Below are 541,880 nucleotides of genomic sequence, written 5' to 3' on the forward strand. Positions count from 1 at the left end.
CATTTGGAAAACTCAGCAGTGGCCACAGGACTGGAAAGGGTCAGTTTTCATTCCAATCCCAAAGAAAGGCAATGCCAAAGAATGCTCAAACTACCGCACAATTGCACTCATCTCACACGCTAGTACAGTAATGCGCAAAACTCTCCAAGCCAGGCTTCAGCAATACGTCAACCGTGAACTTCCAGATGTTCAAGCTGGTTTAAGAAAAGGCAGAGGAACCAGAGATCAAATTGCCAACATCCACTGGGTCATGGAAAAAGCAAGAGAGTTCCAGAAAAACATCTATTTCTGCTTTATTGACTATGCCAAAGCCTTTGACTGTGTGGATCACAATAAACTGTGGAAAATTCTGAAAGAGATGGGAATACCAGACCACCTGACCTGCCTCTTGAGAAACCTATATGCAGGTCAGGAAGCCAACAGTTAGAACTGGACATGGAACAACAGACTGGTTCCAAATCGGAAAAGGAGAGTTTGTCAAGGCTGTATATTGTCACCCTGCTTATTTAACTTATATGCAGAGTACATCATGAGAAACGCTGGGCTGGAAGAAGCAGAAGCTGGAATCAAGATTGCTGGGAGAAATATCAATAACCTCAGATATGCAGATGACACCACCCTTATGGCAGAAAGTGAAGAGGAACTAAAAAGCCTCTTGATGAAAGTGAAAAAGGAGAGTGAAAAAGTTGGCTTAAAGCTCAACATTCAGAAAACAAAGATCATGGCATCTGGTTCCATCACTTCATGGCAAATAGATGGGGAAACGTGGAAACAGTGCAGACTTTATTTTTTGGGGCTCCAAAATCACTGCAGATGGTGACTGCAGTCATGAAATTAAAAGATGCTTACTCCTTGGAAGGAAAGTTATGACCAACCTAGATAGCATATTGAAAAGCAGAGACATTACTTTGCCAACAAAGGTCCGTCTAGTCAAGGCTATGGTTTTTCCTGTGGTCATGTATGGATGTGAGAGTTGGACTGTGAAGAAAGCTGAGCGCCGAAGAATTGATGCTTTTGAACTGTGGTGTTGGAGAAGACTCTTGAGAGTCCCTTGGACTGCAAGGAGATCCAACCAGTCCATTCTGAAGGAGATCAGCCCTGGGATTTCTTTGGAAGGAATGATGCTGAAGCTGAAATTCCAATACTTTGGCCACCTCATGCGAAGAGTTGACTCATTAGAAAAAACTCTGATGCTGGGAGGGATTGGGGGCAGGAGGAGAAGGGGATGACAGAGGATGAGATGGCTGGATGGCATCACTGACTCGATGGACGTGAGTCTGGGTGAACTCCGGGAGTTGGTGATAGACAAGGAGGCCTGGGGTGCTGCGATTCACGGGGTCGCAGAGAGTCAGACACGACTGAGCGACTGAACTGCCCCTATCCACACTTTGCTGTGGATGCACTCTTTCCTGTCCGACTCTGTGAGACCCCAGGGACTGCAGCCCGCCAGGCTCCTCTGCCCACAGGATTCTCCATGCAAGAATACTGGAGTGGGTTGCCATGTCCTCCTCCAGGGGATCTTCCCGACCTCGGGATTGAACCTGTGTCTCTTTTGTCTCCTGCACTGGCAGGCGGGATCTTTACCACTAGCGCCACCTGGGAAGCCCGACATCCAAAACCTCACCTGCCAACCCACAACCAGGCCGGCGGAAACAGGCCCAGAAGAACGTGAAGAGGATGCAGGCTTGCTGGATGAAGTCCTGGAACACTGGCCCAGGCTGGCAGGATGAGGGGCAGCATTTGCCAGTGACCGGGCCGCTTGAGCCGCGGGGCAGCCCCTGAGGCCACTGAGCTCAGCGGGGCAGCTGGAGCACACCACCACCTGCCTGGAGCACAGCTGGCTGCCACCCTCACCACCACCAGCGGAGGGACACGGCACCCTGTCTGCTCTGAGGCTGGGGTTCTCAGAAGCTGTTGCTGAGACAGTGTGACCCACTGGGCCATGGAAGGCAGGTGGATGGACCCAGGCTGGGTGGAGGGCGATGCAGGGCTGACCACCGCCCACAAGGAGGCCCAGGGCATGCACAGCCCTCGTGGGGAAAAAATGCCAGCCCTTACACCACCCTAGATTAGCCAGGGGGCCGACGGGAGTGAGGCAGCTACAAAGGAGCTGCCAGACCCCCAGACACTGGTCAGCAAGTGCTCCCCAGAAGGGGGACATGGCAGCCCACCCTGTCCAGCACCGTCCACTGTGTGTGAGGACGGCAGCTGCAGGACAGGGGAGAGCGGGGCTCAGGGTCCAGCCCACAGCCACTGCGGCCATGCCGGGGGCCAGAAGGGCCCCTCACTGTCCACTAGACCCCCTTTGGCGATGACCCGCAGACTCACCCCATCCCTGAGGTGTCTGAGCTCCGTCTGGCCACATGGACGTCTGGGCCGGGGCTGTAGTCCCGGGCCGTCACAACTGAGGTGAGCCAGGGGCGTGCTCTGCATGTGCCCTGCCCTCCATTGTGACACAACAGCCCTCCTCCCGGTGGTCAGTCACTGTCCTACCAACAGGATGCCCCTCGTTCTTGACCAGGGGCCTCTGGACACAAAGCCCAGCACGGCCAGGCATCAACTGCGACTTTGCTTTCAACACCCTTATGACACTGGGACCCTTTGAGGGGCCATGACCCTTGACCCTGCACAGTGCAGACTTGTGGGCTCCGGGAGCACCAGTCCCCACTGAGCATAACAGTGAGCAAGCCCTGCTCCCCTTGCGCCCTCTCGCACCCCGCGTGGCCCCCACACTCCCCTGGGGAAACCCTGCTTCCCCCGTGGCACCCTGCTTCCCTCCGGGGGCCCTGCTCCCCCATGACCCCACTCCCCTCGTGAGCCCTGCTCCCTCCCGCCCCCATGGGCCCCGACTCCCTCCATGGCCCCTGCACCCTGATTCCACAGTTGGAGACACAGCTCCAGAGAAGGCCTGCAATTCTGCCTGGGATTCATCCTGGAGGACAGCCTGACCCATGACGTGTCACTGCCCAGCTGGGCCACCGGCCAGTGGCTCCCAGGTGTGCCCAGCTGGCGCCTGGCCGTGGGCCTCTCTCTCGCCTCCTAAGATGCCATGGGACGGGATTCAGACACCCAAGCTCCCAGATAGTGGTGCCAGCCAAGTTCCTGCAAAACCCCAGGTGGACATGTCTCCATCACCACAGGAACAAACCTCTGGTCCTTCCAGGAGCAGAAGCACCGACGTGGGGCTCTGTCCACAGGGCCAGTTGCTCCCTGGCAGAATTGTGCCATCGGAGTGGGCACTGGTGTCCTTTGCTGGGAGGCTAAAGCAGCCCTGTTGAGAATGCCCCCGGCCGTGACCACTTTTCCACCAGCCGCCTGGCCGGCTGGGCAGCAACCAGTGCGGTTCACTCCCAACAGGAAGAAGCCGCCGCCCACTGCTACTTTGAAGGCATTGTTGCCCACCCCCCAGCTTGGGACCCCTAAGTATTCGACTGATACCACCCTGTCCCTCCAGATCAGACTGGAGCTAGGTGGTCCCTCAATCCAGTGGTGGGTGTCCTTGTAAGAAGAGGTGAGGGCGCTGGGAGACACACGGAGGAGACAGCCATGGAGGTGACAGAGGCAGAGACAGGAGGACGTGGCCACCACCAAGGATGCAGGTGACCCTGGATGCTGGGCGGTCCTCCCGGAGCCCCCAGGACACCCTGAGCTGGACCCCCGGCCTGCAGCCTTCCACTGCGGTAAGCCCCCACCTCCCCTACCCTTGGCAGCCCACCAGGAAGAGTCTACCCAGCAGCTGCTTGGCCACAGCCTCAGGCAGGGACACCCAGAGCCGGCTCTCCTGGGTTCAGTGAGCTGCACAGAGAGGAGGCGAGGAGGCCGTGACCCTGGCCCCACCTGAGGGCATGGTCCGGCTGCTCCCTGAGCCAAGGACAGGGGCCCGGCAGGAAGGTCTCAGAGCAGGGGGTGGTGGAGGACGAAGCTGAGTGAAGAGTGGGCATGGGGGAAGGAGCAGTGAGGGCCCCCTCCTCAAACACCCGGGAGGGTCCAATACCAGCCTGTGCCGCCAGCACCCTGGCTCCTGCCCGGGGCTGAGGGGCTGAGGAGCCGCAGTGGCGGCTGTGGCACAGGCAGGAGGTCATTCCAGGAAAGCTGGGGCCACAGCAGTGCCCTACAACACACCACCCCAGCTGGAACCAGGTTCCCCTCTGGTCACAGCACCACACTTGGCGAGCTCAGGTCTCCAGGGACCCATCACTCCCTCTGGGGGTGAGAGTCACCAGCATCCTTCCTGCTCCTCCGGGGGCCCCAGAACCCCAGGAGATGTTCAGATCTCTACAGAGAACAACCCAGATCCCAAGTGGCCAGGGTGCCATCAGGGGGAGAGAGTCTACACACAGGAGGGGAGGGGTCCCTACAGGCCCCGGGCACAAGCTCTGGGTGAGGGGCCTCCTCCCGACCCCCCACCACCCATCCACCCACGGTGGTGGGTGTGGGTGAGGAGTTGGCTCCCAAGGCCCAGCTGACGGGGACACATCACAGAGGTGACAGCCAGGAGCCCCAGGCCCCCAGGGCCGAGCCTGAGCCTGGGCCCTGACTTTCCGACCCCACCAAGCCCAGATCAGGTGAAACGGGCTGGAGTGGAGCCGGGGAGAGAGGGGGGGCCACCGCTTTCGAAAAGAACCCCGAGGGAGAACACTGGGGGCAAAGACATGGTCTGAACACAGCCATCGGATCAGCCAGAACCAGAAGCAAGAGGTTTGAGGTTTATGGGGGAAAAGCCTCCTGACTATTATTGGCAGATAATGTGATTTTCTTCCCGGAAAAGCCAAAAGCTTCAACTGAAGAGGTTTTTAAATTAAGTTTCTTAAAGTGTTGAGATGGAAGATAAATATTTTAAACACAAATAAGTAGAGAAAGAAAGAAAGTCATCCCTGCCTCCCAGGGATAACTGCGGGAGGGGCCAGTCTAGAGCCGCATCGGTGCCCCCACCCCCTCTAATAGCTGCACAAGGAATGTTTGCAGGTCTGTGATGACTGCAAAACTCTCCTGAGAAGGGAAACAAAATGCCATTCGAGGTGGCTGTCATCAAACATCAACCCTTCTGACCCCACTGTGACGTGCTGCTGCTGCTGCTAAGTCGCTTCAGTCGTGTCCAACTCTGTGCAACCCCATTGATGGCAGCCCACTAGGCTCCTCTGTCCCTGGGATTTTCCAGGCAAGAACACTGGAGTGGGTTGCCATTTCCTTCTCCAATGTATGAAAGTGAAAAGTGAAAGTGAAGTCGCTCAGTCGTGCCCGACTCTTAATGACCTCATGGACTGGAGCCTACCAGGCTCCTCCGTCCATGGGATTTTCCAGGCAAGAGTACTGGAGTGGGGTACTGCAGGCAAATCTGCTCATTTTCCCGAGGGTGTCTGGAGGGAAATTCAGGGGAGGGCGGCCACGGCACAGAGCAGGGGGCAGCGGGCACGCAGTGTTGTCACCATGCAGACGGGGCTCCAAACTCACAGCGGAAGGCCCGCCGGCTTTCAGCGCTCACTCCCTAAACCCCGGCCACAGAGACGGCCAAGAAGCCGCAAGTAACTGGCATCAACTCGGAGGCGAAGAAAGAGGCCACAGTGTTGTGTCCGTGTCTGATGGGCAAGTGTTTGGACACTGGACGGAGGAGACAGAGAGAGCGGGCAGCAACGGGCAGAGGGAGAAGATGGGCTGACTCACAGGGCTGCTGGAGGGCAAGTGCACAGGCCAACCAGCAACATTCTTCGCCATTACAAGTGTCCACAAGAACCATGCATGCAGAGGTGGAGCTTCATAACCTAAATCTCGAGTCCCTGGTCACCCTCCTCTTCCCTCTTGCTGGCCTGGGCACCACTGTGGGGCCACAAGAAGTAACGGCAGGCCCATCATTTAAAGTATCTTCAGTTCAGTGCAGTTCAGTCACTCAGTCGTGTCTGACTCTGCGACCCCATGGACTGCTGCATGCCAGGCCTCCCTGTCCATCACCAAATCCCAGAGCTTACTCAAACTCATGTCCATCGAGTCAGTGATGCCATCCAAACATCTCATCCTCTGTTGCCCCCTTCTCCTCCTGCCTTCAATCTTTGCTATCATCAGGGTCTTTTCAAATGAGCCAGTTCTTTGCATCAGGTGGCCAAAATATTGGAGTTTCAACTTCATCATTAATCCGGCAGATGAATATTCAGGACTGATTTCCTTTAGGCTTGACTGGTTTGATTTCTTTGCAATCCAAGGGACTCTCAAGAGTCTTCCCCAACACCACAGTTCAAAAGCATCAATTCTTTGTCACTCAGCTTTATGGTTCAATTCTCACATCCATACAAGACTACTGTAAAAACCATAGCTTTGACTAGGTGGACCTTTGTTGGCAAAGTAATGTCTCTGCTTTTTAATATGCTGTCTAGGTTTGTCACAGATTTTCTTCCAAGGAACAAGCATCTTTTAATTTCATGGCTGCAGTGATTTTGGAGCCCAAGGAAATAAAGTCTCTCACTGTTTTCATTGTTTCCCCATCTATTTGCCATGAAGTGATGGGGCCGGATGCCATGATCTTAGTTTTTTGAATGTTGAGCTTTAAGCCAGTTTTTTCACTCTCCTCTTCCACTTTCATCAAGAGTCTCTTTAGTTCTTCGCTTTCTGCCATAAGGGTGGTGTCATCTGCATATCTGAAGTTATTGGTACTTCTCCCCGCAATCTTGATTCCAGCTCATGCTTCCTCCAGCCCAGCGTTTTGCATGACGTACTCTGCGCATACGTTAAATCAGCAGGGTGACAGTAGACTGCCTTGACGCACTCCTTTCCCAATTTGGAACCAGTCCATTGCTCCATCTCCGGTTCTAACTGTTGCTTCTTGGCCTGCACACAGACTTTTCCGGAGGCAGGTTAGATGGTCTGGTATTCCCAACTCTTGAAGAATTTTCCAGTTTGTTGTGATCCACACAAAGTCTTTAGCATAGTCAATGAAACAGATGTTTTTCTGGAATTGTGTTGCTTTTTTGATGATCCAACAGATGTTGGCAATTTGATCTCTGGTTCCCCTGCCTTTTCTAAACCCAACTTGAACATCTGGAAGTTCACAGTTCACGTACTGTTGAAGCCTGGCTTGGAGAATTGGCAGCAATGGTCAGTGGGTGGTGGTCAGGGCCTCACGATCTCCACGGAAGTTTGTTTCCTTGTTCCCCCACCACAACCCACTTGCTGGCATCACTCTGGGCTCAGGGCCTAGTGCCCTGGGAGGGGTCCCCACAGCTCAGTGTTGAGCACAGCCCCTGTCCGGCCATTTCTCCCAGAGCACCAGGCATCCCGGGAGTCCTTAGGGGCAGGGCATGTCTTCAATTTGTCTCTGGCCCCCTGAGGCCATGGTGGGCAGGGGCAGGGGATGGAGTGGACACAGTTTGCAACCCCCAGATGCCAACAGAAAAGTTCCCAGGGGAGGGCACCTGGCAGGATGCAGCCACCAAGGAGAGGCAAGGAGCAAAGACCTCTGTTTCTGGGATCCCAACCCTCTCGCATCTGTGTTCCATGTTTTGTCTTTAAATTTGTTCAAATGTTTAACTAAGATCCAGATTAAAAACAAAAACCATAGCACTGTATAGGAAGAGAAAGCACTGTCACTCGTCACAAACAGAACTGCAATACAAACTCTCCTGCTCACACACCCTCCCTGCAAGGCTGAGGCCCATCGGGACCCAGAACCTTGGTGGGGGCGCTCATCAGGTCCTGCCTGGTGGCCTCACCCCGAGGGCCCAGCTACACCTGGGCAGTCTCCCCTCTGTCTCCCCTGATCTCATTCCTCTGCTGTGAGTCACTGGCCTCTGGTCCTCCTTGGACAACCAGCTCTTCAGGTTTGGCTGTCTGTCTCATTGGTTTGGTGCGTGTGCTCTGCCAGGCGCCCACGGACCTCCACGTGTGCTCCGGTCTGGCCCATGTGTGCTGGCGACCTGCTGTCCTGACCCGTCTGGACTGAGGGGGTTACCAGAAGGCGAGATTTTAGGACATTCATTACCATTAGCACCGTTATTATTGTAAAGCACATATAAACTACGAATGTGCTGTTGTAACCATTTAAAGTGAAGGATTCGGTGGCATTTAGTACATTCACAATGTTACTCAACTCCCACCTCTTGCTGATTCCAGAACATTTCCAAGGGATGAAAGGAAACCCATCCCCATGAAGGCACAGCTCCCCGTTCCTCCCCACACCACCACCCCCTACCCCGGGTGACCACCCATCCACTTTCCATCTGCCTGTGGATTTCCTCATTCTGAACATCTTGTACAGAGGGGGAGACAAGCTCCATGGTCTTCAGTGTCTGGCTTCCCTCGCTGGCTCAGCACGTTGCCGGGTGCGTCCACGTGGTGTGGGGTGTGGGCCGGACGCCATGCCCTGTCTGGATGGAAGGGTCTCCTGACCCATCTTCCCCTGAGGAGCCTGTGGGGTGCTCCTGTTTCTTGCTTGCCGTGAACAGGGATGCTGTGAACACGTGTGGACACGTCTCAGTGTGAATGCCTGGTTTCAGTTCCTGCATATTCGCCTAAGTGGGGGGTGCTGGGTCACATAGCAAGGAGCTTTCCATGTTAAACCCAACCTGCAGGGGTGGGCCGCCCCCTTATCACCTGACCTTACAGCCACCCTCACCCTGCTGCTCTGGCTCCTTGACAAGTAGCTTCCACCACCCGGCTCCACGTCCACTCCTCCACAGGCTCCTCTGCTTGAGCCCCACGAGCCCTACCAGGTGGAGAGCTGCAGACAAGGCCCAGGCTGTGAGCCTGGCAGAGGCCCTGGATATGGGTAGTGGGCCACACAGGGAAGGAGGTGGGCTGCCCTCCCTGCCCCAGGGCTCTGGCACCGCCCCTCTTAGACTGTCCCCCTGCTCGAGGACAGGCTTCCAGGGACAGAGCAGCTTCAGGGACACACATTCGGTCCTGAGCGCCACTGGGGCCTGGAGTCCTCCAGGACGTGGAGTCTGAGCTCCAGGAAGCTGGGAGGGACTGTCACAGTGGCCTCGGAGCACGCTGGTGTTGGCTCTAAGCTCATCTCTCAGAGTGGGGACAGAGAACACCTGCCCACAGATAGTTCCCAGGCTGGAGGAGCCTGCAGTAAAAACACATCAAATTAGAGGATGAAGGAGACATGCCAGGTGCTTGTAGAATCCCTCAGTTTAAAGCCAAGAGAAAGGCTTGCCTTTGAGCCGCTGTGGCTACTTCAACACCTCTCCACGTCTTGGTATCCTTGTTCCCTCCCATCCCCACCCCACTTTAACAAGAAAGGACAAGTGAGGCCAGAATCTGGGCAGGTTAGGGTCAGGTAAGGCCATCAGGCTTCAAACTCAGAGCGTGGTTCAGTTTGCACTGTTACTTAAGTGCAAGGCACAGGGACACCCCCTATCCAGCTGTGTAGGAAGCCTCCTTTCAGCAGCTGCTAAGTGTGCAAACACATGGCTGGTCTAGTCTGGACTGGCAATACGGCGGGCCGGGGTCGAACCTGCCTTACCTGCCGCCGAGCTGGGGCGGTGGTGGCGCTTTGCTGCCACCTGGCGGCCAAGCTCAGGGCGAGGCGCCGCGATCACATTGCCGCCCGCCGAGCCAGGTGAGCGCCGCGGGTCTCCCGGTTCTTCCGCTTGGCACCCTGAAAGCTCCTCCCCCAAGCTGGGCGCAGGTTGCGGGGGAGCGCCCCCGTATCGAGGGCTGTACATCCTGCGGGTTCGGTCTTCTGACGCTGGGAGAGGACCGGGAGGGGGCTGGGACTTAAAGCAGGCAGGAGGGGACGCAGGAGGGGAAGGCCTGGCTGCGGTGCTGGGGGAGGGAAGGGGAGGGGCGCAGGGGTACAGCAGCGACCCAGGCCTCAGCCTCGCCCTTGAGGCAGAGCTGGCTGAGTGCGGGGAGGGGAGGGCCGAGTGCAGGGGACTTGACCTGGCCAGCGGCTCTGGGGTCCTCAGAATGCCTACTGAGATGTTGGGGGCTGAGTCTGATAGGGTGCCAGGGGGAGACGCTGAATCATGGCTCACGTGGAGGGGAGGGCTCTGAAAACGTTCGCAGGCGTGCCTACCTGCAGGGCATGGGAGCCCGGAACCTCCGGGGTGTGCCCAGCTCACCCCTGAGCACCCTTTCTCTCTCATTGTCTTGTATAGCAAACATGTTCTCCCATCTTTAGATAAAATAAAAACCAACCAATCCTTTAACCCTGGGCTCAATGACAAGGCAGGGAGTGAACGAACCTATGACCAGGTAGGAAGGCACCCTCACTGCATGTCCTCTGTTTCATGGGGGTTGGGAGCCAGGCTCTGTTGGGGCCACTTTCTTTCTGCACTGAGAGGAATGTCCAGCTGCCCCAGGTGACGTTATCCTCCACTCGTAGAAAGGCTCGTGACAATCAAATATTTCTAACCCTGGTGGCTCAGCTTTCTGCAGGACACATGGGAGCATAAATAAAGACCCAGCCTTTCCCAGTTGGTAGGCATCCATCCTATGCCTCCCCAGCACGCTTTGCAACCCACAGATACCCCCAGCGTGGGAAGTCCAGAAGTTTGGTTCTCTGAGGACGGCTCCCAAGCTCAGGGAGACAGATGCAGTCCTTGCAAGCCCTAGACCTTCCCACCTTCCAGATTTTTCCATGGCAATTGAACCCAAACCATTTTATGTAACCACCATCTTGTACAAGCCTTCTCCATATTCCAGCCAACGCTCTTTAATTTGCATTTCTTTAGTGACTAGTGGTGTTGAGCATCTTTTCACGTGGTCATTGGCCATTTGTATGTCTTCTTTGGAGAAGTCTTTGCAGACCCTTTGCTTGTTTTTGAACTGGGTTTGTTCTGTTGATGTTGAATTGTAGGTGTTCTTTATGTATTCTAAATGCTAACCCCTTATCAGATATGTAATCTGTGTTTTCTCCTATTCTGTGGGTCACCATTTCACCCTGGTAATAATGTCCTCTGATGCACAATCTTGACATTTGATTCATTTATTTTTTTCCTTTTTAGCTGCCTGTGCTTTTGGTGTCACATCCAAGAAATGACTGTCAAACCGTGTCATGAAGATTTTTCCATTTTCTTCTAAGAGTTTTATAGCTTGAGCTCTTCTGTTTAGGTCTTCGAGTTGGTTCTGTATGCGGTGTGAGGTCGGGGTCCAATTTCATTCTGTTGCTTGTGGATTTGCTTCCTTTTTAACTCAGCCCCTGAAGCAGCAGCCCCTGCACATAGGCCTCCCACGGCCTGACCCTCAACAGCCACCTGAGGGAGCTAGCGGTGCTACCCCTACTCTAGGCAGCTGCCAATCACACCTACTACCCCTTCCCCCCACAGTGGGCACATGACCAGGCTCAGTCCACCAGGATCCTCCCCCAGCAATGACCACCACTTTTCACCGGCAAATGTTACTGGTCTGGGTGACTTCCCCATGCAGCCCTGTGCAAACCTCCCCAGTACCCTCACAAAAAAGATGGTGCTGGCACTGAGCCCATGCTCCTGGGGTTCTTAAAACTGTAGCTCAATGGTCAAGTGCTGCATGGAGGGCCCACATGAGACACTTGTTAAAACGCACACTTCTACTCAGAGCCAGCGAACCAAGGCTGGGGACCCAGAGAACAGATGTCTCAGATAAGCCCCTGAACCTGGCATCTGCCCCGGTGAAGAGACAGGGGAGGCAGTGTCCCAGAACAGGCCCACGCTGGGTCACTGTGGGGACACAGGAGCCGGCAGCCCCTTTGGACTTCTCTGAAGTCCTCAGAGAGGCCTCAGAGAGACCTGGAATGCTCACCTGCTGCTCAAGGGGTCTGGGCCCTCTGGTCTTCGTTACCTGGGACCCCAGGCACTATAACCAGGCCCTCTGGGCCACGGCTGACCCAGAGGTAACCTAGGCAGACTACCTCCCCAGCCCAGCGGAGCTACCAGCCCCAGGAGACGCCCCCACCCCAACCCCACGCCCGGCCCGGGGCCTTCTCAGGGCTAGTGACCGTCTTCATTGTAACAGACGGGCTGGGAGCGCTGAACACCTGCTGAGAGCTCTGGGCCAGACGTGGGCCTTGGGACACCAGTCTTGCGGGGGTGGGGGGCGGGGGCCGGGGCGGTCTGCCCTGGAGGCCAACAGTCTCAGTACAGTGCCAAATAGGGGGCTGCCGAGGGTGGGTTGGATGGAAGGAAACGGAGGAAGGAGGAGACCCAGGGGGCAGGGGTGAATGAATGCAAGCCGGGGGTGGGGGGTCACCTCCCGCCACTTGACCCCAAAGAGCCCACGGGCGGAGGGGCTGACCTTGGAACGCTCCCTCTTTCCCACTCTGGGCCAGGGGACAGGGGTCGGGGGCCGCCCGACAGGGAGGCGCCCAGCGTGGTCGGGAAGGACACGCCTTCGCGCCTGGGTTCGGGGAGGACCTGAGATCCCGGCCGCAGGGTCCCAGCCCTGCCCCTGCTCCTCCCCCACCCTCCCGGACCACCCCCCCCGGCGCCCCTCCCCCCAGGCCAGCTCCTGGGTTAGGGAGCGTCTGCACTTCTCCTCCCGTCGGTCGGGCCCGCACTTGGTCTTGTGTACGGGGCCTGCTCATTGGGCACATTAGACGGATGCCCCGCCCAGGGCCCCGAGTTGGCCAATCGCAAGGGGTTTCACAGCATGCCGTAGGCGAGGGATTGTCACCTTACTACGACGCTTGGGGGATCCCTAGGCCTCAGTGGTCGTTGCTCCTCCGCCCGGGGCCCTAGCCTCAAGGAGACCTCCGGGACCACTGCCCGGGGAGGTGCCCGCGGGGCATCCGGAGAGCCCGGGGAGATCTCGGCCGCCCTGCTTCCCCGCCGCTCGCCGGCCCGTCCTCGCGAGGAACAGTGCCCCACTAAGGGGAGTTTGCAGACGCTCCCTGACACCCGGGACGCGGCCCCTTTAAGGACACAGGTGTCCATGGCGCCGCCTGACTGGAAAGCCGCCTCCAGGCCGGGCTCCCGAGCGGGGCCCGAGGCGCGAGCGCGCGGCGGCGGGACACGGGCAGCGGGCGGCGCTCGGCGGCGCGGGTGGCGCGGGGCTGGCGGTGGCGGCGGCGGGGTGCGAGGCAGGCGCGCGGCGGGCAGGCCCCGCAGGCCCCGCCCCGCCCCGCCCGCTCCGGGGTCCTCGAGCGCTCGGGCTGCGCGCGGAGCGGGCTCGGGAGGGAAGTCCCGAGACAAAGGGAACGCAGACGCCGCCGCCGTCGCCGCCGCCGCCTAGTACGCCTCGCTCGCCGGGCCGGGCCGCCCGAGGTGAGCGCCGCGGGGCGGGCGCCGGGTCGCGGGGGCCCGAGCCTCCGCTGCCGGCGGGCCCGGCCGGGCAGGCGCCCTCCGCGCGCGGCCCGGCCCGTTCCCGGGGACCGGCCCGCCCCGGGCTGCTGACGCCGCGGCGGGGGCCAGCCCGCCGGGCTCCCCTCGGGCGGCCCGGCCCCCGGCCCACCGCGGCCTTGGCCCGCGAGGTGGGGGCGTCCTCTCCCCCGGGCGCGCGCTCGGAGCGAGTCGCGTCCGGGGCGACCGACGGCGCGCTCCGCTCGGGCCGCGCTGACAGGAGCGCCGAGCCCTCCGCTCAGGCGGAGCGTTTCCGGGGTCACGGTCTGCGCGCGAACCTGTGGCGCGTTCCAGCCTGGGAGAGGACGCGCAACACAAAGAGTGCAAAGCCGCGCGCTGCAGGAGCGCCGGCGCGTTTGGGGGTGGCGTGTGATGCCTGGAAACGAAAACAAGCCAGAGCTCTTGCGCCTCTGAGCTCCGCCCGCCGTTGGGGGGACCCACCGAGTGTTCGCGCTTCCCTTGACGGGGAGGTCTCGTCCCAAGACCGCTTTATACCAATTGCACGGAGGCTGGAGCTGGTAGTTTTCGCGAGTAAGAGGAAGGCGAGGGAATGATTAGCTGGGCTGATGGTAACGGCCAGCAGCTGTCCTTGAATCATAGAAGTAGCTGGTTTGGTTTGTACGGTTTGAAAACAAGCTCCGTTCGCAGAGTTACTCCTCTGTTTGCGGAGTTGGCTTTCGTTGGTCTGCTCTTAAGCCCGTGGTCCTCTGTGTTTCTTGCTCCCAAGGAAACCCTGCCTTTGGACGGAGAACCTACCGAGCAGCAGGGGAAGAAGGATCCCATGTTTGTCCTGACTTGCTTTTGGGTGGGTTAGGGGTGAATTCTGCATCGTGCTGCACGTGAGTCTGGCTGGGCGTGCCGGGCTTGCTTTGGAAACAGCCGGGCGTCCTGGGAGGCGTGTCAGGAAAGACCAGGGAAGTGCACCTGGGCTGGAGGGTCTCCTGAGCGCAGGTGAAGCCAGTGCCTTCCTTCTCCTGGCGAGTTTACGGTTGGGTGGGAAAGCCCACCAAGGGCCGCGAGCCTTCATCGGTTTTATCCTGGGCCGACCCCTGGGCTGACCCCTGGGCTCACAGTGCTATCGCCCATTTTACCCGTGAGAAGGTTGAGGTGGGAGAGGGAAGCCGCTGGCCCTCACCTGCAGCCAGTAAGTGGCTTCACAGAGCGTGATCTGAGAAGCGTGGGTTCAAGCACAGCCCATGCTGGAGAAGGGTGGCTGCAGACTTCAAGGGTCTGCCCCAGACTCGGATCCTGTGCTTCAGGCTGTCTCTAGCAGGTCATGGATATCCGATCTTTGCCTCTCAGTGATTTTGCTGCTCTGAGGACTCTCCTCACACTTAACAGCTCCTTAAGTGCCTCCCTGTCAGTTGGGAAAAGCTGATTCGATTCTAAGTGGGATGCTGAAGGAGTGGTTCCGTGTTGTAATTAAAATGTAGCAAATTGGCTGCTTTCTCCTGGGGAGCGAGAGGCCAGCCTCTCTCTGGGCTGGTGCAGGTATGCGCCTGTGACTCTGCTCTGCCTGCAGCATCTATCTGGTGCCCGGTTTGGTTGTCACCCCCAAGGACGGGGTTGCAGCAGCTCTTGTGGGACACCCCCCCTCCCCCGTTACTTTTTGCACCTGAGACAATCACAGCTGGCACCCCGACAGGGTCTGCTGAGGCGGCTTTGTTCCTTGTCAGCAGAAGAGGTGGCCTGTGGCGGGGTCCTGGCATGCGGTCAGCAGGCATGCGGCACTCAGGATCACCCCACCGGCCTTCTCTACATCCTGGCCCAGCCCTGCCGCTCCAGAGCCCTGGAGTGCCAGCTTGCCCATTCCAGAACCCGTGTGCCGCTCAGGTTCCAGGAACCAGTCTTGACGCCTTGCTGAGCGCAGACTCAACAGGAACCTCGCAGTGCACGGGGAGCCAGGCTGCTTGTCTCTGCCGCTGAGCTTCTGTGTGGGACAGTTTAGAGGTGGCCGCAGCTGGTGCCCTGTGCTCTGCCCTGGCCCGTGAGGGGCTCGTGTAGGACATCCTGCACCTCCCTAAGCCCCCACTGGGGGAGGGAGAGGTGTTCCCATCGGCCCTGGGGATGTGCGGGGGGCGAGTTCTGTTTAGAAGGGTCGTGTGAAGTGAAGGGTTTCAGGCTTCAGGATTACTGCCCTCATGTCTTAACCAGAGAGGACCTTAAAGACGAAAGCTGGCCGGCGCTCCCCTCTGCTCTTCTGGCTCCCCGCCTGAGGGAAGTGACTCCACCACCTCCCCCTCTGTCCTGTTTCTGGATAGCCCAGTGCTGCAGGCAGTGCCCAGGTGGCCAGCCAACCACCACTAGAACCCAGGGGCACCAGTATACCCATGTCAGCCTTCGGGCCGCTGCGCTTGTGGTCTTCAACTTACATCGCATGAATGAATGAAAATACACGATGGGTGTGTATGTGTAGGGAAGGAGACCCCAGATGGGGTCCTGTCCGTCAGGTCCATGGATGAGGAGGAGGTGGGCGGGCCAGGACTGGAGGGTTGCGGGTGGCAAAGAGAAATTCTGTTTGGGGTCCGGGCTTATTTGGGATTAAGGCCTTCTTGCTTGGAACTTGAGGTTGGGCAGGGTTAGAGCCTTGGGGAGTGTCCTCGGTGGTCAGAGCCGGGCCTCCTGCGTGGGAGCTAGAGTTTCGATGCTCGCTTTTCCTTGTGTTGACACAAGTCTCCGTGTTTCTTGACAACTCACGGCACCCAGTTGTCTGGTGTCTGCAGTAAATCACCCCACTTCCTGGACCCTGGGATCCTGGGTGAGGCTGTGATGGCAATCCCAGTTCCACCTCCCATATGCTTACTTATTGGGGAGTGGTCCAAGAGCCAGACCCCTGCAGAGTTCTGGCTCCTTGAGGCCATTGGGTCTGGGAACAAGCAGCCTCCCAGGGCCGGGCTCTACTGTCGACCTGCTGACCTGACCCCGCTCCCCTGCACAGACGTGGGCACACCAGAGTGGCCACCAGCAGCCGGTGCTGGGACAAGGTCACCATTTGGCTTGCTGGAGAAGTTGGGGGTCAGCTTGAGCCAAGTGATGGTGGGCCAGGGGCCTCGGTGAGAAGTGGCCCTTCTACCCCTGGGTTTGACTTGAGGCTTCTCCCCCAGTGGGCAGGTTACTTTCTGGGTCTTTCCTTCTCAGCTCTGAGCTGGGCTTGGTCCCCTGCTCTGGGGCAGGGCCAGCACCACTGGGAGGCATGGCCGGTTTCTTGTCCTGTCTTCAGCGGAAGTTTGTTTTGTGGCTGTGGAAGGCACGGCTTGTTGTCCTAGGACACTCCAGGTGCTGGGCCTCTCCCCTGCCAGAGGCGCGAGGTGGGGTGAGCCGGCCACCCGGCGGATGTGCCCAGCTCGGAGACCCTCCCCTCAGTATGGTTAAAGTCGTGCTTGTGGAGGTACTTGATTCGTGGTACTCTCCAGTGTTGCCATGGACTTGAAGACCAGTGAACACACTAGGTTCTGTGTGGCCCAGCAGGTTCTGTGGCCTCTGGGGCCGGGTTCCTGTGGGCGGAAGGGTGGCGAGGGCAGTGGGGTTCTGACCTGGGCCCGTTCCTGGTCTGGTCGGCGTGCGGGATCAGCTGCCCTGGGACGTGACCCAACAGCGTCAGGCAATGGATCTGTGTGCTGATGGCCCAGCCTTGAAGGTCTGGGGTCCAGAGGTGGTAGGGGAGGGCATTCAGAAGTGACCGGGGGCCCCAGCAGCCTGGCTACAGGGCCCACTGAGCCTTTTGCTGACTTCCCCAAAGTCCAGGGGACAGGCGGCGTGGCGGCGGGTCCTTGGGTGGGGTGTCAGGTGAGGAAGTGGCGGGGCTGTGGACGGCCTGGTGGTGGGGTTTGCTGGAGGCTGGGCTTGTGTGGCCCCTGCCCCTCCTGTGATTGAGCTGCTCTCTGCCCGGGGCCGCCTTCCAGAACACAGGCTCCCCTCCTGGCTGGGCCCAGGCATGGATTCTGGCAGCACCCTCATGTCCCTCTGCTTAGTGACTGCCCCCTAGGTCTCAGGCCGGCCCTCTGGATGTCCCCGTCTTGCTCCTGCCCCTCCTAGTGATATCGGGGTCCCTGTCACTCCAGCCAGGGTTGCAGGACAAAGAGGGCAGGGCTGCTACTGGGTGCGGGGGGCGCCCCAGGGAGCACGACCCCCATGCACACCCCAGGTGGAAGCATGCCCAGAGAGCCTGTGAGGCCACTGGGACCCTTCGTTTGCTTGCTCCTCGGAATCAAGTCTCAGGCTGGGCCAGGTGCGGGGTGAGGGGCGGAGGGCCTGCAGCTACCTTTGCTCATCACACATTCCGCCCGGCTCTTCCAGGGACGCGAACATGTCGGGGATCGCCCTCAGCAGACTCGCCCAGGAGAGGAAAGCTTGGAGAAAAGACCACCCGTTTGTAAGGAAAGCTTTATTTCTGCATGTGGCAGGGTGACGGCATCCCCTGACTGGAATGCCTGCTCCCTGTGGGTCCTTGCTTAGCCTGGGCTGTGCTGGAGGGCTGGTCCTGGGGCAGGCCCACTGCCCGGTGCCGATATGCTGATGCTCTTCCCTTGCAGGGTTTCGTGGCCGTCCCAACAAAGAACCCTGACGGCACGATGAACCTCATGAATTGGGAGTGTGCCATTCCTGGGAAGAAGGGGGTAAGAGGGGCCACCCCTTCAGAAGGACCCAGGCCGGCCCTGGTCCCGTCCCCTGGCCAGGGGACAAGGTTAGAGTGACACGTGCCCCCCGGGCAGCCTTACTTCAGAAAGGAGCTGGGCTGCAGCAGGTGGGGAGTGCACCGTGGGGCCCCACGTCCGGGAGCAGGGGGAGCCCTTGAGGGGTGGAGTGGAACGGACGTGCTGAGGCTGAAGCGGTGCTCCCAAGGCCAGGGCAGAGGGGCTTTGGATCTCAGACCCTGGCAGATCCTTAGACGCAGAAGCGACCTCTGCCACCTGGGATGGCCTTGTCGGCCTGGTGTCCTTCACTTGGCGCCACAGCGCCACTGGGTACACTGGAACTGGCACGTTGGAAGCTTTTGTGGGCTTCAGGGGCGGAAGGAAGAGACCCCTGAGGTGCCCGGGTGGTGACAGGGCTTCGTCCCTGCACCCCTCCTGGTTGGCACGAAGCTGCAGCAGGAGTGGACGCTGGCAGTGGGGCTGCGCCGTGGAGCTGGGAGGCTGCCTGGGCCCACAGGGTGTCTGGGGACGGCTTCGCAGAATGTCCCTCCCAGGGAGCCCCCTCCCTGAGTCCTCACCACACCTGCTGGTGTGGGTCCAGGGCCACGTACTCCTCCAGGGAAGGCCCTTTCCATGTCCCCTTGGGGCCGTAGAGGCCCCAGGAGTCCCGGGGAGCTGCCTTGGGGTCCTCCTCCTGGGGGTGCTCTGGGGAAGGCCCCTTGCCCCTCTTGGGCCTGGCCACCAGCACTCCTGATCAGTTTCATTGCCCAACAGACCCCATGGGAAGGAGGCTTGTTTAAACTACGGATGCTGTTCAAAGACGATTACCCATCCTCACCACCAAAATGTAAGTAGGACGAGGTCCTCAGGAGTCAGCCGCTCCCACGGTGTTCAGCGGGTGGTCCAGGTCCCCCTGGAGAGCCTGGGCCCGGGGAGCCGAGCTCGTGTTCCCATCTGCTCCCGGCGGCTCCACTAGAGCCTCTGCTCCCTGAGGTGGGCGGTGGGCGTGAGTCTGTTTCCACCCCAGTGGCGGGAGTGCATGGAACAGGCTGAGATCTCAGAACCCGACTCATCCCTGGGGCCCCTGGACCCTTGGTGCCCAGCAGGGACCAGCTGCCACCAGCTTCCAGCCCTGGAGGGAGGCAGGTGTGCGTAAGGGCTGCAGTCTGGAGCCTCCCCCGCTTCGGGTTTTGTCGCCTGTTGGGATTTTGTACCTGGTGGTGCTGTGTGTCGCCCCTGCGTGGGTGGTGCACTGGCGCCTCCAGAGAAGGCGCGGGAGGAGCCGGCCCGGCTGCGTCTGAGGTGGTGCTGAGGCAGACTTCCACAAGCAGGTCCGCAGGGCTCGGGCAGGGCCAGGCCCCTCCTCTTGGTAGCTGGAAATCAGCAAACGCTGTGGCTGGTTCGTTGAGCGCATTAGCTCATACCCAGCGCGTGGGGCAAGACTGTGTCGGCGTTCACTCTGGTGCTTGGTGATTCAGGAGTGTTGTCTTACAAAGGCAGGACTGGAAGAATTTCTGAAAGGATAGTCAGCCCCTGGGAGGGAGATTGACTTCATTTGCGTTGTTCTTTGCTGTTTCAATTTTTTGCCACAAAGTTACTACCTTAAAGAACATCTTTACGAAATGAGATAAATTGTAGCAGCTTTCTTTATCTGTCCCACCCTGAATTGGAATTCCAAGCTGATCCAGCCAGAGAGGAAGAGGAAACCCCAGTGGAATTGGAGGACAAGCCTACAACCAGTATCTCTCCAAGTCTAAGGCTGCTGAATGAAAGAGCAATTCACAAAAGTCTGTTTTCATGTGATTACAAGAGATGGCACCTTCTAAAGTATACTACGTACATCAAATATAGCGGGGTAAATCCAACAGATGTAAGGCCTCACTGCTGGGGAAAAAAAACAGAAAATAATTTTAAAGGGAATTCCCTGGCAGTCCAGTGGTTAGGACTCCACACTTTCACCACTGCAGGCAGGGGTTCAATCCCTGGTTGGGGGACTAAGATCCCACAAGCCCTGCAGTGTGGCCAAAATAAAGACGTCTCAGCAAGGATCCCGGCCGCCTCCAGCCCTGGCAGGACGAGTGCGTGCGCGGTTCAGGGGGCCGCGGGTGTCCGCGCCTGCTCTCAGCTCTGCTTGCAAGTCCAGTGTGATTAGGCAGACTTCTGTAAGCTGTCGCCCTGGCTGAGACGCAGGGGAGGCAAGTGCTGAGAATAGTCACGTCCTTGGCACTCTGGCTGGGACCGGGGGGGTCCTGAGGCCCAGGCTGAGGCTCGTCAGGCAGGCCTGAGGAGCAGAGGCCAGGAAGGCCAGCCGTGTGCGATTGGTCGGGGGGCGGGGGTGGGAGAAGAGGGACGGGTGCTCCTGGGGATCCTGGCGCCCAGAGGGAGAGGAACTGCTGGGGAGATGGCCTCCCTCATGTTGGCGGACCAGAGCCCTTAACTGGAAATACCAGGGGGAAAGTGAGCTGGGCAGCCCTGGAGTCAGGACCGTGCCCTCCTCCGGGGCAGTACGCGTGAGGAGGAGAGAAAGATGTGTCTGTCGTCGGTTCTTTCCCCACGTTCATCGGAGCCCCTGCACGCTGGTAAGGAGAAGCAAGCGGCCATCAGCTCGGACGGCCCTTCGCGGAAGAGGCTCTCCAACTGGCCGGCGGCCCGGGAGGGCACCCAGCTCCTCGTGGACGCTGCGGGGGGCAACCCGGCAGCCCTTAATGCTCCCTGGAGAGCGCTCGGCGGGCCTCCTGAGGCCGCACGCGACGCCTGTCCCTGGACTGGCGCTCCCTGAGGAGGGGCCCAGTGCACTTGTGCCCAGCAGAAGGCCAGGGAGACCTGGGGCAGCCCTCGAGTCTGCACAGCGGGCAGAGGACGGTCTGCGCAGAGGAAAGAAGGGCCCGCATGTGCCAGAGACAGGAGGCGCTGACTGTGTTCAGTTGGGGTCAGCCGCGCCCACGAGGCGGGGTAAGGTCATGGCGGGGCTCAGGGTGCTGGTGCTGGGCCAGCGTCTTCCTGCACAAGAAGCAAGATTCAGTTAAAGATGGGAAGCAACATCTACCAAAAAGTAAAATTAAAGGAGCAAAGAGACAGACTCGAAGTGGGGGACAAATGCCTGACAGCGGGCCTGTGTCCTGCGTGTGTGTGTATAAAGAGCGTCTGCAAGTCAGCAAGAACACCGTGCCAGAGATGGAAGAAGAGCTGCCCAGAGGAGCAGCCCTGACCAGGCATGGCGGGCCGCACGTCGGCACCGTGGGTGGCAGGCACCGCTGGGCTGGCACGGTCGTGAAGCCTGGGAGCCTGAAGACCCGCTGGCAGTGTGTGAATTGTTGCAGCCGCCATGCGAACCAGCAGCATCTGCTCAAGTGGTGGTTTCATGCTGAGAAGGCCTTGTGGCTCCATTCGTAGTGGCTGAGCTGTGCCCTGGGGTTTGTAGGCCAGCGCCCAGGCCTGCCAGCGAGGCCTGCGTGGTTAGTGGGGTGGGCTGAGCCCCGGGCAGAGCCGGAGCCCCGGGCCAGGGCAGATTTCTCAAAGCTGTTTGGTAATTCATCAACCACGCTGCTGTGCTTGCTGCCCTCTTCTGGATATGACGCGTTTAGACAGAGGGGAAAGGGTCCAGGTGAGAAAAACGGGCCAAAGCAGCAGATGAGTGAAAGGTCTGCGGTGGGGCTCAGGGTGGCAGGCTTTTCCTGCTGTTTTTATAGTTTCAAGTTTTGTATGTGTATATTTTTCCTTAAAGAAGGTGAACTGTGTTTTTTGTTTTTGAAGAAAGAGCTTGTGATCCTAAAAGCCTCTGGTTGTGAAGCAGGATGAATCTGAAAATGGCCACTGGTGGGGAAGGGCCCCTGCGTTTCTGCCCGGTGCCCCCCAGGCCCCCCATCTCCCGCTGCAGGGTTTCCTTGCCTTCTTCCTGAGCCAGGCCACTGGGAGGCCATAGGGCAGGGGTCCCGTTCAGGGCACGGTACTCTGATCACACACACACACACCCCCCAGCCCCCTGCCACCGCGGGGCCTGCCCTCTGGGCCTGTCTGCTCGGCCTGCTCGCTCCCCCTGCCGCCTCCCCCTGAGGCCAGTTTGTTTTCCCGCTTGGTGTGGGGGAGGGGTGCCAGGGGAGTGGCAGGCCCTGGGCAGAGGGACACCTGCCTACAGAAACATCTCCCTCCCTGTGCTCCAGGCAAGTTTGAACCGCCGCTGTTCCACCCAAACGTGTACCCCTCAGGCACAGTGTGCCTGTCCATCCTGGAGGAGGACAAGGACTGGCGGCCAGCCATCACCATCAAGCAGGTACGCGCCCATGCCCACCCTCCCCAGTGGAGCCCAGCCCGCGGCCGGAGAGCCTGCCCTTCCCACCACTCTGTTCTCTCTCATGCAGATCTTATTAGGAATACAGGAACTTCTAAACGAACCAAATATCCAAGACCCAGCTCAAGCAGAGGCCTACACGATCTACTGGTCAGTAGTGACCCGCTCGCTCGCTGCACCCTCTCCTTGGCCTCCCTGAAGGCCAGTCTAGGCCGCCCCTGGCGGGCGGGAGAGTGGGTGATGGGGTGTCAGGAGGCGGAGGTCGGGGGCTGACCGCTTTGTGTCTGAGCCCTGATCCGGCTCAGTGGGAACGTTCCTCTGGGTGTGGGCCCTGGAGGAGGGGTGACCAGCGGCCCACTCAACCAGGGACGCCAGCCTCCTGCCTTGGCCTTGCTGCGGCCCCCGGGTCTCCCAGCCCCTCTTCCCTGTCCCGCCCGGGCTTGGTGCCTCTCCAGGGGGCGGGGGCAGCAGTAGGGTACGAAGCCAGGTGTCTGCTTCACGCCCAGCCGTTTGCTGTGTGTCCCTCGGGGCCTGTGTCCAGGGTCGGCACTGAGGGAGGAGGCTGGGGTGATGGAGTCGGGAAGCACCCGTTACACCTGGTGCTCTGGTCCTTCCCAGGCTGGCCTGGGCAGGGCGTTTAGCCAGGCTGGGGGCCCCGGCACCCCAGCCCCACCCTTCCCTCGGGACTGGGGGAAGGGAGCCCCAGTGCCGTGATGGCTTGGCACCCAGGGCCTGTCCTTCCTGGAGAGCATGGGGAGGTGGTGAAGCCAAGACTGCGGCTGTCCTCAGGCCCCGCTGAGTGGCCAGCACCCCAGCTGCCTGAGTTCCCTGAGAGAAGCACCAAGTTGCTTCCCCAGAACGGCTCAGGTCCCCGGGTGGAGGCCCAGTACTGGCCAAGGGTAGCATGGTGCCCACCCCCGGCAGGGCAGAGGTCCAGTCCCTGAGCCCCCGGCCCACTCACCTCCAGCCTTCAGTCCCCCTGCCTCCTTGGGTCCCCATTGGGAGCATCACTCGTGGTTCTAGCGAGCACGTTCTCACTGCCAGGTTGGTTGTACACTGACTTCTGCCTGACCCCAAGCTGGGTGCTGGGTGCTCAGTTCTGCAGCCTTAGTAGGTAAGGCCAGCGGGTATGCACCCAAGCTGAGCCCTGCAACAGGAGCGTGGCCCATGAAGTCAGGGAGTCTCCTGTACCCGTGAGCTTGGGGAGCAGTGCCTCAGGCCGGTTTTCCTGGGTTTCTGTGTTGGTGGTGGTGTGCGGCCGGGTGCTGTGGGGACACCACTCCGCAGCATCCGCGCCCGAGGTCTCCCCAGTGGTGTGGCTGGTGCTGGCCCACACGCCCACGTTCCCTGGGGTGCAGTCAGTCTGCTGCAGGCTCTGGTTGCTCTGCCTCGTTCCCGGCTTGCAGGGCAGCTCGAGCTCTCCCTCTGCGGGTGCTGCAGCCGTTCCCTAGGGAGGCTGCAGGCAGGGTGCCAGGGCTCAGCAGGGCAGCTTCTGCCACCCCACGCCTGGCTGGAGGTGACCACTGGGCCTCAGGCTGGGGTCGGCACGCTGAGGGGCCACGCTTGTTGTGAGCACAGCTTGGGGGGCCCTGGCTTCCTTTCTTTCACACACCTGTGTGCGCGTCCCTGATGAGCCTCAGTTGTAAGTGTCGTCTCCCCCCTGGGGCACAGCGCCCCTTTCATCAATAGCGGTTCTCACCCTGGAGCCCCCAGCTGTAAGCTTCCCACGGGCAGCGCTGAGAGCCAGGGGCAGACCCCCGGGGCTTGTCTGGTTTTGAGGCATGTGTGCGGACGCTCTGTCTCCTCCACTGACCAGGGTGGTGGAGGCTGCCTCAGAGACAGAGGAGCTGTTGCTCCTGCTGACCAGTGAGTGCGCGGGCTGCCGCAGGCTCCCCGTACAGCTCGGGCGGCAGCTGCACCTTCTAACATGTCTCTCTTTTGACCTCCTCAGCCAAAACAGAGTGGAATACGAGAAAAGGGTTCGAGCACAAGCCAAGAAGTTTGCTCCCTCATAAGCAGCGACCTGTGGCATCGTAAAAGGAAGGGATTGGTTTGGCAAGAACTTGTTTACAACATTTTTGCAAATCTAACGTTGCTCTACAATTACTGGTCACCTGGGGAGGGTGGGCGGGCGCCATTTTCCATTTCCGCCACTGGTACAGTCTCGACTCGCTGAATCGCCCAGTTTTTCATACAGGGTCTCTTCCTTCAGTCTTTTGTATTTTTGATTGTTATGTAAAACTTGCTTTTATTTTAATATTGATGTCAGTATTTCAACTGCTGTAAAATTATAAACTTTTATACTTGGATGAGTCCCGAGGAGCGCGTTCCCTTCGCTCGCGGACGCAGGCATGCTCCACGCCGCCCAGAGCTGCACTTAGCCTCCCGCTGGCCGCACGACGCCGGAAAGCAGAGCCGCCCGCCCCCAGAGCCCCAGAGCCCCAGAGCCCCAGCCAGCCAGCGTCGCGTTTCCGCATCACTTCCTTTGTGTTTATATGGCGTTTGTCTGTGTTGCTGTTTAGAGTAAATAAACTGTTTATATAAAGGTTTTTGTTGCATTATCATCATTAAAAGTGAGGAGGTGGCCTCCATGTGCCCCCGGCCCCGTCCTCTGTTAACAGTGGCAGGCGTTCTCTCCCCGCCACGCTGGGCTCGGGGCTGCGGGCGCCGGAGGGTCAGGTCTGGTCAGGCCGGAACTGGCATCCAGAGGCTTGTCAAGCTCGCAGGCCCAGGCGTCAGGAGCAGGAGACGCTGACCCAGGCCAGGCAGGCGGGAAGACCATGGTCCAGGCGGCTCACCCCCAGTGCCGACGTGTGGCTGAGGGCTGCCGGGCCGGGCGATGGGGCCCAGACTGCAGTGAGGCCTGCGTGGTGAGCGGAGCCCCCACACACCCCACACACAACCCCCCCACCCCCACTCCCGCCCCTGCCCCGCGAGCGCAGGCGGGCAGGCCTCGCTGCAGGCCGCTGCCCCACAGGCACCTCCCTGTTGCGGATGCATCTGCACCTGAGGCCGCTCCTCCGGAGGCTCCGCCCCACTCGGGTCCCGAAGATGGAGACGGGACGAGGCAGGCGGGCTTGGGCCCGGGTCCTGCACCCTGGAACTGCAGAGGCCCGGGGTCCAGCTGCCCTCCCACACTTCGAACCCTCACCCTCACTGGCGGACCGGTGCCTGTGGCTCCGCCCACAGGCTGAGGGCCTGAGGAGGACTGATCACCCCGACCCGTCAGGAAGCCAGGCAGGGTCAAGCTCCACTTGGGGACCCACCACCTAGCGACAGGATTGTGTTGAAAGCTGGGGGCCGCGGCTCCAAGGCCCATGTGGCTCGCCCTCTCGTCGGGCTGGACTCGCATGAGCTGCTGACACGGAGGATAGGTAGGCACAGAGGGCCTTTGGGGGTCCACAGGCTGCGTATCTGTAACTTCTCACAGAACATCTTATTTTGTAATGACTGAACTATTCTTCGTAATAGTTACCCGTGTATATGGTTACCATGTGTGGAAATTCAATCTATTTTCTACTTAAAGCATTCTAAGGTAATCAGTATTTCTAGTAAATCGTCGTGACTTTGGCTAATGAAATGTCCTTTTGTGCCACAGTTCTTGGCTTAACAAAGATGTGAATCTTGTAACAAGAACTATGAAATGTGACCACCCTGTCTCTACTGTAAGGGAAGAGCGTGTCCCCAGCATGAGGTGCCTCATGACGTGTAAGGAACTGTGGGGTGAATCTAAAATCCTCTGATTAAAACGTTTCTGATAACCGCCGCCTGCTGGAGTCCTTTCCTGCCGCCCTGCCCCAAGGAGCCAGGCTGGCTGGTCCCTCCTCCCTCGGCCTCCAGCGTCAGAGGCGCAGCGACCCGCAGGTGTCAGGGGGTGACATTCCCTAGAGCCAAGGTCGAGTGTGTACCTCGAGGTCAGTGCGCAGGCAGCCTGCGTCCGGTGCTGACCCCTGGCCCTGTCCCCCAAGTCTCGCCTGCTGGAGCAGGTACCCAGCACGTGGGGCTGTTCCCACCACCAGGGTGGCCCTCCCCAGGGAGCCAGGACACTGTCCCAGGGTGCTAAGGTGCGCATGAGTCCTCAGCGTGTCCAGGACAGGCTCAGGGCAGCCTGTTACACAGGTGCCGAGCAAGGAACCCACATCGGGGCTTCCAGGAGAACTTGACCACAGGACAGGCTGGACACTGCTACCCCAGGAACCCCTGTGCGTGGAGCCCCTGTGGCTTCTGGCTGGGCTCTGGGTTCTTGGGACCCCCTGACCTCCCTAGACTCTCCTTGCCGAGCCATCACCATGCCCTCGTGCCTGACCCAGCTGCCCGAGGCCCTCCCACCATGCACCAGGCCCTGCCTCCCGCTTGGGGTTGCCATGACGACGAGTTGCCAGGTTGGAGGGCCTGAATACTGACTTGGGCTGGCTCGAACCGGTCTCAGCCAGCTCCAGCAGGGACAGGCCCAAGGAGTGCTGGTCCAGGTCTGTCCCCAGGTGACACTGGTGCTGAGTCTGTGGGTGTCTTGCCCCAGCGATTCAGGAGGCTCATCTAGAGGCCTCCAGACCACCATGGTCCTGTCTGCGGAGGCTGTGGGCCGGGCAGAGGGGCGGGAGCACTGGGCCCCTTCCACCCCAAGTTCTCAGACACATGGACTTTGCCACCTGGCCTGAAATCTCAGGCATCAGTTGGGAAACTGGGTGGTTCAGATGGTAAATAATCTGCCTGCAACGTGGGAGACCCAGGTTCAATCTCTTGGTCAGGAAGATCCCCCGGAGAAGGGAATGGCTCCCACTCCAGTGTTCTTGCCTGGAGAATTCTGGAACAGAGGAGCCTAGCAGGCTACAGTCTGTGGGGATGCAAAGAGTTGGACACGACTGAGCGACTGACACACTTAGAAGGAACCACCAAGGGACAGAAAGAAGCAGAAAAACATTAAGCACAGTGGAAACATTACTTTTGATGAGATCGTCAACATTGCCCGGCAGATGCGGCATCGGTCTCTAGCTAGAGAACTTTCTGGAACCATTAAAGAGATCCTGGGGACCGCCCAGTCTGTGGGCTGCAATGTTGATGGCCGCCACCCTCATGACATCATAGATCATATCAACAGTGGCGCAGTGGAGTGCCCCGCTAGTTAAGAACTGCAAAGGAAAAAAAAAAAAAAGGATCATTTGACAACCAGAAAAAAAAAAAAGAAAGTAATAAGGGAGCAGCAAAAAATAGTCGCAGTGCCCAAGCCTGGGTCCTTCCTCCCCGGGCCTCTCACAGGTGACCTGTCCCAAGGTGGTCTTTCTTGCCTGAGGGGAGAACCGGGGGCCCCAGAGCCTGTACAAGTGCCTCCGCCTCCCGCGTGCAGAGGGGTGTGTTCAGAGGAGCAGGCGCCTGGCCCACTCCCAGCCTGCAGCCCATCGGCCCAGCCTCACAGACACCCACACATCCTGACTGCGGGGCTGCTCTGTGCCCCCTGCAGCCCCACGGAAACCTCGGGCCCGAGGTCCCGTAGCCCCAACCCTGCACAGGCCCCACCTGCACAGGTGCAGGACCCCCTCCCCCCACATACACGATGGGCTTCTGCTAAGTGCCCCAGGCCAGGGGCCACACCTGGGCCGGACCCTCGCCTAACTGGAGCCGCCTCCTCTGCTGGCAGAACCAGCACCCAGGCCAGATTCCTGCAGTCCCTCAGGGTCCTCCAGCCCTGAGCAGGGAGGGACCCTGGCTGAACCCCTTGGCCATGCGCCCAGGAGTTCCCTGGGGCCCACCTCCCTCCCTACTTTGCCTGCCACAGTCCTTCCACTGGTGTGGGGGTCAGAATGCTAGGACCTGTGCCTGCAATTCCAGAGGCTGACCCCAGAGGGCGGGATTCATGCCTTATTAAACCTATGGCAGGGGACTTCCTGTGGCCAAGACTCCCAGCTCTCCTTGCAGGGAGCCTGGATTTGATCCCTGGTCGGGAAACTAGATCCCACTTGCCACAACTGAGTTTGCGTGCTGCACTTAAAGATTCCACGTGCCGCAAGGAAGATGGAAGATCCCGCATGTGGCAACCAAGACCTGGTGCAGCCAAATCAATACCTTTTTTTAATGATGGTGGTGCCCTGGCCTCACAGGATGCACCTCACCTCTGCGGCCCCCTGTCCCTGCCCATCAGCAGCCATCAGGGTGGCGACCCAGAGCCTGGTGCTTTTCTCCTGGCCCTAAGGAGGGAAAGCCCCACCTGCTGCCTGCCAGATCCTGTCCAGCCCAAGCCCTGAGGGTAAACCCACTTCCCCAGGGGCCCCACCAAGCCCTGACACCCACAGGCAGGGTGTCTTGTGCCCTGACGCCCCTGCATGCCCCGAGCTGCCCTCTCACTGCGCCTCGAGCTCCTAGTGCCGTTGGGGGTCTGGGGCCAGGTAGATCCTTCAGCCTGAGGTCTGGGGCACAGGCTGGGGCCAGGGGCGCCCTCCCTGCCCTCTGCCTGCTGTGGGGTCACACGAGGACAAGCTTACCCTTTCAACCTGCTGAGGCCAAAGCAGTCCCCAAAGGAAAGAGCCCCTCCTGAGGCCCCTGGAGGGTCCCCGGTGACGGCCCCCACTTCTTCTCCCCTGGAGTGGAGGAGCTGCCACTGACTCAACCAGCACTTGCTCCTCCTCTCTAGGATGGCTCCCAGCCCCTGCTGAGGGCTGGGCTCCGCTGCTGCTGCTATTTCTGTTTGACAAATGAGGAAAGCAAAGGCCCAAGGTGCCGGAGGAGGGCAGCAGGGCAGGACTATGACCCGGGAGGGCCTGACTCCAGCCTCAGGACAAGTCAGGAGACACTGAAGGGGCTGGCGCCAATGGGACCATCACTCCGTCCCCAGGAAATGTCAGTGGAGGGAAGGGTCTGAGGGTTATGCCTTCCTGGGGAAACTGAGGCCCTGAGTTGGGCTTGGTACCCAGCCTGTTGCCTGGACAATCCCTTTCCCCTCTCTGGGCCTGTTTCCCCACCTGCAAAAGAGAGTGGTGAGGTCTCCAGGAGCCCTCTGTGGTCTTAGTCTTGGGGGCTGGTGCATCTCCAGGGTGGCTCTGGCCCCCAGCCCCTTGGCTCCCCTTGGGCATGGGATGGGGGTTCAAGCAGGGGCCCCCTCCCTTGGCAGCTGCCCCTCCTTACTTCCTGTTTACAGCAGCTGCAGAGTCTCATCTCTTCACCCCAAAGCCATTATGATCACCATGGCAACCAAGCCATGTTTGTTCCAACAGGTTGGAAGAACCTGACGCAAGACTGCAGGGGTGGGGGGGCATCAGCTACAAGATCCTGGCTCAGGACCTGCCAGATCCTCAGGGAAGGACATTAGTTGCCCTGACCCCATTCCTATCCCCTGTAGAAGCCAAGGGGCAGCTGGTGGTGTGGGGTCCAGCCCCCTCCCCTGCTCATCTGATTCATTTGTGCAAAGCTGCTGTGCATTTCCCAAGCTCCCCCACCCGCTCTGCCCGGCTGTGCTGGGTCAAGATGGAAGCAGGACCTGGGACTAGAGCCTCCAGCAGTAGAACACACCCTGCAGGGCTGTACCCCCTCCCTGCAGGTCTGTTTTCCCCAACCCAGGTGGTTCTGTGTCTCATCCTGCACAGATAGGTACAGGCGGCTCAGACATGAGTCTGGGTCTAGAAGCTAAGACAGGTGGTGGCCCTCTCAAAGCACTGTCTGCCCTCTCAAAGCACTGTCCACCCCCTCCTGGGGTGAGAGGAGTGCATCTTGTCCCCTCCAGACCAAGGAATAGAGAAATCACAGCTGCCTCCCTGCATGCAGCTCTGTGCTGAACCCTGCTCCTCCAGGGTCTCCTCCGCTCAGCTCAGCCCTGACCTCCCAGAGCCAACCGTTCTTTTACTCTGGGGCTGAGCAGAAGTGGGTTCCAGGTCTGTCTGATCCCCAGCCAGCCTAGAGTCCCTCCACTAGAGACGAGGTCCTTTGGGGTGAAAACTTCTCCAAACCACAGTCTGATCCCCCAAGTACAAGGTGCTCTGAGGGTCCAGCAGGGTCTACTAAAGGTAGGAAGGGGATCCAGGGAGCCCGCGCATGTGAGCAGCCTGCAGGGTTCTCAGCTGGGGTGGGAGAAGCCTCAGATGGCGAGGCCCAGCCTGGGCTCTGGGAGTCAGCAGGCCCCGGTGGGCTCAGCAAGCCATTTTTACGGGCTCCCCAGGTGACCATGGCGCGGTGGAGGGGCGCCAAAGATGGGCTGGGAACAGCTCGAGAGGGTTCCAGCCGTCGGGGTAACCTGGCAGGTGGCTAGACATGGGCCGTGGGGTCGGTGGCCCTTTCGGTGACCAGGATTGTTGCGGGCGTTCTGAGTTGACCCCTGCAGCACACGTAGGCACCCCCCGGGGTGCGGGCTGTCCCCTCTGAGAAGAGCGGCTGGGACTGCGGAGGCGGAGTCCTCAGGCCCAGGCCCGCTCCAAGCTCCAACTGCTGGCTGGGAGGGCAACTTTGGAGATGACCACACAACCCTTCCAGAAAAGTCTGCGCTGCGGCCCGGGCGTATCCAGTTCGGTTTCCGCAACTCTTGTCTGCCCTGGGGTCCCCGAGAGGGGGTCGTGACGCAGAGCGGGTCTGCTCCGGCTCAGTACCCCCGTGTGGGTTGACTGGCATCCCCGAGCCCCCTCCCCTTAGGGTCCGCGGGCTGGGCACTAGGGGCACGTGGATCCTCGCCCTGCGCCCCTAGCGGCGCGGGCAGGGGCGAAGAGGGGCGCGAGGGAGGCGGGGGCGGGACGGAAGCGGGCCCCGAGCGGCGGGGCGGGGCGAGCAGGCTTAGCCCCGCCCCCGGCCCCTGCAGCCCGGGCGCGGGGCCCCTGGCGCTCAGTCGTGGGCGCTGGCGGCAGCGAGCGGTCGCACCGCTGGAGCGACCCGGGAGCCGGCGCCGAGTGCGGCGCCCGCAGGAGCCCCGTCCCCGCGCCCCCGCCGCCTTGCCCACGGTGAGTGCCGCGGACTCCTGCCCGGCCGTCGAAGCCCAGCCCGGCGCCCCGCCGGCGGACCGCGCTCGCCGCCACCCCGGGGCGCCGGGAGGTCGCCAAGACGCGCCGTCGGCACCGGGGAGACGAGGCCGGCGCGCGCTTGGAGGAGCGGAGCCTCGGAGCGGGAGACGGTGCGCACTGCAGAGGGGCGGGGGAACCAGACCTCCCAGCCGCGGAGGGCGCGGGGCTCCAAGACCACCGCCCCCCCCCCCCCGACATGCGCAGGGTCACTACGCTCGGACCCGGCGCCCTATCCCCGGGGGAAGCCGCAGGTGGGCGGGGACCGAAGACTCCGAGACCCTCCACGGGGTTTCCCAGTCCACCCTCCAGCGATTAAGACGCCCCTGAGCCCAGCCCGCTCCCCGTCCTCCGGATCCTGGCAGGACCCCTTGTTTTCCCCAAATTCCTCCCGGCGTCTGGGTGGGTCCCCCAAAATACACCCTTTCCAGGCTTCCAAACTGTCCCCGAACCGAACACCCACCAATGAGAGAAGCACCCCGACAGAACTGGGGTGGGGGCGAGGTCCGAGCGGGGGTCGGGAGGAAGGGGCGAGCTGGGAGCCTGTCCCTGAGAAGTGGGAGGGGTGAGCAGGTCAGAGGGACCGGCTGGCCAGGTGGGAGGGGACCTCTGAGGAAGATCGTACGGGCACTTCATTTTAAATGCGTTCATTCTAGAAGCATCTCGCCAACATTTTACTGCTGGTCTCCGGCTTCAGAGCTCTAGGTCCGCCCGCGGAATTGTTTACAATACAGACCTCAGACCCCTCCCTTGGACTGGGTGGGGAGGAGATCCCAGTGAGCAGTGCTTCTAAGAGGCGTTGCAGGCGGGCTGCGGGACGCACTGCGGCCGCACTGTGTGCAGGGGAGCACTGTGCAGGGAGTCAGCGGAGGGGGGCAGCCGGAAACCCCCTAGGAGAGTGAAGGGGGCCAGCTGGGGGCTGGGCTGGGCAGCAGGGAGAGCCAGGTGGCCAGGCCAGACCTTCTGCTGCCCCCTTACACATGCCAGGGGCAGCATCGGTGGATGCCCTACCCCTAAGTCCCCAGGGACCGGTTTCAGTGAGCGGCCCCAGCGCCCTGAGGGTGTTGATTCACGTTCAGGGCAGCCAGTGGGCTGCTAGGGATTCTTCTAGAAGACCAGGCTGGCTCTCCAGTTCAGCCCCACTGCTTCAGACCTGTCTCCTTCAGTGCTAGCCCCCAGGTGGGCTAGCAGAGACAGCTGGGCTTTGAGCCCTGGGTTCTGGGCAAGTCACCCCATCACTGGGATGTGAAATGCGAGTGACATCACTTTGCAGAGTGATCCTTTCCCACTCAACCCCAGGCCTTGGGCACAGCCCTGAAACACAGCAGGCCTATTGCTTTCGTCTGGGTCTTGGTGCCTGTAGGGCGTCCAGCTCCTTGGCTGGCCTCGCTTTGTTCATTGGACAAACTGGAGCTGGTGGCCAGGCCTGAGCGGGGATACAGGTGTTTCCTGCTCAGAGCTTCTGGCCAGGCCTGGGTGGGACTGAGACACGAAAAGTTCAGGAAGGAGTCCTCTGGGGTCCGTCAGACAGACAGGGGGTCCCCTGAAGCCTGTACCCTGCTCACTCTGCCCCATGCACGCCGAGAGCCCCTGGCAGCCAGTGAGTGCTCCCTAGAGATCGGCCCCACGCTCTCTGTCCATGATAGCTCTGAGTGGGTGCTGGCTGGCCCCAGGGCCCAGGCTGCCGGGTGCAGCGAGTCTGTGGCTGTACAGGCAGCCCAGGGGTTCCCAGGGGACAGAGAGGGCTTCTGAGCTCCCAGGAAAAGCCTCTGCACCCGGACACCGCTGCTGCCTCCCTCCTGGGCACAGGCTGAGATGGGAGCAGGGAGGGGCCCGCCTGGACCTGGGATTCAGGACGAGCCAAGAGCTTAGCGCCTGGATGCCAGAGCCTGGGAGGCCGTGACTCTATTCCGGGCTGCCTGCTGGTTGGGTTGACCCTGGGCTTCATGAGCCTGGGGTCTCGGTTTCCTGGTCTAGGTGCGGGGAGCAGAGTGTCACTTCCTATCCAGGGCTGGTCTGAGGAGGGGGCCCCCCTTGCCTTGAACACTCTCGTCTCACCAAGAAAGCCTCCCACCCTGCAGCTCAGGCCACTTGGCTCCTGCGTCATCTTTGTCTCCGGGACTGTGAGCCCTGGAGCCCCCGTCACACGTAGACGCAGCTGGCGGTTACCCTGGCAACAGCTCAAGCAGTGGCTGCTCCCTCGCTTTGGGGGCTGTTGGGGAAGCAGCGTCTTCCAGTCAGCTAGAGAGGAAAAGGGGACCCGTGACACCCAGCCCCCAGGGACCTCACAGCTCTCTGGGCTGCCGAGCCCGCAGCAGGGGTAGGGGCTCCCTGGGGCAAGCACCAACTGGCGTGAAGGGGGCCCAGGGCTGCTGGAGGCCGAGGCACCCCTCCTCCTGTCCCAGCTCTCGGGTCTGGCCGGATGGGTTCCCCTGGCCCTGCAGCTCCAGGATTGGAGGATCAGGGACTGAGATGAGGAGCTGAGAGCTGGCGGGGGTCACATACCGGCGATGGCAGCCCAGGCACCACCCCCCCAGAGATACACCCGGCTTGCTCGAAAAGTCTGTCCTGGACCCTCAAGGTGGCAGGTGTGCCTGGCCCCGCTGTCCCAGCAGAGGGTGACCATCCGGGAGGAGGTCAAGGCTATAAATGAGGACGTGCCAGCACTCACATGGCCCCTGGCAGTGGGCACACAGGGCGGGGTGGGTCTCCCTGGCTACCCCACTGCCAGGGACCTGTGAGAGCCCAGCAAGTAGAGCTGGATCTGGCGGGGTCCCCATTTCCTATTTTGTCAAATGAAAAGGAGAGGCTCTGGCTGACGTGCCTGGCCTGGGTGGCGGGGGGCGCCCTCAAGAGTGGACAAGGACAGGACCCAGGCAGTGGGCAGGTCCCCAGGTGAGCCAAGGGGAACATGGTGTGTCCAGCACACAGAGGCCAGCAAGCCAAGGCCAGGGAGCCCAATAGGTGGCACTGAGGGGCAGAGGTGGCGCAGGAGAGGGTCTTTGCTTTGACCTGTTGACTTTCAGCGTGGGAACAGGAGACCATGAGACCACCTTGTGAGACGTTGTGGGGGCAGGGGTATCGGGAGGCCAAGGCCGGAGGTAGTTGCCTGGGCCAGGTCACGGGGTGGAAGAGGCGGACTGCAGGGCCCTTGGTGGCTTCCCCCCGAGGTCTGCAGGGGGCACGAGCACCCGCAAGGTGTGAGGGGGTTGGAGTCAGCAGTGACAGCCGTGCGCCCCTCAGGGGCGTCCCAGGGCCGGGCCCCCTGGACAGGAAGGTGTCCCCCGAGCAGGTCCCACTCCCCTTCTGCAAAGTGTGGGCTGTGGGGCCGCAGCCCCTGTCTGCTCCCAGGGCCTGTGTTGCCATAGCAACTGAGCCACCACGCAGCATCCTGCCTGGAGTAGCCTAGATGTCACCCTGGGGCACGGGAATTCTTCTTGCCAAGGGAGGAATGGGGGCTGGGCCTGGCGGCCCCCGCCTGTGTGTCCCCTGAGACCAGCTCAGTCCGAATCATTCTGGTCTGGGGAGCCCAAACCTGCGGGGAGGCAGGGCTTGGACTGAGCAAGTCTGCAGCCTTGGGAGGGTTGGAGCCCATGGCCCCAGCAGTAAGCACCTCTGAGTTCCAGGTCACACCTCTGTCACTGCTCAGGGTGGCACCTGATGTGACCACAGGGGACAGTAAGGCGGGGTTCTCTGCCCACAGATCACCCGCCATGTCCACGTTGCTGGAGATCAAGAGCAGCGTGCTCAGGCAGGTGCAGGTGTGCCCATCCTTCCGCCGGAGGACGGAGGAGGAGCCGGCCAGCGGCAGTGCCGACCCGCCGGAGCCCACAGCCGGGGCCTGGTGGGTGCCCCCCAGCCCACTCCCTTCCTCCCCTGACCTCACACACCAGCACGGCCCCTGGGGGAAGCCCAGGAGGCTCTGAACCCAAGGCTGTGGAGGGCATCACACTGCACCCCCAGCTGTTCAGAGACCCGGGGATCCCTTTGAGTCATGTGGGCTGGCACGTGCTCTGAGCTGCAGCGTCTGGAGGGTCTGCTGACCCCGAGTGTGGCCTTTCTTGCAGGAAACCCGGAGATGGTGTGGAGTTCTTCGCCCAGATGCGCCTCATCCTGAAGAAGGGGGAGGGCAGACAGGGGCTCCCGTGCCCTGAGGTGCGGACACTGTGGGCCCTACTGCCCCTAATGGGCCCGGGCTGGCCTCCCCAGCAGCTGCTCCGTGCTCCCCTCCCTCCCTCCCTGGAACACTCCCTGCCAGGGAGCCACGGAGACCCTCACACCCCGGCGCCCCTCACAGGTCCTGCTGCGCAGCAGCTCACCTGCCCCCGCAGAGCCCGTGGACCCCAGCCGTGGCCTGAGAACTTTGAGCCAAGAGGAGGTAAGGGGGTGGGGGTGTCTGGGGAGGGTGGGCCGACCTCCCCATGGGAGTGAGCAGAGGTCAGGGGTGGGGAGGGACCCCTGGTGGAGGCCCCAAAGGTGCAAAGGCGCAGAGGCAGAGACCAGGCTCTGCCAGTGGGAGGAGCGGCTGGGGGCTGGGCAGAGAGGGTGCGTCCGAGGAGCCGAGAGCCCCTGCAGTCGGGACTCAGGGCCCACGTCCCCACTTACAGGTGGACATGCTCTACGAGGAGGCTCTGTACACGGTCCTTCACCGCGCAGGCACCATGGGCCCCGACCAGGTGGATGACGAGGAGGCCCTGCTGAGCTACCTGCAGCAGGTGAGCCCCAGGCCCCGCCCACTCGGCTGGCCCGGCCCCACTGTCTCTGGGGGTGGCTGAGACACTTTCCCCACCTGCTTGTGTTACTGTCGCCTCAACACACAGAGTTGCCCTACATACATAACACACACACAGGTGCTCAGGCAGACACACATAGGCTGACAGGCATGCCCAGAAAGGTGGACAGACACACAGACACATTCAAACAGAAGAACACACAGATGGACACAACTACAAAGAACATCGGAAAAGACAGGTAGACAGATGTAGGACTCACACAGAAGGATGGACAGACACACAGAGAAAGGTAGGAAGGACAGACCCCTTTCTTCCTGCTGCGTGTGCTCCCCCTGCCCCGTGAAGCCCCCGGGATGGTAACTGGTCTGCTTCAAGGGCCCCTGGGCCTCACACCTGCCGGCCTGCAGGTGTTTGGCACTGGCCCCGAGGAGCACGCCGCGGCTGTGGAGCGCGTGAAGAAGGCCAAGGTGAGGCTGCTGCCCGATGGGCAGATGCTGCCCTCGCAGTGCTTGTGGGCAGAGGCTCAGGGTGGAGGGGTGCAGGGCCAGCCGTGTCAGGCCCACACCGAGCCCCAGAGACCGTCACTGCCCCCCACCTGCAGGCACCCACCTATGCCCTTAAAGTCTCCGTCATGCGTGCCAAGAACCTGCTGGCCAAAGACCCCAACGGTGAGTGGGGGGCCAGCCGGGTCTGGGGGCCACGGGGGCGGGGCTGGGACTGAGGCACCCACCATCTCCTAGGCTTCAGTGACCCGTACTGCATGCTGGGCATCCTGCCGGCCTCAGGCGCCGTGCGGGAGCCTAGCCCACACAAGGAACAGCGCTTCAGCTTCCGCAAGGGCAGCAAGCGAGGTGGCCCACTGCCAGCCAAGTGCATCCAGGTCACCGAGGTCAAGAGCAGCACCCTGAACCCCGTGTGGAAGGAGCACTTCCTCTTGTAAGGCCCCTTGTCCAGTTGGGCAGCGGGGTGGCTGGGCGGGGTCTGTGGCGGTGCCGGCTGGTCCTGGAGCAGCTGCACCCATAGGTGGTCTCAGTGCCTGCCCCTGGGAACCGAAGGGCTGGTCCTGTGCCCACTTTCCAGAGCAGGAGACTGAGGCTCAGAAATTGTCCCTGCCCCAGCACTGGGCAGGGCATCACCTGGACCCTCCGGGGCACCTCTCTGTTCTCCTTACAGTGAGATCGAGGACGTGGGCACAGACCAGCTGCACCTGGACATCTGGTAGAGGCCCCTGTGCCCTGCAGGGCAGGGGGTGCGGGCGCCTCTGGTCTGGGCGGAGCGGGAGGGGGCAATCAGAGCCAGGCTGAGCTGCAGACAAGCCAGGCCCCCCACTCCCTCCAGGGATCACGACGATGATGTGTCTCTGGTGGAAGCGTGCAGAAAGCTGAATGAGGTCATCGGCCTGAAGGGCGTGAGCAGGTGGGGCAGCAGGACCCTCCCACACACAGGGGCCAGCGGGTGTGGGCTCCTCAGGGGCCACAGGCCTGAAGCCATCCTGCTGCCCCCAGGTATTTCAAACAGATTGTCAAGTCTGCCCGCGCAAATGGGACAGCGGGGCCCACGGAGGACCACACTGATGACTTCCTGGGGTGCCTCAACATACCCGTCCGGGTGAGTGGGCTGGCAGTTTTGCTTGCCGAATGGTTGCTCCTGGGTGTCCCACCTGGTGTTGGCACTCACAGCACAGCCAGCTGCAGCGCCGACTGCAGTGCCACTGCTGCTATGTCCCGTGATACCCCAGCAGCTTCCCATCCTTCCTGAGCTGGGGCTGGGGGAACATCATGCTGCAAGTGGGGAGGGACAGCCTCCAGGAACCTCTAGTGTCCAGGCACCCCTGAGCGCCCCTGTGCTGGTCACCAGCGTTCAGTGGGAAGTAGAGGCCTGTTTCTCCTGCCGTCCCAGAGACAGTCTGTGCAGGGAGGGAGCGTTAGGCAGAACCACCAATCTGAACTCCCTGCCCCTAGGAGGTGCCTGTGGCTGGGGAGGACCGCTGGTTCAAGCTGGAACCGCGCTCTAGCGCCTCCCGGGTGCAGGGTGACTGCCAACTGATCCTCAAGCTGATCACCACACAGGTGGGAGCCAAGGGCCCCCCTCCTGCAGCCCTGCACCCCAGCCCATAGGCTCGGGAAGGGCTACTGACCAGCCGGCCCTGCGTTCCAGAGGGACACGAACATGAGCCAGCGTGGGCGGTCGGGCTTCCTGTCGTACCTGCTGCTGCTCAACCGTCTGCTGCAGTTCGAGCACCGAGCGGAGGAGGTAGCGCCAACCTCCGGCCCCAGGGCCAGCCAGGGGCGGCTGGGGAGGGCGAGGCGGGGAGGCCAGGGACCTGGGGGCCGAGAGGGGATGGGGGTCTCCCGCCTCCACCCACGGCCAGCCCGTCCCCCAGCCCAACTCGAGCAGCTGGCGTGGCGAGCTCAGCGGGCCTGCGGCCACCGTGCTCTGTCTGCACGGCGCACAGAGCAACCTGTCGGCGCTGCAGCTGGCTGTGCTGTGAGTGGGCGGGGCCGCGTCGCGAGGGGTGGGGCCTAGGCGCAACGGGGCTAGGCGGGCTAGGCCTGCCGCAGGGGGCGGGGCGGGGCGGGGGCGGGGTCTGGGAAGGGGTGGGGCTATCAGTCGGAGGGGCACGGGTCCCCTGCTGGGTCGGGCCCCTGACGCAGCTACCCTGAGCCTGGGCTGGGGCCCCGCAGGCACTGGCAGGTCAGCAGCCGCCACCATCAGACCCGCACCCTGGACTACGGCTACCTGCTGGGGCTGCTAGAAGACCTGCAGGCTCACTGGGAGGAGGCGGGCTCGCTGCCCCAGGAGCAGGTGGGCTCGCATGAAAATGCTCCTGGAGGGTGTGCCGGGGGGCTGTTCAGGCTGGGACAAGCAGGGACAGGACCGCCAGAGTCCTGCCCTGCTGGGGTGCATAGCCTGTGGGAGTGGTAGGGGGTTAAAAATAAGCGGACAAAGCGCGGGACTTAAGAGAGAGCAGCTGCTGTGCGGTCCCAGGACAGGGCTGTGCGATACCAAGAGGGAGTCCCGCGGGAGGCAGGCCGTGCGGCTTCAGCCCCGCGAGCAGCGGAGGGAGTGGGCCGCAAGGAAGGAGGCGCAGCTCGTGCTGCGAAGGCCCTGGGGGCGTCTGTGTCTCCAGGGGGCGCTGTGGAGGCTGGAGAGGGCACCGGGGCGAGGCCAGTGGGGTTGGAGGCCCGTAGTAGGGAAGGTGCTCTTCAGGGCAGGGCCTTGCAGACCGGCTGCTTTTGACGAGGAGCGGGCACTCAGCAGTCCGTTCTGAAGGGCCCTGTCCCTCAGGAGGAGGGCCTGGCAGACAGCTTCTCTGCCTTCTCTGAGTTTGGGCTTCAGCTGCTGCGACAGCTCCGGGACTACTTTCCTGCCACTAACAGCACAGCTGTCTACCGCCTGGAGCTGCTATTGAAGTGGGTGCAGCCACTCATCTGTGGGTGGGGGTTGGGGCTGGGGGACTGGGTGGGGCAGCCCCCAGTCAGCTGCAACCCCTCGCCCAGGTGTCTTGGCAAGCTGCAGCTCTTCCAGCCTTCGTTTGAGATTTGCCCCTTCGAGACGGAGCTAAACATGGACATTGCTGCTGCCCTGAAGGTGCGTCTGGTAGCTGGGTCTGGGCTAACTGCCCATCCTTGCCCGTGCCCCTGCCCTCAGGCTGGACCTGTGGAACCACACACACTTGCCCTTCTTCCCTCCCACCCAACACGCTTCCTCGGCACTTCCCTTGCAGAGAGGCAACCGTGAGTGGTTCGACAAGCTCCTGAACACCCAAAGTCCTCGTGAGCAGGTGTGGTGGCAGAGTGGGGGGGCGTGGCCACAGGGGAGGTGCGAGGCCACAGGTGAGTGCAGGCCAGAAGGTCAGTGTGCTGGGCCTCCTTGCAGCCAGGCCCACAGCGCCTCGCCGGGCTGATCAAGCTGGCTGACACCATCTACGAGGACCTGCAGTCCTGCTACGGCATCTACGCCAGCCTCTTCCACAGGTGGGGCCAGGGCTCTCCCTGCTGCCCCTGCACCCAGCCCCTAAAGTGCCACCACCCAGCTGGGGAGCAGGGCGAGCAGGTATCTGAGGTGTGTCCTTTGCAGCATCATCAAGGTCGACTTCTTCACCCTTACCTTTCGGCAGCTGGAGCGTCTGGTGAGGAGGGGGCGTGGGGAGAGCCCCCTGGCTGGGAAGGGGCCTGGGGTTCCTTGTTGCCACCAGCCTGAGTCCACCCTCCTGGGCAGGTGGCTGAAGAGGCCTGGGTGCTGACAGAGGAGCTGAGCCCCAAGATGACCCTGGAGGTGGCCTTGGGGCTCTTTGAGCTCTACCTGACCCTGGCGGACATCCAGCGCTTTTGGAGCAGCATTCCGGGCCGGTGGGTGCCCTGCCCCACCTGTCCTCCAGTCTCCTCTTGGAGGGCTCTCTGTGCAGTCTCCCCAGGGCCTCTGCAGGCTGGGAACCTGGGACATGTTGGCTCAAGGTGTTTGATCAGGGTGAGCGCTGACGGGCCTCCCACTGCAGGGACAGCCGTTCCCTCGCCCTGGCCGGCATCCATGCCCCATTCCTGCCTGCTGTGAAGCTTTGGCTGCAGGTGCTGCGGGACCAAACCAAGTGGAGGCTTCAGGGAGCCGTGGATGTGGACACAGTGAGTGAGCTCTCAGACTTGAGGGGGCTGGGTTCATCTGGGCTCCCCCCAACCTGGGCCTCCTCCTGCTTCCTAGCTGGAGCCCATGGATGCCTCCTCCAAGCACAGCAGCTCTGCGGCCACTGCCAGCCTCTGCTTCAGCCACATCCAGGAACTGTGGGCCTGCCTGGCATGGCCTGACCCCGCCCAGTCCCAGACACTAGGCACCCAGCTCAGCCAGGTGGGGACTACCCACCAAGAGGAGATTGGGGTCTGGGTGCAGAAGGGACATGGCCCACAGCTCCTGAGCCCCTGTCTTCCACCCCAGGACCTGTGTGAAGCCGCCCTCTTCTACACAGAGCTGCTGCGAAAGAAGGTGGATGCTCAGCCTGGGGCAGCTGGAGAGGCAGTGAGCGAGCCCGTGAGCAGGGGGGTGCGCAGGAGTGGGGGATGGAGGCCTGGGGTGGCCACCACCCGGCTGCCAGCCCACGCATGTCCGTCACACCTCCCCAGCTCTGCGTGGTCCTCAACGACGTGGAGCTCCTCCGCAAGGCTGCTGGCCAGGCACTGCGTGGCCTGGCGTGGCCGGAGGGGGCTGCGGGGCTTGAGGGCACGCTCCCGCGGCCCCTGCTCAGCTGCACACAGGCCCTGGACGAGGACCTGCAGCGGGAGGCCCGAACCGTGACAGCACACCTGACCTCCAAGGTGGCAGGGCCGGTGGGCTGGGGCAGGAGCCAGCTGCCCCTCCCTGCACCCGCGTTGCTAAGCACCACTCTCCTGCTCTCCCACAGATGGTGGGTGATGTCAGGAAGTATGTGCAGCACGTCAGCCTCTCGCCGGACTCCATCCAGAATGAGGAGGTGAGTGCCCGGCCAGCGAGGTCTTGGGCTTGGTGGGGAATGCGTGTGTGCACTGGGGCCCAGTCCTAGCCTGAGGACCCTACCTGCAGGCCGTGGCCCCCCTTCTGAAGTACCTGGATGAGAAACTGGCTCTGCTGAATGCCTCACTGGTGAAGGAAAACCTTAACAGGTATGGTCCTGGGCGGGTGGGCAGAGCAGGGCTGGCCCATGGTCGGGTCACAGATGCTGAGCATCCTGCAGGGTGCTGGAGGCCCTCTGGGAGCTGCTGCTGCAGGCCATTCTGCAGGCTCTGGGAGCAAACCGAGACGTGTCTGCCGACTTCTACGGGCGCTTCCACTTCACACTGGAGGTAGGGCCCCATGGAAGAGCCTTTCCTGCCTGAACTCCTGGTTCCTGGCCCCTCTGCCCTTGCCCCCTGGCAATAAGACTGCTGGCCCTTCCAGCTGCACGCCCCCCTCCGGCCTGGTCCCCAGCCCAGACACTCCTCCTCTGGGAAGCCATCAGGCAGCATCTCTTTCCCTGAGTCTGCTGAGTCAGCAGCATCTGGGCCACCTGTTCTGACAGCTGTCTGGCTTTGGGTGCCCTCATGTCCCCAAGCTTCCTGGCAGCTTCTGATAACGGCCCAGGTATGAGTGGCTCTGCCTTGGGCTCCAGACAGCCCAGGCCGGGTGCTGCTTGAGGCTCCATTCCTTCCCACTCTCTGTCTCCAGCACCCACCCCGCCCCTGATACCTTTTCTTTCTTGCCCCACCCCAGGCCCTGGTCAACTTTTTCCACGCTGAGGGCCAGGGTCTGCCCCTGGAGAGCCTGAGAGATGGAAGTTACAAGGTAAGGTTTGGCCCTGGGGCCTCTGACAGAGGAAGAGGGAGGGGCGGACACCTGAGACCCAGGTTTGAGTTCAGCCCCGCCCCGCGCGTGAAATGGGGCCGGTGAGGAGCTCCGGTAACACCAGGCGCCGCCTCCTCCCTGCAGAGGCTGGAGGAGGAGCTGCGCCTGCACCAGTGCTCCACGCGGGAGTGCATCGAGCAGTACTACCTGGACAAGCTCAAGCAGGTAGTGCGGCCCAGGTGCGCGCACGAGGCTCCGCCCCCAACGACCCCGAGCTCGTCTCACCGGCTCCTGGCCTTTCCACAGAGATCCATGGAACACAACCGGTTCGGGCGCCTGAGCGTCCGCTGCCACTACGAGGCGGCCGAGCAGCGGCTGGCGGTGGAGGTGCTGCACGCCGCCGACCTGCTCCCCCTGGACGCCAACGGTGCGGGCGAGCGGTGGGGAGGGCTGCCACCGGGCGGGGCGGGGCTGGCGGCGGTGTGCGCTCACTGCCGTGTCCCCAGGCCTAAGCGACCCCTTTGTGATCGTGGAGCTGGGCCCGCCGCACCTTTTCCCGCTGGTCCGCAGCCAGAGGACCCAGGTCAAGAGCCGGACGCTGCACCCCGTATACGACGAGCTCTTCTACTTGTGAGTGTCCCTCCCCACCCTGCCGGCCCGGAGTGGGGAGCAGGGCTCCAGATAACCACCCACCTCCCCTCTCCCCACGCAGCTCCGTGCCCGCAGAGGCCTGCCGCCGCCGTGGCGCCTGCGTGCTGTTCACCGTCATGGACCATGACTGGCTGTCCACTAACGACTTCGCGGGGGAGGCAGCCCTGGGCCTGGGCAGCGTTGGCGGCGTCGCGAGGCCCCAGGTGGGAGGGAGCGCGAGGGCCAGCCAGCCGGTCACCCTGCACCTGCGCCGGCCCCGAGCCCAGGGTGAGTGAGCTTCCGGTGGGGCGGGGCCAGCCGGGCCGATGCTGGCCCCGCCCCCTGCAGAGCCCAGGGTGACTGAGCAGTGAGGGCGGGGCCAGCAGGACTGACACCGCCCCCGCCCCCGCCCGCAGTGAGGTCCGCGCTTCGGATGCTGGAGGGTCGCCCCAACAAGGAGGCGCAGGAATTTGTTAAGAGGCTCCGGGAGCTGGAGAAGTACATGGAGGCGGACCCCTGAGCCCTGCGGGCGAGAGCCAAGCCCTCCACACGTCCCGCGCTGTTGTCTCGCCTTGTGGTCAGCTCTGTGCAGCTGGGCCATGGCGCCCTGTCCCGCTTCATGGTGTGTGTTCCGTGGCTGGACTCCCCGGCTCCCTTCTGCCCCACCACGTCTGTGCGGTGTGTGCTGTGAACTGTGCCCAATAAGCCCTACCCTACTGGATCTGGACAGCCGACTGGATGAGCCCTGGCCACCAGGTGAGCTTCCCATTTCCCCTCAGGTTCCACGGCCTCAGGGTGGGAGGACCCTGGTCTTAAGGCAAGGTTCTCAGTTGGGGGCCTTGCCCCCAGGGGACGTTAGGCAGGGGGGATCAGTCACACCTGGTGAGTGAGTGGTGGCTGTGCTGTTGGCATCAGTGGGTAGAGGCTAGAAGTGTGGTTTGACATCCTGCCATGAGCCCTCCTCCCAACATAGAATTGTTCACCCGTAAATGTCACCAGTAACCAGGGAAGACCTGTCCTGGGCCTCTCTGGGGTCAGGGCAGAGTCTCCCTAAGCGGAGAGGCTGGAAGGTCTGAGTTTGGAGTCCGGACAATCCAGGCCTCAGAGGGAGAGGTGAACACCCGCAGCGCCCCCACCTTCTCTGGGGATGCCCCCCGCTCCAAGAGGGCATATGGAAGGGGTTCTCCTGAGAGCTCCACAGGTCTCCAGTCCCCACCCAGCCCACAGGCCCAGGAGAGGGACCTCTGCGGTCATTGTGGGAGGCTGAGGATGTCACGCCAGGCTGATTGGGTTAGTGTAAGGCACTCTGTGCCAACTGTCTGGCCATCTCCTTTTCATGAATGCACAGCGTCCACACAAGACCTACCCAGGGGTCCCATCTCTACACCCCAGGCTCTCTAGGCAGGATGTGGCTCACTAGAGGCCGAGTGCCGAGAAGCAGAGGCTCACGCGGGGGTCTTCTTGGCTTGCAGCTTCATTGGGAGGGCTCTGAGGCAGGACCCAGAGCAAGGCTGGGTAAGAAGCGCCGGGAAAGAACCCAGTCAGAGTCCAGTCCTGCTCGCAGCTGCACGGCCTGAGGCCGCCAGGCCCGTTTGTGTTCCCACAAGCTCCACTGCCATCTCCAGATGTCCTCGTCACTCCGCCTCCAAAAATACACACCTCTGCAACTTTCAGTCTCTCTGCCGTTTCTTGATTCCTTTCCAAATCTCTGTGGGGACCCTGGCTTCAGCCCCTTGCTCAGCAGTCTCCTCCTCTTCTGGGCTGCTGCTGCTGTCTCCCCCACTGTCAGGGTCAGGCCCAAGTTCCTCAGACTCATCTTCAGTGTCACTGTCAGCACCATCTCTGGGCAGCCTAAGAGAGAGGGGTATGTCCACTGGCCTCCCTGAAACACCTACTTACTCACCAGAGCCCCCAAGCTGAGCACAGATTCCTACTCCCCATCTCTCAAAGTGGAAACCCCTCCAGCTTCCCTTCTCTGCAGTCAGAAAACCATCCTGATGTTTAAGACAGTCCCCAACCCTTCAGAAGGAGGGGCTGAGATCAGAGGTGGAGGAGAGCCTTGAGTCAAGGCTATCATGACGCTGGGGGACCTACCGGGAGCCAGTCATGGGCCGATTGGGGTTTGCAAACTCTCGCCCTGAGTCCACATCAAAGGGATCTGAATGGAAGAATCAAGGAGGAAAGCGGCCTGAAGTAGGAGTCTCACAGCTGTGGCAGGAAGGTCTTCCCAACCCCGGGGCTTCTCAAGGGAGGGGGCAGGCCTGGAGGGTCCTGGCTCCCACCTGGGGGGTAGGTGTCCCTGCCAGGCCTCACCGATTTCCTCCTCTTCGGGGTGCTCCTTGGCTTGGGCCAGGAACTCCTGCTCTGCCTGCAGCACCTCCTCTGGGCTGCTGCAGGCCGCATATTTGTCCAGAAGCTGGCGGTTCAGATCCAGAAAGCCTTTACCCCACTTGAATTTCCGCAGCAAAATGACAGCGAGGTCTGAGAAGCCTGTCGGTGCAGGAAGCCTATGGATGTAGACAGTCCCTCTCCTGCCCCCCAGGAACTGAGAGTCCCGCCAATACTGGCCCACAGCCCTCTGCAGCCCACCAAGTCCCTCTCCCCACAGGGCGTCTCACGGGACTGCCCGTCTGAGCCTCCGTGTGGACCTTAAGTTCTCAGGGGATGAGCTGGGTTAACAGGGCTCTGGGGGCCGTTGTGCCCTGACAACAGCCTGACAAGCGCTTGGAGGCCAATGGTCTGTTCTGTCTCCACCTCCGCCTCTCAGGGAGAGGACTAAAGTGGGAGCTGGGAGGAAACCCTGGCCACCACCCAGCACGTGGTCAGGCTCCTCCCGGGACTGGCAGCAAAAGCACACCGACTCCCAGCTGCCAGGCCCTGACACTCACCCAGGATGCAGAAGGTGGCAGCAAAGGCCTCCACGCAGGACAGCCTGCAGGGCCGGCCATAGTTCACAGGGTTGGCAGCCACCAAGTGGGGCAGGAGCCGCAAGTGGCTCCCACGCATCTTCCCAAATGGAGTCTCATCCAGTCTGGCCCAGGAGCAGTCGATGACAGCGACCCCAGACTGTGCCACCAAGTGTCTGCCAAGAGCAGTGTAGGGCTTGGTTCTGGGTTTAACTGGGTGCTGGCCCCAGGGCAGCTATGTCCTAGGAGACTGGCCGCCCTGGGGATTCAGGGGCATCATTCAAGGACTCTCACGGGCTAAGCATCTGAGGCAATTGGGGGAAAGCTGTTCCTCCATGAGGCTTTTATTCACTCAACAAATGTTCACTATTGCCTGCTACCTCCTGGGTTCTGTCCTAGGCAACGGGGGCCAACTAGACAGATAACACAAACAGGTGAGCCCTGAAGGGAAAGATGCGCCAAGGCTGGGCGCTAATTAAGAAGAGTCCGAGCAGGCCCACTCCATTTCCCCGCACCCAGTCCTCTCGAGCCTACCTGTCTGCGGGGGACACGTATTGGGAGCCCACGGGGCTGAGCACGAGGCCGCCGAACCTGTGGCCCAGGCGCAGGCAGCGCACCAGCCCCAGGCGGGCCAGCTTGCGGCCGGTGCAGCGCCGGGGGTCGCAGTGGCCCAACTCCCACATGGCCAGCGTGCAGGGCAGCTGCGCCGGGCCCGGGCCGCCCTGGTCCTCAGGGGCCTCTGGCTCCACGGACGCTGCGGCAGGCAGAGAAGGGAACCCGGCCTCAGGCGCGGCTCCGCGGCCCGACCCTCGGCCCCCAACAGGATCACGCCCCACTCACCGCGCAGCGCGGCGCCCACTTCCTCGGCGAAGGCCTCCAGGGAGCGGCCCGCTGGGCGCCGAGCACGGCCGCCCTCCGCGCCCTGCCCGCGCGAGGCCCTCCGGCGGCCCATAGCGAGAAGCCGGGCCCGCTACGCCTACCGCGTCTCCGCTCCTCCGGCGGCCAAGTTGTGCGCCGGCACCATTTCCGGTTCAGGTCCCCATGTGACCGCGCGGCGGGGCGCCACTTCCGATTCCGGCTCCCACGTGACCGCGCGGCGGCGGCGGCGGCGGCGGCGCGATGGCGGCGAGGCTGGCGGGCTTGGCGGTGCTGCTCGGGTTCGCGGCCCGCGGTGAGTGACCGGCCCGGCGCCTCCGTCCCGGAGCACCCGCTCTGGTCTCCGCGGCCCCGCCCGCGCTGCCTGCCCGCCTGCCCGCCTCCTCACTGCTCGTTCCCCGCAGGGCCCGCGCCCGGAGGCGCCGCCAAGATGAAGGTGGTGGAGGAGCCCAACACTTTCGGGTGAGTGGCTGCGCGGGGAGTGGGGGTGCGGCGCCGCGGCCCGGGCCTGCTTCTCCCTGACCCTGCCGCGTCTCGCAGGCTCAACAACCCGTTCCTGCCCCAGACCAGTCGCCTCCAGCCCAAGAGGGACCCTTCACCCGTGTCTGGTGAGTGCGGGGCCCTGACCGCTGACGTGCCGGGGACCCGGGGCGAGCAGGGAACCGGCCCAGCTTCAGCACCGGTGGGCCGCGTCAGCTCTCGGGAGCCGGCGCCAGGGAGGGAGAGGGGTCTTGGAAGTTAGGGCCTGGAGGCTCATGCTGTCCTTTGTCAGCCTTCTAAGTGCACGCTAACCTTCCAGAGCGTGCCTGTGCCGGGTTCACTGGTTAGGGACTTAGTCCTTAGTTTGTTTTCCTAGAGGTGATCTCTGTTATCAGGTTTGGTGTCTGTTTTCTTAAACGCTTTTTAATGCATTTACATGCATAAGCTTACACGTAAAAAACGTGTAGTAGGTTTTTTGTGTGTGACCTTTGCTTTCTTGTTTTGAGTAGTACCATTTTACTGCTCAAAACGGGATTCTTTGGTAGCTCAGCTGGTAAAGAATCTGCCTGCAATGCAGGAGACCCCGGTTCGATTCCCGGGTCGGGAAGATCCGCTGGAGAAGGGATAGGCTAACCACTCTATAGTGTTCTTGGGCTTCCCTGGTGGCTCAGCTGGTAAAGAATCTGTCTGCAATGAGGGAGACCTGGGTTCGATCCCTGGGTTGGGAAGATTACCTGGCGAGGGAAACTGCTACCCACTCCAGTATTCTGGCCTGGAGAATTCCATGGACTGTTTAGTCCATGGGATCACAAAAAGTCGGACACCACTGAGCAACTTCCACTATGCAGGTTTGCTTATTTGCTGTTGTTGCTCACCGTGGGTCTTCGCTCTTCTCACTTGGTGCCTAGCATTCCGTAGGATGCTCTGTGTTCTTTCATTGTCCAGCAAGGTGTTGTTTATTGGTTTCGGTCACTAAAAGCATTGTTGAGAAGAATATCCCTTCTAGGGGTCCCTGTTTCTACATCTATTGGAGTGGTTTCCTGCAGCAGAATCTCAGGAGTGGAATTGCTATGTTGTTAAATGGGTGTTAAATATAAACAAACCAAAAATCCAAGGGAGTTTTTTCTCTGGTGGGTAGGACTTGGTGCTTCCACTGCAAAGGGCATTGAATTCAATCCCTGACGCAGGAACTAAGACCTGCAAGCTGCACAGCGCTCAGTCCTGTCCGACTCTTTGCGACAACGTGGACTGCAGCCCACCAGGCTCCTCTGTCCATGGGATTCTACAGGCAAGAATACTGGAGTGGGTTGCCATGCCCTCCTCCAAGGGATCTTCCCGACCCAGGGACTGAACCCATGTCTCCTGAATTGCAGGCAGATTCTTTACCAGTGAGCCATCTGGGAAGCCCACCAGTTAAAAAGAAAAAAAATCCAAGGTCTCTTTTTAAAACAAATATTTATTTGGCTGCAGCAGGTCTTAGTTGAGGCACTTGGGATCTTTGATCTTCACTGGGGTATGTGGGTCGAGTTCTCTGACCAGGAATTGAACCCAGGTCCTGTGTGTTGGGAGTGCAGAGTCTTAGCCACTGGACCACTAAGGAGGTCCCTCCATTTTTTTTTTTTTTCTTCAGTTGAATGCTACCATGTGTTAGGGTCTATGCTGTGGATGCAGAAATGAAGAGGACATACAATGTCCTCATGGAGTTGACAGTCTTAATTGGCAGGGGAGTAGGCTGACAAAAAAAGTCGGTAAAATGTAGACTGGTGAAAAGTGCTCTGTAGGTACGGAAGGCAGAGAAGAGTGTGCGTGCGGGGTTGTTCTGGGGATTGCCATTTTAAATGGGGGGCTAGTTCAGGAAAAGACTGAAAAATGAAATTTCGGTCAGAAACTGAAGGGCAGTGGGAGTTAGGGCTGTGACTATCTGGGGGAGGAGAGTCCAGCAAAAGGAGTGGCCACATACAGGCCTTGAGCACGGATGCCAGGCCTGGAAGGATTGGCCATGGGGTGGGGGTGGGGCGCCGAGATCAGAGACGGAGGGTACAGCTGTGAGCTTTCACTCTAGACAGACTTTAGCTTTTTACTGTGAAAATATTGAATAGAAAAACTGAGGAATGGGGCTGTGAACAGCAGCATACACTCCGACTCAGTGCAAGAGCTGATGTTCTGCTGTGCTTGCTTTACCTTCTTCTCGTTTGAGACCAGGGTTTGATCCCTGGGTCGGGAAGATGCCCAGAGAAAGGAATAGCAACCCACTCTAGTATTCTTGCCTGGAGAATTCCATGGAGAGAGGAGCCTTGCAGACTACAGTCTGTGGGGTTACAAAGAGTTGAAGACAACTGAGTGACTAGCACACACACACACACACACACACACACACACACACACACACAGAATGCCTTGTACAGCTATCCCGGGTCCCACACTCACCCCGACCCTCGCTCCGGGAATCAGTCAAGGGGAATGTATGCGTCTGGTTAATTACGCGCTGGGCAAGCCGTCTCACTATGAGACAAGTGAGCAAGGTTTGAGACTTGCAATTTATTTTGGAGTGTGTCCAGCCAGAGTTGGGCAGCGGGGCGCTGTGGCCCACCCTTCACGAGGTCATTCTTTTGTCATCAGTGGATTTGCAGTTGGGTTGCTGTGTTTCTGCTTGTGCTCAGTTTTAGTGCTTTCTCTACACATTTTTACTTTTGATTTTTCCTTGATTTAGAAAAAAAATAGTTCTAGACAATTTCAAGCATGTGTGAAAGTGGAAGAAGGGTGTGTGAAGCACCAGGCACCCTCACCTAGCTTTCTCTTTGCCACTCTGGTTACTTTGAAACTAATTTCTCTCAACTTAATTTATTTGTAATATTTTGGTGTGCATGTATTGAAGGACACAGCAACAGTATCAGTCGGTAAAATGCCCTCATTGTGTGAGATGTCTCCAATAGTCATGCTCTCTAACAGGCCGGTGGTTTGAGTCAGTAGGGAAGGGCCGTGTGTCGTGCACTTGACACACGCCCACGTGTGCTCCAGCTTCCTCGACTCTATAGATCCCTCCCTCCGGCTCCTTGCGATTTATCTACTAAGGAAACTGGGTCGAGTGTTTCCCACATTCTGGACTGTGTCCATTGGATTCCCGTGGTTAACGTTTGTTCATGTAGTAGCTGGAGTCCAGCTGTGTGCCTGTGTGCTGGCCGGTCCTCTGGGTTTCTCAAGAGCAGTGGGGAGAGGTGTCCCCCACCTGGCCTCTGTCTCTCACCTGAAGCTCCCATGTATAGCCCTTTCTCAGGGAGAGGACCTTCCAGGCTGTTCCTGGTTGCTGAGTTTTTACCATGAATAGCTGTTGGGTTTTGTCAAAGGTTTTTTCTAAACCTATCAAGGTGGTCCTGAGTTTTCTTTTTCAAGCTGTTTCTAGGGTAGGCGAGAAGCTCTATATAGTCAGCAAAAAGACGACCAGGAGCTGACTATGGCTCAGATCATGAACTCCTTATTGCAAAATTTAGACTTAAATTGAAGAAAGTAGAGAAAACCAGTAGACCATTCAGGTATGACCTAAATCAAATGCCTTAGGATTATACAGTGGAAGTGAGAAATAGATGATAGAGTGAGTGCCTGAAGAACTATGGACGGAGGTTCGTGACATTGGACAGGAGACAGTGATCAAGACCATCCCCAAGAAAAAGAATTGCAAAAAGGCAAAATGGTTGTCTGAGGAGGCCTTACAAATAGCTGAGAAAAGAGGAGAAGCTAAAAGACAAAAGAAAAAAGGAAAAATATACCTATTTGAATGCAGAGTTCCAAAGAATAGCAGGGAGAGATAAGAAAGCTTTTCTCAGTGATCAATGCAAAAAAAAATAGAGAAAAACAATAGAATGAGAAAGACTAGAAATCTTTTCAAGAAAATCAGACCAAGGGAACATTTTATCCAAAGATGGACACAGTAAAGGACAGAAACGGTATGGACCTAACAGAAGCAGAAGATATTAAGAATGAGGTGGCAAGAATACACAGAAGAACTGTACAAAAAAGATCTTCATGACCCAGATAACCACGATGGTGTGATCACTCACCTAGAGCCAGACATCCTGGAATGTGAAGTCAAGTGGGCCTTAGGAAGCATCACTACGAACAAAGCTAGTGGAGGTGATAGAATTCCAGTTGAGCTATTTCAAATCCTGAAAGATGATGCTGTGAAAGTGCTGCACTCAATATGCCAGCAAATTTGGAAAACTCAGCAGTGGCCACAGGACTGGAAAAGGTCAGTTTTCATTCCAATCCCAAAGAAAGGCAATGCCAAAGAATGCTCAAACTACCACACAATTGCACTCATCTCACATGCTAGTAAAGTAATACCCCCAAATCTCCAAGCCAGGCTTCAACAGTACGTGGATGGTGAATTTCCAGATGTTCAAGCTGGTTTTAGAAAAGGCAGAGGAACCAGAGATCAAATTGCCAATATCTGTTGGATCATCAAGAAGGCAAGAGAGTTCCAGAAAAACATCTACTTCTGCTTTATTGACTATGCCAAAGCCTTTGACTATGTGGATCACAACAAACTGTGGAAAATTCTTGAAGAGATGGGAATACCAGATCACTTGATCTGCCTCCTGAGAAATATGTATGCAGGTCAAGAAGCAACAGTTAGAACTGGACATGGAACAACAGACTGGTTCCAGATCGGGAAAGGAATACGTCAAGGCTGTATATTGTCACCCTGCTTATTTAACTTCTATGCAGAGTACATCGTGAGAAATGCTGGGCTGGATGACGCACAAGCTGGAATCAAGATTGCCAGGAGAAGTATCAATAACCTCAGATATGCAGATGACACCACCCTTATGGCAGAAAGCAAAGAAGAATTAAAGAGCCTCTTGATGAAAATGAAAGAGGAGAGTGATGAAGTGGGCTTAAAACTCAAAATTCAGAAAACTAAGATCATGGCATCTGGTCCCATCACTTCATGGCAAATAGATGGGAAACAGTGGAAACAGTGAGAGACTTTATGTTTTGAGGGGCTCCAAAATCACTGCAGATGGTGACTGTAGCCATGAAATTAAAAGATGCTTGCTCCTTGGAAGAAAAGCTACGGCCAACCTAGACAGCATTATTAAAAAGCAGAGACATTACTTTGCCAGCAAAGTCAAAGCTATGGTTTTTCCCATAGTCAGGTATGGATGTGAGAGTTGGACTATAAAGAAAGCTGAGTGCCAAAGAATTGATGCTTTTGAACTGTGGTGTTGGAGAGGACTCTTGAGAGTCCCTTGCACTGCAAGGAGATCGAACCATTACATCCTAAAGGAAGTCAGTCCTGAATATTCATTGGAAGGACTGATGTTCAAGCTGAAACTCCAATACTTTGGCCACCTGATGCAAAGAACTGACTCATTGGAAAAGACCCTGATGCTGAGAAAGATGGAGGGCAGGAGGAGAAGGGGACGACAGAGGATGAGGTGGTTGGATGGCATCACCAACTCGATGGGCATGAGTTTGAGCAAGCTCCGGGAGTTGGTGTTGGACAGGGAGGCCTGGTGTGCTGTAGTCCATGGGTCGAAAAAGAGTCGGACACGACTGAGGGACTGAACTGATAGGGTGGGGATCTTTGGCTTTTGAATATTGAGCCAACACTGTGTTCTTGGAATAAGCTTCCCTTGAGCATGATGAATACGTGTATTTTAGGGATCTCTGGGCTAATTATTTCTGACTTTTTAAAAGATTATTTTTAGAGTTTCACATTTCTTTCTAATTTTTATTTCTCTGCTGAGATTCCATTTATGCACCTTGTTTTCCTTAACACTCTGGAACATGGTTGCAATATAGCTGCTTTAAAATCTTGTCTGTGATATTTTGTTATAGCAGCTCGAATGAACTAAGTACCTCATGTAAGTGGAGTCATGCAATACTGGTTCTTCTGCGATTTCACTTAGCACAGTATCTCAAAAGTTCACTTTGTGGCCTGTGGCAAGACTGCCTGCCTTTTTAAGGCTGAATAGTATTCCATTGCCCATGCGCACTGCATTCTGTCTATTCATCTGCCGTGCACACTTGCGTTTTTACCTTTCGGTTACTGTGAATAAGGCTGCTGTGAACATGGTCTACGTTTGAGTCCCTGCTTTCAGCTCACATACCCAGGAGTCAGTTTGCTGTATCATGTGATTCTGTTGGGTTGGCCAAAGGTTCGTTTGGGTTTTTCTGAAAAATCTTTAGAGAAAAATCTGAGATGAACCTTTTTGGCCAACCCCGTATGTTTAAGCTTTATGAGGAACCACCAGACTTTTCAGCAGCGGCTTGTGCATTTTACATTCCCACCAGCAGTAGCAGTGTGCAGAGGTTCTGGTTTCTCTGTATCCTAACCAGCATTTGTTCTGTGTTTGTTTGTTTAATAATGGCCATACTAATGTAGATGAAGTGATATCTCATTGTGGATTTGATTTGTATTTATTTTTCACTTCAGGAAAATGTCTAGTAATCCTTGGTCCATCTTAAAAAAATTTTTTTTTTCTGATATATTTGGCTGTGCTGGGTCTTAGTTGGGACATGTGGGATCTAGCTCCCTGACCAGGGATAGAACCTGGGCCCTCTGCATTGGGAGCTCAGAGTCTTAGCCACTTTTCTAAGCCACTTGGACCAAGGAAGTGCCCGTGGTCCATCCTTTAATTGGGTTGTTTGGGGCTTTGCTGTTGCTATGGGAGCGCCCCACATTTCTAGTTTTCCTTCTGGTACCGTTGCCTTTGGCATCATTGCCAACGCTCTCATGTTTGGTGCCGTGTGCTTGTAACTGTCACGACCTTGGTGAGGGGACCCTCATGTGTGACACCCCCCTTACCTCCCTGAACAGCGCTGACTGGCAGTCTGTCTCGTCAGGTGTCGGCGTGGCCGTCCCCGCTCGCTCTACTTGCGTCTTTTTCCATCCTCTCACTTGCAGCCTGCTTGTGCCCTCGAGCTTCAGTGTGTCTCTTATAGATAAGAGTATGCACAGTTGGGTCACATTTCTTTACCCGTTTAGCCAATCTGTGCCTTCTGAATGGGAGAGTTTAATCTGTCTACGTTTAATCACTGATAAGGAAGGATTTGGAGAAGACAAAACAGCAGAATTTGTTGTATAGTTGTTTTTTGTTGCTCGTTCCCTCCATTCCTTTTGTTGACCTTTTCCTAAGCGACCTGTTCTGACATCCTTCTTACCTCCTTTTGTGTGCATTCTATGTAGCCATTTCCTCTCCAGTCGCCAGGGGATTACATATGATCACGTAACTCAAGTCTAACTTGTACATGATTGAAGTTGGTGTGACTTGAAAGACTTCTCCTGCACAACTCTGTCCCTCCCCAACTTTGTGCTGGACTTCAGAAAGTGACCCTTCAAGCGTGAATCTGTAGCTACATCCATGCTTCTTGTCTTTTGAACCCTGTAGATTTGCGGCTCAGGACCATGGCACTGCTTTGAGTTTGCCCGTGTATTTGCCTTTCCTGGGGGCAATAAGGGGCTCCGTCCAAGGCAGGCTTGGTGGTAATGAAATCGCTCAGCCTTTGTCTGGGAGAGTCTTGATTTTGCCTAACTCTTGGAGGAGGGTTTCCTGGAGGTAGACTCCTTGGTTGACAGTTTGCCTCCCACCCCACTGCTCCCTGGCCTCCCAAGTGCAGCAGATAAGTGGTGGGTAATCATTGATCCCTCCATGGAACAAGTCACTGCTTGGCACTTCTGCCTTGGTGTCTGCTGTTTCTCTTCAGTCTTGGTGGGGGTCTCTGAGTGTGTTGTACATGGAGTTCAGTGAGCCACCTGGATCTGTCCATCCGTGTGTTTTGTTGGGTTGGGGCAGTTATTTCCTCAGATCCCGTCTCTGCCCCTCCTCTTTACCTCCACTGTCTCATCACTGGTTCTTCTCTCTGCTCAGAACTGTTGAACTTCTGTGGGTTTATTAGTTCAGTTGTATTTTTCAGGGTTTTCTAGTTCCTCTCGACATGGTTCTCACCTCTCTGCCCACGTGTCATTTTCCCGACTCGCTTTGGTTCTTCCTGTTTCCCTCCAGCCCCTTAAGTATATTTTAGGCATTTGTTTAACTGAAGTCTTCAGTCAGTCCAGCGTCTGCGCTTCTCCCAGGTGGTCCTGTTGCGTTTTCCTTTGGAGAGGCTGCGGGTCCCTTGCAGGCTGGCTCGGTGCTGGGGCCCTTCACCAGGCTGGGCCCCAGAGTTCAGAGCCTGGGGGCGTCCGCGTGCAGGCCCCCGGGGTCTCCCTGCACTCCTCCTGGGCCCAGACGGCCTGCTGTGTGTGTCCAACCGTCACCCCTCACCCGCAGCCTTCATGAGCAGCCCCCTTTCCTGCCTGGGATCCGAGTTGAGCAGAACAGAGGCTGGGCTCCTGGCAGGCCTCAGCCAGGCTGCTCCTCAAGGCCCCGCTAGGGCGGGGGCTTCACTGCAAGGGGCTCACCTGGCTGCAGGTAAGCCTTCTCTGGAACGCTTGGCGGTGTTTTCACAGGGTGTGAGCCGGCGCTATGTGAGGTCGCTCACGCCCTCCGCCTGGCTGTCACGTTTCCGGCACTTGCCCTCCCAAAGGGCCCTGACTTTGGGCTCTGCGCCTGCTCAGGACACCACGCTCAGCAGGCTACGCTCTCCCCGCAGGCCCCGCGCACCTCTCCAGACTCTCTGGCAAGTGCTTCAGCCTGGTGGAGTCCACGTGAGTGAGGGCAGGGCAGGGTGGCTGGGGGCCGGGGCCCCGCTGACGGCACCGTGCCCGCAGGTACAAGTACGAGCTCTGCCCGTTCCACAACGTGACGCAGCACGAGCAGACCTTCCGCTGGAACGCCTACAGCGGGATCCTCGGGTGAGCGGGGTGCGGCCGAGGCCCCGGGGGCACCGAGCCCGACCCCGCCTCACTCTCTGCCCCTCCGCAGCATCTGGCATGAGTGGGAGATCACCAACAACACCTTCAGGGGCATGTGGATGCGGGATGGCGATGCATGCCAGTCACGAAGCCGGCAGAGCAAGGTGGGCGGTGGAGGTGGGGGTGGGGCGGGGGGGCTCCTGCTTCCCCCACTTGCTCACTGAGGTCCCCCCAGGTGGAGCTCACCTGTGGCAAAAGCAACCGGCTGGCCCACGTGTCTGAGCCAAGCACCTGTGTCTACGCGCTGACCTTCGAGACGCCCCTCGTCTGCCACCCCCACTCCTTGTTAGGTGGGTGCCCGGGCGGGCGGCGGGGGGTTGAGGGGCAGAGGGGCTCAGCTCAGCCAGTTTCTATTGGACCCTCAGTGTATCCGACCCTGCCTGCGGCCCTGCAGCAGCGGTGGGACCAGCTGGAGCAGGACCTGGTGGACGAGCTGATCACGGCCCAGGTGAGCCATGGGCAGGCCCCAGATGGGGGCCGGGCAGCCCAATGGGCGCTCCCTCCTCATCCTCCACCTGCAGGGCTACGAGAAGTCGCTCAGGGCGATTTTTGAAGATGCTGGTTATCTGAAGACAGCAGAACCAAATGAAGCGGCGCAGCAGGAAGGAGGCACCAAGGGCCTGCGGTTTGAGACGCTGGAGAGCTGCCAGGAGGTACAGACACGGCCCCCTGGCCAAGGACGGCCTCCCACCAAGGGCCTGACCACTCTTCTCCACTCCCGGTCTAGGCACATAAGGCCCTGTCCCAGGAGATAAAGAGACTGCAAGGTGTGCTGACCCAGCACGGCGTCCCCTACGGGAAGCCCACAGGTCTGTGGTGGCCGGTGGGGGGTGAGGGGGCCAAGCCCACCCGGGCTTTATGCCTGCCGGTCGGGTCCTGACTCCCACTGTCTGGTGTTTCGGCAGAAACCCCCAGCTCTGAGCACTGGGGCCCCCAGGTGCCCACGGCCGGGATGGCAGAGCCCCTGCGAGGTGACCCTGGACTGCGTGGGGACACCCTGTGACCCTCAGGACTGTGGGCTTCGGCCTAAGGACCTTTCTCTCCGTCTGAGCCAGCAGGCCCTCGGGGTTGTCCTCAAAGATGCAGACAAAATAAAGATCAGAGTTTTAATTAATTTCCATACTGATAAAAATAATTCCATGAATTCTGTAAACCATTGCATAAATGCTATAGTGTAAAAAAATTTAAACAAGTGTTAACAACTTTAAACAATTCACTACGAGTAAATGATTATGCATTATAAATACTACCTTCTGGGTTAAGAAAACTCCATCCCAATAACATTCTCATCTAAACACTCGAACATACAGATTGGGGCTTCCATAAATTAATTTGTATGAAGCGTCCACAAGGAGTCGAGGTCTTCTGCCCACAGCGACAGACGGTGGGATGATGGAGTGTCACCGCTAACACCGAGCACGCAGGAGCTGACACACCGGCAGCAAGAGCCGCGGCCTCGCCGAGCACCGTGTAGCTTCAGCTGCTACGCCCAGCACCCCCTTTTGTCACCCGAGGGCGGGGCGGTGACACCCTGAGCCCGGCCCGGCCCAGCCTGGGAGGCCCGCTCAGCCCCTCAGAAGGCCAGGGCCACCCGGCCGCTGGGGGGCAGCCCAGGAGCCCCACCCCGGTGGTTCTTTGGTCTTGCCACCACACCTGTCGTCAGAGCCAGCAAGTACCTGGGGGGTGCGCCTCCAGTTTCCGGAACCCCACAGAGAGTACTGACCGGAGTAGCTTATAAATACACCTAAAGCTTAATTGTTCCTGTTTATAATTTGAAAATGTCTAGGCTAGATGTCGATTACAGACATTGTCCCGTTTGCCTAGAAGGCCAAAGGCCTGCTGTGGGAAACAAGTGCATAAATATTAATAAAAATAAAGAACTTTAAACAGTGATTACAGTAGCACAAAATATACGTAATTTCTAAGAGCTAATAAATCATCACTATAATTAGAAACAAAGGTTCACCACAACTGAGTCAGAGTTACCGTTAGCAGCGGGCGAGCTGCATGGAGCCATGGACCCACCTTTGAATGACAGCTTTCCCATCAGTGTGTCATTAAAAAAAGGTTTTCAACCTCTCACTATAGTAAATACATTCTAATTTGGTCACTGATAAAAATTTTTACCTAGTCACTTTGCACTTTAAAAAAACGCTATATAAAGTCTTTGGCACAGCCCTGGGCAGGCGGGCAGGGACAGCTAGTCCCTTCTGGGCCAGGGCCCAGTCCCCGCTCCGTGCCTGCAGCAGACTCCAGGGAGATCCTTGCCCTATCTACGTCTGCAAGTAAGGTCTCAGCCAACTACAGACAGCTTTTACTTCCTCCCGGATTCCTCGGAAAAGTGACCCAACGCAGACAGGAGAGACTGAAGCCAGCACTGAGACCTGACCTGTTCCCAGCAGCCCCGCTGCACCCTGGCCCTGCACCGCCCTCACGGTGGCCAGGTCCTCCACCCCCTTGTGGTCACGTGACCACAACACCTGGACAACAGACCTGGCGACAGTGTCTCCCACGCGGGTGGGCGAGGCTCCAGCCAGGAAGCCCACTGTGAGCTTGGGGGAGGGGAGCATCCAGGGCCCTCCCTGCTGCCCTGCTGCCTCGCACGCTGGCCGGGTCCAGAGAGGAGGAACGCGCCATCCCCGGCTCTCCAAGGCATAGGCACTTGAGCGGGGCCTGTGGCCACAGGGCTGTCACTGACGCTGCAGTTACTGTGCACACTTTCAGGAAGTGAGTTCCCGTCATAAAATTTCATCTACATGTATATGTCTCTCAATAATCACTCTGCTATAAATACTATTGGTTTGCACTTAATTTGAAAACTGTAAAAATCCTAGGTTATCTCTCACTACTAGATAAATGCTCACTTCATAAGTACTAATCTCAGATAGGAACTAGCATGGTTACCGTGCTAGGGGCTGAGAGAGACCAAGAGGAAGTGCTCTGTTCACAGTACACGTGTAAAGCTTCATATTACCGCATATTAAAAACACGAACCTCAAAGCAGCTCAGAGCAACTTGGAACCTCTGCCTAAACTCTTCCATCTACAAAGTGCTTCTCGGGACTCGAGCTCCCAGGATCCAGTCACAGTGGCGTCAGGACCACAGACCCCAGTGGGTCACCCTGCCTTCACGCCCCGTGGGGCACCAGGGTCAGCGAGGAAGAGTCTGAGGCCATGGGTGGGCCGTGCGGGGCTGGGGTCCCGACGTCGGTGGCACCAGGAAGCGGACGAGGCAGCCGTCACCAGGGCAGGGGCTGGCCCGCGCAGTAGGCGCACTCGGGGGCGCTGGCCGCGCAGGGCTCGCAGAGCACGCGGTGCTTGCAGGGCCGCAGGACGGCGCCGGCACGCTCCCGGCACACCACGCACTGTTTCGCCCGCAGCTGGAAGATCACCTGCGGGCCAGGCGTGAAGCACCATTAGGCTGGGGCATTAGGCTGCCCTCCTGCGGCCACCCAGGAGCCAGGAGGGGGCGGGAGGATCCACCACAAACCTCCGGGGTGGGGCTGGGCTCCCAGAGCCTGCGCCACCACAGGGCGAGGGGAGGGGAGCTGGGCAGGCGGCCCGTGGAGAGGCCTGGGCAGGATGGACGCCGGCTCCTGAACAGCCTCCGGCGAGAAAAGCCAAAGCCCGTGTACAGGCCCCTCGGAGATGAAGTGTGTGCAGGCCGGGCCAGGGAAGTGACATGCGTGACAGGCAGGGGCGGGGAGCCCCCAGACGCCCCGGGCTCTAACAAAATGCCTGGTGTGGAAGGGTCTTCCTGCTGAGCCAAGGGCAGCAGGTTCAGCACTACAGCAGGGGGGTGACTAAGGACCCTGGAGGGTGACCCAAAGACGCGGGTGACATGGCCCCTGTCCAGGGGGGCACGGTGGCTGAGAGGAGGCAAAGGGGGAGTGGACGGAAGCTGTACCGGGCCCCCCGCCCCACCTCGGTGCTCAGCCCGCTGGTTCCTTGAGGACGAGCCTGGACTCACCCCGTCCACCGCCTCCAAATCCAAGCGCAGCTGACTCTGCAGCGAGTGCAGCTTGGGCAGGGGGATGGCACCGATGTCGCCGCAGCCGCTCAGCCCGGGGAGCGCGGAGGCCAAGCCCCGGCCCTCCAGCTCCTCCTGCAGCCGACGGAATTGCGCCTCCACCTCCTCCTTCTTCTGCAGCGCCAGCTGCCGGGCACTGTCGGCCGCAAGCGCCCGCTCCTTAGCCTCCTTGGCCTCCCGCTGCCATGCGTCGCAGGCCTGAAACCCAGGAGCCGAGGTGACCCTGCGGAGCCGGCTCCCCGCCCCACGCCCTGCTCAGCCCCGCGCCCCGCCCCGTGGGCCCCGCCCCCTGCCCCGCCCGCCCGCACCGTGGCCCGCCCAGCTCACCTGCTTCACCTGCTGCCAGGACTCCTCCCACTGCCGGATCTTCCTCTTGGCCTCATCCAGCTGCCTCCGGACCCGGGCCAGCTCGGCGCTGCTGGGACTCACGCCTGAGGAGGCCGCGGGGCCGGCGTTCAGGATTGGGGACGGGCTGGGAGAGAAGCTGCCAGAGACGAAGTCCCAGATGCTGCCGGGGACGCCGTTCAAGCCTGAGTGTGGAGGAGCTGGCGTCAGCCTGCTCGAGCTTGGGCCTCTTGGGCATCCCCCCAGCCAGCTCTGGGGACCCCAGCCCTGCCCCCCGACAAGGACGCCTGCGCCATCACTCGCCCCAAGAGCTGTGTCGTGGGGGCCGCGGAACTCAGACCCTGGTCCCAGAACCCTGTCCACACTTAGGACCTGGAGGACCCCACAGGGTTTCTGGTTACCTGAGTGACATCTATTGACGTATGTGACATCAGAGAGTAAAACAAGCATTTAAAAACATGGTTTCTTTAAAAATAACAATAAAAACATTGTTTCTTTTAAAACAGATCACAAGTTTCCATTTGCAGATGGATTCTGCAAATCCATCTGCTTCTGTGCTTGGCCTCTGCTGACTTCGTGCGCCTGGCAGCCTGCGACGCGAGGCGGGTCCCATCAGAGTGGCGTCCTAGGGCGGCATGGGGTCCCAGGCACGCTGATCCCCCCAGAGGTCCAGGTGCGAACCCCAGGCCCTGTCCCCAGGGCACGTGCAGCCGAGCAGCGGCAACAGGACATGATGGACTGCACTGTGGCTCCCCCCACCCTGGGGCCCCACGAGGCCACTCACCGAAGGAGTTGTAGGACGAGACTGAGGGGCCCAGTGCTCTGGGCTCCGACTTGAGGGGCGGCGGCTGCTGGGGGGGCGTCATGGCCGAGGAGATGAGTGGGCCCGGCAAGGACTGGGAGAAGGAGCCGAGCGGGGAGGCGGACAGGGATGAGGAAGAGTGCAGGGATGGGGAACGCGGCAGGCAGCCCGGGATGGCCACAGGGGCAGAGCCCCCCAGCGACCTCTGACCTGCACGGAGTTGGGGGAGTGGTGTCAGGTTAGTGGGAGGCGGTTGCTGCAGCCCCAGGGACCAGACACACAACAGGAGACCCTCTGCCCTGGAATCTCCCGGCACTGCCCAAGCTGGGGGACTCCCACCCAGGTGAGAAGGCCACACGTCTCACCCCTCAGATGCTCTCTAGGCCCGCCTGGGTGACCTGTCCACAGGCACAGTGGTCCCAGAACGTTTTAGGCCCCAGAAGTGGTTTTTTTTAAGATCAGAGAAATTAAAAAAAAAAAAAAAAAGATGAACTTTTACATTGAAGAAAACGATTCAGTATCTGATGTGAACTGTGAACCTATTTGTCTTCATACCAATGTGGTGGTTACTCGTCTCCTCGAAATGGCCACAAAGGCCTGCCCCCGACTCTGTAGGGACTTTGGGGTGGGGGGTGCAGGGAGGCAGACAGGACCCCTCCCACCCCAGAGGCACAGGGGGCGGTCCTGGAAGGCATCGGCTTAGGTGCTACCTGTGGGTCCCAGGTCACGGCCGTCGTGTTCCTCCAGGTCCTTATCCGGGGGCACAAGGCTGATGTCACCAAGGTGAAGGTCTAAGGTGGATCCTGCAGGACAGATCTAGTGTCACCGAGGGGGGATCCAGGCTCCTGTGGCGGGGGGACCCACCTGGGCTCGGGGTCCACCCCTCCTATAGCCATGGCAACACAGCCCTCATCTCGCCGACTGAGCTTCTGATCATTTGGTAAAATCTGACCGGATCACATGCCTGCCTAGTAAAGAAAATCTGAGGAGGGCGACGTCCATGGGGAGAAAGGGGCTCACGGACAACGCGGGGGGGACCTGCACTGACCTCCACCCCAGGGCCCAAACCAGGTCCCGCAAGTGGGCAGGGTTGTTTCCCTCCTGTTCTGCTGGGGACCCCTGTGCACCCCCCCAGGCCTGTCATAGGGACAGGGGAAAGGGCCGTAGCCCCCACTGTCCCCACCTGACACGCCCTCCAGGCCCTGGCACAGAGTGGGACGCTGTCTCAGGACGGCCAAGGTCAGGTCCGCCAACCCCCCGAGTTCCCGTGGCCCCATGGGGGCAACTTGGGGGAAGTGTGGCCTGGGGACCAGGGTCCAGGAGAGCAGGAGCTTCAGGGACAGACCCAGGGCCTGAGCAGCCACCCAGCACAAGCCACAGCCAGGTCTGGGGAGACGTGGTGATGCTGAGGGCCCAGCACATGGGAGCGCTGCCACCCCAGATCCCTTCTGCCCCCAACCCTGCTGGGGTCCACTCCAGAGCACCCCCTCCAGGAGGCTGGGGCCTCTCTGGCATGGCTCCGTCCTATGCCCCCTGCTGGCCACAGGGCCCCACAGTGCCCCTGATGCCTGGTGGACACACCGAGGCCCATTTCAAGAGGCCCCAGACTCCAGCCCGGAGTGGACAATGGGACCCTCGTCAGGCCTGCCTGCTCTGGGTCAGCCTCCCGCCTCCGCTCCCAGCTGCCCGGTGCCAAGTGGCAGAATTCCTGGATGGCAACCGACAAGCAGCAGAGAGCTGCGCTTCCGCCCAGGCTCCTGGGGCCCACCCTCCTGCCTTCCCAGCGGGGAATCCTCAGTGGTCCTCAGTCTGCGGATGCTCTGGCCTCCCCAGCGCCTTGTCCTCCTGTGGTCGTCCCTCCCCTGTATTTTGTGTCCAAGTTTCCTTCTTCTAAGTACATGTTATATCATATTAGGACCCATCCTAATGACCTCATTTTACCTTAATTACACCAGTAACCATCCTAATGACTTCATTTTACCTTAATTACACCACTAAAGACTTTTATTTTTCACTTTTTGGTGGGGGGCAGGCTGCACTTCACGGCTTGCAGGACCTTAGTTCCCGACCAGGGGTTGATCCTGGGCCCTGGGCAGTGAAAGCGAGGAGTCCTAACCACTGGACCACCAGGGAATTTCCTGCAAAGACTTGTTTCTAAATAAGGTCACATTCCCAGGGTCAGAAGCAGACAGTGCAGGGCTGAGGCAGGCCTTTAATTTAACCATCAGTAACTGGGACCACCCATCCTCACCAGGCTGTTCTCTGTGCCCAACAGCGCCTCCTGCAGGCCTGGGGCTTCAGGCCTCTAAGGACCCCTCCTGCCTCGGTCAACTCTGCAAAGGGGGCTGCCTCTGGCTCCCACCCTTCCTAAGACATGATGGCAGGCCCCTCAGGCCCTCACCCAAATCCAACCTGAGTTGGCTGACCCCCACGTCTTGCGATCCCCAGTTTCCATCTCACTCTTCAAACTGTTGCCCCAGCCTTGCCCCCCAGCCCTGAGTGGTGCTCCTAAATGCCCCCACCGCCACCCTCCACCTGTCCTTCTTCCCTCCTCTGCCTGGGGCCACCTCCTGGCCTTCCCGTCCTCCTTGGCAGCCCCGCAGCCCCTCCTGTGGCTGTCACACCTGGACACCAGTTACCTCTGTGGTGCTGACCTGCAGACACCAGCTGTCCTCCAGCGCGGCTGCATCACTGCCTGCCGGCAAGGGAGGACCCACAGCAGCCCTGGCCCCTTAGCAAACTGTGTGCGCGGTGCCTCCCTCAGGCTGCTGCACCGGCACCCACGTGCTGAGCAGGAGCCCAGCGCGGCCCTCAGCTGCTCCCCCCCACCCCCTTAGGGCCCCCATCTCTGCAGGCTGCCCCCAACCCTGACCTCTTCTGTCCCAGGAGACTTTCAGGGATGCCAGCCCCTTCATGTCCCAAGCCCGGCCTCCTGGAAAAGACGCACCCCCCTCAGTGACTGGTCCACGCTTCCCAGCAGGACCCTCTCTCACCCTCACCCACCCCGGCAGGGGCCCCTCTCTGCCTTCACACTGCAGCGCTGCTGTGGGCGGCAGCTTCACACACAGCTCCCATCAGCCCCAGCACTTCTGAGAAAACGCCAAAACCCTTTCAGAATCTCCCCCTGCTAGATCCCTTCAAGTCACCTGGACCGTGTGGTCCATCTCAGACCCAGACCACTGCGGGCTGACGTGCAGACTCACCTGCTGTGCATAAGCAGGGTGACCCACCCATTGCATACTTGCCCCGCACCACCTCCCCAGGCTGGGACATGCCCGTCAGCTGGGCCCAACAATGTGGACTTGGCCCTTCACCCTGCAGTGGGGGGATCAGGTTGGCTTCAAAGCTGGCAGAGTTTCAGAAACGTTTTTTTGACTAACAAAGGCATGTAAAAGGAAGGAACGGATGGATGGATGGAAATAAACTGAGCGCAGGAGCCTTTTTCACCTGGAAGGCATTTACTTCATCCCACTCCCCCACCCCCACCCTGTGACTCAGCACAGAAGGACCTTGCTGTTGCCCTGCCCCCCTCAGGTGCAGCCAGGGCACAACCAGGACCAAGTCTCACCTGACAAGCCACAGCCTGTGTGGGGTGGTGGCAGGTGCCCCCGAGAAGTGTCCCAGCCCCCAAAAGAATCAGTGCTGCTTCTCTTGTCCTACTACACACCCCACTGCTCCCTAAGATCAGACCCAGGTTCTGAGATGTTCTCTCAAAAGAAATGACTTTTAACACTCAGAATCTACGTGACTGAGTCACCTGACCTATAACCTGCCGTACCTGACCGTGTCAAAATGCCAGGAACTGCCCAGACATTAGTGAGCAATTAGCTGAAAACTGCTGAGTAACAGCCCTGACAAAGCTCAGTTCCCAACGTGACACAGCACATCTGAGGGATGCCCAGGTCCCCAGGACCAGGCGACACATGGGGACAACTTACAGCGCAAGGAATTAGAGGCCAGAATGGGAAACCCTGACCCGTCACCCCCTGGGGCGGGCCAGGATGCCCCTGGCTGGCTGTCCTTCCGCTAATTGCTGGATGGACACGCACCCGACAAAGCGGCTCACTGCTGGTCTGAGTTCCCCATAGCGCAGCGGCAGTTCGCAGCAGGACAAGGCAGGGACCCTGGGAGCGGGAGACCCACCCACGCTAGGCGATGCAGGTTTCCCTGGAGAGCCCGGTGGATGGCGCCCACGCAGGGAACACCCGGGCGCCCCCGCAGAGCAGGGTCCTAAAGACGGGAGATTTGTTTTGGCCTCATTCCGCAACCCCTAAGATCCTGGCACGGACCCCTGGCTGTCACACCTGGTCGGGGCGCAGGTGCCGCAGAGTGCTACGAGGGCCACTGGGAGGGGAGGGGGCGGCCGGGGTGGCGAGAGGAAGAAGCGGATGCACCGCACCTGAGGGGTCACCTGGCCCGCTTGGGGGGACGGGAGTTGGCCGCCTGCGGGGAGGGGATGGGGGGTGCATCTAGCGGGGGGCAGATGGCGCACCGCCCCATCCGCAGCTCCGGGGAATGACGGCCCGCACCTTACCGGAGCGGGGCTGACAATGCTGACTCACCGTTCCCGCACCCCGCGTTGGTACCGCCGTCACCGCCGCCGATTCAAACGCGGCCCACTCCCCGCCTGCCCGCGCCGGCCCCGCCCCTGGTGACGCAAACCTGAACACCCCGCCCCAGACGGGATGCCCCGCCCCTGGTGTCCCGCCCCGGTGACGTAAGCTTTAGATCGCCCCGCCCCTAAAACGTCCCGCCCCGGTGACGCAGGCCCCTGGGTACCCCGCCCCGGCCCCGCCCCCTGGGTACCCCGTCCCACTGCCCCGCCCCGCCCCTGGCCCCGCCCCCAGGGTACCCCACCCCTGGCCCTGGTCCCTGGCCCCGCCCCGCCGTGCAGACAGGTGCTTGCGGACTGGTGCTCGCCTCGCGGCTCCACGTCCTCGGAGCTCCGCGTCCTCAGAGCACAGCGTCCCACCGCCCAGAGCACCGGCCTTCGGCGGGGCACTCCACCTCTTCGCACCAGCACCTGACTCTGCCGGCGCTGCAAGGCGGCGTGCTGGGACCCCGGGCCCAAAGTGTGCGAAAACCACCGCGGCGAGGGCTGCTCTGGTGGGTTAAAGTGGGATCTCCGCGAGCCCTGTCGCCGGCCGGCTGCTCCTACCCTGCCCACCCGCAGCGGCTCAAGTAAAACGCTCAACCTAGCGCCCGTGGGTTAACAGGCCGTGACCCTGCCCTCAGCTGCCCACAGCCTTGGGTCCCTCCCTCCCGGGTCCCACCGTTTGCCAGCCACCTGGCAGTGAACTCTGCAGGGCTCCACCTGTTTGTGTGAGGTGGAAGGCAAGGGAGAGGAACCTGCCCAGTGGCCCTGAAAGGGCTCCACGGAGTCCATGAAAGGGGAGGTCTGTAAGGAGCACCGGCTTGTTTGAGCTGACTCTCAGGCAGTGAGTGCATCGCAGAGGTGCACCCCGGGGGAGGCAGGGGCGGGGGGAGGGGGGAGGAATGGGGAAGTGGGGCATGAGGCGGGGGTGGGGGGGGGGGTGGGGGGAAGGCTGTGCACTCCGGGTCCTGGTTGCCAATAGCGGAAAGGCCAGCCAGGGCCCTCCTCCCGGGGCCAGAGGGCAGCTCTGAACGTTCTGTGACTTCCCACAACAGCAAGGTGCCCACTGTCCAGGCGGGGATCAGGGGACCGGCGTGACCTGGAAGGCGCCATCTCATGCACCAGCTCCACTCTTCCCTGGGCTTTCACCACAGTCCCAGCCAGGGCTCTGCGCCCCGACCACCGCCCCTAACCGAACCCCCACGTCCGATTACATGGGTGATTAGTTCACAAACCCACAAGGACGCCCAGCCGCCAGGGACGCCTTCCGCTCCCCACCCTGGTCACCGTCGAATCTACAGGCCCCCGTCATTTCTCTGAAGCCTCGGGCTCTCGGTGGTGCTGCCGCTCTGGCCCGCCAGAGGGCGCCATATCCCCTCTGCCGCTTGTGGCGCCCAGCGAGGTAGGCGCTCTCCTGGGGCAGCACGGCCGGAGTGGCAGGTGACCACCGGAAACGCTCTTCTGCAAAGGAGCGTGCGCACACACGCGTGCACCGGAAGGTGTCAAGGCAAGTGCAGAGAGGCAGCAGAGCCCCGGGCTTACCTGGGACGCCCTCGCCGGCACTGCCAGAAGGGTCGAGCGGGTGGGTGCGGGCCGAGAGGGCGGGCAGAGCGGTGGGCGAGGAGCCGCCTGAGCCGGTGCTGGACGCCAGGCTGGACGCGAGGCTGGAACTCACGCTGGGAGCGAGGGGGTGACCCACTGCCAACACCGCAAGGTGGCTCTGTGCAAAGACACAACAGGATGAGCCAGCGCTGGGCTCGTGGACAGCAACGTGATCATGGCCGCGCAGTGACAGAGGACACTGGGGGACAGAGACAACAGAGTCACAACGGACAGGCCAGGTTGCTTCGCTCCCCACAGCAGACCAGAGAGCCAACTACTCTTCCAGATATTCTAGAGGGAGGGGCTTTAAACGTCTGGTTAGTTAGAAACTGTCGCTGCAGAATCGTAAGCTGCTACCACCCAGGGATGGGAACAAGTGCATCCAGAGAGTGTTATTCTTTATAGTGACAATAGTAAGAATCATGGTAATAGCGATGCAGAGCAGAAAGAAAGAAGCTACCACGGCACGAGCAGACAGCCAGCAATGCTTCTGATGATTTCGATGAAATAACCTTGTAATCTCATTATCCAACAACAAAAATAAAAGATTGGGGCAATTCGCATTATCTTTATTTGATAGATTAAAAGGAAAAGAACTGGCACAATCTTGGATAAACAGCCAGGAACGTGGAGGGCACTGCACACAGTAAAGGCAGCAATAAAAATGAACCAGGACTGAGTCATGAAGTCAGGCCTCGGGGCTTTCCAAGGTCACCAGGAAACCAGGAGTCAGAGGCTATAGCAAAGTAAGACGGTGCGTTGTCTGGGCTGTCCTGTCGGGGCCCAGGGACTCAGGGTTCTGTGGCTGCAGGAGGAGACGGAGGTCCTGGGGAGGAGCGGACGGCACCCACACGCAGGAAGGGGTCCCCAAAGCAGCTCTGAGCACCAATTGCCCACAAGAGCCAGCAGGCCAGCCTCACGGCCATGGCGTCCCCTGGACATTCCAGCAGACCCTTCAAACAAGTAGAAAGCTCAGGGTCCCAGGGTCCCTCTTAGATGGCTTTCCGATACTGCTCCCCAACCCCTGTTCACTGTCCCTGGAGCCTGGCTTGGGGACAGGACGGAGGGGGTCCCTGGGTGTAGGTGAGCACTGGCTGGTAGATGAACCTGGCCAGCCTGCTCACAGCGCCTGAGGGGGTATAGCTCATATATCACATCAGAAACTGCCCACCCCTCTCGAGGTGCCCCGCCATGCATCCCACTCCTCTCCAGGCCCTTCCTCCACAGCCCTGAGACCACAGCCACAGTGCCCTGTTGGCTATGCTACTGTTAACATTTCATGTTTCAGATTCTTAATGAGCAACGTCTCGATTTCAATATCTTTTTAAAAAGTCACAAAGTAACTGGGTTGTATTTTTACTTTCAATCATCCTGCTGACTTCAGAGATGGCTTCAGAACTTCCTAATGGCAAAAAGTCCTGATTATCTCCCTCTGAAAAGTCCCCTGGGAGGCACCCTCGGGACACCAAGAAAACCAGCAGAAGAGAAACAGCAACACCCTGTCCACTTGGGGATTTAAAAGAAAGCACTGAGCAGAGACAAGTGACAATCGAGCAGAGGGTGTGTGCTCGTTGTCTGCCGACCAGGCCCCAGCCTTGCAAAGCTGGCGAAACTCCCTCCGCCTTTCCACAGTGGCAGAAAAACACGCGTCCCATGTCTGAAAAAAATCCCTGCTTCTCAAACAACTCGGTTAAACGAGCACACGGGAAGCTGGGTGGCACAGAACAGAGAGAAAGGGTCCGACTCGGGGGAAGCCTCCGTGTAGCCTCACAACTCCCGCAGAGGTGAGAACGAGCCCAGGTTGTGACCCAAGAGGGAGCCAGGCTCACCAACGGACGCTGTCGTGGGCTCGGCTGGAACTGACATGGGGGTCCTGACTCCCCTGCACCTCTGGGCGGGACCTGACTGGGAGTCGGGTCTTCACCAAGGGAATCAAGTTAAGACGAGGTCGTCAGGGCAGGTCCTGATCGACAGGACTCATGTCCTGATGGCAAAAGGACGACTGCAGACAGACACAGATGCAGAGGGAAGACGGCGCCCACTGGCAGACGGCAGAGGGTAGCCCCAGGAAGAACCGCCACCGCCGACCCCCTGTCTGCAACTTCGGGCTCCGGACGGAACCGAGGCCTGCGGTTTAAGCCTCGGTCTGTGGGGCCGTCACCCACACAGAAGACCACGAAGGGCACCTCTTTTCCCAGGGCGGGGGGAACCTTTAAGAGGCTTTGGTTCTGTTGTTTCTAAGGTACATTTTTTAAAACGTGAAAACAAAGGAAACACGGAACAGACGCCTCTATGGGGGCTGTGAGAAAGGAGCTGTCTCACAAGTGGACGTCAGCCCGGTCACTGTGTGAGGCGGGGGTGAGTGTGACCAGCTGCGTGCAGAGTCCTAACACAGGCAGAGGTCGGTTGCAGACAGCACGAGGTACCTGCTTGCCGTCCTGCTCGCTGGCCTTCTGGCTGCCATCGGCAGGTGACTCTCTCCGCTTTGCCTGCAACAGAAAACGCACTGGCTGTTGGAAGGAGAAGCAGTTGATCAGAACCCCAGAGAGACCTCAGCTCCACCAGGAAGGCAGGAAAGGCCAAGCACTGAAGTCCAGGGAACAGAAAAGGCTTTCAAGTCGCTGCTTCTGTGTCAGCTCTCCTGGGCTCCATTTCCCGCGCCCGACATGGATCTCTGAGCTCTCAGCTGGTCTGTGTGGAGGCAGGTGAGAGGTCCCTGAACCCACAGTGTCAAACAAAGTGTCCCAGGCAGGGCTGCACCTCCAGTGCGGGGAGAGTCTTGGAAAGTCAACCCCTGAGGCAAAGGATGGTTTCCTGGAGGTGATTCTCTGCCCTCTCCTTCTGGCCTGGACACAGTCCCCTCCCTCCCAAGAGGAGGGGAAGAGCTTCACCCCAGAGAACTCAAATCACCTGGGGCTGCAGGAGGCTGAACCTTACCACAAACTCTCTCCGTAACCCTCCTCTTCCACTATTTCCCCCATGTCTTTGCTGCTGCTGCTGCTGCTAAGTCGCTTCAGTCGTGTCCGACTCTTCGCGACCCCATGGACTGCAGCCTACCAGGCTCCTCCGTCCATGGGATTCTCCAGGCAAGAGTACTGGAGTGGGGTGCCATCGCCTTCTCCTCCCCCATGTCTTTACCATCCCGTAATTCAGCTCCCTGAAAGCAGAAACCCCTAGGTCTAGTCACTTCTTCACTATTTATCGCTCTCTGTTAAAACGGTAGGTAAGTCCTCAGGTCTGGCATCCCAATGAATAAATAATAAATCTTTCCTCCAGCTAAGCTGGCTTTGGTCAGTTTAATTTGCGGGACCCCAGACACTAACCCTGAAAGGGTAGAGGGGACCGTTCCCCCCCCTTGCCTGTGTGTGTGGACTCCTGACTCCCACGAACCACCTTCTGGGGCTATTGCGAACGAGGACGGCTCTGCCTACAGCGTCTGGGGCCTGGACTTCCTCAGGGCAAACGTCGGCACAAAGCTGCCGTGAAACGCCCCGCAGGCCTGAGAAGTACTCTGGTTCCTGTGTCTGATCCTATGATGCGTGAGCCTGCGATGGCTCCAGTCACCCCGTCCTGTTTGGTTTCTGCGTTTGCAGGAGGACCCATGGAGGGCAGAGAAGTGATGCTCACGCTGGCCCTGACCGGGGCCCCTTCCTCCTGCCCGATGGCTCAACTCTGAGCCCATCTGGGTATCTTTGGTTTCCTAGAATTCCACAAGTGACCCCGCGACCCCAGTTTGGGCGATGGCGCCAAGGCCCTGACCCGGGACCCGAGATCCTCGCTCCACGGAGAAGCTACACTGTGAAGGAGCCAGGCCATCCTGAAACAGCTCCACTTGGCTTCCTCATCAAGTCCCAGGGCTCTGCCCCATCCAGGCCCCTCTGCCTCTGCCCTGTGCTGGGGACGGGGGTGGGGGCTCATGCTCTGCAACACCAGGAATTCCCATCACACTGAGCAGGCGCTGAGCTGTTCACAGACACACTGGAACGGGGCGGGAGGAGGATGGGAAGAGCAGTGCACCTCTGGGCACAGGGCACTTCACTCACACTCAGCTCGGCTGTCAAAGGCGATGAGATCCTGGGAAACAGGGAAGGGAAGCTGCCCTCTAGTCCGAGCCCCAACTTGGCTTATTTATTTTTTCATATTTATTTATTTGGCTGTGCTGGGTCTTAGTTGCGGCACACGGGATCAACTTCCCTGACCAGGTGGATCAAACCCAGGCCCCCTGCATTGGGAGCTCAGTCTTAGCTCCAGTCTACCAGGCCACCAAGCAAATCCCCTCACCATCACCTTAAATGAAAATGGCTCATTTGGGACAGCAAGACTCATGTTGAGGTCTGACGGTCTCCAAATACCCCAACCGACACATTCCCTTAGGGTCTTGACCAAACCAATGTCCCTGACCTCACGCCGAGGCGTGGGCCCAACTGACCCCAGCGCCTCAGATCCCACATGTTTCCTGGACTCTCAAAGTCTGTTTGAGCATTTGCTGAAAACATGGGGCAGAAGGAACAGCCAGTTTCCAGGTCCTGCTCCTGCCCAGGGGAAGGCTGGATGTTTCACTCTGAAACACTTTGCTCCAATCTTTTATTGGACACTTTGTAACATAGGAAAACAAATCTGACTCCATATTGGATCTCTTTCACTTTAACATTTGTATTGTATTGCTTTTGCTACAAATTAATCACTAAAAGAATGTTGCCTATGGTCTGAAATCTACAGGCTAACCCAACCAACCACAGTCCCACTCCCATTTTAGTGCAAAAGAAGCCTGATTTCTAACTGGGTTCTTTGGGAAACGAGTCTATACTGTTTTCTTGGTCTGCTGGCTTTCTGAATAATGTTGCTATTCTTTGCCCCAACAACTCAGCCTTTTGACTTATGACCTGTTATGATGAGCAGTACAAGGGATTCCGTAACAACTCCTTAGAGGATCTTACTAACTTCTCTCTCAATTTCCAGTTCTGGAGATTTCAGTTTCAGGCCCTCCCAAGTTCTGGCTCACATAAGGTGAACCAGAAATGGTGGCTGGACCACCGCTGTTCATTCACCATGAAGGAGCTACACTGGAGTTCCACCTCAGGGTAACTGAGGAGCTGGGAGGGGGCTGCATCCAAGTGCAGCCCTGTATACGGCAGCAGTGGAGCTGAGAGCCCGACCCGGGCACAGGGCGGGCATCGTCCAGGAGGGCAGCCCAACTCCCTGCCCCGCTCAAAGAACTCAGCCCCGTCTGCAGGCAGATGCGGAGGCAGCACCTGCAGACGGCTTTATGGAAGTCACGGCCGATGAAGAAGAACTCCTGTGATACTCACTACCCCGAGACGGCGCCCCCGGGACACGCCTGCACCTCAGACACTGAGTCCCAAGCTGTCAGCTGTGCTCCTCACGGGGGAGCTGCCAGCATGGCCTCGCCTGCCCGATGGGGGTCCTTCTTCACCCTCAGGCGGAGACCGCGCCTCGCACACGACTGACACATGCGTTTCTGACAAAACACGAGGCCAAGCAAGTCCACCTGAGTCAGGACTCGGCCAGGACTCTTCTAGACGCTTCTACGCCACCAACCCTGCAGGCAGGCCGCCTCCAACCGCATCACGCAGAGACCACACCCATCTGAGTGCCTGACACTGGATTCAAACCAAATGGCAGCGGGCATCCTCCTTGGATGTCCCCACTTACGTGTCCGGGCTGCCCACTGGGGGTCGTGGGGACATTGGTGAGGGCAAGGTCTCGGCAGCTCCAGTCGCTGGCCATCCCGAGGCTCTCTGCAGAGAAAGGGGGCTTTGAGTGGCTCCTGGCTGAGACTCTGCTTAAGGGACCCCAAGCTGGGGTTGGGGCGAGTGTGTATTAGCCTCTGACAGGTATAAGCTGACCTGCAAGGGACCCTCATGTCTTCTGGGGTGAATCATGAATGACTCCAAAGTCATGGAGAATTTCAACGGGAAAAGCCACCCTCACCATTAAAATAGAAAAAAAAAAAAAGTAAAATTGGAATTCGTAACATGCTCGTAAGAGCAGGAACCCACGCTCACAGCTTTAGGAGGAAGCTCCCAGGTGCAGTGAGGAAGGGCTGCGTCTGTGCACCTCCCGAACCCGAGGCTGCTTCCCCTTCAGGTGCTTTGTACAGGCTCATCTGGTCACAGTGACTGCACTCAGGACCTTGGGGCACCCAGAGGCAGGGCCAGGCTGGGCCCCAGGAGGCCCAGAGGCCCCCGACCCTCCCAGCCACCCTCGCCCAAGGTGGAGCCCCCGCCCGATCCCAGCAAAGGTGGCACGTACTGTCCACGTGTGCGAAGGCGCAGAAAGGGCCCCGGGGGCAGTGCCCGGTCTGGCGCATGTCGTTGCACTTGGTCGACTTGTAGATCTAGGAAACAAGGGCGACACAGCACGTAGAGCACCGGGCTGGAGACCCGTGTCCGCGGGAGGCCTGGAGCCGAGCCAGTCACGACGCAGAGCTCAAAGAACCACACCACAATGGGGTCTCCTGAAGACGACGGATGCAGGCAGCATGCCTCCCCCCGCCTCAACCCTCCAGCGGCCCAGGGCGCTGCGCCTGCGTGGGCCCATCAACCCCAGGAACCACGTGGGCCCAGGCCACTCCTGTGGCACCTGTCCTCGAAGCCACCCTCCAGGTCAGCTTGGCCACTTGGCGTTTCCTGAAAGATGCACCTGGCTCAGTGGCCGCCACCCAGCAGGTGCCCAAGGAGTGCCTGCTAAGCGGCCATGGCATGTGCCCCGTGAGCAGACTGCGAGTCCCCATTGGGCGCCCGTACCTCGGGATGGAACTGCTGCTCCGTGCGTGAGTGGCAGAGCGCACAGCTGTCCCCGCTTGCGCACCTGGACGGCTCGCCCCACTCGTCGCCATGCTTCACACTGGGGCAGGGCGTGGACCTGCGGCAAGGAGGGCTCAGGTGGGCAGATGGCCTCCCCATGCGCCCCTGGAGACCAGGCGCAGCTCTGCGTACTCTGGCCCTTCCTCACCAGGACAAGCATCCAGGGGAGCCCAGAAAGCATCTGGGAGCCTGTTTTCATTTTCCACAAAGTGTGAGTGAGTCTCGGTAAGAGCCCCCAGCGCCCGTGAGACTCAGCCGGGCCTCCTGCAGCATCTGGGCGACCAGGTCCAACCCCGCACAGCCCACCAGGGACTAACACCCTCTTTCTCCCCACCAGACTGCTTCAACACTGAATCTGAGACCCAGGGCCCAAGACACGAAAACCCTAACAACCCCCTCCATGCTTCAGGTGCTTCCCAGCAGCTTTATTGTATGGGGTTTATTTTAAACTTATCTGTGGGAAATAGGACATATTTTATGATTTTCTACCCTTTTTATATGCAGTAAAATTTACTTCACCTTCTCGAGACGACATCAAGTGACTAATACTCAGAGGTTCTCTGACCCTCAACTCTCGTTAAACCACTCAGAACAGTAACTGTCATAAAAAGATCTCTTTCTATGTGAAAGCCAAGTAAGGCATGCGAGGCAGTGTCAGATGATTGGAGAATGACTTTTGGCTCAAAGAACAAGCTGGACACAGAGCTGGGGACCCACAGGAGGGTCAAGGTGAGGGGCCAGATGCCCGGACACCCCTGGAGGTTCTGCGCCCCCAGCCCCCACCCTGCCCAGTGCTGGGCCCGTGCGGCGGGTTGGCAAACCAGAGGATAAGCCGGGCACCAAGGTGAGGATAGGTGGAGGGAGGAGGAAATGGCCCAGGAAGAGATCAGGACTACCCAGGTGCACGACCCCAGGTGAGACCCAAACCCACAACCTGAGGAAGTCAGGCCCCCAGAGAGGGTGAAGCAGGCTGTGGGCACCAGGACTCCCAGCCTCGCCAGGGCGGGCCCTCGCCAGCAGGCGCCCTTGCCGGAGGACGCACAGGTCACGGGGGGGACAGGGAAACAGAGGAGCCACACCCTGACCACACCTGCCACCATGGGGGCATCTGCTGGGCTGGCATCCCTGGACACCAGGGCCTCCAGGGAGGCTGAAGGGAATGGAGGGGCCGCTGCCTAAAGCAGAGCCTCGAGCCAGACATAAGCCCAGTGGAGGGGCAGCCAGGCCCACACTCGTGACCCAGGGCCCGGGCTCACCTGTACTGGAACCGCCTAGGGTCCCGCCGCCGGTCCCTGCTGTTGTGGAAGTGTGGGCATGCGTAGCCCTGGCGGCACAGGCGTGGCGGCTTGGGGCACTGCTCCGTCTTGTAGCTGCCCAGCACAAAGTTGGTGTCTGCAAGACAGGGGTCCACACGGGGACATGCGCACGCCCACTCACGGCGGCCACGCTGCCCCAAGCGTCTCTGGGCAGGTGACGAGAAACGCCATGCAGCCTGTCCCACGGTGGAGGGAAAGGGGTGAAGCACAGACACGCGTGCCACGTGGGTGAGCCCTGAGCGGGCCGGATGCGTGGTCAGCGAGAGCGGCAGACACAGAAGGCACGGCCTGACCCTACTTAAAGGAAGCGTCCAGGACAGGCAAACCCGCAGCAGAGTGTGGCCGGGGCTTCTTCGGGGAGACTGGACAGAGTTTTAGAACCGGATGAAAGTGAAGGACGCACACCACTGAACACACTAGAAACCTCCGAAATACACTTTTAAAAGGCTTGGTTTGACCGGCAGGTGACGCTGTGACAGCCGTCCCCTGGCACCAGGGCCACCGCCTGTGGGGAGGCAGTAGCCACGTGAGAAGCCCCCGAGCGTTCCATAAGGTGGGCCCCAGACCTGCCCTGAGAAATAAAGTCTATTTTCTAAATGGTTCATTTCACGTTATCTCAAAGCAAAAATAAAAACCTACCAAGGGTCATTTATAAGCCGTATCCAATAAAAGGAGATTCTTGAAAATAATACGCATTCCTGAGCAATGCAGGAGACCTGGGTTCAATCCCTGGGTTAGGAAGATCCCCTGGAGAAGGGAATGGCTGCCCACTCCAATATTCTGGCCTGGAGAATTCCATGAACAGTCCATGGGGTCGCAAAGACTCAGACACGACTGAGTGACTTTGACTTTCTTTGGGCTGGTTAATAATTGACCTTCCCTTTATATTTTTACAAACGCCATTGTTTTTAACCAAACTTGCCCAGCGGGGCTGACCGTTGAGGTATTGCGGGAAAGGCCGGGGCAGTGCTGTGCCGCGACACCCAGGACACGCTTCCACACCCAAGTTTAATGGCCCCACCTCCACCAGGCCAAACTCAGTTCCAAATAACTGATTAAATGACAAGAAACATGAACCGCACAGCAGGGCATGCTGAGGACAAAAGGAGTTTGAGCAGAAAAGATGATTTTGAGAAAATAAAAATTGTATGCTGTTTGTTCACAAGCACTGACTGAAGGTCTCCAACAGACAGAGGTCCTGCACTGCATGGCATGACCCACGAGGAAGTAGGCGGCGTGGCAGCATCTGCGAGTCCCAGGGGCTGGGGACACCCATCGGAGGGTGATGGATGAACAAGCCCCCCAGACCTCTTCAGCAATAAGAAGACACTAGCAAGCCCTGAAGAGACCGGGGGACCCCTGCACACACAGCACCAAGTGCAACAGCTGCGCACTGTGGTCCCCACTGTAGGACAGGACCGTGGGGTGAAAGGTCGGCGGCCGGCAGGGAGGGGGAGGGACCAGCCGCAGAGCAGAGAGGGTCTGAGGGCAGTGACATCCTAACGGGAGGATCCAAGTCTTTACACATCTGCCCAAACCCGGAGGACAACACAAGGCGGGTGAGAAATTGGGTATCAATACGATCGTGTATCAATCCTGGTTGTCAACTGTAACAAACGTTACCACATCAATACTAGGTGTTCCTGAAGCACCAACAAAGAACTTCCCTAAGAAAGAAAATCTGCTCCTTAAAAACTCAATCCACAGGGCTGAGAATCACTGGGCCTGGCCGGGCCCACTTTACTTCTTCAAGCTCAGCCTGCCCGACGGTGACAAGGGCACTCACACCCCGACCCGGGCCGCCAGCCGGAGCGCACGGGCGGAGCTGGGGTCTCGGACCAGGGGGGCTGAGGGGCTGCAACACAAAACGGCTGCTCTGCTGAATGACAAGCTCTGAGGAGCCGGCAAGTGGGAGCCGTGGGCGGCTGTTCCTCTGTGGCAGCCTTTCCCCGGGCACGGCTGGACAAGCACACGGACGGTGGCCCGCAAGGCCCGTCCTGAGAAGGCCTGGGTGGCCACCGTTATAAACGCATGCCTGGGCCCCGGGCAGCTCAGGGTTCAGCAAGCAGGGGAAAGACCCTTGCAGGGAACTCAGCACTGAAGTGAGGCAGCCTGAAGTGTTGTGTGTGAAGCTTCTGAGGAGACATGCTGGCATAACTTAGGGGTGGTGGGGGCGGTGGGGCCTGTCTCTTAAAACCACACCGCCCGAGAGAAGCATCAAACAGGCGGCCCCATGGCGGCAGAGCCGGGCCAGGGCTGTGAAGCAGGCCCACTAACAGGCAGGGGTTTCTGTCCGAGGTGATGGAATGTTCTAGAACCAAGGTGACGGCTGCACACACTGCAGACATGCCAAATGCCACAAGCTGTGATGCTGAGATGGTTAAAATGGAAGATTTATGTTGTGCTGCTACGTCACTTCAGTCGTGTACGACTCTGTGTGACCCCAGAGACGGCAGCCCACCAGGCTCCGCCGCCCCCGGGATTCTCCAGGCAAGAACACCCGAGTGGGTCGCCACCTCCCTCTCCAATGCATGAAAGTGAAGAGTGAAAGTTAAGTCACCCAGTTGTGTCCAACTCTTCACGACCCCATGGACTGCAGCCCACCAGGCTCCTCCGTCCATGGGATTTTCCAGGCAAGAGTGCTGGAGTGGGGTGTTTATGTTGTGAGTGTTTCACAATTAAAACCGCTCGCTGCCCGTGGCCATCACCTGTGAGGCTGCCGGGGAGCAGCCAGGCTCCGGGACAGGACGCTCTGCAGGAGCAGGGGCCGCCATGCAGTCCCGTCCCCAAGCAGCCCGGGGACCAGACCCATGAGCAGGGGTGCTGACGGGGGCCAGTGTGCACGGAGCCTCGGTCTCGAGGTCCACTATGTGGGCACTCTGCAAACGGCAGTGGCCGCAGGGTTACCTTGCCACCGGGGGTCCTCGCCCAGGATCTTCTCCATCAGGGCCTGGCTGGCCAGGACCCCGGGCTGCAGGTCAGGGATGCCATCCCCGGCGCCGAGCTGGCCGTTCTGCAGGGCTTCTTGCGCCTGCAGCTCCCTGAAACCAAACAACGAGTGGTCACGGCACTGCGCCCCGTCCGAAGCTTCAGATGGTGAGACGGCCACAGGGCTCTGTCACTTTACGGAGCCACCTAGGCACGTCCATCCCGGGAAGGCCGCCTCGACTCAAACCCCAACAGGCCTGAGAGCTGAGCACCCAAGACGCCCGAGCTCCCCATGCCCAGGTCAGCAGGACAGCAGCGGGTCACTTTCTCCTTAGGAATAAAATCCAGGCCCCGGAAGAGCCCCTGGAGGCAAGCAAAGCCTGAGGCTGGGGGAGCAGAGCGGCTCCTGGCAGGACGGCCACTCACCGGACGTCGCACACGGGCGGCCGCAGGTCCAGCGGGCCGTGGGCGAAGGCGCAGTGCAGCCCGTTCTTCACGCAGTGGCCCCGCGCGTCCGTCTCGTGGATGCAGGTGCCCGTCTTGTAGTAGCGCAGGTGGTACTTGCGCTCCGTGTCCCCGGTCGTCCGGTGCAGGTACGGACACCTGGGGGCACAGGACAGTGCGTGTTGGGGCCCACCTGCTCCCCGGCCCCGGTCGTCCGGTGCAGGTACGGACACCTGGGGGCACAAGACAGTGCGTGTCGGGGCCCACCTGCTCCCCGGCCGGCTGGCTCGCGTCAGCTTTTCCCAGATGCCTGCTCTGGTCGGAGGGTGAACAGCACCAGAGCCCCATCCCTGCCCCAGACCCCTCACACGGCCCTCAGACCCCACGAAGCCCTCGAGGACACGTGGGAGGAAAGCACAACACCCAAGCTCCTGGAAAATCACCCTTCGTAATTTTTTTGAATCAAGTGGAAAACAAAGTTCCCATCAGACAAGCGGCTGGCAGCCTCTCCCTCCTCCCATCCAGGTGCTTCCGGGGACCCCTCGGCGGAGGCGGCGCTGGAGGACGCTGTGGGGGACAGGCCGGGGAAAAGCGACTGGGGGAGGACGGGGCAGTGTCCCTGGGGCCACACAAAGGCCCAGAGCCTCACATGCCCAGGGAGAGCCACGGGCAGCTCCAGGAGCACCAAGGGTCAGGGTCAAGGCCAAGGTCAAGGGTCCCACGCAGGGAGATGTCAGCAGTGAGATGGCATGGATGGTCCCAGCACAGACATGGCAGGAATGAGCCCACCTCTAGGTCGGTCCCTCCAGACAAAAGCCATGGACACAGAAGGATGGGACAGGAGCCCCTCTGAGCAGCCCCCGGACGGCCCGAGGCCGATGCAGGCCACAGCTGCAGGCCCCCAGGTCTAAGAACACGGCCTCGGCCCCTCCCCGAGACAGCAAGGCAGCACCGTGTGGGAGTTGGAAAAGGCCCACTCCTGCCTCACTGTCAGGCAGGCCGTGGCCCAGGCGCTGGGAGCACCTGTGGGGGTGTGGGGGCTCCCGGGCAGAGCACAGATGGATGGGCAGGACCGAGGGTAAAAGGAAAGCAACCGAGGGGCAAGCAATCCGCATCCCCATCTCAGAAGATGAAGAAACAGAGGCTCCAGGTTAGGGCAGCTCACCGCAGACCTGACCACACCTCGGGCGTGCAGGCCGTGAGCAGGAGGCAAGAGGCAGAGAAGACCCCGTGCCCGGCAAGTCCCGGGGGCCCTGCAGCCACCAGGCAGAAGGTAAATGCTGCAGGCCCCGAAGGGATGCCTCCAGACGTACCCCCGAAGGAGCCAGGGTCTCGAGGAGAAACTTGTGCCCCCACGACTAGAGACACAAGAGCTTAAAGCTGGAGACAAACCAAGTGTCCACCAACTGATGGACAGATGAGCAAGGCGTGGTCCATCCGGACAGCAGAGTGAGTGTGGACGCGGCTGCAACGTTCCGGGAACGTTGGTTCTTGCAACATTACGGGAACCAAGCCAGACACCAGGGGACACACACTGTGGGGGTCGTTTCACACGAGGGCCCTAAAGCAGTCACTTTCACAGCAACAGGAAGGAGAGAGTGGGGCCCGGGGAGGGGCAGGGGGAACGGGTGTGTAAGAGGGCGGAGCTTCTGTCTGGGAGAAAGAATCTGGAAACAGACGGTTGCACAACATTTTGAATGTAATTAACGATGCTGAATTGCACATTTAAAAATATTTAAAATGGCAAACTTTAGGGATGTTATCACAACTTAAAGTCCACTGGAGACAGAAGCAAGAACTGCTCTCCACATCTGTAGTGAAATACCACTTACAGGGACACGTGTCACAGATCACACCTGGCTGGCTTGCGGCATTTCACCTGAGTGGCAGCATCCAGATAAGAGGATGGAACACAGCCAGCCCGAGGGCCCCCGCACATGGACACGGGGGTCGGGGGAAGGGATGGACCGCACCCTCTTGCCTGCGGGCAGGAACTGAAAGTGAGGCAATTCCTCCAATTACCTCCGCACAACACTTCCAGGCAATCCCAGCGGCCGGAGCCGTCCTCGTGAGATAAAGGAAAAGAGGAAAGTGGAGAAAGCAGGTTACAGGTCAAGTTGGTCCCCACTTTACAAAAAAGAGAAGAAAAAACTTGACTATTACTGTCTCGCACACAGATAAGGGAAAGGAAACACTCCGCATGCTGACTGTGCTCCACATGCCGAATACGAGCTGTTTCCTCCATGTTCCCAGTGACAAGCTCCAAGGAACAGTTCTCAGGGAGTGTGAGTGGAATGGTCAGACGTCTCCTTAGCAGTTTTACTGTGTTAGCTGCCAGTGCAGCCTGCTTTAAAATCCCTCCCTCAGAGCTGCATCTCACATCTCAAGCTCCTCCTGGCACTCCTGCGCATCTCTGCACGACTCAGTCCCTGGGATCCCAGAGAGGAGAGCTGTCGGGGAGCAGCCTCTGCCACACCAGGGAGCCTGTTCTAGAACAAGGACCCCCTATTTTTTGCATTAATATACAGACTAATATCACTAACAAATAAAGAATGTAGAATCAGGGACCAGAACGTCACAGGACGACAGCTAGAGAAACAAACCAGGAACTTAGCTCAGTGAAAATGCAAAGGGTCTGGAGCACTGAGAGGCACTCGCCTTGCTTCTGATGAGAGAAACTCACCTGGAGGCCCGTCTGTTCCGGACAGAACCCGGGGCGCAGGGCGACAGCCAAGTGACACTGTTGCCGGCCAGTGACAGGCACCCAGAGGACATGTGCCCTTACCCTCTGTCCCAGTAACCGTCACAGACAGACTAGCAAACAGAGACAGAAAGATGTGCTGTTTGTAACCGCCAAAGGTTGGAGACAACCGAGTTGTGGGATAAACACCAAGGGAGGTCCGCAGAGGCAGAGGAGCGAGCGGGTGGTTTGTATGAGCGGGTGGTCTGCGTGGAGGGCTTCGGGAGGGGTGCCAGGAGGCGCCGCGAGGTAAAAGCACCAAGAAAAGGAAGCGCTGCGCCCTACAGTTCACCTCGGAGGGTGGGGGAGGGGCAGGAATACAGACACACCATCTGCTTCCATCAGAAATCATGGAAGGAAGGGCTGTTTCGTGGGGACGTAGTTTCGGTTTGAAGATGGAGAAGTTTTGGAGGTGGATGGTGGTGATGGCTGCACAGCACCGCGAATGAACTCAACACCATTACACTGTACACGTAAAAGAGCCAAGCTGACAAATTTAATGTTATGTTTCGCCTCGATAAAAGATAAAATGACTTAAACAGGAAAACAGCCATTCTGCAAAAACAGTTCCAATCTTCAGAAACACTCACTCATCTACTGTACGTTTAAAGGAAGATAATTCCAGAGTCTGGGGAGGGAGCCAGCACACCAGAGCCGAGGCAGCATCTGCAGGTCTGTCTATAGAACCAAGTCTGCAGAACAGCCCGAGCAGGACCACAGGACCTCGAGCACCACCAACGGGCTGACACAGGCTGTGGCAGAAACTGCGGGAACCTCCCGGACCCGGGGAGGGAATGTGGTGGTGCCACACCCCTCCCATTTCCTAGCGGTCCCTCAGGTCTGCTCTTAGCATCATTTTGTTTCTTTGCCAGTACCATCTCCATGGCAACCAGAACCTGGCCAAGGTCCCCCTCTCCCTAGCACTGAGCACCGAACAGGCACTATTATTTCACTAGGGGCATGTCACCTCTGCCTGCAAGCATGAGCTGAGATTAAGATATTGAAGAACATTTAATGAAAAGAAAATGGCTTCACCTAAGAACATCTAAGGGGCCTCCCTGGCGGCTCAGATAGTAAAGAATCTGCCTATAATGCAGGAGACCTGGGTTCAACCGCTGGGCTGGGAAGATCCCCAGGAGAAGGAAATGGCAACCCACCCCAGTATTCTTGCCTGGAGAATCCCATGGACAGAGGAGCCTGGCAGGCTACAGTCCATGGGGTCGTAAAGAGTTGGACACGACTGAACGACTAATAGACACTATGCTAAGTCACTTCAGTCGCATCCGACTCTGTGAGACCCCATAGACGGCAGCCCACCAGGCTCCCCCATCCCTGGGATTCTCCAGGCAAGAACACTGGTGGGTTGCCATTTCCTTCTCCAATGCGTGAAAGTGAAAAGTGCAAGTGAAGTCGCTCAGTCGTGTCCGACTCTTAGCGACCCCATGGATTGCAGTCTAACAGGCTCCTCCTTCCATGGGATTTTCCAAGCAAGAGTACTGGAGTGGTGTGCCATTGCCTAAGAACATCTAAGAGACAAAAGGCCCTCACCGAAGTGGGGAAGGGGCCGGGAGACCCCAGGGGTCAGCTCAATACGGCAGGCAGGTGCTTCCTCAAAGCAGGAGTTCAGTCATCCAACCCCCAGGCCACTGACAGCCTGGCAGCACGTGTAACATGACTCAGTCCCACAGCCCACCAAATTCAGGGCGGTGTCCATAGCTGACAAGCCCATCCAACCAGTGACCCACTCTGTGTAATTAACACAGGCTCCGTGGATGCCGTGGTGCAGCAGCACATGTCAGACACAGGTCTGCTGCGAAGCTCTGGAGCCGCTAGAGCCAGGAGGGAGGGGTAGAGAGGAACACAGCTCCAGCAGTTCCCTCCTGCAACTCACCCAAGCAATGGTGGACACACAGACCCAGTGCCACTCTGCGTTAACACCAGTTAGCAAGCCAGGCCGGAGCGCATCAGAACCATCTGGACAGTCTGGGCTGACACTGGTGGGAACTGTGGGTCTAAACTGAGGGCAAGTCCTCAGGTGACGGTGTGGCTGCTGGGCTGGGGCCGCACTGGGAGGACCACTGGGCTCAGAGGGACACTCAAGTACAACGTGATTCTCTCCTGGTCCTCAAGGAACAGGAATGGAAAGTGAGTGGCAGCAGAAAAATGGGAAAAGGAAGACCTGTGGGTCACACCCAGCTGGGGGTAGGGGAGTAAGGGGATGAAGAAAAGGGGGGGTCTTGTGCGGAGAAGCTTGAGAGTCTCCTCTCCAACACTAGGGGTGGGGGGCTGCCAGCTAACCCCATGCTGACACACCTGTCCTCTGCACCCCCAGCTTCTGGCTTCCAAGGGCTTCCCTGGACTCTCGAGCCAGGCTAGTCACCCTTCATTAATCCCTAACGTGGACCATCAGCCCAGCAATGTCCACCGCCCTCCTCTGCACCTCCCAGCTGCCATCCTCTCCAGGGATCCTGTCCCTGCGGTGGCCATCTCCCCACTCACCCCCAAGGAGCACCAGAGCTCTCGCCTTCTCATAGCCCCCTTTTACTCACTGCAGGACAAACTGAAGTGCTAACATCACTCTCACTTTCTTCTAGCTCTTCTACCTACTGGTCTCTCACAGATCCAACTCAGTCACCTGATTGTAATGTCCTTAAGTTGGTCAGCTTGTAAGCCTGTGTCTTCCTCGAGACTGTTAAGTAGCCCCTGACTCCTAAATAGGGCTTCCCAGGTAGCTCAGTGGTTAAAAAATCTGCCTGCAATGCAGGAGACACAGGTTTGATCCCTAGATGGGGAAGATTCTCTGAAGGAGGAAATGGCACACTACTCCAGTATTCTTGCCTGGAGAACCCTGTAGACAGAGGAGCCTGGCGGGCTACAGTCCACAGGGTCGTACAGAGTCAGACGTGACTGAGCACGCACAACTTCTAAATATTCTGCTCTCATGTTCCCAGCCTGCCCTTGGCTTTCACCTCACCCCCAAAAGCCCAAGCAGAGTTTACTCATAAGGTCGGTTTAACACCAAGAGTTTATAACCCTCCTGCAATGAACAGACTTTCACTAAGCCTTGGGTCCCAGGATTTATAACCCTCTTGCAATGAACAGACTTTCACTAAGCCTTGGGTCCCAGGACACCCGACTCTTTAAACATGGCAAGAGCATCTCTCAGCAGAGAGACTAGACTAAGGACCCGTATGGCACAACAGGCACACCAAGCCTTGGACATGTAGAAAAGTTTCTGTAGGTCAGCAAGCTCCCACGGTGCCCAGATTCACAGGTGGAAGGTCCCCAAATCACACATCATCGCTGAGGCAATGGGGCCGTGTTACCAGATGCCCCCGGTGCAGTGGGGAGAGGACAGGGCCTGCCGGTGGAGCCACGGCAGGGAGCCCTGCAGGCAGGCAGGCAGGCCTCTAGAGGACCTGGAAACTTATACAGCACAGGATGGGGGGGCAGGCCCACTTCTTACCAAAACCAAGAAAACATCTATTAGACGTGGGGCCTGGAAGGCCACCCACGGGCGGCCTGCCTTTGGCAGAAGGAGGGTTATCAGCAAAGAGGGAGGCAACTTTGTACTGGGCAGAGTTGGGGGCTGCTTGTATTGTTTGCCAATGAAAACATTTCCGGGAGGGGCCGGGAGGGGCCCCTCGGAGTCCTGGAAGGGCCTTCGCTTTGAACCGACCTCTGTAGACGCACCTGACACCTTTTACCAGCACAGGAGGGATACAAGGTCTCCGGGGAGCGGAAGCAAGACCCGCGAGTAGGACCAGCTGAGGGCCCGGGGCCGCTCTCGGACAGCTCTCAGCGGGCGGCTGATCTGGAGAGACCTCCGGCCACGCTGCGCTCCGGCCCGCGCCGCTTTCTTCGAAGAGCCAGCCTAGGGAATACCTGAGACGGATCCGCACGGGGAGTGAGGGAACACGCACCCGGGGCTGCGGGCCTGACCCCGCGGCCAGAGGCAGCGCCGGGCCGACTCGGAGTGAGCGTGGCCCCAGCCGCCGGGAGGCCAGTTCCCACGGGGGTGGGGCGGGGCCACGTGACCCCGCGGCCAGACTCGGCCCGCCGAGGAAGGGGCGTGGCCACCGGAACAAAGGGCGCCGCGGGGGGGCGTGACAGAGAGGAGGGTGACTGCCGCTGGGGAAAAGGGGTGACTGCGGGGTGGGGGGTGTGCCCGTGGGGGAGAGGGGATGGGGGGCTACCCAGAGACAGCTGGAGTTCTCACTGGGGTGGTGGGGACAGGTGGTGAGGGCGCCCCAGGAGAAGGGGCGACAGCAAGAGGGGAGAATGACCACCTGCCTAGCACAGGAACTGACATCAGGGATGCCAGCCTTCTTGGGGGTCCCCGCTCCTGCCTGTGGCTCAGCCCCACGGCTCCATCAGACTGGCAGAACCGCCTTGGACGCACAAGTCACCTGAGCTGACTGAAGGGTCTTTGCTCTCTGATACATATTCATGATTTACAGTAATAGGTTGGTCCTATAAAAGCCCAAAATAGACATTTCAAGAAGCAATGAACTGAAATAAAAGGAAGGAGGCTATTTCCCTGCTCTGAAGGGTAGAGTCTATTTACAGATCCCATGGCAACCCTGCATGAGCCAGAATATGTAATTCAACAGGACAGACTCCAGGAAAGTCCATCTCAGGCCGAATGAGTAGTGATTACTAACGAGAGACTCTCAGGGGAGACGTCTGGCCTGTCAGACACTTCCTGTGGGGCTAAAGCAAGTCATCTCACTTGCTCAATAAAAGTCACAAAGGAAATCTTTAAGAAGACACACATGTACTTTCACACTATGTGTACATGTTCACAGGATACACCCCAAACAGTGTCAGACACCCATTTTAATCCCACTCTTCTCAGTGATGACTTGCATGCTATTCAGGCTGCAAGTGTTTCCACCCCCACCTCCCCCACCCCCCGGCCATGCTGCCCCACTTGTGAGATCTTAGTTCCTCCACCAGGGACTGAACCTAGGCCCTTGGCAGTGGAAGTGTGTACTCCTGACACTGGACCACCAGGGGATTCCCCATGTTAACATTTTTATAATAAACTGCAATACTATTTAATTAATGTTTAAACCCAGCTTAAAAGGACCATCACCAGGTAGGTGTTCACTGCAGTACTCTTCAGGAGTACTCTTCAGGAACTGGACCCTACCCTGAAGCCCAGCAACGGGTCTGAATCAATACCAGGCCCTTCAGACTCTGGAACCCAAAACAGCCACTAAAATACGCTTTCTTTTCATCATCCATGAATACTGCCAATCAGTCTCCCATCCTGGACTCTGGAATGGGGTCACACACACTAGGTGACTGGGTCTTTGCAGCAGGGTCTCATCAGTGGCCCCCTGAGGGCAACTCAAGGCTTACATTCAGGAGAGGTGACTGACATGGCCACAGGAAATGAGGAGTCGGGGCTAAGCCTTAGCTAGGCAAAAACATCTCTCTTCCAAACACCCATTTGCAGGAAACAGCAGCTCAAGATGCAATTAAATAACGCACTTTTAAGACCTCACAGAATATAATACCATCTTAACCAAAATGAAGCCAGTTACATTATTTCCACAGGCTACAGGCTGCCTTAACAACCTTATTTGACTATCTGGTGTTCAATTAAAAACCTCTCAGGAAGTAGAGCTTTTAAGATGATCGCCAAACATCAAAAGTTTACTCCCTGGACCTAAGCATTTTTTAAATGAAAAACAGGGGACTTCCCTAATGGTCCACTGGTTAAGACTTCACCGTCAAACACAGGGGGTGTGGGTATGATCACACATGCCCCAGGGCCCAGGAACCAAAGCATAAAGCAGAAACAACACTGCAGTAGATTCAAGAAAGACTTTAAAGTATTTATCGATTAGCATTAGTCGCTCAGTCGTGTCTGATTCTGTGACACCATGGACTGTCAGAGCCTGCTAGGCTCCTCCGTCCATGGGATTTTCCAGGCAAGAGTACTGGAGTGGGTTGCCATTCCCTTCTCCAGGGGATCTTCCTGCCCAGGGATTGAACCTGGGTCTCCCACATTGCAGATTCTTTAATATCTGAGCCACCAGGGAATCCCCTGAGAAACCAAAAAGACCTCCCCCAAATCAGACTTGGATCTGACAGAAGCTGAACCCTAGACGTTTTTTCCAAGAGGCCCTGGGGCACAGTGCCGCCACCTCACCTCCAGGAGGGACTGGGGAGGCCCTTTCTCCTGACACAGCCCACAGGAAAAAAGCAAGACCTCCTGCTACAGATCTCTGCTGGTTTCATGAAAGTACAATCTAACTTGTACTTTCCTTGTTTTCGTATTCTACATACTTCAAAATGAAGACATCTGTTCATAACACCATTAGGAAACTTGTAAAAAAAAAAAAAAGCAACCAAAACAAAACATGGATTTCTTAAACTTTAAAAGTGCTATACAAGTGACAGTCTGCAAATAACCCTCCTGTCAATTCTTTAAAATTTAAACATATAAACAGCAAGCAAGAAGCCATTCTGGATACATGTGCACAATGTGAGCAAACCTTCTAACAAGCTCTCTGACCAGAAAGCAAGAGACGACTACAAAATGATCCTAAACTCAAAAGCTGTACCTCGTGAGGGTTGGCTCTAATGCAGGGAGTTCAGAGAACTGGGCCGTGATCAAAGCGGGAAGCGCAGCAAAGTCGGTTTGCCCCCTGCAAGGGCTATCCCCCAGCCGCACGCGGTCCTTCCCGCACTGGCTGACAAATGTCCCCACCAAGACCAGCGGTCACGGCGAAAGTTCAAAGCGGAGACGGGGCCTTCCGGCGCGAGGGGCCGGGAAACCCACGTCCGCACCCGCCGGGTGTGGGCCGCGCCGCCCGGCAGCCGCGCGCACTCACTCGTCGCCGTCCGGGCACACGCCGCTGGCCTCGTCGTACTTGGAGCAGTACACGTCCGGGCTGTAGTTGAAAGTGCCGTCGCGCCTGCGGAGCGGTCTGCGCCGACGCTGATTTAGGAAATGCCAATGGAAACAGGTAAATGGCCTGTGCTGGGTGCACTTGTGCTGCACAAACAGGGAGCACTGCTCTGTCCTAAACTCCTTTAGATACCTAAAAAGACAAACAGCGTTGGAGTCGCTTCCGCCGCCGCCGCCGCCGCCGGCGGGCGGCCCGAGGACTCCTGGGCAGGGGTCGGACCCCGTGCGCCCGAAGGCCCCGACCCCAGGCGCAATCCCCCACTCTGCCGTCCCCCCGCCCCGCTCCCCCGGCCCAGGCGCATTTCTCGGACCCCAGAGACGATCCCACATCCCCGACCCCAGGCGCAGTCCCCAGCTCCAATCCCAGGCACAGCCCCCCGCCCCAGGCGAAGCCCCCCATCCCCACCTCAGGCGCAGCTACCCATCCCAGACCGCAGGTGTGATCCCCAATCTCTTGCGCGACCTCTCACTCCAAGTTCAGACCCCTCCCCACCTCCCTTCCCTCTCCCCTTGCCCCGCCTCCCTCTCTCCTCATCCGTCTCCCTCCACTCCCCTCCACCGCCGCCCTGAAAGCCCACGCGCGTTCCTCGGATCCCAGGAATGATTCGTCAATCCCAGACACGGTCCCCGACCCCAGGCACGACCCTGCAGAATCCAGACGCGGATTGGCCCAGGGCGCAGCTGGCCCATCTCGGAGCTCAGGCGTGACACCCACTCCGATTCCAGACGGTCCCAGGCGGCCGCTCCCCCAGAGCCCAGGAGAATCTCCTGGATCTCAGGCGCGTTCCCTCAGACCCCGCACGCAGCCCCCTCATACGGAACATAGACATGACCTCCGGGACTGCAGGCGCGCCCCGGCCCCCGGGCCCCGGTACCAAGCCCCGAGCCAAGGAGGCAGCCGGAGTCCAGATGGCCGCCCTTCCCTCGAGCCCAGGCGCGGTCCCCCATCCCCGACCACAGGCGCATTCTCGGCGGCCCCGACCCACGACTCCAGGCGCTGTTCTCCTGTCCCCAACCCAGGTGCGGGGACCCCCGACCCCGTCCCCCAGCCCCCAAGCCCAGGTGCCACTCCAGAACCTGGGCGCCGCCTCCTGTGCTCGGGCGGCGGCAGCCGAGTAGGATGGCGGTCCACCCTCCAGAGCCCAGGCACCGCGCGGAGGCTGGGGGGCCAGCTGGCTAGGGGCCGGCAGGTGAGAGGCGGGGGCCGAGGGAGCCGGGAGAGGGGCGGCGCGGGGCCCCAGGCCGCACCCGGCGGCAGCTCCCAGGCCCAGGGGCGCGGGGGCGCGGGCGCGCGGGCCCGAAGAGCGCGGGGCCGCCCCCTGCCCCGCCCCCGCTCCTGCCGCGGCCAGCCGGGGCACTGACCTGTAGTGGGTCGGCTTCTCCGTCTGCGGGGGGGACCCGCTCAGCGCCGCCGCCGCCGCTTTCGAAACCGACGGCATTTTCAGTCAAAACAATGCAGCGCGCATGCGCCGCGCGTGCCCGCCCCCGCCTCTCCGGATCTCCCCCCGCGTCGAGCCCACCCGCGCCCCCCGCCCGGCCGGCCACGCCCTCCCGCCACGCCACACCCGCGCGCCACGCCCCCATCCGGCGCCCGGCGCGGAGCTGTGGGCCCTGGGCGCCTCCGGTCACCCTGCGCCCAGAGGGGACGCGCAAGCACCCCGGACCCCGCCACGCCCCGAGCCCGCAGTCCCGGCCGGTCGCCCCCACCCACTCCCGCGGGGTCCCCGAAGTCCACGTTCACGGCCCATCCCGCACCCGCTCAGTCCGCGGCCCCGCTGCAGCCTTCACCCCAGCAGGGCTGCCCACGCGCTCCGCAAGCCGGACAGCGCCCTGCGCAACTCCAAGCTCCGAGACAGAGGACAGGTCCCGAGTAAAGACAGCGCGGCCCGGCTGTCACGCGCGCCTTCACGCATTCTGTGACCCCGGGGGGATGCTGAGACCGCGAAGAGTGGCTCCAGTTGCTTAGGGCTCGGTGTGGGAGACAAGGGAGCAGAAAGAGGCCTGACTGCTCACTGGTACCCGGGTTCTTTTAGGCGTACGAATAGGTCCTAAAATTAGAATGTGGTAGTGGTTGCTCCCTGCGAACGTACTAAAAATTTTCACTTGTTTACTTTAAATGGGTAAATATGAACTGCATATCAATAGAGCTGATTTTTTAGAATCCAAAGGCGCGAAGTCAAGAGGGAGACCAGACACACACCCTTCGCCAAAAGGGTGGGAGGGGAAGCACAGAGGGCGGGAACTCCGGGGCAGGCAGCATCCGCCCCCCACCCTCGCCCCCGGCCCCTCCTCAAGACTCACTCGGAGGTCCAACACAGTGGTCCCTGAAGGAAGAAGCACGGTGTGCATTTGAGGAAGAAAAACCCAGGCCCAGAGTGCATTATTTTGTAAATACGTAGCATAAGAGACATTCTTTTTTTTTTTTTTTTGCAGGGCTGGGTGGCTTGTGGGATTTTAGTTCACCGACCAGGAATTTAACCGAGCCCTCAGGGCAGTGAGATTGCAGAGTCCTAACCACTGGGCTTCCAGGGAATTCCCAAGACAAGTTAAATGTTTAACCTCGCCAGTAATTTTTTTTAATGCAAATTAAACAAAGAAGGGGGCTTCCCAAGGCAGTGCTACTCCTAAAGAACCTGACTGCCAGTGCAGGAGACAAGGGTTCGATCCCTGGGTGAGGAAGATCCCCTGAAGGAGGAAATGGCAACCCACTCCAGTCTTCTTGTCTGGAGAATCCCCATGGACAGAAGGGCCTGGTGGGCCATAGTCCATAGGGTCGAAAAGAGCCAGACACGACTGAAGCGACAGAATGCACAAGAGCTCTTGGAACAGGCACTTTGGTGTTATTCTGAACAGAAAATCAACAACACTCTAACCTGCGGCAAGAATACCCTTGAAGGAAGTGTGGCTAGAAGGAAGGGGTATGGATCTTTACGGAAAGCTAATTTGTTCCATTTCTAGAGACTCCAACCTAAAAAAGAATGAGATTCAGACAAAGATGTACAAAGATATTAGAGTTATTTGGCATAAACTTAAGAGCACCTCGCAGAGAATAAAAATGCTGAGAATTGTTAACAAGAAAAATGCTCCTCCTCAAGTGACAAGACAAAGCAAGATATAGCAGTTCCATACATTAGTTCCCAAGAATATAAGTTCCTGTTGTTTTTTCAAATACAAGTAACACATCGAATAGTATGAACTATCATTGGTGGTGGGATGAGTGACTACCTTCTTTATATGTTCACATTGCCTAAAAGATACACTACTTCTACAAACTGTACATTGAAACCTGGAAATTAAAATAGCAAAAAATGAACAACAGGACATTTTTTAAGGAAATCAAGCAGGAGAATGAAACAGGGTCCGTAAATTCTTTGGAAGACAAAACAGATCTTGAAGACTTGCCAGGATGTAGGAAATGAGAAAGATGCCTAGGATAATTCCAAGGTCCCAAGCTGGGAAGGATATAAAGAAACAGGTTTGGGAGAGCTGAATTCTGTTTCCAACCTAAGGAGTTTGAAGCACCTGTGAAGTCCAGTGGAGAGGCACAGAGCCGTGTGCGCCTGCTCAGTCATGTCCAACTGTTTGCGACCCCGTGGACTGTTGCCCACCAGGCTCCTCTGTCCATGGGATTCTCCAGGCAAGAATACTGGAGTGGGTTGCCATTTCCTTCTCCAGGGGATCTTCCGACCCAGAGATAGAACCCTTGTCTCCTGCAGATTCTTTACCACTGAGCCACCAGGGAAGCCCACATACATTGAGCTTAAAAAAGGGCTCAAGATAAAGAAATTTGGGCATCTTTAAAACGATGCCTCCTTTTCCTCCTCACTCAAGAGGCACCTTCCTTGAAGAGAATTGGGATAGGCTGTAAAGACTGTCGTTTTTTTGACTTTTGAAGAATGTTCTTAAAAGGCTGGGATAGTACCCAGACACACACAAAAAATAGCACAGCTGCTTAGAAGATATGAGATCATCGACCTCAGTAACTTTTCCTGGGATTAAAAAAAAAAATTCTATCTTCTGCCCCAAAAGCTTTGAAAGCAGTTATCTCTAGGTGGTAGGACTCGAGTGTTTCCAATTCTCTTCTTTCTGCTTACCACACTGTCTAACTTTTCCAAATATAGCTTATTGCTTTGATCATATGAAAGTTAATTTTAATGAAAACAAAATTTCTTCATGTTAGTTCTTCTTTCTTGCAGGAGCTAGTGAGAGTAAAGCCAGGATTCAGGTTTGAATGACTGTTGCTCAAAAAAAATGGTTCACAACCAAAAAGGTCACAATCACTCCAGGCCAGAGAAAGAACGTCTTAATTCTCTGCTACTAGTGGGACTGAGGATGTAGCCTGAGCTATGATTAGGCCAATCTTTTCAAATCTTGGTCTCTCCATCTTTAAAAAAATGAATATACTTGACTCAGTTGCCCCTCCCTAACAAGCATAATTTACCAAGGTGGGCCAGCCACTTAGAGCACTTCTGCAGGTGTCTTGCAAGAAGCCAGTACACTGCAATCGAGTCAGTGGTCTTCAATCCGAGTGAGAGAAATTTCCAGTTAACTTTGGCACCAAAAAAGTCAAGATAAAATGTTCTACTAAAATGGTAAGTAAATAAAATCATCCCTTTACGCGTCCTGTATTTAATCCAGAATTAAGCACGTTTCCTACTAAGCAGTACTTTGAGAAACATAATCATTTACATATCCAAAATACTGTAAGCTGTCAATAAAAATATTTATCAGTTTTACTTTACTCAGAAAGTTATTGCCTTGCTAAAAATAAAAATGTACAGAGACCTGAGAAAGCTCATTATTTCTGGTATTGTTTGATCATATTCCATCAGTTACATTTAGGTTTCTTTCCTCAGCTCCTATTCTGGGGTGGCGGCGCGGCGGGTGGTGGGGGGGTGGGGGCGGAACTAAAGGAATTGAAATGACTAGAAGGCTCCCTTTCCTAAAATGAAGTGCAAAAAAAAAATTGGCTTAACTTCACATTACCAACTTAAAATTTTATTGTTAAACATCAATTTATACACATCACAGTACACTGTAAAATAAAGTGTTTAACTCTTCTGTCAGTCACTCTGTCTCAGAAAGTGGATCACACCGGACTACAGGTGTCACTACGTTGCTTTGTAAACATGATAATGTACAAAGACACCACAAATCCAATAGCACATGCTGCGACCAAAACCTTTTCCGTGGATCTGAGAAAGCTTTCCGACATATTCGATGGGAAACGAGCATCAGACAAGGAGCCGGTTCCGATCTGCTAACATCCTGTGTCGCCTTCAAGGGGTCAGCTTAGCCAGGTCGGTCATTCAAGTCCCTCAGTCTCAGGACGCAAGTAATAACGGGGACAGAAACGGTCAAACGCGACGCCAAAGCCTAAGGGCTGAGGTCTGTTGCTTCGTTCCTGGCACCCCATTAAGTCCTCGCCCCGTGGGCCACCGGAGCTCCAGGCTTTTCAGAAGCGTCGCTGGGCTCCGGTACCTCTTCCAGCAACATCTGTCTCAACCACTGGTCCGCGCTGGTCTCCCGCCTAAAGAAGCACCAAATGACCAGAGCCATGAGGGACAAGCTTAAGGGCAGCACCACCCACCAGGGTCGTTGCTGCCCGGTTCCCAGGGACTGCTTCACTGTCCAGCGGGGCGGCGCGGCTCTGCTGGAGGAAAACCGAAGGGGGAGGTGAGGATCATCCTCTTCGTCGCCCTCGGCCGCGAGCTGGGCTCGAGCCCGGCCGCTGGGTGGCGGAGGCGGGCTTCGGGAAGCCCAGCGCACGAGCCTCAGCGCCCGGAGCGCCCTGGAAGAGAGAAAGCAGTGAGCGCGCGCGCCCGCCCCTTCCGCCCGAGGTCCCGCCGAGACCCCGCGCAGCTCACCCGGCCGCCGGCGCGGACAAAACGCCGCTCATCGCGACCCCAGCTCCGCGCTCGGCGCCGCAGTCCTGTCACTTCCGTCGCGCGAAGTCGGAAGTTCCGTGCTGTTCCGGGCCTCCGCGCACGACTACAGAACGTGAGTCCCCGCTCGCGCAGCGGAAATGACTCACGTCCTCCTGCAACCTCTTCCGTAGCAGGCCCGCCCCCGGTCGGCCGCGCGGGCATGCCGGGAAATGTAGTTCGCGGCCGGCCCGAGGCGGTGCTAGCTTTCCTCTCCCTGGGCTTGCGCCCCAGGCCTGAGGCCTGTCGGCCGGGACGGGGCGTTAGCATGGTCCTCCGACGAGCTCGCCTCAGCGCGGGTCCCCCGATAACGGCCCACACTACGCACCCCTCCCGCCGTGCCGGCGCAGCCCGGACGCCTCTTCCCCCGTCCTTGCGCCGCTGTCTTGCTCTCTTCGTGGGACTTCAGCTATGTCCCGTCGACTAGTGTCCCCGGCCCCGGGGCCGCGGGCCCGCACCCAGCCCTTGCGCTCTGCGGGCTCCGAGCTGCGCAGCCGTCGCCGCATATACACCATCCGACCTGCTTGGCAGGCACATGGCTCAGCCGCAGGGCTGTGGGCCTCACCCACGGCACCAGGGCACGCCCGTGGCCCTCCCCGCGGAGCCGACGGGCACTCGGGCACGTTTCCCTCTTCAGGCCGGCAGGAACACCTGCCTAGGGCCCGGAGCGCCATTGTTTTGGATGGAGGGTGCAGCGTGCTCCTCGGGGACCTTCTCGTCCACCTGCAGGAGTCAGGCCGGGAGAGGCAGCTCTGAGCTGTCCAGGGACTCCCTGTCTACCCTGTACCCCAGTCGGCTCCATAGGGAAGCTACTGGAGCCTTCTGCCATCAAGGCAAACTGGCGCTGGGTCAGCTGAGCCGTCCTGTCTGGAGACCACATAGGAGGACCCCGGGCATTACCACAGACTCTGTGATGATGTGGGAATGTGCTGGGCTGGGGGTGAGGGGGCACTTGGTGACAAAATCAGATTACAAGGCCACCTTGTGAGCTGTGACATTTGAAAAACAAAAACCACAACATGAGAGGGGGCTTTTCTTTTTGGTCAGTTTTCCCTTAACTCCTTTTAGGGTGTGTTGAAGGTCAGCCACTACGGTGGCTAGTGACTTCATTTTTGCAGAACCGGGTGGCTAGTGCCAGTCTTTGTTGGCAGCTGCAATTTGCCGCCTCCCTGGTTCCGCACCTTTGCCTCGAGCATATTCTGCACCTGCTTTCTGGTGGGAGAAGCGCCAGCCTCGGGGATCCCGCCACACCCCAGGAATGCTGGAGACACTTGAGCAAGGGTGGCGGAATGGAGGTGTTCCTAACTCAGCAGCACCTGGGAAGTCTCCCCACCTGGGGAAGCCCAACTCTGAACCCCTGGTGGTGGCTCAGCTCCAAACCCAGGGCTGTGTCCAGAGCTGCTGTGTCAACAGAGGTGCCTGTGTGCTCACGTCCTCCTCACTGGGCTCCGCCTCACCTGTTCCACCCCAGAACCCCACCCAGAGTCACTGCTGAACCAGTTCAGCCACAGGGAACCCCAGGAGCACCAACTATAGGCAGGAGGATGGACCACAATCATTCTGGTATGCAGCCTGTAGGGCTTCCTGGAGGAGGCAAAGATAACTTGAGGAGGAGGTTAGGGGTGGAGCTGCTGACTGCAGCTTATACAACCACCTGGTTGGTCTGTTTTCAGGCATCTGGGCACAAGCTGCCCTGGGCCAGCAGAGGGGGCCCAGAGCTGGGGAGGTCAAGGGCAGGGGCTGATGGGGGAGCTGGGACCCCACCCCCGTGCAAGGCCGCCTCTAAAGGGTCACTAAAACTGTCTTGATGACTGCCTTGGATGCGTGACAGAAATTAGACACCTGGACAGGCACCTCTTGAGCCTCTGCTTCCTCAGCTGGAAAATGGGCATCTCCTGTCGTTCACGGCTGCTTCCAGGACTGGAGCTCTGCCTGAGGGGCCCTCGGCAGCCCCTGGGGCAGCTGTTAATGTTAATGGGACGGTGTGGAAATGTCCTCCCATCCTGAAGCAACGGATGTTCCCTTATGGCCGCCAGCCTCTTAGGGTGCTCTGAGGGCAGAGTCCAGGAGGAGCAGTGCAGGCCACAGCAAAGATTTAGCAAATCCACATGTCCTCTGTGCCCAAGTCCTGCTGGCCGGCTCTCCATTCTAGGTGAAGGCATGATGCAAAGGACACAGGGTCCTGTGGAGTCAGCAGGCCCTGATCTCTGAGAGCGGGTCTAGGGCTCAGAGTTGGGCTCTCCCGTGGAACAGAAACAACTTCAGAGAACATCTGTGTTGGACCAGGGCACTCCATGACCATGGTGGCTCAAGACAATCACGTCTGAACACAGACAAGACAGGGACATGGCCCAGACCTCAAAAAAAGACCAAATACCCGCTTCCTGGCTAATGGGAGGGACTCTGGTCATTCACCAGCCATGGCTGTCCTTCTTCTGGACAAGATGTGTTAAGATGCTATACTAGGGACTCCCCTGGTGGTTCCGTGGTTAAGAATCTCCCTTCCAATGCAGGGGATGTGGGTTCAAACCCTGGCCGGGAACTAAGCTCATACATGTTGAGGGGCAACTACTGAGCCCGTGTACTCTAGAGCCTGTGCTCCGCAAGAAGAGAAGCCACTGCAAGGAGAAGCCCGAGCACCGCGATGAAGAGTTGTCCTCACTCTCAACAACGAGAGGAAGCCCGCGAGCAGTGAGGAGCCTGTGTACCACAACAGAGACCCAGCGCAGCTAAAAAGAAGTACAACTTTTAAGTGATGCTACACTGGACTGAACAATGTTCTTCCAAATTCTGTCCCCCCAGAGCCCACCACATAATCCCTATTTGGAAAGGTCTTTGTGGATGTAATTAGTTAAAACTATGTCATATTGGATGGGGTTCCCAGGTGGCGCTAGTGGTAAAGAACCCGCCTGCCCATGCAGGAGATGTAAGAGACGCGGGTTCAGTTCCTGGGTCAGGAAGATCCCCTGGAGAAGGGAATGGCTACCCACTCCAGTATTCTTGTCTGGAGAATCCCACGGGCAGAGGAGCCTGGCGGGCTACAGTCCATGGGATTGCAAAGAGTCGGACATGACTGAAGCGACTTAGCACCCACGTATGCATATCATATTGGATAGGGTGGGCCCTAAATGGCATACTTATAAGAGGAGAAAAGACCCAGAGACACGTGGGGAGAAGGCCATGCCAAGAGGTGGGCGGAGACTGGAGGGATGGAGCCAAGAGCTGAGGAGCTGGGAGGATCCCGGCTGCACCAGAAGCTTAAAGAAAGGCCTGGAGGAGTTTCTTCCTCAGAGTCTTCATGGTTTCAGATATAGGAACTCTGTTGTTTTAACTGCCCCGGCCAGGCCTTGTGGGTGATACTTTGTTACAGCAGATCCTGGAGACTCACAGCCCCCAGAGCACAGCCCACAGGAACACAGCTGAACCCAGAGCCCTTTGTTAAGCCCCACCTCCCGAGACACCTGCACTGCGGCCGTGAGCTCTCCCTGCTGAAATCCACTTGTTCAGTGACATGTGTGTCCCCTCCGGCCTCTAGCTGGAGAGTGACAGCAGCCCCAAATGCTGGGGTTTGCTTGACTCTCCGATGCGAGGGAGCCCCAATGGGAAAAGCCACAACCAGATGCTCCTGGGGCCACCCCCAGAGCGTCTCCAGGACCCTCCCCTTCCTGACCCCAGCAATCTTGGCAGGGCGCTGGGTGACAGGTTCCCCACACTGGCAGCGATGCCCCCGCTCCCCCGGGGCATAAACCAACACCTCAGCCTTCATTATCTCAAAGCACACACAGAGCAACCTCACACGGGCCTAATGCTCCACTAATGGGAGGGAGGCTGCCGCCCAGTGTGCCCGATGACGGGACTAATTTACTGTAGCGCCACTTGAGAGCTGACATATTGGACCTATTGATTTTCCCTGGGAAGATCAATACAGGGTGCGTGGGGACAGGCAGGGCCACCACCTTTGGAAAAGCAGAGCCTGTCTCCGGGTGTCAAGGCCTGAGAGCAGAGGTGGGGGCAGGTGGGCACAGAGCTGTGAAGGCCCCACACCGCGCACGAGGGGGACCGGCTGGGAGCAGGCGCTGGGGGGCCTGGCAGCCTGAGTGCCTTGGCCCCCGGCCCACTCAGGGGCCCCAAGGGTCAGGGGGCTTGGAGGCCACTCCATTCCTTGGCTTGAGGCCCCTCCCCCTTTCAAAGCCAGCCGGGCCCCTCTGCTTCTGTCGCCCCGTGTCCGCTCACCTGGCACTTGGCCCCTCCGCCTTCCCTCTGAATCACGGCCCATGGGGTAACCTAGGGCCATCTCCCATCTCGGGGTCCTCCTCTCAGTCAGCCCCGCTGGGTCCCTCTGCCAGGTGAGGCAACGGCAGTTTCCAGGGCGAGGAGATGGGCATCCTCGCCAGGCCGTCCCTGCTGCTGGAGCGCCTTCACTGCCCCCTCAGTGCCCGCAGACCCCCTCCTTCATGAAGACCCCCTCTGGCCACACTGTAGGACCTTCTCCAGGGCAGGGCTGCACCTCACCTTCATCAGCCCGGCCCCCCGCAGGCAGGGGCCCGGCACAGGCGAGGGCTGGAGACTGACCCACAAGCCCTCCTGGGGCCTCCGCCCAGATTGCACTGCTCTCGCCACCCTTCACCCGGTCGCCCAGCCAGACTCCAGCCCTTCCCCAGGCCCGGGCCCTGGTTGTTCCCCACAGGGAACTGCAGCTGGGGTCCGGGCAGATGCTGGGGTCCAGGCCTGGGTCGGTCACGGAGGGCACTCCTTGGGGCTGTGTCTGGGCAGAGAGGGACCCTGGGGTCCCAGCCACCCTGGGCAGCCACTGGACCCCATGCCACAGCTTCCCTTGGCTGCTGTGAAGGCCCCCGCGGGGCGGGTCACCGGCCTGGCCTGGGCGCGGGTTGCGTCCCTAGGGTAGAACTTTGCATTTCCTGTCATTCCCCCCAAAGCCAAAGCCAGTCCTGAAGGCAGGCGTTGGACCCTCCAGGTGGCAGAGAAGTGACTGGCAGCTTTCAGCAGGGCAAGTCCCCCCACAGTCCCCACTAGGACCCCTGTGGGATGGGAAGGGAGCAGCCCCCTGCAGAGGGCGGTGGAGCCTGGAGCTGAAGGGCCCAGGGAGGAGGTGGACAGGTAAGGCCCGCAGCCGGAGGGAGATCTCGGGCCATGAGTGACCGTGGGGCCCGGGGGCCGGGCACATGCCAGGTTGGGAAGGGCTGCTGTCGTATGCTGAGAACCTGGCCCCCAAGCAGCGGTGGCTTTGGGAGACCCCCAGCCAGCACTGGGGGTGCTGTCCGGGAGGAAAGCACCCAGCTACGCCCACATGTGGTGGGTGACGAGGCAGAACAGTGTCCCCCAAACCGTGTCCACATGGACCTCAGAAGGGAACCTCACATGGAAGGAGAGTCAGCGGGGCGAGGTCAGAGGGACTGGAGTGGTCCTCAGTCCTGCGACAGGTGTTCTCGAAAGAGCAGGGAAACTCGGACATGACACAGGGTGGGGTGGGGTGGCCCTGCGATGATCGGAGGCTGGGAGGCTGGGAGCCTGGGATCAGGAGGGAGCAGGGCGGGTGGGCTCCCCACTAGAGCCTTGGGCAGGACCTTTCACTTCAGGCTTCTGGCCTCCAGGGCTGTGAGAGGCTCCCCCAGCTCTGCTCAGCCCCCTGGTTTGCTGGGAACTGGCTGGGCGGCCCCAGACGCAAGTGCAGCAGCACATGGAGGGGGCAGGGAGGACGGCCCGCGAAGATGCTGGGGTCCGGGCCTGGCTCCTGGGCGGGGGTTGGCGGGGTCCAGGCCTTCTGGGGTCCTGCTCGCGGTGTTGACTGTAACCGCCCTGGAGACGCGGGGAGGACACCCCTGGGCGGGACCCCCGGGGCTGAAGGGGCTACCATGTCCCTCAGAGGAGGACCCAGATGCCAGAGAAGCAGGTGCCAAGGGTGGCGCCCGGGGGTGGCGGGGGCTCCTCAGGGTTTGCCGCACGTGCACCTGCCGCTCTGGAGCGGTGGGAGGTGGCGGGAGCGGCCCGGCTGGTGGTCCCTGGCCCAGAGCCTGCTCACCCAGGACGCTGCGGAGGCAGGATGTCCTCTAGAGAAGGCTACTCCAGAAGTCAAAATAGCATGAAATTTAATTTTCCGCCTATTTGACAAGGCTGGGTCTGGGCCCCAATCAGCGCTGAGATAAGGGTCCTCGGCCGGGTGTGAGCCAGCTGGGCGAGCGGCAAACACTCCACCGTCCCCGGGCAGGCTGAGGCTCCCCCCGCGGGACCCTGGTTGCCGGGCGCTAAAGCAAACGGGCTCTATTTGCCCAGTCTGCGATGACAATGCAGTCATCAAATATTTGCTGGCCTGGCCGGCCACGGAGCTCGGCTATAAACGCTTGAGCCCAGGTGGAGGTGGGCCTGCCCAGTGGGAGCTGCAGGCCGCGGCAGGTAGGAGCCAGGCTGGGTGGTGGGTGGGCGCGGGTGGCAGAAGAAGGCTGTGGGCTCCTCTGCCCAGGTGGTCTCTGCAGACCATCCACCCACGGGGAGGGGTCACCAGCAGGGTGGGGAGGGCTGGGCCATTGAGGACAAAACCAGGCCAGGGGGAGACAGACACCCGAGGCTCGGCTCCCCACCAGCGGCCATCCGTACCCCAGCACTGGGGCCACGGGACACCCAGGCGGGGAATAGAGACCCCAGAACTGTGAGCAGACAGCAGGGGCAGGGGGCAGCGGAGGGGAGCTCCCCTGACTCCGACTCCTCGCCCCTCCCCCACGCACAGCGTGGTTTCCTGAAGCTGGGACCTCCTCCGTCTCTGAACCCCCTTCCCTTTCTTCCTGCCCCCTGCCAGGGCGCCCACCAGGAGGCCTCTTGGCCAAGGGTTGGCCCACCTGCCTCCCTGAAGCAGAGGAGCTTGGCCTGTCCCGGGGTGGGGGCCTCCCACATTCATAATCAGCTCCCTGCACCCCCGACCCCGCCCGCAGCCCCCCTTGGCTTGCAACCTGTCAGTGACTTGCCCAGTCCTGCCTGTACCACCTCCCCACACCTAGCCTCAGGCTAGGAACACTCGAGGTGACCCCGAACCAGAGAGCACAGGGAAGCCTGGGGTGGTAGGGGTGGAGAAATGGCTCTGTCTTCCCCCAAAGGCCCCCCAGAGTCACCCTCACAGCCCCTGAAGCCCCCAGACTTCAAGGGACAGAACAGCTGGGTCAAGGTGGCCAGGCCCGGCCTCCTGGGCTCAGCACTGGCACCTCAGGGATGGGGGGACCCTGCCAACCACAGACACTCATGGGGGCCACCAAAGGGGTCCCCCGCTCCCACCCCGCCCCGGGGCAGATGCCGCGTCAGCCAGCCTGTGTGTCAAGGGCCACAGCGACCCTGCGCTGCGACAGGGCTCTGCTCTCCAGACCCCAAAGCCACCCGCAGCCCAGCCCAGCTGGCTCCCTGCCCCCTGGCCCACTCCTGTCTCTGAGGTGCTGTTTCAGTGGCACTGTCGCCAGGCCCCCAGCCCACAGGGCAGGATGAACCCGCCCCCTCGGGGTGACCGTGGCCCGCACGCCCCCTCCCGCCGCGCCCACCCGCCCGCGGGCCACCACCTCGTCTCTCCCCAGACATCAGCCGTCCCCGAGCTCGGCGCCCGCCCCAAGCCTGCAGTGGCCGTTCCCCTAGCGCGGCTGGGGTCCCCGCCTGCTACCCTGTCCCCTCTCTGCCTCCCTCCACAGCCGGAACCCGCTGCCCTGACAATCCAGGAGGAGATGGCCGCGGGGGTCATCCGGCCGCTCTGTGACTTCCGGCTGCCCCTGCCGGCCCTCCAGCCCTTCCTGTCCCCAGTCCCGGAGCCCCCAGATACTTCTGAGGAGGAGGAGGGGGAGGAGGAGGAGCTGGAGGCCGAGGGGCCAGAGGGCCACGGCCCAAACTTCTGCAGCCCAGGCTGGGCCCCCGAAGATCCCCCCCTGGACCCCAGCAGTCCGGAGACTCCGCTGCAGCTGCTGCGGTTCTCGGAGCTCATCAGCGGCGACATCCAGCGGTACTTCGGCCGCAAGGACCGGGGGCAGGACCCTGACGCCTGTGACATCTACGCTGACGGCCGCCCGGCCAGCAGCTTGGCCAGGGAGCTCTCCTGCGCCGATCTGGTGCGCCCAGCCCGCAGCGCCCCCCAAGAAAACCGTGAGGCCACCGAGACCGGGGGCTGCTCCCCAGGATGCCCCGAGGGGCAGGTGCACGGGCCAGGCCTTGGTAGGGATGGGCCACCACTGCTGGGGCCCCTGGCCGAGCTCTTTGACTATGGGCTGCGGCAGTGCTCTGGTGCCCAGGCAGTGAGTGGGCGGCGACTCAGGCTGGAGCGCAAGTACGGCCACATCACCCCAATGACCCAGAGGAAGCTGCCCCCATCCTTCTGGAGGGAGCCGGCACCCAGCCCCTTGGGCCTGCTGCACCCCGGCACGCCTGACTTCAGTGACCTGCTGGCCAGCTGGTCGGCAGAGGCCGGGTCCGAGCTGCTGGGCACGGGTGCCCCGGGCCTGGAGGGGGTGCAGCTGGCCGAGGCCTAGTGATCAGTCGAGGGTCAGTGGGGGTGAACCGAGGGCTCCAGGCATCCAGACTCACCTTCCTGCTGAACTGGAAGGAGCCAGGGGACCCCCAGCCACGGCGGCCACCAGGACTTGGACCAGCTCAGGTGGGGGTTCCCCAGGCCAGGGCAGGGGTGGGCCGGAGCTGCCCAGGGGCTCTGCCCACAGGAGGGAGGGCAGGGCAGGAGCTGCAGCCCCTCGGAGGTGGGGGCTTGAGTCCACATGCTGTGGGTGAGTCCCATGTCCCCCAGGCCAGCCCCCAAGGTTCCAGCCAGCGGTGTAGGGCCACCCTCTGCACTGCCCGCTCGGCTGGCCCCAGGGTGGCCCCTCCTTGTGGTGCCCACGGCAGGCCAAGGCCAGCTACTGGGCCGAGGGCTTTCTGGTGGGGCGGGAAGTGGGCGCCGTCTCGGTGTGGAGCGAAGGCCCAGGGGGGCGTGGTGCTGTGGGCAGGAGGCCCTGGGGAGCTGTGGGGCCTGGGCTTGGTGGCTCTGGCTGGAACAGGGGTTCTGGGAGTCTCGGAAAGACCCTCTTGGTTTTTTTCTCTGCCCAGGGCCTCCTGCCCGCCCCCGGGAGGGAACTCTGGACTTGCACAGGAATGGGGCCGGCACGTTTATTTCTGGGGAATAGGTAGGGATGAGAGTCGGCGGGCAGGCTTCTGGACAAGGGGCTTCTCCAAGGCCGCGCTCCTGGACGTCTGCCGGGCTGCCAGGTTCACGAGAGCCGCCTTCCACTGTAGCCACCTGCCCGAGACACGGCTCACACCCGGGGCCCACCTCCATCCCCTGCCCTGCGGCCTCCCCTGAACCCGGATCTGCAGGCGCTCTGGAAGGTGGCTCCTGCTGCCCACCTCACGGCCTGATACACGCCCCAGCGATTCATGGGGACCACGTCGTCAGGGGCCACGTCCTTGATGAAGAGCTGCTGCCGCCCCAGGGACATGGGGCCCCTCCTGCTGCTCAGTGTCGGGGTCCAGGGGCCCTCCTCGCTCCACAGACGCAGCATGCTCTCCTGCAGGGTGGCCATTGCCTCCGTGCGCTGTGGACGCGGGAGTCGGACCAGACAGGGGCCTGTCAGCGGGGATTATCTCCCTCTGGACAAACCCGGGCCTTATCTGCCGGGAAATGCGGCTTGGGCCAGACACGCAGACAGACAAACGGCTGCGCAGAGAGGAGAGCTAGGAGGTGGCCGGGTTGGGGGTGGTGAGGGCAGCAGGGCGTCAGGCCCCGCACAGAGGAAGGCACCGGCGGCCCCCCTGCAGGCCTGGGGGGCGGGAGCGGCCAGCGCGGGTGCCGCCTCTCACCAGCTTGGTTTCTGTATTAAACTTGAGATTCTGGATGGTCTTGTTGTCCTGGATGCTGGTTTCCAATTTCATCATTTGGTTCTGAAACTAAACACGGCCCTCCATTCATGGCCACGCACGGACGCAGGGAGTCTGCAGCCCCGGGCGGCAGCCCCACCCCAGCCATTTGGGGCAGGAGGCTCTCCCACGAGAGGGTCCTGGCCCCTGGGTGGAAGCTGGCAGCATCACTCTGCCCAGTGACAAGGCGGGACTCGGCAGTTCTCAGGGCCGCTCTCTCCCCTGTGACCGTGGACGTGCCCCAGCATCTGAAGGTCCATGTGGGAGCCCCTACTGGTACTCTCAGAGGCTGAGGTATGCACAGCCAGCAGCAGAACGGCTGGTTCCATGGGCCTTGCCCCACCCGCCAGGCACTGTCCTGGATCTGAGCCTCCCTGGTGGGGGGAGGTCTGCGTGGCCCCTGCCCCTGCCAAGTGTGCCAGGCCCTGGGTACCGTGGCCAGCTTGCCCTGGATCTCGGCGATCTTGCGCCCGGGGTTGCCCTCTCTGAGCAGCTGCACGGAGGACAGCAGGGCAGCCAGCTCCTGCCTCACGGCCTCGACCGCCAGCTCTCTGTGGGCACAGAGGTGGGGCTGCTGGGCTCTGGGAGAGCCCACGGGGGCACACAGGGCGGTGGAGGGAGGAGGCCCTGGGAGGGGCAGGGGTGCTCAGCCTTGCCACCTCTCTGGTGGGCACCGGGGGGTCCCCAGGAGGTGACGGGGGGAAGGCAACCCCCAACAGGACCCAAGCCCAAAGCTGGGCCAGGTGGGGCTGGGAAGGGCTTGGGGCAGCCACAGAGGCAGGGGCTTGGGGAGGACGCCCACCGTCAGGAGGCCCGGGAGGCCGCAGGTGATGCTAAGACAACTGTGCCCTGCTTGGGGGGGCAGCCCCGCCCCGAAGGCCCTGCTGGCCGTGTCGGAGCCGGGCCTCACCTGGCTGTGGCCTCGGCAGAGATCTTGCAGTCCGAGTCGCTCTTGTGAAGCACGCACTTGTCGGTGACAGCCTCTATCTGAAACGTGGAGCGGGCGGGCAGCTACGGCCTGGCACAGTGGGAGGGGAGGCCGCCTGGCCCACACCCACCTGCTGGGGCAGCTGGTCCACTCGCTCCTGCACCTCCCGCAGGTGTGCCTCTGCCTCCTCTCGACACCGCGTCAGGCCTTCCCGCCACCGCTGCTCTGCAACCTCCCACTCACTCTGTGTCTGGGGGGGGCACCAGTGAGGGCCAGAGCCCAGAGGGAGTGGGAGGGGGGAGGGGCGGACAGACGGACACGTAGCCAGACCCGACACGGTCACCCCCACACAGCAGAGCTCCTAGAGGGCTTGGGGCACCCTCCTTAGGTCTGAGCAGGTCCACACTAACTGGACATAGCCTGGCCTGGCACACGGCAGGCCTGGCTCCCTGCCCCAGCGGCTCACAAGCCTGTGTAGACAGGCACTGAAAACAGACATCCGCCCCACCGCCGAAGGGTGATCACGTGTGCACACGTGTGTTCATGGGAGGACTGAGGGCATCCGAAGGGCAGCAGCTCAGTGCCCATCAGCGGACAGGTGGATAAGCTGCAGTCTGTCCACGGCGAGATGTCACAGCCAAGAAAAGGAGGCGGGTGCTGACGCACAGCACGGATGGGCCCCAGACACGTGACGCTCAGTGAGAGATGCTCACAGAGGCCACGGGGTGTTCGGTCCCACTTATGTGAAACGTCCAGAGCAGGCAGATCCACAGACAGGGAGCAGATCAGTGCTTGCCTGGGGCTGGGAGTGTCCACGGACACACGGGGTTTCCTTCAGAGAGGAAGGAAAGGTTCTAGAAGTGACCATGGTAGTGCTTGTACAGCTCCGAACGCACGAAGAACCACGGAATTACACACTCTGAAAAGGTGGACTGTTGTGTGCCCTGAACCTCAATAAAGCTGTTAGAAAAAGAAGACAAAGAACCCCTGGGAGGAGGCTGCTGTGCTGGCAGCTTTGTGGAGCCCGTGCACTCTGGGCCCGGGGCCGTGGGGCCAGTTGCCAGAGCGGCGGGACGGGTACTCGCCTCCCGCAGCCGCATGCTCAGCGTCTGCTCCTGCAGGTCCAGCCGCCAGCTCAGGGCCAGGAAGTGGTCACTCAGGTCCTTCACCTGCCTGACCAGCTCAGCCACGGACACCTCCAGGGCCTGGCTCTTCTCTCGGAGCTGCAGGGGGGGGGGCTGAGTGTGCCGCCCGCCTGGAAGGGGGACCCTGCGAGCCCGCCCCCTGCCCAGCGGCCTCACCAGCTCCAGGGCGCCCTGCATCTCCTGCTGGGCCAGCTCGCAGGCCAGCTGCATAGCCTCCAGGTTCTCCTGCAGGTAGGTGGCCAGCTCCCCAGCCCGGCTGTCTTCCAACTGCCCCTTGGCATCCCTGGGGGTGGGTGCCACTGAGAGAGACTGACCTCCAGCCAAGGCTGGCCCCCACCCCGGGCACTGGACTAGGGCCACTGGCTTCAGAGCCTTCCAGGAGGCCCCAGGGACGAGATGATGGGCGTCATCCCAGGGGCCACTGGACTGGGCTGTGTCCTCTGCTACCACTCAGAGCACCCTGCGAAGCAGGCTGGGGTGTTGAGGGGAGCCCCCACTACAAGGCCGCCCCTCTGCCCTGGGGCACCATGCTAGGAGGACACCTGCCCTGCCTGAGGGCCCACTCGGACACCCACCAGGCCTTCTGCTCAGCCAGGAGGACGCGGTTGAGCGACACCTGGTTCTGCTGCACGAACTCTGTCAGCTGGACCACGGCCTTGTCCAGGCCCCGGCACTGCTCCAGGAGGTGGCACTCTTCCTGCTGCCGGGTGGAGGGGGCCTGGCACACTGCCCACCTGGCGCTGCCCCCACAGGGCCCGCACATGCTGTGCCACCCCCCTGGCCTCTCCATCACCCACCTGGCACTGCCCGTCCCCCTCACTGGGCCTGCGCCTCCCTGCTGCCTGGCAACGTCCTCACCTTCCTTGCCTAGCACCGCCCCCTCACCTGGTACTGCCCCTCCCCCTGGCCCTGCCCCTCCCCCACCTGGCACTGCCCCTGCAGGGCCCGCACGCGCTCCGTGTCCAGCTCCTGCAGCTGCTGCCACCTGCCCTCCAGCTCCTCCCGTAGGGCGCTCTCCGCCCGCAGCCGTGCGCTCTCCGAGGCCTTCATCCTCTGCAGCGGCCAGTGGCCATGAGCCTGGGGCGTGAGGGGCATGGCCGCCCCCACTCCCCCCACAGGCGCCCACCTTCTCCAGGGCCAGGAAGCTCTTCTGCAGGAAGCCGCACAGCCTGGCCTCCCTCTTGAGGAAGCGGAGGCTCATCTCCTCCCCCAGCTTGGTCATCTGGGCCTGCGGGTGGGGTCCATGTGGTCACCATGGCCGTGGGCATCCCCCACGTCCGCCCCCTCGCCCACAGTGCCATGCTGTGCTCTCCCCAGCCTTCTCTGTCGGAGGCAGCCCTGGTCCCCACACCTGCAGAGCTGGGCCCGTCACGCCCTCCAGAGGATGGCAGGTGGGCAGGCGGGGCCCTGGTCCCCAAGGGCTATGAAGGGGCCCAGGACACACGTGGTCCCCACAGTGACCCCCAGACCCCCGGGCCAAGGGACGCTGCAGACCAGCCATGTATCTCACCCCTGCCAGGAGCTTGGTGCCCGTTTGAGCATGGGCGCACACACGCAAACACATGTACACACACACATTCGCTCCTACACTGCCTGCCCTTGCCCCCGGGCCCAGGGAGGAGGCCCTTCCCCTTTCTCCCTCCATTGCTCCCTTCCTGCCTCACCAGGGGTCTGGGTGCAGCCCCGCCCAGCGCCGCCCCCCGACACGCCCACAGGCACGAGGCACCCTCTCCTTTTAAGGCCGGGAGGGCCGCCCCTAGTCCAGGGCAGGTGTGCCTGGCCGGCACGTGCCTCCCTGCCCCATGCAAGCTGACCTAGAACCGGGCTCAGCTGCTTCTGCAAAGAACCAAGAGGCAGACATTCGGGTCGATGGGCCCAGGGTCTCTGTCACAACCCTCCAGCTTCGTGGCTCCTGCGCCAGAGCAGCCGTGGGCAACAGTAGACAGATGACCACAGGCCGAGGAGCCCACTCAGTGCCCTGGGGCACACTACGAAGGCGGTGGGCCAGCCAGGCATGGGGAACCCTGGGCCCCGACACTGCCCGGAGCGCCTGCCTGTCGATGGGGCCAGCACACCACCTTCCCACAGGGCCACGCAGGGGCGGCAGGCAGCAGGGCAGCTGAGCTATGCAAGCAGCAGCTGGGGACGTGGTGCGGGGCCTGGTCTCTATTTGCAGAGCTGCAAAGGCTAGGCCAGAAGTGCACGGCCCCAGCCCTACCTTCTAAGCCACGCGCACTGGTCCAGCAGCGGGCCTACCGGGATATGCATGTCCATGTGCGGGGGTGGAGGGTGGGGAGGGGCCTCAGGGTATGAGCTTCTGTTTCCAGATCCAGGGGCTGGTCCCTTGGGACGGGGAGGCGCTCATGATGGACTTTCTGTAGGGGAGGAAGTGCTCTGTCTCGTGGCCGTGACCGTGGCAGTAGGCGCTGACCACAGGTGGCCACAGGGCACTGTGGCCTGGCTCGTATGACCAAGGAGCCGACATGCAGAGACCCCCATGGCCAGTGGCCACCACAGTGCACAGCGTGGGTCTTGGGGGTTGGTCCAGGTCCAAACACGTGGACAGAACCAAAAGGAGAGCCGGGGAAAGGAAGAGCCCGCTGACGGAGGAGACGCTGGCTGGGAGGGATCCGGTGTGGACCAGCTCACTGGCAGCTCGTCGGCTGCTCAGATGCCTGGGCCCAGCGTGGGCCTCCTGGGTACCTGCATCCTGGCCACCTCATGGTCCACCTTCTGGCCCGCCTCCTCCTGGCTCTTCTGCAGGGCCCCGCAGGCCATCTCGCGGTCCTGCTCCTCCTGCTTCAGCTTCCCAGTCAGCTCGGACAGCCTGGGGGCAATGGCTGTAGGTGACGGCAGCCCAGCCAGCCGGAGGGCCTTGGGGTGCCCCAGGGATGTTGCGGGGACCTGGACATCAAGTCCTTCTCAGGCCTGAGCCTGTATCCAGGGGGTGGAGACTGATCCATGGGCTGGCAGAGCAGGGGGTCTGACCCCGCCAGGGTAAACGCTCTCGAGAGGCCAGAAGCCCAGCGCGTGTTCCCCCTGCGCCCCCACTCCGGGATGGTAAGAGCTGGGCTCCCCGTGAGCGCGATGACGGTGGAGGGGTGGGGTGGGGACCCTGGGCTCGAGTCTCTTTTCCCCACAGAGTGTCCACAGGGGTTCTGAGGCCTCCTGTCAACCAGCAGCTTGGCACCCAGGGTGGGGGGACACCTGCCCTGCCATGGGACGCCCCAACGACCACTTATCAGGTCCAGAGACTGCCTCCCGAGGGGCCCACCTGAGGCTGGCCTCCTGCTCAGCGCCCTTCCGCTCGGAGTCCTGGAGTGCCTGCTTCCTCCGGATCTGGGTTAGGGCCTCCCGGACTTCCACCAGCCTGGCACACAAGAGGCACATCTGCCTGGGGCCCCTCCCAGTGGCCAGGAGCAGGCTGGGCAGCCTTCAGGGTGGGGGCTTGGCCAAGCCTCAGCCCCCTTCCTGGGCTCCCGGGCTCCAGCAACCAGGCCTTCTGGAGAGGAGCTGTGGATGGATTTGCTAACCCGAGAAGACGCCACATTGGAGGGAACCAAAGCCCGGGGCTGGGGCCCACGCTGGCCGGGCAGCAGCGGCTGCTTCCCCAAAGGCCCTCTCCCTCCCCCAGGCCTGTTCTGTGAGTAGGGGGTACGGGGGGGTACCTCTTGTCCAGAGCCTGCATCTGATTCTGCTGCTGTGGGCCAGGGAGCTGCGAGGCGGAGACACGGGCTGAGTGCAGCCGGGGCCTCGGAGCCCGACCCCGGGGGTTGTCGGGGTGCTGGGCCTGGGCTGAGTGGGGCTCAGGTTCTGGGGAGGCGCTGCCCCCAGGCCTCGGGACACGCCCCACCTGGACAGCCTCCTTCTCGGGGGCTGGAGCCACCCGCCGTGTCTCCAGCTGCAGCCTCTTCAGCTGTGTGTCCTGCAGCTGCAGGCAGGCCCGCACCTGCAGCAGCTCCCGCAGCAGGCTCAGCGTGGCATGCTCACAGCGGGCCCGGTGTCCCCGCAGGGACGCCACCTCAGCCTGCAGGTCGGCTACCCTGGGGGGCGAGGAGCAGGCCGAGTCGGCCGTCTGTGTGGGGCGGTGGTACTGACCATGAGGCTCCCTCGCCTGCCCCAGGGGCTCACCACTGCTCCAGCTGCTTCCAGCGCTTCAGGGTGCCCTGCTCCAGGTCAGAGGCATCGGACTGCAGGCGACTGCACGCATCCTTCTCCGAGACCTCCTCCGGACTCAGGGGCTCGGGGCTGGCCAGCTCTTCCTCCAGGAGCCCCAGGTCCTCTGGGGCAACGGTGCTCAGCTGGGAGGGCGGTGAGGCCTCGGATGAGGGGCTGCTGTCTGTCCACTCTACGAGAAGGTGCCTTGGGGTTCGCCTTTGGGGCTGACCGGGGAGCTGCTCCCAGATGGACCCCAGACCCTGCCGCAGGCACCCACTGCGCTCACCGTGGCTCATCCCACTGGGTACACAGCGAGGCTCAGGGAGGGCTTGGATCCCGCCGTCCACACAGGAAGCTCAGGCTGAGAGAGGTCCAGGCCCCACTTGAGGACACACAGCGTTGGACAGCAGAAGCAGGACAGTGGCTGCCAGCCCAAGGCCGCCAGGGCTGAGGGGAGCCGGGGGCCCCACGGGACACAGAAGCTCTTGCCCAGACAGTCCCTCTAGCTCCAGCCGCCACTCACAGCTTCACCTGCAGCCCCGCTTGTGGCCGGCCTGCTGCTAGGAGGCCTGGGCCTCGCGCCCCGCGGCGGCCCAGATCCGGACCCGGGGGTGAGGGTGAGGGGCAGAGCGCACAGTGGGGAGTCAGAGCCAGAAGCTCCAGGGTCAGGGGAGCACGTGGGGCGCAAAGAGGCTGCCCCTGCCCTCACATCCCTCCTTCTGGGACAAAACCAAGGTTGGAGGACAGCGGGGCTCTGCCGGAACCTTCTCCTCAGCAGAACCTCCTGACTTCACGGCCCAACTGCCGGTGGAACCCGAGCCCTCAGCTTCCCTGTCCCAGCAAGGCTGCCCCAACTGCCCACTCTCAGATGGACCCGAAGGGACGCCCCTCTGCCCGTCGGGGGAGTGGCTGCTGGTTGCTGGGTCACAGGGAACCCCTAGCCTGGTGGGAGGGGTGGCCTGGAAGCAATCACCCATCCTCTGGTCAGGGAGCCCAAGCGGGGAGGCTGGAGGCCAGGACCACACTCGGTGGGAGGGGTGGCCAGGCCAAGGGCACAGGGCCACAGGGGCGATGGGGCGAGGCCGGGGCAGGGCAGACACAGCCCCGCGAGAAAGGGCCGGCCAAGCGGACCTGCAATCCACTCAAAGCGGGTAACTAACACGCCGCCCAGCCCCTCGCTCGACGTCAATGCCCGGCGACTGGGGATGGCGCCCGCGCTCTCCTTGTGTCTCAGCCTGCAGCCAGGTGCCAGGGGGGCCACATCTGGCTTCAGGCCCGTGTGGACACTCGGGCCCCTCACCCCACCCAGGTGGTCCCCCTCCCACTGTTGCCAGACCTGCCCACGAGGGCCGTTGGGGGGCTTCCCTGTTACAAGGTGTGCCTGTGTCAAAGGCAACCCCTCCCCAGGGAGCCCGACGCCCTGCAGCCACATCACACACCCTGGAGGCCTGCAGGTGAGGGACAGGGTGGCTTAGGGGCCGCACCCCAACCAAGCAGCCGTGGCCTGGGGGCCCCCGAGTGTGGGGACCGGGGCCGCAGTCGGGAGGCAAGGGAGGGAAGACAGCCTTCTCCAAGGGCTCTGCGGTGGTCCCAGGAATGTGGACAAGGATGTGGTGGCCAGGGCCCACCCTCCCTGGAGCATGGGGTGGCCCCAGGCACTTGCCCATCCACGGGTCTCTGAGTCCCTCACCTGCATCCCCAACTCACGGGCGTCCCCACTGGGGTATCCCCCACCTCCACCCCTGTGAGCCAGTGAATCCTGGGTGCTGGATCAGGGTCCACACTGGGTGGGAACAAGGAGCTGACAACGGTCATCAGTACCATTCCTTTATTTCTTCCATTCAGATCCCCACAATCAGACCCCCGTGCCCCCCACGGAGGGCTTCCCCACCAGCAAGAGAGCCACCTTCTGAGGCCCCACCCCCTTTAAAGGGGCTGAAACACAGCTGGAATGCCTGCCAACCCACCACAGAGCCATCCATGGCTGCCACCAGAGTGGGTCAGGGACGCCAGTCCCTGCAGAAGAAAGGTCCGGTGGGGCCTCGGGGACACAGCATCCCAGCTCTGGGCCTGCCCGGCCTGGGAAGGGTGCGTCCCTGCTCTGGGCTCGCTGACTCATCCCAGAAAGCCCCTGCCCCCAATCCTGGAAGCAGAGCTGCTATAGAGTATCACTCAGGGCCATTGGGGCGCCATGTGCCAAGAAGATCCGCCTTCCCAGCGGTGTCCACAAGGGCGTGGTGACAGAGGCGTGGTTCGACTCGGGGGTCCAGGCCTGAACGAGGGTCTCAGGTCTCCCCCTGGGCCCAGACCCCGGCGCAGACCCCACTGCACTGAGGGGGGTGAAGCCAGGGCTGCAGAGGTGAGTCTAGGAGTCCGGCTCTGGGGTCTGCGCTCCAGGGTGGTCCTGCTCCCCAAGCCTTCGCCTCTGTGCCTCCAGTTCGGGTCTCTGTCCAGACCCAAAACCTGACGGCCACCAACCGAGCCGAGGCCCGAGGGCCAGGGCCAGGGGTGTCTGCTGCAGCCGCTGGTGGTGCTCAGGGCGCAGGCCTAGGAGCCAGCCCGTCGTGGGGCTGCAGCACTCAGACCCACAGGCCCCTGCTCGCCAGCTGTCCCCTCGCACACACGCAGACATGCGTGCTCACGGGCTCTTGGGAAGAAAACAGCAGTTGCACAGATTCCTAAAGAATCAGGAACAGGAGGCTGGGTGTGGGACCCCAGGGGTGAGATTGGGGGAGGGAACACTGAGAACACAGAGCGTCCATGTGCGCCACACACTGGCCAGGCCATCCCCAACGTCTTGCGGTCGCTGGATCTGCTGCCAGGGAGTGGGGCAGGGCCCTGGGGGAGGTGCAGGCGCCAGAGCCTCACGTCTGGGCCAGAGAGAGCTCCTCCAGGCCCCCCTTTCCAAGCCGGTACCTGGCGAGGTCCTTCCTGGTCACCAACCCGACCACCTGAGAAAGCAAGGCCGGGTCATGACGTCCAGCGTTCCCTCTATGGATGCCCCTGCCCTGCATGCAGGGGATGGCATAGCCTGGGGGAGCCCTGGGGGTGGGCAGGCAGGCCAGGGACAGCGGGCCCCCCTCACCTGATTGCAATTGTCCACCACCACCAGGTGCCGGAGGCCCAGGGCCCGGAACAGCTTGAACACCCGTGGGAGGGACGCCTCCTGCAACATGGACACGGCCTCAGCTCACCCGCCAGCCCCGCCCCACCCGGGAGGGGACGGGGCAGGATACCCCCCCAGCAGTACCTGGGGCACCGTGTAGGGCGAGGGGTTCATGAACTCAGACAGGTCCATGGTGCACTCCCGCTCATCCTGTGACACGTGGATGGACTGGATTGGGGGGAAGCGTGGGTAGGCGTCGCGGAAGTCCTTCAGCCGCAGCCGGCGTCGCAGCAGGCCCATGCTGGAGCGCTCCACGAACACCTGCGGGAGGCGGGGTTGACGGTGGGGCGGGCACTGGGTGCTGGAGGTTCAGAGCCCAGGGCCCCGCCTGGCTTCTGGGCCACCCGATGGCCTACCTTGTGCTTGAGTAGGACGATGAGCTGAGAGCGCAGGATCAAGCCCTGGAGCCGAGCTGGCTGCACAAGAAATGCCTCATCTGCAGGAGCCCTGGGACCCACCCGCCCGTCTGGGCCACTGGCCGCCAGCGCCAAGACAGCTGGGGGCTCCAGCCAGGCTCCCGGGTGATGCCGACAGCCCACGGGCACTAGCCATGCAGCAGGCACTTCCCCAGGCAGGCTTGCTGGTCCCCAAACGCCCAGGAGAGGCGGCAGGACCCAGACCATGAGGTGCCGAGAGGTCATTGTGTTAGTGCGGGCAAGAAGCAGACTCTGGCCCCTGGCCCAGATGCCAGAGGCAGCGTGGCTGCACATCCTGTCAGGACCCCGACAGTCAGCCCTGACTCCTCGGCTGGGGTGCAGCCTGAGACGGGACCACAAGACGCTGGGGTGCTTCAGTAACCACCACACCACGGGAACTTCGCTCACGGGCAAAGCGGTGTGAGCAGAGGATTCTACCAGAAACCCCAGAGCAAGATGCCCACCTTCACAGAAGCCCGCCCCCACTCGCCGCCCTGGTCAGCCCAGGTGTCGGCCTGGCCTTCCACGGGGCTCGATACCTGCGTGCCGTCAGCATCCTCCACCACGGGGAAGCCGTTGTGGTTGGACGCCGTGCTGCTCAGCACGTCCACGATGACGCCCACCTTCTCCCTCCTCCGCAGGCAGGTGACCGGCGTGCTCATCACCTCCCTGGGGAAGAGCCACGCTGTGACCCACCATGTGGCTGATGAAGCCTCCCAGGGCGTCCAGCACCCGCCCAGCCTGCGGGCCTTCCCGGAGGGTACCTGGCGGTGAGTGAGTGCGAGGTGACAGGGGCCTCCCAGTGCAAGAAGGGCACGCTCTGCAGCTGGATGTGCATGTCATACAGGCCCTGGGGAGAGTGGGCAGGGCCATGCACAAGGCTGCTGGGGACCACCCCCACAGGCCCGCCCTTGCCACAGCCGCCGACCCCCAGTCCCCCTGCCGAACCTCGATGAAGACGTCCCCCACGATCTTGGCGGTCATGAGCACCAGCATGATGGGGAAGCCGTAGGTCACACTGCTGGTGGCCTCCATCATGATGACCGTCAGGCTCAGCGTCATCCTCACGATCCCACCTGCCCCGGGGGAGGGGGAGGGGGAGACTGAGCGGGTAGGGCAGCAGCCCCACGGTCCCCTGTGCAGCACCCCGCTGTCCATCCAACCCTGCGGCCTGGCCCCCAGGCAGCACCAGATGGGCGGGGGAGGTGAGGGGTGGGGGGAGGTGGGGGAGTGGGGGGAGGTGGGTGGGACACCCACATGGTAGCCAGCACTCACCCAGCTGGGCAGCGGCTCCCATTAGGGCATACTTGCCAGGGTCCGCCCAGACCTGCAGGGAAGACACGGGATGCTGGGGGGCGTGGTAGCCCCGATCCAAACCCACCCAGGCCGCACTGACCGCACTGCCCAGGAGCGAGCGTCACCTGAGTTTGTGAACACGCTCACTGTGACCACTCAGGGACAAGTGAACCTGGCCGCCTGAGAGACGGGCATGCGCTACGCTGGGGCGGGGCCGGGTGTGGGCAGGAGTCTACACACAAACACCTGGGCCACACCAGGAAGCGTAGAAAGGAGTGAAAAGCCGACTCGCACTACTGCACGGGCGAGCCGTGGAAACACAACGCTCACGATGGCCCGCCTGCACAGACAGATTGCCGCAATAGCCAGCAGAGGCACGATACATTGCCTCTGCAGTAGTCCACGGAGGCAGAAAGCTGACTAGGGCTGCCGGGGCCGGGGACACAAACGGGACTGCCTAGCGCAGACAGCTGTCCTTCTGGGGTAACGAGAACACTCGGAACTCGGTGGTGGTCGTGGTCATACAACTCTACGACACGCTGAGGAGCTGCCCAGCTGTTCACTTCCACAAGGCAGGAGGTTACAAAGGTATGAAAGTCACCGTAACGAAAGCCAAAACTGTGTCTCGAAGGAAACTTGGGCCACACGACTTAAACCTGGCGAGGGAAGACTCACTGTACCCCTCTGATGGCTTTTTAAGGTTTTGTCTGAACCACCGCAATACAGCTGGAAAGCCCACAGGCTGAAGGCCAAGCCACCCGGGGAGGCAGGTGGGAGGCGAGCAGGAGGCATCGCCAGGGCTGAGGCCTGAGCTCCACCCTCCAGGCTCCGCCCCCGCAACGGTGGGCTCCTGGGCCCGCCGTGCTCTCCCAGGGCACTGGCCCGGCTGTGGCCCGGAGGACCCGCACTCACCGCAGCCCCCGTGATGTAGGACAGGGAGATGCCGAACAGCCGGCCCCAGGCAGCCCCAATGAGGAGGGACGGAATGAAGACGCCGGCTGACACCGTGAGCCCGTAGGTCCAGCAGGCCAGGAAGAAGTAGACCAGGGTAAACAGGCCGAGCGTCATGGGGTTGTAGGAGCCTGCGGACAAGGCGCTGGCCAGGGCCTGCCTCGCGGACGCAACCCTGGGTGCTACTGCCCACCCAGCGGTCCAGCTGAGTCCCTGGTCACAGCCCATTCCCTGAGCCTTCCCATCCTCAGAGGCCCAGTGCAGGGTCTCAGGGCCCGGCCCTCGGGCACAAGCCCAGATGCCCAGGGGACAGGTGGTGGGGAGCGGGGGCCCTGGGCTGCCACTGACAGTGGGCGACAGCCAGAGCTGAGGCAGAGGGCTTGCAGACAGGCACCGAGCGGCCAGGGCGGCCCCTCGCCCCCGGGTAACCAAGACCACTGCACTGGAAGCAGGTCTGCATCCAGCCTGAGCCTGTCATTAGGAACATGGGACTGCGCAAGGCTCTAGCGCCAGAGAGCGCCTCCCCAGGCTGTCTTCTGACCGAGTGACCCCTGTGGGCAGCAGCCAAGAGGGAAGCCCACCCTGGGAGGCAAGTCCATCTGAACAAAGGACAGGATGGCCTCCAGGAAGAGAACCAGACAGCCTGGGGAGCCTGGCTGGGCCCCCGGGCACTGGCTGCCAGCTGCAGGCCCTAGTACAGCCAGCCCTGCAGCAAGGCTGCGGGTGCTCAGCCAGAAGGCGTCAGTCAGCCCTGCCCGTGTCTGTGCACGCGCAGACAGGCCAGAGGGCACAGGCCTACAGGAGACAGGCAAACGACAGCTCGGAGCAGGGGCACGTACCTGGGGGGTCGTGGAAAAGGCTGACCACGCTCTTCTCCGGGGTGTTGAAGAAGGCCACGGCCATCGAGTTGTACTCCCCATCAGCACAGAAGAGCTGCAAGGGGTGAAAGTGGATGGGCAGTGGGATGCGGTGGTCCTGGGCCGGGCGGCATCAGGGACAAGCACACACGGGGCGTCTGGCTGCGGCCTTGGAGAGGAGGTGAGGCCCGAGAGCTTGTGTCAGGAGCAGGCTCCCACAGTGCCTGGGCGGACGTCAGTGCCCGGCGTGTGCTAGGCCCAGCCCTCAGGCTGAGCAAGACTGTGCCCCCCTAGAAGCCTTAACCTGAGCACGGGCTTCCAGCAGAGTGGTGTGTGTCCATCCCACGGCCCCAGCTGCGGGCCTAGACAGGCCTGTGAGTGTGTATTCCGCCCTGGACAACCGGCAAACAGCTCCCGTCTATGAAGAAGCCTGCTCTGGACGTTTCCCGTAAACAGAACCATGCCACGTGTGGCCCTTCCCATCTGGCATCTCTCAGGTGGCAATGTGGGAGCACGTCAGAGCTCAGCCCTCTCCACAGGGAGGGGACCCACCGTGTGTGTGAACCACCGGGTTCCTGCTTGTCGTGGGCGGGCACCGGGGCTGCGGTGAAACCTGCCGTGGTGAGCATGGGCACACGGGTCTCCCCTGCACACCCACCACCCCACCTTGCAGACCCCGTCAGCCCACCACTCCAGGAGGCCAGGTAGGTGCCTGCCCTCGTCTGGGGGCTTGCCCTGCCCTACCCCCTCGGTCGCCTACCTGGAGGGGGTAGGACACGGAGCTCCCCTGCAGAGGCTGACAGTCCCGGGATGAGTAGATGAGCACGAAGGCGGCCGTGGCGGTGACGGCGGCGACCAGCGTGGCCTCGACCACCTGGAGGCAGGGCCGGTGGACGTACCTGGAGCGCACAGCCGGGCCAAGTGTGGGCTGGCCGGTGGCAAGGGCGACAGGGCCCGCCACTCGGGAAGGCCGCCCTGGACGCCGCGCCCATCTGCCCACCCGCACCAGGCTTCTGCCTGCTCTCGGCTGCCTCCCGGAGTGAGAGGACAAGGAGAAAGAAGGCCAAGACCCCGCCTCGGCCGCAAACACCAGAGGCCCCCGGGATGGCTCTCCCAGCGACACGAGCAACTCTGCCAGACAGAGTGTGCCTGGCAGACACCCCTGCAAACCACCGAGGCTGATGCGAGCAGCCCGACACACCTCACCAGGGCCGCACCAGGTCCACGGGCCGTGCCTCCTGCCAGGCCTCACGTGCCTCGCCATGTGGGGGGCAGGGAGCACACTGGGCACAGAGCTACTGCATGGCGAGAGCACAGAACGGGACTGTTTCTAAGAGACCCCGTGTGGCCACACCTGTCAAAACTTATTTCTCACCTGATTCGAAACATCGTCAGCCAGTAATTCAAGGCGTTGAACACAGCTCCGAGAATGCCCCCTGGGAAGAGGAAGGAGCAGATACGTGTCTGAGACTCAGGGAAGGCTGCCCAGGTGGCAGGGGGGCCAGAGGGGATGCCCGAGGAGGGAGGGCCCCCCCACGGACTCAGAGTGAGGAAGCTGAGGAGCTGTCCCCCTGGGTGGGCCCCCCCACCCCCCCGCCACCCGGGAGAGCCAGCAGAGCCGGGGCCATGAGCTTCTCTGGACCCCACAGCCGGGCTAGGCCTGGAGCCCGCGACCGTCCTTACCCACAACACCCATGGCGATGAAGATGGGGATCTCATGGATCACGTACACCATGGTCTGTGTGGAAAAACAAGAGCAGGCGTCCATGAGCAAACCACCGGCCCCTGCTCAGATGAGGCCAGGCATGTCCAGGGGCCCTATGCCTCCCCACAGGGCACAGACCCCAGGAGAGGAACCCTAGGCACTTAGGCAGACCAGACCGCCTGCCTCCTCACAGGGAGGCTGGGGACGGCCCAGGGTTTTGCAAATGGGGAAGTGAGGGGCCACGAAAGAGGAAGAGGACGCTGGTGACCTGGCCACCAGCAGCCTGTCATGGGAAAGAGCCAGCCACTGAGGACCTCTTGGCCTCCGGGAGCCGCTGCGGGGCACCAGCCATCAGCCTCAGTGATGCCGCCCGACAGTCTGCAGACGCCTGAGCTGCCCCGAAGCACTGCTGGCTGATGGGCGCCCCACCTGCAGGGCCAAGCGAGACACCCCCTCCTGGGGCAGCTCCAGCCCTAGCCCCACAGACAAGGGCTCCCCCCACAGCTGCTCGGGCTGAGCCTCGAGTGCATAGCCCGGCCCCCTCGGAGAAAGGCTGCAGGGCGAGGGGTGCCGTGGCGGGCACCTCAGTATCAAATCTTCCAAAGTTGATGAGCCCAGGGCTGGACAGGTCCCACGCGTTCCCATGGTAAATACTCAGGACGAAGTTCAAGGTGAAAGTGGAGATCATGGAAGCAAAGAACTGCAGGCAGAGAGACGCACACTGTCAGCACCAACGTGTTGCAGCAGGACACAGCTGAGCCCCAGCAGGGGACAGCGGGGAGGGACTGTGGGCTGAGGGCTGCCCAGCCTCAGGAGGGCCGTCCCCGGCACTCACGATTCTCCACGTCAGGAACTGGTTCCAGAAGGACGCGCCCTCCTCCAAGCTGAACAGCACCCCACCTGGAAGAGCAGCCGCCAGCCCTAAGGTGACCGCCCCACCAGACAGCCCTGCACCCATGGCCGCCCCCGCCCCCGCCCCCAGGGCACCTGGCCCATGACAGAGGGCCATCGGGGCTCTCGGGAGGCCCGCCCCACGTGCTCAGTGGCAAGAGTCCCCCAACACCAAGACCCTCCTTCCCCACAGCGGGGCCCAGCAGTCACCCCTCCTCACCCACAGGGGCCCCAAAGGCTGCAGACACTCCAGCTGCAGCTCCTGCCGAGACGAAGTCCCGCTTCTCCGTGTCTCTGCGAAAGTACTCGAAGATCTGGGCCAGGACAACAGAGACGCCTCAGCCCCGGCCTCCGATGGCACTTCTCTCAGACCAGGGGAGGGAGCCCAGAGTGAGGGGTAGGGGAGGGGTGGGGGAGGGGAGGAGAGAGGGGAAAGGGACTCAAAGTGAGAGGGAGGAAGGGAAGAGGGAAGGGAGCGGATGGGCTTAGCCATGGGGTCGGCTGGCAGGACTGCAGAGCAGGGTCTCGGGCAGCCTCCTTGCCCACTGACGTCCAGAGAAAACTGCCCACTCCAGGAGTGACCACACGCTGTGGTCTGTGCACGAAGGACCAGCCCGCACACGCGAGCTTCCCGACCTCTCTGGGCCACATTCCCGTGGACACTTCTCAGAGCTACACGCCGTTTCCACACAGACACACACCTCCGCACGGAGCACTGAGCAACCGGATGCCCCACGGACCAGAGGCTGAGGAGAGGAGGCTGCAGGGGAGGTGGGCCTTGCCCGGGGTTTGGCCTTGGGCACTCGGGGGACTCACCTTGAAGTCCCGCTTCAGCGACGTGGACCTGCCCTGGGAGATGCCCGCGGCGATCACCGAGCCCGAGTGGATCATCGGCCCCTCCTGGAAGGCAAGGACGGTGTGCTCTGAAGGTCAGCCTGCCCCCACGGGGCAGGGGCAGGGGGTGCAGGCTGGGGCAGCCGCGTTCCGTTACCTTCCCCACGGCCAGTCCCCCCACCACTGACAGGATCACGCCAGACACTTTGATCACCAGGGTCTGGAACACAAAGGAAAAGATGCCAAATCTGATTACAGGCCACACGTGGTCAAGAACCCAAGCGACAAACTGCACACAGAGAGGAACCTCATCGTGACCCCAGCAGGCAGGAGGCCAAAAGGGGGCCAGGGCCCAGGCAGGCGTCCAGGGATGGGGGGCTGGCAGCCGGCGTTCCCATCACCCGTTTCCTCAGACCTTCCATCCCGGGCACTCACACCCACACAGGAGACACGCAGAGCAGCTGTCGCTCTGTCCTCGGGCTTTGCTCCCTGCTCCCCTGAGAAGGACCAGACCCCCGACTGCCTGGAGCACCCCATCCCCAGAAAGGGCAGGAGAGACGTCACCAGCAAACCCCCGGCCCAGGTCCACCAACCAGCCCCTGGAAATGCCCAGGAGTCGTCGTCCAAAAAAAGTTCCCATAAACTTGCCAGCACGTCCACACAGAGGCGTGTCAACAGCAGACAGCGCGAGTCTGGGCAAATTGTGGAGGTGAACGTGGGCAAATAGAACACTGCTAAGTCGGCAAGGACGCGTCCTGGGCTGAGCCCTGAGCCCCCAGGGGCCGCCTCGCACCTCACCTTGAGCCTGACCACGTGGGGGATCTTCACCCCATTGAGGAAGCACTTGATCTGGGGGATCCCGCTGCCAGCAGCAACCGGCTGGAAGGAGAGGCAGCACTGAGCCCACAGGCTAGGCGAGCCACTGTCGCCGCCACAGGCCCAAGAGGACGTGCCTGGTGGGGCTCGATCCACCGGGGGAGGGGGCTGCTCGCCTCTCCCACCCCCACACAGAGTGACCACCGAGGGGAGTAAACGCCACGGGCTTAGGGGGCCCGGTGGCCCCCTGGGCAGGTGGGGTCCCAGGACGGGGCCTACTAAGGGGCCTGTGCTCTTGCCCGCCTAGAGAACCCTGCACTGCACCCAGATGCTTCCAGACACAGCCCCCCCTCCTCCCAACACCCCCACAGGGACGAGCAAAGGGGCATGGGGAGGAAAGGGGGTCCTGGGGCACGTGACCCCTCAGTGCGGCCCTCCGCCAGCAGACCTGCAGGGCTGGGCCGGCGGGCCCGCCTACCTCTATGAAGGCGACGATGGTGGAGCCGAGGAGCACGAAGGCGGCATTGAGTGCGGCCCAGAGCAGGAGGGAGAAGGACAGCCCGCCATGCTCGGTGAACCTGTCGATGTCTGCGGCCGTCAAGGGCCACGTGCTGTGGGGTCACGGGGCGCCGCTCCCCAGGGGGCTGTGCTCTGGCCTACGGGGCACTTAATGGGCATCTCGGGGTCACCACACAGCCCCACCCCGAGACACATAGCCCCGCCCAATCACGCTGTCTGACACACAGCAGAACACGGTGGGGACCCCTCCTGCGGGTCCACTGGCTTCCAGTGACCACGGACAAAGGATACTATCCTTGACGAGCCTGTACTTGAGGCCGGCCAGCTTCTCCACCACGATGTCGATGAAGCAGGCCACGAGACCCGTGAGGATGCCCACCATGGCGCAGATGACCCAGCGCTTGATCTCCACCGTCCGGAAAGCCTGCGGGTCGCCATGGGCGGGTGTGGTTGTCAGGGGCCGCTCTGTGACCTCCACTGTGCACAGGCTCACCCTGCGGGCCCCCAGACCCAGAAGAGCAGCCCACCAGCGTCTCAGAGGCTGTGGAGCCCTGGAGGACGGACCCCCAACCAGGGCCGTAACTGGATGCCGATGCTCCGGCCGCCACCTCCTCAGAGGTGACAACGTGACGCTGGCATGGGCACCTGAGCCCTGCCGTGGGCAGTGCTCACCCCAGAACGCCAGGAGGGGCTGGGGCGGGAAGGAGAAGGAGGGAGGCGGCGGGGTCTCACACAAACAGATGGACGGACACACACACATACAGACACACTGCCCCCTGCAACCCGCATCACCCACAGGCTCACCCCCCGGCTTGCCCACCCCGGCTCGCCCCCTGGCTTGCCTGCCCCATCTCACCTGCAGGCTTACCCAAAGGCTCACCCCCCGGCTCACCCGCCCCAGCTCACCTGCAGGCTCACCCCCCAGCTCCCACACAGGCCTGCCCCCGCCCCGGCTCCCCCACAGACTCACCGTGTGGTTGATACGCCGCTCTTCCTCCAGGAACAGCTGGTTCTCACTGTTGTCGTAGTCCAGGCTCTGCGGACCGGGCGGCAGACAGTGGTGAGCGACCCTGGCCCGTGGGCACAGGCCGGCCACGCTGGGGGAGGGCGGGGCGCAGGGGGCCCACCTCGTACTTGAGGGACAGCAGCTTCTCGTTGTGTGGGATCTCCCTGGGGAAGGGGTGAGGGGGGTCCATGTCCTGCGGGGAAGAGACAGAGCCTGGCAACCCAGCACGTGTCGGGACACAGCGGCACAAGGAAGGGGCTGTGCCTGCGCGCCCCACAGGGCAGCGATTCTGAGCCCAAAGCCAGGCCAGGCATGTGGCTGGATGTGGAGACGAAGAACCTCAACAGGAAGCAGGCGGTCAGGCCCCGCGACACCTGCCAGGTGGGTTATTCCAGGAACCAAGGTGGCCTGGCCCCGAAAAGCAAGATGGCAGATGTCTGTGGTGCGACGGGACACCCACTGTGGGCGCTCGTCCATGCTCCAGCTCCGGCCCCGGACGCCTGGCTTCTCTGAGTGACAAGCGAGTCTGGGCTGAGAGAGGGCTGGGCTGGGACTAGAAGACCACCATGGGACCAGCGGGCTGGAGACGCAGCTGTTCTCCAATGGGCAGGGGTCAACCAGTCCTGCCCACGCCATGGACCTCCACTCAAACCCCACACGGAGCGGTCAGGGAGCTTCCCGTCAGTGAATGTGGAGGGCTGGGAGAGGGCTCCCAGGGAGGGTGTGGGGCTCCGCACCCCTTCCCATACCTTCCCTGGGGGTCTCCCCCATCTGGCTGTTCCCGAGTTGTGTCCTTTGTGGTAAACCAGTAACATAAGCAAAGTGCTCCCCTGAGTTCTGCGAGGCATTCTGGCAAGTCATGGAAGCAAGGAGGGGGTCGTGGGAACCCTGATTTGCACTGGTCAATGGGAGCATGGTGGCGGCCTGGACTGGTGGGGGAGGGGGTTGTTTCATGGACTGAGCCCTCAGCCCGTGGGTCTGTGATGCCGTTAGGGCCAGAAGGAACCGAGCTGCAGGACACTTGGGGGCGTCTGGACAAGCAGAAGGTGACGTGGTGTAAAAGCAAAAACAGGCCAATACTGTTTCAATAAAGGACCAAATCCACATAGAGCACCTCAACAGACACAGGGAAAACACCTGACAGAACAGAAGAGGGTGGGGGACCTCCTCCACCGACCAAGGTGCCTGTGAAGCCCCACACGTAACTACACGCTCAGGGCTGAGAGACTGAGACCGCCCCTCTGAGACTAGACAAGGTGAGGGTGCCTGCCGGGGCGCCTCTGCTCAGCTGGACAAGGTGAGGGTGCCTGCCGGGCACCTCTGCTCAGCTGGACAAGGTGAGGGTGCCTGCCGGGCACCTCTGCTCAGCTGGACAAGGTGAGGGTGCCTGCCGGGGCGCCTCTGCTCAGCTGGACAAGGTGAGGGTGCCTGCCGGGGCGCCTCTGCTCAGCTGGACAAGGTGAGGGTGCCTGCCGGGGCGCCTCTGCTCAGCTGGACAAGGTGAGGGTGCCTGCCGGGGCGCCTCTGCTCAGCTGGACAAGGTGAGGGTGCCTGCCGGGCACCTCTGCTCAGCTGGACAAGGTGAGGGTGCCTGCCGGGGCACCTCTGCTCAGCTGAACAAGGTGAGGGTGCCTGCCGGGGCACCTCTGCTCAGCTCAGTCCTGGAGGCTCTTCCAGGGCAATCGGGCAAGAGAGAAGGGGAAAGGCACTCAGGTCAGGAAGGAAGAAGTGAAACTCTTCTTTGCAGGTGGCATGGTCTGATATGTAGAAAACCCCAAAAAGTACTCTAGAAAAACATATTTCCATGTTCCTGCAATGAATAATCCAACAAGAAATTAAGAAAACAACTCCATTTACCACAGCATAAAAAGACTCTACAAAATAAAATTTATCTCTAGAAAGCACTTAACAAAGCAAGTGAAAATCTGTACACTAGGAACTACAACACATTGTTAAAAAAAAAAAAAAATAGAAGACCTAAACAAATGAGAAGCTATGCTGAGCTTGTGGATCAGAAGACTGGATGTTAAGAGTCGACGCCACCTCTGTCTAAACTCCAGCTGGAGCTTCTGAAGAAACTGATGAGCTGAGCCTGAACCCCACATAAAACACACAAGGAATCCTGAACAGCCAAAACCTCTTTCAGGAAACGAACAAAGTGGGATGACTCAAACTTCCTACTTCTGAAACTTCCTACAAAGCTAGAGGCGTCAGAGGAGTGTCGCCTAGGCACAGGGACAGGCTCAGAGCCCAGAAACAAACCCGTCACAGCAACTGACCTTCAATGATGGTGCCGAGACAACTCAACAGGGAAAGCACTATCTTTTCAAGAAACGGTGCTGGGAAAACTGGGCACCCAGGTGCAAAGAACGAAACTGGACCCTTATCTTACATCATGTACAAAACTAGGGGTAAGCAGATCAAAGATCTAAACTGTAGAACACGAAAGACGGGAGTAAATGCTTATGACCTTGGCCTGGGAAGTGGTTTCTTACCTATGACACCCAAAGCACAAGCAATAAAAAACAGACCAAATGGACTCTCTGTGTCAAAATTAGCAGTGTTTGTGCTTCAAAGGACACCGGTATAAAGTGAGGAGACCAGTAATGGACAGGAGGAAATTTCTGCAGATCCTGCAACTGACAAGCGATGTGTGTCTGGAGTGTACAAAGACCTCTCAGAGCTCAATCACAAAAACACAAACAACCTGGTTAAGAAACGTGACAGGACCCAGAAGTTCTCCCAAAGATACAAAGACACGAAGGCTGTGCGGTGCCAGCAGCCTCACGGGGATGCAGGCTGACTCCCGAGGTGGGGGTCAACTGCACGACTCGGGGAGGGTCTCGGGAAAAGGCTGGAAACTGCTGGATACTTCAACCCCCGAAACGGGCAGGAGAAGGGACGCCACCCAGGTCCAAGGGCCCAGCACCCTGAGATGCCATCCCTGGGCCACCACGGGCCCCGCGCCTGGCCCTCCCAGGCTGCACACAGCAGCTCGCTCCTGACGTGCGTGCCCCCACCTGCGCTCATCATCTCAGCCTCGGGGATGGGGTCCCGCAGGGGAGCCTCCTCTGGTGGCCCGTGTGCACGGCATTGTCCCCATGCTCTGCACAGCACTGTCACCACCTGCCATCCTCCTGTGTGGCATTCTCTGTCCGTCCTCTGCCAGGCTGTGGCTCCACAGAACGGGCCTGGCTGTCTGGGGTGGGGCAGGGAAGGGGCCTGGTCAAGCAGGATTCCACTCACAGGGTCCAGAAGCTCATCATCCAGCTCCACGCTGCTCAACTGTCCGATCCGAAAGAATGCCGAGTGTGGTGACTGGAAGCAGAAGAGAACCATACGCTGCTCAGCTGCAGGCCAAGCTGCATCGGCATAACCCCCTCCTGGCCCCCCGACCCCGGTGTCCTGGCGTCCTTGGGGGAACACAGACCCACATCCGCGTGTGGAAGATGCCAGCGGGGCCAGCGCTGCCCCCAGGCCCAGCCCGGGACCCACAGCCTGTCCCATCCCCGGGTCCTCCTGGGTCCCTCTCTCCTGTCCTGGGAAACCCAGGGGATGAAGCCCCTCCTCCAGGAGCCCTTCACCCCGCACCCCCCGGCCACCTGCAGAGGCCCCATCTCTGTCCCCCCATCATGACATGAGCCACTCCACCAGGTGGGCCCGTCACAGGCCTCCCAACTACCACCCCTACCCAGACACACGGTCAGAGGAGCATCCTTTCTGGGGCAGGGCATTCTGAAGCAAGGCGTGCTACTGGGCCCAGGACAGGTCAATCGCAGAGGACAGTCACTCTGGCACGTGCCCACCCTCACGCCCAGCGCCGGGCATGGCACACATGAGGACCAAGAGACGAAGCATAGGCCGCCACAGGCGCAGCCCCGGGAAACGAGCCCCCTGTGGGACACAGGGGCTCCCGGTGCTCAGGCGCCTGGCCTCTCCTCTGCGGAAACCACGGAGCACAGAAGGGATGAGGACCGCGGGCCCGCCACATGGGAGCCCAGAACACACGGGCACTCCAGCAGGAGGGCGTACACTCAGCAGCACGCCCAGCCGCCAGCAGTGCAGGCCCCAGGCTGAGACCACAGCTGCAGAGGCCGTGGCAGAGAAACGTTCTCTCAGCTCCGCGGATACAAGTACCAGCGGGGAGCATGCCCGCGCAGGGTCGGGAGGGAGGCCCTGCCCCTTCCCATCCCTGGTGGTGTGGCAGCCCCTCGGCTGTGGTCACATCACTCCAACCTCTGCTCTGCTGCCACCAGCCTCCTGTGTGTGTGCATATGTGTGCCTGCAGGTGTGCACGTGGACAGGTACGCACGCGTGGTGTACATGCGCTTGAGTGTGGGTATGTGTGCACATGTGTTGTGTGTGTCCCCCTCTGAGGACACCAGCCTGACCACACTGGGGCCTGGCCTCAGCTGCCGAGACCCCACACAGGCTCCAGGCTGGGGGGACCCCACAGGGGCACTGCTCCCCCACGACAGGTAACCTGTCAGGCGTGCTCACGAGCCCACCATCCTGCTCCAGCCGCTTTCCTCCAAGTGTAAATGGCAAACATCAGTACAATGGGAGTGAGCAGAGAACACAACTGCTCTCTTTCCTAAAAACAATCGGTAACATCCTTAAAACTGCTGACCCTGATGAGCAAGGCAGGAGGGCCTGGCCCACTGGGCCAGAAAGGACCCGACTTCACAGGTCAGGCCCGAGCTGGCTGTAGCCTGTGCTCCCCACACAGCCACATGTCGCCAGAAGGCACGCCGGCCACCAGCCCACCGGCGGAGCATGCACTGGGGACTTCTCCATTGAGGAGATGGGGTGCAGAGATAGGCAAAGCTGAAAGTGGGATTTGAAAGCAGCAGCAAAGACCTAACTGCCCTCCAACCCAACAAGCGGAGCCGCAGAACCAGGCGGAAGGGGCACGCGTGTCTCAGTGCCACTGACAGAGCGCACCACCAGTCGCTCCTGCTGAGCTGTTGGCCCACAGAGCAGCTCCCCTGCCAGCTCAACAGCCCCTGAGGGCCAGGCTGCAACCACGCGGTCTAGGCAGAGTGGGCAGCACAGCCCCAGAGGCGTGGACTCCCCCACCAGGAGTCACCGGGTGAGCACGTGAGGGCAGCAGGGAGCTGCGGTCAGACCCAGACACGGGCTCCTGCAGGGACGGAGCCCCTGCTGTGGCTCCCGGCCACACCCCTCCTCCAGCACCCTCGTGTTTTCATCATCTCTCCCCCGAACTCTATGAGCATCTCACAAACGAATTATCTTCTGTGATGAAAAAGCCGTTTACTGGATTTATGGGGACTTGTTTTCTCTCTTTTCTTACACCCAAGCTAATTGCTAGCACGTCCCCAAACTGCTGATGCACACGACAGCCTGGATGAAACCTCCATGCTTCCGAAAGGACTGCAAGATTTCACTCCATGTGGCTCCCCTGAGCCGACATGCTTGGAACGCCAGTCCTGAGGGAGAGCAGGCAGGGGCTGGGCAGTGGCTGAGAGAGGCAGGATGCGGGCACTGACGGGTGTGCCCTGCGGGACAGCAGGGCGCTGGGCACACACACTGTGCCAACATCACTGCCCAGTTTTGGCATGGCACTGCCCCAGGATAAGACGGAAGGCCCCCAGGAGATGGGGTGCGGCACACAGGCTCTCTTGTACTGTCTTTTCAACTTCCCATAAATCCACAATTAATTAAAAATTTATATGCGAAGGGAAGTACATCAAAGTGAACTTCCATGCATCACAGGAAACAATGAACAGAGTGAAAAGAAACTAGTCCTACAGAACGGAACTCCTGCAGCCCGACAGCAACGAACGACTCGACTAAAAAGACCGGCCATGGGGCTTGGGGCGTGAAGATCAAAAACACAGTGTGATACCACCTCACACCCGTGAGGATGGACAGGGTCAAAAAATAGAGACACAAGCGCTGGTGAAGACATGCCAGGACCAGAGCCCTTGTGTGCTGTTGCTGGGAGCGTAAAACAGAGCAGCTGCTGTGGAAAACAGGACAGCGGTTCCTCAAAAAATTAAAAATAGAATTACCTCATGATCCAGGAATTCCACCTCCGGGTAGAGGCCCAAATGACCAGCAAAAGGGGTCTCAAAGAGGTGTGTGTACACCCACACTCACAGCAGCATCGTTTACAGTAGCCAAGGGGCAGAAGCACCCCAACTGCCCACTGGAAGATGGTGCATAAGCCTAACGTCCACGCACGCAGTGCAGCGCTGTTCCGCCTTAGAAAGGAGGAAACCCCGTCACATGCTCCAGCACGCACAGACCTGGAGGCGCTGAAAGAAGCCAGTCACAAAACAACAAATGCTGCATGACGCCGCTGCTCTGAGACGTCACGCAGACAGACAGCAGACCGGCCTTTGCCAGGGGCTGGGGGAGGGCTGGGGAGTCGGGGCTCACAGGGGACAGAGGTTCAGTCTGGGAGGACGAGAGGTCCTGGAGGTGCTGCTGCTGACGGTGGACTTAGTGCTGCCGACGTGTGCTTAGTCACGCGTGAGGTGGTCAACTGTGCTACGTAGCTTCTGCATCATTAAAACAAATGGCAAAGTTTACCGGCTGTCTGCACACGCCTGCCCTCTGCTCTCCAACCCCCCTCAGCCCGAAGCCCCCCGCCCTGAGCACTGAGGACATGCACAGGGCCTCTGCCACCAGGGGCTTACAGTCAGAAAAACCAGGCTGCCCATAAACAAAGTCAGCATAAAGGAAGGCTTTGAGGGTGATGCCAGGGCCCAAGAGCGGCGGGGCGGGGGGCAGCGGCATCGGGCCGAGAGCTGACGGAAGACGGTGGGGGATGAGAACAGCCCTGCCATGGCCTTGCTGTCCGGGCACAGCTGCCTCTGCCCCGGGGGCCTCCCGGACGCCCTGACCGGCTCTGGGCCCACCTTGTCTTCATCTCTCCCACATGGTTCGGCTGTACTCACGTCCTCTGCCTCCCAGACTCTGAGCCGCCTGCACCAGCCCTGGGCAGAGGCTACTGCAGGCCTGGGGGAGACAGGGGAGAGAGGGAGCCCTCGGGGAGGTGCCGGGGTGGCTGGCCTGCACCCTGTGACGTGGAGCCAGGGCAGCTGGAAGGGGAGGAGGACAACACGTGGACACGGAGGCAGAGGGACTTTCCGCCGACGCTCACCCCAGCCTGGAGCTGCTGCCGGCTCAGGCTTCCCTCTGAGTCCTGAGACGCCTCTGCTTCCTGCTGCCCACCCTCTGCCCGCACATATGACTGTGACTTGCTGGCTGACGCCACCTCCCCTGCCCCAGGGGTGGACAGGCAGCAACTTGCCTTCACCCCACACTTGGGCATGACAGGCCGAGGACCACAGAGAGAGAAGAGCAGCTCCGAATGGCCTGGTTCCCGACGGATGGGGCTACACTCGGGGCGCCCCACAACCATCCTGCCCAGGACGGCCCATAGCAGCCCCCACAGCGCCTGGTAGGTTCCCATACTGGGTGCACTGGACTCCGGCTGGGTACGCCCTGCAGGAAACCCCAAGGCACCAGGCTGCCACTTCAGTTCAGACGGCCCTGTTCCAAGAGCAGCTTCCAAGTGTGCTGTGGTGAACTCAGCCTGCCGGTCCAGAACCGCCCCTCCTGCAAGATGGCTGGCCTTGAGGGGCTGAGTCAGCGGCAACCCAAAGACCACCAGAGCCAAACTGCTGTTTCTAATACCCCTGGGAGTGACCAGTGTTGACCACCTCATGACGGGCGGCTGGGGGCTGGACATGGGTGACCCTCCTTGCCAGCAAGGAGCCTGAGCACTTGCCTCTGCTGGTGCAGAGCAAAGCTCCTGCATCAATGCCTCCAGTGACCCCTAGCCCCTCCATTCGCCCACCCCAGGCCGTCTGAGCATCCTTCAAGGCTGGAGTTTCCAGCTTCCCGAGGATTCTCCACGAGATAAAAACAACAGGAAGCCCACAGCTGTCCCCTGGGAGTCCATCCTGGCTCTTTCCCCCGCCCCACCACTCACTCCAATTTGCTTCCCAAATGCACTCTCCCTTTCTCTCTCCCCTCTGTCTACTGGCCCGAGGATCATGCAGGCTTCAAGACTGGACCCAAGGTGACCTCTCCTGCCCTTGGGGCCCCTCACACAGTCCTCCCAGAACCCTGGGCCTGTTCTTCCTGGAGTTGGAGCCAGTGGCAAGGGAGCTGCGCTGTTCACCTCTTGTGTGCAGCTGGGGCACACAGCAGATGCACCACACGTTATTTTCAAATTGCTTAAGAGCAACTGATACTTATTAGACACAAATGAAAAACAAAAAAGCCCCTAAAGGTTTTTTACAGGGGAATGAGTTTCAAGGGAAGAGTCAACAGGTTCTTAAGGAAAAACAAAAGAAAGTCAACTCCCGTGTCTATGCTGTCTAAGGAGAACTGAGAAACCCCCGCACACTGAGTCCTGAAATAAACTCCAATTCCATCTGGAAGCTTTCAATCATTTTACCTGTCAGCCCTTAGGGCCAGTTTCATATTTGTAGTTTGTAGATTCCAGATCACTTTCTTTTTTTTATGTAATCAAGTTTTATTAAAGTATAAAGGAGATAGAGAAAGATTCTGGCATAGATATCAGAAGGGGGCAGAAAGACTGCCCCCGCCGCTCAGTCATGTCCAACTCTTTGCGACCCCATGGACTGTAGCCCACCAGGTTCCTCCGTCCATGGGATTCTCCAGGCAAGAATACTGGAGTGGGTTGCCATTTCCTTCTCCACACTTTCTTTTAAGGAGGAGAAAAGAAACAAACATTTTGAGAAGAAAATAACAAAGCAGCCCTGTCTCCTAGCAGATCAAAAACTACTGTAAATCAGACCCTTTAGGTCACTTCTCACACGGACAGACAGCGCTTGAGCAGAAGACCTCACTCACGGAGCAGACTGTGACCCTCACCGTCCAATGCATCTCTGGGGGACCAGGGGAATCTAATGATAAGTTCTAGGGGAACAGCCCCATGCTTGAGTCCTTCCTCATTAAACACCACAATAGGGTGTAAAGGACACATCTAGAACACAGTGAGAAAAAAGAAAGGGGAAGAAAAGTCACAAAACAGAGTAAGGCCACGCAATCAACTCAAAATTAACACAACACACAGGAACTGACTTAAGTGCTGTGTCAACACAGACTTCTGTGCTGACTCGCAGGGCACATTTAGACCACTCGGACTTGTCTTCCTGCATCTGGCCGCGCTTGCATTCCAAAGAACAGCTGCGGGAAAACCGAACGCAGGTCCCTGTCATTCCTAAGATCGCCCTGACACCGCTGCGTCTAAAGGGGCCTGGCCGAGTCCCCAAGGTATTCCCACTGCAAAAGCAAACTCCGCGACCTAAGCTCTTGAAACATCTTTCCTAGAGGATCAAAAACGACCCGGTAAAAATAGTACCTCGTATTTAAAAAAAACAAAACCAAAAAGTAATGGGTGACCTGAGCAGCAGACCACCTGCCTTCTCTTCACAACCGCTGTGGAGCAAACAGGGAGGAAACAGCTTCGTGCTGCCGGGAGTCGACCGCAGCTGCCGGGCTCCACCGGGGACGAGGGGACGGCCCCGCGATCCCGCGAGTCCAGAACCGGCGGGGCCCGGCTTTCGAGCCCGCCCTACCGTCCGCCCAGCGGTCCGAGCACGGACTCGCCGCGTCCCCGGCCCCCGGCCCCCGCGAGCGCGGCGCGGACCCTGCCCGGCCCGCCTGCCCCCGGCTTACCGCGCGGGCGGCCGCGGGCCCAGCCCCGTTCAGCAGCGGCGCCGCCTCGCCGGCCGGCACCCCGAGCCGCGGCGCCCTCCGCAGCAGCGGCGCCGCCTCGTCGTCGTCCAGGTCGCGGCCGGACCACGACACCTTCTTGGAAACGTTGGCCATGTCCCGCCGCAGTGGACCTGCCGCCGGCGCCGCAGCCGTGTTTGTTCTCGTGACCCGCGCAGCCGTCACGTGACGGCCGTCCGGGTCACGTGCCCCGCCGGCGCCCACGTGATCCGACGGCGCCGCGGGACGCGCGTGGCCTTCTGGGAGTTGCAGTTCTGCTGCCGGGCGCCGGCTGGGCCGCGCGGAGAGTGAGCTGGCTCCAGGGCGAGTCCGCACAGCCGTGCATGCAGACCCGCCTGTCGGGACGAGTCCCCGCGCAGCAAACGGTTGTGCTGAGGACACACCATGGCCCTGTGGCTTTCCTGCAGAAAACGCTGCACTGAGCGCATCACACAGGGAAAATCAGTTGAACCCTAATTTCGGGACATGTGCCAGCTAGGCAGCTCTTCCTGCAGTGTCAGCGTCCACCAAGAAACACCGAGGAACACCGTGAGACCGCCCTGGATGACAGGAGATTCAGAGCCGGGCAACCGAGGCTGCTCGTGGGCCTGGCATTTGGGGGACAATTGGCAAAGATCAGACATGCACTGTGTATTAGGTAGGGGCGTTACTGCGGCGCCCAAACCTGGGGCGTGATCTTCGTCTGGGTGTCATATCAGAAAAGCCCATTTCCTCTGGAGACAGCACTGAGATATTCGGGGACTGTGATGTGATGTCTGCAGTGTAGCCTCAGGTGATTCACAGGCTAATGGTAATCACAGTACGTAGCTACCCACAGAGGGAGAAAGCAAGCTGGTGGGATGTTAGCACGGATGAATCCAGGGTAAATACACCTGTGCCATGTATTCTTCTGGTAACTTTTTTCTTTAAATTTGAAGCTTTTCAAAATAAAGACATTTTAGAAGTTCTTTATAGGCTTTTTTCTCCCCACATGTTTCAAAATAAAACCAAAACTGAAACCAAAATAAGAGGAAGGAAGCCCAACAGGATTGTAAGTTTTCCCCATGATCTATCACAAAAGGTGTGACCTGGCTTTGCCCTTTTATGGGATAAGAACAATCGTAAGCCAGCCCTGTCTGTGGAGGTGGGCCTGGAAGCTACGGAGTACAGCTGGCTCAGGCTCCGAGGAGCGGTGGGGCTGGTTCTCAACTGAAGGGAGTGGGCAAGTGCAGGTTGTATGAAGCCCAGGCCTGTGGAGAGCTGCACAGAGCAATGGGGAAGTGAGAACAGGCCTAGGGACGAGGGGTCCGGAGGGGAGGCCCCTCTGCATTCTTCCGTCCTCCCTACCCAGGAACACAGCGGACTCAGATCAGAAGTGGGGTTGATAGGATTCGAGGTGGGTGTGGCTCCCATCACTCACCCATTGGGGATCCCCATGTCTTGTTCAGCCTCCCCTGCCCCAAAACCTAGACGGGCTTCCCTACACTCCTCGGTGGAAAGCCCAGCCCTGCCCAAATGCCTAATGACCTGAGTTCCCACCAATCTCCCCCGCAAACACCTTCCCAGGTGGGTCTCCCCTCCTGGAGAGGCCCCACCAAGCACCTGGACGAAGGTCGGCAGACAGCCACTGCTGCACTACCTCTGCCAAATGCCCACCGTTTCAGCATCTGTGAACACTGGGCAGAAATGCTGCTGTGGTTAATGGACAATGCTGTGTTAACGGACCTGTTATAACAGGTGTTTGTAACACGCATGAAAGCTGCGGAGGGCGGGAAACAGCCTGCGTGTTCTCTCAATGCTGGCGACCCAGCTGTACCTAAAGAAAGACTTCCTAATCAAATTAGTCTTCCCCTAAAAGATGTCATCTCTCCCTCCTCAATGGTGCAATGCAGCCAGGGCTATAGAAAAGGCCAGAGGAGCCTGGGAAAGAAGAGACTGAGAAGGGCAGCTCTCTGTGAAGACAGACACGCCCTGGGGAAGTGCCAGGGGAAGCAGAAGTCTGTGGTTCTAGGACCTTCCTCTGGCCACCCAGTGGGGTTTCCAGACCTGGGATTCATCCTCTGACCTTGACTCATGGGTGGTTGGGGAATGGGCTGGGAAGGGGGAGGGGAGGTGGCTGGCCAGACTGGCTAAAGGCCTGGGATCACTGCTAAGAGGCCCCGGGGACTGATTTCAGCACCCCCCCCAACCCCCGCCGCCAACCCCCGCCCACCAGCAGGCCAGTTTCCAGACTTAGTGATTCTAAGCTTTTCCGACAGATGAGCAGACATGCCCGCCGCCCCCACCACACACACCCCAAAGCTGCTCTTTTCTGCGCCCACAGATTGACTTTCAGGTTCTGAGCTCTTGCAAGGATTAATTTACATCACAGATTCTTTTTCTTTTTTTTTCCTCCCGGGCTGAGTCCTAATCACTGGAGTGCCAGGGAATTCCCCACACCTATTCTGCCAATGCATTTTTTTTTTTTTAAACTTGCCATGATTCAAAATTCTGAAAAAAGAAAAAAAAAAAAAGCTGTCAAAAACAATACCCAGTACTGGCAAGAATGGGGAGTTATGGCAACCATCATAGAGTGCCAGCAGGGATATAAAACAATACAGTCACTTTGGAAAACAATTTGGTGGTTTCTTTGAAAGTTTAAACATGATTTTATCATTTAACCCAGGAATTCCGCTGTCAGGTATCCGCTCAAGAGAAACAGAAGCATGTGTCTACAGAAGGACTCAGAGGAGGGTGTGCACAGCAGCTTCATTCACAAGGGCCCCCTACTGGAAACCACCCAAGTTTCCATCGACTGATGAATGGATAAACAAAACGTGGGTCATTAGGACAGAAGGTCATTCATCCACACAAAGGAATGCAGCAGACAGACACCACAACACAGACAAACCTGGAAAGCATGATGCTCGGTGAGAGAAGCCAGACACCAAGGACCACACAGTGACGGAGTCCATTTATGTGAAACGTCCAGAACCGGCAAATCCACAGAGACGGAAAGCAGGAGCGTGGGTGCGGAGCTGGGGGAGGGGCTGTGTGGGGACAGGAGTGACCCTAACAGGCATCATGTCTCTATGAGGGGGGGACAATGGAAATGTTCTAAAGCTGGATCATGGTGATGGTTGCATACTTGGCAGATTGACTACAAATCTTCAAACTCTACACTTAGAATGGGTGAATTTCATAGTAGGTAAAAGCATTGCCCATCCTCAATGTGTGTTTCTGAGTAGCCTGTTTCCTTTGCAAGCCCCCTTCCTGGTGGCTCTGATAGCCTCACCAGCCATGTCACAGAACCCTGATGGACCCCCAGGGTGAAGGAGCTGCAGGGCCAGGAAATGAACTCTCCGGCCCTTCTCATGAGAGATGTTGGAACAGGGAACAGACAAACAGAAACTCTCACAAGCCTCATGGAGAGAGGACCATGGCAGCTAACACAAGGAAAAGTTTTCCAGGAACCAGCCTGCGGCTGCCCCAAACCCATACCCAAGAAGCGTGGAGCTAGAGCCTGCCACCACCACATGGCCGGTCAGCTGCGCGGAAATGACGTCATACTACAAAGGGGGGTGTTTGTAAGAACACTGCAGGAGGGGGAGAATGCAGTCCTGGGGGCCCTGTGGCCGGGCTCTGCCTTGTTGGCTCCCCTCCTCCACCCCCATGCAATGCCCACATCCTGTGTTAGAGGGCAGGTGTGCCTGGTCCAGGTCGGGGGCAGCAGACGGCCTCTCAGTCTGAGTGGGGGCCCTCTATGGACTGTGCAGAGTTTGGGGGTGCCCCTCCCGCTGGCCACCTCAGGAGTGCCACTGCTGTGTGTGCGGTGAGCCCTCAGGGACACAGCTGTAGGCAGGTGCAGTTCACCCTCTGCACGAATCCGCCCACTGACGTGGCATTGTCCAGTGTCAGGATGGCACCCGTCGGGAGCGCCTTTCCCATGGCCAGGTTCGAAATCTCACCAGGGACCAGCACACGGTCCCATATGGCCAGGCCTGCCATGCTCCCCACGAAGGCCTCCGAGCTGTCAAACCCACCCCCCACGTGGTCTTGCTCCTGGCCTAGCACGAGGGACCCTCCTGGGGGGATCTCGTACCCCTCCCTGAAGCGGGAGCCGGTGGCCACGAGCCTTCGGTCCACGTGGAGCCAGTACCTGCCCAGGATGGACGTCCAGATGACACACACGTGGTGCCACTGGCCGTCTAGCAGTGGCTGGAGGGGCAGCTCCCTGAAGGCTGGGTCTCCGATCACAAAGTGGACGGAGCCGGGGGCCAGGGAGTCACGGCCGTGCAGAACCAGCTTGTTGTCGTTTTCCTCGGTGGCATAGGACAAGAGGGTGCCCAGGTGGTCCGCAGCTGTGCGGACCCAGCTGCAGATGGACAGGGCCCGCAGACCCGTGAGGAAACCGGGGCGGAGGAAGCCCACATTCATGGTGGAGGCATTTGGGAAGATGAGCGCAGGGCCCACGTTGCAAACTAGAAACAAACAAGGAGGGAGAGTCAGCCCGAGTTGCGGGGGGCGGCGGCTCACTTGTCCTCACGTGACTGGCGCCATCTCCCAGATGGGAGGACTGACGCCCAGGGCACCTGGCCAGCTGCGCTCCTTGCAGCAGGGAGCCCCAGATGAGTGTCACGTGGCTGCTGGGACAAACCCCCCACAAATGCAGCGGCTCAAAACAAAACCCAAAGTTAGCATCTCACAGTCTGGATGTCAGAAGTCCCCACGGGTCTCTCTGAGCTGAAGATCACGGTGTGGGTGGGGCTAGTTCCTCTGGAGGCTCCAGGGAGAAGCCCTTCGCTGCCCTCTGACCTCTGCTCCTGCCTCACATCTCTGTCCCTGACGCTGAGCCCCCTGCCTCCCTCTCCTGAGGACCCTGGCATGAGGTCGGATCAGCTCCCATCTCAGGGAGCTGGATGGACTTTCACATTAGAAAGTCCTCTTGCCATGTGAGGTGACGCAGCCACAGGGGCTGGGGCCAGGACGTGGGCATCTTTGGTGGCATCATCCTGCTGACCAGACTTCTTCCCAAATCTGCCCCAAGGAGAGTGGGTGGGGCAGGGGTGGGGAGCCTGCATTTCTAGCTCCAGGGTAGAAGTGGGGGCTCCTGTCATGATCTAGGGCAGTGGTTCTCAACTGGATACACCTGTGTGCCCGGGGAACGTCCAATGACGCCTGCAGACAGGTTTGGTTGTCAGGATTTTGGGGGTCCCCAAACTTGTAGCCCCGCTTTCCCGGGAGCCCTGTTGATTTCCTGAAGGTCAGCTAGTCAGCTCAGTCTTACTGGTGAGGCCCCCAGAGCCATGCAGATGGAGGGAGATCTGCTCCAGACTAATGGGCCCTGAGGGCTGCCAGGCCAGACTGGGAGCAGCCGGGCCACAGCTGAGAGTTTGAGGTAGGTGGAGGCCAGAGAGGTGCCGAACACCTCTCGGTGCCCCTGAGGCCCCTACAGCTGGGGACGACCCGATCCCAGGTGCCCCTGGAGGAGAACCCTAAGCTGGTGATGAGAAGCGGCAGAGGCCAGGGGCCCTCCATGAGTGGGCACAGACCCCATGGGCTATAGACCGGGGCCCCAGCCCTGCAGGAAGGACCCTGCTGGTGACGGCTGAAGATGCCAGCCCTGACCTGTGTGATCACCAACCCTGAGTGGGCATTTACTGCCCGCAGGCAGCACCCGACTCATGGGTGTGCCAGGCGGCCTGACCTGCAGGCAGGCCATCTCCTGGGCGGTTCCTTTCTTTGAAGGTGGGGTGTGTGGGGGTGTGAGGGCACTAAGGGCTAAGAAGGCCCCTGAGGGAGAGGTGGAGACCGATGGGGGTGAGCGGGTGTGGTGCTTACCCTCTCCTGGGCTCTCGGGGGGCCACGCCTGCTGGTTGCCTAGGCCCAGGGGCTCTTGTGCCCCCTGGAGACGGTAAGCGAAGTCTAGAGGTGGGTCCCGGGGCTCAGGCGGAGCTCTGATCGTTTGCCCGCCCCCCTGCAGCTGTGGGGCGCTCGGGTTCGACGGCCTAGATGGGTCCGGGGTCACATTCCGGGCGGCGGGGCCGGGGCTGGCCAACCGCAGCTGGCCCTCGAGAGCGGCTAGCCTGGTACTCTGGCTCTGGACAAGGGGCGTCAGGCGGAGCAGCGCATCCTGCAGGGCCCGCACGTCTCGGGCCAGCCCGGAGACAGCGGCCCTCTGTCTCTCCTGCTCCCGGGCGCGCCGCGCGCTGCCCTCGCTCATGGCAGCACTCAAGGCCAGCAGCCTGTGGTCCGCCTTCCGGCCTCGGCGCTGCGTCCTCTGCACCCAGGTCCTGAGGTGGCCCAGCTTGTCCTGCACGGCCACCTGCGACTGGTTGAGCGCCAGGGCCACGGCCCGGCTCTCATGGGCCAGGCTCTGGAACCGGGCCTCGATGTCGAAGGACAGGTTGTAGTGGCTGACGATGCCCTGCAGGTGCGTCAGGGTCACCTCTTGGAACCTCCGAAACTGTGGAGAGGACACAGGGGGTCCCAGGGGCTCGGTCTTCAGGGCAGCTCGGTGAGGTGACCGACCTCTGCCACCAGCGCCCCCACACCGAGCTCGCAGCTGTGGGACGACCCCAGGCCTGTGCTGCAGGGGGTGAGGGCCCCCAGGCGGCTCCCACCCCTTCCTGCAGCCACACTCTTCACTCCCCTGGTGAGGGTGGGCAGCTTGTGTGAGGATCAAAGTGAGGAGGGCTTGGGCTCCTAGGAGCCGGCCGTGGCCCCACACAGGAGTCTCTGCTCCATGGGGAACCTGAGATCCGGTACCCCGAGGCCCAGCAGGCCCCAGCACACCTGTGGGTACCCTCCTCGGGGTTGCCCCAAGTCTGCCCACCCTCACACACAGCTGACTTATCTTCAGAAGGAGCCCACCAAACCTGTTTTGCTGTTTCAACCATAGGTGAAAAATCAGACCATAAAAACTGCAAACTCCACTCTGAGCCCACAGAGCACAGAAACTTCCCATTGTTTCTGTATCACCTCCGCATCACCTGCTGTCAATTAAAAAACTCTACCGCCTCAGACAGTGGGTGCACTTACCTGCTCTTCTAGTCTACGGAGCCTCTCGAAAAATGGTTTTCGTTGCCCCACAGGGCCGGTTGTTTGCGACAAAGCTCCATGTAGATATATGTGCACAAAGATGAGGAAGAAAGGCAGAGCTCTTCCCGTTGGGCTGCCCATGCTGAAAAGGAGCAAGAGGCACCCTGAATGCAGGAGGACGGTCTGCTTGGAGCTGGGCCTCCACTAGGCTGGCCCGCCTCTCCTGGGGGTGGCTTCCCTTCTTCCCCTCTGGCGGGCAGTCAGGTGCCTCCCACCACCTTGATGAGAGACATTCACTCTGGACACTTGAGGTTCCTAAGGACACAGGCTGGAAACAGATGCAGTGTCTTTGGAAAATAGGTCTACTGGGTACAAGGCCTGGTCCAACTGGCTTGGAGGCGGGCGGGGTGATTGCTTTAGCAGGAGCATACAGACTCGTGTTCCCACCAGAGGAGTGGAAGCTGCACAGGGACCCTGGTGGGGGCAGGGGCTCCTTAGAGCTGTCTGCAGCGGGCCCAGCCTGCTGGCCGTGCACAGCAGATCCGGATCCATGAGGCCCCTCCCTCGCCCTTGGAGGAGGCAATGGAAACAGAATTGGGAGCCACGTTAATTCATCTCAGGCCTCGGGCTATGAAGTGGGCTGAGTGGTAGGTCCCAGGCTAACCCTGGTGCCTGCAAATGGGAGCTTATTTGGGAAAAGGGTCTTTGCAAATACAATTAAGGATCTTGAGATGAGTTCATCTTGGATCATCCATATGAGTCCCAAGTCCAAGGATAAGTGTCCTGAGACAGAGAGGAGACATGCAGGGGAGAGGGCCGTGTGACACGGAGGCCAAAGTTGGGGTGGAGCTGCCTCAGGAACACAAGGAGCTGGGGGCGGGGGGCGAGAATCCTCTCAGGAGCCTTCAGGGGGAACATGGTCGTGCCAACACCCTGATCTCCAACTTCCAGCCTCCAGGGCTGCCAGGGAAAGCGTGGCTGTTGTTTTAAGCTCCTCTGTTTGTGATCATTGGTTACAGCAACCCCAGGGGATGAACACAGGCTGCCTGCCTAAGTGAACGGGGGGCAGAGACCTCATTCCAGGGCCAGGTCCATGGTCAGTGTTTTCCCAGTGAGGGGAGCAGGAGAAAACCACGGTCAAGGCTGAGAGTTCCAGGTGAACAAGGCACCGGGGCACAGAGACTGATCTCCTCTCTTTCCCCAGGGTCACTCTGATGGTGGCCAAGGGACACAGCCTGGAGGAGCCACAGGGCAAAGAGAGGAGATGCAGCAGCTGCCCTGGGGAGCAGAGGAAGGGGCAGAGGGGACCCGGGCAGGCAGGGAGTGGGTCTGCGTCCTGGGGCTGCCATACCCCATGACCACCCCAGGGAGCGGGCATAGGAGTTCATTCTCCTCTGGCTCTGGCGGCCGGAAGTCTGAGGTGGAGGGGTCAGCAGGACCACCCCGGATCCAAAGACTCTCAGGAAGGATCCCCCGGCTGCTCCTGGGGCAGCCTCATCCCAGCCCCGGCTCCGTCTTCACAAGGCCTTCTCCCCTGCGTGTCTCTCCTCTTCTGTCCAACAAGGACACCAGTCATTGGATCTAGGGCCCACCCAGATAATACAGGGTGATCTATCTCGAGATCTGAAACTTGGTTACATCTACAAAGAGACTTTTTCCAAAAAAGTTCACATTTATAAACACGGGGGTTAGGACTTAGATGTGTTTCTTGGCGGCCACCATTCAGTCCATTACAGGGAGGTTTGAGGGGTTGGGGGCTGTCCAGGGATGGCGGGGGGCTGGGGCGATGTGCAGGCTGGAGAGAAGAGACTCATGTCAGTCTGAATACAGAGTTGCCGGCCCCCTGCCTCCTCCCTGACCTGCTGCGCTGGGTGGCTGCTCCTGCCCACCAGTCCAGCCCCAGGACATGGTCAGCTGGTTCTCTGAAGCCGCGATGTCCAATCCCAGAGCCCCAGATGCGTGGGAGTGTTGAGCCCGTCCCATGAGGCTAGCCTGGGTGGAGATCCGCTGCAAGTATAAAAAACGCACTGGATCCCAGGATTTAGTATAAAAAAGGAATGAAAAATACTTCCTCAATCATCAGATTTTATGTATGATTATAAAGGCGATGGCACCCCACTCCAGCACTCTTGCCTGGAAAATCCCATGGACAGAGGAGCCTGGTAGGCTGCAGTCCATGGGACCTCGAAGAGTTGGACACGACTGAGCGACTTCCCTTTCACTTTTCACTTTCATGCATTGGAGAAGGAAATGGCAACCCACTCCAGTGTTCTTGCCTGGAGAATCCCAGGGACAGGGGAGCCCGGTGGGCTGCCGTCTATGGGATCGCACAGAGTCAGACACGACTGAAGCGACTTAGCAGCAGTAGCAGCAGCATATGTAGAAATGGTAATAATATTTTGGATGCACTAGGTTAAATAAAATGTTTTAAAAATTAATTTCAACTGTTTCTCCTTTTTAGTAAGACTACGAAAATATTTAAAATTAAATATGGAGCTCATGTCATTGTTTGATTGGACAGTGTCACCTTGGAGAAAGACTCTGGTTTGTGGGCCCCCAGGCAGAAACAGGGGTTTTCCTTTGACTCGCTTTCATCATCCGTTCTTAAAAAAAAAAAAAAAAAGGGTGGAAAAAAACATAAATCACAAAATTCACTCATTTTAAGGGTGAAACTAACAACATGTTATTGAAGTAAACATCTACCTATTGGACTGGGAGTCTGAGGGTTCTGCCAGCTTCTGGAAAGCAGCAGACAGGGACCTTCCCCAGGCACCTCCTCCAGGCTCCTGCCCCCAGGCAGGAGGAAGAAGGGAGCTTCTTCAGTCCAGGCAGAAAACCCGCTGTTACTAACATCATGGGCAAGAGCTTCCTGCACCCCGCCAAACCAACTTCCATCCACAGGGTAGACAGAAATCTGCCCCAACAGAAGAGGAACCAGGAGACGATGCAGAGGGCCAAGGAAAGGCTCAAAAGCAATCTAAAGAACACCTTCAGAAAGGCAAGAAAAGCTTTGTGTCCACAAGGCAAGAAATGGATGCTGTGGAAAAAGGAATAATCAGAAAGGATGAAGCTGCTCCTGGAAATGAAAAGCACAATTTTCCAAAATACAAAGAATAAAGTAAAATGCAAATAAATATATAAGTAGAATAGAAAAATTAAAAGGCAAAGTTAAAACAGTTGGTCAGAAAGTAGGCAAAAAGGCAAAGAAATAGAAAAGAAGAGCCAAACACTGGATTGATCTCAGTCCAGTGAAAAGACACTATGGCGTATGAGACTACAGGAAAGAAGGGAAGGAATTTCTAGGAAGATAATCTGTGAAGGTGCTGCAGACAAAGGCATCCATCACTTGAAGACCTCGTGGCAGAGAGCCCCAGGCCAAGGGACAACTACAAGGCTCATCTTTAAGTGTCAGACACCACAGATGAGAAGATTCTAAGTGTCCAGAGAAAAAACCTGGTCACCTGTGGATTGAGGCTTTCCCCAGAGGCCTGTTGGCCACCTCAGCAGCAAGGCTGACTGCCAAAGACAGGGGACAAAACTTGATGACTCTGAATGAAATGATTTTCATTTAAAACTGAGCACAGCTTCCCTGGTGGTCCAGTGGTTAAGAATCCATCTCGCAATTCAAGGGACATCATTCGATCCCTGGTCCGGGAAGATCCCACATGCCCCGAGCAACTACTGAGCCAGGACTCTAGAGCCCGAGAGGTGCAACTACTGAAACCAGCCCACCCAGGGCCTGTGCTCCGCAATGAGAGGAGCCTGCACAGTGCAACAGAGTAGCCCCTGCTCGAGGCAGCTAGAAAAAGCCTGAGCAGCATCACGGAATGTAAATAAATCTTGGACAAAACAGCAGTTGGAGTGGCCACTTAGCCCAGATGGTTAGAGAATAATACTGATGAATTGTGTATCTATTAATAGCTCAAATGTGAATCCACCTGGAGCAAAGAATAAAGTCATTTTTTCAGATATGCAAAGGGTTAAGAAATGTATCCTCTGTGCCCAGTCTCTTGAGACATTACTGAGTGACAGGATTCAGAAAAACATGGGGATAGAGGGAGAAGGAAGCAGCTGTAGGAGCCAGAAGTGAGAGCTGTAGTCCAGAAGCCGCCTGCGAGGCGCACCCACATCCAACCCATCTGGTCTCCCCGAGGTGAGCCCCTTTTCATCACCTGACCCCTGGCTGTTCTCCTACCGGCTGCCTCTTTGGGCTTTCTGCATCCGCGGTTGCCCTCTACTGTACACTCTCCTAATTGCACCCTGGGTGGACCCCTCTTGATGAAAGTGTAAGAGCAAAGTGAAAAAGTTGGCTTAAAACTCAACATTCGCTTTTTTCTGCCCGTGGACGCCGCCGAGAAAGCATCGTTGAAGTCTTCCCTGCCTCCACTGCCATCATGTCTAAATCAGAGTCTCCCAAAGAGCCCGAACAGCTGCGGAAGCTCTTCATCGGAGGATTGAGCTTTGAAACAACCGATGAGAGTCTGAGGAGCCATTTTGAGCAATGGGGAACGCTCACAGACTGTGTGCTAACGAGGGATCCAAACACCAAGCGCTCCAGAGGCTTCGGGCTTGTCACATACGCCACGGTGGAGGAGGTGGATGCGGCCATGAATGCAAGGCCACACAAGGTGGACGGAAGAGTTGTGGAACCAAAGAGGGCCGTCTCAGGAGAAGATTCTCAAAGACCGGGTGCCCACTTAACTGTGAAAAAGATTTTTGTTGGTGGCATTAAAGAAGACACTGAGGAACATCACTGAGAGATTATTTTGAACAGTACAGGAAAATTGAAGTAATTGAAATCATGACTGACCGAGGCAGTGGCAAAAAGAGAGGCTTTGCTTTTGTAACCTTTGATGACCATGACTCCGTAGACAAGATTGTCATTCAGAAATACCACACTGGGAATGGCCACAACTGTGAAGTGAGAAAAGCCCTGTCTAAGCAAGAGATGGCTAGTGCTTCATCCAGCCAGAGAGGTCGAAGTGGTTCTGGAAACTTTGGTGGCGGTCGTGGAGGGTTTTTGGTGGGAATGGCAACTTTGGTCATGGAGGAAACTTCAGTGGTCGAGGTGGCTTTGGTGGCAGCCGTGGTGGCGGATATGGTGGCAGTGGGGATGGATATAACGGATTTGGTAATGACGGAAGCAATTTTGGAGGTGGCGGAAGCTACAATGATTTTGGCAATTACAACAATCAATCTTCAAATTTCGGACCCATGAAAGGAGGAAACTTTGGAGGCAGAAGTTCTGGCCCCTGTGGTGGTGGAGGCCAATACTTTGCCAAACCACGAAACCAAGGTGGCTATGGTGGCTCCAGCAGCAGCAGTAGCTATGGCAGTGGCAGAAGGTTTTAATTACTGCCAGGAAACAAAGCTTAGCAGGAGAGGAGCGCCAGAGAAGCGACAGGGAAGCTACAGGTTACAACAGATTTGTGAACTCAGCCAAGCACAGTGGTGGCAGGGCCTAGCTGCTACAAAGAAGACATGTTTTAGACAATACTTATGTGTATGGGCAAAAAACTCGAGGACTGTACTTGTGACTAATTGTATAACAGGTTATTTTAGTTTCTGTTCTATGGAAAGTGTAAAGCATTCCAACAAAGGGTTTTAATGTAGATTTTTTTTTTTTGCACCCATGCTGTTGATTGCTAAATGTAATAGTCTGATCATGATGCTGAATAAATGTCTTTAAAAAAAAAAAAAAAACAAACCTCAACATTCATGTATGGAAAGAGTAACATGGAAACTTATGTTCAGTTCAGTTCAGTTGCTTAGTCGTGTCCAACTCTTTGCGACCCCATGAGTTGCAGCACGCCAGGCCTCCCTGTCCATCACCAACTCCCGGAGTTCACTCAGACTCACGTCCATCGAGTCAGTGATGCCATCCAGCCATCTCATCCTCTGTCGTCCCCTTCTCCTCCTGCCCCCAATCCCTCCAGCATCAGAGTCTTTTCCAATGAGTCAACTCTTCGCATGAGGTGGCCAAAGTACTGGAGTTTCAGCTTTAGCATCATTCATTCCAAAGAAATCCCAGGGCTGATCTCCCTCAGAATGGACTGGCTGGATCTCCTTGCAGTCCAAGGGACTCTCAAGAGTCTTCTCCAACACCACAGTTCAAAAGCATCAATTCTTCGGCACTCAGCCTTCTTCACAGTCCAACTCTCACATCCATACATGACCACAGGAAAAACCATAGCCTTGACCAGACGGACCTTTGTTGGCAAAGTAATGTCTCTGCTTTTCAATATGCTATCTAGGTTGGTCATAACTTTCCTTCCAAGGAGTAAGCGTCTTCTAATTTCATGGCTGCAGTCACCATCTGCAGTGATTTTTGGAGCCCAAAAAAATAAAGTCTGACACTGTTTCCACTGTTTCCCCATCTATTTCCCATGAAGTGATGGGACCAGATGCCATGATCTTCGTTTTCTGAATGTTGAGCTTTAAGCCAACTTTTTCACTCTCCACTTTCACTTTCATCAAGAGGCTTTTTAGTTCCTCTTCACTTTCTGCCATAAGGGTGGTGTCATCTGTATATCTGAGGTTATTGATATTTCTCCCAGCAATCTTGATTCCAGCTTGTGCCTCTTCCAGCCCACCGTTTCTCATGATGTACTCTGCATATAAGTTAAATAAGCAGGGTGATAATATACAGCCTTGACGTACTCCTTTTCCTATTTGGACCAGTCTGTTGTTCCATGATAGCCCATGGGAATTTGCTCTATGGCTCAGAAAACTCAAACAGGGGCTCTGTACCAACCTAGAGAGGTGGGATGGGGAGGGAGGTTCGAAAGGCAGGGAGTATATGTATACCTATGGCTGATTCATACTGAGGTTTGACAGAAAACAACATAATTCTTTAAAGCAATTATCCTTCAATTAAAAAAGTAAATTAATTTAAAAATATTTGATCTAGACTCAGAAAAAAACAAAAACTCAACATTCAGAAAACTAAGATCATGGCATCCGGTCTCATCACTTCATGGCAAATAGATGGGGAAACAATGGAAAAAGTGAGAGACTTTATTTTCTTGGGCTCCAAAATCACTGCAGATGGTGACTGCAGCCATGAAATTAAAAGACGCTTGCTCCTTGGAAGAAAAGCCATGACCAACCTAGACAGCATATTAAAAAGCAGAGACATTACTTTGCCGACAAAGGTCGTTGTAGTCAAAGCTATGGTAGTCATGTATGGATGTGAGAGTTAGGCTATTAAGAAAGCTGAGCACTGAAGAATTGATGCTTTTAAAGTGTGGTGTTGGAGAAGACTCTTGAGAGTCCCTTGGACTGCAAGGAGATCAAACCAGTCAATATTCATTAGAAGAACTGATGCAGAAGCTGGAACTGCAATACTTTGGCCACTTGATGCAAAGAACTGACTCATTGGAAAAGACCCTGATGGTGGGAAAGATTGAAAGGAAAAGGAGAAGAGGGCAGCAGAGGATGAGATGGTTGTTTGCCATCATCGACTCTATGGACATGAATCTGAGCAAACTCTGGGAGATAGTGAAGGACAGGGGAGCCTGGCGTGCTGCAGTCCATGGGGTCACAAAGAGTCAGACACGACTTAGCGGCTGAACAACTATTGTACGTGTACTTTATTGTCTCCTTGACGTGTGAACACAAATTTTGCTTCAGTCTCTGCCCTGCAAGAGTGCCTGCTGGCGCAGCAGGCATTCAGTTAATGTGTGTTGAATTTATAACTGTTTCCCAGGTTTCCCCTCAACACCCCTTGGGCTGAAGATCTTGGGAGGACTTCCCGGGCCGCTCCCCAAGTCACCATAGGACGTTCTGGAAGACAGAAGGTCCTGTATCTGTGCTGTGCATCTAGCCCTTGACACATGGACAGCGCGACCAAGGAACTGGCCCGGCGGCTGGTGGCTACCGTGCTGAATATTGCCGCCCCTGCCTCAGGATAGCACCCTCGTTGCGACTGCTTCCTAGTCCGGGCCCTGCCTCAGGGCGGGCGGCAAGGCCGCACACGAGGTCGGGGCTCAGTAGGAGCTTGTGGGGGCGAGAACGTGTGGGCTCAGGAGAGAAACGGAGCTCTCGGGTGAAGGGAGGGAGGGAGGAGGTCACCCCGGGAAGACGCACTCAGCGGCAGAATCAACGCCCGCAGGCGCGAAGCAGCTACTGTCCTTCCGAGCCACGTGCGGCTCAACCCAGAGAAAACCGCCCCGCCCACCAGAAGCCCCGCCCACTCGGACACGCCCCGCCCCCGCGCCCGCGCAGGCGCAGATGCGGCCGCTCGTCCTGCGCCTCTTCCGGCTAGCAGATTGGCGGCAGATTCGTTACGGGCAACCTGCGGGAACCCGCGCCCCGAGCTCAGATATTTAGTGCCATCTCTTTAGGCCCCGAGAGTCCTTGCTGTGTGCCACGTGAGCTGGGCCTCGAACCGAGCGCTGAGCGGGCCTCGAGGGCCGTGGCGAATCGGCGAACGGTGGGCATTGGCGGAGCGAGCGGGGCCGCGGCACACCACTGCAACTCGGTGGGCCCGAGGGTGCGCCCCTCCCGGCGATCCCGGTCCTTCTTGACGCCCCTTCTGCCCCGAGACCCCCGCGCGTCCCGACGCCCCGTCCGGCTCCCCGAGGACCCCGCCGGTCCCACGTGGTCCCTGTCCGCTGCGCCACTAGGTGGGCTCAGGGCGCGCGCCGGGGCGCGGGCGCCGAGCCGGGCGATCGCTGGCGGCTCTGCACGCCGCGAGCGGGAGCCCGCGTGGGCCGGGCCGAGCAGGGAGGCCCAGGCTCGGGGGGACACTCCTTGGGTCCCGATCTAGTGTCTGGGTGCACTGGTGTCAGACAGGTGCCGACTTCATGGCGCTCGTGCTGCAGGGGCGCCCGACCCTACCGTCACTACCAGTAGTGCTACTGATGGCTTCTGGGCAGGGAGGGGGCTTGGCAGGGTGAACCCCAGGTGGGCCTCCCGGCCTCAGCACCGTTGACCTCTGGGTGTGGATTCTTCCCTGTTGTGGGCTATCCTGCGCCCCACATGTGGGATGTTTACCAGCGTCCCTGGCTTCCACCACGCACTAGGGGCAAAAAAGTAGCAGCCCCCAGTTGTGACATATAAAGGAGTCCCCAGACACGGGTTCCCGGGGCGTGGGTACCCTACTTCAGAGCCTCAGACCAAGAAATGGCTCTTGGTGGAGAAAGCCACAGCTGCTGAAGGGAGGGGAGGATACTGCTGGGTGCCAGCAGGGGGGCCTGAGGGTGGGCTTCCTGAGAGTGTGTGAAAAACGCTTCCTTATCCGAGACTGAGTCCCACGTGGACGATGATGGCCCCTGGGACTTCTCACACACCTTTCCTGTGAACCCCAGGATGGATCCTGTGGCCTCTGCTGTCCGCCTGGCAGTCCAGGAGGCTGTTCACATCCTTTCTTCATCTGAGGATGGGGGCCACATCATCTCCACGCTGCAGTCCCTGAGGCGGTACCTTGGTGAAACAGAGACCCAAGCCCCCCCTGAGGAGCAGGAGGAGTTTAGCAGGACCCACTTTTCCACCATTCTCAGATGTCTGGTCGGCAAGCTGAACCCCGACTGGCTGGACCTGCTGCCTGATGGCCAGTTGGAGGAGCTGTGGGCCAGCTTCTTCCTGGAGGGCCCAGCTGACCAAGCCTTCCTGGTGCTGATGGAGTCCATTGAGGGTGCTGCCAGGTGAGTGAGGCTGGGTCTGATTATGGGGTCACTTGTAACATCTGGAGGATTTCGAGCCAGTGGGTTCTCCAAATTACATGAGAATTCAGCATCCTGAGAAGTGAGAAAGTAAAAGCAGTGCATGTCAGAACACTGAACTAAAAGAGGGTTTCGTTAATCTCTGCAATGGACAGGCCCTCTGTCCTGCCATGTGGGTGAAGGGACTGCAGGAGTGGGTGTACCCGGGTGGCCAGGCGGGCCTGTGGGGTGGCTCCGGGCTTAAGTGGTCTAAGCAGGCAGTGGGGTGTGGCCATCCTTGGGTGGGGGGAGCCCTTTCCTTCACTCTGTGGCTCCCAACTCGGCGTGAGGCACCCCAGCAAGACCCCTCCCTGGGCATCAAGCACCCTGCGGGGATGCCGGTTACCCTGACTCCTTGCGGCGGGATGGGAGGGGGCGTGTCCAGGGATCCCAAAGTGTGGAGAGTGCTCAGGAAGCGAGGCTGCTCACACCTGCTCTTGGTTCAGCCCCAGCTTCCGTCTGATGAAGATGGCGCGGTTGCTGGCCAGGTTCCTGAGTGCAGGCAGGATGGCCGCTGTGATGGAGGGGCAGTGTGGGCAGCAGGCGGGGCCGGCCTCCCGCCTGCTCCAGGAGGCCCTTCTCACCCGGGTGGTGGGCCTGCCCGATCACCTGGGCAACCGTCTGCAGCGGGAGACGCTGGCTGCCTTCTTCCCTCAGAACTACTTCCCTCTGCTGGGCGAGGAGGTCCTGCGGGTGCTGCAGGCAGTGGTGGACTCTCTCCGAGGTGAGGGCCCCTCTTCTGACAGCCTCCCCAGCCCGGCGTCCACTCCATCATGCCCGCCCTCTCCAGCTTCCAGGGACTCTTCCACCTCTGGGCAGTGCCACGGGCAGGTTGGATGTTATGGTCCGTCTGGGGCCTCAGCAACCCACCTGTGAAGTTTCAGCCTGGCTCGGCTTGCCTTGGAGATGGAACTGGCCCTGAAGTCCTTGCTTGTGTGTCCGGCCCCCCCACTCAGAATTAGGGAACGTCTGAGGTCTGGAAACTAAAGAGCTGTGGTGTGAAGAGGGTCCATCTGAGGTGGCTGCCGGCCGAGGTGCCTGTGTCCCTGTCGTTGCGGGTAGAGGACCTCGGTTCTCTGGCGGGTGGGGGCAGTGCTGGGGGCCAACTCTGAGGGAGCGTCCTGTGCCCAGGGCAATGAGGGCAGTGTCCCTCCCACTCTCTCTGGAGCAGCAGGAGCCTGGCTTCCCCACCAGTGTGGTCCTGTGGTCTGGGAGCCAGTAGAAGCTGGGGTCGTAGCAGCCTGAGTTGGGGTGGGCATTGGCCCTCCCCACAGTGAGGCCCTCCTTCCCTGTGGCCTGGCCCCTGCGCTGCCCCAGGCCTGGACCGAGACCCTCACCTACCCCTCCCATCTTGTCTGAACTGAGCAGCTGAGTGATGCTATTACCTTAAGCCTCGCTCAGGACCTCCCAGCAGCTCACCCCGCCCCTTCCCAGCTCCGCCCCACCCACCTCACCTATGCCCCGCCCACTCCCAGCTCCGCCCCCGCCCCTTCAGCTCCGCCACGCCCCCTCACAGCTCTGGAGCGGCTCTGGCCTCGGGTGCTGCTTTTCTGGGCCACTTCCCGATCACCATCTCACCCTGTTTAGTATCACAGCCACCAGCTTGACCTCAAAAGTGCTTAGAGTGGCCCCTGTCCTGCTGTCTGACTTTCCCTCTGGCGTGAGCTGCGATCCCGGACTTGTGTCCACAGCTGACCTGGTGTTCAAAGCAGCAGCCCCTGGTCCTCACGGGTCTGTTGAGAGGAATGGACCTGAGTGTTGGGTCCTTGGGGCTGACGCGTCTGGAACACGTCTCGTTCCCGCCCCCCGCGCCGTGTGGCCGGATTGAATTCACTCCCGCCCGGATCCCGGACGCCCGTCTGTAGATCGCAGATGCCGTGTTCCCGTCATGCGGGGGGCTGTCTGTTTCCTGCTTGGTCCGACCAAGCGGTTCTTAGGGGGCAGCTGTGGCCTCTCCCAGCGCCCCACATGGTCCCTGCTTTGTGGGATCACCGTGACGATGAAGCAAGTGAACATGATGCTTTTTGATGTTTTCATTGGCTCTTTGAGTTGGAAACAATGCTGGTGGGGTTGGGGTTAGACTGAACATGTTGGCGTTTTTACAACACGGGGTCCCCCTGCCAGGAGTCAGGTCTGTCCCTGCAAGGCCGGGTGCACACAGGTGGTGGCCTCACTGCTTCCTTCTTCATCCCAGGTGGCTTGGACTGCTCCGTCTCCTTTCTGTCTCAGGTCCTGGGCAAAGCCTGCGTCCATGGGAGACAGAGTGAGTGTCCCTGCCGTAGGAGAGGCTTCGATGTGTCCTGGGAGGGGCGGTGCCCCCGCCTGGGCCTGGCCCTGCTGGGTGGGGCTTGGCTGGACTCCCTGTGGCCCCCGGGCTCAGGGCCCCCTTTTCTTCCCCTCAGAGGAGATCCTGGGCGTGCTGGTGCCCCGGCTGACAGTGCTTACCCAGGGCAACTGCCTCTGGCAGCGGGTCTGCTGGCGCCTGGTGGAGTGTGTGCCCGACCGGGCCATGGAAGCCGTGCTGAAGGGGCTCGTGGAGGCCGCCCCAGGGTAAGAAGCGAGGCATCTTCCTACTGAAGATGCTCCTCTCCCAGGAGGGCGGGTGGCGGGGATCCAGAGGGTGCCTGGCCTTCCCGTCTCTGTGTGGTCAGTGCCATGGCACCTGGTGGGGGCCCCTCCATCTGGTGACTGGTCCTTGCTTGGAATTCGGTCCTGCAAATGCCTATCCCTCCTCACTCCTGGTGGCCAAGTCAGGCCCCCCCCGTCTGCACTTCTGTCTTCTCTGCACCGGAAGGTCCCTGTGCTCAGAAAACTTAAGTCCTACAGGAGGGTGCTGGGCACGCGGCTCCATCCCGCCTGGTGGCCATGCCCGGGGCTCTCACGAAAGCCATGGGAGAGAGTGCTGGTCTCTCACTTGAAGGAAACAGGGGTCTCTTAGTCTAGATCAGGGTCTGCAAACTACAGCCTTTGCGGCTCACCCTGTGCTTTTACGAATGAAGTTTTATCGGCACACAGCCATGCTCAGTTGTGGACCTACCTGCCATGGCTGCTCCCAGCTGCGGCGGCTACAGAGCCCAGTGGGCTGTGTGCCTGGCCCTGCCCAGAGAAAGCTGGCTGCCCTGCATGGATGGAGCATTTCACCTGGACCCGTTGGGGCGGGGAGCGATGTCCTCTGTGTCCAGCACTGGGCTCCCTAGTCTCCACAGTTACTGGGAGGAGGGAGGGTCAGCACTGACTGGAGGCTGGGGTACCTCCCTGGCCTCCCAGTGGTCAGCACGGATCCGGGGAATTCAGAGTCCTGCTTTTCCCTCTCACCCTGCCACGCCTCACAGGCCGGAGGTCCTCTCGCGGCTGCTGGGGAACCTGGTGACAAAGAGCAAGAAGGCCCAGTTTGTGATGACACAGAAGCTGCTGTTCCTGCAGTACAGCTGCTCGGTGAGGGTGCCAGTGGGGCGGGAACTGTGCTTGGCTCCCTGGACCCTCCTGCCCCCGGGCTCCCTGGCCGGCTGGGTGGTGTCTGTCTGCAGACGGTGATGGGAGCCCGGCTGTGTCGCAGATGCCCATGCTGCAGAGCCTGCTGGGGTACTTGGCCATGGATAGCCAGCGGCGCCCGCTCCTCGTGCAGGTAAGGGACCCCTGACCCCCAGAGAGAGTGTTCCTGCTGGGGGTGGAGGGCGCTGGCCGGAGCCTCCTGGGGGCTGGTGGGGACACTGTGAGGAGGGGGTGGGGTGACTGACACACTAGACCCGCCACCTGCCAGGCGCTGAAGGAGCTCCTGGAGACGTGGGGCAGCAGCAGTGCCATCCGCCACACACCCCTGGAGCAGCAGCGCTATGTCAACAAGGCCTTACTCATCTGCCTGACGCACCTGGGGGAGGCGGAGCTCCGGGCCAGCCGGGACGGTGAGCAGTGAGCAGTGAGCAGTGGGGCACCCCATCCCCCACCCCGGCACCTCCCCACCCTCCCCCAGCTCAGCCCGTGTGGCTCGGTGCTTCCAGAGCTGCTGGCCAGCCTGATGGAGGGAGTGAAGAGCCGCCTGGACAGCAGCCTGCCGCCCGTGCGCCGCCTGGGCATGATTGTGGCCGAGGTGGCCAGCGCCCGGCTGCACCCCGAGGGGCCTCCCCTGAAGTTCCAGGTGAGCGAGGGCCCTCCCAGAGCCGCCGTCACTCTCGCCCCAGTCGCTCTGCCCACCCACTGGGGTCCAGGCTGCGGAGCCTCTGTGTCCCCAGGTGTCTGCACAGCTGGGAGGGGTGGAGGCACAGCCCCCATGCTGATGCGGGAGCACGAGCTCCCAGGGGACTCAGGACAGAACTCTCAGGCCCTTCCATCCGCCGAGCCCTCTGGGATGTCCTCGGAGACGGGGCCGCATCTGCCCCGTCCCTGGGGACGCCTAGACCCCCCAGCCCCCGGTGCCACCCTCTGCGGAGGGAGACGTAGTTGCTCTTGAGGGGCGGCTGGCTGGCCGGCTATGCAGCCCTCGAGCTGTGATGGGGGCTTCAGGGGGTCCCCACGGCGCTGCCCCGCTGGACCCGTCCCGCCGACTCCAGCTCATTTCCGTTATAGTACGAAGAGGATGAACTGACCCGAGAGATGCTGGCCTTGGCCGTGCCCCGGCCCGCGGCTGACGGCCCTTCGGAGGCGGGGTGAGGGTCCCACTTGGAGCTCTGGGCATGGTGGGCCTGGGGGGCGGCTCCTTCCCACCTGCTACTCCTGACTTGTCCTGGCTGAGACAGAAGCTGAGATGCAGGCAGGGGCGGAGCGAGCGTTCCCCAGGAGGCCGGGTTCTGGGAGGAGTCTTGCAGGGCAGCCCTGAGGCTTCCTTTTTTGTTTCCAAAGCCCGCCTGTGGCTCCCGTCAGTGGGGAGTCTCCTGACCAAGAGACGGTGGACAGTGGCGGCCCCCAGGCTGGGTGGGAGGGCTCTGACTCTGAGCTGGACAGGTAGGGGTGGCCCCACAAGGGAGGGCGTGAGGGCTGTGGCGGGATGTGGGCCCCGCGGCACTGGCTCCCTCTGTCCCTCGAGTCCTCCTCCCATGGGGAAATCAGCCCGCAGGCTCTGAGGGGCCCAGGACCGGTGGGACTGAGTGTCTGTGTTCTTCCTCAGTGATGACGAGCTTGTCCCCTATGACATGTCAGGGGATGGGGAGCAGAGGGGCAGCAAGACGCCCGCGTACGTGCGGGACTGCCTGGAAGGTGCGTCCTCTGCGTCCCGGGTCCCCCGCCCCCTGCCCAGCCTGCCCACCCACCCCGCCTCACTTGGGCCGTGGGGTCCTCTCTGCAGCTCTGACCGCATCTGAAGACTGGGAGCGCTGGGAGGAGGCCCTGCGGGCCCTGGAAGGGCTAGTCCTCAAGAGCCCGGCTGCCACCCGGGAGGTGAGCAAGCGGAGCGCCCTGGCCTCCCTGAGGGCAGGGGCGGGGGCGGGACCGCTTCCGGTGTGCACCTTGACCCTTGACCCCGTGGACAGGTGAGCCTGGAGCTGGCCAAGGTGCTGCTGCACCTGGAGGAGAAGACAGCCGTGGCAGGGTTTGAGAGGCTGCGCCAGAGGGCTCTGGTGGCCGTCACAGTCACAGACCCGGCACGGGTGAGTCCCCGCTCTGTATGGAGCCTGGGTCGTGCCCTCTGCGGGGGCTGTGCAGAGGCCCCCTCCGGGGTCATGGCCCTCAGCCGCCTCTCGCCCGCCCTGCCTAGGTGGCAGAGTACCTGGCCGTGCAGTTCTACGCCCTCAACTACAGCCTCCGGCAGCGCATGGACATTCTGGACGTGAGTGCCCAGGCCTTGCCCTCCCCCATCAGAGCGGCACTGGCGGGCATGGAGGTGACGGGGCAGGCGTTTGCCAGAATCTTCGTGGAGGGACCAGAGGCCTCCCCGGCCCCTTGTCCCTGGCGTGAGAGGCTGGGACCAGCGCCTGTCCGGTGCTTTCTTGACAGGGCACGGCCTCGGGGGCTGCGTCCTGTGTTAAATAACGGCTTCACTGAGTTGTGATGCACACGGCGTAAATTCAGTTTTATGATAAGCAAAATGGGGTATGTTCACCCAGTGGAGCATGACTTGGCCTTAAACAGGAAGAAAATTCTGACATGATGCTCAGTGAAGTAAGCCAGACACCAAAGGACAGACAGCAAATGACCTGACTTAGAAAACGGACGGGCGGGAGGGGCAGGGAGTCCATGTTCCCCGGGGCAGGGCTCCGTCTGTGAGGACGGGGAGGCTCTGCGGGTGCCGGGGATGGTGGCGCTTTCCCTTTGTCCACGAGACAGGGATGGCGGGACTGGGTGGGCTTTGGGAGAAGTGACCGGGGTGTGGGCTCCTCAGCAGGGAGCGCCCACCTGCCCCCCACAAAGCGAAGCGCGCCTGTGGGGTCAGACTTGCCACGGGACTCCCGGTACCTCCACTCGGGGACCGCTGGGCCCTCCGCGGCCCCACCCCACCTTGAATTTGGAAATCGTCGTCCTTCCCCAGCAGGACGGCGGCTGCCCCAGTCTCCTCTCCTCTAGGTCCTGGCCCTGGCCGCCCAGGAGCTGTCCCGGCCTGGGCGCCTCGGGAGGGCTGCCCAACGGGGCTCCCCGGGGCCCGGCTCCCAGCCCAGTGGGGCCGCGGTCCCGGCCTGGAAGGCGGTGGTGGAGGAGCGCGTCAGACGCAAGACCCGGCGGTTCTGCAAGGTCAGCAGGCCCCCGGCGTGGCCTCCCGGGCGGGACCTCTGCCCCGCGGGCGCGGTGCCCACTTGTGCCCCGGGAAGGGGAGGGAGGGTTTCGGTGGTGGACGAGGGCCGCAGGGCATCGGGCTGAAGGGGCTGTAAGGCTGGGAGAACAGCCCCAAGGCTCAGCAGCAGCTATCAGCCGCTGGGTGCGACATGGGGCCATGTCTGGAGACATTCTCGTCCTCACCGGGGTGGAGGGTGCCCAGCCCTCCCAAGGGTCCCCGTGGGTCCACAGGGCCTTGAGTGCGCGTGTGTTTAGCAGGGCTCCACGGGGCGGGCAGCAGCTGCTGGCCCCAACGAATTCAACGCAGTGGCTGGATACTTCTTCTTCCCCCTCCTTCAGCGTTTCGACAGGTGAGGGCGTTTTCTAGAGCCCATGGTTTGGGGAACAGGAGCCCTGGACACTCCCAGGCTGGGGGCTGAGGTGGGCTCAGCGGGGTCAGGATCTTGGCTGTGGTTGTACGTAGCGTAAGTGACGATAGGGCGTCAGGGCATCTGTCACAGACGCTGGGCTCACGGCCGGGCTGGGCCAGAGCCTCCATGGTGTCTCAACACAGCCGCCCCCATGTGCCTCCTTGTCCTGGCTCCCTGCCCCAGGCTGGGCTTGACCAGGCGGCCCTGCAGAGTGACGGGGCGTCTGTCCACTGCCTCCCCCTCACGGCTCTGGGCAGTACGTGGATGAGGAGGTGAGGAGGGCCGACAAGGCCTGGGGTCCCTCCGTGGCCCAGGAGGTCGGGGAGCCAGCCCTGAGCGCCTGGCTGGCATCATTGCTGGGTTCTGTGTTGTAGGCCTGTGGTGACCTTTGACCTTTTGGGAGATGACCAGCTGGTTCTCGGGAGACTGGCCCACACCTTAGGGGCCCTGATGTATCTGGCCGTCAACACGGCGGTGAGCACCTGACCCGCCCCCGGGGAGCCCACCCCGGCCTCCTGGCCCTGCTGGCCTTGCCTCGGGGCGGGCGTGCTGGGCCTCATGGGCCCTGCGGTGGGGGCTGCTGGCGCCTGGACCCCTGCCCACTGGCGTGCCTGTTGCAGGTGGCTGTGCCCATGGGCAAGGCCCTGCTGGAGTTTGTGTGGGCTCTTCGTTTCCACGGGGACGCGTGAGTGGCTGCAGGGCTGAGGGCAGTCGGGTGGGGGGGTCTCGGATCCTGTGGGACTTGGACAGCGGCAGGCGGGCTGGGCTGGGGTGGACAGCACCGCGCAGCGTCTCCTCCAACCCAGCCTCCGTCTTCTTGGCAGCTACGTGCGCCGGGGCCTGCTGTCCGCCGTCTCTTCCGTCCTTCTCAGCGTGCCAGCCGAGTGGCTGCTGGCAGACCTGCCGGACGAGCTTCTGGAGGCCCGGTCCTGGCTGGCAGGTGGGCGCCGGGCCAGGGCTGAGGTGGTGAGGCTGAGGGGGTAGACACAGCCCAGGGGCCGTCAGCTCGGTGGCGGGGACACGGTGCCATCGGTCACTTCAGGGCACCCTGTGGGGAACGTTGGGGCAGTGCCTGTATCTAGGGTGGACGGGTTCGCCCTCCGTGAGGTTACCAGTGTCCTAGCCCCTGCCCCCGGGTCATACGTTCTTTTTAAAAATTCCCCTGTGGTCAGTGTGACCTCTGCCTGTGGGCACTTGAGCCACAGCCCTCAGCACGCTGTGCCCGTGTACACCCGCGAGGCTCGCGACTTAGGGGGTTCTGATGATGGCCTTTCTCTGCCCACCTGCCCCCACGAGGCCACCAGCCCCTGCAGCCAGCCTGTCAGGTCTCTGCTGGTTTTCCAGCCGTCGTCACGCAGTGGCTGAGGCGCCTCCTGGGCCGGGCTCCCAGCCCAGGTGCCCCGCGTCTGGGCCGCTTCCAGCAGGTGACGCACAGGCTGGGCCTGGTGCCCTGACACTGTGGCGTGTTCCTTTCCGTCTTCACAGACGTGGCGGAGCAGGACGCGGACGAGGACTGCCGGCTGCTGGCGGTGAAGGCGCTGCTGCTGCTGGAGAAGCTCCGTAACAGGCTCCTCCCGCTCCCCTCTCCTTAGGCCCCGACCCCTGACCCTTGAGCCCAGGAGGCACGTTGCTGGATGAGCAGGGCGCCTATTGCAGGCTGGAGTGCCTGCGGCTCGGCTCAGATGTCCACCAGGGCCTTGGGCGCTGTCCTCCACGGCCTGGCACTGGGACGTGGCCGCTGCGGCTCTGGGACTCGGGCTCCAGGATTGCTGCTGGGCAAGAGCGGGGAGCTGCGGCTCAGCCTGGCCCCCATGCAGACTGCAGACTGGGGCGTTGAGAACCCCGGAAGGAAGCACGAGAGAGGGGTAGATGGTTCTGTCTCCAGCAGGGACCCTGGTGCCCAGACAGAGAGACGCGAAAATGGGGCCACGAAGGGGACATGGGTCCTTGAGAAAATAGGCTTTATTTGGAGGATTTCAGCAAGGAGACGCGGGGCTGAGGGTGCGAGAGGGTGAGGCAGCCCCTGACAGCCCCTCACAGTGGGAGCTGGTGACGGAAGGGGCGCAGCCTGGAGGGACAGAGCCTCCAGCTGCAGCCAGTGCCAGCTGCTGTCAGCCTGTGGTCAGGACGGGCTGTGCTGCAGGAACTGGCCAGACGTGCTGCCAGGCAACCCGTGTGGGTGCCAGGAGACACCTCTTTCTTACACCCTGTACTCAGGGGGAACGTCATGGGGAAAAACCTACTCCCTTTACTGCAAAAGGGCTAAAACAAACCTCAGCAGGAGCCAGGGACTCGGAGGGGTGGCTTAGAGACACCCCGCCACCCCCACCAGACAGGCCAGCATGTCTTCCTGCAGCTCTGCCTATGGTCTCGGGCACTGAGCTCAACAGGGAAGTCGGGCTCCCCTCTGGCCGCGGTGGGCGGGTCCCGGGCAGGTCCCAGAGCCCGGCTGCAGCTCAGGGCCCACTTTCCACCTCCTCGGCCACCTCCTCGTCCGCCTCCTTGTGCTCCTCCATGCTGCTGTGCCGCGCGCGCTTCGGCGCCGCGCAGGTCAGAGGGAGCCCGAGGCCCTGGTGCACGGCGTCCACGGTGTGCTGGCTCACGTAGTAGGACACGTTGGCGGAGGGCAGCCGCTGCCGCATCTCCTCCAGGTACCTGTAGGCCTGGGGACACAGGGCAGCCAAGACAGTCAGTGCACAGAACGAAGGCCCAGCCACGGTCAGAGTGGGCAGCGGAGGATGGGGCTCCGGTGACCCTGTGACCTTCCCAAGCGTGGAGGCGGCCGGGGCTCTGGGGCCAGTGCTGTGACTTTCCCTGGGAGGAGTCCTGTGGGCAGCCCGACAGCAGGATCTTGTGTCTGGGGCCATGGCCCTGGAGGGTGGGCCGCCCTGGACGCTCACAGGGGGACCCTGGGAAAGGGTTCACACGCTTCACTGGGGTGGTGGGCAGCATAATTTACACACACACAGTTTGTCTTGCTCTCGTGCCACAACTACGGAGCCGTAAGCCACACCGAGGGTCTGCGAGCCATGGTGCGTGCTGGTGCAGCCAAATAAATTTAAAAGGTTTCTCTTGTGTATTTTGACCAGGCGTCCAGTCTAGTGCAGTCAGTCGGCCCTGTGGTTAGGGAGTCTCGTGTGTGTGTGTGTGTGTGTGTGTGTGTGTGTGTGTGGTCCTTGGCTGGGGGCTGGTGTTTCCTATGGGGCCTCTTCTGGTTCTGCCAAGTGGGAATCTGGGGGCGATGGGGGCCACCGAGGAGCTCGGGGGGGTGTCTGAGGCAGGATGAACATGCTTATACCCGCTCCACCTGCGCCCCCGCAGGGAGGGTCACACGCAAGCATGAGGGGCCTCACGTGGCTTGTGTGGATTCACTAAGAATCAATTCAGGAAAAAAAAAAGAATCAATTCAGGATGTGAACAAAGTTTCCAGGAACTCTGACTATATGAGGAAATGATGGTCACATCTAAGTATTTCTTACAGATGATACAATTCTAGAGCAGTCATCTCAGATGTAATTGAGAGAGATAAACAAAGATTGTGAGATAAGCTGGGCTATTTGGAGGGACGAGGGGTGCAGCGTATAGGTGCCCAGACTCCCCAGTGATGGGGAGGTGGTGTTGGGCACCAAGGGCCGGCCCTCGTGTCTGCCGAGTGCCGGCTGTGGGCCAGTAGCCGTGCTGGGGCGCACAGTGCAGAGCACAGGAGGCCCAGGCCAGGCTGGTGGGCACTGCGGTGAGAGGCCTGGCCCAGCAAGGGGGGAGGTGGTTGGGCAGCTGCAGGGGTCGTGCTGGGGAGCTGCTACGTGGATGGGAGGGTGGGAAGCAGGAAAGGACTTGAGGGGGCGGGGCGGGGGGGACTTGGCGGCACACAGGGGCAAGGCAGCAGCGTCTCCGGGAGGGCTAGGGGTCTGGGCGGGGCTGTGATGACGGGGGAGGGGCGTCTGGGGGAGACCCCCTCCCCCCACCCAGCTGCAGGGAGGGTTTCTCTGCCCTCCTCCCGGAAGGAGACACGCAGGCCTGTCCTGTCTCTATTTATAGGTTTTTTAAATTTGGAGTTACTGTTTCCCTCAGGGGACCCCCCGGTGGACCAGTGGCTGAGACACTGCCCGCCAGGGGCCAGGGCTCCATCCCTGGTCAGGACATCAAAGATTCCGTGTGCTGCAACGAGCACCTGGTGCAGCCAAATAAGTAAATAAAAGAGCTTAAAAATCCCACAGGCTTCAAAGCTTGAGACCGCAAAGAATTTGGTGAAATGCTTGCAATGTGATCTGATACTGAGGATTCAGAGGTCTAAGCATCTCTGCCGTCCAGCTTGTGTTCTCCTAAAAGGGGGACACTGGTTCACTTCAGAGCTGTCTCCACAACAACAGAAGGGCTCGGAGCTGGAAGTGGAAGGGCTGAGAGGACACAGGCGAGCCGGCCAGGAAGTCTGAGCTCACAGTGCAGACCCTCAGGCTGGGGCCTTGGGCGGACGCTCAGCTTCCCTGGGAATTGGGGCCGTGCCCCACGAGGCCGGCATGGCCTGCTGGCAACACTTCTGGAACGACTGGCCGATGCTGGGCTTGTGAGCGCTTGGGAAAGGAAGGGGCCTCGGGTCACTGGCTGCGGGGGCTGGGCTGGGCAGCGCTCTGGGCTGCAGCGAGGTCTGTGTGCAGCCCTTGGGGACATGACGGGGAAATGTGGCAGGCAGAGCTCTGCTGTCTGCACAAGAGTACGGAGACCCAAAGGATGAGGACAGAGGCTTCCGCTGAGCCCGCTTTAGGTCAGCCTCCCACCAGCAAAGACAGGCTGCACAGACACACTGGCCCCAGAAAACAACCGTGACAGGCGCTCTGGGGCCCACGCTTGGGTGAGTTCTGCTTGGAACCACTGCCTTGGGGAGGCCCGAGTCCCGGGCGCTAGGGAACGTGAGAGGCACACAGAAGCCACACCCTGTGGTTGAGAGAGCCAGAACCAGAACCAGAACTGCGTCCACATGGCAGCCGGTACGCGAGGCACAAGGGAGCCCTGGAGCCCAGGTCCTGGCCTCTGCTGGACCCTGACATTGCATGCAGTGTAGATGGGCTGAAAAGAATACGGCAGAAAAAAATATTTGGATGAAAAATAAATTATAGCTTTCCCAAATACAGTTTCAAAAGGATCAAACTGTTTTCAAGTAACACTCATCTCAGAAGAAAGCTCAATGATGTCTAAACACACACTCAGGGCTTCCGTGGCTCAGTGGATGAGAACGCACATGCCAGTGAACGGGTTCAATCCCTGGTCTGGGAAGACCCCACGAGCCACAGGGCAGCTAAGCCCGTGCAGCACATCTATCGAGCCTGTGCTCTAGTGCCCACGCGCCGCAACTCCTGAGGCCTGCGTGTCCTAGAGCCTGTGCTCTGCAACGAGAAGCCTGTGCACCTTAGCAGGGAGTAGCTGCTGTTCGCTGCAGCCACAGAAAGCCTGAGCGCAGTAGCGAAGACCCAGCATGACCAAAGATAAATAAATAATGTAAAAAAAAAATAGACACACACAGGGACACAGACACACACACACACAGACAAAGACATCGTCACTTGACAACCTAAAACATTTACAGTGTCTGCTGCTGCTGCTGCTGCTAAGTCGTTTCAGTCGTGTCCGACTCTGTGCAACCCCAGAGACGGCAGCCCACCAGGCTCCCCGTCCCTGGGATTCTCCAGGCAAGAACACTGGAGTGGGTTACCATTTCCTTCTCCAATGCATGAAAGTGAAAGTGAAAGTGAAGTCGCTCAGTCATGTCTGACTCCTAACGACCCGATGGACTGCGGCCCACCAGGCTCCTCTGTCCATGGGATTTGCCAGGCAAGAGTACTGGAGTGGGGTGCCATTGCCTTCTCTGTTACAGTCTCTAGAATCCAATAAATAATCACCAGGCCTGCAAAGCAGCAGGAAAATATGAACCACAATAGAGAAGACTCAACCAACAGAAACACCAGGACTTAAGCCGGGAGCTGAGGACTGTGCGGTAAACACGTCTCGTACACAGGAAGGCAGAGGAGAGAGCCGCACAGTAAGGAGACCAGGAGAGCGAGGTGCGCTGCGGGGGCCGCAGGGGCGGAACCCAAAGGAGGGATGCGAGTGTCTGCGTGGCTGGTGTGCTTCGCTGCACAGCAGGCACCACGCAGCAGTGTGGAGCGACTACACTCCAAAGAGAGAGAAGACACACGCGAGACAGAGGGAGGAGAGGCGGTCCAGACCCACCGGGGGCACAAGTGCAGACGGAGCGACAGCAGGGCTGTCAACCTGGTCTCGGTCAACCTGCAGCAACAGCAAAGCAGCTGCACCAGTGCAAACAGGAAAAATTCTGAAAAAGGGATCGGCTGTGCCAGGGCCAATACACCCACACAAAACGGGTCCAGATAGGGGGTGCAAGGGGCCCCCACAGATGGAGAGGACACAGCAGCACACAGGTCCGATGGGGATTTGTCCAGGCCATGCTCACCAATAAGAGGACAGACCCCTCGAGACTGGGGGGGAAGTGTGGGCGCTCGTGGGGGAGGGGGGCCTGCAGACGGGGCGTGACCACCACCGTGAGACACACTGTGCACCCGCCTGCATCGAGGCCGTGGCGAGCCATCCTGCACTGGGACTTTCCAGATGAGGGCCCTGTGACGTCGGCCAGCGGATTTCTCCAATGTGTAATGAACTGTGTTCACGTTTGCACAATCCAGTGAACCAGTATTTTCCAAATAACCACTGTGATGTGATAAAATCACGTGTGTGTACAAGATCCAAGACAGACCAACGGGTTCTAAGCTAACAAGTACGAAAAGCAAGGCCTGGTCTCCGCCTGAGGAGTGTGGTGAGGAGACAGACCCACGGACACCCGGCGAGGTGCGGGAAGGCCCGCCCCTTCTCGCCTGCATGCTGGTGTGAGCTGGGTCTTCATCACAGGTCTCATATTTCAGTTCAAACAACCTGTTTTGCCACATAGAATGCAGAAATCAGGCATTAAAGAGACTTGCAAAAATGTACAACAAAGCTACTTTTCTCATAAAGGTCTTCGTTTTGGAAATTGCTGTTATTTTAAACGAAAATGTCATCTGTGTTACCATATTGTGGGTTTTTCATGATTAAGTAAATTAACAAATATTTTACAAATTTATTATTCTCTAATACGGTAAGTATTGGTAGACATAACCCACATAAACAAAAGCTCTTTGAGTTGTAAGTTTCCCAATGTAAAGGGGTCCCAAGATCAAAATGCTTGAGAACTGTTCTATTAAACTGAATGATCAAGAGCCTTCCAGAAAGAGTGCTCTGAGGCCAGAAGTCCACCTACACGCTCCATCTGGCACCTAAGGACCTGACATCCATCTTACTGTACAAATTCCCTCAGGAGCTCTAGGAGCTGGGTACCCCGAGTACAAGCAGACTGAGGGGTGGGGGGCAGGAAAGGACTCTGTGCCTCTTGAATGGCTCAGGAAATACTCATTTTATGTGTAAAATATAAATCTTAAAACATAGAGTGAATAAATAAATATGACAAGATATTTTAAAACTCATCAATCTGGTAAAGGGTACTTGGGGTTCTATTATTCTTGTAACTTCCCATTTTTAAAGTATTTCAAAATAAGAAAGGTAGGAAAGGAAGGGACTTTCCTGGCGGTCCAGCGACTGACCCCACACTCCCAGTGCAGGGGGCCTGGGTTCGACCCCTGGTTAGGGAACCAAATCCAACATGCCTCAACTAGGACCCAGCACAGCCAAATAAATATTTTTTTAAAAGACTGAAAAATCAAAACCGACACGGAGCCGCAGGGAAGCCAAGCCCCACCGCACCCTGCAGGCACAGCCCCCGCCCAGGCCTCACCGTCTGCAGGTCTCCCGAGTGCACGTGGCGCTCCACCAGGAAGCCATAGACGTCCCCGACACGGACGCCGCTGTCCAGGTGCGGCTCCTCCAGGAGCAGCTGGCACTGCCGGACCGACCCCTTGGGGTCCTCCGTGTAGGTCCTGCTGGGGGCACGGACAGCCTGAGCCCCAGCCCCGCGAGGGCTGTGTGTCAGGGGTCAGGGCAGGCTTTCGGCCTGGAGGGCGCAGCTTTTGTGAAGGCAATCCCATGAGGTCCATGAATTTGTTGGTGAGTCACGTCATAAACTCAGTAATTTAACAAAACGTGCTGGCTGCTCGCAGGGCCTCATTGGACTCTGGAGGGCAGTGGCCTGTCCACACCTGGCCCTGCCTGGGGTGGGGGGCCTGGGTCGGAGGCCAAGGGCCTGGAGAGAGTGCGCTGACCCGGGAGGTGGTCGCGCAGGGCCCCCCGGGGAAAGGCCAGCACAGTGGTGCCAGGAGCTCGGCGGTTCCCAGTGAGTGTGGGTGAGGGGCACCAGGAGGCCCTGCAAGCCGCGCAGGCCCATCCTCCAGTCTGTCCGGGCACCTGTCCAGGACTGTGCCCATTCCCTCCTGCCACCCCGAGGTTCCTGAACCTGCACACGGAGCCGGAAGTGCCCTCCAAGGAGCCCAGCTCTGTAAACAGCTTCAGAACAGCCTGGGGCTCCTCTTCGGAGAGCCTGCTCTCAGGTAAGGAAAGTGCTTCTATTTAGTCAGAAGCCGAGCTCAGGGCCCACACGAGGGTCTCGGAAGTGCTGCATGAGCAGTCAGTAAATAAGAACTGGGGTCCTGGACATGTCCAGGTCTGGCAACAGCGGGCCTCCACCCCAGGCCCGCGCCGGAACCAGGGGCTGGAGCCCCTGCGCATCAGAGCGGGCCGCAGGCTCCCTGCAGGTACAGCCTCCCGGAGCACACCTGACCCCCTCAGAAGTTTTGGGCTATCTCTGGAGCGACCTTCCTAGAACTGGCCCAGTTCTGCGGGAACCAGACGGGCCCTGACACCGTGCCTGGGGCTGCAGAGTGCGCCTGCCAGTGCCGTGCCCACTGTGCAGCGAGCTCCAAGGGAGAGGGCACCCTGCGGGCGTTGTGAGCCCCACGGCCGCACCTGCGCGCCTGCATGAAGCGCTTCACCAGCGTCATCCTGCTCTGCAGCTGCGCCAGCCTGGCCTCCTGGTCCAGTGGGCTCCTGGCCTTGGCCTTGGACAGGCACTTGTAGGCCTCGGTCAGCGCCCCATGTGCCTTGTCGTAGTTCTGGTACTCGTCGACCTCCACCTGCAGGAGGCAGCATCAGGACCGGCATGGGACCAGCGCCCCGCCCTGCCTTCCCCCCCACCCCACCCCCGGGCCCGGGCTGGGGAGCGGGGCGGCACCTGGGCGCAGGCATCGTAGAAGCCGGCCAGAAGGTCCAGCGCACGGCCCTTGGTGTAGAAGCTGATGATGCTCTTCATGACCTCGGGGTCCTTCCGCCAGTCCAGGGACTGCAGGTAGTTAGCCGCCATGACATAGATCTCCTTCTGCCGTGAGACGCCCGCGAAGAACACGATCTTCTCCGTGTCCCCGGACTTGAGCAGCGCCCTCATGGCCTGGACAGAAAGAGAGCCGGGCTGGGCCCCTCCAGGCACACGGACGGAGCGCCCACCCGACGTAACAGGCGCAGCTTTAGGACGAGGGAGCTCCGGGCTGCAAGGGCCTCGCGGGCGCCCCCGGAGCCCAGCCCGGGAAACTCGCCCTGCGGGACGTGAGCAGGAGCCTACCACGCTCACCTTCAGCCTGTCCCCTGCCTGCGTGTACTTCTTGGTGGCCAGGTGGTAGCTGCCCTGGCGCATGCAGCAGCTGGCGATCTGCTCCAGCAGCACCCGCCGGGCCTCCTCGGACAGCTCCTTGCAGTCCTTGGGCACCGTCATCTTCTCAGCCATCTCCTCGGTGATGGTCAGGTTCTGCTCCAGGCACAGCTGCAGTGCTTCCTGATACTGGGGGCCACAGACACAGAGGAGGGGTGGTCAGCTTCGGGTGGGTGGGCGGGCAGGAGGGGGGCATCCCCAACCCCACCCCTGGTTTGGGGGAGCACGTGGCCAGGATAGGGCAGGGGACCATCTCTCCCTGCAGACACTCTAGAAGAGCCAAGGAAACGCCGCTGGGAAGGAAGGTATATTCGTCATGGAAGAAGAGACCACAGATCAATTTTCTTTCTCAATTCAAGTTTTCAGAGTAGGAGGTTTAATTACTTTTTTCTTAAGAAAAATTTTCTATTTTTCACTTGAGAAAGATTCTTGGAAAGAAAGTGCAGTGTGACCTGGGCAGGGATACCCCCTGCGGAGGCTGCACAGGCAGCCTGGCAGGCGTGCTGCCCAGATGCAGATGGCAGGCCTGCTGTTGCGGGCCTTGTGCACACGCCACTCCTGTGTGTGAGTGTGCTGTCAGACACAGGGAGACAAGAAAGGGGGGCGTGTGCTGAGCTGAGGGGGACAGAGTCCTGGGGATGAGAGGCCCTGCGGACGGCCCTGAGCTGCACACCCAGGAGCCCCCCGGCGGGACTTCCGTGGTACGTGCACTGGGAAAGAGCGGTGAGTCTCTCACAGAGGGGCCTGCACCCCAGCACAGCTGCCAGGCCCTCCTGGGGAGCAGGCCCATGTCTGCAGCCGTACCTTCTTGGCGGCCAGCAGCAGCTCCACGGCCTTCTCGTACTGACCGTGCTCCAGGAAGAAGTCAGAGCAACGGGCCAGGAGGACGGGATCCGACTTTTCATCCAGGTCCTCTGCCACCAGCTGCAGGGCTGCAAACTGCTGGGTGGCAAAGGCCAGCTCCAGGGCCTTGGAGAAGTGGCCGGCCTGTGGACAGCGGGGCTCTCAGTGTGCCATTTGGGCGCTGCCAGGCGGGGCTGGGCCAGGCGGGGCGGCCTCACCTTGTGGTACAGCATGACGGCCCGGTCCATCTGCTCGCCCCTCTCCTCGTAGTAGCGCGCGGCCTCCAGCATGTCCTCGGGGGAGCTCAGCAGGGCCAGGTTCATGAGCTGGTCGTCCAGGCCGTGCTCCTGTGGGGGCACAGACGTGGAGGGGACCGCCTGGCGGGAGGGTCTCCCCTGGAACGGGACCCTGGGGCGGAAGCAGGGGCGCCCACCTTGCACAGGCGGATGGCGTTGTTGAAGGCCTGGGCACGCGTGTAGAAGTGCACGGCCTGCCGCACCTCGTTCTGGCTCTCGTACTGCCGGGCCAGGTGGTAGGAGGCCGCCCAGTTCCCAGTCTCGCTGGCTATCTCGGCGGCCTAGAGACACCAGGGACAGTGGCCGCACGTCCAGCCCGCCCCGCTGCAGCAGGCCCCCTCCCCTGGAGCACCCAGCCCCCTCCCTCGGCACTCCCACCCCGTGTCCCCCGGCCCGACCCAACCCGGTCGGGGCACCCACCCGCTGGATGTTGCCCTGGAAGCAGTGGATGCGGACCAGGGAGAAGTAGTCCTGGGCCAGCTCGTAGTAGTGCAGCGCCGCGTCCATCTTGGCCTGGCTCTCCAGGTACTGGGCCCACCACCGCCACAGCGTCCTGCGGAGCCACACCTCTCCTCAGGCCCTTGCCCCGGCCCACAGCACCTGGGAGATGGGATGCTGGGCGGCCGAGCCTGGGTGAGGTCCCGGGGAGGCCTGGGGTCCAGCCTGGAGGGGCTGGGACGCTCCATGCCGTCGCACAGAAGGCTCCGGCGGGAGGCCCCGCGGGCTAGCACTCACTTGTCCTTCATCTTGTTGACGTACAGCCCCAGAGCCTGCAGGTCCTCCACCAGCATCCGCGGCACCTCGAAGCGGTGTGTGTCCGACTTCTCGTAGCTGCGGGAGCAGAGACGGCGTCACTCACCCCTGCCCAGGTTCAGCCCTGAGGACCCGAGGACGGATGGCACCTCGCTTCCCGCCTGCAGCTCTGCGGCCGTGCTCCCGACTGCGGGCCCCACCAGCACACCGTCCGGTGGGGGCCCAGGCCCATGCACACAGCTGGCCGAGCCCGGCTCTCCCCCTAGAGCCACAGGGCTCGGGCATCCCCTGCAGCGGTGCTGGCCCGGCCCCTCCCCGGAGAAACTCAGACACTTGGGGCGGCTCACTAGCTGAGGGCCGGGCTGCAGTCCCCGCTGGCCTCCAGGTGCCGGGCGTAGTTGTAGTAGGTGGTGCGCAGGTGCGTGCGGTCGTGGCGCTCGGCCACCTCGATGGCCCTCTGCCACTGGCCTGAGGCCTGCAGCAGGCGGTTGAGGAGGTCGTAGCGCCCACAGCTCCTGTAGAGCTGCTCTGCGTCCTCCTGCGGGAACAGGGGGTGCGGGCGGCCAGCCTGTCAGCCGGAGTCTCACGCCCCCATCACCGAGGGCTGATGGATCCCGTCAGAACCGGGGCTGTCCACTCCCTCACCCCACCCCTCGTTATGGCCTCAGCTTGCCCGAGGGGTTTTCTGCTCCCTGTGAGCCAATGACCCAGATAAGCCCGCACGGGCAGGAAATGGGCCCGCGTGAGGGGCGTGCCACTCACCAGCATGCCCAACTGCACGGCCAGCATGGCCACCCTGGCCTCCGGCTCCGGCTCCCGCTGGGCCTCGCGCAGCGCTCGGGCCCCCCGGGCGTGGCCCATGTGCCCCAGGCACACCCTGGCCACGTCCAGCCGCTGAGTCTTCACGCACATGCGTGCCATGTTCTCCCAGACGGCCTGGCTGTGGTGGACGACACGGGGCTTGGTGAGCGGCCGCCCCCCGTGCCAGGTAACGCAGGGACCTGGCCAGGCACACGGTCCCCAAGGAGGAGGCCACGTGCGAGCCCCACAGCTTCACCCACAGAGCGGCCCAGCAAGCTGGGGCCCACGGGCCCTCCCGAGGAGGACGCGATGACAGCCCTGTAGCCCGGTCCGCAGCTGGGACCCTGCCCCTCACCCAGGCTCCCCTCTGCCACCCTCTCACGAAGACTAGGGGTGTCCTGCACAGGCTGCCAGCCCCGCCGTGCCCCTCAGAGCACACCCAGCCCCCCACAACCAGCACCTCCATCCCAGGCTGGGCTCCTAGTGGCCCAGCGTCCTCCCACAGAGCCCCTGGGTCGGTGGGGGACTGGGGGATGAGGGAAGGTGGTGAAGGTCTCTGGGGCCGGCCTGCAGAGCTGCCCTCTGACCCCCCGGTACAGGCTCGGGGCGGGGGTCTTCCTCTTTCGGAGATTTCTGGTATCTCTCTCCCTCCCACCCCAGCAGGTCGGGCCTCCCCAAGAAACGAGAAATGAGGCTGATGGGAGGGAGGGTGCTCCATGCCCAGAAGACCCCACGGCCCTGAGGAGCACAGATCAGTAACTCCTGGGACGTGAGCAGCTGGTGGGCCTACCCCACCACCAAGCCGGGCTGGGAAAAGCCCGTGGGAAGTGCCATCCCAGCATGCTGGCCACTCTGACGGGTCCGCACACCCAACGGACAGGCCACATGGACACCCACCCAATGCCCGTCTGACAGTGCAAACTCCCTGCTGCCCGGGCCCGCGTGTGGACTGTACCCTCAACATAAGGGGCAGACAGGCTCCCAGCAGCCGACTCTCCGATAAGCCCAGGCCCCGCAAAAGTTCCTGGGACCCGCCGAGGCCCCTCCTCCTGGGCTGCCCTGTGGAGACCCCGGTGGATGGGGCCATGGTGGACGACAGCTTCACGGCTGCCCAGCGGCACACATGGCATTGCACTTCTGCCATGCGTCCCTGCTCTAAGGTTATGCTCCTGTGAGTCCGTGCGCAGGAGCAGGGAGGCCCGGGGGTGCTGAGGGCCCTGCTCGCGGGGGGCAGTGCTCGAAGGACGAGGGGACCCTCAGAGGGCGAGGTCACTCCTGACTCAGGTCTGCTCCTAGGCCAGCCCCCAGCCCCGTCCCAGCTGTCCCCTCCGCCCGAGGCTGGGGGCTGGGAAGGCGCCGGCCCGCTGGCCCACAGGAGCCCAGGCGGGTGACCTGGCCTGCGCCTGCCCAGCCCGGGAAGACAGAGCAAGGACTGCTATTCCTGAAACCACTGCCTGCTGTCCAGCAGAAGAGAGCACGTGAAGACTGGCTCAGGAAGAGCGATGTAAGTAAGGAGCGAAGGCAACGCTCTGCTGCCAGAGGTTGTCGGGAAAACCTCCTTCTGAGGTGAGTGACTGCACCGTGTGTGCAGCGACCCCAGCCCGCGGGCCCCTTGGAGGGGCACCCCTCCGCAGGGTCTTCTGAGCTGATGGTGTGAGGAAGATGTAGGACTGCCAGCATCTCCCAGACACGGCATGGCCGGTGGAGCAGAGGTCAGCCTCGCCTCTGGCCCCGGAAGGAGGAAAGTGGTGAGAACTCAGTGAGTACGTCTGCTGTGAGCCCTGATGGGAAAAACCCAGAAGAGGTAAAAATCTGCTGGGAGTTGACGGCCCCTGCCTCTCAGGAATGTAAACTTGGCCCCTGCAAGGCGGACCCAGAGTGGGCGGGGCCTTCGGGGGCTGACCCGGCCCGCTGGGAGTCAGCACGGGAAGGTGGGCCGGGTGAGGGTCTGAGAGCCCAGCAGGCTGACGGTTTACGGGGTGCAGGACAGGGCGCCCCCCGTGGGACCGGCAGACCGCTTGGGCCTGTCAGTGTTGGCAGCAGACGCGGCCCGGACCTCACTCGGGCTTTGCTGGGTGCTCAGCTCACCCACAACCCTCTTCTGCACACGGACGACGGCCTGCTCTGGGAGGGGGGTCTCCGAGTGTGGGTGAGGGTCTTGGCTGGGAGGGGGGGCGTCCGGGGCCCCCAGCACACCAGCCTGTCTGTGGTGCGCACCCATGTGCGAGGGGAGCAGTTGATGGCGGGGGGACGCCCTGTGCCCAGAGTGGACGATTGGCCCCCACCCACGCCACCCGCCAGGGCCAGACAGACAGCGGCCCGAGGGTGGCGGGAGGGCGCGCGTAACTCCCAGGGAAGGTGGGGTGCGGGGGAGGGTCGCGGAGGCCTCCCGAAGAGGCCCCTGCCTTTCCCATCAGGAAACACATCCTGTGGGCGTCTGGCCGCTATTTGTTGCAGTTGGCTACGCCCTCCGGCTCTCCAAAAACAGCCTCAAAAACAACCATTTCCTCCCTGCCAGAGACGGGGAAGACGCAGGCGCGAGGCACACTCACACACACACGCGCCTCCTCTGCCGTCTGCTCTCCAGGCCCAGCTGCTCCGCAGCAGAGGCGCCGGCAGGGGCTCAGACCCGCCGCCCGCTGCTCGCTGCTCCCCGCCGCCGGCTCTGCGCCCGCCCCACGCTGGTCCCCAGAGTGGCCGGCCCCGTGCTCTCCCGCCTTGCCTGCCTGTGGTTTTCTGCTCGCCGCGGCCTCCGCCCCCTAGGAAGACGGCGCACTCAGGACTCGGGGCTCTCGCTGCTGCCCCTGTGTGCCCCCCGGGATGGGAGGCCCTGGCCTCAGCGCAGGCCTGGCGCTGCTCCAGGTGCAGGAGGCCGGGTAAGGGGCCCGCGAGGCGGGCGCCCCCGCACCTGCCGCCTGGGCCTTCCCGCCGCCGCCGAGCATGAGTGGGGATGTCCTCTAGCCAGCCCCGCTGACACGCTGACCAACCGCGGCTGGGACTCTCTCCACGACGCGAGACGCCACCGCGGCCGCGATGACCGTCAGGAAAGTTGTGGCCACGGCCGTGCTGGTGGCCCTGGTCTCTCTCGTCCTCAACAACGCGGCGGCCTTCACTCCCAACTGGGTGTACCAGACGCTGGAGGATGGCCGGAGGCGCAGCGTGGGGCTCTGGTGGGCCTGCTGGCTGGCGGAGCGGCCCCGGGGGGTGCCCGGCTCGGGGGCCAGGCCGGGGCCAGCCGACGTGCGCGACTGCGAGGCTCTGGGCTGGGGCTCCGAGGCAGCCGGCTTCCAGGAGTCGCGAGGCACCGTCAAACGTAAGTGGGCTTGTGTCACTGCCTCCTTTAGAGTGGCTGGCCGTGCGTGGGGCACGCCGGCAGAGAGGAGCTCCTGGGGACCCGGGTGCCAGGCTCCATGTCCAACCTGCCCTGGCCCTTTTGGGACAGAATTCTTCCAGTGCAGGAGGGCGCTTTTCTCTGCCATTATGCATAGCTGGGGGACGGATACAGTAATCGAAGCAAGGAAAGCACGTTTTTCCTGGTGGAAAATAAAGATTGCTAATGAGTGAAATAAACAAGGAGCATAAAACATGCGGCTGGGTTGGACTTCGTTCCACAGTCGTCAGGGTCCTTCGGGCTGTGGGCAGAGCTGAGGGAGACCCTCGGGGGGCTGGCTGGAGGTGGGTGACCCAGGAGAGACTGGCAGACTGAGGCCTGTGGAGGGCGGGGAGGAGCCCAGGGCCCTGGCTGCCCTTACTGCCCCCAGCGGTCCTGTCTGGTTGGTCACGTCCGGCACGGGGTCTGGAAGGTGGGAACTTGACTTTGAAAGCAGGATTGGGTTTGAGCATTTGCGAGGGAAGGTCCAGGCACATGAAGACGCCTGACACCAAGTGTGCGGACCCCGGGTTCCCGGCGGCCGACGGGAAAGGCCGCCACCCGGGCTGGGGACAGCCCGTGACAGCTGCGGACGGGCCCCGACGCACAGACCTCCTCCCCCTTCTGAAGGCAACTCTCTTCCTGGGAGAATGCAGCTCCAGCAGGGCTTTGGCCGGCACAGGCCTGACTGCCCCCAGCCGGCTGGGCCCCCGGAACTGGGCCCTGCTGGGCCCCCTTGGGAGCTGGCTGGAGGCTGTTGTCTCCACTTGGCAGGCAGAGATGGAGGCTGCGGGAGGTGCAGGGTCCCCACGAGCCCCTGAGGGGACGCCTCCCCGTCTCTGCAAGTAGAGCCCTCACTGCACAGCCGGGGGGGTGTCCCATGGGGAGGGGCCTGCCTGCCAGCCCCCCGCCCTTCATAAGCAGTGGGCCACAGCCTCCCTTAATGTGGGCAGAGCCTGGAGGAGTTGGCCTGTCCCATGAGCTCTCAGACCAGGGCCTGCGGGACGCTGGCAGGTCCTCTGAACTTGGGGATCCGGGACCTGCCGGTCGGGGGGGGTCCCCTCTGGGTTCTGGATCTGTGCTGAGGGGCAGTGAGAGTCAGTGACCAGGGCTCCAGCGTGGGCTTGGTGCAGGCCACGCCTCCCCGACCCCCAGGGGCCCTGTGCTCTCCTACAGGCTCCCCTGCCTCCCAGGGCTCAGGCCGCCTGCCACAGCCCCTAACACCACCACGCAGGTGCCCGCTCCAGGCACCCCCAGCCGCCCCCTTGCTAAGCCAGGCCGCAGCCTGCTCTGAACCCCCACGGCTGCCCCGCCCTGAGTCCTGAGCAGCCGCTCGGCTGCCCTCACGCGCTGTCCTAGCTGGCCGCCGCCTGAGAGGCCCCTCAACAGCTCTTAGAACGCCCTCCTCCACTACTGGGCACTTGCAGCAGCCGGCCCTTAACGACACCCTGAGCATCAGATATTTTCCCCAAAGAAGGGGGCAGTCAGTGTAGCTGCTGACGCGTGAGCTGCCACCAGGAAGAGGCGCTGACACCCTTCTCAGCAGCTCCCTGTGACAGAGCGCTGCCGCCCTGAGGCCCCAGAGGCAGGGGCTTCTGGTGTTTTTCTGGGCCTGTCCCCGCCAATCCAATCAGCAGCTCCCAGCAAAACCCCAGCCCAGGCTTTGCCCGATGGTCCAGCCTCCTGCTGAGCCAGGAACAGGAGAAGGGGGCAGCCTTGACTGTGATATCATCTCCGTGCGGACACCCTGGGCCCTGTGCCACTCCATCCAGAGCCAGGCTGACCTGGAGGTCCCAGACTCCACATAGGTGCCGAGGGCAGCCCTTGGGGAACAGCAGCCACCCTCCCGCTGGCTCTGTGCCCGCGTCCTGGCAATGCCTGCGAACCCCAGCCAGAGCTGCTAGGCGCGTGGGGCCAACTCTGCCATCCCCCGAGGGGCAAGCTTCGGTCAGGGTGTCCCGAGTGCTGGGTCAGGCCCCCAGCCACCCCCGTCACGTCGGTCCCGTCCTAGAGCACAGGGCCCCTCCCTACGTCGCTGGCCGAGCACGTGCTGCGGCCCTGACTTTCAATACTGATCAGGCGGGGGTGTGTGGGGGGGAATCGGTCTTGCTTTCCGATCCCCGTTCTCTCTGCCGCTTTCCATCTCTCCATGTGTTGGACACTCTATCAGGCCCTGACACAATCCTGTCCTTTCCCTGAACCAGAGGGGACATGAATAAACGCATGTCCGGTCTCAAGCTTCACTTTCACGGCTCCTCCAAACCCAGAGCCACTGCCCAGGCTGCGCGCGCAGCAACTGTGAAGACTTGCCAAACGCCTGGGCTCAGAGGACGCCGGCGGGACTCGTCCACCCGGGTGGCTGGGGGTGGCGAGGCCGAGGGGCGAGTCCGCGCCTCAGTCCCCTCGGCCCCCGCTGACTCAGGAGGCCCTGCTCACGCCGGGGCGGGGGGAGGCTCAGGGCCTCGCTGCGCCGGGACCCGCACCCTGCAGCATGGATGCTCCCGGCACGGCCGGCCAGTCTGCGCGCGTCTGAGGCTGAGCCCCGGGACCAGAAGGACTTTCCTGGGTTCAGGTGGACCCCACACTCGTGCTCTGAGCATCCATCACCCTCGACAGCCCTTGTCTCCACCTCTACCTCCAAACTCGTGATCTCTTAGAGTAGCAGAGCCTTCCCGTAGGATAAAGTTGTTTGAAGGGTAAACGTGGTTGGAAAGTCCAGGTGAAAAGGCAGGAAGAGCGCGATGAGCAGCCTCCCCGGGAAAGCCGGTGAGTGGCCGAGCCCCGTGCTGACCGGGGACCCATGTGGCCTCCCGCTCCTGTGTGCGGTCAGGGGACCCAGGAAGCCCTCGTGAGCAGCCAGGAGGGTTCCCACAGATCACGAGATCTGCTGCCCTGCCGCCCCGTGTGGGGAGGCCAGGGACCTGAGCCTGCGTTGGGACTTCGGGCTCCCGGGGCCTGCCCTGAGCTCTCCGGCTCCTCGCTTTAAAGGTCAGGGTTCCCAGAGACCGCAGCCACATCCTGTGGTTGCTCTGATGACTACAGAACCCAGGACAGTGAGGCAGGGACCCAAGAGCTGCAGGCTAGAGCGTCAGGCAGAGGAGCCATCTGTCTGTCCGTCTGTCCATCCACCTGTCTGGGAGTGCTTCTAGGCCCTCGGTGCTGAGCACCAGTCCACCCACTCACCCCCAGGGCTGCTCTCATGTCTGTCCAGAGCCTGGGGTGCCCGCAGCCCTGAGCAGCCGCATGGCACAGGCCTGGGACCTGGGAAGGGCGAGACTCCTCGAGCTCTGCAAGGCAGGAGAGGGGCTGGGGGCAAGCCTCCCGAGGCCCCCGGGCAGGAGGAGTGATCCTCTGGTGGGAAGCGGCATAGCTGACCACACACGCTAAAGGAGAACGCTGCTGGCCCACAGCGCCCTGCACCCAAGGCCCCAGCGCAGGGGGCTTTTACACCCTGGAAGGACCACAGGGAAGGCGCAGACTTCACAGCTGAGGGCTCTGCCATCTAGCACGCGGGTGGGACGGTATCTCCCGATGGGCCTCTCGACACCCCCCAGCCCCCTCCTCTATGGTCCGAGCCCCGGGCTGCCCCATATGCACGTCCTGTGGGTCTCGTTCAGGGTCTGGGGTCCAGGGTGCAGGTGGGTGGGGGCTGGGGAGGGGGTTATGAGACTCAGGGAGACAGAGGGAGGAGCCCCAGGTGGGCAGGGAGCCCGGCCTAAGCAGCCTGGCCAGTGCCAACCGCGCTGACCGCTGCTCCCCTCCCTCCTGCCCCGCAGTGCAGTTTGACATGATGCGAGCCTGCAACCTGGTTGCCACGGCGGCACTGGCGGCCGGCCAGCTCACCTTCGTGTTGGGGCTGACGGGCCTGCCCCTCCTGTCGCCCGATGCCCAGTGCTGGGAGGAGGCCATGGCTGCCGCATTCCAGTTGGCGAGTAAGTACTCGGTGAGGCGGCAGGTCAGCTGTGGCTTCTAAAGTCACAGCAGCCCCCGCAGCTCACCCTTCCGCCCCACCCGTCACTGTAGGCAGCAGCCAGACAGAAATACATACGGTGTGGGGGTGGGGGCTGCAGTGCAATCTGAGAGGTTAGTGTCTGTCTGCCCGAGGCCTCCGGGCCCTTCCCGCCATCTAAGGCGAGGTGCCCACACTAGACACTCGGGTGACTCGCTTGGCTTTTCAAAGTCTCCGGCACCTGCTGTTTCTTTGCCTCTCTGCAGCCCGGGTGGCAGGCGGCCTGGGTTCACGCTCCTCCCGCGAGGCTGCCACAGCCTGCCATGGCCATGTGGGCACGTGGACAGAGGCGGGTGCCCTTCTGAGCCCCGCGTTCTTCCTGGCTAACAGTCAGCAGGCAGGGAGTTCTGGGCACGCATGTGGTTCCCAGCTGGCCATCTATAGGCTTGAGGTTGGGCTCGGCTGGGGTCAGACGAGCGTGGTTGGGGCGACGCTGGGGAAAGGGGTAAGGCCGCAGGCCCTCAGTGAACAGTCCAGAAGCCACCTTGCTCTGGGGATGATGCAGGTGGGGCAGGGCCTGGCCACTGCCAGCGTCCGAGGACAACAACAGCGGCCCTACAGGTGATGAATGGGCCTGGCGAGGGAGGCTGTACAATGGCCAGGAAGCCCCGAAGCCGCCCACCTGTGTGCCCCAGGAGTAGGGGTGGGGGGGACGTCTGTGCTGAGGTCCCCCCACCCCGCCCCCCGCCTGTCTTGCTGGCCCAGGTTTAACCATCATGGGACCCTGGGCTTTCAGGTTCCTGCTGCCCATGGGGAAGGGCAGGTGGGTGGCCGACAGGACAGGGGGGCCAGGCATCCGGCTCGGGGGAAAAGCAGCGCCCAGCGGTGAGGCTGCAGCCCAGCCCTGTTGGGGGACAGGAAGTGTGAGTGAATCACGGGGGACGATGGATCCCGGCCCCCTCCCCACTTCCTGGAGAAGCGCAGTTTCCAGAACGCGGCTGACAGCTGGCAGCACTCATGCTGGGAAGTGCCGGGTGGGACTCGGAAACAGGCCCTATTCACAGGGCGGCGCAGCCCTCGCCGGTCACTTCCCTGGGGCCAGGCAGCCCGGGGCGCCACGAGGCCCAGGAGGGCGCACAGTAGGCGTCAGGAGAACAGGGCTGCGTCCGCCCCTGCGGTCACCCGCGAACCGGGCAAAGCCACCGGGGTGACGCCCACCCTGCCCAGGGCGATTCTGGGGCCTGGGACCGCCGCCCCCCTCCCTCCTCCAGGACTGTTCCACGGGCTGCCCTGCTGAGCTCGGTGCTGTGGTTCCGCGCCTTGCTGAGACCTCCCTTCCCCCACGAGGGGTCATCTGGAATTTCATCCCTTCAGGAAGGAAGTGGGAGATTCTGAAAATGTGATTGGAAAAGCTGGATTAAAGACACATTCGAGTGGTGTTAAAGGAATACCAGTAACAGCTCTTGACTCAGAAAGGGACTCCTCCCTGCAGGAGGACCTAGTGTGACACTGCCCCTCGGAAGAAATGTCCCTGACACACTTACTTGGAGTTACTGGAAAACGTATTGTGGGTTTGGTGTTAAACCTGACATCTTACTTCCTGCAAACTCTTGTTTCAGAACAAAACTGTATTGTTTCCAAGTAACACACAAAAAAATCGAAGCGGGGGAGCCCTCCCCCATTAACTAAAACCACACTGTCCTGCAGCGATGGGCATGGGGGGCGCGCACTGCCCTCCTGGGCATCCCCAGGCCAGCACCGCCCCTGGGAGGCAGGACCAGGCTCTGCCCAAACCCGTCAGGCCAGCAGAGGCCGATGGAAAAAGCCAGGAGCCCGCAGGGCACCTGCAGCCCTCCCGCGGTCCGGTCTGTGGCCCTGCCTCCGCAGGCCAGCTCCCCGTCACGGTCCCTGCCCCCGCCCCGCGTCCGACTGTCACCCCCCGCGGGGCTGCTGTGCCCAGAGAGGAAATGCACTTGGCCCTGTTTAGACTGTTTCATTGACAAACAGTACAGAGCACAGCGCTGGGGCTTTCTTCTATCACGCGGCTAATTTTAGAGTTAGGTTTTTTCCTGTGCTCTGGTCTGTTTTAAACAGTCAGAGAGAGACTGAAGGGCGCCAGGATATCCTGTCCCAGGAGGGGGAAATGCCTGCTGGTACCTGTTATGCAAGGGAACCTTGAGTCCCCACTGCAGGGCCAGAGGGTGGGCGGGGGAGAGAAGGTGCTCGTGGAAGCGGGGGAGCGTGGCTCCCTGGGAGGCAGGAGCACGGGGATCCACCAGAGAGCAACACCCCAGCAGGAGGCGCCTGTGGCTCTCCCGGTGGTCCCACAGCTGCTTTGGGCACTGGTCCCCTGGGCACAGGATGCCCGGCCTGCTCCCCCTCGATCAGGGATGCAAGTCCAAGAGACCCCGTCTCAGACGCCAGGGAGGACCCCAGGAGAGAGCGACCGCCAGCGATTTCGCCTGCTGTGCTCTACTGCACTCAGGCCACACGAGAGGGTTTCCGATTCTTTACAGAATCTTCCAAGTGTGATTTTCATTTACCCTAAAGTTGAAAAAACTCCTCGCCGTCCCTTAGTCCAGCCCCACGCATGAGTTGAACATCCCTGTGTGAAAGTGCTGTGCATGGGGGCGGGGGGAGCAGGCGCCACGTGGCAGCCATCTGCCAATGCCGCCTGGCCGGCCCCTCCTCAGACACGAGCCCTTCAGACCCCGCAGGGGTCGAGAGCAGCATTTTACGCAGACCGTGTGGGCTTCATGTCTGCTGGGCTCCTCTCTCCACTTCTGCAAATCCTGAGATTTTTTTTTGTTGTTGAAAAACTTACCAACACGCTAAGGGCTGCTTACCCTACACCTGAGGAGGAGGCTGACTTTACTGTCACCAAAGCTCAGCCGGGTGACACGTGGTGGCTGCCCTGGCATCTGAGCTGGAAGGGACCTCCTTGCACCAGCGGACCCCTTTCTGTGCTGTCCGAGCGCCTGGCTCAGGCCGGACGGCTCGCTTTCCTGTCTCCTGCCCCGCTGCTCCTGTGACCGTGTCCTTTCCCAGACTCTCCCGGGTTGGCGGGGGTGGGGGGGCAGCACCTGTCCACACCCTCTGCTGCCCACGGCGCTGGAAGCCCGCCTGTGGCTGAGCCTCAGGGCCCCACATGCGGGGCCTCAGCTGGTGCTGCCCGTGGCCCGTGGCAGGCGCTCGTGGAAGTTCAGGGCTCAGCCCCACAGTTTCCATCCGCACCTCCGCGTGGGCTGGATGGCCACTCCGGAGGATGCCTGTGACAGCTGGCGGAGCCCAAGGAAGCCCACAGGAAGGAAGAGAGGAGAGGGTGCCTGAACCATGCTGCCCCAGCCACAGGCCCACAGGAAGGGGCTGTTTGCTTTGGAACATAAGCTCGTGAGGACGGAATCAATTCCACGTGGGTTTACTGCAACTCTCCCCTTAGACTCGCTTCCCTGACATCACGGAAAAGGCTCCGGAGACGCTCAGGAGCAGGGGGCCCTCAACCCGGGCTGAGAGAGACGGATGGCCTGGCTTCAGAACCTCGTCAAAGTAAAAGGCCAGTTTGCTTTCAGGAGGATCTGCACGTGGCCTGTGCAGCAGCTGCCAACTCTTTATGTCCCTGTGGCTTTCCACTGCCCACACGTGGTGCATCGCGGTCCTTGCCGCAACCAAGTCTGCTCAGCCACACTGCCCCTGCTGGCCGAGGGCGGACGCGGATGAGTGCCGTCCTGCTGGAAACCCACCCACACAGCTCACTCCGGAGCGGCAGAGAACGCTGCTCAAGACGGCAGAGAACGCTGCTCAAGACAAAGCGCAAGAGAGGCGAGGCTCAGCCTGCTCTGGTCACTGACAAGCGTCCCTCTGAGAGACTGTGCTCACCTGGCCCCCACCTCTTGCAGCTATGTGTGCAGAGCTGTCTATTCACATGCCAGTTCACACTGCTTTCTTCTGGTAACATAAGAACATCTCGCGTGTACTTGCACAGAAGTGATAAGCTGAGTAAAATGGCTACAGAGTAACCACCTGTCCTGCTGCTGCTAAGTCGCTTCAGTCGTGTCGGACTCTGTGCGACCCCACAGACGACAGCCCACCAGGCTCCCCCGTCCCTGGGATTCTCCAGGCAAAAACACTGGAGTGGGTTGCCATTTCCTTCTCCAATGCAGGAAAGTGAAAAGTGAAAGTGAAGTCGCTCAGACGTCTCCGACTCTTAGTGACCCCATGGACTGTGGCCCACCAGGCTCCTCCGTCCATGGGATTTTCCAGGCAAGACTGCTGGTGTGGGGTGCCATTGCCTTCTCCGACCACCTGTCCTATTTCCCTCCAAAACAGAGGATGTGCTCTTCAGCGCCCTCTCAGCGCTGGAGACTCCCAGGGTCCTGCTATCAAGACGCCCAGCCCCTCATCCTAAATGCTGCGTGGTGGGCGCCGCACCTTGGGGGGGCCTGGATCAAGGGGTGGTGATGCCCAGCTGTGTGCTGAGGGGCCAGGACAGGAGGACCGGAGGCAGCCTGCCCCCAGCTGATGGACACAGGGCGCAGCACCAGGAAAGTGGGGGAGGGCAGCGTACACGAGGCCTGGTCAAGTCCCTAGGGCGGTAGACGCTAGCGGGGACGACATGTGTCCTCTATGGCCTCCGCGGGGCAACTGTGCAGCTGTGGGGATTCACGTCCCCAGAGCTGTGACGCGCTCCAGGAGGCACCCGTTAGTGGAAGAAGGAAAGGTTAGCTGCACTTCCAGAACCTTCTAAACGTCCTCTTGTGAACCTTACATAGACAGGGCTCAGGAGACACGCATGTGCTGCTGAAGACACACGCGTGACACTGGGAAGCCTGTGTTCCCTGCCCCGGCCTGTCGGTGGTTGCTGCCCATCAGCTGAGCCCGTCTGATGCAAGCACTGGAGCTGGGCACCCGCGGCCCGCACCCAGCGCTCTGTGTCTGATGACCGCGTTTCAGACGCTGCTGGCTTGGGTCACAGTCATGTTTCCTGCGATCTGTGACAAGCAGGGTCTTACTCAGGCGTGTCCTGGGAGTGGGTCTCGGGTCCCCGGGCCATGTGTACACTCCATCAGCATGCCCTGCCCTGGTCTCAGCCAGGGCCTGTCCAGGTCGGGGTCTCATGACTCACAAGCCTCCACTTATGAATTCAAGGTCCTCTGTCCATCAGTGACGCAAAGCCACCCACGTCGGACTGGCCCAGTGCTTTGGCCCGCGCCCTGGGGATGGGCACCACCACATAACAGATCCTGTGTAACACGTACAAACCAGATGAAGCTTCCCTAAGACGGGGCAACAGGCTCTGAGCACCGTGGAGGGAGGGGCCGGGGGAGTCCTCCGCTCTGCTCCCCCTCCCCCGACTCGGCTGGCGTGCTGACTTGCCCCCCACCCCATCCCCCGCTCTCTGAGTCCTGTTGACAGAAGGCCCAACAAGCGCCCAGACACTGTGACAAGGAGGGGATGCAGAGCGCTTCCGCCTTTGTTTCACAGAACACAGGCCCGAACCCCTCCCGTCATGAACGCAGAACAGGCCGCACGAGACAGCGGGCGCGGCCGTCTGTCCTGGTGGGCACAGAAGCGCCCAGGATTTCTTGCTGCCAGTGTGCATGACCAACAGAACCCGTTATTTCTAACAGAAAGGGAGCATGGACAAGCGTCAGGCGTAACAAGATCCACCAAATACCATGGAGAATGAGCACAGGGCTTGGTCAGCGCCACTGCAGCCGAGCACGTGACCGACGCAGCACAGACACTTGAGCCAGACTTTCTGGAAGGCGCAGGGAAGGCGAGACCATAACGCTTGTGCTTCGAGAAAAGCTCGGCCTGCGCCCGACACCCAGTCAGGATGTGGCTATTAGAACTCAGCGCGGGCACCACTGCGACGGCCCTCCGCCCCGGGGCCACCCCGGCTCGTGCATGGCCTGGTTTCCCAAGGAAAGTGGGCGGCGGGGGGGGTCTGGCAGGAGCAGAGTGCGGATGTCACGGCACAGGGACTCGGAGGGCTCGGCTGGCCAGGGCCCAGGGCAGGGGCCGAGACGGTCTGGGAAGGGTGGGGAGTCCCATCTGGACACTCCAGGTCCCTGAGGGCCTTTGTTCTCATCAGGCACGTTAGAAACAGGTTCCTTAGAAACAGACTCAGCCTGGTCGGCACAGCAGAGGGGTTGCCAGGGCCGCCCGGTTGGGGGCTGATGACCCAGGGCTGGGAGGAGGGGCGGGCTCCGGACAGCTTCCTGCGCAGGACCACTGCCTCTACCCCTATCCTAGCCACCAGGGCTTCCGGCCCAGACTCAGACCTGAACTCTCCCCAGCGCCAGTGCCTGTTGGCTTAGCCCACAGACCCTGGGTGTAAAATCCCAGTCTTCTTATCGTAGGAACCAAAAGATAAGTCTGTGGAGCCCTGAGAGACTGAACCACGTCTCTCAGTGATGACGGGCCTACACGAACAGCTGACAGAGGGGAGCGAGGCCACACAGGGCGCTGTGCACAGTCCTGGACGCCCACCCCCGGGGCCCGGCATCATTTGAAGAGAGACAGGGATGAGGGGGACGGGACGGGGTGGGCATGCTCTAGGACCACCTGCAGCTGCTCAGAGGGCAGAGGAGACGCCTGGAGCCCAGCTCCCAGGCCCCCTGCCTGCTCGGTGTGCCAGGAATAAGAGAACTCTTAAGGATGGGAATTCAACTAAGTCACACACCGGTCTGAGCTCTTCCAGGTACAACATAGGAAACATGTGTTTTCCTTCACTTTGAATGAATAAGGCATTTACAGGCCTGGAGGACCTCACGTGGAGTCCCTGCTGGGCTGTTTGGGGTGAGGAAGCAGGTGTCAGCGTCCCCTCTGCTGGTGGGGGGGGCGGCCGAGACCAGACACCTTCCAGGGCTCAGGACCCACCTGAGCCCCAAGACTGGGCCTGGCTGGGACAGACGCCCCACCAGACCCACGGGCCCCGTTGAACACAGCCGACCCCGAGGCAGGGAGTGGGGCGGGGCTGGGCTCCTGGCCCACAGGACAGGGTTGGCGGAGGAGGCCGGGCGGGGAGTGGGGCCCTCCAGCGGCTGCCTCACCCTGGACTTCGTCTGCAGGTTTTGTCCTGGTCATCGGGCTGGTAACGTTCTACCGCATCGGGCCCTACACCAGCCTGTCCTGGTCATGCTACCTGAACATCGGTGCCTGCCTGCTGGCCACCCTGGCCGCCGCCATGCTCATCTGGAACGTCCTGCACCGGCGGGAGGACTGCACAGCCCCTCGCGTGATCGTCATCAGCCGCTCCCTGACCGCACGCTTTCGCCGCGGGCTGGACAACGACTATGTGGAGTCGCCGTGCTGAGGGTGAACCCCTCCACCCCAGGACCGTCTGGGAAGCAGGGCACTGCTGTCCACTCGAGCACACACACCACACGCACTGACCACGTTATCCACGGACACGGGGCTTGACCACGTGGCACCCGCGCCCTCCCCCGCGGCCTGCGTCACGCTCCTGCACGGCCTTGCACTCTGCCCTGGCCCACGTTAATTTATTCAGCATTTGCTGAGAGGGGCGTCCTGGGTCCTAACTACTCTGATAAAACAGAACACGGGGAGAGTTTGTGAAATGCACGGACCTCCCTCCAGGGACTCAGAATTCACAGTCAGATGGTCACGGCTTTACGACAGCATTGTGTAAATGAGATCCATTTACTCCTGATTATCCTTCTAAGTTAAAATAAAATGCCAACCTCTCACCATGGCTTAAAGCTTGTGTTTTATCTGCTACACTGCCACGTGGTGAAGAATCGGGCCAGTCCTGTAGTTTTGTAGGCTGACCGTCAGAGAAGGTGCCAGGCAGCGTGGCTGGGGGTCACTCATGCCTCACTCACGCCTCCACTCACAAGTCCCCGTCCCTACGGATCCTGAGCTCTGGCTGCATGATAGCACGTCCAGGTTGGCAAGTAAGAGAGACATCTATTGGCTTCAAACAATTCAGAGGTTGCTTTGCTTCTTCCCCTAGCAGAGTCTTCAATGCACCGAGCCGGGACCCCGCCACTGGTGGCTTCAGGCCTCCGTCCCAGCCCCAGCTTGGCGCCAACAGCCCCGGACCCAGCAGTTGGGCTGGAGCCCCGACTCCCCGCGCTGAGCACCAGCAGCTCAGGGGTTCACACCAGCAAGCACCCTCAGGCCGGCGGCTACCCGCCCACATCTGTGAGGCCCGCGGGTGCTGCGCCCCCTGGCGGCGGGAAGCGCTGCTGGTATCGTGCGGCCCAGGAAGCCAGGCGGGGGCGGGGAGGCATCTGTGCTAAGTCCTCTGCTGCCTCCCCACAGGGCCGGCCCTCTAAGAATGCTAAGAAAGGTTTAGCTTGGCTGCCGCACCCTTCCCCACAATGAGCGGTGACCAGCCTGGGGCTCAAAGGCCATGCTGCCCCAGGAATTTCTTTAGTCAGAGGGAGGGATGGGTCGCTTTGTTGCTTTAGGTAAATACAAAGCAAGGGAGGACAGCTTCAAAGCACACCTAGCCTGACAGAGTGTCAGCGCAGCTCGGGCCGGGGGCACACTCGGGGGCCGCCCCTCCTCTCCAGCAGCTCAGGGTCCAGCCTTGGCAGCGTTCCACACACGACGACGACACACTGCAGCGGCCCAGTGGTCATGTGTGGTCTGTGGTGGAGCGTCTATCAAACCGCAAGTGCCGCCAGCCACTCTGCACTCCCCGACCAAGGGCCTCTCGCCCACCCAGGGGATGTGGGGAAAAGACTCTCTGCTCTAGACCACGATGACCAGAGTCTGACCCGGTTACAGACCCGTCTCTGCAGACAGGATGGGCGGGGCGCTTAACTCCTGTCCTCTCCCTCCACCTGACTTCCATCCTTCAACAGTTTTTCTACCCTTTGTGATTAAACTGTCAGATGCTCTTGAGAAGCTCCCCCAGGAACAGAGAAAAAGTCGCTTATACACAACCCTTGACGGACAACTTCTCTTGGAGCGATTTTAATTGCATTTTGCCTGCCGTTTTGAGGGTTTACTATCAAAACCTTTTCTGGGTGGTGCAATTATTCCCAGAGAGACAGGTACTATAAATATTTAGTGACAGCAGAATTTTCGACTAGGAAGTGTACAGACAGTAAAATAAATCCAAACAACTGAATCGCAGCCCCTGAGGCTCTGAGCACCGAGTCCAGCCGGATGCCATTCGCGTCCCGGTTTCCACCAGCATCTCCTTGAACCCGTGAGACACCACACACACCAAGCAGACTCAGCGACGGTGACCGCCCCCACCGCCCCCTGCCCCCCGCGAGCGGCCCCTCACCTCTTGATGAGCTTGATGGACCTGAAGGCCTCATCCATGTCCCCGATGGTCAGGAAAAAGCTGAAGTTGATCATGGCGTCCCGCGTGGGCTTGTCGCAGTCCTCCAGCCCTACGAAGTCCCGCAGGGGCCTCCTGCCCACTGCCTGGGGGATGCACTGGGACCCGGAGTCCAGCTGGTCCTCCAGATTAGCTTCTCCTGGCTGGATGACAAAGGGTGCAGTCTATCTGTGGGTCCCCGTGAAGCCAGTGCATGCCCCGGGCCTCTCCCCAGGGGACCCTCTGCACAGACCCCACATTTAGCAATGCTCTTGGCAAAAGCATCACACGGCTGCAAGCCCTCGAAGGGACCAGAGCACGGGGCTCCAGCTTCAGAGTGTGGGTGATGCAGGCGTCGGCATGCAGGGACCTGCGGCTGAGGCAGTGACATCAGCGGCTCTACAGCCATGAACATGTGAAAACCCCACCCACGGGCTGCCTGTAAACTTCCTAGAAAGAGCTTCCTGTCGCGTCTGACCGTGTGCCCGTGCACGAGGTGCTATAAGCACGTGCAGCACCACTGCCTCCTGGTCCATTCCCACGTCTGGCTACAAGAGGGATACTTGCTAACACAGAAAACACAGAGCTCATGTTGAGGCCTGATTTTAAGTCACCTTAAACTAAAAGCCAAAAAAAAAAGAGAAAAAATCCAAGAAAAAGCCTGCACACTTCAGTTCTTCTGACAGGACAGTGACGAAACAAGTGAAGAAGCAAAGCAGCAGGAAGCACAGAGCTGGGGGAGGGGGAGCGGCAGAACTCAGGGGAGCCACTCAGGTGGCACCCCACGTCCACAGGACCAAGGCAGAGTAACGGGCTGCAGCCTGCACAGGCCCCTCAGTGCAGGGGGCTGTGGGCGCCCGGCTGAGAACAGGTGGCTCAGCTGGTGTTTCAGCTGGGCTGGAAGCTCTGCCGTCCATCACAGACGTGCCCACCCCTGATCAGCACTGACCTCAGGGCCAAGGATGCCGATTTCAGGCCTAGGCGGGACCATGGGGATGCAGAGACCATGTCCCAGGGATGGCAAATAACTCATCTAAAATGGCTGGGGCAAGTGCTGACAATGACCCCATTTGACCAGAAATTTAAACACATGTGAGTACGTAACGGGGCGTCCCTGTTGGCTCAACTGGTAAAGAGTCTGACTGCAATGCAGGAGACCCAGGTTTGATCCCTGGGTCGATCCCCTGGAGGAAGGGACAGTGTATGTGACGCACACATGCAGGCTACAGACGGAACCTCTCCCTAGCTGTCCCCAGTGGCACCTCTGGGGGCTGCAACCATGGAGATTTGTATCACCTCTGGTCTTTATTTTCTCATTTGCAGTTCCTGAATTTCCTACAGTGAATATGGGAATAGTCAGCCGATAAGTCATGTCCAACTCTTGTGACCCCGTGAACTGCAGCCTGTGAGGCTCCTCTGTGCATGGAATTCTCCAGGCAAGAATACTGGAGTGGGTTGCCATTTCCTTCTGTAGGGGATCTTCCCCACCCAGGATTGAACCCTGGTCTCCCGCACTGCAGTGAGACTGTTTACTGGCTGAGCTTCCCTGGTGGCTCAGCTGGTAAACAATCCGCCTGCAATGCAGGAGACCTGGGTTCAATCCTGGGTGGGGAAGATCTCCTGGAAAAGGGAATGGCTAGCCAGTATTCTGGCCTAGAGAAAAGTCAGACACAACTGAGCAAATATAGGAATAGAAACTTCTAAAAAAGCAGCTAGACTTTTTTAAAAAAAAGACAGAAAGGTGGAAGGGCCCAGTGCTTTTGGGGGAGCCAGGAGGGATACCCTTCAGTGGAGCTGCTGCCCACCTGCCCGCCCTCGACCTTCCCCACACAGACGGCAACCTTGGATCTGCTGGGATCTCAGGGGACAGCTCAGGGCACATGCTTTGTGTAATGAGAGCCCCCGGGGAGGAGGAGGGCCCGAGGATATGGCCGCGCCCGCAGGGCCCACCTTTCTCGTGAAGTAGTAGTGGGGCACCTGGATCCCCAGGAGCGTCTGGAAGGCAGGGGGACGGGGGAAGCTGTCCTGCAACAGGAAGCCGTGCTCTTCTGAGACGAAGAAGGACAGGACCACCACGTCTGCCTGCGGAGGGACGTGTCCTGTCTCAGTTCGATAGCAACTTTCCTGGTTCTTGTCTCACCCCACTTGTCCGACATTGCCAGGAAGTTTACATAAAACACAGAGAATGTAGAGCAGCCGACAGGCTGGCTCTCACATAACCCCACTCTCCCTGCCAAGGACCCTACACACAACCCCTGTAGAACAAGGTAGGTCACGCATGCAAGAGGGTCAAGAGGGCTTTGTATGGGATCATTGGGTGTCCTGTAAAATAGGACACTGGAAAGCGGTGGAGTCTGGGCCCAATGAGGGGATGGGGCTCGGAGTCACTGGCGTTGGAGTGTTGGGGAGGAAGACCCTGCAGAGAGGGGAGGAGGGTGGTGAGAGGGGAGGGCAGTGACCGAGGCTGGGGGCCCACTGATTGGGGAATGACTGAGGGGACCTTCGTAACCGGACCCACAGGACGCGCCCAGATCAAGGGAGACTCTGATCCCCAAGAGAAAATGGCACGTGACAGAGGGTGGGGCCAGCTCTCGATGGCGACCCAGAGGGGAGAGGTGTCCACTGACGTCCTGGGGGTGGAGACTGGCTCCCCGGAACCCGTTCCCTACGACTTCCCCAGGGACCACGTTGGGAAGACAGAGCCTGCCCTGCCTGCTGTCCAAACACACAGGTGACCGCGCGAGGGGCGAGGGGCGAGGGGCCCGCACTGGCCTCGGCCAGCGCGTTCCTGTCCGCGGGCTGTGGTGGGGCGCCGGGCACCTCGCGCATGGCTTCGCACACGAACAGCCGGGGCTCGCTCTGATCCCAGAAGTGGCTGACGGGCACGAGGTCTGTCAGCCTCTCATCCTCCAGGGCCTGGCTCCTGAAAAAGAAAGAGAACCGCATGCGCGGTACACCAAGGCCCTGAGAAAGACCGGCAGGGACGCTGATGGCCCTCTGTACCCCGAGACCTGGGGCTGCCCGTGGGCACTCGCGTTGCAGCCCTTTTGGAAGCTCAAGTTCCTGGCCCATGACTCCAGAACCTCAGAACCGAGGAGTCAGATTAGACTCAAATCCCTGCGACGGCCCAGGGGAGCGGGCTTCTGTTTCACCTCTGGTCCCCATTGCTCATGATCACTGAGCTCTTCCAAGTATGAAGAAAACTTAGCAACAAACTGGCTCAAAGCCAACAAGTAACTGAGCATTTTCAACATCTTTTTTCAACAAAGTCCTCCCAAACCACAGGCTTACTTCTTTGTCTCCTGCCCATTAATGGACAATGTCTCTCTCTGATCTATCTGTCCTGTCTTGAGGTCGAGGATGGTCACTGTGTCCATATCCACGTCGTAGAAGCAGATTTTTGAATCAGGGCTATTGTCAGCCTAGGAAGAGATAGCCGGAGCTCAGTGTGCCTGCCCACTGATGTTCCACACGTTTGGGAGAGGTGCCAAGGTCCAGACCGTGTAATTCCAATGTCAGCCTATGTTCATCCCACTGAAACGGCTGTGGGTTTACTCTTTTCTAGTTTCAGCCGATCCCCCGTAGTGGCTGGGCCCACTGCTGCCCTCCAGCCCTGCTTCTCTCCTCCCAGCTCTCACCAGGGTTGTAAAAATTTACTTGAGTCTGCTCATCCACAGGGGTGGCGTCGAGTCCCCCATTTAACACATCAGTTTGTGTTTACGGTACCCAGCAAAGTGTGTGGTACACACGGCAGCGAACAACCCACTCGAGTGAATGAGGGAATGAGAGTGAATGAATCAGTGAGTCAGTGAATGAGTTAGTGAGTGAAGGGATGAGCGTGTGAATGAGTGAATGACAGAGGAGCACATGAACAGACACTGATGGCGGGAAGGCACCAGCCCCTCTAGAACCAACACCCCTGCCACCTGGCTCCTTCACACCCACTCTCAAACCAAGAGGCTCCAGGTCCTCCCACACCAGTCACCCCTGCTGCCCAGAGACCTTAGTCTGATGATGCAAAGAGGCAGAAGGGAAGAGGTGAGGGTCTCTGCAAGAACCACTGCTTCTGATGACACAGGGAGTGAAGTGAAGGAAGGTAGGGAGGTGGAGGGAGCCCAGGGGGTGGAGGGGGCGCCAGGGCTGCAGGGGGGCAGGCAGGTGGGGCAGCGCACGTAGGGACCCACCTTGCTGAGGAGGAGACTGATCTTGCTGCCGCTGGCATTGCATCTGAGTGAGGTCAGGCCCCCCACGCCTGGGACCAGCTCGGCCAGGCTCTTGCAGCCGCAGTGCACCTTGGCCTCTCTGCAGGGAGGGAGGTGGTCTCAGTGGCCCCGCTGGGACGGCAGGCGAGCCCTTCCCCTTGGGCCTGGAACCTGGGACCAGCGGCTCTCACTTCAGGAACGGCAGACTCAGGAAATGGGCTGAGCTCAGGAGACAGGGCGAGTTTTCCACATTTTTTGGTGGAGATATAATCGACACACACATTATCTGAGTTTCAGAAGCACAGTGTAACAGTCTGCTATTTGTGTGGCTGAGGTTTTAAAGTTCTGTTTTTGTGAACAGGCAGGAGCACTATCTCGTTCCCATCACAGACAGAAGCAGCTGATTACAGATGCCACGCCGTCCCCACAGCACGGCCGTGGGCTCTGCTGCCCACACTTCATTACAGTCACGTGCTTTTCCACTGTGTGGACAAACTCAAATTTATTACACTAGTCCTGTTTAGCTGTGTCAAGCTTGATGCCTCCAGAAACAAAACTGGCTTGTAGAGGTAGCTCACCATGACTTTCTTTACTTTATTCACATTTCCTTACTTTCCCCCCAGTGTTCTCTTTCTGCCCGGGACCCCCATCCAGGCCTCACGTGGCATCTAATCATCTCGTCTCCCTGGGTCCCTCTGGGCTGGGACAGGGCCTCGGGCTCCAGGCTCATCTCGTGTATTTCCTGCCTAGGCCCAGAATCCATTCCAGCATCAGTCTCCTAGGAGCCCACTCCCTTTCCTGCAGGAGGACTTGGACCCAGATCTGGGCATGGGGTGTGCTTATGGTTCCTGGGGTGTCGCTGCTCCCAGACCTCAGTGGCGGACAGACCAGGCCGTGTGCACTGCCCGGTACCTGCACACATACCTGCCTCCACCTGCATCGACACGAAGCTTCACCTGGCTCCAGACTCAGGTCTCCACCTTGGATGCATTCGCTCAGGGGTCACTCAGCCTCCTCCCTTGATGACTTGGAAACCACCCCTCAGGTGAGAAGCCGGCTCCCTGCCAGTCCTCATCCTGACACTCAGCTGCTCACGACCAGCCTAGACGCCTCCCCGTGCCAGTGGGAACTGACTTTATCAGCAGAGTGCATGCTGCGTGCGGGCCCTCAGCCATTAGTCTCAGGGCCCCGCTCAGGCCCAGGGTAACCCAGGCAGCTCCTGGCACAGAGGGAGGCAGTTCCACACGCTCATGAATGGGGGTTGTCCTGCCTTGTCTGCCTTTCATCCTGGGCCCCCCCTGAACTGAAAGGTTGTTTTAATTTGCAGATACTAACGCTCACTGTGAGCTGTAAAGGTCTGTGGATTTCGGCAAGCGTGCTGTGTCACGTGTCTACCACACAGTGACGCTGCTCCCCACTTCGTGTAGAGATTAAGACTTTAAACCAAGGCATCAGGCATTTCCAACAGGAAAGTGCACATTAATGTTGAAACGAGAACATAAACAGTCTGCTGCCCCCGTCTGTCTTCTACCCATCGCATCGTCTCCCAATGCATTTAAAATACTTTTATTTGGACAAAAACTGTACCTTCGGGAAAGATCAAAGCTTTTAAAGTGAGCCAAGTCCGTCCCTACAACCAGGAAAGTTCCACAGATGTCCAAGAAGCATGGGTTCCCCTCTGACTCGGAGAACGGCAGGAGCTGCTTCACGGTCCCCTAAGGAAAAAGGAGGGGACAGGGACCTCAGGGGGGCTTCATTCACAGGCCCCACCCCTTGCTGGAGTCTCACCCCACGTGGGAGGACAGGCCCTGTCATCGGGGAATCCCTGGTGCTTCCGGTCATGGGGGAGGTACAGAGAAGCCAGGTCAACAAGCAGGTACACACGTGACTCAGCCTGAGCATGCGCAGACAGGTGACGGGAGGGATGCTAAAAGAAATCTATCTAGGCGGCAGCATGTGGAATTCCATCCGTTTGGGTTGACGCAGGAGATGCTGCCCACGAGGTCTTATGTTAATGCCCCAGTGAAGCTGACTGTGTGGCTAGTGGTCACCTCTGGGGAGGCCATGAGTGGAAGGGGTGGTGATCACGTCCCAGGTATGTCCATCTGCAAAAACTCATGAGCCGCCCACACCACATGCCTACTTTCCCGTGTGTCCATCATATGCTGGTAAATGCCTGAGAACAGGTCTTGTCTGGGGGCAAGTTGAAGTGAGCCTGGGGGGAAGGAGCCAGCCATTGGAGAGCTGCACTGGCCTTCCAGAAGGAGGAGGAGCCGGGTGGCAGGAAGGAAGGCGGGCCCTGAGGCCGGCAGTGAGCAGACACCACACTGGGCATCAGTGCAGGCCAAGGGAAGAGTCACATTTTGTTCCACATGAAGCTGGAAGACTCTGGAGGGTTCTGAGCCACAGGTGACTTAAAATCATTTATGTTTTAAAATGTTGTTCGTACAACACATCCCACTATTGTTATTTTGGAAAGAGTGACCAGAGTCAGGCCTGGGCAGAGCTTACGCTTTTGGGTGTCTTATGCATGGATTGACCCCTCTCCTTGGAGCTGAGATGGGTCCCCGGCTCAATTTGAAACAGGAGGGAAGGGGGCAGGGCACAACTTATGAAAGAGTGACATAACCCAAGGACACAACATAAACCAATTAGAATCAAATGGGTCCAGGGTGGCAGACTCCACTTCCCTGTGGCTCAGATGCTGAAGAATCTGCCTCTAATTCGGGAGACCTGGGTTCGATCCACGGGTCAGGAAGATCCCCTGGAGAAGGGAATGGCAACCCACTCCAGTATTCTTGCCTGGAGAACTCCATGGACAGAGGAGCCTGCAGCCTATAGTCCATAATGTTGCAAAGAGTCAGACATGACTGAGCGATTAACACTTTCACTGTCACTTTCAAAGAGGCAGACAAGTCAGCTTCCCCTAGATTTTGATCCTCAATCAGCAAGCTAAATGACCACCTAAAGGCACTATGACAGTTCCAAGACACCAAAAGTCAAAAGACCAAAAGGTGGGTGGTGGCCCAATTGCTGGAAATCTCCATCCCTTCCCCCAAATAGCTGGAAAAATCCTCCCACTCATTAGCTTATGAATTCAGTTCAGTTCAGTCGCTCAGTCGTGTCCAACTCTTTGCGACCCCATGAATCACAGCACGCCAGGCCTCCCCGTCCATCACCAGCTCCCGGAGTTCACTCAGACTCATGTCCATCGAGTCGGTGATGCCATCCAGCCATCTCATCCTCTGTTGTCCCCTTCTCCTCTTGCCCCCAATCCCTCCCAGCATCAGAGTCTTTTCCAATGAGGCAACTCTTCGCATGAGGTGGCCAAAGTACTGGAGTTTCAGCTTTAGCATCATTCCTTCCAAAGAAATCCCAGGGCTGATCTCCTTCAGAATGGACTGGTTGGATCTCCTTGCAGTCCAAGGGACTCTCAAGAGTCTTCTCCAACACCACAGTTCAAAAGCATCAATTCTTCGGCACTCAGCCTTCTTCACAGTCCAACTCTCACATCCATACATGACCACTGGAAAAACCACAGCCTTGACTAGACGGACCTTTGTTGGCAAAGTAACGTCTCTGCTTTTCAATATGCTGTCTAGGTTGGTCATAACTTTCCTTCCAAGGAGTAAGCACCTTTTAATTTCATGCCTGCAATCAACATCTGCACTGATTTTGGAGCCCTCAAAAATAAAGTCTGACACTGTTTCCACTGTTTCCCCATCTATTTCCCATGAAGTGATGGGACCGGATGCCATGATCTTCGTTTTCTGAATGTTGACCTTTAAGCCAACTTTTTCAGTCTCCACTTTCGCTTTCATCAAGAGGCTTTTTAGTTCCTCTTCACTTTCTGCCATAAGGGTGGTGTCATCTGCATATCTGAGGTTATTGGTATTTCTCCCGGCAATCTTGATTCCAGCTTGTGTTTCTTCCAGTCCAGCGTTTCTCATGATATACTCTGCATAGAAGTTAAATAAGCAGGGTGACAATATACAGCCTTGACGTACTCTTTTGCCTATTTGGAACCAGTCTGTTGTTCCATGTCCAGTTCTAACTGTTGCTTCCTGACCTGCATACAGATTTCTCAAGAGGCAGATCAGGTGGTCTGGTATTTCCATCTCTTTCAGAATTTTCCAGTTTACTGTGATCCACAAAGTCAAAGGCTTTGACATAGTCAATAAAACAGAAATAGATGTTTTTCTGGAACTGTCTTGCTTTTTCCATGATCCAGCGGATGTTGGCAATTTGATCTCTGCTTCCTCTGCCTTTTCTAAAACCAGCTTGAACATCAGGAAGTTCACGGTTCACGTATTGCTGAAGCCTGGCTTGGAGAATTTTGAGCATTACTTTACTAGCATGTGAGATGAGTGCAATTGTGCGGTAGTTTGAGCATTCTTTGGCATTGCCTTTCTTTGGGATTGGAATGAAAACTGACCCTTTCCAGTCCTGTGGCCACTGCTGAGTTTTCCAAATTTGCTGGCATATTGAGTGCAGCACTTTCACAGCATCATCTTTCAGGATTTGAAAGAGCTCAACTGGAATTCCATCACCTCCACTAGCTTTGTTCGTAGTGATGTTTTTTAAGGCCCACTTGACTTCACATTCCAGGATGTCTGGCTCTAGGTCAGTGATCACACCATCGTGATTATCTGGGTCGTGAAGCTCTTTTTTGTACAGTTCTTCTGTGTATTCTTGCCACCTCTTCTTAATATCTTCTGCTTCTGTTAGGTCCATACCATTTCTGTCCTTTATCGAGCCCATCTTTGCATGAAATGTTCCCTTGGTATCTCTAATTTTCTTGAAGAGATCTCTAGTCTTTCCCATTCTGTTGTTTTCCTCTATTTCTTTGCATTGGTCACTGAGGAAGGCTTTCTTATCTCTTCTTGCTATTCTTTGGAACTCTGTATTCAGATGCTTATATCTTTCCTTTTCTCCTTTGCTTTTGGCTTCTCTTCTTTTCACAGCTATTTGTAAGGCCTTCCCAGACAGCCATTTTGCTTTTTTGCATTTCTTTTCCATGGGGATGGTATGATCTCTGTTCATTTCCAAGGCAAACCATTCAATATCACAGTAATCCAAGTCTATGCCCCAACCAGTAATGCTGAAGAAGCTGAAGTCGAATGGTTCTATGAAGACCTACGAGACCTTTTAGAACTAACACCCAAAAAAGATGTCCTTTACATTATAGGGGACTGGAATGCCAAAGTAGGAAGTCAAGAAACACCTGGAGTAACAGGCAAATTTGGCCTTGGAATACAGGCCTTGGCATGAAGCAGGGCAAAGACTAATAGAGTTCTGCCAAGAAAATGCACTGGTCATAGCAAACACCTTCTTCCAACAACACAAGAGAAGACTACACATGGACATCACCAGATGGTCAACACCGAAATCAGACTGATTATATTCTTTGCAGCCAAAGATGGAGAAGCTCTATACAGTCAACAAAAACAAGACCAGGAGCTGACTGTGGCTCAGATCATGAACTCCTTATTACCAAATTCAGACTTAAATTGAAGAAAGTAGGGAAAACCACTAGACCATTCAGGTACGACCTAAATCAAATCCCTTATGATTATACAGTGGAAGTGAGAAACAGATTTAAGGGCCTAGATCTGATAGACAGAGTGCCTGATGAGCTATGGAATGAGGTTCGTGACATTGTACAGCTTATGAATTACCCAGCCCATAAAAGCTAACCACACCATATTTCAAGGCCTCTGCACTTGTCCTCCATGATGGTCCACACTGCTTGTGGAGTGTGTTTCTCTCTGAATAAACCCACTTCTTACCTATTATTTTGTCTCTCACTGAATTTTTTCTGCAATGAGATATCATGAACCTGAGCTTTATCAGATCCTGAAACTAGGTCTGTGACCTCAGTGGGAAGACTGTGGGTTTTGGCCGGTTTGAGTCCCAGCACGTGGGTTCAAGTCCCAGTCTGAGGTAAATGGTTTCACATTCAACCAATGCCCAGTGAGTTTCTGCTTGGCTTGGCACTGGGCTGGGAGCAGAGTGGCCAGGGGTGGGGTTTCCCACAGAACTTAGTGGGCTCTGCATACCAGGAACAGAGACTCAGAGAGTCTTCATTTATTACAATATTGCTTCTGTTTCATATATATATATATATATTTTTTTTTTGGCCATGAGGCAAGTGGGAGCTTAGCTCCTTGACCAGGGTTCAAATCATACCCCCTGCATTGGAAGGCCAAGTTTTAACCACTGGACCAACAGGGAAGCCCCTGACATATATTCCTTTCAATAAAAATTTTAAAAGGTTAAACTCTGTCTATGGTCAGATGCTCCTAAGTTACTGCCATGATTTCCAGCTTGACTTTCACCCCTTCCCAGCATGCTCTCGTCTTTTCCCAGCAGGCCTTTTGTCCCTTCCCAGAATGCCTTTCACCACTTTCCCAGCATGCATTTCACCCCTACCGGCAACCTTTCGCCCTTTTCCCAGTAAGCTTTTCACCCCTTCCCTGAAGGCCTTTCTGTTTCCTCCCAATATGACTTTTGCTGCTTTCCCAGCAGGCCTTTTTATTCTTTCCTCATAGGCCTTTCATAATATGCCTTTGGTTCTCTTCTGACATGCCTTTCATTCTCTCCCAGTATGCCTTACGCCCCTTTCCCAGCATGCTTTTCACTCCTTTTCCAGTATGCCTTTTGTTGCCTTCCCAGTGGACTTCTCATTCTCTTCCTGTATGTCTTTCACTCCTTTCCCAATATGCCTTTCATTCTCTCCCAGTATGCCTCTCACTCACCTTCCTAGCATGCCTTTCGCCCCTACCAGCAACATTTCGCCTTTTTCCCAGTGTGCCTTTCGTTTTCTGCCAGCATGCCTTTTACCCCTTCTCAGCAGGCCTTTCCTTCTCTCCTGCATGCCTCCACCTTCCGGCTCTGGAGTTCATCCCTCTAATAACCCAGCTGCTCCCTCATCTGTTGTTGGCAGGGCTCCTCCCTACCTCAGCTTTATGTCCACACCTGATGCCCCTTCACCACTATCAGCGGTCTGCAAGCCCCATCGCTCCGCCTCCCCACCTCCCCTCTGACCTGAACCTGGCCAGGCATCTCTCGAGGCCCAGATCCCTCCCTGCAGTTCCCCCAGGAGGCTCATGGGACTGCGGCCACCTTCCCCACCTGTCAGGTCTCTATTCTAACGTGTCCCCCTGCAATACTCTCCAACCCCCTCCATACTTTACTGTGCTCCTTACCATCTGACCCTTCTGCTAGAGGCTAGAACTGCAGGGAAGCTCCTTCAGGAGTTACTGAATGGAGAAGGGGAGGTATAAGCCTGTGAGGTATAAGCACAGGACAGACCTTAGGAAAGAACTCAGAGCTGGACACAGTGGTCACACACCGAGAGCCAAACCAGCAGCACAGCAAGTGTCCTCAAATGTGATGCAGAACACTGCTGAACGTGCGGGGTGAATGGTCTCCCCTGAAAGATACACCCACTTGGATGTAAACATGACCTTATTTGGAAAAAGGGTCTTTGAAGATATAACCAAGGTTCTCAAATAGAGATAACTGTAGATTAGGGTCGACCCTAAATCCAGGGACAAGCGTCCTTCTCAGACACAGGGAGAAGGCCATGTAAAGATGGAGGCAGAAACCTGGCTACAGGCTATGGAACGCAAGGAATGCTGGCAATGCCAGCAGCTGGAGGAGGCATGGGACAAACTCTCCCCCAGAGCCTTAGAAGGAGCAGCCTTGCCCACACCTAGATTTTGGACTTCTAGCCTCTTGAACGGTGCTGAGGAAAATAAATATCTATTGTTTTAAGCCATTCAGTTTGTGGTCATTGGTTATGGCCAGTCAGGAAACTAATACTCCGTGTCAGCCCCAGGGATAAAGCAAGTGTGCACAGGATGCGGGCAGGCAGGGGCTCCCCTACTGCACCCCCTGCAGAAGACAGAATGGTGCTAGAGGCTGTGGTCCTGGAGGTACGCGTGGCTCCCACCCTCAGACACATGCAGGAAAAGGTCTAAAGCTGTGGCCAAAACTGACGGCCCCTCAGTCCTCTAGGTGCACATTAAACAGCACACCTTCCTCCCATTTCATCATGCACTCTAGAACCAGCCAGGCAGTCCTTTTCGCTGCAAAGGGCCACTGCCTTACCTCCTGATTTCTGAAGTCACAAGAGCTGTCGATGGAACAGCTATGTGAGAATCCATTAGATTCACAATCCAACCAGACACCCAGTGAGGGGATCTGATAAGGCTGGATGAAGTCAGTAAGCAGGCTCTGGCTTGATTTAGAGGTGGCGTTTTAAGCTCTGCTCTAGTTGTCTTTAACGTCACAGGCCACTCACCGTAGAACAGTCATTTACCTGCCAGGTTCGAACTTGGACTCTGTTTGGCTCCACCGTATAAACGTTTTCTTCATGCATGGCTAACACTGGAGACTCACACAGGAAGGACCCTGAAATGACAGACAGAGGTCATGACACCAGCAGCTAGTCTTGTCAGAGCTCCTTAGAGTTTCGGAAGCATTCTCACACTAAAACTAGAACTCTTTATAGAGTGACTGATGAGAAAGACTGGAATCTAGCACAAAACATCTTCTACAACTAAAGTCATAATGAAGAGCCTCAGGCTATAAAGATGGGGAGAAAAGGCAGAGCTGTAGTATCAAGAATGTTCTCACGTGTGTTCCCTACTGCTCCTTGGCCCCACAACAGCCTTGTGAAAGGTGTGTTTTCTTCATCTTGGTAAGTGAGGCTCCAAGATACAGGGACTGCCCAGGGCCATGGCTGCCAGTGACGGCCTGATGGGGCACCCAGTGCCAGGCACCCACCCTCACCACTCACTGATGCCCTCACCTCCTCCCTCTGGTGAGCAGCTGGTGCTTCCCATAGTGCAGCCTCTGTGACAGCACCACTGTCAAAGCTGCAGCTCATCATACATAGGACTCTGGAGGCCACGAGCTCTAGCCCGGGCACGAGAACGGGTGTGGGGTCTCCCGGTGGCCCAGGACCTGCCCCCTCCCGGCCCCTCAGGAACTAGCACCCCCACCTGCATCAGACACAAGATCCTCCGGGGGCTGAAAAGACTCCCACCTGCACTGCGTAACGTGGCTCCAGACGGCTCAAAGATCACCACCTGTTTTCCATTCCAGACGGCAACAGCATCCTATGAAGAGCCACGGAAGGGAAAAAGCAACCAGTCATCCAGGCCTCACTGTCCCCAGTGACCCTAACAACTGGCCAGGGCTTCTGTCTACATCAGTGACCCTGCCCCCCGCCCACAGATCACCCTGGCAGTGACCTTGGTGGCAAACACTCCGCTGATGTGCATGTCTGTGCGCAGGCTGTGGGTCACCCCCGTGGACAGGAAGGACACGCTGAGGAGGCTCGGGGAGACCTGCACGGCGGCCACCTGCTGGTGGAAGTGGGATGACATGGCCTGTTCATGGAGGATGAGCACGGAGCTGATGCTGTTCACGGCCAGGAGGCTCTTCCTGGAGCCCCACTTGGTTTCCACGAGGAGAGACACCACCGAGGTATGAACAGAAAGGAGACGTGCAGTCAGGGCAACGTCACAGGTATGAAAATTAATAAACAGCCTCCAAGCACTGCTTCTTCTCATTATTTAAAGTGAAGTGAAAGTTGCTCAGTCGTGTCCGACTCTTTGCGACCCCGTGGCATTCTCTAGGCCAGAATACTGGAGTGGGTAGCCTTTCCCTTCTCCAGCAGATATTCCCAACCCAGGAATCGAAACAGGGTCTCCTGCATTGCAGGCGGGTTCTTTACCAACTGAGCTATCAGGGACGCCCTCTTGTTTAAAAACATGACTTTAAAAATTTATAAGTGTAAAATGTGTAATTTGCAGAAAAGCTTAAAAATACTGGATCTCAACACCCAGAGGACTCGGCACTTTCACTGCTAGGGCCGGGCTTCAGCCCCTGGTCGGGGAGATAAGATCTCACAAGCCGAGGGGCAGGGCCAAAAAAACATAAGTGAGAAAACAAAACAGAGGATGGTAGAGACAAAAGGACAGGTAAATCGGTAAAATAGATAAATATAGACTACCGCAGACCCACGACCGCTTATATAATTTCTGACCCAACAGGCCTTTATATTTTATTGTTGCTATTTTTTAATCTTAAGTTGAACAACTGACAAAAATAGGCTCAGAGCCAATTACTGCCTCCACCTGTGCAAAAATCGAGGGCCCCCAGCACCCCACCGGCTGTACCTTTATCTGCATGATGTTTCCTTCCAGCTCAGTGGGGGCCTGAAGGGTCCACTTGTCTTTGCCCTCCGCCCCGCGGCCGTTCGGGAGGCCCGGCGCTTTTCTCCACATGGCTACTCGCCCCTTGTCGGTACCTGCTGCCAGGAGACCTACAGGTAAAAAGAGAGCTCACCTTAGCTGAGCCGGAAAGGGATAAAATGGCAGCAGGCGCCCTCTGACCACCCTCTCAGACGTATCAGCCCGCCCAGTAACTCTGCAGCCACTTACCCAGCTGATCCCCTTTGTAGGAGCTCACTGCCGTAGCAATAGTATGTGTACGCATGCGTGAGGCGTGTGTGTGTGCGTGTGTGAGGAGCCACACAGGACTTGGCACTTAGTGGGCACAGAGGTGCTGCTCCCATGCATCTCCTATTCCACTGTGTGTGCGCACATGGGTGCACACGTGTGTGTACACATACACACATCCATGCACATATATATTAATATACACACACATATAATGTTCCTCACACTGACTCTCTACCGAGGGTTCAGGAGGAACAGACACCCATTCCCGCAGCCGGACGGTCACATTCCTGACCATCTCCTGGGCCACCATACGGGACAAACACAGCACCCGCCTCTCTCTTGCTCTGGGCTGACCATCCTCGAGTGGCTGGTTCCGAGAACAGCCCCTGATGCCAGAAGTCTCACCTTTAACTTTACAGTAAGAAACGCAATTTATATTCTCTCCTTTTTCAAAACCAAACTTCTCCTCTGGACTCAGGACGTAGTTCTCCCCTCGTTCTAAATCCCAGAATCTACAAGGCAAGCAGGAAAGCCCATGAGGGGCCTGCGTTAGTGTGTTTCCCTCAGCTCCAAGGGTCTTGTTCAACTCGCAGATTAAACATTAAATATCAGGAAAAAGACACAGCCCTTCAGACTCTACAAAAAAAAAGTTTCTCATCATCATGTTGTCCGTTAGGCCTTGCTCATGACCAGAGGGAGATGCTGCCAATGCAGAGGGCCCCTGTGGGACACCAGGTCAGGAGGAGAGCACAGGAGCCCCGAGCACCTGAGCCCAGGAGACCCCTGCGTCACGTGGACTCAAAGCAATGGCCCAAGAGGCCATGACATGGGTTTCCACCTACACAGGGGGCAGAGTCAGAAAGGCAGGGGACAGCAGGACTCCGTGGGGCGGGCGCTGGGGCTCTGCCTGTCCTGTTCGTCCACCTCGGGGCCGGTTACAGACAGTGGTGACAATCGGCCATCATTCGTGTGCTGGCCTCTGTGCATGTTAGGCTCCAGTACGGAGCCGACTCACGAGAGGGCTGGGAACAGATTTCTCCCTCCAACCCCGCAGGGCTGGCTCTCACCTGAGCGCCGCCTCTCCGATGGCGGTCACGAGCAGGCTGCCGTCGATCAGCGCGATGTCTGCCCGGTGGCCCGTCTTCCCGCTCAGCTTCACCTGCACGACAACAGCCACCTGAGAGGAGGGTGCCGCCTGTGTGGAGGCTGTGTCGCTGCTGACGGGCTGGACTCTGCTGGCAGCAACTCCGGGGAGAGTGCCCACGCAAAGGAAGTGCGGGCGGCCCCAGCTTTTCAGGCCAGAGCAGTTAATGGAGCCCCTCATGGGGGAGGCGCCCTCACACCCACGCACAGAACCAGCGAGGGGCCAAGGGGGGATTTGAACCCAGGTCCATGGACTCAGTGACCACATTTCAGCTGCTGTGCAGACACAGGTGCACGAGGGCCCCGAACACACTGACTTTCTGTGTCTACCAGACCACTTCCAGGGAGGTTCGGGGTCCCTGAGAACCTGGAATCTGCGGGTGGAACCGAGAGACCACAGAAGGGCAGCAAGCGGTCCTCAGGGAGCGGTGCGTGCTGCCTGACCACACCCCAGGCTCTGGGCGTCCTCCTGCGAGCAAGCCCCCAGGTCAGGGGCGAGGCGCCCACAGGGATGGTGGGGCGTTCAGAGTTGCGACCGTCACACGTGTGGACCAGCCGTGGTGGAAACACTGGTGACAACCCCCAAGGTCTGCACGTGACCAGGCATTCCCACCACACCCCCTGCCTCCCGAGGCTCGGGCGGCCCCTTCCCCTGACATCTCCCCAGCCTGTGACTGCGATGGTCCACAACAAATAGGCACCAAAGCTCTGGTGACCCTGCAGCATGGACTCCTCAACCAAGACGAAGTGAGGGTGAGGCAGGCCAGAGGGCGGCCCTGGGGTGGCCCCACGCACCTTCATCACCTCCTCGGCCGTGCCCTCGGGCGTCACCGTGAACAGGCAGAGCAGCAGGCTGTCCGTCACCGCCACCAGCGCCCCCCTCTGCTCCAGGTAGAACAGTGTCTGGATGGAGCTGTCTGTGGATGCCACCTGGGCCGTCCTGCCTTTCTCGTCCACGTGGTGCACGGTCCCTGTGAAAGAGCCTTGTGTCCATGGAAGCTGGACGCTCCCGCGGCCATTCTACCTGCTTACGGACACTTTCAACATAAGCATCTTCATCACAATCATTTACAAATAGACCATTTTAAAAACCACTGGCAGACTTGCCCAGAGGTCCAGTGGCCAAGTCTCCATGCTCCCAAAGCAGGGGCCCTGGGTTCAATAGCTAGTTAGGGAACTAGATCCCACACGCTGCAACTAAAGACCCAAGGCAATAAAATAAAATAAAATAATTAAAAAACAAAACAACACTGGCCCGTAACCGCTACACCTGCCGTCTCGTGCATTAGTCCAGCCGGACTCCTGCCCCTGCCGTCCCCTCCACCACTGTCCAGCACTCAGTGACCGCCCTCCTGGTGCGCAGCTTCTGTGCTCCGGTCATGTCTGTCCCCAGAGCCTGAACCACGACCTTCCCTGGGGCCTCGACCCAGGTCCTCCATCCCAGGTCCCGGGTATCACAGCCTGCCCCCTCTTCCCCTCCCAGGCCCCTCCCAGTCTGGATCCCTCGCCTTGGCCCCTAGCTGCCTCCCGGTTCTGTTTTCAGGTGAGCTCTCGGGTGGGTTCATTCTGCGGCTCTCAAGAGCCCCTCACCCTCGGGGCCCCCATCTCACTCCCAGAAACAAGCACCTGCTCCGCAGACACGTGCGGTGGGCTGGGTGTGCACTTTCACGTGAGCTCTGCCTGTGGGGAGCAGGAGGCAGGGACTACTGTGTCCCCAGGGCCGTGCCCAGGAGCTGAGGCACAGGGACTGTGGTGCCCGGAGACACAGAGCCTGGCCCGCAGCGCCCAGCACCAGCATTGCCCTCTGCCCTCAGGGCAGCACCCTGGTCCCTCCAGCTGCCCTCCTGCGGCTCCACCCCTCACCCCGACATGCCAGTGTCTCTATCTTTAAGATGACCAGCACCCGGCCCCTGCCCGCGGTCACCCGTCACAGTCAAGCTGCCTGGCCATGCGCATCCCAGACCCCATCACCCCGCGCAGCCCCACCTCCTGGGCCCCTTTCCTGCAGCGGACGCAACCCATGAATGTCCCAAGAGGATAAGACCCTCATGCTGCGTCTGCCGCTGCCTCCTGCCTCCTGGCGCACCGAGGAGGAGCCATGTTACAGCTGACACCACGGCCTGGCCCCCAGGGCTGCCACCGGGGGCTGCGGCCGGCAGAGCCCATCCAGCACCCCGGTCACGGCCCCAGAGCTGAGTCTGGACGTGGGCATGGAGACCACGTGGGTGCCCCGGCAGTGACTCGTCTGGGCCCGCGAACCGGACAGCTTCCTCCTAAAAAACTTTCCAACACAAATAAAAGCTGTTTGTCTCCACTGGCGCCAAGGGAAGCCACCCTTTGGGCCCAGGATAACCCTGGCATGGGAGGGCCAAGGCATCCGTCCAGGAGGGGCGCACGGCCTGAGGCTTTATACAGACACTCCGTCTGCTCGTTGGTGACCGCCAAATGCCCCGAGATGCTGTGGTGTCCCTGACCCCAGCGCGCGTCTCACCGTCTGTCAGGCTGACAAAGAACGAGAGGCCCTCCTGAGACCCCATCTTCAGGATGCTCCTGAAGCCGCTCTTCTTCCAGTTAAACATGTCCAGGGCCTTCTCGTCCCCGCTCACTGCCGCCCTGGCCAGCTGAACCAGGTCCCTGAAAGCAGACGGGATGGGGAGCTCCTCGTGGCCCCTGGGCTGCAGGCGGGGTGACCACAGACGAGAACCCCACTGCCACCCCCTCCCACGCGGTACTCACTCGCCAGGCGGGGGCAGCAGGAAGATGCAGCGGGTGAGGGGCTGCCCGTACTCGTGCCGCAGTAGCGGCATCCCCTGCACGCGGCCCCGCTGGTCCAGCCTCCAGAGGAGCAGGACGCCAAGCTGTAAACCCAAGGTCACATCCTCAGCGCGCGGAGGTGACACCACGCCCTGGAGCGTGGACTCACTCCCTCTCCAATTTCAAAACTACAGCAGGCACTGTAAAAAATCCAACAATCCACGGGCTCCGCGAGGAGCCAGAACCTTCTTTGTGCCCTCTCCCGCCTTCAGTCCCTAAAGATCACAAGCATCACGTGTTCAGTTTCAAAAAACAAACCTTTGAGGACAGACTCAGATTGAAGGGAAGGTGGCAAAGGCAGTTGGGAGAAGCCCCAGCCCAGCCCCAGTTGCTCCGGTCACCAGGGGACATGCCACTAACTCCAGCTGGGGCTTCATGCCGTCTCCTCAGCGCCTCCTCCGGGACCTCGTCCTCACACACGTGGTGGCTGCACCTCCTCGGGCTCCTGCTTCAGAGGCCTGCCCGGTGTGAGGAGGACCAGCCCGGGGTTCCAGAATGTGCCCCCCGGCGGGATATGTCTGATGTTTTTCTCCTTGTTGACGGAGTCGCAGGTTTGAGAGGGACATCGAAGGGAAAGTGCTGTTGTTGGCATCTCTGATCGGGGTCATGCCCTCGATGTGGCCTCCCTCACTGGGCGCTCCTCCTCCTGCCATCCCGTCCAGCTTTGAAGGAACTCGCTGGGTGCGGCCCACACGTAGGAGGAGAGTGACGTCTCACCTCTAGGTCATCTGGAGATGTGTCCCAGCTCTCCGGCATTTACTGGTTTATTAAGTCATAGATTTGCATCATCTGGACCCACGGATGTCTAGTTTCTGCTCACGGTTATAGCTCAGTATTGCTTGGTGTAGACACTCCAGCTCCGGCTGTTGGGCGCTCTTCTCTCTGCCTCCACTGTCCCTTTCACACGGCCGTCGCTACGGGTGTGTGAGCCCCTCCTCGCGTCCTGGCTGACAGATCCTCTGGGCTCACGGTCCTGCCCCAGTCCAGGACCAGCTGCTTCTCCAAGGAGCCCTAGTTCCTTTTATTGGAAGAAACCAACCAAGATCTGGATGCCAGGTGTACTGTACATTCAACATCAAAGTCTCAGATTAACGGTTCAGACAAGCGCTGGAAAAGTTCAAGTTGGGAGAGACTATTTGGCCTGGGAGCAGTAGTCTGCGAGGGCGTCTGGCTGTGGATGAGCCTGGCTGTGTGAAATGGTACTGTTTCCATCACAGCAGAGCCCAAGCTGTCCTGAAGGCGCGTTTCCCGCTCAGGTCAGCGGGCATTTTAGCAGACAGTGAGGTCATCTTCTCTCCCTTCATTCAAGTTGCTTTCATTCCAAACTGGATATATCAGGGGGATATATTTGGGGGATATATATCCCCCAAACTGGATAATATCACTTAATTGTATATGAAAAGAGGATTTTCAAATAAGTGGGCCTTACAAAGCAACCTGCACAATGAATCTCTAAGAAAAGCACGTTAAGAGTGGACATAGTATGTAACCTGAGTGTACATATAATCTAAATCACGTATTATTAGACTGATTCTTCTACTTTAAAAAAGATATTCACTTCTGGCTGTGCTGGGTCTCAGTTGTTGAGCGCAGACTGTCTTTAGTTGCGGCGAGAGGGGCTACTCTCTAGCTGCAGTGGGTGGGCCTCTCCTTGCGTAGCTTGTCTTACCGCAGAGCACAGGCTCTAGGGCCCGGGGGCTTCAGGAGCTACGGCTCCTGGGCTCGAGACCACAGGCTCAGTGGTCGTGGTGCACGGGCTTTGCTGCCCCACACGTGCCACATCTTCCCAGACTAGCGATCAAATCCAAGTCCCCCACATTGCAAGGCAGATTCTTCGCCGTTGGACCACCAGGGAAGGCCAAACAGATTCTTCTTGACTTTGCCAGCTTTATAAAGACAAGAATAAAAGCACTCTTGGTTTCTTTGTGTTTAGAAATTACTTTTAAAATACCCTGTGAGTGCAGCCGGCCACTGCTTTTCTTTTCTGGCAGTGCTGTGTGGGTCATGGGATCCTAGTTCCCGACCAGGGATGGAACCCAGGCCCTGGCAGGAGAGTGCTGAGCCCTGACCACTGGACCGCTGGGGAATTCCTGCCCAGCACTTAGTTTTTAACACAGTAAGTCACTGTTTTACCGGCACACGTGACGACCCCTTGGGCTCCTGAGCAGCCATGCACACTCTGCACGTCCAGGCCCCGACAGCTGCTCCAGGGATGCGTCTGGAGCCCGGGCCCTAGAGCGGTGGGCTCAGCTCAGAGGCCTGCGGACCCCTATTCGGACACGAGGACAGATGCACCACGGCGGGTGGGGGGAGGCCACGGGAGGTCCTCTCGTGTCTCTGGGAACCAGGCAGAGACGACTGCCAAGCGGAAGACAACACAGCAGATGCCCCTGGGCCCCCCACCACTCCTGAGGGCTGCTCTCTGGGTGCAGAGCAGCTGCCATTCACCCTAGTTGCTACACTCAGACCTTCTTCTCAGCTCCCGCCCTCCAGCTTGGCTCCCGCCCCTGGAGACGTGGGACACTCCAAGGCTTCCAGACTGTGCTTTCTTGATGCATCTGGTGAATCTCAGGGTGACCAAACCAGGCCTCTGGTGGAAGAGTGGAAAAGACCCTCAGCCAAGCCTGGGGAGCTGGCATCTCAGGGGTTGCTACTCTCAGCGTGTCTGTTCGTTAGTACGTCTCTTCCTGTTGGAGTCCAGTATCAAATTGGGACATGATTGCAGATTTTCTGAGAGAAGGACCAGGTATTTTTGTTCTGAAATCCTCTGACTCCAGAACTCAGTCAGCTGTGACCGGGGCTCCAGGTCACGCTCGAGTCATCCACTATGTCAGTTGTTTCTCCTTTCTTCAAGATGCAAATGGTGATGTTCAAGGACCCTGACTCCTTTTATCCCCATGGGGGATCTTCAGAGCAGGGAGATGAGGAAGGGGTAGGAGCCCACAGGAGAAGGAGCCTGGGGTGGGGCAACGTCACCAGGTGTGAATCAAACAGAAAAACAAGAAATGTCTGGAAAAAAGGAATAAGTAGAATAGGGAAGAGGCAGTATGAGTAGAAATTAAGTATAAATGGCTTTCTAGGTAACATTTACCCTCAGGAGGAAGAGAAACGCATGCAAACTGGGACACAACCGAGACAGCACTTCTCCAAGATCCTGAGCTTGGTCACGACACACGCGTGGGTTGGTGTGAGCCGGTCAAGCCCCGCGGAGGGAGCTCTGGGCACACCGATCAAACCACAAGGGCACGCCCTGGGTCCCACCTCCCTCCAGGACTTTCTCTAAAGGTTCACACATGAGAAAGGACAAAAGCATGAGGCCAGCTGTCGTGTCACCGTCCAGCGAAGAACTGAAGACTGCTTCCCACAGAGGCTGCGAAGGCAAATAATAACAGGTTCGTGGCACAAAGGGCAGGTCTAAAGAGAGTGAGGAGGCTTGCTGTGCGCTGCCGTGGAGAGTGGAAGACACGGCTTCTGATGAAAAGCCTGAAACATCACAGTGTGTGACAGGTGCTGCCCCTCACGTGACAAGGATCCAGGAAAACAGGGAGGGGACTGTGTCCCCGTGTGAAGGCACTCACAGCGGTCAGGAAACAGCCACACGGACCTGAACCAAGGGACTCGCTACACAGTTACGAACTGGACCCCTCAAAATGTCGATGTCATCAAAGACCAAACGAGAGAGAGAGACAAAAGAAGAGAGCAGGGATGGAAGGAGACAAAAGTTACACTCCCAGTGTTACGATGGGAGGAGACAAAAGAGGAACGGCAGCAGAGGCAGAGAGCGCGAGGCAGCCCCAGGTGAGGATGGGCTACCAGGACGGCAGGAGGAGCGCCACACCGACCGCGGCGGGGAGCGCGCGGGCCTTGCCCTCCTGTGCGACAGCACACGTGGTTACGCGCCGAGGACACGGATGCCAACGCATCGAGGGGTGAAGTGTGACATCTGTGACAAACTCCCCAATGCGCAGGGGGAGTACAGACACCCAGAGAGCTAATGTGTCGAAATGTTAACAGCTACTGAACTCACAGCAAGGGCACAAGGGTATTCCTTGTGCTGCTCCTTCCTCTAACGTTTGTGATTTTTCAAAGCTGGAAGCTGGGGAGAGAATGCACTGCATGCTCCTGTGTGTTCCCATGGGAACCCAGAGAGACATGAAGGAGCCGCAGGTGCCAGGGGCAGGGTGGGGTGATGAGGAGAGTGTTCTCAGCATGTACCTTTTAGCATTGTTTGAGTTCTGAAACATGCAAACGTATTACCTTGAAAGTGTAAAAGAAATAAACACACCGTACACTTTCTACTGTCCCTTTTGAATCAAAAGGTCTAGAGCAGGCCTCTCAGCCCAGGCCCTGCGGACGTCTCTGGCTGGTGACTCTCTGCGGTGGGGTCTGCCCTGAGCGCTGGCGGATCCTGAGCAGTAACTCTGGCCTCCACCCACCGGATGCCAGCAGAAAGCACCCTCTCCCTTACAATGAGGAACGACCTCTCCAGTGTCCCCTGGGGGCACGTCCACATGCTTAGGAGGCCCCAGGCCAGATGATGGGGACCAGGGACTCCTGGGCAACAAAGCGATATGCTCAGAGGGCAACTGGGGTTCGGGGTACCTGAGGCACCGCACCATCCGTGTGAATGTGGGTATCTAGAGATGTTCATTTACAAAATTACACACTTCTGCCACAGAGTGAGAAGGTAGAATAAAGCTTTCAAATCTTGCTCCCAACATAAAACACAGCCTTCCGTTACAGCTGACAAGGTCAGCGGAGCCCGGCAACCACACGTCGCTAATAACCTGGTCCCTGAGAGCCTCCCGCATCCCTGAGAGCACAGATAGGGCAAGGCTGAGACCCCGAGCGGGCCGCCGCGCGTCTGCTCACCCTGTCCCCCGACACTAGGCAGTTCCCGTTGGGGCTCCAGGCGAGGATGGCAATGTCGGCTGTGTGCGTGGCGGGGACTGCATGCTGCTCCTTGTCCTGCTTGTTAAACATGACCACTTCTCCAGACTCCCAGCCAATAGCCAGGATCAGCCGCGTTGGGTGCCAGCATAGGCAGGTGACCCGGAACGACCTCTCGACATGCATGTCTGGCACGCGCTCGCCCTGCGACACACAAGGTAAAGCCCTTATTACAGGGAATGGCGGCGACTAAGCATTTCTGCCTCATCAGTGGAATGATATCAGGTAGAGGATATAACAAGCTGCTTATTAAGGAAACAGTCTATTTAATTGTCATAGAAACACCCATATTGCCTCAGCTGAACTATGACAGCACAAGGCAAACATTTAACTGACCCCACAAACCAGCTTACCAATAAAACTTTATTTACAAAAGCAAGTGCTGGGCCAGCAGGTGAAGTGTGTTGACCTAAGGTTCTCAAAGTGTGACTAGGTGACCCTAAGAACCTTTTTGAGGTCTGCAAAGCCAAAGTCATTTTCAGAATGATACTAGGATGTGGTTTGCCTTGTTAACTCTCGTTCTCTCACAAGTGAACAGTGGAGTTTTCCGGAAGCTTTGAGATATAGGACAATGTCATTGCTCTAAGAGTTAGTAAGATATGTGCTCTTGTATTCTCATGTTTTCTAGAATTTTCAAAGGCAGCAGGTTAAAAGTATAAACGTGTGTGTTTTCAGAGATTAACTCAGTTTTGTTTCTCAGCACTTCTACTGGGCTCTTCCTACCAATCTCCAGTTATACCTGCTATATCTGTGACCTTCTTATCATCGAATAAATCATAATTTTGAAATCCTACAGTTTTCCTTCTGCCAATTAGAAACACATGAAGTTTTGTAATAGTGTGCTTTAAATTTTCTGAATTTTGAAGTTTTATCTATGGAATTCCTTGGTGGTCCAGTGGGACTGGTGGGCTGGACCGCAGGCCTGTGAGTTGTCCCCCAAGAGATGGTAACGTAGCCTCAGGAGGAGGAAGGGATGGAGGGAGAGGAGGCCAGTCGGGGATGGGGGAGGCTGGACGCAGCAGGCTGGGTGAGGAAGCCCCTTGGGTGTGCTCTCCGGAGGACATCACAGGAGGGTGCCATGTGTGGGGAGGGGATAGCAGGTGCGGACCCAAAGCATGAGAGGTAGATTTCCGGGGAGGGTGGGGCAGGGGGCGGGAAAGGAAATCCATTTTCCTTGGTGAAGTAAGAGCTTCTAGAAAGTTCCTGTTATGGAGTTGTGTGGCCCCCAAAGATATGCTGGTTCCTAAACCCCTGGTTCTTGTGACATGACCTATGAAACCAGGGTCTTTGCAGATGACCAAGCTCAGACGAGGTCATTAGAGTGGGCCCTGGTCCAGTATGACTGGTATCCTTACATGAGGAGGAAAGAGAGCCCGCCACAGCTAGGGGGCACTGAAGACTGCAGGCTGCACCAAAGCCAATGTGCAGCAGGGTACACACCCTCCATTCGAGCCTTCAGAGGGCAGGGCCCTGCCAGCCCCGGGCTGGGGGTTTCTGGCCCCATAACTATGAGAGGATAAACTTCTGTTATTTTAAGGCATCCAATCCGTGGTAATTTGTTATGGCCGCTCCAGGAAACGAACAGTTTCGAAGGCTGGTGTGACCCAACAAGGCTGGCGAGGTGGGGACAGACAGCCCTGGTGGTGACTGTGAACTGACGGTGGATTCTGTCTCAAGCATCCCTAACTGTGTACCCAAAACTAAATAATAAGGGTAAAAGAATTACTTATATAACAGGGCTTTTACAGTGTTGAGAATTTGGACCTCGTGAGACACACACACACACACAGACACACAAACACACCAGAACAAAAGAACAAGACAAGAGCCAGATGCCACTGCAGTCAGATTGCTGCTTTCCACACTCACTTGCTCCAGATACACATCCACGCTGCCTCCTGAGGTTGTGCTAACAGAAGCAACCGCCAAGAACGGGTAGATGGGATGCCAGCCAATGTGGGACGGAGACCCAACTGTGTCTGGGGCTTCTATGCGGTGGTCAAAGTAGAGGGCCATGATGGAACGCAGGCCTGCTCAGCACCGAAACCTGCTGGGGAAAAAACAAGTCCTGTTGGTTTTGAACAAAACTCCTACATATGGAATTAGGAAAAAAAGGTAACACAAACCCACAATCATAAGACATCAGGCAAGTTATCAACAGCCTTATCAACACTCCTTCAGACCGATGCACGCAATTTATGTGGAAGAGATCTCTAATGTGGGAAACACAATTAGAAGCAAGGGATTAGGCCTGGGGTGTGACGGAAAAGAATAACACACGTTGCCATCAAAACAGTAAAGAAATGAAGCCTGCAGACTAGACCACACGTGCCACCCTTGATCATTTTTATTCTAATCATAACAAGGACAATTCATATTTTTACAGTTCCCCTTTAAGCAATATTTTCAAACAACAAACCAAAAAAAGCAAACTGTTGCACAGAAGAGAAATGTGCAGAAAAACCTAACCCCCAGTTTTTGACAGAAAACCAAGGTGGTCCCTGCTGTCCTCTTGCGGTGGCAGGAAGCAAAGGATTCATCTGTCAGGGAGTGGGAGGAAGCAAGGCCACAGGGCAACTGGGGAAAAAATAAGCTTGATCAGTTACCTAACATCTCTTTCTCTTTCCTTCCCTAAGAGATGTGCACGTTGTCCCTGTGTGTGAGGGGCAGGAGGGTGAATGGAATGACTGTCTGACTGCCACTCATTTGTTCACATCCTAGAGTCAGTCTGGGGAAGCAAACTAGCCCAGAAAAGTCTCTTTGGGGTGGTTGCTATCATTTGAAATTATTCAACTTCATCCCCCTCAGGATGGCTATTATCAAAAAAACAGAAAGTAAAAAGTGTTGATGAGGCAACTGGAAGCCTTGTGCACTGCTGGTGGGAATGTAAAATGGTGCAGATGCTGTGGAAAGCAGTCTGGTGGGTCCCTCAGGCTCACACACAGGATCATCACATTATCCAGCAATTCAGTTCTGGACACAAACCCATAAGAATCGAAAGCAGGGATATGAACAGATCCTTGAACACAATATTCATAGCAGCATTATTCATAGTGAAAAGGTGGAAACAACCCAAATGCCTATCAACAAATGAATGGATAAACAAAATGTGGTATATCCATACAATGCAGCCTTACAATGGGATGAAGTTCTGACACATGTTACAGCATGGATGAACCTAGAAGAAGTGAAATAAATCAGACTCAAAAAGAACAAATAATGCATGATTCACTTATATGAGGTACTTAAGAGTCACCAAATTCAATGCCTCCGCCTTCCAATGCAGGCACTGCAGGAGCTAAGATCACACATGCTTCATGACCAAAAAACCAAAATGTAAAAACAAGAAGCAATTCTGTAACAAATTCAATAAAGACTTTAAAAATGGCCCACATCAAAAAAATCTTTAAAAAAGAAAAAAGAAAGTAGACTGGTGGTTGCCAGGGCCTGCTACAGGTGGTGATGGGCAATTAGTGTTTATTATATATAAGGTTTCTGTTTCGAAAGACTGGTAGCGATGACCACACAACAGTGTGAAGGTACTTAATGTTGTCATCGAACTATATACTTATATATGGTTAAAATAGTAAATCTTACGTATATTTAACCACAACAGAAAAACTGCAAAAAAAGCTATCCAGCACCTACAAAATTCCATCACTGGAGAAGGGAACAGGCTACGCCATTTGCTTTGAGCAATACAACAGTTGTATCAGAGAAAGCCATGCAGGCTCATTTTGGGTTCAGAGAGGGAGACCCTGTTTTTCTAGAAGCTGGAAGGCAGGAGAGTACAAATGAACAGTCACATTTCAAATGCGTATCTTTCTTTTATGAAAATATACCCTGACCACTAAAGTCACCACCACAAGCTGGTGGTGAGTTTAATGGGTGCTGAAAAGCACCCATTCAGGCTCCTGATAGATGGCTGGGCACTGGCCGGAGGAGCTGGGGGGATGGGAGACTGGGGTCTGTGGGGGTAGGATCCATGGCCAGCTGCACACACTCCACTTAGGGGACATGTGCACTGGTCCAGGGCTCTGGATTCCTTGAGTAAAGACTTCATGCAATCGTTCACACAGAGCCACAATGAGACACACTGGGTTAAAAATTGGGCAGATTAACACAGCAAGGAAGCCTTTTACACTGAGTTCTAACATGTTGCAGCCACCAAGGGTCTAAATTCTGGGCTACAGGAAATTCTTACTCATGTTTAACAAGTTTACTCTCTGAAAATATGCCTTGGAAAAATGAGTAACATATCAATCTTCTTGTAATGACGGAAAAAGAATTATAAGAGCACTTGGAAAAGTTAAACCTGATTTCCTCTATCTTTTATTTCGAACATCACTTTGTAAGGAGCGAGTATGCTAGAAGATCTTTAAGTTACTTTCTTCCTGCTGGGGCTCTCCCAGAGGCTCTCCCCCTCACACCCCTGCACTGGGTACTCAGGACCCTCTTTCCACCAGGTCGTCCTGGGCTTCTGCCCAGTGTCCTCAGAGAACCCTGTATTCTCCATTTAGACTGTACTGTAAGTCTGTGATTGACTGACCATCCTCCACTCCTCACCCAATTACCTGACCCACAGAGTGAGGGGCCACCGGAGCATACCCGGCCCCAGAACACTGCCTCCACCAAACAGGCCCCAGTACATGAATCTCTGATGGACATACTTACTAGCAAGGAGAGAGGCTTTTGATGTCTTGTTAGTTGCAGAAATTGGGGTCAGGCCAGGGTGAATGAATCCAGTTTTATACAGTGAATAAATGCTACCTGGGAGAAGGCAATGGCAACCCAGTCCAGTACTCTTGCTTGGAAAATCCCGTGGACGGAGGAGCCCAGTAGGATGCAGTCCATGGGGTCGCTAAGAGTCCAACATGACTGAGAGACTTCCCTTTCACTTTTCACTTTTATGCATTGGAGAAGGAAATGGCAACTCACTCCAGTGTTCTTGCCTGGAGCATCCCAGGGATGGGGGAGCCTGGTGGGCTGCCGTCTATGGGGTCGAACAGAGTCGGACACGATTGAAGTGACTTAGCAGCAGCAGCAGTAAATGCTACCTGTGTACCAAGGCTTTCCTCGTGGCTCAGTTGGTAAAGAATCTGCCTGAAATACACGAGACTTGGGTTGGATCCCTGGATCTAGAAGATCCCCTGGAGAAGGGCATGGCAACCCACTCTAGTACTCCTGCCTGGAAAATCCCATGGACAGAGGAGACTGGCGGGCTCCAGTCCATGGGGTCACAAAGAGTTAGACACGACTGAAGCAACTGAGCACGCACATACACATGTGCTCTTACAAACAAAAGTTATCAAAGAAAACAAGAAGGAGAGATGACTAACAATGAAATCGCATCCATTAATGGCATCGGTTCAGAAACAAGGGCACTTCCTTTCCTAAAGGCAGGGTACCTCTTGAACATAATGCCGTTTGTCAATATATAAACTGTGGAGGAAAGAAAAAAAAATTCCACTTCTCACCTTTTTGCTCCTCTCACCTCCAGCCGTGCAACCTCTTCAGTCTTCAGGTAAGCCACCTTTTGGGAAGCAACGGCTTGTGGTACTAAGGATGACTTCAGTTGCATCACTGCTTGGAGACGCTGTGGGAGGGAACCAGAAGGACTTTGAGGCAACGGGGGCTGGGTGGAGGGGCGCAGTGGAGGGCACTGGAAGACACCCCGAAAAGCCTCACTCTGAACCACCGCCCCCGACCCTCGTCAATGCAGGCTCATAGCTGCATCCCGTGGACATGAAGAAACACCATCTCCGGCTCGACCGCGCAGTCCCGCGGGCCACAGAACTGACAGCGCAGAAGGTGGTTTTTTGAATCCCTTCCGGGCCCCCGTCCCCTCCCCTCCCCTCCAGCTCCGCTCTCCCGGCCTCGCGCCGCCACGCGGCCCTCAATCGGACCTCGCCGCGCACTGAGCCCTCAGACACCCGCCCCGCACCCCTAAGCCTTGGCCTGATCGGCCACCGCTCGGGCGATCTGCCCAGGCAGGGTTTCTGGGCGAAGATAATCCAGGAGGCGGAGAAGAGAGTCCGGCGCGCCTCGGCGTCGCCCTTCTCCCGGGCCCAGGCTCCGGGCTCCCGGACCCGCCAGACTCCCCGAGCCGTCCCGGCCCTCGGCCTCGCGAGCCCATCCCCGGCCCTGCCTCGTCGTTGCCCTGTCCTGAGGCTCCGGGCCCCCAGACCCCCTACTCCTGGGTCCCAGCCCGGGGGCCGCACTCGCCTTGGCTGGGCCGCTGCGCCGCCGCGCGTTGCCGGGACAACGGCCGCGAGCCCAGCTCGGATACAGCCGAAGCCGAGCGGGCGGACGCCGAGACCAGCCGAAGCGCCCCGAGAGGCCGGAAAGAGCCGAAGACGCTCGGAAACGTTCGTACGCAGCCGAGGGCAGGATTCCTCCCGCGAGTGGCGAGCTCCTGGGCTGTGCAGGGCAATTTCCCCCTTTCTCGATGGTTGTCTAGAGCCCACAACGCTAGCTCGCAGAGGGGGCCGAGGGGACAGAATATGCCTTTCTGCCCAGAGAAGGGAAGCTAGTGTATTCTGTATGTGATGGGGATACACGGTCGGTTCGCGACCCGCCCCTGTAGTTCAGTTTTTCCAACCACATAGGTCAGTCAGGAGGAAGGCAGCAGGGAGACTGGGAAAGGAGAACGCCATCTTTAAGATTCTCTCCTCTGGTTAATCTTATTGCTTGGACCCCGAAAGGTTTGCTAGATTCTGATTTGTCTCCAAGAGGGTACCGTTCAAGAGTATTTCTGAGAAAAGTCAGTTGATTCAACATAGTTCCTTGAAGCTGGTTCAGTGCTTTGAGGGGGGAGGCTTATGGACGCCATTAGAGAGAAAATAGCGTAGAGTAGAAAGTACGAGTTCATTTAGTTAGAAACTAACCTTTTCCCTAACCTTGGCGGCTGACTGCATTCCCTAAGGTATTATCAACGTGCCGTCCTGCTCTAACGGTCTGGTGGGTTAAACTAATTTTAAAAGAAAAAGCTACGTTACTAAGAAAACTTACTATAGCAAACAGCAGCAAAGGTCTTTCACTTGTTAAGCATACAAGGAAGATTCTATTTTAAAAAACCCATTTTCATGAACACTAGGATTTTACTGAATAAATTTAATATGTAATATCGCGTAAATTTAAGGTGTACAAAATCTTACTTTGACCCATTATATATTATGTGATTAGATTGTAGAGATATTTATCACATTAGTCAGTACAGTATTATTGTCTGTATCCATTATATTGTGCAAGCTTTCCAGGTGGCTCAGTGGTAAAGAATCCGCCTGCCAATGCAGGAGACAGGGGTTCGATCCCTGGGTCAGGAAGATCCACTGGAGGAGGACATGGCAACCCACTCCAGTATTCTTGCCTGGGAAATCCCATGGACAGAGGAGCCTGGCGGGTTACAGTCCACCGGGTCGCAGAGTTGGACACGACTGAGCACGCAAGCGTAACATTGTGCGTTACATACTACTCCTTAACAAATTTGTACCCTTAAGCCCCATCACTCTTATCCCTCCTCCATAAACTCCACTCCTTTATCGCCAAAACGAAGAAAAACAACCTAAGCGTCCAGCACCATCGGCAGCACTAAAAAACTTGAAAGCCTTCACACTCAATCCAATAAAGGGTGTGTTTATCTGCCTCAGTCGCACTTCCACACTTTTTCGGTAAAAACCCGGTTCGCGCCGGATTCAAGACTCAGAGCTGAGGCGGCGTTTTCTTCTCACGCATCCGTCAACAGGGCTCGGGCCAATCACAGGCTAGGCTCTCACTCTATTGGCTGCCGATCCACCAATCCGAAGAGACGTACCAGTCCGCACTGCCGCGAGGCTAGCGTCACAACATTACCCGCGTCGCAGATCCGCCCTCCGCCCCCACCCAGCGTCCCTGCGTGTAAGCGCGCGCGCCCGCCTCTGACCAATGGAAAGGCGCCTAGAGGGGGCGCGCCCGCTGGAAACCTTGGCGTGCTCGGCCCCGCGCGCGTCGCCCCGCCCCGGCTCGCACTCCCGCCGCCCCGGCCCCGCCCCGCGCGTCGGCCCCGCGGACTCCGCCGGCCGCCGTAGCCGGAACTGCTCCTGTTCGCCGCGGGCCGGGCCTCAGGGAGGCTGAGGGGCGACAGCACCGGCGCCCGCAGCCTCCTCAGCCGCACGCCGACCGCCGAGGGGGACGTACCGGGGCGAGTGCCGTTCGGCGACTGTTTCTGAGGCGGGAGGACCACAGCGGCGTTGCGGTCTCTCAGCAGCCGGCGCTCGGGGGCCGGGCTGCCCGACTCGGCCGGTTCTGCGGGCGCCCGGGAGGACCCCGGCGGGCCCGGGAAGCCAGGCTGCTGCGAGGCGTTGATGAAAAAGGTGACCGGAGGCTGGGGGCTCGGGAGGGGTGGACCGCCCCGACTGGCTATCGCGGCGAGGCCGGCTCCCAGCCCGAGCGGGGCTGCGGGAGAAGCGGCCTGCGCCCTGACGGCGGTGGTTACGCACGCGGTGCTTCGTCGGGGCGGCTCGGGGAGCCGGGACCCAGGAGTGTTGGGTTGACGGAGCTCTTTGTGTGCAGCTAGAAGTCAGCCAGGGAGGTGGGTTTTGCTTTTCCTTTCCCAGAAGGTGACAAGTGGTGTCCTGCCGGGGTGGGGCTTGAGGCGATCCCTCCTGTGTGCGCGGTCAGGAAGTAAGGTTGGAGGGACTCTTGGAGAGAATTCCATCTCCTGTTTTCCTTTTCCCTCAAGGGAAGACTCTGAAATACGTCAATACCTTTTGAATTCTGAAAAGCCACGTTCTTCTGTATTCAGGTAGTGTCTCCCAAGATTTAGCTTGGCCAACGGGCAAGTTTATTCTGTTGTAGCTGATAGAACCACTACTTGGGTCCTGGGTTGACTGTGGGTAGCTTTGGGATGATGGCTTGGTTCCTGGAAGGTAGGGTTCGCCACGTTATAACCCAGGTTTCTTAAGTAGAAACGGATAGGATAAGGGATGAATAGTGAGATGTCCTGTACTACCACGAAGTCCTTTAAGTTTGGGCATCTGTCTTACATTACTATTCTTTGGCATGGCAGGTCTTTTTAATTTTTATTTGTAACTGACGTGGATTCAGATGGTTTATGATAGACATCAATTTTAACAGATGAAAGCTGTAGCAGGTAGTTTTGAGGCATAATACTTTTGAGCAGTGGTAGGTATCACTATGATTTTAATCATTTCCAAGTCTTTCTAGGAGAGTTCCTTACACTCCTGTTACTGTATTTCATTGTTGGCCTTGATGTCTTGCTCTCATTTTCCTTTTCTCAGCAGTCGTGTTGAGCATATCAAACACACTTTGGGCACAGTATCAACACCTGTTGAGGAATCTAGTTTTTAGGTTTCTTGCTTCATCGCATGTGCACATTACTATTTCTGGACTTACAACGTTGATAGTACCTGAATCTCCTTGAATAAATTGAGTGGATCTGCTTTTTGGGCAACAAACATTTTTAAAGTCATCATATTTTGTCAATGACATTGCTCACAACAGAGAGTCACAAAGTTAGCGCAGGATTTTTATTCATGGTTACCTAGCGTTTTGACAGAATTATCTTCTGTCCATTCTTACCTGGAGGTTACTGTGCTGTCTGTCACTTTCACGGGTGACACCAGTCTGTTCCACACAACAGGCTCCTTTGTTGCAAAAGCATTTTTAATTCGTAAATCCCCGCAGCAGCACACATCTCCCACCCTCGGAAGCAAGACTCCCAGAAACCCCGAGCTTATTATTCTTTATGTCTGTTTTAAAATAAGCAGGCGGACTGGCAGCCTCGGGCCACCATGGAGTTCCCTGTGCACGCAGGCGAGCCCGCGCCTCTGCCCGGCCGGGGTCGATCCGGGCCCCTCACCCTCGCTCCGGAGCCAACTTTGGGGGCCGGAGTGCGGGGCAGGTGCGCGGGCCCGGAGCCCCGCGCGTTTTGGGGGGCGGGGTGGGGTGGGGTGGGGTCGAGGGGCTCGGGCGCCGAGGCCCGGCCGGCTCAGGCAGCGCGGGGAGCGAGGCCGGCGCGCGGGCTGTCCGGCGCGCAGGCCATGAGCCGCGGGCCCTTAGGGTAGGTGGCTGCAGGACCCCTGGACCCCGACCCGGGCCCAGTGCCCCTTCTCCGACCCTGGACCGGGGCGCCGCGCGGACAGGGCCGTCCGGGCGCGGCCGCCCAGCTGCCGCCCCGCCGCCTCCGCGTCGCCGGCCACCGTTTCCTGGGCGTCGGGCGGGCGGGCGCGCGGGGGTCCCGGCCGGGGTCCGGCGGGCGGCGGCTCGGGCCCGCTGGCCGGGCTTGGGCGGGCGGGCCGCGGGAGGGGATCTGGAACAAACAACGGCGGCCATGTTGAGAGGGGAGCGGTGCGGCTAAACTTCTCGCAGGCTGCGGGCCGCGCCTCACCCGGGCCCCCTCTCCCCGCCCCGGCCAGGATGACAGTGAAGTTGGGAGACGGCGGCGGCGGGGAGGACGGGCTCAAGAGGCTGGGCAAGAGGTCGGCCGAGGAAGACTCGCTGGAAGGAGAGGGGCCTGGCGGCGGGGACGCGGCCGAGGAGAGCGGCGGCACAAAGAGGGACGGCAAGACCCCCCGGGACCGCGGCGACGGCCCCCAGGCCCCCTCGGGCGGCCCGCAGGCCCCGTCCCCGCCACCCGCCTGCCCCCAGGATCAGCACCACTTCCTCAGGTCCAGCGTGAGGCCGCAGAGCAAGAGGCTCAGGAAGGACTCGTCCTGCGCTGGGGGGAGCAGCGGTGCGGGCAGCTCCGGGCCTCGCGGGAAAGGTAAGGCGACCCTGTCCCCTTGCAGGGTGTGCCCTTGCGCCCCCGGTGGGGGGCCCCTCCCTCATGCCTCCCTGCCTCCACCCCGCTGGGGTTCCCTCGTGTGTCTGCACCCGCACTTTGAGTGGCACTTTGGAGGGGACATGCTCTCTTCCTGCTCCAAAGAGACTGTTTCTGTGTTTCGACTGTGTTAAGGGGCAGTAAGTATTCTTTCCTTGGACAAATAGGATAGATTTCTGATGGTTGGGTTTTTTTCCCCCCTCAAAGGCGCTTGGGTGATTTATATGGTAGGCTATTTTAAACAGTAAACAGTAGTTTAGAAAGGGATTGAGAAATTACGTGCTGTATCTTTTCCTCAGCCTCAGATGGTGAAAATACAACAAAGGAATGGAGTTTTGAAACTCTTGTGGGGAAAGGTTGATAAGTCGAAAATGAATGATTCCGAGGGTCCAGCTTGGGCCCATCACCCTCTACTTCAAGTATGCTAGGTTTGAGAGTGTTAAGGGCCTCAAGACATGGCCCTTTGAGTTTCTACTAAGGTTTCCTTGGGTGCCATGAGAACACCTCCCCTAGCGTAGTAAGTGGTGAAAACATTTATGACCTGACATAAACGAGCAGCAGTCCACAGGATTTGTCCTGGCATTCTCAGGTTGTTGAGGACGTCTCTATCAAAATAGTAAGAAAACCATGTGTCAGTTCCCCATTGTTTTCTGCTTGTATCTGTTTATATTTCAGTATTCTGTTTTTTCTTAATGGTATAAGTGAATTGTTCTTAATATTCTGTTTCAGGCCAAGTTTGCAGCACTTTTATAGATAGCATATGTAACACCATTTTCTAGTGAGTTTCACATGAGAAAAACTTTCACTTGGTTCCTTGGGCGATGGAATTTAAATCGTTAGCTGGTCCTGATAATATTAAGAAGGAAATACCTCAGAAGCTAGTGGAGGACCCATTTTGGAGATCTGTGTCAAATGTGTGCAGTTAAACTTGCTAACTTCTGCCTCATTCTCAGCTGAAGAGGACTGGCCTCTGAAGTCATAGCCTTACTCATTTTTGGGGGGAGGTGGTGGGGGGTGAAGACTTTTGGTGTAACTATACTCACTTGGAGATGTAAGCATGAGATAATTTTGTATGCTTCAGAAGTTAAAACTTGTCTCATAAAAGTTTATTTTGGTGTGAAAATTGCTGATTGATTAGGAAAACATTAATTTGTTTTCATGGCTTTGTTTTGTAAAAAGCAGTTTTTCACTCCTACTCAGAGAGATGTCTTAAGTTACCATGTGTAAGTGCTAGTGAGCCTCCAAGGGTCTGTTTGTGGCTTCAGAAGCACTGGCTCTGACGTCCGGTCAGAGTCTCTGGCTTTGGTCCCCTGGCCCTCTGACCTCCGTCTGCTCGCTGTACCCCTCTCACCGGCTTTCTCCTTGGAGAGGCATCCTTCCTTCCCTGTGAATTGAGGAGTGCCGGGGATGGCTCCCCTCTCTCCACGTGTAGCTGCTAAAATGGAGTGAGGCACTGGAAGCTCTCTGTCCCCTGTGAATGGCTGCCTGTGAGGTGATGTGGCGTGGATGGGACGTGAGACTAAAGTTAGAATGTTGGCAGTGGGTAAGGGGCGGTTTGCTTTCCCTTGCACACTTGAGTGTGGGGCTGACGGGGAAGGTTTCTGATTAGCCTGGCCTCAGATGTGTTCTTAATTCTTGCCCAAACGTGGTTGGAACAGCCATCCAGTTCCCATCAGTAAAATGGAAGTTTGTTAGAAATTGTGCTGCTTACAGCTTGTGTATTTTCCTGTTTTAGCATGCAGAAGTTTGCTAAAGTGAATAATGAAGCTGAACTGTGGTGCTGATGTTTGGGAGAGGAGTGAAAAGTGTGTTTCCTCTGCTTCACAGACTCCTGGGCCTGCCTCTGGCCCGGAGCTTCCTGGCGAGGCCACCTCTGGGCTGTGCTTCAAGTTTCCCCGTGCCCAGGATATCCCCCGCCTGCTTCGGGCAGCCTCTCCTCCCTCTCCCGCCCCTTTGACCGGCAGAGAGCAGGTCAATTGTAACCTTGGGGAACATTCTTGGAGGAGCTGTTCGTTGCACAGACGGTGGAAATCTCCACCTGTAGTGATGAGTATGGACCAGTAAGGGAATTTTTCCAGGTTTTTCACTTCAGGAAAGTAAAAATTTCCATTATATTTGAGGTACAATCACAGCCCAGCCAGAGAAGGCTCCTTTGGTTACTGACCGCTTTCCAGTTTCAGTCTTAATGCATGGAGAACTCTGCCGGCGTTTGGGAGGAAAAGGCTTGGGGAGGAAAGGAAGTTTTCGTTTTGCTTCTGTCCACACAAATACTGTCTTTTCTTTTTTCATAAGAATGGACTCTTTTGTCAACTTCAGTGAAAAACCAGAAGTGGAAGTCTGAATCAAATCCTTTTTGAATTGACCAGGGGCAAGTGGCAATGATTTAGCACCTGTGTGCCAGGCATCTTGCACTTCTGTTACTTTGCTTTTTATCTGGGCGCAGATACCGAGGAGTGTTGTTCAGATAACGTGTTCAGCTGAGACAGAAGGTAGGCTGCAGGTCAGAAACCAGTGGCTCTGCTTGATGTCAAAACAAATGCTCCCCTGGCCCTGCCATGCGCCCCAAGTGGCCTGAGAACACACTTGAGACTGACTTCACAACCTGCAGGAACCAGGCCAGGAGGCAGGGCCCCCACGCCCTCCCGTGTGTTCAGTTCCTGATGCACATCTCAGGTTCTCAGGATAACCCCAGTGCCTGCCTCACTGAAATAAGTAACGCCCCGAAGCCCTGCTCTTAGGGAAAGTGGGCCTGGCTGCCAGGTCGAGCTTCAGGCAGAGTCTGAGTGGATGGACGGGGTGGGCGGGGTCACCTGTTGGGAGGTAGGATAGAGGTGGCAGGAATGCCCCCGAGCCTCTAGGGGGTGGGGTCCTCAGGGGACGCCTGAGTTGGGGGCAGAGTTAGACCCTCTGTTTCCAAGGCTGTCCCCTCCCCCCACCCAAGCAGGCCGATTCTGCAGAGTCAGGGAGCAAGTCAGAGGAGGCGCCGTCTCCACAGTGCGGCTGCGTCGTCTGGCTTTACTGTGTCGTGCTTAGAAATCAGCGTTTGCATTTTGCTTAGTCTGGGGCCTGCCTGTACCTTCCAGAATTTTTTTTAAAGATGTCTCAGACGTACCTCACCCTGTTGCGGCTGACCCTGGGGAGACGGTATCCTTTTGGGAGGAAGGATGATCTGTGGTCGGGAACCCAGTGTCTCCACTCTGAGCTCCAGGGATTCATTCAGCTGGGCTGGAGGGGTGCTTGCCCTGCCCGAACTTTATGCTCCTTCCGTTCAGCACCAGATAGATCAGGCCACGGCCGAGGCCGCGCTTCCCTCAGCTCAGAGGTGCCTGGGGTCCTGCGAGAAGGCAGAGGCCCAGAGGCCAGGTGGTTGTCTCCCTGGTAGGTTCTCCTTAGCCTTCACCTCGCGAAGTGCCTGGCCTGGCGAGGCCCTGCTGGCATCCATGCTGCGGTCACTCTCGTCCCTCCCCAGGCCGGGGCAGCCGGGCAGGGCAGTCCCTGCCTTCCATACCCACCAGGGGCAGGGGGACACACCCGACCCTCCAGAGACCATGAGGCTGGAGCTCTGTGGTCCTTGTGGCCAGTTGGATCGTCACCCCAGGGTCCCTCAGGCTCTGTGAAGGTCTCAGCTTTATGGGAGGAGAAGTGAGAGGCAGGCCGTTCTTCCAGCTGTGTCCAGCACATGCCTCTCTCCCTACTGAGGCTGCATGTGCAGGAGACACGGGGACTGCGACATGGGCTCTGTTGGGTGACACAGGCCCCCTCTGTGTGTGGTGGGTCAGGAGACCCGCCGGCCCAGGCCGCGTTAGAGCGGCCACAATGGAGCCGTGCCAGATGGAGGGGAGCCCGCCTGTGGAGCAGAGCTTCCAGGAATCCCTCAGTCAGAGCTGTGCCCTGAGCCGGCTTCATGTCCAAGACGTGGACAGATAGCCTGGGCAAGTAGGTAAGGGAACAGTTGAATTCTGGTTTAAAGGCTGAGCTAACTTTGGAGTGTTAGTACTTCCTTGACTTTCAACGTCAACACCGATGCTTCTGTGGTGTCTCGTGAGCTTCTGCGGTTGTCTGGTGCCCACTGAGAGTACACGCGTCAGGGGTTGTCATTTCAGGTAGTACGTTGTGTCCTGTTTCGGATGATATGAAAATACAAAGATAGCAGAGTCACAGATGCAGAAACCGTCTTTGTCCTGGATGGCGGTGTGCTGGAGTGCTTTATCACATCAAGCAAGGCTGGTGTTCTCAGCGCCGAGGACCAGCGTGTGAAACGTGCCTTGGAGTTGTGGTCCCCACGTTACTCCCTGAGGAGGGTGTACGTTTTAGTGGGAGCGCTGAGTTGTAGTTGTGTTTGTCTTAAATATCTGTGAGAGGAGCGAAAGTCTTCGAGGGAGGCCACGCCTGGTTTGAGAGAGGGGGACACTGAGCCTTGCGAGGTGCCGCTGAGGCAGATGGAGCAGCAAGTGCTCAGGGCGGTCCTGGTGGGCAGCACGCGGCTCTCGGGGCCCAGCTGACGTGGTGGGGATGGGGGTGCTTAGATTCGTCCGTGGGGCGGCACCCTTCCTGGGAACCATCCACCTTGTGCCTTGGTGGAGAAGGCTTCTTCAGCAGCAGCACAGAAGCACCTCTGAGACCCTGGGTGTCACACCTCCCATTTGGACTGAGTACAGCCTGGGGTGCCCGCCGGGCCTCATGTTGGGTGTGCTGCCCTCTCGGCCGTGAGCTTCCACGGTGCCAGGCGGCGCCCTAGTGGGGCTGGGGGCGGGCAGGCGGTGAGACAGGAGCGTGCCTCCTGCCCAGCGCAGGTGGGCTTGGGTGGACGTTTCTGAAGCCCTCGAGTCCAGCCCGACGGGGTCTTCCTGTCCCTTGGGACTTTGATGTTATGCTCGGGAAGTTCGCAGGCTCCAGAGGAAGGCTGAGGATAGGGAGTGTGCTGTGACGGGGTGTCACCACATCCTCGGAGTCCCCTGGGACGTCACACGGCCGTGCTAGGCCAGCATCCACCAGAGTCCTGAGCCTGCTGCCACCTCCATCACAGACGGGGGGCGCTGAGACCAGGGTCTCTCCTTTGTCTGCCCGTGGCTCTGTGTGTCGTAAATGCTGAGGCAGCCACGGCCCAGGTGACAGCCACCGTGATGTAACACGTCCTGGGGGAGCCCCATGTCCCGGGAGGATGACGCCAGGTCTGGAGTATGAGGAGGGGAACTGGCTGGGCCCCTGCCGTCCGGGCCATGCGGCTTTCCCGCTTTCAGGGCTTCTTTCCCCCTGGTGATGGTGACTGCACACGAGGACAGAAGGGAGCAGGGCGTCCAGACGCGCTCCTCGGGGCTGGGCACCTGGGCTTCCCCGGCAGAAAGATGGCTGGTTCTCTGCTGCGCAGTGCTGAGGGGGCATGGGCAGAGAGAGCGGGCAGTCTAGCTTGTCTGGAGTGGATGCGGGCAGCGGGGGACGCAGACAGACGCCGCACATCTGTGTTCCTCAAACGTGAGTCCTGGAGAGGGTTGTGGCCTGGGTGGGTGGTCTGGGAGACCAGAGAGGGCACTGAGGGGCCTGCTCCGAGGTGGCTCCGAGCCTCTGGAGGACTGGCCCACCCACCGCTGGCCGTGGTGGGTGGGAGGGACGGCGCCGGCTCCCCAGCTCTTGCTGAGCACACTGTGAGGCCTGATGCGGCCGTTCCTGCTCTGAGGTACAGGGAGGCTGCCGGGCTCTGGCCTCGTGTGTCCTTTCCCTCCTGCCTTCCCGATGCTGACTTCTCACGTGCAGGCTCTGACTAACCTCTTTGTGGCCTCAGAAGCACGGTTGCAGGTGTCACATTGACTTGGGGCCTGTGCATACCCACGCCCACCCCAGGGAGAGCCCCACACCCATTAAGGCTTGTTCAGAGTTGTCGTCTCAACACCCCCCCACCCCCCCGCCCTTTGCCTTCCTGCACCTCTGTTCTTCTCGCTGGCTTCTCTGTCTTCCCCTTTCAGTCATCACTCTTTCTGTCTGGACTTTGCCCGGTAACCATCTCGTTCTCCCAGTGTCTCTGATCCTACTTGTCTTTTCCTGCTTGAGTCGCAGCGCTCAAAGGAACCAGAGCTCAGGTGGGATGCCGTTCTTCCTCCTCCTCATCTGAATTTTCAGGGATGTACCAGGTGCTGTGTTCTCTCCCCCCATGAAGTTTTGTGATTTTACTCTGTTTCTGAGAAGCATTCAAGGTCTAGAGTGACGGGCGGCAGATGTGGAAATGGTCGCCTGAGGGTCCTTGGCTTTATTTTCCTCTACTGAGGACGAATGTTTTTGAAACCCGAGCAGGAGAGGCTGAGCATCGCTGCTCTGACCTCTGGCCTTGAAGAGGGCATGGTTGGTGGCCTCAAGGACCTCCTGGGAGCAGCTTTTAAGTCGTCCTTTCCTTCGTGTCTGCTGGTTTGGTGTATTCTGTGGGCTACTCCTGAGGTCCCTCCAGGCTCAGAGATGCTGCCATTCAGTTTTTCGTCACTGTTCATCCTCCTTGTTGCGGGTCACCAGTGAAATCTCACAAAACCCAGCAAGAGGCCTGCGTTAACAGAATTTTCAAAAATGTGTGTAATTTCAAGTACGTTGATACCAGTGTGGGCTGGCAAAGCTAAACCTGAGCTGTGATTGTTAGCAAGTTGCCTTTGTCTTGGAAAAGGAGGGTTTATGAAATTCTTTGTTGTGGGTGGTGCAGAGGTGGACAGACAGCCCTTCCTCAGAGGAGTACTCATGAGGAGTTATGAGCTCCAAGTCAACCAGAATTTCTTTTATTTGAGAGTGGGTTTAAATGGCACCCGTGACCTGATCTTGAGCTCATGGAGAGGCGTCTCTGACCTGCGCGCAGTGGAACAAAACCGACGATCCCTGCACACGAACTGAGTTGCCTTGCCTGTTGAAACATCTTGGGACATGCCGGGCTCATGAGTTAGGTCAGGGGTTTGGTTTGGTTTGGTGAGGAGCTGACAAAGTCAGGTCCTGTGGCGAGGGCGTCCTTCCCCCACTCTGCGCACGGGGATTCTCAGGTACAGATCTGCTGAGCCTCACGAAGCGGAGGGAAGCAGCTTGGGACCGGCTTGTCTTCCCTAGCTGTGTCTAGGATGTGAGGGGTGAACATACAGGTGCGGTGACAGAAAGGTCCCTCCCACGCTGTCTGGCATGGGAACCCCTGGCCCCCTGTGGACCCAAACCACTAGAGCTGTGGCTGGTGTGACTAACGAACTGGGGTTTTATTTAATTTTAATTAAGATTTAAATTTGAGTAGCCTCGTTAGTGATCGTCTAATTGGGCTATACAGCTCTGATAAATTGTGAATTCTGTTAGCTGAGTGTGTCGCTTTCTGAAGGTGGCCCGCTGGCCTGATAACACATTTCCCCACAAGAGAATCAGGCACATTCCATGTACCTGAGTGGTTTTTCTACACATATGAACACGTTCTCATGCCCAGTAGCTGACTGATAGGATCAGCTTTTTTTAGATACTGCTTATGTTGACGTTAGGCCTTCCCAGGTGGTTCAGTGGTACAGAATCTACCTGCCAATGCAGGAGATGCAAGATATGCAGGTTCAATCCTTGGGTCAGGAAGATCCTCTGGAAATGGCAACCCACTCCAGTATTCTTACTTGGAAAAATACATGGTCAGAGGAACCTGATGGGCTATATAGTCCACGGGGTTGAAAAGAGTCAGGCGCGACTGAGCACACACACGTGTCAATGTGATTATGAGGATCCGCACCTTGAAAGGCACAGTGAGGCATCAGGGGGGAGAGTGACTCCGCCCTGCCCGGGGCCCAGACAGCCCCTGCACTTGGATTCTGCAGGGGTGGTCTTTGCAAGCATGCATGGAATCACTTTTAATTTGTCACTTTTTTTATTTCTCACGATTATCTTTTATTCCCTTTGGAGGCAGAACTCTCTCGAGGGGCTGAGGGAAACATGGCCCTGAGTTCCCAGTGAGCACGTGTCTGCCCAAGGAGGGCCCCCAGCAAACTGGGAAGTGGATCTGATGGAAAAGCTCATGATTATCTCATCAAGAAAGCATCTTAACGGTTATCTGCACTTGTTTGCTTTTCCTGTTTGAAGCACTTTTGTTTTTATGATCTTATTTTTACCCTTGTCATTCAGAGTTTGCAGATTCTAACCATTGGATGGCCCTGTGGTTCCGAGAAAAGAGAATGCTGGTTATCACAAAAATACACTGGGAGTTCCCCTTCCATCTGAGAGGAAGGAACTGGAATGGGTGGGAAGGCTGGGTCAGGTCATAAAGTGTGTAGTTATCTGTGACCTTTGCCTTGGCTTTGCTGCCTGTGTCCTCCTGGGAGCTCAGAGTTCTGGTCCTGGGCCTGGCTTGGACCCCCATGCTGGACCGTATGTGCTGCTGCCTCCAGCAGGGTCTTGAAGGACTCATCTCGAGATACAGAACTGGTGCTTCAAGAGCGTGTGTGGGATGTCACTCACTCTTAGAACACCAGACTTTGTTGATAAAAAGTGATCAAGAAAAACAGGAGTTTTGAGACTTTTAAAAGATGCTGTGGGGTTGTGTGGTGCATATGTTGAAGTTCCAGTTGTAGCTCTAAGAAGGTAGTGTCTTACACACATGTAGATGTTTTCTTGATTTTGAATTTCAATTTGTTTATTTGAAAATATAATTACTTTACCCAAAACCTCTTTTGAGAAAGAGGTGCTGAGTGCCTCAGCAAGGCCTTGTCCTTGTACTCTCAGTGGTGCCACATAAACGCTCTGTTTCCTTTTTCTCACTGTTTAAACGTTCACAAGGGTCAGAGGTCAGGGCAGGACCATGTCACTCACTTGCTGGGGGCGGGGCCTGGGGCAGCTTCTGTTGGTAACAGGTCACTCACTGTAAGGTTCTTTCTCTCCAAGGAGCTGATGGTGGTGGATCATCGGCTGCAAATGGGCCTGGGGTTGCCCCTGCTGCCCCTGCAGGGGGCTCTCGCTCCTCCTCCAGGAACCTGGGGTCTTCCGGCGGGGAGAAGGAGGAAGGCAAGAAGGTTCGGCGGCAGTGGGAGTCCTGGAGCACAGAAGACAAAAACACCTTCTTTGAGGGGCTATACGAGGTAAGCTTCCTGGAGCCTGCAGGGCTGGTGGGGCTCCCCCCTCACACCCCATTTGGTGGCCCCAGGCCTTGCCGTCTGACCTTGGCCCTTCATCTCCTTGGTGTGACCTTCAAAGCTGTTTCTAGTGAGGTGGCTGTTAGGAAGTGTCTTTGCTTCTCTCTTCTCAGATGCTCTCCAGTGGCTCAGAGCGGTGCCCATCCCTCTGGGCCTTCCCCTTGCAGCTGGTGGCAGTTTTGTGGGAGAGGAAGTACCTGAGCTAGACGCTGGAGGAGGCACCTCACGTGCAACTCTGTCTTGTTCTGGCTCACCTGCCATTGCTTTTTTTAAAGCAGAGAATGAGTATTCATTCTTTAGGATTTTTACTTTTTGATCTTAAATTTTGAAATGATTTCAGAATTGGAAAAACCACAAAAAGAATACAGGGAATGTTCACGTGCCCTTTTCCTGCTTCCCTGATACCCTCACGACTGCAGGGTGACCAACACAGTGAGGAGGATCAACCTGATGTCATCAGTGTTTATTCTGGGGTCCTCCTCCGGGTCACACTGACCCACATTGTAGTTGGCTCCTCCCAATTGGGACAGGTCCCTCAGTCTCCCCTTTTTACCCTGGTCTCTTTTGAAACATCCAGTCTGTTCACTCGTGGAGCACCCCTCGTTGGGCTCACCTGACATTTCCTTGTGGTTAAGCTTAAGCTTTGTGTTGAGAGTGCTGCAGGAGTGCTGTGCCTCCTTGGGTGTCCTTGTGGGAGCCTCTGCTGTGCTCTCGGGCCTGCTCTGTGAACCTTGGTCTCTGCATTCAGGTTGCATCTCTCAGGTTCTCCACCACCAAGTCTTCCTCTTTTTTTTTTTTTAACTTTGAGGCTGTGTGAATACTCTGTTTCGCATCATTTTTCCTTCTTCTAATTTAAGCAACCAGTGCTGCTGCTTACTGGAACAACTATTACTGTGGTGTATGCCCAGTGACTGCCTTCTAGCTCCCTTACTCTACGTACATTTATTAATTGGGAACCCCACGCCAGGAGCTCTCCCTTCTCCATTTATGTTGGCTCCTGTGTCCTTCTAACATGTTTCCTTTCAACCTTGAGTATTTCCTCTCTCTCTCTGGCAACTCAGGATGCTCTAGACATTCCTGGTGTTTTCCTTGCCCCAGACTTGGCGATGCCCATTTTCCCAAGGAACTCTGTTCGTTTTGGAAAGTGGGATTTAGAAGCCAAGCCTTGGGCACCCATGGTGCTCATTGCTGCCGGCGTGCCGTTACCTGCAGGTCCCTTCCCACGCTCTTGCTTGGTGTGTGTTGATGAGAGTTTCAGTCATGGGCAGTTCCTGAACAGCATCGACACTGTGTTCTCTGGAATGTAAATTCCGTCCTGAAAATCTAAGCTGTACTTGGTTTCTGTGTGGAGTTGCTGAAGGAAGGTCCACAGCTGTATTCAGAGCACATTCTGTGTGATCCTGTTTAATACCTTTTGTATGAGTGAATTGGTGAGACTGTTTCTGAATAGTTGATGTTTTAAGATACCAGATACACAGCACCCTGAGCTCCTCCATCCTGTCATATCTTCTGGTTATTGTTTATGCGGGTATCCCATTTCATGGGCTCTAAAGAACTCTAGAGGTTAAGCCCTTTGTCCAAGTGATAAGCTTTATGTTTCTCCTGCTCCGGCTCCTTGCCTCTTGGGACCCACATGTTAAGGTCATTCTATTGCTGCTTTGTCCATTGTTCTGATGGAAACCTGAGGTTCTGGGGAAGCCGGGCTGCAGTTCACTCCCAGTGAGAGCTGTGAAGCGTCTGCCTTGCCCAGAGGCTGCCTCGTGGTGATTGCCTTGTGTGTGCCGCGGGCTCTGTCTTGCAGCACGGGAAGGACTTTGAGGCCATCCAGAACAACATCGCGCTAAAGTACCGGAAGAAGGGCCGGCCGGCTGGCATGGTGAAGAACAAGGAGCAGGTGCGGCACTTCTACTATCGCACCTGGCACAAGATCACCAAGTACATTGACTTCGACAATGGTAAGCGCCGCCTGCCCACCTCTCCCTGGCCCCGTGCCCACCCAGCACACGGCTTGGGGTGTCCTCGGCTCAGCATGCCTGCTGGCAAGAGGCCTTGTAGCTGGTAGTTGGGCTGAACTGCGAGGACGCCTGTGGCGTCTGGGTGCCTGGCTCACTTGCTGGCAGGGAGGGTACCGTGGTCCTGGATCTTACCTCTTCATTACCCGTCCTTCTCCCAAGAGGGCCCTGGTGGGTTAGTGGGCCGGGCCTGGCATGGAAGGCTGGGGGTGGAGGGCTGGCCATCCACGGCTTTCCCAGGCCCTCGTCGCTTGTGTTTGAGTCTGGTTTGCGTGGTACTATCTTTAAGTCACATGTCTAGGTCATTGCCAGGTGCAGTCCTGACTTCCTACTCCGAGCACCCCTTCCATCAGCATCTGTCCTCGGGGGAGGCATTGCCGCCTCCTTTGTCCACACGCTGGGAGAGCCGTGTCCGTGTCACTTCTGCCACTTCTCATGGCTCAGTCCCTCCTGTGACCACCTGGTTCTAACACTCCCCATTAGCAGCACTGCTGATGCAGGATGACTGTGGTGGGCACGCTCACGCCACTCCTGTGAACTCTGCCTGTGCCTTGCAGGTGGTCTTTGGCCAGGCAGCGAGTTCTCGCCTCCCTGATGACCCCTCCAGCTTCCCCGCTGCCTCTCCCTGTGGTCAGGTTGCCAGGGCCGGGGCTTCCCCCAGCCTGGGAAGGCCCAGGGGTGGTCCGAACTGTCCTTGTATAAGGAGTCTGGCTTTGGAGGGTTACTGTCTTTACTGAAACTGCTTCACCCTGCTTCCTCGCTCGCTTGGATGGGGTGTGGAGGACTGTGTGCTGCTGCTGCTGCATTTGCGTGTTTACAGAGAGCCCTGGCTGGGTCTGGCTTGCAAGCCATGGTTTGCTGTCCTCTGCCCTGGAGAAGTCCTTTCTCGATGCCATGGCCAGCAACAGGGCTCTCGGGACTGTGGACCAAGCTCCAGACAGTCATGGTTGTGATGGTCACTGCACTTCCCGTGACAGTGTCCCTGTCTTTCCTTTGAATCTTTGTGGATGTCTCCAATCCGCCTGTCAGTCTTGCTGGTTCTGTTCTGAGCTTCTCAGATCTGTCTGTGCTGCCCAGCCTCCACTACCCTCCACCCTCCCCCAAACCCGCGCCGGGCCTCAGCTGGCCGGGTCTGTGCACAGAGAGGTGATCCCATACTCCCACGCTTGGTGGAAGCCCGCCATGTTGGGCATTCTATTTTCTCTCTAGGGACATTGCCCTGCCTGTTAGGGTCCCCTCCTCCCTCTTTTTCTTCTGAAAAGTGCAAAAACAGCACCATATTGCTGTGTACTCTGCCCTGTGGTCCAGGGTGCAGGGGTCAAAGCCAAGAAGCACCCCCAGTGCCCTGGCGTGACCTCGAGCCCCGCACGTCCGTGCTCTCCTTCTGAAGCTGCACCTTCCCTTGTTTTCAGTGTTCTCCCGTGGGCTCAAGAAGTCCTCCCAGGAGCTGTATGGCCTCATTTGCTATGGGGAGCTGCGCAAGAAGATCGGGGGCTGTGAGTACCTTCCCCGGGGCCGCCTCCCAGTGGGGCTGCAGCTTTAGTCCTGGGGCTCTTTGTTTTCTTCCCAGCTTTCAGCCTGAAAACACTTTAACGTACAGAACGTTTTAACATTGTGGAAGTATTGAAGGAGGATGTATTGATCTCACACGCTGTCATTTAGATTTTACTGGCCTGAATCTTGGCCATATCTGTGTTACCTCTCCTGCCCCCAGCCCCTCCACACACTGGCTTTCTTCTTGCTCAGCCATGGGACTGTAAGTTGCTAACACCCAAGCACACTGTCAACCCCTCACCCGCTGGCCCCTGAGAACAAGGATGTTCCCCTGCACACCCAGCATGTGTAAGATGTTTCCAGTGGGCACCACAGCCTCACTGGTCTCCTGACCAACTCAGGTCTCCCAGGACATCCACCACACCAGGCGGCGCACGCCTGTCCACAACATGCTAATTCACAGCTGCTGTGTCTCCTGGGTCTGGACTTAGAACAGCCCCCACGTCCTGGTCTTTCCCAACTCTGGTGCTCTGAGGGATCTGGGACCCTCCCTTGCCTTGGTCTGAGCGTGCCCTCATAACTAGAGTCCTTTTAGTTGTACAGGTGTTCTGGCCTCCCCGTGTGATTATGCACGTGAGGCTGCAGCCTGTCAACATGGCTTGGGAAGGCACACCCCTGCAGGGCCATCTTGTGAGATGAGGATGAGCTGCCACCGAGTGCGTCACAGTGGGCAGGCTGGTGGGGCGGGCATTCCCTGGGTGACCTGCGCTCCCTGAAACAGGCAGGACTTCCAGGAGCCTCTGAAGAAAGGGCCAGGTGTCCCGGCTCCCCGCCCCTCCTCCTGCAGGCTGAGGACTCCTAAACAGACCCCTGGCTCCTGCTCTTAGTGCTCTGCTGAGCTCCTGAATCCCTGTCCTGCCCTGAAGCACTCCTGGTCCTGGAGTGCTGGCCCAGTGCTGTGGCCCTGTCTGGTCCTCCCATCCGTGTCACCCAGCTGGACCCCTCCCCACAGAAGGCTCCCGCAGCCTTGTCCTTTTGTTGACTTCCTATCGCCCCTGGGTGGGGGGTGGGTGCACGTTCACTCTAGTAAGCAAACACACAGGGCCTCGGCCCGTGCTTTGGCAGAGCTGTTGGAGGCAAGCCCACAAGTAGCCCAGGAACCCAGCAGGACAAGTGTAGTGGGGCATGATGGTCCCCAGGAAAGGGTAGTGTCTCATGAGGTAGTTGGGGGCGAGTGGTTGGTGGAGAGGGGACAGTGCTCTTAGTGCAGGTGACATGTGGGTTCTCGGGGGCTGCAACTGACATGGATGTTACTCTGGGAGGCCCTGATGTTCCATTAAGTGGTTTGGATTCTGCACTGAAGATAATCACATGGAATCTTGCTGGGCTCTGCTCCTGACACCTTGATGCTCACGTGTGTTTGTTTTTGCACCGAAGGCATGGACGACAAGAATGCCACGAAGCTGAACGAGCTCATTCAGGCTGGGTGAGTAGATGGTGTGGGTGGCAGGCTGGCTCCCATGAGTTTACACTTTTTGCTCAAATATAGACCTTGAAATACATGCAGTTTTCTCCCCTTTTCTCAGTGAGAACCATTAAAACTTGAACTCTTCAGAGTTAACCCTTATGTCCTTGCAGCTAAGCATCTGCCCGTTAGGAGGTGGCCAGCCCAGGGGAGTGGATTGACCTGCCCCAGCTTCTCCCCGAGCTGGGGTCCATCCCTCTTCTTGGCAGGTCTCCACTCGGCCCTCACCTTCACGGTCTCACTCTTCTCCTCAGTCTCGTGCTTTGTAGTGTGGGAGCTCCTCTTGCCTCTGGAAGGCCCTCTGTCCTGTGCATTTTTCTGGCAGCCGTTTTGGCACCCCAGCTGCTCTCCTTCCTTGGCCTGATGTTGGATGGCCGGTGGGCCCCTGTTCCTCAGGCTGAGGGCCTGCCAGGCCGGCTGTCCATGTGCTTTTGCGGTTTGACTCTGGCCCAGCATCTGTGCTCACAGAGGCTGGCGGTGGGTTCCTAGGCTCTGTGTCTGAACTGTCACCCGTCTGAGCAGGCCTGAGAATGACCAGGTTGTTTGCACCACCATGTATAAAAGAGCAGAGACTCATCCTGGTGGCCAGGAGGAGCAGGTGGCTTGGCCAGCTGGCATCACTGGGCACACCAAGCCTCCCAGAGGTATGGGGTATGGTTGGAGGTCAGCAGCCCTGGCCCCAGGGTTGTTTATTACCCCCATCCACCTGTGCACCGTCAGTGTCAGAACTGCCTGCCTGCCTTTCTGCCCCGCCTGTCAGGTGGGAGCTGTGTTGGCTCCAGGATCTAAAGGTTTGAGTGGTGGTATGTGCACGAGCCTTCCCTGGAGTGTCATCCCTGTGGCTGTGTGGATCCATGGTCTGTTTATCCTTCCCCCACTCCCCGGTAAGGGACATAGGCAGTTTACGGAGAGTGAAGGACTTGCCGTTGACGCCAACATTTGTCATAGATTGCCAGGGAAGGAGTGGTGGGCATGTGTAGACCTTACAGGGGGCTGCCAGCTTGCTTTCCAAGGAGGCTTCCGGGTACCCCAACACGCCCCACGCTGGGTGTGCTCAGACTGTCTGATCTGAGCCACTTTGCTGGTGAAGGGGTGTCTCACTGTGGTTTTCACTTCATTTACCTGAGGGCTGATATTGAACACCTTCCGAAGACTCGCTGGTTGTCTCTTGTGGGGTGCCACTTCAGGTCTTGTGCCCACTGAGTTTTGAATGTCCTTCATTTGTTCCAGACAAGCCTTGTGTCAGGCAAGTGACTTGCAGACGTTCCCTCCCAGTCTGTGGTTCATCTTCTTAGTGGCTTTATCAGTGACCTTCATAGGGTAAACATTTTAGCTGTGGTGTAGTCCAGTTTGTTGTTCTGTTGTTTTTTTCATATTTGGATCATGCTTTTAGTATGTCTAAGAAGTCTTTGCTGAACTCAAGGTCACAAGATTTTTTCCAGCGTTTTTTTTCTAAAAGTTTTATGGTTTGATATATAAATCCACTCTGAATTGACTTTGGTGCACACCATGTCGTTTGTGCTGAGGTCCAATTTGTGACCTGTGGGTGTGTCCATTGGGACTGGCCCCAATTGCTTCCCCTATTCGCTGCTATTTCACCCTCGTCTAAGGTCTGTTGACTATACTGTGTGGGTCTGTTTCCAGACTTTAAATTCTGATCCATTGATGTATTGTGTGTTCTTTTGACAACAGACATCAGTTTTGAAAAACAAAGCAAAAATCCTGTAAAAGTGAGACAGAGTTGGGGGGAGTTTAGGAAGGTACCTGTGGAAAAACTAGTCCTTGACATCAGAACATTGAGTATTTATCTCACTTCCCATCCCTGCCTCTCATGCAGACTACTTCCAAATAACTGTCTATCTCCCTTCATTATAAAATTGTAGAATTAGATCAAGGAGTAAATGAATTGAGAAAAGCTCTAAAATTAAATCTCATTATATTGGTTGCAGACCCAGCAGCATAGAATTTGGCACATGTTTATTAGACTTACCAAGTTAACTTTGCAGAGAAGTAAATGAAAAATATAAGAAAGGACAGCTCGACTCCCATGCACACAGAGCAGAGTTACTCTGCTGCCTGTTTTGTTGAAGTCAGACTGGTGGAGGACTCAGAGGGGTCTCTGCATCGCTCTGTGCGAGCAGGGACGGGCCTGATTCTCCTGCAGGTGCTCCTCCCCAGCCTGGCTAGGGCCAAGCCTCCCTGTGCTGGCTCCAGCCTCCAGCCACTCCTAGAACTTTGATTTGTGAGAAGAGGAAAGGGATCGTAACCTCAGAACAGTCTCTAGTCATAAAGCAGGCCCTGTTCAATTTCTCTTAAAAAAAAAAGGAAGTCCCAAAACAGCAGTTTAACGGAAAATGTGGTTATCACAAATACAAGTGCCACGTGACACGGCTCCCCAGCTCTTTAAATCTTGCTGCTGCTGTTGTATTTGTTCGGGATGGAGGCGCAGGAATGTCCACTTGTTCCAGAACCCTTTAATGGGGGGAGCTGTGTAAGAACTGACCCATTGTTCTTGGGTCACACTCCAGCATCATCAGAACATCCTGGGAGTGCTCTGCTCTCAGGAGTGTGTTTCCCCTGAGTTGAGGTGGTTCAGTCTCAAGCACTTGGTCTCAGTGGAGACCATGTTCCCTGCAGGCTCTCATCCTCTCTGAACCTCCCATCCTGACACAACGGTGGGGAGAGCTGGCTCCTGGGGTCTGCCTGCCCAGATAACTGTTTCTCCTAAATTCACAGGCTCAGAGAAATTTAAGTAAAAGGAAAAACCAGAGGAATTACTCCCAGTTAAAAGAACAAGAGTATAGAGAAGGGGCATCCAGTGGTGACAGAGGTTCTGATCAGACCAAGGACCAGAGAGGGAATGTGATCTCCCCTGAGTCATGGAGGGATTGGTAGAGCTGAATAAGAACCCGCGCCTGTAACTGAAGACACAGGGGTCTTTCTGCTATACTTTTAAGAGACAGACCCTAGGATCTTTGCACATTATCTTATGGGAAAGACTGCCTAGAGTCAGAAAGAGCTGAAAAGCTCTCCTGGGTGACTGTTAGTTAATGAGGCCAGTGTTGGATGGATTGGCTCAAAAGATGACAGGCGCTGAAACAGAACCTGAGGAGGGAAAAGGAAAGTGGAACCTCACCTTCAGTATCCACTGCCAGAAAGCCCCTCTATTTTTGACCTCTATTACAAGCAGAAAGCCCTAAGTAGAGGCCTGTGTGAATATTATGTTAAAGAAGGCTGTGAAAGTAACCTGATCACAGAATGGATAGGGCCAGGGTATGAGAACCTCTGCTTCCTGTGGTGCATTCAAACATGGGACACCAGTTTTGGTTGAGCCATATTTGCCGGGTCCCCAGAGCAAGCTGGCAGTGGACTGAATCGTTGAATACATGTGCTGTGGCTACTGGCGCTCCTGTGTCTGAGGCCTCAGGCCCTGACCCCACTCCACCATGGACTCTGGGCTGCTCAGGTTTCTACTTATCCCACCACCCTTCTCCTGGGACAGCTCTTCCCGCTGAGTGGTACCCATGTGGGAAGCTTTTGTGTTCATCAGCTGTGACCTGTAAGAATAAGACTTTTAAATCCTTAAAAAAATAAAAGAATGAGGGAAATCTGAGAGAACAAATAATGAAATAATCTCTCCAGTCTACCCCATGCTCAAAAAGGAGGTAATAAAAATGCTGAAGGAATTAAGAAAGGCTATCATTAGAAATGCAGATCACTGGCATAAGGATCTAGAAAGTATAAAGAGGAGCCAATCAAAATTAGACAGTTCAATTACCAAGATGAAAACCGAGCTAAAGACAGTAAACAGTTAATTAAATAATGCAGAAGAACGAATAATTGATCTGGAAGATAGAATAACAGAAATCACCCAGTCAGAACAGACAAATGGAAAAAATGAAAGCAACATACAGGATCAGTGGAATAATATGAAGTGTGCCAATCTACGCGTAAAAGGAAACCCAAGAGGAGAAGAAAGAGAAAAGGGAATCAAAAATACATTTGAAAGTTTCCCAAACCTAAAGTGGGAAACAGTTTTCAAGAGACCAGAAGCACAGAGGGTCCCAAACAACAAGAACCCAAACAGACCTACTCCAGGGCACATCATGACAAAAGATAAAGAGAGGATTCTAAAGGCAACAAGAGAAAAACAAAGAGTCAGTTAGGAAAAAACCCCCACAAGGCTATCAGCTGATATCCCTACAGAAATGGTCCAGGCTAGAACGGAGTGGCAAAATAAATTCAGAGTCCTGATGGAAGGGAAAAACCTTCCATCTAGGATACTCAACCCAGCAAGATGATCATTTGGAGCTGAAGGAGAGCAAACTTCACAGACAAGCAAACATTAAAGGAATTTAGTGTTTGTGATACTAAACCTATCCTAAAAGGAATAGTGAGAGGTCCTTTCTAAATAAAAAGAGAACCAGGAGTCTATAGGAAAGGGAAATATCACAATAAGAAAGAGAAATCTATTAAAAGGACTAAAGATCACTTTAGATAAGCCAGTATATAGATTTAAAAAAATAAATTCTGTGAAAGCGATTATAACTACAATGAACAGCAAAGGATAAACATGAAGATGTAAGACCAGACCTCAAAATCACAAAATGTGGGGGAGGGGAATAAGAAAGTATAGATCTTTTGGAATGTATTTGAATATATATGACTTCCAGTGTAAAGCTGGTAGATACATTTCTGGGTTCACATATTTGAGAACCAAGGTAACCACAAATCAAAAACAAGGAGTAGATTCACCAAAACCAAACAGAAAGGAACTCAAGAATAAGACCAAAAAAACCCATCAGGCCACAAAAGGGAAAATGAAAAGGGCAAAGCAACACCAAAAAGAGATATAAAATTAACTGGAAAACAAGATTTAAATGGCAATAAATATATACTTATCAGTAGTTGCTTTAAATGTCAATGAACTAAATGATCAAAAGATACGAAGTGTTAGGTGGGATAATAAAAGAACTTACAATAGGCTACCTATAAGAGATCCACTTTAGAGGGAAAGACACAGATTGAAAGTGAATGGATGGAAAAAGATATTTCATATGAGAAATGATGAGAAAATGGAAGTCACAGTACTCATATCAGACAAAATAGGTGTTAAAAGCAATAGGGAATTCTTGGTGGTCCATTGGTTAAGACTTGGTGCTTTCACTGCCATGGCCCTGGTTCAATCCCTGGTTCAGGAACTAAGATCCCACATGCTGCAACTACTGAGCCCATGTTCTCTAGAACTCGTGCTCTGCAATAAGGGTAGTCTGTGCATTGCAACATGAAGCCCTTGCACTGCAGCTGGAGAAAGCTCACATGCGGAAATGCATACCCAGCACAGCCAGAAACAAAAAGTGAAAAACCAAGTACTAACAGACACAAAGGGAGAAATTGATGGGAATGCAGAAATAGTAGGAGACTTTAACACGGCACTGACAGCAATAGACATGTTTTCTAGAGAGAAAATCAGTGAGGCAACAGAGATGCTAAATGACACAATAGAACAGTTAGACTTAATTGACAGCTACAGGACACTACATTGAAAAAAACCCAGAATATACATTCTTTATAAGTATCCATGGAACATTCTCTAGGATAGACCACATACTAGGACATAGAACAAATCTCAACACGGTTAAGAGAACAAATTATTTCCAGCACCTTCTGATCACAACTGCATGAAATTAGAAATCAACCACAGAAAGGGTAATGAAAAAATGATTACATACAGAGTAAACAGTGTGCTACTAAAAGTCATCAATAGCTCAGAGATGAAATCAAAGAGAAAAAAAACTCTTAAAAGACAAAAGGCAGTGAAAACACAACCATATAAAGTCCATGGGTATAGCAGAAGCAGTCCTGAAAAGTTCATAGCCATATAGGCCCTTGTCAAAAAAAAACAAGAAAGAACCCCAATAAACCGAAACCTACCACCTAAAAGAATTAGAGAAAGAAGAACAAACAAAACGTGAAGTCAGCAGAATAAAGATCAGAGAGGACATAAATAGAAATTAAACAATAGGAAAAAAATCAATTAAACCAAGAGTTGGGATTTTAAAAGGACAAAAATATTGATAAATCTCTAGCCAGGCTCACCAAGAAGAATAAAGAGATGATCCAAATGAGGTAAGAAGAGAGAAGAAATGGCAACTGACACCTCAGATATATTAAAAAAAATCATTAGAAAATATCATGCAAAGTTCAGTTCAGTTGCTCAGTAGTGTCCGGCTCTTTGCAACCCCATGGATTGACTACAGTACACCAGGCCTCCCTGTCCATCACCAACTCCTGTAGTTTGTACTCAAACTCATGTCCATTGAGTTGGTGATGTCATCCAACAATCTCATCCTCTTGTCCCCTTCTCCTCCTGCCTTCAATCTTTCCCAGCAGCAGGGTCTTTTCCAATGAGTCAGTTCTTCGCAGTAGGTGGCCAAAGTTTTGGAGTTTCAGCTTCACCATCAGTCCTTCCAATGAGTATTCAGGACTGCTTTCCTTTAGGATGGACTGGTTGGATCTCCTTGCAGTCCAAGTGACTCTCAAGAGTCTTCTCCAACACCACAGTTTAAAAGCATCAATTCCTCAGCACTCCCCTTTCTTTATAGTCCAACTCTCACATCCATGCATAACTACTGGAAAAACCAAAACTTTCACTAGAAGGACCTTTGTTAGCAAAGTAGTGTCTCTGCTTTTTAATATGTTGTCTAGGTTGGTCATAACTTTTCTTCCATGGAGCAAGCATCTTTTAATCTCATGGCCGTACTCACCATCTGCAGTGATTTTGGAGCCCGAAAAAACAGTCTGCCACTGTTTCCACTATTTTCCCATCTATTCACCATGAAGTGATGGGACCAGATACCATGATCTTTGTTTTCTGAATGTTGAACTTCAAGCCAACTTTCTCACTCTCCTCTTTAACTTTCATCAAGAGGCTCTTTAGTTCTTCTTCACTTCCTGCCATAAGGGTGGTGTCATCTGCATATCTGAGGTTATTGGTATTTCTCCCAGCAGTCTTGATTGTAGTTTCTGCTTCATTCAGCCGAGCGTTTCTCATGATGTACTCTGCATATAAGTTAAATAAGCATATGAAAAGTTACATACCAACAAAATGAACAACCTAGCTGTAACAGCCCATCAAAACTGAATCAAAAGGAAACATAATTTGAATAGACCAGTCACTGGAAGTGAAACAATCTGTAATTTAAAAACTCCCTTCATATGTATAAAATAGATAACTGGTGAGAACCTACTGTATGGCATAGGGAATTCAATGCATTGTTGTGGTGACTTAAATAGGAAGGAAATTTTAAAAAGAAAGGTTGTGTGTATGTGTATATATATGGGCTTCCCTGGTGGCTCAGCAGTAAAGAATCTGTCTGGAATGCAAGACACCTGGGTTCAATCCCTGGGTTGGGAAGATCACCTGAAGTAGGGGGGAATGGCAACCCACTCCAGTACTCTTGCCTAGAGAATCCCACAGACAGAGGAGCCTGGCAGGCTGCAGTCCGTAGGGTCGCACAGAGTCTGACACAACTGAAGAGACTAATCTGCAGCAGCAGCATTTGTGTGTATAGATAATATAACTGATTCACTTTCTGTACAGCAGAAACTTCCAATAAAAATTAAAAAAAAAAAAGCTCCGTGAAAACAGATGGCTTCACTTGGAGAATTCTGCCAAACATACGAAGAACTTATATTAATCCTTCTCATACTCTTCCAGAAGGCTGAGGGGAGGAAACACCAAAGTGTTTCCTCCAAAGTCAATCTGTGGATGTACCATCAGCCTGATACAAATCCAGGCCAATACCAAAAATGATGACCAGCCAGTATCTTTGATGAATTCAGATGGAAAACTCTCAGCACAATATTAGCAAGCAAATCCAACAACATATATAAAAGATCATATGCTGCAGTCAAGATGGATTTGTCCCAGAGTCCCTAGGATGGTTCAGCACATGTGAGTCAGTCAACGTGATTAACCACATCAGCAGAAGAAAAGACCATGCAGTCATCTCAAATAGATGCAGAAAAAGCATTGACTCTCACCAAAGTAGGTGTGGAGGAAACATTTCAACATAATAAAAACTAATCTTGACAGACCTATAGCCAACATAATGCTGAATGATGAGAAGCTGAAAGCCTTCCTGTCAACTTCTGGAAGAAGACAAGGATCCTACTGTCATCATCTATTTAACAAAGTATTGGAACTCATAGCCACAACAGTCAGGAAAAAGAAAAGGCATCCAGACTGGAAGGGAAGAGGTAAAGTTGTCATCATATGCAGATGACATGAGTCTATATAGAAAACCCTGAAGACTCCACGCAAAAGCCACCTGAACTTACAAAGTGAATTCAGTAACATAGTAGGGCACGAGATTAATACACAGAAATCCGTGGCATTTCTTTACGCTGAAATACCAGAAAGAGAGTAAAAATAGCTTCTCAGCCTTTGGTTAAGGTCAAGGGTAGAAAGAGTAAATTGTGCTTAAAATCGCATGAAAAAAAATTAAAATTTTAGAAATAAACCTGACCTGCTGCTGCTGCTAAGTTGCTTCAGTCCAATTCTGTCCAATTCTGTGACCCCAGAGGGATTCTCTAGGCAAAATCATTGGAGTAGGTTGCCATTTCCTTCTCCAAAACTTGAACAGGGAGGTGAAAATTTTCTATGTTGAAAACTATGAAACACTGATAAAGGAAATCAAAGGTGATTCAAGGAAATGGAGAGATACCCCATGCCCTTGGAGTGGAGGAATTAATACAGTTAACATGGCTGTACTGGACAAAGCAACTTGTAGGTTACCCATGATGTTTTTCACCGAATGAGAACAAGTAATCCCAAAATTTGTATGAAACCAAAAAGACCCAGAATTGCCAAAGCAAATCCTGAGGGAAAAGAGCAAAGCTAGAGGCATAACCCTCCCAGACTTCAGACAACGCTACAAAGCTACAGTAATCAAAACTGTGTGTGGCCTTTGTGTAAAGACAGACCTTTGGATAGTGGGAGAGAATGGAGAGCCCAGAAAGAAACACATGCCTATGGTCCATTCACCTTTGAGAAAGGAGGCAAGAGTACGCAATGGCGAGAAGACAGTCTCTTCAGCAAGTGGTATTGGGACAGCTGGACAGTCGGTCACATGTAAACCAATGAAGTTAAAGCACACCTTCACACCATATACAAAACCAAACTCAAAATGGCTTAAAAACATAAATACAAGACACAGCACTATAAAGCTCCTAGCAGAGAATATAGGCAAACCGATGCTGTTGTTCAGTCACTCAGTTGTGTCCAACTTTTCAACCCCATGGCCTGCAGCACGCCAGGTTTCCCTGTCCTTCACCATCTCCCGGAGTTTGCTCAAACTCATGTCCATTGGTGGGATCTAAAAAATAATACAAATAAACTTATTTACAAAACAGATTCATAGATGTAGAAAACAAACTTGTGGTTACCAGAGGGTAAAGGGGTGGAGGGATGAGTTAAGAGTTGGGGGTTAGCAGATACACAGTACCATATGTAAAACAAAGAAACATGGAGTTACTGTGTAGCAGAGGGAACTGTGTTCAGGATCTTGTAATAGTGAAATCTTGAGAGAACCGGAAAAGAATGTATACACGTATAACCTAATCTCTTTACTATGCTTCTGAAACTAACACAATATTGTAGTTCAATTTTTAAAACAGGTAAAAAAGCAATCATAAAAGCAGTAGATATCAGCCTGGAACCTTTTGTAAAACATAAACCTTTCTTTGTTCACCAACCATTGGGTGGCTGGCCGATGCCTTTTCTTAAGGGGCTCACTCCATGGAGTCTTGGGGTGGTTTTATTTGGAAGTTCTAGCCAAGACGCGTCATTTGTGATTTTCCTGTTTTCAAGTGGAGCAAGAACATAGAGGCTGCAGGGACCTTCCTGATCACCCCCAATCTTTCGTGATTGTCTGGCCTACCTTGTTTGGCTGCAGTCTTGAAGACAGTCTATTGAGTATTGCCAAAGCGTATCAAATGTGTTTTCAGAGGGAGCTATTTTTCGTGGCTTTTATTTTTCTTTAATTAGTTAGCAGTAGTATTTCTTTATGTAATTTGAACATTGTATAAATTGCTGCCACAGCAGTGTTCAGAGAGAGTCACCCACAGCTATGACGTGTAGGGCAGGCCCCACTGAACCTGGGCCCGCTGCAGGCCAGTGTGGGGAGCACAAGCATGTAGCACCCCCACCTGCTGGCTTCCAGGGCCCCAGCCTCCACTCGTCCCCCAGTGTGGTTTGCAGAGGCATGGGTGACGTTCCTGATGGGCAGAGGTGGGGTGGGTTGAGAGGTCACGTAGAGGTGGGTGAGCCCATCTGCTCTGGGGCGGGGGTGGGGCGGCCCTCCCGCACTCCAGGAGCAGGCTGTTGGGTGGGCAGTGGCGGGTGCTCGTGGCCAGGCAGGAGGGTAGGGCGTGTCCTGAGCGGTGGGCACCCCTTTTGTGGCGTGCTGCCTGCTCAGGGAGGTCCAGAGCCAACCTTGTCGTCTGTCATGTGACGTCCATCTGCCGGCAACTCTGGGAGCTTCTGCAGGGGCCCTCTCATGGGGCTGAGCAGAACCCCCGGAGGCCAGGCTGGGTGCTTGGCTGGGGCCCTCCATCACTGCACAGGGTGGGAGTGACTCTACTCTGAGGCCTCAGCGCTCCTTCAACCCCTCTCCCAGGGCCACCACAGTCCGGTACAAAGGGAGGAACCTGCGGATCAAAGCACCCATGTGCCGCGCCCTGAAGAAACTCTGTGACCCTGATGGTACGTCAGATGCAGCTCCGCTGGGGCGGGCCAGGCCGGGCGTTGAGGACCCGTTTCCGTCAGGGAGGCTTGCTGGACGGCTGCATTTAGTGATTTCCAGCCTGAGCTGAAAACGTCCTGTGGCAGCCGAGCCTGGGTGATCGCTCCTGGACTGCGACTCCAGGCACAGTGATGTGTCCACTCAGGCATCTAGTTCAGCTCTGAAGCCCCAACCGTCCTGAGATGGTGCATCAGAGGTGTCAGGGCGAGTCTCCTGTGGCCGGGCTGGGGCCTGGCACAGCGGGCATGTGGTGGCTGTGGCAGATGTAGGGCCGCTCCTCGCCCTACCCCCTCCAGCGTTCCCCAGGGCTGCTTGCCCCTCCTCCTCTCTGGGCACCTTAGCCGTCCAACCAAGAGCTTCATCTTATCATCGAGGTCTGTCTGTACCTGAACAGACGGCTCTAAAGCCCCTTCCTGTCGCAGGCCTGAGTGACGAAGAGGACCAGAAGCCAGTGCGCCTGCCCCTGAGAGTCCCTGTGGAGCTGCAGCCACGGAACAACCACGCCTGGGCCCGAGTGCAGAGCCTCGCCCAGAACCCGCGGCTCAGGTGAGACGCTGGACGTTTGGAGGGGAGCGAGCTGCAAGGGACAGGGCTAGAGGGGCCCCTGGGGGAGCAGCAGCCATCCCCGGTACCCCGGCTCCACCTGAGGGTAGTGTGAGGGCTGCCTCGGCGCGGGGTCCTCGGACTCCGGAGCTGCGTTTGCATCGCTGGCTGGGGTTTTGCAGGCTGACAGTGGGTGTGAACACATCACGTGGTCACAGGCCAACAGCTTCAGGGTCTTCCCTCCTCTTTCCCTGAGAACTGCTCCCTATTTTCTCCTTCCGTGTGTCTGGCTATGCACCAGGCACTCAGGAATGGGTCATTCTCCAGTTCTCATTATCTTGTAGATTAACTGCAAGCTCTTTTAAAGGCCCAGTTCAGGGCATTGGGCACCTTCACAGTGTTGTATAGCCGTGACCTCTCTCTAGTCGCAGAAATTTTCATCCCCCAAGAGGGAACCCCACGCCCACCTAACACTCACTCCCCATCCCCCCGTCCCTTCCCCAGGCCCCACCGGCCTCCCTGCACTGGTCCTTGTAGATTCACCAGTGCTGGACGTTTCACGTCAGCAGAAACTGTACGTGGGTCCTTTCTGTCTGACCTCTCTCAGTGAGCATTGTGGTCTCAGGGTTCATCTGTGTCGTAGCCTGGGTCAGGACTTCATTCCTTCCATACATACTTTTATTTTCTTGGGCTTCATTAAGGCTGGACCCACTCTGACCCCTGAAGGAGCTGGTAGGGGAGGACCGTTGTGCCAGGCTCTGTCCTGGTTGAGGCCTCATCCTGTAAAGCGCGCTTGGTTCTCTTACTTTTTCTTGCAGTTTCACGTGGGCCTCCAGTTTTCTCAGTTTAAAGGGTTGGTGTTAGGAAAAGAGCCAGGGGCTCTGCAGGGACACTGTGGCTCGGGCCTTGAGATCATGGCAGCGTCTTGCCACCACAGCCTCCAGGACTCCCAGAAGGCCCCGCACGTCCCAGCCCCTGCCTCTGTCTGTCATTCTGTGCAGGATGATTGTGGAGCTACATCGGAAGGTCTCCAGCCTCATTGAGTTCCTGAAGCAGAAGTGGGCACTTCATGAAGTGAGAATCGTATCTTTTTCTTACTGAAGCAACCCTGGAACTCCGCAGCACCTGCTGCCTGAGACTTGGGGGCATCTCCGTCTCAGTCCTGGCTTTGCAGCAGAGCCCTGGGGTGTAGCATTTGGGCCATGGGCTGGTGTGGAACAGAACTAAAACCTACAGCCCTTCGTCCTCTGGGCTTGAGGTCTGAGCCCCTTTTGTGGTTTCCTCACAGTGTGAGAACTCTTGTCATAATGGCCCTCCATGCCTGAATGGCTGCTGTGTGGCCCACGGGCTGTGGCCAAGGCACCCCTGCCAGCAGGTTGAGGGAAATGACCGAGGTCAGCTCTCCATCTTCATGTCCTTCGCAGTCCCCAGCCCAGAGGGCGGGTGATGGGTGTGGGGCCCCTACAGAAGGAAGTGGCCCGCCTGTCTCCCCGAGGCCCCGTGGCCTGGGGGTACGAGCTGCCACAGGTGGATCCTTGACGGTGCACTCAGCGGAAGACGCTGGAGGAGCGGCAGTTGCAGGACTCATTCTCGGAGCCAACACAGGAGAAGGTGGCGCTGCACTTGTTCCCGGGAGAGAACTGCACGCTGACACCGCTGCCAGGCGTGGCCCGCGTGGTGCATTCCAAGGCCTTCTGCACAGTGCACTGGCAGGAGGGTGGCCGGTGCAAGCAGAGTGCCAAGGACACCCACACACTGCCCCCGGCCCAGATCCTGGGCATCCAGAGCGGGCAGGGCACGGCCAGGGGCCAGCTGAAGTGCCCGAGGGCCATTTCCGAGGCCAAGGCTGGGGGGCGGCCTCCTCCCTCCACCGATGCCTCACAGAGCTCCGGGGAGAGTTCCCCAGAAAGTGCCCCTGGGGAGGGGGCTGCCGCAAGTTTCAGCAGCCCAGATGCCTCCGACAGGCTCCCTCCAGGGCTGCAGGATGCTGGGGGACGACTTGAGAAGACCCCAGCGGTTGCCGCTGCAGAGGGTGGGGACGGCCCTGCCCGAGAGCCTGGGGCGCCAGCTTGTGCCTGCGGCCAGCTCCCGGATCTGGAGGATGAGCTGTCCCTGCTGGACCCCTTCCCCCGCTACATGAAGTCCTGCCAGGACCTCATCATTCCCGAGCAGGGCCGCCATGTGGACCCGCGGCCCGCAGCCTGGCCGTCCCCGGAGGCCCGAAGCGTGGAGGGGGCTGACCTCACCCGGACCAGGGCCCCATCCCCTGTCCGTGGCCTGCCCGGCCCAGAGCCTCAGTCCAGCCCCGGGTTCCAGCCAGACGTCTGCACTAAAGACTTGCTGGACACGCCTGTGGAGGAGCCTCAGGAGAAGGTGAGCCCCTCGGACCCTCCACCTCAGGGCCAGCCTGCCGCCAAGCCTCCGAAGGATGTCCCGGCCAGCCGGCTGGCCCAGCAGCTGCGCGAGGAGGGCTGGAACCTGCAGACCTCTGAGAGCCTCACGCTGGCTGAAGTCTACCTCATGATGGGCAAGCCCAGCAAGCTGCAGCTGGAGTACGACTGGCTGGCGGTGCTGGGCCCAGAGGCCTCAGGCCCCCACGCCGGCCCCCAACCCGCCACCTTCCACAAGCAGCGCCTCCTCAGCTGCCTGCTGAAGCTCATCTCCACTGAGGTCAACCCCCGGCTGGTAAGTGGGGTCCAGAGAGGAGGGATCGGCCTTGGGGCAGGTGGTCGGGCCCAGGGGCTCCCAGAGGAGCTGGTCTGGGGCTGGCCTGTGGTTCCCTGGAGCAGGGTTGGGTGCACGCGGGCACTGTGCCCTGTGGTACAGGCCTTTGTCCTGTCCCGCGGGGCTCACACAGGCTGCACTGTGCGTGGCTGTGGGGAGGCTGCTGTGCCTGAGCGTGTGGGCCATGGGGATGAGCCTTGGATGGGTACGGGGGCAGCGTGGCATGGAGCTGGGAACAGGGCAGGTTTCAGTGTGCTTGGGAAAGGCCTTCCTGGGGGGACGGTGGGGGCACAGCCGGGGAGCAGGGAGCAGAGCTGGGTAGGGGCTGCGCTGGGTGGAGTGTGGCCCGGGGACCTGGTGGGCAGCTCCCTGGGAGGTAGCTGGTTGGAGTGGTCTGGAGTTCCTCGCCAGGCTCCTGGTTGAGGGGCAGTGGCTGCGATGGCCCTGGGAAAGGGCAACCTGCTGGGTGGACCTTGCTGAAGCCAGTGAGCAGAGCCCCAACATGGGCCGGAAGAGTCAGCTCTCCTGGCAGGAGAGCAGTGGTGCTGGGGGCTGGGGGGTGAAGTCACAGGCATGGTGAGCGGAAGGGGTGCCTGTGTGGTGGGGGCCCGGGCACTTGATGGCAGCCAGGCCGGCAGGAGCCGTGGCCTCAGGCAGGCCCACGAAACCCCTGAGGTGGGGGTTTTGACTCCGCAGAGGGCTCTTTGGCCGTGCTTGTGTTTAGCTTTAGAAATTACTCTTGTGTTTCCTTTCTCTGACTCACAGAAGAGGCTTTAAGAAGGTGAGTCCCTGTGGCTTGCTGCTCGGCATCCCCTCCTGTCACTGCGGGGTACATCCTGTCTGTGCCACCGTGGCAGTGAAGGCAGAGGGCTCCCAGAGGACAGCGGCTGTTTCCCTGGGGGCCTGGGGCGCTGACCATGTGTCACGGCGTGTGACCTCTGACCCTCTGCTGTTCCTCCACGCTCAAGTGTATTTCTGTGCCTCTGTCCCAGGCTCCAGAGACGAACACTGGCTCCACAGCCTCCGTGAGGCCCGCCCAGGAGGAGCAGTCAACGACGCCGCCAGGAAAAGTAGTGACCGTCAGCTCCCGCAGCCCGCGCTGCCCCCGAAACCAGGCTGCCCTCCGCCACAGCAAGGCCTTCTCGCCCAGCTCCGTACCTTGCTCCTCAGGTGAGGCTCGGATGGCCACATGCGGCACTGGGCCTACGGGGGCCTGGGGCTCCACTGTGTTGGCCACAGGCTGGTGGATGGCATGCAGGTAGAGAAATCACCACCGCCTCACAGGGAGGGGAGAGCAGGGCCCAACGTAAAAGCCCTGGGGTACTGGGTGTGGGAGCTGACAGGAGATGTGGGGGACCCCGGCCAGTGTTCACCTTGGGGGACTTGCCTTCTGAGGTCACCAGGAGCCTCTGTCCTGCTGAACTGGTGGTTTAGAGCCTGAGGAGGGCTGGTTCTTTCTGGGTCTTAGAAAGGCTGCTTTTCTTTTCCTCTGAAATAATAGAATAGTGAGGCTTTCAGTGAAGGGATTCCCCACCAGCTGAACACAAATCTTGGAAAGCAAGACTGGCCTACCTGCTGGTCCACAGTTGTGTCTGGGAAGTAATTGTTCAGGGTCTCTTATTTGGTTTTGTGGCACATAAAACCCCAGGATAGGCAAAACCCATTTCCCTAAGGCGTCGATTTACTTGCTGTTTTTATTAGAAAAAAAATACGTCGTCGTGGCTGGCATTGCTCACTCTGCACGATTCTAAAGAGCGACGCTGGTGGAGGGTCAGGCCCCTTCTCCTGCCGTCCATGTTTCTGTTTCCGTCCTGGTGTTGGTCCTTCTCTGGCCGTGGCCCCTGTGGGGCAGCCACAGACTCTGAGCCCATTGTCCTCAGGGCAGAGGCACGTTCATCAGAGTTGAACCAGGGTGGTGCCAGCAGGTAGGCTGTATGGTCTTCTCCACCTTCTCTCTGGGCTTCAGTTTTGTGATTCTGTGAACTCTTAAATATCCACATTTTTCCTTGATTGAGGATGCTTCTGGCCCAAGGCACCTGCAGTTCTAGAATCCTGACAGGCATTGGGAAGATACAGTCTCTGGACTGTGTGTGTCGATTCAGCCTCACAGATTTGCAAATAAAGAACAAAGAAAGGGAACCCATCTCTTCCATGAAATAAGCTGCAGCAGCGGCTGTGATGAAAACAGTGAGCAGAGTCCCCAAATGTTGTTCAGTTGCTCAGTCATGGCTGACTTTTGCGACCCCATGGACTGTAGCCCACCAGGCTCCTCTGTCCATGGCATTTTCTAGGCAAGAATACTGGAGTGGTTGACCATTTCCTCCTTCAGGGGATCATCTGACCCAGAAATCGAAACCACATCTCTTGAGTGTTCTTTACTGCCGTGCCATGTGGGAAGCCTGGAGTCCCCAAATAGTAGTTCATAAATATTTTGTCCTTTTATTTTTGGGCCTTTTTTCTGTATAATCAGACTAAGACCAAGAAGATCAGTGGATCATGGTCCATAGCTTGCTGGTTGTAAATAAAGTTTTATTGTAAACTTTATTTAAATAAAGTTGTAAATAAAAGTTTTATTTTATTTACACTGCCACTGGCTCACAGGTTGTCTGTGGCTGCTTTTGTGCTGAGTTCAGCAGAGACCATGTGCTCAAGGCTGACTTCTTGTCTGGCCGTGTCCAGAGAGCATTTGCTGACCTCTGGTCTAGACTGGATGACTTGGAAGGTGCATCTCCCCTTCCACTGAGGTCAGCGGAGGTCAAGGAAAGCTCTGATGTGCTTACTTGGTGAGGACCAGAATTTCAGGGAGAGAAGGAGAAAAGCAGCTTCTGAGAGGACGGATGGGTATACAGGAGATTTCTTTCACGGACAGCAGATAGGGTCGTCAAAAATTCCTTTCTGATTTTCTTCCTGGTGGACGCCCTTCTGCACTGGTGGTGTTGCTCTGGGAGCACTGCTGTCATCTCCCTTCTCCGTCCCTAGGTCTGAGAAACCCTCCGAGGCCCCTCTTGGTGGCCAGTCCCACCAGCACGGGCAGCAGCGACTCAGACGGTGGCCTTTTTGCTGTCCCAACAACGTTGCCACCCAACAGCCGGCATGGAAAGCTCTTCTTTCCCAACAAGGAGACAGAGCTGACATTCCGGCAGCACCTGAGCTCTATCAGCGTAAGTGGGCCTGCCCCCCACCCCCGGCTGCCAGGCCGCCCAAGCGCGGACAGGGCGCACTCAGCCCAGCACTGTCTCCCCGCAGATGCAGTCGGACTTCTTCCTGCCAAAGCCCAGGAAGCTGCGGAACCGGCACCTGCGGAAGCCGCTGGTGGTCCAGGTCAGCACCCCGCCCACCGGCACGCCTCCTTGAGGGCTGGCCGGTCCCGCCGGCCAGGCTGCTCAGAACACGCTCGTGTCCTCCTGGGTCTCAGGTTTACCATGTGAAGTGGGGAAGTCCTTGTTCTTTCCTCCTCCTTATTAATAATTAGGACAGATAGAGTAGTCACAGCAACCGTAAAGAAAGAAAGTGTAGTTGCTCAGTCGTGCCCGACTCTTTGCGACCCCATGGATAGTAGCCTGACCCAAGCTCCTCCGTCTGTGGGATTTTCAAGGCAAGAGTACTGGAGTGGGTTACCATTTCCTTCTCCAGGGAATCTTCCCAACCCAGGGATCGAACCCAGGTCTTTCACATTGTAGACAGACGCTTTACTATCTGAGCCACCAGGGAAGTCACAGTGATCGTAACTGTACCTAAAAATAAAGGTAGATTCAGCACAGCATGAAAACTGCTTAGAGAAAAGACAGAAAGTTCTAGGGATTTGGGTTCCAAGAATGTCTGAGATTGGACTATATTTGAGGCTCTCAGAACATCTATTTATAAACTCATCAATGGAAGCAGTTGGCAAGGTTTACCGGTTGGCCAGAGGCCAGACCTCTCCTGGGCTCGTCGTCATGAAGCTGGGAGCACCCGTGGATGCGGCCTGCAGACCCACAGGGGAGAGCCGGGTGTGAGAGGCACAGGAGAAAGGGGGCGTTTTTACGTGGAGGTGACAGATGAAGGAGATGATGCTGAAAGAACTGTGGGCTTTGAAATGGATGAATGTTTGTGAATTAATGCAAGGTTCTCCTTTTACTAGATGCAGAAATCTGTTCCTCTTTTGGAATTAATTTATTTAGGAATGAGGGATTGCATCACAGACCTTAGAAAGGAAGATGTATTCCAAGTGCCCCATGTTTTTTGTGCACCCTGATATAACATTGGGGCATTTAATTTTTAGTGTATTTGGTTAAATACATAGACCCTCCGCCCTGGATGAGGGAGCACACTTCCTGGCTTGGAGGATGCGCTGCAGCCCAGCGTCTCAGCCAGGACACCCTTGCGGCCTGCCCGTGGCTATTTTGTGTTGTTCGTCAATGGCTTTATTGATACTTAGGAAGCCTGCCCATTTAAAGCATACAGTTCAGGGTTTTAGTATGTTCATGGGGTTATGCAGCCCCCTCATGCCCCAAACAGAACCCCGACCTGTTACCTGCACTGCTTCCTCCCAACCCTGGAGCCACTTCCTGTCTCTTGGGAGCTGCCTGTTCTGAGCATTTCACATAAATGGAATCACACTTCATTTGTGGTTCCTTCACTTAACGGTTTTTGTAAAAGTTTCGCTGGCACACGGCCCCGGTCCCTCATTTCCCTGCTGTGCATGGCTGCTTTCACAGCACCAGGGTGGACACAAGTAGCCATAACAGACACCACGCGGCCAGAGCCTGCAGGTTCTACTGCCTGGCCCTTTCAAAGAGGTGCAAGGCTGGCCAGGGATCCAGGGCCTCTCACCTCATGGACAGTCAGCGCACCGGCTCAAGGCGCCTGGCAGCGCCCAGGGAGGCCCCGCTGTGTACCCAGACCTGTCGCGCCTCCAGCCTCCCTGGCTGACACACTCTGTCAGCGTTTCACATAGACAGCCGGCAGCGTCAGCGATGAGCCTGCTTCTCGCAGCCGGTGGTGGTCACTCTGCCTGTTTTCCCTCCACAGAGGACGCTGCTTCCGAGGCCATCTGAAAACCAGTCCCACAACGTCTGCTCCTTCTCCATCCTGTCGAATTCCTCTGTGACCGGTGGGCACCGCAGCTCCTCAGGAAGCTTTCCTTTCCTCGCAGCCCTGACTTGGGGAATCACAGGCGTCTGTCCCCATAGCTCTCTGAGTTACCTTCCAGGCTTTCCTGGGTCCATTCTATCAACGCACACATGGGGTGCAGCTGCAGGGGGCAATGGGCCCAGGCAGTGGTATGGGCAGGCAGCTGTTTACTGCTGACCAGTGGTTTGCAGGCAGTTTCATCCCCAGGTGGGCTCGCATGGCCCTGGATGCGGTGCTGTGCTCAGGTCACTTTAGAGAAGGGTCTCTTGTCCACCCTGTCCATGATGTCTTCAGGCGTTTAGTGGGGTACGTGAGTCTGTAGGGTGCATGACTCATGCTCTGTGCTCCCCCAAGCTCAGAGGGGCCCCTGCTCTTTGAAGTGAATCTTAAGCAGTGAGATTCCTTCAGTGAAGCACGTATTCCATGCTTTATCCTATCAGTCTTCATTTCCCAAGACCCAGACAGCAGTCAGTGGCTTTTTCTCACACCTACTTTTCAATGGCAGAATGCCTGCCAGGAAGGAGCCAGGTGGAAGAGACAGAATTTTGGCCCTAGGTCTGAGGCTCTGACCATCTCAGAGGAGTCTGTGACTCAGCTCAGGAAACAGCCACCGTTAAAGGGCTATCTCTGGGGACAACAGTCATGACCATAGCCATTCAGCAGCCCCCAGGAGGCGCAGTGATGCCGCTGTCATAGGCAACAGTGCTTTCTGCCCATTGGGGCCCTCTGTGACCTCTGACTTCCTCAAGTTGGCAAGTGTTAAGACATTCAGTGGTTTCCAGCTCGGCTCAGCTCTGTGGTCGGGACCGTGGCCATGCAGGAGACTGGTTGGGAAGGGGAGTGTGTGCAGCCCTGCTGCACGCCCAGCAGCTGTTGGCTTGTGCAGCTGATATGTCTGCCTCCGCTCACATCCTCACAGGGAGAGGCTCCTTCCGGCCCGTCCAGTCCTCCCTGGCCAAAGCAGCTGTGTCCCGGCCGATTGTGCCCAAGGTCCTCCCCCCACAGGCCACGGGCCCCCTGGCCAGTAAGTCTGCGACTCTGCCTGATGTGTACGCAAGGCCTGCATGTGGGGGTCCCCTCCATGTGGGCGTCGGGTATCACGGGAGCAGAGGCTTGCATGTTGCTCCTTCTCCAGGTGCTATCGACCTAGCAGCTAAAAGTGCTGGCATCATCCCTGGGAGCCCCCTGCCAGTCCTGGACACAGATGGCTTGTCCGGCATCGCCCCGCTGTCTTCAGATGAGGTGACAGCGGCTGTCACGGGGCCAGACTCCACCGGCCCCCACCAGAATGGAGACCAACTCCCCGCCGTAGGGGTGAGTGTGTGCAGAGGGCTTCTCCAAGCTGCCACCAGCTCCAGAGGTGGCACGTTAGGGTCCAGTCCCTGAGAGTCACAGCCACAGGCTGAGGTGGTATGGGACTCCAGCTCTGCTCTGGAGGGAGGAGGTCACTGAACAGGGAGGCCAGGGCCTAAGTGAGGCCACGTGGCACAGTGGGCGAGCCATGGATGGAGGCAGAGCGGGTGATGAACCCAGGACTCTAGGCCACTCAGGCGCTGCCTTGGCCCCCTGCTCTGCGGGCGGCCCCTTAGGACCGCAGAGCCAGCCCCGCCTGGGTACCATGAGCTGGACCTCTTGCTGTGGCAAGTTGGCTGTGGACTCACAGACGGTCTTCAGTGTGGGGCGGTGCGGGGGGCGCGCTCTGAAAGCAGCGGGCTGTCTTGCCCCCGGGAGCGGCTTCCGTCCCTCAGTCTGTGTTCTGCCTGTGAGGGGCTATGGGCTGGAGCGGCTTCCCCACGGCAGCCTGGCACTGGCTGGCTCGCACTCACCGGCGTCCTCCTTGTGTTGCTGTAGGCAACAAGCGACCCATTCATCAGCGTCCCCTCGAGGCAGGAGCCAGTGGCCGACAGTTTCCAGGTAGAGTGTACTGCTGACTGCTGAGCAGAGTAGCTGCCCCATACCCCAGGGAGCGCCAAGTCCCACCTCGTGGTCCTGCTCGTGGTCCTGGACTTCCCCCTCTCCGTGATGCCTGGTGGCCGTGCCTCCCTGCACCTGCCTTGATCATGCACACATGGCTCCCATCTCAGGCTGCCAACTTCCCTCTGCAAGTTGGCTGATCGAGACACAGTCCTTCAGGGTCTTAAGTTTTCTGGGCCAGGGAGAAGAGTTCTCAGCTGGGGGTGGAAACAGATCCAGGCCACATTGGCCTGGCCCCTCAACTCTGTGGTCCTCCAGGGTTTCTGGGGGCAGTGATTCCCCAGGGGTGTTTCCTGGTGGGAGAGTGTGGGGTTTCTGCCTCTCTTGCTGTCCTCGTCCTCAGTCACTGCTCTGCGGGGCCCGGTTGGCTTTCGTTCCTCGATACGGCTGCCTTTTGCATCGTGTCTCAACAGTACCTGTCTCCACAGAACCCCCCCGTTCTCTCCTTGTCTGAGCTGTCCAAGGCCCCTGTCCACAATGGGCTCTCCACACCACTGCCCCCATCGGAGGCCTCCAGCACCCGGCTCTCCCCGCCTAACGTCTCTGCCCTGCTGGACATCTCACTGCCCGGCCCCCCTGAGGACGTGCTCTCGCAGGGAGAGCCCGCCACACACATCAGTGACTCCATCATCGAGATTGCCATCAGCTCCGGCCAGTATGGTGAGCCACAGGCGCTTCTGCCAGCCTCCCAGACTCAGTTCCCGTAGGGAACTGACCTCCCGCCTGACTGCCGCCTCTAGGCACCTTGTCGTCCGGCTCAGCTCTTCTTATGGTCGTTGAGCCTCTGCATCTTTGAGGCACCGCCAGCCTTGGTGGGGGTGGCACTGGCATACAAGGCCCTTGCAGGCGGGACCTGAGCCATGGTGGTCTGGAGTAACTGCCCGGGCTTTGGGATACAGAGGGGCTGACGTGGCGTCTCTGGCCTGGGGATCAGGCAGGCCATCTCATCGGCTCTGAACTGGGGTGATGCCTGTTGGCTGGCAGGTTCTAGGAGGCGTTGGGCTGGTACCTATGGGCTTTGGCTCCCCAGCTCCCGGAGATGGTGCCACAGAAGGCAGTGTGGTTGGCACCTGCTGGTCAAGGCCAGCCATGGATTCAGAGCTGAGTCAGCAGCTGGCAGCACGTCACCATGGGCCAGTGACCAGCCCCTTTGAGTGTGTTCCCCTCCCTGGGGCCTTGGGGACACGAGGCAGCTTGCAGGGCTGCTGTCGGCAGCAGCAAGAGGGCTCAGGTGCCGCCTTAGCACGGGCTGCCTCTGTTGTGGCCCGTGTCCATGTCTGATCATGGGTGTGTGTCCCGGCTGTTGGGGGGCCCTAGTTGGGTCCTGGGTCTCCCAGCTCAGCTGGACATGCCGTGCTCCCTCAGCCATTCACCCCACGTGGTGTCTGACCCCAAACTTTGGTCGACAGGTGAAGGAGTTCCTCTCTCTCCAGCAAAACTGAATGGCAGCGACAGTTCCAAGAGCCTGCCCTCCCCGTCCAGCAGCCCCCAGCCAGACTGGATCGCCTCTCCCACCCACGACCCCCAGTGGTGCCCTAGCGACCCCACGGACTCGTCACTCAGCAGCTTGTTTGGTGAGTCTAGGGGCACCAGGATGCACAGAGCTGGCATCTGGACAGCCCCGGCACTGGGTGCTCGGATATTGGGAAGGAGGTGTTAGAAGACCCATCAGCTTCCATCTCCTACCCAGAGGCGCTCCCGTGGCAGGTCTGGGACCTGCACACTTTGCATTTGTAGAGCGTGGCCAGGGTGTGCACCCGGCTCGGAGCGGGGCAGGCTGGACCCTGGCAAGCCAGGCCAGCACCAGGGAGGGCACGACACCTGGCAGCCCAGAACAGACAGGGGCTCTGGTTTGGGTGGCACTGGGGGCTAGTCCTCTCACAAGTTCTCTGCTCAGAAAGTCCCAGGGAGCAGTGCAGAGCCCACGTCAAAGGGAGATCGCAAGCCTGGAGTTGTGTGGAGGTGGGCGTGGTGGCCTCGCTGTGGGCGCAGCAACCCCCCAGGCTGCGGTGGGCCCTGCAGGGCTCCCCACGCACAGCAGGGCAGATGTGGCCTGACACCTCCAGCCGCAGCACCGAGTTGCCTGGGGGGCCCAGGCCCAGCTGCTCAGGCCCCTCCCTCCTCTGTGCAGCGAGCTTCATCTCCCCGGAGAAGAGCCGGAAGATGCTGCCCACCCCTGTGGGGACCAGCAGCGGCACCTCCCTGCTGGGCCCCAGCCTGCTGGACGGGAGCTCGAGAGACTCCTTTGTGTCCCGGTCCCTAGCCGACGTCGCTGAGGTGAGCGCCTGTCCTCACCCTGAGTCTGAGCACTGGCCCCCACCCCAAATTTGCCAGGCCCCTGCGCAGAGTGCCAAGTGGGGCCTCTTGGGGCCGGGCACTGCTGCAAGCCCTGAGCAGACTGGTCAGAGTCCCCATCCTCGTGTGGCCGACTGTCCGGTCTAGCCGGGACCAGATCTGCCCACAGGACCCCAGCCTGATGCTGGAGGCCCCACTGTACACTCGGGTCTCCACCTCCACTCTCTGCCTCACTCGCTGTCTCCTCCACCATCTTTGCTGATTCTTAAACAGCTGGCTGCTCCCACAGGGCCTGTGCACTTGCTATCCCTTCTTGCAGGCATGTTTCCCTCAGGTCTTTACACAGCTCGCTCCTGCACTTCTGCGCACATCCTGCCTCAGAACGCCTGTGTCACACACACCCATGCAAACTCCCTCCTCCACTTGCACCTCCTCCAGGCAGCCTTGGAGTAGAACCAAGCTGCTGCTCCCTCTCTGCCCCTCTGGCCGCTGACCATCCTCCCAGAAGTCTCATGTGGGTGGGGTCCTGCCACTCTGACCTGACTGCCGGGCAGTGGCACTTGTTCACAGAGTGAGGTTCACAGTGACGACCCTGTGGTTGTGATGTGGCTCCTGGGGGGACTCTAACCCTCACCATGGAGGGGCATGCACTGCAGTCTGGCCATGGTGTCCAGCCACCTGCTGACAGGCCTCCCCGTCCCCGCAGGTTGTGGACTCGCAGCTGGTGTGCATGATGAACGAGAACAGTGTCGACTACATCTCCCGCTTCAACGACCTGGCCCAGGAGCTGTCCATCGCCGAGCCCGGCCGCCGGGAGGCTTTGTTTGACGGCGGGGGAGGTGGCCCCCCAGTCACGGACCTGTCCCAGTGACGGTGCCTCGTGGTGGGGGCAGCTGGGGGCTGCGAGGGTGGTGGACGGGGTTGGTGGTCCTCAAGTGTCCGGGGGAACTGTCTTCAGACGGGAGGAAACGCAGGTCAAGTTGGGACTCCCTGGAGACAGTCTGAGCAGAAGCATTTCTGCACCCAGGACGTGTGACGTGCACACAGCCCCGTCCTGCCGGCCAAGGAGACGGGCCAGGACATGCGGAGTCCGGCAGGGGCAGCGTCAGCTGTGGCTGTGGCGTTGAGCCACCCGTGGCAGGGGCATGGGTCAGGGCCTGTACAGTGCCCATACTTCCACCTTGGCGGTTGTGTTGGATGTTTAGGGGTTTTCTTTTCAAAAGGAAGGAGCGTTGGGCCTGGCTTTTGTTGTTCTGGCTTGGGGAGCTGTGACTTCCTGCTCTCTGCAGGGAGGCTCCAGGCTGTTGCTGCCTTCTCTGCCAAACCTTGCCATGCTCCGGTGGTCCTCTCTGCGGCTGGAGGACAGCTGGGTGTGGCCTGGCTCTGCCTGGTGTCTGCACCGTGACACAGCGGACACTGTAGGGGACACTCCGGTCACAGGGCAGCAGAGGGTCCTGGGCAGTGTAGCGAGTGCCGTCTCTTCAGAAATCCTGGTCCTACCTAGTGCTTCCCTCATCTGGGCTTTTGTCCTGGCTGACTCAACAGGACAGGGAAGAGAATCATGTCTTGCTGTGGGCTGTGTGGACTTCTTGCTAAGCTGGTCAGAAAATGTTTTGCTTGTATTTTAAAATGAGTTAGACGGTGGAGACATTGGAAGAACAGGTCCCTGCTCAGTTGGTTTCTTCCCCGCATCCATCTGTAGGTTTCTTCTTGGTGACCTGAGACATTGTTTCTCTCACTGGGGGATCCCTGAGCACTCTTTTGACTACAGATTAGACCTTACTGATGACCTTGACTCTCGGACACCTTCCTCCCTGGCGTCTTGGACAGATGCCCTTTGCAGGGGAAGTTCTCTCTTCCTCCTGTGGACATCAGTGCAGAGTATGCCCAATTCACGTATACAGTCCTTTGCTTGCACTTTGCCTCATGGTCTCCTGTTTCTCTTCCTTCTTTCTGTCCCTTCCGGAGTCCAGGTAGGGATCAGACATCAGGCGCAGTCAGAGTGCGCCGAATCCACCTCCCTCTGGTGTGCTCCTTGCGCCGCCTTGGGTGACCAGCAGGGAGTCCAGTGTCCAAGTTTTCCCCAGTGAAGCTAACGGGGCTTCTCTGCCTTCTCGGACTCGGTGGGCCCAAGGTGCAGACTGCCCTCCAGGCACACCCCTTGTGGGTAGGCGCCAGTGCTGTGGTGCTGGATTCCCCACCCACCCACTGCCCACCCTCCACCTGGCAGCCGCAGTCAGTGTGGCTTCCTGAATCCGGCCCAGCCCACCCTTGTTTGTGTTTGTCCCCTCGCCTCCCCCCAGCTCGCTGTGGACCTGCAGCCTTCCCAGCCAGCCTGGCCCCTCTGGCTCCTCCCTTGCCCTTGAGACGAGTTGAGCCAGTACGCGAGGCAGAGCGGAGGGTCCTCTGCATGTGCCTGAGGAGGGGCCACTTGATCACACTGCCTTCCCAGCTCCCTCCTGCCTCTCGAGCTTTCCCAGGGCTCCAGCCTGCCAGGGGTCTCCCTCTTTCAGCTCTGGATCTGGGCACAGACATCAGAGGAAAAGCCTCTGTAGGCAGCTACTCTGGGCTCTTGAGAAGAGTCCCAAGCCCCTGGAGGTCTGAAAGAAAGGGGCGTGGCACCACTTTGTGAAGGGAGACAGACAGCAGTATTTGAGTCCACAGTCTCTCTAAATTAGCTTGTGTTTTGTGATCAGTGTATCAGCTTCTTGAAGTTAGCATCTTATCGAGCCAAACAAGATCAGGTCTGTCTCTGGGCATCTGACTCTGCTAGATCTACAGTAGGCTGGGCTGAGGTTAGGCTACTACCAGCTTTCTCCTTTCCCCACTGTCTGGGACCAGCGATGCCAAGTCACGTTACTGCACCCATGGTGGGGGCAGTGCCCAGTGGCAGCATGCCCCGTGCTGGGGACCATAGAGACCCAGGCTGTTCATCCATCAGGGGGTGCCCCGAGGCGGTTGGTGGGGAGGTCAGTACCTGTCACTTGGTGATGTCTAGCATGAGGAAAGCTCTGGAGATTTGGATAAGCCTTTGTCAACCCTTTACTCAGCAGCACCTCCCACCTGCGTCTCTCGAATAGACTCCTTGTGGGGGTAGCTGACTGGCCAGTGTCTGCAGTGGGGAGGTGAGTTCCCGAGGCGAGGATTGTCTCTTCTCACCTGTGAAGCTGACATGATTCAGAGAATGCTGCTTCTCTAGCAACCAGACAGCTGTAACTGTTTGCTTGCCATAATAAGGGAAAATGGTGTCATATGTAGCATTAAGACGTTGGATGCATTTTCTCCCAGCCTAAATAATTATATATGTATACAAATAAGCAACTGTTACATTCAAGGCTGGGATTTTTCAAAAGACCCAAGTGGAGAAGCCTCCCACTTCCAGCATCTCCCTCTGCCTTTGCAGTGGAAGGTGTGATTGTCTCTGTCTGCACTTGTGGCTGCCTTTGTGTGTTGAAGTATGTTGTGATTAAGACCAGGTCAGTCTCAGAAAAGCCTTTCCCTCATCACTGACGTCATCAGGGATCTTTCTGCTGGCTCGTCTACCCTGAAGAGTGAGACTGAACAGCCCCTGCCTCTAGGCAGTTGTTTTTGTCTTGCTTCTTCATTGTGAATACTCAAGTGATGAGCAGCCCATTCTTCAGAAGGTAGAGAGGCCAGCTGAGGGTCCCCTGTGTCTCCTGGGTGTAGAGTACTTGCTCAGGGCGGAGGGATATTTGGAACCCTTTCATGGGCTGATCCACTCGCTTTCCTGCATCAGTCCTGTTCTCCATTCTGTACCACAGCCTCATTACTGGTGGTGTCTCTTCAGTTTAATAGCATCTTTAGCTCAGTCACACCGCTGAATCTAAACATGTGCAAAGAAAGGCCACAGAATAAAAAACACTTGAAACAAATGGGAGAAGGAAAATGCCAGTTGCTTTTTTTTCACGTTGAAATCTATCCCAGGTGCATTTAGGAGGAAATATGGCACTTTTGTCTTAAGAAAAACCCAGAGCAAATCTTTCCTGGCTGTCAGACAAACTCCTAACCCTGCAGTACCTTGTATGTCGTGTGAGGGGAGCAAGTCCTGGAAGCACTACAGCAGCCCGCCCTGCTGTTCTGTAGCAGGATAGCCTGCTCCCGGGCTTCTGGGAAGCAGAGATTATTGCTGTTTCTTCTAATAATCGTTAAGCCATATCATCTAAAGTTTTCGGCTTGTTTGAGATGTGAATTTGTTTTATAGATTATAAATATACAGTGTATGTATAAAGCAGAATGCCTGTCCTTCCTGATTATTTTTTGTACCATATTGTAAATTATATTATTTATTCTTTACCAATTTGGGGAATAAAAGGTGTTTGGTTATTTAATATAATAAACAAAAGCTGTTAAACTTCTTATGTTTAAATTTCCAGTTGAACTTGTAAATCTGTTTTTATTATTGTGCATAAATACAATACTAATACTTGGTCTAATAATTACTGTTTCTGCTTTTTTCTTTTTAACTGTGCACTCTGCAAACAGCCCAAGTGGCCATCATCCGGTGTGATCTCAGAGGAATCGATGGACTGTCTACAGTGTAATTTAGAAACAACACCGCTGAATGTATTTTATTTTTGTTTTTTCCAACTAGGAATCAGCTGCACGCTTTATCCCTTGCTTCCCATTTCTTAGTGTTCTTGCCCCCGCGACGTGCAGGACAGAGGAACTGCTGTTCCGTTTCCTTTAGCCATGTATCCACGTGCCATTGACTGACTCGCGAAAACCAGGCTTCTCAGTATAGTCTGGACCGTGCTCACATCACCTCTCGGTATGGAGGCCGCCGGGTGCTGCGGGGAGTTTTGGCAAGGTGCCCGGATAGAGTCCGACCCCGCCCACCTCAGGGAGCGGGAAGACCATCCCCTTCGGCTTGCTACCCAATGGCGACGTCCGGCCCCGTGAGCGACATCTACTTTTGCCAATCATCTGCGGGTCTCCGCAAGCCTTCGTCTTATGAGGCGGAGCTCGACACCGCGATAGGCTGCCGCTGCTTGACTGACGTCGGCGACTCCCAATTGGGACGAGCAGGCGGGTCTTTGACCGCGCGGGGCCGGGCGGGAAGGACGGCGCGGTGGACTGGTGGCTCGGAGCGGCGGGCGACATGTTCCGGGCACCAGACAGCGAGGGCGGCCGGGCCGGCCCCAGGTGCGGCGCGGGTGTGGGCACGGTCACGTGGGGGGCGTGCGGGCGGCGGTGCTGCCGCGGTGAGCTCACAGAGCCGGGGCCTCCGCGGCCAGTTGAGGGAGGTGGGCGCGGCCGCGGGAGGCCTGAGGTGCGCATCTCCGCACCCCGGTCTCAGCACGCGCCGCTTCCTGGGCGGGCGCGCCGCAGACTCTGGCAGAGCGGTCTGCAGCGGCGGGGCGGGCGTGGCGGCGCGGCCGGGACCCCGGCGCCCTGTGGCGTGTGTGCGAGCGGACGGCCCTCAGGGCGAAGTCCCTTCATGGGAGCCCGCAGCCCCGGATTCAGGCGGCGCCCTCTTCCCAGAATCCCGCAGTCGGGGAGCCAGGCGACACCCTCGCCTCTAACTCCGGAGCCAGGGGGTGCCCTCCCCGCTAACCCTGAAGCCAGGGTACGCCCTCGCCTCTCACCCCGCAGCCCGAACCCAGGAGTCGCCCTCCCCCAGTTTACTGACCAGGAAACAGGCAGGACAGCGAGTGACAGAGCAGACCGACTGGGCTTAAACGATCAGGAACACACAGAGCGCGGTGGCTAGCTTTCTGGCTTGGGGAGCACTGGGTACTGGGAGTCACGTAGAGTTCCCCGGGCTGGAGGTGTCCTGCCGTCGAGGGAGCCGGCCGCGAGGTTGAGCTGGTTCTTCCGATGCCTGAAAGTTTACTATACTTTGAGCCCTTTCTGTGGCCCGGCCGGGCAATAAGAGCAGAGGAGTGTGGCGTTTGTGGAGGTAAACAGTACATAGAATGAAAGGATTGTTTCAACTGCTAAAATCCCTGCAAATTTGAGGGAATCAGGTCAGTATTCAGTAGTACTCCTGGCCAAATCGTCAGTCATTAGCCCCTGTAACAGTGACCACTCATTCCTCCTGTCTGGGTCTGTGCTGATACGGGACCGGAAGTTTATACTGGAGTGCTCATATTGAATCAAGTTTCTGGCCCTGAAAACCGCTGTTCGGCACCGGCACCAGCTGGCCGAGGGCTGCCTTTCTCAGTTGTGTGCACTAAGGACACTCTGTCTTTGTTTACACGGCCTGGCACTGGGTGCCCTGCAAACACTGGTGCAGTTAGCGAGGACGCGCCACAAAGACCACTGCCCCTGGGCTGGCTTCCAAGCTGTGGGAGACAGTGCAGAGCGGCTGCTCTCAACTGATACCTCACTTCTCTGGAGTGTTAGTTTTTTTGAGAAGATGAGGGGAAAGTCCTTCCTTGTAGGATGCTGGAGAAGAAAAAGCCATCTTCTTAATTGGGTGATTAATTGGGAGCCTCTGCTTGGGGTGGGGCTTCCCAGGTGGCACTAGTGGTAAAGAACCTGCCTGCCAATGCAGGAGGTGCAAGAGAAGCAGGTTTGATCCCTGGGTCTGGATAGATTCCCCTAGAGGAGGGCATGGCCACTCGCTCTATTATTCTTGCCCAGAGAATCCTATAGTCAGAGGAGCCTGGTGGGTTACAGTCCATGGGGGTGCAGAGTCAGACACGACTGAGCCACTAAGCACGCGTGCTTGGGATCCGTTAGCAGCTGCGGATCTTGAGGCCATGTTAAAGGAAGGGAATCAAGTGGTGGCTGTTAAGAGGACTAGGTCAGATTTCTGTCTTAAAGCCCTGCTTTTGTTTTCTTGCTAAGGGATTATCTGGTGTTAAAGGGATTTTAAAAGCGTCATGCTTCAGCCATTGTTAACCTGAGGTCTTTTAAGCTGTAGGGTGTATATTTGTAAAGAACTTAATCCAAGTCTGTATTGCAGCTTGACTCTGAACCACCGGTCCCCAGTAGCTTTTATGGGACATGGGGATAGGCTGTTGAGGGGGCGGGTGGTGGGGGCAGGCCTTGACGAGCATGGGCCCCTCCAGGCAAGCGTCAATGTTACGGTCCCTGCCTCTGCAGTGGTCTGCTTGCAGTGTGTTGTCACATGCCTTGCACTGCTGCTGCTGCTAAGTCGCTTCAGTCGTGTTCAACTCTGTGCAACCCCGTAGACGTCAGCCCACTAGGCTCCTCTGTCCCTGGGATTCTCCAGGCAAGAATACTGGAGTGGGTTGTCATTTCCTTCTCCAATGCATGAAAGTGAAAAGTGAAAGTGAAGTCGCTCAGTTGTGCCCGACTCTTAGTGACCCCATGGACTGCAGCCTACCAGGCTCCTCTGTCCCTGGGATTCTCCAGGCAAGAGTACTGGAGTGGGGTGTAATTGCCTTCTCTGGCCCAGCACTGCTGCTGCTGCTGCTGCTGCTGCTGCTGCTGCTAAGTCGCTTCAGTGTCCGACTCTGTGCGACCCCAGAGACGGCCCAGCACTACTGTCTGCTAATTAAAATGACAGTGAAACTCCATTGAACTGGCTCCATTTGCTTGTTTAAGGGAAACGTTTAATTTTACTGATGAGAGGTCCCAGCAGTAACTTGAGAGCCTACACACGTCTGGAGGTCTTGGCAGAACCAAGTTGTGCCAGGAAAACCTTTATGGGAACTCATGGGCAGGTGGGAAGGTTTGCTGGCTGGCCATGAGCACGTCGTGCCCCTCCACAGGCATCTGCCTCAGCCCCTGGACGGTGGTGCCCGGGCTAGCCACCATCGGTCCCTCACAGCCTCTCTGCTTGCAGGGCTGCAAAGCCTCCGGGAGGAGAGCCAGGCGATCGTCCAGAGGAAGCCGCGCCTCCCCGCAGGCCGGACAGGATGGCTTCTAATATTTTTGGACCAACTGAAGAACCTCAGAACATACCCAAGAGGACCAACCCCCCCGGTACGGGCCTGTGACTCTTTAATCCTCTGGCCTCTACCTGCTCTCTTTTATGCTGCTCTTTTGATAAAAAAAAAATCTCTCTCTCTTTGTATCAGTCCTTTCAAATGCTTTCTGGTGTGGCATGTCCCCTGCCGTCAGTCCTGGAGGGGAAGGGAAGTTTGATCCTGACTTGAGCTCTGTGTCCTCCAGGTCGTTGTGGACTTGCTCCTCACCTGTGAGCAGATAGTGGCCGTGTGCAGGCGCCGAGGCGGGCACACAGACACGTGCTGGGGCTCTGCTCCCCACTGGGGAGGCTCCCCGAATCAGCTGATGGACTCCTTCAGGTTCTTGAACTTGCCTGCAAGCTGTGTGTTCAGAGTATTCTTAATCAGATTGTGAGCAGGATTGAAACTAAATAAAAAGGACGGCTCAGCCTGGCGTGCAGCCCTGCGGCTTCTCAGTCCTTACGCACCCTTTAGTGGCTCCAGTGGGAGGAATCTCAGAAGAGCCTTTCTCTCGGCTGATGGCTGGTCCAGCCACTGTGTGTGAGTGACCACACAGTGGTAGTTACCTGAGGGGCCTTCCCCATCTGTGTCCACACGGGAAAAGCAAGGTTTGTACCATCCTTAAAGGTCTGAGAGATGCAACACAGAAGTAAGTGTTTCAGACAAATGATGAAGTCAAACAGAACTGGAGCTGGAACTGCTCCCTTCCCTGTCCTGATGCTGGGTACAAATATCGCTTCACAGACCTGGAGCAACAAAAGCAATGGATGCAAACGCTGGATTTTCGTGTGGTTTTCAGTGGTCAGGTGGGGTGGAGGTTTGCAGTATCTTTGGATTTAGTTACGGCAGAGAAGCAGGTGGTTTTGTTGGGTGTTTTTTTAATTTTTGGTTATGCTGAGTCTTTGTTTCTGCACGTGGCTTCTGGTTGCAGAGCACAGGCTCGAGGGCGCACGGGCCTCAGTAGTTGTGGCTCCCAGGTTCTGGAGCAGCGGCTCTAGCTGTGGGGCATGGGCTTAGTTGTTCTGCGGCATCATCCCAAACCCTCCGGACCAGGGACTGAACCCGTTTCTCCTGCATCGGCAGGTGGATTCTTATCCACTACACCGCTAGGGAAGCCCAAGAAGCAGGTGGTTCTTACTGAGGAACATTCTCATGCACCCAGTTGATGGGTGCAGAGCCCGAGTGCTCAGCCCTGCGCATCCTTTGTACCAACCATGTGCTGTGGCAGGTAGACTCAAACGTGGTCACCTAGGGGTGGGCACGCTGGCTGCCGGGGCATAGCACCGTGGCGTCTGCAGCTGTCTCTGGGGCTTCGGGTTCTCTAGGAAGTATGCCACATGGGGTAGTTCTGCTTTGCCAGGCTCTTGAAAATCTATGACCCCTTGGCAGCCTGGCCTCCTACCCAGCTATAGAGTTAGAAAACCAAAGTGTAACAACAGCCTGGGGGCACCCTGTGCTGAAATCTCTGCTCCGCGCGGTCCTGTTGTTTTGGGTTTGTTCTCTGTCCTGCCAGGGGCTCTGAGATGAGAGCTGAGCAGTTAACAAATGCTGGAATCCCCTCCGCCTCCCATCACCCAGAAGCGCATTTTAACTGGTGAATGAATTAACATGGAAAAACACTTTTTAAAAAGCAAGGCAGGAAGGAGCGAGGGGAGAAAATCACCCGTGATGAAGTCTCACCGGCAGCTGAGAAGGGAACCTGCAGGTGCATCCCGCCTGGCAGACTCACCCCGTGGACTCTGGGGAGGTCCCCTGCCGCCCGCCGACTAATCGAGTGCGGAACAGGGGCCTCACTGCTGGCTGGCCCTGGACATGGACCTGGGCTGCTTGGTACCGTGTGTCACCTACTCTCCTGGTTTAGACCTGAAGGTGGGGATGGATGTGGGCAGGCTGTTTGGTGTTTGCAGGGCTTGTGCAGGGTGCTGGCTGTCTCCACAGCCTGGGGAGATACATGATCCCCTCTGCGGGGGAGCTGAGGCTCAAGTCCACCGGCCAGTCTGGGCCTCAGCTCCCTGGCAGCAGAACTCGCCATTGGATACAGGTTTTCCTGACTACCGGCTTACCTCCAAATACTCCAAGTGGGGCCGACTTCCTGAAACGGCATCGCCAGGTCAGTATAAAATGCTGGTGCTTCTTTGCCTGGTCTTCAGACACGTCTTCCAGGGCGTCAGCAGCGCCCACTTCCCACACTCCACCAGCACAGGGTCGTGTCTCCTGAGATTTGGGTCTCTAAAAAGTGTATCTTGGATTCATTTTTCTCTCGTTACAAATGAGTTGAGCATCTTTTCCACCTTGAAAGTGGAATTCATCTTTCAGGTAAAGTGTTGAGTAATAAACGCACAGTGTGATTACTTTTCATAAAGTTCAAAACAGAACCGTGGTGTTTTTTGAGCGTGTACTGACGAAGGTGAAGGGGAGGGAACCTTCAGTCAGACTGACCCACGCTCACCTGTGATCATTGCTGGAATGTTTGCTTTGTTTGTGTCTCAGGAATTTCTCTGCGTCGTGTTTCACAGTTTTTAAAATGTCTTTAAATGAGCAGTGCTTTTAGCCAAAACCTTCAGATTGAGTTGCTTTTATTTTTGTCTCGCATTTTAAAATAAGCAGAACACTCTCTTAGACTTTCCTTAAGCGTGACCAGCAACAGCTCAGTAACAGGCACGCAGGGGTGGCCTTGGACAGTAGCTTTTCTGCACTTTTTGGCCTGGATATTTTTGCTGATGACACCCAGTAACAGCAGCGTGTCTGGGAGCTTCCTCTCCAGGCCCTCCTCCGCCCAGCCCCTGTGTGCTGACTCCAGCCAGGTGCTGTCCTACAGTTGGTAGTGGCTGAGCGGGACCCAGCCCAGGGCCTGTGGGAACCTGGGCGGCTGTGGTTGGGACTGGAAGGCTTGCGATCAGCCTGATGTGACGTGGATGTGTGCCTTTTCCTGCAGTCAGACCCACCTGTTCTCTAAGCTTCTCCCACCCCAGAAAGGGTTCTCGTGCTGGGTTCTGTCCTCAGAGTTCTGCTGCTCGCCGTCCTGTCGGTGTGCGTCATAACAGCCAAGAAGTGACTGGAAATTTTAACTTCTTGGAGGCAGTCAGCAAAGATCACTGCTGTAAAAATGAGCACATTTAGAATCCTAAGCTCCCACACCACTGTGGCCACCCCAGTTGGGGGGGCGGAATAATGGAGTACCAGTGCCCTTTATCAGATCCAGCTCTTTAAGGACACCCTTCTGCCTGCAGCATGGAAGCTGTGTGCCGTCCACACTATCTTGCGTTGTTTCACTGAGCACTGTGTCCAGCATTGTGTGAGCGTTGGACACACACGAGCTGCAGTGAATCTTGACTCCTCTCAGCGCCTTGAGGCGGGAGGGGCCTTTATTACCACCGCTCTGAGGGTGAGGAATGGGCACAGAGGGGCTGGGTAACTCGTGTCTGGTCTCAGCTGCGTGTGGAATGCGCCTTCTTTCTCCTGTGAGATTGTAAATCTTAGCTCGGCACTCGGTGGAAGGGAGGCGCTGGTGTTTGCTGATTGCAGGGGTGACTGGCCGGCGCCATGTGCTAGAGTCTTTCTGTTTAATGTCAGCATCTACGTCCCATGTCTATGCCCCAGCCATCAGCTTATAAGAACTAACATCTGAGATGCATATTTTCAAAGTAGCTCGTCAAATCGTTTCTGTTCGTCAGCAAAGATGTTAAATATCTGTAATTCACTGGCATATCTAATTGTCATTGGAAGTTCCAGCCAGACTGAGGTCAGGAGAATGACTAATAAATGTTTTCCAAATTGCAGGTTTGCCTTGAACAGGGCATGTTAATTCAGTTCTGTCCATCTCACCTCAAAAGTTAGCAGCTGTTTGCCTTTAATGTATGAAAGAACTTTTCTGGGTTTAATGCAGAAGATTCTTGAGCAGAAAAATCTGAAAAGTTCAGGGTTAAGGACACTCTAGAGGAGAAAATGCTGTTTTAGACCACCTGCCCGTCTTGCCCCTCACAGCCAGCCCAGTGCAGTTCAGGTCCAGTGATGAAGGCCCAGCTGACCCTGAGAAGGGGCTGGGTGTGATGTGGGTCTTTCAGGATCCCTCGTCAACCCAGTCACCTCACCCTCAGCCTGAACTCAGGACTGGTCACCGTGAGGGGAGGTCTCTGAAGTGACCAGTGTGGAGGGGTTGGGTGGGTGTTCCGGGCCGCTCACCACTCTGCTTGTTTCTGCAGGGGGAAAAGGAAGCGGTATATTTGACGAATCAGGGCCTGTGCAGACTCGACCGCGTCTGAACCCACCGGGGGGCAAGACCAGTGACATTTTCGGGTCCCCCGTCGCTGCTGCCTCACCCACGGCGCACCCAAACAAGCCCAAGGTACGGATGCGCTCAGAGGGCAGGCCTAAGGGTGAGAAAGGCAGAGCTGGTGCCAGGCACTTGGCTAAAACTGTTCCGAGCGGGTATGGCGTGCCTTAGGAGGAGACAAGGCGGGTGACGTTGCTTTTCCTGGCTGCGGCCATTAGTCATCGGGGCTGCCCTGAGTCGTCGGGGAGTGTGCTCCAGCCTCGTGATGACGAGCCCTGGGGGTCGCTGGTGGCAGGGGCGGCCGACTGCAGGCAGGCCACCACTCTTCTCTACGAGCCACGAAGAACTGCTGAGGATACTGATAAAACTGAACTGAACACAGGGAGCTTACCTCTCGGCAACATTTCACTGTTGTCATCAGTCAGTAAGTAGAATAGCTACACTGGATTAAAATTCACCAAATACTTAGAATTTATGGGTTCTCGCTACTATTTTTAAAAATCTAGTTTGTCCCCTTTGGAGAATGTCCATCTGGAAAACTGCTGACGGATAGAATCAGGCACTTATTTAGCCAGTGTTTCTCCATGAAATGTACGTACCTCAGGATGACAGCTTCTGAGGGAAAGTTTCCTCATTCTAAAGTATTCCAGCCCGTAAATGACGAGTGAATAACAGAATTCAGAAATGACCATTTTGCAAGCTTGTAATGAAATTGTAGATCCAGGAAGCGATCATCAGTGGCTGCTTATACATCAGAAAACAGGACACCTCCAGAAATGATGGACTTCATGCTAGAAATTCATCACGGGCCACCTTTGAATTCTTGTCAAAACAACCAAACTGAATCCAAGCAAACCTCCTATTAATTGATGACACAGGGATTCAATCAGAGTAACGCCGAATATAGGAAACAATATGGATTCCTTTTCAAAGACTGATGGTTGGAGAATATGTCAAGAACCCCTACAGTTCAACAGCAAAAAGACAGATACACAGCATACCCAGAGATGGGTAAAGGCAAGGGGGAGAGATGAAATGGAAATCTGGGGTCGGCAGATGTGAACTATTCTATATGTGATGATTAAACAAGGTCCTGCTGTGTAGCACAGAAAGCTATACTCGATAACCTGTGAGGAACCGCAGTGAAAAAGCTTATAAAGAAGAATGTATGTGTGTATAGTTGAATCACTCTGCCATATAGCAGAAATTAACACAGCATTGGAAGTTAACTATACTTGAAAAAAATAAATTTTTAAAAATAAAAATTTCAGAACCAAAAAAGGGAGGGGGCAAAGGATGTGAATAGACGTTTCTCTAAAGAAGACATCCAAACGGTCAGTCAGCACATGATCGGTAGGGAGATGCAAATCAGAATCACAGAGAGAGACCACCTCACACGTACTGGGATGGCTGTTATCAAAAAGACAAAGTAAGGAATGGTGAGGACGTGGAGAAATTGGAACCCTCCTACACTGCTCTGGGGAATGCATAATGGTGGAGCCACTGTGGAAAACAGTTTGGCAGTTTCTGAAGAAGTTAAAACACAGAATTTTACTGTATGAACCAGCAGTTTTAGGTATATAACCTCAGTTGTGAAAACAAACAGATACTCGGGGAGACCTGTTTTAATGCATTGTTCTCAGTGACCAAAGGGTGGATACAACCCAGCTGTTCCATCACCAGATGACTGGGTGAGCCAGATGTGCTGCGCCGCGCACATGCTGGGGATCGCTCAGCTGCAGAGAGCAACGGGGTTCTGTCACACGGGTGGGCCGTCAGTGAGAGTGCGTGCTAAGGTTAAACTGGACCCTGCTTGAGACGTTTAAGGAGTCATTAATTTTTGCAGTTCAAAGAGCTGCATCTTGGAACATTTATGGATCAGTGAAATATGGGATTTGCTTTCGAATCAGCCAGTGAGGGGGGTGGGGGCTGGAAGCTGGCAGGACTCTGGCCGAGACCAGAGTGGAGGCGGGCTGTGGAGCAGGGTTACCTGGGGGCTCACAGGACTCTTCCTGAGGCTTTGTTTCCGGTTAAAACTGTCCAAATAGACACTTTTTAAAGATAAAGTAGACCCGGGTCACCCGCACCTTTCTCCTCGTCCACCTGAGCAAGGCCGCAAGTATCCGAGCAGCGGATTGACCTGGGTTTGCCTCGTTGCAGGACCACGTGCTCCTGTGTGAGGGAGAGGACACGCCAGACCTCAGAGGTGAGCTCACTGTCCGTCCCTTGCCCGGGCTCAGCTCTGCAGGCGCTGCTGGTGGACCGGGAGGGTTCCCTGTGCCCCAGCCCACCTGCTGATGAAGACGGCAGAGTTGTGACCGTGGGCGGGTTTTGTGTAGGGAGGAGGCAGGGGAAATGGGCTCAGTTACTCAGTGACAGCATTCCTGCTGGCTTTTCTGCACCTCCTGTCCGTGCTGGTCAGTCTGGGCCTCAGGCCACAGCGTCCTCTTCTAGAAGCTGATCTTGTATAGTGAAGAGCAGAGGTCCAAAGCCTTTAATGAACTCTGACCAGAGGCTACACTGGCAGCGGGGGGTGGGGGGGTGGGAGGGATGGGGGGCGGGGAATGCAGGGCTGCACGTTGCAGGGCGGCCTCCCCCAGGTCACCCCACGGTGGGCTGCCTGCTCGTGGGGCTGGGTGTCAGGCTCAGTCCCCAAGTGTCCCGACCTGACTGGATGCTAATTTCTGCTTTCAGTTGATGAAGAGGTGGGAATGGGGTCAGTCAGGAAGTCCAGGGAAACCTGCCTGCGCCCTCCACTTAGGACGAGCTCCTCACCCTTCTCACTCGCTCTGAGGTTTTCTTGTCAGACTTGAGGTGGTAGGGAGCAGCACCGAGGCCAGCCAGCAGCGCGGAGACAACCCCTGGGGGTTCCCCCGAGGATGGCTCAGGGCCTTCCGTTCTGACCTGACCTGACACCATGCCCGTGCCTGCTGCTCCAGGGCGCAGACTTTGGTTCGCGTGTGCAGCTTGCCTACCAGGTGGTGGGCAGCCACTGACAGGCCTTGTGCTGACTCTGTCCTGCAGCCAGTGCCTCACCCAGACAAGAGCCAGGCGAGCCTGGCGGCCCGAAAGAAGCAGCCTGCGTCCAGGAGCCCGCGCCCGCTGTCGACAGCCACGAACCCCGGCTGGGCCCCCGGCCTCGCTCCCACAACAAAGTCCTGAACCCGCCCGGAGGCAAGTCCAGCATCTCCTTCTACTAAGAGGCGTGCTGTGTCCCATAGCCAGACAAGAAACTCCAGAGATAGGATTTCAGATAGTGTAGTTCCTTTAGCCCGCAGGAGAGGGTGGGGAGAGGGTCTCGGGTGGACACCTGAAGCTGCCGTCCTGTTCACGGTCGTCTCGAGATGAAGACCCACCTTCTGGACTCCGAGGGAGAAGGCGGGGCCCTGGTGTGAGAGGAGCTCCCAGGTGGGCGGGAGGGGAGTGGAGCCAGACCAGTTGCCCCCAAGAAGTGGGGTCTCATGTCCGTGGTGTGTTGGCTAATTGGGTATCTAGGGATCACTAACACAGTAGCAGAGCTTAAAGCCTTCGAGAAAAAACCAAAACCGCGGGTCCGCCACTACGGGACAGAGGAGCCACTCCGGGAACTTGTTTGGCCCCAATGTTTTTCACCTCCGTTCCAGAGATTTTCTTGAAACGTCTTGATTGCTTTTCCTCAGCAGCTGTCAACAGAAAACCAAAATGCTGTGTTCCGTCATACACTTTATGGAGGGATTTTGCACCCTGCTTCTGCCCTCTCAAACCTCAGCCAGGTCTTAACGTAGGAATCTCTGCTTTTGTCCACGAGAGACTGGTTTAGACTCTTTACAGGCAGTCTTGCTTGTGAGTTATTCCTTTTTTCCTCATCAGCCTTAAGTCTGGGCCTTTACTCCTCACCAGTGATGTGGACTGCTCCCTTCAACAGTGACACTTCCTGTCGGCAAGACCACTACCTTCTACAGGACTTTAAAACTACCCAGACGTGTCCAGGCACTGGTGTTCTTGTTCCTGTGTCCTCTATGTTCCTGCTGACAGTGGGAAGAATAGATGCCTGAGAACCCTGGGTTTTTAGGTTTGGCTTCTTTGGTAATAGCTCAAGACCTATTCTCAAGTGCCAGCTTTACTTCAGTAACTGTTGACTCTGATCTGTTTCTGACACCTTTCTAGAAAAAAGTCTGTCGCTCAGGTACACCAAAGAGGAAGGAGAGTTTTCTTAGCCCACCCTTTTAAAGCTTTGCAGAACCTCTGGGCCATATTCAGTTTCCAGACAAGACTTAGAGACCTTAGGCCAGGAGATTAAATAGTTGGGCAGTAAATTCTCAACTGGCTCATTCCATGGTATTTGCCAGCAGAGATGCCAGACTGGCAAGAGTTGTGATGCTGTAATCTGTCAGATGGAAGTTTCTCCCATTGAGCCTCTAAAGGGCTACAGTGTCAGTACCTGTACTGCAGTCACGAGAGACCAACAGTTTGGGTGGGGGGACTACTGGTACGAGTGCCTACTAAGTTCATACAGGTGCTGGAAACGTCTTCATTACTACAGTGTGGCCACGCTCGTAGTGGCCTGAACACTCCAGTGCCTGTGGGAGCTCCCTGCCAGGCTCCACACCCTCCACCAGTGCTGGGGGTCCGCATGGTGCTTGCCAACCAAAGACCCGCTCCTGTCCACCTGCTTACTTTGGAGCTGAGAAACTCTCATTCCATGTGATTCTCTCAAGCACCTCCTGTCTCCCTCTAGCCTTCAAGTGGTCGTTTATAAAAAAGTTGTCTGGAATTCAGAGCATTTTTTTCCCCATTAAAAACTGACGTAACTGGTGATTAGCTTTTAAGCTCAAACTCACTGACTTACACAAGTTACAATGAGATGTTCCAAAAGTAGATGTGAACTATTTATAACTCTTTTGTTGTGTTCTTTAACATACAAGAAAACAATTTGTGAACTCCATATTGGATGGCCAAGAAGACCCTGACATGCTGCTGGCCCTTGGGGCTTCAGTCTTACCGTCAGCCGCACGAGGGGAAGAGCTTTCTAAATCCATCCCCTCGCAGGGACTTTGGGGCAGAGCTGGGAACCAAGGCGGGCGGGCTGGGGGAAGAGATCACCACCAGGGCAGAGCCCAACGCAGCAGGACCACGTCGCCTTACTCTTGTCCCCAGCTTCCCTCTTCCTTTCCCTCCTTGGGGCTGTGGGCCTGGGTTGAGGGAGCTGGGATGGTCTGGTCAGGGGAGAAGCCGCAGAAAACTTTGCTCCTTTGAACCTGATGGGGGAGGCCATTTGTATTTAGAAAATGCTCTGTACATTGGGGATTGCCTGTGTTTGGGAGGTTCATTAACTCTCTGCATCCTTTTCTCAGCCTCCAAGCTACATTGAGAAATTACTGGTCTGTGTTTTTCTTAAGCCTTAAAACTTTTTTTACATGCATTTGGTGCCAACTTTTTTGTAAAGCTGTCATTGGAAACAACAAACCTGTGCTCACATCACAATGTAACCTTGAGAGGAGCCTGTTTTTTTACAAGGCAGGAGTGGGTGTAGCTGTTGAATTAAACTTAGCAATCATGTACTCATGCTTGTTGGTCATGTGCATAGTGTGTGTGTGTCCACTCGAGGGTGGGCGGGTGGGCAGACGGTCCTGTGTGCTCACGTGTTCCCTCTGCATCCATTCTCCAGAGCTTGAACTCTGCTCCTTTCCTCACAGCTCTTCATTGGTTGAAGGGGTTTGCCTTTTTATTTATTTATTTTTAAGCCAGAAGATGCCCAAATTAATCTTCTGAAAGTTTATGGATTCAAGGTTTTTTCATTTGAAAACCAAAAACTTAGCTTATAAAACAATGGATGGGAATGTGGCAGTGTTCTTTTAGTTTCTGTAAATTGAAGGTAACGATTCTTTTTTCTCTTAACACCACTCATTTTCCTGCAGAACTTGCCTCTGAGTTGACTTTGAAACTGCCCTGAAGCCTGGCCATGAATAGATGAAAGTGGAGTCGCTCAGTCATGTCCGACTCTTTGTGACCCTATGGACTGTAGCCTATCAGGCTCCTCTGTCCATGGGATTTTCCAGGCAAGAGTACTGGAGTGGGCTGCCATTTCCTTCTCCAGGGGATCTTCCTGACCCAGGCATCAAACCCGGGTCTCCAGCACTGTAGACAGATGCTTTACCAATTTGAGCCACCAGGGAATTCCATGAATAAAGTGCTGAGCTATTAGAATCTGCCTGTAGATTTGCGTCCTATAGAAAAAGCATAGATTGTTTTTCCTTTCTATGTATTAGCCATTTTCATATGTCCTGCAAGCACATTTGATATCCTTACGTGTATTAAGTGGACTGGGGGGAATGGAGCTACTTAGCCTGCCTGGAAAGCCCCCTAGAAGAAGCTTCACCCCGTTCTGCCAACTACCAGGGCCAACCAACTACCAGGACAGCACTTAAGAGAGAAACCTGACATAGGTGACCTGGCACTGTCTTCACTTGTTCATCTGAAAATGTTTCTGAGAGTGCTGCGTGTGCTCCCGGGACTGGGTGGGGCAGTGGCACCTACTTGTAGCAGCTGCTCCAGCCGCGGCCAAGCACTGAGGCCTCAGCCTCAGTGAGTTGTCACAGCCTGTTTGTCTCCAGAGGCCAGGCAGTGGCTGAGTCAGAGGACCAGGGTGGCTCCCCTACGTTATGGGGCAGAAATGAAAACACCTAAGGGCTCCCTCTTCAGTTCCGTGCCTTGTCTAGAAACACACTGGCTCTTTTGACAGTGAAACTTGTTCTAACACCTTTGTGAGTCGAACCCTGCAAGGACGTCTGTCTCATCCCAGGTTATCCTGTTAATTTCTTCTGAACTTTTGTTATGTTCTTAATCCTTAGCATTCTTGGAGCTCGGGAATGAAGTTTCGTGTTATATGTGTGACTACAAAGTACAGGCATTTGGGATGAATACTTAGAAATTAAAGTAGAACTTTTGAAACCTGTGTGTCTGGACATCTTACATTTTAGGGTCTTAAAATGAGAAAAAAAAAGCTGAATAGCCAATTGTCTTTACAAATCTGAAAGGAAGCAAGTTCTAATTCAGTTAGCTTGAGCTCTGAGTGTGCTAGTATTCAGTAAGCATCAAAAATTATCCAGCATATCATTTTGTTAAAACTTTATTTTCTCTAACCAATTTCAAGTAATCTGCCCAAACATGTGAAAACTAATAAAGTTGATGCCAAATCATTTGGCCTCTCACTGCTGTGGTGGCTGCTGTACTCTATTAGATATTGCAGTAACTCAAAAGGGCCTACATTTCCCGGAGAGGACTAGGGTAGAAATCTAAAACATTCCCCAAAACATTCACAACCTTCCTCTGTAACTTGTTCACCAGAAGAAACATTTCATCTGTCCTGGCTTATCATTTTGAGAAAATAAAACTAACATGTCTGTATTTATTGCATGCTTAACTATTTGCTAGAGATGATACTAAACTCCTTTCATGGTCTTTCTAATGTTCCCAGTAGGTTGGTAATTGTTTTAGGCTCAGTTTTCCAGTTGGCCAGGATCAAACCCCAGGCAGGCTGAATGTGAGACTGAAAGCTCCAGCCTTTACTGAGTGGGGCGGGTGAGCATCCATACAGCAAGGGGAAGAATGTGAACAGTATTTAGGGCATGACCCAGAGGAACTTTCATGGGTGCAATCAGGTTAGTGGACTTCACTTTGAAGCACTGCATCAGGAAGGACAGGGATAAAAAGCATTTCTGTTGGCACTCAGCTGCCACTCATGGGTTTTTGATCAGGATTCACACCGTCTGTGTGGTCCCCAAAGCTGAAAGTGTATGTCTTGGGTTCACGGTCTCATGTCAGTGGAACAAAATGGAAATCAAGTGGCTAAAAGTGGAAGAAATAAGGGCCTATAAAAACTGGTAGAATTAGTCAAACAGGACAAATGGAAACTTAACCGTTGAGGGACTTCCTGCCATCACTGCAGGGGGCACAAGTGCCATCCCTGGTCGGGGGAACTAAGAAGATCCCATGTGTCCCGCACCTCCCCAAAATCGCTGAAATTAAAAACCTGGTGTAGGAGTTAGGTTACACAGCTCAAGTGAAACTGGGAAATAAGTTACACAGTATCAGGACACAGAAGTGAACTAAATGAGATTTCGTTACTGGATTTAGGATGAGCCGTCAACTTGCGGAGGGAACACGGGAGGGCGCGGGCACTGGGGAGGGAGTTGGGAAAGCCTACTCAGGAGCACGCACTGCGGTGCAGTGAAGGTCCACTGCTACCAGGCCGGCACCGCGGGCACCTCAGGGGAGGGAGGGGCGCGCGAGGATACCGCCCATTTCTTTGTAGGCAAGGGTGGACACACGGACGCTCGCTAAGTTCCTAAATCGTACAGGGTCATTTATATATACTCTTCGGAGAGACGCCGTCACTTTATAAAAGTCCACTCCGGCGGCACGGGCGATAGCGCCTCGGACACGCGTGACAGGAAGCGGTCCCTGCCCCGCTCGACTGAGCTTCCGGCCCGGGGACGGGTTTCCTTCTACGTCACGGCCCCTGCGACCCCTAGCGGCTCAGCGCCGCGGGGCTCCAGCGGGCTCCGCCCCCTCAGTCTGGCGGGCGGGACTTCCGGGCGGCGGGACTTCCGGCAGCTGAGTGACGGGCGCAGCATCAGCATCAGCATCAGCGGCGGCGGCTGAGCCCTGAGGCGACAGCGGCTGCGGCGGCGGCGACGGGCCGCGGCCTCCGGACCACAAGCAGCCGGGGCGGGCGGGCGCGCCGGCGGACAGCGGGCCGCGCTGGCGGCTGCGGTGGCCACGATGATGGAGATCCAGATGGACGAGGGCGGCGGCGTGGTCGTCTACCAGGACGACTACTGCTCGGGCTCGGTGATGTCGGAGCGGGTGTCGGGCCTGGCGGGCTCCATCTACCGCGAGTTCGAGCGCCTCATCCACTGCTACGACGAGGAGGTGGTCAAGGAGCTGATGCCTCTCGTGGTGAACGTTCTCGAGAACCTCGACTCGGTGCTCAGCGAGAACCAGGAGCACGAGGTGGAGCTGGAGCTGCTGCGCGAGGACAACGAGCAGCTGCTCACCCAGTACGAGCGGGAGAAGTCGCTGCGCAAGCAGGCCGAGGAGGTGCGTGGGCCGGCCGCGCCGGGGCCCCGCCCGGGGACCCCCGCCCCGCCCCGCCCGGGGACCCGCCCTCAGCCCCGGCCCTGCGCGGGCCCTAGCTCCCGCCCCGCCCAGCCCACCAGTGCCCCCGAGCCCCGAGCCCGACCCGGGTGAGCCCTACCTGGGGGTGAGCCCAACCCCTGGATGAGCCCGACCCCGGGATGAGCCCGACGGGGGAGTGAGCCTGACCCGGGGGTGAGCCCTGGTTCCCCTTTCCTCTTGGCAGGCTGCTCCAGCTGGGAGCCCCAGCCCTGAATCACCTGGCTTCCCTGGGGGACCTTGCAACCTAAACCTTCCCTGGCCTCCTTTATATCCCCCTCACATTGCAGACGCCAGTTCGTTTTGCTTTTGTGTGTTTTGCGCAAACATGTTCTAGACCGCAGTTACTACTTCTGGTTTGCTGCAATTCTAAACCCTTCCAGGAATGGGATTTATGGTCTTAGGGTTCTGCGGCCAGAAGAGGTGTTGTCGGATCTTTTCTGTGCCTTTCTGACCCAGTGTTTTGAGGGTCGGTGACTTGGGTGAATTTGGTGACTGACGTAAATACATAACCAAAGCCATGGTTAGATTGCTCTTCTTGCATCAGATGAAAGACTCCAGGTTTCTGGAGGTGAGTGCTCTGTTCTGTGGTTTCCTCCTTTGGGAAGATGGTCAGCTTATGTGGGAAAGGCTGAGAAATTTCACTGTGGCTTCTGAGAAGATAAAAGTAGAATTTTGAAGTATTCAGTCGTCTTCTCGGATACCTCCATAGCCTGGAGCTCACTTATTTGTGAACCCATTAGAAGAGTCATGCATTGCAGGGAACATCTCTTACCTTCGTTCATTCACTGTGAAATCTTTAGCCCCATTGGCAGAGCCAGGTGGATTCGGGGGCCCGGGTCCTCCTTCCTGCTTTTCGCCTGTGACCTTGTCCATGTTGCCTGCCCCTCTTCCGGATTTTGATTTTCCATCAGTCATATGAGTTGGCTGCCCTGGGTGATCTCTAAGCCCTGAGGTTCTGATGTTCCAGGCACTAGGTGATGCTCTTTGACTTATGAATAGGAAGTTTCTTATTAAATGAGTTAAATTTCTTTTTAATTAATTTGGGCTAACTTTTTTTATTTTAGTATTGAAATGGAAGATTGCTTCAATATCTTGGTGTTTTCTTAAGGCAGGACAGCTTATGTCCTTTCCGTTTGGTTTAAAGCATGTTTATAAAATTCCACCATGCCTTGTGTTGTCCCTACTTACGGTGGCTTATTTTGTTCCGGGGTTTTCCATCCTCTGTCAAAAGGAGGTTGCCTATTGATAAGGGTGCCAGGCTCCACCAAAACTGATTTAGGACTCTCGACTTAAGGGGGTGCAAGAGCTTGTGGAATTCTAGAGTTCAGAGTGGCCCTAGGCATTTACTGGGAAACGAACTGGCCCCGACTGGGGGTGGGCCAAGGTCACATGGCTAGAAGAACCAGGCCAGGACCCAGTCTGCCCTCACCCCTGACTTCCTTCCATGTCATGCTGCTGTGGGAGGGCAGAGAGCTGCACCCCCAGGCTGGAGCGCTGGGGATCCCCTCGACAACCAGGGCCAGTGGCTGCCTCGTGCTGGGCAGCACCGCCCACTCCTCTAACTGCTCTCAGCCGCCATTTGATGCCTCACTGAGATTCTGAGTAGGTTTGTTTTCTTTCGTCCTGTATCTGTGTGGTCAATGTAGTGGACGAGAAGAAACTCAAAGGAGAAAGATGGACAACCTTCAGGTTGAGAATCCTAACGTTCTAGCCTAAGAATTAGCTCTGTGTGGATGAGGCCTCTGCTCTGCTGTGCTCAGTTCAAGTGTAGCCATGACGAGAGTGCTTCTGGCCTTCCCGCTGCCGCCTGGTGCTCGCGCGGCCTGGGGAGAGTGTCCTGGAGGCCGAGCCCCACCCCCGCCCCCACCATTAAGAGCTGCTGAGCAGAGCCACAGAGCGTATGAGCGCTTGGCTGGTGGGCAAGCAGGCTGTGACCTGATGCTTATAATGTGCCCTTGGAGAGACCTCATGTGAGGTTACAACCAAGAAAAGGGCCAGGGACTTCCCTGATGGTCCAGTGATTGGGACTTGGCTTTCCAGTGCAGGGGGCATGGGTTTGATCCCTGGTTGGGGGGCTAAAATCCCACATGCCTAGGTGCTAAGAAACAGGGACGTAGAGCAGACAATATTGTAACAAATTCAAAAGATCATCCACTTCAAAAAATCTTTAAACGAAAGGCGGGGGGCAAACTCTGTGACCATTTTTGCACTTGAGCTCATTTACTAAATCCAGCAGACAGAAAAGACATGGTGGCCTGGCTTCTTTTTGCAGGCGGGGCCTGAGAGCAGAGATGAGGGCCTGAGACCCGGGAGCTGGCCCAGCCCCGGCTGCAGGCGTGTGTGTGATGCAGAGTGGCTCCTGCTCTGGGGTCACCCTGCTCAGGAAGGCTTAGTCAGAGCTGGGTAACCTGAGCCGCTGCAGCCTTCCAAGCACTCGGAATCTGCAGAGTTAGAGGGAGCCTGGAGCAGGGCAGATAGCCCTGACCCGCACTTCTTGACCGTAAAAGCCGCAGTGAGAGGTGGCGAGTATGTTCTTGTCCCCAGGAGGCTCATCCATGGGAGTGACGGTAGCTAGAGACATTGGAGCCTGGGAGGGGGCCAAACAGAGTCTGCAGGTGCTGGGGTGCCAGCCTCGCCTCTGAGAGCCACACGCCTTGCAGACCATCTCCCCCTTTCTGGCTGCCCTGGCCACATGGCAGCCCCTGTAAAGCCAGTTGGTTGCCAGAGGTGGCACATTGCTTTCATCTCAAGTGCCAAGTCCCATGATTAGCTGTTGTTTGCCTGGAGAATTGTGGCAAGGCCGATCTAGCCGAGTCAGGGAAGAGCACCTTGATGGGGTTGCCTCCGCTGGCCAGCCTGGGGCGCCTCGATCTCTGACCATGAGGGTTTTGTCCTTGTCATCAGGGCCAGCGAGTCCCTCTCAGACCTGCAGGGCTAAATGGATGCTGCTGGCTTCTGAAACCTCTACAGAGACTTTAAAAATGCTGAAGCTGCGTCCTATACAACGTGTTTAAAACCCACTGAGTTCTTTCTCAATGGGAAAGAAGGTTGGAAACGGGCATTTGATCAAGACGGCCGGGAGTGAATGGGCGGTCCAGGCCGCACTGCCCACGGCAGCCCCAGGGAGGTTCGGGCCGAGGCCGTGTTGGCTCTGATCCTGGGCAGCGCAGGGCTCAAGCGCCGGCTCATAGGAGGGCAAGTGTCCGAGAGACAAGGTGTGGGTTTCTTAGCCTTCCTCTGCCTGAAAATCTCCTTGGCCCTAAAGAAACTACTACTGACGCGTCCCCTCCTCCTTGTCAGCGACTCCAGTGCGGTGAGATGGGGCTGTGGGTGTTTGCTCAGCGTTTATAAGCTAGACAGTTTATTTCTATCCAAAACTGTGTCGAATCGCCTTGTGCAAAAGTAAGGCTTTCCACTGAGAGTTATTTGTACAGCATGAGGCTGGAGGGGGCAGAAGCCATCATCCTACTCTACAGTGAGAGGCTCACTTGGCATTTTCCGTAAGTGAATTAATATACCGAATCAGGAGGTCTTCTTCCTACATGCCACGTTACAGACAGTAGACTCACCCCTGCTTGGACAGGTGTGCAGTTTCTTCTTCTGCCATGTTGTCGTAAAACAGTTTTGTTTTTGTTTTTTTTTTTTCTTAGCTTTTCTTAGAGGAAGCTATTAAGATTTGGTGCCTGGATCTGCCTTGCATGGTCGCCTCTAAATATTGGTCCATTAGAGCTCTACAGTCACACCAGACTCTCCCTAAACATGGAAACAAGCAGGCCCCGCAGGGCAGAGAGTCTCTGCTTCCTGCTCAACCAGGGGCAGTGCCCTTCTGGTCCTTCCTGCTCCAAGGTCGGGTCCCACAGAGATGCCAACTGCCTGTGCGTGTGCTCCTGAGGCAGGAGTGTGGCTCTCCTCTGCCCCTGCCCCGTGCTGAGCTCTCTGGTTCCTGGAGGGCAAAGCCGCTGTCTCTGGTTTTCAGCCATCCATCCATCGTCTGTCTGACACAGCTCTGCGTGAGGACAGAAATTTCTATTGTGTTGTATCCACACAGGACCACACACTTCACGTGTGGCTCAGGCTCCTGAGGATAAGTTTCTATTATTTTTATGTAATTTAAATTAATTTAAGTGTAAATAGCCACACGTGGCTGAACCGGGGAACTGGGCAGTGCAGCCGTGGATGGTGTGGCTCAGTCCTGTAAGGGCAGGCAGGAAATGATTCTGTGACTTGTTTCATAGCCTCCGGTAAGAAAAGAAGGGACTTAAAAGGGGGAGTGTTTTTCCTTCAGTGAACATGTTCTGCAAAGAGAGGAGACCCCAAAGTGTAGCAGGTTTTGAAACAGGAGAACAGAAGAAAATATTAAGGAGGAAAAAAAAAGGGAATTCTAGCTTTTTAGGAAACAGCAGAGAGGTGATGAAATTCTCGGGAGGCTGAGGAGAGGTCTGGAGGGAATTCCCAGCACCTCGAAAGCAGCTGTGCGCACGGCTCCCGGTTAGACCATGGAGCCCGGCCTTCTGTTCTGTTTTTTGTGAGGTCAGAGCACTAAACTGTAATGTTTGAAGTGTGCAGTTTGGTGACTTTTGACACATCTACACCTGAGAAACCATGCTTACAGTCAAGATGACGCTGACCTTCACTGTTCCCAGAGTTTCCTGCGCCCCTGCCCCCAGGGTCTCTCCCCGCTCCCCCCTCCCCAGGTGACCGGGGCTGCTCTCTGTCGCTGTAGCTTGATGTGCACTTTCCAGAACTTTGTTCAAACGGAATCCCGCAGTATGTGTTCTTGTCTGGACAGGCTTCTCTCATGGGCGAAACGACGTGAGGTTCACCCGGGTTGTGGTCCTCCTTTAATCCATCCCGTCCTTGCCGAGTGCAGCCCGCTATGGGGTGTCAATAAGTCCCCTCTGGAAGACGGGCAGGAGAACTGGGCGGTTAGAATGCGCTAGTAGCTGGTGGGGTGTCCCAGGAAAGCATCCCTGTCACTGGGACAGGGAAGGCTCACTCCCCATGGAAGGAAACATTCGCCAACACCCAGAGCTGTGGAGTCATAAGTCAGTGACCTTGTCCGAGCCCCTCATGGTCGAGAGATTTGGGAAGCACCAGGTTCGGCAGAACGCAGCTCCAGTGGTGGTTCATTAGACAGGGTCAGGGTGCTTGGATTCTGATCTTCAGCAGCGGTGGGCTCCCGGCCCTGCCTCTGCTCCAGCACCGTGGGGGCCCTGCTTCTGCTCAGCTGCAGCTGGGGCTCCTGCCCCCTGCCCCCGCGTGGCCCCTTACAGCCCCCTCCCCCAGCAAACTGGACCCAGATCCAGGCGGGTCCCCCTGTGTGAGGCCTCGGGCTTGCAGTGTGTGCTTCCGGACACAAGACCCCGTCCTTCGGTCTCTCCTGTTGGGCTGAGTGAGAGGGAGGTAAAAGCCGAGCAGGTTAGGAAATTGAAGTTTGTGTAAACTGCTCAGAACGCTTCAGAGAACGCAACCTACTGGATAGGAACTTCCCCCAGGGAAGTTTCTCCCAGGTCCAGACACTTAGTTTTAATCTTATCTTCCTTTTCGTTTCCTTCCTCTGGTACCAACCATGTCATATATAGTAAAGAAATGTAATATGGATTTCAACATGCAAAGTATATATTAGTATTTAACATAAAATACTTAAATAAATATTAATGTATTAAAGTGTGTAGATTTTACACACACACATCTTTCCTGTCTGTCTTACCAGCTCTTGAAAATCGGTGTGAATTAAACCAATGCCGTTTGTTGGGGTTTCTCTCAGGCAGATGCTGATCCAGTGGTCCCTTTAACCTCAATGAAGAATCTTTGCTTTTTCTGAAATGAATCCAACCTAGTGCTTGGGTTCCTTTCCACTGTCCTGATAGCAGGGTGCATGCGTGCTAAGTCATTTCAGTCGTGTCCAACTCTGTGCGACCCTATGGGCTGTAGCCCGCCAAACTCCTCTGTCCATAACTCCTCTGTCCATGGGATTATCCTGGCAAGAATACTGGAATGGGTTGCCATGCCCTCTGCCAGGGATCCGACCCAGGGATCAAATCTGTGTCTCTCATGTCTCCCGCATTAGCAGGCAGGTTCTTTTCCACTGGCGCCGCCTGAGAGGCCCAGCCTGATCACAGACACTTGTCTGAAGCTTGAATGCGGACATGCCCTCCCTCCCTCTCCCACCTGCCCACACTGCACTGTAGACTAAACGGTAGCAGTCGAGGGATATGGGAAGAAAGCTGGGAAAAACCTCCGAGGTGTGAGGTCTCACAAGTTCATCACGTCGGTGAGCGCCCGGTAAACACTCGATTGTGACAGAAGTCACCGACAGCAGCTGGGCACTAACCGTCGTCTGGAGAGGGGTCTCCCCGGGCACAGAGCCTGCACTGCTCTGCCTGCCTCAGATCAGACACCCCAGAAGAGGCTTTTTCTTTTAGAAATGCACTGTGCACCTCACCCTCAGGAAGGAATTATGTGCAAAAGAACAAAATCTTTGATTCCTGTTGAGTATATTTCAGTTCAACCAGAATTGAATTATCTCCTGTGTGTGACCCTGGCCTAAAGGACATATATAAGAGGGAAGGATTGGAGTTAACGTCTTAATTTACTTTGCCTTTAAGTAAAATAACCTCGGTTGTGAACGTTACCAGAATTCTAATGACTGTGCTACCAGGAGTGATTGCCTAGTGACCTCTCTTACTTGGACTTGGGGTTGCTGGCTTCTGTTGCCTTAATTTTGTATTTGACACAAGCAGTCAGTTTACTCCTTAAGTTGGATTTTATGTATAGACTGGGAAGAATGCTCTCGATCAATGGGACACTGAGAAAAGCCGCCTTGATTCCTGGATTTTACGAGAGCCCACATCTCAGGTTACTTCAGTGTGTACCTTGAAATTCACCAAAAAGTAAATTCCAAAAGCTAAAGCTGAATTTAATTTCAAAACAGAGCCTTTTTTTTTAGTGGGAGGGAGGGGAAAGTATATCTTAGAAACAAAACCTGCAGAGGGGACCGTGTGGTAAACTGGTATTTAGATGTGGGAATCAGGGGTTTCCCAGCTCAGCGTTCCGGTTAAGTCACCCTGATGCCTTTTCCTCAACTGTCAGTTGTTCGTCATTGCTCTTCAGGAGCAAAAGATTTCTTGTGAGATGACTTTGAACCTCTGTGTGTTCTAGGCGCTAAGTGACACTTGGAATAGCCTTGGTTGAACAGATGACATTTCCAAAGAACCTCAGATCTGTGGTGCGTGTAATTGACACATCATTGGTGTGTGTCTTTTTCACTTGGCTGTGGCCAAGCCTTCTGGGGGTGTCCCAAGGACATACCACGTGCGAACCATGTCTCAGACAAGAGATTCATTCTGTTTCACCATCCAGCACCAGGCCGACCCACTCAACCCAAATGCTGTCAATTAAAACTTTTATTCCTTTCATTCCCATTTGTATTGGATACATTTGCCATATTCAATAACAATGGAAAAATGTTTAGCTTTCTTATGGAAGACTTCTTTATAGAACTAACTTACCCTGTGCCCCACTCCTGAAAACTCTTGACTCTCTTAAATCTTAAGCAAATGATCTAGGACTTCCCAGATGGTCCAGTGGCTAAGACTCCGAGCTCTCAATGCAGGGGGCCTGGGTTCGATTCCTGCCTAGGGAACTAGACTCCGAATGCTGCAACTAAAGATCCTGTGTGCTGCAACTAACCCAGTTCTGCCAAATAAATAAATGTTTTTTAAAAATAAAGTAAATGATCTGTAAATACAAATACTTTCTGCTTCCTTGAAAACATCTACTGGATCTTTGTGACCTTAACCCAGTTAAAAGAGTTCCCTCCTGACCCCTCGCCCCGCCTCCCCCAGCTGCTACCTCCTTGCCTCACTTCACCCCCTAGCCTCCAAGCCCCGGCTTCATTCCACCAATCGCTTCTCGTTTGTCTTACTTCATCCCAAGTCTAGCCCTAAGGATTGCTTACACAAAGCAAAGATTCAATAGCTGCTCCAAGAGACTTCCCTGGTGGTCCAATGGCTAAGACCCCCGCTCCCAGTGCAGGGGCCCAGGCTCGATCCCCCGTCAGGGAACCAGATGCCACAACCAAAGATCCTGAATGCCGTAATGAAGATCAAAGAGCCCGTGTGCCACACCCAGCGCAGCCAAATAAATAAAAATCAGTGTTTTAAAAATCAGTAAACTAAATAAAGAAAATGGTCTCTAAATAAAGTATGTTCTGCTTCCTTGAGAACACCTATTGCACTTTTTGTGACTTTGACCCAGTTAGTAGAGTTCCCTCCTAACCCCTCTCCCCGCCTCCCCCAGCTCATTTTGGAGAACTGTGATTTTCAACCATTTTTCCGCACTCACTTCACCACCAGCCTCGAAGCCCCTACTTTCTCCCATCAGCTGCGCCTCACTTGTCCAGGGATTCTTACTTCATCCCAAGTCTCACCCCGAGCGGTTCCTCATTCAAAGCGAAGACCCAGTACCTGTTTAGTCTTGGCCAGGCACTAGTCCTTCACATTATTTATCCCTCATAATATTTGATGAAGGTGACGTTGAATCTTCCATTTCAGTTAAAGAGCTAGCTTGCCTCTTCATTAACTAAAATTACTGTAGTGATGTTGTAAGAGTCTTTTCAGGAGAAGAAAGAGGACATCTTTCAAGCTTAGAGCAGCGTGTTGTGTGTGTGATGCTTCCGTGGGCGCAGAGCCCCTGAGGTGCCCTTAGTCAGCTCTAGGCTGACCCCCGAGGCAGCAGGCAAGGAATGGCTCCCCCACAAGCGCCAGGTGCGGTGGTTGCCGCCCCGCCAAGGGCCTTCAGCGTCCCAGCACTGGTCCAGCCCGGCAGAGAGGCCGAGGGCTGGCCCTCTAGTTGGCGGAGGTCCCTCGTGAGTTTCTTGGGGCTTCTCATTCATCTGGGGAGATGCTGCCACCCGATGGTGATCACGAAGCGATGAGCTGATTCATGGCGTGACCAGGCTTCTGGGGACTGTCACCAGCATTGGATTTTTTTTTTCCTCAAGTATTTTGTTTTAAATCAAGAGTTATTCAGTTAAACACTTGCTGAGATTCCCTGGTAGCTGGTAAACAACACAGGAGACCCCGGTTCTATTCCTGGGTCAGGGAGAGCCCCTGGAGAAGGGATAGGCCACCCACTCCAGTATTCTTGGGCTTCCCTGGTGGCTCAGCTGGTAAAGAATCCGCCCACAATGCCAGAGACCTGGGTTCAATCCCTGGGTTGGGAAGATCCCCTGGAGAAGGGAAAGGCTACCCACCTCAGTATTCTGGCCTGGGTCACAGAGTCGATGTGACTGAGCAACTTTCACTCACTCATCAACTTTTCAGGCAAGAATACTAGAGCAGGTGGCCATTTCTTCCTCCGGAGGATCTTCCTGACCCAGGAATGGTACCTGTGTCTCTGGTGTGGCCTGCACTGGCAGTGCCACCCGTGGGCCGAGGAGTCTGGCAGGCTGCAGTGCATGGGGTCGCGAGAGTCAGGCGCGACTCAGCGACTAACCCACCGCCAGCACCACCTGGGCAGCCGCTCTCTTGGACTTAGTGACCACCTATCAGGACGGATTTAGAAGCATCTCACTGACCCCCTTAATCTTTCTCTTATGTTGCCTTTTGCTTCAAAATCGTTTTAGCTGACTGTCAACTATGAGATGCAGGTAACAAGATGAGATACAGGTGGGAATCGTAGAGAAATGGTTGGCACCACAGAGTGCTCTTCTTTGTGTAAAACCTTGGTGTTCCAGCTTGGACGCGGGCCCGGGCTTGGTTTACAGGGAGGGAGAATTTCGCTCTTCCCGCCTCCCGCCTTCCTTCTGCCCCATCGCACCTCTTTTCACTGGCTCAGGATGAGATTTCCCTTCCTCCCAAGTCCAGCCTTGAGCATTTTGTCGTGAAAAACAATCCTGAGGACCGAAGAACAGATGCTTCCTGGCAGGCAAAATGCTGATTCAAAAAAATGCGTGCTTAGTCACTTCAGTTATGTCCAACTCGAAAAATAAACAAGTAAATGCAAGGACTTCCTGGTGGTCCGGTGGCTAAAACTCTCCTCCCAGTGCAGGGTCCCAGGTTCCACCCCTGGTCAGGGAATTACATCCCACATGCTGCAATTAAGATCGAAGATCCCTCGATTATCCAAATGAGATGCAGCACAACCAAATCAATAAGTATATAAATAAATAAATCAGTGATTGAGGAGGACTTTCCATTTAATCAAGAAGGATCTGCAAGTGGGAATAAATAAAGTTCTGATAAGGAAGACTGAAGAAGTGGACTGTATATCAGCCATTAAAAGACCCTGTAACACTACAAGTTTAAGGAAACCTTTGGTTACTGGATCAGATATAGACTGAAATAGTCTTAGAATCTAGCAGATGACAAAGGTAGCCCTCAAAGCCATGAAGAAAGGGTAAATTATTAAGTAAATAGTGCAGAAGTAAGTCAACTTCTATATTGCACACAAAGTACATCCTGGGAAAATACTTGTGGCATACAAGACAAATTCTTGAATGGATCTAATAAGTCCTTACAAATTGTTAAGAAAAGTAAGAACCTGTAGCAGAAAACTGGACAAAGGACATAATGAGCTGTGGACAGGGAGCCTGGCGGGCTACAGTCCATGGGGTGGCAAGAGTCAGACACGACTAAGCGACTAAACCACCAGCAGAGCAACCTAAAAGTCCAACAAGAGGCAATGCTAGTTGAGTAGACTCTGCCCTGCACACACAAGCCCTCAGGGAACATGCATACAGCTGTCAGAAGTGGGAAGTGTAGAATACCACTCTTAGAGTGGAAAGACATTCAAGCGAGGGAGTGGGTCAGATCCAGATACCATGTACAAAATGACGGCACGTCCAACACAAAGTCTGGAAGAGTGTCACCCAGTTTTATCTGACACTCTCTGGATGCTAGAATTTGGTTTTGTTGTTTAATCATTGATAGCACAGCAGAACTGTCTCTTTTTTTTTTTTTTTAAGTTCACTTAACACTGTCATAAGATTTTTCTATAAAAATATATGTTTAGATCACTTTTTAGTAATAGGAATTAAAATTACCCAATTAAAAATTTTCTTTACCAGTCAGGTAACAGCATGTCTGTTCTTCATATGCTGGTCATGACCACAGTCATTCAAAACCGCTCATTTTAGTTTTTCGTGCAGCTACACCATTTGTGTGCGTTTTCATGGCAGCGGGTTATATATTCTTCATCATTTATTTTACTTAAGTTGCGTGTGATGTCATCAGGGCAGATTTTCCTTCTCCTTTCCCTGGTCCTGCCCTCTTTGTCACTGCTCTGGGTGAGGCATCCCTCAGGCAGGAGCCCCAGTGCTTTTCAGCACAAAGACCTCTGCAAAGCTGCTTCGGGGAGAAGCGTCTCTGGGGCCCGAGTGGGGCTGAGGGGCTGAGTGCAGGTGTTATGGGAAATACAGCTGTGGCTGACATGAATTCATCAACTCCCCAGATGCCTGAAACCTGGAACCCACAAGCCGCTTCACATTCCCATCCCCTGAAGCCTCTTGACATCCTCAGAACCCAGCTGACGTGTATGCTTCCTACAAATGAAATTTGTTACTAATATTTCTATTTCCCAGGCAGTACAATCGAGGTTTTAACAGCTCCCATCAGGGCTGTGGCCGGGCTGTGTGTCCTGGAGGCCCCCACCTGGTCCATCCCTCGGGAACCAGAGCCCGCCTTCACCCCAGGCTGTCAGAGTTAAGCTCGGTCTCCTCCTAAGAACATTTAGGATTTTCTTTTCCTTTGTGAACTGCTTTCTTCTCACTTGATCTGGTAATAATCTTGCTCAGAAAATTACCACATAAGGTGCAGATTCCAAATCCAGACCAACAGCCCCCATCCCTGTTTTTAAAAGAATCAGAGCAGCACTGTGCGTTGCTAATTATTCTACGAATGACGGCATCCTGAGCTGAGCGGTGACCGAGATACACGTTAGGAGGGCAGTACGCCCGTTCTCTTTTAGATGCTCAGGGTTCAGTCTTTTCCACAGCTACGTCATTTGTGGGGCTCAGTGTCAAAGTGGAAATGCAGGCCTCTTAAAAACTATTAAGAGGGACTTCCCTGATGGTTCAGGGGCTAAGACTCCGTGCTCCCAATGCAGGGGGCCCCTGTTTGATCCCTGGTCAGGGAACTAGATCTCACGTGCCGCAATTAAAGATCTTGCATGCCACAAATAAGACTCAGTGCAGCCAAATAAATAATTAGTTTTTAAAAAATAAAAAATAAAAACTATTAAGAATTTCGAGATTAAAGTGAGTGTGTGGGCTCTTCCAGCTTCAGGGCCCCGAGTGACTTCCCAGGCAGCTGGTCAGAAGGCCGTGGTGTCCACTCTTGGGGAGCTGTCTGGCCCTCCTCTCCCCCAGGGCTGCCGTGGGCAGTGGACAGAAGGGAAGGGGCTCGGCTGGGAGGCCCACATTCTGATTCCAAGCCCTTGCCCTTCTGAGGGGCCGATGTCATCTGGCCCGCCCACATTTACGACACCTGCTGTTTCTCTTCCTTGCACGTATAGAAATTTATCGAGTTTGAAGATGCCTTGGAACAAGAGAAGAAAGAGCTGCAAATCCAGGTGGAACACTACGAATTCCAGACCCGCCAGCTGGAACTGAAGGCCAAAAACTATGCAGATCAGAGTAAGTCGGAGCCAGAGGGAGGAACGGTTCCTGACCGCACTTGGCCTCAGCCCTGCCCCAGCGCGGAGGCAGGCTGAGCGATGAGGGCCACGTTTCATCTTCATTGTCATTTATTTGTTTTCTCTCTTTACACGGCTCTGTGTGTCTGTCAATGGCCTCAATTCCCCTGTGGAAATAAATAAAGTACATAAATAAGGCCCCTCTGATGACAGAGCACGTTTGCTCAATGCTGCACTTTGGCCTGAAATGCACAGTCTCTGTGTGGCCTTTTAGGACAGGCTCCCCAGCTGTGGTTTGGGGCTCCCACGAGTGCTCCTGGGGAGCAGGTGTTCCTCCGTGACCCCAAAGGGGATGCCCTTGTAGGGACAGTTCCTGGGGAAGGTTTGGCCCAGAAGGCTGCTTACGGGAACACCCTCTCCCTTGCAAAGAGAGGCAAGGAAAGCATTTTGTTTTTAATAAAAAATATTATTTTAGCTTTAGAAGACATTGTTTAAACAATACTGTCAGGGACTTCCCCGGTGGTCCACTGGCTAAGACTCTGAGCTCCCAGTGCAGGGGACCCGGCTTGGATCCCTGACCAGGGAACTAGATCCCGCATGCCGCACCTAACACCCAGCACAGCCAAATAAGCAAATATTAAGGAAAAAAAGAAACTATACTGTCAAAGTTATAAGGACCCCTGTAATTTCAGGTTTCTGTGATAGAGGTTTGGATGGCCTCGTTTGCTGCCTTATCTCACTACCTTGATAACAGGTGCCTTCATTCCTCTGAAAAGTTCAGTTCAGTTCAGTTCAGTAGCTCAGTCGTGTCCAACTCTTTGGACATGCCAGGCCTCCCTGTCCATCACCAACCCCCGGAGTTTACCCAAACGCATGTCCATCGAGTCAGTGATGCCATCCAGCCATCTCATCCTCTGTCCCCTTCTCCCCCTACCCCCAATCCCTCCCAGCATCAGAGTCTTTTCCAACGAGTCAACTCTTTGCATGAGGTGGCCAAAGTATTGGAGTTTCAGCTTCAGCATCAGCCCTTCCAATGAACACCCAGGACTGATCTCCTTTGGAATGGACTGGTTGGATCTCCTTGCAGTCCAAGGGACTCTCTCAAGAGTCTTCTCCAACACCACAGTTCAAAAGCATCAATTCTTTGGTGCTCAGCTTTCTTCACAGTCCAACTCTCACATCCATATATGACCACTGGAAAAACCATAGCCTTGACTAGACGGACCTTTGTTGGCAAAGTAATGTCTCTGCTTTTGAATATGCTACCTAGGTTGGTCATAACTTTCCTTCCAAGGAGTAAGTGTCTTTTAATTTCATGCCTGCAATCAACATCTGCAGTGAAGCCAAAAAAAATAAAGTCTGACTCTATTTCCACTGTTTCCCCATCTATTTCCCATGAAGTGATGGAACCGGATGCCATGATCTTAGTTTTCTGAATGTTGAGCTTTAAGCCAACTTTTTCACTCTTCTCTTTCACTTTCATCAAGAGGCTTTTGAGTTCCTCTTCACTCTCTGCCATAAGGGTTGTGTCATCTGCATATCTAAAGTTACTGATATTTCTCCCGGCAATCTTGATTCCAGCTTCTGCTTCTTCCAGTCCAGCGTTTCTCATAATGTACTCTGCATATAATTTAAATAAGCAGGGTGACAATATACAGCCTTGACGTCCTCCTTTTCCTATTTGGAACCAGTCTGTTGTTCCATGTCCAGTTCTAACTGTTGCTTCCTGACCTGCATATAGGTTTCTCAAGAGGCAGGTCAGGTGGTCTGGTATTCCCATCTCTTCCAGAATTTTCCACAGTTTATTGTGATCCACACAGTCAAAGGCTTTGGCATAGTCAATAAAGCAGAAATAGATGTTTTTCTGGAACTCTCTTGCTTTTTTGATGGTCCAATGGATGTTGGCAATTTGATCTCTGGTTCCTCTGCCTTTTCTAAAACCAGCTTGAACATCTGGAAGTTCGCAGCTCACATACTGCTGAAGCCTGGCTTGGAGAATTTTGAGCATTACTTTACTAGCATGTGAGATGAGTGCAATTGTGTGGTAGTTTGAGCATTCTTTGGCATTGCCTTTCTTTGGGATTGTAATGAAAACTGACCTTTTCCAGTCCTGTGGCCACTGCTGAATTTTCCAAATTTGCTGGCATATTGAGTGCAGCACTTTCACAGCATCATCTTTCAGGATTTGAAAGAGCTCAACTGGAATTCCATCACCTCCACTAGCTTTGTTCGTAGTGATACTTTCTAAGGCCCACTTGACTTCACATTCCAGGATGTCTGGCTCTAGGTGAGTGATCACACCACCATGATTATCTGGGTCGTAAAGATCTTTTTTGTACAGTTCTTCCATGTGTTCTTGCTACCTCTTCTTAATATCTTTTGCTTCTGTTAGGTCCATATCATTTCCGTCCTTTATCAAGCCCATCTTTGCATGAAATGTTCCCTTGGTATCTCTAATTTTCTTGAAGAGATCTCTAGTCTTTCCCATTCTGTTGCTTTCCTCTATTTCTTTGCATTGATCATGGAGGAAGGCTTTCTTATCTCTCCTTGCTATTCTTTGGAACTCTGCATTCAAATGGGAATATCTCCTTTTCTCCTTTGCTTTTCGCTTCTCTTCTTTTCACAGCTATTTGTAAGTTCCCCTCAGACAGCCGTTTTGCTTTTTTGCATTTCTTTTCCATGGGGATGGTCTTGATCCCTGTCTCCTGTACAATGTCACGAACCTCCGTCCATAGTCCATTGGGCACTCTATCTATCAGATCTAGGCCCTTAAATCTATTTCTCACTTCCACTGTATAATCATAAGGGATTTGATTTAGGTCATACCTGAATGGTCTAGTGGTTTTCCCTACTTTGTTCAACTTAAGTCTGAATTTGGCAATAAGGAATTCATGATCTGAGCCACAGTCAGCTCCCGGTCTTGTTTTTGCTGACTGTGTAGAGCTTCTCCATCTGTGGCTGCAAAGAATATAATCAATCTGATTTCGGTGTTGACCATCTGATGATGTCCATGTGTAGAGTCTTCTCTTGTGTTGTTGGAAGAGGGTGTTTGCTATGACCGGTGCGTTTTCTTAGCAAAACTCTATTAGCCTTTGCCCTGCTTCATTCCGTACTCCAAGGCCAAATTTGCCTGTTGCTCCAGGTGTTTCTTGACTTTCTACTTTTGCATTCCAGTCCCCTATAATGAAAAGGACATCTTTTTGGGGTGTTAGTTCTACAAGGTCTTGTAGGTCTTCACAGAGCCATTCAACTTCAGCTTCTTCAGCATTACTGGTTGGGGCATAGGCTTGGATTACCGTGATATTGAATGGTTTGAAGGAAACAAACAGAGATCATTCTGTCGTTTTTGAGATTGCATCCAAGTACTGCATTTCGGACTCTTGTTGACCATGATGGCTACTCCATTTCTTCTAAGGGATTCCTGCCCACAGTAGTAGATGCAATGGTCGTCTGAGTTAAATTCACCCATTCCAGTCCATCTTATTTCCCTGATTCCTAGAATGTCAATGTTCACTCGCCATTTCCTGTTTGACCACTTCCAATTTGCCTTGATTCATGGACCTAAGATTCCATGTTCCTATGCAATATTGCTCTTTACAGCATCGGACCTTGCTTCTATCACCAGTCACATCCACAACTGGGTATTGTTTTTGCTTTGGCTCCATCCCTTCATTCTTTCTGAAGTTGTTTCTCCACTGATCTCCAGTAGCATATTGGACACCTACTGACCTGGAGAGTTCCTCTTTCAGTATCCTATCATTTTGCCTTTTCATACTGTTCATGGGGTTCTCAAGGCAAGAATACTGAAGTGGTTTGCCATTCCCTTCTCCAATGGACCACATTCTGTCCACTGTCCACATTCTGAAAAGTTAAGATGAAATAAAAACAAAAGAGGTTGGTGATTGGATCTATCATATCCCAGACCAAGACATGAAGGCCATTTGCTGAAGCCAATACCCCACAGGTGCTGTAGGTGAGTGTGTAGGTGACCCACGCCCATGGCAATGCACACACACTCAGGCATATAGACACAGACATACACACACACACATGCAGACACAGACACACACATAGACGCAGACACACACATAGACACACACAGACACAGACAGACAGACACATAGTCACAGACACACAGACACATAGACACACAGACATACACACACACACATGCAGACACAGATACACACATAGACGCAGACACACACATAGACACAGACACACACAGACACAGATACAGACAGACAGACACATAGTCACAGACACACAGACACATAGACACATAGACACACAGACATACACACACACACATGCAGACACAGACACACACATAGACGCAGACACACACATAGACAAAGACACACACAGACACAGATACAGACAGACAGACACATAGTCACGGTGAGTGCAGACAAAGACACACACACATGCAGACACAGACACACACACAGACACACACACACACACATGCAGAGAGAAACATACACATAGACACAGACAGACACACACACACATAAACACAGACACAGACAGACATATAGTCACACACACACGGACACACAGACACACACACACACACACAGAGACATGTAGACAGACAACACACACACACACAGATAGAGTCAAACACACAGACACAGACAGACACACACACACGTCTTTGCAGGATGAGAACAAGCAGGGGCCCGTTTCAGTTTGGCATAGATCCACCCTTTCTATAACTCCACAGAATCCTTCACACTCCCTTTGCTTAGAATACTTTCACATATGAAACCTTTTCATCTTTTCTCGGAGAAGGAAATGGCAACCCACTCCGGTACTCTTGCCTGGAGAGTTCCACGGACAGAGGAGCCATGCGGGCTACAGTCCATGGGGTTGCAAAGAGTCAGACATGACTGAGCGCACAGGACATCTTTTCTTAGAAGGAAAACACATATAAGCTCCAAAGCACACTTTGAATTTTCCATTTGGTCAGCGCCGGGGGTCAGGATCGTGGAAAGGGCACGGCTGCCCCGTGCCCCATCCCGTGCTCTGCGCAGAGTTCTGCTGGGCTGTGGCTGGAACGAAGGCCCAGGGGCACAAGGTGTCTGAGGCCCGGTGGCCCTGGGGTGGCCCTCCAGGTGGTCCGGGCACTCACAGAGCATGCAGGGGGCCATCCCAGTGCCTCAGCCCAGAGATGGCATGGTCATGACCCCGTCTCTCCAGCCCCAGGTCCAAGTGAGGGACACGGTGTGTTCCACCCTGTTTTGGACTTTCTTCTCTTGAACGTGTGTCAGAGGCTGCTTACTTCCGAATTCAGCCTCTGTCCATGAGCCATCCGCTCACTTCCTGTCCACACTCGACACAACTCAGCACGCCCGTGGGTTCCTCCCGCACCTGGGAGCTGCCTGCTGACTGAGGCCCGAGCAAGTCTCCCCCACTGGCCCTCTCGGAGCCCGCCTGCTCGTGTCCCCAGGGCAGCTGCCGCGGGCGAGGCCGCCCCTGGGCTCAGGGCACTGGGCTTGGGTTTGTCTGCAGCCCTCCAACCCCAGCAGGCCAGCCCGGAGCAGGCCGTGACCTGGAGAGGTGGGTGGCTTGTGTCTTCCAGTTTCCCGGCTGGAGGAGCGGGAGTCAGAGATGAAGAAGGAGTATAACGCGCTGCACCAGCGGCACACGGAGGTGGGTACTGCCCGGCCCGGCCGCCTTCTGTCTTCTCGCGGGGCCCCTGCCAAACCAGCGAGCTGTGGCCCCCACGTGACCGACGCCCGGTCACTACGCTCTGCCTCCTCCTCTGTCGGAGCCCTGAGAGCAGTGGCTGGGGCGGGCAGGCAGCATCACACAGATGTGTCGTCCCCATAGATGATCCAGACCTACGTGGAGCACATCGAGAGGTCCAAGATGCAGCAGGTCGGGGGAAACAGCCAGACGGAGGGCAGCCTGCCAGGGCGGAGGTAGGAGCCAGCTGCACCCCAGCACCCCGACCCCAGGCTCAGGAAGGGGGTGTCTGGTTGGAGAATGTGGCCTGAGCGAGGCTGTGTGCTGAGGAGGTGCCCAGTGGGTGCGGGGCCTTGGGCAGTCACGAGGGCCTGGGGGAACCGCATGGTTGATCCTGATACTTGCCGATTCCGCGTTGGTGAATTCGCCTACTCTGGTAAACGTACTTGTAGCCTCAAAACCAGCACTCAGAGCACTTGGCAGTCACCTGCAGGTGTGCGCAGAGCGTGACAAGTGTGAGTCACAGGACACCAGCTGGGGTGGCACCAGGTGCCGCTCCGTCCCCAGCAGACACGCCCAGCAATGGGGCGGGTGGGGTCCTGCAGGGCGCTGGGGCCTGGGGCCAGTCAGCGGGAATGGGAGGCTCCCAGCCCTGGCCCCGTCCTCTGTGACGCGTTAAAGGTCACCACGTGCTTCTGCACCTCATCTTCTCTTTTGTAAAATAAAGGAAACAGGATCCACCAGGATGGGAGGGGGATGGAGACTCCCTGTGAGATGCGTGTGTGCGTGTTTGCACTGACTTTGTCGGCCACGACCAGCTCACATGGCGGGAACTGGCTGTTGGAGGCGGGGAGGCCCCTCCACTTGGGGGCCCAGCAGACACAGCCGTGCACCCCACGCCAGTTTCATTCGGGGAGCAGAGACGCCTGCAGAGGCCAGGCTGGTCCTGGTCCATCTTCAGTCAGGACAGAAGCACACCTCCGTCCCCGGAGAGCGCACGGTCAGAGGTCTTCTCCCAGGCCTTGCCTGCACAGGGCTGTGTCTCATCAGGCTGGAGGAAGGAGGAGGGGCCTAAGGCTGGACCCCAGCACCCCCTGCCCCACAATGGAGCTGCCTCTGGAGCTGTGGCCCTTTGTTCCTTCCGCGAGTGCCTAAAGCTCCGGTCCGTCCTGTAAAGGCTCCGTTTTCTCAGCGCTGCCTCCTTGGTGGGTGATGTCTGCAATCAAGATATTTCAGGCCCGTCCATGCCGGGCTCATCAGCCCCTCGCCCGGTGAGGTGGGCACAGCTGTTGGGTCCTCGGATTCAAAACCAAAGTGCAATGTGTCTGCAAGGCCTGGCAAAACCTGGGAAGGATGGGCGCCAGGACCGCCAGCCTGTTTTCAGATGGTCTTGCTGCTTCCGGTGGGGAGAGGGGCTCCAGCCGCTGTGGATGCTTCCTTTCTGGAAACACGAGCGCCCCAGGAGAGGGTGTCAGGGGTCATTATGTGACCCCGGCTCCGTGAGAGTTCACTGAGGGAATATGTACCAGAGTTTGTTCAGATACACAGCCTCTGTAGACGTTGCTTCTGGATCAGGTTTGTCTGAAGGTGGGCAATGTCCATCTCCAGGCTGCCGCTGCCCAACACCACGGACGCCTCACGCCTGCCACGAGTCACGGAGAGACTTCCCAAGCGACCGAACCGAGGGCCAGCCTCAAGTCGGGGGCTCCCTCTGTAGTTCTGGGGCCCACCTCTCGTCCTCCTGGGTGTGGCCTCACCGTCGCCCTCTTCCGGCTCTCGGGCTCTGCTAAGACTCCTTCAGAGCAGAGCCCCAGGGAGGAGACCCCTGCCTGCAGAAAGCGGCATGGGGGCTGCCGCCCGTCCCCCCTGTGCCCTGGAGGTGAAGAGGCACCTATCTGTGTGTGGGGGGGCGGGTGGCCAGAGCAGTGCTTGTGTGGGAAGCTGAGGGCAGGGCCATGCCTGGGCCGCGCCCGTCGCCCTGCCAGCTGGCTGGCCGCCTTTGGCTTCACCTTCACCACAGGGCACAGCATCTCTTGCCCGTGTCTGCGGCAGCATGTGGAACTGGGCTCTGCCGCCCTGCAGCCCTGCCTGAACCTGGGTTGTGATCGAGAGGTTCCGGGGCCCTGTGCGTGTCTGACGGCCCTGGGCAGACTCGAGGTGAACAGATGTGGGTGGCAGCCCTCCCCGCCCCCCCAACCCCCCGCATCCAGACAGCGCCCTGATGGGAGGAGAGGGAGCACCGTCCCACTGGGGCCCGTACGGCAGGTTGAGGGGAGGCCCACTTTTCTCTGGGGTACATCCTGTCCTGACGCAACTCTGGATCCTGTGGAGGCTCCCCCAGGAGGGCCTCCTCCTTAGAACTGGCCCCTGAGCCTCGGTCGTCTTCCTCCACCCCCGGCCTGGTGTCATGAACCTGTGTGTCTAGAATAAAACTGATGAGCGTGTTTGGGCCGCGAACATAGCGTATGTGACCGTATGCCCTGTCACCGCGCGGGTGTGCCCGCGTGTGCTGGGGCATCTGGGGGAGGACGCTCGACCCACCCTGTCTGAATGGGCGCCACCTGCCGTCCAAGCCAAGAGGCTGTGTGTCTATGTGTCCTGTGTCCATCCGGAGTAGGCGTCTGCATGTCCCACATCTGTCTATTCCCGTGGGGCCCATTCCTCTCCGTGTGCCCACACGTGCCCCAAACCCCGACCATCGCCCTCTAATGTTGTCTTCTTGTCTCGCCCCCCCGCCCCGTGCCGCCCCCACTGTGTGCTGCCCCCACTGTGTGCCGTTCCGCCGTGTGCTGGCCCCGCCTGTGTGTCGCTGCCCCACAGTCCTCGCCAGTCTTGGAGGAGAAGGTAAAGCCCGCAGCCGTCCCCGGGCCTCGGGTTGGGGGAGCCTGGACGGCTGCCAGGGTCGCGCGTCGATTGGAGGCTCCAGACGCACGTTTACAGGGCCTGCGGCTGAGGAGGGCAGGTGGGTCTCAGAGATGGGAGCGATGCAGACCCCACTGGCCAACACCCGCCGGCCACAGGCTGGACCTCATGTCCACACCCCAGGAGGCGGCAGGCGCTGGTGGAGACACTGCACCTGGTGTCAGGCAGCCCAGCTTGGTCACTCGGCCCAGAGCCAGAGGCATGCCATCTGTGAGCCGCGTGGCCCTCTCAGGCTGCAGCCTCAGGGGTAGATGGGGACTGAAGTCCCCTGGGGGAGCTGTGGGCCGTAACAGGAGGATGTGCTGGCCCAGCGTCAGACCGGGCTCTGGCTGGCCAGCCAACAGCAATCCCCACCGAACTGGCTCAGAGAGGAGAGGACGTGGGACTCATCCCTTGTGAGGATTTCCACTGGGGATCTGGGCCTGGCCATCTCCGTGCATGCACAGAGCCATGGAGGCGGGCGACAGAGAAGATTGCCATCCTGGGAGGCAGATGGTCCCATGCTGCCCCTACCGTCATATTGCCCTGTGGCACCTGGTGACAGCCTGGCCCAAAGGACCCTTGTGTGCAGCCCCCCGTCAGAGCTGGGCCCGAGGAGAGGAGGCCCCCACACCGGAGCCCCGTGGAGAAACAGCAGCGAGCAGAGGCTGGGAGCCCCAGGGAGGCCCGGGGCCAGGGCCTGTGGCCAGCAAACAGCCCTGGGGAGAGCCACGGTGGATTTACGGACCCAGCCTGCCTAGCTTGCCATCTGAGCTCCTTCTAAGCAATGGCCGAGCCTTGTAGAAAGTGCGTCTGTCTTGGGGGACGAGGGCTGACGGAGGAGGCACACGGTATCATCCGCGGGAGACATCCAGCCCCCCAGGCCTCCTCTGGCTCTGTACCCACAGAAGAGCCCCGGAGGGCACAGCCAGGCCCCAAGGATCCAGGACACTGTTCCGCAGGGGCGGCATTCTCCTGAACAGGACAGACAGGCAGGAAATGGGGGCCCCAACCATACCAGCCCCGGAACTGTGGGGGACCCCCGGCAGAGACCTCCTTCCCGGAGTCGTGCCCCTGGCCACTCCGCCTGCCTGTCCACCACTTGCACCGCAAGGCACCATGAAGAAGACACCCCTTCTCCAGACAGCCCAGCCTCTGAACCGGCCCCTGGGGACCCCCGAAGTGGCCTCGCCACCCCCATCTCAGCGCCTGTGTGAGGGGTCCAGACGCCTGTCCTGACCGGGCTCTGAGCAGCATGGACTCTGTGCCACCCCGGGCCCAGCTCTGTGCCCTCACCACTAACAGCCCGGAGCGTCTTCCAGGGACTGACCGGCCTTGGCAGGCGGCTCTAAACCTCCATCTAGCCTAACGGACGTTCCCAGTTTGCTTACGGAGCTTTAAAAGGAGGAACCACTGAGAGCAAGAGAAAAGCTCGTGTGGCTGCAGACAGCATAAGCTCTCTACTCCAGACCCAGGGCTCCTGACAGCAGTGATGGGACAAGCAGCAGAGGAGAAAGGTTGACCCCTCCTGACCCTTGGAGGCAGAAGCTGTGCCAAGGAGAAGTCAGGCATGCCGCCTGCGAAGCCACAGGGCCTCCACAGGCCCTGCCATGCAGGCCTCTGTTTACAGTGGATGCAAATGAAGGGGTGGTGATGCTGCAACAGGGGGATGGACGGAGGGACCACTGTGGAGCGGAGGTGCCCCTGGCGAGTGAGCAGGCTAGTCAGCTGGCTGCAGTCAGTGGGGATCTCAGGCGCCGGGCCCAGACAGTCACAGCCTACTCAGCCCTGGGCGGAGGCGGGGGGGTCTAGGGGAGCAACCCCAGCTGCACCGTGGGTGCCTGTGCGTCCAGGAGGGGTTTGCAGCCCTGCCTCGGGAGCCCCTCCTCTAACCCCTCCCTGTCCTCTCTCTGCCTTTCAGCAGGAAGGAGCGCCCCACGTCCCTGAGCGTCTTCCCCCTGGCCGATGGCTCGGTACGTGCACAGATGGGGGGCAAGCCCGCGCCTGCGGGGGACCACTGGCATCTGAGCGACCTCGGCCAGCTGCAGCTCAGCTCCAGCTACCAGGTTTTGTAGCCATGCCGCGGAGTGAGGGCCCCACCTTGCCCCACTGTGTCCAGGAGGGTGTGGTCCGCACAGGGTCCCGGCCGCTCCGGGAAGCTGCCTGTGCCAGGGTGAGCCCAGGGCAGGGCTGAGCACAGTGACTGTCCCTCACCACACCCCAGGCCAGGCTTCTCCCCGCGTGTGGTCCTGGCATCCCAGGTTTGTGCTCCAACCAGAAGGCCGGAGGCCGGGGGCAGCTTCTCTTCTCTGGGCTATTCTCCCTGGCCTGCCTGTGCTGGTGACCTCTGGGCCCAAGCTTGAGAAGGTGGACATCCGGGCTGCCCAGTTTAGTGAGCACCACCCCCTGGCACTGGGGTCCCGCAAGGCCAAGGGCAGGCACTTGTGCAGGGCTCCCTGGCACTGTCCACGCATCTTGCTCTGTGGGCTGCATCAGCCTGGAGAAGGCAGACCACGGTCCCCCTGCCCGTGAGGAAGCCACCTTGGGGGAGATGAGGCCGCCCTGGGTCTGGTGATGCCCCTCCGAGGCTGTCAGAGGGTACCTGTGGGCAGCAGAGCCCTTGGCCTCCAGGTCGGGGGCGGACCTGGGCCCAGGCCTCCCTGTAGCTTCCCCCCGTCCTTGCAGCACCTGGCCGGGCTGCAGGAGGCTGCCAGCTACCAGCTGTGTTGGAAAGTGACCCCACTCGCTCTGCATTTGTTCTGTGGAGTGAGCCTTGTGCCTACCAGTTACTGAGGGTCCTGCCGGCAAGTGGGGTCTGGGCAGAAGGGCTCCCCAGGGCTCCTGCCGGGCGCGTGAGCCTCAGAGCTGCGGGGTGGGGGGCCTCCTGGACGGCCCCTCGCGTCCTCACCGCGTCTCTCCTCCTCCTGCGTTGTCTGAAATCGTCCTCTCTTAATAAACCATAGTCTTTTATGTTTTAGTTCATAGGTGTGTTTTGTTTGATTTCTTTTAACAGTTACTTTTAAGTTCTTTTTATTTTATGCTGTAGGTTTTCAGGTTTTCCTAATTTTTTAATTTGTTTTGTTGTTTTGTTTTGTTTTTTGTTTTTATGTACTGTACTTTCAGTGTTTTAACCAAACAGTTGTGGCTCCTCATGGGAGGCACGGCCGCTGGGATGTGGGTTCTTTGCATTTGGAGGCCACTGCTGCACGTTGGTGTTAGAGGTTGGCAGGTTTCTTTAGGTAAGTAGTGGCCAGGGAGTGTCCTGTGGGTAAGTGGTGGCCTGTTGTAGGGCAACAGACAGCTTGGGAAGCCAGGGAGGCCTGGTGATGCCGCCTCGCCCCACAGTGATCACCAGGGTCAGGAGGCCCAGGGAGCAAAAGCGTTCAAGTCACGGACAGACAAGGAGCATGGCCGTTGAGTCAGGTGGTCTGGAAATGTGTGCTTCCATGTGGCGTGGGCTCACGTGGTGCCCGCCCCTGTGAAATCCCGGGACAGCAGCCTCACGCACTGCCCTCCTTGGGCACCAGCAGGAACCCTCCCCGTGGGTCACCCAGGCGCCTCTGTCGCGTGGGCAGACAGAGTACACGGGGCCATCACAGAGGCCCGCAACATGCACGGTGCTGTGAGGAGGAAAGGGTTTGTCCTTTACAAATTGGCCCTAGCCTGCAGAGCCCAAAGCCAAGTCAAAAGTGTTTGCAGGTGACCTCTCACCGCGGCCCATTGGCAACGCAGCCAAGTGTGGTTGGCTGGGGGGCCGTTCTGTGCCCTGTGGGGTGTTGTGGGCACCCCACCTCCACCCACCCCCAGCTCTGGCTCTGGTCACCAGTGTCTCCAGACACCACCAAGTGTCCCCTGGGGACACAGCTGCCGGGACGGAGGCCCCTCCTAGCGGTGATGCAGACAGTGGAGGCATCTCAGCCCAGGATGGGTGGCACCCAGGGTGACCAGGCTGCTTGGGGCAAGGCAGATCTCAGAAGTTCCCAACCAGCTCTGACCCCCGGTCACCTGGAAGCGGCCCCAGGAGCCCAGCCAGCCCTGCCTAGTTACAGGAGGGAGTACCAGCTTCCCTCCAGCTTCACAGAGAAGGCCGCACCCCACCATTGGGTCCTCTGGAAGCACCAAGGGGAAATGTGTGCCTGGAGGGGACACAGGGCTGTCCCCCCCACCCCGCCAAGACTGTGCCCCTTCTCTGCATAGGCGAGAGACTGCAGGCCCCGGGCTCTGTTCACAGATCAGGGGCTGCTGCTATTGAGGTTCCCCAGGAAAGACGGATGGAGGGGAGCACAGTATTCAGACAGCATTTTCTGTCTCCAGGGAGATCCTTAAGGCTGACAGTCGGTGGAAGTTTTTACTAATCTGATCTTTTTGCACTCTTGAAATGTTTGGGGACATCCCATTCTGCAGAAGTCGGGTTTCAACTTGTTTGCACTTGCGCAGGTGTCGAAGGCAAACTTCAGTTCAGCTGGGCCGTGGAGGTTAAGTGAAGCCCGTCCCCTGGTGTCTCTTTGTTGGGGAGGGGCCACCACTGGCAGAATCGGGGCGTCACAGCCCCTGACTGTCGCCGGGGCAGGACGGGTCCTCCCTCGAGGGCCTCGCAGAGGAGCGGTAACTTGGTCAGAAGGCACGCCGGCCTCCCCAGTCCCCTCCCCCGCTGGGGGGCCTCTGCCCTACCCTGGGCTGTGGCTTAGCTCTGTCCACCCTCCGGCTGCAAGGGGTTACTGGCCCCGTCCACATAACTTCCTGTCTGTCCTGGGGAAGCCTTTTAAATAAGCTGTACCTGCCCCTGGAGAGCCAGAGGCTGCAGCCAGATGAGCCGAGTGACAGGAAGAATCAGCCCGGTGGGAGAGAAGTGTCCCCCTGTCCCGTTCACTCCGGCCCCAAGTGCTGTGTTACTGCAGGGTGGCAAAGACCCCAAGTGAGGGGGCCTCGAGGCAGTGGACGTTACACCCACCCACCCTGCGCAGTCCAGCCGGCCTCCCAGGGGCGAGACCCACACCTCGAGCCTCCCTCTCCCTGTGTTTGGCCCCAGTGTCCACAGGACGAGATGTCCGAGTCGGGCCAGTCCTCAGCAGCGGCCACGCCCAGCACCACGGGCACCAAGTCCAACACGCCCACATCCTCCGTGCCCTCGGCCGCGGTCACGCCCCTCAGTGAGGGCCTGCAGCCACTGGGCGACTACGGTGGCTCCAAGAACGGCAAGCGAGCGCGGGAGAAGCGCAACAGCCGCAACATGGAGGTGCAGGTCACACAGGAGATGCGCAATGTCAGCATAGGTACTGCGCCCGGCCCCCGGTCCCCCAGAAGAACCCTCCCCTGACCCTCCTGCCCACTCTGGCCTGGCCTGGGGTCTCCGGACAAGGGGGCCCCAGGGCAGCCACAGGGAGTGCCAGGAGCCGCCAGCCACCCCCAACCCAGGCTCCACTGTGTCCCCCAGGCATGGGCAGCAGTGACGAGTGGTCTGACGTCCAGGACATCATCGACTCCACCCCAGAGCTGGACATGGGCCGGGAGCCCCGCCTGGACCGCACAGGCAGCAGGTGCTTGCTGGGCCCAGAGCCTGTGCCCGCAGCCCCTCGGGGGGGAAATGCCTGGGGTGCTGACCCAGCACCTGCCATGCCTGCCCCTGCTTGGGCGGCGCTGGCATCGGCGGCCCTGCAGGGGTGTCCTCATGCCTGGTCCTGCGGCGCTGCCTGCTCACTGGTCTCCCTCACCGCGTGTCCTCACAGCCCAACCCAGGGAATCGTGAACAAGGCTTTTGGCATCAACACCGACTCCCTGTACCACGAGCTGTCGACGGCGGGCTCCGAGGTCATCGGAGACGTGGACGAAGGGGCCGACCTGCTAGGTAACACAGCCGTTCCGGGGCCTGCTGTGGGTGCTCTTGTTTTGGATGAGGGTGGAGTCTCTGTGAGCCGGGAAGTTCTTTGTACCAGCTGTAAATGTGGAGGGTGCCACCCTGCAGGGTTTGCGGTGCTCACAGAGTTGAACCACTAATTGCAGAAGACACCGTCACCCCAAGAACAGTCCTGTCCCCGGTAGTCCTCAGCGGCCCCTGTGCCGAGCCCCTTCCACCTTCAGGAGACATTCTGGAAGGGTGGCCGTTGCTAGCTCTTCCAGTTCTCGAGGAATGTACCCAGACAGTCAGCTCCCTCCGCGAGTGTGAGATGGTACAGAGAGAGCCCGTATAGCCCAGAGGCTGGGCTGGGGCCCTCAGGGCAGTGGCGGCAAGTCCTGCAGTCTCCCAGGTTCCGCCCCACCCCTGGACCTGGCACATGTCCAGAGCGGAGCCTGGAGAGGCAGCCTCGTCCCTGAAGCGTCCGTCCCGCTCTGAGCCAGCGAGGCAGGCATCGGGGCTGTGGTTCCGGTGCATCCCCTCCCCACCCCTGGGGGGGAGGGTTCTCTTGTTTCTCCTCGGGCTGGGGCAGCAGCTGGAGCTGGCACGGCTGCTCCCTCTGGACGTGTGGCCAGCGGGCTGGTAGCGATGCTCCAGCAGCATCTGGGAGCCCTGCCTTCTAACATGTGATGGTGTTTGACCAGCAGCCCGAGGAGGCAGGGCTGTCCAGCATCCCGGAGTTTTGGTTGTCAGTCCTGCTGCTGCTGTCTCTCCCCCGACAGACATGCCCACGGGCGCTCGGGGCATCTCCACAGTGGGTCCCTGTGTGGACAGTGCCACCCGGCTAGCCTGCCAATTGCCCGCACCGCCGGGCCTGACCCGTAGACGAAGGGGGCCTGGCTGGCGTTTTCAGCTGGCACGGCCCCGCCTCCTCTGCCTAGTGGTTCCCAGGAGCCGGCTCTTCCTCGGGGTGGGGGCTGCGGGCTGCAGCAGCACCGGGGGCTCAGCACCAGCACGGCTGTGCCAGCTGTGGGTGCACAGTCACGTGCATCGGGGTGCCATGAAACACACTATGTGAAACTCACCACCGTCTCAACTGTCAGGCGCGTTTCAGGACTGGGAAGTACGTTCACACTCCGTGCAGGAAGACTGAAAGTATCCCCTCTAAGATTAGGGACAAGACAAGGATGCCCGCTCTGGGCAATAAATATTTTTAACAGAATCTTTCTCATAAGCATTATATAAAAATACATATTTTTAAATGTACAAAACTATTAGTATTCAAAAAAAATCTATTAGGAATAATCACCTTTAATATTTTGACATCTTTCTGCTCTTTTTTTACATGTTTCAGCTAATATCATATAAGTTTAATTTTTAGGCATTTTTCTCAGTTTTGGAAAAAGGGTACAAGCTGGTAATAATGTTAAATAATTATCACACTCTGCCAAGAAGAGAGTAAACAGCAAAGCAGCCCCCCGCCCCCGCTGTGTCGTGACAAGAGACCCCCTCACCAGCACATGCGCCCAGGGTGTGGGGCGGCCACGTGCATCCGGCCTGTTCTCTGTGGCTGACGCTGATGTCCCCTGAATGACTAAGTTCCGCAGCACGTTCTACCTTCCTTATCTTCACGTGACTGCAAATGACCTGATGGGTTCCATCTTGGTTCTAAATTGTACTGTTCGACTTCCACTCTCATAGCCACTTGCGGGCTTAGGTCTTTGCCAGAGTGTCCGGTGATGTCTTCAGGAGAGGTTTCTAGACGTGGGTCCCCGTCCCCCCGGGACGTGGACTCATGGGGACGGGTGCAGGCCGGCAGGGCCGGGTGAAGCTGGGAGGAGGCACCTGGGTCCAGGCTGCGGTCACTGGAGCGAGCGCCCTCCTGCCAGGGAGGCTGCGAGGGGCTGAGGGCAGCCTCGTGCGCGGCAGAGCTTTTGCACCAGGGCCCCGCACGCTTGGGAACCGTGCAGGCACAGGACACTGCACTTCCCTGTCGGGGGCGGAGGCCCGCTCCTGGGTGCGCTGATGGTGGGGGTCTCAGGGACGACGACGCTGGGTCCCGGGCCTCGTGCCTTTCCCCGTTCATGTCATGTGACAGGACTCCTGCATTCATCACGGTCCTTACGAGAAGAGGGCTGCCAGCATGCTCTGTGCACGGCACTGCTGATGGCCCACGTCCCAGAGAGGAAACCAGGGTCACAAGGGTGAGGTGCGTAGGCAGAGTCAGGACTTGACCTCACGCCCAGCCCGGGCAGTGGCCCTGCCTCGACCAGCAGCTTTCCGGAGGTGGGATGTCCACACCACGCTATCTGTGCGCTCCTCACCGTGTGACTTCTGAACACTTCACCCGCCCCCCAAAACAAGCAGCGGTCCCTGCCACCTCCCCCGACCCCACGCCACTGTTCCACGTCCCGTATGCAGACGCGCCTCCCTGGGCACTTCATGTCAGTGCGTTTTGCATCTGCCCGCCTTCATTTAGCAGAATGCCTTTGAGCCTCATCCGCATAGGAGCATGTCAGGATCTCATTCCTTTTTAGTGGCTGAATAGCGTTCCAGTGTGTGGACAGACCACACTTCATGTCTCCGTTCAGCCACGGAGGGGCATTTGGGTCGTCTCCCTTTTGGCTGTCAGGACTGAGGCTTCTGCCTCGCTTGTGGCACCTCACGTGGTTCTTAGAGATCACGGGAGCTCACAGGCCTCCTCGCTCCCTGGCGGCACTGAGTGGCCTGCTCGTGTCGATCCCTCCTGCTGGCCAGATCTCCTGCTCCATGGCCCCAGGCTGCAGAGCTGGTCCCTCCCTGCCGTGCCCACGGCTGCAGCGCCGACGGTGGGTCCACTCTCGCCGTGTGGCCGTCCTCCCATGTGGCCGTCCCCGCCCTCCCACCTCAGCGCCCCCGGGGCTGGCAGATGCTGTGGCACTTGGCCACCTCCTATGGTTCAGGCGGCACCGCCCTGGATGTCAGTCCCTGTAAACTGCACATCAGTTGGTGTTACCTGGAACCACAGAACTGAAGCAGTAGGTGAAGGTGGGTCACCGGCCCCCAGCATGATGCGCACAGGGCTCCTGGGGCTGGTTCCCTGGAGCGGGAGTGCCTGACCTGATCTTCCTGCGGGAGGTCCTAACCAGCACCTCCGATGAGTCTGCTCTGAGGGGCTGCAGGGAGAGCTGTCTTCTCAGTTGGGGGGGTGGGACCCTGAGTCCTGGCACTTTGTCGGGCGGAAGGCCTCTTGGGCACCACTCAGCTCTGCTGGAATGAGACCCCACTTCTGGGGGTGACAGGCCTTTGGGGACCTTTCTGGAGGCTTCAGTGCGAGGGGCACAGGCAGGGCAGGCAGCCCTGAGGAGCTGAGGAGGGTGGAGAGCTCTCGGGACGTGTGGACGGAGCCCTGGAGCGTGGGGCTGGCCCTTTGTCCAGGGATGAGCTGGACGGGTGAGCTGGGGCTCTGCTCTTGTGCCCAGAGTCCAGCTCAGCTGGAGGAGGTGTCAGCAACGGGAAGCCCGGTCCCCTGTCACTGACGCCAGAAGGTGCCCGATTATGGTTGACTTAGCATATGTACTGGAGTCGTTGAATAGCCACTTGGAAAAAATGAAGTCTAATCTAACCTCACACCATGTACATAAGTAATTTCTAGGTGGATAAAGATCGATGTAAAAATACGAGGATAATAGAACCAGAAGAGGGTATCGGAGAGTATTTTCATAACCTGTGCCTCTCTTCATGGCCAAAGCCTACATATATATATGGTCTCCATGATTAATATTAAAGGAAGTAACATACAACAGGAAATGAGTAGAGGATAAAGTAGGACATTCACAGGACCCACAAACCTGAAAAGCTGCTCAACTTCAGGAGTAACAGAAATGAACCGTGATAACTTGTTTTCCTCAAATGATTGATGAAAATGAAGCGGGTGCTGTCCGTGCTGCTGGTGGGAGGTGATGGGTGACGTGGAGGCCGTCTGGGCCTGCAGGAGTGAGGCCACTGTTCGTCCGATAGGGCCAAGCGTGCCCACAGGAGCCCGTGAACACACCGTGGTGCCTGCACAGCCCCAGGTCGAAACGCCTATCAGAGGAGCTGCGGCAAACAGTGGGGCGTCGCCACGTGGACGCTTTCAGGGTGATGGTTGGAGCAAATTGCCCGAGACAATGGGGAGTGTGGTCGAGATTTTGTTTTTTAAAAAGTGATGTCTGTGTAGAAAGAGGTCTAAGGAGGACACCGGGCTCCGGAGGCAGCAATGACAGTGCCTCCAGCAGAATCCGTCACTTGTCACTTCCGTCGGGCGGCTATATCATTTCTTTCTGCATGAAGTGAACCAAAGTGAAGACTATCATTTCAAGTCTTCAGCTGGGTAGTGGGGAGCAGTTTGGCACAAAGAAGGGCCACCTCACCCCATCCTGACTCAGTGATTTCCTCCTGGCAAAGGAGAGGGCCCTGGTCTTCTGGGCTGGCCAGGCCCCCCGCCCCCGAGGCCAGGTCCGTGTCGGCAGCTCACCCACTCTGGGGGCACTTGTGAGGCTGGACGCCCAGCACCCACCACACCCCCACACACAGGCTGGCCTCACGGGCGGGCAGCCCTCCTGATGGGTGGGGGGAGCAGAGAGGGCCACGCCCACCCCCAGGCCTGGGGACCGAGGGCCGTGCTGTCCCGGCCTCCCCTTTCCCGCGGGGGCCCTGCCTTGAGTGGCAGTTGGCACCCACGGGCCTGGGGATGTCCGCTCATACTCTTTCGGGCTCTTCAACCCGAAATGGCTGGTCATTGCTGCTTTTTCTTTAACAAGAGCCTCTCGATTCTGCTGGTTTCAGTCACCAATTGACCTTTGTCGCTTCCTCCCCCCGGTCTCGCCGTGCCTCGCTGGACGTGGCTGCAGGGGAGTTCTCAGGTGTGTATCTCTGCTGTGACCCTCTTCCCCGCGGTGGCGTCCCGGTGGAGGGGTGGCACCCTGGGACACCCCAGCTGCAGCCCGTCCGCGCCCGACCCCGGCCCCAGCCACCAAGGCACGCTTGCTTCCGCTGCCAGCCCCCTGCTGCTCCGAAGCTTGTTTTGGTCTGCTTCACTGGCCTGCAGACAGCGACCCTGACAAGTGAGGGGACCTGGACCTGGCCTCTCCTCCGAGGCTGTCTCTTCAGCTTCCGCAGGGCCGAGAGTTAACGACACCACGTGGGGGCCCGGTTCTGTAGTGTTTCCCCTCTGTCGGGTGCAGCCTGGAAGTCAGGGGTGCTCTGCAAGGGGCGCCTGAGCCACGGCCCTGCCCCCCTGCTCTCAGCAGGGGCTCTGGGGCCCTGACCACCCTCAGGTGGTCATCCCCCACACACCCACTCAAAAGCACCAGGCCTGGCACAGCTCCCCCTCACTTGCAGAGACCCCGCCCTTAACTCCCCCTCCTCCCAGGAGTTCACTGTCAGATGTCCGCTGGGCTTCCCTGAGCTTCCCCTCACCGCTCCGCGCTCCTGGCCTGGCAGGCCTCTGCGTCGCCCAAGGGTGACCTTTCTATCCCGCTCCCGCAAGCACCCCTAGCCTGATGAGCAGCAGCCCTGACGTCCCCCCGCCTGCTCGTCACACGGGCTTAACGCGCTTCTCTTCTCTCCCTCTCCTCCTCCCGCCCCGGTCGCCTGTCTCCCGTGGGACTGGGATGGCGCCCATAGTGCGTGATGATTTTTTTGGTAAGGCCAAGGCCCCAGTTCAGTACGCGTTTCCCTACTTCTGGCTTCCTCTGCCTCCCCGACACCCCCTCACGCTTCCCGAGCCATTTGCTTTGTTGAGCCTGATGGGGGGGCGCGTGGGGGCAGCAGGGCCGTGGCTTCTGGGCGGGGTGTGGGGCCCCCAGCAGGCGTGGCGAGTGGGCACCTGACCCCCTCGGAGCAGGCCCTTGATGGACTTAGCGGGGAGCCTCAGCGTCTCTGAGCCTCGTTAGTTCAGAAGGCCTGCGCCCAGGGCCAGCTGTGTCCCACCTGAAGGGCAGGCAGGCCCCACTGGGGACGGGGAGTTGGGGACGGAAACAGCAGGGGACCCAGGCTGGGCACACTGTGCGGGGTCACCTCGTGCCACGGCCGTGTTAGGCTGTGGGGTGAACTGCGCGGGAGGCTGTCCTAAAGGATCAGCCGTGCTCTGGGGCTTTGTGGCCTCCTGGGTCCCCACCAGGCACCGCCCTGGGAGCGCTGCCCTCCTCACTCCCACCTCTGACCCCTGCGGGCCCTGCCCTCGGGCCAGGTCCCAGGTCTGCTCCCAGCCCACTGAGAGCTGTACCTGCCATGGGCCATCCTGCCCCCTGGGCCTGGGGCCCTGTCCTGTCACCACAACTGCAGCCTCTGTGCTCCTGGGGGAGGGTGGTGACGCTGGGCGGGGTGGGCAGAGATGGAGGAGGTTGTGCAGAGGCCTCTCGGGGCCCTGCTGGTGTGCAGACTTCATGTCAGTAGACAGCCGCAATCCCCATCGCTGAGCTCTAGAAGTCAGCCCAGGGCTGCGGTGTCCACCAGGACCCGGGGACCTGCCCAGTGCCCTGCAGAGGCCAGGCCGAGACCCCACGAGCTCACACACAGCAGGTCCTTCCCCAACTGTGTTGCTTGGTGGAGAGCCTGTGCCGTGACCAGCAGAGGCCTCTCCCGGAATGGCCCAGCCTGGTGTCTTCCTGCAGTTCGGGCCTCTGGTCCTTGGCCCCTCACGTCGGCCCCAGTGGGTGGGGTCCTTCCAGCGTGGGCTGCGCCCCCTCCCCCAGGGAGACATTTGTTACTCTGAGGCAGGGATGGGCATCAGGGTCTGGCTTCACCATGCACGTGTGACAACTCCGTGCCCTTTGTTTCAGGAATGGGCAAGGAAGTGGGGAATCTGCTGCTGGAGAACTCACAGCTTCTAGAAACCAAGTAAGAATGCCCTCCCTCCACCGGCCAGGGGCTCCTGTAACGGCTGCAGCCGCCCAGCCTGCAGGGTGGCCTGCAGGGAAAACCTGGAACCCCTGGACTGAGCCCACCCTCCTGGGGAGAGGGTGGCGGTGGTCACAGCGTCTCACCACCACCTGTCACCGCTCATTCACTTTTGGGACCAGGGTGTGTGTGCTCAGATCACCAGGGTGGGCAGCTGCCTCTGAGAGCCCATCCCTTAATGCACACAGCAGCTCGCCTCTCTCTGCCTTTTCAAAGAAACGCTCTGAACGTGGTGAAAAACGACCTCATCGCCAAGGTGGACCAGCTGTCGGGGGAGCAGGAGGCGCTGAAGGGGGACTTGGAGGCCGCCAGGCAGGCCAAACTCAGACTGGAGAACCGCATCAAAGACCTGGAGGAGGAGCTGAGGAGGTGGGCGTGACCCGCGGGGCGGGGCTCCCGTGGAGGCGGGGCCGGGCATGGAGGGCGGGGTCCGGCCCCGCCCTGGGCGCCCCTTCCTCTCGCCTGCGGGAGTCCTGCACTAGGGACAGCGCTTCGTCGTGGGTGTCCCTCATCCAACGGCTGAGCCGGCCCTTCCCGCCGCGCTCACACGCGGCCTTTCGCTCAGGGGAAGGGGAGAGGGGAAAGGGCCTCTAGCCGTTGTGAGTCCCGGCGCTCCCCCCTTGCCCTCGCCCTCAGCCCAGGAACGGCTGGGGTACCCCCTCAGCGCTCCGCACCTCCCTGTGGCCTTTTCCTCCATCGTCACCCCGCTCTCCCGACCGGTGTCTCTGGCTGCAGACAGGAAAGGGAGGTGTGAGGGGCAGGCCGGAGGCAGGGGGCGCCTGTGCCGGGGTCTGTGGGGCCCAGGGCCAGGTCTCCCCTGGCCAGCACTGCCTTCCCACCAGCGCTTGGCCGGCTGACTGGAGGTCCTGTTCCTTGGCCGGGCTTCGGGGAGCACATGGGCAGGGGTGGAGGGTGGACCCAGGGCTCCGGCAGGAATGCTCAGGGCCTAGAGCTTGAGGGGAGAGCCCTGCGAGCAGCTGAGAGGTGTGACACAGCCCCGGTGGTGCACGGGCGGGGGCCTCACTCCCGCCCCGCTCCCGTCCTCATCCCACAGAGTGAAGTCGGAGGCCATCACTGCCCACCGTGAACCCAAAGAAGAGGTGGAGGATGTAAGCAGCTGTCTCTGTACAGAATTGGTATATTCCACTATTAACGTGCAGGGCGGGGTGGGGCGCGGGGGGGGGGCGGGGCGCGGTGGGGCGGTCAGCGGGATGCCCTAGTTGCGGTCTCTGGGCCCATCTCCTGTGTGAAGCCTGCACCCAGCAGCAGCACCCCCACCCTGGACTCTATGAGGTCAGAACCAGCCCCACTGTCTGTAGGATGCCACCTCACCCAGGTCCTAGCAGCTGTGGATTGCCCACAGTCACAGGCGGGCTCTCCCTGCTCACCCGGCCCAGTGACCTGGCTGCCCTCCTTACACAGAGGGCGGTCCTGGGCCTCTAACCTGGGGTGACGTTTGGATGCTAACCTCACACTCATCAGCTGTGGGGTCGTGTGACACACCTATCAGACCAGTCCCACAGCCAGCACCTGGGAAACTAGCTGCTCACCTGGCCCACCCTACGCAGCCCCCACCTCCAGATACTCTAGGAGGGGACAGAACCACAGGTGTCCTGGGCAGCTGCCACTCCCCAAGGCCCACCTGGGGCCTGGTGGGGGAGGCGCCCGATCAGTGCCTTGGCCTTGTATGGGGCCTGAGGCTGCAAGCACAGCTGTGAACTCCAAGTGCCGGTCCGGGGGGCACTCAGGGAGGGCGACCCCAGCTAGGGCTGCATGAGGACACGGTTCTGACAGGGACAGCAGCTTCACCGGTACCTTAAGCAATGAGTTCTGACGTAGTGACCCAGGTCCTGCTCACCAGACCCCCCAGATCCTCTCTTACTGCTGTGCCCATGGGTCAGTCCCACCTGTTAGCCTTGATGAGGGCGTTTGGGATTGCCAGGAGCTTCTAGGTAAACACACCGCATAGTGGCCCTGGAGTGTGCCACGTGGCCTTCTAGGAAGAAGGGGACCCATTCCCGGTGGGTGGTGCTGTCCCGTGCCCAGCCCTCCCCACCGCATTGCCTGAGCCCATGGGGAAGCCGCCCTAGGGTGCGCCCACTCCCAGAGGCGGCCCCTCACCGCTGAGCAGCGGCACTCTCCCTGCAGGACAAAATCCCCATGGCGCAGCGCCGCCGCTTCACGCGGGTGGAGATGGCTCGAGTGCTCATGGAGCGCAACCAGTACAAGGAGCGGCTGATGGAGCTACAGGAGGCCGTGCGGTGGACCGAGATGATCAGGTGGGCCTCCAGACTCCTGCGGTCGGGGGCGGGGATCACTCTCAGAGGTCCTGGGGAGGGAAGTGTAGCTGACCTCCCCCTTCCCCTCTCTTCCTGAAAGACTGAGGGTGCCAGGGCCTCCCTGGTGAATCTGCAGGGGCCAGCAGAGCCAGGCCTCTGGTACAGCCCTGGTCTGGCCAGTGGATGCACCCTCTGGGCTAGAGAGAGGCTGGGGCACATCAGGGCCAGCGCAGCAGGATCCCTCTAGGAAGTGATGGGTAACACCCAGGAGCCCCTCTCATCCGATGCTCCTGTGCTTGTGTCCAGGGGGAGGGTCTGAAGCAAGGGAGGCAGGAGGGCCCAGTGATGGCACGGGGGCTGGCTGGACTGGGCAGGGCAGAGTCAGGCTGGGCTGGGCTGAGCAGGGCCTCTCCCCCACCCCTTCCCTGCAGAGCATCCCGCGAGCACCCGTCTGTCCAGGAGAAGAAGAAGTCCACCATCTGGCAGTTGTGAGCTGGGGGCTCTGGGCGGGTGTGGGCAGTGGCTGCTGGGGAGGCTGCCCCTTGGGCCTGCCCTCACTCCCTGTGCCTCGCTGGCAGCTTCAGCCGCCTCTTCAGCTCCTCGTCCAGCCCGCCTCCAGCCAAGCGGTCATACCCCTCTGTGAACATCCATTACAAGTCGCCCACCACAGCCGGCTTCAGCCAGCGCCGCAACCACGGCATGTGCCAGAGCTCAGCGGGCAGCCGGCCCCTGGAATTCTTCCCAGATGAGTGAGTCTCCCGGGCCCTCCCCTCCGGCCCCCACCGTGCTGCTCTGGGGTCCCACCGAGGGTGCACACCCGTGGGAGCACTGGGCATCCCTGGCCGAGGCCATGCTCCCCCCCACTCCCTCCGCATGGTCCCAGGGGCTGGGCCTTGCTCCTCTGGTGACCCCCACCAGGCAACCAGCAGCGACCCTAGGCCCCACCGGGCGGCTCCTGCACCCTCTACTCCACAGAGGTTCTCGGAGTTGACAGGAACTTTTCCTGCAGCCTTGAGCTTCTTTCTGGGGAATGAGTTTGTGTCTGGAATTTTGTGCTGTCCTTAGTTTTGAAGCTAAGAATCTGGGTCCAGGGCCGAACGGGGAATTCTGTGCCAGGTCAGAAGACTGGGGGGGTTTCCCCAGAAGGGAGGGGGAAGGAAGGGGGTCGGCCGTGGAGGACGGCGACAGGGACATCTGGGCCGAGGCAGCTGCTGGAGTGGCCTCCGAACCGTCAGATGCGCGCCCGGCAGGGGCAGTGCAGGTCCAGGACGGGGAGCCCCGGGGCACAGGCGCCCTCCTGCAGACCCAGTGACCTGCCCGCCCTTCCCCGCCAGCGACTGCACGTCGTCCGCGCGGCGGGAGCAGAAGCGCGAGCAGTACCGCCAGGTGCGCGAGCACGTGCGCAATGACGACGGGCGGCTGCAGGCCTGCGGCTGGAGTCTGCCGGCCAAGTACAAGCAGGTGCTGGGGCGGGGCGGGGGCGGGACAGGGCGAGGTCCCAAGTACAAGCAGGTGCTGGGGCGGGTCGTGGGTGGGCCGTGGGCGGGGCCCCAACTACAAGGAGGTGCTGGGGCGGGGCGGGGTCCCAGGTACAAACAGGTGCTGGGCGTAGCGGGGGCGTGGGCAGGGCGGGGTCCCAAGTACACGATGGGGCGGGGCTGGGACAGGGGCGGGGCGGGGCTGGGACAGGGGCGGGGCAGGGCGGTCCCAAGTGCGCCGCACGCCGGTGAGCCGGCCCGGCCTGGCACCCACAGCGCGCGCTGCCCTGTTCCTGCAGCTGAGTCCCAACGGGGGCCAGGAGGACACCCGCATGAAGAATGTGCCGGTCCCCGTGTACTGCCGCCCGCTGGTGGAGAAGGACCCGACCATGAAGGTGAGGCTCCGGAGCTCGCCAGGCGGCAGAGGCCCCCAGAAGCTACGTCCAGGAGGGCGGGGAAGCCGGGGGAGGCCGGCTCCCCGACCTTACGGCCGCCTTCCCCCAGCTGTGGTGTGCCGCGGGCGTCAACCTGAGCGGCTGGAAGCTGAGTGAGGACGGCCCTGGGAATGGAGTCAAGCCCGCGCCGGGCCGCGACCCTCTGACCTGCGACCGAGAAGTGGAAGGAGAGGCCAAGAGCAACCACGCGTCCCCCGAGAAGAAGAAGGTCAGGGTAGCGGGCGTCCTGTCGTCCAGAGGGCTCTGCCGCGCCCAGTCTGGAGAACAGCTGGGGACAGTGGCCGGAGACCCGGCTCACCTGAGATCCGCTGCGGGTGGGCGGGGCAGCGAGGAGCGGCGAAGGTTTAGGGCAGCCAGGTTGGAGCAGCGTCTCTGCCGCCAGGGAGCTAGGCTAGGGGCTGGATGCTGGGGCTTCACTTCACCTCCAGGCTTGAGGTAGGAGTCAGCGCCTTAATGCTGGGAACTAAGCTTTCTTCTGGGGAGGTGAGGCTCTGAGTTCCTGGACCTAGACACGGAGTACAGTTCTGCCTTCTTGCCGTCCTGGCCACAGGGGAGGGCGAGGCCATGGGCAAGGCCAGATCCTGAGAGATTGTGGGGCCCCCTTACCGGCCCCCGTTGCTGCCAGAATAGTGGGTGCCCCAGCCTGTCCCTGTGCTTGAAAACAGGCCAAGGAGCTTCCCGAGGCAGATGCCACCTCCAGCCGTGTGTGGATCCTCACCAGCACGCTGACCACCAGCAAAGTGGTGGTCATCGACGCCAACCAGCCGGGCACCGTTGTGGATCAGTTCACCGTGTGCAATGCCCACGTGCTCTGCATCTCCAGCATCCCTGGTGGGTGCTGGGTCCCCAGGGCGGGCATCCAGGGGGGAGCTCACCGCCCCGTCCTGTCGCTGACAGAGGTGGAGACCCCAGTGCGGCGCTCACCCGGGACAAGGAGATGGGGTGGCGTCACAGGCAGCCCCTCCCCTCCCAACACCCACACTGGGACTGGAGCTGGGGGGTGTCACGGGGGCCCCTCAGAGCTGGGTGACGGCTGTGACTCCCTCCAGCCGCCAGCGACGGCGACTACCCTCCAGGGGAGATCTTCCTGGACAGCGACGTGAACCCCGAGGACTCAGGCGCAGATGGGGTGCTGGCTGGCATCACGCTGGTGGGCTGTGCCACGCGCTGCAATGTACCACGCAGCAACTGCTCCTCCCGGGGGGACACCCCGGTGCTGGACAAGGGCCAGGGTGAGTCCTGGGCCCGGGGGACACCCCAGTGCTGGACGAGGGCCAGGGTGAGTCCCAGGCCAGGCCCGTGGCCATCTCCTCTCACCCCTCCCTTCCACAGGGGAGGTGTCGGCTGTCGCCAATGGGAAGGTCAACCCGGCTCCATCCACGGAGGAGGCCACGGAGGCCACGGAGGTGCCAGATGCAGGGCCCAGTGAGGCAGAGGCAGCCGCCGTGAGGCCCGGGCCCCTCACAGAGCATGTCTTTACGGACCCGGCCCCCACCCCACCCCCCAGCACCCAGCCTGACAGGTGGGCTCTCTCAGGATGGGGCAGTGGGAGTTGGGAGGACTGGCGGGGGCGGGACCAGGCTTCCGTGGACCTCCCTGGAGCCGCCATCCTCCCCACAGTGAGAACGGGCCAGAGGCTGACGTGAGTGGTGTGCAGCCCGAGCCGGAGCCCAGCGGGGACCCCGCGGGCAGCACCAGTGCCGCGCCCACCATGTGGCTGGGAGCCCAAAACGGCTGGTAGGCAGGGTCGCAGGGGTCGGGGTGGGGAGGGCACCCTGGGCACCCCCGCCCACTGGCCTCCTCCTGCAGGCTGTATGTGCACTCGGCTGTGGCCAACTGGAAGAAGTGTCTGCACTCCATCAAGCTGAAGGACTCGGTGCTGAGCCTGGTGTGCGTGACCCCGCCGGGGCGGGTGGGCAGGGAGGGCCAAGGGCGGTGGCCTGAGCCCAGCTCACCACCCACCTGCCCTCCTGTCACAGGCATGTGAAGGGGCGCGTGCTGGTGGCTCTGGCCGACGGGACCCTGGCCATCTTCCACCGGGGTGAAGGTGAGACCTGGCTTGAGGGTGCGGGGGGGCCTGACATCCCCTCAGGGCGTGACCCCCCCACGTGAGCAGAAGCAGCGCAGCCAGGCCTGAGCAGGGCTCGCGGGCTCTCTGCAGACGGCCAGTGGGACCTGAGCAACTACCACCTGATGGACCTGGGCCACCCGCACCACTCCATCCGCTGCATGGCCGTCGTGCACGACCGCGTCTGGTGTGGCTACAAGAACAAGGTGCACGTCATCCAGCCCAAGACCATGCAGATCGAGGCGAGTGCGGCAGGGCTCCCCATGTGGGGGCTTCGTGGGGTTGCAGGAAACGCCCTCAGTGGGGCAACTGGTTCGTCTGAGGTCATGGGCCAGCATAGGGCGGCTGGGCTATGAAAGCCTGTCTGCCTGGAGCCCGCCTGCTGCTTCCCCCTGACCCAGCAGTCACAGTCTGCGCAGGCCCCAGGCACCTCCCTTGGCACAGCTGTGGGGAGGTCCCGGGGCCCCCAGAAGGAGAGGGCAATGAGGCCCTGAAAGGTGGCCGTGAGCTGCCTCTGCTGTGGCAGCTTCAGGGATTCTGCCCCGTTGACGGGCTGCCCTGACCCCACAGAAGTCGTTCGATGCCCACCCACGGCGGGAGAGCCAGGTGCGGCAGCTGGCATGGATTGGTGACGGGGTCTGGGTGTCCATCCGCCTGGACTCCACACTGCGGCTCTACCACGCCCACACCCACCAGCACCTGCAGGACGTGGACATCGAGCCCTACGTCAGCAAGATGCTGGGTGAGGGCGGCCGGCCAGCGTGTGGGGGCGGGGGTCCCCCAAGGCCACCTCGCTGACCACCCCCCGCCCCCACAGGCACGGGAAAGCTGGGCTTCTCCTTCGTGCGCATCACGGCCCTGCTTATCGCGGGCAACCGCCTCTGGGTGGGCACCGGCAATGGAGTCGTCGTCTCCATCCCCCTGACCGAGAGTGAGTGCCCCAGGTGCCTGCAGCGCCGGTGGGCGCACATCAGGGGCCCGGGTGGGCGCGCTGCCAGGCCACGGGCGGATGTGGGCTGCCCGGGCACAGCCCCCTTGGCCCAGTTCCTCTGTGACCACCTGTCTCTCTCCCTTCCTTGCCCTGCCCTCACCCTCCCCAGCCGTGGTCCTGCACCGAGGCCAGCTCCTGGGGCTGCGAGGTGAGTCCAAAGTGCCCACCGTCTGCTTTCAGGAGGCCCCCATCCTGGATGCCCTGGGGCTGAAATGGCCTTGCCCTTGGCTCAGCTGAGGGCCCCAAGCAGGCCCCACCCCATCCCTTGCCTGCTGGAAGGCCCACCTGCCCAGTGGGCAGGCTCAGCGCCCCCGGCCCCTCTCTCTTTAGCCAACAAGACGTCCCCCACGTCGGGAGAGGGGGCCCGCCCCGGCGGCGTCATCCACGTGTACGGCGACGACAGCAGCGACCGGGCAGCCAGCAGCTTCATCCCCTACTGCTCCATGGCGCAGGCGCAGCTCTGCTTCCACGGCCACCGGGATGCCGTCAAGTTCTTCGTCTCGGTGCCAGGTGAGCTCCCGGCAGCCCCCCTACCCCACCCCGAGGGCTGCAGCGAGGCCCTGGCAGGAGACCGTGCGGGGTCCCCGCTGCCCTGCTAAGGCTTGTGCCCTTGGCAGGGAATGTGCTGGCCACCCTGAACGGCAGTGTGCTCGACAGCCCCTCCGAGGGCCCTGGGCCCACCGCTCCTGCTGCAGATGCCGAGGCCCAGAAGCTGAAGAACGTGCTGGTGCTGAGCGGCGGGGAGGGCTACATCGACTTCCGCATTGGTGAGGGCGCGCCACGGGGCACAGTGGGGGTGTCCTGGGCAGGCGGCCCCTTCACGGGCAGGCAGCCCCTTCACGCAGCTGTGCTCTCCTCAGGCGACGGCGAGGACGACGAGCCGGAGGAGGGCGCTGGGGACGTCAGCCAGGTGAAGCCGGTGCTGTCCAAGGCCGAGCGCAGCCACATCATCGTGTGGCAGGTGTCCTACACCCCCGAGTGAGCTGTGCCCCTCCACCCTGCCCGCCTGATGCCGCCCGCACCTGTACATACGCCCCGCCCACCTGCCCACCGCCGCCTCGGGGCGGCCAGGCGCCCGTCCACCCCACTTCTGACCTCTCAACCTGCAGCTTTCACCTGAGGCCCGGGGCCTCCCCCTGCGAGCTGGCAGAGCAGTGGGTCTGGCTGGGGGTGGGGCGGGGAGCAGGCAGCGTTCTGACCAGGGAGGCGCAGAGCCTCTTGGAACACCAGCTCCCCAACAGCTCCTGGCCGGCACCTGGCTCTAAGTCCTCCAGGCCCAGGGCACTGCAGGGCCAGAGCGAGACAGAACCCCAGTGGGGGTCAGGCCAGGGCACACCCCTACAGGTGGCCCTGGCTCCACCCGGAGCCTCCCACTCCCATCACGCTCTCCCAGGGTCCCCCCGGGGGACAAGCAGGGACTCAACCCTGCTGCGTCTTCCCACCCTTGGTCCACTTGCCTTTGACTGCTGTCCACAAGAGCAGGGCTCCAACCCTCAGGGAGCTGGCCCAGCTGCTCACCTTCCCTGGGCTCCCTCCACCCCGACCCCTGCCACCCTGGGAACTGGCATGAAAGCACGTAACCAAGCTTCCTGGGGCAGCTGCTCGAGAAGACAGAAAGACAGACAGACGCCCTCATCCCGCTCGAGCCCTGTGATCGTCCCGTGTGCTAGGCCCTCACTGACCCGTGTCTTCCCCTCCCTGCTGGCTCAACCTGGGCAAAGACCCACCTTGTAGGAGCAGGCCCCTTGAGTCCCACCCCTCTCGGAAGCCCCTAGGGTGGAATTTCTCAGGCTGCCAGGGCAGGCCCAGGCCTCAGGAAGAAGGGGTTGGTTGGGGGGGGGGGGGCTGGCCTCTCCTGGGGTCAGTCCTTAGATGTAGGCTCAGCCTCAGGGTGATGGGAAGGAGTGCTCCAGGGCCTGCCTCCGGTGCAGTCTCCGAGGAGCCTGCTCCTAAGACACGCTACTAAGTGCCTGGGGTCGGCGGTGCGACCTGCTCCCATGAGGGCCCTGACGACAGGCTGATGAGCAGAGGCCAAGGAGAGGAGCTGCTAGGTATCCGTGCCTGCTGCTCTGAGGGGCATCGCCCTGGACTGCTACCCTCCCTGCCCAGGCCTCACTCCTGTTCCTCCAGGCACTGGGCAGGGTCGCCCCAGGCCCTGCTGCCCACCCCCTCCCACAGAGAAGCACAGACCCTGGGCAGCTGCCCCCAAGCCCAGCCGGTACCGCTGCAGGCTTCCCCCACGCCCTGCCACTCTCCACTGTGATGTCCGTCAAGTCCCTCTCTGTCCTCAGGGGGCCTGAAGCGACCTGGGGGGAGCCGGGTGGGTGCAGCCAGGGGAAGGGGCTGGGACGATTCTCCTCAGGCTTTGGCCCTGCAAGTGACCCTACGTGTCTGCTCTGTATGTAATAAATGTCTTAACACCATACTTCTGTGTCCCTGTGCCCAAACCAACTGGAGCACAAAAGTTTTCTTCCGTTTATTATAAAAACAAATGCCGGGGCAAGCCAAGTACCAGAGCTGCGCCCTGGTGCGTTTGCAGGCGAGCTGTAAACGGGCGCGGGCTGGGCCGAGGCGCCTGAGAACCCCATCCAGGGCAGGAAGGCAACCAGAGCTCGGCAGGCGGGCCACCCACCTGCCCTCGGGAAGGCTGCTGCGGGGCTACCACAGCTCCGGGGTGGGGCCTGGAGGGGGCGGGGTCAGCCGCAACCCAAGAGGCCCAGCTACTCGTACAGCCAGTGTCCCGCGCTATCCTCCCAGCACAGGAGCTCGTCTGTGCGGAACCAGAGTGCGATCTCGCGGCGAGCGCTCTCCACCGAGTCGCTGCCGTGAATCACGTTCCTGTGCGGGGAGAGGCGGCATGAGCACAGCCCGGAGCAGGCAGAGCTCGGTCAGGGGCCCGCGCAGCCCAGTTGGGAGACTCGGAACCCGACTTACTTGCCGACCTCGATGCAGAAATCGCCGCGGATGGTGCCGGGCGTGGCGTCGGCCGGATTCGTGGCTCCGATGAGCGCCCGGGAAGCGCGTACAACGTCCAGACCCTGCCACACCTGCCGATAGGGTCGGAGGTCAGCGCCGGGTCAGCGTCCCGCCCACCCGCCCGCCCGCCCGCCGGCCGACACTCACCATGGCCACCACCGGCCCGGAGCCCATGTACTTGACCAGGCGCCCGAAGAAGGGGCGCTCGCGCAGCTCGGCATAGTGTTCCCGCAACAGCTCCTCCGAAGCCTGGGGAGGTAGAGGGACAGGCCGCGTGCTCGGGGGATTCTGGCCCCCGGGGCCCCGCCCCACTACCCACGGCTGGGGACTCCGGTGCTCACCTGCACCAGTTTCAGCGCCACCAACTTGAAGCCCTTCCTCTCGAAGCGCCGCACGATCTCGCCCACGAGCCGCCGCTGCACGCCGTCGGGCTTCACGGCCAGGAAGGTGCGCTCGTGCACGCCGGTGTAGGCTGCGGGGACCGGCGGGGTCCGGGCGCGTCAGGCCCGGCTGCACCCCCTCCCCGGCCCGCGCAGCCCGGCCGCACCCCCTCCCTGCCCCGCGTGGCCCGGCCCCCGCCGCTCACCCGCCGGGAAGAGGTTGGCGAAGATGGTCAACACTAGGCAGATCATGATGGCGACGGCGGGGCGCGGGCGGCGCGGGCCCGGGGCGGGGGCGGCGCGCGGACCGGGGCGGAGCCTGTACTTAAAGCGGCCTTGTCGCCGGGAGCCGCAGCCTCGGTGGGCGCAGCGGGGCGGCGCCTGTAGTCCACGCCCACACTGGGACCTCTACGGCCGCGCCCGGACCGCCCCGGTCCCCTCGGGTCTCCGCACCAACGGCCGTAAGCAGCAGTGACAGCCTGTTCCTCCCTGAAGCCCTGCCACCAGCCCGCTTTGGTCCCTCAACCCCAAACTCAAAAGAAGCCACATCCCAGGCTACTTCATGTTCCTTTATTCGCGTTCAGTTTCTGCCCGGGTCGTGGGAAGGGGAGCCAAGGTGGAAGTGACAGGCCAGCACTGGGCTCCACACTTGCTGCCCTGCTGCTTCCAGCGTGCCCCCCAGGAGCCACTTCTGGCAGTCAGATAGATCTGCGAGTTGGGGAAGCCGGGACAGAGGAACCAGGGTGCAGACCGCACCCTTTCTACGAAAACGTAAATCCTCGACAAGTTGGCGGGGAGGTCAGATCCAAGATACCAGGGGGGCTGATTCCGGTGTGACCCAAAGGGGTGCCCTGTCTGGCACCCTTGGGGAAGCCTGCCCGCTCCCGCACTTTAGACTGCAGTGCCCTTGGTCTTTTTCTTCGCCTCCTGATTCTCCGGATAGTCCCAGGGATCAGTGCGTATCCTCTCCAAGCTAAGCATGGGCTCCTCCGTGCTAGGGTCTCCGTTTTTCTGTCGCTCTGCTAGAATCATGGCCCGGAGGAGCGGCGGGTAGGGGACGGGGCGCGGCGTCTCCTCTGGCGCCGGGGTGAAAGAGGTGAAGGCCTCCTCCTCGTGTTTGGGCACCAGCCGCCAGTCGTGGTGCATGACCTGCTCGATCTCCCGGGCCTCACTCTCCGTCTTTCCTGGGGAGAGGAGACGGGGGCCCTCGCTCAGACGTTGCCGGAACAACCTGTTGCGGGCAGCCTCCCCACCGAGTCTCCGACACCTTACCTTTGAAGGTTAGGATGCCCCAAGCCTTCCCATGGTCCAGGTTCTGTAAAGCAAGTGGGGGAGGAGGTCAGCTCGGAAAGCGCTCGCCCAGGGGTCGGGCGACAGGAGACCCCCTCCCACTCGGTGGCGCGCAGGGGAGGCGCCGGAGCCCCGCGGAGCCGGGAGCGGCGCGGAGCTCCCGATGCGCGCACCTGCGCCGTGTAGTCCGGCCGGACACGCGTGAGGCGCCAGTAGCATGGCTCGTCGTGCTGCCACAGCCAGGACTTGCGCGTGACCAGGCGGCCCAGGCCGAAGAACGGAAGGCGGCCGAGCAGCTGCAGGAGCCGACTCTCGCGGCGCACGTCGACCCAGGCTCGCAAGGGCAGCTTGCGGCCCGAGTGCGGCCGTATCAGCGTCTCGTAGTCCAGGGCGTAGCGCACTGAGTCGCGCGGCCGCTCCCGCTGCTCGCGGAGGGCCCGCACACGGCGGGCCAGCTCAGCGATCAGCCGCGGCCGCACCTTCCTGCGCGCCATTGCCAGGGCTGCCTCAGCGGTCGGGCGGAAAGACGCCGCCGCCGCCGCGCGCTGCAGACCCGCCTGGCGCCGGAAGCGGCGGGTGTGTCCCCCGTAAAGAAGTCCGGGCACGGCCGGAAGCGGAGAAGGGGCCGGGCGGGCCATGGCTAGGGCTGGACCCGGGAGGGCCGGGAGCGCCCGCCGGGGCCTGGGAGAGCGGCGGCTCCCGACGTGGGAGATCTCGGATTCGGACGCCGAAGGCCCGGCTGGCGCGGAGACCCCTGCGAGGGGCCGGGACCCGGCTGAAGAGCGCAGGCCGGCGGCCGAGGCGCTGCGGCGGCTGCGGCCCGGGCAGGCAGTGCGTCGCCTGGCGGTGCTCGTGGACCCAGGTACGGAGAGCCGCCCGGGTGGGAGCCCGGCCTTGGGCCCGGTTGGACGGACTCCTCCCTGCGCCTTGGGAGCCGGCCGGGGGTCAGTGCTGGCAGCGCGCTGTCTGGGCGGTGGGTGTCCGGTGCCCGCGCGGGGGAGGGAGCAGTGACCGCCGGCCCCCCTGCGCCCCGTCCCAGCCGTCCTGGAAGACGCCGGTGCCGACACCCTGATGGAGGCCCTGCACGCCCTGGGCTGTGAGCCCCGCGCGGAGCCGCAGCGCCCGGCGCGGAGCCTCCGCTGGAGCCGAGAGAGCCCAGACCCTTGCCCGCGCGGTGTGAGTGTCCCGGGGGTGGGGGCCGAGTGCAGCCCTGGGTTGGGTGTTTCACTTGGCAGAGCTGCTCTGAGAGGCACGTTTCCCAGAGCAGTGAACTGAGAATGGGAGTCGCGGAGCGGGCTGTACAAGGCTGGGACCCAGAGCCTGAAGGAAGGGCCGCGCTGAGGGACCGGCCCTCTCGGCCCGTCCAAGGCTGTGGCCGCAGGCGTAGACGCCTGGCACTCTGGGTCGGTGTTAGTAAAAGTCGGGACGCTGGGCTGGAGAGCAGTCCGGGGAGAACCTGTGTGAGCCCCAGCACTCCTGGGGGCCCGGACTGTGGCCTAGGGTGGGCAGCAGCGCCCCCCATGTTCCCCAGGTGCCCCCTGAGGTGTGGGCTGAGGATGAGCCCCACATGCTGCTGCTGCTGGAGCCCGAAGAGTTTGTGCGAGGCGTCCTCCAGCTGACCCAGGTGCGGTAGGGGAGCAGGCAAAGAGCCTTGTCGGCAGATGGCAGGGCTGGGCGCTCTGCCTTGGGCATCAGGGCTGAAGTGGGGGAAACCGCTGGGCTGTAGAAGCCACGATAGGGCAGGTACTCTTGAGCCCTGAGTCAGAAGTTAGGTGGTCAACTGCGGGTGGGGGCCAGGCGACCAGGGCCGCAGGCTGGCTGTGCAGTCGGCCTTGTGACACCCCACAACCCAGCCCCTCCTGGTGCGAGGAGAAATAGGGATTGCTCTCAGCTGACGTTTGCACCAGAGTGTGTTTAGGTCCGACCCTCTGCCAGACCCTGGACGTCAGGGTTCACAGTTAATCAAGCACCTGTTCTATGCTAGTTAGAGGTGGGCCAGGAATGGGGAGGGGTTTTCAGTCCAAGTCTTCTAGGCGCCTGGGATGTGCCTGGGGACTTTTGTAGACTTTCCTGTGGGAAGCACAGGGCTGGTTTTCTGAAGAGCAGGCTGGGTGGAGGAGTCCACCCCGCCCCTCCCAGCACCGCGGGGTCTTTCTTGGGCTGGCTCCCCTGCTTCCTGCAAGCTGGTGCTGGCCGGTGGACCCCACCTGCCACATCCCCGAGGAACAGGTGAGCCTCCTTGGCTTGCAGGTACGTGGCCCGACCTGTCCTGTGCCCTGGGTCACACCTGAGAGCCCTGCCCGTCCCCACCTAGCTGTCATTGGGCTGGACGCTTACCTGTGGTACTGGTCACCCTGACACCCTTGGCCTGCCTCACCGGGACGGGAGGGTTCAGGGGGAAGGCGGGGTGGCTCTGGGGGCTGGTGTCACAGCTGACCCCCTCCCTTGGGCAGCTCTGGGCGAGGGAGGAGGGTCGGGGGAGGCCAGAGGGACGGTCCATCTGCCCAGGTCTCAGAAGCCCAGCGCCCAGAAGACACAGCAGCCAGAGCATCCAGCGGTCACTCGCGCCGAGGTGGCGGTCGGCTGGCCTGAGGTGGAGGAGGTGAGGCAGTCAGGTGGGCCTGGGGCCTGGTCCTTGGCTGCTGTCCAGGGCACATCGGGGCTGGTGTGGCCCGTGGGGGCATGTGTTGTTGGGGAACCCTGTGCCCCACACCACGGTCACTCCCACCTAGGCCCTGGTGCGCCTGCAGCTCTGGGCAAACGTGGATGTGCTGCTGGTAGCCTCCTGGCAGGAGCTGAGCCAGCACGTGTGTGCCTTCACCAAGGCCCTCGCCCAGCGCCCCTTCAAGTGCGTGACTCTCTCCCTTCTGGGAGCTGCTGGGGGGCCGGGAGCGGCGGTGTCCCAAGGCTGAGGGGTCCCAGGCTCTGTTGAGGGGGGGGCAGGGTGCTCGGCAGAGGCAAGGAGCCTCTAGCACCTCCCTGCACCCCTTCCCCAGGCAGGCCCGGGAGTCTGGGGCCTTCCCCTTCTGTACTTCTGGGCGCTGGGCGGCAGGCGAGCAAGTGGCCAGAGATGGCACGGGGCTGCGGCGGGCCTGGTGGCGGCAGGTCAGGCAGTTCAACCGCGTCAGCCCGGCTGTGGCCGACGCCATTGTCAGCGCCTTCCCATCCCCCCGCCTGCTGCAGCAGGTGGGTGCCCACCCTCACCCAGACCCTGGGTACAGGGGCCGGCTCCCAAGGCCTGCTGCTCACCCCTGCACCCGCCCTAGGCGTACATGGCCTGTGGCACCGAGCAGGAGCGCCTGGGCCTGCTGGCCGACCTCCCGGTGAAGACGGGCAAGGGTGTGCCGCCCCGCAGGGTGGGGCCCGACCTCTCCCGCCGCGTCTGCCTCTTCCTGACCACCACTGACCCCGACCTCCTGCTGGACCTGGGCTCCTGACCACGCCTCCCCTGCCTGCAGGCAGGAGAGAACACAGCTGCCCGGGGGACCTGTGGGAAACCACGGGGGTGGTGCGCCCCACACCCCGGGCTCTCCGTCGGGTCTGACCCCGAGCTGGGGGATGAGGGGGCAGCAGAGAAAAATCTTGCATAACTGGGAGGAGAAGTGGAAATTCTTTTCTCGCCTGTGTAAGGTCTAGAGACGGTAGGGGGCGGGGCTCACATGCCCTAGGTGTGCACCCTGGCCTAGGGGCTGGTAGACAGCTGGCACTGGCAGGAAGGGCTGCAGGGGCCTCGGGTCCCACAGGGGAAACTCCCATCACTGGGAGGCTGGGGGGGAGCACCTTCATTTTTAAGACAAGCTTTAGAGGGAGGAGAAAACCAGGCTACCTCTCCCCAGGGTATCGTGAGGCCACAAGAGGAGACAAGTGCAGACACCTGTGAGCCCCAGGCCTCACTTTGACCCGCTTCGTTCTATAGGCAGCTGGACATCAGACTTAGAGTTTATTATGGTCGCTTTCAGCCTCAGACAGGAGGAACAGAGCTGACAACATGCAAAGCAAGTTAAGAAAAACCTGAGGCCGGTGGTGGCAGGGAGAGCCAACCTCTCAAGGAGCATCCTCCTTGCAGGCAGCAGCCCACAGCCCCACAGCCCCACAGCCCCTCCCCTGCCAGCCCCCCAGACCTGAACCCAGATGCGCTTGGGCGGCAGCTGTTCTCACGCCCAGCACCGGAGCAGACAGGCTGGGTCTCGGGGTCACAGGGCTGACAGCCCGGAGCCCCCACAGCGAGGCCCATCCCAGCCTCAGGCAGCAGAGGGGCAGCGGGACAAACCTCAGCTCGGTCCTCCCCTCGGCGGCCATGGGGCAGTTCACAGGCAGGGGCGGGGACCTCGCTGTCCCAGCCCCGGGGGGTCTCGATGAGGGAGCAGGCTAGGTCCTTCGGCAGCGCTTCCGCTGGCAGCGCCGGGGCTCAGGGCCGTTGGCCGTGGGCGAGGGTGCCGGGGGTTGGCGGCTCATGCTCAGGACCCAGCCCAGCTTGTGGTGCAGCACCTGTTTGAGGCCAGGTGGCAGGGGCAGGCCCTCGAGCGTGTCCCCCGAACCGGGCCGCAGCTGGCGCAGGCGGAAGCAGCACAGGTACTGCAGGGAGGTAACGCTGGCGCACGAGCGGATCACCTTCATGCTGCTCTTGGCCGCCGTGGAGCACACCATCGGGTAGAACCTCTTGTTCTGCAGCTGCGTGGCCGCCACACCTGGGGCGGGGGGTAGGAACAGCCTCAGGGCACTCAGCCCCCCAGGGGCTCTGACCCTGCTCCCTGGGGCCACAGGAGGTCTCAGCCTCACCTATGCACTTCCTGTTCTTGAAAAAGGTCAGCGTCCCATGCCAGGTGTCCAGGTGCACGCCGATGATGGAGCCCTGGCCGAACCTCGAGGAGAAGCTTGTCTTGTCACCCTTGTGATGGAGGAGGCCTGGGGGCAGCGGGGTCGGGGTGAGCCCCGCGGCCTGGGGGCCCCCAGCCCCGCCCACCCGGGCCCCACGCACCCGTGTAGGAGAGGCCCCAGCTGTCCTCATCCCGGCCGAGTAGGCTGCAGAACGTGTGGTGGTACTTGTCCAGGTCCACGTCCGACGTCCCGATGCCCACCATCTGGGAACAGGGGGGCGGGCAGAGGGGGCAGGGGACCGAGGCGCCTGGCAGCACCCCCACCTCCCGGCCCCACCGGCCACTCACCATGTCCGTGCCATAGACGGGTGACGTCATCTTGATCTCCCAGAAGTGCTGGCCCTCCCCCAGCTCCTTGGTGCCCCGGATGGCCGCCGTGCCGCAGCTGTACTCCATGTGGAAGCTGACCTTCCGGTTGTCACAGCTCAGCAGGGTGGCCGAGGACTTGTTCAGGTCATCCCAGACCCAGTCGAAATCTGCGAGAGTGAGAGGCCCCGGCTGAGCCCTGGCCCACCTGGAGGCCCTCCGCCCACTGTGGCCCTGCACTCACACTCATCCTCCTCGCCGCAGCGGCAGTCCCGCCCCCGGTGGGCGGTGTGCAGGCTGCCGCAGAAGGCCTCGCTCTGGCTGTCACAGTCGCAGAAGGACTCCCCGGTCACGGGCACGGCGCTGGGGATGGACGACGGTAGGGACGCACACTCGGGGTCGGAGTCTGAGTCGCTGTGCTGAGGGACATGGGAGATGTTGCCGCCCGACCTACCGGCACTGGCCCAGACACCCTCCATCCACCTGCCCCGCTGCAGGTCCATGGGTCAACAGCCGGACGTCCGGAGGAAGGGACCTGGGGCTTGGCCTCCAGAGGACCACCCCTGGCCCCGGGGCACAGCCAGCCACTGCAACCATGGACACCTCTTCCGGCCTCCTCCTCAAAGGCCGACCACGAGGAAGCTTCCTGGGAATGGAGTCAAGAGCCCTGGAGGCCCAGTGGCTCATCAGCCCCTGGCAGGGCTGCACGCTCAGCCATCCCTCAAGGTCAAGAGCTCCTAGGTCACGGATACACAGGGGAGCCCGTGGCAAAGCCCACCACTGACCTAACGAAGGCAGCTTGGTCTCCCCAGAGCAGCAGCTGGGCTCCTAGGGCCCGATCGCCATCACAGGGCCTGCACACCCGGCCCAGATTGCAGCTTCCCCATCTGTGCCCAGGGCAGCTCAACCCCCGTCACAGGGCCCTGCTGAGGGAGCCCTGCGGTCGCATGCCCTCTGCACGGGGGCTCAGTCCTCACAGGAAAGACTCCAAGCCTTAGGGGCCTGATATCAGCCCAGCACCAGACGCCAAGGCTAAGCTGGTCAGGTTCCGGAGACCAACTGACCAGACCCTCCTGAAAGCCAGCTAGAGTGCCTCCAAACGCCCACCTGGGCTCCAGACCCTGGCCAGCCAGCGAGGGCCCAAGGCACAGACCGCTTCTATGTGCCTGTGCTGAGCCCTCCCAGGTTGGCCTGGGCTCCTGGTCAGGCTCAGGCCTCCACCCTCACTCTCCTGGCCTCTGGGTGCCCCTCTGGCCCAAAATGCCCTCTGCACAGCAGTCCAGTGGACCTGTTCAGACCTGAGATTCTGCTGCCCTGAGAGCAAAGCCCACAGACTTACCCTCCTCAGACAGCATCAGCGCCCCCACCCGGCTCCCTGTCCTGCCCACCCTTGTCCCCTTGGGGTCAGGGTGGGGTCTGTTCACCCCTGGATCTCTCTTGGATACCAGTTCAAAGAGGCTCTGCCAGGCCTGAGTTCTGCGTCCTCTTCCTTCCTGTCGGCTCCCTGCTCACCTGCCTCCTCCCCCAAGGATGGAGTCCCTGCTCGATCACACTCAGCCCTGAGTAGGAGGGAAGCAACGCAGAGGCCAGGCAGTGAATGAGGAGGTCAAGCCCATCAGAGACCTGCACCCGCGGAAAGGCTGAGGGACCCCAGCACCCGGCTCTTGGGGAACAGGCAGGCCCCCTGCTGTGGGAGGATACACCCCTCCCCGAGCCAGTGCGCAGACCTGAGCATTGCTGGCCCTGGAGTTCCCAAGCTTGGCATCCAGCATGTAACCCCCTGCATGGAGGGCAGAACTGGCCTCTCCACAAGCTGCACAGAGAGCTCAGAGCAGCAGGGGCAGCGATGTGTGCATGTAGCCTTCAGGGCTGCTGGACAAGAGGACAAGCTGCAAGTGTGTGTCAGATACCGCGCCTCCAGCCCCTGGATGCCTCCCGCATCCCACAGCAATGAGCCAGCAAGGCAGACGCAGGCAGGAAAGACTGCCCGGGCCACGTGGTCAGTGGGAGCTGGAGGCGGGACAGGAATGCAGGCCGGGGCCTCTTGCTGGCCTGGGCAGGGAGCTAAGGGAGGCCTGGGAAGGGGGCCCAGGATACCACCAGCTCCAGTTCCGCCCCAAAGCCTGGTGGTTCCAGGTTCTCAGCTGCCCTCATGCTGGAGGTGGCGGGGAGAGACATCTGTCCCCCCAGACACCTGGATAAGCCAGGGCACCAAGGCTGGGTGAGGTTAACAGACCAGAGCCAAGTCAGAGATCCCCAAGAACAGCGGCAGTGACTCAAGGCAGAGCCCAAGCCCACCTCTGCCCTGAGAGGTTCAGGAGCCTGACTGCAAGGCTCCCCACGGCAGACACAGAGTGCACACAGCCCCCTGCAGGGTCAGTGCGACAAGGCTCCGGCTGCAAAGCCCCAGGTCCCTCAGGAACCTGCCCAGCAGACAGACAGCTGAGCCGCCCTCCTCATGGCCTCTGTGTTCCTGGGCCTTGCAGAGCTCAGGATCCTGAGCACAGGAAGGCACAGTAATAGTGGTTGTCTTTAAGAATCAAAGTTCTTTTTTTCAGGTGCATATACACAAATACAGAGCACAGACTTCAACAGGCAGAGGAAATGTCCAAAAAGTTGCACTTGGAGATAACAATAACCACCCTTGTAATCGGCTGAGTAGATGGAACGGAAACGTTTTTGTTAAGTGAACTGACCGAAATACCCACTGACACCCACTACAGAGAAACGTATCTGCCTTGGGGTCCTACCACACAAGGCCACGTGTGCCCTTAACTGGTGTGAAGTGCTTGGGAGAGCAGAAACAGCATGTGCAGCGACTGGTCCAGCCAAGATGATCTCCTCCTCTGCCCCCAGGGCCATCTTTCCCTTCCCATCTCAGTTCAGGCAGTGCCTGCCCTAGGGGTCTCCTCACTTTTGTCCAGCCATGCCGACCTCACCCACTGGACCTACCTGCCCATCAGAGTCGTAGCCCCAGTTGGCAGTCCCTGCCAGAGCGACAGCCCGGGCATCCGCATCTCGGCGGGCTGCACTCAAGACAAAATGCCATGCTCTGCTGCTCCGCGGGCGCCTGGCCATGGTGGACAGGAGCTGGAAGAAACCACAGGGTCGGAGCAGAGAAAGACACAGCACACCAGTAGGTCCCGCAGCCTGTGCCAGCCCACCCAGGTCTAGAACTCTCTTCACAAGCTTGTACCTCGCTCCAGGATCCAAGCACCTTGATGAAACTCAGATAGAGAGCGTGGAACACCATCCAGACATCCATGACTCTCAAAGGTCCCTCTCTGAGTTTGGCCTCAGGAACCCAAGTGTCCTGCCTACCCGTCCCTCGGGAATCTCAAGCCCTGCCTGCCCTTCCTCCAGTGTCTAGTTTGACAAATGGCATCTCCATTCTCCCAGTTCCTCATGCCAGACACACAGCAGTCATCCCAACACCTCCTCCCACCACGGCCCTCCACGCCCCACACCACCTCCAACGGTGTCCTGAACCATCTGCCGCCACCGCGCCTCCCCCACCCCCGCACGACTCCTCCGCTCCGGCTCCGCCCACTTCATTCACTACAACCCAGCTTTTTCGAAACACAAATCTTAAAAAATTTTGAATTACCAAGTTATAAACTTCTCAGGGCTTGCCACTGTTCTCCGGATAAAATGCAAAATCCTACCAAGCCCATCAAGTTCCGGCCCTGTTCCGGCTGCTGGTTCTTTCCAGCCCTTTGCCCAGAACGCTTTCCCCTCCCCTCTTTGGCTCTCAACTTCCAAGCCTGACTTACAGTTACAAGTCGATCTCTGGGATCTTGTATTGAAATTCCCCAGGAGGACCGGGACTGTCCCCCGCCACGATCCCGAGGGATGGCAAGGGACGCGCGCAGGCACAGCTTTTGAGGGATGGGAGCCCGTCTGCAGACCCGGGTTCGCTACTGGAGCCGGCCACGGCGGGCCCGGCCTAAGCCCCGCCCGCCACCGCCACGGCAACAGTAGGCGCCAGGCTGTGCACGCGGGATGCACGGCCCCGAGACAACACCGCTGCAGCAGGGGTCGCTTCCCCGTCGGGTATCGCACTAAGGGTCGGCGAAGTCGCGGGGTTCCTCCCACCCGCCGCCCCGCCCGGCCTGCGGCGCAGAGCCTCGCCCGCCTCTTCTGGCTCCGCCGCCGCCGCCGGAACAAAGGCGCGCCGGCCGCGCCGCCCGCAGCTCCGCGAGGCCAACGGGTGCGGTGGGGTCCCGACCCAGGCAGGGCAGCAGGGCCCGGAAGACCCGGGGAGGAGCGGCCGAGGCCCGCCGCTCACCTGCAGCCGCTCTGCGCCGCCGCGCTCAGCCGGGCCAGCCGTGACCTACTTTCCGCTCCGGAGCAAGACGTAAACAATCCCCGCCCCGCGGTCCGCCCCCGGCGCCGCATTGGCCCCGCAGTGCACTTGACTTCGGCGTTCGAAAGAGGGGCGGGCCCCGCTGCACACGCCTCTTGCTGAGAGGCTGCTGAGCCTGTCAATCCTAGCTCGACGTCCTCATTGGCCACATCTGAAGCGGCTGGAGACAAGTCTCGCACGCCTATTGGACATGGGGCGGGCAAACGAAGCGGTCCCATGCTGGGGCGTTGACACGGAAGTGGGTCCCTGTCCGGTACGCCGTCTGCGCCGGAACCTGCGTGCACCCCTTGCGCAATCTGATTGGCTAAGGTAGCGCGCGTGGGCCTATCAAAAAGAGCCGAGGCGGGTTCGCGTTGCCCATTGGCCCGAAGGCGCTTCACTCAGATTGGAGGGAGGCGGGCTGCGAGGGGGAGGACGCGGGGCGAGCAGGGGAGGATGGAAGCTGCTGCGGGTGAGTGTGCGTGGCCGCGGGGCGTTGCGGGTCGGCGGGCGCCGAGGCGAGAAGGAAAGGGCAGACCCGCAGCTGCTAGTCGCGGCTCCGGGTTTCAGCACACCATCTTATTTGCGGTATAAAGTTCTCAGAGGTGCGCGCACGTGTCATTACGGCGCTTAGAAAGAAGTCTTACTTGAATAAGGCGCTCTAAGAAGGAGAAACCTGAACGTCACATTCTGTTTTTTGTAGAAGTTTTATTCTGATTTCCTAAGCCTTTTTTTTTTTTTTTAAATAAAATCTGCATGGAACCCAATGTATACCTTGGGCACAGCCGGATTCGCACAGATTCAGTTAAGTCGCTCAGTTATGTCCGACTCTTTGCGACCCCATGAATCCCAGCACGCCAGGCCTCCCTGTCCATCACCCACTCCCGGAGTTTACCCAAACTCATGTCCATCGAGTCGGTGATGCCATCCAGCCATCTCATCCTCTGTCGTCCCCTTCTCCTCCTGCCCCCAATCCCTCCCAGCATCAGGGTCTTTTCCAGCGAGTCAACACTTTACGTGAGGTGGCTAAAGCTGAGTTTCAGGTTCAGCATCAGTCCTTCCAATAAACACCCAGGACTGATCTCCTTTAGGATGAACTGGTTGGCTCTCCTTGCAGTCCAAGGGACTCGAAAGAGTCTTCTCCAACACCACAGTTCCAAAGCATCAATTCTACGGCACTCAGTTTTCTTCACAGTCCAACTCTCACATCCATACATGACCACTGGAAAAACCATAGCCTTGACTAGATGGACCTTAGCCACATTATTTTCTAAAAGACTTCGGGTCTGATATCTTGAGCAGAAAGTGTTTACAACGCTGGATTCATCCATCAGATTATAAACATAACACTGGATAGAAAAATTAGAAGAAGCTTGTTATGGTAAGGGCACACTTGCTGCAAGGTGAGGGGAATGGTTTCTGGGTTGATGATGAATACTTATTTTAACGAAGAGGCAAATGCACACAGAAATTCGAGAAGCCTCACGGGCTATGCAGTAAACCTCCCTGTGCCCAGAGGCAGCTTCTGTTGTCAGGTGCTTGTATCCTATTGGAGAGATTCTTTACATACAAAGACTCCCATACTTGTCCGGTGTATCAGGGAGGTGATCTTGATTTGGGTGGACTTAAGGCTTGATTGGTTGGTCCTCTCATCCACACGTGGGATCCTTCACTTCCTCTGTGGGGAGACACTGCTTTCCTTTGCCCCTTCTGGGCAGCCTGTCCCCTGTAGTAGTATGCATTTGATTTGTCATCATTTATAAGCCTTTGAGTTTACTTAAGGCAATGGCGCCCGCTCCAGTACTCTTGCCTGGAAAATCCCATGGATGGAGGAGCCTGGAAGGCTGCAGTCCGTGGGGTCGCTGAAGGTCTGACATGGCTGAGGAACTTCACTTTCACTTTCATGCACTGGAGAAGGAAACGGCAACCCACTCCAGTGTTCCTGCCTGGAGAATCCCAGGCAAGCTTAGCTGCTCTGTGGCATGTGAGATCTTCCCACAGCAGGGATCGAACCAGTGTCTCCTGCATTGGCAGGAGGATTCTTCACCACTGAGCCACCAGGGAAGTCCCCCCCTCCCCACTACTTTCTGGTATTAAAGCAGTTTAAGTAATAGCCTTTTAAGTCATCACGGTAGCCTGAGGCAGGTGGCCGAGGCTTGTGTTTGTTGGCAGTGACCCGCGGCTGGGGGATGGTGCCCTTTCCTTGTCACCGTACAGGATCTCCAGACGGAGACCCAGGACAGGCACTGCACCGCCTTACGCCCGCGGCCTGTGGAGAGGCCAGGTGCACCCTGAGTTCCTTCTAGGGACCCTTTGGTGGCAGCGGCCTTTGAACCTGTCCATGAGAGATGGGTCAGGAGGGAGACAGTGTTCACTCACCTCACACTGAGCCCTTCCTGGGGAGCCGGGGTGCAGGGAGGCTGCGGGAGTGAGCAGCTGGCTGCAGGCCAGGCAGTACTCTCCGTGGTGAGGTCCTCAGGGCTCTCTGCAGGGGCTGAGGGTTGTTTGTACACAGATGGCGCCTCTGTGGGGTAGCAGGGGTGGGAGTCGTGTGTTCAGGGTGGCATTTCAGGCTCACTGGGAGGAACAGGAGCTGGGGCAGAGTCTGCCTGGGGTCTGGCACTGGCACTATGGCGCCCTGGGGGTACCCAGGGTTTCTTAAGGCGAAACTGAGCCATCCGAGTGACCTGACTCCTCCGCCCTCACACGGTGTGGGTGCCTCCTGAGCCGGAGGCCGGGGCTGCTAGGAGGGCCGCTTCTGCCCCCAGAGGAGGGCACTGCCCCCCTGGGGTCAGACCTGGAGGTGCTGGCACAGGGGCCGGCAGCACGTTGGTCTCCACCCTCATCCCTTGGAGCCACTGGGAGGTTTTGGCTGGAACTGGCCTCGTGCACGCAAGGTGTGCACGCACTCACGTGTGCACACTGCAGAGCAGAGGGTCTGCTGCATTTCTAGCCGCAGCAGCCCTGCTCCAGACCGAGCGGGGACAACCGTTTCTGAGGAAGCAGTGGTTTGGGTCTGGGGTCTGCTGGAATCCCTCTCACGTGGCCGCATTTGCATGTGTGGTGATGGGGCAGGTCTCAGGACGGCCCTCTCAGGACATGAGTGTAGGAAGTGCCTGGTGACCATGGTGAGTGGGCAGCGGAAGGAAGGTACGAAGGAGACACCCGGCCCTCATCCCCTCTGTCTTTCCGACCAGAGCCTGGAAACCTGGCCGGCGTCCGGCACATCGTCCTCGTCCTCTCAGGAAAGGGGGGCGTCGGGAAGAGCACCATCTCCACGGAGCTGGCACTGGCCCTGCGCCACGCGGGCAAAAAGGTGAGTGCCTCCTGTCTCCTCGCGAGCCCCCGCTCTCTTGGGTAGGCACACAGGGCAGCGCCTGGTCAGAGGCCCTCACGAGCCGCCTGGACGCCCTCTTGCAGGTGGGGGTCCTGGACGTGGACCTCTGCGGCCCCAGCATCCCCCGCATGCTCCGGGCGCAGGGCAGGGCCGTGCACCAGGGCGACAGTGGCTGGGTGCCTGTCTTCGTGGACCGGGAGCAGAGCATCTCCCTCATGTCTGTGGGCTTCCTGCTGGAGCAGCCGGACGAGGCTGTGGTGTGGAGAGGCCCCAAGAAGAACGGTAATGCCACGCCAGGTTGCTTGCTCCCCACCCGCCCCACCACCTCGGGCGCTGGGGGAAAGACTGTTGCCGGTCTTCACTTCCAAGACGCTCCCCCCAACCCTGACCCGTCAAGCCTGCAAGTACGCAGACAGTTGGCCTGGGGAGCGAGAGCGTGAGCCGCAGCCATGAGGCCTTCAGCTGCCTGGTCCTCCCCCGGGCAGGAAGGCGCCCTGTGGGGCACCCGGGCAGGCTCTGGTGCCTCTGCCTCAGCAGACAGGGTTCGGCTCCCTCCGAGGGCCAGTGCGGGGCTGCCAGGTGTGGGAGCAGGCCCGGGGTGGGGGCTGCTCCCAGGCCATGCCTGCCTGGCGTTCCCCACAGGCCATCTCTCTGGGGCACAGACATCTGCCCTTGGAGGATCCCCGCTCCAGCCATCGAACCTAGGGCCTGAGCAGAAGTCCTGGGGGTGCTGGGGAAGGGTCTCTCCCTGCTCCTGGCGCACAGTGGCACACACAGCTCTCCGAATGCAGGTGGGCCCGGGCCCAAAGGTCGCCCTGCCCTGGGGGGAGCGTGGGCCCAGTGAGACCCTGCCTGCCCGCCTGCTACCCCCAACCCTGAGCCTCCCTGGGTCTCCGCAGCGCTGATAAAGCAGTTTGTGTCCGATGTGGCCTGGGGGCAGCTGGACTACCTGCTTGTGGACACGCCCCCGGGGACCTCTGATGAGCACATGGCCGTGGTGGACGCCCTGCGCCCCCACAGCCCCCTGGGGGCCCTCGTGGTCACCACGCCCCAGGTACTGTTCCCACACGGGCGCCTTTGCCCTGGGGCAGACGCTCTGCCCTGTCCTCCTCACCCATCTTGGTTGTTTTCGGGGTACCCACCTGCTGCCCCGGCCCCTTTCCCGGTCTCCAGGCGGTGTCCGTGGGGGACGTGAGGCGGGAGCTGACCTTCTGCAGGAAGGTGGGGCTGCGGGTGATCGGGCTCGTGGAGAACATGAGCGGCTTTGTCTGCCCCCACTGCTCGGTGAGTCCTGGGCGATTGCGGGCATGGGCGGCCAGCTCCCCCCCACCCCGCCCGCCCCCTGCGAGCAGAGAGGATGGAGGTGGACCCCGTGTCTGTGTCCCAGGAGTGCACCAACGTCTTCTCCAAGGGAGGCGGCGAGGAGCTGGCGAGACATGCCGGCGTCCCCTTCCTGGGTGAGTGGGCTGGGGCTGCCACAGGGCCCTGCCCCCCCCGGGGAGAGGGGGCTTCCTCCCACCCCGCCGACTCCCCGCCCCGTGAGAGCTGCCAGCCACAGGCGCCCTGTGCTTTCTTCTGCAGGAGCACCCGGGAGGCGGCAGGGCCTGCTGGGTGGCTGCTGGGCGTCCTGGGGAGGTTGAGCCCGGGAATGGGTCCAGCGGGGCCTCGGCAGTGCTGCCCGTGGGCTCCTGGGCTGAGGGGGTGGACTGGGCCTCCCAGCCTGGCCCTCACCGCCCACTCTCCACCCCCACCCAGGCTCGGTGCCCCTGGACCCCGAGCTCACGCGGAGCCTGGAGGATGGCCGGGACTTCATCCAGGACTTCCCCGACAGCCCCGCCTTCCCCGCGCTCTCCTCCATCGCCCAGAAGATTCTCAGCGAGACGCCTGCGGGGCTCTCCTGACTGAGGCGGGCTGAGCGCTCCTGTGCGCTGTGGGGCTGGAGGTCTGGAGCAGGGGCCCAGCCAGGCCCTGTGTGCCCCTCTCCCCACGGGGCCCACCCTGGACATTTGCGGAGCTTCGGCAGCATCTCGGCTGAGCCACCGACAGTGAGTGGCTCTGCCCAGTCACCCAGGGATGGCATGGGGTCCCTGCGCTGTGGCCTGCCCTCCCTGCTGGCACAGCTTGGTACCCCTGTGGCCCAGACAGACTGCTGCTCCCGACAGCCAAGTCGTCACGTTGTTCATGCACCACAGAGCTGGTGCGTCTGGAATCTTGCCTGGCCTGCTGGCCCGGAATCCCAGTGAAGGAGGTGACACCCAGTCAGGGGTCAAACTTGTAACTCAGAGGAGCTGAAATAAACGCATCACACAGCCATGTTTACATGTCTGACCTTTCTAGAGCATTCCGCCCGGACCCCGTGTCACCATGTCCTATGCAGACAGTGTCCACCCCCGAGTCCCAGAAACTGGCCAGCAGTCCTGCTGTGTGAGTGGCCAGGCTTGGCCCAGAGACAGCCGAGGGCCTGCCCCAGGCCGGGGGCCAGGCTGACGGGCAGGAGAGGCGAGTGTGGAGCGGAGCCCCGGGCCTCTTCCCTGCGTGGGTCCTGGGGAAGCTGGGATGCATCCTGGGTGGTGGAACGGCGGCCTGCATGCCACTCTCCCGGGGAAGAGTCTGGGTGCTCTGCCAGGGGTGTGTCCAGGCCAGGGGGCCAGCCCTGGGCCCCCGCTTCCATGGGGGGGAGTGGTGACGAGTACGCCCTGGGGGGCTTCCTTTGGGGGTGAGGGGTCTGGCTGGGAGCACAGGGACCCAGAGAGGGATGGTCGCACCCCCTCCACCCCCCTCTTCCCAGGACCAAGCTGCCTCTGAGGACGCTGCTGGTGAGGGGCTGACGCGTGAGGCTCCCGGAGGACCCGAGTGAAGGCCCACCACTCCCAGAGGGGTGACCTGGGGATTCACAGATGAGAAGGGAGGCTGGGCGCAGGGCAGGCCATGGGGCCGCGGCAGCCAAAGGGGCGCTGGCTAGCACCCCACCCGCACTGAGCTGTAGCCCTGCCCTCACACGTGGCCCCGTTTATTTGGTTGCTTTAATTGATGACAGCTAGGGAGGCCGTGTCCCTGACCCTCATGAACAGGCTCTCAGGGAGCAGGCTGGGGCTCGCAGGTCCCGAACTGTGTCCCCCCGGGGTCGCGAGGGCCCGTCAGGACGCCGGGGCAGCCTTGGGTCAGCAGTGGGCAAAGTGGGCCTCGCCAACGTCGCGCAGGTCGAGGCCCGCCAGGCTGGGCGGGCTGGCGCAGGTGATGTTGTTGTAGGCCAGCACGGGCGGCTGGCGGTCGTCGTCACCCTCTGCCAGGGCCTGCACAAAGCGGGGCACGGAGGCTGGCTGCTGCAGGGCAAAGGCCCGCAGGGCGCCCAGCGCGCAGCCGCAGTCCCAGGGGTTGCCCTCGAGCCACAGGCGCTCCAGGCCAGGGGGCTGCGGTGCGAAGGTCCTCAGCGAGTTGTTTCGGAGGCTGAGGAAGCGCAGGCGGCTGAGTGGTGCGAGCGCTGCCGCAGGCAGCACCTCCAGGCGGTTGTGGGAGACGTCCAGCCAGAAGGTGCGCTGCAGGGGCCCCAGGGCGTCCGCCGGCAGCGCAGACAGCCGGTTGCGGGCGAGGAGGAGGTACTCTAGGCGGCCGAGGTCCTGGAAGAGCCGGCCGGGCAGGTGCGTGAGCTGGTTGGCAGTCAGGTCCAGCTCGAGCAGCTCAGCCAGGCCCCCCAGGCTGCGCTCGTCCACGTCTGCGATGCTGTTGCCCTTGAGGAAGAGCCGGCGCAGCCCCGACAGGCCCGCGAAGGCAAGCGGGCCCAGGCGGGCCAGGCAGCCGCCCTCCAGGTGCAGGCTGTGCAGCTTGGCCAGGCCCTGGAAGGCCCGCTCCGGGAGGTCACGCAGACAGTTGCTGGAGAGGTTGAGCACAGCCAGGTTGAGCAGGCCCAGGAAGCCGCCGGGCCTGAGCTCCTGCAGCTGGTTGTCGTTGAGGGCCAGCACCTCCAGCTGGCCCAGGCCCGCGAAGGCCTCCTCGGGCAGCTGCCGCAGACGGTTGTGGCCGAGCTGCAGCTCCTCCAGGAAGTGCAGGTCCTTGAAGGTGCGGGGCCGCAGGCCAGCGAGCGCATTGTGTGAGAGGCGCAGGACATGTAGCCCCAGCAGCCCCGGGAAGCTGTCCTCCAGGAGGCTGCCCACGCGGTTGTGCGACAGGTCCAGCCAGCGCAGTGCCTTCATGCCCAGGAAGGCACCCGGGGCCACGGCGGCCACGAGGTTGTGGTCCAGGTAGAGTTTCTGAAGCTTGGGCAGCTTGACGAAGACATTGGCCTTGACGCTGCGCAGGGTGTTCCGGCTCAGATCCAGCTCTCGCAGCTCGCCCAGGCCGCAGAAGAGCGCAGGCTGCAGGTAGGCCAGCTTGTTACCTGCCAGGACCAGCTCCCGCAGGCCGGCCAGGCCCTGGAACGCGGTGTCGGGCAGCACAGTCAGGCTGTTCCAGCCCAGGTTGAGGTCCCAGAGGTGCGCCAGGCCCCGGAAGAGGCCCTCGTCCAGGCGGCTGAGCAGGTTGTTGCTGAGGCCGAGCGAGGCCAGGCCGGGCGTGTGCAGGAAGGTGTGCGCCGCCAGCGCATGCAGACGATTGTGCTCCAGGTGCAGGTGGCACAGGCCGCGCAGGCCCAGCAGCGCCTGCGGCTCCAGGCTGGCCAGCCCGCTGCCCTGCAGGTTGAGGAAGCCCAGGCCCGAGAGGTTCCGGAAGGCAGCCGCAGGGATGGAGGAGAAGTTGTTCCCGTCCAGCCAGAGCGCCCTGGTGCCGGGCGGGAGGCCCCCAGGCAGCCGTGTGAGGTTCCGGGAGCTGCAGAAGACGCTGAGCTCGTCCGTGAAGTCGTCGTGGCCACAGGAGCAGACCGCCGGGCACTGCAGGCCCTCAGGGTCTGCTGGCGCCACGGGCTCCACTCCCTCCAGGCCGTGGGGACCCAGCGCTGCCCAGGAGACCAGCAGCACCACCAGGGCCGGGACTCCTGTGGGGAGAGGGGCTTGGGGAGGGGCCCAGGACGGGGACTCAGGTCGGAGCAAGACACGGGACCTTCCAGGCCTCAGCTGCACCCCAGGACCACGACACGCACCCGTTAAGAGAAGGCCCTGCTGACCAGAGTGGAAGGTGTGGGCAAGAGAGGCGGGCCCCACGTCAACGGGCAGGACTGGGACGTCCTCCGGGTCAAGACCGGCTGCCCTTTCCACTGTGCAGGACCAGAGGGAACTGGGGACCAGGGACCTGGCCACTAGGCCGTGTGTCACTCTCATCCCCAAGGTGGACACTCGAGCCAGCCTAGGCTGCCAGGCAGGCCTGGAGGAAGGCGTGAGCGACAGAACCTTCTGGAGCAGGCCTGGGTGGGCAAGCGCTTGCTGTCCTGAGGGCCTGGACACTGAGCTGGATGCCCACTGCCCCAGTCAGACCCCCCAATCAGGGGCACCTCCCTCCCTGGTATGTGTGTGGCACGTACCAGGGACTCAGCCCAGAGCCAGCATGGGGAGAGGAGGAGGGTGCCAGCCTCGAGGGCCAATGGGGCCCCAGGCCTTTGACCACTGGAGACTGGTTCTATCACTGGGCAAAGGATGCCAGGCTTCCCCTCAAGGCCCCCCAAAGTTCCACTGGGCACTGGGCTTGTCCCCCGCACCGGGCCCCTCCCTGTCCTGAGTGCTCCGGGTCTCAGGATGGGCACGGCAGCTGGGGTGGGCGAGGCTCCGCAAGGGGACCGGGTGGCACTGGCCTGGCCTCTGAGGAGTGGGGGGGCCTGGGCGGGGCCCTGGGGTGGTGCGGGGCCCTGCATCCCCCGCACCCCCTCCTGGGCCCAGGGTGGGAGAGGAGGTGGGCGGACCCCCCAGACAAGTGGCCACGCTTCCCCCGGGGGCTCCCAGAGCGAAGCCCTCCCGGGGGCAGCCCCTACCATAGTGGGCTTGGGGCATGGGCTGGCCACCCCTGCGTGAGTGGCAGGACTGCGGGAGCCTCACCTCTGCTTGGGGCCATCCCTCGTGCCGAGCGGGAGCGGGCGTCTGCTGGGCCGCTGCTCCTGCCCTCTGGATTTCCCCTCCGCGGGGCAGCACCCGTGTTGCCGGCCAGCCCAGCTGCTGGCCCCAGCGCCGTTAACCCCCTCCTGCCGGGCGCCAGCGGCGGCTCTGAGAGCGGGGCGTGGGGCAGGTGGCACAGGGGACGGGCTGGGGGCGGCGTCTGCCCACCGTGCCCTCAGGGGCAAGGAGGGTGGGTGCAGCTCTGAGGCCCGCAGGCCCATCCCCATCATCCTGGCTCCCCCGCCCCCATCCCCCTGCAGGGCTGGCCACGAGCTGGGGCTGAAGGCAGTGCTGGGCGGGGGTCTCCCTCAGAGCAGCCTGTGAGGGGCTAGTGTTCAGCCACCCCCTGCTTGGGGGTGGGGGCCCTTCGGGGCTCCTGGGGGCTCCCTGCCCAGCCGATGGCTGTGTGGGAGTTAAGCTGGGCCTGCCAGTCCCCCGAATGCTGACCACGCCCCGCCTGTTCCTCCCCACCTGGGTGGGATCCTCGGTCAGCTCCCAGGGCCTGGCCCAGCCTCCGCTTCTCCCGTGACCTCAGGGTCAGCTGCTGTCTGGCCGTGCCCCACCCCCAGCCTCTTCTAGGAATGCTTGGCCGGGTCCTGGCAGCTCTGTTTGCTTTCCCGGCCCTGTTCTCCAGGGAGGAGAGTGGGGGTAGCCTGGCCTCGGGGGCCACATCCTGGGGCCGTGAGACCAGCCCCCGCAGTAGCGGCCCTTCCTGCCCTCTGGGGTACCCGTGGGGCACGGCCACCCCACACTGTGCAGGCCGGGCGGGGCCAGTGTCTGGCCTGAGGTCAGCCCCGGGTCAGACGTGGGAGGCAGGGTGCGGCTCCTCCAGACCCAGCTGCGTCCCTGGGCTGGCCTCCAGCCACCCCTCCCCTTCACCAGGACCCTGCCCGTGGCTGCGGCGCCCGCCTACCCCTTCTTCCTCTGCTCCCCCTGGGGTGGAGGGCCTGTGTCATCAGGGCTTGAAAAAGGCGGAACCATGCGTGGATAAGGCTAGGCTTGTGGAGGCCTCCCAGTGAGGCCGAGGAGGAGGGCTGGGGGTGAGGCAGGAGCCCCCGGGCCCAGAGACCCCGTGCCTCGTGGCCCCTCCCCAGATCATGCCATGACTCAAGGACTGGCTTTGTCTTCCTCCCTTTATCGAGCTTTGACTTTTTTCCAGGTCATCTCTCAGCTTCTCTTCTGAGAAATTATAGATCTGCAGGGAGAAAGTCCACACCCAGAAGTTTACAGGGCAAACACGCATTTACACAGTAGAAAGTGCAGACTCAGCAGGAGTCAGGCCCTGGGGCCTCTGCACCGAAAAGCTCCCAGCCGGCAAGCAGCCGGCGCCTGTCCCCTGACACCCACAGGCCTGGGGTGGGACTTCCTGTAAATCCCTGGGGAGCGTGTGTGTCGGGGAACGCTTGTTGGGACTGCGGCAGCCGGGTTAGCCTTGCCCAAGTCTTGCAGTAGCTGGTGGTCAGCCCGCTGAGTTGGGAGAAGCCTGGGGCTAATTCTGTCCCTGCTCCCCGGGGTGGCCTGTCCTGACCCAGGACGACTACTGCCCTGGCCTCTTCCCACTTGACCCCAAGGGCCCCTGAGGAGCCTGGTTTCCGGTCTTCATGGACAAGGCACCACGTTGTAGACCCTCCCCGCCTCCTGCCTTGGGGCTGCGGCCCTGAGGGGCCCTGCGCGTTTCTATGTCCTGAGTGGACCTGCCGGGCCCAGGGTGTGTCGTCCTGGCAGGTAACAACCCCCCGCCCGGGGCCAGGGGGGCCTCACTAGCACCCCACCCTGTCTACTCAGCCCAAAGGCGGGTAAGCAGTGGCTGTCGCTGTCCCGCGTTTCTTCAGTCGCCAGTGATGGCAGGCAACGCTTCAGAGAGGCTCACTGCCCAGAGGGTTGTCGCCTCCTGTAAAGTGCGTTTTAGTCTCTTGCTGAGTTACCTGGGTGCTGTCAGTGCGACTTGTTTTAAACTGTGTTCTGGATGCAGCCCCTTGTCGTGTGTGGCCAGTAGGCCTGTCTTTGGCACCCTGATCTGCCTCTCCATTCTCTTCATTGTCATTCTGGTGAGAGTTCTAATCTTCATGTGGCCTCATAAGATGCTCCTTAAATGGAAAAACTGTGGGGAGAAAAGCTTTTTAATCTAGGCTGACGTACGTATCAAGCTCCTTGCGGTGTCACGTCCCGTTCTGCCAGTGGACTTGAGCGTATTCTCTTAAAAGACCTGGGGGACCCATCACTGCCCTTTCTCTGCGATGGTCTCGGGGCCTCCCCTCTCTCTCGCTTCCTAAGAGTGAGCTGCCGTTTGAGCTTCATTCTTCCTGGTGGATTTCGGCAGTGGCTTTCCCTTCTTCCTCCCTCTCGGGCTCCAGCTTGCTGTGGTCAGGTCCAGGTAGCCGGGCCCTATCTGGGCTCCCACGGAACTCTGCAGGCAGAGCAGACCCCTCTCCGTGTGCAGGGGCTTCCGGCCTCCTCCTTGTCCACGGGGGGCAGCCTGTCGCGTGTGCACAACTGCCTGTCCACTTTTGACCTGGGGCAGTTTGAGCCTCCCCTTCCAGTGTGGACGGGGCACAGTTGGGTCTTCTTCAGTTTCTCTCCCTGGTATTTGTGTAGATTTCTGTGTTATGATCTTGCATATATTAAAAAAAATTTTTTCCTATGGATGGTTGTTACTTTTGATACTGTTATTAAGTGTTACCCTTTTTCCTCCATTTCATTTTGTCTAGGCTGAAATGTTTTTCTAGAAGTATGTTGGGATAATGTAATAAAGTATCAACTCTGATGCCTTACCCAACAGTTTTTTTTTTTTTTCCTAAAACAGCTTTCAGTTCAGTTCAGTCCCTCAGTCGTGTCCGACTCTTTGCAACCCCATGACTCACAGCACACCAGGCCCCCTGTCCATCACCAACTCCCAGAGTCCACCCAAACTCATGTCCATCGAGTCGGTGATGCCATCCAGCCATCTCATCCTCTGTCATCCCCTTTTCCTCCTGCCCTCAATCTCTCCCAGCATCAGGATCTTTTCCAATGAGTCAACTCTTCGCGTGAGGTGGCCAAAGTATTGGAGTTTCAGCTTCAGCATCAGTCCTTCCAATGAACACCCATGACTGATCTCCTTTAGGATGGACTGGTTGGATCTCCTTGCAGTCCAAGGGACTCTCAAGAGTCTTCTCCAACACCACAGTTCAAAAGCGTCAATTCTTCAGCGCTCAGCTTTCTTCACAGTCCAACTCTCACATCCATACATGACCACTGGAAAAACCATAGCCTTGACTAGATGGACCTTTGTTGGCAAAACAATCTCTCTGCTTTTCAATATGCTATCTAGGTTGGTCATAACTTTCCTTCCAAGGAGTAAGTGTCTTTTAATTTCATGGCTGTAATCACCATCTGCAGTGATTTTGGAGCCCAAAAAAATAAAGTCTGACACTTGCCACTGTTTCCCCATCTATTTGCCATGAAGTGATGGGACCAGATGCCATGATCTTCGTATTCTGAATGTTGAGCTTTAAGCCAACTTTTTTACTCTCCTCTTTCACTTTCATCAAGAGGCTTTTTAGTTCCTCTTCACTTTCTGCCATAAGGGTGGTGTCATCTGCATATCTGAGGTTCTTCATATTTCTCCCGGCAATCTTGATTCCAGCTTATGCTTCCTCCAGCCCAGTGTTTCTCCTGATGTACTCTGCATATCAGTTAAATAAAACAGCTTTACTGATACACAATTCTCACACCATGAAATCCACCCGTCAGCACACAGTACAACTCGGAGACTCTCAGCAAGCGTGTGCCACTGTGCAGGCGCTGCGGTGTTAGAGCGCCCCGCACAGCAGGCGCCCTTTGTGACTTGCCTGTCTCGCCAAGCACGCTTTCACGGTTCGTCCACAAAGCGGGCATCGGAACTTCATTCCTCCTTGTGACTGAATAATGTCTGTTTACTCATACATCAGATGATAGACATCTGGTTGGTGTCTCTGGGGTTATTATGTATAACGTTGCCGTGAGCCTTTGTGTGGACACAGGTTTCACTCCTGTTGGGTAGATTCTTAGCAGTGGAGTTACTGGTTCACATAGTATTTTGTTTTTAAAAAATGTTTTCCAAAACGACTGCGTAATTCTACAGACTGTGAGAGTCTGGTCCCACATCCTCACCGCTATTTGGTACAGTCGGCTTTGTTCTCTTTTGGTTTTGAGCCCTTCTGTGTTTCTCTGACGATTGATACTGGGCACCTTTTCATGTGTTTATTGGCATTCTTGTATCTTCTTTAGCACAGTGTCTATTCAAGACTTTCATCCATTTTTAAACTGTCTCCTTACTGAGTTGTTACGCTGAACATTATAGATAGGACTTTATGGATTGTCAAGGATAACATTTGCAGATATTTTTATGTTTGTGGCTTGCCACTTTTTTTTGCTGTTGTCTTTTGAAGTAAGAGAGTTTATTTTAATGAATTCCAGTGTATCAGTTTTTTTCTTTCATGGCTTATGATTTTGATGTGGTGTCTAAACTCTTTGCCTAACCCAAGATCACAAAAATCTTTAAGGAATATAGAATCTATTTACTTACATTTTCTTTCTCTTAGCAGTTTTTTTTTTTTTTCTGGTAGTTTGCAGTATATAAATCTTGTACTACTTTTGATAATTTCTAAGTACTTTATGAGTTTTGATGCTATATGAATGGAGCCGGTTTTTTCCTTCTTAAAATATACATACATGTATGTATGTATGTGGCTGTGCCAGGCCTCAGCTGTAGTGTCTGAGGTCTTTAGTAGTGACGTGCAGGATCTTTAATTGCAGCGTGTGAGCCATTTCCTTGCCCAGGGATCAGACCTGGGCCTGAATCGGGAGCGTGTCGTCTTAGCCACTGGACCACCAGGGAAGCCCCTGAGTGCAGCTCTTTTAATTTCCTTTTCAGATTGTTTTCAGTATGTACAAATACAGCAGGTTTCTCTTGGTGATCGTGTTTCCCAGGACCTTCCTAATTAGTCCCAGGTGTGTGTAGCTGGATTCTCTAGGATAAGCCATTGCTCAGTCGTGTCCAACTGTTTGCAACCTCATGGACTATACAGACTATTGCAGGCCAGAATACTGGAGCGGGTAGCCATTCCCTTCTCCAGGGGATCTTCCCAACCCAGGGATCGAACCCAGGTCTCCCGCAGTGCAGGTGGATTCTTTACCAGCTGAGCCACCAGGGAAGCCCTATGTAATATCACACCATCTGTGAATAAGGACATTCTCGCTTCCTCCTTTTCAGTGTGTGCACTGCCTTCTGTGGCAAGAGCAGAGATCCTTGCTGTGTTCCTGACTTCAGTGAGAAGCATTCCATCGCTAACCGTGAATTACGACGCTGGCTTACGTCTCTGATCCACAGTGTCGCAGGCAGAATAACGCTGCCAGCCACCGTTGCACGTGTCCTTATCCCTGGAATCATGAATATGTCGGGTCACGTGGCAGAGTGGAACTGAGGCTGCTGATCAACTGACCTGGAGACGGTGAAACGAACATGGATTTCCAGGTGGCCCCACTATAATTCCAGGCCATGAGAGGACTTGGCCCCCAGCTGCTCACCTCTGAAGATGGAGGAGGGGGGTCAGGAGCTAGGGACTCAGGTGCCTCGCACAGCAGGGAAGGGCAAGAAAACAGAGTCTCCCTTTGGAGCAGAGGGAAGCAGCTCTGCTGACAGTCCAGTGAGACTCCTGACAGACTTCCGACCTCTCAGTTGGCAGGTGATATATCTGTGCCACTTCAAACAACTGAGTTGTCATGGCTTGATACAGCAGCATTTGGAGATTAAACAGATGTCCTTTATCAATTCCAAGAGGCTCCCTTCAATTCCAGGTTTGTTGACTTTTTTTTTTTTTAAACCACAAACGGGTATGGGATTTTGTCACGGTTTCCCGCATCCATTGAGATGATTTTGTCCTTTGTTCTATGACCGTGGTTTATTATTATTTTAGATGTTCAGTCAACCTTGTGTTCCAGTTATAAATCCCACCTGTCTGTGCTGTGGAATGTCACTGTATTCGGATTGCTAACGTTTTAAAGACTTTACACCTGTGTTCACGAGGGACATTGATCTCTGGTTTTGTTGGGATAATGGCCTTGTAGAGTGAATTGGGAAGTGTTCCCTCCTGTGTTTTCTGGAAGAGTTTGTGAGTGACTATTAGCATTACTAGCGGAATGCACTGGTGAAGCCGTATGGCCCTGAGCTTTCTTTTGCATGAAGCCTTAAGACTTCTGTTGAATCAACTGAAGGAATGTGTCCATTTCATCTAATTTGTTGGCACCGCTCCCCTAGCGTTCCTTTGCAAGTTCTGGCCATTTCTTTGGGATTGATAGGATGTGCCCCTTTTCAAAAATCATCATTTTGGTAATTCGTGTGTAAATATTTTGTTGGGCAGCGAAAAACCACTGTTTTCTGTTGCACTGACTCCTTGCTAATCATTATTTTCGCTTCCTTTGGGTTTTGTTTTCTCTCCTTTTGTGTTTTAAGGCAGGAGCCCGGGTTTTTTGAGGCCTTCTTCTGTTACACTGCTTAGCTGCGTCCCACACATTTTGTGTTCATTTCCCTTCTGGTTGATGCACACAGTAGTTCGATGTGTTAACTTCCAAACATCTGGGTTTTTCCAGACTTCACTGTGTTGTAGCTATCTAATGTAACTGGAGTTTGGAATTATACAAAGTATGTTCTTTAGAATTCATTGTCATCTGTGGGTTGAAGATATCATTTGTCCTGGACAATGTTCCATGAGCACCTGGAAATGTTGGAGGAATGTTCTGTAAGTAGGTTTGATTGAGTGATAGCGTCCTGTTATCAACTGGACTATTAAAGAATCTCCATTATTGCTAAATTACCCATTTTCCCTTTCAGTTTTGCCCATTTAAAGTAGACATGACATACTCATTTCTTCAATAGAAGATTAGAACAGAAATCAGAGAAAAGAGAGAGAGATTATTGGGACCTTAAGAAGTCAAGATTCTGGCTTAAGAAAATATGCTGACCAAGAATAAGATGACTCTGAGCTGCAAGAGCCAGAGAAAAACAGATATGCGTACCCTGGGGGCAGCGTGGGACAGGTGCGTGTACTCTGGGAAAGCATGGGACAGCGCACCTACCCTGGGGGCAGCGTGGGACAGGCGCATGTACTCTGGGGGCAGCATGGCTGTAGAATCAGCCTTCCTTTCTGGATCCACAGCACCCAGGCCAGGCTCACTCCCATATCTAAGATCCAGTTCTTCCCCAGGACTCTCTGCTGCCCCAACTAAGAACCAATGTCCCTAGAAGTGGGTGGTCCAGGAAAGCCTCTCCTTTTTTTCTCAGGAGGAAGAATCAGAGACCCCTGAGGAGCTAGGAAGCAGGACCCCAAAGCCAGAGGACAGACAGCAACGGGCTCTGCTTGGAAGGAGCAGGGAAGACAAACGCCACAGCAGAGACGAGAGAACACAACAGGCCGGATTTGAAAATGTAGGAAAGGAAGTAAGCTACCAAAAGCAGCTGGAGGCAACAGCTCTTCTCACCATTAAAAAACAGGATCACTGTTTTTAAAATTCCCACAACAGAATGCACCAGGCTCAGACTAGCGTCTCCTTCTCTACAGACTCCCCCAGCAGTGAGGTGGCTTCCAGGCTCCCTTCTCATCTCTAGACCCAGAGAAGAGAACGTGCCAAGGAAGCGGGGCCTCGCCCGGGAGCATGTGACTGGGCGCTGGAAGCTGCCTGGCCTGAGGAGCGCGTGCTGGGCCGGGCAGACGCGCCAGCAGCCCCCAGCCCTGCTGCCGGCCCTCCAGGGCCCGGAGATCCCCCGGCAACACAGCCGGCCCGCCCTGCTCGACCCACCCCTCACGCCCGGCCCCAGCCTCTCCACCCAACTCCTGCATGATGGCCCGGCTCCTGGCATTAGGACGCCCCACACGCTGGAGACATGTCAGACTTGACCTGTGCCCTGCGCACAGCACGCACGGCTCTAGAGCCCCACACGGATGGATGAGCAGCGTCCTCATAATCGGAAACACTTCAGATCACAAAAAGTCACTTCTTCCCAGCCTAGTGAGTCGACATCATGCCATCCCAGATGCCGGACAACGAACACCCTGGTCTTTACACAGAAGAGCAAAGAGCCAGGACTCTCCTGACGGATGAGGCTGGGCCGCAATCTTGGGGTTGAAGAACCGTATGGGGACTGTGAGGCAGCGTCAGCAGACAGACAGACAGACGGACAGACAGATGGACGGGATGGAGGGCCGCAGAGCAGGCTGGACCCTTGGGTGCCGGCTCGCTAGGGCGGCGGGTGGTGCAGAGGGGCTGGGACGTGAGGCGTCAATCCCTCAGACACCAGCACAAACAGCTCGGCAACAAAAACCACAAACCGGAAGCCACTGGGTCAGATTACAGGGCGGCATCAGAGGTGGCAAAGAGTTGCTAAACAGGCTGCTAAACACAAAACCATTTTTCATGAAGTAAAAAATATACATTCGACAACATCAAGAATTCCTTTAACAGACACCAGACGGTGAGACCAGCATCAAACTAGAAGACTGCAAACACAGAAACAAAGAAATCATAAAATATGCAACGTGAAATAAAGGATTCCCAGTGATTAGTAACAAAGACTTGGTAGCAACCAGTGAAGAAACCCAGGAGCAGACGCGGCCCCAGGAAGGAAATCCCAGTGGCCAGTGAGCTGTGGAAGGTGGTCAGGAGCCAGGCACCTTCTGTGGCCCCAGTCCAGCGAGGACGAGGGTGTCCGGCACGTGGGGCAGGCGCCCCGAGCGCAGCGGAGGTGCTGAGAAGGAAGCCCCGCGTCCCCAGCTCAGCCGCCGCCAGGGCCTGTGGCCACGGGGCACCAGCGCGGCAGAGTGAGGACGCGCCCCACTGCTTGGAGGCAGCACCATCGCAAGTGTGCAAAGAGAAGCGCTCCCTGCTGAGTGCCCCGGGCTCTTGGAGGACGAGGAGGGGGGCAGGATGGTGTGCGTGTTCCTCCTCACGTTTCTATAGATGAGAGACGTGGGCCCAGCGTGCTGAGGGACAGGGGCCTCTGGCAGCAGGTTCTGGGGAGAAGCGCTCACCCTCGTGCGATCGCTGTGCTGCTGGCGGAGCTCAGCATCCCTGGGAGGGGCTGCCAACACCAGCCGCCTGGAGGGACGGCTGCGACTCCCACGTCCTGAGGTTCCTGCACCCGCATGTCCAGTTGCTGGTATAAAACCATGGGGAGCGCCAGGAGGGCCCATGCAAACTCCCTCCAGGTCTCCAGGGAGCTCGGGCTCCACAGAGAAAGCATTGTGGTTGGAGAGGAGCCCACACAGGCGGCTGTGGGGTGACGCGGGCCCGCTCGGCCAGGACAGGACCTGAGGGATCCAGGGAGACGGCGACAACCACGCTGTGCCGTGACCCATTTGGAGGAGACGTCAAGGGGGGCATCACCGCAGCAGGTGATGTCCCAGGACGGGCGGCCTTCACAGGGACAGCGCCCAGACCCCGCCCCATGCTGCACCTGGCCTGGGATCCCACTGCACGTCAGCACACACACGACACTGGACACGAGCCGCGAGAGGAGGCTTCCTCTAGAGGTACTGGGGAGGGGCAGGGAGGGGGTGGTGATGCCAGGTGTCCGTTTGCAGGGGCAGGAAAAGGGGGAGTACCCACCCCAATGGGGGCCTTGTTCTGGGAACCCAACCAGGGCGTGCTGGCTTGGCCGGGGCCAGTGGGGGTAGCTCCTCCTGCGGTGTCGTGTGGGGGCTTCACACGGCAACTGTAGGGGCGCCCATGAAAAGGTCGGCGACAACACGCGGTCTGCAAGCAGAGCTCCCGGGAATAAACACTTTCTAAATTTCTCTTATAAATATGCATTAGAACATTTGATAACACAAGCAAAGCGCTCTGCAATTAATTTAAAATTAAACGGAGGCAGAACTTCCTGCAGTCCTGGCCGGAGAGTCAGCCGGCACAACTGAGTGCCCGGGAGGCCCCGCAGCCGCTAGTCCCGCGGCATCTTGAACTGGTCCTTCTCTTTGCGGATGGCCCTCATGGTGGCCACAGGCTCCGTCTCGCCCGCGTGCTGCTGCACCGTCTTCTCCCTGCGAAGCCAAGCGCCAGGCTGCAGGCTGCACCCAGACCCACGGCCCCACCGCCCCTCCCAGAGGCGCCAGGGGAGAAGAGGGCCTGCAGGCGGCGGCAGCCAGTGGACAGCCTGGGCGTTCGCCTCTGCGGGAAATGCGCTGGCCGAGCCAGCCCCGCTGTGACCCAGTGACGCCCGCTCCACACTGGCGTCCGGCACCGCCCAGCACGTGGAGGCACCCCAGGCACAAGTCTCATCACCTCCCAATCACGACCCAGGGTCAGAAAGGACCCACACCCTCTCCAGGGCACCAAGAACAGTGCTCACTTTAAGAAATAGCATCTGCTTCACTGGCCGCCCTCTAAGGAGAGTCGGGGGCGTGGACCCTGCCCGGCGTGCTGCGCAGCAGGGACGCCCGCGCCCTCACCTCACTCGCATGAATGGGTTGTAGGTGAACTCCTCGGCGATGGTGGATGGCACCGTGGGCTCCCCGATGCTGTACTTCTCCTGCAAGACAAGCGGGTTGCTTTAGTGCGGAAGCTTCTAAAGGGGACAGCTGAGCAAGCCTTCACACGTCGTCCACCTGAGAAGATCCAGTGAGCACACGGTCAGCGTGAACACAGGCCCTTCCCTGCCCGTGGAGAGGGGCACGAGCGCTCCGGCCGCCACCACGACCCACCACGACCCAGAGGTGCAGGGGGACAGGGGGCTTTCTGTCATTAATACAAAGCTTATGTTTTATATGACGGAAGTCACAACCAGCAAAAAGCCAGGAAACAGAAAGCACAGCCCCACCCCAAGGACAGCACGTGGTTCGTGAGCACCTCACTGCCAAGAACGGTGGGGCAGCCAGTTCCCAGGAACCCTCCCTGGGGTGACACCCCCCAAGAGGGTGGCTGTCATCACAGGGTGCTCAGACAGCTCGCCACCTCCACTCAGGACGCCCTCGCTCCTGATCAACACTGACCAGGGCAGATGGAGAGAAGATGCAGACGGGACGTCTGGCCAACTGTTCACTGCTATAGAGACGCCTACAGGAAGAAGGTCAGAGTTAATAGCTGAGGGTCTCCACCCGCCCCGCAGCCCCTGCCCTTCTACTGCTGGGCTCACCCTGAGGGCCACAGGGCCCAGGAGTGGACAGCCGCTGTCAACAGCTGTGCTCAGGCTTCCTGACCATCAGGAGCCCTCATTCCCAAGGGTCCCACTCCCACCCACACTGTGAGCAGTGGCATCAGGACGCCTTCAGGGGCTTCCCTGGTGGTCCAGGGGCTGAGTCCATACTCTCAATGCGGGGGGCCTGGGTTTGATCCTTGGTCAGGGAACTAGATCCCACATGCTGCAATGAAAGATCCCTCCAGCAGCAACTAAGACCCAGTACAGCCACATAAAAGAGGGGAGGATCACTACAGATCTAGCAGATATTGGAGGGGGTGGATTAGGTCATACTGATCTAAAAGTTAAAACTATAAAGCTTCCAAAATAAAACAGGAGATTTTTTTTTTTTGACCTTGGCAAAGCAAAGCTTTCTTAGATGGGAGATAAAAAGTATGAACTACAAAAGAAAACACGCTGTACATCATCAAAATTTAATGTAAAAAAATTTGCTTGCTCTGGAAAAGACAGTGTTGATAAAATTAAAGGCAAGTCACAGAATGAGAAACTTCACAATACATGTATCTGAAAAATAACTTGTATCTAGAATAAACTTAAAAAAAAAAAACTATTATTCAACAAGAAGACAATCAAGTTTTTTAAATGGGGAGAAAATCTCAATAAACACTAAACAAAATGACCAATAAGCACATGGAAAGATGGTCAAAATTATTATGCACTAAGGAAATTAAATTAAATTTATTAAATTAAATGCAAATTATTAAAGTTATTAAATTATTATAATAAATTGTTAAATTTATTAGATTAAATGCAAATTAAAGCCACAATGAAACACTACTGCCTGCCCATGAAGATGGCTAAAATGAGAAGATCGACACATGTGGAGCACCCAGAGTGCTCCTGTTTCACTGGTGGGGATAAAAAACAACACAACCACGTGTCACACAAAGACCTGCACAGAGACGTTCACAGCAACTCTACTCACAACAGCCAGTAACCAGAAAATGTCTACTGACGGGTGATGGATAAGCAAACTGTGGTATGGTCGAACAAAGGAAAACCACTCAGCAATGAAAAGGAATGAACTGATACAGGCAGCAACATGAGTGAATCTCAAAATTATTCTGCTTGGTAAAAAAAAAAAAAAAAGATATGAGTACACTGTATAGTTTACTTATATGAAATTCTAGAAAACGTAAACTAAGTTCTAATGACATCCTGGAGCAAGGCAGAGAAAACGAGACAGGAAGCTTTGGGGGTGGAGATGTTCTAGGTCTTAAACATAGGGGGAGTCATTTAATCTGTCAAAATTCACTCAGTTCATTTTAAACGGATGCAATTTCTTACATGTGAACTAAACTTCAACAAGCTTGAAAATAAAAAGGGAAACTAAAAACTGTCAGTAAGTTTGAAAACCTTGATGAAATTCCTTGAAAGATACTAGTTGCTAACAAAACTGACTCAAGAAAAGATAGCCCAGAAGAAAATCTGACAGCCCTACACAAATTAAAAACATCAATTCGTAACAAAAAAATCCTTCCACAAAAAAGAATTCAGTGTCCAGAAGACTTCATTAGTCAATCCTAACAAACACTAAAGAAGAAATAATAACAACCGCAGAAACACTCAGTAAACAGCAGGAGGCGCTGCCAACTCTTCTTTTTTGTGGCCAGCGCCACCCTCACATTAAGACCAAAGACACGACAAAAAAATAGAACTACGGACCAACATCTCTTAAGAACACAGACACAAAAATAGACACCACCATGACTAAGGTTTGTCCAGTAAAGCAAGGTTGGTGTAGCATTTGAAACCAACTGATACACTTCTCCACATTAATAAGAGTAAGGGAGAAAAAAAATACATGATTACATAATAGATGAAGAACAATCATTTGACAAAATTCAACGTCTACTCATGACAAAGCTCTCAGAAAACCAGGGATGTATGTGAACTTCAACTTGATAAACATACTTTAAAAGAACTCACAACTAAAGCAATTAGCTTCATGGTGAAACTGAATCTTTCCCCCTAAGACTGGGAACGAGCCAAAGGTGTCCACTCTCACCATGTCTACTTAACATTGTCCAAGAGAGCTTAGCCAGTGCAATAAGGCAAAATAATAATGAAATATATTGGAAAAGAAGAAACAACACTATCTTAATGTTGATGGCATGACTGTGTGCTAAGGAATCTAGGAAAAAGATGCTAGACTGAGGCAAGCAAAGTCACAAGGACACAAGATCAAAATACAAAAATCAATATTTCTAAAGACTCGATAATCATTTCCAATAAAATCCATACACATGAACTGTTTCGGAACACATCTGACAATGTGTACGAGACCTTTCATCTGAGAATTACAGAAAATGCCTGCAGGACAACACGCGACCGTGGGACGAGCCACGGGGCACGCTGGGGGCCAAGGCAGAAATAATGCCTTTCAGACAAGCAGCCTCCAAGGTGCTTTCCCCGAGCGGACAGGGGCCGGCACCTGCTGCTGCGGCCTCCCCTGGCTGCTGGCTGATAAGGATCCCAGGCCCAGCCCAGACCCTTGAGTCAGAAAGGATCTCAGGGAGACAGCCCAGGCTCTGGCTCCACGTTGGGCTGGAACCCACCTGGTCTGCTGCTGCCTGCTGTCCCAGGGAGCCCTTTCCACCTGCTCTGGAGCCAATACTGCGAGCGCTGTGCTCCCGGGAAGCGGCCTCACGGCACCCAGCCCACAGGACCCTCCGCCTGCAGCCCGCTCACCTTGGCCCAGGCCAGTTTCTCCCGGACGGCAGTGTTGTTGGGCTCCACGTGGCGAGCAAACTTCAGGTTGTTGATGGTGTATTCATGGCCACAGTACACTCTCTGAGGACAGAGCCAAACCCGCCAGCTCTGAGGAGACTTGTGAACCCACCCTCCAGCCCCTCAGAGGTGGCGTGAGGGGCCTGGGCCCGTCTGGGGGCAGCACCCGCGAGACGTCCCTCAAGGTAAGCGCACGTCCTGTGTGTGTCGTGCCTGTGTGTTAGTCGCTCAGTCGTGTCTGACCCTTTGCGACCCCATGGACTGCAGCCCGCCAGGCTCCTCTGTCCATAGGATTCTTCAGGCAAGGATTCTGGAGTGGGTAAGCCATTCCATCTCCATGGGATTTTCCCAACCCAAGGACTGAACCCACATCTCCTGCATTGCAGGTGTGTATGTTAAATGACAATAAAAAGTACATTCAAGGAAAAAAATATGCTTCCAGAAGCAATGCTTCTACTGTCCCACTCCTCCCAATGCAGGAAGGCTTGAGAGACCCCGGGTAGGGAGCTGGCCCGAGGGCTCAGCAAGAGGTGAGGGTCTTGCTGCCACTGGCGAGCAGACAGGACCCTGCCTACCGTGTCTGCAGGGAGCCGGCCCAGGACCTCGAGCAGGGCTTTGTACATCTCATCCGCTGTCCCTTCATAGAACTTCCCGCAGCCGGCCACAAACAAGGTGTCACCTGCGAGGCAGGACAGCGTGCAGCTGGAGGGCTGCTGGCCGCGCACGCCCCCATTAGGGCCGCTGCTCAGCTCCACAGCCAGGCTCCTCACTGCCCCCTGCGCTGACCCAGCCACAGCCCCAGACCTGCCCCCCACCCGACAGGGCCCAGGGCCCCCCCGAGTCTGGGTGCCACCCTCTCCACACCTTTAACCTCCCGCCGCACTGACTGGCCCCACCGGGCCCCAAGCAGCTGCTCAGACGCAAGCCCGGCTGCTCCCCTCACTGCCCATTCCTATCAGCCCTGGCTCTCAGACCACCCGCCAAACCCAAGTTTTTCCCCACCTGCCCAGCAGCCCCTCCCAGGCCAGGCCATCTTGTGATCCCTAAATTCTGACAGCCAGCACCATCCTGCCAAACGCCCACAATCTCACCGGCCCCGCCTGGACCTCCAGGGACCCCTCATACAGGACCACAGCTCCCAGGGGCCCTGCAGATGGGACTGAAGCCCAGCCTGGAGGGGACACTCTGCCCAGTGCCCACCAGGGCTGCCTGGCCCCTGGGTGTGTTTGTGCCGAGGCCCAGGCTCTACCCCGAGCGCTGGGGTCCACACAGGGCCCAGCACAGTCTGCCTGGCAGGACACGCTCTCTGCTCTGCCCAGAGGTTTACAAAAAATGCCAGGCTCCGCAGCTCACACCTGAGCACTCTACACTCACCTGTGAACACAGCGGGCGGCTCGGGACTGTTGGGCTTGGTCACAAAGTAACAGATGTGTCCGGAAGTGTGACACGGCGTCGACAGGCACTTGACATGGAGAGACCCCACCTGAAACAGAGTGCACACCAGCCTGTGTCCCTGCGTGTGGGGGCCTGTCTGCAGGCCCACAGGTTCTCCCAGACCCCGCCAGCCCCCCGGCGTGAGCTGCCATCAAGGGCGATGGGGCTTCCCCAGCCGCGGCTCCACCCCGTGAGGGTGGGACTTGCTGGTGACCACGGGACCCAGGCCTGGAGGTGCAGGGACCCCCGTGAGCCGGTGCTTGCTGGTGTGCCCAACCAGAGGGCTGATCCTGTTGTTTCCTCAAAGCCAGGCCAAGTCTGCACCAGGCGTCTTGTGGGGAAGAAGGTTTTCTCTTAGTTGCTTGGCCTATTGTTCCCTTATCCACCTCCACCCCAGCCCCAGTCTTTACCTCAGAAACGTTCTAACCTACCCGAAACTGAACTGATGTTTCTGTGTGCCCTCTACCTGGGTCACCAAGTGCTAACAGGTCCACTGTGTGGCAGCTGCTGCCCACACACGTCCTGACACGCTGCCCAGACGCCCCAGCTGCCTCTCCTGAGCCAAGGCCACCCTCCCATATAACCTCACTGTGGTCCCCTCCCGAGAAATCCACCCCTGATGTGAAAGAGGATTCCATAGAGTCTGTATTTCCGTGTCCCCGGGCGTCTCAAGGGCTTCCCTGGTGGCTCAGTCAGTAAGGAATCTGCCTGTGAGGCAGGAGACCCGGGTTCGATCCCTGGGTCGGGAAGATCCCCTGGAGGAGGAAATGGCAACCCACTCTGGTATTCTTGCCTGGAGAAGTCCATGGACAGAGGAGCCTGGTGGGCCACAGTCAATGGGGTCACAAAGAGTCGGACACGACTGAGCGACTGAACCACCAGGCACCTCAAAGCCACACCTCTGGCTTCTCCCTCGGCCAGTCACCATCTGCACACTGACCTGCGCGCCAGACTCTCGGCAGAGGGACTGTGCAGGCCAGGCAGGCCCTGGAGCGCGTCCGCCTGTGTGCAGGCTGGGCTGTCTCCACAGCTGAGCCCTCAGTGCCCCTCTGGGTCCCAGGGGCGAGCCAGGGGACCGCCAGGAGGCAGCGGGCACCGGGCCTGGAGCCCAGCAGGACCACACCTGAGCCCTGCTGTCGGTCCCTCCTCACCTGCAGTGTGGACAGGTGTGTGACCTTGTGAGTCAGGGCCCCAATCCGGTCATCACCCCCGTACACCTTCAACCCAGGTTCCAGCTTGACCAGCTTCTCGTTCCCGCCAGCGTGGTCCCTGGAGGTCAGAAAGGGGGAGCTGGGGCTGCTGCTGATACACAGGGGGTGTGCCCACTTCCACGCCGTGACCAAATGGAGTTTTTATTTTGCCCAGTTATGTTTCTCTGAAGCAGAAAAGCATCTTCCTGTTCTTGTCCATCATTTGGTTCTGCTGAGAAGAACGTTCTCAGACACCCCGTCCCCATGAGAGGGCCCTGCCATGCCCCGCCGTGCTGCTGCTGAAGCTTCTGGAGCAGATGGAGCAAACTGCATGCCCTGAATGACTCCTGTGCTCCCGGCTCCCAGGCTTCAGGCACACCAGAGTCACCTGGGGTCTGGGAACAGCGAGGCCTGACCCCCAGCCACGCGCGCTGATGCCCTGGGCACCCTGATGCCCTGGGCCTGGGGCACGCCCTGTTTGAAAAGCCGTCAGGTGACTCTGATTCACAGCCCAGATGGGCCCACTCTGAGCAGACCTAAACCACCACCACCCAGCTGCCAGGGGCGGTGTCACCAAGGGACAGGCCAGTTCAGAACGACCTCCCCAGGAGGCTCAATGGTGCAGCCAGCAGCAAGGCGCCCCCTGGACACGCACACAGGAGCTCCCTACACTGCCCAGTTCAAGAGAAGAGCTCCATGCCACGGGCTTGCTGGGGGAGAAACACACCAGGACAAGCCCTGTGGGGCCCTGAATGCAGGGCAGGGCTGGGGTGTCCTGCGCCTGAAGATTAGCCTTTCCAGGCTGAGGCGGGGGCTTTCCAATCACCAGGGCACACCTGCTCCTCACTACACACTCACCCACAGGCCCGGCAACAGCGGGGCTCTGAGATAAGAGCAGGCCGCCCTCGGCCCTCCTTGTGGGGCTGATACACGCAGGCCGAGCCAACCGTGAAGCACACTCAGTGCTGACCTGGGAAACGCCACCTGTAAGTGGCAAGGTGGCACGGGCCACACCCTGCAGCTCAGTTTGGGTCCTGGTTTAGTTTGTAAGGCACCCCAATGTGGGAAAAGCCACGTGTGACGCAGGGGTTTCTCAGTGCAAGAAAGTCACACTGGGAGAAGTCGGGAGGCGGAGGCCCCGCAGCCCACAGAGGCCACACCGGGCAGAGATCCCAAGAGCAGCCACAGGGCACCCAGGAGCCACCGCAGGCCTGAGCCCCTAAATCAGGAAGTAATGCCTGAGGCCCCGGAGGCTGAGCCACCCCAAAGGTCTGCAGTTACATCAACCAACAAGTCTCCAACATTTAACAGACTCTGGCCAACCGCGTCCACACGACACTCCCACAGATGTTGGAAGGCCTCCCTTTACCCTGGGACACGCCCCGAGCTCGGCCAAGCGCCACAGGAGCAGGTTCAAAGACGCTCGCTGCCCTTGGGCAGTTATTTGGAAAAGAATATTCAGAGCCAAGTAAAGATTTTTTTCCTAGCTTTGAAGAGCCTCAAAAGTTTCAACAGGGCCCTGGGCAGGCACTTCTAGGCCTAAGACCCAAACATCAGAGCTTTTTCCATCCTTTAGCTTTCAAGTATCTAAAAAATCACAAACTCTTCAAAAATGACAGCTTGATTTTCAAAAACACTAACGTCTAGACCAGTTTACTCTCCAATATTGAGGCCAGCTTCCCACCACACAAGCTCAAGAGCTTGCAAAGATGTTGCTAGAGGCCCACTCACGGCCCCAGGACCCTGGCGTGAGCCTCTGCCCTCAGGGCCCCCGAGTCACCAGGCCTGAGGGACTCGGGGCAGCAGCGCAGAGGCAGGTGCCTGGAAGTCCCGTCAGAGGCCCGCTGGGGCTGACCTGCAGCTCACAGTCACAGAGGGGAAAAAGGCTGCCAGGCCCCCCCGGGGGTCCCCCAGGAACCTGCACACCCCGGCCAGCCCACCCGGTGGACGCTCCTCCTCGGGGCATGTGCAGCACAGCTGCGAGCCCCAGGGGCCCTGCTGGCACAGAGGAGGCTGGGCCCCGGAGCACTCACCAGTGGTGGTGGGTGGTGAGCACTGTGGTCAGCTTCACGCCGTGCTTCCTCGCCGTTTCCACCACCTGCAACCAAACAGGCGGCAGCTCACAGGCTGGTCATGCCCCGGCCCAGGCCCATGCATCAGCCTGCGGGCAGGGGTGCCCAGGGAGCTGGCCCACCCGCCCAGACTCCAGGAGGGCAGGGCGACAAGGAGGCCTTTTCTTTTGTGATCCGTGGGGCACGACCTCTCCAAGCCCCTCCAGCCAAGACCACCCCCTGAAGGCAGTGCCAAGGTGCACAAAGCCTGGAGGAGGTGGTGGCGCTGGAAGGGCCGCTGCCTCTCCTGCCCAGGTTCTCTGCACACAGGAGCCCTTCCTCTCCACACCAAAGCCTTTGGTGGCCTCCAGCCCCTCACTGTTCCTTTGCCCTGATAACTGAGTGGCGGGACACTAGTTCCTTTTTCAAAAACCAAATGGGTTAATTTCTGTTTAGCTTTGGCCAGGTTGCAAGGGCCCTGGGTTATCAAACTCATCAGGAGATGGAAAAGGGGCACTGGGCCTGGCCTCCCACCTTCTGGGGCTGCACCGGATCCACAATGGCCGCCTCCTTGGTGTCCTCATCAATGAGCAGGTACATGTAATTGTCGGTCAGAGCGGGCAGTAACTCCACCTTCATGGTGCCCTGATCCACGGTCAAGCTCTTCCTTAAACCCAAGTGGTGGAGGCTTCCCAGCAGGGCTGGACCTGAAGACAAAGTGCAGTTCCAGTCAGCGTCCACACGAGGCCATGCTGGGCCGAGACTTCAAAGCCAGCGCTTAGCCCCGCAGGACAGGCATCCGCAGAAGCAAGATCCTAGGGACGCAATGTGCAGAGCCTCGACATGAGAGGTTTTCTAAGTTTTCTTAGAAAAGAGGATACCCTCATTAACCACATCCATGAGGAGAATACAGAACACAGCTCATGTTCATATTCGTGGAAATTGGCTCTTTCACACTTAGGGTCCCTCTTTTCTTTCTCGAGGGCTCTAAAAGGACACAACAGCCAGTGTAACTGCAATTCAAACCTCTGTGAGAGGCGCCTACAGTCAGCTCTGGGGTTCTTCACACCTGACTCGGAGAAAGACCACAAAGAAGGAAACCCAGAGTGAAAGCGCCAGGCGGGCGCTTCTTCCCCTCTGCGAGCTAAGGGAGCCCAAGTCCCCTGCAGCGACTCAGAGCCCTTCTCAGGTCACGCACCAGAGAAGGAAAGCAGATTCACTCTCGAATGGCAGGGACTTGAAATCTGGATGATGCATAAAACCCCTCCAGCACAGCCTGAGATATGGGAGAGCTGGCCACATCTGTTTGAGATTCAAGTGTGCAGGACACAGAACCACTGTCCAACTGAGGCAAAGGAGGCAGCCAGGGTGGGCTGGGAGGGACCACAGGGCAAAAGCATCCTGCGCCCCAGACACAGGGGCCAAAATACTTTCCACAACGAAACCCCTATTTAGTCTGGTAGGTGCTAGGATGGGGCCTCTCCAGGAAAGGGATCCAGAAAGTGGGCGGCATCGACACACTGACTGGCTGACTGACAGACAGACTGACTGGCTGACTGACAGGACACCTCTGATGCAGAGTTCGCAGTCATCTGCCATGCCCAGGGAACTGCCTGAACTTCAGCGTTAAGGGACACAGGTGTGACAACCAGTTGGGCTTTATCCAGGCCCTTCTCCTCAGGCTCAGCAAGAAAACCTATTTTTCTACAATTGGGTTTCTGGGCTATGCCACCTGCTCTCAGCCCCAGTATCCAGAATCTGAACCCCAGGAGGACTACGAAGCAGAGTCAGGGCCGAGTCTTGAGACACATGGCGTCCGGCTTCTCTGGACCTGGGAAGCTCCTTCCTCACCACAGCAGAGGGCTGAGCCCCCTCTGAATGAGGCAGCCACACTCCTGCTGATCCCCTCCAGTCCCATTTTCACCACCTGTCTGCCTCCCAACACAGAAACTCAGCTGACCCTTTAACGGGTCCCTACGTGGAAAAACCCAGCTCTTTCCTTAGATATGGTGGCACACCACGCACTCCAGACACCCTCTGCTCTGGGTGAGGTCAGGACACGGCCAAGAAGGGCTTCCACCTGCTCCTTCTCCCCACCCAGGGCCCCGTGGTCACTCGGCTCACTGCTCCAAAATCTCAGCTTAACCTACCACCCCTGTTGCTACATCAGCCTGATAAGGTATCAGGAAATAAAAGGCGATTTCAAAATCAAGGTCAAAATATTTTAAGCAAGCAAGAGGCAATTGGGTGAAAATCGAATCTGACAGCTGTCCGATCAGGGCCCAGGAGGTCAGGCTGTCCAACGCCTCCCGTTTTAGAGGCCGGGATAGGAGAACTAGGGAGGGCAAGGGTCCAGCAACTCGCCGGCCACAGTTCACGTGAAAAGCCGGGATCCACTTCGTGGAGCACACACAGCACGCACGCCGTGCGGATTCAGACACGGGTGCATCGCCCCAGGGCTTCACAAGTGCCGGGCTTGCATGGGCTGGGGCGGGGCGGGGGGGGCGGATGCGTGTGGGGGAGCCCTCGACCCCCGCAGTCCGGGAGGACGGGGGGCGCTCGCTGGCTGCCAGGCAGACCCCGGGAAAGCAGGGGTCCCGAGACGGGGCCCCCCGAGCGCCCCCGCAACACACATTTCCTTACCTAGCACAGATCCGTTAGCACCCCCCAGCTGACAAGTTACCCCACTCTGTCTTCAGCCCTCTCAAAGTCTGACTCAACTGCTGGGTAGCCTTTGCTCGACCCCAATAGGCCTGCCCGCCGGCGTCAGCGAGGGCTTACAATCCTGTGTCAATAAAAAACATCGTCAGCCACGGCAGCCCCGCCTGTGCGGGCCCCGCACTGGACCGCCTCGGGGAGCGCGACCGGCCCAACCGCCGTTAGCCCGGCTACGACGCCGGCCGGGCGGCTCGCCTCGCCTCCGCGGGCCGGCTGCCCTGTCCCAGGGCCCTGACAGGCCAGCCCCTGGGCGCCCGGGCCTTCCCGACCCCGCGTCAGCCCCGCCCCGGCCCACCTACCCAGGCCGAGACGAGCACAGACGGCTCCCAGCTCTGCGACGCTCCAGCGGCCGAGCAGCCCGCGGCCCAGCACCATGACCGGGGCGGCGGGCAGGCGGCGGCGGGGGCTGCGGCGCGAGGGGCGGGCTGCACCCGCAGGCGTCTACACACCGCGGCCAATCAGCGCCTGCCGCCCCGCCCCCAGCCAGTCAGCGCCCGCGTCCCAGCCCGTGCCCGCCGCCCGCCCCTCCCCCCGGCCAATCAGCGCCCGCGTCCCAGCCCGTGTCCGCCGCTCGCCCTGTCCCCCGGCCAATCAGCGCCCGCGTCCACACCTGACCCTGCCCCGCTGAGGACCTGAGGGCGATCCGAGAGGCACCTGCTCCAGCCGCCGCCTCTCTGCGGGGACCGGGCCTGGCAGCCCCGGGGCAGCCACTGGACAGCCGCTGCCTACAGGACGAGCGCCGCGACTTCCGGGCACCCGGTGGAGTCCGCGGTCCGGCGCCCCGAGGTAATTGGTCCTCTCCGGCCAGCCGTCGGCGTCCGTGGCCGGCCGGGTGGGGTCCACGTGACTCCATGCAGCAGGCAGGAGCATGGCCGCCAGCAGGCCGCTGTCCCGCTTCTGGGAGTGGGGGAAGAACATCGTGTGCGTGGGCCGGAACTACGCGGACCACGTCCGGGAGATGCAGAGCGCCGCGCCCAGCGAGCCGGTGCTCTTCCTGAAGCCGTCCACCGCCTACGCCCCCGAGGGCTCGCCGGTGCTCGTGCCCGCCTACACCCGCAACCTGCATCACGAGCTCGAGCTCGCCGTGGTGATGGGCAAGCGCTGCCGCGCCGTCTCGGAGGCCGCGGCCATGGACTACGTGGCCGGCTATGCCCTGTGCCTGGACATGACCGCCAGGGACGTGCAAGACGAGTGCAAGAAGAAGGGGCTGCCCTGGACTCTGGCCAAGAGTTTCACGGCCTCCTGCCCGGTCAGTGCCTTCGTGCCCAAAGAGAAGATCCCTGACCCTCACAACCTGAAGCTCTGGCTCAAGGTCAACGGCGAACTCAGGCAGGAGGGTGAGACATCCTCCATGATTTTTTCCATCCCCTACATCATCAGCTACGTTTCTAAGATCATGACCTTGGAAGAAGGAGATATTATCTTGACCGGGACGCCAAAGGGAGTGGGACCCGTTAAAGAAAATGATGAGATCCAGGCCGGCATACATGGCGTCCTCAGTATGAAGTTTAAGGTGGAGAGGCCAGAATATTGAGTGGATATTATACAAAGCACCCTAACTTCTTAACATACGTTTCAGGGGGAAAGGAAACGAGAGACAAAATCAAGCAACGGTTATTTAACTAAACGTGACAATCCTTTAATAAGAAACCAATTTTTAAAAATGATTGGGTTGCTATGCCTCAACCCAAGGAAGATGGACCCTCGGAGAAAACCTGACCTAGACGAGCTGGGCCAGAAATGGAAATGCAAAACAGTGTCTCCTAGGAAACAGGAAATCAAGATGTTCAAAAGACTTACTTTCTTTTTCTAAAACTGGACTGGATTAGACTTTTCAGTGGGTCACTCAAGGACCACGTGGTCAAGACTTAAAATCTGCAAAGGAAGTGGAAAAACACGTTTCATCAGGGTTTCCCAAAGTTCCTTTATGATCGTGAAAACCATCGGGAGGTATTTGTAAAAATAAAAATGTCCAATTACTGGACCATCCCAGGCGCAATGTGTTATTTAATGGACTCAATCTCTGGCACTCCAAGTGATTCTTATCACGGAAATATGGAGAAACACTACTCCACATAGTCAGTTAACTTAAAGTTTTATTTAATAAGTGAGCAATTAATGAAGACCTCACTCATTTAGTTAGGGTGTGTATTCTGGCCCATAGAGTCTGAGTTTGGGGGATAATTTTTAAACTGTTGTTTCCTAAATAAATAATGCTATCTTTTGTGTGGTCTAAAAGTGTACTTTTTCCCCCCAGTAGTGGTTATGAGGGACACATCCTCACTAAGGAGCTTCAGACCTTGGTCTTTGGCCTTTGGTTTCCTGAGCGCTGTGCTTTATTAACAGAGTTGACCAGCACCTGTACCTCACACCCCGTGATAAGGAAGCTTCAGGGAAGTAAAATGGCCTGGGAGTGCTGCTTTTACTTTCCCCTGCCCCCTTCTCTGGGTTTTCCAGGTAGCTCAGGGGTAAAGGATCTGCCTGCTAATGCAGGAGACGTGGGTTGGATCCCTCATTGGGGAAGATCCGCTGGAGGAGGGTATGGCAACCCACTCCAGTACTCTTGCCTGGAGAATCCCATGGGCAAAGGAGCCTGGCAGGCTACAGTTCATGGGGTCGCAAAGAGTCAGACACAACTGAGCACTCACACACCCTTCTCTGCAAAATACTAGGTGAGGTGCACAGCTGTCAGAGTGCCTGGTGGAGTCCTTTAGGCTTAGGCAGGGGCTCCTGCTGTTAACCTGAACAGAAGGCACCTGCTAGCTCCTAACGCTTATTGAGCACTTAGTACTACTAGGCACTGTGCCAAGAGTTTTCTGTGTAGTATTTAATCCTCAACAAAGCTGGTACTATTACTACCATCCCTGTTACAGAGACAGGGATTAGCCAGCCTGAAGTGGCAGAGCCATAATGTAACACAGCCATCCCAAGATAGAAACCTGAAGTCTTTTTCCCCCCCGTTTTTTAGCATATAGTGATTCATAATGTTGTGCCAATCTCTGCTATACAGCAAAGTGCTTCAGATTTACTCATATATACATTCCATTATGGTTTACCCCAGGAGATTGGATAAAGTTCCCTGTGCTATACACTGGGACCTTGTTTTTTCATTCTAAGTGTGGAAAACCTAAAGTTGTGACCACACTCCAGGCTGCATCTTTGAAGTAGATACATTAGAAAGTTCAAACATTTAAGTCTTCTGAAAGCCCCAATTTATAATTTATTATGAGGAAGTGTCAGAGTTGGATTTGTTTCTAAAACATCACACTATCTTCTTTCCTCTTCACCTGGAGTTGGACACAATTTAGTGACTGAACAATAACAACAATCTTCCTTTATCTTTTTTGTTTTTGACTGCATCCGAGATACAGTAGCAAAAGCCCAGAAGTCTAACCACTAGGCAACCAGGGAACTCCCTTTTATCTTTTAATAAGAGTTCTTTTTTAAATGCTTAAGCAATATATATTTTTAATAGAAGATTCAGAAATTATGCATAAGCCAAAAAGCCAGAACACCCTAAATTCCATACACCCAAAGATGGTCCAAGTTAAGCTTTTGGTGTGCATTCTTCCAAATCTGCAGATGTAATTGTGATCTTTTAAATAAAATTTGTTCATACCATACAGTATGAACGGTCTTCCCATATTGGCACATTTCTGAACTATTTTCAGTGACTGCTTGCTGTGAAGTCAGCCCTCCGTTTCTGGCAGCTGAGATCATCTTTAACTATTTGCTGGTAGTTGTTCCCTTTGGCTAAGGAGGCGTCCCAGGGGCTCAGTGGTAAAGAATCGGCCTGCCAAGGCAGAAGACGCGGATTCAATCTCTGGGTCAGGAAGATACCCTGGAGTAGGAAATGGCAACCCACTTCAGTACCCTTGCCTGGAAAATTCTATGGACAGAGGAGGTTGGTGGGCTACAGTCTGTGGGCTCGCAAAGAGTCAGAAGTGACTGAGCATGCATGAGCACACGGAACCTTAATAACCAAAAGAAGCCAGAAAGTTTTAATAGACTTTGTCCTTTGGCTAGGTTCCCCTAAGTGGAAGAGCTGAATCAAGGGTGTGCTTTTATTGAGAGTTTATTAGTAAAACTATCAGATACAAGGTCCAACTGAATCAAGTCTACCAAAGCTGACAGATCTGAAAGCAAGCTAAAGGTACGGCAGGAGTAGTGTCTGCATGTGGCCCTTGGGTGGACAAGCCAGCACCCAGAGAATGTACGGAGCCCCCAGTATCAGTGTTCACTCCAGTGGTGGCACAAGCTTTGTCACAGACGGTTGCTGTCAGCATCGCAGGTGCAGCACACAAACTCCCTGGCTGCAAGAATCAAAGAGAGACACCAATTCTCACAATTCCTGATGTTGGTAAAATCACAATAGTCCTAATACTCAGAAACTACATTTTCCTCAACTTTTATTTTGAATAAATTTAAACCTACTATGAAATTGAGAGACTAATGCAACAAACTCCATACACCCTGCATTAAATTCAACAATTGCTGACATTTGCTATGTTCATTCTCTCTCCTCCCACCCCTCACCTTGTGTGCCATAGGGTCGCAAAGTGTCCCACACTGAATGACTATTTCACTTTCAATTTTCACTTCTCCCGTAACTTCCCCCAGGGTAATTCTCCAACCTTCATAGAAGTTGAGGGTTAGGTGCCTACCAGAGATCTGGGTGGAGCCCAATACTCCCCTAGATGTTACACAGGTTTCTAATGCTTTGCTACTAGAAACAATGATGCAAGGAATATCCTCCATACACAACAGTTCACACTTGTTTATTTCCTTAGGAAAAGTCTTAGAAGTGAAACTGATTAAATAGTTTGTACTTTACATTTTGATACTTTTTGCCCAATTGCCTAAGGGAAAGGATATAATAATTTGTACTTAACAAGAGTGTTAAAGAAAACCTTTTCGCCCACACCTTAGTCAACACTGGGTATTGTGGCTGTGGTCTTTTTAATTTGTATTTCTTTGATTAATAGGGAAACTGGAACTTCCCTGGTGGTCCAGTGGTTGGAAGTCTGCCTGCCAGTGCAGGGGACGCTAGTTTGATCCCTCGTCTGGGAGGTTCCCTCATGCTGAGGAGCAGCTGGGCCCATATGACACAACTACTGAGCCACATGCCTGGAGCCTGAGCGCCACAAGAGAAGCCACCGCAGTGCACTGCAACGAAGAGAAGCCTCCACTTGCCAGAACTAGAGAAAGCCCGCGTGCAGCCAAAGAGACCCAGCACGGCCATAAATAAATAAATATTTTTAAAAATAGTGAAGCTGACATCTTTTCATGTATTTATACACAGTTATCTCTTTAACAACATCTGTTGGGCACATCTTTGGTGTAGATGCTGGTTCAGTATCTGGTTTCAAGGAAGTTTTATATTTCTTTACAATACAGTTAATTCATATGTTAAAATCTTCTTGCATTCTAAAGGGAGAGAAAAGTAATTGTAATCTAAAATTCAAGCTGTAAAAGCAGAATAGACTTAATACAACAAATATATTGCCACATATGAATGCCAATGAAATTGCTATACCTCGACATTTATATTACTGATACTGATTATATACTAAGTACTTGAGTCTAAGCATTTTACATACACTAACTTATTTAGTCTTCAGTTTAGTTCAGTTGCTCAGTCATGTACGACTCTTTGAGATCCCTTGGACTGCAGCATGCAAGGCTTCCCTGTCCATCACCAACTCCCAGAGCTTGCTCAAACTCATGTCCATCAACCATGACATGATGATGCCATGCAACCATCTCATCCTCTGTTGTCCCCTTCTCTTCCTGCCTTCAATCTTTCCCAGCATCAGGGTCTTTTCCAGTGAGTCAGTTCTTCATACCAGGTGGTCAAATTATCGGACCTTCAGCTTCAATCAGTCCTTCCAGTGAATATTCAGGGTTGATTTCCTTTAGGATTGACTGGTTGGATCTCCTTGCAGTCCAAGGGACTCTCAAGAGTCTTCTCCAACACCACAGTTCAAAAGCATCAATTCTTCAGTGCTCAGCTTTCTTTATGGTCCAACTCTCACATCCATACATGACTACTGGAAAAACCAAAGCTTTGACTAGACAGACCTTTGTTGGCAAAGTAGTGTCTCTTTTTTAATATGCTGTCTAGGTCATAGCTTTTCTTCCAAGGAGCAAGCATCTTTTAATTTCATGGCTGCAGTCACCATCTACAGTGATTTTGGAGCCCAAGGAAGTAAAGTCTCTCACTGTTTCCATTGTTTCCCCATCTATTTGCCATGAAGTGATGGGACCAGATGCCATGATCTTAGTTTTTTGAATGTTGAGTTTTAAGCCAGCTTTTTCACTCTCCTCTTTCACTTTCATGAAGAGGCTCTTTAGTTCTTCACTTTCGCCATAAGGGTGGTGTCATCAGCATATCTGAGGTTATTGATATTTCTCCTGGAAATCTTGATTCCAGCTTGTGCTTCATCCAGCCCATCATTTTGCATGATGTATTCTGCATATAAGTTAAATAAGCAGGGTGACAGTATACAGCTTTGACGTATTCCTTTCCTAATTTGGAACCAGTATGTTGTTCCAAGTCCAGTTCTAACTGTTGCTTCTTGACCTGCATACAGATTTCTCAGGAGGCAGGTCAGGTGGTCTGGTATTCCCATCTCTTGAAGAACTTTCCAGTTTGTTGTGATCCACACAATCAAAGACTTTGGCATAGTCAATAAAGCAGAAGTAGATGTTTTCCTGGAACTCTCTTGCTTTTTCGATGATCCAACAGATGTTGGCAATTTTATCTCTGGTTCGTCTGCCTTTTTAAATTCAGCTTGAACATCTGGAAGTTCACCGCTCACATACCGTTGAAGCCTGGCTTAGAGAATTTTGAGCATTACTTTACTAGCATGTGAGATGAGTGCAATTGTGCGTTAGTCTGAACATTCTTTGACATTGCCTTTCTTTGGGGTTGGAATGAAAACTGACCTTTTCCAGTCCCGTGGCCACTGCTGAGTTTTCCAAATTTGCTGGCATATTGAGTGCAGCACTTTAACAGCATTGTTTATTAGGATTTGAAATAGCTCAGCTGGAATTACATCATCTCCACTAGCTTTATTTATAGTGATGCTTCTCAAGGCCCACTTGTCTTTGGACTCCAGGATGTCTGGCTCTAGGTGACTGATCACACCATTGTGGTTATCAAGGGTCATCAAGATCTTCTTTGTACAGTTCTTCTGTGTATTCTTGCCACCTCTTCTTAATATCTTCTGCTTCTGTTAGGTCCATACCATTTCTGTCCTTTATTGTGCCCATCTTTGCATGAAATGTTCCCTTGGTATCTCTAATTTTCTTGAAGAGATCTCTAGTCTTTCCCATTCTGTTGTTTTCCTCTATTTCTTTGCACTGATCACCGAGGAAGGCTTTCATATCTCTCCTTGCTTTCTTAGGAACTCTGCATTCAGATGGGTATATCTTTCCTTTTCTCCTTTGCCTTCAGCTTCTGTTCTTTTCTCAGCTATTTTTAAGTCCCCCTCAGATAACCCTTTTGCTTTTTTGCATTTCTTTTTCTTGGGGACGGTCTTGATCACTGTCTCCTATACAATGTCACAATCCCCTGTCCATAGTTCTTCAGGCACTCACTCTATCAGATCTAATCCCTTGAATCCATCTGTCACATCTATTGTCTAATCATAAGGGATTTGATTTAGGTCATACCTGAATGGTCTAGTGGTTTTCCTACTTTCTTCAACTTAAGTCTGAATTTGGCAATAAGGAGTTCATGATCTGAGCCACAGTCAGCTCCCCCCACCCCCCCTTTTTTTTGGCTGACTGTATACAGCTTCTCCATCTTTGGCTGCAAAGAATATAATCAATCTGATTTCAGTATTGACCATCTGGTGATGTCCATCTGTAGAGTCATTTCTTGTGTTGTTGGAAGAGGATATTTGCTATGACCAGTGCATTCTCTTGGTAAAACTCTGTCTTAGTCTTAACAGTTGCCAACAGGAGTTGGTATTATTATCCCCATTTACTGGAGGGGAACCACAAACTTGGAGAATCTCAGAGCTAGGGCCCATCCTGGGAGTATCAACTGGGGTTTGAGCCTGCAGCCACAGAGCCTGTCCACTTAGCCACCTCCAAATCTACCTCCTCTAACTTGGCCTTCATGTCCCATCTATAAAATGGGCAAAATAACAGTAACTGCATAAACCAGATAAGATAAAGTGCTTATCACAAAATCCATCACATTCAATAATGTGACATTATTGCAGCAACTTAATAATCTAGAAACTTACTTACCCCAGGGAAATAATTAAGAATGTGGCCAAAGATTTAGCTATGGTCATTATTTGTAATAAATAATGCAAAAAGTGGGAAACATTTTAAGTGTCAAGTGTTATCACATTGATTACATTCACTATTTTATACATGCTCAGTTGTGTCTGACTCTTTGTGACCCTATGGACTATCACCTGCCAGGCTCCTCTGTCCTTGGGATTCTCCAGGCAAGAATACTGGAGTGGGTTGCCATTTCCTCCTCCAGGGGAACTTCCGCACCTAGGGATCGAACTTGTGTCTCCTGCATCTCCTGCATCGACAGGTATATTCTTTACCACTGAGCCACCTGGGAAGCCATTCACTATCCTATGCTCATATAATAAAATAATGGGCAGTCATTGAAACTGTGTAGAATATTTAACAGCATGAAAAATTTATTATAAATTATTAAGTATAAAAGTAGATTATAGTATAACCCGTATTTGTAAATCATATTTTTGGTTTAATTTTATAAATTACATGCTTTAACATAGAAAGATGGATAAAGAGATGATTTTTTAAAAAGTCAGGAAAGACATTTACAGAAATGTGGGATGCCTGTACACAAATGTTCATGGCAGCCATGGTTGGCTAATCATAATAGCCAAAAGGTGCAACAGCCCAACTGTCCACCAAGACATGAATAAATAAACAAAAGGTGGTGAATTTATCCAATTCATACATACTACTCAGCCACAAAAAGGAATGAAATTCTGACTCGTTGTAACATGGATGAACCTTGAAAACATTATCCTCAGAAAAACAAGGTAGCCACAAAAGGACAAGTGCTGCAAGATTCCCTGTGTACCAGGTACTTAGAATAGTTAGAGTCATAGAGACTGAGTATATTACAGATTGCTGGAGACGAGGGTAGGGGCAAATGGGAGTTACTGTATCTTAATGAGTACAGAATTTCAATTCATGATGATTAAAATCTTCTGGAATAGAGAGTGGTGATGTTTATACAAAATTGTGAATGTACTTATTGCCACTCAAATCATACTCTTAAAAATGGTTAGAATGATACATTTTATGTAATGTATATTTTACCACAATTTAAAAAAACATGCATAATAAAAGAATGTTTCCTACCAGTTAAAAAAATTTGGGAATGGAGATTATGGGTTTTCTTTTATCTTTCTTTTGGGGGGAGGAGTTATCTATTATTTCCTCTAATTTTTCTACAATAAACATGTAAAACTTTATAATAAAAATATTTGAAAAGCAAAAACAAGGACTTCCCCGGTGGTTAAAAATCTGCTTTGCAATGCAGGGGACGTGGGTTGGATCCCTGGTCAGGGAACTAGGATCCCACCTGTCGTGGGGCAGCAAAGCCCACATGCCACAAGTAAGGAACCCGATCCCACATGACACAACTAAGACCCAATGAAGCCAAACAAATATTTTTTAAAAAGACAAAAACAGCTCCAGGTTCCTCAAGAAGAGTAAAAGGTGGATAAATGTATGTACAGCATATTGTAAAACAAAACAAAACAAAACACTCACCAAAGCAGAATTAGGAAAGGAATATTGTGCTTAAATGAACCACTCATAGAAGATTAGGAAAAATCACAGTCATCCAACTGTTTATAGAGCAATATAGAAAATGCAGATAAAAGTCACTAGGATCAGGAAGAGCAGCTTCTGGAGAGCAGCAGAAAAGCAGATTCTGGGCAGAGGGGTTGTGGACTTTGTGTTGACAGGGCAGAAAGCTTCTTTCTTTTACTTAAGTGCCTATATTCAGCTAAAAAAGCCCAGTTTTAGATGTTGACAGTTTGTAGCCTTCATTCCGTAAATGCGTAAGTTAAGCCTTGTGAAGCACCTCTGATTCAGTGCAGCTTGACAGCTAGCCCTATAGATTCCTACTTCATCAGAAGAAATAAGTGACTGTGATGTCCCTCTGGTGACAGGCATGGTGTCTCCTTGGTTAAATGCTAGTGGACTGAGAGGTTACCATGGTAGCAGTGAGGAGGTCACACAGAGCCCTCACAGGCCTTGGTTAGGGGCCCTGGGCACTGCGTATGTGCCTACTCTGGGAATGCTGACCCAGGTGTTGGCACTCTGGGGCGTGCTGCTAGAGGTCAGGGCCCTAGCAGGCCTGGCACAGCAACTCTGGACACACTGTTTGGGCCAAGCATTCTCACCCCACACAGCTCTCTTTCCTGCCTTCCTTCCCTCCCTGTCCACCTTCACAGTCACCCTGATAAACACACTCACCCCCTCCCCACAGGGGAAAGGAAAGAAGCCCTTCATCAAGTACACTTGATATCTGCATACCTATGGCCACGTCCTTAATTACTTCATTTATCACCACAATTTGGGCACACTGGGGGTCAACTCATATCCCTCCCCCATGGTCTCACATGGTAAAAGCCAGAGAAAACCCTACAACAAGATAAGTTTATCTCCCAACACCAGAACACCAGACTTACAAAGGAATTTCGTATACTTACTTTTTCTTTTTGTCACTCCTGCAGTAGGTGGTAGGTGGTGATCTTTAAATCACCAGATTCAAATTACGTTGGCCAAACCTCCCACACCTTGGATCAACACTGACCGTGGTGACGGGTCTGTGCCTCGAAGTAAGAGACCTGTGACTGGAGATGGTGTGGGCTGAGTAGAGTGCTCTGGGGCTGCTGCAAAGGCAGCTGGAGTGGAGCCATGTCCAGCCAAAGCCAAGAAGTCTCCCACGCCTGCAAGTTCCCAGGACTCAGCACCGCTCATGAAACTTCTGAAGCTGATCTCCTCCCAGTTGATTCAGACCCACGGGTGTCAAGCCTGAGTCAGCAAGCCTTCACAAGCTTTGGCTAGCTCTGATGTGTCATCAGAGAAGGCAACAGATTAGAAAAGCTCTACAGCATGTAAAGCAGCTGCACAGCATTGCCCATGGACGTCTGCTGTCCCCACCTGGCACAGGGAGAATGTGCCATACACGCCCATCGACTCCAGCCAAGTGGTCTGAGACGGGGCCAAGGCATTTGTGGAGGTTCTGATCTTTCTCCAAGAAGACAAGACAGAGGGGAAAGGGGTTTAAGAAAATAAATCATTGTGTTTGTGGGAGAGTAAACTTGTTTATTAATTCATGCAACCATTTTCCAGCTTGGGAAGAGAGAGGGCCAAGCCAATAGAAAAAGGCTTCTAAGAAATGAGCTTAAATAAGAGGGAGATTTTAGGATTCACCTGGAGTCAACTCTAGGGGGCAACAGAAGGACAATTTACAGAAACATTCTCACCACATTTGAACAAGATACAATTATATCTGTAATTTTCAAACTCATTTCCCACTTTCAAGGTGGTTAAAATGCATATTCTTTTCCAGAGTTTAAAACTGTATCTAGTTTTGAACACTTCCTTGTCCAGACAAGTTCCTACTTGCCTCAATAGAATCTGCAAGCTTACACGAAAGCACACTCACTCTCAGTCCACCCCTCGCTCTGTGCGATATAAAAAACTGCAAGAAGAAAAAAGAGAGAGTTTTAAAAATCACCTGGTATATAAAACTGAAAACCAATGACCACAAACAGAGAACAGCAATGAGTTTTGTTTAATATGTGAACAAAAACTTCAATTAAAGTTGTAAGACAATGGAAAGAGTTCCAGTCTCAGGTAGAGTTGGGAGAAAGATTATGGATCTGGTTTCTGACAGTGATTTTCTAAGAATCCAGGTCATTTTTTCATGATGTTTCTCTCAGGTAAGAAAGTTGAGATATCAAATCCAACAAGTAGAAAAAGGACTTAAAGTGTGTTCAGACCACCAGCTATGACAGACATGAACACGCAGCAATGACATGGTCTGTTAGAGCAGATCCGATATCATGACACAGTTTATGAATAATGATGTCACACTTATGACAATTAAATTTTTAAATTCCACGTTCTCATTTATAACAATTGAAATTGTATGAGTCTCATAATCTTGATTACATTTTGTGACACTATATGTTTTAAAACATTAAAATGAGTAACAGTTTGAAATCCCTCCAAATGAATAATTTTAAGTAGCCATTATTTTTTATTGAAATATGATAAATACACAAAATGTCCTATATGGAAATCCTTTGTTTTTATCTTATTTGCAGAGAAATATAAGTTCTTATTTTTTTAATTACATATTCTAACTTTTATAACAATTTAAATTATATTTGTCTCATAATCCTTATTACATTTTGTGATATAATCACTATCTGCTTTAAATCTTTGTTAAATATGACAATATCTTTTTTTAGAGACATTTATTTATTTATTTGGCTGACTCACATCTTAGTTGCAACATGTGGAATCTTTAGTTACAGCATTCAAACTGTGGCATGTAGGATCCAGTTCCTAGACCAGGGATTGAACCCAGGACCCCCGCTTCGGGAGCACAGAGACCTAGCCACTGGACGACCAGGGAAGTCCCTGACAAGTATCTTTCTAACATATTCCTTGGAAAGGTACAAACTGAGAGCAGTTGTTATATTTGAATCCAGTTTGGAAAATATAAGCAGAGTGTCATGAATTTAAATTTATGAAACTCACAGCAACTGGCACCTGTTGTTTGGAAGGAAACCATACAACCGGGCAGGGATCTGAGTATATTCGACTTGGGAATAGAGTACAGTATTTGGGACGATCCATGCTCGTGGTGGAAGAGATAGGGTATTCTCAAACCAAGGTCCTAGAAATACTGGTAAGGCCATTGGTGACTCTGGGTGTGCAATCTGTTCAGATATGCTTGAGGCTGCAAGGGCAGGAGCCACTGGGAAATGGGAAAGCCTGCTTCAGAGCTGAGGTGGAGCAGACCCAGTGTTCTCTTTCAGGTTCTCCCTGATCAAAGCTATCTTCATAATAATGTGAAATTGCTGTCTGCCTTTCTTACTCGCATTCTTTCACCAGAGTGCACTGTAGTTTCAAGAGGCTACCAGACATGAGATGATAGCAGTTCTGACTGCTAAAAGACTGTGTGCTCGTGAATACATTTAAAGTTTTCCTCAATGTTAAGTTCTAGTACAATAAATATTGACAGGTATAACTCATTTAAGAGCTTGAAAATGTTTTAGAGTGTGAAGAGAAAACATCTGGAATAATATAAATGGTAGCCCTATCTCACCAGTGACTTCGGGCAAGAAGCAATATTTCTTGTCCTATTTTCCTCATTTGTAAAATAAAGGGAGTTTATCCCACTGCCTTTTTTACATCTTTAACACTAAGATCCTGTGCCCTTCCAACACTGAAGTGTTGCTATTGCTACGGGAATCTGCTCTGGCCAGACTTGTAGGATCACAGCAGATTAGGGGCTTAGAGAATTAACCTCCCCAAGGTCACATGGGCTGAAGAATGGTGGAACTGGGATTCAAATGGAGTCTCTATCACCCCAGCACATAAGCATGTAACTATGCTGTTGAATACGACTCACTGAAGTGAGGATCACTGCCCATGGGGGCAGGGACACCCAGCTCTGACTCTAAAGCCCAGTGTCTAGCCTTGATGTTAACATTAATGGATATTTTCTTTGCTGGTCTTTTTCTTTTGTGTCATTTGTAATTCTTGTGTGTGCGTGTCCACTTAGTCACTTCAGTTGTGTCCAACTCTTTGTGACCCCATGGACTGTAACCTGCCAGGCTCCTCTGTCCATGGGATTCTCCAGGCAAGAATACTAGAGTGGGTTGCCATGCCCTCCTCCAAGGGATCTTCCCAACCCAGGGATAGCACTTGCATCTCCTTTGTCTCCTGAATTGCAGGCAGATTCTTTACTCCTGAGTCACCAGGGAAGCCTTGTAATTCTTTATGCTATATGAAAAAACCTGATTATTTTCACTGTTTCTATGGTAGCCAAACCCTTCTGCACATTTGGGAATTGAACATTATTAAAAATAACCCTAAATTCCCTAATTTACTAGGTCATACTCTGGGATTTTCATATTAATTGAATATATAGAATAGTATGATTTATATTATACTATATTATTTACATAGAATTATTATAAAGTGCACTAACTTTTAAATAAATTTTGCTTCTTTCCAAAAGAAATTGCCACTTTAATGCTGTTTTCTGTTCATCCGTCATTGCAAGAAACTCATCTACCTGGATTAAAAAAATTAAACATTTCCAAAGAATATATAGATAACTCATTTTGACAATAATGTAAAACTTAAATTTGCTCTAGAGATGAAATTTTATCCATAGTAATTACAGCTCAACTCTCTTGATGGAGGAGATGGGGCCAGACAGGCTCTAAACTGAATCTCTGAAGCCAGCCAGAGGCCAGCACAGAAAGCCGCTCTTGACAAAGTGGACACCACTGAAGTTCAGTGGTAAAATTTCAGAGCCGGTTCTAACAATGAAAGTATCAAACGAAACACCAAGCGTTTAAGTTAATCTCTGCTGCTGTGCTCCAGGGCAGACTGATTTTATGCACCTGAGTAGGTGAAATACCACCAAGCCCTCCTCACAGAGGACCCTGCTCAGTGTCTCCAAGGTTTCATTTTTGCCCACTGTTATCTGACTATATAAAATGTCATGTATATTCTCCACTGTTACCAAGGACCTCTCCTGTTATTCCTAACAGTTAATGTTAGCTAGGATATTAATATACAGCATGTAATTCTTTATTCATTAAAACAATGTGTGTTTAAATCAAGATTGATTTTTCCCAGACCTCTTTATTAAGGAATTAATTTCTATCAAATGTTCACCAAAATAACTTATATGTTTTGGGAAGAGAATTCAATTTGGAAGTATTTCTAAGTATTATTATTTACCGTGCATCCCAAAGTCTCCTCAGCCACACTTCCTGTGAGACTACAGGAATGAAGGGTACCTGTGTGATCAGTAAGGTCGATTAGCATATCAAAGCTGAGAAAAACCGATTTAAATCCCGAAGAATCTTTGTTGCAAGTTGTACAAGTGCTGGATGCTTCATTTACAATGTAACCACAGACAGAACTGAAAAGAAACAAAGACAATGATAAAATGTGAAGGCCCTAAGGGACAGCTCTGATCTTTAGCAGAACTATTACTTAGACTTTTAGTCTAAGTTAGCACATGAGTTGGTAATTACAGAGTGCTCAGCCCTGAGTAGGACACAAAATAGACCCAGGAAATAACAGGGCACAATGCAAAAGGATAACAAACACGCTCTCTATGTGGTCAACCTCACTTGCAGTATTCCTGCTTCTGAAACCGCGATCAGCCAGTCCTTTCAAGGTTCTGCCTCCTACCTTCCCCAAAGCTGGGGTTCTTGCCCAGGGTCACCTCCCCACTGGGGCCTCCCTCTCCTGCACCCCAGCCCCATCCCCTCCCTTCTCTGAGCAGACGTATAATTTACACTTTAGCATGGACTTACACCCTGTCACATCCTATTTGGTGTTACTGCAGATAGGTCTGCTTATCTCCTGGCTCAGAGTTTGAGGGCAGGAATCATGTCTTGCACCTGGAAAGCTTAGGTTCTGTGAATGCTCACTTGTCCTGTACTAGGTCCTCTGCACATTCACAGAATCACCCAGGGCTGGAGAGGCTCACACCCTAAATGCTGCCAGTACTGCTAGTGACACACTCCTCTCTTTAAGGGATGTGCTGTGCTGTGCTTAGTCACTCAGCTGTGTCCCCATGGACTGTAGCCCACCAGGCTCCTCTGTCCTTAGGGATTCTCCAGGCAAGAATACTGGAGTGGGTTGCCGTTCCCTTTTCCAGGGGATCTTCCCAACCCAGAGATTGAATCAGGTCTCCCACATTGCAGGTGGATTCCATACTGTCTGAGCCAGGGAAATTACATGCTATTCTATATTTCTGAAGCAGGCATTACTTTAGCCAATTTGAATAGGAAGATTAATTCAAAGTCTCAAGGAGAGGGAATGATCTAAAGACACTGCTTTCTTATAAGCCACAGATCATTTTAAAATTAAATATTAGACACTTTTCCTCAGATATCAATATTAAAGATGAAGGGGAAAAAAGGGAGGTGATAACTTACAAAAACTTTTTAAAGAGTATTTTTCAAAAAATAAGCACCTGCCTTATACAACAGCCTTTACATTAGGTTTTTCAACTTTAATACCAAATCACACAATGTTTTAGAAATCCATAAGTCAATTTCTTGACTGTTGATACACAAACTTACACATGCAATAAAACTACATGGAATTTAACACACACACACACACTCGATACATGTTAATCTGGGGAAACTGAATAAGATCAGTGAACTTAATTAAGATCATTATTGTCTGTGATGTGGTACTATAGATTTGCAAAATGTTACCATTCCTGGAGGAGGCTTCCCTGGTGGCTCAGCTGGTAAAGAATCCGCCTGCAATGGGGGAGACCTGGGTTCGACCCCTGGGTTGGGAAGATCCCCTGGAGAAGGGCACCCACTCCAGTATTCTGGCCTGGAGAATACCATGGACTGTATAGTCCATGGAGTCACAAAGAGTTGGACACAAGTGAGTGACTTTCACTTTCATCCTTGACCACTGGGGGAAACTGGACAAAGTATACAGTTTATTATTTCTTACAGTGCCATAGGAATCTAGAAATATGTCAATAAAAATTTCAATCACAAATCTACAGGGAGAGTTTCACAATAATATTTTAGAGTTTTCTTACCAAGCATTTTTTTTTTTTTTTACCAAGCATTTTTTAGCTAAGGTAATTAAATCTACTTGAGGTTACTTTTCTATGTAAGTAGATACTAACTGACTTAGGAGAGGTTGGAAATCACATTCATCATTCATTTCATTTCATTATCATGAAACAAGTTACTAAAATACTATTATTTTTATTGCTATAGGATGTCACCAAAACAATTTTCAAATTCATTACAAAACAATAGTTTGTCATCCCAGTTAAAAGGTTTTGGCAGTATCATCTATTTTTGGATTGCTAAAACACATTGAAATACATTTTACTTTAAAAGAGTATTAGAATCTTTGGGTCTAAACAGTTTGTTAGGGAAACTTTAGTATGTGTTATTTATTTATACATTTCTTTTAAATACATAACCACTACTATGTCAAAGAATAGCTTTAACTTTCATATAGTTTAAAATGTATTACCAATCATTGTTTTTTATTTCTTATAAGAATGAATTTCTAAAAGTAATTTGGTTGCTTACCATCTATTTCGAACTACTTTTGTAGTTTCGTCATCAATGTTCAGTGTAGAAATGTAAGCGTAAAGAATTCCATAGAAAGGTTCAGCTTTTCCTTCATTCTTCAAAGCTTTTACCTTTAATTGTTCAACTGTATAAACATCAACTATTGTATTTACTAAAAAAAAGAAAAAGTCATTACAGTTCTAAGTATATTCTAAGAATTCTAAAGGATTATATCCAAATAGAAAACCTACAGAGCTCAAATGAAAATATGTAGTAGTTTAAGTTCTGTAATAGAAAAGATTTATTATATATGATACATTAAAACTTATTATATAAATGGACATGAAAGTTAAAAAATAAGCAAAATAGAAAAATAATGAGAAATTTGTCTTTATTAAAATGAATAATTTCTAATCATCAGAAGAGTCCATTAAAAGAATGAAAAGGTAAGCCATAGAGTGGCAGATGCTAGCAATCTATAAGAAGATAAAGGATTCATAACCAAAATATCTAAATTGGAATCTTAAAAATCAATTTAAAAAAAGTCAATTCAATTTTCTAAATGCGGAAGAGATTGTATGTATGTATGTATGTATGTATTTTTGGCCCCACTATGCAGCTTGTCAGATCTTAGTTCCTTGACCAGGGACTGAACCTGGGCCACAACAGTGAAATCACCGAGTTCCTAACCACTGGGCTGCCAGGGAAAAAGTCCCTGGAAGAGAGTTTAAAAAGCACTTCACAAAAAGAATATAAAGAGAGACAATAAACATACTGGCCTTATTAATCATTAAGTAAATGCAAATTTAACAACAGTAGGATTCCACTAAATATTCACCATTTAAAAGACTAACCGTACAAACATTGGTGAGGATGTAGAGCAGCTCAAACTCCTGAACACTACTGGGAGAAGTATAAATCGGTGCAGACATTTTGGAAAACCATTTAGCAGAATCACTTAAAGGTGGACATGCATGACAAAGCAATATTCCTACTGCTGCTGCTGCTGCTGCTGCTGCTAAGTCGCTTCAGTCGTGTCTGACTCTGTGCAGCCCCATAGATGGCAACCCACCAGGCTCCCCCATCCCTGGGACTCTCCAGGCAAGAACACTGGAGTGGGTTGCCATTTCCTTCTCCAATGCATGAAAGTGAAAAGTGAAAGGGAAGTCGCTCAGTCGTGTCTGACTCTTAGCGACCCCATGGACTGTAGCCCACCAGGCTCCTCTGTCCATGGGATTTTCCAGGCAAGAGTACTGGAATGGGGTGCCATTGCCTTCTCCAATATTCCTACTAGGAACATGTATATCCAACAACAACAACAGAAAAAACAGACAGAGGTTCACCTAAAGTCACACTCAAAGAGAAAGTAAAAATTTTGTAGAAGGAAACAATAAGATAGAGAAATAAATTGTGATATATTCATATAATGGAATTGCATACATCAACGAAAAACAACACTACACACAGCAGTGTGGATGGCACTCACAGACCTAATGTTGAACAAAGGACATCAGACACAAGAGTGAGGTCCTATGATACAACTTCACTGTTAAAATTCCAAAACAGGCTAAATTTATCTGTGGTTTCTATGGTGCAATAAGTCAGAATCACATTTGGGTGGGCATGAGGGGTCTTATGGGCACTGGCAATTAACAGGTGCGTACTCTGTGCGATGGTGCATGGTACTGTCCTCTCATTCTTGTCTACTGTTCATATTCTTTGTGATAAGTACATGCATGCTAAGTCACTTCAGTCGTGCCTGACTCTGTGAGACCCTACGGACTATAGCTTGCCAGGCTGCTCTGTCCATGGGATTCTCCAGGCAAGAATACCGGAGTGAGCTGCCACACCCTCCTCCAGGGGATCTACCCAGCCCAGGGTCTGAACCTGCTTCTCTTGCATCTCCTGCATTGACAGGCAGGTTCTTTACACTTAGCGCTACCTGGGAAGCCCATATATGTTATACTTCAACTTAAAAGTTATTCTAAGAAAATTTACAAAACTAAGAACTATTAATCTATTAGTCATTTGTTATTTTTCTTAATCTTAGAGGAATCTTACAGGTCCAAACATTACTTAAGTAAGAAAGCTTTTAACAGGAGTTGCCAGTTCTCCAGGGCTTTACTACTTTCTTTTCTTTTGTTGCTGTTAAGCACATGAAATTTTGTTGCTGTTGTTCAGTCACTAAGTCATGTCTGACTCTTTGTGACCCCGTGCACTACAATACACCAGGCTCCTCTGTCCTTCACTAACTCCTAGAGTTTGCTCAAATTCATGTCCATTGAGTCGGTGATGCTATCTAACCATCTCATCCTCTGCTGCCCCCTTCTCCTCTTGCCTTCAATCTTTCCCAGTATCAGGGTCTTTTCCAATGAGTCAGCTCTTCACATGAGCACAGACGGCCAAATTATTGGAGCTTCAGCATCAGTCCTTCCAATGAATACTCATGGTTGATTTCCTTTAGGATTTAGTTATGCAAGCCCCTTCCCCACGACAAGGCTGTGATTCATGAAAGGGACGTGAAATTTAATTTTCTTCAATAAAGGGTCCAGTTATGTGTATCTATTTATCTTACTTTTATGTCTTTATCCTGCTGTCAGTTCATATGCACTGGAAAATGGATTGGAAGATTTTCCCAAAATAGCTCTTTATTTCTGGGTTTTTGCTGTATTCTGTGTTGTGTTTACTTTTTAAATATTGAACATTATTTTAACTAAAAATAACAAAAGCTTTAAAGAAAGTATTGTGATAGTTTTATTCTGAAATATCTAATCAGTTTCAACCTATAAGTTTTTTATGGGAATAATGAGCATTTTAAAAGATACTGCAACTCATTTTTGCCTCTGAGCAAATTTAATGATAGAAGTTTCCACAGTGGAAAAAAAAAAGTTTCCACAGTGAAATAAAAGAAAGGGAAACTTAAGTACCACTTTTGTGGTTACTTTGATATGAGTCATTGATCACGAAAATATTCTCCACTCAAATCTGATGGCTCTGAGTAGAAGACAAGAGTAGACACTGTTGTTCTTGTCCCCGTTTTCAGGTTCAGAGACAGGCAGGGACTGAGACACAGTGTGGCAAATCCATCTCAAGGCCCAGTGAACACTTTTGGGCTTCCTGGAAGTGTCCGGAAATGGCATTTGTACGACTGGACATTTAAAAATGCTTCCAAAGTAACAATAGTAGCTTTATTTTAATTCTAATAAATAATACAACTTTAAGCTTATCCCTTCTTGTAGGCAAAAAGATAATTATAAACCAGTAGTTTTGTTTTGTTTTTTCTATTAGTGATTGCTATTGAAAGGAAATGTGTTGGGAATTCCCTGGTTGTCCAGTGGTTAGGACTTGGCGATTTCATTGCCAAGGGCCAGGGCTCAATCCCTGATTGGGGAACCCCCACAAGCTGCACTGCACAGGAGAAAACAGAGCGAGAGGATGAAGAAAGGAAGTGTTAAACACCCTCCAGCAATGCATAACAAAGTTCTTCTTTCACAAGTTAAGGTGATTGCAGAATACTTTTTCCTCGATTAACTGAATTGTAACTCTCCTGAGATGAATTGGGTGTCCTCGATTATGAGAAAGAATTTCACCCCTTAGGATGAAGTTACAGGGGGATCTAAGCCCTCCCTCTGCTTTTCCCCATTCTAAGCATAAGCTACAGATGGCAGCAAACAGCATCCTTTTTAAAGTCAAGCCTCAATCTGGGGTCTGTGAATACATGGCATTTTGCACAAAATTCTATATGTGGCTACAGCTGCTTTTTTAGGGAGAGGGTCATTAACTCTCATCAGATTGGCAAGAGGTTACATAAATCTCCAAAAGTTTTAAACTACCTTTTTAAAGTAGAAGTATAGCAGTTACCAATCCCTAGGTCAGAAAGATCCCCTGAAGGAGGAAATGACAACCCACTCCAGTATTCTTGCCTGGAAAATTCCATGGACAGGGGAGACTGGCGGACTACAGTCCATGGGGTCATAAAGAGTTGGACATGACTAAGTGACTGAGCATGCACACACATAGCAGTTACATAATGAGAATACAGTGTCTTTTACTAAGTCACTTTATAAACCCAAATTCTGGCCTTTAAAAAATTCAAATAATATTTAAAAGTTACTTACAATTCATGGATTCTTTCAAATAATTGTCAATTTCATCATCCAGAGGATTCATTACTTTATTTTCTCTTATAAAATTCAGAAGGATGTTAGCTTCTGGTGTATCTTAAATTGGAAATGCATAATAAGTAAACTGCAAACTGATCACTTTTTAAATAACTGTGAATGATCCAAAACTATTTTTAATGGTAAAAAGTGAAGACATATAAGAATAACACAAATAGAATATTACAAAGCCATTAACAATGTGATGGGGTTCTCTATTAACACAGAGAGATGTACAGCATATATCATGAGTTTAAAGAGCAGTTTACAAAACATTTCATACATTTCCTTTGATTTTAAAAAGACATAAGCAAAATTATCTGGAAGAATATATAATCATCAAAGAATGATACAATCATCAAATAAATCATCAAAGAAATGATGATTTCTTATAAGATGAAGAATTTATAGTTCATCATTGTTTTCTTTTTTATGCTTTTATATATTTTCTGAATTTTGTATGTATTTCTTCTTTCATCAGAAAAAAATTGTTAAGGTTATTTGAAGAGCTTATTCTTCAAATGGGACACGAATGTTCTCCGGGATAGTCAGAAAATGTGCCAGAAGGCATGAATCTGATTTTGAAAAGGCGCTGTCTGACTCTGACACCCTTCAACCCCAAGCCCCAACCTCCAACATCTGCTTGTCTTCCAGCCTTCCCCCAACATTCTGCAAGCCATCCTGCCGATGTCAGACCCCCTGACACCCCTGGACAGAGTCAGGGTTTCTTCCTCCTCACCCTGTTGTACCACAAGTCTTATCACTGTTGCTTCTTCCCCAGAACTAGACCAGAATCCCAGACAGGGGGTTTGTCTTTTCATTTCTGTACTTCCTGTGTCTGATATAATGACTATCCTTCCATCCATCTCAGCATCCATCCTCTCAGGTACTTCCTTGTTCCAGAAAGTGTTTAAGTTACCTCACTACTTGGTAAATAAAAGGAATTCACTAAATATTTGTAAATTAATGAGAATCTTGGGGCATAAACCGGTAGGAAGGGTGGGGTGTGGCACTGCTGTCAAGATCTCTAGAGACAACAGGTCTATCCCAGACTGTCTGTGGGGGGACAGAAATTCTTCCTTCCACATCTGACCACCAAACCATTTAGAGGTTCTTAATTTCTATGTGGCATGTGTAACCCAGGAAATAAATAAGACTGATTTTTAAAAGCACATTGAAATTCACACACCCTTATACATATTTTCCTTGTATTCGTCTCCTTAATAATAAGTAAGGCATTTATTCTAATTATGTTGACATTGCTCAAAACACTTTGACATTTCCCCTCTGAATCTGTTTTCAGAGCCAAATGCACAATATCCTTCAAATCTGTCTCTTTAACTTAATCTTGAGGTTTCGAGACAATTAGTATTATCAAGCTCGATAATCTTTTCCGTCAAACAATCCCAACTGTCTTTTAGAAATTTTCCCAGACCAAATTTACCCTTAGAGGATGGAAACTCTGTCACTGATGTTATTGAAAGCACTAAAAATAGCCTATTAGTATTATTATATTATTAAAAATGAGAAACCATAGTACCCTTCTCGAAAGAAAAAAAAAAAGGATTGAAGAGTGACAGTATCATCCTGTGGTAAGAACAGACCATGGTTGTGTCACCACCAATGTAAAAGAAGTCACTGCAATCCTTTTAGAACTTAGATAATGTCACTGCCTGGCTCCCCTTCCCACAGAGTAGAAGGCAGCCTGTACAGCCTTCCGATCACCTCCATTTCTTCTCTGACCTCAGCCCCTCCTCCTGCCCTGCTCCTTCAGCTCCAGCCACACTGGCCGCAGAGCCTCTGTACTGGCTGGCTCCTCTGCCCGGTGTGCTCTTTTCCTATGGTTAATGCCACCGTACACCCCCTCACCTCGCTCAGATGTCACCCTCTCACTGTGCCTACCTGACCACTCTATGTAAACAAGCAACCTGCCTTACGCACACCATGGCATTCTGGACCCTCCCAACCCTGTTCTCTTTTACTTCTCAATCATTTCAAATTCCAAAATTTGCATGTGTTATCCTAATTGTTCATTCTGTTTCCCCACTGCTAGGATGTGAGCTCCATGAGCAGGAGAGATACCTGTGTTTGGTCACTGGACCCAGAACAGTGCTCAGCACACAGCACATGTGTAGTAGATGAGAGTTCAACAAGAACAAATCAATGAGTGCCATATCACCTCCCATGATACTGCTTTCAAGGAGACAATAATTCTGCAGTAGATGAGCAAGATCTAATTACTGATATTAAAACACAGTCTTGCTATTTTATACCATATCTCATAGTAATTTCACTTCTAACAATTCTGATAATGGTTTGGTCAAAGATATAAAATTGCTTTATAGCTCTCAGTCACTGTTACTGCTTTGTCATCAATCAGTAGAGCGAGCGCATAGTTAAAATGATACTTGCTACATTTATATTCTCTTAAGACTTTTCAATGAAGATCATGGCATCTGGTCCCATCACTTCATGGGAAATAGATGGGGAAACAGTGGAGACAGTGTCAGACTTTATTTTTGGGGGCTCCAAAATCACTGCAGATGGTGATTGCAGCCATGAAATTAAAAGACGCGAAGGAAAGTTATGACCAACCTAGATAGCATATTCAAAAGCAGAGACATTACTTTGCCAACAAAGGTCCATCTAGTCAAGGCTATGGTTTTTCCTGTGGTCATGTATGGATGTGAAAGTTGGACTGTGAAGAAAGCTGAGCGCCGAAGAATTGATGCTTTTGAACTGTGGTGTTGGAGAAGACTCTTGCGAGTCCCTTGGACTGCAAGGAGATCCAACCAGTCCATTCTAAAGGAGATCAGCCCTGGGTGTTCTTTGGAAGGAATGATGCTAAAGCTGAAACTCCAATACTTTGGCCACCTCATGCGAAGAGTTGCCTCATTGGAAAAGACTCTGATGCTGGGAGGGATTGGGGGCAGGAAGAAAAGGGGACGACAGAGGATGAGATGGCTGGATGGCATCACCGACTCGATGGACGTGAGTTTGAGTGAACTCTGGGAGTTGGTGATGGACAGGGAGGCCTGGTGTGCTGCGATTCATGGGGTCGCAAAGAGTCGGACATGACTGAGCGACTGGACTGAACTGAAGACTTTTGAAAGATTATTCATCCCTGGGACCTCTGTGCTCTCCTGGGGTGCTGAGTGGGCCTTTCTCTCTGGGCTACAAGCAACCTTAGGATGCAATCAGGGTACCCCCTCTTCTCCCTAGTCCTACTCCCCTCATTTCATACTGGGACAAGCTGTAACCACTTCACAACCACTCACAGTGATGAACTAAGTATCACATGATGATACTACATACATGTTCTCCATGCTCCAGCACTAAATTATTTGAATGCATTGAAATCAAATTTATTTTTAAATGGTCAATAATATAGGTTATCCAATCAATGGCATTGATCTCTCAAAATTAACACAAGGGATAATGCTTTACAAATGAGTCTGGCTTTTCACATTTCTTTTGTAAATATATCAAAGATACAGTTTACTGTAAGTTTTAAAAGTCATATAAGGAAGCTTTTCACTTTTAACTCAAATGAAATCCAAGCTTTATTTTCATTCTTAAACACACTATACAAATATTGGAATACATGATATAGTCATTTCCAAAGGGATTAAAATTTTCAGATAGCTTTTTACCTGGATTAGTTGTAATAATGGTTTTTGAGATTACAGTTGCTGTCATGCTGTTCCGAAATTTGTCAAAACTTATCCTTACATCTGCAGCAAATATTACTGTTTGGGGAAAAAGCCATTTTAAAATTATTACACTGGAGGATAAAAAATTACAAATATTGAACACAATCACTGAAGTATGCGATACCTGTTTCTTGTGGAACCCAGCTCTGTGCAAGTAGAATAGATTCACTATCCCAACTGCATGTGTGAAAAAAGAAATGACAAAAATCAAATACATTAGAAAACACTGACAGTGGCCATGTTATTTATCAGAAAAAGGATGTCTTAATGGGTGAGGTTAATAATCCCCCATGTGATCCAAGGCACAAGGAAAGGTTTTGGTTTTTCCTGCATTTTTCAGGGCTACTCTGCCTATTTCACAGAAAATTTAACACCCATGGAAAGCATTCCTTCAGCACATCCATCTCTAACAACTTCTGCTCCTTCCATTCCCTCTTTTCCTATCACCAGGTCACTCCACACTAGTTATAACTGAGTAACTACAAGTCTAAAAATTGTGAAGTCACTCTTTCATGCCATTAAGGGATTATCCCCATAATGGATAAACTGCTTGACGAACCTGATGGATTGAAGGCCTGTTTCAAATTCAATCTTGAGTCTAAACACCACCATAGTACTCCCTGGTATGCTTCAGGGTGTAGCCCTGCCCCACAGAACCTAATCTGTGACAAAACTTGCTTCTTCACCATCTTCCCATGGCCTGCTCCAGAGTACCACCTAATGGATCACAGAAAGTCTGTCTTGTTCTTTATCAATGGGACTTAGTAAATGATCATTTGTTACAAAAGTGTATGATAGTAAGTAAGTTACTATAGAATCCATCTATGAAATCCCATGCCATCAGAAGATCTCATTTTAAGGTAATCATAGACTGTAATGACTGGACACACAAGAGGAAGGTTTTATTTTTAATACCATTTCCTCCTATCATCACTCCTCTCCTGATATGACATCCATCACCTCTTGATGAGATGAAAATGTTCTGACTTGACGATAATAGCACAGATTTCAGTTTGGAACAGATGTGGGGAGTTACCATATCATTGCAAAAGAAGACTCTGTCTCATCGTAGAGTTTGACTTCACACCTCTGGCCTTTTCTTCGGTCTGAAGTTGTAAAGTATTTTGGCTCTCCAACCTTAGAAATGGAAGGAAACAGTTACTCTTCTTCACCTATAGCTGTAGAGGTACTTAAATATTTGTTGATGGAAATACTCAAATGTTTACCTTTTAAACAACAAATTAGAAATATCAAAATAGTGAGACTCACTAATATGTATTTAAAAGTATCTTGTACCTCTGCTGCTGCTGCTGCTAAGTCGCTTCAGTCGTGTCCGACTCTGTGCGACCCCATAGACGGCAGCCCACCAGGCTCTATATTTAAGTTGAAAGGTACACACATTGATTGAAGAGAGACACAGACATATGTGCTCCAAAGACTGTGGGACCTTTTCAACGTGTCAGAACAAACACTCCATGACAGGCCCCTGGGTGACAGCTGTGTGGACTCACTGAGGGTATAAGATTCCTTTCAATGTCTGTGTGTCCCCATGGCTTGGCATAGGGCCCGCATGGAGCTCAGTGATTGGATGGATTCGCCTGTCCAGGCATCTTGCTGGCCCAGGTACAGGTTATCAATAACCACATTCCTGCCTTCTTAGGGATCAGCTGGAAGAACCACATGAGGGATCATAATGGGAATGTGTGTTGATATACTGTCTAATTCAGTCCACACTGTGGTGTAAGAGAATTCATGGTGGAGGTGAATTCAGGGGCCCCTCTGTGCCCTCAGGGAGTTCGCAATTGGACCAGCAGGCACCTCTGATGGCTACATAGCAACGGCTCAAACATGGACAGTCAGCTGCCCACTGTGCACTGCCTCCATGATCTATTGTCAGGACTGAGCTCCACGGGAAGGGGCTGGAGAAAGAGTCACAGCTGCCCACAGAGGAGAAGGTTTACAGAGTCAGAGAAAAGAACAACCTGTCACAGCAAGCAAGGAAACGACATGAAAAGGAGCTTTAAAGGGAAGAAACCTAAGTAGAGGTGAGACAGAAGAAAGAACAGGTTAAATAAAAATGTAAAGAAAAGGAAATATAAGAGGGATGGAAGCAAAATGGGAGTAGAAAGGCATGAAAAGGAAATAATATAATCCTATGAAAGGTGGTACCAGACTCAAAGAGTAGAGGCCGGAAGTGGGACATGGAAAAAGCTGTTGTAGGGTTTTATTTTTTTTGTTTGTTTTAATTTATTTGGTTGCACCAGGTCTTAGTGGCAACATGCGGAATCTTCATTGTGGCGAGATCTAATTCTCTGACCAGGGATTGAACCTGGGCCCCTGAAAAAGTGTGAAGTCTTAACCACTGGACCACCAGGGAAGTCCCATGCAGGTTTTATACTCACACTGAGTTTTAGAAAATTCTTACTACATTGTAATACGATGGCATTACATAGAATTTCAGAGAAATTCAGAGATCATATTCTGCCTTTAAGTAAGATTGAACCTAAGTTGCCCAGAAAGGGATTTTTCCGATTGTCAAGACTGTCATGTAGGGTGTTTATTCCTCATTCCTGACTGACACGAAGTGCTCACTGTGTGGCAGGCACTGTGCTGTGCTGGGTTGGGGTGGTGCCTCTGTTGGCCTGTCATTGGGGATGATTGACACTCTTGCAGTTATTTAACATGGAAATGCAATTAGCAAGTACTTACAACAGTAACTACAAGTATCTAAATCTATTTACCTCCCTTTTCCCCCCTTGGTTATCCTCATTTTGTATATTGAAGAATTGTTCTTGCTCCTTTATTCTTATTTGTGTACTTTATTTTGTGTAAATTTGCTCCCTGTCAAGTGACTCTAGTCTGTCCAATGGAGTTCAAAACTTGCTGTAATTGCTAAGAGGGAGGTGTGGATGCAGAAGGTGGTGAGACAGTCTGCCCTGCTTTCCAGCACCCATAGCTCACAGGGCCCCTACCACAGCACCCTGGGTTTCTCACTCTGTCCCCCATCTCAGGGCAGCTCTGAGAACATGCACTGAATTAATTCCTTGATTTATTCAACATACATTATTTAAAAGAACTTCCTGGAGATCGTCAAGTCAATGAATTTACTCTTTCTATTCATGCCTTTGTTTAACTGAAGTATGAAAAGCTCTCATATAGTTAGTGAACCATTTATGACTGTGTGCTGCATTTAACATTCAAATACAATTTTATTTTGCTACTCATTCTCAGGTAAAATGCTGCTTTCTTTAATTTTCTAAATTCAACTGAGGATGGATCAAGATATAGAGAAAATTTTACTTCAGTGATTACTACTTTCCAAACACAAATACTATGCTAGAACTCCCCCACCAAATTGAACTGGGCTTTGTTGGGGTTTTAACTTACCGACCTCACAGCTGCAAGAACATTAATAATTTTCCCATCAAGACTGTGTCCATTCGCAACAATGTCACCCAGTGAATAATAATCACAAGACTCTTTAACAGGTAAATATATCAAAGAAAGTAACTTGGCATCCACTTCGTAACTGGAACAGAGTTTTACCGTTGAGTGATTCTCACTGAGCAATAGTTTATAATTGCTAAATTGTAAAAACACACACACAAAGTTAATATCAAATGATTTCTAATAGAAAAATATTTAGAAGTTCACAGTTAAATTTTGGTTGTAATTTAAACTATACTTTAAAAACTATATTAAGATTTATACTTTTCACTCTTAGAAACATTGAAAAACTGTAAAATACTTTCTGTATAAAATCTATTTCCATTAAGAAAGTGTTTTAAAGACCAATTTGCTGCTTCGAGTGCTAATTGCAGCATGTGGGATCCTTGTTGCAGCACATGGGCTTAGTTGTCCCACCGCATGTGGGATCTTCGTTTCCTGATCAGGGATTGAACCTGCGTCCACGACATTTGAAGGTGGATTCTTAACCAGTGGACCACCAGGGAAGTCCCCTTAGAAACCTTGAAAAACTGTAAAATACTTTTTGTATAAAATCTATTTTCATTAAGAAAATATTTTAAAGACCAATTTGTGTCTGAGTTTCAAGCACACTAATAGTCTAATCTTGCCCAATAAACTGAGTTTCAGTTTCTTTGTAAAAAAATTTTAAAAAAAAGGATGTAAAAGCACTCTACAACATTGTGTGTTATGAGGAGGTTGAGCTCCATCTCTGTGACACTGACTGTGCCACCTACATGCTTTCCTGACCTCTTCAGAGCTCTGTGGGCTTCCCTGATAGCTCAGTTTGTAAAGAATTAGCCTGCAGTACAGGAGACTCCAGTTCAATTCCTGGGTCGGGAAGATCTGCTGGAAGGGATAGACTGCCCATTCCAGTATCCTTGGGCTTCCCTTGTGGCTCAGCTGGTAAAGAATCTGCCTGCAATGTGGAAGACCTGGGTTTGATCCCTGGGTTGGGAAGATTCCCTGGAGAAGGGAAATGATACCCACTCCAGTGTTCTGGCCTGGAGAGTTCCATGGACTATACAGGGTCGCAAAGAGTCGGATACAACTGAGCGACTTTCACTTTTGAAGCTCTGTAGGAGCAAACAGATGCACCTTATGCACACACTGAACTTGAGGTGCTCTTCCCTTTGGCCAGTCAGCTTCCAAGTGTGCTCCATGGAGCCTCTTTCTTACCCTCTATTCCAGCCACCCCCGCCTCCTCCCCTGCTACTGCCTTAGGTGTTTACCTCATAACTTCTTACCCAAATTACTGTCTTGTCTCCTAAGCTTTATTCCCCTACACTTGGTCCTCCTCAGGTAGCCAAAGTGACCTTCCTAAATCATGAATATGCATATCTTATTTCCCCGTTCAAAGATCTTCTGGGTTGAAACAAAAAGCAAAGCTGTCTGTGAAGGGTCTCCACTTCCCTCTTTTGCTTCTTCTGCCTACCTATACTCCAGCCACATCAGATTCCGAGGCTACGAAACTATTATTTTAGAGGGAAAAAAAGTTGAATATCAGCAGTTTCATGAGGTTTAGATGACTAACTGTTCTGGAAAAGGCCAGGAGATTTTGTGTTTGTCCCCTCTGCCAGGAGTGTTCTCCCCCTTCACTCATGCCTTCACTCCACAAACACTTCCTGAGAGCCAACTATGTGCTAGACCACAGTCCAGGCCCCGGGGGATAAGTGGTGAGGAAGACAGACAATGACCTATGACCTCACAGTCTCACATGCCCGAGAGGGAGACAGACAAGAACAATTCATCAAATGATCCAGGCTTGCGATCAGTATTACATGCTAAGTTGCTTCAGTCGTGTCCGACTTTTTCCAATCCCATGAACTGTAGCCTGCCAGGCTCCTCTGTCCATGGGATTTTCCCATGCAAGAATACTGGAGTGGGTTGCCATTTCCTTCTCCAGGGGATCTTCCTGACCCAGGGATTGAACCCACGTCTCTTGTGGCTCCTGCATTGGCAGGCAGGTTCTTTACCACTAGCGCCACTGTTATGATGGTGCCTATAACCCTGTGTACAGGACTAAGTCCTAGTAATGGGAACTGGATGGGCTACTACAGAGCAGATATGGAAGGCCTAAGGAGATGACATTTAAACTAACACTTGAGTGAAAAGTAAAAGTCGCTCAGTCGTGTCAGATTTTACAACCCCATGGACTATACAGTCCGTGGAATTCTCCAGGCCAGAATACTGGAGTGGGTATTGTTTCCCTTCTCCAGGGGACCTTCCCAATCCAGGGATCGAACCCAGGTCTCCTGCATCACAGGCAGATTTTTTACCAGCTGAGCCACAAGGGAAGCCCAACACTTGAGTGAAGAGAAGAGCAAATAAGACTGTTCTCTGCAGAGGGACATGAACATGCCATGCTATTAGCTCAGAATGAGCCAGGATGTTCACAAAGTAAGGACTCTCCATGTGGCTGCAGAGAAATGAGGCCTGTAAGATGAGGTCAAAAGGTGTGCAGGTGCGTGTAGTAGAGACTGCTGTGCCCACCTGAGCCCTTCACCAGCTACACCCTCTCTCTAGATCTGCCCTCAGCCAGAAGTGCCTCCGTAGGAACATGGGCAGACTTCAGCCAATAACCTGTAAACTCAGGGTACCAAAGCCCAGGCACCTTTCTTCAGAGGGTAGCACTCTGAGGTGAAACTGATACTCCAGAGCTCCCACCTGGGTCAGGACGAGGTGGGGCTTCTGCTGAACCTGCCTCTTTAAACACTCCTTCCTCCCTTACAGCTGTCTTTCCAGGCTGCTTCTGAGAGCTCTCCCTCAACAAACCACCTGCACAGAAGTCTCTGAATTCTGCTTCCTGGAAACCTGAACTGAGAGAGCAAGGCATGTGAAGAGAGCCATAAACTGAGATGTAAAATGGATATATGACTTCTAAGATTTATCTTTTCATTTTTCAGGTTTAATGTGACTAGAGTCAAATTTCTGTAAATCTAAGAATGAGAAGTGAAGTGTTAGTCACTCAGTCATGTCTGACTCTTTGCAACCCCATGGACTGGGGCTCATCAGGCTCTTTTGTCCATGGGATTCTCCAGGCAAGAATATTGGGGTAGGTAGCCATTTCCTTCTCCAGGAGATCTTCCTGACCCAGGGATCAAACTCAGGTCTCCTGCATTGCAGGCAGACTCTTTACCATGTGAGCCACCAGGGAAGAATGAGAATCAAAGTATTAAAAATAAAGTCATTTTTAATGTGATCCTATGTCGAGGTAAATTATTTTATAATCAAAGATAAATACTGTGTGGCAGAATTAAACTCTGAATTTTCAACCTAAAGTACACACATCTTTAGTAAGTGAAAAAAGTGAAAGTGTTAGTCACTGGGTCGTGTCCGACTCTTTATGACCCCATGGACTGTAGCCTGCCAGGCTTCTCTGTCCATGGAATTATCCAGGCAAGAATACTGGAGTGGGTAGCCATTGCCTTCACCAGGGGATCTTCCTGACCCAGGGACAGAACCCATGCATTGTAGGCAGATTCTTTACCATCTAAGCCACTAGGGAAGCCCCTACACCACTCCCGGCTAATCTGACATACACAAACCTATTAGTAATAATCATTCGGGCACAAAGGTTGTTGACCTCTGTGCTAGATTTACCTAGGAGTTGCAGGACTGAACTTTTCTTCTCTTTCTAAATCCTTTGTTTGGATCAGAGGATTCTCAATTATCACTATAACAGAGGGGAAAATATGATGCTATTACTAAAAAAGTAACAGGATAAATTTAAAAAACAAGTGTACATAACAATGAACATTACAATATTATTTCTAATTTTGAGTTGCTGTTAATATCCTTCACAATTTTTTTCTTGTTTTGCTGTGAGCAATGGAATCCTAGTGTATGACCAATCAATTTGATCTCAGATGATACTTCTTATACTTTGTGTTTAAATTCTGACATTTGACCTGCATTAATATTATTTCGTTAAAAAATATTACTTTGTTGATTAGTTATACAGAACATTTGATGTGATTACAACATACCCTGCTATAAAATGAACAGTTAAATTGATCTTCACCCAATTCACAGTTGTTCTCAAAAACAATAGTGGTAGTTAGAAAGAGCAGTGCAAAATCTGGGTCCTGATTTGAAACCTACAACTTATAGCTTTATGACTTAATATTTTTGGGTTTCCATTTCCTATGGGTCTATGTTAGACATTTTGTGCTGCATTTTGTTAATTCCTCACACAACCATCCCTTTATTATCCCTTTTTCCACGTGAAGAAATTGAAGTTCACAGAGGTTAAATAATTTTCTTGAGGTGTTATATCAAGAAAGTAGTAGAGTTAGAATTGTTGTGATTCAAAAATCTATAATCTTTTTACTCAGCCACACCAAACTCTTATTTACTTTTATAAGCATCATCAGATTTACATCCTTACGATCCCTCATCTCACTCGTCCTGACAACAAGCATCAGTGTGGAATGCAGGTTACTATCGAATATATCTTCAGGTCTATGTTAGTGTTGTTCTGGCATGCATCCACAGATGCTTCTGCTTGTCCTGGGCCCTGAGATGTCTCCAGAGTTTTCTGCCTTCACAGGCCATATGTCCAATTACCTTATTATTCAGTTAGCAAAATACTATATAACCCTGAAAGTTAATAGTGTGACTGGGTGCTGAGTAACCAGTATGGGTAATAGGCTGCTAGATATTGCAGGATTAGACAGGAATAGTTTAATTGTCTGTGTTACTCTTTCTCTTCTTTTTTCTACCATGAAAGAGAGCTGGTATACTGCTTTCTTGTTTATTATATGAGGCTAGAGCTGTTATCTACTGAGTGACTAAGTTCTACACTTCATACCAGGCACACTGTCTCATTTAAGATTGATAAGAATCTACTGGGTATTAATTTATAGTTGAGGCTCAACAAGATTATGAAATTTTCTCAAAGCCACTATGTAAATAAGTGTTAGTATTTGGATTTGAATCCAGAGCTACCTGTTCCCAAAGTCTTGTTCTTTTGAATATACTATACTGTACTATCACAGAGATACTGGCGTAGGTAGAGGATATGAAGATTTGCTGTTTTAGACTAAAAATTTCTTAAAATTCCATCAAAAATTCATGTCATCTTTTATCAAAGTCTACTTAGCAGTTTTATTATACGTTTACAAAATGATATATGATTACAGTCACAAGAGGGACTGATGCAAAGTGAAATAGAAATAAACCAAAGATCACAGAGCTCCTAGTAAAAGTATGTGATTATTCTGTTTGTGTGTTTCAACTAAATGCTGAATGCCTTGTTATACTCTTAACACTTGACTTTTTCTGATAAGATTCTTGAGAATAAGAATTGTGTCTTATTTCATTCCGATGCCCTCAGTGTAGTTACCACAAATATATCATGGGACTAATACTGTAAGAGAAACAGTTTAAGAATCAGTGCCAACTTACCACACTCACCGACCCTAAAGCTGTCAGAAAGTGATCTGATGTAATCTTCACTGCCCCAGGATGTTGCATTTACAAAATGGGTTGTTGAATCACGAATGGTGAAACTAAAAGTGTACCTTTCTGATCCAATATCTAAGGGAAAACCAAGGCTTTTATTTTTCAGATGAAAAGTTTTAATTTTAAACAAAGGTGATTATTATGATACTAAAACACTCAAACACATGGTATAAAAAATTATTTCAGATATAAATTCTACAAGTTATGCTTTAAGAATTGCAAAACTGCCAAGGTAGATAATTCACCTCACTGTGACTTCTTTGTTCCCTTTCCCTAGTTACCTCTATATTCAGAGGGAAATAATGTGTAGGTTTGAACCATCCTGATATTAGATTACATTCTCCATTTCTCTCTTACTGTTGTTTTAACCTAAGTTAAATCTAAATTATTTCGAAACAAATAAATGTGTGCTAACTAAAAGATACCACTAGGGGTCAGCAAGCACTTTTTTCCAGAATAAATTCCAAAATAAATTTCTTTATTGTTTTTGCTAACTAAAAAAGTAATACAATGAATGATAAAGAAGATGTGGTACATATATAATCAGTCTGATTTTGGTTTTGACCATCTGATGATGCCCATGTGTAGTGTGTTGAAAGTGTTAGTTCTTCAGTCGTGTCCAACTTTTGGGGACCCCATGGACTATAGCCCGCCAGGCTCCTCTGTCCATGGAATTCTCCAGGCAAAAATACTGGAGATACAAAATACAAAAATAATGGTGAAGGGTTGTCATTCCCTTCTCCAGGGGATCTTTCCAACCCTGGGACTGAACCCAGGTCTCCCGCATTGCAGGCAAATTCTTTACCATTTGAGCCACCAAGGAATCCCGTTCATGTGTAGAATCAGCCATAAAAATAATGAATTTTAGTCAGTTCTAGTCACTACAGATGGTGACTGCAGCCATGAAATTAAAAGACGCTTACTCCTTGGAAGGAAAGTTATGACCAACCTAGATAGCATATTCAAAAGCAGAAACATTACTTTGCCAACAAAGGTTCGTCTAGTCAAGGCTATGGTTTTTCCTGTGGTCATGTATGGATGTGAGAGTTGGACCGTGAAGAAGGCTGAGTGCCGAGGAATTGATGCTTTTGAACTGTGGTGTTGGAGAAGACTCTTGAGAGTCCCTTGGACTGCAAGGAGATCCAACCAGTCCATTCTGAAGGAGATCAGCCCTGGGATTTCTTTGGAAGGAATGATGCTAAAGCTGAAACTCCAGTGCTTTGGCCACCTCGTGCGAAGAGTTGACTCATTGGAAAAGACTCTGATGCTGGGAGAGATTGGGGGCAGGAGGAGAAGGGGACGACAGAGGATGAGATGGCTGGATGGTATCGCTGACTCGATGGACGTGAGTCTGAGTGAACTCCGGGAGTTGGTGATGGACAGGGAGGCCTGGAGTGCTGCGATTCATGGAGTCGCAAAGAGTCGGACACGACTAAGCAACTGATCTGATCTCTGATCTGAGTGGGTGAACCTAGAGCCTATTAAACAGAGTGAAGTAAGTTTGAAAGAGAAAAACAAATATCGTATATTAACATATATGTATGGAATCTAGAAAAGTGGCATTGCTTATCCCATTTGCAGGGAAGACATAGATGTAGAGAACGGACGTGTGGACACAGTGGGGGAAGAGTGTGGGACGAACGGAGAAAGTGGCCTTGACATACATACACTATCATGTGGAAAACAGGTAGCAGGTGAGAAGCTGCTATTTACACAGAGAGCCCAGCCTGGTGCTCTGTGATGACCTAGAGGGGTGAGATTGGGGGAGGGGAAGGAAGCTCAAGACGGAAGGGATGTATGTATAACTATGGCTGATTCACACTGTTGTACAGCAGAAATCAACATAATATTGTAAAGCAATTTTCCTTCAATTAATAAATTAAAAAAAATTTTTACAGAAATACAAACAGCATGCTACTGACACAGAAACAGACATACAGATCAGTGAAATAGGACAGAAAGCCTGGAAATAAACCCACACAATTATAGTCAATTAGTCTACAACAAAGGAGGCAAGAATATACAATGGCAAAAATACAGTTTCTTCAATAAGCAGTGCTGGGAAAACTGAACAGTTACATGTAGAAGAGTGAAATTAGAACATTCTCTAATACCATATACAAAAATAAACACAAAATGGATTAAAGACCTAAATGTAAGGCCAGATATCATGAAACTCCTAGAGAAAAACATAGGCAGAACATACTTTGACATAAATTATAACAATACTTTATTGGATCCATTCCTAAAACAAAGGCAGTAAAAGCAAAAATAAACAACTGGAAACTAATTAAACTTAAATGCTTTTGCACAGCAAAGGAAAAGATAACCTACTGAATGGGAAAAATTATTTGCAAATGATATGACCAACAGGGATTAATATCCAACATAAATCTTCAGCTCATACAACTCAACATAAAAAAACCCTAACAACCCAATTTAAAAAATAGGAAGAACTGAATAGGCATTTTTTCCAAAGAGGAAATGCAGATGGCCAACAGGCACATGAAAAGATGCTCAACATCACTAATTATCAGGAAAATATAAATTAAAACCACAAAGAGCTATTCCCTCACACCTGTCAGAATGACTATCGTCATAAAGAATACAAATAGGGGCTTTCCTTGGTGGCTCAGTGGTAAAGAATCCACCTGCCAATGCAGGGGACATGGGTTCAATCCCTGGTCCAAGAAGATCCCAGATGTCTCATGGCAACTAAGCCTGGTGCCACAACTACTGAGCCCACCTGCTGCAACCACTGAAGTCCCACTTCCTAGAGCTTGTGCCCAGCAACAAGAGAAGACACAGCGATGAGAAGCCCGAGAACAGCAACTAGAGAAAGCAAAGAGTAGCCCCTGCTCACCACAACTGGAGAAAGCCTGTGCACAGCAACAAAGACCCAGCACAGCCAAAAATGAAATAGATAAATATATTAAAATTTAAATAAAAAAAGAAATCTTCCTTTTAATATGGTGTATGTGTGTGTAATGCTCACTCAGTTGTGTCTGACTCTCTGCAACCCTATGGACTGTAACCTGCCAGGTTCCTCTGTCCCTGGAATTCTCCAGGCAAGAATACTGGAGTGGGTAGCCATTCCCTTCTTCAGGGGATCTTTCTGACGCAGGGATTGAACCCAGGTCTACTGCATTGCAGAGGGATTCTTTACCACTGAGCCACCAGGGAAGCCCACCTGTCACTATGCTGCTGCTGCTGCTGTTAAGTCGCTTCAGTCGTGTCTGACTCTGTGTGACCCCATAGACGGCAGCCCACCAGGCTCCCCCATCCCTGGGATTCTCCAGGCAAGAACACTGGAGTGGGTTGCAATTTCCTTCTCCAATGCATGAAAGCAAAAAGTTAAAGTGAAGTCGTTCAGTCATGTCCGACTCTTAGCGACCCCATGGACTGCAGCCTACCAGGCTCCTCTGTCGATGGGATTTTCCAGGCAAGAGTACTGGAGTGGGGTGCCATCGCCTTCTCTGACCTGTCACTATACCACAAGTCAATTAACACAGCCACAATTACTCAGGTGATTCAAACAAAATAGTCTTCTGTCAAAATTACTGGCTGGCTGACTAGAGCTCTGATTCCCTCAAGCTGTATCAAAGGATTTATACCATACCCTTTAATAAAAAGCACTGACACTTTAGAAGCTAGAAATAGTGTATTGCTACTTTTGGCATTCTATATTGTATCTGTGCATGTAAACTATAAAAGTTTGAAGATCGGCTGATTTTACTTATTTGTTTTGGTCTCTGTTGCGGCACGCGGGATCTCAGTCTTCCTCCCAGCATGTGGGACCTAGGTCCTTGACTAGAAATCAAACACGGGCCCCCTGCTTTGGGAGCTTGAAGTCTTAGCCATTGGACAGCTGGGAACAGCTAGGGAAGTCCCTGAAGGTCAGTTGATTTTAAAAATCTGATTTTAGTCTTGGATTATGTTTCCATAGTCCTAAAACTGTTGCACAGACAACTAAATAAGGAACACTAAAGCCAGACTTAACTGTATTTCCCACATATGAAAGATGATTTTTTTCCCCTGAATCATTTAGTTCTTTGAATAAATACACAGATACTGCTGCATACTTCCCTCCCTCAACACTGTCTTGACATCCATACTGGAAAACCTTCCTCCTACCACTTTCTGTTTTCTATGAGACTTACCTGTGTGCTTGTATCTGATACTGACAGTTTACACGGAGTTCCTACTCTATGTTACACACTCTTACATATACAAGCTCATGTAAGTCTCATCCCAGCTTTGTTTACCCTGATTCTGAGGCTCTACATAGGACAGACTCGGGGGTGAGCCCTGTCAATCAGGCTCCACGTCCATCCTCTCAGAAGCTCTGATATCTGAGGATGATGATAGAGACTACAACTTCTTTCTCCAGTCTTTACACTGGGTTTTGCACAATGGAGGAGCTCAGAAAATACACGTTGATACACATTAATGAGCTGACCAATTTAACTAGCTATTTTAATACTGTATACACAGCTTTTAAAGTTATGCTTTAGAAATATCAAATAAAACCATTAAAATGATTTTAATGCCCTCACACATGTGGCCTTAAGTCAAGTACTTTACCATGCAATAGAGAACATGGCCATTGCTCTTAGGGAGTTAAACAGGCATGAGAAATTTAATCACTTAAATATACTTTGTTGTAGTCATAAGCCACAGTTGATGAAAAGTGAAGCAAAGAGTTAAATAGAACTCAGCTTTTTCTGTCTGGAAAGCCTTTGACATCTGTTTTTCCAATAACTATGCCGATTATTTTCTGAAAAACAAAAGGGTTATAGAAGACGAATATTAAACACAGATGGAGATGGTAAATTTAATTTCATGGACTTGTTATATTTTACTGGTTCTAACAAACATTTTTGACTAGGAACCATTTAAATGTATTTATTCCAGACAAACATCTAAAAGAACTTCATAAATGTTCATTCTACAAGGAATAGTACAAAGTAATAAGACAGTTAACTACTATTACAAATATAATCATTTAATACTTAGTATGTTTCTACTTTATTTTCAATCACTAGGTGGAGCACAGTAACTGCCCTATGCTATCAATTCTTACTGAATTCATTCAAAGCACATGTATAATGCAATTTAATTTGCCATGGTCTTCAAAGCTTTCTTTTATATAGAGTTTTCTAACAATCCACATAGAATTGCTTAGCTTCTTAATGCAAACATGCTGGACAGTAACATATATTAGATTGTAACAAAACTTGCATATCACTGCTAATAAATCTAAGCTCTAAAGTCCTAGATCTTAAACCTTAAAGGTATTAACATGTCTTTAATATTTTTAATGTTCTCTATAGTGACTAATAAAGAAAAATTAAATATTTTTAAATACTTTAAAAAATAAAAATAACTACCTTTTTCTGAAAGGATGAACTTATAATTCTAGCTACTGACTTTAACCTTGCAATAATCTGCTCAATTTCAAATACATGCAATCTTTTAAGACTACCACATCCTAGCTGAGCTATTAGCTAGCCTTATTACATTTAGACACACTGTTATTATTTTTTTTAATTCCATATGCTGCAGCTCTCACTGAATTTTGTTAGGAAAACAACTAGTGAGAATATTGAATAAAGTTTTCTAATGAAGAGGCAATTAGCAAAGAGTTTACCTTTCAAGAAAAACTGTAACAGCCATAATTATTTTTAACACTGCTAAGTCACTTCAGTCGTGTCCAACTCTGTGCGACCCCAAAGATGGGAGCCCACCAGGCTCCCTCGTCCCTGGGATTCTCCAGGCAATAACACTGGAGTGGGTTGCCATTTCCTTCTCCAATGCATGAAAATGAAAAGTAAAAGTGAAGTCACTCAGTCGTGTCCAACCCTCATCGACCCCATGGACTGCAGCTTTCCAGATTCCTCCATCCATGGGATTTTCCAGGCAAGAGTACTGGAGTGGGGTGCCATTGCCTTCTCCGATTTTTTTTTAACATTAATAAAGTTTAAATTTAATAAAGTTTAAATTGCAAACTATTAAAGTTATATGTGCTGCTGCTGCTGCTAAGTCGCTTCAGTCGTGTCCGACTCTGTGCGACCCCATAGATGGCAGCCCACCAGGCTCTCCTGTTCATGGGATGTTCCAGGCAAGAGTACTGGAGTGGGCTGCCAGTGCCTTCTCATGCATGAAAGTGAAAAATGAAAGTGAAGTCGCTCAGTCGTGTCTGACTCTTAGCGACCCCATGGACTGCAGCCTACCAGTCTCCTCCGTCCATGGGATTTTCCAGGCAAGAGTACTGGAGTGGGTTGCCAGTGCCTTCTATGAGAGTTATATGTAATTTATCTCATTTTAAGAAATCTGATTTGCACATTCCAAATATAAATAGCAGACTGCTGGGGGTAGGAAAGATAAGGGAGTATGATAATTGCTTTATAGTAAGCTCTTCACTTTACGATATGATTCCACCTAGATTTCTTTCAAATAAATAACAATCTTGACAAATTTGAAATAACTGGTGCCCCCACAACCTTTCTCACCAAAATAAATTTTCACACAATGATTTCAGAAACACATCATTTGTGTACCTTTGTCACAAAAGCAACATAATAACAAGTATTTCAGCATATAACATGGACAATTTGATTGGACAATAGATGCTGCTTAACAAAAATGCTTTAATTTTGCAATGCTAATTTTTTAACTTTACAATATTGTATTGGTTTTGCCATATATCAAAATGAATCCGCCACAGGTATACATGTGTTCCCCATCCTGAACCCTCCTCCCTCCTCCCTCCCCATACCATCCCTCTGGGTCATCCCAGTGCACCAGCCCCAAGCATCCAGTATCGTGCATCTGGATGCACGTGAACCTAGACTGGCGACTCGTTTCATATATGATATTATACATGTTTCAATGCTATTCTCTCAAATCATCCCACCCTCTCCCTCTCCCACAGAGTCCAAAAGACTGTTCTATACGTCAGTGTCTCTTTTGCTGTCTCGTATACAGGGTTATTGTTACCATCTTTCTGAGGAAACCAGAATAGAAAGAGACACGTGTACCCCAATGTTCATTGCAGCACTGTTTATAATAGCCAGGACATGGAAGCAACCTAGATGTCCATCAGCAGATGAATGGATAAGAAAGCTATGGTACATATACACAATGGAGTATTACTCAGCCATTAAAAAGAATACATTTGAATCAGTTCTAATGAGGCGGATGAAACTGGAGCCTATTATACAGAGTGAAGTAAGCCAGAAAGAAAAACACCAATACAGTATACTAACGCATATATATGGAATTTAGAAAGATGGTAACAATAACCTTGCAATGCTAAATTTGAGTGCATATTAAATATATAATTTGTTGTTGTTTAGTCATGAAGTTGTATCCAACTTTTTGCTATATTTAATTAAAATAATACAAATAAACTTCCAATAATTTTTAACAATTACTAGTCATATCAGCAGTGGCCACAGGACTGGAAAAGGTCCGTTTTTGTTCCAATCCCAAAGAAAGGCAATGCCAAAGAATGCTCAAACTACCGCACAATTGCACTCATCTCACACGCTAGTAAAGTAATGCTCAAAATTCTCCAAGCCAGGCTTCAGCAATACGTGAACCATGAACTTCCAGATGTTCAAGCTGGTTTTAGAAAAAGCAGAGGAACCAGAGATCAAATTGCCAACATCCGTGGGATCATGGACAAAGCAAGAGAGTTCCAGAAAAACATCTATTTCTGCTTTATTGACTATGCCAAAGCCTTTGACTGTGTGGATCACAATAAACTGTGGAAAATTCTGGAAGTGATGGGAATACCAGACCACCTGACCTGCCTCTTGAGAAATCTATATGCAGGTCAGGAAGCAACAGTTAGAACTGGACATGGAACAACAGACTGGTTCCAAATAGGAAAAGGAGGACGTCAAGGCTGTATATTGTCACCCTGCTTATTTAACTTATATGTAGAGTACATTATGAGAAACGCTGGGCTGGAAGAAGCACAAGCTAGAATCAAGATTGCCGGGAGAAATATCAATAACCTCAGATATGCAGATGACACCACCCCTATGGCAGAGAGTGAAGAGGAACTAAAAAGCCTCTTGAAAGTGAAAGAGGAGAGTGAAAAAGTTGGTTTAAAACTCAACATTCAGAAAACTAAGATCATGGCATCTGGTCCCATCACTTCATGGCAAATAGATAGGGAAACAGTGGAAATAGTGTCAGACTTTATTTTTTTGGGCTCCAAAATCACTGCAGATGGTGATTACAGCCATGAAATTAAAAGACGCTTACTCCTTGGAAGGAAAATTATGACCAACCTAGATAGCATATTCAAAAACAGAGACATTACTTTGCCAACAAAGGTCCGTCTAGTCAAGGCTATGGTTTTTCCAGTGGTCATGTATGGATGTGAGAGTTGGACTGTGAAGAAAGCTGAACACTGAAGAATTGATGCTTTTGAACTGTGGTGTTGGAGAAGACTCTTGAGAGTCCCTTGGACCGCAAGGAGATCCAACCAGTCCATTCTAAAGGAGATCAGTCCTGGGTGCTCATTGGAAGGACTGATGCTAAAGCTGAAACTCCAATACTTTGGCCACCTCATTGGTTGATTCATTGGAAAAGACTCTGATGCTGGGATTGGGGGCAGGAGGAGAAGGGGACGACAGAGGATGAGATGGCTGGATGGGATCACCAACTCGATGGACATGAGTTTGAGTGAACTCAGGGAATTGGTGATGGACAGGGAGGCCTGGCATGCTGTGATTTATGGGGTCGCAAAGAGTCGGACATGATTGAGGGACTGAATTCAACTGAACTCAACTGAACTAAGTCATATCTATAATCTCCTAATGTGCAGACAAAAAAAAAAAAGACGAATTTTCATTCAGCTGGCATAAATACAAAGAGGTTTAGGAGTGTTTAATATCTAACAATCACCAGTGCAATAAGTATCTGTATACTTGTCAATTATACAAGCATGTGTTGAAATGAATCAATAATGTTGACATAATGTAATATCACCACCTAAAGCTTCAACAGAGAACAAATGAACTACTGCATTGCTGAAACTTACCAGATTAGCCATATTTGGATGCAGATTTGAAAGTGCAGTAAAGTTCTTTGATGCAATAGAGTTGGCCATTCTTTTATCTGCATTTTAGAAAATATAATTTAGATGCCTAAGTTAAACAACTGAAATAAAGCTTGAGAAATTCCAAGACTGAAAAAAGAATTTATTTAGGAAAGTATGGGATATTCTACTCATTCTTTGGGAAAACTTTATTTATTTGGCTGCACTAGATCTTAGTTGCGGCTTATTAAGTCCTTCGATCTTCAGTGCGGCATGAGGAATCTTCAGGCTATAGTTGTGGAAGAAGGGATTTGTAGTTGCAGCATGCAAACTCTTAGCTGTGGCATGTGGGATCTAGTTCCCTGACCAGGGATCGAATCCATGCCCCCTGCATTGGGAGCTCAGAATCTTAGCCACTGGACCACCAAGGAAGTTCCAGGAAATTTTTATATTACAACAGTGAAATGTAAGTTAGATTCAACCTGTAAAAAGTATATTTTTTAAAAGGTCTTTTAAAGTTACGAATGATATAGTTAGGTTTCAATTTTTAACTTTCACTTTGCAAAAAAAAATTAGTCAATGTTTGAACAAATTTAGAGTTTCAGATGAGAGATGGGACATTGCAGATTTAAATATTTATTACCATAAAGCCTACTTTTAAAAAAACATAGCAAAACTACACTGTAACCACCTCTCATGCTTCTAGTTACATTGTGTATGGGTTTAGGCAGTACTTCACCCTCCCCTCTATGGTATGTAAGCTCCATCAGGGCAGAAGCAGCATCTTAAAATTTGTGAGTGCATTTCAATGCTATCTTGCACATAAAAAGCACTCAATAAACACGAGATAAATGAAACAGAGACTTGTCCCTCAACTTAGTCACTAGAAAAGGTTTTAATGTAGTAACAGCTGTCAGCTACACCAAACTAGCAGATTTACTTGATTTCACTTCATTTTATGTGGCCTCTTTATAATGCCCTCATCTCCAGGCTGTACTTTCAGGACACATTGCATAGCATAAGTTTCAAGAAGGCTGCACAATTACTCAAATATGATTTTGAATTCCAGCGCCACTAGTTTGTGGTCAAATGTTTTGAATTACTGAGCTTTAATCTCCTCATCCACAAAATATGGATAATCTATCCTACAAGGTTGTTGTGAGATTTCAAAATAGTGTACATAAAGAGCCAAGATGTCCACAGGCTCTTGACCGATGAGAACACTGCTTTTCATTCTTATCCAATGTAGCAGTTTCTGCATTCAAGCCAGAATAAACAATTTAGCAGTGTTAAGGTCCTACTTATTCTTCAGCCGAGTCTGATCTGGTTGAAATTGATCACTATGCAATTTCAGTCTCTGAAATACTTGCCAGCCTGACAGATTCATTCATTCATCCATCCACTCAGCCAACATATATTGAGAGCCTGTCAAATGCTAGACACTTGAGGTTAGAGAAGACAAACTATTCAGTAGCCAGATTTTGTGTAAAAATACTATCCATCTACATACTGAGTTCTCCAAAATTTTAGCCCTTAACATTTCTTGGTGGTTACTTACTTAGAGGAATATCACATGAACTCTTTGAAGTTCCTTCACTTCTTAATGTTAATCAAAATATATGGTGATATACTTTAGTGTCTGTCTACAAAAAGAAAATGACAACTTACTTCTCTAGGTTTTTGAGAAATACAAAATTAACATGAAATAAAGAGGCCAGTATGGTGATACAGAGATTACACCATTCATCAGCAACTGCTGTCCCTTCTATTTTCCAAATATATTTTAAAAGTCTCTGTTTCTCCATCTCCAGTGCCATCTCCTCAGTGCAAGGGTCAGTCACTCCTCATCTGGAGTACTGCTATTTCCTAGTCTTATACATAGTTTATTCATTCAACACATGTGAGCTGAGTGTCTGACATGTATCAGGTACTGAGTCAGGACAGGAGGGGTGGCTCAGAGAGAAGCTAAAAAAAAAAAAAAAACCAAAGTGCATGGTGTGGAGCTAGACGTGTACAGCCCGAAGACCACAGACACAGCTCCTTGACAACGTAAAGGGAAAGGTGGTGGAGGAACTAGTCCAGTTAAGGTGACCTGGTGGCAATGTCACAGGTAATAGTTGTGGAGTGACTATTATGAGGTTGGCCCTATACTACAGACACTAGATACACATCATCTCCACCCCCGCCCCCGCCCCCCACCACACACAGCTGATTACCACTCTCCAGATAACTCAGCAGCTCTCCTCTCTACAAATGGGACCTGGGACCTTGGAACACAGTTTCGTCTTCCTTGAGCATCCGCTCCAATCCCACCCTCAGATCCTCCCAAGACAAGAGCTTTAACATTTTGGGGGGCTCAAAGAGAAGATCTTATCACCCTCCTTCAAGTATCCCCAGCCTCTATTCCTTCTCTCAGCATTCTTAATTCCCTCATTACAGGGTGGGGTTCAGGATGACAGGGCTGTGCCTTGCCTTGCCCTTACTGTGTCCTACAGTACCTAGTTAGGCTAGCACCTCAGGCATAGTAGCTGCTAGCTATTTGTTGACTAAATTAATGAGCAAGTCCTAAAAGAAACCTGATTTGTAATTTGAGAATAATATTGCTATAATTAACTTTCTGGATAAACAGAATTTTAGTTAATAACTAATTTTACATTTATATCCAGCATTTAAATTACAGAAACAAGTACAAATTGTAACCTACTATTCTAGATCAACAGAGCTTCCAAAGAGCTGGCATTGATGGTCCTATATAATCTTCTAGTTTATTCTACAGACCTGTGCTGGGGCTGCTACAGAGAAATCCTCTTATGTGGTTATTTCTGTACGTGAAAATCCCCCCGAACTTCCATCACAAACCAAAGACTTTTTTTTTTTTTTTAACAAACTTTGACAAAGTTGGCCACCTTGCCTAGAGGGGAACAGCTGTTCAATTATTTTTATAAATCCAATTCAAAAGGGTAGTTTTTACTCCTTCAGTGGGAACTCAGCAAGTTTTGTATATTCTGGGTTGGCCATAAGAAAACGGGGAACCGCCCATCTCTGGAGAACTCACCAGCATGGAGACAAAAAGAGCACTTGCTAGTAAACTTTCAAGGTAGTCTTAATTTTTTTTTTTTTTAACCAAACACTGCTTTGAAAAAAAGAACGAAAGAGAGGGAGGAAGGGACATGACTTGCACACAGAGATTAAAAACCGTCCCTTTTAAACCCTCCACGCTTTAAAATGTACCTGAAGATTCCAAATCTAGGACATTCTAGAACAGGGAGCACTGTGGAGACGGCGCCTGAGGTGGCGGGGAGCGGGGTATGAGTCGTGGGTGGGGGCCTCCAGGGTCAGTGCCCGTGCGCACGTGTCCGCACACACCTGTCAACCCCACAGAACGGCCACGCGTCAGCCAGGCTGGGAGTGGGGGGAGCGGGCGGGTGACGCACTGAGGTACCGCAGAACGCGCTTATCCCCCCCGCATCGATTACACCCGTGCGTCTACATACGCCGCGCCACGCGAACGAGCACACTCCACCCGTGTCCTGTGTGTTCCTACGTGACTGTGACTCCGCGGGTGTGGACTGGAAGCCGGCGTCAGCTGCCCACTTCGCACCCCGGGGCGTCCCCCGAACCGCAACCCGCCGGCTTCCACCTCTCGAGGGCACCGGGGTGACCGCCACCCGCGGGCAGCCGGGAAGGGAGACCATTCCCACCGCGGACGGCGCGGCCCAGAGGCCTGCCCTCAGGAACAGACGACGGCCCGCCGCCCGCCGCCCGCCGCCACCCGGTTTCACCTCAGCGTTCTCGCCGGCTGCTCCTAGGAGCGCTCGCCTAGACGCTCTCGCTCTTGGACAGCAGCCAGCCACACGCAGGCCCCGCCCAGACGCCTCCCCCGCTCGGCCGGAATTCGGCTTCTTCTCCACAGCGCTTTCTGCCCACAGCCCCGGCGCTCGACGGTCGCCGCGGGAGGACACCCTTGGACCGTTAGCCCAGGCCCCGCCCCCGCCGATCTCAGACTCCGCCCACTCCTGGGCTCTGCCCAGCCCCCGAGTTCTGATCCCGCCTCCAGATCCGACTCCACGCATGCCTCTCCCACCGATCTCAGACTCCACCCACGCTCTGACTCTGCCCCGCCCTCAGCTTCGACCCCGCCCCGCCCCCCTCTGCAAACTCCGGTTCCACTCACTCCCTGACTGCCCAACCCAAGCTCTGCTGACTCCGCCCACTCCTGGCCCCGCCCCTCACCTCGCCCTGACTCCGCCCTCAGCCCCGCCTTGCGGCTCCAGACGCCTTGAGGGTCGCCGCCCCTCTGCAGTCTGGGTAGTGAGGAGAGAGAGACTCGGGAGACTGGCCGCTGGTGGTTCCCATTTCTTTGCTTTCCCGGGGGCCCGAGCCTGTCCTCCAGTCTCCCGAGCGGGAGTCCGGGCTGCTAAAAACCAGGTGTCCAGGAAGATGCTGGGGATCTTTTCTGCTGAAACAGCAGAAATACAGGAGACATTGCTATAGAAAGTGCAGCAGCTGAACGCACAGCTACAAACATGTGCTAAGTGTAGCAGGGGAAATCTGGAAAAGCCTGCGTGTCTACTCAGCAGCCTAGTTGTGAGCTAGCAGGATGTTCTGACTGGGGAGAAGTGGATCGAGTGTAGCAGGGATCTGTTAGTTCTTACGCGGCATGTGACTCTGGATCTCAGTGAAAGAAGAGAGCACGGAAGAAAGAAGGGTGCACGGTTGCTGATAAAGCTTCTAGAAGAGGAGCGGGTGTTGGATGCAGACTTGTCACCTGCTGGGGGAGTGTGAACAAAGGCCAGGCTGCTAGATCGATAACGCTAAACCCTGATGATGCTATTTGTATCATTTCAGATGCATACATATAGATATACACTGTATGTATAATTTGATCTGCTAAATATTGGGCTTTGGTGAACGTGACAAAACATTCGCCGGGCTTTTTAGTTAGTACCATTTGGAAATCTTTTTAGTTTAATGACATAAATTTTTGTTGAAAGAGGAAGACCCCTGGAGAAGGAAATAGCTACCCACTCCAGTATCCTTGCCTGGAGAATTCCATGGACAGAGGAGCCTGGAGGGCGACAGTCCATGGGATCAAAGAGTTGGACGTGACTGAGCGACTAACACATAAAAGAGTACTAAATCAGGGGCAAATAAGTTAAGATCCAAAAACTAAATTCTTAAAATTTGTCACCAGTTACTGTCCACTTGTAGCATTACTTAAATTATTGAAATTCTTTCTTTAACAGGAAAAACAATTTTGGTACTTATTATACAGCTATGTACTGCAAAAGAGAAGTGCAACATCAGGGGCAAGTCTTATGTTGTTATCAAAACATAGTTTTATGTTGCATCTTTTTTTTTTTTTTTTTTTTTGCTGTGTTGCTCTGTTTCCAGGATTTTGGTTCCCCCATCAGCAACTGAACCCCAGCCCCCAACAATGAGAGCACCAAGTCCTAAACACTGGACCTCCAGGCAGTTCCCTCCTTTGTTATTTTTTAATTTCCCAAACAATGGTAGAAAGAAAAATAAAGTACCTGCATTCCTGCTGCTTAAATAAAGTTAAAAAAATTTTTTTCTTATTCCTTTCCACTCTTGTCTTTACAAGCACATACCTTGATCTTTCCAAAAGAAAAGGTAATGCCTTACCTGGCATTCTTAGTCTATTCTAAAGGGGGAAAAAAGGGTATAAAAAATAATTTGTATGCATTTTTCATTTGAGCCTCACTGGGGGAGTAAAATTTTAAATTTTCATTTGCATTTTTTCACATTTTAGCAAATTAATTTTAGCTGAAAGGTATCTAAGATTAAGCAAGTATAGTCAACTTCACCAGGACACAATAGGCTTTTCATAAGATGTGCTGCTTTGAAATACAAGCCTGAAAGAGTGGAATTGTTTGATGTTAATAATGAAATTGGGACACCCCCCCTTGTTACATAAAGAATTCATCTCTTCCATTTTTATAGCAATTCCATTCTTAACAATAGAATTGACTTGTCAATACACTTTGGATGGATATGAACAGAAGCAAAGACAGGGAACGCCTAGCCTCACCACTTGATGTAGAAGTCGAGGGTGAGTGAACAAAGGTCAACATTGAAATTGCTTGCGTGTCTGGCTAAAGAAAATGGTGTGAGGCCACACCCATCACCTCCCTGGAGCATGCCAGCTGTCAGGCCATTGAGGAGCATGTCACAAAGGGGCGACAGGCAAAGCATGTAGCAATCAACTTCACACCTACTAATCGCTGGGGTGGGGGGGGGTGAATGACAATTATTTTAATGAATTACAAAACCACCTTTTATTTATTCAACAACAAAATAACTTTTGTAAAGTTGGTCCAGTGATTACACATCCTTCCCAGGAGCTGAAATACTGACAACTCAATTACTAGTCTCGCTCTCCACTCCTCCATCTAAAATGAGACCAGCCAATAAGGGGAAAGAATCTGAAAAAAATATATGGGGTGGTGGCTTCCTTGGTGGCTCAGTCTGGTGGCTCACCTGCAATTTAGGAGACCCGGGTTTGATCCGGGTTGGACACGACTTAGCAACTAAACAACAAGAAATATGCACTAGGAAACCAACATGGCAAGGCAAATAGAAAAAACAAGGCAAATACCAGGGCAACTTTGCTTCCAGCCTCTAGCCCTTGGTGGTCTAGCAGCTGGGATTTCTAATTTTCATCCAGGCTGAAGTGAAGTTGCTCAATTGTGTCCAACTCTTTGCAACCCCATGGACTGTAGCCTACCAGGCTTCTCCGTCCATGGGATTTTCCAGGCAAGAGTACTGGAGTGGGTTGCCATTTCCTTCTCCAGGGGATCTTCCCAACCCAGGGATCAAACCCATCTCCTGCATTGTAGGCAGACACTTTACCCTCTGAGCCACCAGGAAACCAAAACACTTGTTTTTTCTTGCATGGAACTGAGCCACACTATCCCCAAGGTGTGCCTGTCATTGGTGTCTGGTCCATGCTATGCATCCTTTCTGCACTCTGCACGCCTGCCCTGTGCTGTACCAAAGAGAACGTGTTGAGGGAAGAAGAGTGGAAGAAGAAGCTCTTCAGCACTCGGAGCACAGGTGTCCCTTTGGGGAGGAGAATACAGTTGCCCCCCAGCCTGCCCCACCAGAGGGTTACTCCTGGGACAACACAGGGAAGGGCCCCTCTCTCTGGAGGGCTGTCATGGGCCAGGTTCATCACAGTTTATGTTAGGCATAAACTGAAAGTTGGACTCGAGTTGACAACAACAACAGAGTCCAAATTACTCCAAGCTAAGAGTACGAGTGTTTGGGAAAAGCCAACTTCCACATGCAGCTCTACGCTTTCTTTCCTCTGGGTCCAAATCCCGGTCTCTGTTCTGTGTTTGCTTTATGACTTTGCTCAGCACTCAATATCCTGTCTGTGTTGTTCACATGTTGGCCGAATACTAAAAGATGAAAGAGAAAAACTCAACAACAAGACATTTTTATTTTTAATTGTAAAAGGACCATGGATATTTCTCAGCGTGCTTAATTCCAACACACATCGGCCAGAGTTCTCTCATCTTAGCTGTTTTATCGCACAGTTGTCTAAATGAGAAAATAAATGAATTCTAGAAACTAAAAGTCAAGCTATCTGGTCAAAATTTCACTTTTGCCATTAATTAGCTGTGTCAGTCAAGACTCTCTGAGCTTCATTTTCCTTATCTGTCAAATAAAAGGTTTGGGCAGACCCAAGGGACAGATGAACCTGTGAGGGAAAGGCTCTCTATTTATCTGTGTGTTTGTTGGTCTCTTCTGGATGCACAGTTTTGGAAAGCTTGTTCATGTCAGATTTCTCCCATGGCTAACGTGACAACTGGGCTTCTCAGGTGGTGCTAGTGGTAAAGAACCCACTTGCCAATCAATGCAGGAGACATAAGAGATGCAGGTTCCATCCCTGGGTTGGGAATATCCCCTGGAGGAGGGCACGGCAACCCATTCCAGTATTCTTGCCTGCAGAATCCAACGGACAGAGGAGCTTGGTGGGCTACAGTCCATAGGGTCGCAGAGTTGGACACGACTGAGGTGACTTAGCATGCAAGATAGCAACTGGCCAAGAGCTGGTGTTTGCTGAGTGAACCGTTCGATAATCATGAATAACATCAACTTCTAAAAGGTGACACTGCTGAAAGGGGGGACGTTTTGCTCACTTGGGGTGCATAGAGGCTGCTACATGTATTGAGAGGAGATAAACAGATTTGTATCTTAGGGCTTTTTCAAGTTCTTTCTAGTCCTAACTTAGCTGACTGTAGTGGTCTTAGAAGAGTTATTGAAGTCCATGTAAAATGTAAATAAACATGCCTCCTCACCCTTTTATATTTTAAACTCCTAAGGGACATAGTGTGCTCCTCCCTATGAAGTAACAGATGGGAGAGACTTCCTTGGTGGTCCAGTGGCTAAGACTCTGGGTTCCCAATGAAGGGGACCTGGGTTCAATCCCTGATTGGGGATCTAGATCCCATATGCCACAGTGAAAATCCTGCATACTGAAACGAACATCCTTTGCAGCCAAATGAATAATTACTTTAAAAAAAAGGAAATAACAAATGGGAAATTAAGGATGGCTGCATTCCATTGATAACCATCACTAAAACAGGTTGCAAAATACTTTAACTGATATTCCTGGCTGATAGTATTCTGGGACCAGGTAGGCTATGAAAACAAGTTGAAATGGCTCCACCATTCTCCTTTCAACTCAATTTTCCCTAAATTAACCAGAGTCTAGTACACAAAAGGGGCTTCCTTTTGGAAGATGGCTCAGACTGTAAAGAATCTGCCTGCAATGCGAGAGACCCAGGTTCGATCTCTGGGTCAGGAAAATCCTCTGGGAAAGGAATTGCTACCCACTCCAGTATTGTTGTCTGGAGAATCCCACAGACAGAGGAGCCTGGCAGGCTACCATTCATGGGGTCGCAAAGAGTCAGACAACTGAGCAACTAAACAGAAGCCATACAGGAAAGAAGCAGAGCACTGTCACAAGTTTCCTGGAGTGTCCATGTGTCTGTCCTTCCTTGGCAGAGCTCAGACCAACAGCCACACAGAGCCCTGCAGCCTCAGCAGTGTTCTATGGGCATCACCAAGTTCCACGCAGGGGACACATCAGGTCATCAGTTGGGGAATTCTCTCCCTCAAATTGGTTTTCTAACAATTTTAATATCATTGGGGGTTGGAGGGGGGAGAAGGGTGTCTCAATTGAAATGTTAAATGAGGTGGAAGGCGTGGAAATGCAACCAAGTAATAAACATTCCAACCCGGTGACACAGTCGGAGTGAACGTTGGTAAAGAATCGTGACAAAGTGTCTTAGGAAGCAGGGTGTGATAGGGAATTTAGGGCTTTATGAGGACTTAAAACAGGCACAATCCTAATGTTAACAATAGGAGTACAGGAAGGGCTGGGCAGGAGGATGAGGAACAGAGGAGAAACATGCAGTGCACAGGTAATGGGGCTGTGCAGACTGAAAAAAAAACCCCAGCAATGAGCTGTGACTTCACATCCATTACGATGGCTGCAATTAAAGACAGACAATAATAAGTGTTGGCGAGGGTGTGGAGATATCAGAACCTTCCTACACAGCTGGTGGGGATGAAAATGACACATCTGCTGAAGAGAAAAAAAGTCAGGCAGTTCTTCAAAGAGTTACTCAAAGAGTTGCTCAACAAAGAGTTACTGTCTGACCCAGCAGTTCCACACCTAGATATCTCACCAGGAGAACTGGAAATATATGTCCACCCAAGTTATATATGAATGTTCATAATTCATGTCTGTGTTAGTCACTCAGTTGTATCTGACTATTTGCAACCCTATGAACTGTAGCCCGCCAGGCTCCTCTGTCCACAGGGATTCTCCAGGCAAGAATACTGGGGCGGGTTGCCATGCCTTCCTCAAGGGGATCTTCCCAAACTAGGAATCGAACCAGGGTCTCCTGCATTGCAGGTGGATTCTTTACAGCTGAGCTACCAGGGAAACACATAATGACCCCAAATGCAAACAATTCAAATGTCCCTAAACTAATGAATGGATATACGTAGAAATAGCTAAAATGGTCTATCCATACAATGGAATATTATTTGGCCATAAAAAGGGATTAAGTACTGGGACTTCCCTGGTGGTCCAGTGGTTAAGCTCTGCACTCGCAGTACAGGGGGCACAGGTTTGATCCCTGGTTGAGAAACTAAGATCCTGCATGCTTCACAGTGTGGCCTAAATAATTAATTAATAACTTTAATTAAAAATAATTTATGTCTTGATTACCTATTGAAAAATAGTTTGTTTGTTTGTTTGTTCAAAAAGAAATGAACTCACTGATACCTGTTACACCAAGAGGGCCTTTTTGAAACCATTATACTAAGTGAAAGAAGCCAGTCACAAAGAGACACAGGTTGTCTGACTGTGTTATATGTGCTATGTGCTAAGTCGTTTCAGTCATCTCTGACTCTTTGTGACCCTATAAACTGTAGCCTGCTGGCTCCTTTATCCATGGAATTCTCCAGGAAAGAATACTGGAGTGGGTTGTCATGCCCTCCTGATCTTCCTGATCCAGGGATCAAAACTGAGTCTCTTGTGTCTCCTGTGTTGGTAAACGGGCTCTTTACCAAAGAGCCTGGGAAGTCTGCACTTACATGAGTCATCTTGCACTTACTGCTGCTACTGCTAAGTCGCTTCAGTCGTGTCTGACTCTGTGCGACCCCATAGACGACAGCCCACCAGGCTCTGCCATCCCTGGGATTCTCCAGGCAAGAACACTGGAGTGGGTTGCCATTTCCTTCTCCAATGCATGAAGTGAAAAGTGAAAGGGAAGTCGCTCAGTCGTGTCCGACTCCTAGCGACCCCATGGACTGCAGCCTACCAGGCTCCTCCGTCCATGGGATTTTCCAGGCAAGAGTACTGGAGCACTTATATGAGATGACCATAATAGACAAACCCTTAGAGACAGAAAGTAGATTAATGTTTGCCTAGGGTTGGGTGGGGGATGAATGGGTAAGGGGTTTCTTTAAGGGGTGATGAAAATGTTCTGGAACCAGATAATTGCACAACTCTGAATATACAAAAAACCATTCAATTGCATACTTTAAGAGGGTGAATTGTATGATATATGAATTCTATCTCAGAAAGCCATTATTTTTTTAAAATGAGCCTCAGATTTCCTCACTGTTCTTGTGGAAACTATGAGCCAGGGAACTGTGACCTTCTGGGATTGGAAAACCCAATGCTTCAAATCTGCTGAGAACATACAGAAATTTTGACACCATCCTGAAAGTTCTGGTTTATGGACAAGGAGGAGAAAAATGGTACCCCTGTATAACACATTTTATGATCTGAGTTTAAATTTGAGTTTCCCCAGCATGAATTACATTTTTTTTTTTGAATTACGTTTAAAGACACACCAAAGGTTTCTTTGCTATCTATTATTTAATTCTTGCCATAGTTATGAGGCCATGAATAGAAGACATGAAGTTTTGTTTTTCAATTTGTTGATCGAAAGCAATCAGCTTATTAAAAAAAAATTAAGATTAAAAAAATCATTGGTTACACTTGAAACTAACACTGTAAATCAACTATAGTCCAATATAAAGTGTATGTGTGTGTGTATGTGTGTGTGTGTGCACGCGCGTGAGAGCTCAGTCGTATCTGACTCTTTGCGACCCCACGGACTGTTGCCCTCCAGGCTCCTCTGTCCATGGACTTTTCCAGACAAAAACACTGGAGTAGGTTGCCATTTCCTTCTTCAGGGGATATGCCCAAACACCAGGATCTCTTGCGTCTCCTGCAGTGGCAAGTGGGTTCTTTACCTCCGAGCCACCTGGGAAGCCCATAATCCAATATAAAATAAAAATGTAGAAAAGAGCCTGGGAATTGGCACAACATTTTATGTTTTGCCCCTAAATTAAATGTTATTTTGATATTTATATGTTGAGTTGTATGGGGGAAAAGTTATCTGTATGTGGTCTCATGTATTGTTGCGAAAAAAATCACTGATGCTTTTTCTTTGTGTCTTAGTGTTTGGGCACACTGACGTCAGCTTCCAAGGGCTATCTAGTAGAATTCCAGGACTTTTGGCTTTTCTTCTTAGCATGCTTGAAATAAAAACTGACTATATTTTATTATTTAATGATAGCATATGATGTCAGACAATATTTGTATAGATTTTACCACTCAGCTTTAGAACAGATGGTGGTAAGAAGGAGTTCATTCTCTCCCTGTCTTCACAGCTAAGAATAAAATAGGTCGATACAGTCACTTCTATATCATAAAAATTTTTTCCTCTTGATCAGTCCTTTTCTGACCCCAAGGTCACAGCTATTGCAAAATTTTATTGTGGCTTGACAAATTCTCCATGTCAACTGCATATTACAGGACCTTTCATTTCTTCAATTAAACAAGTGGAAATGGATACCACCTGTGCTCTCATATTTATGATGTCAATAAAGCCCACCATAATTACACTGTGCTGTTGAAAAATGGCATGCCAGCAAACTGACAGGCATTTGGGGGTCACCATTTCACACAATACCCACCACTGATCAAGTTATTTCAAAGGCTTCAAGCCACGGATTAATAGGAAAAAAGACTTTGCCTGTCAAATGCTTTCATTTATATTTTGCCAACCACTCCACTAAGCAAAACATATTTATTATATCAGTCTCTTTACAATTACAAGGGGGGAAACTTGAAAACATGTTGAAAAAATGATGCTCTTTGAACTACAATTAGAAAGGAAAAATGCTAAAGTTTACAACAGTGATTCCACATAGATTCACTTTTAAATAATTATTTCCTGAGAGGAGATGTTGATACAGGGTCCATCTTGAATTTATAAGTTTTAATAAAAATTTTAATTTTTTATCCCACTGGGCAAGACAGTAGAATGTGATCAGGAGTAAGAAATTAGGAATGACGGATTCAAATTCTACTTCTAAGACGCATCTTAGATCATTAACATCTGAAAACCCTTTACCTACTTATGCGAATGTTTCCAGAGTTCTGGTGTGAATATATTAAAAGGTTTCCTATCACAGTGTTTGGGCTTCCCTGATGGCTCAGACTGTAAAGAATCTACCTGAAATGCTGGAGACCCAAGTTTGATCCCTGGGTTGGGAAGATCCCTGGAAAACGGAATGGCTATCCACTCCAGTATTCTTCCCTGGAGGATTCCGTGGACAGAGAAGCCTGGCAGGCTACAGCCCGGGCAGACCACAGAGCTGGACATGACTCAGGGACTAACAGTTGCAGTGTTTAAAAGGGAGTCAACCTATGAAAATAGAAATGTTCCCCAGCTGGACTGGCTTTGTCTTGTGTCAGTGTTCTTTTTGGCAATTTTTAAAAATTAGAGTATAAAGACTGAGTTCTGTTTAAGGTAATAATAAAGTTCTGAAATGGTGATGGTTATAAACCCTGTGAAAGGAAAGTCACTGAATCATACACTTTAGAATGGTCAAAATGAAATAAAAAAAAAAAAGGTTAAAATGGGAACTTCACTGGTAGTAAAGAGCGGATAAGGATCGGTCTGCCGATGCAGCGGACACGGGTTTGATCCCTGGTCCGAGAAGACCCCACGTGCTGCAGAGCAGCTGAGCCTGCCCCACAGCCACTGAGCCTGCACTCCAGAGCCCACAAGCCGCGGCTGCTGAAGCCCAAGTGCCTAGAGCCTGTGCTCTGCTGCAAGAGAAGCCGCCGCAGCGACACCCGAGCTCCTCAGCGAAGAGTAACCCCAGTCTCTGCACCTAGAGAAGCCTGCGCAGCAGTGAAAACCCAGCACAGCCAAATATAAATAAATGTTTTTAAAATGGTAAATTTTATGTTACATATATTTTACCACACATAGAAAGATTGAATTCTCCTGGCCCTGTGAATGGTATCAACCTGAGGCTAAACATTTCCGAGAAGTCAAATTGCAGTACTTTCCATTTTTCTATCCTCTCGAGGATGGCAGAAACCGGTTTGATAAAACTGAGAGAATTTTTATACTGCTCATTACATTTACCTTTTATCTGGTATACCTCTGAGTATCCTTCTTAAACACCTAGAAGTAGACTATAGCTAAACACTCTTTACTCCACTGTGACATGGAGCCAGCAGAGGCGTCTAGACCAGGGGTCCCCAACTCCTGGGCCACATACTGGTACTGTTCCGTGACCTGTTATAAAGCAGGCTGCACAGCAGGAGGTGTTGTTATCGCTCTTTAGTCGCTAAGTCGTGTCCAACTCCTTGCGACCCCATGAACTGCAGGCTCCCCTGTCCTTCACTATCTCCTGGAGTTTGCTCAGATTCATGTCCATTGAATGATGATGTCATCCAACCATTTCATCCTCTGTCATACCCTTCTCCCGCCTTCAATCTTTTTCAGCATCAGGGTCTTTTCCAATGAGTCAGCTCTTCACATCAGGTGGCCAAAGTATTGGAGCTTCAGCTTCAGCATCAGTCCTTCCAATGAATATTCAGGGTTGACTTCCTTTAGGATTGACTGGTTTGGGATGTTTTTTTAAGTCCAAATAAATGGATGAATAAAAGCAGTCCTTTCGATGTCTGCACCTTCTGCAAATAAGTAACTGTGCAATCCAACTCTAAAAGACGTTGAAAATATCAAGACCCAGAAGAGAGAGTTTTGGAAGCTGGGAGAACAAAATGCACCATCTAGACAGGCTGGCAGACTCTATCCCATGGACTAAATCTGGCCTCCACCTGTTTTTCTGACTGGAGAACCATTGGATAGTTTTCACATATTTTAATGGTTGAAAAAAATCAAAAGAAGAATAGTATTTCACAACATGTGGGAATTATACGAAATTCAAATGTGTCTATAAAGTTTTAATGGACACAACCACCATATAGTCTAGAGTTGCCTTCACACCTCAGTAACACATTCGGACAGTTTCAACTGGTACCATGTGTGTGAGTGTATGTTCAGTCGCTTCAGTCGTGTCTGACTCTTTGTCATTCTATTGACTATAGCCCATCAGGCTCCTCTATCCTTGGGATTCTCCATGCAAAAATACTGGAGTGAGTTGCCACACCCTCCTCTAGGGGATCTTCCTGACCCAGGGATCGAACCCACATCTCCTGCTTTGCAGATGGATTCTTTACCCACTGAGCCAGCTGGGAAAGCCCAACAGAGACTCTGCTGCTGCTGCTGCGGCTAAGTCGCTTCAGCCGTGTCCGATTCTGTGCGACCCCATAGACGGCAGCCCACCAGGTTCCCCCGTCCCTGGGATTCTCCAGGCAAGAACATTGGAGTGGGTTGCCATTTCCTTCTCCAATGCATGAAAGTGAAAAGTGAAAGTGAAGTTGCTCAGTCGTGTCCGACTCCTAGCGACCCCATGGACTGCAGCCCACCAGGCTCCTCCGTCCATGGGATTTTCCAGGCAAGAGTACTGGAGTGGGGTGCCAGAGACCCTATGTCCTACTAAACTTAAAATGCTATCTGACCTAGGTGGCTCAGTGGTAAAGAATCCACCCGCCAAAACAGGAGACACAAGAGATGAGGGTTCGATCCCTGGGTCGGGAAGATGCCCTGGGGTAGGAAATGGCAACCCACTCCAGTATTCTTGCCTGGAAAATCCTATGGACAGAGGAGGCTGGAGGGCTACAGCCCATGAGGTTGCAAAGTTAGGCACGATTGAGCACACACACACAGTTTTATAGAAAAATTTTATTGACTCCTCTTCTAAATACTCTCTGGGCATAAAAAGTTTTCCATTGGTGGCAGAATTGAGCAAGGTGGCTAGTCTTAGGTGGAAATCTTATTTACACGTATTAAAAACAATGCTGTATCTCAGTAAGTAAAAATTAGCCTTCAAAAAGTACAACTTGCCCTCTTGGGGGATCCTTTCCTGGGAGTTCTTTTATGATCAGAGCATAAAAATCAATGGTTTCTATAAAGAAATTGCCTTATGGTCAACCTGGCTGAAATGCACTGATTATACAAAGTGGTGGGTAATTGCTTTTGAGGGGCTGGAGTGGCAGCCAGTGTGCTTCAGGAACACGTTGCTGGCTTGTGAGACAGATTGAGCCATGATGTTTTGGAGGGCTTGGTTTCTGTCCATAAATTAAAACTCTGTGTTACTAGCAAAAGTAGGGTTAGGATAGGTTGAAACTCAGGTTTAAAGGCTCGGCTCCAACCATTCTGACACTTTGCCAGGAAACTGTGACCATTGGCACTTAAGAACCCCTGTAAAAGTGCTCTTTAAAAATCTTGAGTACATACTATCAAAAAAACCTATAGTAAAAATGTCAATAAGCAGGGGGAAATTACTCCGTGTCTAAAGTTATTGACACCAAGATGTTCGTGGCGTTTCATTTTACTCCAGTGCGTGACCCCACATGTTAGCCGCCACAGTAATGGCTCCGTAGAAGCTAAGGAAACCACAGAGCACAAAGCTTGAAGAAATTTTTATCATTCCCAGGTTTCTGACTCAGCGCTGAAAGGTCTCACTTTGGGCCCTTCTCTGGTTTTAATTGCCTTTTTGCACTTATTCCTAAACGTTAGGTTGTAACTTGACACTCACTTCATGTCTCCCCACACCTTGAGGGTAACAAGTTATTGTTTCATAAAAAGTGCAGTTAAACATGAGTACCGCTGTACCGGATCCATCACCGATTCCACAGTGATACCCCTGATACTTAGTGATCGAGAAACCATCAACTCTGACTCCTTACTCCTTGTCCCGACGTTTCTCCTTTTAGATCAATTCTTTCTCCTTATTTCTCAGAGCACTCAAAACAGCTTGGGGGTGGGGGTGGGGTGGATTTCCTTGTCAGCCCAGTGGTTAAGAATCTGTCTTCTTCCCCTGCCCCAAAAGAATCCGCCTTCCAATGCAGGGGATGGAGGTTTGATCCCTGGTCGGGGAACTTAGATCCCACATGCTTCTGGGAAACTAAGCCTGCATGCGGAAACGAGAAAGCCTGTGTGCCACAACAAAGACCCAGAGCAGACATTTTTTTAATAAATTAAGAAAACAGCTTGGAGGATAAAACCCCATTTATGTAAAAGAACGATTACCTAGCGATCAGTTACCTACTGCTTTGTAAGCACCGAAAACGTCACCGCTTAAGACAACCTCCATTTATCATCACGGTTTCTGTGGGTCAGGAATCTGGGCATTCCTCGGCAGGGTTGTCCACTTGGGGTTTGCACAAGGTTGCAATCAAGGTGTCATTAGGGCTGAGGTTTTATGGAAAGGTTCAACCAGGGAAAAATCCACTTCTAGACTCATGTATTGGTTGACAGAACTCAGTGCCTCCAGTGCTGAGGTCTGTGGGCCTCAGCTCTGTGCAGGAGGAGGTCCCCAACAGAGCAGATTGCTTCCTCAAAGATCAAGGGCTGAGAAGGCACATAGTCTGCTAACAAGACATGCATCATAATCTTTTGTGGTCTAATCATGGAATTGATGGCCCTTGACTCATCTGCATTACTGGGCAGAATCTTGCCCACGCTCAAGGGTCAAAGATAGCCCAGGCATGAATGCCAGGACTCTGGGTCACTGGGAAGCAGCTCAGAGGCTGACCACATGGAAGGGCAGGTGTGTTCTTGCTTGATTATACATAGAAGATTTCTGGTAGAACACAGAATAATTTATTAGAAATTTCTGGGAATTCCATGGTGATCCAATAGTTAGGACATGGTGCTTTCACTGCTGAGGGCCTGGGTTCAATCCCTGGTTGGGGGCCTAAGGTCTCACAAACTGCATGGTGAGCCACCCTCCTCTTCAAAAAAGAGAAAGAAAAAGATGGAAATTGTTGGTAGTGTTTACCTCCAGAAATAGGACTAAGGCCTCAGAGATAGTGGGAGAAGGATTTTTACTTTTCACTATATACGTTTCTATATTGTTTTACCTTAAAACACAAATGTAGTTTGTTATGTTTTAGTTTTAAATAGAAAAAGGGCACTCAAAGTTATTTTCCAATAACTGTACCTTTTTAAAAAGTAGTCTGGACTCAAAGAATAAAAATCAGTGAACCCAATTCATTTGTGTGCACAAATTAGTAAATAGTACAGAAATGTAAGTAAATATTTAGCAGTAGTATTTTTATAAAATCAAATTATTTTTCCGGACAGCCTAAAAGGGGCATACATCACTCACTTCCCTCACAAACATTTTATTGCATTCAGTCAGCACAGGAGCTAAGAGATAGATCAGGACTAACCCATGTTCTGGAAATTACCTCTAATCATTAGATTGTTTCAGAATCGATGACTACTTTGGCTTCATAAAGGGGCTCATTTCAGTGTCCTGTTTCTCCCCAAGTTTACCTAACATTGCCAGATAAAATACAGGATGCCTAGGATGGCCCTTGTAATATTTGGAAAGAACTTACACTGAATGGCTCAGACAAAGAATCCACCTGCAATACAGGAGACCTGGGTTCGATCCCTGGGTTGGGAAGATTCCCTGGAGGAGGGCACAGCAACCCACTCCAGTTTTCTTGCCTGGAGAATCACCATGGACAGAGGAGCCTGGAGGGCTACAGTCCAAGGGGTCACAAAGAGTCGGACATGACTGAGTGACAAAACACAGCACTTTCACTGAAAAAGTGTTCGGTGTTTTATCTGAAGCCCAGATTTAACCAGGCAGCCTGTAGTTTTATTTGCTTACCTGGCACACAACCCCAAAGTTGGCCCCACTGAGCTAGCACAATGGCTCTGGCGGGGGGCATGGTGATCCTGCCCCCCAGGGAACATTTGGAGATGTTTGGAGACTCCTGGTTGTCACAGTGTGACGTCTGGGTGGAGGGGTCAGGTGCTGCTGGCATCTAGCGGGTAGAGGACAGGGATGCTTCTAAACATCCCACAGCATGCAAACAGCCCCCACAATAAAGACTCCGACCTCAGATACCAGTAGTGCCGACACAGACCGTCCACTCTCGCTTCCCCAAACTCAGGCCTGACTCACCGCTGGCCTCCGTGTGGAGCTGTGGATGCTCAGGTGAGTTTAGAAATCATTCTCCAGGTGCTGGCAAGATAGGGGGCTGGGGGTGAAGGCTGTGGCCTGGGGGTGTTCCAGCAGATTTTGTCCACAAAGTAACAGCTCTTCAACCATCTAGCAGACACTCTTTGTTTTTATTAATTTTGTTGGCGTATACTCGCTTTACTGTGTTGTGTTAGTTTCTACTGTACAGCAAAGCGAATCAGCTCTGCTGTTGTTCAGTTGCTCAGCCATGCCTGACTCTTTGCGATCCCACCGACTACAGCACACCAGGCTCCCCAGTCCTTCACCATCTCCCGGAGTTTGCTCAAACTCATGTCCATTAAGTCGATGATGCACGTACACACATATCCCCACTTTTTAGGATTTCCTTCCCACTTAGGTCATGTAGAGCACTGAGTAGAGTTCCCTGTGCTAAACAGTAGGTTCTCATTAGTTATCTATTTTATATATAGCATCGTATGTATGTCAATCCCAATCTCTCAATTCATCCCACCCTATCTTCTCCCCTTGGGATCTACGTGTTTGTTCTCTATGTCCATGTCTCTATTTCTCCTTTGCAAATAAAATCATTTGTACCATTTTTCTAGATTCCACATATATGTATTAATATATGATATTTGTTTTTCTCTTTCTGACTTACTTCACTTTATATGACAGTCTCTAGGTCCATCTCTGCAAATGACTCAATATTGTTCTTTTTATGACTGCATAATATTCCATTGTATTTATGTACCACATTTTATTTATCCATTTCTCTGTTGATGGACATTTAGGTTGCTTCCAAGTCCTCGTTGTTGTAAATAGTGCTTCAGTGAACATTGAGGTGCAGGTGTCTTTTTGAATTATAGTTTCCTCTGGGTATATGCCCAGGAGTAGGATTGTTGACTCATATGGTGGTTCTAGTTATAGTTTTTAAGGAACCACATACTGTTCTCAATAGTGTCCAGCAGACACTCTGAAATCTTTACTACCAGCTCATGCTTGTTTGTCTTCAACTGGTTCTCCGAAGATCTGAGCACATTTCAGGCAGCTACAAGGACCTGCAAACAACAAGTGATTTAAGTGACCTGACAGAGAATGCAATTACCCTTTTCCTTTTTTAATAAAGAGATTTTACTAATACCCTTGTCCAGACCATTTCATTGTGGTTAATGTTCCCAGAGAGAATCAATCGAAAATTTGCTGATAACACAAATGGAGTGGTGGGGGTCCCAGGAGCATCTAATAAGCCACAAAGTAATTTGTTCAAGATTAACACCGTTTCCTAAAGAGTTCATACAGCTTTCATACATCCTAGATGCACTGTAGGCAAGAATTGTATCCAATCCTTCATTTTGCCTCTTAAAATCTATTAGAATTATTTGAGAAAGTTTACTGAGTACAATCTTAATCTTAAAGGTTGATCGGAATCGCACTGCAAGGTACCAAAAATATTAAGTTGTAATTATGCCAAGTGCTGTTACTGCTAGTGAAATAATACTTATCTATACTTCAAACCTGAAGAATACATAAAGCAAAATGAGAAGAGCCGTAATTTGATTTTATTGGGTCAGACTAGTGGCAATGCAAGTAGGGAGCTGGAAAGGTATTAATTATTCTTTCCCTCATCCAAAGACTGCACTTGCTGGCCGTTGAATATTGAAATGTATAAAAAAGTAAGAATGTAGGTTCTAATGCAAGAGAGCAAGTGTGAGACATTGTGATGTTTAATCTAAATTTTTACTCTATCAACTTAGTAAGTTACTGTTAACTCCTGTGCTGACTTTTTGGCTTAGAACTTATAACTGTGTGAATTATTGAAGTGTTGGGGCTTCCCTGGTGGTCCAGTGGCTAAGACTCTGCACTCCTAAAGCATGGGGCCCTGGGTTCGATCCCTGGTCAGGGAACTAGATCCCACATGCCCGCAACTAAGTGTTCATATGCTGCCACTTAAAAAAAGATCCTGCATGCCAAAATGTCCAGCACAGCCAAATAAATAAACATAAATATTAAGAATAATAATTTTAAAAACCATTTAAAAATTATTGAGGTATTGTAAAACTTTTTTTGAAAAAAATCCAAGCTCATATTTAATAGAGAAAATAACTAAAAATACTTTACTAATCCATCACTCTGGCAATGGAAAATCAGTTCCCTCCATTTGAACCAAACAACTTCTCAAAATTGAAGTGAGTTTTAAGGATCTGGCTTTGTGTGTTTTTTTTTTTTTTTTTTTGCATGGGAGATGGGGGAGATGATAAAATCTGAAGCCTGTAATGATTAGGTTTTGCATGTAGACTGGTAATTCTGCCTGAGTGGGAGGATAAGATGGCTGTGTATCCTTGGGAAAGTTGATTAACCTCTCTGTTTCTTAGTTTGCTCAACAGGTCAACCTGCAATCCTGTCCTACGTCTTTCCATTATTTTGTGTTAGCATCCTATGAATTCCTTCATGGCCTTTTTTGACATTGGCAATCATTTTGTTTATAGACTATTTAGCCTGTTGCCCTCCATTTGGATATCAGCAAAGAATTGATGCTTTTGACCTGTGGTGTCGGAGAAGGCTCTTGAGAGTCCCTGGGGCTGCAAGGAGATCCAACCAGTCCATCCTAAAGGAAATCAATCCTGAATATTCATTGGAAGGACTGATGCTAAAGCTGAAGCTCCAATACTTTGGCCACCTGATGCAAAGAAGTGACTCATTGGAAAAGACCCTGATGCTGGGAAAGATTGAAGGGGGGAGGAGAAGTGGACGACAGAGGATGAGATGGTTGGATGGCATCACCAACTCAATGGACATGAGTTTGAGTAAACTCCTGCATGCCAAAGGGAGTTGGTGATGGATAAGGAGGCCTGGTGTGCTGCAGTCCAAGGGTTTGCAAAGAGTTGGAGACGACTGAGCGACTGAACTGAGCTGAATATTCATTTATTTTGTTCTCCACATTCACGTTTTCATTCATTCCATAAGCCTGCAGGTTCTACTGTGTGCCAAGCACTGGTGCAGACACTGTAAGTAGAATGAAGTCCATGCCTGTTCTGGAAACCGATCTGAAAGTCTGCGATTGAGTCTCAGCCCCACCTGCTGTCATCCTGAAGCTCTCACTTATGCGGAAGGCCAGTGGGCGAAGGTGTGTCCCCAGAGACGTCGGTATCCATCATCAGGTTGTTGGGGCTGGCCAACCCCTTTGCAGCTGCTGTAACAACTCCACAAACTGAGGGACTTACAACAACAGAAACCTCTCATAGCTCAGGAGGCCGGAAGTCCTAAATCAAGGTGGTAGGACCAAACTCCCTCCCAAGGTTCTTGGGCAGAATCCCTCCTTGCCTCCTGTATGGGCAGGGGGTGCACAGGGGTGCTGCTGCAGGCGGTCCTGGACCCTCCTCGGTCGGTCGTTGCATCACGTCCATTTCCACTCCCGTGGTCACATATCCTTCTCCCTCTGTGTGTGTCTGTATCCCCACCGGGCTTCTTACAAGGACACCAGTCACAGAATTCAGGGCCCACCCTAGTCCACTATGACCTCATCTGAACAGATTAATCTGCAAAGACCCCATTTCCAAATAAGGTCATGTGTGGGGTTCCCACTGGACGTGAACTTTGTGGGGGAGACACCACTCAGTCCAAGTACAGGCAGCACCCCTTGGGGTATTTTTTTGATGCCTTTCACCTGATGGTGAAAGTACTTTCACCTCCACCAGCAAACACACCAAATTAAAAAAGAACGTCCCAGCCCCTCAGCTGAAAGCCCCGGAAGCGGGTCTGAGATCTGCTCTCATGAGACGCAAGCTTCTTCATCCCTGAGTAGCAGCTTTGCATCTGCAGGGAGAACCACACACGCCCTCGCCATCCTCCTGCCCACAGGTCCCCCCACAGGATCGCCCCACTCCCGACCCTCCCAGGGCAGCACCCAGCCAGACGCTTAACTGACACAGGACGTGACAAGTGCCGCTGCCCATTGCCCCCTCACCGCATCAAGTGCCCAGCAAGCGGGGCTATCTCCTGGGGAATATCCCAGGGGTTCCAGAGGCTTTGGGCTTCGTCTCTACCGAGACTCTCCGGTGACTCGCCTCTGCAGAGGTTTCCTGAGCACAGACTTGGGGTCAGACCCTGGGAGGGGCCCTGGGATGGAAGATGGACGCATGACCCCTGCCCTCAGGTCACTGCCGTGGGGCCCTGTCCCATGAGAACTTGGCGGACAGAACCCAGCCACTGGAAGGGAGAACCCCAGGAGCTGGGTGCAGTCCATCCGGCTGCAGAGTGGCCCACCTTGGAAGGCTCTGGTGTGAGGGGCCCATCTCTGAAGGTGGCTGGCAGCCCACAGACCTTCACCCACCGGGAATGAGAGGCAGGAAGAGCCATTCCTGCCCAGGAGGTCGGTGAGGGCCATCCCTTCAACAGGCTCTGCGCAGGGAGTTCTTTCTTTATATGCTTTTTTAAAGCCTGACATCCAAGAACAAAGCCAACGTTGGCAGCAATAAGTACCCTCTTGGGACTTCCCTGGTGGCCCAGTGGTTAAGAAATCTGCCTGCCAGTGCATAGGACACAGGTTCAATCCCTAGACCGAGAAGAATCCATACGCCACAGGGCAACTAAGCTGGTCCCCCACAACTGCTGAGCTGGTGCTCTAGGCACAGGCTCCACAAGAGGAGACGCCCTCTCCGACTGAAGAGTAGCCCCTTCTCTCGGCAACTAGAGAAAAGCTCGCACAGCAACAAAGACCCAGCACAGCCTAAAATAAATGAATAAATAAAATGAAAAGAAGCACCTTCTTGGTTCTCTGCATACATGACCCAAGGGATGGCAGAGGCATACGCTATGTGAGCACGCCTGGAGAGGCACGGAAACTGACATTATACGGTGGTCCCCAAAAGTGTCAACAATAGGCTGGCAGGCCGGTGCAGAGGGTGATTGGCGTCCATCAACAGGGCTGTGTTGGGGCTGCGCTATCGACACCTGACGTGTTTGTTGTAATTGGTTTCCCAGCCAGCCCCGCTGCCTTCCTTAATTGCACACATTCCTTGACAAAAATGACATGCTGGTGGCAGCGACATGGGCTTGAAAATGCAGGCGCCTTTTGATCTAGCCCTAAAGTCACGCTTGTGACCAGAACCTAAGACAGGGGCAGAGCCTGCAGGTCATTTCTCTCCTGGGAGCATGGGATAGAGTGGCCTGTTCGAACCGACTGTGTAATTGTGTCACCTTGATATGCCCACTTGGTGACAGTTTTCCTGGGTCTGCAGGTCTAAACGCATAATGGACTTTAGACAGACTTCGTATGCAGACCTTTGGAAGCTTGAGTTTAATTCTGCAGAGGACAGGGAAAGGATGTTCAGAGAATGTCTGGAATTCGAACCGAACGCTCAGTGCATTGCTACCATGAGTGGGTAAAAGTGTGAGAAACAAAATAAGTGTATGATTCCAAGGTACCTCCCTCAATTTATATTCATTGCCGATGGAGAAATAGTCACTTTATGGGGCAGAGACCACCTTAACTAGGGGACGAAGGTTCACAGTGCCCGGAACAAGACCCAAGGAGCCCATGAGGGGATACCCTAAAGATCACCTCCCCTGAGAAATTCTTAACCTAAATCCAGAACTTCTATCCAACCGTGAGAGTGCATTGGACAAAACCAACTTGAGGGACTTGTTACAAAACCTAAGAACACTGTTCTTTAAAAGGATCAAGGTCACACAACTTCCCTGGTAGTCCAGTGATTAAAAACCCACCTTCCAATGCAGCAGATGTAAGAAATGCAGGTTTGATCCCTAGGTCGGGAAGATCCCCTGGAAGAGGGCGTGGCAACCCACTCCAGTAGTCTTGCCTGGAGAATCCCTTAGACAGAGGAGAGCGTGGTGGGCTACAGTCCATGGGGTCTCAGAGTCGGATTTGACTGAGTGACTCTCAGTTTCACTTTCACTTTTCCAGCGCAAGACACTGGGAACTAAGATCCCGCATGCCTTGGGGCAACTAAGCCTAAGTGCCTCAACTACTGAGCCTGCGTGCCTCAACTAAAGAGAAGCCCTTGCCCCGCAAGGAAGATTCCACATGCCGCAACTAAGACTCAACACAGCAAAAATAAAATAAATTGTAAATTAAAAAAAAAAAAAAAAGATCAAGGTCACAAAGGGAAAGGAGAGACTGCAAAACTGTCACCGACCAGAGAAGGAGACATGACAATTAAAAGCAACGTGGAGCCCTGGGACAGAGAAAGGACATTAGGAGCAAAGCTGATGACATCTGAACACAGTCCATAGCCACTGACATGTGCGATGTCCATAATGGTTTCTTGGTCATTGTACTCAGTCAAACAAGATGTCGACATCAGGAGGAAAAAGCTGGGTGGCAGATGACATGGGAACCCCCTGAGTAATCTCTGCAAGTCTTCTGTAAGTCTGAAATTAGTTCATAATAAAAAGTTTTTCAAATGTAAAAAAAAAAAAAAAGCTCAACTCTCCCCCACCTAAGCTGCCACACCCCTAGGGCCACCCCTGGGGAAAGTCTGCTACCTCCAGCTGTCTCTTGTTTTCCTGCATTTCATTCTTATAACTGTTAAATCAATAGCTACATCTTCATAGTAAATAATTGTGTCTGTGGTATTTTAATGGTCTCCTACATTTGAGTTGTCAGGAGCATTTTTGTCAGCAGAGCAAAACCATTGATTTTTCTGTCTGAGCATCCAAGGTGCACATGGATGAGCTGCCTGTAGCCTGGGATCAGAGCTGGGGAGACAAACCCCAGAGCCCGGGACTCTCCGCCCAGCACAGGCACCTACAAACAACAGATAAAATATTTTATCTCCACTGAACCAGGTTCCAGTGCAGTTAACTTCCAGGGCAGGAAGGGTTAAGCATCTTCAGTCTGGGAGAGCTTGGGGAATCCCACGTACGGTGGTGTGCTCTGCCATTTTTCTGGGGTCTGAACCCTAGAAGCAAGTGAGCAGCATCACAGAGAGAACACGGAGTCAAACTGGCAGGTGACTGAGTGCCTGGGAGCTCTTGGCTAGCAAATGGAGGCATTGTCATGTGTGTGTGTTCAGCCGCTAAGTCCTGACCAACTCTTGTGACCCCATGGACTGTAGCCCGCCAGGCTCCTCTGTCATGGGCTTTTCTAGGCAAGAATCCTGGAGTGGGTTGCCATTTTCTCCACCAAGGGATCTTCCCCACCCTGGGATCGAACCCAGGTCTCCTGCGTCTCCTGAATTGGCAGGCAGGTTCTTTACCACTGGGCCACCGGGGAAGCCCACATGTTCTCCTGACTGACCATGAATTGCAGCTTCCAACTGCAATAGCTCCATGATTGCACAGTTGTATTGTTCTTGACCGCTTTTAAAGTAGGACCTGTGTGTGCACGCTTTGTAGGCAGAAATAAATGGTGCATGTCCCTGGGGAGAGGCAAAGACCTGAACGGGCAGTGTTTGTGAAACATGCTGCCCTCCAGAGCGCAGCTCGACTCAGGCAGCCACCGAGGGCAGCCAGGAAGGACCGGGAGGTAGGCTGGGCCAACCACAAATATTTGCACAGGTGAATACAATTTAGGAAAGGAAGTCAGTGGAAGCATTCAGATGAGAGGGGAAGAGACATATGGTCCCACTGAGCTCCACACCCTGGGGTTTTGCAGAGAAGCTGCTGCAGCCTCAGTTTATGCACTGGTCCAGCTAGTGACTCTGGTTGGCATCACTTACCATGAGGCAGCACCTCCTCCCTTCTGACCTCTGAGGAGCCTTTCTGGGCTTCCTAGGAGGCTCAGTGGTAAAGAATCTGCCTGCCAATGCAGGAGATGCAGGAGACATGAGTTTGATCCCTGGGGTGAGAGGATCCCCTGGAGGAGGAAATGGCAATCCACTCCAGATTCTTGCTCAGAGAATTCCATGGACAGAGGAGCCTGGTGGGCTACAGTCCACGGGGCCAAAAAGAGCTGGACACTGAGTACTATCTACATGGAGCCTTTCTGCTCTTGTGTAAGTTGGGAAGGTCTCCTTGACTTCAAGGAGGACTATGTGGTCTCTACCTGTTATCTGGTTTTTCCAGTAGTCATGTGTGGATGTGAGAGTTGGACCATAAAGAAAGCTGAGTGCTGAAGAATTGATGCTTTTGAACTGTGGTGTTGGAGAAGACTCTTGAGAGTCCCTTGGATGGCAAGGACATCCAACCAGTCCATCCTAAAGGAGATCAGTCCTGAATATTCACTGGAAGGACGGATGCTGAGGCTGAAGCTCCAATACTTTGGCCAACTGATGCGAAGAACTGACTCATTGGATAAGACCCTGATGCTGGGAAAGATTGAAGGCAGGAAGAGGGGACAACAGAGGACGAGGTGGTTGGATGGCATCACTGAATCAACAGACGTGAGTTTGAGCAAACTCCGGGAGATGGTGAAGGACAGGGAAGCCTGGCATGCTGCAGTCCATGGGGTAGCAAAGAGTCGGACATGACTGAGTGACTGAACAACAGCAATCTTTTACCTGGGCAGGGCTCAGCTCCTCTCTTGTTCCTGTTCTTTTGGAGTATCTGTCCACAGCAGAGGAATCTCCTACCTCAGCTGGAGAGACCCATCAGGGTGGGGTGTAGGGGACCCTGTGAGGGTCCTTGGCCCAGGAAGTGTTGCCTTGGGCCAGCCCTACGCCTCTTGCTCCTTCCAGACTCCTGATCCTGCCCAGCCTTTGTGTCTGACCTGCTCCAGGCTCCCTCTGGGGACAAGCTGAACTACACAAATCTAATTTCAGTGATTCTGCATACCAGTTCACTGCAGGATACAAAGACAGATGGTAAAAGTCATCCTAATGTTTAAATTTTAATTTTTTTCTTTACTTAGAATGACATTAAACAGCAAATAAAATCACCGTGACACTTTTGAGTACATGCGTATGAGCCTGAGAGAAAGAGATTGTGGAAAAGAAGGGAAAGCTTTCTAAATATTTTAGTACCTTTAATGGCACTTTATTCCTACTTTTGAAAAAAACAAAAAAGGATCCCACGTTTTCATTTTGCACCAGGCTCCAGAAATTACCTAACCAGCCCTGGTTTTACTCCACACATGAACAAAAGCCCTTTGGGGTCTTCAATTTTTTTTGAAGATTTTTTTTTATGTAGACCATTTTTAGTCTTTATTAAATTTATTACAATATCGCTTCTGTTTTATGTTTTGATTTTTTGGCTGCAAGGCATGTAGGATCTTAGCTCCCCGACCAGGGATTCAATAATTCTTAAGAGTGCAAAAGGAGTCTTGAAAAAAAATGAATAGATTTTTTTTAATGGAAAAAAAAGGAGTCTGAAACCAGAAAGTTTGAGAACTGCTGTCCTAAGAGTCTCAGCTCAGGACCTTCGCACATGCCGTTCCCTCGGCCAGAAAACCCCACGTCTGCTTTCTGCCCATTACTCCTCTCATTTCTTAGGTCTCAACCCGAAAAATCACCTCTCAGGGGAACATCACTGAGTCCTTATATTAATATTTGCTTCCTCTTGCTGGCAGGAAGATCCCCTGGAGGAGGGCACGGCAACCCACTCCAGAGAATGGGAGAATTCTCTGGACAGAGGAGCCTGGTGGGCTACAGTCCATGGGGTCTCAAAGAGTTGGACACGACTGAAGTGACTGAGCATGCAGCATGCAGCTGCTATAACAAATGCATATTTCTCTTATGGTTTTGGAGGACAGAAGTCTAAAATCGAAGTGTCCACAGGGCTGGTTCTTGCTGAGGACTCTAGAGGAGAATCCATTCCCTCCACTTTCTGGCTTCGTGAGTCCCTGTGTCCCTTGACTCTAGGCCCCTTCCTTGCGGCAGTCAGACCTTAGCTTCCGCCCTCACCCCTCCTCTCACTCTGACCCTCCTGGCTCCTTCTCTTAAGACCCCATTGACAACACTGGGCCACAGGTCACTCCCTGCTCCTTAACTGAATCCCATCTGCGGAGCCTTCACCCTGGAGCGGACATCCTCACAGGATGCAGGGACATCTGAGAGGACCACACACCCCCGCCTCCAGTCCCTGCTTCCTGGCACTTTGGACTGTGGATGCCGGGGTGACTGTTTATCGTCTGTCTGCCTAACAGACAGATCCCGTCCTCTGCCAGGCCGGGGCTACTTCTGCTCAAAAGGCACCTCCAGAGCCTGGCACGTGGCCTGGTATGTGGTTCACCCCTGGCACATGCTTAAGGAATGATCAAAATCAAGGTTCTCTGTGAAAACAACAGCCAACAAGGCCTCCTCGGGTATATCCAAGCTGCAGCTGAAGCAGCTAGGCCGGGGTGGGTGGGAGTAGGGGGTGTCTAGAGTCTCCCATCCTGTCTGGTGGCCCGGGACACCTCCCAGAATGCCTGTCTTCCCTTTGCCCCCTGGTCCTGCCTCGTCCTTCTGCCCTCCATGCTGATGACCAAGCAGAGCCGTGCTGTGCTGTGCACGAGCCACGGTCCACCTGCCCCAAGATGACTGAAACCCCCTCTGCACTGAGATGCAGAGACGCAGAGCAGAGGGCGGGCAGGGGGTCCCGGGCACTGGCACCAGCGGGAGTGCCGGGGACCAGCCCCGGCTGAACCAGGGTATTCGAAGGAGAGACGGCGTAGGCGAAGATCAGGAAACAATTGCTTAATTAAACGTTAATTAAGGATATAAAGAGTAATAGAATGAGGATAGCTCAGTAAAATTCAGTGAAGAAAAGAGGCTGAAATAAGGATAGCTCAGTGAGGAAATTTAGTAGAGAAAAGCGGTTGAAATAAGGATAGCTCAGTAGGAAAATTCACTGAAGAAAAGAGACTGAATAAAATTCCAAAGCAGGGAATTAATGTCACCTACGAAGGCCGCAGGCGTCCTCCCGTTCTCCCGAAGGAGAGGAGACACTAAGGCCTCCCCGGTCGGATCTTAGAAGCCCAGGCAAAATTAGTAGGCTTGACAAGCTTCCCTGCCTCAGAGGAAAAATTCAGCTAGAAGGTGAAAGAAAGAACGACATGGGGACACCAAATTCCGGTGAACAAAAGGAGATACTTTATTTTCCAAAGCAGTTTTATACCTTAAGTTGTGCATAGAGGATAATGGGGGAAGGGGTAGAGGCATGCAAAGACAGCAGTTCCTGATCCTTATCGAAGTCAGGCTTTCAAACATATCATATGCAAAAGTTTAGGTGATTTACATCATCTTCTGGCCAGGAAGCCTGTTAACATTTTAAGAAACTTATTTTTCTCTAAAGGTGATTATTTTAAAGTCAGGCGCCAGCCTCCAAAAAGCATTAGATAAAGTTGCATTCCTACAGAGCAAAGGTGTGGTGGGCTATAACAAGAAAAAGAATTAATTCAAGGGTCCCAGGTTACAAACATTAAAGCTACTATTTAAACCAATTATATTAATCAATACACTGCCAGGGACACAGCAGGTAAGGGATATGGAGACTTAGCAGCAAACATTGGCCCAACAAGTGAAAATCCCTTCACCAATACAATTTCTAATCAATCTTTTGACTGCTCAAAGGAATCTGTATTTAGACAGTTTAGAACATTTCATGCCTCTCACAGTTTGGAGGCTCTGAGCAATCACATGTGGCCGGAAAAACCTATTCAGGCAGGCTAGAGGACTTCCAAGGGAGTTTGTAGGTTGAAACACTGTCACACCCAAGAATTATTAACTGGAGCTGTAAGCTAACTCTTTTTCAGAGAGAGGTAGTGGGGGACAGCCCCCCGTAAAGTCAGAGGTGTAGGTGACAGCACAAAGCAGAAAGTAGGCAGACTCTGGTTTTGGGGGTAGATTGCTCGAGAATTTCCAGGGAGACTCCTGAGGCTTGATCCCGCCTTTGCGTATGCCGAGCCTCCTTCCTCATGACCTTTGTCATGGGCGGAGTTCCTCACGCTGGCTACCGGCAGTGATAGAATTCCAGTTGAGCTATTCCAGATCCTGAAAAGTGCTGCACTCAATATGCAATATGCACTCAATATGCAATATGCCGGCTCCCGGCACGGGAGGGCCTGCCTTGGCCCTGGCAGACCCTGTTGATATGGCCACTGTCCAGTCAGTCGCCTCTCTCCAGGAGCTCTCCCTGGCAGGGTTAGAGTAAAAAGTCCTTCCCTGGCAGCTCAGATGGTAAAGAATTTGTCAGCAATACAGGAGACCCGTGTTCGATCCCTGGGTTGGGAAGATCCCTGGAGAGGGAAAGGACTACCCACCCCAGTATTCTTACCTGGAGAATCCCATGGACAGAGGAGCCTGGCAGGCTATAGTCCATGGGGTCTCGAAGAGTCAGACAGTTTCTTTTTCCTTTCCCTGGCCCTAGGAGAGAGGAGCAGGGTCCAGAGGCCCTGAGGGCCAAGACACATGTGAAACAAGGGCTCAGGAGCACCGGCGGCAAGGCAGCTACAAAGTCCTGGCAAAATCAGCGCACAGCGGGGAAGAGGGGTGCGTTCACTCCCCGCGACTCGGTGCCACTCCCCCATCTGCACCCACGACAGAGCACGAGGTCAGTCTGTGCCCTGCACTTCCTCCAGGGCAAGGAGGTGCCCTGCCCATCAGACCAGACATGTGACCCTGTGCCCCTGTCCTCGGCTTCTCCACCTGCCGTTTGGACTGAGGGGGCTTCAGGGAACCAGACCCTCTAAGAGGAAGCCGGACAGATCTGTGCTTGTCTTCTTGATTCGAAGCCACATGAATGTGGAGCTGAGAGGCAGGGACTCCCTGCCCACCCCTCCAAAAGAAGGAAAGAGAGAGAACAAGAGAGACTGTGCAGACAGGAAGTAGAGTCGACTCGAGGGGCTTCGGGTGTGATTTAAAAGCCCACACCTGGTCCCCAGCAAGACACAACTTTGCCTCTCTCTAGCTCTCAGAGCGGGATTCGGCTTTGATTTTTTTTTTTTTTTCTGGAATGGGGGGAGGGGTGCTGGAGTCACCCTCCTTCTCCTGGCATCCCTCGGCCCCACGAGGCAGGGGACACACCCACAAATCATGTCAGGATGTGAATGCAGGAGGGGCCGCAGGCAAATTCTGTGGAGGGCCTGTCAGCCATGTCACCATGATGGGCATGAAAAATCCAGTAACCAGCAGTTAAGGTCACACCATCGTCATCAGGACATCGGTGCCAGTAATCACATGGTCACCAAGGTGTCTCCCCTAAGCTTCAGGCTGGAAGCAGGCAGACCCGCCTGCTGTGGTGACTGGAGTCAGGCTTTCCCTGGAGGAGAGAGAAGAGGCCAGTGGGGCAGCCACAGGGAAGATGGCATCAAGGCATGGACGGTCACCGGGACAGAGACCCGGGCTGCTGCAGCCCCACGAGGGCCTCCCTTTCCTTAGGGCTTTCCGCGTGAGCAGCTCTTGGGAGGAAGTCCAACCCAGGGGGCTGCTCTGAGGGTCTCTGTCCACGGAACCCACGGAGAGGGGCCTTCTGGCAGTGGCTGTGTTGCTGACCAGCAGCTGCCCCCCTGAATCCTTCTTCCCCAGGGCTCCCTGCCCCTGGGCCTTTTTCTTCCCTCTTTATGGGAGGGAAACACAGGTCGGGGGTCCACGGGGCACACACGGAGTCGGGGCCAGGTCCACACGGAGCCAGGATGAGACATGGCTCTTCCCTCGAGGACTCATCTTTGGTTGGTACGAGGCAAGAGGGCCCCAGAGGCTGCAGGCGAGAGCCCGTGATTGAGACTTGTGACCGGGCCTAGACAGGATGGCCAAGCCTGCGTCTTTGTGTCAGCAAGGGAGCTCCGGGGAGGGGTGAGGCAGAACCCCAGCCCAGCGTTAGAAAGAGCTGACAGGGACCTCCCTGAGGGTCCAGGTTAAGACTCCGAGCTCCCACTGCAGGGGGTGCGGGTTCAATCCCTGGTCGGGCAGCTAAGATCCCACATGCTGCATAGCATGGCCAAAATAAGTAAATAAAATAACTTAAAAAATTTTTATTTATTTACTTATTTATTTTTGGCTGCACTGGCTCTTGGTTGCCCAACCCAGACCTTCTTGAGCTGTGGGGGCCGCTCTCCAGCCGCAGTGTGCAGGCTTCTCATTGCAGCGGCTTCTCCAGGTGCAGAGTGCCAGGTTTCAGTCGTGTGGTTCCCAGGCTCCAGAGCACAGTCTCAGTAGTTGTGGTGCACAGGCTTAGCTGCCCCACGGCATGTGGGATCTTCCCAGACCAGGGATCAAACCCATGTCTCCTGCGTTGGCAGGCAGATTCCTAACCACTGCACCACCAGGGAAATCTCAAAGTAAGTAAATTAAAAAAAAATGTTTTTAAATAATAGAGATCTATTCTCTTACCTGCGAGGAGGCGGGAAGCCTGAAACCCAGGTGTCGCGGGGCTGGGCTCCCTCTGGAGGCTGGGGTGGTGGCTGGGGAGTCCTTGCTGTCTCTTCAGCCTCTGGTGTCACCAGGCGTTCTTGGGGTTTCTCAGCCTCCCTGCTGTCTCTGCCCCACTCACGACATGGCCATCCTCTCTGGGTGTCTCTCTGTGTCCTCACCACTTAAAAGGACATGAATCATATGGACCCAGGAGGCTCTCATATCAAGATCCTTAAATAATTGCGTCTGCAACAACCATATTTTTAAATAAGGTCACAGCCACAGGCTCTGGGTGGACATGGACTCGGGGGAATGCTATTCAAGCCACCACAGACTCTCTTGGGCAGGGAAACACCTGGGGACTCCTCGCTTTCCTGTCTGCTGAGGCAGGAGCCTCCGTCTGGGAAAAGTCTCGATTTCCCACTCCGCTCACGTCCAGGGCTGTGGGAGGATTGTGAGGGGGAGTCCCTTGGACGACCGAAGAGTGAGGTCTGCCTGAAGCACGCCAAAGCATGTCTCAGGACTAGAAAGGTCCCCAGGGAAGTTCCCGGCGGCAACACACACCCTTACACAACCCCTCCCAGCCGCTGCCTGGAGAGGACACAGGCCACTCCCATCACTGTCCGCCAGCCCCGGCTTGATGCGGCCACAGGCAGGAGCCCAGGGTGTTGGCATCAGGTTCGGGATTTTCTACCCCTGGCTCTCCTACCACTCCTGGAGCTGTCCTCCAGCCCAGCGGCCCTGCGGTGCAGCTGGGGACTTGGAATAGACCTGCACATCTTCCCCGTGACCCAGGGACCCGTGTCCCAGAGCATCTGTGTTTACAACAGGACAGGGACTAAATGCTTGCTTCTGGCGGGAATTAAAAGTGAGCTTATGATACTTAATAGAAACCAGACGGTACCCCACGGGGTCTCACCCAGAGTGGCGCCAGGCTTCCCAGTCCTTTGGGGAGGGGGAGTAGGATAGGTGACCTGAAGCGGGGTTTGCCCACCCGTGGGGGCCCCCGGGCAGAAATGAGTCATGGCCCCGTGGCTTCCAGAGTCTCCCCCACACCTTGTCGTCCAGAAAGTGAGGGCAGAACCCCGTCTGAGCCCTGCTCCTCTCTTCCAGAACTTTCTTTCTCACTGGCCACTCTGTCGTGTTAAGTTTTCTATGCTGACCAACAAATGACCACAAATTTAGCAACTTGGCCCAGTGTGGAGCTTGGCACGCTGGAGCTTAGCCCCCTGGAGCTTAGCTTGGGATCAGCCAGGATGGTGGGCAGGGGCCACCTGAGATCCAGGCACCCCTCCCAAGCTCCATGGCTGCTGATGTTTCATTGCATCTGTAAGATGGAGGCCCCGTTTTCTTGCTGGCTGCCGGCTGGGACCCTCAGCACTGGAGGCAGGCAACTCCTTTGCAGGTGGCCTTCACAGACCCATTGCCATGTACTGTTGGCTCTCTTCCAGGCCAGCAAGGGGACTCTCTCTGATTTCTTCTGTAACTCCCTCCTAGACCCACTGTTATGGACTGTGTGTCCCCACAAAGTTCCTGTTGCAATCCTAACCTCCCCAGGTGATGGTATTAGGAGGTGGAGCCTTTGGGGTAACTAGGTCGTGAGGGTGGGATCGTGCCCTTATGAGAAGAGATGCTAGTGTTGCCTGCTCCCTCTGCCCTCCACAAGTGAGGACACCGAGAAACACGACTGTCTGCAGGCCAGACACCAGATCTGTGGGTACCTTGGCCTTGGCCTTCCAGCCTCTGGAATGCTGAGAAATGTGTCCATTGCTTAAGTCACCCGGTCTGGGGTCTTTATCGCGGTAGCCAATGCTAAGCCACTCCCTTTGTACTGTGGTGTTTTATTTGGGGGGTGGGGAGGGCTGCACCAGGTCTTAGTTGCAGCATGCAAGGTCTGTTAACAGTTCCCTGACCAGGGATCAAACCTAGGCCCCCTGCTTTGGGAGTGTGGAGTCTCAACCACTGGACCGCCAGCGTGTGCATGCTAAGTCGCTTCAGTCATATCAGACTCTTAATAACCCCATGGACCATAGGCCGCCAGTCTCCTCTGTCCATGAGATTCTCCAGGCGAGGGTACTAGAGTGAGTTGCCATACCCTCCTCCAGGGCATCTTCCCAACCCAGGGGTAAAAGGTGGGTTCTTTACAAGTAGTGCCACCTGGGAATCCCACTGGACCACCAGGGTAGTCCCTTATTTGGCTTTTATTGCAATGAAATTCACATAACATAAAATTAATCATCTTAAAGGGAACAATTCAGCGGCATCCCTGGTGGCTGAGATGGTACAGCGTCTGCCTACAATGCGGGAAACTGGGGTTCAATCCCTGGGTCGGGAAGATCTCCTGGAGAAGGAAATGGCACCCCACTCCAGTATTCTTGCCTGGAAAATCCCATGGACAGAGAAGCCTGGTAGGCTACAGTCCATGGGGTCGCAAAGAGTTGGACACGACTGAGCGACTTCACTTTCACTTTCAATGCATTCACAGTATTGTGCAAACCGTCACCTCTGTCTGGTTCGACAGAGTGTTTATCACCCAGATGAACCACACCTGAATGGGCGAGGCCCAACCAGAACGCTCTTCCTTGTGATGAACTCAAAGATAACTGAGTAGCAAGTAAGTCACAAGGATGACATCCATCAGGTGCATGCTTAGGGGGAGGGGGGTCTTACAGGACGTGCACACCAAGGACTGGAGACCATGGGGGCCATCTCAGAATTCTGACTACCATGCCTGTCCACCAAGGACCAGCCCTGAGGGTCTGCTTCCCCCTCTTCTCCAAACTGGTACCTACTTGAACGCCTCACCCCACAACACGGGTGACCAGGGCCTGAGCCACAGGCAGACGGTCCTGGGGTGTGTGCTCGGCCAGCTGCCGGTAACTCGTGTTCCTTCTTGGCCTCGGTTTGCTCAGCTATAAAATTACCTGGTAAATAAAATAGGGCCCGTTGAGCATCTGCCCGACTCTGGCAGTGCACTCAGTACTTTCAACACATTCTCAGTACTCACAACTGCCAATTCCTGGTGCAGAGCGAGTGCCCAATAAATGCAAGCGGTCACCTGCGTCCTTTCCTTCTGTCCCGTTCTTTCTAATCTCCCAGATTTGGGGCTCTTTCTAAACCCCCACGAGGAGTTCTCGGAACTCCCTAGGCATGAAGGGAATCCTGGATTTTCTCCTCCTGCTTCCTGCAGGTCTTGCCCAGGGCTCTGGGCCCCCAGCAAGGCTTGTCCTGGCCTTTGACCCTCTCCCCACTTCACACCCGACAGGACCAGCGGCGGCGAAGGCAGCAAACATCCCTGCCTAAGAGGGCTCCCGCCACCCACTCTCCACCAGAGTGGAGACCGCTTCCGGAGGCTTCCCCTGCCCCAGAATCTGCGTGGTTGATGGAGGGGTCGGCCTGCTGCAACAGCCATTCCCTCCTTCCCCCTCTCCCACGGGAGGCAGACTTCCCCGCAGCGGTTGCTCCTCTCCATCAGATACCATCAGGCTTTCCATCAGATACCCATCCTCCCCCGGGGCAGACAGAAGCCGGTGATAGGTTCTGACTCACAGGCGGCTGTCGGGTCAGAGGCTCTTCCTTGGGTGCTCAGAGCCGCCGGGCTCCCTTGGAGGGAGAGACTGGAGAACAAGATCTCTGATTGTTCTCCCCGGCCTGACTGCACCCCACTCTCCCTTGCTCGGCGCCCTGGTGTACGAAATCATCCTGGCAACGGTTTTGCATTAACTGTCTTGGTTGACTGGCTGTTTTGGTTCGGCTCTTCCAAGAAAGCACAGGCAATGTGGCTCAGATTAAGCAGGAATTCCTCGGCCTCAAAGCCTGGAGCTTGGCTCTGAGCAGGAGAAGGGACCCCAGCCTCTTGTCTGACGGCCCTGGCTGGCTGGGCAGTGCCTGTGCCGGGGATCAGTTTAGAGGAGTCTCCTCAGTGCTGACCGTCTCAGGGCAGCAGGCTTGGGGTCAGAGACAATGCCCGAGGTCAGTGGTCTGCAGTCCATACACGCCTGGAGGGTTTCCTTGGCTTTCATGGGTCTTCCTGATGGCCATCATGGACAGAGCCCCAGTGAGCCAGGCCTTCAGAGCCAGGCTCTGCCCTTAGCTGTCAGGAGATACAGCCGGGCAGCCCTCGTCCAAAGGGTGGTACCCTGCCTCCGGACCCCGACACACTGGCCAGCCTCCAGGAGCTGTCCTGGGCTTGCACCAGCGTGTCCACCTTCAAACCCCACCCAGTGTTCTGAGCAAATCTCTCCTCCCCAAGCCAGCTTGCCACCCTTGCCCTGGCAGCTGACCAAAGAGTCTCCGAGGGGAGCAGGGTGCGGTGGGGTGGGACGAGCTATGAGGAGCTGCTGTGCCTGGCCAGTAGACACTGTGTCTCAGACACATGCCCAGCCCAAGGCTCCAGCGGCCCAAGATCCAAAATGTCCCAGAGCACAGTTCACATCAAAGACAAAAGCCCAGCATGAGGGCTGTAGTCCAGGGTCTAGCAAGGGACCAGGGCTGCAAAGGGACAGCTCTGGCACAAAAGGACACAGGCTGATGTTCTGACTGTGTTTTCTTAGATTCCATGCTTGTCTGCATGGCACCATTAATCTCAGGGCCAATCTGCCAGCCACAGCTGTTTATATCTGCCCTGGACCCAGAGCCCACATCGTAAACCCCTCCACTTCCAATCCTCCCACCACGCCAATATCAACCCCCTCCCCCTGCCGAAGTCACCCAAGCCAGGGACCAGACAAAGAGGGTCAGCCCCTCTGCGAGAACACACTCACCCATCCAGGGCTGTCCCCTTATCCTGTGTTTGCCTGGGAAGCCCCAGCCAAGGCTGTGATCTCAGCTTCCCTGGCCTCTTTCCTCCTCCTGGGCCAGCGCTAGTGCTTCTCCAGGTGGCCCGGCATGGCACGGCATGCCCCTTCTCTCTTGGGAAATGTAAGTAATAAAAATATTATTTTATGGAACTCCTCTAGCAGTCCAGTGGTTAAGACTCCATGTTTCCACTGCAGGGGTTCCATCCTTACCAGGGAAGATAGGATCCCACAGGCCAGCACAGCATGGCCACAGATAAATAAATGAATAAAAGTTCTTTTAATGGCATTGGCCTCTCTGTGTCATCACCCAGTCCATTCACCTCCATGAATGAAAATCCCAAGGGCACAATCTGAGACAGTTGGTCCACAGCCTGGACCTCTGGATCTAATTGCAGGTCCTAGATGTCCACAACCAGACGGAAGTCAGAGGAAACGGCAACCTGCAGGCGATTTCTGGAGCCAAGTTGAGGTTGGGAAGACCCCTCTGACCTTCAGAAGCACCAGAGACCCCAAAGGTGCCGTAGTCCCCGAGACTCTAAGGAGCAGAGCGTGCCCACGGGGGCCAGACATGCCCCCCAGCGTGTTAGACAGTGCATTTCCACCCAGCATCAGCCCCTCACCCCCACATCTTGTACAAGAAGCACCAAGACCCTCTTCCCAGAACCTGGAGCCCCTCCACCTGACAGCCCCCTCTTCAGGGCATGTCTTGCTCAGAACTGCGCCCCACTTCCAGGTGGTGTTGGCCCCACAAGGCCCTCAGTGGCCCCCTGAGCCTGTGGAGACAGTCAAGGGCCAAGCACAGCTCAGTGCAACTGAGTAACAAGGTGTGTGGACTCGAAGCCACCTCCCGTGGTGCCAGTCTGCGTGGGTCCGTCCTGGAGCTGGACTCTCTGACGGCAAGGCCTGCGCACGCTGGCCCCTCGGAGGCCCGGGGAGCCCACGTCCCCCTCCTCCCTCCCCCCACAGGGGCGGCATGACCCAAAGGCTCCTTCACCTCTAGATGTCAGGACCCTCCTTGCGTCTTAGATGCGGACGGAGCAGGCAGGAGGGATGGGTGAGTGACCGTGGGCACCGTGGTGGGCACACGCCTCCGGCCAGTCCCAGCGTGGGCCAGAGTGGTCAGACTTGCCCCAGGAAGTCCGCTGGGAGTCAGCCCTGCCCATCCTGGGATCCTTGGAGGGGACGTGTCCCATTCACGGCGACAGCAGGTCCAGAGCCTAGCCAGGGCTGTTTGGTCTCTTTCTTCAGGATGACACAGTCACTTCTTTCTCTCTGACGTGAAGGTCTCTGCTTCTGGCCGAGATAGAGTAACAGGGGCTGAATTTCCCCTTCTGCCTGAAACAACTGAAAAACAGGACAAAACCCTGCAAAATCATGCTTTTCAGACATTGGATGGCAGGCAGCACCAGACAGTGTAGCTGAGAGACAGGAGACAGGCAGGTGAGTCCCTCACCCACCACAGCTTGCTGCCCAAGGGGCAGGGAGAGGAACCTAGGCTGGCCAGGCGACTCTGGGAATGCAGAGCTGGGCTGAGCATTCGGGGACCAAGCAGCTCGAGAAGAGAGACCTGCGGAGGGCCCCATCTCAGCTGAGGGCTGGGGGCGCAGGTAGGGGACACATGGCTGGGGACAGGGCACCTCCCTGACAGCAGAGCCAGGGTCGTGCAGCCACCACCACGCCCATTAAGTGCTCACCCCCAGGCCCCGCCCCAGTCTCTGAGCCCCTAGAAACCATTGATCTGTTTCCTGTCTCTGTGTATGGACTTGCTCTTCTGGAAACTTTCTATGCCTGCAATCATAAGATACGTGACGCTTTGTGACTGTCTTCTTTCACTGAGTTTTTTCCAAGTGTGCTAATGTTGTTGGTTTGTCGCTACTTTGTCCTTTTTATGGCGGAATAGTATTCCATCTTATGGATGGACCATGGTTTGTTTATTCTTTCACTCAGTGGACACGAGTTGATTCTACCCTTTGGCTCTTGAGAAGAGAGCAGCCACGAACACTGGTGTACAAAGTTTTATTTGCACACTTGTTCTCCACTCTTCTGTACCCACGGAGGGCTTGTTCCACAGGCACAGCTTCCTTACCCAGCCCTCCGTCTCCTGACCTCCCGTCTGCCTCCCACTCGAGCCACCTGCCGCCCCCACCCCTGTGCTTCTCCTGTTACTTTGGAAGGTGGTCCCTCTCCTCAGGGAGCATAATGTAGACACGCAGGAAAGAGAGAAAGCAACTTCAGAGCCAGAGAGCCCCGGGGAGGAGCACAAGGGACCCCATGGATGGCAGGAGGATGAAAGTCAAGCTGCCAGCACTTAGAACCTCCCTGGTGGTTCAGTGGTTAAGACTCCATGTGCCCAAGGCAGGGGGCCCGGGTTCGTTCCCTGGTCGGGGAACTAGATCCCACATGCCCCAACTAAGAGTTCACACACCACAACTAAAGAGCCAATGCAGCCAAATAAATAAATATTAAAAAAAAAAGTTGCCAGGACTGAGGGGCTCCTCCCCCCATCTAGAATTAGGATGCATGACAGAAAAGGATTTTGGGGTCAATGGGAAGGCTGGATCTGGGTCTCCAGCCTGATACAGGAGCCATTCAGGCCCTCAGGGTCTGCTCGGGGTCTCCAGTGCCTATAAGGCTCAGAGTGGAGAACGCTGTCCTCACCCCACTGGAACCAGTACCAACCATGGCTAGAAGTACTTGGGGAAAAGCACCCCCAAGTTTGAAGCAGCCACCTCCCCAGACGGCTCCAAGCCCCTCCCAGACACCCAGGGCTTTGAAGAGCCCCCAGCCCCACCCCACCCCCATCTCCTCCACTGAGAGGAACAGGAAGAGGGTAATTGAATCAGCATTGCTCACTCCATCTGGAACATTCCAACATGGAAAACCCACTGAACAGCTGGGGAAGCAATTTAGGGGCTTTAATTAAAGGCCGGTGGCTCTCCCGTGGAGCCCCACCCCCATGCACAGCCAGGAGGACCCCTACGGCTGCCCTCAGGGCCTTCTGAGGCCCAGCTGGGCACCGGGCACCGGGCGCTGGCCCTTCAGCCTAGTCTCCACGGGCAGCAGGTTGAGCAGAGCAACCCTGTCCACCTTTCTCCTCACTGCTCCCAAACTGCCTGCTGAGTGGGGCCTGGCCCCCAGACCAGACAAGCTAGGGCCCCCACCAGCTCTACATCCAGGAGGCTTCGGGAAGAAGAAGGCGGTCACATGGCAGGCTCGTGAAAGGAACTTTAAGTACCTCTCAGGAGAAATGAGCCAGCTGAGAGTTCAGCTGCGGGGCCTACAGCTGCCTCCCTCTCAGTTGACACCTTCTGCAGGAAACAGCATCCCCAGCAGGGGGAACAGCACATGCAAAGGCTCTGAGGCAGGCAAGGTCCTGGCGAGTGGGAGGAGCCGATGGGGAGAAGCCTGGAGGCTAGCTAGTGAAGGACAGAGACCAGGCAGAGGGACGCGCCTCAGAGGGCCTTAAGAGGTTCAGTCAGGCATCTGGTCTTCATTCTAGAAGCAAGAAGGTGGGGAGAAGATTGGAGGATTTTAAATAATAGCATCTGGGTTACTCTGAAGATGCCCTTCTGGCTGCCGTGTGTGCAGAGTGCTCATTGCAGGAAAACAGAAGAGGTGCCCCCAGAGCCGTCCACTCAGGAGGTGGCGAAAGTCTGCACAAGGGTAGGTCCCAGGAGAAGAAGAAACACGCAAGGTCCAGGCTGGCCGCAGAGCCGACGGCCTCCCCTCCTGCCCCATGCCGGCCCTAACTGGACGACTGGGGAGTGGGGCAGAGCTGCCAAGGCGGGTGCTCACCACCCAGCAGGATTCCAGAGCAGGGTGTCACCCCTCCTCACCATTGTGACAAGCCAGCCCTCCCCCACACCCAGATCAGGAGTCTGAGTCTTGGGGGAGGGGGCTGTGGGCACGTCCACACCCACCTACATCTGCCACTGTGTTTCCACCAGCCCCGGCCCAGCCTGGCCATCTGACACGGACCCAAGGACTGGGCCAGGGTATGCCCAGGCCTGGGCCTAAGGGGCCCTGGAGATCATAGTTAGGACAGCTGGTGGGCACCTGACGGACAGCACTATGCCCAGAGGCAGATGACAATCATTACTGAGGGGGCCCTGGGTTTCTAGGGGAAGACAGACGGATTGGGCACCCCAGCCTGCCCCAGTCTGGCCTAGCCTGGTTAAGAGCCGAGCTGGCAGCTGGGCTGCAGCTGGGCATTCTTGCTTGCCCATCCTCAGGGAAGGAAGTTGGATAAACACCCCAAAAGTGGGGCCCAGAGGGCCGGGGGAGTGGGCGTGGCCTGCAGAATCTGGTGGGCGGGGCCTGTGATGGTCAGAGCCTAGCGGGTGATGCAGGGCTGTGCAGGGAGCTGCCTGGAGGCTGTCAGAAGAACCACTCTGCACACAGGAGTCCCCCACACCCGCTGTCTGGAGAGTCCACCAGGTTTCCAGGAACAGGTGTCCACTGGGCATAGGGACACAGAGTGAGCTGGGATCGCGGGTGCATCCTGGAGAGCCGCACAGACTCATCTCAGGTGGGCAAGCTGGGGCCTCCGCTTCCCCACCTGGAACAGGGATGGCCCAGCTTGGCCTCCCAGGGCTGAGAAGAGAGCCCGAGGGTGGTCTCCAGAGTCACCAGGGTGGAGCTGTGTGTCACCGAGCGGGCCCCTAACCTCTCTGAGCCTAAGTTGCTCACTTGTGACAAGCAGCCAAGCTCACTGCCCACCTGAAGGGATGGATAAGGATCGAGTTTCTGTCAACTCCTGGTATGAATGGTCCCCGGTCATGATTATCCCCAACCCCAGAGGGTCTGACCTGGTGACTCAGATGGTCAAGAATCTGCTTGCAATGCAGGAAACCCAGGTTCAACCCCTGGGTCAGGAAGATCCCCTGGAGAAGGGAATGGCAACTCACTCAAATATTCTTGCCTGGAGAAGCCTATGGACAGAGGAGCCTGATGGGCTACAGTCTATGAGGTCCCAAAGAGTCAGACACGATTGAGCAACTTTCACTTTCCACTTCTACCTCCAGGAGGTGGCACCTCCAGCCCCACCCTCTAACCCTCTAAGGGCTCCTAGAAGAACACAGATGCCAACTTTATTTTGTAAATATTTTTCTCTGCCCAGCGTGTGCCCAGGGTCTGCTCTGGCCGGGTGATGGGCATAAATTAAGGTCACTGAGCTTTCCCAGACAGGGTGTGGGCCCTGGCCCCATCAGTCCCAGCCGAAGTCCTGGCCGGTCATCTGGTAGAACTTGCGGTTGAAGGGCCGGTAGAAGGCCCGCAGGCGCTGGACCACGGACTCGGGCACGCGTGGGTGGGGCCGGCCCTTGGACTTGCCCAGGCAGCGTGGCCGGCCACTGCCCTGCGCCTTCTTGAGGCAGGGGAAGCCCTTGGTGGCATTGAAGTAGAAGTGCTTGTCTGTGACGACCCGCTTGAGGCCCAGGAAGTCCTGCACACGGCCCAGCTCCCCGGCGGGGTCGCTGACCAGGCGCTCGCCGCTGACGAAGAGGAAGCGGGACAGCGGGAAGTAGCGCAGCCAGTTGTCCAGGTGCTGCGCGTACAGGCCGATGCGCACGGCGCTCCAGGCCGTGTCCACGGGGCCCAGGCCGCGGCGGAAGGCCAGGGCGCCGAAGCTGGGCAGGCCCGGGGTCTTGGAGAGGGTCTGCGCGTAGTCGGAGATGGCCCGGGTCACGGGGTTCCGCACGACCACGATCAGCTTTGTGGCCGGGGACATGCTGTGGATGCGGCGTGGGGCCTCCCGTGTCACGAAGTAGCTGGGGGTCTTCTCCAGGGTGATCTGCCCGTCCAGGGTGCGGGGCATCAGGCTCCTGCGGGACGGAGTGTGGAGAGGGGGCGTGAGTGGGTGCTGGCCCTCCTCCCACACTAGATCTGACCCAGGGCCAGTACTAACCTCCCCCGCCAGGGAAGCCCCAAACCTACAAGGTAGCTGAGCCTCCCCTTTGCCCACCCTGCCAGGCCCACCCATCCAAAGTGCCTGCGTGGGCAGCCTGGGGTGTGGACCATGAGGGTGCTCAGCCTTGGGGCAGGCTGGAAGTGGGGCCCATCCTGCAAGGCTGCTCACACCCCCACAGGGCTCAGCTGCACCCCAACCCTGACACGGGTGCCTCTCACCCCAGACCCGGTGCTCATGAGGCCAGGGGCCCCAGGCCTACCGCCCACAAGGCTCCACTTGTCCCCCCAACCCCCGTAGGCCCCTGCACTGTAATTACCCTGGTCACACTCTCATTAAGTGGCTCATGGCGTCCCCTGAATTAGGTCATTAGTTATTGACCAGTGTCCCCAGCAAAGGGCGTCCCGCCTTCCTCTCTGTCACTCCCCCCCATCGCCCCTCCCCACCTCTGAAGGCAGCCCTGCTAATTCTCCCCAACCGGCTCCCCACGTCCCAGAAAGTTGAAAGCCACAGCCCAGCCCAGGACACTGCAGAAGTTAGTGAGGCGGCCTGAGGACCCATCTCAGCCGCCAGGGCTGCCCAGACCCCTCTGGGAACCCAGAGCGCAGGGCCTGCATGCAGCCTTCTCAGCAGTCCCCTCTCTCTGGCCCAGGGCTGGGGGGCACTGATCCTATCCCAGAGCGGGTGAAGCCCCTCCTAGCACCCCGCCTTGGCAGCGTCCCGAGGCCGCCCTGCCAACCAGGTAGAGCTGGGTCGGGTGGGGCAGGGTGCAGCGGTGAGGCCAGCTGAGCAAACAGCTCCGAGGGAGGGTAGGGAACTAGGTCAACAGAGGCAGAGGCTGGGACCTGCGCTCCAGAGGTGGGGGGTCTCTGCCCGCTTCTGACAGAGCTGCCCTGCCCCCGTGGACAGCCCCTAGGACTGGCTCCCCCCAGGAGGGCGACAGACAGGACAGAATTGAGGTCTCAACCAGCCTAGTGACCCCCAGACTCAGCTCCGGGGAGGCAGGCTCCTCTTCTGCTCTGCTGGGTGGACAGACACACGAGTTGGGGTACCAGCTTGGACGATGCTGATGTCAGGACCAGAGAACGTGTACATGGGAGTCCCGGGGGTCCTGCCACTCCCCCGACACCCCCATTTGGCTCTGGGGAGTAGGGTAGGCAGTGTGGTTGGCCAGCTATGGGAGCTGCCCCCATCCCTTGAAATAAAGCCCTGGGCAGAGCCAGTCTACAGAAGTTATGGGGGACAGTTCTGCTCCCCCACGTCCCAGGAGTGAGCTGGGACTCCTTTCACACCAGTCACTGCCCCATCTATAGTCAGGCACACTGAGGTTCGGAGACGAGCAGGAAGTGCTAGGGAGGGCATGGGCCCCCACCCCACCCCTGCGTTGCAGCTGTTGGGAGGCGGTGTCAGCCCGGAATGCAGGTGGGGACTGCAGGGTGAGTTCAAAGAGACTGGGAGTGGGGACAAGGCCCAGGGCCGAGTCCAGGGCTGCAGCCTGGGGTGGCCAGCTCAGGGAACCCCCTTTCCCACAAGAGGGAGGCCAGAAGGAGGGGTGTTCTCCACACTGGACCTCGACGCTGAGACTCACAGACAGAAGCCAGTGCCCACAGACAGCAGCAGAAGTCAGCGCCCCCCGCAGGGAGGGAACCAGCCCTGACCGCTCCAGGACCCTCCTCACCGACTGAAACCCCTTTCCATCCGCTTCCTACCCAGGTGCCCAGTGACCCCAGGAGCACCCTCTCTCGTTCCCCAGACAGGACACCCCGATTCTGAGCAGCCCCATCCCCTCACACCTGGGGGGAGGGGCTGCAAGGAAGCCGGGGAGACTGCGAGGGGCCTTAGCGCCCATTGTTGCTTTCTCTCCAAGGAAGGGGGAGGTGCCCCACTGTGGAAGGGGAATGGGATGAGATGGGGTGCCCACGCTTGCCACACAGCAGCTTGGAGAGCTAAGATCTTTGGGATCAATGACTTGCCCCCCTCCACAGGCCTCAGAAGCCTGTCACCCAGGCAGGCAGGCAGGAAGGAAGGTGGGGATGGGGACTTCTCGGGGGCGGGAGAGAAGGGGGAGAGGATGAGAGGGGCAGGACTCTGACCCCCCACGGCCAACATCTGATGGGCTGCTCTGAGGACACGCGCTCCCTGATCATCTGGTCTGCATTTCCCTGCGGCTTCCATCCAGTCTGTGTGACTCCTCCCCTCTGTCTCTGCCTCAGGACGCCCCTCCGCCTTGGGGGGCCGTCCATACCCCTCTCAGCTCCCCCTCTGCCCCGGACCCCTCTCTGTCTCAGCCTCCCTCCACCTCGGCGCCCCTCCTCTGTGTCTCACACCTCGCCTGGGCCCCATCCCGCGGGCCCTGGGACTCATCAGGAACCAGCTAGGGTTCCCATGTGAAACAGGACAGTGCCAGGAGCCAAGGGGGTTCCCAGACCTGCACCCTTCCTGGTCTGTCTGTTTTTCCAAAATGCCACAGTCAGAGTACAGCCCCCACTTGCCCCCAGACAGGGCACTCCTGCTGAACCGAGATTTTGGGGTGTTTGCATGGCCCCAGCCTCTGCCAGACAGAAGGTGATCGGTGAGTCAGCAAATGGATGAACGAGTGCTGTGTGAGACACTTGAGGGCCCCAGTCCCCAAGGAGGAGGACCCTCAAGAACCTGAGGGAGGAGATGAGGCCCAGGGAGGGGGACTGGTTTGGCCAAGGTCAGCTTTGAGCAGCCCAGGATGCCTGCCAAGGCCAAGGGAAGGGCCCGAGACACCACCTGGTCACAGCCCAGGAGGAACTGGTGTCCCCAGAACTCAACTGGGGTACTAGCCACTCCTCTGCTCACTGCTCCAAACCACCACCCAGAAAGAGCCCTGGAGGCTGGGTCCAGGGTCCTGAGAGCAGACCTGACCAGGGGTTGGGCATCCTCTTTGCAGCTAGGGAGACTGAGGCAGGGGTGGAATTTCAGAGGCTCACTGCATGCACACGGCTGGCTGGAAGGACAGTCAGGTTCAGGGACACAGGTGTCTGTGAGCAACACGAAGCCCAGCTGTGCATGTGTCAGCACCTCACATGCCCTCCAGAAGCTCAGGCCTGCACCAGCAGTGAGAGGTCAGCGCTAGCCAGCCCCAAGGGACAGCTCCGGATTAGAGGGGCAGGAGGGACGGTGCCCCTTCCCCCTACAGGGGCTGGGTGGAGGAAGGACTCCTCCTCCACCACTTAAACAGACCAGAACCCCCACCCCCCTCATCTCGGGCCTCAGGGATGCCAGGGGCCCAAGAACTCCTCCCCAAGGCTGAAGACCTGACCCGGAATCTGGGTCCAGCTGGCTTCCTCTCAGGTCCCTTAGGCTCCCCAGACCAGTCCCCCAAAGCTGGAGTGTGTGCCCAGGGAGGGCCCGTCTGGATGGGGGTCTCAAGACCCCCAGCTCTTTGAGAACCCAGCTCTAGACGCCCCTGCAGCCCCTCCCTCATTAGCCAATCAGGGCCAAGCTCTGAGGTTTGCACTTTGGTTACCAGTGTTTCCTTCCCCACCTTCCCCTCCCCCTTCTCCCTCCCCTCCCCCTCTTCCTCCTGTGCACAGAAGTGGTAAATGAAGGATGCTCTGGGATGCTGGAGCACTGTCAGAGCGGACAGTAGTCTCTCCATAAGCATCGGGAATGCAGGGATTCAGACACTCGGGTGCAAGGATGGACCCACCTCCCCCATCACCACACAACTTCCCAGACCCCTAAAGGCAGCCGTCCTTCAGAGTTCAGGAGCCAGACCCCCAGTTCTCAGTAGGAACCCTGCAAATCCTTAAGTGATTCTGATGCAAAAAGCAAAGATAAAAAGGAGATGGAGGCCGGGTGGAGTCTGGGTGCAGAAAGCCTGGTAAAATGTAGGTCAAGAGTCTGGGTCCTGCCACCCCCCACTCTCCGCTTGTTCACCAGGTGACTGTGGGCAGGGTCCTCGCTGTCCCTTAGGGGCTAGGCCTGGGCTTGGGGATGAGGTGGGTGCCACAGGGAGTGGGGTCACTCACTCTCCATCTGTAAGCTCTCATTTACCCGAAGGAAAGTATAAGACACCGAGGCAGACTTGTGCCTGACCGACAGAGGCAGCAGGCAGGGCCTCACGTTCACTCTTCCCTGTGAACCTCCGCAGGGAGGGGCCGGTGTTTGATCAGCCACCAGGACAGGCTACTTCAGCGGGGGCTGGTGCCCCCCTCATTCCTCCAACCCCCAAAGGTCATACCGGGTGGGAATGAGGGCAGCTACAGAGCCCCATGACATGAAGTTGGGGTCCCAGTTCCCATCCCTGGACACTGACTCAAAGGCACCCTCCTCTTTTGTAAAGACCAGACTTTCTCCAGACCCCCAGGACTGCGGAGAAGGATTTCTCTTTCCAGGATCAGGGATCTTGGGGTGGGAATGGGGTGATAGATACTTCTAGGAGGCTGCAAGGAACCGGGAGGCCCTTCCATAAGGTAATTGACCAGAGTTTAGACAGGCTTTCCTTCCCGGAGAGATGCGGCAGAGAGGCGCGACTGAGCACGAAGCATTTCCAAAGCGCCTCAGACTCCAGTGGCTCGAAACTACTTCTCAGCCGGAATCACACTCTAGCCCCCTAGCCAAGGCTTTCCCCGGAGTTTTCAAAGTTTCTGGGAGCCCACGGCCACCCATCTTCTTTTCCATAAAATCCGCTGCAGGAAGTCAAATCTCAACCCGCACGCAGGTTGGTCTCAGCCCCAGAAGATACCCTGAGTCCTTGCCCCGCCGCTTCCCCAGCGAGGCCCCTGGAGCGCACCACGCCGTTTCCCGAAGGCACCCGCCAGGAAACCGATGGGGCCGACGGGCCCGGGCGCTCACCGGTACCAGGCGAGGCCGCGCTCGTAGCACCTGTCGAAGAAGTGGGGCTCCGAGCCGAGCGCGCGGATGTCGGGGTGCAGCCGCAGGAACTCCAGCAGGGCGCGCGTGCCGCCCTTCTTCACGCCCACGATGAGGGCTTGCGGGAAGCGCCGCCGGCCCGAGCCACTGGCCACGGGCAGACCGGGCTCCCTGGGGCTGCGGGATGCTCGGGGCGGCTCGGCGCGCGCAGGGGCCGGCGCGGGGACTCGGCCGGCCGGCGGGCAGCGTCCAGGGAGGGCGCAGAGGCAGTAGGCGCCGAGAACCAGCGCGGCGAACAGCAAAGGCGCACGGGACGCCCGAAGCGCGGTCCCGGGCCCTCCCGCGGTGCCCTGGCTGCCCCCGGCCCCGCCGGCCAGGCCGCCGCTACCTGCCATGGGGCCGCACCGCGCCCAGGCCTGCGAGCGCGGGCTGCAGGAGGGCGAACATCCCCGCCGGTGCCGCGCGCAGCCGGCCGGCACCCGACTTCTGCTCTGCGCCCCACTGCCGGGTCTTCTGCGAGCGGGGCGGGACCAGGGCGAGGGCGGGAGGCCCCGCCCCGCCCAAAGGCCCCGCCCCGCCTAGACCACTGCTCTTCCCTGGACGCGCCGGCACCCACGGGCGCGACTCGGAGCCTCAGAGACTAGCCTGACACGCCCTCTCGGAGACCCCAGGCCCCAGTCCTCTCGGGATACGGCGGCGGCGACTGCAGGACGGTGACAGGACTGCGCTGCTGTCCAAAAGACCCGCTCCTAGAGGGCCGATCGCCGCGCGGAGCGGCGCGGCAGGTGCGCGGGCGGAGAAAGTGGGTCAAGGTGGCTCGCGGTTCCGGGCCTGGTGCTCAGAGGGGCTCTGGAAAAGTGGGAAGTCTGCGGCGGGAACCGGGCTCACCCTACTGACAATCGGTTTGCTATTGCCCTACGCCAGGGTCACGCACGGACAGGGCGGTTGGAGACGACTAGCCAAGTTGATTACCATTTTAAAGTCTGGGAGAAATGCTCAGGGGAAACAGGCCCAGTGAAATTCAGACCTGTCTCCTGAGCCTTTCCACCTGTCTGTATGTGCAGCCTAGTCCCCCGGTGTCCCCCTGGGATGTCAGTGACCCATCTCTGACGCTGGTGAAGCGGCTGTATTGGAGATGTGGAGGATTCAGGAGACCTACCTGTGCTGGGGAAACCAGAAGGAGAAGGTGTCCTTTGAGAGAGCTTCCTCTGAGGGGCAGGGAGACTCAGGGCCCATCCCAGTAGAGACCTGCTGGGCACTGGACACTCAGGGACTTTTCTGATCCCCCAGGCTCACTAAGCCCCTAGCACAGCACAATGAAGGCCAGCCAGGAGAGGGCGAGCCAGCCCCAGGGACAGACAGAATGGAACCCATGTCCTCCCTTTGCCTGTTCCCCAGCCTTCCTGGCCTCGGGGCTGGGGCAGGTGGGCATGAACTCCTCGAAGAGGCCAGGCTTCCCCCAGTCAGTGCCCAGAGACCAACGCCCCAGCTTCTGCTGGTTAACGGGCCACTCCTGGGCCTAATGGTATCCAGACCTAAGAGCACCCTGGAGCACTTCCCTCAGGGCAGGGGCCTCCACGACCCACCTGCAGAGCCAAGGGGTGAAAACCACTGACCAGGGCCCCAGCCCAGTTCCCAGATGCCATACCTGCACCTGCTTGTCAAGGCAAGACTCAGGCAGGAGCCCCGTGGGCGGAGTGTTGGCAAAGCACCATCTCAGGTGCATGCCAGCACATGCAGGGTCACAGGAAGTTCTTCTTCTGGTCTAGCTTAAAACAGGATTTGTTCCAGACAGTCTGGCTCTGTTAGAGCCGCCCGCTCCACCTGCAGCACCCACCCACAACCTCAGCAACCACTTCTCAGGGCTCCGAACTCCAGCTTTAAACCCTGGTGGCCCTTCTGTCTCCCTGCCCCAGCACCAGCATTGGCTAGGCATTGGCTGTACTCCCTCCTGGGAATGCCTTTCCCTTAGTCCCCGGCCTACACACACACACACACACACACACACACACACACACACATACCTGTTTGGAGACTTTTCAGGAAGAATTCACCAAGAACAGCAGGACCCTGAACACACTGCAGGTGGGGGAGTGATGTCCAGGGACAAGAGTCTGCTCAGTGTTTGGCAGCTGATCCCCTATCTCCACCCACCACCTGGCTCCCAGGTGAGTTGTCATTGTTCAGTCACTAAGTCATGTCCGACTCTCTGTGACCCCATGGACTACAGCACACCAGGGTTCCCTGTCCTTCACTATCTCCTGGAGTTTACTCAAACTCACATCCATCAAGTTGGTGATGCCATCCAACCATCTCATCCTCTGTCATCTCCTTCTCTTCTTGCCCTCAATCTTGCCCAGCATCAAGGACTTTTCCAATGAGTCAGCTCTTCACATCCTAGGTGGCCAAAGTATTGAAACTTCAGCTTCAGCATCAGTCCTTCCAATGAATATTCAGGGTGGATAGTTATTCCATTCTCCAGGGGATCTTGCCAACCCAGGGATCGAACTCGGGTCTCCTGCATTTTAGGTGGATTCTTTACCATCTGAGCCATCAGGGAAGCCCTCTCAGGTGAGGGGTAGGTGCAGATCTGGGGACATCCAGGATGGCAGCCTTGGGATGTTTGTTCACCAGTGTATCCCCAGCACCTCATGGAGCCTGGTACCCGACAGGCACTCAATAAAGACCAGCCAGTGGAAGGATGGGAGTGGAGGGAGAGGCTGAGGAAGGATTTCTAGAGATAATGGTGAGGCAAGCAGCAGGACAGCATCCCAGTCGGCCAGGGGAAGGCTCAGCCTCAGAGAGCACAGTGATGGGAGCCGGGTGGGGAGGCAGAGAACATGTAGAGCCAAGGCCATCCCGGGGGAGTGGGTCCCAGCCTCCTCCTCCTCTAGAGCTTGTCCTCAGGCTCCTGCCAGCCCAGACCTCTGGTCCCTAAAGTGGAAAACTCCATCCTGACTCTGAAAGAAGAGCTTCATTGAAACACAATTCCCGTACCATGCAATTCGGCCATCTAATTCGGCCACCATTCTCAAATTCAACAGTTTTCAGCATATTCACAGTGTTGTACAACCATCACCACAATGCATTCCAGAACATATTAATCACTCCAGAAAGAAATCCCATACCTGTTAGCAGCTCATTTCAGTTCAGTCACTCAGTCGTGTCTGATTCTTTGCGACCCCATGTACTGCAGCACACCAGGCTTCTGTGTCCATCACCAACTCCCAGAGCTTGCTTAGACTCATGTCCATTGAGTCGGTGATGCCATCCAACCATCTCATCCTCTGTCATCCCCTTCTCCTGCCTTCAATCTTCCCCAGCATCAGGGTCTTTTCCAATGAGTCAGTTCTTCACATCAGGTGGCCATATTGGAGTTTCAGCTTCAGCATCAGTCCTGGCAATGAATATTCAGAACTGATTTCCTTTAGGATGGACTGGTTGAATCTCCTTGCAGTCCAAGGGACTCAAGAGTCTTCTCCAACACCACAGTTCAAAAGCATCAATTCTCCCCTCGCTCAGCCCCTGGCCACCACTATCTATTTTTTGTCTCTGAATCTGCCTCTTCTCCACGTATCATATATGTGGGATCATACATTATATGACCTTCTGCAACTGGCTTCTTTCACTCAGCATAGTGTGTTCAAGGGTCGTTTATACTGTGGTGTGTCAGTGCTTCACTCTTTTCATGGCTGCATAATACTCTGTGTGGCTGGACCACGTTCTGCTTATCTATTCATCAGTTGCGCTTTTTCCCACCTTTTGGTTACCGAGAATCATGCTGCTGTGAACGTTTATTTACAAAATCTCATGTGAGCATAAGTTTCGTTTATGTTGGGTATATACCTAGGAGTGAAATTGCCCGGTCAAATGGTAACTATTTATCCCTTTATGAAGAGTCCTCTTTCATTTTTTTTTTAACTACATGAAGCTTGTGGGGTCTTAGTTCCCCCACCAGGGATTGAGCCAAGGACAGTGGAAGTGCCGGGTCCTAACCACTGGACCACCAGGGAACTCCCTGAAGAGTCCTTTTGAAGGTTAAATATGGAAGTTTCAGCATCTATGTCTCTGTACTTCTCAACCTCAGGGCTGCTGCCTTCCCTCCTCCCCAGAATGTCTGAGTGGCCCCTCCACCCTGCCTTGCCATCAGAGTCCAGCCCCAACTCACCACTGGCTGTGTGACCTAGGGAGGGTGGATCACCCCCTTTCAGCCACATGGTGAAAAGTCACTTTGGGGCCCCAGAAGAGAGTAGGCCATGGGGACTCAGGGCGAGTGACTGTCCCTGTGCCCTGAGAGAGTGGCTTAACTCCTGCCCTGTCTGGTCACACTTCCTGTCCAGAAAAAACAGGTGTCAACCAGGCCTTTCTGTCCAGTCTGATCTTCCCAGGAGCCCTTTAGCTTTGAGTGCTCCACATGGCCCAATTTCAATTCCCGTTTCACCTCGTCTGGGTCCCCTGCCCAGTCAGGGGCCAGGCAAAAGTCCATCTGCTCACCCTCCCTGGCCAGCCATCAGACATGCAGAGAAGTTGGATCTAATATGGCAGAAGGGCCTGAGCAGGGAGAATGTGGAAGAGGAGGTGGACGGAGCTGGGTCAAGTACACAGCATCCCTGGGGGAGGGCCAGAGTGGGTGACCCCAGGGAGAGAGTCCAGGGAGCAAGGTCGTGGTGGATGGACAGACCAGCCTGGCCTCACAGGTCTATGAGCCAGCTATCCCAGTTGTGTCTGCATCTCCTTCGCAGACGGTAATGATTTCCCTGTGGGCGATTTTGATCTCCATCTACCTCCTCCACCTACCCATGCTCTCTGCAAGGCCAGGGATGGAGTCAGTCTTGATCCCTTCTGTGGCTCCATGCCTAAGCATGGTGAGTGCTCATGAACCTTTGTTGAGTGGCTGAGTGACTGACTCTGCATGTATGTCTGAGACAGTCTAGGTGTGGAGCCCCGCCCCCATGCTCCTCTCCTTCCCAGGCTGTCCCCTCCCCAGCCCAGGCCCCCAGGGGCAGCATTGCAGGGTGTGCAGCTCTGCTCTGGAAAATGATTAATAACACCGTTCAGTCCCTCCCTCCGTGGGGCACAGCTGGGGGAGATTTCACACATGCAGGGCTTCCAGAAACTTCCTCCCTGAGAACCACACCCTCACCCCCCAGACCCACTGCCCTGCAGCCCTCTGGGATTCCTCAGTCTGCAAGGGGAGCCGAGGGGAGGGGGCTGAGGCTGAGGGTGGGCCCAGCTGTCCTTGATTTGTGTGGGGTTTTTCCATTTCAGATGCCGGGTCTGCCCGAGCATATAGAGGATGCGGTTTCCTTCCTGGGGAGGCGCCCCTGAGAGACGTCTCCCCACCTACCCCACCCACCCCCAGAGCCCAGCTCAGTCTGGTAGGGAGCGAGGGCCAGGAAGCCCTGGGGAGTGGGGCGCACAGCACAGCACAAAGCCGGCAGCAAGGCTTCTCGGCGATGATGGCGGGCTCAAGCCCAGCTCTGCCCCTCCCAGCGTGTGACCTGGGCAGGTAGCCAGCCTCTCTGAGCTTCACTCTCCTACTTTATAAGGCGGAGATGACACAAGCCCCCACCTCTCTGGGTGCCTGGCTTTTAAGCTCTTTATGATACGGAGGCAGTGGGCATGTGACAGTGACTCTGGCACAAGAAGGGGAGCCCTGAAGGTACTCCCACCCTGGGAGCCCTAAGTACTTCTTAATTTGTCCTCCTGGGGACCAGGCTGGAGAGGAAGGGCCTCCCTAGTCCCAGGGTGTCCCAGGTGGCACTAGTGGTAAAGAGCCCTCCTACCAATGCAGAAGATGCGTGTTCCATCCCTGGTCGGGAATATGCCCTGGAGTAGAAAATGGCAACCCACTCCAGTATTCTTGCCTGGAGAATCCCATGGACAGAGGAGCCTGATGGGCTACAGTCCATGGGGTCACAGAGTCAGACACAACTGAAGCAACACAGCAGCAGTAGCAGTAGGATCTTGTTCCCAGAGACCAGCTAAATGTGAGGACACAGAAGGACAGAAATGCTTGCAGGGCAAACAGGATCCCTAGGAGAAGGGACACTGTGTGTTCACACAAATGCGCCGAGCCTGCCTGTGGCCCTGGGGTTTGCCAGGAGGAGCCAGACCCGAGTCCCGAGCCGGAATGGCCCCAGCTTGCCTCCAGCCACCCCACCCCTTTCCCTTGGGTCTTCCTGGGGGGCGCAGCAGAAAGAGGCCCATTTGCCACTGGGCCCCTGCTTCCCCAGGAGAGGGCAGGGCTCCAAGTCCAGGACACATAAGTGGGCCCTGCAAACTGCTTCCCACCCACCAGCCTGGCCCAGCTCCATTTATAACAGTCCTCCCAGGCTGGGAGTCCCAGCCTTACAAAGGAGAGGGCTGGTAACAGCCTTTAGACCCAACGTGAGTCTAAAGAGGGGGAAAGGGGGGCCCACAGAAACAGGACTCCCTCTGTCCCCCCTCCACCTCCTCCATCTTTGCAGCCGTACGCCGGGCTTCTCAGAGCCTTGGGGAAGCCTGCGAGTCATCCAAGAACCCCCACGTTAGGCCACTGGGGCTTTGTGGCCAGGTCTGTCTGTGCCCTGAAGAGGGCCCCCGTGGGCTGAACACATTCCATCAAGAGCTGGGGGCTAGTGCAAGCTCAGGAAGCCCATGCTCTGCAAGGGCCAGGACCATGCTCACATACACACAGGCAAGAGGGGCTTCAGAGGCCTGCCCACCGGCCCCTGCCACCATCCCCTGCCCCATGTGGAGAGCCCCAAGTTTGAACCTCCCTGCACACCAGTGACCTACTCACAGCCAGCAAGGCCAGGGAACAGCCCCCGACGGAGGCCCATGCCCCTCACACCCATCCCCTGCGCTTCCAGGGGAAACACCGCATGCTCACAGTTGGCCAGACAGACGGGCAGACGGGCATTCAGCCAGGCTTGTTCAACTGGGGCTTGGGAAGATCCAGAGCCCAGAGCCCCAGGGTTGAGCATCTTGAACATGTGCCTTGCACTCTGCTCTGCTCCCCTCCAGACACCCCGCTAAGTGGCAGACTCCCTGCTTGGACAATAGGACCTTCAAGCCTGACCGCCACACCCGCCTCAGAGAACAGTGACTCCACCCTTGTCCCCCATATGGTCAACACTGTCCTTCCTCTGACACTGGCTTCCCTGTCCTCCCCCAACTTCCAGGTACACCCCAGGGGCTCTGGCCTCAGAGATGGAGCACAAAACACCCCACAACGACCGAGACTAAGGGACCAAAAAGCCACCAGCAGCAGGCAGATGGTATCACAGGGAGCAGAGCCCATGGGCCCTTCTCCTCTCTGCTCCAGCCTTTAGCAGTGCAGCTGCCAAGCCCTTTGAAGCCAACAGGAGCTTGTAAATGTCCTGACTAGAGATGAAACATGGTAAGACATGAAGCCAGAGGCTGCAACACAGATAATCTCCACCGTTTTACAAGGAACAAGTCACGCCTAGAGACAGGTGCTGGGGGAGCTGAGGGGCTGGGGCGGAAGGAGATTATCAGCAGGTAACCCCCTTCCCGGCAGCCCCCCTCTTGTCTGCTGCCAGAACCTCACCAACCATCTTCCCTGCGCGTCTTACCCCTAAGCTCTTCTAGCAGAGCCCAGGGCCAGGGGTAGGGTGACAAGTGGCCCTGGGGTTCCTGCCTCCTCCAGGCCATGGATACACTCACACAGATGTGTGGTTTATTCATCCTGAGACTATGTGGCCCCCGCAGAGGGAGCAAGCAGAGGCAGTGCGGTTTTATGCACATTCATCTGGTCCTGCCACAGGCAGCCCCCTTTCAGGGCTCACTCTTTGGGGTAGGGAAAGAGATTGTCATTGTTCAGTTGCTCAGTCGTGTCCGACTCTTTGTGACCCCGTAGACTGCAGCACGCCAGGCCTCCCTGTCCTTCACTATCTCCCAGAGTTTGGTCGAGATTCATGTCCATTGAGTAGGTGATGCCATCCAACCATCTCGTCCTCTGTCACACCCTTCTCCTCCTGCCCTCAATCTTTCCAAGCTGAAGGTCCAATACTTTAGCCACCTGATGAAAACAGCATCACTGGAAAAGACCCTGATGCTGGGAGGGAATGAGATTGCACCACTCTAGGGTGGAATCTGCCTGGTCTGGAGGCCCAGGCACAGGGGGTTTGGGTGCAGATGGTGTGCGTAATATACACAACACAGTTACCATAAATAAATAACTGTGCTATCACTTGTGGAGTCAGGGATCAAGGATCAAGCCAGAGAGTGGGTTCTGCGGAGCCTTGGCAGGCAGAGCATGAGGGAACCACTGAGGGAAGTCACCTGGTCTGATGACTATTTTTCAAAGACCACACTGGTGGGGACAGCTGGGAGCTGTCTCTACTGTGCGGGAGAGAAGTGGACAAAGATGTGTGGGAGGCAGAACCTCAGGATTTGGTGCCCCCTCAAATGGTAAAGAATCCTCCTGCAGTGCGGGAGACCTTGGTCCGATCCCTGTCTTGGGAAGATCCCCTGGAGGAGGGCCTGGCAATGCACTATAGTATTCTTGCCTGGAGAACCTCCATGGACAGAGGAGCCTGGTGGGGTACAGATGATGGAATCGCAGAGTCAGACACTGAGCAACTAAGCACACAGCGTGGGCCAGCAGGTACGATGAAGGTGTGGAAGGGCCACAGAGAGGAGGCTGGGGCTTCAGAGCAGGTGGGTCCCACCCAAATGCCCTGGAGAAGGGTCTGGGGCTTGGCTGGGGCTGGGAGGGATCAGTCACCACCTTCCCAGCCCCCAGCTCTGTCTGCTTCTGCGGACCCCAGAAGGGGCCACACTGGGCCTCCACTGCTCTCCCAACACCAGAGCATAACCCCTGACTCCTGCTCTGAAAGCAAGGAGTCTCCACCACTGGGCTGCCAAGGAAGTCTCAACCAGAAACTTTTTCTTTTTTACTATTTATTTCCCTGCACCAAGTCTTAGTTGCCGGCATGTGGGCTCTTTGACCTTGGCTGTGGCATGCGGGTTCTTTAGCTGCAGCACGTGGGATCTAGTTCCCTGACCAGGGATCTAACCTGGGGCCCCTGCATTGGAAGGGCAAGGTTTCAGCCACTGGACCACCAGGGAAGTCTCCCGAGCAGTAACTGCCTTGAAGCCCACCAAATGCGCCTCCGCCGCACCCTCGGACGCCAGGTGGCCTCTGCTCGTGGTGGAGGTTGGGGGGCACTGGCTTGTTGAGCCGGCGCGGCTTGGAGCCGGGACGATGCGGGCGCTGACTCCTGGGTGCGGCGGGGAAGCGCGGCGCGGCGCGGGCGGGAGCCCGGGGCGGGGAGCCGCCCAGCGGTCAAAGCTGCTACCGCAGCGCCCCCGGCGGCGCCACAGGGAAGTGCCGCGCCGCTCAGACCTGCTCAGGCGCTCCTGGGGCCTGAGCGGCCTCTGCCGGTCCGCCCTGCACACGGTCCCTGGGCCCACTCCCTGAGAGGACCTTGAAGACCGGTTGATTCGGAAGGGGATCATAGCGCTACACCCCCCAGCAGGGCCTGGGATGGGGTGGGGGCACGTGGCTGGCTTGGTGGTGACCTTCACCGACCTCTGCAGGTGCCCCCTTCCACGTCCGGGCCCTGCCCACATGCATGCAGGGTGTCAGGGGGTCCTGAGACCTACCAACAGGACCCAAGTAGCACCCTTACCAGGGTCATGGCTCTCCCTGGCACTGGACTTGTCACTCAGAAGAAATGAAACCCTTGGATGAGCAAAAGCCCCAGGCATCATCAATTCAGTCATCTGCTCTGTGTTCATTAAGCCCAGTCTCCAGGCTTCCCAGGTGGCGCTAGTGGTAAAGAAACTATCTGCCAATGTAGGAGATACAAGAGACTCAAGTTCAATCCCTGGGTCGGGAAGATCCCTTGGAGGGGGGCATGGCAACCCACTCCAGTATTCTTGCCTGGAGAATCCCATGGACAGAGGTGCCTGGTGGGCTACAGTTCCCGGGTCGCAAAGAGTTAGACACGGCTGAAGCGACTTTGCATCCACTCACACCTCCAGGCTGGGGATCAGCAGAGTCCCACTGGTCCCCTGCCTGAGGTGCCCTGCCCTGCCAATGCCCAGCCCTGCTGGCTGGGTTTGACAGAGCAACCGGAGCTGTCTGCCCCTGAATGCAACCCTTGGCTCAAAAGGCTGTGTCCCGGGACCTCCACCTGGCAAAGAAGCAGGCACGGTAGGCGGCAGAGGGGGATGGGCTCTCAAAAAGCCTTTTGTTTCTCAAGAAGGAACTGCAGGGGCAGGCCAGAAGTTGTGATGCAATCCTTCAGGGGGGTGGGGTGGATTTATGATTCCCCCAGCCCTTGGTAGAAACGTTGTCAGGGGCCATCCACTTCCAGGTTCGCAGTATGACGGGACCTTGGGGTCCTGGTGCTCACCCTCCTCACTCCCCTCCTCCCAGAGCACTGCTTGCCAGCCCCCAGTTACCACCCTGTACAAATGAGCATGGGGCCCCTGGGGTGCAGGCATCAAGCACTGCCACTCACAGCTCCCCTGCAAGTCTCACCATCCCCAGGCCCAGCCCTCCAGCCCACTGTGCTATAGCTCTGAGCCCAAGGGGCAGCCACAAGGGCGTGGCCTGGACACATGGGCCCAGCTTGCCCCAGGAGGCCAGCTTGCTCTTGGGCCAAGTTCAAGCTCAAGGGTCACCCTAGCCAGGATGCAGAGCCAGGAGTGCTGGGAGAAGTGAGCAAAGTCCAAGGTCCTTCCTGGCTCTGGAGCCCAGAGGTTCCTGCTGACCACTCAGCTGGCTCTGATTCATTCAAAGGGTTCTGGGCATGCAAACTGGCTCAAGGGCTTCCCAGGTGGGCTCAGTGGGTAAAGAATCTGCCTGGCAATGCAGGAGACAGAGACGTGGGTTCCATCGCTGGGTCGGGAAGATCCCCTGGAGGAGAAAATGGCAACCCACTCCAGTATTCTTGCCTGGAGAATCCCATGGGCAGAGGAGCCTGGCGAGCTACAGTCCATAGGGTCACAAAGAGTCAGACATGACTGACTGACTTAGCACAAACTGGCTCAAGCCTGCAAATTGACAGAGGGAGTCTAGTGTCTGTCTTTATGATTCAAGTTAGATTTCTGCTCATACAGGGCTTCCCAAGTGGCGCTAGTGGTAAAGAACCGACCTGCTAACGCAAGAGATATGAGACGCAGGTTCAAGCCCTGGGTCAGGAAGATCCCCTGGAGGAGGAAATGGCAACGAGGAAATCATCTTTATGATTCAAGTTAGACCTCTGCTCATACAGATCAAGTGAGACCAGACTTCCAATCTACTTCACTTTGAGAAGCACCCTGCCCAACTGGCTGACTCTGTAATTCTGTGTGAGTCAGATTATTCTGACAGCTGCTTTGACTCTGTTGACTGGCACAGTGAGCCACCATTGGCCCTGCTGCCCTGGGACCCAGTGACTCCCATGCATTCCAGGCTTCCAGTTCAATGACAGCAGCTCTCCTGTAATTCCTGATGTTGTTAATAAAGACAGCAAGCCTGGGTTCCATTTGTTTACTGGTCTCCTGATTACTCTAGAGAGGATTCAAGGTGGAAGGGGCTTCACTCTCCTCCCCCCACCCCCACCCCCACCAATGGCAGGTGCCTCAGAGCACATGCAGTGAGGTTCGCTCACTGTCTACCGGGAGGGGTTAATGGGAAGCTGTGAGCTCAGGGTCCCCAGCCTCACACTGTCAATCAAGGTGATGAAGCAATAGCTGCTTTCCTAAGCCCGAGTGAGGCAAGCCGCATCTGCACAGATGGCGCAACGGGGTTCGGGATTTCTCCTCCTGTAACCGAGGTCAGAGTCCATCCCCTCCGCCTGCTCCCCCAGCGGGTCACAGGTCATCACCACTCTGGCTGCCTGCAAGGGTTTAGCCAGAGAGAATCATAGAGTGACTGGGCTGGGGCAGCTGGCAGGGCCACCCCTGTCTGCATCCTATCTCCTGGCACAGCCTGGAGAAGGTGGGCAAGAGCTTTGGTGAGGGCGGAGCCATCTCAGGGCTGGGCCCCATGGGGTGAGTCCAGAGAGGCAGCGAGGGGGGCAGTGGGCTGAGAGGAAAGGAAGGTGGGGCTTGCAGCATCATCCAAAGAGAGACCAGGCCTGGAGTCCACACCCCGAGACCCTGTGTGAGCCAATAGCAGGGCCCGTCCTGGTAGCCGAGTGTGAGCCTTCTGCTCTTCCCAGCAAGAGCCTGTTCAGAGCCAAGGGCTCGGGAGTCTTCCTGAGGTTTCAGCTACCCCTTCTCCCAACCCTGACACCCCTGCTCTGAATGTCTGTGGCTCCATGACCGAGGTGGGTGGCATCAGACAGTGTCCACCTGATCTGGGTAAGGGCAGCCTGCCTACTGTCCCTGGGAGGCGGAGGTTTCTTCGGCTGAAAGAAATGAGGGAGGAGAGAGAAAAACAATTCACTGTTAACAGGTCTGCCACCACTCCCTGGGCTACCCCAGTGTCTCCAACCTGCAGCTCAGGGAGGCCAGGAGGACCCAGACCCCTAGCCTGGGGACGTCTGTGTGCCCGGTTCATCCGCTGAGACTGCAGGATAACCCAGAGTCTATCCTTCCTCCACACGTCCTGGAGGACAAATAACTACAGAAGGACAAGGTATTGTCAAACCTTTATCACATGCTGGCCCTTCCGGACACCTTCACTTAACCGCCACAGTGAGGGAACAAGCAGGTGCTATTAGCAACCCCATTTTACAGAGGATAAAACTGAGACTAGGAGGACTTCCCTGGTGGTCCAGAGGTTAAGACTCTGTGCTTTCACTGCAGGGGACCAGGGTTCGATCCCTGATTGGGGAACTGGATCCCACATGCTACAAGTAAGAGTTTATATGTCACAACTGGGACCCAGAGCAGCCAAAGAAATAAATATTTAAAAAACAAAAACTGAGATTAGGGGCTGGCCACAGTCCTATGGGCAGCAAATGAAGAGAGGGAATTGAGCTACAAAGAGTGCAGAGAAGTTCAGAGGGTGGTTGGGGAGGCAGAGAGCAGAGGGCCAGAGAGGAGGCTGGGCTCAGATAGTGTTAGTTGCTCAGTCGTGTCCGACTCTTTGCGACCCCATGGACTGTAGCCCACCAGGCTCTTCTGTCCATAGGGTTCCCCAGGTAAGAGTACTGGAGTGGGTTCAGGCCTGACCCAAGGATCAAACCCGGGTGTCCTGCATTGCAGGAGGATTCTTTACTGTCTGAGCCACCAAGGAGCTCAAATAAAATGCACACAAATGAAAAATGGCCCCTTAATATCTACCGATGATGAATACTGCCAACACAAGCACACATTTACTAGCTCCTACTGCATGCCAGGACCCAGCGCACTTTAGGGCAGCCAGTCTCAACAGGCCTGGGAAGGAGACTCTGCCATCACGCCCACTACACAGAAGAGGAGGCGGCTCAGACAGGCCAACAAGCAAGCCTGCAGCCACACAGCCCTGGTCCTCAGCCTTTGTGCTACCCTGCATGTGACCAACCAACGTGGGAGGCAGGAGAGCTGTCTTTTGTCCCTGCCCCGCAGCCACCCTCCAGTGGCCCTGGGCAGAACCTGGGTGGCGTGCTTTGGTGCCCCCACCCTTTGTCACCATAAATGAACAAGAACTGTGTACCCTTGGGCCTCTAAAGTTTACACAGGCCTGTGCCCAGGTGCCAGGAAGCAAACGCACCTTTAGGGATAAACTTCAATGAGCTGCTGAAAATTCAGAAGCGGGACTGTCCGCGCTTGGGGCCATCGTTCAGGAACTCATGGCCCAGCCCGTTGCCACACCTGCCACAGGATACCTGGGGAGACAAGGCAGCCATAAAAACAGCTACAGCCACGGCCCCCGCAGTGGGGGTCCTCACACCCATTTCCCAAGGTAACTGCTGTCGGCCCCATCTCACAGCCTCCCCGGAAAGCTGTTGTTTCCCTGTCCTCACCAAGACCCCAGGGTCACCCAATAATTTGGGGTGGCAGCTCCCCAGCTGAGGCCAGAGGCCTGGAATAGACAGACGCTAGGCCCCCGCAGCTGAGGGGGAGCAGCAGGAAGGGGGGCCTGGTTCCGGGTCCCCCTGACCAACACCCCTCCCCTGCCTCCCTGCTGCTACCACTCACCTTTATGGCTCCAGGCCGATTGTGCTCTGGCCGCTTGGCCACACTGTCAGCATGGATGGTCTCAGTGAACGCCGGCCATGGGGATGAGTGTGCGTACTTGGAGCGGCTGGAGAAGAGCTCATAGCCACACTTGGCACACACGTAGATACCTGGGGCGGAAGGGAGGCAAGAGCAGAGATGCTGGCTCCAACACCTCGGGGGAGAGCTCCCAAATCCTGGGCGAGACCCCAGGAAAGGACAGCAGGACCCGGGTTACTAGGTGGGCTGCACATCCTCCCCATGTACCCACCCACCACCCACAGGCCTGGACATCAACTCTGTAGGGGAGACACGGCATGGAGTTCATGTTGAATGGTTCTGAGCCTGTGCCAGAGACCAGGAGAGTCACTTTTCACACTTATCTCACTGGCTCTTCTTAACAACCCTGTGACGCAAATGTTCCCATTTTACAGATGAGGAAGCTGAGGTGCAGGCATACAAAACATTCAGCTACAGGGTGTGCCGCCAGGAAGGAACTCAGGCAGTCTGATGAGGACACAGCTCTGCCCCCCAAACATGCAAACAGGCCCCACCACCACTAGCCCACCTCCCTTCCCATGTGGCTGACCCTCTGCCCAAAGAAGCCTTGAGCTGGATGCCCAGCCTCGGGCCTGCTCTCCAAACAGGAAAAGAAAGATCCCAGCAAAAACACTTCCGGTCCAGACAGAGGGCCCAGGAAGACAGAGGGGCAGGGAGAAAAATGGGTTAAACTATCCCCAAAAGATCACTTTGAGGGGGGGAAAAAAGGTTGCAAAATTGACTTGCAGAACAGGAAACTACTTGGGGGTCCCTCAAGGGGTACTGAGTCACCTTTTGCCCCCTGCCGGCCTAGAGACAATCTACCCTAGAGTCCATGACAACTCAGCGTTTACCAGTAATTTGAGGAAGAAAAGAGGAACCAGGAGGTACTGTGGAAGTGAGGTTTCTAGTGTGGCTGAGTACCCGGAGGACAACCCCAAGTCCCACAACCAGAGGGTCCTATGTCGCAGCTGGCTCACAGAGATGCCAGGTGTCACAGCCCAGTCCCCTAGAGAGTTGACACCCAAGAAACCCCGCCCCGGGGTAGGTCGCAGCTCTAGTCTTGCCTGTGGACATATTTTTACCAAATTAGTCCATGACCAGGCAGCACAGCCCAGAATGTGATTCACCTGGATCTCTCAAAGCCTGGGGCCAGGGCTGAAGGTGGGCCATGCCCCAACCAACCACTCACCACCCCTCTCCCCCACCTTCCACCCCTCCTGGCTGGCCCAGGCTGTCCAGTCAAACTTGACTGGCCATTGGCAGCCTGGCCTGGTTACCCAACCCTGGGCCCCCTGAGAAGGCTGGGGAGGCACCCAGGCAGTTACATTTGGATCCCAACGGGACATTCTGTGCTTTCCAGCTCACCCCGCAGGTCTGGGGAACTGCGGAGGAGAAAGGGCTGGGGTCATAACCGGGCGATGCCCCAAGGAAAGGGAGCCAGTCACAGGAGCTGCCCCCTGGACAGGACCTTCCAGCGAGTCCCTCTAAAGTCCCGATCCTGACCCGGATACCCCGAAGGGCGTCGCCACCCGCGTTTACCCTGACCGCACAGATTTCCGCGGAAAGGGCCACGCTCGCAGTCAAGGCCTGTGCTCTCTCCAGTGTCTCCCTCCCCTCGGGTACCCCTACTCTCCGGGCCCCTCAGACTCCTCCCTCCTCCATATAGCCTTTGCTCCGCATGCGCTCCTCCCCGCGCGGCCACACTCGTCCCGCGTTCCTGGGGCTCCACCGCCACCCGGAGGGCGGCGACGGCCCGGCCTGCTGTCCTCCCAGAAGTTAAAGATCGTACCCGGCTCAAAGTGGTTCTGGAAAATCTCGCCCCCGAAGAAGCTGCAGAACGACATGGCGCCGGAAGGACGGCCGCACACCCACCGCCTCCGACGGATCCGAGGCCAGACTCAGGATCCGCCGCTTGAGTCCGCCTAGCGAGAACCAATCCCTCTCTGACCCCACCGGGCCCAGGAGCCCCGAGGCACAACTCCCCCAGGCAGCCAATCACGTCCAGGAATGCGAGACACCCTCTCAGGGCCTGCCTCCCACTGCCCCGCCCCCTTCCGCGGACCAATCCCTCCCCGGGGCTAGCGCTCCGACTTCCGCCTCCCGGAGGGCCCTTCCGAGGACACGCCCCCTCATCTTCCAGCTGGCCCCGCCCACCAGCCAGGACCTTGGCTCTGCGGTTCCCGAGGCCCCGCCCCGAGCTGCAGGGCGCGCAGCCGAACTGCGTCCGCCACCTGGCGGCGGCTGCAGAGAACCGGGAGACACGTCAGCTTTCTTCCCTTCCCGGCTCTAAGCCCCGGAGTACCGGCTGTTGACCAGCCTTTCCGTGCCCTCCAACTCTGAGACACCGCGGAAGAACTGCCTCTGGCTTTTATTAGACTAGGGCACCAGCGGGGGTTGCGCCGCGCTTCTTCCAGGCCCCCTCCGTTCCATCCTGCCTACAAGTCTCCCGAGGTCTCCGGCTTTTCCTTCTCCAGATGCTTCTTCTGGGGACCCTGGGGGGCGAGGAACAGGAGGAGGGTTAAGTCACAGGGTCTCACCAGCCGCCTGGGTTCTCGGAGCCAGCCCCGTGCCCCCTCCCGCCGGTCCCTCCCCTGCTTCCTTTCCAGCAAGACCGCGTGCCCAGTACTAGACCCCGTGCCCAGGACTAGACCCCTGAAAGCCCCTCCTGTGGATGAGTGCAGGGGCATGCGTGCCACAGATGCCTGCCCTGGGGCAGATGGGATGAGGGGTCTGAGCCCCAGAGAGCAAGGCGGATGGGCTCACCATGAAGGCCCTCTTCTCTTGGGCTGTCTGGAAGCGGCCATGGCCAAACTTGGAGGTGGTGTCAATGAACTTGAGCTCGATGTTCTCCAGGGCCTGGCGGCTGTGGTGCACCAGGAGGGACTGGGGCCCGTGGGAGAGGGAAAACAACAAGGCAGGAGGTCCCCACTCAGCCCCTCCCGTCACCCCCAGTCCACAGAGGAGGGTCTCACTCACCCACCTTCTGTTAGAACCCCTCCCTTTTTGCTTTCCCCACCCTGCCCTCCTGGAGCAGGCTGGAGGACAGGGCAGGCCAGCCCCCCACCCCCAACCCACTCCACAGCCCATGGGGCTCCCACTCCCCAGCTCGCCACCTGGCACTGACCTTCCTCAATGTGATGACCCGCTTCTTGGTGCCCGCGATGCAACCTTTCAGCATGACAAAGTCGTTGTTGACTTCCCCGTAGTGCGGGAAGCCTCCCTGAGGGGATGTAGGTCCAGAAAAGAGGCTCTGGGTTTAGGGGCAGCTGAGAAAACTAGGGGAACTCCCCTGGCCTGGGGTGACACTCTAGATCACATCAGGACAGTCTCTGAGCCAGATCCTAAGTCCATCCTGTGACTGTCTTATTTAAAACTCTGTATTTTACAGAGGGGGAAACTGAGGCTAGGGGTGGGGGGTGATGTCACTGCTCCCAGCCCCACAGTTGCCACATCCTGCGGCTGGGGTGTGAGCCCAGGCAGCCTGACTCCAAGGGCAGAGTTGGAGCTGCTGCACCCCGAAAGCTGGGACAGGAGCTGGAGGACATGCTGTCTGCAGCGGAGACTCTGAGGCTGGCAGCGGCTTGCTGGTGCCTGAGTTCTTGGGGAGGGTGGTGCCCCGCAGGCTTGCCCCACACACACACACACCAGACCCCTCAGCCAAATCAGCCACCCACTCTCACCAGCGGCGTGATGGATTTGTCAGTCACGTCGTAGCTGGTGGATGCATTGTTCTTAACCACCTTCCCATCCTCCATGTGGAGCCCCCGGCCGATGCGGTAGATCTGCCAGGAGGACAGAGCATGTGGGGGACAGCAGGTGGCTTATGGGGTCAACAAGATGTCCATGCCCATGAGAACGTGGGCTGAGACCCAGGCGCTGGAGGAGGCATTTCAGAGAGCCTCAGAATCGAGGAGGTGTCTGGGTCCCTGGGGTGTGGCCATGGACATCCCCCCACCAGACCTGCAGACACACCTTCTTGTTGAGCTCCGTGCGGTGATGGTAGCCCTTCTGCCCAGCCCGGGCAATGGAGCAGCCCACGCGGGCAGGGTGCCAGGCACCAATGCAGGCCACCTTGCGCAGCCCCTTATGGGTCTTCCGCGGCAGCTTCTTCGTATGCCAGCGGCTCGTGACGCCTGCAGGCGGGAGGGGCTGGTGGCTGAGAGGCCAGTTTGGTCCCCACCCCCTCCAGGCAGCCTTCCTGGAGCCACCACCCCCATGCGGCCCTACCTTTGATGCCCCTGCCCTTGGTGACGGCAATAACATCGATGATCTCATTCTGGCTGAACACACTGTGGACAGGCACCTGCTTCTCCAGCCGGGCCTGGGCCCAGGCTACCTTCTCAGCCACCGTGCCGCCGTTCAGCTGGACCTCCATGATGTGGGCCTTCTTCTGCCGGAAGGGCAGCAGCTTCATCTGGCAGACGCAACACGGCTGGTTGGTTCCCAGAAAGTCACACTGACCCCCCCCATCGGTAGACATGGCATGGCCAGCTGGTGTCCCCTGGCAGGCCTCTATGCACGCGTTCATTCAGCAGATGATCCTGTCCTCTGGTGTGGCTGCATGTCCCGTTCTGTGTGAGGAACTGGGGACACAGCTTGCCATGAGCAGACAGGGTCCTGGCCCCCACGGAGCCACCAACCAACTAGGGAACAGAAGCCAAGAAAACTCTTGGAGAGGCCTATGTGTTGTGATGGAATAGAGGGTGGAGGAGACAGTCATCGCATGTGAGGGTGGTCAAGGAGGCCCTGTCTGAGGAGGTGACATCAGAAACAAGAAGGATCCACTAGGTGAAGATCTGAGAGCTTCTAGGGCAGAGGGAACCGCATATGCAAAGGCCCTGTGGCAGGGAAGATCCTGGTTGGTGGGGAGGGGGACAGAAACAGGGCCAGTGTGTCTGGATCACGGTGAACAAGGAGGAAGGTTCAGGATGGGGAGAGGTGAGCAGAGGCCTGGCCAGACAGGTCTCATGGGGATGAGCTGGGGATTTATTCCAAGCATGGGGGCGATGTGGTCAGACGCGTGCTTTTAAACATCTCTGTGCCGCGTGAGGCACAGGCTGTGGGGACCCCCTCCGGCAGAAGCAGGGTTGGGTTAGGTCACAGCATAGGGCTCAACCAGCACTAATGGATGACCTGCTGGGGGCGCAGCAGTGAGAGGAAGTTACAGCCCATGAAGTTCACGTCCATGCACGGAGACAGGTTAACCAATGACGCACATAACCGGGAACTGCAAGTGTGAGAGTAACTGAGGCAGATGGACAGGGCCACCGCCACGGGCCTGGAAGGCTTCTGTGAATGTTCCAGAATAAGGCGGAAGCTGTTGATTACCTGGACCCTACTTACAGATGGGGTTCACACACGTGTGCCCAGAGAGAGGCCCCAGCCCCCCACACTGCCACAGGGCAGGAGACCCGGGGCCTCCGGGGCCTTGATTGCCTGCTGGTGTGGTCAGTGGCCCGTAGACTGCAGAGCGCACAGACGCCCATCACGCCAGCCCCAGGCTGCCAGCGGCCCACGTGACCGGTCAGCCAGCACCCTGGGCCTGTGCCCAGGGCTCATGGTATTTTTAGGCTGACATTTGTCAGGGCTCCCGGAAGCCCGGTTGGGGGAGGGTAGGCCTGGGGGCTGGACTGACTAGCCAGTGTGGACCAGAGGGTGGGGGCTGACCTGGGTGTGGACGATGACCCGGATGACTTTGCAGTACTTCTTCATGGCGGCAAAGTCCTTCTGCAGCTGCTTCTTGCCGTCGGCGTCACGCCACCTCTTACAGGCCTTGGTGAAGGCTTTTTTCTTGCTCTTGTGCCTGAGCCGTGCACACAAGGTACTCAGTGGGGTGAGCGGGGTGGCCTCCATTGCCCATAGTCCACCAAGCACGGGCTAGATGTCCCCCTCCGCCCTCCTCCCCTTCCCAGGGGAGGCACTGCTGGGCCCCTGGGGTCCCTGGGCTAGTTCCGGTCGCCCTCTTTAAGCATAGATGGTCCCACCCTTGCGGCCTCAGTTTCCTCCTCCATAAAGTGGGTACCCTCCCTGCCTCCTGGAGCTGAGAGTAAGCAGCTGTGCAGGAGCCCCAGGAAGGGACGTGCCAGCTGGCCTGCGGCCACATGCCCACCTGGCCGTGGCTGCTGAGCCCACTTCTAAAGTGAACAGCCGGGACTGGCCAGGCCCCAAGTCCCGTCATGCCTAACCCTCCGCAGGACACTGGAAGATGGACATCAGTATCCCCACCCTACAGACGAAGAAACTGAGGTTCACGGAGATCAGAGCCCCCGGACGAGGAGCAAGCTGATCACAACTGCAACAACAAACATAGGCCAGGTGGCATTTGCCAACCTCTTTTTCTGTGCTGAGCACTTGACACGCACTGCTCATCTCATCCTCATGACGGCCCCACGATGCGGGGACCTGTCCTGTTCCCATGTGATGGTGTCTGTGGTGTGTGTGTGTGTGGCAGAGGGTGGGGTGAGAGGAGATTCCAAGAGGTCCATCAGCTTGCCTGTGGTCACACAGCCTGCTCTGACACGGGCCCAGGACCCTCACCTCCCGTGGAGACTCCGGTGCCTCTACCTCCATATGGAAGGAGGGTCTGTGAGGGTCCTCAGGCAGGGAGGGGGCCTTCCCTTTCAAGACTTAATGCCAGGGAAGATTTGAGACCTAAAGATGCCTTTCTTTCTGATGAGCTTGTCAGTTGTCATTTCCCTTTTCACCCTGGCTGCTAGGAAGCTCAGAACCAGCTCTGACAGGCATCACCCTGGGGGGAGAACGTTTGCTTTCTTTTTTTCCGTGAACAACTTCCTTTCCAGCCCTTAGTCCTTGTCTTCTCCTGGAGTGAAGGCACCACACACACACACACACACACTTCCCTGCCTTCTGCTCGCTGTGACACCCCTCCCTGCACCCACCCACCCTGCAGGAATGATCCTCACCAGTCCTTGTAGAAGCGGCGGCGGCACTCATCACTGAGATGCTCTGCGAAGATGGTCTTGAAGCTCCGCAGGCCCCGCGGGGTGGCCACATAGCCCACCACACCCACCACCACCAGAGGCGGCGTCTCCACAATCGTCACTGCCTCCACCTCCTCCCGCTTGGAAATTTCTGGATGAAACCCAGAGATGGAGAAGACATGGTGGAGGGGCCTCCATGTCCCATGGGGAGGAGAAGGGTGGAGGAGCCAACCACAGCCCCATCCGCCTGCGAGAGCATGGAGCACCACAGCCCCAGGGCTGCTGCGGACAGAGGCCCCCATGTGCAGGGCCCCAGGCCCCCAGCCCTCAGCCTCCCCACTCCCTGCCCTTCTCCCTGCTCTGCCCTGTGCGTGGAGTCACTGCCAGGCAAGACCCCGCCATAGGTGTCCACGCAAGCTCTGACTTGGATCTCAGGCAAGGCCTGACCTGCTCCTGCCTCAGTTTCCCCACCAGGCTGCCCGGGAGAGGGCCAGGAGAGCCACAGCCTGGGCAGCTTCCCCCAGAGGGTCGGGCTGGCCTCCTGCAGTGGAGTACAGAAGAGCTCTAGAAGAAACCTACAACTAGTCCAAACCCATGATTTTATAGATGGTGTTACTGAGGCTGGTCCAAAGAAGTGTACGTTTAAAATATGTATTAGAGGACTTCCCTGGAGGCCCAGGGGTTAGGACTCTGAACTTTCTTCGGTTCAGTCCCTGGTCGGGGGGCTTCCCAGGTAGCACTAGTGGTAAAGAAGCTGTCTGCTAATGGAGGAGATGTAAGAGACACGTGTTCAGTCCTTGGGTCAGGAAGATCCCCTGGAGGAGGGCATGGCAACCCCAGTATTCTTGCCTGGAGAATCCCGGGGATGGGGGAGCCTGGCGGGCTACAGTCCATAAGGTTGCAAAGAGTTGGACACGACTGAAGCAACTAAGCATGGACAGGGAACTAAGATCCCACCAGCCTTGTGTTGAGGCAAAAATATATATATACAATAGAAGAGATGAAGAGCAGATGAGGGTTGCCAGGAGGTTGGGGGTAGCAGCTGTGGCTGTAAAAAGGTCACCAGGACGGACTCTTGTGGGAATGAAGTGTCCCAGGGTGGTGGGTACATGCATTTACATGTGACAGAACCGCACAGAACTACATAAACACACATCTTATTCAGGAGAATCCTGCATGTCACCCTCTGGCTGTGACATAGTACCATGGTTACAGGAGATGTTTCCATTGGGGAAACCTTCAAGGTACGTGGCGTTCCTCTTAAAACCACACGTGAATCTACGATGATCTCAAGACCAAAAGTATACTGTCACATCTGCCCTGAATCCCAGCTCATAACTTCTCCATTTCCTCATCTGTGAACCAGGGGTGATGACAGATGGCTTCTGGGGGCGTGGCCAGCAGTCAGCGTCTGACCCTTTCTGGGGCTGTTCCCCCTCCGTGAGCCCAGCTGTGGCTCCTGGCATCAGAAGGGCCTCTAGATCTCCCGGAGGTCTGCGGTGCTCTGCCCGCCCCCCGCCCCCGGCAGGGCCCCTCGCAGCACTCACTGAGGCCAGGCCGGTGCACCTCCCGCAGAGTGTGCGTCATGCCCGCCTTGTAGCCCAGGAAGGCCGTGAGGTGCACGGGCTGGCTGGGGTCGTCACGAGGCCACGTCTTCACCTTGCCCCGGTGCCGGTGGCTCCTCTTGTGTGGCAGGAAGCCCAGGTGTCCATGCCGGGGGGCAGAGAACTTTCGGTGGGACTGGGGGCGGGAGGGGAGGTAGGTCAGAGCTGGGGTCTCCCCAGGAGGGGCAGCTAGATGGTCCCAGAGTCCAGACTGGAAGTGAGCCACAGACCCCAGGCTGCGCCCGGTGGTCCTCCGGGCCTGCATCGTCCATGAGAAAGGAGGGAGGCTTCGCTAAGGGCAGTGTCTTGGGGACAAAGCCAGCTTCGGCCTCTGGCCCCCAAAGGCTCCCCGCTTCAGTGGTCCTGCCCAGCCGGGCCCAGCAGATCCTCGCTGCGGCCAGGGCACAGGGGCAGGGGGCCACTGCCATCCATCCCCCCACCTTGCTGGTCCCGGAGGCCTGAGCCCAGGCTTCCCACTATTCCCCTACTCACTGACCCCTTCACAGGCCCACGGACCTTCTCTGCTGGGAGAGACCCCAGGAGCCCACCTGCCCCTCCCCAGGAGGCCTCCATGCCCCGACCCACCCACAGCCCACTGACCATGGCAGCTGGTCCTTCAGGTCAGGAAGGGAAGGGGCCTTCCCAGCAGGCGCTGGAGGTCGAGTGGCAGGGCCAGGATGCACAGTGGCCAGATCCCAGATTTAGCCCCTGGCAGGGGAGCTCTGTCATCTCCCGTGGCGGGTGTGGGCTCTGGTGCCAAGAGCGGGCCTGGCCCAGGGCCGGGTGAAGGGGGGCAGCTGGGGCAGCCGGGGGGACACCTGGAGCCAGGGCTGGCACTCCTTCCCCAAGGGTCCTGGGATGGTCACACACCTTGTCTTCTGCCTCACGGGACCCTCCAGGACAGGAACAAGTTGGCCTGATAGAGGGCTGAGGAGCCCAGGTTGAGGGGCTTCCCTCTGGCAGCTGCCATTAAGAGAGTCTGCATCCAGTTTGCTGGCCTTGAAGCTGAGTGGATTCCTGTCCTGTCCTGAGGGCTGTGAGCCTGAGCTGGGCAAACTGGGGGGAGACGGCGAGGGCTGGATGAGTGCCCAGAGGATCACCAGAGTGTCATTCAATGTCAAGGCCCTGGACTCCAGTAGCTGTGAGCCAAGAACTCTTAGATACTTTTATGAACTTACTTTTATTTTTTTGAACTTATATTTTGAAGCTAAGTTTTGAATGAAAAGGGGATTGAAATCTCCTATTTTTTTTTTATTCAAAGAGTCTATGGCTATAAAGCCTTTTAACTTTAGAGCAAGAGATTTTTTCATATTTGTTGATTTGTTTGCACTGGCTCTTAGTTGCTGTGTGCAGGATTCTCAATCTTCATTGCAGAATCTTTAGTTGCAGCATGTGGAAACTAGTTACCCAAGCAGGGATCGAACCTGGCCCCCTGCACTGGGGGCACAGAGTCTTAGCCACTGGTCCACCAGGGAAGTCCCAGAATCAGACTGTTTATAGGCCTGAGATATCTCTGCAAGGTCTGTAGACTTTGCATCACTGGGTGCTAAAATTCTGTGCTAATGAAATGTTACAATTCTTCATTTTTGTCATTGTTTTTTAATGACAAAGCTACTTTTAATCCTTTGGGCTGCGACCAGCAGGGAAAAAAAAATCCCTGGGCAGTGGTAACCCCCTCAGCCCAGAAGTGACCCGGGGAGAGGGACTCTCTGAAGGAAGGAAGCAGAGAAGGGACACACTGCAGACTCAGGGCCAAGGGCACACACCCTCGTGCTGCACCAAGGAGCATGTGCTAGGGGCTGCAGACACACAGGAGCCATGAAGCTTCTTGGGTTCCCCCTTCTCGTTTGCCTTTTTCTTTCTGCTGCATGATCTCCAAGTCTGTGGCAGGGTGGCAGCAGAAAGCCGTCATCTGGGCGCTTTCCCTTAATGAAGTACTGAACTCTGCTTTCGCTCATTCCTGTCATGGTGATGCCTCTGGCCCACCGCCGTTGGGTCCCCTGGTTCAGTCTGACACTGCACTCCAGTGTTATGATTTGCTGACTCTGACAGTGCTATGAGTTCATGATTTGAAGATCTGAGGATGCTGTGATTCTGGATTCTGTGTGTCCATAGAGTTAATGGCTGACCCCAGCCTCTGGGCAGGAAGTGACCAGCACCCACCCTCCCTCGTGCTAGCCAGTGGCTGTACCAGGTATGGAGATCACAGAGGGTAACCAGCAAGGCCCTGGTCAGTGGAGCTGGCCTCAAGGGGACACCAGTGCTCAAGGCCAGGATGCAACCCTCAGAACCAGAAGAGAGTGCCCTGTATCCAGGGGAGGAGCCACTAGTGGGGGTGGGGGTGGGGTTAGATGGGGCAAACCTTACACCCTGTGCTGCCCCAGGCAGCATCCTGTCCCCCCAGGCGTCCTGCAAGCTCAAGGGCATCAGCCAGTCCGTGAGAGGTCCTGGCAGAGACAGTGGGGCCCAGAGAGGGCTGTAGGGAATGGACAATCCAGGAAGGCTTCCTGGAAGAGTAGGGTGTTTGGTAGTTTGCTTTATTTGTTGACTTTACTCTTCTGGAACTGAGTTCGCCATCCTGGTGTGTTCACCATCCTGCTCCCTGCTGCACTTGGCACGTGCATCTGAAATGAGTGGTTTCCTTACTCCTTACTTACACTTCTTAAAGTGTCTCTCTGCTCCCAGAATTAAACTAGGGATCTTCTGTTTCCTTCACCTCTGATAGCAACGCCCAGCGCACGGCAGGCACTCCTCCCGTATGCGATAGCGCTGCGATCCCACGCGAGGGCGCTCGCGCCGGCCGCGAAGCGTCTCCGGAGAACCCGTAATCCTCCCGAGGCCACCCTTGGGCACTCCGGGCAAACTACAAGTCCCATGGTGCCCCGCGGGCGCCGGCCGTCCTGCGCAAGCGCGGCCGCTCAGGCGTCCTCTGTGAGGGCGAGCTAGGCCGCGGAACCCGGGCGGAGGCCGGGCATCGCGTCCGAGAGCTGAGCGCGCCGCCCGCCGCAGCCATGCCGGACAGCTGGGACAAGGACGTGTACCCCGAGCCCCCGCGCCGCACGCCGGCGCCTTCGCCGCAGACCTCGCTGCCCAACCCTATCACCTACCTTACGAAAGCCTTTGACCTCCTCGTGGACCGGCCGGTGACCCTCGTGAGAGGTACTAGCCCCGCCGGGCCCCCCGCCCCCGCCCCGGTCACTCAACGGGGGCCCCGCTGCACCCCAGGCCTCCTCGCCTCCCGGGACGCCGCCCGTCTCCCCCCGCCCCTTACGGCCCTTGTCCCCTGGGGAGCCGTCCACGCACCCCTGGGCTCGGGCTTCTCACATATTAGGGGCTGTTTGCGGACCGAAGTCATCTGAGTTCCGAGAGGCTTGTTAGATCTCACTCTCCCAGCGCGCTGGACATCCCGCATTTTGCACAGCAGGCGGTCCCGGAGGGCTTTTGCGGTGCAGAGGTGCTCCGATACTCCTTCGCAGGCCTACAAAATGGCCCTCCCACCGAGGTGTACTGTAACTTGCCCTCCGTGAGCTGCCCAAATGCCGCCATCTCTGGTCCAAACCAGGTGAATGTTTTTTTAAGGCATTGTTTTGTCACGCAGCTTGGTGGGGTGCAGCACCCAGAGCACTGTGCCCTTAATCACTAGTGCCAGGCGATGCGTCCGTGCAGTTAATCCGTTCCTTCAACAGCAAAACATTTGGGGTGCATAGCATGCCCTGGTGGCTCTTTTTTGGCGGAGGAACTAGATGCCTGCCCCTGCAAAGGTTTGGAATAAACAGGAGTGTAATGGCACCCCACTCCAGTACTCTTGCCTGGAAAATCCCATGGACGGAGGAGCCTGGTAGACTCCAGTCCATGGGGTCGCTAAGAGTCAGGCACGACTGAGCCGACTTCACTTTCACTTTTCACTTTCATGCATTGGAGAAGGAAATGGCAACCCACTCCAGTATTCTTGCCTGGAGAATCCCAGGGACAGAGGAGCCTGGTGGACTGCCGTCTATGGGGTCGCACAGAGTCGGACACGACTGAAGCGACTTAGCAGCAGCAGCAGTTTTTTAGGAAGTGTTTTCTGTCTGGATAGGTGAGATCTCTCTCACTAGGTCCAGCTTGTTCATTTACGCATGGGGAAGTTGAGACCGAAGGTCGGTGGTGGCAGAACTGGGAGTGGAGTCCTGCTGATGGCTCCCTGATGGGGCCTCTTTGCCTCTACAGTGGAGTCCCCGTGCTCTGGGGGAGGTGGGCCAGCAGGAGGGACTAGCAGGTGGGGGTTTGCAGAGCACAGACTCTGAATCCTGGGCTCTGAATCCTGCCGTCTCAGAGCCTGTATGTCCTCTTAAATGAAAAGGCCCCGCCCTACACAGGGTCGTGGGGACAGAGTGAGATAAGGATGGTGCCTGCCTTATAGAACTCTCCATAAACTGCAGACGTCTGCTTGTAGCCCAGTCCTTTCCAGGACTGGCTGCCAGCCCTCCCACACCTCTTTGGGAGTCCAGTTGCCAGTCTTTGTAAAACTGGGAACATTTGGGAAACCTGCCTCTTCCACGGCTTACGAGAAATACAAAGCCAAGAGCCCCATCAGACTGTGCCTGTCCAAACCAGTAGCCTTTTTGGGTCTGGGCTTTTCTCTTTGCAGAGTTTATCGAGCGGCAGCATGCCAAGAACAAGTATTACTACTACCACCGTGAGTTCCGCCGCGTGCCAGACATCACAGAGTGCCAGGAGAAGGACGTCTTGTGCATGTTTGAAGCAGAAATGCAGTGGAGAAGAGATTAGTAAGGCTCCCCCTTTGGGCTTGTTTAGTCAGGGGATACAGAGAGCCCTGCACAATGCATGTACCCTGCTGGGGGCCATCATGCCCTTGGGAAGCTATGGGTGGAAAGGCCAGACCACAGGGCTCCCAAGCCCTGCCTTCATTTTATTTTCTCTCAGTATGGGGAAAGGAGTCCTTCTAGACCATCTTCCTTGTTTTCCTTTCAGCAAAGTTGATCAAGAAATCGTCAACATTATCCAGGAAAGGCTCAAGGCCTGTCAGCAGAGGGAAGGTGAGAGCCACAGGCAGAACTGTGCCAAGGAGCTGGAGCAGTTCACCCAGGTGGTCAAGGCCTACCAGGACCGCTGTGCGTGAGCCCTCCCACCCAGCTGCCCCCAGACCCTCCTACCTCCCACCTGCCTGCCTTCCCGACCCTACTTCCAGTCTTCACATTGGCTGTGCTAAATGCTTTACTAATTAGTCCAGTCTCTGGAGGTTTTAAGAGTCACCCTACCTGTCTGTCTGCTCAGTGACCAGACTTGGCTGCCTGACTCCTCCCTGCACAGAGAAAAGGCAAGTTCCCCTCATGGCAGGAATGGCCCATGATTCCCCTATCTCTTTCCCAGATCACGACCTGGGAGCCCATTATTCTGCCAGGAAGTGCCTGGCAAAGCAGAAGCAGAGGATGCTGGCAGAGAGAAAAGCCGCCAAAGAGGCCGCTGCTGCCTGAGGCAGCAGTGTCAGCTTTGTCACTGTTGCTAAAATAAAGAGTAATGGAGCCTGTGCCTGTAGTGTTACTTTCAGCTCCCAGACACACTTTTCATCTCACTGGTCCTACTTCCCATCCAAATTCAGCCACCACTGAGCGTAAGTCCAGTGGCTTTCACTGCAGTGGGCTTGGGTTCAAGCCCTGGTTGGGAAAGATCCCACAAGCCACATAGTGCAACCAAGAAAATTTGGGAAGAAAAACAAGACACAACTATAAACTGGTTTCATTCACTTTATTATTCCCTTTATAAAATTATGTGGTGGCTACAGCTGGGGCCTGTGTCCTCTGCACGGAGACTCTGGTGTGGGTCTTCACAAGATGGTCAGTGAATTCCTAGAAAAACAAGACACTTTTAGTTGTGCAGCTGGACAGAGTACTCCCCTCTGCTCTTCAACAGGGTGGGGGTGGTCAGTACCTGATATGGAGACTTGGTGAACACCGTCTCTTTCCAGAGGTCAGGGGTGAGGTAACTATAGGTCTTGGAAATGGCATCAAAAGTGGCCTTGGCTGGAAAAGGGAAAACCGGAGGTTAGTGAATTCACTCGAGATGAACCCCCAGATGGAGATGGAGACTGTTGCACTCCTAGGAACAAACAGGCCACTATGGGCCAGTCTGTCGTGCATTAGGAGGGCCTTTCTCTCTCTCTCTCTGAAAATACGCCAACCACATACAGAATGTGGTTAAGCGGAGCTGAGAGAAGATGGAGTTGGCTTGCGGGCCACCTACCGAAGTTGCCCAGGGTGGCAGTGCAGCCCCTGGCAGAAGTGTAGCAGTCGTCGATGCCGGCCATCATCAGCAGCTTCTTGGGCACAGGGGCGGAGACGATGCCAGTGCCTCTGGGGGCAGGGATGAGGCGCACCAGCACAGAGCCGCAGCGGCCAGTCACCTGGGGAGGGGTAGAGACGTCAGGGGACAAGACAGGCGGGAGTCTACACCACAGCAAGCCCTACTGTGCATGAGCATCCAGCCTACCTTGCAAGGAACCGTGTGGGGCTTGCCGATCTTGTTCCCCCAGTAGCCTCTTCGCACAGGGACGATGGACAACTTAGCCAGGATGATGGCCCCACGGATGGCAGTGGCTACTTCCTTGGAGCACTTGACACCCAGACCGACATGTCCGTTGTAATCCCCGATGGCAACAAACGCCTGCAGAGAGACTGACGTGGGTGGGGGGCCAGGGGCCTCCACAGCATCAGTAACCACCCACCACACAGGGTCTGTTGCGCCCCTCAAGGCAAGACTGGCCACCAGGAGGCCAATCTGAGATCCCGAGGAGATCCTTCCTCTCTCTCCCCTTTACGAAAGTCACACGTGTGACGACAAGTGCAACCATGCAGAGCTGAGAGAGTCCCACGAAGATCCTTGGCAGAAACTGCCCAGGAAGGTATGATGACTGGGGTACCTTGAACCTGGTCCGCTGGCCAGCACGGGTCTGCTTTTGCACGGGCATAATCTTCAAAACCTCATCCTTGAGGGATGCTCCCAGGAAAAAGTCAATAATCTCAGACTCCTGCAACAAATAAACTCATTACAAAAAAAAAAATTAATAAACACCTAAAGGGGAGTTAAGTGTTAGTTGCTTGTGTTGGAGTTTTTAGGACCTCATGGACTGTAAACCACCCGGCTCCCCTGCTCATGGAGTTTTCCAAGAAATAACGGGTAGCCATTTCCTTCTCCAGGGGATCTTCCCAACAAAGGGATCGAACCCGGGTCTCCTGTACTGAAGACATTTTCTTTACCGTCTGGGCTACCAGGTAAGTCCAGGGAAAGTGGAGTCTAGAACCTCTCAACGTTTGGCCAACAAGAGTTCCCTCGACTGCTGGCCACGGCCCCATCCAGGATGACCCGTGTTTACCTTGATAGGCAGAGAGAAAAGGTAGATCTCCTCAAGAGACTTGATCTTCATGTCCTTGACCAGGCGGCCCAGCTTGGTAACGGGGAGCCACTGCGAAAGAAAAAGGCGCAGGTGACCAGGGCCTCCTCCCCGGTGCTTCTAAGGGCCCGCCTCACGCGCACAGCTCAGACCTACCTCCTTGTCCTCGGCCTTGCCTCCGCGAGCTCCGCGGCCTCTGCCCCGGCCCCGACCCCGGCCGCGACCCCGGCCCCGGACGCCACTACCGAAGCCTCCGCGGAAGCCACCGCGGCCTCCCATTCCGGGGCCCCCGGGGCCTCCGGGCCCTCCCGCAGCACCGGCGTCATCCGCCATTTGCTGAAAAGAGAAACAAGAACCAGTCGGTGAGCGAAGTCCTAGCATTTACAGCCGTCTCGGGCACCCAGGCCGGGCTCCACAATGGAGCGCGGGCGCAGCATCCCGGGCCCCGTCTGATGGCGGCCTAGGCCCATCTGCGACAGCAACGAATAAAACCACTCACGTGTTTTCACGAAGAAGAAGAGAGAGACCTAGCCCGACGATGCCTTTATAAGGCGCCAAGGGTCGCGAGATCTCGGTTGCCCCGCCCCAATGGCGCTGTGCCAAGAGTATATAAACGAGCCTGTGATTGGCTGCGTGGGGCCCCGCCCCCGCCGAGCTCTGTGTGCGCATGCGTGTCTCTGGCCCCGGAACTAGCGCGACCCATATAAGGGCTCGCGCCGGCGCCACCTTGTCTTTTCCGGCTGCAGGTAGGTTGTTCCCATGGTTCTGCTGGCTTCCTGCTGTTCGCGAAGCTGTTGGGGCGGGCGGTTTGGGAGATCGGCGTTGGTTGAAAATCACCTTCGGCTCTGACCATGGCCGCAGGTGAGATTCGGCGCCCAGAGCCACTGGGGGCCTTAGCTCACTGCCCGCTTTTCTGTGTGGGGATGTGAAACCCAGGCCCCGACACGCGCCGCCGCTCCGGGCTCGGTTGCGTCCTCTCGCATGTTTCGGACTCTGGTATCTAACCTCGTCTTCTACCCGCAGGACAGCTGGATGCTCAGAACCTGAGGCCAACGCCGCAAAGACCGTCGGGGGGCGGGGGCGGGTAGGGGGGCTTTCCTTTCATCTTTCAATAAAGCTGTTGATTTAATTTATCCGTGTGTGTGTGTGTGTGTGTGTGTGTGTGTTCTTGGTCCCCCCGTTATTAGCGTGCAAGTCGCATCTGTGGCTGCTGGGACCGAGGTGTGCAGTGGAGGAGATACCTTTGTGTTACACCTCTCTTCCAGCCATCTCAGCTCTGCTTTGAATGCCACACAGGGATAGAACCCGGTCTTGAAGGTTGGCAGGCGACTCCTAAGGTCCCACTCTCCAAAATCTTATAGGATTTGATGAACTCTACACTCTGCCTTCCTTGATGGCTCAGATGGTAAAGAACCCACCTGCAATGCAGGAGACCCGGCTTCGATCCCTGGGTCAGGAGGATCCCCTGGAGAAGGAAATGTCTACCCCACTCCAGTATTCTTGACTGGAGAATCCCATGGACAGGGGAGCCTGGCGGGCTACAGTCAATGGGGCCTCAAAGAGTCGGACACGACTGAGCGATTTAAGCCTGTGCAAACATCCAGTGGCATGGAAACCAGTTCTCTTCTGTGCCTCCTGTATGGTAGTTTCCCAAGTTGGAATTGGCTTACCCATCCATACCTTTCCTCATAGGCATACCCAGGTGGTCAGAGCAGGGTCTGGGAGGCTCTCCACACGCTAGGCTGCTGCTTTGGTACCACAGAAATCAGGTCCTCATCCCTGGTCTGTACCCTGGAAATAACGGTCTGATCCCAAGAGGCCTGGTGATGGGTCAGTGTCTAAAGCCCCCAGAACTCTTGGGGACCTAGTCACCAGGGTGGCAACACGTGAGGAAGGAGAAACAAACCCTGCGCCTCAGCTTTGAGGAAGTAGCCCCTGGAAGCTTGGTTCCAGCCTCAGTGCTGTTTGAAAGTCAACTGTCAGCCACCCTGAAGTCAGGTTCCAGAGACCTGTCCTGGGTATGAGGTGCCCTACCCCCGAGGCTCTTGAGGCGGGAGCAGAGCCAGGTGGTACCCTGGGCCAGGGCTGTGATTGGCCGGAGCTGGACAATGCTCCTGTGATGTCGGCCTGCTCCTGCTATGAAATGGCAACTCCTGAGCCCTGGCTTCAGTGGAGCTGCCGTCCAGACACAGATCATGGTGAGCTCTTAGATTTGTGCTTAATTTCAGAGACCTGCCCAAGCTGGACCCCACTCCTTATTGAAATGATCTGCACAACGGGGTACAGGGCCCCAAATGGGACAAGGAAACCTTTCAGAGACCTCTAGCCCGGGTCTAACTCCAGGCCAAGGCCTGCTTCTGCATCTGGGTCTGGTAGAAATGGGGGGTCTTGGGCCTCACTGCTGCCCCCTCACACTGGGTGCTGACCCAACCCTCCACTTGGGGTTCTCATGTGGCCCACCTCCCACCCAAAGCTTCCTGGAATCCCTTTCCATGCATGTGGAGTGGGGAGTCAGATCCTGGTCCCAGCCAGGCCCTGATGCAGGCCTGGCCTTTGCAGAGTGGCGGGTATGATCTCAACCTCTTCATCAGCCCTCCCGATTGCAACTTCCTGTGTTCTGTCTGCCATGGAGTTCTCAAGAGGCCGGTGAGGTTGCCGTGCAGCCACATCTTCTGCAAGAAATGCATCCTCCGGTGGCTAGCCAGGTGCTACTGGGCACCCAAGAGGCTCGGGGGCCAGGGCAGGGCTGGGGGGCCATGCCTAGGACCCAGAACAGAGAGGAAGGTCAGCCAAGCACTGGGTCATGGTGGCCATTAGGTTCAGCTGCCAAATCTGGGACGCTAATATAGGAGCTGGGCCCCTGTGGAATCTGCACCCTGGCCTCAGAGCTGAGCGCTCCCTATAAAGCCCTCTTACACCTCTTCCAGCTAGAGAGAAGGAAGGGCCGCCAGGGGAGGCATGTTGCTGCCACCTCCACGCCCAACAATCACCCCCACTCATGTCTCTTAGACAAAAGACCTGTCCATGCTGCAGGAAAGAGGTGAGACACAGAAAGATGGTCCATGTGAATAAACTCCAGAAGATCATTGGCCGCTTGGAAGTCAAGGTAACTCAGAACACCCCCTCCCATCACCCTACCCTCCTCCCCTCTGCATGGGTTGGGGCAAAGCCAGCAGAGGGGTTGAAAAGAACCCCACTCTCAGAACTGAGAGTTTCTATTCCACCAATACACTGCTCCCCTTAGGGTTATCAGACCTGGCTGAATGTGAGTCACTTCTCTACAACATACTTGATGTGTGGTTTGGGGCAAGTTACCTAACTTTTCTGAGCTCTAAGAGCCCCAGCTGTAAAATGGGGATAATAAAGGATGGAGAGCCTACTGTGGTGCCATTGCTCTCTAGCCTCATAGTTTTATAGATAGGGAAATTGAGATTACAAAAAAAAAAAACAACCTTGGCTGGGGAGTGCCTTTTTGGTCTAGTGGTTAGGATTTGGCACTTTCGCTGCCATCAGTTCAGTTCAGTCACTCAGTCATGTCCAACCCTGTGACCCCATGGACTGTAGCACACCAGGCCTCCCTGTCCATCACCAACTCCCGGAGTTTACTCAGACTCATGTCCATTAAGTCGGTGATGCTATCCAACCATCTCATCCTCTGTTGTCCCCTTCTCCCACCTTCAGTCTTTCTCAGCATCAGGGTCTTTTCACATGAATCAGTTCTTTGCATCAAGTGGCCAAAGTATTGGAGTTTCAACTTCAGCATCAGTCCTTCCAATGAATATTCAGGACTGATTTCCTTTATGATTGACTAGATCTCCTTGCAGTCCAAGGGGCTCTCAAGAGCCTTCTCCAACAGCACAGTTCAAAAGCATCAATTCTTTGGCAGTCAGCTTTCTTTATAGTCCAACTCTCACATCCACACATGACTATTGGAAAAACCATAGCATTGACTAGACAGACCTTTGCTGGCAAAGTAATGTCTCTGCTTTTTAATATGCTGTCTAGGTTGGTCATAGCTTTTCTTCCAAGGAGTAAGCGTCTTTTAATTTCATGGCTGCAGTCACCATCTGCAGTGATTTTGGAGCTCAAGAAAATAAAGGCTCTCACTGTGTCCATTGTTTCCCCATCTATTTGCCATGAAGTGATGGGACCAAATGCCATGATCTTGGTTTTCTGAATGTTGAGTTTTAAGCCAATTTTTTTCACCCTCCTCTTTCACTTTCAATAAGAGGCTCTTCATTTTCTGCCATAAGGGTGCTGTCATCTGCATATCTGCATATTTCTCCTGACAATCTTGATTCCAGCTTGTGCTTCATCCAGCCTGGTATTTTGCATGATACACTCTGCATAGAAGTTAAGTAAGCAGGGTGACAATATACAGCCTTGACGTATTCCTTTCCCGATTTGGAACCAGTCTGTTGTTTCATGTCCAGTTCTAACTGTTGCTTCTTGATGTGCATACAGATTTCTCAGGAGGCAGGTACGGTGGTCTGGTATTCCCATCTCTTGAAGAATTTTCCACAGTTTGTTGTGATGCACACAGTCAAAGGCTTCGGCACAGTCAATAAAGCAGATGTTTTTCTGGAACTCTTGCTTTTTCAATGATCCAATGGATGTTGGCAATTTGATCTCTGGTTCCTCTTCCTTTTCTAAATCCAGCTTGAACATTTGGAAGTTCATGGTTCACGTACTGTTAAAGCCTGGCTTGGAGAATTTTGAGCATTACTTTACTAGCGTGTGAGATGAGTGCAATTATGCTGTAGTTTGAACATTCTTTGGTATTCCCTTTCTTTGAGATTGGAATGAAAACTGACCTTTTCCACTCCTGTGGCCACTGCTGGGTTTTCCAAATTTGCTGACATATTGAGTGCAGCACTTTAACAGCATTATCTTTTAGGATTTGAAATAGCTCAACTGGAATTCCATCACCTCCACTAGCTTTGTTCACAGTGATGCTTCCTAAGGCCCCACTTGACTTTGCATTCTAGGATGTCTGGCTCTAGGGGAGTGATCACACCATTGTGGCTATCTTACAAATAGCTGAGAAAAGAAAAGAAGCTAAAGGCAAAGGAGAAAAGGAAAGATATACCCATTTGAATGCAGAGTTCCAAAGAATAGCAAGGAGAGATAAGAAAGCCTTCCTCAGTGATCAAGGCAAAGAAATAGAGGAAAACAATAGAATGGGAAAGACTAGCGATCTCTTCAAGAAAATTAGAGATACCAAGGGAACATTTCATGCAAAGATGGGCTCAATAAAGGACAGAAATGGTATGGACCTAACAGAAGCAGAAGATATTAGGAAGAGGTGGCAAGAATACCAAAAACTATACAAAAAAGATCTTCATGACTCAGATAACCACGATGGTGTGATCATTCACTACTATATCCTGGGTTCAATTCCAAGAAAAAAAGAAGAAAAAAAAAAAGCCCGGCATACATACAACCCACTAGACCAAGCCAACCATGTAACTCCCTGTTCTCTACATCTCCTGTCCCCACTCCTCTGAGATCTAGATTTTTCCTACCTTCAAGCATTTGCTACAGTTTCCCTCTCTCTACCACATCACTGGTAGCCTAAAAGCTTGGGAGGCTGCCAGTCCAGTGTTTCCTGGTCAGTGGAACCTCAGGGATGGGGGATTCTTGGGGGTGTCTGGAGATGTCCCCAACCTGGTTTGGCTCACACGATGCTCTCCTCTACCCCCAGTGCAGGAATGCTGAAGCTGGCTGCCAGGTGACGTGCCCCCTGGCCCATCGCAAGGGACACCAGGACTCATGCCCCTTCGAGCTGATGGTTTGCCCCAATGAAGGCTGCATGTTGCGGGTACCTCGTGGGGCCCTGGATGAGCACAGGCAGAATTGCCAGCATGGTGCCTATCATCGCTGCTCCCTGGGCTGCGGGGCCACCCTGGGCCCAGTCGAGCGGGCAAATCACAACTGCTACCGGGAGCTGCGAGAGGCCTGGTGCCAGCGCCAGCAGCGCAGCCGAACCTTGGTGCTCTGCCTGCTGCAGCACATGCGCAAAATGCACCGGACCACCGGCCTCATCCGACGGCAGCTGGCGGACTTCCTGGAGGAAGATGATCCCCTGCTCGTGGGTGCCCCGCAAGAGGAGGCTGAGGCCACCCCAGAAGGCAGCATTGGAGTTGAGGTGTGGGAGCCCCAGGGCCAAGCTACCTTGTAAATAGAGGGTAAATAAATGCAGAGCCCAGGTCTGGCCGCCTCACTACCACTGTGCTTGCGGACCTCACCCCGCCTCCTCCAGGAACTACTCCTCTCAGGGGAAAGAGGCACCTTAGCTTTTCCCCTGGACTTCTCCAAGTTCTTTCCCACCAGTTCCTCACACTGACTTTTCCCCTCAGCTCTCTGCCTGATTTTTTCTCACTCGATTGTCTCCTCTGCAGAGGTTCTCCCTGACCATCCTTTCCCAGTCCTCCTTCCCAGTTACCTTCTTCCAATCTGTTTCCTGGCTTCGCAGCCAGTAGCACAAACAGCTCAAACCCCTGAAGTCAAAGTACAAGCCAACTGCTCACAGTGATTCCCGAGGATCCCTCCTTATCTTGTTTCTGCCCTATATTCTCCTTCCTACTCACTCCCTGCAGCCACACCGGCTTGCTTCTCCTAAATGCCAGGCTTCTGCACTGCCTGTTCCTCAGTCTGAAGCATTGTTCCCCGAGATAATCAGAGGGCTCCCTGTTTCACCAACCTTCGGCTTTGCTCGCCCGGTTCACCTTTACAAGGAAGCCTCCTTCATCGCCCAGTTTAAAGCTGCGCCCCCTGCACTCCACTCCATCCTCACCCTGCTACATTCTTTCCAGGACACTAACCCACTCCAGTGTTCTTGCCTGGAGAATCCCAGGGACGGGGGAGCCTGGTGGGCTGCCGTCTGTGGGGTCGCACAGAGTCGGACACGACTGAAGCGACTTAGCAGCAGCAGCAGCAGCAACCACTTAACAAGATTATTCCGGGCCCTTCCTCTGCCCAGCCCTCACTTCACTAGCACGGCATCTTCTCTGGTGTCTCTCAAGTGCCTAGAACAGAGAACGTGCTCAATCAATATTCGAACGTCTCCGAAATCGCCCGATTTACTACCAGGAGGAGAAGGGAACGACAGAGGATGAGATGGTTGGATGGCATCACCGACTCGATGCACATGAGTCTGAGCAAACTCCGGGAGTTGGTGATAGACAGGGAAGCAGTCCATGGGGTCGCAAAGAGTCGGACTGGACAGAGCGACTAAACTGAAGTAGTTCCCTGCGGTATTTCTCATACCATACGCTAAGGCGGAGCCCGGTTCAGGGCTCTGCTAACCCACCGCGCTTAACCCAAACCCCAGAATGCCAAGGGGGCAGGAGTTTTGGGATTACTTCAATAACCAGTTCCTACGAAAACCTTTTCAAATTTCCATTTAAAAGACAGGCGGCTGGAGACTCCAGCACCCTCCGAGTTCAGGCCTCCCGCCCCTGCCACTCCCAAGTTACTCTATGCCCCACCCGCCAGGCCGGAAACGCCTCTGCCATCTTCCGCTTGCTGACGCCGCGCCTCTGCCCACAGCAAAGATGTCGCCGAGGTCGCAGCGCCGATGACGTCACAGTAGTAGTGGGCGGTGACGCCATCTCTGCGAGCCCAAGGTGCGGAATGGCTCCCGGGTCTCCCTCACGCGGTGGCACCGGCGACATGGCTGAGGTGGCGGCCGGAGTGGGCCGCTTCAAGTCCAAGTAAGCTGGGGCGCTGGGGCTGGGGGCGAACCCGCCGCTGGGGCTGGGGGCGCCGCCGAGGGAGGGAGCCGGGTTCGCAGCCGCAGTAGCGAAGGCGCCGGCGTGGGTCCCACACGCATCGGTTTGGGGAGGGATGAGGTACTGACGGGGCTGGGTCCTAACAGGCGGGCGGCGGCGTCACGGCTGCGGCATCAGGTGGCAGAGCAGGCACTGACAGCGCTCAGCTTTCGGAGGGCAGGCCCTGGAGCCTGGCCGGGTGCAGCTAGCTTCCGCGACCTAAAGTTGAAGCAGTTTCGGTCGGGGGTGGGGACAAGAGATCCCAAAGCGAGAGGAAGGGTCGAGGCCGGTCCTAGACGGTGGGAGTCCCCACCGCCTAGACGACGGCAGAAGAGCCACCTGTGGGCCAGGCGGCCTGGGGAGCTTTCACATGCTCTCTTCTCCAAGGACTGGGAAGAGAGGTCAGGACATGAGCTAGACCTCCGTGGCCAGGAGTCCCTGAATCCCGGGCTTATGCAATCCCCAACTTGATGTTGAATGTCTAAGTGCTGTTTTCCCGGGTCCAGACAGACTCAGTGTAACGCGCAGGAGCAGAGTTTGATGGGGGTAAACCTACCAAGCAGATCATTTCCATCAGTAGCTGTGACAAGCACTAGCAAGGGGAAGCCCTGATGCCAAGACTGCCTCTGTTGGATGGTCGAGCGGGCTCAGGGGGCCTCCAGCTTCCTCTTGGCCATCAGGCTTCCTTTAGTGGAGTTAGCCAGGCACCTTGGAAATTCAGAGAGGCCCAGGCTGGGAATAGGGAACAGCCTGTGTGAACACAAAGGATCAGAAGAGACCCCTCATGGCAGGTTCTTGGGAATATGTAAGGAGAGGAGAGGGTTTCAGGGCAGGGGACAACACAAACGAGTTGTGTTCTAAAACGCCTCTCTGGGAGCAAGCTTTGAGAGAGTGGTGAAGAGGCTATAGCAGCTCCCCAGAGAGGAGAGTGCCGTGGCCTGGACCAGCAAGGAAGTAGCCGAGGTGGGGGGTGAGGATAATCTGCCTGGAGAGTGGGGTGGAGGAAGGAACTGGGGTTGAGGAGGGGCAGGCTGGAGTTGGACCTCAAGGATAAGGGTGTTTGAAGAGGATGTTGCTATGGGCTGGTACCCAGGCCTGGCCTCCTATGGCCAGCAGAGGGCGTCCAAGGCCTGGCTTGTCAGGCACCCTGGAGTCTCTGGGATTTGGACTGCCTTTGCTTCCCTGGGCCCATGTGGATCACTGACCCGCTCAGGGTCCCAAATCTTCTATAACAGGGGGTACTAACACCCACCTCCAAATATGGTTGAGAGTGGTAAAGAAGGTAACAGACGAGCTCATCACCCCACCCTGCCCCGTGTGCACACACACACACCAGAATCCCAGCCCTCCCAGAAGCTCCTCAAGGGTTGGGCCCTATTGGGTTGACCTCTGGGAGAGCACCTAGCACAGGGCTGGGCACCGGGGACCACGGGGTGGTGGTTCACTCTCTTGCCCTGTCTTCCCTCCAGCTATGCTGTTGAGCGCAAAATCGAGCCTTTCTACAAGGGCGGGAAGGTGCAGGTACTGGCCCCGGGGTAGGGCGGGGGGTTGGCAGGGTGATGAGGCAGCCTGGAGCTGCAGGGTGTTCCCTTAGCTGAGACCCCTTTGCCCCCAGCTGGACCAGACTGGACAGCACCTCTTCTGTGTCTGTGGCACCAGAGTCAACATCTTGGATGTGGCCTCGGGGGCCGTGCTGCGGAGCCTGGAGCAGGTGAGGGCGGCGATGGTCAGGGCAAGGGCCTGGTGTGGATGGCGGCCTGTTCTCATGGTGCCCTGCGCACCCACTCTCGCCCCTAGGAGGACCAGGAGGACATCACTGCCTTTGACCTCAGCCCCGACGACAAGGTATGTGCGATCAGGACAGGAGGCGGGCTCCGGTACCTCCCACCCAGACTGAGTGGGTGAGGATGGCATGTACACCCGTGCCCCAGCTGAACTGCGTCCTCCCCTAGGTGCTGGTGACAGCCAGCCGGGCCCTGCTGCTGGCTCAGTGGGCCTGGCAAGAGGGCAGTGTCACCCGCCTGTGGAAGGCGATACACACAGCCCCTGTGGCCACCATGGCCTTCGACCCCACCTCCACACTGCTAGCCACAGGTAGGACCCCGGCTGGGTTGGGGGCGGCGAGCCAGGCGGGGATCTTTGGGCCCACAGCGCCCCCACCTCGGATCCACTCCCACAGGCGGCTGTGATGGGGCCGTGCGCGTCTGGGACGTCGTGCGGTGCTATGGGACACACCACTTTCGGGGCTCGCCGGGCGTCGTGCAGTGAGTCAGGGCGGTGGGGGGCGGGGGCGGGGGGCGTCACTGCCAGGGCGACACAGCTCACAGCTCCGCCCCGCCTGCCCGCAGCCTGGTGGCCTTCCACCCGGACCCCGCTCGCCTGCTGCTCTTCTCCTCGGCCGCAGACACCAGCATCCGCGTGTGGTCGCTGCAGGAGCGGTCGTGCCTGGCCGTGCTGACTGCCCACTATAGTGCTGTCACGTCTCTGACCTTCAGCGCCGATGGCCACACCATGCTCAGGTCAGAGCCCAGCGCCCCGGCCTTGGCAGGGAAGGGAGGGCCACAGCCGCGGCCTGGGCACTGAGGTGGGTATCCCCCCAGCTCGGGCCGGGACAAGATCTGTGTCATCTGGGACCTGCGGAGCCTCCAGGCCACAAGGACCGTGCCAGTGTTTGAGGTGGGGGCGCCAGGGCCAGTGAGGGCAGTGGGAGGGGAGGGGCGGCGGGGCTGGGGCCTCCACCCCTGACCTGCTTGCCCTCAGAGCGTGGAGGCCGCGGTGCTGCTGCCGGAGGAGCCGGCACCGGAGCTGGGTGTGAAGTCCGCGGGCCTGCACTTCCTGACGGCCGGCGACCAAGGTGCGTGGGCTGGGCACGGGCGGGAGGGGGTGGGGGCCGGCGGACCCTGAGTCCCAGCGGCCTTGTCCCCGCACAGGTGCGCTGCGCGTGTGGGAGGCGGCCTCTGGGCGGTGTGTCCACGCACAGCAGCGGCTGCCCGGCCCTGGGCGGGAGCTGACCCACTGCACCCTGGCCCACGCCGCCGGCCTGCTCCTCAGCGTCACTGCCGACCACAACCTGCTGCTCTACGACGCGTGCTCCCTGCAGCTGCGGAAACAGGTGCGCGTGCACTGCCCCTGCTAGGCCCCGCCCTGGTGCCAACACCCCACCCCGCTCACCCAGCCTGCCCCATGTCCCTCCTGCCCCACAGTTCGCCGGCTACAGCGAGGAGGTGCTGGATGTCCGGTTCCTTGGGCCTGAGGACTCTCACGTTGTCGTGGCGTCTAACAGCCCCTGCCTGAAGGTGTTTGATCTACAGACCTCAGCCTGCCAGATTCTCCACGGCCACACAGGTGAGGGCAGGAACCAGGCCCTAGGCCCTTACCCGGATGGAGTGCCCGGCCTGGCCTCAGCTGATCTCTAGCTACGGCCACTCCACTTTCTTCCAGACATCGTCCTGGCCCTAGACGTGTTCCGGAAGGGGCGGCTCTTTGCTAGCTGTGCCAAGGTGAGACACCAAAGGAACTGAGGGGCAGGGACTGGTGGGGAAGCCCTGCCCAGCCTCCCCTCACCCTTCGGATCCCCAGGATCAGAGCATCCGCGTCTGGAGGATGAACAAGGCCGGTGAGGTGGCTTGTGTGGCTCAGGGCTCTGGGCACACACACAGCGTGGGCACCATCTGCTGCTCCAGGTAGTGGTCAGGGCCGGGGGTGTCACAGAGGCAGAGGCGGCTCTCACCTTGCTCTCCGAGTCTCCAGCCCAGGGGTGTGGAACAGAGGCTGGGGCAGGGTACCCCAAGGGACTGCGGTTCCTTAGAAGTAGCCTTGAGGTTGGTGGGTAAAAGGACACTGAGCGATGCCCGGGGGAGGGGTCCCACTGTTGGACTGAGTCACCAGGGGTGCCAGGGTGGGGGGCACATAGCAGTTCCAGTCGTGGGGCAGGCTTCCCGGTCTCCTGAGGTCTGGCAGGCCTGAGCGGTGGGGCTCTGCCGGCAGGGCTGGCCAGGGCTCAGCAGGTGTCTCCCTTCCCCTAAATCCGGCCGCAGGCTGAAGGAGACGTTCCTGGTGACGGGCAGCCAGGACTGCACTGTGAAGCTCTGGCCCCTCCCTGAAGCCCTGCTGTCCAAGGGCACAGGCCACGAGGGCGGCCCGGTCCTCCTGCAGGCCCAGGCCACGCAGCGCTGCCATGACAAGGTGACCGCACGCAGCGCCCGGGTGGGGTCATGGCCAGGCCCTCGCCAGGACGGGGCTCTGAGCAGCTGCCTGCTCTTGCCACCAGGACATCAATAGTGTGGCTGTCGCCCCCAATGACAAGCTGCTGGCCACGGGCTCACAGGACCGTACGGCCAAACTCTGGGCCCTGCCACGGTGCCAGCTGCTGGGCACCTTCTCGGGCCACCGGCGCGGCCTCTGGTGCGTCCAGTTCTCGCCCATGGACCAGGTGCTGGCCACGGCCTCGGCCGATGGCACCATCAAGCTCTGGGCCCTGCAGGACTTCAGCTGCCTCAAGGTGAGCTGCCCCTGGCCCAGGCCTGGCACCCCCTCCACCCCAGACCCGGCCCCCCACCCGACGCCTCACCCCCCACCCCCCCCACAGACTTTCGAGGGGCATGATGCTTCTGTGCTGAAGGTGGCCTTTGTAAGCCGCGGCACGCAGCTGCTGTCCAGGTGAGTAGGGGGTGGGCAGGGCCGGGGTGCGCCGGGTGGGCCCAGGCTGAACCCCTCCCCACCCCCACCCCAGTGGCTCTGACGGGCTCCTGAAGCTCTGGACCATCAAGAACAACGAGTGCGTGCGGACGCTGGACGCTCACGAGGACAAGGTCTGGGGGCTGCACTGCAGCCGGCTGGACGACCGCGCCCTCACCGGTGCCAGTGACTCCCGCGTTGTCCTCTGGAAGGTGTGTGGGCCAGGGAGGGCATCACAGTGGGCAGGGCAGCGTGGGGGCCAGTCTGAGCCCAATGTGACCCCGGTCTGACCCCAGGACGTGACCGAGGCGGAGCAGGCCGAGGAGCAGGCCAAGAGAGACGAGCAGGTGGTCAAGTAAGTGGGGTCTCCCCGCCCCCCAGCTCGGAGTCGGTGCGCTGGTCCCTCCTCTCTGGAGCAGCCACCCTGCTTGCCTGGCCGGGTCCCCCAGGGGCCCTGTGCCCTGTCCCCTCCTTGCCCTCCAGGCAGCAAGAGCTCGACAACCTGCTCCATGAGAAGCGCTACCTGCGGGCGCTGGGCCTGGCCATCTCCCTGGACCGGCCCCACACTGTGCTGACCGTCATCCAGGGTCAGTGCTGCCCCGGGCTGCACGGGGCGGGTCTCTCGGGATCTGTGCTGCCCCTTCCCTATGGCTCAACCTCTTCTCCACCCGCAGCCATCCGAAGGGACCCCGAGTCCTGCGAGAAGCTGGAAACCACGGTGCTCCAACTGCGGCGCGACCAGAAAGGTCTGGGGTGGGCAGGTCAGGCCGGATGGGGCCGCGTGAGGCTGGGGGTGCGGGGGCAGGTGTGACTGTGCTGTTGCCCACAGAGGCTTTGCTGCGCTTCTGCGTCACATGGAACACCAACTCGCGGCACTGCCACGAGGCCCAGGCCGTGCTGGGTGTGCTGCTGCGGCATGAGGCCCCGGACGAGCTGCTGACCTATGATGGTGTGCGGGCCTCCCTCGAGGGCCTGCTGCCCTACACCGGTGAGTGGGCCGGCCGGGGGGCGGGCAGGGCCGTCCGCCACACTCGGCCGCCCCTGACAGCCTGCGGTCCTCCCCCAGAGCGGCACTTCCAGCGGCTCAGCCGGATGCTGCAGGCAGCCACTTTCCTGGACTTCCTGTGGCACAACATGAAGCTGCCCGCCCTCCCCACGGCCCCCGCGGCCCTGTGAAACACAGGGAAACACAGACTCTGCTGTCTTGGCTCCCTGTGTCCGTCTTGACTTCATCTCACCCCCTGGTCCTGGGCCACAGCTGGCCCACCCCCAGACCTGCCCTTCAGCACAGACATGGCTCTGTCAGTCAGGAGAGCTTTACTCAGGGCACACCAGGGGCACGCAGCCCAGCAAGCCCCACCTCCACCGCTCCTCCCACGGCCCTGAGGCCGAGGCAGCTGCTAGCTGTCATCCCTGGGCTCTGGAGCCTCGGGTGGTCCCTGGGGTCTGGTGCACAGCACCGCACTCCACGATGGGCCATGCTCTCTCAGAGGGCTCCCTGCTGCAGTGCCTTACGGGTGATGGTGCAGCAGCGGCTCTGAATGACACTCAGAGGCGGCCGGGCAGGCACAGGAGGCGGAAGCATTGCGGCCTGGGGGGACCTGGGGGAGCTGTGGGCCTTGCCCTCCCTGCCCTCTGCACCGTCAGCCCCGCGGTGGAGCCATGGCCCGCTGAGGAGGGTGCCCAGCCCATCACGCTGCAGCATCACAGCTGGGAGAAGACCAGTGCGGCCTTGGAACCTGTAGGACGCGAGTTTGGTTGGCTCTGGGCCCCACCCACCCCACCCCCTCCGCACCAGACCGGCTGCCAGAGCCCCAGCCCACACACCTGCACAGCCACCAGCCTCGGTCGGAGGCTTCCAGCACATGCACGCGTGCCCCTATGGGCACGGACAGCTCATCAGCCCGGCTGCTCTCATAGGCGCGGACAGCACAGAACTGGGGCCCTGGGGGTAGACGCTGGGTGGTCACCATGGGGCTTCAGAGCTCTCTCTTAATACCAGAGACCCCTTCTAGAGCCCAGTGGGCTCTGGCTCGCTCTGGGGCCAAGCACACACTGCAGGGCCACCGTCGCCCCCGCCATCTCATGGCCTCCCTCCCCCGGCACGCGCTGGACGCTGCCCCGTGACGGCACGGGCGTGGGGAGGAGGGTCAGTCTCACCGCTTATCCCCAGGAGCTGTCCCCCATCCTGTCCCTGGTGTGGGGCCGCCTCTTCCAGGTAGGGAGCTGGAAACCACGCCGTCTGCTGGTCCTCGTTCGTCACCAGCCACCAGCCTATGCCCAAGAGGGGGATGGGCGGGGGGCTTCAGCTCCCGCAGCCCGCTGGGATCCCAGGGGCAGGAGGGTGTGTCCCTGCAACAGGCACCAGCCCACCTGCGGGGCGTCAGCCCACCTGAGGGGTGTCGTAGCAGCACATCCAGGGCCTCCTGGGCCTGAGCGTGGAAGGGCTGGCCCCGCGTGTCCTGGGTGCTGAAGGTCTGCAGGCAGTGCAGGCTCTGGGCCTCCAGGGTGCGGACCGCAGGGCTGCCTGAGGGGCCTGGCGAGGGCTCTTGCGGGGTGGGCAGGATCACCAGGCTGGTGAGGGCCCAGGATGCAAGGGAGAGGTGTCAGGTGTCTCCCATAGGCCCATCAGGCCTCCAAGCCAACCCGCCTGTGGGCCCTTCCCCACCACGCCTCCCCCGTCCTCCGGGCAGGCACCTGCCAGGTGGCAGCATAGGCTCCAGGTCCAGAGGTTGTGGTGTGAAGAAGCCAGTGAGCTCCAGGCTGCGGGACACACGCTCCCCGGCCGCCAGCAGTGCCCTCAGGTAGGCCTCCAGCAGCTGCAGGCGGGCCAGGCCTCGGCCCGTGCGGCTTCGGTGCACCAGCCAGGGTGCATCGGCTGCGGGCAGGACGGGGCAGCTGTGGGAGCCCCGCCTGGGCTCCTCACGTCCCACTGCTGCCGCCCCACCCTCCTGGATCCCTGCTGGCCTGACCTGGGAGCTTGGGGAGAACTCGATCAGATCTCCGCAGCAGGCCCGCCTCCACCGGGAAGGTCTCCTTGAGGGTTTTCTGAGAGCAAGAAGAGTCATCACTGGTCTCTGAAGGCCCACTAGTTTCCCCTGGGAGGGCAGGCAGGGGTCCCTTGGCTGAAAGCCCGAGTGGGCACGAGGGCAGGGCGTGGGTGGTCTCTCGTGGGTCAGGTTGCTAGGGGAAGTTGGGTGACCAGGTTCACTCACGTGGAGTCTCCTGAAGTCCTCCCAGCTTCTGCGTATGAAGCTGTCGCTGTCGTCCGACCAGCACACAGAGAAGGTGAACATCTGCTGGGGGAAGGTTGGGAGTGTCTTGGAGGCACTGGGCCAGGAGCTCCCCCACCTCCTCTAGGGCTGGCAGGGGTCCCACGGGCTCCTACCTGGAACCTCTCTGTCTGCACCAGAGCTGCCCCGCTCACACACACCGGGTGCCGGGCTCCCTCCATCCTGGTGACCCCAGATCTCCGTGAGGGACTTCTGGGAGTCTGCTGGGCGTGACCCCAGGTCCCACTACCTCCCTGCCCATATAGGGAGGAGGGGAGGCCTTGGGCACCCAGAAGGCTGGAATTCCCCAGCAGCGCCCCGGTCCTGGCTGCACTCCCCTGCACTTGACGGGCCTTCCCCACTTCCTCGCCGTGCCCCTCACCTGGGTAGGCAGGGGCATGGGGCTCCCCAGGTAGGAGGGGAAGCAGTGACGGTGGAGGGGCCCCTGCCAGAGTGTGAGCGTGGGGGGAGGAGGGGAAGGCAGGGCCATTAGAGCACCAGCAGGCTGCCCCTCCTGGCTCGCCACGCCCTGCTGGTGCCCAGGCTGGGCAGAGCCGCCCAGTGGCCCGGTGTGCCCCTGGCTCTGTCCCTGAGCTGACTGCAGTCGTCACCAGGAAAATATTAAAGGCTCTAAGTGCTTTGTTTGGCTTAATCCTCACATTGGAGGAAAGGTCTCTTAATGTCCCCAAATGGCAGAGGAGGAAATTTGTGTTAAACAGATATTGTCAGGGTTTCTTCATCATCTGGGGAGAGGCAGACCTCACAGGCTCACCCCACAGGTTCCACTGTGGTGGAGGGGCTTGCAGCAGGATGAAGAGGGTTCATCTGTAGTCACTAGCATTGGGAATGGCGAGGTGGAATTGGGAATGACTAGGACTGTTCCAAGAATCACCTCTGATTTCATGATTTATCAGTGTGCTGCAGACAGAACCTCTGAGGTCAGGAGTGACCCTCCCCCAACTAGCTGGGGCGGTGAAGGGAAGGCCCTAGAATCCCCAGACAGACGCTGGGCCCAGGGGCCCATATCTCAGGACCACCGCCTTACAGGGGAGACGAGAGCCCATCCAAACCTGGCGCATGGGGGTTCTTCCTTCCCCAGCCCACAGCTCTGAGAGCTGGGAGGGGCAGCCAGCCTGATGGCCCTTCCCCTCCTCCCTCAATCACACTCTGGCAGGAGGGCCTCAGTCCCAGCCCCTCCACCCAAGCCCTGGAGGGAGGGAAGGGTCAGGAAGCCTGACAAAAGGCCTTTGTGCATCTGTCCTGCCAGAGGCACTCTCTGAAGCCTTCAAACCTCCCCTGGTCTTGGCCCAGGCAATGAACACCTGTGGACACAGGCCTAATTTTTGCAAAGTGCCTTCAGTCCAGCTGTCATAATTCTTGCCAATCTCAGTGGGGGTCGCTGGCCTGGTAGGGTACAAAGTGGGATGGCTCCTGCTCCCTTGGAAGACAGAGATGTTGGAGAAGGGCCAGTCTGCTCACAGCCAGGGACCTAGAAGGATGCTGCGGCCCCTCCCTACACTGCTGACAGTCCCATGTTCCCCACCCCCAGCAACCGAGATCCTCTCAACACTCTCCACATCCCCTCCTTCACTTCTCACCTGGACCACTACAACAGCTCCATGCTCCCCCCACAAAGCCTGTGGTCCTCTCTTGCTGCCGTGAAATACACTCTCCAGAGGAATCTATGCAAAACCGAAATGGGATCAAACTTCCCAGCACCGTCCCAGGGTCCTGAGCATACATCCCCAGCTCCTGGGTCAGTTGATGGTATCCTCCGTGGGCCCCTGGCCACCTCAGGACCTCTGCCCACACCACCCTTCCCAGGTCCTGTCCCACACTGGCCTTTCTGCCCAAGCAGGAAGTCAAGCTCCTCCTCCCTCCTCCGTTGGCTCTGACTACTCTCCTCAGCTGATTTCTCATTCTTCAGGCCTCTCTGCCTAAGGGTCAACTCCTCAAGGAGGCCTCCTAGAGTTAACACACCCTGTTCATAGCCTCCATCACAGCTTGTACCTAAACACTTATTAGTGTGACTCTTGTTTTTTCCATCTTGACCACTAGACCATGGGCTGAGGAGGTTAGGGAGGAACGAATCTTGCTCCTCGCCCTGTCCAGAGCCTGGAGCAGTGCTAAGCACAGATTAGGCACTACACAGGTATTTGCAGAATCAATTAATGTACATATGGAATGAATGTACACAGGGAAGCAGTGGTATCCCTGAGGCCACGCCCCACCTGGGTTTAACCCCTCAGGTAGGCTGTGGGACTGAGCAGAGAGGAGGGGGGCTGCTCAGGGCTCCCCGGAGTCCAGAGACGCACCTTCTCCTCTGCACGCTCGACCCTCCCAGCCTAGGCGGGCACCCGTTGCCATGGCGCCGATCGCCTAGGCGGACTCGCCGAACCCGCAGCCGCACCGCCCTTTGTGCGCTCACAGCCCCGCCCCGCATTGCCCAGGCGCAAAGCACCCGGCCCCGGGCGCGCCCCCAGCGGAGGGCACAGAGCCAAGCCGCAGGCACGCGAGACGGTCGGAGCGGAGCGATGGGGGCGTCGCGGGCCGCAACACGGAGGTCCAAGAGGCCGCAGCCCGAAGCCGCGTCGCGCCCACGGCGCGTCGTCCACAACACGCTAATCTTCTACTGGAGGAAGCGGGAGCACTGCCACGGCCGACACAAGACCGGCTCGGGCCGTGGAAGGAGGCCCAGGGGCAAGGCAAGGACTCGGGGCTCGAGAACCGCGCGTACCGCGGCTCGGGCCTCCGGCGCGTCTCCAGCTCGCACTCCTGCATCTCCGGGGGCGCGGACCCTGGCTGCCAGCCCCGCCCCCGCGCCGGGCCCCGCCCCCGGGCCCAGCTCCGCACCCGCGGCGCGCGCGCCCGGCTCCTGCGGCCGCGCCCTGGCGGCGGCGCGCGCGCTGGCCTGGAGGCCGGCCTGGATGCCGGTGTGGAGGCCCCGCTGGCCCGGCAGGCACTGCGCGGGTGGCATGGCGGCGCCCGGCGAGCGCGGCCGCTTCGGCGCCGGGATCCTCTTCTCCTTCCTGCCCGGCGGCGCGCGCTCCGAGGTGACGGACGACCTAGTGACGGACGCGCGCGGCCGCGGCGCGGGGCGGAGAGAAGCCACTGCTTCGGCCCGGGCGCCATCCGCGGGGCCGGCGTCCGACCCTCCGGCCTCCGAGTTCTCCCCGCGGCGGCCCTGCCGGGCCTGCGTGGACTTCAAGTCGTGGATGCGCACGCAGCAGAAGGTGCAGGCGTAGGGGGGCCCCCACACCTTGTCCTCGGGTACCCGGGACAGGCTGCCCGCCCCCTCCCCGGGGGTCGGCGCTTCCTAACCGTGCCCCCAAGGTAGGCCCAGCCTTTCGGCTCTTGGCCATGTGTGGGCTGGATCGGCCCCAGGACTTCTGTCTCCGGTCAGTGGGTCTCCGGATGGGGCGAAAAAATAAACAGGGAGCTTTGTAGGTTTCTGGTCGGGGAAAACCGAACTGACCCTTGGTCGGCCTCCTTCCACAGCGGGACAGCAAGTTTAGGGAGGATTGCCCTCAGGATCGCGAGGAACTGGGCCGCAACAGCTGGGCTGTCCTCCACACCCTGGCTGCCTACTACCCCGACCTGCCCACCCCAGAGCAGCAGCAGGATATGGCTCAGTTCATACATTTATTTTCCAAGTTTTACCCGTGTGAAGAATGTGCCGAAGACATAAGGAAAAGGTAAGTCGTGTCTGCAGGGTGTGCAGCCTGGGTCTGGGGCCCTTGGCAGATGTCATAAAGGGGAGCCTAGAGAAGTAGAGGCCGAGGTGGCAGCGAGTTGCCGAGAGCAGGGACCAACCAACAGCGTAGGGATTCTGGAGCCACTGCCTTTCTCCTCGAAGGCCAGGCCTGGGGCTGCTGCTGAGGGCTGCTGCTTTCTGCAGCCACAGAGCTCCCTCCCTGGGAGGGCTACTCTCATGAGATCCCTTGCTTAGCACTGATGAAGACTCTGGCAGGTTTCTAGGGACTCCACTGTGCCTAGCTTCTGGAGCAGGACCTTCAGTTTCAAGGCCTTGGGACCTCACTGCTTTTGCTTCCAAGAGCCGCTTTTTTGGGGAGCTCAAGAACTGTTGTTCGGCAGCCATAAGCATTTCTGGGCTGGCTGTGGGGGAAAGGGTAGCCCTTGCTGTTTGGAGCCTGGGCATTTATACGAGGTCTCTTGCTGAGGTGGTGTGGCAGGGCCACAGGTGCAAAGAAGCAGACCTGCTTTTCAGGTAGGCCTTTAATCCAGCCCCGCCCCTCCACACACTGCCTGGGGCCAGGGATGCTGGGGTGAGGCCTCCTGATTGTTACGAGATTGTAAAGCGGAGACCTCGTGTCTTAATGTCTTGCCCGGGGCTCTTGTCAGGGTTTGCCACGCGCCCTAGGTAGGTGTTGGAGCAGGCCTTAGAGTCCACTGGGACTTGAGGCTGGAGGGTCAGCCCCCTTCTGGGAATTCCTCAGAGCATGAGGGCACCCCTGGATCTAGGCCCCAGCTCTCCTCTCTGGATTGGGCAGGCCAGGAGATGGTGGGGCGGGCACGCCGGGAGCACCGCCTGCCCCCTCCTGCACATGCTCCCCTTCACGCAGGATATACAGGGACCAGCCAGACACACGCACTCGTGTGAGCTTCACCCAGTGGCTCTGCCGTCTGCACAACGAGGTGAACCGCAAGCTGGGCAAGCCGGACTTCGACTGCTCACTGGTGGATGAGCGCTGGCGCGATGGCTGGAAAGATGGCTCCTGTGACTAGCCAGCGGCCAGAGCCTGGGGAGGCCCGGCCAGAGGGGGCGGGGCTCATTAAAGTGCCGTCACACACAGAGCCTGTGGTGTCTCCGTTGGGTGCTCCCCAGACCCTGCCCTGGGAACCCTCTCCCTCTGCAGTTCGGGGGAGACGTGGAGGAGCCCGATAGCAGGCACCCCGGTGGTGGCCTCCTCACCACAGGCCCGCGAGGCTGCTGACAGGGGAGGCAGGGGCAGCCCAGGACATCCCTTCCCTTCAGGATTTGGCCTCCTGCTCACCCACCCCGCTGCCTGCTTCTCCACACAGGAAGCCCACAGGCCTGGCTGGGCACCACCGTCTCGCCCCTCAGGCCTGGCCAGTGTCTCCCCACCTTGTAGTGAGGGACAGCGCAGGATGTAGCCCCGGAGGCTGTGCGCTGTTTGCACGTCAGGAAAGAGGCTTATGGGTCGAACTCTGCTGCTCGTCTCCGGTCTGGCCTCTGGCCTTACAGGTTCCATGGAACTCGAGACCAAAATAAAATGCTGGAGAAATGACTGAAGCCCTGGCCTCAGCGTGTTTTGTGCTGGGACTTGCAACAGCAGACAGGCCTGCTGCTTCCTTATCTGGGTTCTGGCTCCCCAGGAGAAGGGGGCCTTTCCAAGGCCAGAGTGGGCTAGGATATACAGGAACAGGAGGCTGAGTTGCTGGAGCTGAGGGAGAATGGATCAGAGGAGGGGAGGTTGAATGAAAGGTCCTCAAGGCCCCAGTAAGGGTGTGGTTCTAACACCCAGCTCTGACCAAACAATGCATCGTGGAGGATCTGGAGCCGAGGGATGGCAAGGTGTGACTTTAGCTGGAATGTGGCTGAGAGTAGGGAGGAAGGACACCTACTCCGCAGCAGCTGAGAGGGAAGCTCACCCTAGGGTGGGTGGCAAGCATCACTGGATACATTCTGAAGGTGGAGTCCAAGGTGACTACAGGCTTCTGGCCCAAGCCACTGGAAGGAGGGAGCTGCCCAGTGTGTCAGTGAGATGCAGAAGGCTATCAGTGGAACAGGTTTGGGGGTGACCTAGACCCAGCTTTAGGGCCTTCCCAGATCCTCTCAACCACACCCATTCCCAGGGCTTGGCTCCCAGCTGGAATGCCCCAGCAACACTGTGCCCCAGCCCTGTGGTCATAAAGCTCTGGTCACCTCTCCCTAGTGTGTCTCAGCCCTTTCCTGGGCAAGAGCCAGCCTTTAGCAGTCAGTCTCTCCTTGGCATCTTCACCACACTGGCCCCACGGGGGTGCTGGCTTCCACAGGGGCTGCCGGGAGGGGCCAGGTGACATGAAATAGGGGTAACCAGTGGAGAAGTCACCATTCTTTGGTACACCAGATGGACGCCCCCAGCATAGGGGAACCTGCGTGCTGGGAGCCAGCAGGGCTGTGGTCAGCACACGCCTTCCATGTTGGCTCTCCCCTCTTCCCTGCCTCACTTCCCTTCTTCCCTAACTCTGGCTTCCTCAAAGTTTCACCTCCCAATAAAATTCTAACTTTGCAGCAGACTGATTTCCAGGCTAAGACAAGAGGGACTCAAGTTCAAGGGAAAGTCCTGGCTCAGGCTGTGAGCATGGAGACCAAGGGAGTGAGCACAGAGCAGGGAGAAGATCCCCAGGACCAGACACGGGGACTCCTAAGCTCAAAGGTCACAGGAAGAACAAGAGGAAGAGACAAGAAAGGGCCCATGAAGTAGGAGGAACAGGAGGAGAGGGTTACGTCAGAGTGTTCCCAGGAGGATGGGAAAAGGATGGCAGTGCCTGAATTGCCCCTGGGACTAAAAGGAGAAGTGACACCTGGAGGGAAGTGGGTTCAGGAGTGGAAGGAAGTAGCAGGTTTAGGCACCGAGGTAACCAATCAAGTAAAGGGGGAAACGAATGATGGGTGAGACGGAACCGTTGCTGACAGGTGAGAGGTATGGGACTGGATGCACAAAGCATTGAGTCAACCAGGCCACACCTTTACTCAATGTCCTGGATAGAAACTGGCGTCATCTGTCCTGACATGGTAGTGACCTGGGTTTCAATCCTGGCTCTTCACTTTCTGTGATCAAGGAACTAAACCAGTTTGTTTTGGTTTTTTTTTTTAAAACTCGGTCACGTTGTATAGCTTACGCAATCTTACTAGTTCCCGGACCAGGGATCAAACCCGGCCCTGGCAGCGAAAGTGCCGAGTCCTAACCACTGGACTGCCAGGGAACTCCCGGACTGGCTATTTACCATCTGAAGAAAGAGGGGGTAAAAGAGTCCCCCCCTACACAGAGGGTGGTGGAACGCCAGGCACTGTCAATGCTCAAGGAATGTGGACTTTCCTCAAATGTCCTAGACAGAAACAAGCGTCACCTGGGCCCCTGCCCAGCTCCCTGGAAGGACAATGAAGGAAGGGACCCTGTCCAACCCCAAGCTGGGTGATCTCTGGAAGAAACCCAGCAGGTGTGCAAGGGAGCCAGGCACCCGCTCTGCCAAACTCCCCATCTCCGATGCTTCGCCCCAAACTGTCTGCCAAAAGTCAGTTGGGGAGACCCAGGAGTGTGGAGGGGGCTCAATGGGCACCCTCTGGAGGACCACATCCAGCCACAGGATAAGAGCAGAGACGCCCCACCTCCCACCCAGCCGGCCTCTGGGCTCTGCCTGCCTGGGCAGTGCCCTGAGGGCAGAAGTGCCCCATGCTGTTAGGGAGGCTGGAATCCTCTGAAGGAGAAGGGGGACTCATGGAAGCTGGGTTCTCTTTCCCTGAGGGCTGGGGAGAGACACTGGAGCCCTGGGTTTGTTACCTCCTTATATACTCAGCAAAGGGCCCTGTTCAGAGGAGCAGCGTCACGACGGTCAGTCCATCCGTGTGGCTACCGCAAAGGCTGAGCTCAGTGTCTGCGGGCCCTGCTGATTCCGGACTATTTTTGGGGTGGGGGCACTCGGCCCCTTGACCTTGCCTCCTGGTGGGGACTGGCGGGTGGAGTGGTATCCTGGCGGGTGGGGTGGTCCTGCGGTGCCAACCGGGGGTGGAAAGTGGGCGGGGCGGAGGGAGGTGAGGGCTCCAGCCCTGCGCCCGCGGACCAGGGTCGGGGCGCGGGCTCGGTGCCGCCCCGCGCGTCCCCGCCGCAGCGGGCGCGCGCTCCCGAAAGGCGGCGGCGGCGGCAGCACTGGCCGCACCGGCAGCATCAGCACTCGCAGCATCCCCGGGCGGCCTCGGGCGGGGCCGGCCCGACGGACAGGCGGACAGAAGGCCCCGGGGGCGCGCGGCCCGCCCAGGCTGGCCATGGAGGGAGGCTCGTTCGGCGCGGGACGCGCGGGGGCAGCCCTGGACCCTGTGAGCTTCGCGCGGCGGCCCCAGACCCTACTGCGTGTCGCATCCTGGGTGAGTGGCCGGCCCCAGCCCCCTCCCCGATACCCCCTCCCACCTCGCCTCGCCTCCCGCATCCCGATCACCTGCGCCTCGCCCCTGCCCTTCGCCCCTTCCCCATCCACGCCGGCCCTTCCCCCGCCGGCCCCAGGTTAGGGTGACGTCACCGGGCTGGGTGCGTCCACCTGCCGGCGGGGGAGGGGCCGGTGGCGACAGCCGGGGACCTTGAAGGGTCACCACCCGCCGCACCCACCTCCCAGTTCTTCCTTAGGTCTAACTCAGTGCCCTTCCTCAGCCCTCGCTCCGTTTTTCCTGTGTTCACGCTTGGAAACGGGCACAGGGGTGGGGACGGGATTCGCGGAGGGCTTGGGCGCTCAGCCTCAGCACTAGGAGAGGCTACCGGAACCGAGAGAATCTGGCCGAGCCTCCCCCTTGCTTCTCCTGCGCGCACATCCTCCCGGCTCCTTCGAAGGGAACTGGCCCTTCCCAGGCCCCCCATTTGCAACCGTGAGTTGGGGGTGGGGGTGCTTCGGGATTCCTCTGCGTGGGGCAGCTGGAAGGGGCTCTGCACTGGGAGGGCTTTCTGGAGGTGGTGTGGGAGGGGCAGATTTGGTGCAGCCTAGCCTACTGGAGCAACCCTAGGCCCAGTGGCCTGCTCCTCCTTCCCATCCATCCAGGCAGGAGACACGGAAGGTGGAATGCCAAGTTCTGGGTTGTACCCACCTGCTGGCAGCTGGTGCTGGCATCTACTCACGTGTCTTCCAGGAGGGTGGTGCTCAGGGTGGGGCAGGGGCCCTGGGGGTGGAGTGACTCTGGCTAGACCAGATAGTAGGGACCCTATGTTCTGGTTCCAGCTCTGACTCAACTGGTGGACCAGTTGGGGGTACATGTCAGTATCTTGCACTTTGGTTTCCCTCTTAGTCTCTAGGAGCTGGGGCAGGAAAGGAGAAAAATGAAGTTGAAACTGGAGGTCTTTTCTTGTTTTAGAAACAGATGGCTGCCCAGGGCTCCAAGAGCAGCATCTGGTTTAAAAGGACTGTGGCTACAGTCCATGGGGTTACAAAGAGTCAGACATGACTGAGGGACTAACACTTAACACCACCTCCCTTGCCTTCCAGCCACAGGGCACTGAGGTCTGACTGAACCCCAGAACTTATGGATGGTATTGATGATTAATCCCAGACTGGAGTGCCCACAAAGTGCAGGATGCTGGGTGGGCATTATTTCTAACCCAACCGCCCCATGAGTCGTGCCTGCTACATTTGGCATGCTGGGAAACAAGACTGCACAGCTGGGGCATGCTGAAGGCGGGGTGCACTCAGGTCCTGGCTGACAGCTCTGTGCAGCTGTCCCTCTGCTGTGCGCCCCATGCCCCCTCTCTCCCCACTCCACATCTACTCTCCCAACCCTGCTGACTCAAGCCTGGGGGTCACAGATCCTGTCCCCACGCTCTGGAGTGGGCCATGGGAGACACTTCGGGCTCCACAAGGTACAGAGGACACAGCTCAAATGCCAGCCCTGGCTCTTACCAACCATGTGACCCCTGGACAAGTCACTTCACCTGCTGGAGCCCCGAGCTCCCTATCTACAAAGCAGATAAGAACCATGGCACCTTCGCGGTTGTTTCGAAGAATTCCATGCGCTAATAAGGCATGTAGCCATTTTAAGTACAGTGCACAGTAGATCCTCACTAAAGGCTGTGTCTATAGTTGCTACACCTGAGGTAGGTATTAAGGGAGGGGTCCCTGAGGACACCGCCCCCCGCCCCCGAGAGATGGATCCTGGGCTTCAGGGGCACGTGGGCGCTCACGGTGGGCTAAGAGACCTAAGGGGTACCGCAGGGCCCTGAGCGCCTCCCGCCGCCGCCCGCAGGTGTTCTCCATCGCTGTCTTCGGGCCCATAGTCAACGAGGGCTACGTGAACGCCGACAGCGGCCCAGAGCTACGCTGCGTCTTCAACGGCAACGCGGGCGCCTGCCGCTTCGGAGTCGCGCTCGGCCTCGGGGCCTTCCTAGCCTGCTCCTGCTTCCTGCTGCTCGACGTGCGCTTCCAGCAGATCAGCAGCGTCCGCGACCGGCGGCGCGCTGTGCTGCTCGACCTGGGCTTCTCAGGTGGGCGGGGCCCTGGCCGCGGAGCTTCCGGGTGGGCGGGGATTGGGCGGGGCCAGGGGCGCGGTTCTCATCGAGTGGGCAGGGACAGGCCCGGGGGCGGGGTCTCCTTCCTGTTTGGGCCCGGCGCCTGCATGGAGCGCCCCCCGACCTGCCCGTCCGCCGTTCCGCAGGCCTCTGGTCCTTCCTGTGGTTCGTGGGCTTTTGTTTCCTCACCAACCAGTGGCAGCGCACGGCGCCCGGGCCAGGCACAGCGCAGGCGGGGGACGCGGCGCGCGCCGTCATCACCTTCAGCTTCTTCTCCATCCTCAGCTGGGTGAGTGCTGCCGGCTGGCGGCGGGGCTGGGGCTCGGGCAAGGTCCGACAGGGTCAGCCCTGGCTGACCCCGGACTCCCCCTCAGGTGGCGCTTACCGTGAAGGCCCTGCAGCGGTTCCGTCTGGGCACCGACATGTCGCTCTTTGCCACCGAGCAGCTGGGTGCTGGGGCGGGCCAGACCTACCCGGGCTACCCGGTGGGCAGCGGTGTGGAAGGCACGGATACCTACCAGAGCCCGCCCTTCACCGAGACCCTGGACACCAGTCCCAAAGGGTACCAGGTCCCTGCCTACTAGAGGCCAGCAGGCCCAGACGAGGCGCAAAGGCTGCCCCACCCATGCAGGGTCCAAGGCCTCCTGGGGCCTCCCTCAGGTCCTCCCGGCCCAGCAGCAGGGAGTGGATGCTGTGGGTCATCTGGGGCCAAGAGAAGGTGGCCTCCAGGGTGCCTGGGCTGTGCCCCACAAGTTCCTCCGGTCCCTTTAGTCCCCAACTCAGGGCCAGAGGTCCTGAGGAGGGAACATCATGGCCCTGGGCACGTGTCCTCCAGCCTCAAATGGACCAGCCTGGCAGGGAGCCATTCCCCTCATGAGCCAGCTAGGGCTCACCTGCCCACTCCGGGGTCAGAGGTCCAGCTGCCCTCCATAGCCAGGTGCGGGGGCTGCCCTGGACTCGGGGTGCCTAGGGGAAGGGACACCGCCCTCACCCCGTGGCCGGGCAAGCGTGGCCAGTTCCCCACCCCCTGTCCCGGTGGATAGTGGTGGTCCTCGCTCTGCCCTGGTGTCTCACCCTGCGGGGCCCCCTGTTCTCCCTGGAGCTGCCCCCGTTTCCTCTCACAGGCGCACTAGAGTAGCCCGGCCCTGTGGATGTTGTGATTGTGGTCAAGTCTAAAGGTTTCATCTTGTAGTTCCCCACAAGCAGCCCCTCTGTCTGTGGCCCCAGCTCCAGCCCTTACCTGCCTCAGCCCAGGCCCCTGCTGGGGTGCGGGCAGCTCTGGCCAGGAAAGCACAACATGGCTATAGGTCTGAGCATCAGCCCTCTCGCAGCCTTTCAGTAAGACCTTGCCCCAGGGAGGCTCCAGACACTGGGTGCCTGCAGGACACGCCCCCCACAAGGAGAGGTCTCGAGGCTCCACCTGCCCGCCATGCCCTGGAGACGGCCATTCCCTGCAAACCCCTTTACATAGGCCTCCTCGACTAGTCCAGCTCCCCACACTGCACCCCACTTTAAGGCCCAGCCCGAGGTGGGGGGGGGTCCCTCTGCATAGCTGAGTACTCATGCATTGCTCAAAGCTGGCTTTTCACATTAAGTCAATACCAAATGCGGTTGCCACATTCATTCTTACAGATGCCTCTCTCAGGAGTTGCAGTTGAGTGACAACCCTGTACATTGTAGCATAGACCAATTATTTGTGGATATTTAAGTGAACATGTTTACAATTTTTGTATATATGGATCTCTCCTTCCCTCTTCTGAAAGAACAATCCGTGATTGTGTATTTTCAGTGTCCCATGTTCCAACTGCAACTTCTTTACAATAAAGACGGTAAATGAGTTTACTGTGACCTTTCCACTCCTACCCCTCCAGTACCGGAGACTGGGACCCAAGGAGCACCAGGGCCCAGAATCCAGAAGGGGGCTGGGAGGTAAAGACCAGGCTGATGCCCCTGTTCTGGAGAGTGCTAGGGAAAACCGTTGCGATTTCTCAAGATGTCCCCTTCTTACCGCCTCCTGTTCCTGAGACCCCTGCCCTGTGTACCATGCAGTGTCCAGAGCCACGTTCCATGGCCAGCTCCCTTTCGGAGACATCCCCAGCTTGGTCTTGTTGACTTTTGAATTCATCTTTTGGGAGTTTTATTTCAGTTACTTTTTCATTTCTTGCTGGTTAACAACCTTCTAGTTGACCTTCAAGGAAGCAGGCAGGACCTAGGGCTGGGGTTCTGGCTTGGCCATGTTCAAGCTTGGTCTCAACTTGTACCCTTCCAGAGAAGAGCAGTTCCCATGGTCAAAGGTGCAGTTCAGTTCAGTTGCTCAGTTGTGTCCGACGCTTTGAGACCCCATGGACTGCAACACACCAGGCCTCCCTGTCCAACTCCAACATGAGCTTACTCAAACTCATGTCCATCGAGTCGATGATGCCATCCAACCATCTCATCCTCTGTCATCCCCTTCTCCTCCCGCCTTCAGTCTTTCCCAGCATCAGGGTCTTTTCCAGTCAGTCAGTTCTTCTCATCAGGTGGGCGAGTATTGGAATTTCAGCTTCAGCATCAGTCCTTCCAATGAATATTCAGAACTGATTTTCTTTAGGATGGACTCTTTTGATCTCCTTGCAGTACAGGTAGTAGTTGCTAAGGTGCAGTAGGTGTTAACATAAACTACTCAGGGTAGTGCTTGTCATCAGGCTGTGTTGCCTGGTATTGTTATGGTTCTTGGTTCTTCTTTAAGTATCAGCGTTTTTAGTATCGTGAGTGAAATAGCCCAGCTTCCAGGTTACTCTTTGCGGGTGTTGGCTTGTGTTCAGGTCTTCAGAGGGCATCAGGTAAGGGGGTCTTCTCCTGTGTGATAGGGAACGCAGGTGGCCTCCTAGCAGCCCTATGGAGAGTGAAGAGGGTGACGGCTCTGCTTCCTAGCAGGCACTGAAGCTCAGCCATCAGCCAGAAACTTGCTCCAGTCTCACCATAAGTAGGTAGGCCCTCAGGTTCAGACAGGCAGTGCCCATCCCCTTCTGCTTCTTTCAGAAAGACATCTCCATTTCTTCTCAAGTAAGGATGTTGCCTCATTTGGAGGTGGCTATGCGTTTAGATCTTGCTTCCTACTATTTATACGTGTCTGTGGCAGAATGGGGAGATTTCAGCGCATGCCTGGTCCATTTCCAAAATACTGGATCCGTTTCTCAATTGTTCCTGCTGGAGTTTACTTTAGCTCTCCCAGTGGCCTGTGGATGTAAACCTTGGGTCTGTGTGACTCCTGGGTTCTGGAAGGACAGTTTTACTGGGTACAGTGGAGGTCAAGCATGGCTGGCTCTGCTCCTGGAGGGCTTGGGCGGCGCTTGACCTCCAAGATCCAGGCCCCGGGTCAGCTGCTTCTGCCTGTGAGCAGAGCCTGGCTGCCCACCTCTCCCCACAGGCCCCCTACCCCCGGCCCACAGTACTCACTGAGACCACCTGAGCTGTAGTGTCTGACCACTCTGAGTGGGGTGACCCCGGAAGGCAGAGAAGCTCAGAACACCAGCTATATGCATTATTGCAAAATAAATTTATTTGAAGATAAACTGTCTTATAAAAGTTCAGAGGCAATTGGAGATCCCAGATTCAGCTAGTCTCATAAAAAGATTCAACTTCAAGTAGCACAATTTTGTGTCTTTTAATCCTGAACGTTCTTTAGTCACCAAACAGCCAAGTGTTTACACAACACGCTCAACATCTGACTCCAGCACCCGTGGGCCCAGCTCAGGGACCGCAGTGCTGCGGCCCTTGGGCTCAGGGGCTCCGGGAAGGGGCCACCGTGGCCACCAGCCCTGACAGCGCACACAGGTCCCAGCACCTGCCCCTTCCCTCCCCGGCGCCCTCCAGGGCCTGAGAACGTAAACCCAGAGCAGCCTGCTGCTGTGGCAGGGGTCTCTCTAGTTTCCAGGAGGCCTCCAGAGGGATCCCCCAAGAGGGTGTGCCGGCAAGTCGTGGCGGGCCTTCCCGGTGATCCCCGGAGAGCTGGCCAGCTGAGGGGCCTGAGCAGGTGGCCTCACTGTCTGCCTGGGGGTGGGGACGGGGAGAAAGGAGGCTTGTGGGTGCGGTGGCTCCTGCCTGCACTGGCGGGAGCTACATCGGAGCTATGTGAGGATCCTGGCGAGGGCCTGCAGGGAGGGGAAGTCATCGTCCCGGGCGGCGTGCAGCGCCTGGTGGCTGCCCACATCACCGTGCGCCAGCACCTGCTGACAAGTGGGGCACACGCAGCAGTCTAGGCCCACCTGCCGGGTGCTGGCCTGCCACGCGCTCTTCCTGTTCTTCTTGGCCTTTGTGCCGGGAGGCTTCTCGCGGCCCCGGAAGTCCGTGTGGGCCAACAGCAGCTCCTGCTGCTTGGCCGTATCAGGCAGCAGCACCAGCAACTCGTTGAAGATCTTCTCGAAGTTCTCCCCCAGCAGGTCCCGGCAACTCTTATAATACTGGGCTGCAGAGATCGCGCCCTGCCGGCCAGAGCCAGACCCAGTCACCCCCAGCCCTGGCCTGGGCCCCAGTGGCCGGGCCAGCCCCCCGCACCCCTGCCTGTCTGACCTGTCTGAACTCCCCCGAGTAGCTCTTGAACTTGCTGAAGCGGGCGTCATCGCTCTGCAGGAAGTCCCTGATGGACTGGATGAGCTGCAGGTTCCTCTCTCGGAAGTTCTCAGGGACCAAGTAGGCCCGGGGCACAGGCGTTGGCCTGGGTCTGAATCGGAAGGAGGTGGAGGCTTCCGCCTTTGGGGAGGCCCAAGGTGAGGGCACTCTCCCCTGGGGGCATGGGGCCAGGGGCCCGCCCACACTTACGCTTTCGTGGTGGTCGTAGTGCTGGGGACACAGGCCGGGTGGGGGCTAGACGGAAGGCCGGAGAAGCCGGGGGGTGGCTTGCTGACAGGGGGCGCCAGGCCTGGCGGAGGCGGGGTGCCCTTTAGGAGCACCACGGCATTGAAGCCTGCGGGGCGTGGGGTGCACGGGAAGGTCCCAGGATGTGACCTCGCTGGTCAGGCACAGCAGGCCCGGGTCCCCACTTCCCACACGCCGCCCCTCCCCGCAGAGCAGCCCGTCCCCACAGAGCAGGTCCGGGGCCCGCTGACAACGCCAAGGGCCGGCACGTGTGTTATGCTCCTCATGGCAAACCCTGACCTGAGTTAACTGCTTTGTCCTCATCTCCAGAGGGTGCCAGGACTCCCTAACTTGCGGAAAGAAAGGTCGCAGGGGAGCTATATGGCGGACCACGGCCATGGGCTCACAGGCCTGCCACCTGCATCCAGATCTGGTAACCAGGCTCCGAGGCAGTGGGAAGGGCCTACACGGGCCTCCCTGCCCGCCTGCACCACCCTGGGCCTGTCTGCCTGCCTGTACCGCCCTGGGCCTCACTCCACTACCGCGGCCCCTTCCCAGGGCCCCGCAGCAGGCCTGGGCCCAGCACACCTACCTGGGGGTGGGGGCATCCTGGGTGGGCAGGGGCCACAGAGCGCCGGGAAGTCTTCCTGGGGCGTGGGGCAGGGGGGTGGCCCCAGGGGCCTTGGGAGCCCAGGGGGCTCCTTGGGGGTGCTCCGAACCGGGGCTGGCCCCTCTGAGTGTCCATTGACGATGACAGCGGCAGGCCCCTCAGCTCTGCCAGGGGGTGCCGTGGGGGCCAGCTCGGCCCCAGGGGGCCCCTCTTTGTCAGTGGGGGGGGGCGACGCGGCACCCGACTTCTCGGAGCCCACCTTCTTCTTCTTGCCAACCTTGGTGAAGGTGTGGGTGGTGGCCCCGGCCAGCAGGGAGGAGACGGCGACCGTCGTGGGCACGCTCCGCAGCTCCTGGGCCGTGAGGCCCGCACGGCCATCCTCCTCCGCCTCCTCTGTGGGCGGCGGCCCACCCTTTTTGCCCCCCTTTCCCCCCTTGCCAGACTTCCTGGGGGGCTGGCTGCCCCCGCTGGTAGACTGGGACCCCGGGGCAGGATGCGCCACCTTCTTGCTGGCCCCACTGTTCCAGGCAGAGATGAGGCTGGTGGGGGCACTGCTGGGCTTGGAGGCAGAGGGCACCAGGGCAGGGAAGTCTTCCTCCTGAAAGGTGGTCCTGCCCCTGGCGGGCACAGGGTAAGCCAGCGCCAGCCCCACAGGGCCTGGGGCGGCTGCCACGGAGCTCGAGGACGAAGAGGAGGCACAGAGACTGGGGAAGTCTTCATCCTTGAGCTTCGAAGTGGGGGGCGGGAGAGTGCTGTGCAGAAAGCAAACAGGGCTCAGCGGCCCGTGGGCTCTGGCCTGCCCTGCCCCCCGGCCCCACAGGAGCCCTGGCATCTGCACCCATCCTCCCCAACCCTCGGTAGGAGCCCCGAGCCCCACACGCGTGTACTTTGGGAGTGTGGCTCCTGCAGCTGGGCCAGTGGTGGAAAAGGCCTCCTGGCTCACAGGACCATTGGTGGAGGCTTCCTTGGGACCTGAGAGACACAGAAGAACCCTTGTCAGGGCTGAACAGTGTCGAGGGGGCAGGATCAGGCCTGACGGGGTGACCAACTGGAGGACAGTGGCTTTTCACCGACCTTGTGGTCAGGAGCCCACGTCCCGCCTGTTGGGCCAGGGTGGGCCTGCCTGCAGGGGAGCTGCTCACCTGGGCCCTCGCCCGGAGTCCGGGCTGGGCGCCGGGGGCCGCGGGCCTCCTCAGGACCCCGCAGCCCCGCCTCCTCCTTCTTGGGCCTGCCACCCTCTTCCCGGTCCTCAGTCCTGCGCGTCTCCTGCTGCTGCTGCTGCTGCTGGGTGGCCACCGAGGCCCGGATGGCAGCTGCCACTTCTCGGTCCTCTTCTTCCCTGGGATGGGGAGGCCTTCAGGCTGGGCCAGGCCCAGAACTATAGCAACGCGACATAAAGGGCTGGGGAGGGGCCTCACCCCGGGAAGCCCGGACACCAGAGGCTGGCCTGCCAGCAGCCAGCGGAACAGGTGCCAGCCCGGCCTCCCCGGCCAGGCGAGAGCACTGTGGAGATAGCAGGACCACCTCCCCACCAACCTCAGGCTCTGGCACCCGGCAACACCCAGCCCAGTTCCCTGGGGCAGCGCCTGGGTACCGCAGATGCCTCGGTCCAGCTGGCCGCGGGGCAGCCCAGCCAGAGCACGTGCCTGCCACGCTAGGGCCTCCTGGCACACCTGCACTGTACCCCCAAGACCGGGGCCCCTCAGACCCCAGTCTGCAGGGTCGTGGCGTCCCTAGTTAAATGAGCGGAGAAAGGAAAACACCCGATTCAGGACACCAAGTGACCCTGTTGCCATGCCCGGGACACAGAGGCCAGAAGGCCAAGCTCCCTGACCCAGCGCCTGTCTCAGCCCAGCTGTCCACATTGCCCTGGCCTCTGGTGGAGCCAGGTGGACAGAGGTCCTGGCGGCTCGCAAATCCTCCCACCTCTTGTACCTCCAGCTTCCTCGGCGGCTTTGCTGGGCTCCGCGGCCGCTGGCCCGGCCTGTGCGGCCCTGGCGGTTGTACCTGTCCAGCTCCTCGTAGTCCTCACCGCCGATGACCCCTGTGGCCAGCACACAGCCAGTCAGGCCCAGGCCGGACCCCGCAGAGGCCTCCCTCCGTACCACAGCGTGGACCCAAGGGGCAGGCACAGATGCCTCTCAGAGGTCACAGTGGTCCCAAACCCCTATGGCCTGCACACCAGGTCAAGCAGGAACTGGGTTGGGAGAGGGGCCTGGGCCTCCTGACCCAGAGAAGAGGCCCAGGGACCCCCGCACAGCAGAGCCGAGGCCCTCTGGGAGCCAGGACTCATGAAGAGCTCCTGTCCGCACGTGCTCAAGGCTGTGTCCCTCATCCCTGCTGATGCTGAGGGGTCGCGACGGTCAGGGCCTGGGTCTGAGGCCTGCAGGGTGCGCAGGCGGCGGGGACCCCGCTCACCCTCGCTCCGGCGCGAGTGCCGCGGTGCATAGCTGAACTGCAGGTCGATCTGGCGGTTCTGGCGGGCCTCGGCGCGGCTGCGGCTGTGGCAGGCCGTCCTGTGGGCCTTCAGGTCGATTTCCGTGCGGAAGGCGTGCGTGAACTGCTCGGTGCTGCAGCGGCCCTCCTCACACAGGAAGTGCTTCTCGCGGAAGTGCTCACGCAGATACGCATAGTCACTGCGGGGACCGGGCGTCAGCAGGGCCTGTGCCGGCCCGCCTGGTCCAGGAGTCCCTGTGCACCCATGCCCACCTGTGGCACTCCGGGCCCCACCGCGCCCACCTGTAGTAGTCCTGGGCCCCATCCGCGTCGCAGAAGTGGCAGAAGTAGTGGTCACGACGCAGGTGCTTGAGCAGCTCGTCGTTGTCCAGGTAGCGCTCGTCACAGAACTTGCAGAGGGGGTGTCCGCGGTGTGAGGTGTCGTCGGGGTCCCCCTGCATGCGGTGCCGAGCCAGGTCCTTGCGTGAGTACCACTTCCGCTCGTGTGTGAAGATCTGCGGGAAAGGGGTGCTGGGCACGGGCGGGCTCCCAGGCCTCCCGCCCCTCCCGGGCTCCACGGCGCAGAGGGCCTGTGGTGGCCTCAGTGCCACCGAGGCCCAGCCGTCTGGTGGCCCGCGGAGTGAGGGGCGGGGCTCCGGGAGGCAGGGCTCCGGAAGGCAGCCTGGCGGGCTCACCTGCAGGTGCCTGAGGCACAGCTTGCAGCAGAACAGCTCGTGCTGCTTCCGCATGTGCTGCTCCAGGTCCCCAAAGAGGCTGAAGGGCGGCCGCTCAGGACAGCGGGGGCACTCGTGCTGCAGCAGCTGCCTGGGGAGACACCGGGCCAGCCCCCCCAGACACTCAGCGCCACCGGCCCCAGGGAGCACAAGAACCCCGCGGCTCCCGCTGCGGCCCTGCAGACACTCCGGGAGCAAGGGCCAGGAAGGCGGGCGCTCCGACCGCTGTGTCAGGTGGCGCCAGGGCCTGAGCCGAACAAGGCCCCAGTCCAGGAGACGGCCCCCCACCTGGAAGATGGGGGCTACCCTCAAGACGACCGTACCCCTCATGGGGTTTTTCCTCTACAGGTGAAGAACCTGACTCGCACCAGCTCTAGTGCACCTCACAGAACCCCGGAATTCCCCCACCACACCCCCCACCTCCACTACCACCTCAGGAGGGGGCTGTGAGCAGCTCCGTTCCAGGAGAGCCCGCTGACAGGAACCAGCCGCCAGGCCCTGACGTCGCACCCCTGAGGGAGGCGAGGAGCACAGGCGGGGTGAGGTGGGTCTGTCCGTCCCACCGCAAAGCGCCCGCAGACCCGCAGGACCCCAGCCGAGAAGTCCGCTCTCACCTGTAGAGGGCAAACACTCTCCCGTCCATGAAGTAGATGTCATATTTCTTCTCGTGCTGCAGCTGGTGCAGAGGGATGGTGGCAAAGGCAGGGAGTGTCTTCCCGAAGACCACCTGAAACCAGAGCCAAAGGGACCGCTGGGCAGGCTGTGGACGCCCACTGCAGGGCGCTGTTGGGCTGAGAGCAAAGGGGGCACTGAGAGCCCCTCCTGGGAGGCCCCTCTCCCCACGCCCGGCCAGACCCCTGAGGGCGGCCGGGACAGAGAGGTAGCAGCCGGCTACGCCTCCAGGGGGCAGCGACCCCACCCACCCCAGACAGACAGGCTGCCTGGGGACAGTGACAGATCAGACAGCCGGCCACCAGGGGCTCAATCTCACGGGTGCTGAGCACAGGACAACAAGCCTGGGAGGAAGAAGAGACAGTCCAAGGAGCAGCCGGGGAAAGAGTGGCTGCCGCCTGCCAGACTATATCAGGCAACCGGGCATCAGGCCTGGCCGCCCTCCACGCCCCCTGAGGCTTCCGTGATGTCACGGGAGGGGGTGCCCCCAGGACTCGGTCATGGCCCCAGCTGTTCTTGGCCAGCTTCCTGCCCATTAACTGCGCAGTCTGGGGGTGCCACACGGCTGAGCTGGTGTGATGGACGTGAAAACTCTGCAGCTGGCCGCCTCTCAGGGTCTCTAGCACTCGGTAAAGCTGCTAGGCCAGACCGTGACTCGGGACAAGGTCACCCCAGCCTGGCCCCCAGGGCCCTCCTGCAGGCGCAGGTCCCCCCTGAGCTGACAAGAGCCCTGCAGGGAGGGCCCTCCCCGTCCTCCCCGCCCCGCCCTGCCCCTGCACCAAGACCAGACAGGCCCACCTCCTCGCTCAGCGGCTTTCTGATCCGCCTCTGCCCCTGGCCTGGAGCTGGCTACTCGCCTCAGCTCAGCGTCCGCGCCAGCACACCCAGGGGACATCCTCACCTTAGGAAAGGCCACATCAAGGTCACCCCTGTTATATTTAGGCCCAGCTACAGAGGATGTCTAAAACCAGAACAGCCATGAAATTGGGAGAGTGGAGGACTGGCTGGAGAGACTGAGTGGTTATGCCAGCCCCCACAGCAAGGTGGTTAAAACCGGTTCCTGGGGGCTCTGGGGGTAGGGGGCGGGGGGAGATGGGGAGCTTAGCCTCCACTTCTGAGGACATGCCCCATCATTTGGGGGCAACCAAGCCTTGCCCCCTCCTGGCCCAAAGGAAGTGTCCCAGTCCAGCCACGCCCGACCTGGAGAACCAGGGGTGGGGGGATGACAGGCCCTGAAGACCTTCCCATCACCACGCTGGCAAGCCAGGCAGAGGGACGTTGGGGCTGTGGCCCCAGCTACACCAGCCGCACTCCTGTGGCCTGTCTTCACAGCGGAGTCTTGCTCTGCCTCCAAGGCTCACCCTATACCCTCTGCCCAGGATCTCCCGACAGGTCCCGAAGGGACGTAGGAAAGGCCCGGGCCACACTGGCCTCTTCTCGTGGAATCTGCACTCCAAGAGCAAGCCTACTCCCAGCCCTGCCTTCCCCCCACTCCCAGGGGTGCTTTTCCAGAAAAGACCCCCATTCCTGCCTGGGGACAGGTGCCCGCAGGTCCAGGGCCCTAAACTGTTAAGGACCTGCTGGTGCTGCAGAGCACAGGAGCCAACCTTCAGGACACCACACCCCCATGACCAGCCCTCGAGGGACGCCCCAAAGCTTCCAAAGTGTCCCCGGCTGGCAGACAACAGAGAAACGATATCCCTCCCCAGAAACCCCGGTGTGGGGAGGCCCCTCTACTCAGAGTTCCACTCCGATCCACCACAGGTGGGGTCTGTCCCTGGATGTGAGCACCCTCACTGGACCGGGTGACCATCAGCTTGGGGGGGGGGTCTGTCCCTCCGGAACAGTCTGGTGGGACGGTCCGGGCTAGGCGCACCTGAGCCAGGCCAAAGGGGGACGCTGGGCAGGCTCAGGAAGGGACTGGAGTACAGAAGAGGCTTAGGAAGGGAACGTGGCCGTGGGCACGCAGGCTCAGGCCGTGTTCGTTTGAGAATGAGGTGAGCAGGCTGGCAGGTGGCACGGGGCAACACTGACTGCCCCTCGCACACAGCCTGGGAGCAGCACAGGGACCCCCAGGACTGGGCCAGATGACGGGCGGGAGCATGCCTAGATGACTAGGCCAGTGTCCCCGCCTCACGAGAGGGTGAGGCGAGCAGCAAGACCGGATGGCTGCACAAGGAGGAGGGTGTGGTGGCCTGAGACCACCCCCCCAACCCCGGGGATGGGAGGGGTCCCAGGATAGAGGTACAGGCCAGGCCTAGACACTTGAGGATGGGCCATTCTGGGCAGCCCCTGGGTGGGCCAGGCAGTAAATGACCAAGCGGGAAAGGGTGCCCCTAGGTGGGCCCCAAAAGGATCAGGCCCCAGTGAGAGGGAGAAAGGGACAAAAGCCCTCTTGGACTCCCCGACCAGGGGGGTGTCTGCCCAGGGCCTTGCTGCTCCCCACTTCCAGCGAGCAGGGAGCACTCACGGAGAGTGAGTGCAGAAGAGAATGGTGTCCACCGTGACCAGGGTGAGAGCGGCTCCCTGGGGAGGAGGGGCCGGGACAACAGGGAGCACGACCAGAGTCAGCAGGTCCGGCCTCCCTCCCAGTTCCTGCCTATGAGATGGGGCAGAGGGGCTGCACCAGGCTGTCTGCGGGGCCCCTCCTGGCTCAGACACATCCCACTTTGTACAGCAGCCCCGTCAAGCCTTTCTGACATCCCCGGGATCAGGGCCAGGTGGAAAGCAAGATGAGACTTGTCTTTTAGAAGAACGTGGCCAGTGGGAAAGACAGGACCGGGCAAGAGGGGGCAGGACCCCAGGACCTGACATCAGTCTCAGTCAGTGGCCCCGTGCTGCCACTGCCCACCAGTTAGGAAGGAGCCTAGGCCTCCACCATGAGCACCTGCTGGGCAATCTTGACTCATCCAGCTCCTCATCTGAGCAGCAGTTGCAGGACTGTCCCCCGGGTCGGCCAAGGGAGGCGCCAGGTGAAGATGCAGGAATCAAGCAGATAAAGCTGCCCTGTCCCACAAAGCATCTTGGCGTGCTTTCCTTCCAATCTTTTAGAGGCTTAGTCCCATAGAGGAGGCAGAGGAGAGGCAGGGTTCAGAAGTTTCTGAGCAGGCATGGGACACAGGATGAATTCAGAGGACAGTGCAGGACTCAGCCAGGGAATAGGATGGGGGTGGGGTGGGGTGGATTCCAAGTCCAAGAATGGGAGGAAGCCGGATGAACAGAGAAGAGCATCATTTTCCCAAACTGCCGAGAACCTCCTCCTCCTGCTGCCAAGCAACTCAGAGCAGGCCTGGTAGGAAGGCGGCTCGGCTGGGGTACCTGATGCCAAACCACACCCCAGCTGAAGCCAGTTGACAGTTCATGTCCACGCCCCCTTGCCACAGAGCACCTGAAGGGTGTGGGACCCACAGGAATGAGAGAGGCCAGATGCTAGCTATCAGAGTCGTATATAGGTGTCTGCTTACTTCCTCCCCACTCCAGTATTCTCGCCTGGAGAATCCCATGGACAGAGGAGCCTGGCGGGCTATAGTCCATGGGGTCTCACAGAGTTGGACCCAACTGAGCGACTAACACTTTACTTTCTCAATGAGACGTGCAATGCCCAGGGCTGGAGACTCCACTGCGCCTGCCTGCCTACCTGCCTGACTGCCAGGAAGCTACACGTGCTGGGAAACCTGGTCATTCAAGAATTACGTCATGTCACGCAAGCCTGGCCTGCAAGGCAGGCTCTGGCGTAGCTGGGAGGAGCCTTCTGACTAAGACACAGGCAGATCCAATTTCACCGACTGCTCCTGCACCCTAGACCTCTCCCAGATCGAGTCTGTCGAGCTCCACCCCATCACAGACTGACAGCATCTCCCAGTGTCTTCTTCAGGTAGGATACAGGATATGTACCCACAGAGCTCATGGGATTACAGCATTTGCTTGGCTCCCTTAACATAAAAGTCTACTTAAAAAAATGAAAAGGGGATGTCGTTTCTGCATCACTTGTAGGAAGAAGCAAGTTAGATTCCCTGACAGGTATCACCAGCCCAAGCTTTCCATTCACATACCAGGAGAGTTTCACAACTCTGGAAGCAAACAAATTTCAAAGCACAGCAAACCCAGGGAGTTCCAGCTAAGTGCCCCCAGCCAGCAGCTGGCATTGCGAGGAGGCTGGGGGGTGGGGGATGATGCCCTCTGACCTCACTGGGACTTCCAAGCCTGAACAGTCAGAAACTCCTGCCCCTCCACTCTGGAGCCGAGCCCCCCCAGCTGAAACTGGCAAGGAGGATGAAAGCTTCTAACACTTTTATCCCCACCCACCAGGCACCCTGAGGAGACCTCAGTGGTTTCGCTTTCCCCTTGGGTGGCAGGTCTGAGTACAACAGTCACTTAATAGATGAAAACGCCAGTCTCAGGAGTTCCCTCAGCGTCGCCCAGAGAGACCCAGACACACGGCTAAGCTGGAAACGCCCAGACTGACCCTCTGCTCCCGGGACAGGTCGCCTCTGAAGGTCCCCACTTTCCCCGCTGCCTTCACCGGGATGGAAACCCCTGAGAAATAAATCCCCAAAGCCGAGCGAGTCGGGGAGCGCCGGCTCTGACCGTGCCCCTTCCGGCGGCCTGGCAAGAGTCCTAGGGATCAGCAGGAAAGCCCGCAGGCTCTGGGCCCACAGGGACCTCGACCACCGCCTGCCTCCCGCGCCCAGACGGCCAACAGCTGGACCAACGATGGGGATCCCTCCTCCGACAGGCGGCCGCGCCGGGCCTCCCGTTCGGAAACCGGCGCCACCAGGCCTGCGGCCGGACACCAGGAAGGCAAAGTCCCCTTCCGGCTGCCGGGTGCCCCGTCGTCCCGCCGGGCCGCGCCCGCCCGGGAGTCCCGACACGCGGCCAGCCGGCGCGGCTCACCTGGCGCAGCTCCTCGCGGCACACGGCGCAGTACCGCTGCTCGCACAGCACCCGCATCTTGGTGGAGCAGCGGTAGCACACCGGGTGGTCGCAGCGGCCCAGCGCCGTGGCCTCCAGGTCCCCGCAGCACAGTACGCAACTCCCGCCGCCCCGCTCGGGTGCCGCCGCCGCCGCCTCCTGGGACGCGAGTCGCCCCTCCGGGCCCGCCGCCGCAGCCGCCGCCATGGTCCGGGCTCCGGCCCGCTCCCGGCCGGCGCGGCACCGCACCGCACGGCCTGGCTCCCGGCGGGCCCGCCCCTTCCGGGGGCGACGTCACCGCCCCGCCCAGCAACGGGCCCGCCCGGCGGAAGTGCGTGCGCGACTTCCGCCTCAGCGAGGTGCGGGCTAGAGCGGCGACTTCGCCCGGGGCGCTCTAGGTGGAGGCGACCGCTTTGGAGGCCCGCCGCCGTCCCCGCGCCAGGCTGCGAACATCCGGCTTCTCTCCGCCTAGGCCTCTGTCCTGGGCCCGCCCTCTCTTCTGGGAGCAATGTATGACCCAAATATTGATGGATCATACTGTTGTAGCCACGCGTTCCGGGAAACAAATTTACTCAGAAGGACAATGCAGATAGTGAAGTGCAGTTTATTACACCGGAAGGCCCAACGCAGAGTCTCCTCTTAGCCAAGGACCCGGACCAGCATTTGTGAAAATCTTTATATCCCATATGTTCTTGTCTGAACCCACCACTCCAAATTCCTTGAGACTTATATAAACAAAGGAAGGGTAAATATAATCTCAATAACCCCATCATTCACGTGTTATGTGCTCAAGCAGTTAAACAATTGGCCAATAATCAATAAGCCCAAGGTTACACTCCAATAGCTAAGGAAAAATTTATGGCCTGTCCAGAGGGGGTCTTATCCTTCTGTTGTCGTTTCCACAGGCACTAAACACAGAGTTCAGAGTCCATTGGAGAGGTGGCCAAGCATGATCAGCATGAACAGGCCTAAGATGGAGTCCAGGCCCTATGAATTCTCTCTTCAATACTTAATACTAAAATGCTATTCATGGTTCCTCTGAAATTCAAGTTCAACCGACAGCCCTATATTTTTATTTGCTAAATACTGTGACCTTACTAGGAACCCAAATCTCTCTCCAACCCAGATCTTATGTTGTATTTGGGACAAACAGGGGCCTGGTCATCGGGCACACGTGTGCGCACATACAAACACAATCCCTATCGGAAAAGACAACATATGGTGACATCTGTCTCTGAGCCAGGGGTGGACATCCCCAGTCCCACTAGAAAAGGCAGGTAGAGAACGTGACCTCTTCATGGGCAAGTTGACCTCACCCAGCTGAGCCTGGGGGCTTGAGGCAGAGAAATAGCAGGACGGGTTTGCTGATTGAGGGTAGTGAATCCAGGGGCTTTGGGACTCTGCAGTATGTTTTGGGCCTCCTCAGGCACACTCAGGACCTCTCTTCTGCTGTTAAGGGAGGTTGGTTCAGATCTGAACCCTTCCAGAAAAGAGGCAGTGTGTTGTGGGAGGATGAGCTTGGACTGTAGAAGCAGAAATGGGCTGGAAACTCCAACTACGTATTTGCTGGTGACCTTGGTCAACTTGTTGAGCCTTTAGCTTCCTTGTTTGCAAAACAAGGATCATCATACCAATTAAACCTGGTGGATTGGCCATGGGCAGGTGTCATCTCACCCTCAAAAAATCCCACTAAAAGGACAGCAAAGGAATAAAAGACTTTCCATGAGCACAAAGAAGAAGGGACCAGCAATGAGTGAAAGACGCAAGCAAATTGTGAAATGACAGAGAGCAGGTGGAGGGTGACTGCTTTTCATTTTACAAAGCATCCTTAAGACCTTTGGGGGAACTCCACAGAGCAGTTCACTGCAGGTGGGGTTGAAAAAGGAGTGCATGGAAGTTGGTGCATTGACTGGGCACCTGGGGTCTTCCCTGTATCCATCCAGTCCTCCTCCCACTCACTGTTGGTGGGAAACTGGAGGATTGTTCACTGAGGAAATGCACCACCTCAGAAAGAAGATCTTTATACCCCATTAGAGACTGAAAGGCTCCTGGTGCCCAGCTGCCCTGCAATGAAGCTCACCTCTCAGCAAGCCACGCCCCTTTGAAAGGAGCCAGCTTGTCAGGATCTGACTGGCAGCCAGCGATCTGCAGACTCAGGAGGAAAGCCTGCAGTGTGAGATACAGGGACAAAAACAAGCAAACCCAGAAAGCAGAAGGAAACTTTTGGGGGGGGGAATATATATATATATATTCATTTATATATATATATATAATTATATATTTATATATATATATAATTATATATATATATATATTCATTATATATATATAAAAACCTTTAGAGTCCTCTGAACAGCAAGGAGATCAAACTAGTCAATTCTAAAGGAAATCAAACCTGAATGCTCATTGGAAAGATTAATGCTGAAGCTGAAGCACCAGTACTTTGGCCACCTGAAGCGTGGCCAATTTGAAAGTGTCAGTTCTTTGGTGCTCAGCCTTTTTTTTTTTTTTTTGGTTTCCTATTGCTGCTGTAAAAAATTACCACAAACATAGTGACTTCAAACAATGCATATTTATTATATTACAGTTCTGGAATTCAGGAATTCAAAATGAATCTCATTGGGATAAAACCAAGGTGCAGGCGGGCTGCATTCCTGTTTCCTTGACTGTTCCAGCATCCAGTGGGCTGCCTGCTTTCCATGCTCCTGGCCCTTCCTCCTTCCACAAATAGCATCATTCCAGCCTGTTTTCATTGTCACCTCTCCTTCTCTGACTGCCTCTCTCCTCCACACTGGGGAACCCTTGAGATTACATTGGACTCACCTGGATAATTCAGGATGCTTTGCTTCTATTGGGTTGGTCAAAAAGTTCATTCAAGTTTTTCTGTAACATCTTATGGGGAAAACCCACAGAAACTTTTTTGCCAACCCAATATGAAGTTCAGTTGACTAGCATCCTCAATTTTATCTGCAACTTGAATTCTGCTTTACCATGTAAATAGTCACAGCCTCCAGGCATTAGGGCACAGACATCTTTGGGGAAGGGCTCTTTTGCTGCCTACACAGTCACAGATGCTGCTCCCCATCCTTCGGGGCCCAGGACAGCCTCACAAATGCCAACTATGCTGAGGTTGAGAAAATGCTGATGAATTCCGCTGGGGACTTCTGTCTAGGAGTAAAGGGAGCCCCCTGGTGGTGGTGGTTTAGTCACTCAGTTGTGGACTGTAGTCCCCGTGGACTGTAGTCCACCAGGCTCCTTTGCCCGTGGGATTTCCCAGGCAAGAATACTAGTGTGGGTTGCCATCTCCTTCTCCAGGGGATCTTCCTGACCCAGGGATTGAACCCGGGTGTACTGCATTGCAGGCGAATTCTTTACCAACTGATTCATTAGGGAAGCCTGAAAGGAGCGCCCTAGGGCACTAAAATCCTTTCTACCTTGATCTGGTCTCTGGGCACATAGATGTAGGCATATGTAACAAATGCAGTTAAGATGTGCATACTTTACTCAAAGCATCAGATCAGATCAGTCGCTCAGTCGTGTCCGACTCTGCGACCCCATGAATTGCAGCATGCCAGGCCTCCCTGTCCAACACCAACTCCCGGAGTTCACTGAGACTCACATCCATCCAGTCAGTGATGCCATCCAGCCATCTCATCCTCTGTCGTGCCCTTCTCCTCCTGCCCCCAATCTCTCCCAGCATCAGAGTCTTTTCCAATGAGTCAACTCTTCGCATGAGGTGGCCAAAGTACTGGAGTTTCAGCTTTAGCATCATTGCTTCCAAAGAAATCCCAGGGCTGATCTCCTTCAGAATGGACTGGTTGGATCTCCTTGCAGTCCAAGGGACTCTCAGGAGTCTTCTCCAACACCACAGTTCAAAAGCATCAATTCTTTGGTGCTCAGCCTTCTTCACAGTCCAACTCTCACATCCATACATGACCACAGGAAAAACCATAGCCTTGGCTAGATGGACCTTTGTTGGCAAAGTAACGTCTCTGCTTTTGAATATGCTACCTCCTTAAAAAGACCACCCTTTGGTCTGGAGTTAAGAATCTGCCTGCCAATGCAGGGTGTGGGGGACACAGCTTCGTCCTTTGGCCTAGGAAGATTCCACATGCCCCGGGGCAACTAAGCCCAGATGCCATGACTACGAAGCCCATGCACCTAGAGCCTGTGCTCCACAACCAGAAGCCGGTGCACTGCAATGAAGAGTAGCCCCCAACTGCTGCAAGTGGAGAAAGCCACGAAGACCCAGCACAGCCAGAACAGAAAAGACCACCCAGGGACTGCCCTGGTGGTTCAGTGGTTAAGACTCCATGCTTCCACTGCATGGGATGTGGGTTCAATTCCTGGTGGGGGAACTAAGCTCCCATATGATATGTGGCATGGCCAAAAAAAAAGACCACTTGTTTTTAGAATAGCAATTGTTCGTGATTTCAAAATATGGAGGCAAATACTAGGAGAAATAGCTGAAAGAGTTGGAAGTCATTGCCCCTGGAGGGCAGGATGCTGATGTGACGGGGTGGAAGAGAGGCCACTTACTGTGCCCCTTATACTAGCATTTGACTTAAAATGTATGGTGGTGCTAGTGCTAAAGCGCCTGCCAATGCAGGTAGATGTAAGAGACCCGAGTTCAATCCCTGAGTGTGGAAGATCCCTTGGAGAAGGAAATGGCAACCCACTCGAGTATTCTTGCCTGGAGAAACCCATGGACAGAGAGGCCTGGCAGGCTGCAGTCCATAAGGTTGCACAGAGTCAGACACGACTGAAGAGACTTAGCACGCGTGCCCATGTACAATCTTAATAAAACATGCCTTTTCCTTCTCCAAGGGATCTTCCCGACCCAGGGATGGAACCCAGGTCTCCCGCATTACAAGCAGATGCTTTACCCTCTGAGCCACCAGGGAAGACTTAATAAAACATAATCATTTTAAATGATGAAATGGAGAGGTTTTCTTATTTGCTGTGTCATTAGGATGGGGTTCCTGTTGGGGGAGGAGGCAGGTGCTGTGCCTGGAAGGGGGAGTATGAAGCAGACATGATCCCAGCCCCCTGGAGGGCTTGGTCCAGTGTCAGGGGAGGTGATGTGCAAATAGCATCCATGGTCATCCAGCTTCTAGAAGGGTCTGTGTGTGGATGGAAGGTGCAGTGAGCCCCAGAAAGACCAGGCAGCTCTCATGGATCATTAGGGCCACTGCCTCCTCTGGCAACACACTTTTGGCTCCAGACTTCTGGGGGCTGGGGGTCTGGCAGAGCCCTTTGTCCCTGGGCCCCTGGGCTCAGTGCTGGGCAGGGCACAGAGACCTTCATCCTGAGCACCCCAAACTGGGGGCCCCCAGGGACCATGAAGCTATTCGGTGCTCTTCTTCCTCCCCCGCCCTGGGCTCCATCCCTGCCTGCCTTCCGCACACCTCCACCTGACAGGCAGCCACCGACTCTATCCCAACTGGCCCTCCACCTCTCACCTGCACATGGACATTTTTCCTTCCCTCTAGTTCACAGTCATAAGCCAGCCGGAAGGATCGCTGGTATTTAAACTTCAGACACTGAACATTCCGTTGTGCACGGGTTTTTTTTTTTTTTTTGGTCAGGTCAATATGGCATTTTCAGATTTATCCACTCTGCTAACTGTAGCTGTCTTAAATTTTCTAACTGCGCAGAAACCTCCATTACCGCATCGACCACGATTGATCAGCTTTCACATCGATGACGTTCTGCCTGCAGACGCTTCCTGCCCACTGCCCGCAGTCCCCTGCCTCCTCTCAGCAGGGAGTGGGCGGCAGTGCCAGGGGACCCTTGCGTCGTGCTGCGCTGCCCGCCAACCGCACACTCCAGGCAGCTCTTGAGGCCAAGGGGCCCCAGGAGAGAGAGGCAGTGGTGGGTGGAAGGGGCAGCTTTCTACTCGGCCCACCAGTCCCTGTGCTCCTCCAGGCCCCTCCAGGCACGCAGGCGGCTCCCTCTGTACCCCCGCCCTGCCTGATCCCTGCGCCATCACCCCTCCGTCAAAGCATCTTCTCTGACAGGTTCGGGGACTAGGCAGCTGCTGGCACAGCAACAGTAACAGATGTTAGCCTCACCATTTACCTTCCCTGGTGACTCAGACGGTAAAGTGTCTGCCTGCAATACAGGAGACCTGGGTTCGATCCCTGGGTCAGGAAGATCCCCTGGAGAGGAAAATGGCAACCCACTCCAGTACTCTTGCCTGGAAAATCCCATGGATGGAAGAGCCTGATAGGCTACAGTCCGTGGGGTCGCAAAGAGTCGGACACAACTGAGCGACTTTACTGGTTACTGCATGCCAGATACCGTGTCGAGACCCAGCCTGGATTTTTAAAAAAAATTTTGGCCATGCCACACGGCATTCAGGATCTTACTTCGCAGACCAGGGATCAAACCCATGCCCCCTGCAGAGTCTCAATCACTGGACGGCCAGGGAAGTCCCATTGGCCTGGATGTTTAGTGCTCACAGCAAGCTGGTCAGGAGGCTACCATTACTGTTTACCAATGAGGAAACTGAGGCAGGAGTGCCTCCCCCCACACCCACCAGCGTCCAGCCTGGGGCACTGAGCTCCAGGGAACGTTTCTCAGCTGCTCCACAGGGCCTTTTTGGGGCGAGCCGACGGCTTCCAGATCCCAGGGGATCACCAGACCTTTCTGCCCCTCCTGCCTCAAAACCAGGGGCCTTCCTTGGCACCTCTGAGCCCCTCTGGGCCTCTCCCAACGTGCAGGTCTGAGAAGAAGGACAGATCCAGACTGTGCCCCCCTCCTGCCCCGGATTCGCCCCTCCTTCTTGCTGAAGAGACAGGCAGAGGGAGAGGGGAGGCTTCCATTAAGCACTGTAGCTGGGGTCCTCAAACTGGAACTCTCAGGCTGGGGGTCTAGGTTGGACCCCACTCTGTCCCCAGTGCTTACCCAGGTGACTGGAGCAAGTTAATTTCCCCCAGGCCTTAGCTTCCTCTTTGGTAGATGGAATCAATAATTGTCCCACCTTGTGGCATTGTTTGGGAATCTCCCAGGTGGTGTCAGTGGTAAAGAACCCTCCTGCCAATGCAGGAGATGTAAGAGATGCAGGTTCAATCCCTGGGTCAGGAAGATCCCCTGGAGGAGGGCACGGCAACCCACTCCAGTATTCTTTTCTGGAGAATCCCATGGACAGAGGAGCCTGGCAGGCTATAGTCCATAGGGTGGCAAAGAGTTGGACACGACTGAAGCAACTTACCACGCATACACGTGGCATTGTTTGGAGATCAGAATATGATAATTCAGGATGCCTGGTGTCTGGAACTTAGAAGGTACCCCGTGAGTGGTGTGGTTGCTGGTGGGGTGTGGGGGGATGAGGTCTGATTATTTTGACGGCTGAATCCTCCCTGGCTTAGGGCTCAGGCAAGAATGGGTCAGGCCCTGACATCTTGAAAGAGGCTGTTAACCCCAGGCAGGCAGAGAGGGATACTCCAGTAGAGTATTCAGATAGGGACTATTTAAGCAGGATCCTGAAAGATGAGTAGGAGTTTGGTCATAGATTGAAAAGGCCAGGGTGTCCGTCCCAGGCACAGAAGCACAGAAATGGGCCAACTCGTGGGTTGTTGGGTAAAGCAAAAGAATTGAGACTGGTCTGGCCAGAAAACATGATTTTAGGGGATCACAGACAAAGAGGAGGGCTTCCCTAATAGCTCAGTTGGTAAAGAATTCACCTGCAATGCAAGAGACCCAGGTTCGATTTCTGGGTTGGGAAGATCCACTGGAGAAGGGATAGGCTACCCACTCCAGTATTGTCGGGCTTCCCTTGTGGCTGAGCTGGTAAAGAATTCGCCTGCAATATGGGAGACTTGGGTTGGATCCCTGGGTTGGGAAGATCCCCTGGAGAAGGAAAAGGCTACCCAGTCCAGTATTCTGGTCTGGAGAATTCCATGGACTATATAGTCCATGGGCTTGCAAAGAGTCAGACAGACTGAGTGACTCTCACGTTCAGTCAAAGAGGAGGCTGGAGGTCTGCAGAGCCTTATCTTGCCCAGGGCAGGGGCTGGGGGTAAGAGGGACTGACTCTTTATTCTGGGAGCCTAATCCTAACCACTGTCTCCTAACTAAACTTGTGGCTGCAAGCATCCACCACCTAGCAGCAGCTGGGAAGTAGGTTGGTGGGGAGAAGCTAGGGGTTAGGGAGCAGAGAAGAGGGTGTGGGCACAGACTTGAACTGTGTTAGGTGAGGGCTTCCTAGGTGGCTCTGGTAGTAAAAAGCCTGCCTGCCAATGCAGGAGACATAAGGGACACAGTTTCGATCCTTGGGTCAGGAAGTTCCCCTGGAAGACGGCATGGCAATCCACTCCAGTATTCTCGCCTGGAGAATCCCCATGGATGGAGGAGCCTGGTGGGCTATGGCGCATGGGGTCTCAAAGAGTTGCACACACCTGAGCACACACAGGGGAGGATAAGGAACAGCTGTCAGGGGAGGAGGCAGGCAGAGGGGTCTTGGTGGCGCAGAGGGCCCCCACCAGTCAGCTCTCCTGCTTTGCCCCCTGGGGCGCTGCTGGCCCCCCAGTCTGATCTGCGTGTGCCACACCTTCCTGTCCCCATCCCTGCGCCTGGCAGCTCCTCTCCTTGGGGACAGAGGAAAAGGGGCGCGAGACAGGGGAGGAGGGGAGCCCCCAGACCGGGGAGGAGATGAATTCCAGGAAAAAACCCACTCAGCCAGGGTGCTTCAGGAGCCCACGTCCTGCGGCGCGGCCTGGGCTCCTCTTCTCCCTTCATCCCGCCCCCTCCCTTTAGGGAGCCAGGCAGGTACCGCGGGGGTGAGCAGGGGCGGGGCCGCCGAGCAGTTATAGCCAGACCCGCGGGGCCCAACTCCCCGCCTGCAGCTCCCGCACTCCGGCTTCTCCACGCGGCGCGCGCAGACCCGACGGAGCCAGTGCCTGGTCCGCGCCTCCGGGCGGACGTCGACGTGAGCACCCTGGCGCGGGGCACAGGGGTGCGGGGCCCGGGGCGGGGGGCCACCGCCAGCCGCCGGCTGCTCGCCCTGCTGTGGCTGCTGCTGCTACCGCCGTCCGCCGGCGCCTGGTACAAGCACGTGGCGAGCCCCCGCTACCACACGGTGGGCCGCGCGGCCGGCCTGCTCATGGGGCTGCGCCGCTCGCCCTACATGTGGCGCCGCGCGGCCGGGCCCCTCACCTGGGACACCTTGGGCCTGGGCGCGCTGCCCCAGGGGCCCTCTGCCAGAAGCACCCTCTCTCCGGGGCCCGCGGCCCTCGATGCTCTGCTGCTTCCCTCCGGAGCTCAGAGACCGTGGGAGGCGCGACGCAGAAGCTCCGGGGCCGGGCTCCGGGTCAGTGCGCCTCGCAACCTGCGCGCCCCGGAGTCCGCGCGCCAACCCGAGTGGCGGCCGGGCGCCTACTCCTGGATCTTGGCGGAGCAGGCCAGGTACGCGGGGAGAGGAAGGGGACAGGACGCCAGCAGACGAGGGGGTGGGGGGGTCTCGGGAGATCTGAGCCGTGCTGTCTGCCTGCCCGTAGGGCACCCAACGACCTTTCTATCCCCGACTCCGGGGAAGGCTCTCCTGGAGCAGTGTCTACGCTTCCAGCCCGGGGAGTCGGGGGAGCGGTAGTGGAGAGCGCACGGCCCTCTCCCCACGGGCCTCTCTGTTCTTTCTAGAGCCTTCGGAGAGTCTCCGGCTCAGCCACGGTCTGCGCAGGGAACCGCCTTCGCCAGCCCCCGCCTCGCCCCTAAGCAGTCCTGATAGCCGCCCCTGCTAGCGCCCCCGCGCCTGACCCAGACCGAGTGTCTTCGGCCAACAGGCCGGCCGTCTGTTCAATAAAACTCGCCTAGTTGCCGCGCCCCCGCGTGTGACCCCTTTCCTCCGAGTTGTGTACTTTGTCATCTGGCTCCGAGGCGCAAACTGCCGCGCCCACGCCCTGGCAAATGTCAGGAGCCCTCCCGCCCGCCGGCCTGCCGGGGGACGCGTTCCCACCACCCCCCGACCCCGCGCCTCCTCCCGCCCCACCCCTGCTCCGCCCTCTCTGCTCCAATCCAGCCGAGATCTGCTTGTCCTTGCGGGGCAGAAGCGGGGCACAGAGGCAGAGACACTGCTGGGGGCTGGGTCCCCTTCTCCCTTTTCTGCCATTGCTGCCCCTCCTTGTAGGGGGTGGGGTCATCAAACCAGGGTCCCCAGGGAGGGGAGGGGTATCTCACGGTGGGGGTGGGGGTGTCCGGCTGCCACATCAACGTGTGCAGGAGGAGAGCAGCAGCCCCCACCCCAGCCTCCCAGGAGCCCCACAGGGAGTCTCCTCACTGTGCCCCCTGGCCAGCCTGGGGAGAACGTCTTCCCCAAGGGAGCAGTACCTTAAGACCTGGCGGCCCATCCCCCACCTCCCAGCGTTCATTTGAAACCTGGATCTCTTTGGAACCCCTCCCTCCCCTCAGCCAAGGGCTGCCAGAGAGGAAGTGGGGACCCCTTGGCCCCCTTGCCACGGCCATGCTCTCTTCCTAGGAAGGAAGGACCTCCACCTGACACCCCCTTGCATCCTCAGAGGCCCCTCAACTGCTGATCCCCTTCTGCATTTCCAGTTATTGTCCCCAGTCCCCCGTATAAATGTGTTCTGCCATCTTGCAAGGGCCTCCCTCCATCTGGGTCCCTTGCCAGTGGTCCCCTCACTCCACCCTTCTGCTCCCCCTTCAACCCTCTTCAATATGAGCCTGGAGTCCCACAACTGTCCTCGACCTTGGAGTGCTTGGTCACTGTGCCAGTGCTGTCTGGCTGCCCTTGGAATCCTTGCTTGGCTGTGTGGCAAGGCAGACCTTGGGGCACCCAGCAAGGACAGGAGGAAGGGTGGCCTCTGGTCTGTCTAGCTCTTGGCTTTGGAAGGCCCACGTGGAGCCAGCCCCCATGCTACCCCCTCTACCCTGGCCTTAGGAAGCACCTTCTGGGGGTATCTCCCCAACTGGCAAAAGCCTCTCATCTCCTGGGTGCACCTTTCTCCCACATGGCCTGCTAGTGTAGTACTCTGTTTGATTCCACCCTTCCAATTCTTATGGCTCCCTGAGTCCGCTCAGTTTCTTTTTTTCCATCTAGGATCTGCACTGGGGGAAGTCGCAGACCACTCAGGTCAACCTACTCCCCCACCCCCCCAAAGTTCTTGTCCCTGCTCCTCACTGAACATGGGTGTCCTGACCTTGTTACCTCCAGCGCAGTACACCTTAAGGGCTCCCACCACTCATGAAACGGAATTCCTACTCTGAGGCCGGGCCCTGTTCTCCTCTCATTCCTCTCCCCCGCCCCCACACACACAGTCTGCAGGAACTCCTGGAAGATTTCAGAGCAGCCCTGTGGCCCCCTCTGCCTGAGCACTCCAGGGCCCCAGGCCAGGTTATATGCCTCTCCTGGGGGCTGCCCCAGCCCTGCACGTCCCCTCGCTAAGGTACACAAATCTGCTTCCCTGGGTCTCAGCGATGCCTCCCTGGTGCTCACCAGGGCCTGACGCCAAGTGGCCTGTGAATGTTTGGGTCACTCAGTGAGGGGCTAGATTTCATGTTGCCTGGAGAAGACGCCCAAGCAGAGCCCATGGGGAGCTCGGCAGAGGCCCACCTTCTCTGTCTACCATCCCCAGGGCGGCCATATGCTCCAGCAGTGCTCACAGCGCTAGGGCGCGGGCCTCACCCGAATCTCCCATCCGGCAAGGCTGGAGCCGTCAGAGCCAGAAGGGTGGGACCTTGGGCAGCTCCCTGGACGCTGCAATCCTACACAGGGCCGGCAGGAGGCGCTGTGCGGCTGCTCTCCTGGGCTGCAGGCGCGGTCCGAGCCTCCGGCGACAGGCGGGGCTGGGGCGGGGGATGGGCGGGGCTGGGGCGGATGGTGGGCGGGAAGAGAACCGGGTAGGCTAGGCAGGCCTCCGGGGCGTCCCCCGCCGAGGATTTTGGACGCCTCGGACCTCATCGGTCCTCCGACCTCTCGGTTCTCTCCTTCTCCGCCCCGGACCTCCTGTTCTCATCTCTTCCCGTTGCGCTGGTCCCTCCGGCTCCCCTCTGGGGCTCTGAAGAGAGGCCTGGCGAAGGCTGAAGGAAGGGGTTGTGAGCGAGGCCTGGTCATCCCGCGAGGCCCTTAATGCCCATTAGGGAGGCCGCGCCGGCCCGAGAAGCGCAGGCCCATTAGCCGGGCGTCAGACTAATGACGGCCCCCACCCCCCACATACCCCCAGCCCTCCCCTCTGGCAGTGACAAGGCCTCTGCCCACAGGCACGCCCCAGAGTCTCTGCCCCATCTCCGCAGGGAGGTAGGTTCAGAGGTCAGAGGGAACCCTTTCCCCCGAAACAGGAGCACAGGACAGTCCCAGCCCAGGTCGATCAGGGGAGAGAGGGACTGGAAGGTCTGACGTACCTCCTGTCCCTCTGTCGCACCCCAGCGTGCCTAGATGGCACAAGTGGGTGAGTGCACCAGCGTGAGGGGGTGGGCATGACCCAGACCTCTGCTCAGCTGCACCTGACTGCCTGCCCGCCCCTCCGGCTCACCACCCCAGCCCCAGCCCCAGCCCGGCCCCAGCGACACAGCTTCCAGCCCAAACACCTCAGGGCACGCTTCCAGGCCACCTCCCAGGCTTCTCCCTTTCCCTGGCGGCCTGGCCTCTCTCGTCTCACACTCCCGCAGAGAGAGGCTAAAGGAAGAGGCCTGGGAGAGTTCCAGAGAGCTGCTCAGAACCATTTTCACCTTCCCTGTCCCTCTCACTCCTTCCTGCTCCCCCTTCTGAGTTGGTCCCTGCAGGTAGTGTGTGTGTGTGTGTACGCATGCACGCGTGCATGCTCAGTCATGTCTAGCTTTTGGCGAAACCAAGGAATGTAGCCTGTCAGGCTCTTCTGTCCATGGGATTTCCCAAGGAAGAATACTGGAGTGGGTTGCCATTTCCTTCCCCAGGGAATCTTCCCAACCCAGGGATCCAACATAAGTCTCTTGTGTCTCCTGCATTGGCAGGCGGATCCTTTACCACTAGAGCCACCCGGGAAGCCCCTGCAGGTAGTAGCTGCTGCATTTATTCTGAAGCTGCTACCCACTCACTTTGCTGCCAGTTCTGATGTCGGCTTTGTTACTCTGTTAACTTTTCTTGGTACTTCCTTGGCTTTTCTTTAGCTTTGGGGCCGGCTTTGTGATTCTGGGAGGCAGTGTTCCTGGCCCCTGGCTGTGAGCACATCCCCTGCTTATTCAACCCTCCAGGGGTGCTCTGTCCCCATCCATCTTCACTCACAGGCTGAGTCCTAGGCTGCAGGTTGATCAGAGAGCGTCTGCTCTATAGAAGAGGAAGAGGTCTCCAAGCATCCTGACCCAAGGGACCAGGAAGTCCTACCTTCCCTACCCCTTGGTCTGGGGGGTCTCCAATCCAGCCACCTCCCTCGACTATGGTATGGCCTCAGAGCATACCTGGCAGGTCCTGGGTTGCTATAGGGTGGGGTGGTATATCGTGGACCCCCACTGTCCATACTCATCCTCACAGACTCCAGGCACCGTGGTACCTACCAGGTTGGGTCCAGGGAGGCCAGTCAAAGGCCAGACAGGCAGACTGTGGACAAACAGATGGACAGATGGAGGTGGCTAGTCAGGCAGGAGCTTACAGCAGCATAAGCGAGGAACTCAGAGGTGGGGGTGGGGGAGCAGCCTTGCTGTTGCAGCCTAAGTGGCTTTTAGGGGCAGCAGCTCGGGTGTGGACACCCAAGGGGCTGTGGCCCAGGAGGCTGCCTAGCGGCGGGCCGTGCTTAGCCAAGGCGAGGAGCCCAGGCTGAAGGCACTGGTGAGGGAAGAAGGAGAGGCAAGGACTGGGCCTGAGCGAGCCTGCTTGTGCCCTCATGGGGAACTGTCTGGGCTGGTTGTGCCTGACACCTGGGGACCAGGTAGGTTCAGGGGGCCAAGCAGGGCTGGAAGGGGCAGGTTGAGGGTGAGCCTGCAGCTCAGCTGGCTTCCTGTATGGGTGACTGAGAAAACTGAAGACTGTGGGCTTGGAATTGCACCCCCCATCCCCGAACCCTGCATGGGTCTCTTCCTTCTCCAGACCTGTTTCCTGTAAAATGGCCTGAGCCCTCGAGGGTTGTTCCGGGTAGCATGTACTCAGAGAGACACATGAAGAATAAGCAGTTGTCCATAGGTTGGGAGAAGGGGGCATTCATTCTGGGGGAGGTGGAGGGAGGGGAGGGGAGGACGGGCTCGGGGACAGGAGGGTCTAGCTGGCACCCAAGCCATCAGCGCATTTCATCCCAGGTCTAGAGGAAGGGGGCAAAGACCCTTTCCTTCCAGCCAGACAAGTGCATGTCATTCCTTCACCCTTTGCAGTCACCCACCGGGCCTGGGGTGGGCAGGGACAGGAGTGAGGGTCCTGGTAGAGGGAGGGGCTGGTAGGGGGAATGTTTACTGGTCCAGCACGGCACAGATGGGCACGGACACTCCTGGGGAGGGCCAGGAAGTCACTCAGCCTGGCCTCCAGGATATAGGGAGGGGCCGCTGCCTGGTCAGTTTCAATCCCCTCTTTTTGCCTCCAGGACCATCCTGGCACTTGGTGATGGGTACGGGAGGGATCCTGATAGAGGAACGGGGCATGGGAGAAGGGAGGGGGCTTCCCGAGGAGGGTGGGCAGAGCCATGGCCCTTGTTCTTACCCTGTGGCCCCTGGGTGGGGGTCCTTCAGCCTAAGGACCGTTTATCTGGCCCTTCTCCCACCTCCAGGGCCTGCCTCCATTCTTGTGCTGTTCATTTAGTAGGTGCGTGGTACTAGTGGTAAAGAACCCACCCGCCAATGCAGCAGACATGAGATACGGGTTCGATCCC

At 56.3% G+C, this 541,880-nt stretch overlaps 38 protein-coding genes, 2 long non-coding RNA genes, 3 other non-coding genes and 1 pseudogene across 101 annotated transcripts in view; 21 read left to right on the plus strand and 23 right to left on the minus strand.

The window, feature by feature from the left end:
• Positions 1-3,118, minus strand: part of LOC133237978 (CLIP domain-containing serine protease B9-like) — an 8,641-nt gene extending 5,523 nt beyond the window's left edge. The window contains exon 1 of the mRNA XM_061400505.1: positions 1,625-3,118. Coding sequence (XP_061256489.1) covers positions 1,625-2,263 — 639 coding nt within the window. The 5' untranslated portion in view covers positions 2,264-3,118. The remainder of the gene's footprint in view (positions 1-1,624) is intronic.
• A 9,931-nt stretch (positions 3,119-13,049) lies between these two features.
• On the plus strand, positions 13,050-24,721 carry UBE2I (ubiquitin conjugating enzyme E2 I). 3 transcript variants are annotated; one of them, XM_061400702.1, is made up of 8 exons: positions 13,050-13,175; positions 13,978-14,089; positions 17,547-17,622; positions 17,783-17,866; positions 18,659-18,731; positions 22,045-22,154; positions 22,243-22,322; positions 24,124-24,721. In XM_061400702.1, the coding sequence occupies exons 3-8, from the start codon at positions 17,557-17,559 to the stop codon at positions 24,185-24,187; spliced, it is 477 nt and encodes a 158-aa protein (XP_061256686.1). In that variant the 5' UTR covers positions 13,050-13,175; positions 13,978-14,089; positions 17,547-17,556; the 3' UTR covers positions 24,188-24,721. The 3 variants fall into 3 exon arrangements, with proteins under 3 accessions (XP_061256686.1, XP_061256687.1, XP_061256685.1); XM_061400703.1 differs by having other exon boundaries at positions 13,978-14,055; XM_061400701.1 differs by lacking the exon at positions 13,978-14,089 and having other exon boundaries at positions 13,051-13,175.
• A 6,259-nt stretch (positions 24,722-30,980) lies between these two features.
• Positions 30,981-44,465, plus strand: BAIAP3 (BAI1 associated protein 3). 3 transcript variants are annotated; one of them, XM_061400685.1, is made up of 35 exons: positions 30,981-31,084; positions 34,845-34,985; positions 35,209-35,296; positions 35,439-35,519; positions 35,749-35,856; positions 36,282-36,341; positions 36,476-36,542; positions 36,615-36,810; positions 37,048-37,092; positions 37,213-37,290; positions 37,380-37,482; positions 37,836-37,943; positions 38,032-38,127; positions 38,258-38,361; positions 38,559-38,679; positions 39,163-39,287; positions 39,375-39,465; positions 39,602-39,658; positions 39,754-39,851; positions 39,955-40,006; positions 40,096-40,226; positions 40,373-40,496; positions 40,573-40,716; positions 40,804-40,896; positions 40,989-41,180; positions 41,267-41,335; positions 41,425-41,504; positions 41,576-41,684; positions 42,091-42,162; positions 42,307-42,387; positions 42,469-42,589; positions 42,669-42,792; positions 42,875-43,080; positions 43,209-43,548; positions 44,265-44,465. In XM_061400685.1, exons 2-34 carry the CDS (start codon positions 34,855-34,857, stop codon positions 43,310-43,312), a joined length of 3,459 nt encoding a protein of 1,152 aa, XP_061256669.1. In that variant the 5' UTR covers positions 30,981-31,084; positions 34,845-34,854; the 3' UTR covers positions 43,313-43,548; positions 44,265-44,465. The 3 variants fall into 3 exon arrangements, with proteins under 3 accessions (XP_061256669.1, XP_061256667.1, XP_061256670.1); XM_061400686.1 differs by lacking the exon at positions 30,981-31,084 and adding an exon at positions 31,156-31,254; XM_061400683.1 differs by lacking the exon at positions 40,573-40,716 and having other exon boundaries at positions 31,002-31,084.
• On the minus strand, positions 44,249-46,736 carry TSR3 (TSR3 ribosome maturation factor). Its single transcript, XM_061400697.1, has 6 exons — positions 46,539-46,736; positions 46,233-46,452; positions 45,681-45,874; positions 45,106-45,282; positions 44,887-44,950; positions 44,249-44,643 (listed from the first exon to the last, which is right to left on the minus strand). The coding sequence occupies exons 1-6, from the start codon at positions 46,648-46,650 to the stop codon at positions 44,463-44,465; spliced, it is 948 nt and encodes a 315-aa protein (XP_061256681.1). The 5' UTR covers positions 46,651-46,736; the 3' UTR covers positions 44,249-44,462.
• A 38-nt stretch (positions 46,737-46,774) lies between these two features.
• Positions 46,775-57,804, plus strand: GNPTG (N-acetylglucosamine-1-phosphate transferase subunit gamma). 2 transcript variants are annotated; one of them, XM_061400698.1, is made up of 11 exons: positions 46,775-46,869; positions 46,979-47,036; positions 47,115-47,182; positions 55,650-55,704; positions 55,768-55,851; positions 55,922-56,015; positions 56,087-56,201; positions 56,277-56,359; positions 56,433-56,564; positions 56,639-56,720; positions 56,817-57,804. In XM_061400698.1, exons 1-11 carry the CDS (start codon positions 46,818-46,820, stop codon positions 56,912-56,914), a joined length of 921 nt encoding a protein of 306 aa, XP_061256682.1. In that variant the 5' UTR covers positions 46,775-46,817; the 3' UTR covers positions 56,915-57,804. The 2 variants fall into 2 exon arrangements, with proteins under 2 accessions (XP_061256682.1, XP_061256683.1); XM_061400699.1 differs by lacking the exon at positions 55,768-55,851 and having other exon boundaries at positions 46,782-46,869; positions 56,817-57,025.
• Positions 57,004-89,960, minus strand: UNKL (unk like zinc finger). 6 transcript variants are annotated; one of them, XM_061400687.1, is made up of 15 exons: positions 89,826-89,960; positions 88,387-88,596; positions 78,781-78,957; positions 78,334-78,467; positions 75,367-75,502; positions 74,051-74,168; positions 73,557-73,641; positions 72,957-73,042; positions 69,710-69,772; positions 67,224-67,401; positions 61,798-61,890; positions 61,070-61,297; positions 60,268-60,470; positions 59,881-60,138; positions 57,004-59,302 (listed from the first exon to the last, which is right to left on the minus strand). In XM_061400687.1, exons 1-15 carry the CDS (start codon positions 89,900-89,902, stop codon positions 59,150-59,152), a joined length of 2,199 nt encoding a protein of 732 aa, XP_061256671.1. In that variant the 5' UTR covers positions 89,903-89,960; the 3' UTR covers positions 57,004-59,149. The 6 variants fall into 6 exon arrangements, with proteins under 6 accessions (XP_061256671.1, XP_061256674.1, XP_061256672.1 ...); XM_061400690.1 differs by having other exon boundaries at positions 88,387-88,493; positions 89,826-89,932; XM_061400688.1 differs by lacking the exon at positions 88,387-88,596 and having other exon boundaries at positions 89,826-89,959.
• Positions 89,961-93,439: 3,479 nt separating this feature from the next.
• LOC133238072 (ubiquinol-cytochrome c reductase complex assembly factor 4) lies at positions 93,440-94,453 on the minus strand. The gene is made up of 2 exons (XM_061400704.1): positions 94,331-94,453; positions 93,440-94,254 (listed from the first exon to the last, which is right to left on the minus strand). The coding sequence occupies exons 1-2, from the start codon at positions 94,360-94,362 to the stop codon at positions 93,879-93,881; spliced, it is 408 nt and encodes a 135-aa protein (XP_061256688.1). The 5' UTR covers positions 94,363-94,453; the 3' UTR covers positions 93,440-93,878.
• A 5,657-nt stretch (positions 94,454-100,110) lies between these two features.
• PERCC1 (proline and glutamate rich with coiled coil 1) lies at positions 100,111-103,520 on the plus strand. The gene is made up of 2 exons (XM_061400700.1): positions 100,111-100,798; positions 102,070-103,520. Exon 2 carries the CDS (start codon positions 102,103-102,105, stop codon positions 102,895-102,897), a length of 795 nt encoding a protein of 264 aa, XP_061256684.1. The 5' UTR covers positions 100,111-100,798; positions 102,070-102,102; the 3' UTR covers positions 102,898-103,520.
• On the minus strand, positions 103,510-111,803 carry CCDC154 (coiled-coil domain containing 154). Of its 3 annotated transcripts, none has more exons than XM_061400695.1 (17): positions 110,790-111,803; positions 110,477-110,693; positions 110,199-110,388; positions 110,014-110,060; positions 109,620-109,715; positions 109,049-109,172; positions 107,472-107,573; positions 107,270-107,398; positions 106,921-107,042; positions 106,502-106,628; positions 106,286-106,423; positions 105,331-105,450; positions 105,183-105,259; positions 104,706-104,823; positions 104,216-104,302; positions 103,763-103,950; positions 103,510-103,655 (listed from the first exon to the last, which is right to left on the minus strand). In XM_061400695.1, exons 1-17 carry the CDS (start codon positions 110,797-110,799, stop codon positions 103,526-103,528), a joined length of 2,022 nt encoding a protein of 673 aa, XP_061256679.1. In that variant the 5' UTR covers positions 110,800-111,803; the 3' UTR covers positions 103,510-103,525. The 3 variants fall into 3 exon arrangements, with proteins under 3 accessions (XP_061256679.1, XP_061256677.1, XP_061256680.1); XM_061400693.1 differs by having other exon boundaries at positions 106,921-107,045; XM_061400696.1 differs by lacking the exon at positions 107,270-107,398 and having other exon boundaries at positions 106,921-107,045.
• Positions 111,804-112,316: 513 nt separating this feature from the next.
• On the minus strand, positions 112,317-132,856 carry CLCN7 (chloride voltage-gated channel 7). Of its 3 annotated transcripts, none has more exons than XM_061400705.1 (25): positions 132,645-132,856; positions 126,207-126,278; positions 123,082-123,153; positions 122,925-122,990; positions 122,246-122,378; positions 121,914-122,023; positions 121,418-121,498; positions 120,777-120,839; positions 120,602-120,685; positions 120,006-120,099; positions 119,730-119,794; positions 119,478-119,594; positions 118,873-118,927; positions 118,565-118,625; positions 117,950-118,088; positions 117,172-117,265; positions 116,294-116,463; positions 115,361-115,412; positions 115,034-115,161; positions 114,850-114,935; positions 114,625-114,754; positions 114,026-114,085; positions 113,754-113,930; positions 113,589-113,669; positions 112,317-113,454 (listed from the first exon to the last, which is right to left on the minus strand). In XM_061400705.1, the coding sequence occupies exons 1-25, from the start codon at positions 132,795-132,797 to the stop codon at positions 113,368-113,370; spliced, it is 2,430 nt and encodes an 809-aa protein (XP_061256689.1). In that variant the 5' UTR covers positions 132,798-132,856; the 3' UTR covers positions 112,317-113,367. The 3 variants fall into 3 exon arrangements, with proteins under 3 accessions (XP_061256689.1, XP_061256690.1, XP_061256692.1); XM_061400706.1 differs by lacking the exon at positions 132,645-132,856 and adding an exon at positions 129,366-132,524; XM_061400708.1 differs by lacking the exons at positions 126,207-126,278; positions 132,645-132,856 and adding an exon at positions 125,981-126,189.
• Positions 132,857-136,103: 3,247 nt separating this feature from the next.
• PTX4 (pentraxin 4) lies at positions 136,104-140,003 on the minus strand. Its single transcript, XM_061400709.1, has 3 exons — positions 139,701-140,003; positions 138,501-139,125; positions 136,104-137,140 (listed from the first exon to the last, which is right to left on the minus strand). The coding sequence occupies exons 1-3, from the start codon at positions 139,839-139,841 to the stop codon at positions 136,500-136,502; spliced, it is 1,407 nt and encodes a 468-aa protein (XP_061256693.1). The 5' UTR covers positions 139,842-140,003; the 3' UTR covers positions 136,104-136,499.
• Positions 140,004-144,037: 4,034 nt separating this feature from the next.
• Positions 144,038-145,070, plus strand: LOC133238075 (heterogeneous nuclear ribonucleoprotein A1-like; annotated as a pseudogene).
• Positions 145,071-147,915: 2,845 nt separating this feature from the next.
• Positions 147,916-159,598, plus strand: TELO2 (telomere maintenance 2). Of its 4 annotated transcripts, none has more exons than XM_061400739.1 (21): positions 147,917-148,327; positions 149,012-149,347; positions 149,851-150,128; positions 151,599-151,667; positions 151,807-151,954; positions 152,737-152,839; positions 152,961-153,029; positions 153,165-153,306; positions 153,403-153,539; positions 153,968-154,047; positions 154,241-154,342; positions 154,506-154,594; positions 154,683-154,774; positions 154,867-154,983; positions 155,091-155,162; positions 155,897-156,061; positions 156,362-156,453; positions 156,888-156,987; positions 157,134-157,198; positions 157,338-157,453; positions 157,999-159,598. In XM_061400739.1, exons 2-21 carry the CDS (start codon positions 149,013-149,015, stop codon positions 158,103-158,105), a joined length of 2,478 nt encoding a protein of 825 aa, XP_061256723.1. In that variant the 5' UTR covers positions 147,917-148,327; position 149,012; the 3' UTR covers positions 158,106-159,598. The 4 variants fall into 4 exon arrangements, with proteins under 4 accessions (XP_061256727.1, XP_061256723.1, XP_061256724.1 ...); XM_061400740.1 differs by having other exon boundaries at positions 147,917-148,194; XM_061400742.1 differs by lacking the exon at positions 154,241-154,342.
• Positions 158,458-215,388, minus strand: IFT140 (intraflagellar transport 140). Of its 7 annotated transcripts, none has more exons than XM_061400716.1 (31): positions 215,301-215,388; positions 214,608-214,709; positions 210,983-211,160; positions 209,036-209,257; positions 204,086-204,207; positions 203,841-203,983; positions 202,145-202,320; positions 201,274-201,365; positions 200,612-200,718; positions 199,922-200,067; positions 198,992-199,195; positions 198,784-198,856; positions 198,055-198,146; positions 191,316-191,443; positions 189,711-189,828; positions 188,818-188,948; positions 188,299-188,449; positions 187,477-187,608; positions 185,491-185,690; positions 168,865-169,042; positions 168,450-168,640; positions 168,085-168,180; positions 167,770-167,902; positions 167,487-167,630; positions 167,272-167,400; positions 167,015-167,197; positions 166,133-166,339; positions 165,740-165,952; positions 165,475-165,641; positions 164,351-164,492; positions 158,458-159,176 (listed from the first exon to the last, which is right to left on the minus strand). In XM_061400716.1, the coding sequence occupies exons 3-31, from the start codon at positions 211,127-211,129 to the stop codon at positions 158,970-158,972; spliced, it is 4,374 nt and encodes a 1,457-aa protein (XP_061256700.1). In that variant the 5' UTR covers positions 211,130-211,160; positions 214,608-214,709; positions 215,301-215,388; the 3' UTR covers positions 158,458-158,969. The 7 variants fall into 7 exon arrangements, with proteins under 7 accessions (XP_061256700.1, XP_061256698.1, XP_061256696.1 ...); XM_061400714.1 differs by having other exon boundaries at positions 210,983-211,163; XM_061400712.1 differs by having other exon boundaries at positions 214,591-214,709.
• TMEM204 (transmembrane protein 204) lies at positions 170,073-183,934 on the plus strand. The gene is made up of 3 exons (XM_061400762.1): positions 170,073-172,216; positions 176,050-176,205; positions 183,296-183,934. Exons 1-3 carry the CDS (start codon positions 171,937-171,939, stop codon positions 183,538-183,540), a joined length of 681 nt encoding a protein of 226 aa, XP_061256746.1. The 5' UTR covers positions 170,073-171,936; the 3' UTR covers positions 183,541-183,934.
• Positions 215,389-217,376: 1,988 nt separating the features above from the next.
• Positions 217,377-261,396, plus strand: CRAMP1 (cramped chromatin regulator homolog 1). Of its 2 annotated transcripts, XM_061400737.1 has the most exons (21): positions 217,377-217,464; positions 219,529-219,875; positions 228,795-228,988; positions 230,844-230,997; positions 232,467-232,550; positions 233,986-234,034; positions 244,756-244,841; positions 245,304-245,427; positions 246,426-246,507; positions 246,976-248,109; positions 249,141-249,318; positions 251,128-251,309; positions 251,395-251,469; positions 253,159-253,240; positions 254,180-254,284; positions 254,396-254,574; positions 255,112-255,174; positions 255,663-255,894; positions 256,644-256,808; positions 257,366-257,511; positions 258,236-261,396. In XM_061400737.1, the coding sequence occupies exons 2-21, from the start codon at positions 219,530-219,532 to the stop codon at positions 258,398-258,400; spliced, it is 3,825 nt and encodes a 1,274-aa protein (XP_061256721.1). In that variant the 5' UTR covers positions 217,377-217,464; position 219,529; the 3' UTR covers positions 258,401-261,396. The 2 variants fall into 2 exon arrangements, with proteins under 2 accessions (XP_061256721.1, XP_061256722.1); XM_061400738.1 differs by lacking the exon at positions 217,377-217,464 and having other exon boundaries at positions 219,397-219,875.
• A 681-nt stretch (positions 261,397-262,077) lies between these two features.
• JPT2 (Jupiter microtubule associated homolog 2) lies at positions 262,078-275,243 on the plus strand. 2 transcript variants are annotated; one of them, XM_061400765.1, is made up of 5 exons: positions 262,584-262,692; positions 265,307-265,446; positions 269,633-269,775; positions 271,864-271,909; positions 272,728-275,243. In XM_061400765.1, exons 1-5 carry the CDS (start codon positions 262,649-262,651, stop codon positions 272,901-272,903), a joined length of 549 nt encoding a protein of 182 aa, XP_061256749.1. In that variant the 5' UTR covers positions 262,584-262,648; the 3' UTR covers positions 272,904-275,243. The 2 variants fall into 2 exon arrangements, with proteins under 2 accessions (XP_061256748.1, XP_061256749.1); XM_061400764.1 differs by lacking the exon at positions 265,307-265,446 and having other exon boundaries at positions 262,078-262,692.
• Positions 275,244-278,296: 3,053 nt separating this feature from the next.
• Positions 278,297-322,543, plus strand: MAPK8IP3 (mitogen-activated protein kinase 8 interacting protein 3). Of its 18 annotated transcripts, none has more exons than XM_061400722.1 (33): positions 278,297-278,784; positions 291,379-291,499; positions 297,086-297,156; positions 297,337-297,428; positions 300,013-300,036; positions 302,015-302,159; positions 305,123-305,366; positions 305,528-305,630; positions 305,820-305,938; positions 310,708-310,809; positions 311,573-311,590; positions 312,730-312,787; positions 313,064-313,216; positions 313,902-313,983; positions 314,996-315,126; positions 315,558-315,614; positions 315,705-315,875; positions 316,461-316,587; positions 316,904-316,999; positions 317,109-317,267; positions 317,725-317,890; positions 318,136-318,291; positions 318,392-318,581; positions 318,680-318,796; positions 318,869-318,949; positions 319,039-319,106; positions 319,221-319,369; positions 319,698-319,869; positions 319,945-320,058; positions 320,228-320,266; positions 320,449-320,628; positions 320,736-320,885; positions 320,979-322,543. In XM_061400722.1, the coding sequence occupies exons 1-33, from the start codon at positions 278,467-278,469 to the stop codon at positions 321,098-321,100; spliced, it is 4,095 nt and encodes a 1,364-aa protein (XP_061256706.1). In that variant the 5' UTR covers positions 278,297-278,466; the 3' UTR covers positions 321,101-322,543. The 18 variants fall into 18 exon arrangements, with proteins under 18 accessions (XP_061256706.1, XP_061256708.1, XP_061256703.1 ...); XM_061400724.1 differs by having other exon boundaries at positions 313,902-313,956; positions 318,109-318,291; XM_061400719.1 differs by having other exon boundaries at positions 302,018-302,159; positions 318,109-318,291.
• A 36-nt stretch (positions 322,544-322,579) lies between these two features.
• NME3 (NME/NM23 nucleoside diphosphate kinase 3) lies at positions 322,580-323,790 on the minus strand. The gene is made up of 5 exons (XM_061400766.1): positions 323,681-323,790; positions 323,436-323,566; positions 323,242-323,343; positions 323,053-323,165; positions 322,580-322,956 (listed from the first exon to the last, which is right to left on the minus strand). The coding sequence occupies exons 1-5, from the start codon at positions 323,724-323,726 to the stop codon at positions 322,839-322,841; spliced, it is 510 nt and encodes a 169-aa protein (XP_061256750.1). The 5' UTR covers positions 323,727-323,790; the 3' UTR covers positions 322,580-322,838.
• A 238-nt stretch (positions 323,791-324,028) lies between these two features.
• MRPS34 (mitochondrial ribosomal protein S34) lies at positions 324,029-325,337 on the minus strand. The gene is made up of 3 exons (XM_061400758.1): positions 324,938-325,337; positions 324,747-324,789; positions 324,029-324,658 (listed from the first exon to the last, which is right to left on the minus strand). Exons 1-3 carry the CDS (start codon positions 325,256-325,258, stop codon positions 324,366-324,368), a joined length of 657 nt encoding a protein of 218 aa, XP_061256742.1. The 5' UTR covers positions 325,259-325,337; the 3' UTR covers positions 324,029-324,365.
• Positions 325,338-325,400: 63 nt separating this feature from the next.
• On the plus strand, positions 325,401-331,420 carry EME2 (essential meiotic structure-specific endonuclease subunit 2). Of its 5 annotated transcripts, none has more exons than XM_061400749.1 (9): positions 325,401-325,626; positions 325,804-325,940; positions 326,296-326,388; positions 327,015-327,106; positions 327,273-327,366; positions 327,497-327,612; positions 327,761-327,950; positions 328,031-330,326; positions 330,445-331,420. In XM_061400749.1, the coding sequence occupies exons 1-8, from the start codon at positions 325,401-325,403 to the stop codon at positions 328,199-328,201; spliced, it is 1,119 nt and encodes a 372-aa protein (XP_061256733.1). In that variant the 3' UTR covers positions 328,202-330,326; positions 330,445-331,420. The 5 variants fall into 5 exon arrangements, with proteins under 5 accessions (XP_061256733.1, XP_061256735.1, XP_061256731.1 ...); XM_061400751.1 differs by having other exon boundaries at positions 327,765-327,950; XM_061400747.1 differs by having other exon boundaries at positions 327,273-327,612.
• Positions 328,673-334,322, minus strand: SPSB3 (splA/ryanodine receptor domain and SOCS box containing 3). 6 transcript variants are annotated; one of them, XM_061400756.1, is made up of 7 exons: positions 334,236-334,322; positions 332,900-333,037; positions 330,192-330,366; positions 329,930-330,117; positions 329,743-329,845; positions 329,544-329,669; positions 328,673-329,452 (listed from the first exon to the last, which is right to left on the minus strand). In XM_061400756.1, exons 2-7 carry the CDS (start codon positions 333,023-333,025, stop codon positions 329,133-329,135), a joined length of 1,038 nt encoding a protein of 345 aa, XP_061256740.1. In that variant the 5' UTR covers positions 333,026-333,037; positions 334,236-334,322; the 3' UTR covers positions 328,673-329,132. The 6 variants fall into 6 exon arrangements, with proteins under 6 accessions (XP_061256740.1, XP_061256741.1, XP_061256739.1 ...); XM_061400757.1 differs by lacking the exon at positions 334,236-334,322 and adding an exon at positions 333,721-333,804; XM_061400755.1 differs by having other exon boundaries at positions 328,673-329,669.
• Positions 334,323-334,661: 339 nt separating this feature from the next.
• NUBP2 (NUBP iron-sulfur cluster assembly factor 2, cytosolic) lies at positions 334,662-339,944 on the plus strand. The gene is made up of 7 exons (XM_061400761.1): positions 334,662-334,764; positions 337,490-337,608; positions 337,713-337,911; positions 338,529-338,683; positions 338,803-338,913; positions 339,017-339,086; positions 339,385-339,944. The coding sequence occupies exons 1-7, from the start codon at positions 334,749-334,751 to the stop codon at positions 339,528-339,530; spliced, it is 816 nt and encodes a 271-aa protein (XP_061256745.1). The 5' UTR covers positions 334,662-334,748; the 3' UTR covers positions 339,531-339,944.
• A 679-nt stretch (positions 339,945-340,623) lies between these two features.
• IGFALS (insulin like growth factor binding protein acid labile subunit) lies at positions 340,624-353,333 on the minus strand. Its single transcript, XM_061400744.1, has 2 exons — positions 343,587-353,333; positions 340,624-342,610 (listed from the first exon to the last, which is right to left on the minus strand). Exons 1-2 carry the CDS (start codon positions 343,600-343,602, stop codon positions 340,791-340,793), a joined length of 1,836 nt encoding a protein of 611 aa, XP_061256728.1. The 5' UTR covers positions 343,603-353,333; the 3' UTR covers positions 340,624-340,790.
• A 100-nt stretch (positions 353,334-353,433) lies between these two features.
• Positions 353,434-365,448, minus strand: HAGH (hydroxyacylglutathione hydrolase). Its single transcript, XM_061400759.1, has 9 exons — positions 365,272-365,448; positions 362,789-362,961; positions 362,237-362,301; positions 360,165-360,282; positions 358,954-359,062; positions 358,155-358,258; positions 357,541-357,642; positions 354,104-354,183; positions 353,434-353,695 (listed from the first exon to the last, which is right to left on the minus strand). The coding sequence occupies exons 1-9, from the start codon at positions 365,345-365,347 to the stop codon at positions 353,596-353,598; spliced, it is 927 nt and encodes a 308-aa protein (XP_061256743.1). The 5' UTR covers positions 365,348-365,448; the 3' UTR covers positions 353,434-353,595.
• Positions 365,449-365,566: 118 nt separating this feature from the next.
• On the plus strand, positions 365,567-367,196 carry FAHD1 (fumarylacetoacetate hydrolase domain containing 1). Its single transcript, XM_061400763.1, has one exon. The coding sequence runs from the start codon at positions 365,841-365,843 to the stop codon at positions 366,504-366,506; it is 666 nt and encodes a 221-aa protein (XP_061256747.1). The 5' UTR covers positions 365,567-365,840; the 3' UTR covers positions 366,507-367,196.
• A 1,835-nt stretch (positions 367,197-369,031) lies between these two features.
• On the minus strand, positions 369,032-412,521 carry MEIOB (meiosis specific with OB-fold). Its single transcript, XM_061400745.1, has 14 exons — positions 411,968-412,521; positions 408,189-408,265; positions 403,850-403,907; positions 399,074-399,205; positions 397,268-397,340; positions 393,587-393,782; positions 391,236-391,336; positions 390,324-390,376; positions 390,140-390,235; positions 386,445-386,546; positions 382,345-382,498; positions 379,994-380,177; positions 375,706-376,703; positions 369,032-369,285 (listed from the first exon to the last, which is right to left on the minus strand). The coding sequence occupies exons 2-13, from the start codon at positions 408,255-408,257 to the stop codon at positions 376,587-376,589; spliced, it is 1,335 nt and encodes a 444-aa protein (XP_061256729.1). The 5' UTR covers positions 408,258-408,265; positions 411,968-412,521; the 3' UTR covers positions 369,032-369,285; positions 375,706-376,586.
• A 38,688-nt stretch (positions 412,522-451,209) lies between these two features.
• HS3ST6 (heparan sulfate-glucosamine 3-sulfotransferase 6) lies at positions 451,210-457,697 on the minus strand. 2 transcript variants are annotated; one of them, XM_061400778.1, is made up of 2 exons: positions 456,899-457,697; positions 451,210-451,958 (listed from the first exon to the last, which is right to left on the minus strand). In XM_061400778.1, exons 1-2 carry the CDS (start codon positions 457,279-457,281, stop codon positions 451,343-451,345), a joined length of 999 nt encoding a protein of 332 aa, XP_061256762.1. In that variant the 5' UTR covers positions 457,282-457,697; the 3' UTR covers positions 451,210-451,342. The 2 variants fall into 2 exon arrangements, with proteins under 2 accessions (XP_061256762.1, XP_061256761.1); XM_061400777.1 differs by having other exon boundaries at positions 456,869-457,697.
• On the plus strand, positions 457,550-468,049 carry LOC133238105 (uncharacterized). Of its 2 annotated transcripts, none has more exons than XR_009733434.1 (3): positions 457,550-457,671; positions 464,053-464,270; positions 467,966-468,049. It is a non-coding gene; the product is annotated as an uncharacterized LOC133238105 (long non-coding RNA). The 2 variants fall into 2 exon arrangements; XR_009733435.1 differs by lacking the exon at positions 457,550-457,671 and adding an exon at positions 461,687-461,751.
• A 19-nt stretch (positions 468,050-468,068) lies between these two features.
• On the minus strand, positions 468,069-473,278 carry MSRB1 (methionine sulfoxide reductase B1). 2 transcript variants are annotated; one of them, XM_061400785.1, is made up of 4 exons: positions 472,806-473,061; positions 470,957-471,105; positions 470,529-470,643; positions 468,069-469,239 (listed from the first exon to the last, which is right to left on the minus strand). In XM_061400785.1, exons 1-4 carry the CDS (start codon positions 472,858-472,860, stop codon positions 469,208-469,210), a joined length of 351 nt encoding a protein of 116 aa, XP_061256769.1. In that variant the 5' UTR covers positions 472,861-473,061; the 3' UTR covers positions 468,069-469,207. The 2 variants fall into 2 exon arrangements, with proteins under 2 accessions (XP_061256769.1, XP_061256770.1); XM_061400786.1 differs by lacking the exon at positions 470,529-470,643 and having other exon boundaries at positions 472,806-473,278.
• Positions 473,279-473,368: 90 nt separating this feature from the next.
• On the minus strand, positions 473,369-480,264 carry RPL3L (ribosomal protein L3 like). Its single transcript, XM_061400774.1, has 10 exons — positions 480,162-480,264; positions 479,505-479,697; positions 477,940-478,108; positions 476,684-476,819; positions 475,244-475,430; positions 474,989-475,149; positions 474,697-474,798; positions 474,141-474,236; positions 473,780-473,899; positions 473,369-473,508 (listed from the first exon to the last, which is right to left on the minus strand). Exons 1-10 carry the CDS (start codon positions 480,162-480,164, stop codon positions 473,452-473,454), a joined length of 1,224 nt encoding a protein of 407 aa, XP_061256758.1. The 5' UTR covers positions 480,165-480,264; the 3' UTR covers positions 473,369-473,451.
• A 2,201-nt stretch (positions 480,265-482,465) lies between these two features.
• Positions 482,466-485,091, plus strand: NDUFB10 (NADH:ubiquinone oxidoreductase subunit B10). Its single transcript, XM_061400783.1, has 4 exons — positions 482,466-482,720; positions 484,192-484,330; positions 484,536-484,675; positions 484,935-485,091. The coding sequence occupies exons 1-4, from the start codon at positions 482,573-482,575 to the stop codon at positions 485,036-485,038; spliced, it is 531 nt and encodes a 176-aa protein (XP_061256767.1). The 5' UTR covers positions 482,466-482,572; the 3' UTR covers positions 485,039-485,091.
• A 199-nt stretch (positions 485,092-485,290) lies between these two features.
• RPS2 (ribosomal protein S2) lies at positions 485,291-487,455 on the minus strand. Its single transcript, XM_061400779.1, has 7 exons — positions 487,108-487,455; positions 486,934-487,023; positions 486,481-486,588; positions 486,051-486,224; positions 485,805-485,964; positions 485,493-485,584; positions 485,291-485,410 (listed from the first exon to the last, which is right to left on the minus strand). Exons 1-7 carry the CDS (start codon positions 487,330-487,332, stop codon positions 485,330-485,332), a joined length of 930 nt encoding a protein of 309 aa, XP_061256763.1. The 5' UTR covers positions 487,333-487,455; the 3' UTR covers positions 485,291-485,329.
• Positions 485,648-485,778, minus strand: LOC133238974 (small nucleolar RNA SNORA64/SNORA10 family). Its single transcript, XR_009733708.1, has one exon. It is a non-coding gene; the product is annotated as a small nucleolar RNA SNORA64/SNORA10 family (small nucleolar RNA).
• On the minus strand, positions 486,294-486,427 carry LOC133238973 (small nucleolar RNA SNORA64/SNORA10 family). Its single transcript, XR_009733707.1, has one exon. It is a non-coding gene; the product is annotated as a small nucleolar RNA SNORA64/SNORA10 family (small nucleolar RNA).
• Positions 487,456-487,545: 90 nt separating the features above from the next.
• On the plus strand, positions 487,546-493,163 carry RNF151 (ring finger protein 151). The gene is given in 6 exon segments (XM_061400780.1): positions 487,546-487,697; positions 487,975-489,149; positions 489,511-489,656; positions 489,961-490,057; positions 492,656-493,101; positions 493,103-493,163. Coding segments are annotated over 5 exon segments (783 nt in total). The 5' UTR covers positions 487,546-487,697; positions 487,975-489,089; the 3' UTR covers positions 493,137-493,163.
• On the plus strand, positions 487,773-487,899 carry LOC133238982 (small nucleolar RNA ACA64). The gene has a single exon (XR_009733715.1). It is a non-coding gene; the product is annotated as a small nucleolar RNA ACA64 (small nucleolar RNA).
• A 1,418-nt stretch (positions 493,164-494,581) lies between the features above and the next one.
• TBL3 (transducin beta like 3) lies at positions 494,582-500,609 on the plus strand. Its single transcript, XM_061400771.1, has 22 exons — positions 494,582-494,666; positions 496,193-496,244; positions 496,339-496,434; positions 496,521-496,568; positions 496,676-496,817; positions 496,903-496,987; positions 497,072-497,242; positions 497,324-497,399; positions 497,484-497,577; positions 497,654-497,835; positions 497,927-498,068; positions 498,165-498,223; positions 498,303-498,406; positions 498,761-498,908; positions 498,994-499,224; positions 499,312-499,382; positions 499,456-499,612; positions 499,697-499,755; positions 499,884-499,987; positions 500,075-500,146; positions 500,230-500,388; positions 500,467-500,609. Exons 1-22 carry the CDS (start codon positions 494,587-494,589, stop codon positions 500,574-500,576), a joined length of 2,442 nt encoding a protein of 813 aa, XP_061256755.1. The 5' UTR covers positions 494,582-494,586; the 3' UTR covers positions 500,577-500,609.
• LOC133238104 (uncharacterized) lies at positions 494,666-496,969 on the minus strand. Its single transcript, XR_009733433.1, has 3 exons — positions 496,884-496,969; positions 495,280-495,473; positions 494,666-494,942 (listed from the first exon to the last, which is right to left on the minus strand). It is a non-coding gene; the product is annotated as an uncharacterized LOC133238104 (long non-coding RNA).
• Positions 500,610-500,700: 91 nt separating the features above from the next.
• Positions 500,701-505,135, minus strand: NOXO1 (NADPH oxidase organizer 1). Of its 2 annotated transcripts, XM_061400775.1 has the most exons (9): positions 504,515-505,135; positions 504,271-504,354; positions 502,616-502,696; positions 502,373-502,448; positions 502,098-502,278; positions 501,793-501,974; positions 501,561-501,674; positions 501,228-501,345; positions 500,701-501,139 (listed from the first exon to the last, which is right to left on the minus strand). In XM_061400775.1, the coding sequence occupies exons 1-9, from the start codon at positions 504,590-504,592 to the stop codon at positions 500,887-500,889; spliced, it is 1,167 nt and encodes a 388-aa protein (XP_061256759.1). In that variant the 5' UTR covers positions 504,593-505,135; the 3' UTR covers positions 500,701-500,886. The 2 variants fall into 2 exon arrangements, with proteins under 2 accessions (XP_061256759.1, XP_061256760.1); XM_061400776.1 differs by lacking the exons at positions 504,271-504,354; positions 504,515-505,135 and adding an exon at positions 502,789-504,255.
• A 70-nt stretch (positions 505,136-505,205) lies between these two features.
• GFER (growth factor, augmenter of liver regeneration) lies at positions 505,206-507,947 on the plus strand. The gene is made up of 3 exons (XM_061400784.1): positions 505,206-505,905; positions 506,171-506,367; positions 507,256-507,947. The coding sequence occupies exons 1-3, from the start codon at positions 505,207-505,209 to the stop codon at positions 507,416-507,418; spliced, it is 1,059 nt and encodes a 352-aa protein (XP_061256768.1). The 5' UTR covers position 505,206; the 3' UTR covers positions 507,419-507,947.
• Positions 507,948-510,462: 2,515 nt separating this feature from the next.
• On the plus strand, positions 510,463-514,736 carry SYNGR3 (synaptogyrin 3). The gene is made up of 4 exons (XM_061400782.1): positions 510,463-510,779; positions 512,637-512,874; positions 513,045-513,187; positions 513,273-514,736. Exons 1-4 carry the CDS (start codon positions 510,681-510,683, stop codon positions 513,480-513,482), a joined length of 690 nt encoding a protein of 229 aa, XP_061256766.1. The 5' UTR covers positions 510,463-510,680; the 3' UTR covers positions 513,483-514,736.
• A 1,681-nt stretch (positions 514,737-516,417) lies between these two features.
• ZNF598 (zinc finger protein 598, E3 ubiquitin ligase) lies at positions 516,418-527,381 on the minus strand. 4 transcript variants are annotated; one of them, XM_061400768.1, is made up of 13 exons: positions 527,080-527,381; positions 522,129-522,241; positions 521,476-521,605; positions 521,084-521,295; positions 520,763-520,980; positions 520,280-520,388; positions 519,487-519,683; positions 519,232-519,316; positions 518,327-519,096; positions 517,699-517,843; positions 517,450-517,600; positions 517,146-517,361; positions 516,418-516,930 (listed from the first exon to the last, which is right to left on the minus strand). In XM_061400768.1, the coding sequence occupies exons 1-13, from the start codon at positions 527,302-527,304 to the stop codon at positions 516,661-516,663; spliced, it is 2,841 nt and encodes a 946-aa protein (XP_061256752.1). In that variant the 5' UTR covers positions 527,305-527,381; the 3' UTR covers positions 516,418-516,660. The 4 variants fall into 4 exon arrangements, with proteins under 4 accessions (XP_061256752.1, XP_061256751.1, XP_061256754.1 ...); XM_061400767.1 differs by having other exon boundaries at positions 520,271-520,388; XM_061400770.1 differs by having other exon boundaries at positions 516,418-517,361.
• On the plus strand, positions 527,303-536,919 carry NPW (neuropeptide W). The gene is made up of 3 exons (XM_061400508.1): positions 527,303-527,456; positions 535,764-536,505; positions 536,737-536,919. The coding sequence occupies exons 1-3, from the start codon at positions 527,303-527,305 to the stop codon at positions 536,819-536,821; spliced, it is 981 nt and encodes a 326-aa protein (XP_061256492.1). The 3' UTR covers positions 536,822-536,919.
• Positions 536,920-541,880: the final 4,961 nt, after the last annotated feature.

Source organism: Bos javanicus, chromosome 25 (assembly GCF_032452875.1).
Source record: "Bos javanicus breed banteng chromosome 25, ARS-OSU_banteng_1.0, whole genome shotgun sequence".
In the NCBI taxonomy this organism is placed as follows: Eukaryota; Metazoa; Chordata; class Mammalia; order Artiodactyla; family Bovidae; genus Bos; species Bos javanicus.

Bases quoted from the DNA above. Each gene is read 5' to 3' on its own strand.
- TMEM204 (XM_061400762.1), top strand. From the start codon at position 171,937: ATGACCGTCAGGAAAGTTGTGGCCACGGCCGTGCTGGTGGCCCTGGTC. The intron at 172,217-176,049 runs GTAAGTGGGCTT...CCTGCCCCGCAG, and splicing joins GTCGCGAGGCACCGTCAAAC to TGCAGTTTGACATGATGCGA. The intron at 176,206-183,295 runs GTAAGTACTCGG...CTTCGTCTGCAG, and splicing joins TGCCGCATTCCAGTTGGCGA to GTTTTGTCCTGGTCATCGGG.
- NME3 (XM_061400766.1), bottom strand. From the start codon at position 323,726: ATGATCTGCCTAGTGTTGACCATCTTCGCCAACCTCTTCCCGGCGG. The intron at 323,567-323,680 runs GTGAGCGGCGGG...CGGTCCCCGCAG, and splicing joins CGCCAACCTCTTCCCGGCGG to CCTACACCGGCGTGCACGAG. The intron at 322,957-323,052 runs GTAAGTCGGGTT...CTCCCCGCACAG, and splicing joins TTCTGCATCGAGGTCGGCAA to GAACGTGATTCACGGCAGCG.
- HS3ST6 (XM_061400777.1), bottom strand. From the start codon at position 457,281: ATGGCAGGTAGCGGCGGCCTGGCCGGCGGGGCCGGGGGCAGCCAGGGC. The intron at 451,959-456,868 runs GTGAGCGCCCGG...TCCGTCCCGCAG, and splicing joins CGCGGCCTCGCCTGGTACCG to GAGCCTGATGCCCCGCACCC.
- IFT140 (XM_061400716.1), bottom strand. From the start codon at position 211,129: ATGGCCCTCTACTTTGACCACCGCATAGAAGCCCCAGACACAGTTGGG. The intron at 168,181-168,449 runs GTGAGCCGCCCC...CTGCTCCCGCAG, and splicing joins TGCAGCCCGGCCCTCAGCTA to CTACGAGAAGTCGGACACAC. The intron at 167,631-167,769 runs GTGGGTGCCCCG...TGGTGTCTCTAG, and splicing joins TCCAGGGCAACATCCAGCGG to GCCGCCGAGATAGCCAGCGA.
- MAPK8IP3 (XM_061400718.1), top strand. From the start codon at position 278,467: ATGATGGAGATCCAGATGGACGAGGGCGGCGGCGTGGTCGTCTACCAG. The intron at 297,429-300,012 runs GTAGGAGCCAGC...GCTGCCCCACAG, and splicing joins GGCAGCCTGCCAGGGCGGAG to TCCTCGCCAGTCTTGGAGGA. The intron at 319,370-319,697 runs GCGAGTGCGGCA...CTGACCCCACAG, and splicing joins CCAAGACCATGCAGATCGAG to AAGTCGTTCGATGCCCACCC.
- PTX4 (XM_061400709.1), bottom strand. From the start codon at position 139,841: ATGGGCAGCCCAACGGGAAGAGCTCTGCCTTTCTTCCTCATCTTTGTG. The intron at 139,126-139,700 runs GTAAGTGCACCC...TCCTCTCCACAG, and splicing joins TCCGTAGACTAGAAGAGCAG to TTTCGGAGGTTCCAAGAGGT. The intron at 137,141-138,500 runs GTAAGCACCACA...GTTTGTTTCTAG, and splicing joins CCCCGAGAGCCCAGGAGAGG to TTTGCAACGTGGGCCCTGCG.
- GFER (XM_061400784.1), top strand. From the start codon at position 505,207: ATGGGGGCGTCGCGGGCCGCAACACGGAGGTCCAAGAGGCCGCAGCCC. The intron at 505,906-506,170 runs GTGCAGGCGTAG...CTCCTTCCACAG, and splicing joins GGATGCGCACGCAGCAGAAG to CGGGACAGCAAGTTTAGGGA. The intron at 506,368-507,255 runs GTAAGTCGTGTC...CCCTTCACGCAG, and splicing joins GCCGAAGACATAAGGAAAAG to GATATACAGGGACCAGCCAG.
- HAGH (XM_061400759.1), bottom strand. From the start codon at position 365,347: ATGGTGCTGGGCCGCGGGCTGCTCGGCCGCTGGAGCGTCGCAGAGCTG. The intron at 359,063-360,164 runs GTGAGGAGGGAC...ACTCTGTTTCAG, and splicing joins CACACCTGTCCACACTGCAG to GTGGGGTCTCTCCATGTCAA. The intron at 358,259-358,953 runs GTGAGTGTAGAG...CCTGCCTCGCAG, and splicing joins GCCGCCCGCTGTGTTCACAG to GTGACACCTTGTTTGTGGCC.
- TSR3 (XM_061400697.1), bottom strand. From the start codon at position 46,650: ATGGGCCGCCGGAGGGCCTCGCGCGGGCAGGGCGCGGAGGGCGGCCGT. The intron at 46,453-46,538 runs GTGAGTGGGGCG...TGCCTGCCGCAG, and splicing joins AGTGGGCGCCGCGCTGCGCG to CGTCCGTGGAGCCAGAGGCC. The intron at 44,644-44,886 runs GTAGGTCCCCCA...CCTCTCTCTTAG, and splicing joins CGGCCCATGACTGGCTCCCG to GCTGCCCAGAGATGGTGCTG.
- RPL3L (XM_061400774.1), bottom strand. The intron at 478,109-479,504 runs GTGAGTGCTGCG...GGTTTCATCCAG, and splicing joins GGTGCACCGGCCTGGCCTCA to AAATTTCCAAGCGGGAGGAG. The intron at 475,431-476,683 runs GTCAGCCCCCAC...TGCGTCTGCCAG, and splicing joins GGGTCATCGTCCACACCCAG to ATGAAGCTGCTGCCCTTCCG.
- JPT2 (XM_061400764.1), top strand. From the start codon at position 262,428: ATGGCGACGTCCGGCCCCGTGAGCGACATCTACTTTTGCCAATCATCT. The intron at 262,693-269,632 runs GTGCGGCGCGGG...TTGTTTCTGCAG, and splicing joins GGCGGCCGGGCCGGCCCCAG to GGGGAAAAGGAAGCGGTATA. The intron at 269,776-271,863 runs GTACGGATGCGC...GCCTCGTTGCAG, and splicing joins CGCACCCAAACAAGCCCAAG to GACCACGTGCTCCTGTGTGA.
- UNKL (XM_061400687.1), bottom strand. From the start codon at position 89,902: ATGCCGTCGGTTTCGAAAGCGGCGGCGGCGGCGCTGAGCGGGTCCCCC. The intron at 61,891-67,223 runs GTAAGCCCGGGG...TCTGTCCTGCAG, and splicing joins TGCCGGCGAGGGCGTCCCAG to GATCCACCTTAGACCTTCAC. The intron at 60,139-60,267 runs GTGAGCTGGGCG...CCTGGGTTTCAG, and splicing joins CCTGGCAGCAGGTGAAGCAG to GCCTGCGACGCATGGCAGCG.
- UBE2I (XM_061400702.1), top strand. From the start codon at position 17,557: ATGTCGGGGATCGCCCTCAGCAGACTCGCCCAGGAGAGGAAAGCTTGG. The intron at 17,623-17,782 runs GTAAGGAAAGCT...CTTCCCTTGCAG, and splicing joins GGAGAAAAGACCACCCGTTT to GGTTTCGTGGCCGTCCCAAC. The intron at 22,155-22,242 runs GTACGCGCCCAT...TCTCTCATGCAG, and splicing joins CAGCCATCACCATCAAGCAG to ATCTTATTAGGAATACAGGA.
- MRPS34 (XM_061400758.1), bottom strand. From the start codon at position 325,258: ATGGCGCGCAGGAAGGTGCGGCCGCGGCTGATCGCTGAGCTGGCCCGC. The intron at 324,790-324,937 runs GTGCGCGCATCG...CTTGCTTTACAG, and splicing joins GGCCGGACTACACGGCGCAG to AACCTGGACCATGGGAAGGC. The intron at 324,659-324,746 runs GTAAGGTGTCGG...TCCTCTCCCCAG, and splicing joins GGGCATCCTAACCTTCAAAG to GAAAGACGGAGAGTGAGGCC.
- CCDC154 (XM_061400693.1), bottom strand. The intron at 107,574-109,048 runs GTACCCAGGAGG...CCCCACCCGCAG, and splicing joins ATGAGGTGGCCAGGATGCAG to GCCCAGATGACCAAGCTGGG. The intron at 107,046-107,269 runs GTGGGGGAGGGG...TCCACCCGGCAG, and splicing joins CCCTGCAGGGGCAGTGCCAG to CAGGAAGAGTGCCACCTCCT.
- EME2 (XM_061400746.1), top strand. From the start codon at position 325,401: ATGGCTAGGGCTGGACCCGGGAGGGCCGGGAGCGCCCGCCGGGGCCTG. The intron at 325,941-326,295 runs GTGAGTGTCCCG...CATGTTCCCCAG, and splicing joins CAGACCCTTGCCCGCGCGGT to GTGCCCCCTGAGGTGTGGGC. The intron at 326,389-327,014 runs GTGCGGTAGGGG...CTTGGCTTGCAG, and splicing joins GCGTCCTCCAGCTGACCCAG to GTACGTGGCCCGACCTGTCC.
- SYNGR3 (XM_061400782.1), top strand. From the start codon at position 510,681: ATGGAGGGAGGCTCGTTCGGCGCGGGACGCGCGGGGGCAGCCCTGGAC. The intron at 512,875-513,044 runs GTGGGCGGGGCC...GCCGTTCCGCAG, and splicing joins GCTCGACCTGGGCTTCTCAG to GCCTCTGGTCCTTCCTGTGG. The intron at 513,188-513,272 runs GTGAGTGCTGCC...ACTCCCCCTCAG, and splicing joins TCTTCTCCATCCTCAGCTGG to GTGGCGCTTACCGTGAAGGC.
- NUBP2 (XM_061400761.1), top strand. The intron at 337,912-338,528 runs GTAATGCCACGC...GGGTCTCCGCAG, and splicing joins GAGAGGCCCCAAGAAGAACG to CGCTGATAAAGCAGTTTGTG. The intron at 339,087-339,384 runs GTGAGTGGGCTG...ACCCCCACCCAG, and splicing joins TGCCGGCGTCCCCTTCCTGG to GCTCGGTGCCCCTGGACCCC.
- TELO2 (XM_061400739.1), top strand. From the start codon at position 149,013: ATGGATCCTGTGGCCTCTGCTGTCCGCCTGGCAGTCCAGGAGGCTGTT. The intron at 154,595-154,682 runs GTGCGTCCTCTG...TCCTCTCTGCAG, and splicing joins CGTGCGGGACTGCCTGGAAG to CTCTGACCGCATCTGAAGAC. The intron at 157,454-157,998 runs GTGGGCGCCGGG...CCGTCTTCACAG, and splicing joins GGCCCGGTCCTGGCTGGCAG to ACGTGGCGGAGCAGGACGCG.
- TBL3 (XM_061400771.1), top strand. From the start codon at position 494,587: ATGGCTCCCGGGTCTCCCTCACGCGGTGGCACCGGCGACATGGCTGAG. The intron at 498,224-498,302 runs GTGAGACACCAA...TCGGATCCCCAG, and splicing joins TCTTTGCTAGCTGTGCCAAG to GATCAGAGCATCCGCGTCTG. The intron at 499,225-499,311 runs GTGAGCTGCCCC...CCCCCCCCACAG, and splicing joins AGGACTTCAGCTGCCTCAAG to ACTTTCGAGGGGCATGATGC.
- MEIOB (XM_061400745.1), bottom strand. From the start codon at position 408,257: ATGGCCAACTCTATTGCATCAAAGAACTTTACTGCACTTTCAAATCTG. The intron at 399,206-403,849 runs GCTGAGTTCTAT...GTTTTCCCTTAG, and splicing joins AGGCTTTCCAGACAGAAAAA to ATATTGGATCAGAAAGGTAC. The intron at 382,499-386,444 runs GTAAGTAACTTT...TCTTTTTTTTAG, and splicing joins TTTGAAAGAATCCATGAATT to TAAATACAATAGTTGATGTT.
- NPW (XM_061400508.1), top strand. From the start codon at position 527,303: ATGGTCCGGGCTCCGGCCCGCTCCCGGCCGGCGCGGCACCGCACCGCA. The intron at 527,457-535,763 runs GTGCGGGCTAGA...GATGAATTCCAG, and splicing joins GCGACTTCCGCCTCAGCGAG to GAAAAAACCCACTCAGCCAG. The intron at 536,506-536,736 runs GTACGCGGGGAG...TGTTCTTTCTAG, and splicing joins ATCTTGGCGGAGCAGGCCAG to AGCCTTCGGAGAGTCTCCGG.
- PERCC1 (XM_061400700.1), top strand. From the start codon at position 102,103: ATGGCCGCGGGGGTCATCCGGCCGCTCTGTGACTTCCGGCTGCCCCTG.
- NOXO1 (XM_061400775.1), bottom strand. From the start codon at position 504,592: ATGAGAAATCAGCTGAGGAGAGTAGTCAGAGCCAACGGAGGAGGGAGG. The intron at 501,675-501,792 runs GTGGGCTGACGC...TCTTGGGCATAG, and splicing joins GCTGCTACGACACCCCTCAG to GCTGGTGGCTGGTGACGAAC. The intron at 501,140-501,227 runs GTGTGTGGGCTG...CGCGTCCTACAG, and splicing joins CGAGGCTGGTGGCTGTGCAG to GTTCCAAGGCCGCACTGGTC.
- SPSB3 (XM_061400752.1), bottom strand. From the start codon at position 333,025: ATGGCCAGGCGCCCGCGGAGCAGCAGAGCATGGCATTTTGTCTTGAGT. The intron at 330,367-332,899 runs GTAGGTCCAGTG...CATGTCCCTCAG, and splicing joins GCTACGACTCTGATGGGCAG to CACAGCGACTCAGACTCCGA. The intron at 329,453-329,543 runs GTGAGGCTGAGA...CCCCCGCCCCAG, and splicing joins CAAGAACAGGAAGTGCATAG to GTGTGGCGGCCACGCAGCTG.
- CRAMP1 (XM_061400737.1), top strand. From the start codon at position 219,530: ATGACAGTGAAGTTGGGAGACGGCGGCGGCGGGGAGGACGGGCTCAAG. The intron at 249,319-251,127 runs GTGAGGCTCGGA...CTCCGTCCCTAG, and splicing joins CTCCGTACCTTGCTCCTCAG to GTCTGAGAAACCCTCCGAGG. The intron at 255,895-256,643 runs GTGAGCCACAGG...TTTGGTCGACAG, and splicing joins CATCAGCTCCGGCCAGTATG to GTGAAGGAGTTCCTCTCTCT.
- MSRB1 (XM_061400786.1), bottom strand. From the start codon at position 472,860: ATGTCGTTCTGCAGCTTCTTCGGGGGCGAGATTTTCCAGAACCACTTT. The intron at 471,106-472,805 runs GTACGATCTTTA...CTTCCGCCCCAG, and splicing joins CCAGAACCACTTTGAGCCGG to GTATCTACGTGTGTGCCAAG. The intron at 469,240-470,956 runs GTGAGTGGTAGC...CATTTCTTTCAG, and splicing joins ATCGGCCTGGAGCCATAAAG to CCGAAGAAACCTCCGCCTCC.
- LOC133238072 (XM_061400704.1), bottom strand. From the start codon at position 94,362: ATGAGCGGCGTTTTGTCCGCGCCGGCGGCCGG. The intron at 94,255-94,330 runs GTGAGCTGCGCG...TCTCTCTTCCAG, and splicing joins TTGTCCGCGCCGGCGGCCGG to GGCGCTCCGGGCGCTGAGGC.
- ZNF598 (XM_061400767.1), bottom strand. From the start codon at position 527,304: ATGGCGGCGGCTGCGGCGGCGGGCCCGGAGGGGCGACTCGCGTCCCAG. The intron at 520,389-520,762 runs GTGAGCGGGGTC...TGCTGGCCACAG, and splicing joins GCACTCGCGCCGGAGCGAGG to GGGTCATCGGCGGTGAGGAC. The intron at 517,601-517,698 runs GTAAGTGTGGGC...CTTCCGATTCAG, and splicing joins ACTACGACCACCACGAAAGC to ACCCAGGCCAACGCCTGTGC.
- GNPTG (XM_061400698.1), top strand. From the start codon at position 46,818: ATGGCGGCGAGGCTGGCGGGCTTGGCGGTGCTGCTCGGGTTCGCGGCC. The intron at 47,183-55,649 runs GTGAGTGCGGGG...CTCTCCCCGCAG, and splicing joins GGACCCTTCACCCGTGTCTG to GCCCCGCGCACCTCTCCAGA. The intron at 55,852-55,921 runs GTGAGCGGGGTG...GCCCCTCCGCAG, and splicing joins GCCTACAGCGGGATCCTCGG to CATCTGGCATGAGTGGGAGA.
- BAIAP3 (XM_061400685.1), top strand. From the start codon at position 34,855: ATGTCCACGTTGCTGGAGATCAAGAGCAGCGTGCTCAGGCAGGTGCAG. The intron at 37,093-37,212 runs GTAGAGGCCCCT...CACTCCCTCCAG, and splicing joins CAGCTGCACCTGGACATCTG to GGATCACGACGATGATGTGT. The intron at 37,483-37,835 runs GTGAGTGGGCTG...CCCTGCCCCTAG, and splicing joins GCCTCAACATACCCGTCCGG to GAGGTGCCTGTGGCTGGGGA.
- FAHD1 (XM_061400763.1), top strand. From the start codon at position 365,841: ATGGCCGCCAGCAGGCCGCTGTCCCGCTTCTGGGAGTGGGGGAAGAAC.
- NDUFB10 (XM_061400783.1), top strand. From the start codon at position 482,573: ATGCCGGACAGCTGGGACAAGGACGTGTACCCCGAGCCCCCGCGCCGC. The intron at 482,721-484,191 runs GTACTAGCCCCG...TTCTCTTTGCAG, and splicing joins GCCGGTGACCCTCGTGAGAG to AGTTTATCGAGCGGCAGCAT. The intron at 484,331-484,535 runs GTAAGGCTCCCC...TTTTCCTTTCAG, and splicing joins ATGCAGTGGAGAAGAGATTA to CAAAGTTGATCAAGAAATCG.
- RPS2 (XM_061400779.1), bottom strand. From the start codon at position 487,332: ATGCTAGGACTTCGCTCACCGACTGGTTCTTGTTTCTCTTTTCAGCAA. The intron at 486,589-486,933 runs GTAAACACGGGT...TATTTGTTGCAG, and splicing joins TTTTCTCTCTGCCTATCAAG to GAGTCTGAGATTATTGACTT. The intron at 485,965-486,050 runs GTAGGCTGGATG...ACCCCTCCCCAG, and splicing joins CCCACACGGTTCCTTGCAAG to GTGACTGGCCGCTGCGGCTC.
- CLCN7 (XM_061400705.1), bottom strand. From the start codon at position 132,797: ATGGCCAACGTTTCCAAGAAGGTGTCGTGGTCCGGCCGCGACCTGGAC. The intron at 117,266-117,949 runs GTAGGCGACCGA...CACCCCTTGCAG, and splicing joins CCGTGTCCTACCCCCTCCAG to CTCTTCTGTGCTGATGGGGA. The intron at 114,755-114,849 runs GTACCCTCCGGG...GCTCTTCCCCAG, and splicing joins TCGCACTCACTCACCGCCAG to GGAGGTGATGAGCACGCCGG.